General features: G+C 38.1%; 2 protein-coding genes, 1 non-coding gene and 2 pseudogenes across 4 annotated transcripts; 2 read left to right on the forward strand and 3 right to left on the reverse strand.

Annotated features, from left to right (window-relative positions):
• The first annotated feature begins 28,347 nt into the window (after positions 1 to 28,347).
• Positions 28,348 to 28,535, forward strand: LOC115513238. Its single transcript, XR_003968641.1, has one exon. It is a non-coding gene; the product is annotated as a U2 spliceosomal RNA (small nuclear RNA).
• A 196,128-nt stretch (positions 28,536 to 224,663) lies between these two features.
• TTC29 (tetratricopeptide repeat domain 29) lies at positions 224,664 to 467,986 on the forward strand. Of its 2 annotated transcripts, XM_030312961.1 has the most exons (13): positions 224,664 to 224,778; positions 225,428 to 225,475; positions 230,769 to 230,866; positions 232,646 to 232,729; positions 269,105 to 269,328; positions 275,011 to 275,196; positions 316,522 to 316,734; positions 322,954 to 323,039; positions 356,296 to 356,387; positions 374,527 to 374,650; positions 383,615 to 383,843; positions 467,495 to 467,561; positions 467,845 to 467,986. In XM_030312961.1, exons 3-13 carry the CDS (start codon positions 230,775 to 230,777, stop codon positions 467,873 to 467,875), a joined length of 1,428 nt encoding a protein of 475 aa, XP_030168821.1. In that variant the 5' UTR covers positions 224,664 to 224,778; positions 225,428 to 225,475; positions 230,769 to 230,774; the 3' UTR covers positions 467,876 to 467,986. The 2 variants fall into 2 exon arrangements, with proteins under 2 accessions (XP_030168821.1, XP_030168823.1); XM_030312963.1 differs by lacking the exons at positions 467,495 to 467,561; positions 467,845 to 467,986 and adding an exon at positions 446,353 to 446,450.
• A 15,288-nt stretch (positions 467,987 to 483,274) lies between these two features.
• Positions 483,275 to 514,124, reverse strand: LOC115512993 (annotated as a pseudogene).
• Positions 514,125 to 529,085: 14,961 nt separating this feature from the next.
• On the reverse strand, positions 529,086 to 530,766 carry POU4F2 (POU class 4 homeobox 2). The gene is made up of 2 exons (XM_030311896.1): positions 530,482 to 530,766; positions 529,086 to 530,027 (listed from the first exon to the last, which is right to left on the reverse strand). Exons 1-2 carry the CDS (start codon positions 530,764 to 530,766, stop codon positions 529,086 to 529,088), a joined length of 1,227 nt encoding a protein of 408 aa, XP_030167756.1.
• Positions 530,767 to 565,890: 35,124 nt separating this feature from the next.
• LOC115512994 lies at positions 565,891 to 566,289 on the reverse strand (annotated as a pseudogene).
• Between the last annotated feature and the right edge of the window lie 10,427 nt (positions 566,290 to 576,716).

Here is a 576,716-nt window from a genome sequence, read left to right on the forward strand (position 1 = left end):
TGATACAGTACCTATCTCTCTAGGCAGCCTAAGGTATCTACAACTGCAAGGAGAAAACTGATTAATTCTTTCAAAATCCTGAGGCCAGCTGAACCCAACATGCTTCAGTATCTCAGATGTCCTTGATCAACACCGAAGACATAGGACCCTTCACTTATTTTTTTTTCCTCATGCCCTTCTTCCTTGAGTCTGTCTCAAACTATTTCCCATTATCCCAGACTTTTGTAAGAGCCTCTTCTGCAGGTACCCAACACCATTACCTCCTCAGCCCATCTCTGTTGGTTCTGTCTTGGCGCTGATACTTGGATGATCCTGAGGAAATTACTTCCCCTGAAGCTTTCTCAAGTAGTTGGGTTGTGAAAAGAACAGCTTTAAATCCAAATGACAGCCCTGCCTTAGTTTAAAGCTAAGTTCTCTCTTCTGCTTATTATGGATCTTTGATAAGAAATACAATTGCTGAGAAGTCTGTTTTGCTTGCTGTTTGCTATGAGCATTGTGAGGCCTTTCCTGAATGTAACCCGCTGTGTAGTAGAATGGGTTGTAAACCTTCCTAAATGTAGTCTGATATGTAATGGAATGAGTGATTGTACATAAACTAACCGGCATTTCTCGCTTCTGTAAACCTGCTTGCTTAGCACATTCCTCACCTACCCTACCCCCTTCCCCCTTCCCCCTTTTTTTCCTCCCGCCACAAGTAACAGACAAAGCCTTCCCGCCAAAGGACAGACAAAGGACGCCCAATCAGAGAACAACAAATGTCCTTACTTTAAAATCAACTAATCAGGCCCCTCATAATTTGAAACCTCCCCTGTGCTATTTGTCTCTGTCTGTAAAAACGCTGTACCAACCCTGATTGTGGCCTCTTGCGTCACCGGCGACGAGTGCGCAGAGGACCAGGTTCGAACCTGCAATAAACGACCCTTGCCGCTTGGCTTTGACTTACGACTCTGGTGGACTTTTGTGGGAGGTTTCGGAACTTCGGGCATTACAGTTGTTTGTCCATACCTCACTTTCTTCAGGGTAGAAAATGGGTCCAGTATTGCCCTCTTTGGCTTCTTCCAAATTGCTACTCATCTACACTCACATAAAAACCACTGCCCCCAAAAGCATTTAATAAAACACAGCATCCATTTTTGATAAAAACCCTCAACAATGTAGGGATAGATGGAATATACCTCAACATCATAAAGAACATATACAAAAGACCCACAGCTAATATGATCCTTAATGGGGAAAAACTGAGAGCCTTTCCCCTAGGGTCAGAAACAAGACAAGGGTGTCCACTCTCACCATTACTATTTAGCATAGTGCTGAAAGTCTTGGCCTGAGCAATCAGACAACAAAAAGAAAAAACGGGCACACAAATCAGCAAGGAAGAAGTAAGACTTTCACTATTTGCACATGACATGATACTCTATATAGAAAACCCTAAAGACTCCACCAAAAAATTGCTAGAACTAATAAATGAATTCAACAATATTGCAGGATATAAAATCAGTGTGCAAAAATCTGTTGCCTTTCTATCCACCAATAATGAAGCAGCAGAAAAAGAAATCAAGGCATCGATCCCATTTGCAATTGTACCAAAAACACTAAGATACCTAGGAATAAACCTAAACAAAGAGGTAAAAGATCTGTACTCTGAAAACTATAGAAGACTTAAGAAAGAAATTGAAGTGTTACGGAACCAGGCTGGTACACTGGCGGAAAAACCAAGTGGTACTCGGTGATCTTGGTGGATTGGAGATTGATTTTACACTGTCGGGCTCAGAGGAGACTTTCTCCAAAGGTCTGAGCCCAGAATGCAAGTGGGGAGGGTAATTTGTAGCTGACAGTCTGCATATCTGTGGGGGTTTTCGAGTGCACAGCGAACAAAGGAAGAAGAAACTGGAGGAGGGGTCTCTAAGCTAGAGACCAAACTTTGTTTTAGTCCAATCAGCCATCTTTGGTGTACTTTATCCACTTCTCCAACAGAAGACACAAAGAAATGGAAAAGCATTCCATGCTCATAGATTGGAAGAGCAAACATTGTTAAAATGTCTATACTACCCAAAGCAATCTACACATTTAATGAATCCCTATCAAAATATGACGAGCATTTTTTGCAGAGCTAGAACAAACAATCCTAAAATTTGTATGGAACCACAAAAGACTCCGTATAGTCAAAGCAATCCTGAAAAAGAAAAATTAGACTAGAGGCATCATGATTCTGGATTTTCAAGCTATACTAAAAAGCTGTAGTCATCAATAGAGTATGGTACTGGCGAGAAAAAAACAAAACAAAACAAAAAAACCAACAGACAGGTAAATCAGTAGAACAGAATGGAAAACCCAGAAGTGGACCCACAACTCTATGTTAAACTAATCTTTGACAAAGCAGGAAAGAATATCTGATGGAAAAAGATAGTCTCTTTAACAAATGGTGTTGGGAAAACTGGACAGCAACATGCAGAAGAATGAAACAGAACCACTGTCTTACACCATACACAAAAATAAGTTGAAAATGGAGGAAAGACCTAAATGAGAGACAGGAAACCATCAAGATCCTAGAGGAGAACTCAGGCAGCAACCTCTTTGACCTTAGCTGGAGCAACTTCTTACCAGACACATTGCCAAAGGCAGGGGAAACAAAAGCAAACTTGAACTGTTGGGACTTCATCAAGATAAAAAGCTTCTGCACAACAAAGGAAACAATCAACAAAACTAAAAGGCAGCCTACTGAATGAGAGAAGATATTTGCAAATGACATATCTGATAAAGAGTATCCAAAACCTATAAAGAACTTTTCAAACCCATCACCCAAAAAAACAACCCATTTAAGAAATGGACAGAAGACATGAATAGAAACTTCCAAAGAAGACATACAGATGGCTAACAGACACATAAAAAGATGCTCAACATCACTCATCATCAGGGAAAAACAAATCAAAATCATGATGAGATACCACTTCACACCTGTCAGAATGGCTAAAATTAACAGTACAAGAAACAGGTATTGGCAAGGATGAGGAGAAAGAGAAACCATCTTGCACTGTTGGTGGGAATGCAAACTCGTGCAACCACTCTGGAGAACAGTATGCAGGTTCCTCAAAAAACTAAAAATAGAACTACCCATTACCATCCAGTAATTGTGCCATTAGGTATTTACCCAAAGGATATAAAAATTCAGCTAAAGATGCACTCCAATGTTTACAGCAGCATTATCAGCAATAGCCAAACTATTAAGAGAGCCCAAATGTCCATCGAGTGATGAATGGATAAAGAAGATGTGTTATGTATGTGAATATACATATATTCACATACATACAATGGAATATTACACAGCCATCACAAAGAATGAAATCTTGCCATTTGCAACAACATGGATGGAGCTAGAATGTATTATGCTAAGCAAAAGAAGTCAATTGGAGAAAGACAAATGCCATATGATTTCACTTATATGTGGAATTTAAGAAAGAAAACAGATGAACATATGGGAAGAGGGTAGAGAAGGAGGGGAGACAAACAGAAGAGACAAGATCTTAACTATAGAGATCAAACTGAGGGTTGATGGAGGGCGGTGGGTGGGGGATGGGCTAGATGGGTGATGGGTATTAAAGGAGGGCACTTGTGATAAGCACTGGGTGTTGTATGGAAATGATGATTCACTGAATACTACTTCTGAAACCAATATCGTACTGTGTGTTAACTAACTAAAATTTACATTAAAAACACCAGTGCCCCCTTTGGGTCTCAGATCATCTGGCTTTGTCTTCTTAATTCCTCTTTACTGACTTACCTGCCAACGTAATTATGCCCTTGTTTACTCAAGACATTAGCAACCACTACTAGTTTGTCTTCCCACCCTGAGTTGTGCCACTCTTGCATGTCTGTGTGGGTGATGCACAACACCTTGCCTCTCAAGCAGCCTCAACTCCAGTGACTTCTCCTCCATGCCTCTTTAGCTGCTCATTCTCAACTTTACCACTGGGTCTTGTCATCCCCTGGAACTTCTTTCCCACCTCTGAATATTTAAATTCACCAATGCCACTCTTACACTTCAGCTTCCTCTTGTAAATAATGTCTCTTATACATACTGACTCCCTCCACCCTTGACCTTTTACTCACAGAGACATTTAGTTTCTTGCCCTGTGGATTATATCCATTGGTTTTCCCCATCCTAATTGCATTCCGTTCCAGATTTGCCTCCATGCTTTATTCCTTTGGGCCGTGTTTTGTTAGTATCCTCACTTGTGTGCCCTTTTATTCTTCCTCCATACCCACCTAGGAAAACCATAAAGCTAAGGCATTCCTACTGTCTACTCACTAGACATGTATACCTGGGCTGGTGAGCTCTGCTGTAGTATTCACACTTTTGTCCATATTCGTGCTACGAGAAATATATGGTTTCTTTTTGTAATTAAAACATTTTTTAATGTGTATTTATTTTTGAGAGAGACAGAGAGACAGAGCGTGAGTGGGGGAGGGGCAGAGAGAAGGGGAGATACAGAATCCGAGGCAGGCTCCAGGGTCTGAGCTAGTCAGCACAGAGCCCGATGCAGGGCTCGAACTCACAGACCGTGAGATCATGACCGAAGCCAGATGCTCAACTGACTGAGCCACTCAGGCACCCCTATTTCTTTTTTTAGTTTAAAGTTTATTTATTTATTTTGAGAGAGAGTAAGACAGGCAGAGAGTGTGGAGGGCTCTATTCCATGAACTGTGAGGTCATGACCTAGGCCCAAATCAAGAGTTGAATACTCAACTGACTAAGCTACCCAGGTGCCCCAGAAATGTATGGTTTTGATCTCCAGCATTTAACATTACCTGGAGACACTTCTGTGTGCATTCAGTTATCTCTCTTTGCCATTTTCCAATGTGGCTATTTCAGATTCCCCACTCTTCTCAAACTCTTTACCCCACCTCTTCTATAACTTGTGGCAATGAATCTTGCCAACATGTCTTAGAGAAAACAGAAGCAAGAAAAGAATTTTCTCAGTTCCTTCCAGCAGATTTAAAAGTTGATCTGCATCATTATAGATATATCCACCGTTTCTCTTTCCTCCTGTTCCAGTGGAAGATGTGTCTTATCCTCAAGCCTGTTTCCTCAGTATGAGCTCTGTATCACATCCCTTACGTCCTCAAGGACTGCTTTACTGATGGTCTCCTCTCTTCTGTATCTTCAGTCTTCTACATAGATTTAACATCAATATTTAGCATGTTCAGTTTTCTTCCTTCCTGCCAAAGAGTCCCTCCCTTGGTCTGTGACACTGCTGCTCGGATCACCTTCAACTTATATGTGAGTTACCATAATTTTCCTATGATTTACTTTTTAATCGTAGCCGGTGTTCTAAAACAAATCTATTTTCATGTTCCCCTGTTTAAAAACCTCCTAAGGCTCTCACTTCTCTCAGGATAAAATTCAATATATTTAGTAGGGCTTATGAGGTCCTTTACAACTTCTCTCTTGCTTTTATCTGTGGAAACCTGAGCACCAGCTCCATCTTCTACCTCCATCACATCTCCACACCCAACCCCCCACAGTCTCCCATCAGTATACATAGTCACACACTTGTAATTTCTGGAATGCATCTCTCATCTCTGGGGTTTTGAACATACGTCTAAGTCCTGATTAGAACATTCTTCTCTCTGGGGTGCTTGGGTGGCTCAGTCTGTTAAGCGTCACACTTCGGCTCAGGTCATAATCTCATGTGAGTCCAAGTCCCGCGTCGGGCTCTGTGCTGACAGCTCAGAGCCTGGAGCTGCTTCAGATTCTGTGTCTCCCTCTCTCTCTGCCTCTCCCCTGCTTGTGCATGCCCTCTCTCTCTCAAAACTAAATAAATTTGAAAAAAAAGAACATTCTTCTCTGTGTTCTTGGATAAATTCTTCTCGTCCTTTGTGTTTCAGCTTTGATGTTGTTTCCCTTGAAAAACTTCCCTGACACCCCAAGACTTTGTCCAATAATGGGCCCTCATGGTTCCTAGTAGTTATCCTCTGTCATAGCCCTTATTACCCTCTTGAGACTCCCTGTTTACTTGCACTCACTAGGACATCGATGCCTCAGGGCAGGGTCAGTTGTGTCTTTCTTGTCTTTCTCTTCCTATTGCTTAGTTCAGTAGCTTGCACAAGTAGATGTACTCAGGAAACAATAAATGAAACAATGAATGAATGAATGAATGGATCCATGTGATAACAGGATTATATAATGCTGGCAAAGAAATAAAAAAAATTAAATTTGAAAAAAGTTAACATACGTTCAGGAAGCCAATTCAAAATGCAGCTAAAACGCACCCAAATTGGTTGTTAGGGGCTACCTATTTAATATAGTAATACTGGTGATTAAGGGAAACCATCTCATTTGAGGGTGGGACAGGGTGTTGTGGAGATAATGAGGATGGAGAATTGAAAGAGGACATTGCTTAGATACTATTTTAAAACCGTATTTGGAAGTGATATGCCCCGATTCGAGAGACCCCCCGAAAACAAACCACCAGAGTCCAGAGTCAAAGCCAAGCGGCAAGGGTAGTTTATTGCAGGTTCGAACCCGGTCCTCTGCGCACTCGTTGCCGGTGACGCTAAGAGGCCCTGAGCAAGGATCTTACAGCTTCTTTTATAGACAGGCACAAACAAGTTAGGAATTTTTTTAGGTTACAGAGCTGTTATTGGTTGATATTTAAATTTGAACGCTCAGCAGAACTTGTTTGGTTCCCGCCTTTATTTCAAACCACTCAGCAGAACTTGATTGGTGCACGCCCTGGCTGGTTTCGGGAATGGCTGGGGGGGCGGGGGGTGTCTTTTCTTTGCAGTTGTGAGTACACCTGGTAATTTTTCTCTTAGTCTCTCAGAAGTTCCTCTCCTTGTCTTTAGAAATTAAAACATCTGGGGCCCCTGGGTGGCTCAGTCGGTTAAGCGTCTGACTTTGGCTCGGGTCGTGATCTCACGGTTTGTGAGTTTGAGGCCTGCTTTGGGCTCTGTGCGGACAGCTCAGAGCCTGGAGCCTGCTTCAGATTCTGTCTGTCTGTCTGTCTGTCTCTGCCCTTGTGCTCTGTCTCTCTCGCTCTCTCAAAAACAAAGTGTAAAAAAAAAATTAAAAAAACATTAAAACACCTGTTCAGGGCCTCCTGGGTGGCTCAGTCGGTTGAGCTTCTGACTTTGACTCAGGTCATGATCTCAGTTTGTGAGTTTGGGCCAGGCGTCAGGCTCTGTGCTGACAGCTCAGAGCCTGGAGCCTGCTTCAGATTCTGTGTCTTCCTCTCTCTCTGCCTCTCCCCTGCTTGCTCTCTCTCTTTCTCTGTCTCTCAAAAATAAAATAAAAACATTAAAAACAAAAAATAAAAAAAAACTCCACCTGTTCAGAAAAGGGCTAAAGTAAGTTCTAGTTTAACAGCATTCATTGCACTGTGATAGCGTGATAAGTGTGAAGGAAAAGAAGTGTTTACTCGCTTTTCAAAAAGGACTTAGGTCCTTAGCATGCTCACATTTCTCCTGTCCTGCCAGACAGTCCCTCCCTTGACATGACACCACTGCTCCACTGTCCCGTCACCGTCTACTTATAGTCCACACTTTCCTGAGATCGGTTTTTAAGATGTGTAACTTCTTGGGGCGCCTGGGTGGCGCAGTCGGTTAAACGTCCGACTTCAGCCAGGTCACGATCTCGCGGTCCGTGAGTTCGAGCCCCGCGTCAGGCTCTGGGCTGATGACTCAGAGCCTGGAGACTGTTTCTGATTCTGTGTCTCCCTCTCTCTCTGCCCCTCCCCCCGTTCATGCTCTCTCTCTCTCTGTCCCAAAAATAAATAAACGTTGAAAAAAAAAAAATTTAAAGATGTGTAACTTCTTTATCTTTATGTCCAAGTACTTTGTATGTTTTGACATGTACTTGTCAAACCAACAAATGAAAGAGAGTAATAGCCTCTTTGATCCAGGGCTGTAATTTTTCATGTTATTCTTCATAAGGAATTGCAATCCTTATCGTATACTTTCTCTCCTGAGATTTTAGAAAGATCTAGATGCTTATCGTTATCACCTTGTATTTTTGTACATTTCTATTGTATGGTCAATGGTAATACGGCGTTTTTATGAGAAACTCTGGTGGGTACTAATATTATCAGATTTAGGTTCTACTTTGCCTATGTGGAAGCATGAATTTCAGAAAATGGTGCCTCCTGTAAGCTCTGTTATTACCATTTCTTTCTTTTTTTTTTTTAATATTTTTTTAACGTTTATTTATTTTTGAGACAGAGACAGAACATGAATGGGGGAGGGTCAGAGAGAGGGAGACACAGAATCTGAAACAGGCTCCAGGCTCTGAGCTGTCAGCACAGAGCCCGACACGGGGCTCAAACTCACAGACCGTGAGATCATGACCTGAGCCAAAGTTGGCCACTTAACCGACTGAGCCACCCAGGTGCCCCTGTTATTACCATTTCTAAATGTTTTTTTTTTTTTTTTTAATTTTTTTTTTCAACGTTTATTTTTGGGACAGAGAGAGACAGAGCATGAACGGGGGAGGGGCAGAGAGAGAGGGAGACACAGAATCGGAAGCAGGCTCCAGGCTCTGAGCCATCTGCCCAGAGCCCGACGCGGGGCTCAAACTCACGGACCGTGAGATCGTGACCTGGCTGAAGTCGGACGCTTAACCGACTGCGCCACCCAGGCGCCCCTAAATGTTTTTATTAAAATGTATTTGACATGTAGCATTGTGTAAGTTTAAGGTATACAACATGTGGATTTGACACATTTATATATTATAATATGATTGCCCTCATAGCATTAATCAACACCTCTCTCCCCTCCCCTATCATTTCCTTTTTGTGGTGGGAATAATTAAGATCTCTTAGCAAGTTCAATGATTATACTACGCTATTGCCATCTGTATTCCCCCTGCTTTGCATTAGATCTCCAGGGTTTGTTTGTGTACTAGTTGCAAGTCTGTGCCCTTAAATAGCATCTCTCCTGTTCTTCCAACCCCTCCATTGCTGGTGACCACCACTAGACTCTCAGTTTTTATGAGTTTCATTTTTTTAGATTCTGCATATAAGTGACATCATATAGTATTTGTCCTTCTGTTTTTGACTTACTTTGCTCAGCACAATGCCCTCGAGGTCCATCTATGTTGCCACAAATGATGAGATTTCCTTCTTTCTCAGGATTGAATAATATTCCATTGTGTCTATATACCACATCTTCTGAAAGGGCGGGCCTACGCTGGCTGACTCCATCTTGTTCTGTGTCCTTCACCTTGACCACACCTCCTCCCCTTGAGTAACCCCCCCCCCTCACCTGCCTAACAGGACTCGGACCCTTCCCCAGCCAATTGGCTGAGGCCACAGCCATTACCTCACCAACTGCCCCTAGGCCCCAATAAAACCTTTGTCCTTTTGAAACTCGCTCTCTCTCCCCGGAATCTCACCGCTACGTCGGTGCAGGTAGGGGATTGAGCTCGAGCTAGCTCGAATAAAGGCTCTTTTGCTTTTGCATCGGACTCGGCTCCCTGGCAGTATTTGGGGATCACGAATTCTGGGCATAACACTTCTTTATCCATTTGTGCATTGACAGACACTTAAGTTATTTCCATATTGTGGCCGTCGTAAATAATACTACAGTGAACATGGTAGTGCAGATACCTCTTCGGTATCCTGTTTTGATTTCCTTTGAGCAAATAAATACCCAGGAGTGAAATTCTGTGAGCTCTACTATTTATGAAATTGGGGCCAGTCAGCTTGCTTGATTTTTCCTTTATCAATAAATTTGACATTATCTGCATTTTCCCAGAAGTGACCTTACCACGATCTTTACCTTTTATCTCCACAAAACGTATTTTGGTGTGTTTGCTCACTCAGGCTCCTTGCCCAGTTTTCTTCATATCCCATTGACTGGTCATGAGAGCAAAATTGCCTAAGACGGAAACAAGCCTAGCTCCCAGGGCTGCTGACCAAAAGCAGGTCACAGCCTCGGAGACATCTTCTCTACTGTGCTCAAACCTCACATTCCATTCTGGTCATGCTTTCCCTTGTTAATCCTGGCTCCACATGAAACCTGATTTAGAAGCCAAAGATTTGTTAAGCACTTTTCCAGTGACCAACTTTGGCTCTGATCTTTGATTGCAGATATAGTTTTCAACCTATGTATATGAGTCATCTAAGTTGGCTGTTTGTTGAGGAGGGAGGACACAATGTTACTTTACTGAACTGTGTTCATAAATTCCTTATAAAGTCATAACTATCTAGCAGAAAACTCTCAGTAATTTACTTTAATACATTAAGTAAAAATTTTTTTATTTTCTACTTAAGGAAATATCTTCTTAGGAGATTGCCTTGGAAAGTAGTAGCTAAAACTACACTGAATATGTCAAAGACACAAACAGCCCTCTGGAGAAGTTCATTGCCCCACAAGTAAAGACAAACATAGCTATCTCTGTTCATGTCAATAACTATACTTTCCCTGGTTAAGTTCATAAAGGCTCATGGCATACCTAAAAACATCTATCAGGATGTCCAACCCCTGATATACTCTTACCTGAATGTACCTGCTATCTAGTCTTGTTACATGTTCCCATGGCAGGGACACAGGACCTGAGGTGAGCACTCAGTTTTCTGTTTTTGTTCTGCTCATATGTTAACTTAATACCTACGGATTTTCTTCTTACTATGTCATAACTACTATTATAGGTTCCGGAGATACAGCGGTAAACTAGTAAATTCTTGCTTATGACAAGTGGAGGGAATCAGAAGAGAGGTAATGAATTGGTAGAGAAAATACCAGATTGGGAACATGCTATGCAGCATGTTTAGAAAGGGGGTCTGATAGAGAATAACTGAGAGTCTGGGGAGGGAGGTTTTAGGTTGTGTGGTTGGGGAAGGCTGTTCCAGGCAGACACTTTAAGCTGAGAACTAATGACAAGGAGGAGCCAGCCTAGTGAGATGGGGGAGGGCATGTCCCACACTGGCCCTAAAGCAGGTATAAATTTGGTGTGCCTGCAGAAAAGAAAGAAGGCCCCTGAGCGTCAGGAATGTGATGGGAAAGGAGGAGGTAGTTCAAGACCAGGAGAGGTTTTAAGAAGATCCTACCAAGCCTGATAAGAAGATTGTTTTTATTCTAAGTCTCTAGAGACCGGATGGCCTCGCTACTGTGGGGAGAATGGAGGCAAGAGGAAGAAGGGAGGCCAGCTGGGAGACCACTGTGAAGGTCCAGGCTAGAGGGTAGTAGCTGGGAAAGGGTGGTGGCAGTGGGGATAGAGAGATTAAGTGAACTAGGGGAACATTTTAGCAGCGATGCCAAGAACACTTACCCTCAGGTTGGGTGTGGGGAGCTGGGGCTGTCATGGACGATTTCTAGAAATTTACTTCCTTTCCCTTCAGTATCCATGTTGACTGTGGACACGAAAACCTCAGAAACATCCTGCCCAGAAGTCAGTAGACATCCAGTGTTCCAGGAAATAAGTACAGGGAGGATTTTAAAACCAGGGGCCTAGAGGCCAGTATTTATATTTCCCTGCAGGCTGGGGAGGCTGCAATTTATTTTTATTCATTGGCATTCGTTTCAGGAAAGCTTTTTTGTTAATATAGAAATTATTACAAGCAATTAGTAACAGCTTCATTTTTAAAGTTACATTTTATGGAAAGCTTCTAGCATTTCATCTTAAAACAGACTACATTGGGTCTGTGTCCTCAGCTCTTTTTGATTAAGGAGAGGAGAGTGATTAACATTTGTTTGGTTGTGGGTTTTAGCACTACTATGGTTACAGTGTGATGGTTGAAAATGTTCTATCCAGCACATTATTAGTTATTCCATTTCTTGATAAAACAGACATTTCAGAACAAGGCAGAGTCTGGAAGTGCAGTGGGGGAGGGGGAACTCAAACTCTGTGAAATGTTTAACCTTTTAACATAGTTCAACAAAGTTTAGATTTCTGGCAAAACGCCTAGACTTCATAAGGCTGTTCATGGTTGCAAAACCCGACAAGACTTTAGCACTTAAATTATTCTGGCTCAAAGTTGAGACAATGTGAAGAGAGCAGAGGGGAAAAAACCCACACCCTGATAGCTACAGCTGGGCTCAGGGCACAGAGTAATTTGGGAAAGGATGCTGGGAGTGGTGATTACAACCTACAGTTCCTCAGAGGTATATCAAGTGCTTCTAATGAGAGAACAAACTATCCCCAAAGGGAATGCAAGTTTGGCATTAAAGGTAAAGAAGGCTCTTAAGTGACAAACCAAATAAATCACACATTAGCAAGAATTATTCATTATCACAGACAGAATCACAGCAGTTGTCTGTATAGAGATCAGTGCAGTGACTAATCAAGAGATTATGTCTCAAGCACAGAGTCTGAAAGAAGTTTCTCCATCTAGAAACGCACATGCAGGGGCACCTAGGTGGCTCAGTCAGTTAAGCGGCCGACTTCGGCTCAGGTCATGATCTTGCGGTTTGTGAGCTCGAGGCCCGCCTTGGGCTCTGTGCTGACAACTTGGAGCGTGGAGCCTGCGTCGGATTCTGTGTCTCACTCTCTCTCTGCCCCTCCCCCACTCACACTCTGTCTCCTTCAAAAATAAATAAACATTAAAAAAAATAAAAATAAATAAATGCACATGCAAGCTACTGTTGGTGCCAGTATCTGGGGCAGCATCTTCTAGGCAAAGAAAATGGGGAAATTGTAATTAGCCAGAAGTAATCGAGAATTTCATTACCATCTGCCTTTGTTTGGTATGTGTTGACATATCTATTGATTTAAATTCCCTGAAGTTTCTCTAAAAGTTGTCAGAACATATGGGTCATTTGCAAAGAAGAAAACATAAAACAATAATTACTAAAATAATTATGGATAAAAGTAGTACAGTGTTTCCTACATATGGTCCTCAGAACCCTAATTCTGAGAGGTGGACACTTAGTAGGTAAAGGGAGTGCTTGAAAAATCAGTTCAGTGGCCAATAGGATTGAGAAGCATCTCAACGGTATTCCAATGTCTCTCTTATATTTGTCCTTTTTTTTTTCAAAGGTTGCAGTAGTTTTATGTGTATTGCAGAGCTCTAGAAGGAGAACAGAGTATCCAGTGTTTTCCAAATATATTTAAACATAAAATCAGCCTATTCTCCACCCCTATCCTTTTTTTATGAAGTATATCATCAAGCATATATTCTGATCATATACATTAGTAAACACTGAATATAGAATATGTGTGTCTGCAAAATGAACATATTTTCACATATGGGGCTAAGAACACAATGGAGAGAGAATCAGACAAAGAGAAACACAAATGAAGGAATAGATCATGATAACTGAGTTTGGCAATGAATGGGTAATAAGAGATAGGAATGCTATTACCTACAGAAAAATTCAATCACATTGACTTAAATAAATAACAAGAACACTAAAGATAGGTGGTTTCTGATTTTATTTCAGCCCCTGAACAATGTTATATCCGAGATTTCTGCATTTCTCTTGGCTGTTACCTCATACTTACAGTATGGCTGCTGTGATTCTGACTCTCACATTTGCCTCCTACAAAGGAAAAAGGGGAAAGTTTTAGGAAGGGCTATTATTTTAATCAAGAAGAAAAACACATTTTTAGGAATATCACTGCACAATTGTAAATATGTCTAATTGCATGGGACTGTCAAAAGATCTGTGAAAGAGAATAATTAGAATTTTACATTGGTCAATTGGGAATTTTTTGGTGACTTACGCATTACAGAATGGGAGTAAGAAAAGGAGTTTGGAATGATTTGTATATGGCCAGCTGTAGAAATATGGAGGTGGAATATGTTATTATAGACACATTCCTTTAGGCAAGTCTTTTGAATTACCCAAGGCCTTCTGGAAAGATAAAAAGATAAAATATCCCACCTTCTTTTGCCATTTGGGGAATAGTGTACCCGCTCAAATGCATGTGCATGTGTGTGTTTGCACACACACACACACACACACACACACACACACACACATGCACACAGACACAGTTTTAAAGTTCAGTTGAGAGCAGATGTGCCCCCATCCCTGGGGGACACCATGGGAACAAGATGGACATACTGTCTTGCCCACCAGTCAAAGTTAGTCACTAGCCAGAGGACAAAATGTTCTGGGGCTTTTCCCCAGGTAATAGCAGGCTTTGTTGCTTTTACTACAATGAATTTTCAGGACCTACCTAATCCAGCCTATGGCTTAAAACATGAAAGCGTTTACAGAGCTCTAAAATAATTACTGTGTTTTTTAACTCTCTGAGCTCTTAATGGGGATAAATATACACCAGGAAACAAATTGGTTCAGTTTGCTTATGAAGTTTTCTTTGGTAGCAAGACACAGGCATGTTGGTACTTCTCTCTGGAATGGAATTTATTAAAAGAAAAACCCATGATGAAACCCACAGAAGGGGCTATCAATTTTTAGTCTGTGAACTACCACAAAAGAACATTTCCTATAAAATGTTTTCTTTTAAAAATGGAAATTATGTGGACCTCAAATTCATGTAATAATAAAGTCCTTGTGATATTCCTTTGGCATACACACTCAAAGCGTGTTTCTTATTATGTTTTTTCATTATTGTGTTTTCATTAGAAAAGTAATATAAACCTTATTATTAATGTTCTGAAAAAAATACTACTATGAATCCAATAATCCTGAACATTGTGAAATCTTTTCTTCTCTTTTTAATATTTTTCATTAAATATATGATTGAACTTGGAGCCTCATACAACATCTCCCACCGTCACTCACTTCTTTAAGCATTGTGTTCATGGTACAGCCTAGTCTCACATCACAATATGAACAAATAGGCTGCCTTTTTCTCAAAGATCATTTGAACTCATATTATCATTTCTCATATAGTAGTAGTGTTCTTTCTCATAGACACAAAAATTATTCAGTTAGCATATCTGATCCTTCAACTGGAATACTGATTACCTACTTACATATACGCAAGAAACCATGGGGGACCCAAAAGAACAACAGTGGTATTAACTTCAGGAGTGTATGGGTGAAAGTTCTACCTAGGCATGTCCAAATGGAGTTCACAAAACTAGCCATTTGTATAAGGTACTTATAAATGATAATAGGCACTCCAGGGCTCAGGAGGAGAGGAGGAATGCAGACTGGAAACGAAATCACCATTCAGTCTGTGTGTGATGTGGGGTTAGAGAGGTGTGGACGACCAGGCTGGGGGGAAATTCCAGATACAGGCAGAAAAGGGTGGGAAGGCATTGAGTGTGTTTAGGAAGTAGTTACATTTATGCCTGGTCTGCATAGGAGTTTAGTTTTCATCTCAATTTCCTGCACTTCCAGAAGAAAATGGTCTGAAGCCTTTATACATTGAAAATGTCCTCTGTTCTTTTCACTTGTATGTACAAACTTGATCAGGGAGTGTGTGTGTTCGACAGCAAATAGATGCAAGGTCTCCTTTTTCCTAGTGTGAGCTGCTTTTCCCAGACTTACACTCTTTGCTGTCATGTCTCGCAAAATCAGAGAAAAAAGAAAGCTTCATTTGAAGGGAAAAAATCAAAGCTGTTTGTACCTTTGCATACTTAGCCTTACTGGAATTTTCATAGTGACTCATATTTTGGGTAAAAGCTGGAGTTACTATTTAATCTGGAAATGTCTCTGCATTTTACTTTGTGAGAACAGTATTGAAATGTACGTACATGTTGGGGAAGTTTTATAATCAAAGCATTCAACCTGGAGAGGCCTCATTACAGATCACTTAGATCACCTGGCTGGTGTTTTTCAACACTACGTTTTTTGTTTTTGTTTTTTAGGTGTTACATGTTCCTGTTAAATGGAAGCCTTACCTTTAAGACCAAATGCAAACTGTATAAAACCAGATCCTCTTCTTTAAGCACAGTAGCCGAGCCCCTAAATTTTCTTAGAACCCAGATGGAAAACATTTGCTTTCATTCATTTTACAGATGGGAAAATTTAGTCCTAGAAAACCAAGTTCCCTGAAGGAGCCCATGTCTTGAGTTCCATTATGAGAGCAGGTATATTCAGATTCAGAGTCTTGGCAGGTTCTTAGCCTTGAGTGCATTGGGGAGAGCCATAGTAAGAGTTGCTGCTCTTACTCTCCCATCTCCTTTCTCTAAGGGGGAGAAAAGTTATATTTTCTAGGTCTAGGAAGCAGAGACAATGGGAAGGGCACTCCCAAGTAGTCAGCCCTGCCTTCTGCTTCAGTTCTTCTGGGCCAGGCGTCTGGGCTTCCTCCTCACACAGCCCCAAGAGAGCCAGGAGGCTGGAGACAGTGAGTCCTCTGGTTCAGTGAGGAGCTACAAGAGGGCACCAAGCAAGCCTGGGATCCAGGACAGTAATTCTCATTTTTAAAGAAATATTGTAGCTAAAAAAAAACAATCAAGTTTTACTTTCTGAAAAGCTGCTTATTCCTAGTTCTAAGCCTAGTGACTTGGTTCAGTTACACATAGACAGTTTTAAGAACAACATTCAAAATGAACTAGCTAAAAAGACTTTCTGGTTCAGTATTCCTACTGGTGCCTAAGGTGCCCTGATGCTTTGTGGGCAAAGAAGTCACATGATAGGGTCACTTTTCCAGTCATGCTGATCATTTTTTCATTAATACCCACAGGACAAATGGCCGTGTTTATAACATGGCTGACCTATGTGAGGTTTATCTTGTGTGCACCACAAATTGGTGAATTGTGGACCAGATGTGGCACACAGATTTGCTTTGTGTGGCGTGCATAGTGTTATGAAATTTTTGAATTAGCTGCCAAAACTTAAGAGATTTCATATAAAAACCCAGGTGCCCAGCTTCTCTTGAAAAATTAGAAGATTGAACAATATTGTGTTCAAAGTGTCCTTACAGGATGATCAACAGGTTAACATTTGATCTGAGCTATGTGGCATCTGCCCCCTATAGATGGGGCATACATTCCTTAGTTTGCTACCATTCCTGATTGTGGAACTTGGTTTTTCTCCTCGTGGTGTACAGTATTCCTTTGTATCCACATTTCTATTAAAAGTGAGGCAGGAAACATTTGACATCGAAGGCACATGCTTTTTACATAAAACTAGACTACTGTGAATGATTTAATTGGCTCTGTGGGGCTTTGAATTTGCTACCTTATAGTGTGTGAACAGATTAGACAGTGTTCTGCTAAATGTTCTAAGAAGCCCAGTTTTTCACATATTTTAACATCTCTGAAATCAAGAGACATCACGGAATTGCTGTCAGCCAGGCAGTAGTCATGGTGAAATGGCAACTGCCTGCAAACTTTGTCATAATTGTTTATGTTATTGCTATGTCGATTGAACTTGTGTGCGATGTTGGAAGGTACATATAACTCGAGTGTAAATGCCACTTGAGAAGTTTCCAACAAGAAGCCTATTATTCAGCCTTGACTTGAAAAGTGGCTGTGTATGCACAAAGACAGCAGCTGGCCATGAACTTGATACTAGTGAAGCAAATGTTCTTTGTCGGAGAGGTGACTGCAATTCTTTCTTTTCTTGGAAAGAGCAGCCAAGTGCTTTAGGGGACCTAAAGACATTTTGTTACTGAGAGACATGCAAAAGAATTCCTGGTACAGGCCAAGCAGTGTAATAGAAAGCAAGAGAAAATGCCAAGTGATGTGGAATAGATAATGGAAATTTCTGGGCAAAGAAGTCTATGTGGCCCACCCAGACTTCAAGCAGAACTATCATTAAGGTGTTATATCATAGATTGATTGAAAGTGCATATTCTTTTTTGTATTGGTACATAAAATGGTGAATCTTACCATCTGTGATGTCTTAGATTCAATAAAATATGGTAAAATAAAGCCAGACGAAAAGAAGGATTTACTGCCTGTGCCATTGACATGGGCCCTTCAGCTACCAACTCTCTGCTTCTTCCAGGACTGCTTCTTATCTTCTCTAACTGCTGAGTGAAAGAGAAATGTTGACAAATGAATAAATGGCATAGCTATTAGGAAATAGTAAATGCTGGTGAAGCATTAAATAGAACCTGAAATTTGTGCTTGGTTGTGTTAAATAACAACAACCCAAGCTGCCTTGAAAACTTTGAAGGAAGAACAACTGAGACCAAAACACCAGGGAATTGTCTTCTGAAGTATTTCCTATATTAAAGGGCATTTTTTAACCCTCACAGTTTCATAGGAAGCCACAACTGAAGGGCTAGGTGAACTTGGTCTACGGCTGTAAAAGGCACCAAAACTGGCTGTTCGGGACAATGACACATCCATCCCCGGTCATGTGTTATTACTTACAGTACATGTCATGGGACAAATGTTTGTTATTAGCAGAAGTTTCACGGACAAGTTTTATCATCCATTTTCTGGTCCACTCCAATTTAACAACAATTTTATATTTTGCCTGCAGGCTAGAATGCCGAGTTTATGCCAAAGACATTTCTATTTTAATTGTCATGGCCCCAAATGAACATTTTATTTTTGAAAGGATATGGAAAAATACATGCAAAAAGGAAAATCTAATTTATTTTTTGACATCTTCTAAAATAATTTAAAGTAATTCCAAACCAACAAATGGCTGTTTGGTTCAGTTGTCTTTCTGGAAAGGAAGGTACAGATTCTGGTTTGATTAGGAATGACTCCTCTTCTCTCCACAAAGGTCCGTCTTGTTAACGTACATATTTGAGGAGAAGAGTGGTTCTTTGGCTTTATCTCTGTTCTCAGAGATACTGCAAAATCGTCTTGGAAGGTATGCATATTGGATATTTTCTGTGTCTCACATTTTAAGCCATGGTATTCACCAAGTAAATTGCTAATTGGGAAAGAGCTTATCATATTTCTTTTAGTAAAGTCCTTGACTTCTAGCTTAATTAGCACATCTTTTATTTGTAAAATAAAATGGAAAGGGCCTTTCACACAAATTAACTACACATACTTTTCAGAAGGAAAACAAGAACTCAAGATAAAAGATTACTTTTCCTAACGAATTTCTGCTTTCACTTTTAAATTGCTAAATGATTTTGCCTTTGGGCTGACATTTTTCATACCTTTTACAATTTTCTAACGGTGAGGTTTTGGCTATTGAGTTGTGAAAGTGTCATTGCAACATATTGAAAGCCGATTCAAAATAGCTACTGTTCATTGCTAAAAATTTTGCACTTGAGTAGAGTTAGAGCTGGAAGGTGTCAGAAGCTTGGTTGGGTTGGAACACATCAACATAATTTTAACATTTTAAATTCAGGGCATTTCCAGGGTTCCCAGCTCAGTAAGACAACCTTAACAGATTAGTAATAGTTTATATGGTGTTTAATACAGAGTAGGCGCATAGTATTTGTTGAATAAACCCTATAGCATGTGTGTGTACAAATGGCTATATGTGAGCTACACCTAATGTCTTTCAATGAAATTCAGAATTAGGACATGTCATACAAGTAAAATATTTATAATTACGCGACAGATGAAATGAATAATGATAGCCATGATGATAATGACAATTTTTATTATAAGTAAGTTATTAATAATAATTATTATAACTAGCTATCAAGTTCATTTTTCTCTTCAGCTGTCATCTCCAGCTCAAGTAGTGCCTTCCGGACCTCAGTAAATTGTAGGGAGATGGGAAATGTCTAGGAGTAACCCCCAGGCCCAAACTAAGTCAGGTCACAGACGGCTGCGTCTTTGTCCTCAGAGAGAATAAGGACCAAGCAGGATATTTTCACCAGCTGTACTTGGTCAGGAGAAGAACAAGAAGACAGACCATTCATTATTCATGGATATATTCCAGATATTATGCAGAAGGGACAAATTATGTAAAATTGCAGGTGATGGAAGAAAGCCATTTATATAGGTAACAGAGCATCCTACTTCAACTATACCTAGAAATCCCCAAGAAATTCTCAGTGAATTAAAATTATTTTGATTTGGGAGGAATTTGGAAAAGTTCAAGGGTCGAAGTCACATTGATAGGGAGAGTCTCAATATGTGGCAAACCAGGTACAGTACAAGTGTAGTCTGCCAGGAGAAGTTAATGACAAGATGGCTAAACTTACTTATTTAGATGGAAATATGATCATAGCTGTTTTATAGATTTTAAGTTAAATTGCTTAGTTACTACTTACTTCTATATTAAATTCCAAGTCAGTCTATGTATGTAGAGATGGTACTCTATAATGGTTAATAATGAATAGTTAAGACATAGTTAATCCACAGATTTAAATTTCAGGGCATGTAGAATTCTCTACTGGCCTATGGAATGTCAAAAATGCTAATAACTGATTTCCTTTGTAATTCTATATATTTTATTTTATGAATTAATCTGTTGGTTTCACCAAACTGTTGAAGAGGTCCCTGACACAGAAATGTTTTTAAAAAACTGAAACCTTAGATTCAGTCTCTTGAAATAACTTCTAAAAATAACATAAATCAGGAAGCCAGTGTTCTATATGCCTTACCTGGGTAGAACTTTGAACTGATGTTCAGATAAGTGATCACCTTTCAAGATAGCATTGGACGAGATAAGTTGAAGACTTGAGAGAAGCATGAAACAACAAGTTGGTGTGATATAAATTTGGATGGGGAGTCATGGGTTTGCTGTCTGGGGGCAGTTCCCCAATAAACCATAACTTAATTAATTTTCAAAGAAGCTCGAATTTGGACATTAAAGGGAAATTGCAAAAGCTATTAAATTTGGCTCCTGGGTAATAAATGTTTCAACCATGCCTTGTAATATAATACCATGGTCCCTGTTCATTAATAGGGGGAAACTGGTTTGCTTGTTTGGGGACCAAAGAGCTAACTGTCACACATATCCACAGTTGGATGTATAAGAAGAGAAAGGAGATAATGTGAGCTCTATATTTTGATTTTGTTGGCTGACTGAATATTGTATTTTTCACATTTATTGAGCAGCTCTTTGGCCAGGCATGGTGCTAGCTTCTGGGGAGGCTATAAAGATAAATGAGACAGTTTCTTTGAATCAGTACATCACTTGGGCACAGACACAGGTCATTATTTCCTTAGAAGATGAATATTTTGTTAAATGGTGTTGTTATGACTTTAAACAGTTAATTCTAGTTCTACTAACATTTCTTACCATCAGGAAGCAATTGAATTAACTAGTTTTCCTTTCTCCTAGAATTTCTCAGACTGTTAATATTTTCTGTCATACTAGGCACCAAATATGAATTCCCAGAGGAGGGCAACACATAGAGAAGGGGCCTAGTTGAGTTGACAAAGTCATTATTATCTATGAGAGCTGGCTGAGGGGATCTGGAGGACTCTTGACCCAATAGATCTCTCCTAGATTGCCTGAGATAGTTCACATCACTGTATAGCTCTACATCAAAGAACCACTGGATTGATAAGTATTGATTATACTTCCTAATGACTCATTGAAAACACCTTCCCTGAGACAGCAGAAGTTTTGCCAAGGTTGGGGGTGGATATATAAGACACTATAGGAGGTGCAGTTAAAGCAGATGGAGATGGGCGTCATTGCCTGTAGTATGCATCATGGAGGCTTTAGGGAAACCCACCAGCAACCTGAGGAAAATCTGACCCATTCCCAAGAGTGACCTCAGAGAGAGACTGCCACAGGAATGACTGTAAGGCAGCTCCCCTCTGACTTGACCCTGTACCCTGGAGAGTCCTCCTATATGTGGAATCTGGGGGCAAGGGGAAAGTCAAACTCATAGAAACAGAAAGTAGAATGATGATTGCCAGGAGCTAATTGGGGTGGGGAATAGAGAGAAGTTGCTAAAAAGGTACAAACTTTCAGTTATAAGTTAAATAATATCTGAGGGTATAATGTGTAAAATAGTGACTATAGTTGATAATACTATATTAGTCAATTAAAGTTTTCCAAGAGAGTAGAAGTTAAGTGTTCTTACACACACAGATAAATGTGTGAAAGGGAGGGACCCTTTCAAAAGCTATATGTGTATCAAATCATTATGTTGTATACTTTAATGTATTACAGTTTTGTCAGATATACTTCAATAAAAGTGGGGGGGAAAGGGGAATAACTCCTTTCTCTCCAAGTCATGGTCTAGCAGCTTCAGTATAGCTGCTCATGGAAGGAATAGGCCATCCTTCCTCCTTCACCTCAGAGCATCTTCTGGCACTTTCAGTCCCATCTAGGTTCATCGAGGTCATGAGCACAAAAGGAAGCCTAGAGAGAAAAGAGTTATCACTCCTGTGGACTGTAACCTTCTTGATGGCAAGAGATCACATCTGTTCTGCTCATATCCCTTCACTGAACAGTTGTTCATTGAGCACCCACTCTATGGTATGACGATGCCATACATCAGGAAGCCTAAGAACCAAAACCAAAAAAAAACCCACCCTCATCAAGCAGCAAGCAGTCAATAACAAAACCTAATAAATAAGTTTTATTAGATTGAAATAAGTGCCATGGAGAAAAATAGAATGGTTTAAGGGAAGTTGGAAATGCCAGCAAGGAGTTTGTGTGTTTGGGCTGTCTCTGCAATACACAATAGAGTAATATGAGGAAGCCTCACAGAGAAGGTGAAATCTTTTTTTTTTTTTTTAACGTTTATTTATTTTTGAGACAGAGAGAGACAGAGCATGAACGGGGGAGGGTCAGAGAGAGGGAGACACAGAATCTGAAACAGGCTCCAGGCTCTGAGCTGTCAGCACAGAGCCCGATGCGGGGCTCGAACTCACGGACCGCGAGATCATGACCTGAGCCGAAGTCGGCCGCTTAACCAACTGAGCCACCCAGGTGCCCTGAGAAGGTGAAATCTGATGAGACATGATTTGAAGGACTTATAGGAATTAACCACGTGAACATATGGGGGTGGGAGGAGTTTTCCAGGCAGAGGAAAGAGCCAGCACCTAGAGTTTGTAGCATGCCCGGCTCATTAGAGGAAGGGTGCAGAGGCCGGTGTGGCGAGAGGGGAGTGGGCTAGGAGGGGAGGACCAGGAGAAAGTGGTCATAGGAACCTTGAGGCCACAGTAAGGACTTTAGCTTTTCCAGAGTGAAATGCCCAATCACGGGAGGGCTTTTCACAGAGGTATGGCATGATTTGAACTTCATTTTTATCAGAATGGTTTAGGTTGTTGTGCTGAGAATAGACTATAGGGAAACACGCTAAATGCTGAAGAGCTGGTGTGGAAGGTGTCTCAATAATCCAGTTGTGACAAGTGCATCATAGCAGGGTGAGAGCAAGGGAGATGGTAGAAAGGGGCCAGACTCTGGATATACTTTGAAGGTGGTGCCCGTAGATTTCCAGTGAATATGAGTAAGAAAAAAAGGGAAGTATTGAGTCTTTAGGTTGGAGCCACTGGGAACGGTTGCCATCAACTGACATGGGGGAAGCAGTGAATAGAGCATGTTTAAGTATGGACACACTGAATTGAAGATGCTGTTTAGATATCTAAATGGAAGTGCTGAGTGTGTGTGATTTATGATCTTGAAGGAGTTCAGAACATGCAACTCCAAAATATGCCACATATTGGCTATTTTAAGCTAAAGGCACATGAGTGACAGCAAATACAAGAAAAACACTCTGACCCTCCTTATTTTTCTTAAAAGCAGGACATAAAATTCCTGTATTAAAGATGTCCTCCCTGTACCAAAATAAAAGTATCATTCTTACCATCAAGGATGAGAAGTTGAGATGGAGAATTCTACACAAACAGACCTTGTGAAAATAATTCTCTTCCCTTGGCCTCTCCACATAGTTCAGTCACTTTTCCAGGATTGCTTGTCTGTTCAACCTAATATAAAAAAGCAAATAGGTTTTGCCATTTCTTTGATCTTCATTTCTTATGAAGCCTCCCACATTCTGTAAAACTTGTAATAAATGAATTTATATGCCTTTCTCCTGTTGATTGATCCTATGTCAATTTGATTCTCAGGTCAGCCAAAAAGAACCCTAAGAGGGTGAGGTAAAATTTTGCCTCCCCCATTAGTTTCTAGTTTGGGCAATTGTTCAAGCTGGAGAACACCACCAGCCATGCAGCATACACTCAACAAATACTCACTTAATTAAAGAATGAATAAATTTAAGGTCTGTCTTCCAAGGTCCAATTTTTCTGTCTAAGGACTTTCCTCTCCCCCAGGTAACTATTGCAGAAATAGTCACTCTCTTTAGTAGAAACATTAATCTGTAGGTCACCTGGGTGGCTCAGTCGGTGAAGCGTCCGACTTCAGCTCAGGTCATGATCTCACAGTCTGTGAGTTCAGGCCCCACGTTGGGCTCTGTGCTGACAGCTCAGAGCCTGGAGCCTGCTTTGGATTCTGTGTCTCCCTCTCTCTCTGACCCTCCCCCGTTCATGCTCTGTCTCTCTCTGTCTCAAAAATAAATAAACATTAAAAAAAATTAAAAGAAACAATCTGTATGATATCACAGAAATGTTAATCTGTATGATATCACAAGACAACACTGTCAAAATACAGCAGAGTAAGTCTAATGTGTACAAAAATACAAATTTGTATTTATATATAAATTGGCTGGGTGTGGATGGATATGTTGGTTGGATGGGTGCCTATTATAATTTTTACAAGGTTATTGCACAAATAGAAATTAAGGTAGAGCCAAGGAAAATGACACGGGTATTCTCAAACACAGAGACATACTTTAAAATTTTGCTTAGAATTGCCTTGGTGCAGATTGAGAGACTTACAAACCAGTATTATGAAACCAAAGACCCCTAGGAGGGCCCATGAATTCCTGTCTGACCTGAAAATGTTCCTAGTAATTTAGAAAAGGCAGAGGTGAACATTCAGCTTTGAGATTCTATGATCTTCCTTCTTTTCCAGTTTGCTTCATTTATTTTTCTAGAAAATTTGTCCCTGTAGGAGATAGCTTGGCTGTAGGAAGAATTGGTCCCAATAAATTGTAGTAATACTCTACACATCTTTACTTTTTAAAAATGAAAATGCCCTATCCAGTCAAAAATCATGTAGGTCCTTCATACACAATACATTTCTATAAAAGTAATTTAAAAAACATGAAAGAACCACCAATTTGGTGGAGAGTCTTTTTAAACAGCCCCACTAGTTTGTTTATAAATGTGGTTTTCTAGAGACATGCTTGAAATTCTTTGCAAATAAATATTTGCATGATATTTTTGTATAAAGATTAATTTCTCCTGGGATAAAATGTGTTTTTAGACATATTTTTGTGCTTTGCTTCATACTGCCTTTCAGTGGTATTAGAAATTTATAGAAATATTTCTATTAAATGGAAATTAGTACATTGAGCATGTTATTTTGGTGAACTTGATTTAAAATGTGGGCCAAATTCAAACTGTGGAGTAGGCTGCTTTAAATAATTCACAATAGAGATAGAGGAAGACAAAAATACATCTGGACTGCAGCAGCTTAGCTGGCCATTTTAAGAACTCAGTCTCACTAGTAGCAAAACCACCCCCTTTATGAGATTGTAATTTCTGAGACACAAATACCAAGTTCTATTACATGCATCTGGGAGTGGCTGTTTTTGTGTATGTGTGGAATGTTTTGAAAAAGATAATTCATCTTTTTCCAAAAGGAAACATAAAATCAATTGTTGGACAAGGCTATTTTTACACAAAATATTATTTGCTCACCTAACTAGGAGAGGACATTTAAAAATTTTTGCACTCGGGTGCCTGGGTGGCTCAGTCGGTTAAGTGTCTGACTTTGGCCCAGGTCACGATCTTGTGAGTGTGTGAGTTCATGAGTTCAAGTGCCACATTGGGCTCTGTGCTGACAGCTTGGAGCCTGGAGCTTGCTTTGGATTCTGTGTCGCCCTCTCTCTCTCTGCCCCGCCCGCACTCGAGCTCGGTCTTTCTCTTTCTCTCTCTCTCAAAAATAAACATTACAAAAAATTTAAAAATTTTTTTGCATTGGAACCTCTTTGTTTCTCTTCTGCCCTGACCTTTGTTTTCATCATAGTTATCATCAATATTTTTTTTTTATTTGGCCTGATGCTTTATATTATTTAAAATATTTTATATTAGGGGCGCCTGGGTGGCTCAGTTGGTTAAGCGACCGTTTTCGGTTCAGGTCATGATCTCGTGAGTTTGTGAGTTCGAGCCCTGGATTGGGCTCTGTGCCGACAGCTCAGAACCTGGAGCCTGCTTCAGATTCTGTGTCCCCCCATTGTCTTTGCCCCTCCCCTGCTCGTGCTCTGTCTCGCTCTATCTCTCAAAAGTAAATAAATGTTAAAAAAAAAACACTTTGAATATTTTATATTTATTTCTGGACATTCCACTTCTTGTTACATCATGTTTTTGTTGTTGTTGTTTGGTTTTGTTTTGTTTTACTATATGTTGAATTGAATGTTATGAGGGAAATAAACAAAACTGGCACACTGAATAGGTCTCGGGACTGTATTTATCCAAGTACAGCAATCAGAACAACAAATTCAGGTAATCAGTGGTGAGATTTGAACATTAACATCATTTAAAATGTTTCTGATTGTGGCTTTAGCCTATAGAAGTTTTAATTCCTAAAATCCATGGCTGTTTGAATAGGATCTGGCGTCCTGAATAGGAAAACAGTACTGCTACATACATACATAAATAGACGCCAAGGTAAGGTCTGTACTCTGGCCGAGTGTAGTACCAGAGTGAATGTTGCTAATATCATGAAGCTCATCCTAGCTTAAAGATGAGTGTAAGCGAGGAGTATGTTTTTCAGAGAAAACCAAGTCTAAGGAATGATTTCTCACCGCGAATTAAGCTTAATTAAGCTCGGCTTTCTTCCTAGAACTTGATGACCTTAAAAACATCCTCCTGACTCCTTTAGGGGGTCAGACTTCTTCAGGCTTCTCCTTCAGGCCAGTTTGGCATCAGGCTTCCATAGTTCTGGATTCTTCGTAACAGAGTGGGAGTTCTGTGATGACTCAAACTGCTCAGTTAGCAGTTGCACGATTATAATGCATCTTTCCAAATTGTTCTTCTTTCCACTAGAATAAAGAAAAACTACTACAAGGAAGACAAAGTTGTACCACTTCCCCTTTTCCCCACTCTTCTCTTTTCCTTTTTTGTTCTGCTTCAGGTAAGGCACAAGAAGTACCTATACCATGGTCCTGGGGGAGGGGAGAATGAGAACTTAAAGAAAATCCAGAGACCCTTCCTGTCCCATACACAGCATGCCATCTGCGAACTTCATCTCCTTGAAGTGTGTTACTCCAGATGGCAGGGCTCAGCCCTGCTCCCTGTTTCTATCTTATATTCCAGCACATAATGTGTTGAGTGATGTGTTACAGGAAATCAAATGTTTGAGGACATCTAACAAAGGCGTCTTTTGCTTGTTGTTTTGTTTTTTTTTTTTTAATTTTTTTTCAACGTTTTTATTTATTTTTGGGACAGAGAGAGACAGAGCATGAACGGGGGAGGGGCAGAGAGAGAGGGAGACACAGAATCGGAAACAGGCTCCAGGCTCCGAGCCATCAGCCCAGAGCCTGACGCGGGGCTCGAACTCACGGACCGCGAGATCGTGACCTGGCTGAAGTCGGACGCTTAACCGACTGCGCCACCCAGGCGCCCCTTGCTTGTTGGTTTGATGGCAGGTTAAAAGAAATCATTTATTTTACATATTTCTTTGGAGTTCTGGGCATAATTACCCGAGTGTATGCCAGGAGCCGATTGCACTGGCAGCATAAAGGTGGTCTTACTGTTATGTCAGGGCACATGTGTGGTTTGCTAGTTGATGACACCTCTATGTCATTCCTCTGATTGGTGAAATTACAACTAATTCTTTAAGCTCCATGCTTTAGGGAGATGAAAAGTCCTGTTCGGTCAGCAGGGGTTGAGGGGTTTCTGGCTAGCAAGGCAAGCTCAAGTCAGGAGGAATGGAGGCAAGTTAGCTGGAGATGCTGTGCATGGCCCCGTTCTCACTAGTGACCACGGTCCTTATTTTAAGGATCAACAAGGACCAACTACCTCTGCAACCTCCCTGCTCCCTGAGCAGAAGTGATGCCGGAAGGGGAGGTCTGGTGGGTGGGGATGAATTTGCTGGCCTGTGAAACTCTTCAGCGGGGGTAAGGATGCAAGATAGGAGACCCACGTGGTGGGGATTGCCTGGTGGGGCCTTCACCTGTCTCGCTTGTTCTGGCCTCATGCCCAGCACCTCGATGAGACAGTGAGGTGTCTGTGCTGAGATGGCTATGTTCTGATATGAACCTCCCACGGACTGAACATCTGGATTCCCCTGTCACATTTACAGCATCCTGAGGACACAAGTTACTCTCAGAGGGCAGTGTGTACTGTCGGTGGGAAATGTTCCCTTACAATTTGTCAGGAAATGAGACAATGGCCGTAACACTGTAATAAGGAGACAGAGAACACTCTTCACCTCGGCCAAAGCTTCCTAATATGTTCCTTAAAGTACATACTCTGATTTTCATTAATTCTCTTTATGTAGGCAGAGGTTGGAATTCTTTCTCTGCAGACAGTGCCTTATTGCGCCCACAGCTTTGGAAAACTTTCACCTTTTCAGTTGTTCCTGTGGATCGCTTCTCAGCCTTTTGGCTAAGATCAAGTGTAGTATCTTTTCTTGTCAGTTTAGTATATGACACGTCCTCTATGGAGGACAATATATTGCATTTTTGGAGCAGGGAGAAGGAATAGGAGAGCTTGCTCTGTCTGCTGCACACATTGTCCTTGTATTGCACTACCTTCAGGAACGTTGCACCTCCTCAAGGGAAATACCCAGGTGTCTAAAGTCAGCTTGAGAGCTGGTGAGGGGGGCGTTAATCTGAGATTGTGTCTGCTAGATGCTTCTGCCTTGGAGTGTCTGGGCAGGTGGCTTGTTCCTTGTTTCCCACAGGCGTAGACCTGTCCCCATCAGGGACAGGTAGCTCTGGTTGTGTTGACTGACTGTGGTCGTTCTGGAGGAAAATTCCTTAGAGTGTCTCTAGGCTGTGTGCCTGATGGAGGCACAGCGAGGGCTGTGTGCCTACAACTAGGGTCAGCCAAAGACGGTCCAGATGGTAATACAGGAATACGTGGAATGCGTTGTTGGTCTTCCTACACACTACCAACATGCATACAAGTATAATTATGCCAACAGTGAAAAATAAATCAATTGTTCATGTGGATTATGAAAGTGAGAGAATTTTGATGACAGACCTTGCCAAAAACGAAGATTCAGTTATTTCCCCTCGTGCTCTCATCCTGCCCTGATCCCAGAAAGGGAATGAGACCCACTACCTGTGTTCAGGAGGCATGTTCTCCAAATGAACATATTTTCCTAAAATGCCTTTCTTTCCCTGGATAACTACGCTGATCTTCGTAATGATGGATGGCTGACATACAATGGCAAAGGAAGGGGATATCGTGGAGATATAAATGCAGAGATGACTGCATGTCAGATTGTATGTAGTATTCATTGATTTTAAGAAAGCAAAGCACTCATCTGTATTAATGCCTCCTCGTTTCAACCATCCACTAGCTTAAGGTACTTCATTCTGTTTTATTTTCAATTGACTTTGTCTTTCAGGAGAACTATTAGGTGAAGAAAGGAAAGAATGGGAATGGGAGAGGAAAAGGCCTCCTGATTTAAGTGTAATAGACCCCGGAGCTGGCACCATGTGTTGGTTCACAGCTTCCACTTTTGCTCTGAATCTTTCCTCTGCCCATTCTTCCTTATGTGACTTTGAACCACTTCCTTCACCAGTAGTGCCATTAGAAGACTGAAGAGGGGGTGGGGAGCATTACCCAGAAGTAAAAATGTGAAGTCAGGGCCTAGAATAGACTGGTCACTTAGCATATGTGTGCGGGATGAATGAAGTGACGCACAGTATAAGGCATCTAAGTCTGGAGTGAGGATAGTGCTCTGCAGAGGTTAACCGAGGGAAGATTTGGGGGTGGTGGTGGTGGGGCCAGCTTATACAGAGCCTTACTGATACTTCTACAAGGCCAGCTGACTTGAAAGCGGAACAAGATGGGAGATGCTAATATTAAAAATTTAGGGCAAAAAGAGGCCAAATCTTTCTCTGTCTGTGCACAGATGCCCTAGTGTGTAATATGTTATAAGTATGTACCACTCCTTCCCCACACTTCTTGATCATTCATACCTGTACTCCAGCCAACAACCAGGTTCCTGTGGGCAGCAGAGAGGCCTGTCATTAAAAATACATATTATTTGCATTTTTTTACTGTAAGTCTAAGTTTTTTTTTTTTTTTTTTAAATTTTTTTTTCAACGTTTATTTATTTTTGGGACAGAGAGACAGAGCATGAACGGGGGAGGGGCAGAGAGAGAGGGAGACACAGAATCGGAAACAGGCTCCAGGCTCTGAGCCATCAGCCCAGAGCCCGACGCAGGGCTCGAACTCACGGACCGCGAGATCGTGACCTGGCTGAAGTCGGACGCTTAACCGACTGCGCCACCCAGGCGCCCCTGTAAGTCTAAGTTTTAAGATAAAGTTTAGATAAAGATATAAGATATATCTTAAGATATCTTAAGATATAAAGAATATTATTTTTAATAAAGAGAATCAAGTTTCAACTAGATGGAATATTTTGTACAGTTACTTCATCTCTGTTTCGTAAGTGGTCATCAAGAGTTGGAGCTTGAGTTGTGTGTGTTTTCCAGGTGTATTTTGATGTTGTTATCCAGCAGATTGGGGTGAAAGGAGTAGGAGAAAAAGCAATCACCAGGGGGAGAAGAAAGGAAGAAAAGGTTCCTTTTATCCCCCAGACACCTGGGAATTGCTGAGTATAAGAAAAATATTACTGCTTCCTTAAAATGAAGACTGGAAAGGAAAACAAGAGTTTTACTTTAGAAACATTCTTTTTTAAAATACAAAGTGATGAGATTATTTGCCAGATTATATGGGGTCAGTAGAAAAGTTGCCACCATAACCAGGTCTGAAAAGAAACCCAAGGATTTGGGGTGAGAAAGTGGAAAGCAAAGAAGTCATGGTGTTTTGACTTTGGGTTAAAGGAAGGGAAAATCCACAATTGAGGTGTGATTCAGGGAGGTGAGGCATCAGAAGGCCACCAACTAGAAAGCTGGCTTCTTTGCAGAGCAGGAACTTGGCAGGAGTTAATGGTGATGTGGACATACTATCTTATCTCCCCCAGAGAAAGCCTCTGGCTCTGAGCTTAATTGTTTTGGCAAGAAAGAATCAGGAAGCTTATGAGCTTATAGCTTTGCTGGGCTGTTGCTCTACCTATTTGGAAGATAAACAACCCCAAAGCTCTCTACCACTCTTTAACCTAAAGAAGGATTACCCAGATGGATGGGTATTGTTAAGCCAAAAATGAGAGCAGGAACACATCCACTATAGAAAGAGCTAATAGCTTGCTTAGACAGCGGAGTATCTGGAGAAACTAAATCCCAGGCCAGAACATCACCTTGAGGAGTTTGGGGAGGGGGGGATTTGTAATTTTTGTGCAGTGAGGGACTATAAGTGATCCCCTCAGCAATTATCTGGGAAATAATCCTAAAACACAAAACATACCGTTGTCTTGTCTGTAATGTCTTTATCATCTACTACTTGGTCAACCAAAGGTGTGGAACCACATTAGGTGGTTTTGAAAGGGATATGTCCAAAGTAAAGATAGCATTTCTAAAGAGATATGGCCCAGGATGGCAGAATGAGCATGGCATGGGGGACCAAAAATGGGGGTTTAAATCTGAAATCTTTATCTTGCTTCCTTTGTGATCTTACACAAGTTGTTTACCCTCTCTGATCTCTAGTTTTTTTCATTTGGGGGTAAGGACAACCTCTGAGCTGTTTTGTGGTGAGCATTAAATGAGATAGCGCTATGAATGTCCCAGGCTCAGAATAGATAGCTGATAAATTATGTAACTTCTGGCACCATTTGTAGGAGCTTGGAACATAATCTCAATCCCCAGATGTTCAGATGTTCTGAAATGATTTCTTTTTTCTCTTCTTAGGTATAGAATTGGGAGGTGGGGACAAGGAAAAGGTGATAGGTTCTGTGTCCCTGGCTTTAGAGAAGTATCTTAAAATAAACCATTGAGGTCTCAGTTTAAAAGATAAAGTTCAGGAATGTGTTCTCTGCCATCCTTGATGTTAGCTTGCTCTGTTTCACTGTATCCATCTCTAAAATGGGACTATTATTACAGTTATGAATAGTTTACAACAGAGAACAATGTCTTTTCAGTGTCATAAGACTCTTCTATTTCAAACTCTTCTATATTTATCTTGAGCACTCAAGAACATGAAGGGTTTCAAAATATTCCACTGAAAAGACCAGGTTTTCTCCTGCGATAGAAATGTGGGACAAGGTATATTCAAGTGGTAAATCAGTGACACCCAGTGGCTGCTGCCTTTATATTTACCTTTTTTATTTTCAGTTTAACTTTGTAAGGCTCTGTCTCAGAACAAATGAAGAAGGTGATGAGAATATGAAAGTCATAGCTGCTTTTGAAGAAGAGTTTCTCAGCAGTGACATGGGTTTTCTAAGACATGGGAACAACCTAACAGCAACACCAAAAATAAAAAGAATGGTGGAAGGTAGGGAAACAGTTCTGGGAATTTCCTGCCCCATCATTTTGCATTTTATTAAAGAGCATACTCAAGCTTTCCTGTTACTGATGGATTTTGCAAGAAACTTTCCCACCACCGAAGTGGCATGTCAACTTCTTGGATTCCAGCTACATTCTAGTCTGTTGAACACAGTTGGGGACATTCCCTAGAAATTAGACTTCTGAGGTGTCTAAAAACTTAACTGGAGGTTTAATCCAAAGCCTCCCCCACCCACTCTAAAGCTCCTCTATGACATAGTAATTGTGGTGGGGTTCAAGATCCCCCCACACTTGAGGTTGAGTAAAAGCAATCATAATGGCAACATAGCTGGGCTCAAATCCCAGCTGGTACACTCTGTTAATTGGATGCTTGGGCCACTTACAACTTCGTAAGAGCCCTTATCTTTTTATCTGTACAATGAGGGTTATGACACCTGACACATAGGTTGTCATGGGGTTTTAGAGAAATAACATAACTAAAGTGATGAGTATATAGCAGGCGCTTGATGAAAAGCAATCAGCCTTGTCATTTTTTATCAGCCAAGGTTCTCTGTCAACCTAGGTACAAGACAGCTTCTGACCAAGACCCTTCTCTGAAACTGGATGAGTACTTTTTAGGTGCTCCATGATCTGAGTCTTCTGTGAGGGGACAGCGTGGGTGGATAAGCACTCATTATCTTTCTTTGTCATTAGCAGGTAGGACTGTTTTTCATATAGGACCAGTGCTGCTAAAGTACTTTGGGTTTCTTGGATGAAAGTCTCTCTTCTATCGCATTATAAAATTGTTAGCTGATAACTTACATTGTAAGGATTAGTATTTTTCCCACATAAAACCTTCAGGAGGTTATCAGAGCACAGGGGTATAGTAAGTAAGGTAATTTGGTATCACAGTTCATAAAGGATTCCACAGAAGGTTCGTTAAAACAGAAGACTCTCATTCTTGGTTGCTGTTCCTTTTAATTGCCTCATTAATATTTTCAAAGGACAGGTTATTAAACTATGTAAATAGAAATGTAATTGTCAGTAAAATTTACAAAAGATGGTCTTTTTTCATTTTCTTTATATTGAATATGTGAAATGGTTAAGATGCCAGGCCTTGTGGTCAGACTTGAATTTGAATCTGAGCTTTCCCACCTTCTGGTTTACTTAGATTCTCTAGGCTTCAGTTCCATCATCTGTAGAACAAGGATGATAATGTTTGCCTCACGGGATAGTTGAGAAAAGTAAAGGAGAGCAAGTCTGGAAAACATTTAGCATCTGACACATAGTAAGTGCTCGATACGCAAAGGGAGGGTGAGGATGCCAAGAGCAGCGGCGCTTAACTTTATCTGATTCCAGCCTCTTTAGATGACAAATATTTTTATTCCCTCTTTATTATCTTAAAATTAAATTTTAAGCTAACATAAGCTATCTTCTCCATTCTTCCGACAGCAGTGTAGAGCTCCAATTGAACCAGCAGGGAGAAGTAGGAAAAAGAATCAGACTTACAATGCATTTCATATGCAGCTTGGCTACCACTGTACCCTGGGTGCTGTGCCTCCACGACCGCCCTGGGGGTGACAGCTAACCATGCAGAGCCACGTAGCAGCATGACTTACGTGCCGTGAGTAGTACTGCTCTTGGCGACTTTTTGAAATAGTGACAAACTGTTTGTAATATTTCAAACAAGGCAAAGAATGATCTCTCCTCACTTAGGTGTTAAGTTGCATTACTGGTAATTTGATGTTGGTTTATATAAATTAAATATATAGTTTATATTTAAACCATGCAGAGACGTGGTTGGAATTAGGTTTTAAGCTCAGAAAATTATAAACACATTTTCCCCCTGTACACACTTTGGAGAGAATGATTTTTCGCTATGGGACTGCCTCCTTTGTTACAGGATGATGATCATCCTTGACCTCATTCTACTAAATGCCAGTAACTCACCTCCCCGATTTTTGTGACAACATAAATAACCCCACAGTTTTCCCAACTGCCTTCTAGTGGGCCATTCTACCTTCACTAAGAACCAGTGGCCTAGAGGGGTGCCTTGGTGGCTTAGTTGGTTGGTTAAGCACTGACTCTTGACTTCAGCTCAGGTCATGATCTCATGGTTCGTGGATTCGAGCCCTGCATTGGGCTCTGTGCTGGCAGCATGAGCCTGCTTGGGATTCTCTCTCTCTCTCCTTCTCACTCTGTTGCTCCTCTGCTTGTGCTCCTTCTCTCTCAAAATAAACAACGAACCAATGGCATAGAGAGGCATGAATCTCAAAGATGATTTTCCTAACTTCTCTTTGTAAGCCAGGCTGTGGGGAGCTCAAGACTGAGGAAGGGGTGAGGGATCCCTCTGGAGCCTCTTTTATAAAGGCACTGAACTCATTCATGAGGGCTCCATCTTCATGATCTAAGGAACTCCAGAGACCTCACGTCCTAACTTCATCATCTTGGGAGTTAGGATTTTGGCATATGAATTTTGGAGGTGGTTTGGGGGATCACAAACATTCAATCTGCAGAAAGCCCCACAGGCCAGTAGCCAGTGGAGCTCCAGTGGGCCAAGGGTCAAGGTGATGACCCCACAGCAGAGCAGAAAGCCCAGCCAAGGGCAGAGGAAGGTGAGGCAGAAACTCTGATGGTTCTGTAGCACACGTGAAAGGCAAACTGAAGCCTGGAACATGGACTGGCTCCACAGAATCCTAAATGTGAAGCCTGAAAACAATACAGTTTTCCCATAGAAGATGCCGCAAGAAGGCCAGAGATGAAGTCCTCACAACTCAGTGTTTACATCCAGCCTGAGTAAGTCACTATACCTAACAGTCCATGAAGATGTAGAGGATGCCACCTGGTTCCATGGACCACCTGTGCCCTCTGTCACCATATGATCATGTAGGCCACATTCCTTGCTAATAAAACCAGAGATGATCTAGAGTGACATTTGAGACTGACCTTGACCTGAAAAAATAAGGCATTTACTTAACGGGTAGTTTTAGGTATTGTGCCAGACCAGGGTTGACTAAGGTCCCCTCCAGAGATCTATGAAAAAGAGACTCAATTAAAGGGGGAAGTGGAAATCTGTAGTTTCTTTACATATGATTGTAGTGTGAATAAATTTGCGATCCTTCTGTGCTGTTACTAACCAGGAGTTTACCCCCCAGGATCTAGACATTACACATTGATAATGTGGGTTTGGTGCGAGATGGCTCTGCTTATGTATCATGTTGTATGAAGCCTAATTCATGTTTAGGCTTAGTATTAACCTTGTTAACCAACAGAAGGAGCTCAGTAATTTCCAGAAGAGGAAAAAATATTCCTGTTATCACTTTATTGTGGAGAAAGAAAGAAAGAGGAAAGAAAGCAAGAAAAAGAGAGAGAGAGGAAGGAAGGAAAGAGAGGGAGGGAGGAAGGAAGAAAGAAAAAGAAAAGAAAAGAAAGAAAGAGGAAGGAAGGAAGGAAAGAGAGAGGGAGGGAAGAAGGAAGGAAGAAAGGGAAAGAAAAAGAGAGGAAGGAAGGAGAGAGGGAGGGAAGAAGGAAGGAAGAAAGGGAAAGAAAAGAAAGAGGAAGGAAGGAAAGAGAGAGAGGGAGGGAGGAAGGAAGAAAGAAAGAGAAAGAAAAGAAAGAAAGGAATGGCAAAAAGAAAAGAAGGAAGAAAGGGAAACACCCAGTTCTTCAGTTTTCACACATGCTCCTGTCTCTGGATGAGGCACAGCCCTGACTAGGGAGCCAGGAGGAGAGTAGCGCTGGTTCTCATGATGGTGCCTCATACTGTCTTCACCAGTTCAGTTCTCAGAAAAGCCCTCTGTGCATGTGTGTCTCCCAGTGCATGTGCATGTGCTGACCTTCCATGGTTGTAATTAGGTCCTTAGTGGGTCGGGAAGGGTATGGAGGCACCAGCAAATACAGCAGTTGTCAGTGGGTGGGAGACTGAGTCCTGAAGGTGGGAGAGGACTAAGATATGAGTTAAATTGATGCCAGAACCTCGAGTTTTGTTATTAATAGTGTTTTCTTTCTCAGAAGTGGCTGGCTGGGCAGTTCCTTGACTCTGTGCTATTTTTTGTAACCCCCGCTCTTGCTAAATCATTTGATTTCTTCTGGCTTGTGCCCTCTTTGCCTCTTCCTGGCAAGCTCCGGGGCTGATTTCCAACCACTTCCCATTACGGGCACCCTCTTACAGGGTTACTTTAGGTCATAGAGTTGATTTTTCTCTTCACAGTTTTTTTAGCTACAGTTATCCTACGTGGCTCTTGAAAAGCCACCAGAAATAGAAATGTTTAAAAAATACATGTGCATATAGAGGGGGAAAATCATAAATCTGAATAAAATGTAATGATTTAAAAATGTTTGTTGAAACAAAGTTAAAAAAAAAAAAAAGGAGGCAAAAAACCTGACAAAACCCTGAAGAAACTACATGGTCCAAATTATATAACGATATAGTCCTAGATGAATGTTTATACATTCAAATGTATAGAAAAAACTGTAATAACAACATAAAACCTGGAAGGAAATGTAACAAAATGTTTGTAGGAATCTACCTCTATGTGGTAAGATTATAAGTAATTTTAACTGTTTTCCTTAACATTTTCTTCACTTTCAAATATTCTCTAACGGGCATGTATAAGTTTTTTTCTTTAAAGTTTATTTATTTATCTTGAGAGAGAGAGAAAGAGAGAGAGAGACCAGGGGAGGGAGAGAGAGAGAGGGAGAGAGAGAGAATCCCAAGCAGGATCCATGCTGTCAGTGCAGAGCCCAATGCAGGGCTTGATCTCACAAACATGAGATCATGACCTGAGCTGAAATCAAGAGCCTGATGCTCAATCGACTGAGCCACCCAGATGCCCCAGCATATATCAATTTTATAGCAGGAAAAACTATTTTAAAACCATCAGCTATTTTTTTCTTTCATACCAGCCAGTATATACTTTTTTCTAAAATGAAAATAGATGTGTGTGAGTGTTGGTGGATGGAGGGTGTAACATAGGAAGAGGAAAATACTGTTTTCATAAACAAGTGAATTTATGCTGTTGTCTTAGACATAAAGTACTTTACTTGAATTGCCTGAAACTTTTCACTTACAAAGGTGGTGAACATTGGTTGGGCTTTGATAACCCGGAATGCATTTTGCCTTTCTGATAACAGTCAATTTTCTTCTCAGGAATTACCTTTCACCCAGTGTAGTTCAACTGCTATCAGGAGTCCAAACCTTCCCTAGACAGGGAGGCAGGTGCACCTTTAGCTATTGAAATCTCCCCTTCCCCATACAGTTGAATTCTGAAATGAGCTAAAGGACAGGAAAATTGGTGGGAAATCCATCAGGTCCTGGAAACATCTTGTCATTCCTGCCTCCTTGCCTGGGAACCACCTTGTTAAATATCTGTGCTCAAAAACAGTTCTCTTGCCTCTCATGTGAGATTCCTCCAAGTAAATTCCTCTTTGCTTAAGTTAATCACAATCAGTTTGTTTGCTTGCAACCAGAGCCCCTCTGTTGTAAAGTTATTTTACAGCTGGACTGAAGCAGCCCTATGCTATTTCCACGGATGGCTGCATGTTTAGCTTTGACTCTTGGCCAATTTAAGGTTAATGGGCAAGCGCACCAGCTTACTAATGATTTATGACGTTCTGTTTATAGTCCAAAACTCCCCTGGTGAAACCCTAGGCCAGATTGTTTTTCAGTAGATTTCACCTGATGGAACCAGTTGGCCTGGCTTGGTTAATATGACCTGGGGGCATAAAAGACCCTACTGTGAATTTCTGCCTGCAGGTCTTGGAAAGCCAAGATACATAGTAAAATTTTAGCGGTTTAATCCAGAGACCAAGCAAGCAACTACTTCAGCAAATAAGAATAATCCCGGAGAATTTTGCCTGGAAGGCTGTTCAGGTTCCCATGCTGACATGCACTTTCTCTCAGTGCACCATAACTTTTGCCTTTATTTTATGCTTTAGGACAGCATGCTCTGTGAAGTTTTGTGAGTCTTTTAACCTAATGTGAGTAATCTTTGTGGGACCTTCCCTGCCACAGAAGCAGATGGCATTTACAGAGTGATGAAAGGGCCTGAGACAAAGAGTAGGTAGAGAGAGGGGCCTGGGTGGCTAGCAGTCTTTAATAACAGTTCTGGTGAGGGGGAATGTGTGGTTTGTTCAGGAGTGGGTAAAAAACTAAGGGGCACTCTAGACAAGTTTTATAAGATACTGTAGATTAAAATGAAGTCAGGAGAAACTTTAACCTGAATCTGATATCAAACCCCTTGTGTACTGGAAGGATGTCAGAGCCATGGTTTAATGGTGGAGTTAATAAGCATGTTTTAATTGTTCTTCCTGGGTGCTTCTTCTTGATCTTGCTTCCTCCACATAATTGCATTCTCTTGTTTGCATCCTTTGTACCTCTCTACAGTACTGTGGTTGCTTGGTGAATTTTAAGCTAAGATCTAGTGTGTGTTTTTTGTGAGTCAGTGAATTATGTGTTCCAAAAATGCTTTTAATCCATTGTGGTCAAGTTGTAGACTAGTTGTGGCCCCCAGAGAATTACAGGATTCACAAGACCCATGGCTCCGTGCCTCTCATTTAGAATCACTTACGTCATTGTGTTATCAGTTATTTTTACATCTTTTTAAAATCTTGATTGCAGTGGCTTGTCATTTATCTTTCCATCCCCAACAGCATCAAGCAAATCCCTAGCACATAGTGGGTGCTCAATAAGCATTTATAGAATAAACATATATGTGTATGTATCTATGTATTTGATGTCCAGGCCACCAAAAACCCGGAGAATCCTAGCGTTTTCCTTCTGCTGTAGTGTCATAATTTTGAGAGTGGCAAAAAAGCAATGCAATAAATCAGTACAAGAAAGGAAATTTTTTTTTTTTTAATTTTTTTTAATGTTTATTTATTTTGGGGACAGAGAGAGACAGAGCATGAATGGGAGGGGCAGAGAGAGAGGGAGACACAGAATCGGAAGCAGGCTCCAGGCTCTGAGCCATCAGCCCAGAGCCTGACGCGGGGCTCGAACTCACGGACCGCGAGATCGTGACCTGGCTGAAGTCGGACGCTTAACCGACTGCGCCACCCAGGTGCCCCAAGAAAGGAAATTTAAAATGCAGCTTCTAAAGTCTGGAACGGTTTGAATTTTGATCATGGACCTCATCTGTTGCCTGTGAGTCCTAATGCAGTCACAGCCTAATCTTATTGTGACCTACCTGGTTTAGTACTTTGTGATGAGGACTAGCATTCTTATTGAGGAGCCAGGGGGACTCTAGATCCACCAAAGCCTTTAAATCAATCCAGGAGTATTTATTGTTCCATGTGATTTTACTTGTGTTTTACTGAATTCTAATTCTTTGAGAAGGCTGAGGGTCCATAGACTAAGGTGGTTTTGTACAGCAGTTAGATTCTAGCATGGACTCTGAAGACAGATGACCTGGAATTAAATTACATTCCTGTAATTGCTGGCTCTGTTGCCTTGGACAGGTCATTTAATCCTGCTATGCCTTAATTTCCTCATCTGTAAAGTGGGGATGATTAAAGCACCTACTTCCTAGGTTGTTCTGATGATTAAAAGACTTAAATTTATGTAAAGTGTAAAGAATAGTATCTGACATATAGTAATCTCTCTTTTTCATGTAATTATTCAATAAACACCATATTTAAGGCCTCACTGGCCAGAAGTTTGTAATATAATCTGGAAGACTGCTTTTAACCTGGTGTTCTCTACATTTTCTCTGGGTTATCTTTTCATATTCTCTCTAGGCAGGTCTTCCTGTGTGTATACAGATAGGAACATGGGAGCAATGTTCTGTCCTCACTGGTCAGGCACCTTTTCATTTTCAAACGACTGGGTAACCAATACAGATGCCTAAATCAATTGGGAAGAAGGAAGTCTTGAGTAAGAATGCCTTTTAGCCAGGTAAAGATTGATATGTGTCCCATCAAATGAAAACAAGGAGCAGGTAACTCTCAGATGTAACTCACATGTCCCTCTAAGAAGCTCACGAGGGAACTCTACTGTAGGATAGTCCCGTCTATCCTTCTCTAGGAGACCCTATTTCGGTGTATAGGACAAATTATCTTATAGCTCTTTGAAAGACAGTATTATACCCTTCACCTTTCAAAAACATGTATAATGGCTGCCCCTAACCACTCTTATAGCTTCAGAAATAAAATTAAGTTAGAGTAACATTAAACTTTAAGAAATATCATGGTCTAATTGAGGTCACTTAGATCAAACCAAATATTTAAAATTAAAATAACTGAAATTGACAAATGATGTTTTGTTTTTTTTTTTCTTCGAATGATGCCCTTTTCCTTCTTTCTGATCATATGTGTGCTAACCTCTATGGAGAGTGTACACACATGTGTGGATGTGAAATCTCCCTCATTCACATGACTGGAGGCCAGTTCCTTCACATGACCCCATGCTTGGAATGTGGGAGGGCTCAGGCAAGAAAGGCTTCTAGAGGAGATTCCCTAAACTGTCAGAGGTGGGGAATGGCCATGGGTTCAGACAGACTGAGCAGTCGGAGGAAAGCAATGGGCTTGCTGTGGTTGTGAAGGATGGCGTCCCTAATGGTTTGAGAAACTCCCAGTATTAAAATACACCTTTGAGCCTATACAAATAAACCAGCATGAGAAAGTTTACAATGTTGTTTTTAAAAAGCCAAAGGAAACACACCTCTGCTGTCATTTGACCATTACTTGTGATCCTAGGACTAGAAGCTGACACGGGGATTCAGAGAGCCTTGTGGTAGTAATCTGTAGGATAGAGGAGTTCTTTCAGTTGTGAAGTCTTGGTTATTGAAATTTGTTTACCTTCTCTCCTTAGGGTTCATTTCTTCCAACATGGCATTTCACAAGAGTCTGCTTCGTTAATGTCCCAAATTGACCACTAGATGGCAACATTGCCCTTTTATGTTACAGCTTTGGCTACAATAAACTATTTTTCCAACAACCAAAGTTAAAAAAAAATTAAAAAGTAAAGACTAATAATTTAAATGCATCACTACGTATACTAGGAATAAGGTAGAGCACATTAAATTACTAATTTGTGATTTACTTACCTAGAAAGAAACTTGACAACATTCTCTTTCATTGCATCCTTGGAGAACAGACATTTGTGCCTGGTGCTTATAGACTGTACATGTATGGCCTCAGTTCCTCTAGTGTTTGTGGCTGCAGAGACCTGCCCGGGTGTTGGATGGTTTGTTTTTTTCTTTTTTAATTCAAATCATTTAACCTCTTTCTTGATTTCACAACATCCTAGAGCAGTGGTCTCCAAACCCAGAGACATAATATTAAATAAGTAAAAGATTACGGAGACTCTTCCCCAGGGATTCTGATTCAGTAGGTGTGAAGTGGTGCAGGAATGTCTGGATTTTTAAAATCACCTCCACATGCTTTTGATTATCAATAAATTTGGAAGTGGACCTAGTGCCCTTAATTTCTCCAGCAACAGAATCCTCAAAATAAAATGAATTTTAACTCAATTTCGCTTAAAATTGCCATATACGCTTTTTTAAGAGAAAAAGCCTTAATTAAAAATACTCAAGCATCTCAATTATGAAAAAATTGAAATCACTACAATAACAGTAGAGCTCTAGTAACTGAAATATTTATTCACCCTATATGTCCTAAATAAAGGTTATCAGATCTGCATATGGGCTGGCATTGATTTGATGTGAAAGACAGCTTGCTAATGGTATTGCCTCTCTTATGTGCTTCTCATAGTGGAAGATTCTCAAACTGGGGAGTGGTGGATTTGTGTAGGAATAATGTCAGACATTCCAGAATGATGTCCTTCTATTGTCACATTAAGTATTGAGATGTATATCTTTAAAAATCATGAATTGACACTTTTGAAAAATTTGGGGGTCCCATCAGCTATATGGAATACTTGTTTTCTTTGTCTTTTCTCATTTTCTTCTCCTCTGTTTCTCTGTCTCTGTGTGTCTCTATCTCAGTCTCTGTCATTACTTGCTCTGATCTTTATTTACTTTCTGGTTTAATGTGATAGCTTGAGACCAAGTAATCACAGTTTATATATTATTTGCCTGGACCTGTTTGAATTTTTTCCTTTATCCAATATCATCTTTTCTTTTTTGTAGTTAAAAATATCGATCAGCATTAGAAAAGAACACCTCCCTTTTCTGGTGTTAATTCATGGGTTTATATAAAGGTCCTCATAAAGTGCAGGGGCATCTGGGTGGCTCAGTTGGTTAAGCATCCATTTCGGCTCAGGTCATGATCTCTTGGGTTTGAGCCCCGCATCGGGCTCTGTGCTGACAGCTTAGAGCCTGGAGCCTGTTTTGGATTCTGTGTCTCCCTGTCTCTCTGCCCCTCCCCTGCTCTCACTCTCTCTGTGTCTTTCAAAAATAAATAAAACATTAAAACAGTTTAAAATTAAAGTGAAGATACCTTTTAAAGCTAATAGAGAACAATTTTGTTTTCAAAGAAGAATACCAGGTTTCCATAACATGATTCTCCAGTTTAAAAGCATTAAATCTGCTGTTCACAGAAGATTCTGGGAAACTTATTCCTTTGTTAAATCCTCTTTTTCTGTTTCTCTGCTTCTTTGATAAATCCTTGAATTTAAAGACAAAAAGATTCCTATATGTTGGATGTCACTTCTGTTTTTTTTTTTTTTTTATGTCTATTTATTTTGACAGAGAGACAGAGAGCGGGGGAAGGGCAGGGAGAGTGGGAGAGAAAGAATCCCAAGCAGGCTCTGCATAATCTGTGCAGACCCCGACACAGGGCTCGGTCTCACAAATCGTAAGATTATGACCTGAACTGAGATCAAGAGTCAGATCTTGACTGACTGAGCCCCCCAGGCGCCCCTCACTTCTAATTTTTTAAACACAATGGCAAAGGGGAAAAAAAAAACACAGAAAATGGCACATGAATTGAAATACACATTGGTTTCAGAGTCAGCTACACAACTTAGAGGAGTCCTCATCTGGACAGATGCTTGTTTTTCTTGTCATAAGTGGTATCCACACTCACCACTTCCTGCATCCCAGTGCTGGTCCTTGGCAGCAGGAACGGAGTAAACAACATTCTACTGTGAAAGTTTTAACTTAGATGCTGGAGACTTTGAACCTGCACTTAGGAAAGAAGCGCCCCCTTAGCCGGGCCAGCAGAGGGACCTGGAGGGCCGCTGTGTCTCTAGGCCCAGCCAGAGGAATCTGTGTGTCCAAATAAACATTTATTTTCTGAGAGTTTTATTCCCTGTTCCTCTCCCTTAAAAAATGCACGAGAATTATCTGTAGGAAAATATTCAGATTTAGATCAAAACAGAAAAAGGAAGCAGTGCTCTCTAGTGAGAGAGTTAAACCGTACCTCTTCCCTCCTGAAAAATTGTCAGTGATTTTGATTAGCAGGAATCACTGACACTACAAATCAATCCTGTTTTAATTTTTAAAAGACACTTGAGGTGTGTTTCACAGCGCCTTGTTTCTGTGCAAACTGAAAAATTAAAATAAAATAAATTTTAAAAATATTTTAAACCAGAAAAAGAGAGGGGGAGGCCTCTAAATTTAGAAGGTGCCAGATCTTAAGCACCAGAAAAGCCTGTTCTGGTTTCCATATGTTTACCTTTCTGCAAAGCTGGCCCATAGCGTACCTTCCGTCTTCAAAAGGAAATCCTGGCACCTGGAAGATTGGGCTGACAGTGAGTATTAAAATGACTTGTTTAATGAGCAGCGTGATTGAACCACGTAGGGAATGCTGAGGAGTTTTTTCGAAGGACTAGGTTTGGTGTTTGCATTTTGTTATGTTGTGTGCTTCCACTGTCCCTTATTTTGACAAGCTTTCGAAAAGTTTGGGATGAGCATGGGCAATTTTTCTTTTTGCTTGTAAACCTGGTTGCTAAAAAAGAAATGGGGCCTCTCCTTACCTGCCACTAATGGAAGACGGGCTGTGCCACTTAAGTGGCATTAAGTGAGACCCTTGGCATTAATTCAGCACCAAAGGTTTTTGAGGTCTGTATGTACAGATGAGCAGGGACCATGAGAGATGTGCTTATTCTTTTAAGGCACTAGGCCACCCTCCACTAAGTAAGGGCTGTTTACTAAATGGCGGGTGAGTTGCCAGTCCTTAGGGCTGGAAGGAACTGACTTTCAGAAATCATTAACTGCATTCCACGATGCTTCTTGGAGATGCAGCTTTGTTTCAGAGGTCTGCCTCCTCCCTCCCTGAGAGGAGGATCTACTGAGTTTCAATTCCCCTAGAGTCAGTATACATACTGCCTTTCACACAAGAAGATTGTGTTCTTTAGAAGTCTAACCTAAATTTCCCTTCACAAATTTAAGGGATTATTTTTTTTCTTACTAAAAAAATACAGAACACCCCCCCTTTTTTTTTGCCAAGGCGAACATACCAAATTCCTTTGTTTTATGTGTTTGTCATTTTGCTTTTGAAGTTTGAACGTATTTCTCAACTAGCTCAGTTTTTTCTTCCGAATTGTTTTGAACTTTTTACCATTTCCTTTATTTATGGAGGATTGGACTGAAAACAAGATGATGTTAAATAACTAGTAAATGTTGAGTTAAAAGAAATTCAGAATAATATACTGAAAACCATACATAGAAATATAGTATAAACCTACTGTTGAATAATTCTAAGTGTTGTGGTTGCCTAGCAGGAAGAAGAAAATTGCATGTCCTGTAAGTGGGTGGCTTTGTTCACTCCCAGTTGATAGAATGAGACTCATTTCCTTAACAAATCCCTTAAAAACAAACAAGTGGGTTGTAAATAGTCTGAAGATTCCAGCCTCTCTTATCCTGGAGTTTTCAGATTTTTTTGTGTATAATAGTTTTTGTCATGTCTTCTTGGGAAGAGGGAGTCTGTTTTGTTCAAAGACTTTCCACTGTTTGCTCACTGCAGAGCCATTTTATGAGGGTAATTTAAAAGTTGGAAAATAACTGCAAATGTCTACAAGAAGTGTGTATTTTTAAAAACACATGCATAGGTACATGGCTTTAAATGGAAAAGACTAACACAGTTCACTGATTTTGCTGAGATGTTACGATGAGGTGATTAAAGGGAAAATTTGCTTCCTTTACAGACTTCTCTCTTCACAAAATCTAAGATTTCCATTCACAGTGCTGCAGATAAGTTGGAGCAACACAGCCATAATTGGGTTTTAGGGAGAAATGCTTCCCAGGTAGGGAGCACAGACCAGCAATAATTGGTAAAGGCGTAGTTGCTTCAGAAACAACTCTTCCGGCCGACTCAGAAAGCAAATGTGCAAATGGCACTGGATCCTAAAGGGGCCAGTTACACCCATTAGAAAAGGAGGTAGTGTGTGTGTATGTGTGTGTGTGATTTTCCGTGGCCAAGGGCTTTTCACCTCTGTGGCAGCACACAGAGGGTAGCAAGAATTGCTTGGTTAGTTCTTTCTCTGTGTTGATGACCGAGACCCAAACGAATGCAAGCTTGTAGATGGCGAACAGGGTTTTCACTTCTAAACAAAACCACAGAAGATGGCACCGCCTGGGGAGAGCGGCCACTGACCACCGAGGGAACGTTAGATCAGCAAGGACTCTCAACACCGGGGTCTCCTGGTTGCAGAGAAGGAAACTGCCCCCAGACACCAGTTTGTTTGTTTTTTTCCCCCCGAGATCCCACAGCAAGACCCAACTGGCAAAGCCAGTTCCCTGCACACAGGTCATTACTCTCCCAGGTCAGAGAGGGCCACCGGTCCTGGTCCTTGCCTTTCTTTCCCACCGGCTGTCTGCTTCCCCTCTCTTCCCAAGGGGAAAATGTCTTGAAACAACAACAGGAGTATTTGCTAGGTTTGATTTTGGGGAATTAACTAAGCTCTTGGTTTAAGCCAGATCAGAGAACTGTGTATTTTCCCTGGTAGAGAACAGACTCTCGTATGCTTTTATTGGTGCCCCTGGCATGTACTGAGGGACATTCTAGGAAGAGGCTCTATAAAATCTGCTCTTTTACTCACGGCAGGGATTCCCAGGCTGCCATCCACAAAATCAGGACACTGGAGAATGACCCAGGGGAGAAAGTATTCTAAGTTTCAGAATCTAGGAAAAACCATGATTCTCCCCAACTGTTGGTGCATGTTTTTTGTTTTTGTTTTGTTTCGTTTTGTTTTTTAGATGCTATAAATCTTGTAACTGAGCGTTGTTCCTTTTTTGTTTAGGCTGTAAGGAAGCATCATACATCATTAGAAAGGTGGTATAAGGTAGTGGTTATAGCTAAAACCTGAGAATCAGAAAGGCCCAGGTTGGCAGCTTAGAACCCATGGTGACATGAGAAGCCTCAGTTTCCTTGTCTGTACAATGAAGATGGTAATAATCTGCCTCGTGACTTTACTGTGAAGAGTAGTTCTTTTTTCTCACAAAGGTAATTAAAGGAAAACATTGGGCGTCTTTTGTGGCTCCTGGTCAATGCTTAATAGATGTTGGTTATTGTTGTTATTAGTTATTCACTCAACAAATAATAACATACAGTTAAACAGTAATCGTACGTCAAGCACTCTCCGCTAGATACCGGGAATAAAATACAGAGCAACCTAGACCTGGTTCCTATTGTCAGAGAGTGTTAAACCAGACAGCAGAAGCAAGCTGTTAAGTAAATGGTAAAGTGTGACAGATGCCATGATGAGGGAGGAGCGGTGGGGGCATGTTTCAGGAGCACGTAAACTGGAGATGAACTCAGAACTGGAGGAAGAAGTGCAAGTTCACCCAGTGGAGAGGCCAAGCTGTGCAGGGAACGGCACATGGGAATTGCTGACAGAGATTTGGTGTGGCCGGAGGGGAGGGCGGAGTGGCAGGGGACCCCGAGACGGGGCTGAGAGCAGTGAGGGGCCAGGTCATGAGAACTGTGTAAGCTACAGGGAGGAATTCTGACCTTACCCCAAATACAGCAGGAAGCCGTCAGCGTGCTGCGAGTGGGAATAAGACCCGATCCAGTTTGCTTTATAGAAGCATTACTCAGGAGTGGAGAGTGAGCTCAGAGCAGGTGAGGCTGGAGGTGTGGGGACCCCCGGCAATGACAGGCACTGCAAGAGGGTCTGCAATCCACAGGTTTACACCTTCTACCTTCCAGCAGCGGCACAGGAGTGAATGGTTCTCGTTTACATAGAATATGTAATTAAATGTGATTAAATGTAATATGAAATGAAATAACTTCTTTGGCATTTGCTTTTTCACCTATTTCCCCCTTTGCTCCGATTTCAACTGTTTATGGTATCCTTTTGTATTGTGTGTATCGTTGGGTAAATCTCCTGAAACAAATTTTGTAGGATGAAGTAGGAAAGGGCGGAGAGAGGTTACTTACGAACTACTACTCCTTTCTTTAAATACATTTATTTCAAAGTAACTGTATGGTTTCTGTCTTGGGTTTGACCTGGTTTGGGAGAAGCGCTGTATAGCTGAGTCTGTGTGTATGTTCGCTATTAAATGCCTTGTATCCTTGTTGAGGATGTGACCCAGATGGCCTTACCATTTCAGGACCAGCTTTCCTCCTGGGTTAAATGTCTGACGTAATTCAGACTCCTGAGTATTTAAGCCAGTACCATCAGGTTACTGAGCTCATCACCTCTTCACCCAGTGAGGTGTGTGAAGACAGACGATCTGTGTAGCCAGTTGATACTAAATTGCATAATAGGTTAACCTGAGTCCTTTGAATTCAAACAAAAGAAGCTCTCAACATGATTGGAATTAACCTACCCTGACTTCCGCTTCATCTTTCCTAAAGCAAAGATGATACTGATCGGCAGGCAGGGAACCTGATGGGTGTTAATGGGGGGTTTTCAAGTTTGTCTTGCTTTTCTTAAACTATTAAGAAAGAACAAAAAACATTATTTAGAATGAAATCAGTTTCCAGGAAGGGAAAGAAAGCAAGCTGAGAATTCATTATTAAAGAAAGAAATAGAGCCAAGGTGAAAAAAAAGGCCTTCTCACATCTCCTGGCCAGGTGCTCCGTGCATATAAATGTTTCAAGTTAAGCTTTAAGATCAAGGGAAAGTCTGTAGGGAGCCTTGTCTCCTGGAGATCTGCTTGCTAGAGCTGCTCCTGAATACAGGCTGTCCATTTTTATTTGGTTATTAAGGATTAAAGGGGCGACGATTCTGGAATGGTAGTTCCCTGGTTTCCATTAACTTTGTACAAGATAGTGAAAAGCAAGCTTTGAGGGAGGGTTTGCATATGTATTTCGTGCCATCAGCTCGCCTCCTTCCCTGTCATCTTCTGTGTATGTTTAACAGGAAATTGTCCTTCCTCTCATGAGCTCTAACTAGAAGAAAGCTGCCTCGTTGCAATGATTGAGAATCTCTGTGCCTTTCAGAAATCCTCCTGGTTTTCACAGGAGTGTGGAGAGAAGATGAAAAGAATTTCACATTAGGTGGCTGGTTGCTCCAGATACTAAGGCTTCGCAATTGCCTTGGAAAGCTACTCGCCTTTGCCCAAGTTGGCTGGGCTTTCAGCATCTGAATACGTGAGCAGGGAGGCATCCTATCATATTTAAAAATTTGCTTTTTTATTGTTCATGTCACAGCCTGTCCTCAAAACTAAAGCATGTCTGAAGTTACTTTCATAAAGTGCCTGAAAAAGTTTAGCAATAAAGTAGCATCTGCCTGAAGAGAAGAATGCCTTATCCTTGTGGTGGGTAATTGCATTGCAAAGATCTCGTTGTTTGGGGTAATGGATGCCTGTTTGAATAAGGTCATTAAAGTAAAAGTATGTGTGAAGAGCTTGGCCTTCAGGAAGAGCAAAATTACTAAAAAGCGAATTTCCTGATTTAATCCATTTCTTGCAAACCATGTTTTAAAAGCAGAATGGGATTCTCTCCCTCTCTCTGCCCCTCGCCCCCTTGCACACACTGTCTCTCTCAAAATAAGTAAGTAAACATTTAAAGAAAAAATAAAAACAATGAGAACACAGAGTTTATAAAAATGTATGCTTTCTGTCGTAATATTTTTCAATCCCACGACAACCTAGGAGATACTATATAGACCAACAGACTGGATCCAAGACAGCAAAGTAACTTGTCTCGTGTCGCATGACTAGCAAATGGCAGACGTTGGAATGGAACCTACTTATTTTGACTTCAATTCTTGTGATTTCAGTACTGCACATTTTTCTTCTGTTATTCCCAGGTTTTGTTAGGCTGCATAATATGAATGCTGCAGATCAACTAGACGAATATAATTCTGGGGCAAGTCTCCCTTATTGTGTGTTTTTAATTGAAATTCTTAATGTGCTCCAAGCCTCATTTATTTTGTAATTATAACCTCATAGTTTCATGTTCATGGCTACTCAATATCATGGTTCTCTTAAAAGTCATAATTGTTACTTATATGACCGTAGTTGTTAGGACCTAATGAGGGACTCAGTTAAAGATTACAGAGTTGTAGTTCACTTAGTGGTTACAGCAGACTTCTGTTAAAAAGTGAGCTTCTTCTGTTGGAGATGGAATAATAGCTTAGAAATAGAAATTTTAAAATATTGTAGTGCTATGTGTAGTAATTTGTAGAGCTCTGCAAGATACTTGCTCCTTTCAGCTTTTAAATGTTTATTTTTGAGAGAGGGAGAGAGAAAGAAAGAAAGAAGGAAAGAAAAGGAAAGAAAGAAAGGCAGAGGCAGAGAGAAAGGGATAGAGAGAGGACCCCAAGCAGGCTCCAAGCCATCAGCACAGAGTCTCATGCAGGGCTTATGCTCACAAACCGTGAGGTCATGACCTGAGCCAAAATCAAGAGTTAGACGCTTAACTGACTGAGCAACCCAGGGCGCGCTCCATCGTTTTGGCTTTTAAAATGTTCCTAATGCTGCTGTTCCAAAATTTGCAGTACAGAGGCGGTAGAGAAACCTCACGTTGAGGACAGCATCGTTCAGGGCAAATGACATTACATTTATTTACTCATTGATTATTTCTTAGGAAAAAAGTTACTGCATTTAATGGGCACAGGAATCTGGAGCTGTTGAGTGTAGTCTTGACCAGATGTGGGATGTGACTCTCTCTGTTGCCTCCACCAGCAGTGCCTTAGGGGAGAAGAGATGCCAGCCTCACCAACTCATGTGGCAAGTTTCAGCCCCATTCTACGGCGCTGGAGAAAATGAGCTGGTCGGCTGCTAGAGGTCAGAGGGAAGAGGTCACTGACCTTAAGGAGCTTAAAGTCCACAGATCCAGAGGTAAGGAGCAGGGGCTGGTGGGAAGGCAGCACCTTCATTAGTCAGGCTGAGGATCACTGAGACCCTCATGGAAACACTGAGTGGAAGTGTAAAGTGAAAAAGCAGTGTTGACTCAGCGTAACCGTCTCTATTACATAAACTAATGGGATGGCAATAAATTATTTTGTACTGAAATTCTTGTTGCCAATGTGCATGGTGAAAATTTATAATACCATTGCTTTGCACCAGATTTTTTTTCCTAAACATGATTTATTATTGTAAGACATCTCTGCTTTAGGGTTGATTGGGGATAAAAAAAATAGAGAAAACAACGTAAGGAGAATCATGCTAATAAAAATAACACAATGAAAGTTGCAGTGTGGATGATCTACAGAAAGCCAGTCTGCTGATTCTACTCATAGATTCCTGTTGTCATTTTCCCAGGAACTTCTGTTTTAATAGTATGGCAACAACTTATATTCTGTAGCACTAGGTAGTTTATAGAGTTCATTCCTGTGCATTTTTATCATGAACTGTTTAAACAACCCTATGACTATGACCTAGTCAGAGCAGATTTTTTTATCCCCATTATACAGGGGAGCAAACTGGGGCTTAGGGCTGCAGTAAGGATCATCAATTAATGGTAGAGACTAGAACTTAACACCAAATCCAAGTGTCTTTCTATTACTTTCTGCCTCCTTACTCTGATTCTAAATCAGGTGTTTAAAATCATTGAATATGATCAGCAGTTGTATCCAGAATTTAAAACACACAACATGTTTGGGTAAGTAGTTATTTGGAGAGATAAGTGACCTTCAAATCCCCCACTCTGCCAAGCAACTGGGAGCGCACTTAGGAGTTTTTCCCAGCTTCAGAGTAAAGGATCCTTTGGGAAAATAATTTTAATGGTTGTGGATCACCAGTCAATTTGACTGGTCCTTTTTTTTTTTTTAAACCAAACCATCTGGCAGCTGTATCTTATTTCTTCTTGCCGCCAATGGCTGGACCCACACACATTCAGACCTCACACAAAAATGCCAGTGTCTGCACATTTTCACTACGAACAGGCATTTTCAGTCAAAGCAGAGAGAAATGAGGCTCTGCCTGTCTGTTGCAATAACATTAATATTATCTCTGTACAGATGCTTTTAGAAGTACGAAGTTAAAATGCAGAGCCCTGGAGATGCCTGGAAGCACACATGAGAAAAGCACAGCCATTCACGGAAGACCTAAGAAACTGAAAATTTGCAGGATAAACTTTTCACCATGACAAAGTAGAGCAATGTCGCCTATTCCAATATGAGACTGACAGCAGAAAATAATGACAATAAAGTTAGTGTAGGGTGCGTTTATGATGCAGAGAGGTGGAAGAGGTTTATGTGTGTAGCTGGTCAGAACGAACCAGGATATTATTAACGACCAATGTAAATTTGGCCTTGGAGAATGAAAAGGCTGAAATCGGAGGGCAGCAAAGTCAGTCTGGTTATAGAAAAGCTGAGGAAGAATAGATGTGAAATAAACATTCGTTACAGGCCCTTTGACAAGCAAGACCGTTTATATTAGTGGATAGCCTTTCAGAATTCAGAGGAACAGAGGGTTGTCTTTGCAACCAATGCTGAGTGGAACGTGCTGAGTTAAGCAGGCAGGAGATGGTCTCACGCAGGCAGTGGTGGGGCTGGGCGCACAGGAAATGCTGGTATCTGGGGGTCTATTGGCCCATTTCACTCATCCTTTCAACTAGCGTTAAAAGTAATGAAAGGATTACACACACACGCACACACACACACACACACACACATCATATGTCATACGTGCTTGCATATTTATTTATTAGACTATTTTTTAAGACCCCGACCCCCACATGTGCATAGCCTCCTGTTAGCAACATCCTCCACCAGAGTGGTACATTTGCTGTAATTGGAGCTACATTGACCTCCATCACAATCACTCAGAGTTCAGAGTGCATATTACAGTTCGTGCTGGGTGCTCTGCATTCATTCTATGGGTTTGGACAAATGTATATTCACATACATCTGTTACTATAATATCGTACAGAGAAGTTTCACTGCCTTAAAACCCCTCTGTGTTCTGCCTGTTCATCTCTTCCCAACCCCAACCCTTGGCCACCACTGATCCTTTTACTGTCTCTGGAAATAGTTTTGCCTGTTTCAGAATGTTGGAATCCTATAGTATGTAGCCTTTTCAGACTGGCTTCTTTCATTGAGTAATATGCATTTAAGGTTCCTCTATGTCTTTTCATGGTTTGTGTCCAAGTTTTGGTAATCATGAATAAAGCTGCTGTAAACATCTACATGCAGGCTTTTGTATGGACAAAGGTTTTCATGTCCTTTGGGTAAATGCCAAGAAGGATGATTGATGGATGTTACGATAAGAGTATATTTTATTTTGTAAGAAACTGCCAAATTATCTTCCAAAGTGACTGTACCATTTTGCATTCCCACTAGAAATAAGTGAAAATTTCTGTTTCTCCATGTCCTTGCCATCATTTGGTGTTGCCAGTTTTCTGGGATTTTGGCCATTCTAATAGGTGGATAGTGGTATCTTGTTATTTTAATTTGTTTTTCCCTGATGACATATGATGTGAAACAGATTTTCATATGTTTATTTGCCATCTGTATATCTTCTTTGGTGAGGGATCTGTTAAAGGTCTTTGACCCATTTTTTTAAAATTTAATGTTTATTTATTTATTTTGAGAGAGAGGCAGAGAGAGAGGAGAGAGAGAATCCCAAGCAGGCACCATGCTGTCAGCACAGAGCCTGACGTTGGGTGAGATCTCACAAATGATGAGATCATGACCTGGGCTGAAATCAAGAGTTGGGTACTTAACTGACTAAGCCTACCAGGCACTCCTGGCTCATTTTAAAATCAGTCTGTTTGTTTTGTTACTGTTGAGTTGAAAGAGTTCTTTATGTATCTTGAATAACAGTCTTTTATCAGATGTGTCTTTTGCAAATATTTCTCCCAGTCTGTGGCTTATCTTCTCAGTCCCTTGACATTGTCTTTCACAGAGCACAAGTTTTTAATTTTAATGAAGTCCAGTTTACCCATTATTTTTTTTCATGGATTGTACTTGTGGTGTTGTATCTGAAAAGTTATTGCTATACCTAACTCACACAGGTTTTATCTTGTGTTATCTTTTAGGAGTTTTATAGTTTTGTGCCTTATATCTAGGTCTGTTATCCATTTTGAGTTAATTTTCGAGAAGGGTATGAAGTCTGTGTTTCAGTCGATCTGTTTGCATGTGAATGTCCAGTTGTTACAGCCTAGTTGGATGGAAAGATGATGTTTGCCCCACTGTTTTATATTTGCTCCTTTATCAAAAACCAGTTGACTATATTTATGGGTAGTCTATTTCTGGGCCCTCTATTCTGTTCCATGGATCTATTTGTCTGTTCTTTGACCAGTACCATGCTGTCTTGATTATTATAGCTTCATAGTGAATCTTAAAGTTGGGTAATGTCATTCCTCCAGCTTTGTTCTTCTTTAATAGTGTTATGGCTATTCTGGGCGTCTTACCTCATGATATAAACTTCAGAATCAATTTATTGATAATCCACAAAATAACTTGCTGGGATTTTGATTGCAATTTGATTTATTGGGATTGATTTGATTGTGAATCTATAGATCAAGTCTGAAAGAACTGACATCTTGACAATATTGAGTCTTCCTGTCAGTGAACGTAGACTATCTCTCCATTTATTTAGTTCTTTGATAACATTCATCAGACTTTTATAGTTTCCTCATAGAGATCTTGTTCATATTTTGTTAGCTTTATATCTAAGTACTTTATACCTAAGTAATTTATAAGCTAAGTAATAATTTGTTAGCTTTATACCTAAGTGCTATTATAAATGGTATTTTTTTAAATTTCAAATTCCACTTGTTCATTGCTGTTATGCAAGAGACAGATGGACTTTTGTATATTAACCTTGTATTCTAACCTTGCTACACTTGCTTGTTAGTTCCAGGAGGTTATTTTGTTGTGGCTGATTCTTTCAGATTTTCTGTGTAGATGATCATCTGTGAACAAAGGCATTTTAATTCTTTCTTCCTAACTGTATACCTTTTCCTTTCCTTCCCTTCCCTTTCTTTCTTTTCTTATTACCTAGAACTCCCAGTACAATGTTGAAAGAGAATGGTGAGAGGGGATATCCCTCCCTTGTTCCTGATCTTTGTGAGAAGCTTCTAATTTCTCATCATTAAGTTTGATGTTACTTATAGATATTTTGTAGATGTTCTTCATCAAATTGGGGAAGTTTCCCTCTATTCTTAGTTTACTGAGAGTTTTTATCATGAATAGGTGTTGGATTTTGTCAAATGTTTTTCTGCATTTATTGGTATGATCACGTGACTTTTCATTTATAGCCTGTTAATGTGATGGGTTACATTAAATTGATTTTTAAAATTTTATTTCCAGTATAATTAACATATAGTGTTATATTAGTTTCAGGTATACAACACAGTGATTCAGTAATTCTGTATATTACTCAGTGCTCATCATGATATGTGTACAATAATTTTCTTCACCTATTTCACCCATCCACCCACCCACCTCCCCTCTGGTAACCATCAGTTTGTTCTATATAGTTAAGAATCTGTTTCTTGGTTTGTCTCTTTTTTCCTTTGTTCATCTGTTTTGTTTTTAAAATTCCAAATATGAGTGAAATCATATAGTATTTGTCTTTCTCTGACTGACTTATTTCATTTAGCATTATACCCTCTAGATCCATCCATGTTGTTGCAAATGGCAAGAGTTCCTTCTGTTTTATGGCTACTATTCCATTGTGGGGTGTGTGTGTATACATATAAATATATCACATCTTCTTTATCCATTCATCTATTGATGGATACTTGGATTGCTTCCATATCTGTAAATAAAAATACTACAATAAGCATAGGGGTGTATATATCTTATTTGAATTTAGTGTTGTCATATTCCTTGGGTAAATACCCACTAGTGGAATTATTGGATCATATGGTAATTCTGTTTTTAATTTTTTGAAGAACGTCCATATTGTTTTCCACAGTGGCTGTACCAGTTTGCATTCCCACTGGTCGTGCCCAAGTGTCCCTTTTTTTCCACATTCTTACCAACACTTGTTATTTCTTGTGTTTTTGAATTTAGCCATTCTGACATCTCATTGTGGTATTGATTTGCATTTCCCTGATGATGAGTGATTTTGAGAATCTTCTCATGTGTCTGTTGGCCATATGGATGTCTTCTTCTTTTTTATGTTTTATTTATCATTTTTAAAAAAAAATTTTTTTTTCAATGTTTATTTATTTTTGGGACAGAGAGAGACAGAGCATGAACGGGGGAGGGGCAGAGAGAGAGGGAGACACAGAATCGGAAACAGGCTCCAGGCTCTGAGCCATCAGCCCAGAGCCTGATGTGGGGCTCGAACTCACGGACCGCGAGATCGTGACCTGGCTGAAGTCGGACGCTTAACCGACTGCGCCACCCAGGTGCCCCTATTTATCATTTTGAGAGAGAGAGAGAGAGAAAGAGAGAGAGAGAGAGAGAATGAGCAGGGGAAGGGCAGAGACAGACAGAGACACAGAATCCAAAGCAGGCTCCAGGCTCTGAGCTGTCAGCACAGAGCCCAGCGTGGGGCTCAACTCAGGAGATCGTGACCTCAGCCGAGGTTGGATGCTCAACCGATTGAGCCATCCAAGATTGCTTCTTTAAAGAAATGTCTGTTCATATCTTCTGCCCATTTTTAATTGGATTATTTGTGGGTTTTTTAATGTTGAGTTGTATAAGTTCTTTACATGTTTTGGATAGTAACCCATTATTAAAAATATTATTTTCAAAAAGCTTCTCCCATTCAGTAGGTTGCCTTTTAGTTTTGTTGATTTTTTTTTTGTAGAAGCTTTTTATTTTGATGTAGTACTTCTTAGAGTTTATTTTTGCTTTTGCTTTCCTTGTCCCAGGAGATATATTTAGAAAAATATTGCATGACTGATGTCAGAGAAATTACTGCCTGTGCTCTCTTCTAGGGTTTTTATAGATTCAGATCTTACATTTAGGTCCTTAATTCATTTTGAGTTTATTTTTGTGTGTGGTGTAAGAAAATGGTCCAGTTTCATTCTTTGGCATGTGGCTGTCCAGTTTTTCCAACACCATTTGTTGAAGAGACTTTTTCCCATTGCATATTCTTGCCTCCTTTATTAAAGAATAATTGGTCACTTAATCATGGGTTTATTTCTGGGCTCTCTATATTTTGTTCTATTCTTCTATGTGTCTCTTTTTGTGACAGTACCATACTGTTTTGATTACTATAGCTTTGTAGTATATCTTGATATTTGGGATTGTGATACCTCAAGTTTTGTTCTTCTTTTTCAAGATTGCTTTTGCTATTTGGGGTCTTTGTAGTTCCATACAAATTTTAGGATTATTTGTTCTAGTTTGGTGAAAAATGCTATTGGTATTCTGATAGGGGTTGCATTAAATCTGTAGATTGCTTTGAGTAGTGTGGACTTTTTAATGATATCTGTTCTTCCAACTCATGAGCATGGATTATCTTTTTGTTTGTTTGTGTCATCTTCAATTTCTTTCATCAGCGTCTTATACTTTTCAGTGTGCAGGTTTTTCACCTCTTTGGTTAAGTTTATTCCTAGATATTTTATTATTTTTGGTGCAGTTATAAATGGGGCTTTTTTCTTAATTTCTCTTTCTGCTACTTCATTATTAGTGTATAGAAATGCAGTGGATTTCTGTATATTGATATTTTTGTTCTGCAATTTTACTGAATTCATTTATTAGTTCCTAGTAGTTTTTTTGGTGGAGTCTTTAGGGTTTTCTATATGGAGTATCATGTCATCTGCAAGTAAAACAGACTCGAATACCTGGGATAAATTCCACTTGGTTGTGGTATATAATTCTTTCTATGTATTGTTGGCATGCATACTTGTTTAACTTCCTATTTACCTTTCTAATTTTATGAGTTGGAAGAGAAAAGTTCCTAGATATTAAAAAAAATCTAAATATCTGCAACTGTTGGTTCATGTCATGGGCTAAATATGAAGTTTGCAGTTTCACATTCATTTTGATCCCTTTATTGACTTCTGCAGGTAACAGAGCTGAAGGTTTTCTCTTTGAAGAAGATGATGGTGGTGATTAGATTCTCTGCAGTCTTGTACTTAACAGAAATTTGATGTTATGGTAAAAATTATGTTCATCTTATTTCGAAGGATACACACTGTATTTTTAGGTAGGGAAGTGATTTTAGGATTTCAAGTATGTGCCTATTGTAAATATTTCTTTTCATTTTTTATTTTTTTTAATTTTATTTTTTATTTTTTAAAATTTACATCCAAATTAGTTAGCATATAGTGCAACAATGATTTCAGGAGTAGATTCCTTAGTGCCCCTTACCCATTTACCCCATCTCCCCTCCCACAACCCCTCCAGTAACCCTCAGTTTGTTCTCCATATTTAAGAGTCGCTTCTGTTTTGTCCCCCTCCCTGTTTTTGTATTATTTTTGTTTCCCTTCCCTTATGTTCATCTCTTTTGTCTCTTAAAGTCTTCATATGAGTGAAGTCATATGATTTTTGTCTTTCTCTGACTAATTTCACTTAGCATAATACCCTCCAGTTCCATCCACGTAGTTGCAAATGGCATATGAGTGAAGTCATATGATTTTTGTCTTTCTCTGACTAATTTCACTTAGCATAATACCCTCCAGTTCCATCCACATAGTTGCAAATGGCAAGATTTCATTCTTTTGGATTGCTGAGTAATACTACTTTGTATATATATACCATATCTTCTTTATCCATTCATCCATCGATGGACATTTGGGCTCTTTCCATACTTTGCTATTGTTGATAGTCCTACTATAAACATGGGGGTGCATGTATCCCTTCGAAACAGCACACCTGTATCCTTTGGATAAATGCCTAGTAGTGCAATTGCTGGGTCATAGAGTAGTTCTACTTTTAGTTTTTTAAGGAACCTCCATACTGTTTTCCGGAGTGCCTGCACCAGCTTGCATTCCCACCAACAGTGCAAAAGAGATCCTCTTTCTCTGCATCCTTGCCAACATCTGTTGTTGCCTGAGTTGTTCATGTTAGCCATTCTGGCAGGTGTAAGGTGGTATCTCATTGTTTTTTTGATTTGTATTTCCCTGCTGATGAGTGATGTGGAGTATTTTTTCATGTGTCGGTTGGCCATCTAGATGTCTTCCTTGGAGAAGTGTTTATTCATGTCCTTTGCCCATTTCTTCACTGGATTCTTTGATTTTTGGGTGTTGAGTTTGGTAAGTTCTTTGTAGATTTTGGATACTAACCGTTTATCTGATATGTCATTTGCAAATATCTTCTCCCATTCTGTCAGTTGCCTTTTAGTTTTGCTGATGGTTTCCTTCTCTGTGCAGAAGCTTTTTATTTTGATGAGGTCCCAGTAGTTCATTTTGCTTTTGTTGCCCTTGCCTCTGGAGATGTGTTGAGTAAGAAGTTGCTGCGGCCAAGATCAAAGAGGTTTTTGCCTGCTTTCTCCTCGAGGATTTTGATGGCTTCCTGTCTTACATTTAGGTCTTTTGTCCATTTTGAGTTTATTTTTGTATATGGTGTAAGAAAGTGGTCCAGGTTCATTCTTCTGCATGTTGCTGTCCAGTTTTCCCAGTACCACTTGCTGAAGAGACTTTATTCCGTTGGATATTCTTTCCTGCTTTGTCAAAGATTAGTTGGCCATATGTTTGTGGGTCCATTTCTGGGTTCCCTATTCTATTCCATTGATCTGAGTGTCTGTTCTTGTGCTAGTATCATACTGTCTTGATGATTACAGCTTTGTGTAGTATAGCTTGAAGTCTGGGATTGTGATGCGTCCTGCTTTGGTTTTCTTTTTCAAGATTGCTTTGGCTATTTGGGGCCTTTTCTGGTTCCATACAAATTTTAGGATTATTTGTTCTAGCTCTGTGAAGAATGCTGGTGTTATTTTGATAGGGATTGCATTGAATATGTAGATTTATTTGGGGAGTATCAACATTTTAATATTTGTTCTTCCTATCCAGGAGCATGGAATCTTTCTCTATTTTTTTGTGTCTTCTTCAATTTCTTTCATAAGCTTTCTAGAGTTTTCAGTGTATAGATTTTTCACCTCTTTGGTTAGATTTTTTCTTTTTCTTTTTTGTGCAAATAGAACCAAGATGTTATTATTCCCAAATTACAGAGTTAGAGACTGAAGTCTAGAAATTTGGAAAGCTGTTGGTTTTGTACCTTAGCCACTTTTAAATTATTTCATTTTATAGTTGAATCATTTCTTAATCCTACTGTTGTAAAGTGGAGACAACAGGATCAGCCACACATGGAGTAATTTATTCAACATCTATTGAATGCCACCTGTATATCAGGAACTATGATAAATATTAGGGATGCAAAGATGAATTGGAGAAGTCTTCTGTCTTAGAGGGGCTCACAGTTAAATGAAGAAGATGAGTAATCTGATAAATAATAATACCAATGCTTTGAGAATGACTGAATGTTTCTGGAAATTTAGAGGAGAGAGAAACTCTGCCTTGGGGAGTTAACATCTGACATGGGTCTTGAGTACTTTTTAAATAGTCTTATCTATTCTCTCTAGAAAAATAAAGCAGGGGTTGCTCTGTCTTCACATGTCTCACAGACCCTCTTCCAAAGTGACTGAGATTTGCTTAAAACTGGCTATCACTACATCATAATATGTATTTTTTGTTTTTCAGTGTACAAAGTGTTTTCTTATCTAAGTCTCAGTGAAGTACCTGCAGCATGGATACGATTCTCCCCACTTCACGTGTGAGAAAGCGGAGCGCAGAAAAGTAAGTAACTTGCACCAGGGCCCATTCAGTGGCATGGCCTGGATTCAAACCTTGCCTTCTTCTGACACCAGAACTAACATTTTTCCTCTTGTTTTGCTCTGATACATAAATAATAGTGTCTGAAGGAGCATTTCATCAAGCTTCCTGTTTAAAGTGGAACATTTTTCATTTATATTTCCTTTGAAGAGATGAATGTTCATCTGGCCCAGATACCCATCAGTTAAGAACTGCTCTGCCAGGCAAGCCTGGTGTTCCATCCAACCCAATATTGTGTTGACAACAGGGGCCTTGAGGGATTTGCCAGGAAAGGACACAGTTTTCCTCCCTGACATTAACCTTAAAGGTCAGGTGTACTCTCAGTAGCCGTTTATGGCTCTGACATTCATAAATTTGGTCAAAACCTTTATGAATCCATTTATATTCCTTGCCTGTACTTCCTTTGTGGTAATGAGCTCCACGTGTTTATTATTTTCTGAGTAAAGTAATACTTCCTTTTATTTGTTCTTACCTCACCCAATTCGAAGGAGTCCTCCTCCTCTAGTGAGGAATTGAGGATTTATGAGAATAAGTGTACTTGTGTTAACTTTACACATGGTCTCCAGAATTCTCTAGGTGTGTTTTATTTTTTCTTGAACAAGAATAAATAAAATTGTACATTGTATTTCTGTTGCAGAGGGACTAACATTTTATTTAGAGATTAGAATTCTGTCTCCTGGCATATTTTCTGTACACTTTTTGATGAACTTACTCTAGAATTCCTTTAGAATAACCTCATTTTGGGATTTGTAATTCGTATTTGCATGTTGAGGGCAGCTCTGATCTGGCCCTGGGGAAGCTTGAGGTAATTTTTGTTCTAATCTACAACTACTTGTGGAGAGTAAATATACAGTATAATATGTTATATATATTTCATTCCTGATTCTAATTGATGTGTTATAGAACTTCATAAAGTAGGAGGAGAATGCTGGCCTGGGTGTCAAGAATCTGGTGCTCTAGAACCATCCCTGAACTATAATTTCCGAATTCATATGATTAGGGATTGAATTAGGTGATTTTCAAGATCTTGTCGTACTTTAAAATTCTGAGTCCCTGACTTCCTTGGTGATTTAACTGAATACACCCGATTCCAGTTTTTCTAAGCCTCGACAGCCCTCCTCGAATTTTATCTTGATTCATTGCTCTCAGTAGAGTCGAAGGCTTTAGATGGATCACATACACTGTGAATAAAATGATTATAATGTCTTTACCTCAAACCCTTACAGAAACAATGACCTTTCCCAAAGGTTATTCTTTTTTTTAATGTTTATTTATTTAATGTTTATTCTTTATTTTAATGTTTATTTATTAATTGAGTAGAGGAGAGGCAGGGAGAGGAGAGAGAGCGAGAATCCCAAGCATGTTTCATGCTGTCAGTGCAGAGCACGACATGGGGCTTGATGTCACAAACCAAGCTGTGAGATCATGACCAGACCCGAAATCTAGAGTCAGACACTTAGCTGACTGAGCCACCCAGGCACCCCTCCCATAAGTAATTCTTAAGTGATGGGTTTATTTTAGGTTCCACAAACCTATCCTGTTTGACATAAGTCTTAAAGTCCTGCTGTGTTCCTTTTGTTCTAAGTGGTCACTCTTGTAATTGATCAGTAGCATCCTTTAGGAATTATTAAAGGTAAATAAATATTGACCAAAGGTTCTCCATTTTCATCTTTGAACTTTATCAAAATTCTAAGACCAATAGTATCCATACCAGCTATACTTGTAGCTTTAGGGAAAAAAAAAGGTTTTGACATTGGCCATTTCCTGGTTTTGCCATGAGGAACATACGTTTGGTAAGAATTACTTTCTTTGCTCTTTTTCAAATAGGAGTCGAGGACTGTAAAGTTCTCAGTCATTTATATACGGCATCATTCTGCTCAGCATATGAACACTCATCATACTTCCATTTGTGACCAGGTGTGTGCCACATCTAGCCAGAGGCCCTGGTGCCTGAAGTACATGATTCATGGGGTGGTGAACCCATGGGTCAAATATCTCTTCTGAAAAATGGATCCAATGACACATCACGGGATTGTGTTGGGGACTACATGAGGAATATAGCCTACCTCTGACACACAGTGGGTATTAAGTTTATAAGTGTTGGTTTCCTCCCTCTTGCATTCTAGTTCTCTAATTAAGTAACTGACAGTGCAAATAGGGATAGACCATGGCAGCAGAGGAATATGGAAGCAAGAGGCATGAACTCCAGGAGAAATATTCTTCACAAATAGAGAAGTGCTGCAGTCTGTGAAAACATAAGTGAACTCAGTGTGACTTACAAAGCTGACCAGACTGGTGGTCATTGTTTTTAGAAAAGTTGTTCTTTATGGTCAGATTGGCTCTAGTTGTCATCAGTTGCCATGTTCTTTTTACTTTGCTGTGTGGCTCATATAACTGCAATAATCTAGGTCTTTCTCTTAGATAGCCTACTTTATTAGGCTATAAAGCTTTATGTGTCCAGGTTTGATATCAGGGCCCCTGCTCCTTAAATAGTTTTCTTTGACAGTTGAGTGCTTCTCTCAACTTCTCTGTGCTGTCAGAGAGTTACTGTCATGAAAGAGTTCATTTCTTCCCCCTGTCCTAGTATAGTTCTTAAAGGACCTTTTTTATTCTATTCACCACCCAGAACCTGTATCCTTTCTCTGTATCACTAAATAGAAGGGTGAGGGGGCAGGAAAGGTAGAAAAAAGGAAACAAATCCTAGAAAGTCCTTTGAAAATCCTAATTTTACATAGGGTAATAGTTAACAAAATTATTCTCTTTTGGTATCTCTAAAATTGAAAGAAAAATGTAGCAATTTGGGGCACCTGGGTAGATCAGTCAGTTGAGTGTCTGACATCGGCTCAGGTCATGATCTCATGGTTTTTGGGTTTGAGCCCCAGGTCGGGTTTTGCACCGATAGCACAGAGCCTGCTTCAGATTCTCTGTCTCCCTCTCTCTCTGTCCCCCCCTTCCCGACTCATGCTCTCTCTCTCTCAAAATAAATAAACATTAAATTTTTTTTTAATGTGGCAATTTAAAAATGTTAATTACGAAAGAATGAGTGGGGGTGCCTGGCTGGCTCAGTCGGTAGAGCATGTGACTCTTGATTTCAGAGTCATGAGTTCAAGCCCCACATTGGGCATAGAGATTAGTTTTTTTTTTTTTTTTAATTTTTTTTCAACGTTTATTTATTTTTTTTGGGACAGAGAGAGACAGAGCATGAACAGGGGAGGGGCAGAGAGAGAGGGAGACACAGAATCGGAAACAGGCTCCAGGCTCTGAGCCATCAGCCTAGAGCCAGACGCGGGGCTCGAACTCACGGACCGCGAGATCGTGACCTGGCTGAAGTCGGACGCTTAACCGACTGCGCCACCCAGGCGCCCCGAGATTACTTTTTAAAAAAAGAATGGCTTCATTTTAGAAAGAATAGGCTGTGTTTTTATTCATAAAAATACTCCATTAATGTTGTAGGAATCAGAACTTTGATTTTTCTAAAAGTCCAAATCCCAATTTGAGGTATGTGGTAGAAGGCCTTTGGTACACCATGGAGACCATTTATCATCTGAGCAAGGAAGGCAGACATATACTTACAATACAAATTAAAACAATATTCAGTGGGATAATAAGATAAAATACTGTAGTGGTACAATTAAGAGGGGAACCAACTATAATGGGGGCAGATTTCGGAGCTGGGGTGTTAAAACTGGGCTCCAAAGAAGGGTAAGGTCTAGACTGGCATGCTGGGGGGAGAGCAGTCCCAGAAGAAATACCTGAGCAAGGGATAAGTTCAATGAAAGTGTCCTGTGTTTGGGGAAAGGCAAGTACCCTTGTTGGGAAGGATCTGGGGAGCATGAGGAAAGGATGTAGTAGAAGTTAGGCATGGAAAAGCTGCCCAACTCTACATAACTCTACATATTTATTCTAGTTACTTCTTATGAATACCACTGCCTAGGTATGTGTTTCATCAGCACTTCTGGTCTTACATTCTAATTTGGAGAGGACAAAGCTTTTTCTGAAACCATTTTGTAGTCTGCTAATCTAAACATCACTTGGATGGTCAGAGAACAGGATGATGGCTCAAAAATTCGCTACTGAAATGTTCCTTACTGGGTGTAAAAAAAGAAAGTGGGCTTTGGGAGCTAGCAAGAGGAAGCTGGGAGGTTTTGGAGATGCTGGTGGTGATGGTGTTTTGATTGCCCCAGGTTTGAATACCTGTTTTCACACTCAGTGCCTCAGTTTCCTTAGCTCTAAAATGGGGATAATAATGGAACCTATTTGGTATATTTTATAACCCAAAGGGTCTGCTGTTTCATAGAGTAAGAAGTGTAGAGGGAAGACAGTTTAAGGGTTAACTCAGCAGTTAACACTGTCACTGGGTACCCACATTTCTACCTTTCTCTCTTTTTTTCCTGGCATGCTTAGCAATTCGGCTTGGTGTTTAGGCTTCTAACTAATAGTTGCAAGATGACTGCTTCAGTTACTGGCATGACATGGCACTTCCTCCTGGTGCTTCTTTTGACTAGTAAGGGAGATCTTTCCCAGAAATTCCCAGTAGATTACCCCTTATTTCTCCTTGTTTACAGCTTCTCAAGGAAGAATATGCCTATCTCAAATCAACAGCTGGCAAAAGAGATTGTTGACAGAGACCAATCATGATTGTTCCCCTGGGGCTAGGGATGGAATAGACTTCTCTGAGCTCTTGGCAAGAGGGAGGTAAATACATTAAAAAATATTGGGGCTTAGACAGCAAAGAGGAGGGGGAAGCAATGGCTTTGGGGGCTGGCAGCTTACTTCCTCTGTATTATTCTGAGAATTGAGTAGAAAGAGCCATAAAATTACTTAGCAAAGTGCCTGACAATTGATAAGCTCACAATAGAGGTTAGTGGTTATTGTTATTTTTATTCATATTAGTATTTAATATTATTTCACATAAATGGACTTTTTCGCTCTGAATGATGTGGGCAGAATCACCTTTCCCTTTATAGCTGTTTTTATCTTACAGGGTAGTAACTCTGATACTCTCTAAAAGATGCAAACAAAAATTCATCTGTTTCCCAATATATGTAGAATGGCAATGCTTTTTTTCTTCAAGGATATTCTTCAGGATATTCTTTGGGATACGTACTCTATAGACTCAGAAAGTCCAAGCCATGTAGATAATAGCGATGTGCTGCTCATTAGGTCGATAACCTTGGCTAAGTTAGTTACTCTGTGTCTTTGTTCCCTCATCTTTAAAAAAAAATTTTTTTTTAATGGTTATTTATTTTTGAGAGACAGAGTGTGAGCGGGGGAGGGGCAGAGAGGCCGACACACAGAATCCAAAGCAGGCTCTAGGCTCTGAGCTGTCAGTACAGAGCCCGACACGGGGCTCGAACTCACAAGCCGTGAGATCATGTCCTGAGCTGAAGTCGGATGCTTAACCCTCTGAGCCACCCTGGTGCCCCTGTTCCCTCATCTTTAAAATGAGTATGATCTTGGGAACTATCTCATAGGTTCTTATGAACACTAAGTGAGTTAGTTCATTTAAAGCAGCACTTAAAGAGTGTTTAGTACCTAATAAGCATTCAGTAAACGTTAGCTATATGAAAGCCAGGCATCCAAGGACTGTGACCTAGATTTTCAGCCTGTCTTCTGGAACTAACTTGAGCTATAATGTCATCATTGGCTTAGATTAATGCTCAGTGACAGGCAGATTTTGGACTAACCACACTGTATCCTGATGGATTTTGGTTGAAAATGCATAGGGAAGAGAGAAGGGGTGTACCAAACACATTTATTTTCATAGTGACTTGACAGGAATATAAACACAGCTATTTTCATTATAAATGCTTTTGGCAGCAAACAGCAGAGCAGTTGTCTACCAGGTTTAGAGAAAGAGATTCATTCTTCTCACTTGGCAGCATGGTAGAGCTGCCTACTGATGGAAGAGATACTTCACAGTCTTAAGATGGTGACTGTAGCTCCAGAAACATGTCTACATTCAAAGCAGGAAGAAGGGGAAAGAGGCGGCATAAGAAACAACTGTCTTTATATCAGGAAGGCACTTTCCTAGAATCCCCATTTGGGCAAGAATAGACCACACGTCCGTGCAAGCTTCAGGAGAAGCTGGGAAAGTGAGTATTCAGTTTTGCCAGCTTCTTAGTTAGAGGCAGGACAAGGGAGAAGGGACTCAGAAGGGAGTTGGGAATGGAAATTGGGATAGCCAACCTACATTGTCTGCCATAATAGTTTTAAACAGAAGAGCACAAAATCAATGCTTTGTATTTTCACAAAGCCCAAGGCAGAGAAAGCAAAAGCAAACAGAATTGGATGAAGATAGCACTGTTCTGTCACAGTGGTCCCTCAGCTTCTGGTGAAGGATTTATCTTCTCTTCTAATTTGTATAGTTGTTTTAAGGAAAAAACAAAAACAAAAGCAAAAAAACCAACAATCTCCTTTTGGTTTTGCCATGCTGAGTTTTCTAGAGTCTCTTTGTCTTTCCATAATTTACTATTCAAACAGAAGAAGGCAAGGCCTACCATTTAGCAGGTGGGAGAAAGGCCATAAGTTACCTTCTGTTTTAAATATAAAATATCCTCTTTGAGTCCTACCCTGTGGTGCTGGGAAGTCTGAACCTTTCCCACATGCACCAAACTGGACTCACATGATTTTCCTAGAAGTAGTCCATTTCCCATCTCTAGTATTTATAACCGCCTCTTAGAGAAGAAAATGGGCTGTAGTAGGAAGTCCTATTAAGATAGAAGGGGGATTTAGGCCGCCTCAGTAGTAAAAGATAAAGACATAATTTAAATTCATTTGGTTGAAAAGATAAATGCAGATAAAAGCCCAGTAAACAGGAGCCAAACGCCCTGGCACAGAAAGCAGACAGACAATGGACTTGGCCCTCCTCCACGGGAGCCATTCACTTTTGCTGAAGGCTTGCTTCTGAGCAGCTGTGAAGGCCTACTGAGGGCTCTACCCCAGTGCTGTATGTGTAAGACACGGGAATGAAACTGCTGGGGAGGTGAAGACTGGCAGAGTGGGCTCAAGAGGGTGAGGAAACAGACGAGCAGGGAGTGAGCCCGGAAGGTCTCAATAAATACATAGTCAAAAACAGCCCTTGGGTCCCGGTGCTCAGAAGACTTTTTCAAATATGCCCTTTGCTTTTAGAAAAAGAAAACAAAACCGGAATTCCTTTGTTTTTCTTAGTAGTGAAACATCATTTTTAACTAGAAACTATCTTTATTTAGAAATAACTAAAGGATGCTGTTGACACTGGGCAGTCTCTGGCATTTTGCTAGAGCAGCATCATACTTTCTGTGGTTCGGATCACTTCATTAAACATTGCCTGAATGTATGCTGTGAGCCAGATGCTGTGTTAGTTTCTGAGTTTAATAAGATGAAATAGACTAGGTACAATCCTGGAGAGGCTTACACTATAACTGGGGCAATGTTCGCCTGGGTGGCTCAGTTGGTTGAGGGTCTAATTTTGGCTCAGGTCATGATCTCACTGTTCATGGGTTCAAGCCCCGTGGTGGGCTTTGTGCTGACAGCTCAAAGTCTGGAGCCTGCTTTGGATTCTGTGTCTCCTTCTCTCTCTCTCTGCCCCTCCCCTGCTCACATTCTCTCTCTCTCTCTCTCTCTCTCTCTCTCTCTCTCTCTCTCTATCAACCAATAAACAAACAAACAAACATTAAAAAAAATAACTGGGACAGTGTTATCCTCCAAGGGGCGTTTGACAGTATCTGGAGCTATTTTGGATTGTCCAAACTTGGAGAGATGCTATTGGAATCTAGGGGGCAGAAGCCAGGGATGCCACTAAGCATCCCATAGTATATAGTACAACTAGCTACAATAGTGACTTAACTCCTCTAAAATGTCAGTAGTGCTGAGATTGAGAAACTGCACTATCATGAAGATACATGGGGAAAAACTAAAAATGAAAATCAGTACAATTGTAGAAGAGTGTACAAAATGAAGAAGTGTTTTAAAGATAGGACTTATAAATTCTATCCAATTTGAAGGATAAGAAAGTGATACCCGATCATCAGTGAGTTTTGAAGGATACTTAGGAGTTCACCAGAGATGGTGGTGATAGGGACCCCATTAAGGGATTACATAAAGAAGCAAAAAATAAGATTGTAGGCAGAAGCATATCTAAAATCAGGAAGCTTTCAAATTGTACTATGTGAGAGCAGGGAAATGAAAATATGGAAAATGTGGAAAATGAATCTGGAGGGGTAGACAAGATCAAATTATTACCAGTCCAGGAAGACAGTCTAAAGAACTCAGTTCTATAATTGATGGAAAACAATCGAAGAACAACAAGCAAGTAAGTGGTATAACACAAATTTTAAGTGAGGTAAATAACTATTACTCTTAAATAAATTGAAAAATTTATTGTGGCCCAATTAACTGAGCCATTAGCATTCTACCAATTGTCTCTCCTTCTTTCCATCTTTCTGTCTTTGTCGGTCTCTCTCACACACATCTTTGATGGTTTATCCCAAGAACTATATGTACTTTCATATTCTACTTTTATGGAAGAGAGATTGTTGGTGATCAATGAAGAGATCTGCTCCACGTGGGAGGGTAAAGCCAGGAAGGGTATAATCATCTGGGAGAATGTGGAGGCACTAAGGGCTGAGAGATCTTTATGAAGCCAAAAGAAGGGAGAAAATTTGGCAGGAAAGAGACCGTGCGAAAAACAAAGTCTAGGAGGTTGTGATATAATTGGCATATTGGGATTTAAGGGTTTGTATGTAGAGCAGATCCAGGTCAGACAAGGCACCCAAGGATCAGTGAGTGAAGCCGGGGACAGAGACGACCGGATTTGAAGAGAGCAATCAGTAACAGTGTGTGGTTGGGTTAAGAAGTTTGGTGGCTTATTCATGTGGCTGTAGAAGATGCCAGAAACGAAGGCAAGATTTGGGGTGAATATGAAGAGTTTGAAGCAGGTGTCACATTTATCTGTGACTGTGATGGAATGATTGGAAAGTAATAGTAACAGGGGCTGGGTAGAAGATAGCCAGTGGCTTCCTCTGCAGAGCAAGAAGGAATTTTACAATACAGGAGGCAACTATCCCTGGAAATAGCAACAAGAAGCCAGAGAATGCCAGCTTCGTACTTGATGAGTAGTACTTGAGAGAGCCACATGTAAAGCACCATCCTCAAGAGAGTGCCAGAAGAGATCATTTGGTGAAGAAAACCAAGATGTTGGATTGCTTATTTAACATGAAATGGGGGTTCCAGAGGTTACACCTAAAATTATGAGAATGGGAGCAACAGATAGGGTGTGTTAGTTTTCTAGGGCTGCATAACCAAATACTACAGAGTGGGTGTCTTATGTAGTAGAAATTTATTGTTTCATGGTTCTGGAGGCTAGAAATCCAAGATTAAAGTGTCAGTGGGGTTTGTTCCTTCTGAGGGATATAAGGAAGAATCTATTCCATGCCTCTCCCCCAGCTTCGGGTGTTTGCTGGTGATCCTTGCTGTTACTTGGCTCATAGATATATCACCCTAATCTCTTCTTACCTTCACATGGTGTTCACTGTGTCTCTGTCTTTTCACAAGGTGTTCTTTTAAATAAGGACACCAGTCATATTGAATTAGGGCCCACTCTACTTCCGTATGACCTTATTTCAACTAAGTACATCAGCAGCAACCCTGTTTCTAAACAAGGCCACATTATGAGGTGCCAGGGTCAGGAATTAAACATCCGTTTGTGTGTGTGTGTGTGTGTGTGTGTGTGTGTGTGTGTGTGTGTGTATGGGGTCACCATTCAACCCATAGCATAGGGGTAAAAGAAGGACAGAACGATATTAGAAAAGATTAAGGGACAGGAAAGAGCACACGAGAGAGATGCTCACTTTAGCTGCTGATCAAGAATGACAATAGTGTGAGAGTCAGTGGAATAAGTTGGTCATAAGTTTGCAAATGTATCTCTGGTGGCACAGCTAGGTACAGCTGGGATGGGCTGGTGCCTATCCAAGGCATGTAGTATCCCAAGGTACTGTCCCAACTCTAGAGGGTACCATTTATATAAATAGTCACATCATTTACAATGTGTTCTACTGGCAGATTCTGGGACTGTAGGTCACTGTCCAGGCCTCAAGAGTGTGGGTGAGGAAGTTTGCAGTGGACCCCACAGGTCTCTGAATTGGGAAGAGGTCTTAGCACCTGTTATGATGTATATACTATATGCAGACTATAAAGGCTTTCAGGAGGTCTTCCCCTAAGCTATTCCCAGAGAATAGAAACTATTATCTCTTTGTATCCATCTCCCCAGTGCCTTCAAGTCCAATATAAAGTAAACAGTCAACAGATAAATGAAGAACTAATTCCAAATGATAATAATACGGTTAAAGTTAATTAGCAGTGAGTTCACGGGGAAATATTATGAATTCCAAGGTTGAATTCTTGGAAAGTAGCCTCATATGTTTGAGAATGTGGGAGACATTTCTGAAGGATGTAATGTGTTTATGACTTAAATTTTTGCATATCTCTGTAACACATCCCTTTTTCTCTTGTAAAGTCAACTTCCACAAGCATTTTCTACTTGAATGTTTCTAAGAGGTTCAAACACTTTTATTAGAAAGACATTTAAAGACCAGTATCTGGAAAACAAGGTTTTGGGTATTGTTCTCTCTGCGGGGGGATTTCTGTTGTTGTTGTTTTCATTTTTTTCATTATAGCAAATTTTATAATTCAGTTTTGCCTGGTTGCACGAGAAAATATTTTTGCATCGTTACCTGCATGGGGGAATTCAAATGCCTATAAAGTGGATCATGGTAGGTAAAATATGTGATTAGTATTACCAAGTTAGTCCTAAAAGTCATAAACCATTTAGCTGAATTTATCCAAATTGTATGAGATATGAGAGAAGAAAAAAAAGTGTTCTTAGATCATATATTCCAGAAATTAAAAAGGCAGAATTTTCTAGAAGGTTAGAATTATGTATCAGTTAGGATATTCTCAGCTGCGAGTAAGCAGCAAGTCCAAATCAAAGTGACGTTAACAACTTATTGTGTCACATAGCAAGTAGGAGGTAGGGCTGTGCTTGATTGACGAACCCCACAGCTCAAGGACTTCACTGTGGAGCTGGGTTCTTTCTGCTCCACCTCCCACCACATGTCAAGAAATTTATTTAAGGTCACAGGATGGCTGTGGTAGTTCTGGGCATAACATTAATTCATTTATCCCACAGTTCTTTATCTAGTGAATATTAGGTGCCAACGTTCCCAGGTGTTGGAAATTTAATGGGACTATGTGGACACAGTGGAATCATTTGGCCGTGCATTCCAAATAGATTTCCCACTGTAGTATTAGAGAAGAGACAAATTCTTTGCCTTTATCAAGTTTACATTCTAATGGGAGATTGAGAAAAGGGATGGGAAGAAATGATTTCCAGTAGTTGAAAGTTCTGTGAAGAACAATGCAGCTGTGCGTGGTAATAAAGAAGGGTGGAGGGGCTGCTCCTTTATAAATGGCTGTCCAGGAAGTCTTTGGCTACAAGGAAGGGCCTGAATGAAGGAAGGTGGTGTGGCATGGAAACTTCTTGGGGCAGGGTCTGTGAGTAGGGTGTGGTTGGTGTGTTTGAGAGGCCACAGAGGCACAGAGGCCAGGGTGGCTGGAAAGGAGTGAGCAAGGAGATTTATAGGCAATAAGATTCCCAAGGTAGCAACTGTCAGATCCTAAGGGGCTTTATAGGCTATGATTAGAATCTTGAATTTTATCCTAAGGTGGGAAGTTTTTGGAGAGTTTTGAGCAGGTAGCTGACATGATTTACGTTTGTAAAGGAAACAGTCTGCCTCCTTTATGGGGAATTGACTGTAAAGGATGAGAGTGGAAATATGGAGCGGGCTTAGTGGGCTACTGAAGTAGCTCCATTACAGTAGTGCTGGGAGGGGGAGGCAGTCAGAATCACGGTTTATGCTAATAGCCTCATTCATTGATACCCTGAGACAGGAACAAAAAGGAACATTCCTCCGGTGTCCCTTTTTAAGATTGAGAAAAGATTTTCGAGAAACCTCCCAGCTTATTTCTTGGTTCTCATTTGTTTGAATGAGAATCTTATACCTAGACCTCCACCAATTTACTGGCAGGTGGAATGAGACCACAGTGTGTGGCTCAGACAGATAAAAACCACTCTGTGCTGCAGAGGGGCCAGACTCTCCAGGAGGACTTGGCTACTTGGAGGAGGGAGAATACATTTGAAGATCTACGGAGCTCAGCACAAAGTAAAGATGTGGGGCTCCTTGTTTGAAAGTTATTAAAAAATCGAAGATGGAGACAACAGAGCATTAAACCAAGTGCAGGGTCCTTCTACGTGTGGGTTTCTGTCGGATTGCCAATGAAACCAGCTGTGTCTGGTAGCAAAGAAGTGGCTGTTGAGCGCCAACAAAAGTCTCACTCACATCATATTCTGGGAGAATTTACACAATCTTGGAGGCAACATCAAGGTTTTCAGATTATGCAGTTCTTGGTTAGTATCCTACCAGCTAGAAGGAGAAAGTAATACTTACTTGACTTATAGGAAGTAATTCTTGCTACTTTTTATTCTCCTTTCACTGTTATATTGAGGTAAATTCCTTGTCTGTAATGTCACAGGTGAATCTCCGAAGTGAACTCATCTACTCCACTTTTTGACTTGCTTCTAATCTAAGTCCTGACTGCTTGACTCATTTAACGTCTTGCTTCTTTCCTTAGACCTGATAGGGCTGCTGTTTCTCCTTCCCTCCCTTCTGGGATTTGTAGCTGTGCTTTGACTATGCTTTCGGGGGTTTTACAGGATATTTACTTCTAAGGGAATACCTGTCCCTTGACATTGTGACCAGCGTTGCTGCAGAGTTTGCCTTCCTGCACCCACACGTTCTCTTTCCAGTCAATTTTGCTTTAGGTTTTTCTTGGCCATTGAAGTACACCCCACCTAACTCCTCAGAGGAATTCTTGACAGTTGTCTGCATCTGTTAGTTCCCTACATACCTTCACAGCTTTCCCGGATTTCATATATTGTCATCACATGTCATCACATTTCACCATTGATGGGTACAAGGAGAGGAGGGGAAAAACATCTCAAGAGTCATATTGCTACTTTACAATAAGCAATTATTTGGCGGGGTGGGAAACAGGGTATAACTGCTGGCCAGCATGAGGAACAAAAGAAAGTGCACTTTAAGTAGGCAAAATTTATTTTGTTTTGTTTTGTTTTGTTTTGTTTTTGTAAAAGAACTTCTTGCCTTTTAGGGCATGATGTTTTTGCATCTCTTCAAGCAGAAGACAGCCAACTGGCCTGATGATTTAGATATTCAGTAGTCAGAGTAATTTGGATGTCAGCCTCTGAAGTCAACAGTCTTTAATTTTTCTTCTACTTTGGGTTACAGTTCCAAGGGAAAGCTGAAAGTTCTTAAGACATTACTCTTTTAGGATGAGTGTAAGCCCAGCAGCTTCCAAGTCAGGGAGACCTAATTCTATGAGGTTTACGATTGCTAGTAGAATTCAGTGTTCTCTGTGATAAATGTGATGATGATTGAAAATGATCTGAATATGTTAAATATGTTAAAAGACAAATTGTTTTCTTCTACTGAATTATTATTATTGGCTAATCATACCAAAATATTTATATAAACGTACCTATGTTTTATTATTTTTAAATTTTTGATTGGAGACGTTAATTTTTTTTTTTAAACTGATGATACCAACCCAACCACTTTTGCTTGGATAAGTTCTCTCCTTGGTGCTGAGTGTAACTCTCTATCCCCAGTTGTCACTTGTGACAAATTAGGGCTTCCAGGTCCGCAAATGCAGATCTTGTAGGTCACATGTCCCAGAGATGGGGAATGTGATTTCTCCCAGGGGCCGGATATGCAGACCATTATATCATCTCACACTGTGAGAGAGTCTCTCCTGTTCAGACTTACTGAGCATCCTTTGATTGTACAACATCTTTATCTCTGACCTCTAAGCAGGGTCACTGTTGTAACAGCCCAGAGAAAGCTTTCAGGAATGAATGAGTGCTCAGAGAAATCAGGTAGCATGCTCTGTCCAGCACGGTGATCATTTCTGACAATGCTGATAGAGGGACTTCTTGTGCAGTCCATTGATTTCAGTGTCAGGCAGATGAAAAGTAGCATATTGATGAGCCTTTGTCATTACTTTGCCAAAGGTGTCTTGTCAGATAAAAGACCAATAGAGGAAACCAACTTCAGACAGGCCATCACATCAATTTTCTTGGTGCTGAAGGGAAGAGAATGAACTGTGATATTTAAACTAATCGATGCCTATAAAGATACTGTTAAACTCTTACAATAAATTGTTTTGATTTGCAAAAGAAGAAGAAGAAGAAAAAGAAGAAGAAGAAGAAGAAGGAGGAGGAGGAGGAGGAGGAGGAGAAAAAAGAAGAGTGATCTATAACAAGGATAAAGAAAAATGGCCACGGAAGATGAAATAAGATTTCTATTCACAGCAATTGGGAAGTTACAATTGGGACTCTTTTTTAATATTTACCTCTATTAAAGGCTCATCTGTATAGCATGATGGTATAAAATGCCTATGCAATCTTTTTTAACTTTGTAGTATTGGGAACTCACAGCTGAGAGCAAAGGTCACTATGTATTCTGCATTCTAAATTCAGAGAGAACATCATGCTGGGGTTCCATTTACCTTCCCAAAGGGCTTGCTGAAAAGTGCCATTTGAACAGAATCAGAGATAAACACCTTTTACCAACCACTGCTTTTCCCAACCACTGCTTTTCCCACTGTCTACTCATCCTCTTTTTGTATAAAGAAAACTGGAGAGGGGCCAGGAGATAACTGTTAGAGCCCCTGACCTCCTGTTACTTTGCTAAAGGAAAGAGAAGCAGAAATGTATTGGTCTCTTCTCCAAAGCTAAAGGGAATGGATAATAAAAGCCTTCCTCATAAGGTTTGTGGGTATCAGTAAGACATGGACACTGGTTTCCCATTTACTGTCTCTTAAGCAATAGGACTTGCAAACTTGTTCTGATTCTGGAGGCAGGAACACTAAGCAAAGATAGTGAGATAATAAAGCAAAATGGAGGAGGCATGAATTGGCTCTTTTCAGTATTTTATGACTCCCAAGAATGGACTTGGAAAGGTTGCAGATCATAGATTGGATGAGGAGGGGTGGCTGTAAGCTCTCTGGGGACTCCTACATGTAATATGGTGGCAGGGTGAGGGCTGACTTTTGAAGATACTTTCAGATTTCTAAAGGAAATACCTTGGAGTTGAATCCAGTGCGAGCAGGATCTTGAGACCTCTTCCTTCCCACTTCTACTTCATAGACCACAGTTTGATCAGGTGGGCTGACCACGGGAAAAAAAGCAACAGGAACTTTAGCACTCCTGAAGTGTGGTTGTTTGTGTAAGGGAAGAGTGGGCCAGCATGTGCCATGCTAAGACATGTCAGGATATGGATCATCTCCCTGCCTTCTCTCCATGCTAACACCAGAGGAAAAGTACAAGGAGGAAGGAAGAGAGTGAAGTTCTACTACCAAAGATCTGATGGCCTTCGTGGGTTTGAGTTGGGAAATATCTTTGCTCTAATAGGAGGTTGGTCTGAACCAAGTGTGAATAACTAAAAATTACAGGACAACCATGAAATCGGATTTAGAGATTATTCATGGGAAGAGAGTTGGCAGTAAAACTGAAAGAAATTATTGGAAAATAAAATTCTCTGCAGTTATAACTCAGTGACTTAAGATATCTCGAACAGACCATTACATCATTTTCTTAGTGAATTTTTTAAGCAGAATAATTACAGGTTTATTTTTAACAGGCTATGAAATTTCACTGTTCATCCTCCACAAAGAAGGCATCCTAAAATCATGATAGCAGCAGTGTAAATTCACTCCTCAGTGTGGGAAGGGCTGAGGTGCCCCAGCTCAAGGTCAGCCTGACCCCTGACTGCAGACTCAAGAGAGAGCCCAGGTCAAATTGGTCAGAGTGGCCCACACTGCTGCAGACCTTTGAATGAAATACTTTATTTTTGTTTATGCCACTGAGTTTTAGCATAGTATGTTATGCAGCAGAAGCTATCTGACACAACATTATTACATGATGTTTGAGCATCATAAAACATCTTTAAGGTAAAGTCATCCCATGGTCCCATCACCCTAAAACAGCCCAGCATTTTAGAGTTTGTCTATTACTTACTGTAGGCCTGAAATTTCACATGGATATTCTATTCCTAACAGTTTTTGAAATGACAGAGATAGTCTGATTAGACTACTTTCTGTTTCTAGCGTGCATGTGCACGCATGCAGAATTTCCTTTTAAGACACTGACATCGTTAAGTGATTGCTTATGTTGGGTCACTTTCCACACCAGTGCTTCAGCTTCATGAGGATTCAATCGAATTTTCACAGCTGAGCCATGTCCTTGGTCTGATCAGAGGCCCAGTTTGCTCAAAGCAAGTGGTGAGGTAGCAGTGGCAGCACTAGGAGAAGCAGGAGCATACACCTTGGCTAACCTTTGTGGCTACTGACATTAACATTCACCCTGTGAAATGTTGTCTTCTGGGATTCTTTTGGTCTAATCTCATTTGATGGGGAAAAATATATGTTTTCCTGCATTATCCTTTGACATTAAATTATTTTTCTTTTAATTTTTTTTAATGTTTATTTATTTTTGAGACAGAGAGAGAGCATGAACAGGGGACGGTCAGAGAGGGAGGGAGACACAGAATCTGAAGCAGGCACAGAGCCCGATGCGAGGCTCGAACTCACGGACCGTGGGATCATGACCTGAGCCGAAGTCGGACGCTTAACCAACTGAGCCACCCAGGCGCCCCGACATTAAGTTCTTTAAACCATTTCAAAAGATAGTCAGTTTCTCTTTTCCCCTAATGATATGCTTTTTGCTTTTACTTTTTAAAAATCTTTTCTCCAAATGGTCAGTGATATAGGTGGAGTTAATCAAGTCAGAGCAAGGTAAGTGCTCTGCTTGGCATGATCTAGGAAATAGCTATAGACCCAAGAGTCTGGAGATTTAAGTTTTGTTCTTGGATCTGTTTTCTGGTAGTGGTATGCTAGAACAAATTGCTTTGCCGCGTTGTACTTCAGTTTTCCCCATCTTTAAAGTGAGAAAAGTGTGCCTTAACAGGCTCAAGTAAGGAAAAGCAGATAACATGGAGGGAAGAAATCCGCTTCCAGTGAGGACAGAGCGTGTGGGTGCATGAATTTGGGAGGTGGGCAGTGCCCCAGGTGTCTTGTGGCATGACAAGGAACAGGTTGTGAATTTGACCCAGAAACTCAGCTGTTATCACACTGCGTCTCCTTGCTGTCTCCTCTTTTCCCATCCAAAACAATACTGTACTGGGTTGCCTATAGAAATAGCATTCATAAGTAGGCCAGCAAGGAACCTTGCATGAAAAGGTGCCAGTTCAACAAGCAAACAAAAGCCTTTCACAGCTGAAGGAATCAAATTAACAGAACAAATAGAAGTACATTGTATAAGTATTATTAATATTCTTGTCAGGACAAGATAATATTCTCATTAGGGCATTTACAAAATAAAAAAATCTGTTAGGTAATGAACAATATAGAAAATAAAAATATGGTAAAAATTAATAAATCTTCAAGTATGAATATTTATATTGGCAATCCCATTCAAAGTAAAACCGAATGAATAAAAAACACAACTTAGGCACATCAAAGTTCAGAAAGAAAATTACTTCGAACTCCAAATTCTAAACACAGCCAAACTATCATTAATAGATATGCAAGGACTCCTGGAAAGAGAAGGGTATATTTCAACAAAATGAAAAATGAATCAAAAAGAATGGTAGATATGATACAGTAAACAGTGATAGGCAAAGAAATAAACAAAATGTGGAGTTGTGTAAGAGCTAGTTGTAAAAATAATATAGAATGAAAAATCTCAACATGGGTGTTGCTGTGGGTAAAGTGGGCTATTCAGAGGAGGATGTAGGAATAGAGAACTCAAAATGCACCAGGATTCTAAGTGTTTATAGAAAAATATTTAAAATATGTGTTAAAACTTCAGTGTAACATGTAGACAATTTTATTATGTTTTGTTTTTAATGTTTATTTGTTGAGAGAGAGAAAGAGCACGAGCAGTGGAGGGTCAGAAAGAGAGAGGGAGACACAGAATCTGAAGCAGGATCCAGGCTCCAAGCTGTCAGCACAGAGCTCGATGCAGGGCTTGAACTCAGGAATCGCAAGATCATGAGCTAGACCAAAGTCAGGTGCTTAACCGACTGAGCCACCCAGGTGCCCCACAAGTAGACAATTTTCAATAAAACATAACTTTCAAACCAAGAGAAGAAAAAAAATTTAAAAATCCCTCTATCAATAACAAATATAAGAACTGGAAAAAATAAAAATAAAGGATAATAGATGACAGAAAGTAAGAAATAGGAAGAAATCCAAAGATGTTATTAATTCAATAAATGTCATCCTGTTAATAAATGTCTTTCTATATTCTGTCTATTGGAGACATGACAGCAAGGTGGTCAATAAAAGAATAAAAAGGATATATATCATGCAAATATTTCAAAATGGAAATATAGTATAGTTATTATCAAGCAAGTGAAACTCAAGGTAAAGCAATAAAATAATAATAATAAATTCATAGTAAAAAGTATACAGTCCCCTCAGACAATAAGATAATTACAGACTTTTTTTAACAAAATTGTTTAAAATATAGAAAGCAAAATTTTGTGGAAAAATAACAAATTCATAATCATAATGGAAGTCTAACGTAAGCCTCTCAGAATGCAACAGATCAGAAAGACCTAAAATGTCAAAGCTACAGAAGATTTGAATGACATAACAAATGAGTTTGGCCTAATAGATACATGTAGAATTTTGTATTCCAAAGCTTACTACGTAATCTTTTTACATGTACAAAGAAGGGTTACCATAGTTGAATAAAATACTAAGGCACAAAAATATTTCAAATAAATTCCTAAAAGTTAATTGTCTCTCCCACCCATTTAAATACCTATATTCTTGATGGAATAAAAAAGAAGAGGAAAAGCTTTTGCAAATAGCTTTTCTTTAATAAATCACACTAAATTCCAATTTAGCTTCAAATTTTATTAGAAATAAGTGATAAGCCAGATATCAAAAATGAGAGCTGGGCAAAGTAGTACTTTTGGGTTAATTTATAGACTTAAATGCATTTATTAGACAGCAACAAAAAAATTAACATTCAGTTCAAGAAACTAGAAAATTAACTCCCCTCCAAAAAAAGTAATTAGTAAAGGTGAAATAGGAAGGTAGTGAAATAAAAAGTTGTTCACCCTAAAGCAAAATTTTGCTCTTTTTAAAGGCGCGTATGTGTGCTCACACATACACACACATAAACACACACACCAAAATTAACCTTTAGTGACTTCAACTTTAGGAAAGATAAATGGGCAGGCACTAAGTACAAATATACATGTCCTTGGAAGTGTCTGTACAAATATGTGAGACTTATGGCTAATGACAGTAGCTTAATAACATGTCTGTCAGTTCTCCCTCCCTGATTCCCCAATAAAATGGTAGAAAAGAAAGAAAAGTCTATAAGAGCACATAAATAAAGAGAATAGGAATGAGGTCATTAGGAAAAACACAGACTTTACCTATATTTAAAAGTTGAGAGCAGATAGAAGAGTGGAGGTTACTATCCCAGAGCAGAGAAAACCAGAGTACAGAGAGAAGATCTGTTCTTCAGGGGAACTAATCTGCTCCAAACCTATGGTTCCCAAATGCCAATGTGCATCAGAATTGCCTGGCATACTTGTTGAAACACAGATTGCCAGATCCCATCCCCATAGTTTCTGGTTCAGTAGATCTGGGGTAGAGACTCAGAATGTGGGGTAGAGTTCTCAGGTAATGCAGATGTTGTTGGTTTCAGGACCACATCAGGGAGCTGCTTATCTGGATAATAATTTAGGATAGGCGCAGGACTTTGAATCATCACATGTAATGGAAGGCAAGAATGAGACATGGACCAGAAAACAGGTTACTTACCAAAAGTCTGTGTATAGAACAATTGTCCAGTCTGCCCTTCAAACACATGCAGAATGCTCTACAATCAGTTATCTTTACTCAAGCAAGAAATCAGATGTTTTTTGGTTAGATCCTTAATGAAAAGGCCTGATGGGAATTTGTATTGTTTGAATTTCCTGCAATGGTAATGTGCTTCTGCAGTTAAAAACTAGGTACAGATTCTACATAGTGGTGGGATTTCATTCCCGTCTCAATATAAAGCATCTTCGTCTTCAAGAAACAGGCTCTCAAAAAAAAGTGCTTTTTTTTTTTTTTTGTCTCTAGAAAAAAACTGAAAGAAAAGAAAGTATCTTCACTAACATATAGAGGAGTTCATTTTTCTGTTCTGTCAAGAATTAGATTAGAGCATGTACATATAGGAATGATGAACCTCTTAATATCCATATTTATAATGAAAACTTCTGCTAGCAAGGACTAGAGTAATATAACTGCTATATTTGTAACTCTTTGTAATGTGTCTCAGAGCCCTGATTTTCTCAGTAAGGTTGCATTATTTAGTGCCAGACAAGAAAGCTACAATTCATGAGACAATAATCATTTTCTCACTAAAAGATGAATGAGCACCAGTATATATGCCTGCTGGTTTATTATTTAAAAATGGTTGAAGTCAAATCTTTGTACCTTCAAATGCTATTTTTTGTTTCTAAAAATCCTATGACATAACAAATGTTACTTTAAAAATTTAATAAGAGTCCAAAATCAGATCCACTCTAAACTGTAGCCACCTTCCTTTTACTTGTGTGAACCTGAGTCTCTATTATAAATTACAACTGAAACCAAATGTGAATGTTTATTTTGAAGTAAGTCCCAGGAAAGACTTTTGCTTTGCTCCTCAGTAGTGTGGCATCCTAGAAGATCATGTTTATTGCTATACAAATTGACATCCAGCAGAACTATTTTCCTTCCAACTCTTTCTATCCCAAGAATTTGTGACTAGGTCCATTTGCACTTTAAGCTTTCATGCTTTTCCCATACAACTTCTTTCTGTCAGCCCATTACCAGCAGGGATGCCAAGATACTGTGTTGCCAAAATATCATAACTGAGGTAGCCAATGTCTAGTCTTTGCTGCTTCATTTAGTTAGATGACTCCTGTAAGGGTACACAGGCTATTGGGGATCTAACCTGGTATATGCTCTAGGAGAAAAGAGGTCCTCAGCATGTGAGTACTTTGGCATAATACAAAAGGGAGAGAATTAAAAACCTGTTCAAAAAAAAGAGGGGGAGAGGAGAGAGATTCCCCCCCTCCCAAACACTCAGGGAGAATGTAATTCTGATTATCATAATCATTTTTGTCTTTTTTTTCAACTTGTGTGAACTCTGTACTTCAGAATCAGATTAATGATACTGAAAATAGGAATATATAGACAGTATATGTTATTCCTCAGACTCTATTCAAAGCTTTTCATGCATCCCCTCCTTTAATTCTGCCCACAACTCTTGAGGGGAATATTATTGTAAGTCCTCATTTACAGATGATGACACTGAAGATGGGAGAGGTGAACTGACTTGCCCAAAGTTACGTACCTAATAATGGTGGGACTGTAACTCAGTTTCAGGTCTATATGACTCTGTAGCCCACGATCTTAATGTAGAGCTCTATGAAAATCAAACAATAGGATGCTAGACTTATGAAAAGTTCAAAACTATTTTAAACAACTACCTTGATGTTTGGTGTGATACAGCCCAAATTGAAAATAAGCTGCAGTATGATCAATCATTCCTTATTGGAATAGCATGCCCCCATTTTGTCTCTTCGACGGTCTGGCTTGACATGAGATGATTGTGGAGGACTGATGTCCAACGTTAGCTAATATTATCAGTGACCAACTTGTAGCAAGGCATCACCTATCCAAACCTATCAAACAAATACAAATATTTCTCCTGTCTAGTGGTATTTCATTTTTATAAAAGGAGAAACTAAGGAGTTTACAGAACCAGATTCGTTCAAGGATCACTTAAAGGATTTTGCTTCCTGTAGACTTCTGTCTTTTTCCTTAAGAGAAATATTTTATAGCCTAATAGGCATTTTGTATAGGGGTACTTCCTCAAGAAGAGTGATATCAGTAGTCGTGTGTGAAAAAATAACTACATAAATAATAAATGAGGGTAATAAATAAATGAGACACAAAGAGTTTGATGTAGGCTTACAATTAACATGGCAGGACAGTAGCAAAGTCCTGTTTAAGTTATTCTGACCAGAACAATTCCCAACTTTGAAAAATGACTTCTAAGTTTTAGAGAGATAAATATTTTTCAGGATAAAAAAAATACAAAATTGAAATGGGTTAGCAACCAATTCCTATCTTGCTACCTTGGTTTTTTGTTTTTTGGTTTTAAATTTTTTACTCTTTATATGAAAATCTCTATACTTACCATTCTTTAGAAAATTCCTCTTCACTAATTCTATAGTTCAGCTTCCTACTCTCTCCTCTCCTCTTTCCCATGCCTGCTGTGGTTTTGGGCCCCATCTTGCTCCTCGTGGGCCTGGATAGGTAACCTCCCTCAAAGAGCTCCTACGGCTCCCTGAGCCCTTCACCTACTTGGCTGGCAGTGAGGAGAATTGAATACATTTGTTGTGAAATACTTCTAGGGAAAGTATATCTACCACTTTAGAGGAGATTTTATTTTATTTTTTTTTCTTTTTTAATTTTTTTTCAATATATGAAATTTATTGTCAAATTGGTTTCCATACAACACCCAGTGCTCATCCCAAAAGGTGCCCTCCTCAATACCTATCACCCACCGTCCCCTCCCTCTCACCCCCCATCAACTAGAGGAGATTTTAAGTAAGAGATTGAAATAGTGGTTTCTTTAGTGGTCAGTTAATTTTTCATTGGGAACCTACTTTGTATCACATCACATGACACAGAGGCCTACCACCCCAATATGTCCAATTTTACCTGTCTACTGACCAAGTTCCCAGCTTCCTGATAAATATCCCCACTGATTTGTCTTGCAGACATTTCAAATTTGACATTTTCAGAATTTAAATTTAAATTCTAATTACATACAGCTTGCTCTTTTGTTTTAAAGAAAAATCTGAATGCAGTATTAGAATCACCTGTTTTGTGCCCTTAGCACACAATTTTGCCCTTACTAGGTACCCATATTTGTTGAATTAAAGTAAACATTAAAGTAAAAAATGTTTTCTACCTAAAACTTGTAACTAATGGTATTGCCCATAGCAACATGCATGTGGGGAAGTGTGTATAGAGAATTGCCAGAGGTGTAAATAACATACTTTCTAGCTAAGGGACATGAAGGCTGTGTCTTTTCATTTTTTTCCTTCGGTGTGTTCAAACTTATTTTTTTGTCACTCATAACTCAAAAACAGTTTAATGGAAAAACTTCAAGTGTTATATATATATTAGTCCTTGATGAGAACTACAATGTAAGAATAATTTTACCAACATGGAATTTAAAGATTTTTTATTCATTGAAGGTTAATTTTTCTTTTCATGAGAGAGCACCATGAAGCCCCTACAGACTAAATAATTTCCACCAGGCATCTGGCAATAGTTCCACTAATCTAAGGTTTCATTTCAAAAAATAAAATGACTAGTCTTTTCTTTGAAAGGACACAATCTTTGCCATAAAACAGTTTCCTGTGGGTCTAAGTTTGTCATATTTACTTCTACTAAGTGTCAGGCTATCCCACAGGTTCTATTTTCATTTGCTCCATATAGTTTGGCTTCACCTTTGCTTGTAGATCTTTCCAGTAGAAGTCAGCAGAATGTCTCTGTAGAAATGTGTGTTTACCGAAGGGAAAGATTGGACCAAGTGAAAATGAGGAAGGTGATTGGCATCAGCTCCCCAGACATCTTCAAAGCAAGACTAGCCACTATTTAAGGAGCCAAAAGTATTTTTCCTAAACTTTTGCCATTCAGGTTATATCCCTATACCTCAGCAATTGAGTGAACAGGAAACTTCAGGCTTTCCCCCCAAGAATGCCAAAGTTGCCTGTTCTGTGAATGAGTGTGGTCTAGAGATAACTTTTAAAATGCTTTCTCCAAAGAGGCATTGGGTTTAAAGGAGACTGCCAAGTCCTGGGCAGCAAATAGGAAGGAAAACTGAAGTCATAGTTTTTCGGACAAGTGCTTTCTCTTCCCACACATGCCATGGATTGCTTAATGCTCCTGTGAAGGCTGTGACCATAAAATTCTTCTAGAAGGTCCCTTCGAGGAAACAGAATAAACCACAACCTGCCCATAATGGAAGGCTAGCAGGCTACATTATCCTGTAGGGACAAAGGACCTTTGGCTCTGAAAAGTCTCAGGTTTTTTTCAGCTTGATTTGTAGAACTGCTGAACCATCATCTCTAGGAAGCAGGAGATAATAATAAACAGGTTAAGGAATCGTTAAGACAAACCTTGCTCCTTGATGACGTTTCCTCCACGTTCCTTTTATTAAATGCTTTTAAAGCCTGCCAGCAAATAGGTTTACAATGCATTAAAACTCCTGTTGAAAGGATCAGTCTAATATAATATGGAAAAAGATGAAGAACCATGAAATACTGCCATGAACTTATTGGCTTAGATAGAGAGTAAACATCATCTTTGTGGTTTACACTGCCGTTATAAGCTCTTCTTGTGGTATATGGTTCTTACCACAGTCAATGCAGCTAGCAGACAAGATGTGAACGATTAAGCTACATTACATTTGAAAGAGGGTTTTTCCTTCCCTGGGAAGCATACCTTTCCATAGCACTTTAATGATATGCAGACCTTCATCAGCTGGGATGCACTGTTTTGTCTGTACTATCACCGTGAACATTTCCATTAGCATCAGTTAATCCTTGACTCTCTTCTTGTGTTGCTATTTGGGTTTCTTCCAGAGGGTGAATTGATGCTATGGAGTTTAGCTGCATTCTCTAGTCATCATGGAAAAGGATTCCAAATAGGTTCTGTCATAAGTGCTGCTGGTGGGGGTTGTGGATTGGTTGACGGTTCACTCCTAGCATTTTTGCACCCTGAATGTGATCAGGGAGTAGCCAAAAGTTGGTGAAAGAAGGGGGAAAAAGGTTGTTGACAGCACAGCAGTAATAGAATCTTGAAGCCCCAACTGGGGAATTACACTGGGCTAGAAGAACAGCAAGGCTGAAGAGGTCAAGAAGCAATGAACCTTAAAACAGCTTTAAAAGGAAACAGATGAAAAGAATGAAGAATTCAGCAGGACACACACAGGCCTAAAAGCAGACACAGAGGAATCCTAGCAATACTAACAAAAAGCACGAACTACTGCCAGAAGAGGAAATTCAAGCTGGCTGTGGACATTTGGGAAGGAATACATTTTCTCAGGCACTCGGGTTCAGAAGATACAACATTCTATGCTATGTATTTCACTTAATGAGGATGAACTTGGGTAAATAGATTAACAAGAACTTAACATTATTCAGTTTTGTAAAAAAAAAAAAAAAAAAGCAAATAGTAAAAATTAAACATCTCTGAAAAGAGACAGTTCTGATCTCTGAACTGCTTTCCATCACAGTCTCCTCTTTGTTGTTCTTACTGCCCTTTATAGACACATTTATTTCTTCTCCTAGCCCTCCCCTTTTGAAAAAGTACATTGCACACTTCAGTTTGCAGATATATACATTTTTATGAGTTTTGCATATAGTTTTGTAATAGACTATGGTCAAGCCTACTCTGGGTACAATATTGCAATAAAAACACAGTACATTAGTGACACAAAATTGTGTTATTGTCGTGTAGACAGACATTGCTTTATATAGTAGTAGATAAACTCCCGACTTTATGATGGGGCCCTCTCCCTTTTCTAATGCATAAATGGATACGAGCTAGTGACTGGGGCTCCTTTGAGGCAGTAGGTTTTCTCATCCTGCCCTCTGTTTGAAAACAAAATTTGGGAAGTGACTTTCTGACAAACTTGGCAAGGACAGGGAAGCTGTATGTACTCTAAGTGTCTTTATCTTATATATTTTGTGTTTTACTTGTTTACGGGGTTCAAAAGGAAAGTGAAATGAAGGTCACCATGAACTAGATTTTAGCCATCATTCTTGGCAGTCTTTAAATTTAAATCAAACATTTCTGGTGTAGCCTCACTATACTGACAGTGGAATTGGCTTACAATTGTTTCTTGTGCTGTTCTTTACCAATTTTTTACTCAAACTTGTGTTAATCTTATAAAATTACTTGAGATGATTTTCTTCCTTCTTTTCTTTGTCTTTTTTGAAAGTTTGGTATAAATTGCCAAGAGAATTACTTGTTCTTTGTGGGTTGGAAGACAGATTTCTTAATCTACTGATTCAATTTCTTAGTGATCATAGGTGTTTTGGGGATTCTTCTCATCCTTATTAAGTTAGTTTTGGTAAATTACATCTTCCTAGAAGATAATTTCTTTGTGTTTTCAAATTTATTGGCAAAATTTATTTACAGGCTCTTCTTTCTTCTACCTTCTTGAATGATTAAAGATGCTATATTAGTTGGGATTCCTCTGTTTATAAATAATCAAAATATAACTATTTTATGAAAGGTGGAAATTTGTTGGTTCCCAAGACTGGTGTTCAGGAACATGAGTTCCAGACTGATGACTGGATCCAGGTGCTCAAAAAATGTTATCAGGTATCAAACGTAATTTTTAACAGATTTTAAAATTTCTTGATTCTGCTTTTCTATGTAGGCTCCATTCTACTGATTTTCCCTAAATGGTAAACAAATGCCCACCCATTGCTCCAGGCTTATATTCTGTATGCTTAGCTGCCCTGGAAAAAAGGGGAGACACTCTTTTCCCCAACTTTTTAAGTAAAATCTATCCCACATGAATCACTTTATTACTGATTAAGTTGTCTATCCCTGAATCAGTTACTATGATCAGTATGCAGGACAGGTGGAGACATGCCAATTTTTGATTGGCCAGTACTAGGAAAATATGTTATGCTACTCTCACAGGATGGAGTAGGCTAAAGTAATGGATTTTTCACTTCATATACTCAGCAGCCAGAAACTTTTTTCCATCATTGACTTCCATTGCTTGACTAAGGTGATGTTTTAAAAAATGCAAGGCCTCCTGGGAACCACTTGTTTGCTTTAGAAGAATACATGGGAAACTGATAGTAGACTTTACTCCACTGAATTAATTTATTAAAGAAGTTCACATTGAATTTGTGCAATGGAGATTGTGTGAGGTGCGGTGGAAGTTGACTAACTGCTTTGGGAAGTGGGAGAAGTTAATGGAAGACACGTGAACAATTTACAAGTGGCCATAAGGGGTCGAGATAAGGTTGGGAACCATAGATTTAGATTTATTCCAACTTAATGTGATTTGTGATTTTTCCCTTGTTCTAAGTGAAGAAAATCAATGTTAGAATTAGGTCATGTTGGAAATCTTTATTATGGCTACCATGGAGTAGAGAAGGGGCAGGGTGACTGAGGGAGAGAGCCAGAAAGTACAGGACGATTATGGAGAAGAGAGCAGGAGGACACTCACTGATGGCAGTCTCTTCCACATTACATGGCCACTGAACACTGCCATCCCCAATACACCACAAATACCCCCAAAAGGGGTCGACACATGCCCTTGACACCATTTGTCTTCACACGGTTAGTGACACATCATCACTCAGCTACCAGGATTTTTAAGGAATGCAAAAGCACTTTGTCAGATGATGCTCAGTGCACAGTGTTGGATAAAAAGTCCCAGTGTAAACAGTACATCATTTTAGTGACCTTTACAAGCTGTTGAAAGGGTGGAAGGTACCTTGCATTTTTTTACTTAAATTCCTTTTGGGCCAATGTGGTGAGAAATGAGAGGAGGAAAGAAAATGTGGCCTGAGGGGGTGATCAACTGGGAGAAAAGAGAAGGGGTCAAAGCTAAAGTTTCCGTGAAGTCAGAGTATTACAGTGGGAGGACATTGATAGGTCTGGAGTGTTGGGAACCTGTGGTCAGAGTGAGGAATTCAGATTTAATATTTTTTTTTACTTTTTTTATTTTAGAGAGAGAGAGTACAAGTGGGGGGAGAGGAGCAGAGGGAGAGAGAGGGAGAGAGAGAGAGAATCCCAAGCAGGTTCCATGCTCAGCACAGAACCAGATTCAGGGTTCGATCCCACGACCCAGGGATCATGACCCAAGCTGAAATCAAGAGTCAGCTGCTCAACTGACTGAGCCACCCAGGTGCCCCTCAGATTTAATATTTTAAAGGTGGCTCAGTGTTGGGTATGAAAAGTGATGCAAGAGTTTCTGACAAAGAACTACTAGAATAATCAGTGGTGATACGATGGCCATCTTCTGGCTGTAGGTATCAAGGAGAACTCCGTAGGGAGGATGGCATTTAAAAGAGTGTAGAAGAAAATTGGGGATTGTGATATGTGCACAGAAGTGGTTTCAGAAGCAAAACCTGCCATCAAAGAATACTCTTTTTTCTGAAGAATCATAAATACCAAGGATCTAGAGTTTCTGTTACCTAAAGATCCCAAGACACTATTATCATTAAATTTAAGTTTAGGGGTGCCTGGGTGTCTCAGTCGGGTGAGCATCTGACTTTGGCTCAGGTCACAATCTCATGGTTCGTGAGTTCGAGCCCTATGTGGGGCTCTGTGCTGACAGCTCAGAGCCTGGAGCCTGCTTTTGATTCTGTGTCTCCCTCTCTTTCTCTGCCTCTCTCCCGCTCACAGTCTGTCTCTCTGTCAAAAATAAAAATAAACATTAAAAAATTCAAGTTTAATCTTACCCTGTTCTACTCAGAGTATATTGTTTGGAAATTTCCTTTCTGTAACAGATGATCATCCTTATGAACATCTACTTGGGTCAGGCCTTGCAGGAGACCTGATAAGACCAGGATGGCAGGACTCAGAGCCCTGCCCTCAAATGGTCTGTCCACTGCTGTTGGAGACCAACATACACAGACCACAGTATGATTAGAGATACGCAAAAGGTCTAGAGAAAGCTTAAGATAAGATTTCTCTTAGAGAGGCATTTACAGAAGTGGTAGTAACTAATTTGTCTTAAAGAAGAAGATAATAGTAACAATAACAACAACAACATATATTTATGTGGTACTATGTGCTAGCCACTGTTGTAAGTGCTTTACATACGTAAACTCTCATTTATTCTTTAAGGCAACGTTTTGAGGTAGGTTCCATTATTATCCCCAATTTACAGATGGGGTAACTATTTAATCACAGAAAGTTTAATTAACTCAACCAAGTCCAGAAAATTAGTAAGCATTAGTGCATGGGTTCAGACCTCGGCCACCTGGCTCTAGATACCATGTTCATAACCACTACCTCACATAGGATAAGTGGTTGTTTACCTAGAGACAAATATGAGAAGGCATGAGAGGTATGGAATGTTCTGGAAATCACAAGCAGTTCAGTATGGCTTGATGCAAATGTACATAATTGAAGGTGAAGAGGTGATTAGGGTCAGGGATGTAATCTGAGGGAGTTTAGATATTAGTCTGTTGACCATGGGGATACATTGAAGAAGCCAGGGCCAGAGAGGGCCCTCCAGTCAGATTTTCCTGTTAGAAGAACTTTTCTGGCCAAAGTATAGAGGAATTGGGAGGAGGCAAGACTCAGGACAAAAACATTCATACGGGATTTCTTGATGCATATTAGGTAAAAAGTAATGAAGTGAACCAGGGCATTTGCTGTAGGCACTTCAGTTACTGGACTGGCTTGGAAATATTCTTGCCATTTGTGTACTCAGATCTGTTCCCTGCACTGATTATTTTTATACTCTCTTCTTACCATTGAGAATTACCTTTCTGTGATTTCCTTTCTTCTGGCTTCCAGGTTGCCATAGAACGACAATGGTTGAGGGTGAAGAAGGGGAAAATTCAGAGTATTTCTTCTTTCTTATCATTCAGCCTCTTCAGCAATAGCTACATCTCCTCAATGGCTCCGACTTTAGCAGGACAACCTCTTCCTCCATGACCCCAGCACCTGTTGGGTGGCCTCCACCATGTTATGATTCTTGCTCAGTGGCCTCCGCTTTTGGGCTCTAGCAGCACTGTCTCCTCTTTTGTCCTTTCATCCCCAAAGAGGGGGGGTGATAGCTTACTGCTGTTGCTAATCTCTGAGTTGTCTTATAATTCCATTTGGCTTCTTTCCATTACCTGTGTAATCAATGTCTTGTAGTAAATCTTCCACTGGAAATGGCTGGAGTGATTTCTGTCTTCCTGGCTGTTCCCTGATTGGTGAATACATCAAAGAACCCAACCACAAGACACGGATGCCTCTCTAGGCTTCTTTGCAAATGAAGTAACAGAAGAAACCATGCTTGACAGGCAGAGGGGGAAAGAGTAACATCCTAAAGAGGGCCAGCACTGCCCTGAATTGGAGCTTGAACAACTCCTAAGTGGAGGGACATGTTTAGAATAGAACTATTATTTTTTCCAGTTTTAATGAGATATAAATGACATAAGACCTTGTATGAGTTTTTAGGTTTACAGCATAATGCTTGGATATAGGTAAATATCGTGAAATGATTATCACAATAAGTTAGTTAACACTGATCACCTCACGTAGTTCCAAAAATGTTTTTTTTTCTTGTGATGAGGATTCTTTAAAAAAAAAAAAAATCTTTTTAGATAAGTTTTGACCTGTATTTGAGTAATTTAGGTAATCTGAAATCAGACATCACATGCCTTTTACATCAGCATGAAAATGTTGAAATTAGCTAAAGAACTTAAATACAAGTTGCAGTCAAGAGAATAAACTCTGAACTCTTGCCATTTTCTTAGCTCTCCTATAGGCCTCTGAAGTTTTAATTAGTTATTTATCTGTCACTTGTGTTTCATTCTGAATATCCCCAGAGATGATGCTCATGTTCATTTCAAGAAAACCGTGAAAAGACCCACATAAATATTATTGTAGTAGTCAGTTATTTTGGAAATGTCAGTTAGAAGTATATCATTAGATACTGTACAATTGGTAATCCTCAGTATGTGACCTATTCAAAGAACTATTTTTTTAGATTTTCAAAACATTATCCTCCTAATGCTTAATGTAGTATGATATATAATTATATAGCATAATGCCTTCAATTATTAAATAAGAGCAGATAAAATGTAGAGACTGAGAATTTTGTTACAGTTGGCATCGTCCTCTCTCAGCTCTGCTGGTAGCTTTCATTTTTAATAACGTTTGTAACTATTCAATAAATGAATCCATTCATATAACAAGTATTTTCATTAATAATAAGAAAACCCATGTATTATATTCTTCCAAGTTCAAGTTGCACATTTCTTATAACTAGCATCTTACTATTATTATTATACAGGAGCCTGGAAATTAAAAAAAAACGTAACTAAACTCAACTTAGATGTGCACACAAAGAATATAGCTTAGAACAGGATTCTTTGAGAGTCACTACTTTTTTATGTGACTAGAGATGTGGTAGTAAAGCAGCTTATTGAAATTCTAGCTCTAGGGAAAGCCATTAAGGTTAACATACTTCTTGAGGGGAAAAAAATGTTCTCGAGGCAAGGGAATGCTTCCTTGGAAATTTCATATGGTATTTTTTTAAAGAATCTTGGTACTACTACTTTTTACCCAGTGGTCTATAGAACATCAGCCCATTTTCTTTAACATTGCTTGAATATGATTGCTTTTTATGTCTCCTTATTCCGTTTTCCTTAGAAATGTTACATCTGCATGCATGTTTAGATCAGACAGACGGACACATGCCTTCAGGAAGTGCTGCTGAGGGGACAAAGTCCATCCAATAAACAAAACCAAGTCTGTTCAGGCAAGAACTTCCATAGTTTTCTCTTCTTCACATGACTTTACTTTTCTTGATTAAAAACCCTTTGGGAATGAGACTTTATGAAGTTACTTATTACATTTTTCATATATTTCCTATGAGTGGACTTCCCTACCTCCCAAGAATTTTATTTTTTTGTGAATGTCTTTGCAACTGTACCACTATTTTATATGTCACTTTCAAAATACTGTAAGTCAACAGAGTCAACAGACCCCAAACTACCGACTTTCTTAATCTCAGAATCCTAAATGTGATCATATTGGCTCTACTTAGCAGCAAAATTTAGTATCTGATGCTTTTCCCATTTATCCCACTAATTCAGACCACCTGGTGTTCTCCATCACCCTATACTTCAAGCAAAAACCCATAATATTTTATTTTAAAATTGAATAAAGAAAAAGACAGCGTTTAAGTTAAGGTATAAAGATTACCAAAGTCACAGAAAAATTTTGTGTGCTCTTTCTTCAGGATCACCCATATTTTTTCACATCTCGTTTTGGTGTTTTACGCTGAACATACTGAAATCGTAGCAAGTTATTCCTTTGAACATTGCTCTATGCACTCCCTCTAGTGATACCACCATGTATAAACATTATTTCTGTGTGTGAGAGATAGAATTTCCCCAGGGGCCCACAAAACATTTAATGAAGTGTGAAGCACAAACATTTCATTACAACATATTGTGTACTTTTGCCTTTAATAACTACATTCTTCATCCAAGAAGTCTCAATAGCTTTCAAAAATGAATTATAGTAGTATTATTTTCCCCAGAATATAGTTTTTCCATGACAGAAACAGCACTTTCCTAAACTATTGTATTTATTAGCAACCTGTTGCCCTTCGACACTAGTGCCGTTTTCATCGACCCTGATCGAGTGTGTATCATTTAAACTTCCCTTAAAAAATTATTAAAATAGTTTTATGTTATTGGATTCTTTTTTCTCAACTGTACACAACCACCCCTAGAAATGATGCACAGAAAGAGAAAGTGTGAAGTTGTTGAACGTTACATTTAGTGGAGAATTACATTCTCCAATTGCAAAAGTGCAAGCATTTGATAGAGGAATTTAGAGGTAGGGGGGAGATTTTTACCTCTACTGAGCACAAAGGAGGCAGGTAAACTCTGGATTCCTGCATTTTCTTACTCCCCACTTTGGTCCACTCCACAGAAACTTTCCATCTCCTGCCCTCACTCCCTTCCTCCCTCCACAAGGCAGCCTCCCATTGACTCTTAGACACATGGGGGAATTGTGAAGTAACTTGCCTTAATGACTCTGGCCTTGTGCCAGTTTACAGAAGACCTTCGCTGTCCAACTCCATAATTCTAAATGGACATTTTAGAACAATCTTAAATGTTCACACAGTGTGTGTACCTGTGTACTGTACCCCAGATGCCAGCTTTTCCACCAAACCAAAACAACAAAAGCAAACCATACAAGAAACTGGCATATAAAGAGAAAGCTGGTTCTTTGTAATGGGCACATTCTTAACTTCAAATGACTTAGGGCTCCTCAGATCGTGTTATGTAATATAACTTCCCTCTCTCTCTCTCCCTCTCTCTCTCTTTTTTTTTTTTTTTTTTTTTTTTTTAGAATCATAGCTGCATCTCACTACCTCCCTGATTACTGGTTCCTACTGATAATCTCTTCAATCAGAGTTATGGGGAAACTAAAAGGAAAATTATGAAGATAATCGAGTTTTGAGTGGTTTGGGAAAATGGCATGTTTGTGGAAACAGATAAAAAGCTAGCTTCCTTTCTTCCAGAATCTTTTGTACTATGGTGAATTACCACAGAGCTTATAAAAACAGCCAGCTTACCTCTCTCCCTTCCCTACAAAACAATATTTCACTAAGCAAGAAAATATTTTATGGCTTCTTGACATATTTTATTTGTGTTCATTAAATTGGGAAGTTTTTACCCACCATTATTTCTATTGGGTGTGACCCCAGAAGTGATTTTTGAATCCCTCATATTTCTGGTGTTTGAGTGATGGTCTATCACTAATTCATTAGGGAAGGTGAAGGGACTAAAACTTGTTGGTAGCCATGGAGTTAGGGACAGCAATATTCAATGGCTAATGTTATGAATATATAAAATACTTAACCTTGGTCAGTAATGGCCTTCATGGTTTTATCAGTGTTCTCTAAATGTGTTTAGAATTTTTGACTTTTAATTTACTTTTAATTATCAATAGTTTATGTTTAAATGATCACTAATGTAAAACATCCATTGCTTTGCCTTCTTGGATCTTTTTGTTTTTGGAAAATAACCTGTTAAGGATGTTATCAAAATCTGTGTTTCTAACCTGCAAATGAAGTTAAATTGGCACTTCAGAAGGTTCTCATAGATAGATTTTTGAATAGGAGGAATAAGAAAAGTTATTTCAATAATTTGTGAATCTGTGGGATATGCATATCGTCAGTTGTGTAAGGTTTAATTCTTGGTCTATAAACTTTCTGAAGAAACACCTATCTTTTTTTTTTTTAACTTACATCCAAATTAGCATATAATGCAATAATAATTTCAGGAGTAGATTCTAGTGATTCATCCCCTACATATAACACCCAGTGCTCATCCCAACAAGTGTCCTCCTTAATGCCCTTTGCCCATTTAGCCCATCCTCCGAACCCAAAAGACTACCAGTGCCCTCAGTTTGTTCTTTATATTAAGAGTCTCTTATGTTTTACCTCCTCCCTGTTTTTACATTATTTTTGCTTCCCTTCCCTTATGTTCATCTGTTTAATATCTTAAATTCCACATGAGTGAAATCATATGATATTTGTCTTTCTCCGACTAATTCCGCTTAGCATAATACACTCTAGTTTAATCCATGTAGCTGCAAACGGCAAAATTTCATTCTTTTTGATTGCTGAGCAATACTCCATTGTATGTGTATACATACACATATATATGTATATATATTCCACACCTTCATTATCCATTTATCCGTCGATCAACATTTGGGCTCTTTTCATACTTTGGCTGTTGTTGATAGTGCTGCTATAAACATTGGGGTGCATGTGTCCCTTCGAAACAGCACACCTGCATCCTTTGGGTAAATACCTAGTAGTGCAATTGCTGGGTCATAGGGTAGTTCTATTTTTAATTTTTTGAGGAACCTCCATGCTGTTTTCCAGAGTGGCTGCACTAGTTTGCATTCCCACCAGCTGTGCAAAAGTGTTCCTCTTTCTCCGCATCCTTGCCAACATCTGTTGTTGCCTGGGTTGTTAATTTTAGCCATTGTGACTGATGTGAGGTGGTATCTCATTGTGGTTTTGATTTGTATTTCCCTGATGATGAGTGATGTGGAGCATTTTTTCATGTGTCTGTCAGCCATCTGGATGTCTTCTTTAGAAAAGTGTCTATTGATGTCTTTTGCCCATTTCTTCACTGGATTATTTGTATTTTGGGTGTTGAGTTTGATAAGATCTTTATAGATTTTGGATACTAACCCTTTATCTTATATGTCATTTGCAAATATCTTCTCCCATTCCATCGGTTGCCTTTTAGTTTTGCTGATTGTTTCCTTTACTGTGCAGAAGCTTTTTATCTTGATGAGGTCCCAGTCATTCATTTTTGCTTTTGTTTCCCTTGCCTCCAAAGACATGTTGAATAAGAAGTTGCTGCTGCTCAGGTCAAAGAGGTTTTTGCCTGCTTTCTCCTCCAGAATTGTGATGGCTTCCTGTCTTATGTTTAGATCTTTCATCTATTTTGAGTTTATTTTTGTGTATGGTGTAAGAAAGAGGTCTAGGTTCATTCTTCACATAGAAGAATGCAACATGTAGCTGCTGTCTAGTTTTCCCAACACCATTTGCTGAAGACACTGTCTTTTATTCCACTGGATATTCTTTCCTGCTTTGTCAAAGATTAATTGGCCATATGTTTGTGGGTCCAGTTCTGGGTTCTCTATTCTGTTCCATTGATCTAAGTGTCTGTTTCCATACAGTCTTGATGATTACAGTTTTGTAATACATATTGAAGCCTGGAATTGTGAGGTTCCAGCTTGGTTTTCTTTTTCAGGGTTGCTTTGGTTATTCAGGGTCTTTTTTGGTTCCATACAAATTTTAGGATCATTTATGGTAGCTCTGTGAAGAATGCTGGTGTTATTTTGATAGGGATTGCATTGAATATGTAGATTGCTTTGGGTAGTACTGACATTTTAACAATATGTGTTCTTCCAATCCATGAGCATGGAATATTTTCCCATTTTTTTGTGTCTTTTCGATATCTTTCATAAGGTTTCTGTAGTTTCCCTGTATAGATATAGGTTTATTCCTAGGTATTTTATAGTTTTTGGTGCAGTTGTAAATGGGATCAATTCTTTGATTTCTCTTTCTGTTGCTTCATTATTGGTGTATGGAAATGCGACTGATTCTGTGCATTGATTTTATATCCTGTGACTTTGATGAATTCATGGATCAGTTCTTGCAGTTTTTTGGTGGAATCTTTTGGGTTTTCCATATAGAGTATCTCGTCATCTGCAAAGAGTGAAAGTTTTACTTCCTCCTTGGGAACACCTATCTTTTTCTTTGTTTAATTATTTGGGGGGGGGCAGACAAATTGCAATTTTACTTGTGGTGCAAGGGCTTCCAAGCAACGTTTCATTAGTGGTGAAAGAAAAAAGAAGCAGCTGGTATTTATGATCCTGTTTCTCTGACACCTGCTTTTTCTTCGTAGTGTGGTAGATGGAGGAACTTATTTTATTTTATTTTATTTTAATTTTTTTAAATTAAATTCCTGTTTCTTTTTTTTTAACATTTATTTATTTTTGAGACAGAGAGAGACAGCATGAACGGGGGAGGGGCAGAGAGAGAGGGAGACACAGAATCTGAAACAGGCTCCAGGCTCTGAGCCATCAGCCCAGAGCCCGACACGGGGCTCGAACTCACGGACCGCGAGATCGTGACCTGAGTTGAAGTCAGACGCTTAACCAACTGAGCCACCCAGGCACCCCGAGGAACTTATTTTAAAGGATGGTAGTTTGATGATTTAAATAAAAAAGGTCTGAAAAGGCAACATGAAAGTTTTTGCCAGTGCCAGTTCCCCTTCCTCCTTTGCCTTGCATACTGTACGTGTAATATATGTTTACCCATGCATTCATTTATTTGACACATAGTCATTGAGCGCTGCCTATAGGCAAATGGGAACTACAAAGATGATTGGACATGAATTATGCTCTCAGTCTGCCAACTGAATGTGGTAGATACTGCAGATTGGACCAGTCTGCTCTGACCCACTTCTGTCATGCCTTTCGATATCATAGAGGGTGGGAACCTAGAAATAACATCTCTCAGATTCCCTTGTAGCTACAATTGCATGTGGGCACTAGGTTTAACTAAACAAATGTACTACATAAGACTTTGAAAATAGAAGTGAGCAACATGTGCTTTAGGTGACTGTATGGGAGATTGAGTGTAGTGGAAGCATTTGGTTTTCCAAGGCATCTGAAATTTTAGACTTTTTTAAAGAAAGTTTTGTGTCTGGTGATATAGGTACCATGAACTGAGAGGAGGCAGTAAAAATGGAATCTTTGGGCAAACATTTCTCTTCATGAAGCCAAATGGTTCTTTTGGTTGCATTGTTTTTGGATGTGAATGACCTAAGCTTGATTCCTTGGTCCTCCCAGTAACTCCATAAATTATGCAATAACCTTTAATAAATATCATTTTGTATAAGCTAACTGGAGTAGATTCTGTTGTCTGTACCAAAGTACCCTGAACTTTGTACTGTACAATGGGCAGATATTTGGGCACAGATTACTGTAATATCCAGTAAACAATAACTAGTGTGATAGGAAGTGCAGGTAAACTTATATGGAAGATGGGAGGAAAGTTATTATTTTCTGATGAGGTGTTCAGAGAGAAAGAGCTATTGATACTTGGAAGAGCTTTGAAGGATGGATAGAGCAAACTTCTGGAATGGGAGGAAAGGGCACATCAGATGAAGGAAGAGCATAGAATAAGAGATAAGAATGGGAGCAGAGCTGGAACATAGAAGCATAATAAGCAGTAATGAGGTATAATGAGATATAGTATTAGAAAGATAAATAGGAAATAATGAGACCCTGAAATTTGTGTGGAGGATGGAAAAGAATCACCGATTGATTTGTTCATTTAACAAGTGTTTCTCGAAACCCTATCCTGTGCCAGGCATTGTGCCAGGCAGAACTCTCTCTCATTATGATTAATTTAATAGTAGCAAAGTAAATAATAACTTTTAGTGATGAGAGCACTGAAGACAGGGAGCCAAGAGGCTTTTAACTATAGTCTAATGAGTGATAATGAGCAATGGGAACAGAGTTTACTATAGTTTCTACTGCCCACTTCTTTATGTGTCCATTTTAATTGCAGAGCACAATTTTTGACTTCACTATATTAGTTAAAAATTCTAATGTATAGATTTATACACACAGGATGACTTGTGGTTTTGCTTGTAATTTCATGTATGCACGGCTTGTCACCTTCTGTGAGACTGCAAGTTCCCAATGAGTAAATGACTCTCGTACTTAAAGCATATAATGGGCACTTAATAAATATCTTAATAGAAACCCCCAAATCTACAGAAATTATCATAGAACACTATTATCCTATAAAACCAAATAAAAGCCAGATATCAGCTCAGGCCATTCAGGCTTTTGTGATGCAAGGAAAATTGGCTCTAACTCCCATCCAGCCAGCACTTGGAAGACCTGGCCTCCCTGGGAACCTCTGAGTGTCCTAGTGGTTGGGTTCCGGTGAGGACAGCTGGTATGAGCCAGCTCTCTGTGGTCCCAAGTTCCTGGATCATCCAGCTTTCCCAGTTGTACCATTCTTTACCATGGTGAGCAACACCCTGACTCCTTTGCTGACCAGAGTATGACTGCCAGCCTTGGGGCGGAGCAGATCTGCTGATGGGCTAGAGCCACGGAGAGGATTTATAAGGAAGCAAGCAAACATCTTTCAATTGGTTATTAGCAAATCCTGCTCCTAGTCATCTTTATGAGCATCCAGCCCCTTTAATTGTTCCCAAGTTATTTCTCTGCCAGATCCAGCTTCTCAACTTACTGCTTATCCTATTCTGTCTTTTGCTTCTCTTTTCTTCCCCTTGCTCTCCATTTTACTCCCATCTCCAAGCCTCATTAACTTTGTGAATGGAGCAATCCAGTCATTTGTTGGTTTACTATTCTCTTCTCTGGGCCATTCCCTTGGATTAAATTAAGACCCAATTTCCTCACTCAAGGCCACCATCCATCTTGGAATTTTCCTAAACAGGGAAACTGTAGTGTCATCTGCTAAGATGTATTCATTCTACTATGCAAATAGTGGCAAAGAGCATGTGTGCCAGGTGGTTCCCCTGTCAGAGGAGGACTGGTATTCCTGTCAGGAAAAAAGAGGTAAAATGGACAGATAAATAGATGTCAGTTTATGAAAAATCACATAAACAGAATTAAAATTTCAATTTTTAAATTGTGTTAAATTCTTACGTTCAGTTCCCTATTGAAAAAAGTAAGACGTTATTAAAGTTTTCTTTCTACCTTTTGTAAAAAATTTGTCTAAAACTGTAAAAAGTGAACCTAATTTACTAGCCAATTTCACCATGGCAGTACTAAAATACCACTTTTAAAAGAGTTGTTATGCTTGATAAATAAATTTATTTTAATGCCTTTGGAAATTTAAATTCCAAATATTTTGCTTTCTGGATCAACCAAAACTTTGGAAAAATGTATACGTAATATAGTTACGCAGCCATATATATATACATATATACATATGTATGTATATATATATAACTGTAATTATATATAGTTATAAATACTTACATATAGTTATATACATAGCTATATATTTACAATATATATGTATATTCTAAAATCCTCCCCAAACACTCTATTTTAATATATTAATATATTAGATGCCTTTAAGTGGATAAAAACTTTTTTCTCATCTGTGATCCAGAGATATATTGGCTGGATTATGAAATCACAAATCAATTAACAAAGGCATCAGAGGCTTCTAAAGCATTCAGTTAAGCCAGAAAAGTTCTGTCTTCTGTCTGATGGGTATTCTGTAGCTGGTTCACATTGATACTCCACAAAACCTTAAAAGAGAACATCAGACAGTGCCAAACAAACAATTCTTTGACCTACCCATTGGCTCCAAACATCCTGCTTTGCCTCATGAACAAACAACCCTCAGGCATCTTTCCTATTTGGGGTTAAATTTGGGCTGGCAGTAGTTGATGGCATATGACCCATCTGAATTCACTTCTGTACACATATACAACACTTTCAACTCAGAATTCTCACTACTTAATAATCATTCATTTGGGGGCACTGGATATGAGTGTCTCACAAGGAAAATTGTCTCAATCTCCCCTAGCAAAGAATTTTTAAGGATGTACCAATGTACATGCAATTTGAATTCTACCTTTACATTGTCTCTGTGAAAGGGTGTGTGTGTGTGTGTGTGTGTGTGTGTGTGATATTTTATGTGCATATTATACTTCTATATGTATGGCTGTATAAGAAAATTCTTTAACTTCCTTCTATATAATTTCTCCATTAAAAATGGGACTCTGACACTAACTCTATCAGTTTCACTTGGGTAACTATATGTTTTGATAAGAAGCAATGCTAACATGAGCTTTATAAAGGAAATCTTGAGAAATCATCATTGTGAAAAGATATATTTCACTCTCCAGCATTGGAAAAAATAATGTTTTAATTGTTCTTGTGTGGCTTTTCTTTCTACCATTGATGCCTTACAGGATTTCAGAGTGTCTTCATTACTTTTGGCATTGCTTTTTGGCAAGGGACAAGCAGGTTGCAAACAAATGGGTAGACTGAACTTTGCAGAAAAGCCTTTCTAGTGGGTATTTATTCAAATCCAAAGTTCCAGAAGATGCATTGTTTCTTCTGTGACTGTAAGTGATCTAAAAATGATTGTGTGAGTTTCCATGCACAGGATATGTGTTCACAGAGTTCAGTTCTACCGTGCTATACTGAAACATACAGGACCAGAGCAGGGTACAAATGAGAACCAGCCCAAGTTAACAGAGTGTGAGGAACCACCCATAATAAGGTTTCAAGTGAAGTGATTGGAAATAATTTTTCCTTTAGCATACACTTGAGAGGAAGGGCAGAAATGGGCAAAGGCCAACCACCATGACTTAGCTTTATCAAGAAGCACTCCAGAGCAAGAGAGATCAGCCCAGACAGTTTTAGCACCTTTGGTTTTCAGAACACAGTTGGATATAATGTCAACATCAAGGAACTGACAGAATGAAGCTAACTGGTGTGAAAAAAAAAATCCATCCCACTCCTTCTGAAGAAGCTTCTAAATACCAGTTGTCTAAACCTATTGATAAGTATGGATGCATTATTAATGAAGCCAGCAGCCTGCCCGGTGCTACTCAGATGTTTCAAGCATTTAGTAGGAAATATTTCTGTGAAGTTTTGCACAAAATAATGACAGTGTCTGTCTTAAATGAAACAAATGGCCGTTGTAAGCTCTGGGGAAGCTGGGAGTACACAGCTGCTTTCTAGAGAAAGGCAGAGGGGCACCACCTGCTGAAGACAGGCAGGCAGGCATGCAGTGGCCCACTGAATATTGACTACTTAATAATTCAGGACAACAGGAACCCTGGCTCTTCAAACATGGCACTGTCCCTTCATCATGGGCTTTTTATCACCCTAATGAGCTACTTGAAGAATTAGATGCTAAAATGTCTTCTAGCAGTTCTCAAAAGACTAGGACTCAAACTGTCACAATGAAAAGTTCTCTGCAACATAAGGGTCCGTTTTCTTATTTTATCTTTCTCTCTCTTTTTTCTCTTCCTCCTCCTCCTCTCTCTCACGCGCGCCTTCTCTTTCCTCATTTCTTCAATCCTTCCATTTATGTTATAAGAATGCCAGGTAAAATACTAAGTTAGAAAGAATCTTTAGAATCACTTTTTCCATAAACTTCTGATACATTAAAAAGACAAAAAAGGTACATGAGTGTTCTGATTACGCTCCTGATTAGGCTTCAGTGGTCACACAAAACAAAAATGTTGGCAAAGTGATATTTTCACTTACTAGTTGAATAACAGTTTCCTTGGTATTTTTCCTCATCTATTTAACAAGGATTTATTGAACTCCACAATATATCAGGCACGAGATTAGGTTCTAGGGATACAACAGTGATCAAGACTGACCCCTGCTTTCATGAGGTTTACACCCTCTTTGGGCATTTACATGTAATAAACTAATACACAAATATTTAAAGGCACTAATTACTGATTGTGTTAGGTGCTCTGTAAGATATAACAGGGCATCAAGACAGTAATGGGATTGGGGAAGGAGACTCCTCTACAAATCAGAGTTGTGAGGATGGTCTTGTGAGGTGGTATTTTAGCTGAGAAGAAACCTGCAAAGTGAGAAGGAGCCAGCCAATGTAACAAGTCAGATGGCAGGCTTTCCATGAAGGAGGAAAGCAATTCTAGGGATTCTGTCATGTCCTGGGCCCTACCATGAAGCTCTGTTGGTTGGGGCATAGTGAGTCAGCAGGAGAGAGCAGAAGATAAGGTCAGAAATCTTCATCTTCAAGTACATAACATCATTTCAGCTTTACAGTATGTAACTGTTCCAATATTCATTCTTCCTTTGCTCCTTACTAAAAAGTTGTGATTTTATTCCAAACCGTAATGTGCCTGGATAAGAGGCTATATTTCCTGGCTTTTTTTTCTCCTTTTTCTTTTTTTTTTTTTTTTGGCCGGTAAGGGTGGTTATTGAGATATAAGTAAAAGACATTAAGAGGTTTGGTAGGTGCAGCTATTCTGAAAAACAGAGTGGAGGTTCCTCAAAAAATTAAAATAGAATTACCCTATGACCCACCAATAGCACTACTAGGAATTTGTCTAAAGGATACAGGAGTACCCCAATGTTTATAGCGGCACTATCAACAATAGCCAAATTATGGAAAGTGCCCAAATGTCCATTAACTGATGAATGGATAAAGAAGATGAAAAAGAATGAAATCTTGCCATTTGCAACAACATGGATGGAACTGGAGGGTATTGTGCTAAGTGAAATAAGTCAGAGAAAGATATCATATGTTTTTACTCATATGTGGAAGTTGAGAAACTTAACAGAAGATCATGGGAGAAGGGAAGGAAAAAAATAGTTACAGAGAGGGAAGCAAACCATAAGAGACTCTTAAATACTGAGAACAAACTGAGGGTGGAAGGGGGGGATGGGGAAATGGGTGATGGGCATTGAGGAGGGCACTTGTTGGGATGAGCTCTAGGTGTTGTATGTAAATGATAAATCACAGGAATCTACTCCCAAAGCCAAGAGCACATTGTATACACTGTATGTTAGTTAACTTGACAATAAATTATATTAAAAAGCAATAGAAAAAAAAGAGGTTGGGTAGATTTCTGGGAAATCTCTTTAAGGGCACTGACCTCGGACAAATGACCTTTTGCCCTACCTCTCCTTTTTTTTTTTTTTTTTTTTTTTTTTTCTTGCCTGAATTGTGGTTGTTAGGCAAGAGCTCCAGCAACCATGTTGGGCCATGTGTCAATCCTGAAAATAAAAGCTGTAAGAATGGTGCACAAAGCTAGACTAAGTAGAGCCTTGGTTGACTAGGGTGCATCCAGAATAGCCTGACTGCCTAGCCCCCAACTCTTTTCACATGGGAGAGAAATAAACCCTTATCTTTTCCCAGCCAATTCAACTTGTACAACTCTCAGAAACACCGTATCTGGTGTTAATTTCGATTTTTGTCTTTTAGATTCAAATGCTAGTTTTCAAAAGAGAATAAATATGAAATAGTTTACTGGTAAAGGAGACATAGGTAAGATTTGAAAAAAAAAAAGAAATAGAAGTATTTTGAGAGGGATTCTCCGGTACTAATAATGTTCTTTAAAAAATATTTTCAGAGATGATTCCTATATACATTTTTTCTCATCCTTTTTAACATTTAAAATGCAACAACTTGAAAGATCTTACAAGTAGAGAAATGAAAACCTCAAAATGTCCAAAAACCCAAGAGGGACTTCGTCAATTCTGAAATCTCACTCTTTTGAGTTTAATATATCATCGTTACTTGCTATACCTATCCTTTTGAGTGGGAATTAAAGTAGATCAGTTATTAGTCACTCATATTTACCTTTTACCAAATAATTCCAAAAATTATCTGCATAAATTTTTGTTTTTGAAAATCAATGGGTGTTCTTGGCTGTGTCTTCCTTCTGTTAATATTAAGCGCTGTGGGGGCACCTGGGTGGCTCAGTCGGTTGGGCGTCCGACTTCGGCTCAGGTCATGATCTCACAGTTCGTGGGTTCGAGCCCCACATCAGGCTCTGTGCTGACAGCTCAGAGCCTGGAGCCTGCTTCAGATTCTGTGTCTCCCTCTCTCTCCGACCCTCCCTCATTCATGCTCTGTCTCTCTCTGTCTCAAAAATAAATAAACATTAAAAAAAAATTAAAAAAAAATATTAAGTGCTGTGTTCCCTTTTGGGATTCATGAATCCAAGTTGTCATATTTGAGACATCATCATATTTACATTCTTACAATAGCATCCACATTAGACATGGAATGGTTTTCCATTTCCATTTGGATAAAAGTAAAAGTATAAAGGAGGAAACATTGTTCTCCAGTTGCCATTATTTGCCAAATAGGCATTTTAATTATTTTACAGTTAACTTGCTTATTGTTAAGGTCTAACAAATCTCAATGATTTTAGAGATTTTTATGAAAATTCTGATATGCAAAGTCATTAGATTATTTAGTAGTTTTGTTTAATAAGTGTAATTATCCTTTGTTAAGTTATACAGTTTATTTGCTGAAAGTAGGTAAAGGGAAGGTATCGATTAAATGTCGTTTAAAAGTTGAAGAACTCATATTAGGAGAAATACCCCAAACAGTCAGAAGTATGGCTGCTAGTGTGACACACTCATATACAACCAACCTTGGTGCAAACCATGATGGGATTCATACTGTAAATAAAGTGGTGTTGAGTCACAAGGATAAGTTAATTCTAATAAGGGAATCAAAGAAGGCTTCTGGGAGGAGGCAGCATTTGGGTGGAAAAGACAAGAAAGGTTTTGAAAGTCTCCAGATTGTTCCACATAGAGGAGAGGATATGAACAGAGGCCTGGGTGGTGTAGATACGTCTGGTAAACTTGGGAGAACAAGGAGGCTTAGATTCTGGGAGGCAAGAGATGGGAGAGTGGATGTGGTTTGGGACGGTGCATGCGTCTTGTTCATCAAAGCCACATCTTATGAAGGGGACAGAAGTGAAACAAATGCCTAAATGAGTGACAGGGAGTGTAGAGCGAAAGAGGAAACAGGATAGTGGGAGAGAAAACAACCAAATTTGGGCCCTGCTCAGACAGGCTGCCAGGCCCTTCAGTGGCATTGAAACTGAGATGTGAAAAGAGTCCAGCCATGTAACATTTGGAAAGAGCACTTTGGGCAGAGGCCGGTCTGCCGGTGTGTCTGAGAGCAGTGGAGAGTGTGAAGGGGAGTGGCAGGAGGTAAAGTAGGAGGGGTATGTAGATCTTTACCATGTAAGGAACTTGGATTTTATTCTGAGTGCACCTGGAAACCGTGGAAAGGATTTATGCAGGGAAGTGGCATGGCGTAGTGTACAATTTACAAGATCCTTAACTGACACCTGGAGAATAGATTGGGGAGGAAGCCAAGAGACCAGGAGGCCATTGCAGGAATCCAAGTGAGCTGTGGCAGTGGTTTAGACTGGGAGGTGAGGGATGGGGTACAATGGATTTGAAAGATACACAGGAGGTAGAGTCAAAAGGATTCATTATAGACTGAATGTTGGGTTGGGAGAGTGGAGAGGGAGTCAAATATAACTCCTTTAAAGTTTCATAACTAAAGTTGCAGTGACATTCCTACAGTTACTCTATTCAGGAAGAGGTTATAAAAGAAGTTGGAATTCTCTAGAATTTTCAAGATTCCTATTCTGCTCACAGATTATAGAATAAATGGAGGTAGTGATTCTGATTTTGTAAAAGACCTATTTAAATCATAGTCTCACTTCTAAGGACCCACCACTCTAAAAAGAAATGACTTTTTAAATAAATTAATCTTTCTAAATTTTTTTAGTGTTTATTTTTGAGAGAGAGAGAGGGGAGAAAGAGAGAAAGACCAGAATGTGAGCAGGGGAGGGGCAGAGAGAGAGGGAGACACAGAGTCTGAAGCAGGCTCCAGGCTCTGAGCTGTCAGCACAGAGCCCAACAACGGGCTTGAACTCACAAGCCGCGAGATCATGACCTGAGCCAAAGTTGGACGCTTAACTGACTGAGCCACCCAGGTGCCTCAATAAGTTAATCTTTCTTAAAATCTGAAAGTGGATGCCTTAAAATAAAAATAATACTCTGTGGTAGCTGTGCGTTAATTTTTGGATTTTTCTTGCAACACTGTTGAAAGTTTTTGTTTAAATTAAATTTTCTTGTTGATTTTGAGAGTTTATAGCTTAATCTCTTTCTTTTTTCTAGTGTTAATGATGCAATATTCATCCCCCGTGATAGTGATAGATTCAGCTGAGTAACTAAATACCTCAAAACTAATTTTAACCATATAATTATTTTTCCTAATAAGACTCTGACCAGATTTGTTAGGGCAAAGGGCAAAGAAGATGGATTTGTTGTGCCTCTCAGTTTTGCACTTTATTTGGTGAAATCATGCTTTGAGCCATCCCAAAATGAGTAGAAAAGAAACCATATTGTTTGAATGCCGTGAAGTTGCCTATATAATTGATGATTGGCTAAACCCTATTTTTAAATAGCCTATATACTACCATCTTATGCACAACAGATTTTTAACTATCCAAGAAGCCATATGGATTTTTTGTTTCCAAATTTCAAAACAAAAGTTTTCAGAGCTCAAGTAAATGAGAAGATCAGTAATATTTTTCTTGACTACTGCTGTTCCACCACATAGAAAGAAGAATTCCTTTTGAAAGATGTATTTTTAAGTGTCTTTCAAAGAAGTTTGGATTTGGGCTCCTGGTGGTGCCCAGGAAGTGAAATGAACCATAAATGAGACACATCAAAAGTAACTTACAAAGAATTTTTTTTAATATTAAAATGATGAATCAGAGCTCAAATTAACAAGTAAAGGAGTCTGCCTATAATGAAAATCTTTTTCCAACATAACACTTCATTATAAAGGGAGTTTTTCTATAATAGAAGCAAGTGTAATTACATTTTTATATATAATTAGGACATTATTATCATTTCACCATATCAAAGTTCATTATGAGACATCTCCGATACATTTTTCATAGAGCAAAAATAAAAAAAGAACAGGAGTCCTTCAATTAGACTCATATAAGGACATCCACAGAGACTGAGAGAAGCTGATCAAACAGCTTCCTTAGCCCAAAAGGGACCAGGTAGAACCCACATTGCTTTTATGACACAGAAGTTGCTTTTCTTTTTGTATCCCGCATTATTTCTAATTATAGTTTTTCACCCCATCCTATTCAACCACAAGAAATTAAGGGTGCATCATTCCCAGCTGGAACCCAACTTCGCCCAGCCTTCCAAGCTAACGTGCCACATCTCCTTGGTGTTTACCTGGCTTGGCGTGATTCTTACCCTGCCTAACACAAACACCTGTCACACTGGAGGGGATCTACAAACAGCTCTGTTTTACCAGTTTTAGAAAAAATAACCAAAGTCCCCTTCTTCCTCTGCCCCCACCACCTTTTAACATCTTTGGAAGATAACTTAGGTAGTTTCTAAAGCATGAAAAAATGACATGTTATGTATTGTTATAAAACAGATTGTATAACATGAAAACTTTGTCATGTGTCAGGATTTGTAAGTGTGTTTGCAATTAAATTTTGACTTGTTGAAGTTCGTATGTTTAATATGTTCAAATTTAATTAAAACAAAATGCATTTTATGCATGATTTTTCAGTCAGTGTTGCTGTTGTTGTAGATGAAAGGATGATGATAGCATGATTTCAGGAATTGACTTAGTATTCCAACCTCAGAATTTCAGAATGTCTTCTTTTCAGGTTAAAAGCCCGCACTAAGAAATGCCCTCAGGAATTCATCATGGATGTTTAACTTGCTTTTAACATCTTTAGCCTCTACTCTACCTCCAGGATATGTGGGATGTGTCAGAGAAGGGGTTCTTTCAGACCCGCGTAATGAGAATACTGGAAAGTCAGCAGTGGGAGCTGAGGTGTAGGAGTGGCAAACAGATTCCCAGATTGCCCTCCCAGGGCGTGGCACTGGGGTCCTGGACTCCATGGCCAGAGACTTTTCTGCTCTACCTCTTTCCAGTGGCATTTGTCATATTTCTCTATAATTCCCACAGTTCCAAGATTTTTTTTTTCTTTTGTGGGGGAAGAGAGAGATTCCCAAGCAGGCTGCATGTTATCATGGGGGAGCCTGTCGGAGGGGCTCCATCCCGTGACTGTGAGATCATGACCTGAGCTGAAATTAAGAGTTGGGTGCTTAACTGGCTGAGCTACCTTGGGGCCCCATGGTTTTTTGGTTTTTTTTGTTTTTGTTTTTGTTTTTCCAAAAAAGAAATTTAAAAATGTAAATTATCTCTACTGTACTAAGTAAATTATCTTTTTTTTAAGGACTGTGTGTGTGTGTGTGTGTGTGTGTGTGTGTGTGTGTGTCTGGGGTGGGGGCCATGGTATACCATCAAACTCCCCACCCTTTTTTTTCAGACAGCAGTTTGGTGTGAATCAATATATGTAAGCAAATAAAATACATGTAAGCGATATCTAAAATGAGGACTCAGAAGGTGCTTCAAGAGTTTCAAGTTTATAATTTTATATACCAATTATTTTTATTATTATATTACATAAATATCACAATTCAATTTTATAATTAATAGAATTTGTATAAATAGGCACTTTACATATAGCAGTTTCACCTGGGCTCTGTAGATCCTTTCATTCCTTGTGTTTTGGGCTCTTTCAGGTGTATATTATTTCTCACAAAATCCCCTTAGATGCTTATCAAAGTGTTAAGACTCCAAACAACCGGGTCATATAGGGTGCAGATGGATTTGAAATAATGCTTTTGTCACTTAAATCAACCACACTGCTTCTCAAAGTAGTGATAACTCATAGATACCAAAAATGCGATGAACTTATTTGACCATTCACTTGTATAGCTGTTAGTATAGTTGTTTAGACAGAGAGAATCCTGTTAAAAATTCACTTAACTCCCTAATTTCTTAAATCAAATTTAGTGATCAGTAGCTTTTTACTGTACTCATGTTCCTGCCTATAATCCTGCCATGTTTATGATTATATCATCACTGTTTTATGGATTAAAATAGCAGCCAGTATTTCTATACTCAGGTAGACCTTCTGCTTATTCCTTTTGAATAATCATGAATTTGGTTGTAAATGTTATAATTTTCTATGAGAAATTATTTCTTATAATGAGATGCTTTTTCCTAATATTAAAATGCTAAATATTAAGATGATAGTAAAATTAGGATGATAGTTTCTGTTAGTAATTCTTAAAGTAAGGGGGGGGAAGGAAATCTGTTAAAATGCCTTCTCATTTTATACCTTCTAAATTTAAAATCCCTAAGTTTTATCATAGAGATGTGTCACATTTCCCTCTAATTAAGCTTAAAAAAATCATCTTTCAGGTACATTATTTAAATGTTGCAAGTTAGGGGCGCCTGAGTGGCTCAGTCAATTAAGTGTTTGACTTTTGGTTTTGGCTCAGGTCGTGATCTCAGTGTTTGTGGGAGCTGGGCTGTGTGCTGGTAGCACAGAGCCTGCTTAGGATTCTCTCTCTCCATCTCTCTCTCTCTTCCTCCACCCCCCAATCATGTGCATACACTCTCTCTCCCTCTCTCAAAATAAATATTTTTTTAAAAACTTAAAAAGAAATATTGCAGGGAAAAGTCTACAAACTACCTCCTTTTCTTTTTAGCTAAAACAAAATTCAGTCCTTTGAAAACAATTAAGGAAGGGTGAGTACATCAATCATTGCATTAATTATATTAAACCTTTATCATATGATCAAACTTGTAACTACTGTCCTATCTCATAATTAATAAAAGCTTTGACAGAAAATGAACAAGCTTATGTTGTGGACAGTATTGTCATCAGCTGTTTCTGTGGCTGGCAGTCCAAGATTTGAGGCTGTCTCAAAGGAAATCAGCCTGTCGAGGAGGGACTTCTGCGCGAACTCATGTGTGTTTGGTTGTAATTGGTTTTGCATGCTCTGATTGTTTAAGATTCATGTGCTGTTTATACATTCACATGCATTTGTTTATACAAAGACAAAATATGTATTTGACTACAGACCCTTTGAGGGAAGGATATGTATTGGCCATTTTATTTACACCTCTTCATGGTACCTGGTAAAGAGCTTTGCCTACCACAGGTCTCCAGTAAATACTATATCAATTCATTATCTAACTGCCAATCACCATTACATTTTGGGTTTTTTTTTTTTTTTGTTTTGCTTGTTTTATTTTAGTTCCATGGTGCTGCTGTCTCCCCAATAAGCTGAAAATTTCTTTCTTTTCAGAACACATGAGTGCTAGTGGGGAAACGTGGGACCGAAGGACTATAATGTATTATAATGTCCCCACTGCATTTGTGATAAATACATTCTGAGGTTTCAGATGTCTTCCTGAGGTAATGTCAAGTACATGCTCCTTATTTACAGCAGAAGCATCTTTTCACAAATCAAAGAAAGTACAGGTTTTTCCACTTTGCTTTCGGAATACAGGGCTGGGTGAAGCACCTCTTTTAGCCTATCAAAGGGCTGATCACACGTTCAGAGTCTGAAGTTATGCGGATTCATATTTAATTATGTTGGCCAATTATTTTGCTACACTCACAGAAGGGGGAGGATGGTGACATAGAAGAGAATTCCCAGACCACATAAACTATTGCTATCCCTCCTAGCCATCACTCCCATACTATCTACATATTCCTGTATCCTTTTTTTTTTTTATGAAACTTTCATCTGTGAAAAGAATAGCATTAAAATAAAGTGCAACAGAAGGAAGCTGTGTTCGGCATCGAGCAATATGCTGGAAGTGCTTGCAATTTAGAAATGCATTTTTTTGCTTCTCCAGAGGGAACCATTCTTGATCTCATTGTGTTTACAGTAAAGAGCTCTAGACATGTTTTTACAACCTTGACTCCAAACTGGACTGATTTATACTTGAGAATGGGAACTCTGCTCTTTTTTAACCTTTAACTCCTTGAGGTTAATATTAATAGTTATTTTTCACAAAGAATGCATATATTATATTTGTGTTTCATTCTATACATGGTGGCTTTCATTGGGACAGTATTCAAGGTGAAATTAAAAGGGGACTTTGAGGGACGCCTGGTGGCTCAGTTGATTAAGCATCCGACTTTGGCTCAGGTCATGATCTTGTGGTTCATGAATTTGAGCTCCTCATGAGGCTGTGTGCTGACAGCTCAGAGCCTGGAGCCCACTTCAGGTTCTGTGTCTCCCTCTCTCTCTGCCCCTCCCCTGCTTACTCTCTCTCTCTCTCAAAAATAAATAAACATTTAAAAAAATTAAAAATAAATAAAAGGGGGCTTTGAAACACTTAATGAAGTGACTAATTATGAATCTAATATACTATTTTCTTATGCAAGAAGATAGAAACTTTGTAAGTGATAAAATTAAGTATCTAAATTTATTCTCTGTGTTAATATTTCTGGTCCTAGGTAAGGGGCAGCTTATAAAAGACTGAAATGATATCGTTTTAAGACTTTGTATGTATCAAGATAGAATAAATCCTGTTACAGGGCGACTGGGTGGCTCAGGCAGTTAAGCGTCTGACTTTGGCTCGAGTCATGATCTCACCGTTTGTGGGTTCGAGTTCTGCGTTAGGCTCTGTGCTAACAGCTCGGAACCTGGAGCCTGCTTCGGATTCTGGTCTCCCTCTCTCTCTCTCTCTCTCTCTCTGCTGTGCCCCTCCCCCGCTTGTGCTCTGTCTTTCTCTCAAAAATAAGTAAACATTAAAAAAAAAAGAATAAATCCTGTTATAAGTCTCCAAATGAACCTCTTCACTTGATGCCTCTCCAGAAAATTAGGCAGACAGTGGTGAACTATCATTCACAGGAGTGGACCTTTTTATGTGACTGTGCAATCGAAGATTTATACTTAAAACTTTTCTTCCATGACACCTGTTCTTAAAAAGCTATTTCCCAACTCTCTACATCAGCCTCTACCTCCTTCCCAGTCCTCCAGCCGCCCACTCACTCATGCCTGTATGCATGCTTTCATTCGGATAGAGGCTTGCAGACTGACCACAATGCTAATAGCTGCCCCTGCGGAGCACTCACTCTGGCAGCCAAGCTCCCAAAAAGAGCACAAACATGAGGGGAAGGCTATCGTGATTTCCAAAGCAGTCCATGCTTGTTTTTCCTGCATCCTCCTCCAGGAGCGTGGCTCTATCTGCCTGGGTTTGAAATGCTACAGCAGCAATGCTTCTGGTGAACAGAGCCCCTTGGCTATGAGAAGATGCAGTCCCAGCTCTGATGTGGTGATGACGCGTCTCAGGGGCAGCATGGACAGCTGTCATGGCCAGCTCCTCTCTTGTCTCTTCTGACCTCTTTTGACCTCATGTCATCCATAAGTAATGTCTGCAGTTTCATCCAGTGGACGACGCTTCCACTTCGATAACGTCATTATTCAGGTCCCACACTCCACCAGTTGGCCAGATGAGCATGGAGTGCCATCTCTTCCAGACACCCCTGGTGCCTGACAGATGGTTGCGTCAATCATGTTTAAGACACAGTGTGTGCCTGTTCCCTTTTAGGCTCCTTTAAGCCTGTATCAACCGAGTAGAGTGTGAGCGGGAAGGTCCAAACAGTAAGACTAGATATGATGCTCGAAAACCAATGAGAGGAAACAAAGAGAAGATAGTATAAAAGGACACAGTGCACACAGTGGGGGGTAGGGTGGATATGTTTGGGGAATGGTCCATGAAACTGCTCTCAGCAGTATCTTTTTCCATTCCTTCTGGTCCTTTTACCTTAAATCCAGGATCCCATTCTCCCATCTAGCATTTAGGTGTGATTAAGAAAAAGCCTCCCTCAAGTCAGGCATAATTTCTGGATTCCAGTTGCCACTCACCCCTCAGCTGGGTATCCTTGTTCAGGGCACAAACTGCTCAACTGTCCCTGTCAGCCATGTTTACCTATTGCCTTTTTAGTAACATCAGCAGAAGGTAACAGATCTCTTTTCTTGCAGCATCAGGACCTCACCACCTCCTAAAAAGCATAAGGCCTAGACAGCCACTCTCTGAAGCAGATCTGCCATGTGGCCACATAGATGTGCTGTGTGTTATCACTTAGGATGCCAAGATATCAGCATTATAGCCCACTTCCTAAACCTGTTTCCATGAAGGGATGGTGAGCACTCATTTCCAAATAGCACTAGAGGGGAACTTTGTTATTGTTTATAATAAACTGGCCACTTCTTTAAAAAAAAAATTTTTTTCTTAATGTTTATTTTTGAGAGAGAGAGAAAGAGAGAGAGAGAGATTGAGAGAGAGAGAGAGAGAGAGAGAGAGAGAGCGCACAAGCAGGGGAGGAACAGACAGAGAGGGAGACACAGAATCCAAAGCAGGCTCCAGGCTCTCTGAGCTTTCGGCACAGAGCCTGACGTGGGGCTTGAACCCACAAACTGCAATATCATGAGATGAGCTGATGTCAGATGCTTAACTGACTGAGCCTCCCAGGTGCCCCAAAACTGGCCACTTGTCTTAAAATGAAAAAAAGTAGAAGTTATCTTTACATTCTTGTAATAATTTTAAACAAATACAATGGGTTTTTACAATCTGTGAGGGTACACACACACGCACACACACATATTTTGCACTCCAGTTTTGTCTCTCAGTTTGATTCATTTATTCAAGAGAAAATTATGAAGTGGGTATTTTCTTCAGTGTTCTATTTAGGTGTAGTGAAAGGTAACACTGTGCATAAGGGCATGGCTCCTGTCTGTGTTCACAAAACGCACTGTGTACGGCAGAAGAAGAATGTGTCTTCCGTATGTCTTATAAGACCCTTATGAACGGAGTTCCCTTTCCCCAGAAAGAAGCCTGGGATTCTCAGCAAGTTACCTCAGAACTGCCCACATCAGATTAGGTAGTACTTGAGGCATAGGGTAACAAACGAGATGGCCACTGGCAGAAAGTTCTTGCTGAAGTTCAATTCTGCTTGTCGAAGTCCCTCAAAGTGTCTCTTGAATCCAGGCTCTTGTCTTCAGCTGACTATTGCCATCACCATCTTGGGAACTGTATGTGCTCCAAATCATCTCCTTACACCAGTCTCTTCTGGAGGGGTTTCCAGCTATCACAGCTATCATAAAAAGGATGTCAGATCGTGTTACCCTTCCCTTTTGCTGGAAGTTTCTAGTTGGCCTCCTATTGCCTGTATGGTAGATACTGAATGCCTTAGCTTGGCATATGAGTCCTTGTAGGGGATGCTTCAAAACTACTTCCTTAGTCTCATCACCTGTCATTCTGTCCCCAGTGCCACACACACACACACACACACACACACATACACGGGCTAAGCTCTGGCATTCTCACCATTTTCCAATGTTGCTGCTCATCTGTGAGTCCAGGCCTCAACATGTGCCATTCATCGCCTGGTAAGCTTCTCCTCATGCATTAAAGATACAGACCTCAGATGCAGTCTTAACCACATTTGGCCTGGAAGACAGTGCTATTCCTTCCTTAAAGATCCCACAGCACTTTCCATTCCTTTAAAAGATGACATTATACGTTTTCTGCCTACACATGTGCTCTGCCGAGGAGATCTTTGAGGAAAGGTGTGTGTCTCACTCATCCGCGTATCCTAGGGACCCAGCAAGGCCCCTGGCACAGAGTGGTATGCTAATAAATGTTCCTTGAATGAATGGATACATAAAAGAGAAATTGATGGTGAGTGCTCCAAGGCCTTGTGTCATTATTGCCCCCTTTTATTCATTGTTTAAAAGAGCTAAATGAAAGAGTCATTCCATGGATGTTTCCATAGTGAGTACAGGGCTACCTCTGGCACACACCATATTCAATATCTGCAAGAAGCTATTGGTGCTTTGAATGTAGATACAAAAAGCGAAGTTCAGTATACAAGGAGATGAGTTCTTAAGCACAGAAGCCTGCTTCCTGACTTCTCACGGCTGCCCCCTTATTAGCAGTTGGGTCAGGCCTATTTGGATGGAGCCACTGGCAGTCTTTATTTTCCCTATTGTGACTTTCTTCTCGTTTCGAAGAAGTACGGCATTGCTGTTTGGGTGATTGTTGCTCTGCAATGCCAAGATGTTTTAGAACAATGTTATGATGCCTGGTCGCACCTACTACCACTGAGACAAGCCCAGAAGTTAAATTATGAAGCAAACGTAAGCTTTGAAGAAATTTTTATTTAATCTGTATTCCCCTGTTTCATCTGTACATCCATCCAGCACAATCTGCATCATTATTAGCCACATCAACTTGCTTAAAAAAAAAAAAAAGAGTAAAAAGTAAGACATCTGTGTTATAGCATTAATATATTCAAAGGTTTTTACTTTCATCTTGCAGGCATTAACAGTGTGTAAATGCAATGTAAGCGCAACTTACAACAGCACTGAGTTAGCGGAAGAAAAATGTACTTAGGAGCTTAGAAAAGAAGGAGGGCTTGCCAAAAGAAAGAAAGAAAGAAAGAAAGAAAGAAAGAAAGAAAGAAAGAAAGAAAGAAAGAAAGAAAGAAAGAAAAGAAAGAAAAAGAGAGAGAAAGGAAGAAAAGGTAAGTTTGTGAGGAGGGGGACAACCAGGTTAGGAATTATGTGAAAAGCAAAATTTTATCTATAGATAGAGTATTTTGCCTATTGCTCTTCCATAGCTTTATTTCTAATTGCCAGCACAATTTCTAAGGCACTGAGGCAACCCTCAAGCAGTGTGCTGAAGGTGTGTTTGTGCTGCTATGCCCTCTGGCTTGGCTGCCAGCCTATTCCCTTAGATCAGAGCCAGAAGGCAGACTGTTTTCGAATACCGATCACCTCACCCGGACCTAATCCTTTGAGTTCTCTTTGGCATCTATTCCTTCTGCCAGTTTCCTCTTCTGTTCCTCTCTTTTCTTCTGAAGTTGACAACAAAGACATCCTCAGGGCCCTCCTTGATGTAAGACCACTCTTGATGTTTTTACAGTGTGTTTTTTTTTGTGCCCTAAAGTTGTGCTACTTTTATATTCAGCTAGCACAATATTTGCACACCAGAAGATAAAGAAAATGTGAATATGTTATACAGAGTGATAGTTTCTTTTTAATTTGTACCCCTCAGTGTTTTTTTGATGTAAACCCTTTCCTTTCCCTGTCACTCATCTACATACCTGATCAAGAACCTGAAGGTCTTTCTTTATAGACGATGTTACTTCTATACCTTAAATTGGCCTGACCTGCCACTTTTAATTTTAAAAATATGGCTGTATGAGATATGGATGAATATGGAATTTCTATGAAACACAAAACTTTTGAACGGTTCCTGTCCTCTGTGATAGTGAGTTTTAAAAGGGAAATCTCCAAAGAGCTAATTAGTAGACAAGTAGAGCTCAGCCTGAACAAAGCTGAAAAGATTGCAGATAACTAAAAGGACCTGGCCATAGCTGACAAAAATCAAAGCCCTGACAGAGAGCTGGCAGTAACCTTGGGCTGCTAACTGACAGGGACAATAAAAAAAAGCCCTTCTGAACCTGGTAGAGAGTGACAGCCCCACTCTAGGCTCTGGGAAGAGCACAATATCTCCACCACAAGGAAGCAGTAATCTTCCAGCAGGCAAAACCAAAGGCTTTTGCTGCCCACCTCAACTCCAGAAGATGTGACCTGGCTTCGACCACCACTCGTGGAGGAAAGAGAAAATGGGGATGAAGGGAAAGGGGAGGAGAGAGAGAGAGAGAGAGAGAGAGAGAGAGAGAGAGAGAAGACCCAGGGGCTTTGAAAAGTTCCTTGAAAAGTTCTAGGAGAGAGTGAAAGAGAGAGGGAGGGAGGGAGGGAGGGAGAGAGAGAGATGAGACCCAGGGGCTTTGAAAAGTTCCAGGCTAGCAGTTAAGTTGAGAATAGGAAATCTCCTTCTTGAGTGGCAGAGAAAATGTGGGGCGGCCCAAGATAGAGAAGGCTCCAGGCTGTGGCCAGAGACTCAGGCAGATGAGCAGGAAGAAAAGCTGAAGGTGCCATCTGGAAAAAAGCCTATGCAGACCAGGAGTTGATGAGCCCAGCAGCCAACGTGGTTGCAAACGAAAGGCACAGCACTGCAAGGGAGCTTGAGGCATGTAAGGACAAAAGGAAAGTAGAAATCAAGGAAAAGAGTAACAGAAGAGCCAATAGCAATTTCTTACTTGAAAACATAATTTGCAAACAGGGGTGTGGCAGAGAGCCTCATTTGTAATCTACTAGAAGGGAGAGAAAACACAGACATTATAATCTTTAGAAACCCTCTTGAATTCACTAAGAACTGTGAGGAAGTTCTGGTAGGTTTACGTTAAGTGTAAGCAGTAAGGAGCCCTATTCCAAAATCCCAACGGTGCAGAATTCGTGAGAGGTAAGAAAGGCTGCTTCCGGTTAATGCTGAGTGATCTTAAAATTTCTCTCTGTGTTTATGAGATTCCATTATATATTTCTAGACATACAAACAATTATATTTAGGAAAGAAGCCAAGCCCTAACAAAGTGCTACAAGTGTGAGGAGGGTACTTGAGAGCAAGCACTTAAAAAGCATTTTGCTCTGAAACTCAAATGCTAATAACATACATTAGGTGGTTTCCATTATCCCTAAACAGGGTCTTAGTTCCAGACAAATTCTTCTGCTTCTATATTTATTCCTCCCCAAGATACTAAAATCTAAATCCTCACTGACATGGTAGGACTTGAAGACATAATCAGTGATTGCAGACTCCAGGGATGTTATCTCAGAGGGAGATAAGTGGCAAGACCACGTGAAAACTTTATAAGCGTAAACCTGAGGGACTTTTTAAGAAGAAGGACATATAAATGTACTTAAGTTCAGTAAAAATGAATCTCAGTTTTCTTGCTCAGACTCCAATATCTGCAGTCATACACCTCCAAATTGCTATTATGTCTATATAATTAAGTTATGATGCTAAATACTATTACATTGACCATCCACCAGAAGAGTGTCACCAACTCCTCCCTGTACTACAATCCTATTTCCACAAAGAACACGTCTGGCAAGTTAAAAAGCTTGGCTTGGCTCAGAATGAGTCTGATCTCATCCATCTGTCTGAGTCTGAGCAGGTATGTCAGAAAGGTCGAACCGAGTCAAGCAAGTATTTGAACACTTGGATCATGGAATATCTGCCCCATATTAAACTTGGGGGTAAAGGAATAATTTTCTCTTTTGCTTTGGGTTTGAGATTCAACATACAGTTTAGAAAAGTAAGTGTGTATCACAACAGTGTGTTTTTTAAATATATCTGCTCATATTTATAGCTGAGTACATAATCTAAAGCAAGCTTTTTTTCCCCTCCTTAAAAGAAGTAACCTAGAAGCTATTGTAAAGCACAGCCTAGCAAATAATTTGGCTTTTGGTTCTCTTTATTTCACATTTACAGGAGAAACTAAGGGTTTTCTGTTTCCTATTTTTAAATGATGCTACTGCCGCGCCTGGGTGGCTCGGTCAGTTAAGCAGCTGACTTCGGCTCAGGTCATGATCTCACAGTTTGTGGGTTTGAGCCCCACATCGGGCTCTGTGCTGACAGCTCAGAGCCTGGAGCCTGCTTCAGATTCCATGTCTCCCTCTCTCTCTCTGCCCCTCCCATGCTCATGCTCTCTCTCTCTCTCTCTTAAAAATGAATAAACATTAAAAAAAATTTAATAATAAAAATGATGCTACTGATTCACTTATAGTGGAACATATGTTATTTTCTTTAGGAACGGCAATAGATTTTTGGTCAACCATTTGGCCAAGCCAAACATCTTCATCCCAGAACACTGGTATATATTTGTCTGACAAAGATTCAGAATAGTAATAGGGGAAATCTGGGAGGGTTTTAGTCCTTTGTTGTACAGATGAGTTTCCCAAGGCCGACAAAGCTTGAAGCTGCACAGGGACCCAACAGAAAGTAAAGCCCAGGCCTGACTCTCCACCAGAACTTTCACTGTTAAGAGGCACATGCACCACACTGGGTTAGTTCTGACTAGATTACTGGTCTGCTTCGGGCTTAATCAATTGCTGCTTTGACTCCAGGTAAAAATAAATTGTCCAGATATAAAGGCCTAATGATCATCTTTAGGTAGCGTATCTTCTTGCCACAGTCATCTCCTCCCCTAGCCTACCTGAAAGTATCTTCTCTTGCTCTGTTAGTCTGCTTGGGCTGCCCTAACAAAATACCATAGACTGGTGGCTTAACAACAGACATTTATTTCTCCGAGTTCTGGAAGCTGGAAGTTCGCAAGATCAGGGTGTCAGCATGGTCAGGTTCTTGGTGAGGACCCTCTTCCTGGCTGCTGTCTTGCTGCGTCCTCATGGTGAACAGAGAAAGAGCAACAGACTCTCAAGAAGCTCTCCAGTCTCTTCATATCAGGGCACTAATCCCATCACGAGGGCTTTATTCTTATGACCTCATCTAATCCCAATTACCTCCCCAAAGCCCCACCTCCAATATCACACTGGGAGTTAGAGCTTTAACATATGAGTTTGGGGGAAGATATAAGCATTTGCTTGTAACATTTGCTATCATTTGTGCTTCTTTTTCACTCACCTTCTGAAGATCAGTTTGAGAAAAGAAAACAAAAGTTGGTTATCAGTTTTTCCCCTCCAGCATCTCAAATGGTATCTGGCATACAGATACGATATCTAACATGCAATGAGTGTTCAAAAATATTTTTTGAATAAGTGGAAGAACCAGTTTTCACTTCTTAGTTGAAAACTTGGTTCTCAGACAGTGGTTCACCTGATTAAAAATTTTTTTTCCATATGAATCTTAATTACAACTCACAAAGATGATCCTAATAGCCTGCTTCCTCTTTCAACTTTTACTGGTGGTTACACCTTTCTGACTGGCCCATCTAGAACTTACTGATTGGAAACCTCTCCTAAGATTGGTTTATTAACACAAATGCAGAAAATTCTTCCTCTTTGAACATATGCATCTGTTTGTGTGCCTAAGTGATTTTTCCTTGGTGGTTCTCTGTGACAAAACCTTGAGGTACATCATAACAAAATGGAAGAGAGAGTTGAAACACTGTCATATAGACACAGATTATATATGCTTCATTTACATAATGTCAGACAGGTTTTTTTTTTTTCTGAATTTCTTCAATGAGAACTCTTTGATGAATTCTTCAAATTCTTCCGTGACTTTGAATAAGTGCTTTCCATTCTTTTCAGTTACCCAACTTAGCTTTTTTAACAGACCTCTCTGGGGCAGTACCCAATACAAAGCTATCAACTTAAAATCATAGAAACACTGCATTTTTCCCAGTCTCTGCACATGGCCCTTAACTCATCCCAACACTGACTTTCTTTTTATTTTCCTTTTACACTAGAAAACAAAAGCATTTTCTAAAGGACAATATGGATTTTACCTTAAAAAGAAAAAAAAAAAAAGATAAATTGCCCTGGACAGTAAAAGTAAAAGATATGCACCTTTCTTGTGATAATTGCAATATACTTTTGGAAAATGGCCAAAAGATATCAATGCTAAATGCCAAACATCTCTAAGAAATGACAGAAAGAACATTCAGTATCATTATGTTGGCATGAAATGTCAGTCTGGATCAGTCTTTGCCCTAAGTAGTCAATAAACCTTCTTTCCATTATTTTCATCGTAGAAGCAAAGATAATTTGTTTCTTTCTCTTTTTTCCTCCTTCCTTCCTTCTTCCCTCCCTCCCTAACTTCCTTTCTTCATTCCCTCCTTCCTTCAAGTCTTAATACATAATTTGAAAGTATGGAAAATTATGTTTGAGATCTTTTGAATACTTTTTGTTAATATGATTTCCTTTGTGTTTTTAAAAATTTGCTCAAAGTTTTTTTTTTTTTTTTTTAAGTCCATGTACTTCAGTGGAGATTAAATTCTACAAATCATTAAAGTGAATTTAGAGAATCCTTATAGGCTAAAATTTCTTGTCACTTAGGTTGGAATAAAGATTCTTGATGGGAAATTTTCTTTATATATTTTTTCTTGGAGGCTCCTACATTTCTACAAATGGAATAAGTCACAAGGAAATTATCTATAGAGTTAATGCCTATAGTAATACTAACACCTATGATGGCAGGATAACTTTTGCTAAACAAGCTCTATAAAATGGTTTAGGGCTTTTGTTTTGTTTTGTTTTGTGTTGTTTATGATGAATGGTATGGTTCTTTCTAGATGTGGGTAATAGATGTAGAGAATCCTTTATGATTATGTTCTTATTTAATTTTACAGGGCTTTGTCTTATGAAACAGTATATAAAGATCTTGAATATAAAATGAATCTACTGTATCAAATTAACTTGAAAAAACTAGTTGATTCAGTTAAATAGTTATGCTGAGAACAAGTAGTTTAATTCAATCTAATGCTGTTTATAAAAGAGTTTTCTAATGATTTTTCTCTCCAAATAATTGTTGGTTAAATTACTCCTTTTATCCTAGCTCAGCCTGTGTGAACACCACTGAAATAGGATAAAAGACAATGTACATAAAAGTGGTATAGAAAAATTTGTCCACCAAAGTCACAAAAGATGAAAATTTAGAATATTTTTTAAAAAAGATTTAATTCCAATATAGTTAGTATACAGTGTTATTTTAGTTTCAAGTGTACAATATAGTGATTCAACAATTCTATGTATTACTCATTGCTCATCATGATAAGTGTACTCTTTTTTTTTTTATGTTCTTATTTATTTTTGAGACAGAGCATGAGCAAGGGAGGGGCAGAGAGAGAGGGAGACACAGAATTCGAAGCAGGCTCCAGGCTCTGAGCTATCAGCACAGAGCCTGATGTGGGGCTTGAACTCACGGACTGTGAGATCATGACCTGAGTTGAAGTCGGACGCTTCACCGACTGAGCCACCCAGGCACCCCTGATAAGTGTACCTGTAATCCCCTTCACCTATTTCACCCATCTCCCACCCCCAACCCTCAAAACCAGAAAACAGATTCTTTACTATAGAGAACAAACTGATGGTTGCCAGAGGGAGGTAGAATACTTATCTTGTTAAAAAAATCCTATTTAAAGTATTTGTGGAAAATGTGGTGTATATTAGAATATATTTGATTAATTGCTTTAAATAGCCAGTGACTTTTTTTTTCTTTATAATCAATGTGAAGAGAGGGAGAATGGGAGAGAGGGATACAGAGAGACAGAGACATAGAGAAAGACACAGAGACTTCATCTATGTAGTCCAACGATGTTAAAAAATATTCCCATCTTGTGAAGATCTCTTAAAGCAATTTAAGTGAATAATTCTCTTGCCAGAGGGTGGAATTTTCATCTTGTGTATTCCTTGACCACTGTTACAATCATAGATGCAACTGTGTTGACCTCCTTCACTACATGGTTTCTAGTTTAACCTGAACTTAAGAATATTTCTGTTTATTTCCTATTTGCCAACTGCATCGCTCAACAATGTGCAGTAAAGAAGCTTCCACAAATACTTTTCTTGCTATTATTACTTTACTAATTATTGTTAATGGTTTATAAGGAATTCTATAGAATACATTAAAATATATGCATCTAGAGTGATTAACATATAGTCACCTAGAGTGGTAATAAAAATATTCAATAACCATTATGATACACACATTAGCCAACCCAAGTGAGTACCTGCTGGATAAAGCAGAAGGAACGCCAGCCAGTAAACAGTCACTTGAGCCAGTCTGGTTTTGTACCATTTGAGTATCAGTCTTGTATATACCCTCACCCAAAGGTGAACCTGTTAAGGAAAACATGAGGTGTATCAACAATATTTGTTGAACTCTGTTTAGTGAAATTTGTTTCGTGTGTTTGTGTGCATATGTATACCTACATACAAATATGTGTATATGAATAGGTAGGTAATCTCTTAATTTCTAAAACACTTTTTCAAAGCACATCACTTTTAAACACATTACTCCACTATCATAAATGGCATTTAGCTGATTTAACAGAAATACTGAACATTGGCAGTAAAAATTTGAATATACTCCCTTAGCCAAATTTTACCTTTATAATTTGAAAAAGGAAAATTGTGCTCATGACATAGCTTTTTATTACCTGAAATAGGATATGTTAAATTTCTGCTTCTCTTTTTAGCTGGGTGTGATTAGAAGAAAAATTTATAAACTGGGGAACTGTAGTAACAATATCTCCTTATCTCACTCACTGTGACTTTGCAGGATTCCCTTTTCTCAGTTATCTTATTTATAAAACTATGATTCCATTAGAGATGAAAAATACACACACTTAAAAAATAAAAGTGGCAGCCGGCAATTGCTTGTAATGATTACATTAGCTGTCCCTCAAGCTTTCCCCACTTCTCAAATGCATAAACCATCGGTAACAGAACCCACGGCAACATCTCCGATTTGCGTCCAATACAAATCATTATGGTGTTTACATTTAGAACTATACTCTGAAATTACATTTTGTACATCTGTGGTAACAATTTCCATCTTGAAGTGCTTCACATAAACACTTGATGATTACTTTCCAGTTTTACAGATGGCAAAAGTAGGGAGTAAGGATATTGTAAAGTTTCAGAGTTAAGTTGAAGATTTTCTGATGCCCAGTTTATCCACGAGACCCATCCTGATGATTCAGTTGCTTTTTATTCCTTTGAACACACTGGTGCGAAACGCACAGTTGCCTCTTTTTCATAAACAGTCACAGAATTATAGTTAATAATAAAAGAATTTTTAATTTTCAAAAAAATTAAAATGGTTTTCCAATATAATAGCTTAGTGCCTTTTAATATAATTACTTCAAAGTTAACTTTTCTAGGTGAAGATAAACATACCGTGCTTTTCTCTAGGCAGTTCTTTTCTATATTTTATCATCAAATCAAGTGTGTATATATATCACAGATTTGATTAAATAATACAGTAAACACCCGACGATGGGTGCACTCAGCACTGGGTTGAAAGCCTTGTAAAAGCCAGCAGCTGTTCTATGTAAGGGGCTAATTATGCATGATGAGTGCCTAATTTGAGAGCAGCACAAAGCTCATTTCATCTAAACAACAAAGTAATTGATGTGACACACTCAGTGTATCACTTATGGATTTTTTTTTATTAACTTTACTAAGTATAAAAATGAAGAATGAGTGAATGCCACTTTCTGCTCTTGACTCAGGAAACAGGGAAGGGGGTACGTTTTCCTTGGGGAAGGACTTCTGACTTGTGCATGTTGCTGAATGATTCTGAATACGTCACAACTTAAATAGTAATTTCTAGGTTCACTCTCTAGGTGCTGTGCATTGTAATAGAAGGCTGACTGTGCCTTTCCTCTACATACCTGCAAAATATAAAGGTACTCAGTGGCGTAAACATGTTGAAAATTCAGAAAATCAACCACAAAATTCTCCTTTAACAACTTGTCTCATATTTATGACAAATCATGATTGAAGTATACCTGATACAATAAATATTTAAAGCCTGACTAAATATAAAGCATTACTGATCCTGATTCCTTCTTTAAATTTCATAAATTATGATACAGAAGCAGCATCTGTGTGTACTTGGTTTCTCACCTTCTCAGGCAGGTCACATTGAGCCCGTTCCACCTCAGAATCCACAGAGGCCAATCTGCACTGCACTGTGCTCTGTATATACTCAGCTCTGTGATAACAGAGAGCATCTCCATCTTGCTTATCATTCTATCCAAAATGTATGTTCCAGTGCCTGGCACATAGTTGGCCATCAGAACAATATGTTTTGTGTAAAAGAATGAATGGATGGAAATAGAGCATTTATCCAATGGCTTTGAGCTCTAAATGATGTCATATCTAGGTAGTTCAATGGACAAGTCCTTATGATTTCCATTTATTCCTAATATTTTTTTTTATTTTCTACAGGGAAGTAGCATAATAAATCACACTTGGTTAGGTGAGACCCTTAGAGGGTTGAATCATCTGGACTGATGTACTATCACGAGATAAATGATATGACCACTTAGAGGAAAGAAAACATAGTTAGAAAACAAATAGACCTAGGCACCTGTTCCATGATACTTAAACTCTCTGAACCCCAGGTCTTTTGTTTTAATACTCACCTTGAAGAGCTGTTTTATTAGATGAGAAAGTAACTATAAACTTTCTAGCGTCACACCCAATAACATATAGTAGGTCTGGATTACACATTAGCTCCTTCCCTTTCCTTTAGATCTATATATAGACTACTGTTATATGGAGAATTTGAGGGAAAGAATTCTTTTTTTTTTTTTTCAACGTTTATTTATTTTTGGGACAGAGAGAGACAGAGCATGAACGGGGGAGGGGCAGAGAGAGAGGGAGACACAGAATCGGAAACAGGCTCCAGGCTCTGAGCCATCAGCCCAGAGCCCGACGCGGGGCTCGAACTCACGGACCGCGAGATCGTGACCTGGCTGAAGTCGGACGCTTAACCGACTGCGCCACCCAGGCGCCCCGAGGGAAAGAATTCTTAAGAATGCATTAAAACATTAACCTTCTCTTTTAATTTCACTGTAAACTGGGAATTGTGCATCATTTTGCTGTTTTCATCTGCGTATTTGATCTAGTGCCTACAAAACGTATAACTGCCTCTTGCCTTAGATGCACTCATTATCCAAATTAAGCGTAGACACATAGACATAGATTTATAGCCAAGAACAGAAACAGTTACTTAAAGGAAATCAACATTGAACTCGATGGGCCATATTAAACCCACATTAAATCCACCTGAGCTGCACTTTGCTCTTGACAGGGTAATTGTAGGAGTGAGTAGTGAAGCTGAAGGGTGAAGTGATTGCACAGATGGTGAGAGGGTGGGAGACAGGTGTTTGAATAGGCGCAACCTTCCCACTAGGTTTGTCCAACTCAATGATTCTCAATATATTTTTCTTGCCCCACAAGTTCTATTTTTATTCATATTGGTTCTGCAGATGTCCACGGAATAAACACATACAAATGACAGTAGAGTATGCTTAAATATTAAACATGACATTGACATGGGCTGATCTCACCGTTGGAAGATAATTGCGGACATGGTGTTCTTTTGTGATGAGAGACTCTAAGTGTTTCATGCCATCAGTGGGCATGAATTCTGAAAGCTATAAGCAAGTTTGGCTACCAGAAGAGAATCACCAAATCCTAAAATTTTTATCTGATCACTTATGTTAGAGTTAACAGTGCATTGTCTTCCCTAGTCCCTATTACCACCAGAAAGGAATAAGCACTTGTAATAGGTCATCTTATTTGGGAATATGGGAAGACAACTGGAAGCTTCACTAGATTGATTCTGGCCTTGCCAGAAACCCCTCCAACGTAACTGACAACATTTGGCCAAAAGTCCTTGAGGCAGTCATCCTGGGGTGTTTGAAACAAGTCATTACACTAAGAAGTGCAGATTTTGGACGCCATTGTTTCAGAATGAAGCGTGAGGAACTGGCAGCTAATCTGAAGAAGATGGTGATTGCACAGCAGGAGACGGTAATGTGACTTGCTGTGAAGGAAGTAGAGAACCAAAGATTTTAATTGTCTCCTTTATTTTATAGAAAGTTCATTGCTATTAATGCTGCTCTCTCTCTTTATTTATTTTTGAGAGAGACAGAGAGTATGTGTGCACGGGAGGGGCAGAGAGAGAGAGACAGACAAACAGAGGATCCAAAGCAGGCTCCACACTGACAACACAGAGCCTGATGTGGGGCTTGAACTCATGAACCGTGAGATCATGACCTGAGAGCTGAAGTCGGATGCTCAACCTACTGAGCCACCCAGTGCCCCAATGCTTCTCTTTACTACAACTACATTTTGCCCTTCAGAGAGATTCCATCTTAACTAAAAAGGCCTGCAAATCCTCTGCTTAAGGCAGCTGCAAGGGTTTGAATACTGAGCATCACATTGCTTTCATGTGGGACAATGGCAGGTGCAGTTCTACACATGAAAGACTCATAAGCGTGCTTTCTCCATCCCTACTGTCCTGCTGCAATACTGAGCCCATTCAGGATGATTCTACTCAGGGGGAGCAGAAGGGATTCTCTCTTCCTCTCTGCAAACAATGCATAGAAAACACTGTGCTCTACCAGAAGCAGGCTCCTTGGGATTATAAACAAATCTAGAACGTTGGAAATTCAAATCTCAATTACTCCTTCACCCAATATATTGAGTTTTTGTCAAGTAATAAGAACCATGGCAGGTACTGGGAAAAGAGTAATGAGCAAGATACACCTGGCCTCCATTTTCATAAAATTACAACCAACTGGCAGTCACAGCAAGCAGATAAGTATACAAATAAGTATTAAAGAATAATGATGTGAACTGTTGTATAGATGAAGTAAAATATGCAATGAACACATGTAACAGAGTGACCTGACCTAGGCTGGGGGTCAAGCAAAGCTTCTCTGAAGAAAACACTATTTATCTGGACAGTAAGCCTGAGTACTGGCTAAACAGATGAAGACTAGGGAAGAGCGGTCCAGTTTTAGGACAGAACATATGTGAAGGCTCTGGGTCAGGAGAGAGTATGGCACAGTTGAACATGAAGATGAGATACACAAAGGCAAGATCATCTAGGTCTTTATGGGAACTTAAGTTTGTCCATTGTGCAGTGCGACACCAATGAAAAATCGAATAGAGGCTGAGGGGTAATATTTTTAAAAGTTCACTTTGGATGTGTTACAGATAAATGGGAAGAGAAAACATGGAAGCAGGGAAAGGGTCTAAGAGACTTGGATAATATTTCCAGTGAACAATTTTGGCTGCAACTAGGATGGGGCAGCGGGAATGGAGAGAGAAGAGCGTCCTTATGTAAACTGGCTTTTCTGAAGAATACTTGGACCATGTCCTTTCTCACAGCTAATTAGGCCAAAGTATTTAAATCCTGTATCATTTTCTAAGAAATAATTGCTTCCTTTTCTGTAAATATAAATACTATTTTATTTGACAATATAAAGCAATACTTACATTGTCAAGAATAGTGTTTAGTAGAACTAGGCACCACCAGGAAGATTCCAACAATGTAATGTTAATTCATGTATGTACAATTATAGATTTGAGGTGAAGCTATATCACTTCTACCCCTTGGTTAAGGGGTCTTCTATGCATGATACTTTGAAAACAATCAGTTGTGTGTAATGATAAAATTATAACTTGATAATGATTAAATGAAACACCTAGATGTATCATCAGTAAACCACCAGAATTATAAATACACAATATGCCTTTTATTTAGACCACCAGTCCTTCCTTACCTAGATAACTGACAATGGCTACTCAATGTCCATTTGTATCCTGTCCCTTTGTCTTACTTCAGTCTTCCCTGCTGGGCTGTCATGGTTGTCTGACAGACTTCTCTGCATTTCACTACCTTCTTTTGTGCTAAGTTCTCCCTATCTTTTTCTCCCTTGCATTTTCTCCTTTTCTCTGTTTGCTTACTAGCACTCTCTTTTGCTCTCCCACCTCCCTTCCACCTGTAATTTCTCCTCTCTTACTGCACTCTACACCGATTTCTTGCCCTCTCCTCATTCTTTCCTCTTTCTTCACTTCTACCCTCACTCCTGATTTCCCTTGGGAAGCTCTGCTACTTTTCATAGGAAAGGAGGAAGTTAAATTCCAAACCTACCCAGTTGGGAATGACACTTATGTCTCTGATGAAGTCAGGAGAAGCTGACTGGATGAATCAAAGAGCTCTAGCCCTACTTCTGGGAAATAAAACCCTGTGATGTAATGAAGGATTTCCCCAGGCTCCATCAGCACTGATGTTTTTTCCCGTGAGGTCAGCTTTCATGCTGAGTTCTATCATTAAAGCTATTCCATTGGATGAAGGCATTCATTACCAGATAGAGGGCAAATATTAGCACATTTTCCACATATGAATATCATCACACATACAGCAAATGGTGAAATGACCATCATCACACACTATCAGTTTGTAGAAGTTTAGAATTGTAAGGGACATTAAACAGATTTGAAGAGCATGTTAGTTTGCAAGAGTAATTAGGTATCATCTACCAGAGAGAAGGCTTTATGAAGATACAATTAAGGGCAGTTTCATTTTTATGGGATGGAGAGGGAAGGACATCGTAGAGGGAATGGAGAGTGACTTGGCCATCCGGGAGGCCCCTGGGAAGAAGATGTCAGGAAAGAAGGCCTTCAGAATGAGGCACGGCAAACAACGTAAGTGATGCCCACTCTGTGTCTCGGCGTATGGGGGTGCTGGACCACGTATATACAGCTTTGACATTGGAGACTATGTTCATCACTTGTGGATTTTAGTTGCCCAAATCTGAGAAGTCATAGAAAAAGGAATATGAAGGCTTGCAGATTTTTAATGTAGTCATTCAACAAATAATTATTAAGCTTTTACTGCATGTTAGGCACTGTTCTTGGCAATGAGAATACAGTAGTGAATGAAACAAAGTTTCTATCCTTAAGGAGATTATATTCTCCTGTAGAAGGCAAATAATAAACCCCAAACAAATCGGTGCTAATACTACTCTTACTCTTACTGCGATAACTATTATCACTACTACCATTTCTATACTACTACTCCTAGTGATAATTAACACTTAATGTAATGCTTAAAGAATTGGCCAAGTATTGTTCTTATTCGCCCTTAATCTTCACAACCTTTTTTGAAATAGATACTATCATAATTACCCTTATACAGATGGGACACAAATAGTTTAGCCCATCTTGGTCACACAACACAGGCTAACAGTGAAAGGGCTGGGCTAGTCTAAAGCCTTCTTCCTGAAGGACACCTCACCTGGCAAGGTACAGGTGGCTCTTTATACAGATCTAAGAGGAGAACTGGACCCGAAGCAGTGATGTCCATTTTCATTTGTCATCTATAACCTCATAATCTTTCATTTTGCCTTCCCTAGGCTTGCTGTGTTTGGCAGAACTCCTGATGGTATTTCCCATTATTGTGATATGAAAAAAATAAATGCTAGTTGCCTCTAATGTGCTCCTCAGTTTCTTTCTCTTCCAAGTATTCATGTTCTTTGCTTTTTAGACAGCTCTGTTTCATTATTAACAATCCAAGATGTGACTAAATTCATTCAAAGGATCTCTCTGAGAGACAGGTTATTTTTGTTTGGTTGTTTGGTATACTGAAAAAAAAAGATAGGCCTTGTGATCCTGGAGTGATTTTCTTGTCAATCAAAAAGACTTTAGGAACCATGACCTCTGCCCAAAGTCAAAATAAGAAATGTTTAGGACCAGTGTTAAAATGTACATCGGCATTGCAGTCAATGCTCATGGCTCCAAAGTAAAGATTAATGGATTTTATGCTGGATTTTGCCAATACTATCTTCTAACATTTTTGGACATCGATTTAGTCTGTTCATGTCATCCTTTTTTAGTGTGTTAGACCACACTATGGCTTCAGTACGACTTGTATATAATTTGTATTGAGACATTCAGTCATGAGAGAATAATTTAGTGCAATAACTTTATGGAGATAAGAGGCAAGGAGAGTACAATGTAAACTTTATTACATTATAGAGCATGAAGTTTTAACCCACACAATGTCCTTAATGAAAACAACATGGTTGGACCTAGAGAGCATTACACTAAGTAAAATAAGTTAGAAAAAGACAAATACCCTGTGATTTAGCTTATATGTGGATTCTAAAAAGAAAACAAGTGAACAAACAAAAGCAGAAAGAGTCCCATCAATACAGAGAATAAACAGGTTGTTGCAAGAGGGAAGGGGGGTGGGGAAACGCAAAATAAATGAGGGGGAGAGGGAGACACAGGCTTCTACTTATGGAATGAGTAAGTCACAGGGATGAAAGGTACAGCATAGGGAATATAGTCAATGATATTGTAACAGCTATAGTAACTACACTTGTGAGCAAGACATAACATATAGCATTGTGACATCACTATGTTGTACACCTGAAACTAATGTGACATTGTCAACTATATTTCAATTTAAAAAGAACATTTATTTTAAAAAATAATCATGCTTTTTTCAAACCACTCTTGATATTATTTAGTACATTTGAGAAGTATTTGAGGTAGAAAGTACTAGTGGGAACAATTTCCACATATTTATCTCTATCAATGCTTCAATTAAATGCTTAAGTATGTATGACCCTTTGTTGAATACCTGAAAAACGCTGGCTGGTGCCATATATTGGTGAGGGTAACCTTGCTTTTCTTGGTCTACCAGATAATCACTTTTGAGCCTTTCTAAACGAGTCAGGGTTAGTGCTCCCAATTGCCCTTTTGGCCTGCATTTTTATTATTATTGCTATTAATTTTGTATTATTTGTAAATTTTTTTCCAGCTTTGGCCTTTACATATTCTCTAGACTTGATTCAAATGCCTTGCTTTTTTAAGTTAAATTTCCTGTCACAACCTGGAATGACTATCACCTCTGAAATTTAAAGTTGTGTTCTTTAACCTCTGTTCTTACATGCAGGCCTAAGTAGGCACTCAGTGAATATGTGTAAGTCTATTAATAGTCATCCCCAGTGTGAGTAATTAGCACTTTCTTCTTTTATTTGAAAGACTCTGTCCTTTGAGTGTGAAGTTATGTGGACATACATTAATGGAGAATCATCATTTGTTAGAGTGTCGTGATCTAAGGGCCCTTCAGAGAAGTTACATTAAGAGATTCAAAATGGTGAACAAAAAGAACAAGGTGAAAAAAACTTCTGGGAAACCATCCTGTAAACCTATAGAATGCTTCGGGTGGTCTTTTTGAAAATACACATATTAGCAGCTCTAGCCTTGCATTGATGGACTTGTAGTCTGTCATCTGTAAGTAACAGTCTTACATCTGTAAGTATAAAAAAGTCAATTTCCCATTAACTTTTCAAACATCTTTTGCTGAGTTTCTAGCAAATCAAAAGCATCATTCTCTATTTTTGAAAATTTTTAAATATTAAAAGAAACAAATCTTCATAGCACAGGATGATATGGGGTGGATATTTGACAAGCAAGTATTGCTCTTTGAAAGAATTGTATAAATGCTGAAAAAAAACCCAACATTTATATAGCTTGGTAGGTTCATCTCAGCCATAAATTATTTCAGCATCTGGTACAGTGGGCTCTGAATAAATACTTGTTGAATTAATGAAAGAATGTACTAACCCATGAAAAGCAGAATCTGCAAAATATTTTGAGCTTTGGGGATAGCCACACAGGGATACTCACTTTTCGTTTTTTCCCTAAGTGTATTAGAGCCCACTCTTTATAGCTTCAGTGTTATCCAAGCTGACTCTGCCTCGTTCCCCAACCGTGACCAACAGTGTGCAGTGAAAGGCCTGGGGTGGCATCCCACAGCTCAGGGAATGTCTCCAGATTCTCCTTCTTGCCCTGTGCTCTAAATGTTCTTGCTCTGGCTTAGAACACCAGGGTTCTCTTGTGCTGTTTGACCTAAGTTATGCCCCTTGTTCAACCATTGCTGTCCACCTGGTTTTTTTTTGTTTTTTGTTTTTTTTTTGTTTTTTTTTTTTTTAATTTTTTTTTCAACGTTTATTTATTTTTGGGACAGAGAGAGACAGAGCATGAACGGGCGAGGGGCAGAGAGAGAGGGAGACACAGAATCGGAAACAGGCTCCAGGCTCTGAGCCATCAGCCCAGAGCCCGACGCGGGGCTCGAACTCCCGGACCGCGAGATCGTGACCTGAGCTGAAGTCAGACGCTTAACCGACTGCACCACCCAGGCGCCCCTCCACCTGGTTTTAAATTTAGGTCTCAGCTTTGACTCCCTTCTTTGATCACCACAAACCATAATCTGTGGAGTTGCCGTATCCCACCCTTTTGCCTTACCCAAGCCCTGGGTCTCAGCCTACTGGGTATCCACTAATGGAAGGGTTGTTTGAATGTCAGTCTCTGAGTATCTTCCTACCCCTACCATGTCTATGATAGTGGCTAGGCATGCCAGGATTCTTTTCATTGCCAACATAACTGAGTGACTTATTTCTTCTAGAACCTTCATACCTTGACCAGGATGCACCCAGAGCTTGAAGTTCCAGTCCTTCAGACTCCAGATAGTCAGCTAGAGATAAAGATGGAGCCCTGATTTCAACAGAGTTCCAAAGACCAGCTCTGTCCTGAGGTTCAGTAGTGCCCTCCACAGTGAGTGATCTGAGTTCAGTCGGTAGGACTGGGATCCAAGCATTTTAACCAGAGCATTCCAGGACCCAGACTGCTGCACAGAAATTTGCCAGCCAACAGAGACCCTGCCATCCTTTCCGCATCAGTAAGATTATTGCTGATATCCAGGATTTCAGAGCAGCTTAGCCCAACTTCCTGCTCTCATGCTCAGGAGGAGAGGGAGAGAGGTAGATGGAGGCTGCCCTCCAACCTGGAGCCCCAGGGCCTCCCAGCAGCATGTGCGGAGGCCCAGGCTAGAAGGGAGAAGCAAGGAGGCCAGATGTGGGTGTCCACCCTTTCTAGTCCTTGTTTATGGACAGTAGTGTTCCACATGCTGCTCTCCTGCTTGCAGTACATCCTTTTCTCCTTCATGACTGAGGTGATTATGTAACGAAGTACTCATGAGGCAATAGAAAGTAGAGGTCAAGAGCTGGGGTCTTGAAGCCCCACTGCCTGGATTCCAAGCTTGATTCTGTATAAATCACTCTGAGAACTTGGGCAATTTGCTTAAACTCCCTGGAATTCATACTCTTCCTTTTAAAGTGAAGCTTCATCATTCAGCAGTGATTTATTGTGCTACTTCTTTGGGATGGGCACTATTTTGGGGTCTGAGGACAAATCCATAAGCAAACTAGATAAGTTACCTGCCACCGTGGAACTTAAGTTCTAGAGGGGAAATAGATAATGTGAAAATGAATGTATTCTGTCAAAGAGATAAGAGCTATGCAGAAAAATAAAGCATAGTAAGAGAATAAAGAATGACGTGGATTATTTTAGATGGAGTAATTAGAATAGTTCTCTCTTAGGAGATAACATTTGACCAGATGTCTGAATGCAGTGGAGAATAAGCCATGAAGGTAACTGGTGTTCCTTTCAGAGAAAACTCTTAAGTGCAAAGGCCCTGAGGCTGAAATGTGCATGGGATAATGATATTACCTGTTAAATACGGTCACTGTGAGATTAAATGGTTAATTCATTTGCTGTACATAAATATTTCTTGATAAACGCTGGTTGTTAGGATTATCAGACTGCTTCATATACTCTGGCCCAGCTAGTCTAATTGTAGCTGAGGTAGGTAGTCTAGGTAGGCCAGGGTAACAGGCCACCCTGATGGTTGGGCACACTGCCACCTGCTGCTTCCTGCTGGTAAAACTGGTGGGTATGGGTAGCATGTTGAGAAGCTGATGTTGTTTCTTATCTGCTGTCCATCCTTCCTCCTGTATCTGGGTTTCTACTGGCTACACTTCCATTCACTTCCTCAAGTTAACTCTGCCTACTGCTTCATATGAGATCTCTATCACCAGAACTGTCTATGTCACCTGCTGAGCCCCAGCCCACTCTCCATCACAGTGCCAGGGACCCAGGACAATTGTATATCATATAAGGAGATGCCTTTAGTCACAGAAGATTGCTCCCAACACATATTTCACTGGGGCTTGTGTTTTGTCAAATGGCTACTTCCTTCTTTGAGCTTAAGTGAAAGAATAAAGACAACAAATTATGGTGGAATTTATTAGATCACCTACCTGCTCAGTGGGGGTCTGGTGATCTTATGAAAGAAATTGACAAACTCCCACAGAGCTTCCACTGCCTCAATGCATTCACCATTGGAAGCTTGCACCTGCTCCCACAGACTCATGACCTTCTTAAACTGCTCTCTTGAATTATTGGTAATTTGTTACTTTTTTTTTCTTTTTTAAAGAAAAGTACACTTCTGGATGCCCACAACATTGTCCATATTTATAAAAGTGACAAGTAGAGAATGGTCTTCTAGTCATTCCTTGGTCTGGCTGTGTACATGGTGGTGCCATTTAGTGTTCGCAGATGTAAGAATCTGGCTACCTACAAGACCTGCTCAAAGAATACATCCTATATGATCCTCTGCCAGTACCCTTAGATAATCCCCTAACATGACATCCATAGTCACTAATAATGTCAACTTCCAACAGGTATTGTGAGCCTATTAAAAGCAAGATGTTATGCTAAGACTTTAATTTTTTTTAAATCTCATTTCAGCCTCACAACAATACTATATAACCCAGATACTCTGTACATCAGTAGGCTACAAGATCATACCTCCCATTAATAACTAATCACAATAACGTGGGTCTCTATCTCTTGTCACTATTAGATGTCCAGCATCTTTACCATTTTCCCTTCCATGAATTTCTTGGAAGTATAGGAAATTCTTCTCGTCCCCAGACCTGGCTGTCTATCTATGTCATACTGGTCTGGGTTCGGGCCACTCCTGGGCTTTTCTGCAGGTCTCCTTTTCTTGCCCCAAGACTTATTTCATTCAAGCACCTGCTGCTGCCATCCCTGGCACAACTTTGTCTCAAGCATAGGCTCAATGCCTCCTGTAGTTCCCTACTGTCATAGGGAAGATTGAAATGTATTGTTTTAGTGAGACTCTTATGATAGCTTTGGGGAACAAAATAGAATAATACACAGGAGTTAAGATTGATTATTAGATGTCATTGCTGTCAGAAATCTCGGGCTTAGGCCCTTCTGAGGCCCTAGCCCCTGCAATGTACCGATGTTCCAGTGCCTATTTTCTGACATGTTGTGGAGGCCAATTCATGTCAACGAGACCTCCTTGCCAATGTGTTTTGTACTGATTCCAAACATCTTTTTTCTCCAGTTCTGAACAGAAAGACAGTTATTCCGATATCACCTAAAACCTAACCCTTGGGCACTCATTTTCTACTGCAGGATGAAGAACAACCTCATCCCTATGCACAAAGGTTTTCCCCAAGGTCACTAAAGGCAATGCATAAAAACACAACAAACCAACGTTAAGAAGTTCCGCAATTCCTGAGTTACTCCCTGTTAACTTACTTTGTATATGAGATATAAATAAGCTGTCCAAATTCAGCTTCAGCTTTTCCAAACCAGTCCCTTATAAACACAAGGCTGAGACCAGCTGCCATAGCCTGATGCCGTCCTGACACCTTCCTGTCTCTGCTTCCAACCTCCACCATGTTTTCTATGTACAGTAGTCCCCTCTCGTCTGCGGTTTTGCTTTCTGCAATTCAGTCAACTGTGATCCTGAATGGGGATGGTCCTGCTTCTGATGTATTGTCAGAATGACCATCGTGGCCTGATACTACATCATAAAGCCTACATCATTCACCTCACTGCATCTCAGCATGTAGACATTTTATCATCTCATGTCATCACAAGAAGAGTGAGTGCAGTACAGTAAGATATTTTGGGAGGGAGACCATAGTCACATAACTTTTATTACAGTATATTGGTATAATTGTTCTATTTTATTATTAGTGATTATTGTTAGTCTCTTACTGTGCCTGATTTGTAAATTAAATTTTGTCATGGGAATGTATGCATAGGAAAGAGCATAGTGCATACAGGGTTTGGTTCTATCCATGGTTTCAGGCATCCACTGGGGGTCTTGGAATGTATCCCCAGGGAATATGGGGAGACGACTATATTATCCTATTCCATTTTCACGACAACCCCATGGAATAGGTATTATTGGTGTGTGTGTGTGTGTGTGTGTGTGTGTGTGTGTGTGTATGTGATCTCTTACAAACAAAAATTCGATGAGATTAGAACTATTATTAAGTCCATGTAACAGATAAGGAAACCCAGGTTTAGAAAGTTTAAATAACTTGCCTAACATGACAGCTATTTGTACACGGAGGGCACCATGTGTACTAAACATCTCCTCATCCAACATTATCTTCTTGTCAAAGATAACTTACTACCCCTGTGAACTCCTTAGCGATTTCATGAACTACCACTGGGTCTAATTTGCTTTCTAGCTTTGGATCAGGCTGTTCAAATGTGTAAGCACCTGCCTTCAGGTCTGTCCCAGCAAATTAATCACCAAATAAGGCAAATATCATTTTTACAAAGCATGCCACCCCTAATTTATTGCTTGTGGACAGCACAACCCTCACCCTTCAACCTTCAGGTCTCCACACAGACCTTCTCTGACTCCTCCAGCCACAGAGATCTTCCTTCTCTGCACTGCTGTAAACACGTCTTTTTATTTTTCTTCAGCCACATACCGTGGCATTTTATTATTTGTTACAAGAGGTCTTTATTCATCACAACATACCATCTTATATTGTTACCCTATGCTTTTTATTCCTATATGTGTTTAACTCATCTTCCATATAAAATTAGAACTCCCTTGAAGGTAAGGGCCTTGTCTTAAACTTCTTTTATATTCTTTCCAGAGAATCTAATGTTATGCCAACTTCGTACAGAATACCAAATGAATATTAGCTCGATATATTGTTTACAAGAATTAACCAAAAAAGAAGGAACTGGTATAAATAATTTGATAATGTTTCTTAAAATATGTTTTGAATGATTTTTCATATGGCCAGTAAATCTATAAGTGCTACAGATTGTCCGTGGCAATTCTAGAAGCAAATAGTAAAGCCTTTCTATGTTTATTAAAAATTTTTAAAAAGAATCTGCTTAGTTCATAAATAGATGTTGAAAAAGGAAACATACACATACAATTTTTAATAACTTGAACACAAAGTTAAAGTAGTTTCTTAGGGCTTTCAAGTAACAGTGTCCACACACTAATTGTTAGGTCTTAGCTCAACATTTTCTGTAGTGTCTCTGGATGTCTTTATCATCAATTTATATAAATAAATTGAAAATGTGAGCCTTGCAGTTATTAAAAAAAAAAAAGGAGAGTAGTGTTTTGGTGTGATTTGGGTGAGAACTGTTTGAGGGAGGCAAATGCCAGCACCTCTTTTTGATTTCAGTTTAATGAAGTTTCTTTTAACTTACCTTTAACAAAATAGTGAATAAAAAGCTGTGTGCTTTGTGAGCAGTACTTTCTCTGTGCCTTTTTGGGAAACTGTGCAGCTTTCTGATTATAAATAGTATGTCTTTTGTCTTGTTTCTTGATGTTTCTGGAGTTTAAAAAATACCTTATGGTAAAGTTCAGCCTACTTCAGGAACATTAACATATGAAGCCAAAGATTATCTTGCCATGGGCCATTGCTATGCCCTTAAATAATATAAATTTGATCAAAATCAGATATTGAAGTAGACAACATTCATGGGAAAGTTTTCATTTCTTTCCTATTTTCTTAAAATCCCTGGAAACTTGTTTATTTCAGTAAAGAGCCCACCCTCTTCCAAACACATCAGCTTTTCGAAAGCTTTATTTAAATGCCTCTGCCAAATGAAAGGCTCCTTTCATGCCATTTCAAGCCCTGAAGTACCAAAAGGGTAAATAACTTGAAGTATCATTTTTGACTGACTTGACTTTGAAACAGGCACAGCCAGCGTAAACAGCTGCTCGGCTGCGAGAAGCTTCCCTGCCTCTCTAAACAGTTGCCCCCGTTATCTGCTAATATCGGTAACAATGATAAACACCTTAATTCCCTGGATTAATGAGTTAGAGCCAATAGGAAAGGACAAAAACCCATAACTTTTCCACAAACTTAGTTAAATGTCAAGGTTTTTAAAGGCCTAGTTAGCAAGTATATTAGATGAGATATGTCAGTTTCCCAATTTACGACTCTGACTTGTCTCTTGTGATTCCTTATAGCCTCTAGCCATTCTCCTCTTACCTGAGGCATTCTCTGGCAAAAACCTGATGCTTCCAGTCATTCTGCATTCTTGTGTTTCTTCAAAAATAATTGGACAGGCACCTTTCCATAAACAATCATCATTAGTTATATACGGTACACAGATACGAATACCACACAAATAAGTTTCAATGGAATGTCTTGAGCCAAATAGTAATAATTTGGCCTGCATGTTACAGATGTGATTGACAGAGAGTTAATGCACTTAGCACTTTTCCAGGAGGCTCTGAGTATTATCTCCTTGATGCTCAGAAAGTCCTGCTCCCAGAAAAGTGACATAGACATTGACCACTGAGTTTGTTGCTGTTCAATAGCCGGTTCCGTTTCCAGGCTCTATGATTAAAGTCATTATAGGAACTGTCAGCAGGGGGGAAGAAATGGAAACTGTCACAAGAAGCAACTGTCTGAAATGTTAAAGATTCCCATAATGTTTAACAGTTTTAAAGCAGGGGATTTTAACCTAATGAAGATCAACCTAAAGTGTAAAGCAGCAAGCTCCAAATCGTTTCTGCTAGGTTGATTAACCATCTCTATCTTTTTATCTTTTCTTTCAGCCTCCTTGGAAAAATTCTGAAATAACCAAAATAAAAATAAATCTTTGTACTTGTGGCCATGAACAAAATTTACCACAAAAATGAATTCATATCTTTCAAGGATCTTTTCTTAGAAGCAGGCATAGTCTATGGAAAAGGTTGATGAAATGAACATTTAAACTGAGTGAGTTAGCACATACTCTGACAGTTTTTAGTAATTATTTTTGTATTCAAGGACCATGATAGTGCTAACATTCAGTAGTACACGGTATTTCCAATCTGCCGTGAGCATGACTATGTTCCCAAGCTGCTACGAGTTCTTTTCCCCCCTGATGTTATAAATAAAAATTCCTGATTTGTAGTAGGATTTATTATTATTGTACAATCTTATAGAGAGAGCATTGGATGTACAGACCATTAAGATGATTTAGAAGTTAAAGTTTCTTGGAAATTCATTAATGTAAAAAAACAGACTCTGAGTGCAGACATCAAGTGTTTATTAACACTAGTAGATTATCAATTAAAATTTTATCTCATTTTGTACTCTATTTAAAAACAAATGAGAAGTCTGAGAGATGGTCACAGATCAAAGGAGCCTGTAGAGACATGATGAGTAAATGCAATGTGGTTTCCTGATTGGGATCCTAGAACAGAAAAGACACATTAGGAAAAGCCAGTAAAATTCTAATAAAGTATAGAGTTTAGTAAATGGATGTTGATTCCTTAGTTATGACGAGTGAATGATAGTTATTAGATTTCCCTTGGGACATGTGTGTACTAAAAACCAATTTGTTCGTCGTCTGAAATTCAGATTTCACTGGGTGTCCCATACTATATAAGTTAAATCTGGCAACCCTTATAATAATGTAAGATATTCATGGTAGAAAAGACAGGATGAGGGCTACGCAGAAACTCTCGGATATCTTTGCAACTTTTCTGTAAATCTAAAATTATTCTAAAATTAAAAAATGTATTTAAATTTTTAAAAAGCATATGGGAAAGCACAGAGCCCATGAAATACATTTTGCTTTAGTATTTTAGTTGGAACATTTTACACACCTAAGAAAGACTAAAATCTGACACCAGCCTAAACTTTTATTTTTTTTCAATATGTAAACAAGTTTGCCCCTTAAAAAATGTGTGTTTTAACCCCATTTGCCAGTGAGAAGAGAGCCTAATACAATAATACTAACAGCAATATTCTTCTATTTATTTTTCTTTCCTCACCTGCTATGCCCAGGTTTTGACATTAAGAATATTGTGTTTGATATTTTCTGCATTAAAAACCACTTTAGGCTTTGGTTCCATTTTACTCCCAGTCAGAAAGATCAGAAAAAGCTCAAGTCACACAGTAAGAAACTTTATCCACTGAATGAGACATTATCCATTCCACCAGACTGCAAATCAAAGAGTATCTCTTAGGCTGCTTAAAAATTCATTTTAAAATCTGATCCTGATTGTACTTTTATGGTAATTTCATACCATCAATCATCCTTTTACCTTTAGTCTCTGGGTCCACTGCTCTCCCCATAGATCTCATTCACTCTACCTCATTATAATTCTTTAGGTGAGAAAACAGGGGAAGAAATCTTAACAGAAAATGAGAGAAAGATGTAAATTTCTTGAGAAAAGTCAGGTTCACTAAGAAGCAGAGCTAATGATACGTTCTGATCTTCCCCTTTTTTGTAATTAAAAGATGGGAGGAAAAACGGACCCCAAAAAGGCAAAAGACCTGTCTCCCATGCAAATAACGTATTTGTAATCTGCATTCGGTGTCACTAATGTACCTTATAGTTTTAAGCTGTCAGGGTTCTGACTTGTTTCTGCCATTTGAAGTGAACAAAAGAAATATTTTTGAAACTCTCGAGAACTTTTCTTTCATTGTGTGATGTTTGCCTGTCCTTCCCTTGGATTGCCTCCTTTCTAATTCTGTTTTGAGGGAGTAGAATTATCAGAATGTAGAATTATCAGCAGGCAGCTAGAAGCCACACAGAGCTGGCCCCTCTCCAGGTGTAGGGGTTCACCTAGAGTTGTGGGCAATCGACACTATAACTTTCGTTAGTATTCTCCATCTGGCAGTGCGTATATGCCTGCTCTGGCTAACAATTAATCACTGGAAGGGAAGAGCATGTGGCTGTGTGTCAGCCAGAAAGCGCTCGTGGCAAGTGGAATGATTTCTAACATCCAGTTTAAGTCAAGCCTTCGTTCAGCCTTTTCAGCATGATTCAATTTTACTAACAATAAATGTTATATTTTTGCTCCATTGATTTGAATGCTGACTCCGGTGTAAAGCATATTTCTTAGAGCAACAAGAAATGTAGCAGATAATAAACTCAGCGGCGCAGCTCAGCCTCGGTACGTTTAGATTGGAATAAAAAAAATGGCCATTAACCGCCAGGGAAGGGACGGGTTTCTCTCAAGTAGGAAGTCCAGCTGCACTATCGTTTCTAACATCTTCAACAAAATGTTGCCATAAACCACAGAATGCCAATAATAGCAATAATCCCTCAAAAATGGGTTGTTACCAGCAGTTAGTGACCAGTTTCTTAGTTAATGGCCTGAGGGGAAAGGCTTTAAGAAAGCTGTATTCACTATTTCCTCTCAGGCAATTTAACTGGATGCATTAAACTGCATTTTCATTGGGATTTCCAAATGTTTGTGCTCTGACAAGGCACTCATCATAAGGTCTTTTGATTAAATCTCCATCTCCATGGTCTTAGGGGGAGCAAATAAGCGACATATCTAAGCGTGGGCGAGCGATAATTTGAACAGTCTCTTTAATTAGTGACAAATGACAATCTGAAATATGTAAAAATATATATGCTGATGTCCTCCCTCGAAGGTTCTTTGTTCATGATTTAAGGCTCACTCTGCCATTGATGGGTTGTAAATTGGCCCTCCTTTCATCCATTTGTTCCTGGAGATAATAATCCTGCTGCTGTCTTTGCGGGGTTACTGTGAGGGTCACAAGCGATTCTGTTTGTGAACAAGATGGAAAACCGCGTGGTGTTGTGGTGTTCTGTACCGGGGAGGCAGGGACTGCCAGCCCGCAGCCCGCCCGCATCAGTAGTAACCAGGTGTGCTGGTTGACAGAGCAAACTGGTTAATTCTCATTATGCCCAGGGGGCTAAATTTTAACCATTTCAAAGGTGGTTGAGGGTGGGAGTGGGGAGGTGACCAAAGAAATGAGTTTTCAGTAACTGCCTCTAGCCAGAGTCTGAACCCATTCAAATTTAGATTGAAAATTCAGGATTTAAGGGATTCGACTTTTATTTTAGGGCTTGTGAAACACCAGCCCCACTTCTTTTGAAAAATGTGAACTGTTTATCAGGTGTCGTGAAACATCTATTTGTTATGGGATAGTTTCTGTTAGAAATAAAGTGTACCTCACATGCAAAGTAACTCAGGCCCATAGATGGGGACTTTGAAGTGATCGCAAGGAGCTTTAAAATTCCACAAGAGAAATAATAAGAATCTAATAATAATTAATATTGGGACTAACTGCTGGATCCTGTTCTTTTTTGGCATCCTAATATATATGAACACAAAGGCATTTTACTAACATATGTGGGAATAGCTGACTTAAATATATGTCAGGTAATAATACGGTATACCGCAGCTGAAATGTTCATAAATAAATGATGATAATAGTAATAATAATGACAATTTTAACATCTGCTTCTCAGGAACTCCGAAATAATATTTCAAATGCCATCTTTATTGATGCATTGTTTTTCCTGATTATACCTAAAATAATTTCTTCTCGTGATTCATATTTTATACATGTAATTAACATATTAGAATGAGACATGGCCACCAAAACACTTTTCTTATTTCGATGCATTAATCATAGCAATTTACTTCTTCTAGATTTAAGCTAAAATGTTCTGACACTATTTATGTATCAATCATAAATCATTCAGAAACATGAATAGGTTACGTAGTATTATTTAATTCATCCACTTCCACAGTCTACAGGTTTTAAGTGAAACACTTAAATTGCTCATTAATCGCAACATTAACCTAAATTTATAAATAAAGGCAAAAATGACTGACGTTACAAAGAAAATGGCATGCGTCAGGCACGGGACTGCTCCTCTAACTCATTATATCCAGTGCTACCCAGATCACAAATACACACTTTTATGTGTGCACTGAGGGGACAAAGATATATAGTACGTGCTGTCTCTATAGATCCATATTATATTACATGTTATATATTTTTTCTGTGTGAAAAAAAATCAAAGCAATATAAATGAAACCTTACATAGTTAAGTTTATCAAATTGGAATTACATAAGGAAAATCACATACACATTTGAAATCAGAAATTTTAATTTTCCTTATGACCCAAGTTCAAGGTGAGTCTAGCACCAATCCTTTTAATATTTTTTAAATTATTTTTAAAGTTTATTTATTTTGAGAGAGAGAGAGAGAGCAAACAGGGGAAGGGCAGAAAGAGGGAGAGACAGGATCCCAAGCAGGCTCTGTGCTGTCAGCACAAAGCCCAATGTGGGGCTCGAACTCACAAACTGTGAGATCATGACCTGAGCCAAGAGATCAAGATTCAGATGCTTAAGGGACTAAGCCACCTGGGCACCCCAGCGCCAATCCTTTTTAAAGGATAGTTGGAAAACGATGGAGGGTAAGGTTTGTCACCTGAAGTGGATGTGTTAAGACTTAATGGGTCTGTGAAGAGCTCTGTTGGAAATGAAGGTCCCCACGCTGAGACACTATTTTACGAGTGTGAGAAAGCAGCGTGGAGAGGGCCCTGTGGGGGGCAGGTGAATAGAAATCCTTGCCACACACTTGATTTCTGGCAGAGGAAGGAGGCCCTGAACTTGCTACTCCCAAATCTGCTCTCCCTCCTCCACCCCCTGAAAGTATTTTAGTGGAGACAAAGCTTTTTACCCCACAGTGCACCTCAGGAAAAGGTGATAGTGTAAAAGGTCTGTTTGAAGTGGGTAGCGTGTGAGGTCATGGCCCCTGAAGGGAAAGAGTGTAGCCATACTGTGTGGGCAAGGATGCGGTGAGGAGGGGCTGTGGACGCAGGAAACCAGCTTTGCAACTCTTCAGTGTTTTTTCCTTTGGCCAGCTCTTTTGCCTATAAATTCATCTCTTAGGAATGTTTTACAGATTTTAAAACAGACAAGGAGTGCTGGGTTCCTGGGAGGGGAGATAAGCAATCATTCCAATATGGCCATATCTTGAAAGATTATGAAGAATGAGGGGAAGCACCATATCTTGCATATAAAACAGAACATTAACTGAGAGTTTTCACTAACTTTCTTTTATTTGACATGGTACTAATGTGTCTTATATTACAAGAGCAAACAAAAACGTGGAAGGAATGTTAAGAGTGCAAAATCTTTGGAGGACCTCAGTGTCTTGTGTTTAGTCACAGATGTTGCCTTTGGCTGGAGAGGGTGATCGGGGTCAGAGGGAAGAGAAAGGAAACAGACGGATCACAGTGGTAGGTGTTTTCTCCCATATTACTGCTTTTTACTTCTCTATTATGAGGTAGCTATTATGATCTCCAGTTTACAGTTGGGAAAGCCATAGAGAATTCAAGTAACACGCCCAAACTATTACTTTGCATAGTTCATTAACTGGCCCAGCCCCCAAATGCTAAACCAAATCTCCCAGATGCCAACACTCCAGTCCTTTTATAGCAATGGTTAAGGATCCCGGTACATGTGAAACCAGGCCTGGGGGGGCCACTCACTGCCTACAAACATGTTGATAACAATTACTCTCAGTGATTATAAAATATCTGTGTTGCACTTACATTTTTAAGTACCAGTTTTAAAGTCTGCAAATTTAAAGTCTGTAGATTTCCTAAGTAAATATTCTGCAAATATTGTTGATGCCTGACATAAGTTTCCATATTGTCCTAGCTGAAAAAGAGAGTCTGAAAAGGATGTTTTTACCTCCACTAGTGGCCGACAAGTTTTGCAGTTCTCGAAAGATTAAAAAGACCTTTCCTGAAAGATTTCTTAGGATTCTAGTATGTAAAGTTTTTTTTTTTTCACCCACTGCTCCCTAATCTGCTTTTATTTTCAGACTTTGAGAGGTCTCCTAGAGGCACAGTTTTCTAAAGAGTCCGACCCTCACCCTCAGGTTGCTTATGGAGATAGAATCTCAAACACGCAGCCCTTGCACCTACAGCTTATCAAAATGTGAAACATTTTTCAAACTACAAGGTTATTCAGTAACCTAAGCCACTGAATGTGGAATCAAAAAATTTCAGGACTAAAAGACACTACTGAGAACATAAGTCCAGTCCCTCAAGTACGTTTGAAATCAGTAAGACGAAGCACAGTGTACCTAGTAACGCTGATTTCTTCAAAACTCTTTACCTAAATGTGCAACCCCCTTGCTGAGGACATTTTACTGCAAGCAGTTCTCAGCATTATAGCTGGGTAACAGCCCCTGAATGTGAGTGATTTAAATAAATCCGATTTGTGTCTCTGAACAATATAATAATAGGGCAATGATTTTCAGACTCTGCTCCCATTCTGTAAGCTGGAACGATGAGGTTTCACAATTGAAACTTAATGGTAGTGATCTTTTTTCAAATGTGCAGGAAAAAACTAAAATATTAGAATTCTCTTAACTAAAAAAATTTCGAGTACTTTTATCATTTTTTATCATTTGAGAGAGGGAAGAGAGTGGGAGAGAGAGAACCTTGAGCAGGCCGTGTACTCAGCGCAGGTCCCGACACGGGGCTCAATCCCACAACCCTGGAATCATGACCTGAGCCAGAATCAAGAATTGGACACTCAACCGACCGAGCCACCTAGGCACGCCCCCGCCCTGCCACCAAAATTTTTTAAAGCAGGCTCCACACACAGCATGGAACCCAATGTGGGGCTTGAACTCAGGACCCTGAGATCAAGACCTGAGCCGAGATCAAGAGTTGGACACTTAACTGACTGAGCCATCCAGGCACCCCTTCTTTTTACTTAAATTTTTAATGTCCCATATTTTTAAAGCCTTCTCTATATGAAATTTTAATATAAAATCTATCTTATTCAGACTAAATGAATTTGTATTTGTTGATTTAGTATTTCTTTTTTCTTTTTTTTTTTAACGTTTTATTTTATTTTTTTTGAGACACAGAGAGACAGAGCATGAATGGGGGAGGGTCAGAGAGAGGGAGACACAGAATCTGAAACAGGTTCCAGGCTCTGAGCTGTCAGCACAGAGCCCGATGCGGGGCTTGAACTCATGGATCGCGAGATCATGACCTGAGCCGAGGTCGGCCGCTTAACCGACTGAGCCACACAGGCGCCCCTGTTGATTTAGTATTTCATCATGTTTCACAGTATGACTTTTAGTTGTTCAGCTAGTTGAGTACATTTGGAACTCACAGTAAAAGGAGGCCACTTTCCTGACCCAGAACCTGGTGCGTAATTTTTTAACAGAACTGGCCATGAATGTGGTATTGAATCAACTTTTAGTAAGACACATTTATGTCACACAACATAAAATGTTCTAATCACATGTCTGTAAATAGTGAATTGTAAATAGCATGTTAGGGAAGCAAGAATAGAACCAATGAATCAAATTTATCCAGCGGATTCCCAGAGAAGCCTCAGGAAGCAGTCGAGGACTCCTGGGCTGGTGCTTTTCCCTGCGCTGATGGGTCAGGTCAGCAGATAAGGGAGTTGCGCCCTGGCCAAATGGTGTGGTGACTTTGCTCTCTTCACTAAGTGCTGTCAGTAAATAGCAGGGATATAATTTCCAAAATTTTGCTCATAAGAATCATAGTAAGTTGGACCATTGTGAGTCAAGAATGAATCCTATTATAAATGATGAAAGCACAAGATAGTAGAAAGGACTTTATTTAAGATACATGAAAGAAAGTGTGATAGAGAAAGGTTATTTCATAAAGTGGAGTAGAAATGGTCATGCTAATTCTTCAGAGAACTGATAAAGAAACTTTGAGACATATCTCTATCTATATATCTCTATCTATATATCTATATCTATCTATGTCTATATATCTATATCTGTATCTATATGAAGGTCTTTAAATTGTGCCTGACCTGGAATTTAAAAAAATTCCCAAGGCTAAAAATGTCTGTGTTTGTTTGGGAAGCATTATGATTCTCATTTAGAATGTCCAAATTCAATGTAGGATTGCAGGATTAGCTCCTCTACCTCTAGTTATGAGAACAGAGGTTATGTGCTGAAAAGAGCCACCTAAGAATGGGGCAGAGAAGTGGTCGTGGCATATGTTAGGATTCAAGCCTACAAATCAGATTTGCATGTCTCATTCAGCCTCACCAGCAGAGCAAGTCAGGTGAGCTGAGAAGAGGAACGATTCTTCTCCTAGCAAATACCTAAGGAAGTTCTAGTTGGTCCTCTAATTGGCCATGAAGATGGATGAGAGGACATGAATGAGCTGAAATCAGCCAGTAGAATTCTGTTGAATAAAGGTATGCTTTAAGCAGAAAAATTAAACTAATGAGTAGCCTTTTCGTGGCTGTAAATTAATCCTCGACATTTTTCTCAGTGCCTGCTCTGTGTGAGACCTCAGTGTAAAATATTAGCTCATTCAGAACTAGTTTCCTAGGATTCCAGTGCATGTGAAATCAGACCTAGCAGGGCCATGGCCTACAAACATGGTAACAATTAATTAGAATGATTATAAAATACCTGTTATTGCAGTTACATTTTTTTTAATTGTTTTTTCAACGTTTTTATTTTATTTTTGGGACAGAGAGAGACAGAGCATGAACGGGGGAGGGGCAGAGAGAGAGGGAGACACAGAATCGGAAACAGGCTCCAGGCTCTGAGCCATCAGCCCAGAGCCCGACGCGGGGCTGGAACTCCCGGACCGCGAGATCGTGACCTGGCTGAAGTCGGACGCTTAACCGACTGCGCCACCCAGGCGCCCCTGCAGTTACATTTTTAAATGTCAATTTAGGTGGTTTGGTCTTGATGACTAAGCAAAATGATTCGTCGGAAAATGAGCTGACATCTATCATTCAGTGGTCCTTATTACCCTGCTCTGAGTCTGGCACATGGTAAGCATGCAATAAACTATTGCTAAATGATAGACTAAATGAATGCATGCTACGTTGTGGGATTCTGAAGAGTGGAGAGGCAGTGGGTTGTAAGGTAGAATATTAGTGCTACTTTAAAAGTGTCGTAATTGTAAAAATTTCTGTTTCTACTGCTGCCACATTAGTTCTCTCACATCAACTCCTGCGACATCCTCTGACTTGGTCTTCATGCTCTTTGCTTCTTACATTCTATTCTCCAGAGAGAGGCCAAATTAATCTTTTAAAAATATGGATCAAATCATGTCACGTTTTTGCTTAAAATCCATCAGTGGCTTCCTGAAGCATTTAAAGTATAATCTGACCTCCTTACCTGGCCTACAAAGGCCCTGCCTCACCTGGCACCTGTCTATCTCTCTTGTATCTTATCCTTTACTATCTGTCTTAATCAGTTTGCTCATGTTACGCTTACCTTCTTCCATACCTGGAATGTGTCAAACTTGTTCTCACCGCAGGGCCTTTGCACTAGCTCTTCTCTCTACCTGGTAAACACAGATGCTCAAAAAACATGCTCCTTCTTATCATGAAGACCTCAGCTTACTTCTCCAGGTGCTCTAAAGAACATAACTCTGATCGTTTTCATCTTTTGGCACATATCACCATCTATTATTTTCTTGTCTACCTTATCACTGTAATTATCATGAGAGCTTATTGAAACGTGGATTCCCCAAGAACCAGAATGGTCTGGCATTTAATGAGAGTTCAGTAAAAGATTTTTGAAAAAAATGAGTAAACAAATAAGTTGTCTTGGTTTGTGAAGGATCCATGGTGGAGAATCTTGATGAAGAATGGATTGCTCCATGGGTTTATATGAACTTCTGTGCATGTCCCCAGTGCCAAAATTACAAATTACCACAAGGGGAAAATCAGTTAAGCAGGAATATTTTTGATATCACATAGGCAACACACAGCTTCATGAATTGGATTCTTTTCTTTTCAGCCTCCTGTTTGGAGGGCTCTTCCATTGGAACTATTTAAATTTCATTTGCACACATTTAAAACTTGAAGTTTTCAAGTGGCTATTTTCTTAAAACTTTTGAGTTGCTTCACAAAGTCTATAGTGTTTTTGTGTGATTCTTCCCCCCCCAATGTCGGCAGGATGGTTTTCTGTGTTTCAGGTTTATAAAATTGTTGACAAATAAACGCCCACTGTGTCGAGAGCTAGCATATGCCTAGGCAGGGTGTTACAATAGGAATTTGCGATGGGCTGGGGGAAGGGGTGGGGGTGTTGAAGTGGGAATCTGTCCACCCACACTGGTTGGAAAGCCTACTTTAAAACTCACCCAGCACCAAGCAAGCTTAATACGGTTGTTACAGGGAGTATGTGTGCTGTGATGGCAATGTGTCAGGCCTAATTGGGACCTTCTGAGAGCTAAGAGGACGTGCAATTCTAGCAGGGAAATGTTAATCCAGTCACAAACACCGTGTTTCACAGGAAAACTTCCCTTCAGCCCTCCCTGCCTTCCTTACTTAGCTATTCAAGGGAAGTGATCGGTGCATGCAAACTTATAAAAATTTAAACTATTTGGGTGCTTTTGGAAATGAGTTATAGAGCTCAACTAAACAAAAAAAATTCCCCCATGAAAATGAGATACTTAATGGGTATTGTTGACTCCTCTCTCCTGCGTAAGGGCAAGTCCAGCCAGTCAGAAAACTACCTGGATTTACAGGAGTGACATTTGCAGGTGATTCAAATTTAAATCAAGTTTACCCCATGAATGTGAGCCCCAAGAAATTCACAGATTTCTGCATTAACCCTAATTTCCAACTTTAGGTAAATGTTCACCAAACCATTTCTGGAACAGTAAGTGGAAAGTAATATAAGAAAGAAATCTGTCATTCTTTGACTGAGAGGGAAGCTGACGAGGGGTGGAGGGTTGTCTGTGTTAAGATAAATTCTAGTGGCATTAACACCCAGGGAGGGCCAGTCCCTGTAAGGGGCTGTCCAAGCTTATGATTGACACTTGACTTCTGCTGGAGTGGAAGCGGGGGATCAAGGTATTTCTTGGAATCACATGGTCAGTGTACTTCCCAGATCATGAGATGACTCAAGGCATCATGACCTTCATATCACCTTGCTAGTTAACAATAAATGAACAAGAAAAGGAAGAACTCACAGAGCTAAAGAAATAAGTCTCTACCCATCACTTGTGTGTTACACCACGTGGCCTACCATGAAAAGAAGCTTTGACCGATAAACTATGATACCTAGAAAGCTAAATCTAAAAGAAATAAAGCAGGACACCTTAGAGAAATGTATTTTACCATATTTCCCTTATTTGCTTGAAAACAAAACAAACTCACGTGGCTTTTGTTGGGTTTCTAGATTATTGGGAAGTTTGATGTAATTACTGAATGTTTTTTATCTTGGCTGGGTTTGTGCTCCCATTTACTGATCACATCCTATGTGCCAGGTACCGTCCAAGTATTTTACATATCCTAACTAATTTAATTCTCACAACTCCAAGGAGCATGTATATTATTATACTTATTTTCACAGATGAGGGAGTGCACAAGGTCACGTGGTTTTAAAATTTCAGCCTGTACTGAAAATAAACTACCACCTAAGTTATCATTTTCAAAGAAAGGATTTGAGCAGCACTGGAGAAAAGATTTTGACTCACAAGAATGTTTCAGATTAGATGAGACTTAGGAAAAACACTGGTAACTCTGAGTAGAAAGAGAGCAGCATTTGGACTTAAAGGAGACTTTCAGACATTGGGTATAAGCTCTGATTGGTCAGAACCTAGAGTTTTCATGGAGCAGGAACCTTGCAGTGACACCTCTTTTCCTGCTGTCTAAAGTGAAATAAGGCGCTGCTTAACTGTATTTGCCTCAACTGCTTGCCACATATCCGGTTAGCTGTTTACATATGTGTTTGCTTCGTTTTGCATAAACATTCAAAAAAATTTTTTAACATTTATTCATTTTTGAGAGACAGAGACAGAGCATGAGTAGGGGAGGGGCAGAGAGAGAGGGAGACACAGAATCCGAAGCAGGCTCCAGGCTCCGAGCTGTCAGCAGAGCCCGACATGAGGCTCAAACTCACGACCCACGAGATCATGACCTGAGCCGAAGTCGGACGCTTAACTGACTGAGCCACCCAGGCGCCCCTGTTTTGCATGAACATTTTATCTCAAGGGCTGCAGAGAGAGCAATGTAGAATGTCTTCATAACAGGATCTCCTCTGTGAGATCATTTGTTTACCGGAATCTGGTACATAAACTGCGAGTAGCTTCCTTAGTGGTTACACTGAGGACAAGGTGGGGTGATGTGTCCTGCTAGGTTCCCCACAAGCAATTCTTTGTTTATCCTGATGTCTTCCAGATCATCGCCAAAGATCTGTCTACTTGTGTTTTAGTCCAGCAGTGTTTATTTACGGCATCTCACCAACACCGGGCGGTACAGATAGGGGCCCTGTGTTTTGTGATAGGTTCTCCTTTCAAAGCTTTATGCTCACAGAGAATTGACTTCAGGATGTCAGGCGACCTTAGCTGAGGCTTAACAAGCAAGGACCAAACTATGAACAGAAAATGGCTTTACTGGACATCGCACACCAAATCATGGACAGTGTTGTAAGTCTTTCCCAAGGACTCAAAGTTAGAATTATGCCTATTTATGGCATAAATTTTTAAAAATTTATTGGGAGGATTTGATTCTGACCCCTATCGTATTTTTCTTCCCCGATGAAAAGTATATAGACATAGCAGACATTATTTTTCATTTCTGCCATATTCAGCTTGGTAGGAAATAATGTCAGCCAGAGATACTAACTTCTGCCTCGTTGTGTGTGCTAGAGTGTTCTCATTATCTCCTTTACCAGCTCTAAACTTATTCAGGGAGAAGAAAAGGGAAAAAAAAAAAGATCTCAGCATGAAACTCATTCTGACTGTAGGGGGCCCCATGAACTGTTTTTAAAAATTTAGCAGAAAATGTCCATATCCCGTACGTGAAGGTTTTTTGTTGTGGTGGTGGTAATAAATGTCTAAGTCCTTGAATTTTAGGAGCCACTTTCATGATTGTTTTTCCGGGGAATCTATGAAATCAAGAGAAGATGCTACTCCAGGTGTCACTGAGAGCATGGTATTCTCCTGGTTAAGAGCATCACAGAGATGCTGGTGATTCTTCCTGGATTTCACCCAAATAATGAATTCTTTTAACATCGCTTTGAAGTGCTTATTTCTGATACTGATGCACTAGCCACTGGTAAAATGGAGAACATTGCAAAATAGTTCCAGACACTGAAAAGCCTGGCTCGATGAGTGTGCAAGTTATCCCTACACCCCCATTGACAACCACACACAACCCATGCCCCCCAGTGGAGTAGACTGCCTCTACTTTCTACTCCTCTAAGCAAGGACGTTAACATGCAGGGTAACACATTCAAGGACAGTGTGTCCGTGCTCCTGGATGTTCCATCATCAGTGGTAAATGTAGAATCTCCTCTCTTTTGGACTTGCTTTCCCAAATTCACCTCAGGCATCTCTGCTTTGGTTCGTACACTTGAAGCACGTCTGTGTCAAGGCCTCTGAATGACAGTCCAGGAGAGAGTTCCCTCTTCCTTTGGGATGTGAGGCAGGCCACAATTCTCCATGACAGTATTAAGACCCTCAATAATGCATGCCATCCTATTTCCTCTCCTTAAGTTTCCTTTATAGTACTCAGAAGAAGCAGGGCCTCATAACTTACACGTACTGTCACCTCTCCATTTACCTGGCCATCAGAATGCTTACCCATGTAAAGGATTCCTCTACCTCTATAATAAAACATTTTGAAGTGTTAGAGATGTTTACCTGACTTCATTGTAGGAAAGAACGAGGTGCTTATTTTGAATTCCAGCATCTAACGGTGTCTGGCTCGTAGTAGCACTCAATAAATTCTTATTGAATCGATTTTTAAATTTTTTATTGCTGAAATGAAACATGGGTGTCAGCCTTTTTACACAGCCTCTCGCATCCTCCCTCAAACGCTACAGTATGAGCCCTGGAACTACAATGGCCTCCTACTTTCACTTCCAAAAGGGACTTTAAAAACAAAACAGAAACAACTTTATTGGGAATAAAATGAAGCTGTGCTGCAACAGTGAAACGTGTTTGAGAAGTTTGAGAAGATTTTTAAACAGTTCTCCAGTGAAAAATGTCATTCATATATTCACCTTAAATTCATCTTGTAGGAATAAGTTTTTCAATCAATTTTGTTTAATTTCAAGACATAACATAATATTTTTTTTATCTTTACAAACTACTATGAAAGAGCAAAGATTTACCTTATGAAGGAAAATGGCATTTGAGAGGGGTCTTCAGGAGAAGGCAGGCTTGTATATTGGAAGGGGACAAGGATGGGAAGCCAGGTAGCGGGTCAGTGTGAGATCAGGAATCATGTCTTATACATAATAGGGCCTCACACATAACAGATGCTCTACGATTGTTTAGTGGAGGAATAAATGAAAGAAAGCTACAAAAATGAAACACACAGAGACTATTTAAGGAAGCTCAAGTTGTTCAGTTAGGCTGCAAAATAGGGTAGGGCAGTGATTGCTGGGGCTATCAATAGCTATCAACCTATTGATAGCTTGGACCAGACAATTCTTGGTTGTGGGAAGGGATTGTCCTAGACGGTTTAGGGTGTTTAGCATGATCACTGACTTCTACCTACTAGATGCTAGTAACATCTTCCAAGTTGTGACAACCAAAAATATCTCCAGATACTGCCACAGATCCCCTGGGGGAACAAAATCTCTTGTGGTTAAGGACCATGGAGTTAGGGAGTTGCTCAAAAACAGGGCTGGAGAAAGAAGTTAGGATCACAATTTGAGAGAGCTGGGATGTCAAGATAGGCTATCTACACTTAATTTGATAGAGGATATTTATGAAATATTTCTGAGCTAAGGAATTACAGAATCAGTCTTGTATTTTAGGGAGAATAATTTGGCAGTTCCTATAACTACGTTTTTGCAAAATCTAAACATGTGTATATTTTATATATGTATCTCAAATAATTACCCAGCAGCTTCATGCTTCAGTTTTCTCTTAGGTAAAAAGGGGATAACCATAGCATTGCAATGAGTACTAAATTAAGTAATTCATATAACGTGCTTGGAACAGTGCCTGGTACATTTTAAGTAAAAAATAAGTGCGTTATGGTCGTTAATATTGCTCACGCAAAACAAGGCACTATGGTGGTGCAAACACCTTTGAAACATTTTTGAAGAACAGCTACCATTTCTAACATGAGTCAATTATCAATTGACTTATTAGAAGACGAAGTCCAGGTATAACCCAAATAATCATGAACCTAAGGGGAATGCTCTTTCTCTTCCTCCCTAAATCCTGATTCAAAGCTAATAAAATTGTGCTTCAAAACAAAATGGGAGAAAATGTTAAACGGAGAAAGAAAGCTGATTTTAAAGCTTCTGCTCAAATGTGTATTGTAGTGCCCTGAATCCATGTAAAGACAGACGGAAGGCAACTAAAAGTGCTCTACAGGGGCAACTTTGAATGAGTTGGCTTCCACACGTAATTGCTAACAAGCCACAGGTGCCAAGCCACATGAGCCGGCGATAGCCTGATTTTGAGAAGAGAAATGACAATTCTTTACCCATCATTCATCCCCAGGTGCGCTTGTCATCTCTCATAGCACATAGCAAGTTACCTTTTTATTAGTGGCTTTGGAAACCTTCTCCCAAGTGAGCAGCAGCATCCTTATCTGCGAAACTGCGTGTAAATGAGACTATGCGGGATGGAGGATATGCGATCCACCTGCCAGGAGGATGAAAGGTGTGCATTTGAGCTCCCCGGCAATCAGATTAGGGGCTCTTTCTTTCCCGCCTGTCTCTTCACACTGACCAAATTGACGGGCGAATGCAGTTCTCCCATCCTACCTGTTCTCTTCCTCTATTTTCCTGACCATCTAACCTCACCAGCTTGAAATAAAGAAAATACCTTAATGGTTTAAAACAAAAGGTTAAGTTAATCTTCTAGGTTTGCTGAATAATACAGTCTTACATTTTTAAGTGTTCAAAATGTTTTCTCATAAGCCATCTTGTTTGGGCTCTACCAAAGCACCCAGCGTAAACAGCACAAATGTTACCTGCTCCTTCAGAAGGAAGATGGGGTTCAATGAGGTTAAATGCCTTGCCCATGGAAATGATGGAACTTGAGACTAGAAGGCAGGTTTTTTGACTCACAGTCCCAACCCTGTGACTGTGGACAATCTCTTAATCATTTCCGCACCACAGTGTCCAACAATATTCACATACATCTTTCTTTTTTATTCCAGTCAGTGTCCTATTTCCAACTAACACATTTACAAGAATAATTAGGCCCTTATCATCCTTTGACTGATTTTCTGAAGAAGCTTCTTGCTTGGTCTTTATGCCTTCTGTCATGTCCTCCTTAAATCCCCCATCACCCACTGCTGTCAGAGTCAATCCTGCCTCCGTGACACCTTGGCAAGATTCCATCACTTTTCAGCTACTTGTCCAGTTCCATTCTTGCATCTAAGATTTGTCCTTTTCATCTTATCTTTGATCTCAATCCAGTCCAAAGCTTTTCTTTCCTATTCCCAGTGTAGGCAAGATTTATGACCCTAGGCTTTAACATGGTGGTAAAAACATGTTAGTTCTTCTAGTTTTGGGGTTGGAAAGGGGAGGAAAAAATGAAGGTCTCCTAACTTCCCTGGGTTGCAAAGACTCCGGATAGTAGAGGGGAAGGGAAATTGTAAAATGTTTCTATATTGTGGAGCTTTGACAATGCCATGTTGTTGCTGATTTACTGAATCACTTCAATGATGTGAAACAGCAGCTGGGCCTTCAATTACTCTCTCTTTGTGCCTGGATCATCCTTCAGTTTCTCCAATTCCTGGTATCAGGGGTGTGTTTTCATCTCCATGAAGGAGAATCTGGCTTCTGAAGGCTACCCTTATTGTCAAGGTCAAAGACAACAAGAATGGAGTCAAGTTTTAATCTGTTCTTATGGGGTTCCAGCCTGCTCATCAGCTTCCTATCTTGACTGCCTGTCTGTGCACTTCAGACTTCAGCATTATTAGACAGAGGTAGTCTGAAACAGAGTGCTCACCTAGCCTTGACAACTGTGTGAGTCAATTCTTCTCTTGTGCAGATCTCTCTCTCTCTCTCTCTCTCTCTCTCTCTGTGTGTGTGTGTGTGTGTGTGTGTGTGTGTGTGTGTGTGTAGCCTACTGGTTCTTCTTCTCTAGTTGAACCCAAAATATACAAAATTTAGATGTGGGGTCAAGAGACCATTGCTTTAAAGATGGTAGAAATAATTGCACACTTATATGCTGATAGAAATGAACCAAAAAATGTACTGTAGTGAGAGAAAATGGCTGGGGCAGTAGTTCTAGCAAAAGTAGATGAAGTATAGTGTACAAGAGCAAGTCCTGACCTTAGATAGGTGCATCAAAAGGTAATCCAGAAGATAAAATATACATTATATGGCTACAGATGTTAGTAAAGCACTAATTGTGGTACTGGCATCTTGTGGAAGTTTAATTTTGATCACAAATAGACTCTCAAAATGGAATTTCTAAAATATTTACTTCAAGTAGAAGAACAATAATATGATTCTAAAAGGAAAATCTGTTGGTGCCTGGGTGGCTCAGTTGGTTAAGCATCTGACTGGCTCAGGTCATGATCTCATGGTTCATGAGTTCAAACCCCACGTTAGGCTCTGTGCTGACAGCTCAGAGCCTGAAGCCTACTTTGGATTCTGTGTCTCCCCCTCTCTCTGTCCCTCTCCCACTCATTCTCTCTCTCTCTCTCTCTCTCTGTCTCTCTCTCTCAAAAATAAGCATTAAACAAAATTTTTTAGGGGCACCTGGGTGGCTCAATTGGTTAAGCGTCCCACTTTGACTCAGCTCATGATCTTGCAGTTCGTGAATTTGAGCTCCGTGTGAGGCTCTGTGCGGACAGCTCAGAGCCTGGAGCCTGCTTCAGATTCTCTCTCTCCCCCCACCCCCGCTCTCTCTCTCTCTCCCTCTCAAAAGTAAATGAACATTAATAAAATAAAAAAAATAAATTTAAAAAATTTTAATAAAAAATAAAAAGAAAATCTGAGTTACAAAAAGAAATGAGGAGCAAAGAAAATGATAGAGTGTGTGTGTAAAACTAGTGAGATAGGATAAAGAAAGCCCGTGCACTTGAAGTAAATGCACAAAGAACACTCCAGGCTGAGATGGCTTCACTGGCGAAATCTATCAAAAATACAAGAAAGAAAGAAAAATACTAATTTTAACCCAACTATTTTAGATAATAGACGAAGAGGAAAAGCTTCTCAACTCATTCTGTGCATCCAGCATTACACTAGTACTAACACCAGACAAAAATTCTTCACAAAATTTTAGCAAATCAAATCCAGAAATGTACCAAATGGATAATATATCATATAATGAATTTAACTCAGGAATACAAATTTGTCTTAATATACTAAAATAAATCAATATAATTCATAGTGTCAACAGAGAAGAAAAGCTAAACATCTTATAAAATGTACCACCTATGCATGATAAAAAATCTCAGCAGAGAAGACAGAAACTTCCTTAACTTGATGAATGACATTTACTAAAACATGCAGATAACATCATGTTAAATTGTGCAAGACTAAGGTCAGGACCAAGGCAACAAGGCAAGGCTATCCACCTTTCCAGGTTAGAAATGTTTAAGTAAAAAAAAAAAAAAAAAAAAGTTAAGTAAATTTGTTTGTATTGAAAGACAACATCATGGTCTACACTGAAAATTCTAAAAATAATAAAAACATGCCAGCATTAATAAATGAGTTAAGTAACACTGCAGCATGAAAACATTAATTGCATTTTTACATACTAATAACAAAATTAGAAATTGAAATTGATAAAAACAAAGCCATGTAGAGTAGCATTAAAAGTGTGAAATACATAAGAAAATATTTAACAAAATATGTGCAAGACCTGTACACTGAAAACTTCAATATATTACAAAGAAATATCAAAGAACACCTAAATAAGTGACAGTTATGCCCTTGTCCATGGGTCAGATGATTCAATAGCAAGATATCAACCATCCTAAAACTGATTTACAGGTTCAGTGCAATTCCAGTCAAAATCCCAGCAGAATTAGTAGTGGAGATTGACAAGTTAATTCTAGAAGTAAATGGAAAATCTAAGAACCTACAATAGTCAAAAATTTTAAAAAAAAAAAACACAAAACACAGCTAAGTTGGAAGACTCACACTATTTGATTTTAAGACTTATTATTAAAGCTAATAAGAATACTATAAGGCTAGACACAGGAATCAATGGAACAGAATAGAGTTGAGAAATAGACTCATTCATAAATGGTTAATTGGTTTTCCATAAAGGACCAAGGACACTCAAAGAGGAAAGGATAGTTTCCCCCTAGCCCCTCAAAAAACACTTAAAGGTTTTTTTTTAATGTTTATTTATTTTTGAGAGAGACAGAGGGAGGAGGAGGAGGAGGAGGAGGAGGAGGAGGAAGAGAGAGAGAGAGAGAGAGAGAGAAGGAGAGAGAGAGAGAGAGAAACACAGAATCTGAAGTAGGCTCCAGGCTCTGAGCTGTCAGCACAGAGCCCAACGCAGGGCTCAAACTCACAAGTTGTGAGATAATGACCTGAACTGAAGTCAGACACTTAACCGAATGAGCAACCCATGTGCCCCTAAAAAAAGTTCATAAGAAAAGAGATCTTAAGCAAAAAAAAAAAAAAAAAAAAAAAGTGGTGGAACAATTGGATAATTATGTGTGTGTGTGAATATATATATATATTCCATATATATATTCTATATATATATATTCCATATATATATTCTATATATATATATTCCATATATATATTCTATATATATATATTCCATATATATATTATATATATATATATATATATATATATATATATATATATAAACTCAAAATGGATCACAGTCCTAAATGCAAGAGTTGGATATGTAAAACGTCTAGAAGAAAACAGAGGGAAGTTTTTGTGACCTTGAATTGGGCAAAGATTTCTTATTAGGACACACAAAAAAGCAGAGATTGTAAAAGAAAAAAAATTATTAAATTGACTTCAGCAAAATTAAAAACATTTGCTTTTGAAAGGCACAGTTAAAAAGATGAACAAATTAGGCACAGGCTGGGAGAATATACTCATAAAGCATAAATCTGGTAAAAGACTTGCTTATATAATATATAAAACACTTTAACATTTTAATAACAATTTAAAAATTAATTTTAAAAAATCAATTAAGAATTGATTTTAAAAATCAGTAAAAACCTCACACAGACTCTTTACCAAAGAATATATACAAAATGCATTATTTATAAAATAAATGGCAAATATGCAAGAAAAGATGCAATATTGTTAGTCACAAAGGAAGTGCAAATTACAAACTGACTAGAAAAGTTACAGTAGAAAGACTAACAACAAATACTAAGTATTTCCAAGATCATGGAACAATAGGAACTCCTGGATATTGCTGCTGGCAAAGTGAAGTTATACACCCATTTGGAAAATAGTTTGTCATTCACGGAGTGCATCATAAGCTCACCATACAACCCAGTAATACTACTCCCGAGTATTTTTTTAGGATGAAAGAAAATATATGTACACACAAGGACTTGTGCTCAAATGATTACAAAAGTTCTATTCATTATAAATTTTAAAATTGTAACAATCCAAAGATCTATCAACTCATAAGTTGATAAAAAAAAAATGTGGCATATTCATACAAGGGAACATTGTCCAACAATGAAAGCTACAAACTAGGATAAGCACAATAGGATGGATGAATCTTGAAAGCATTATGTTAAGTCAAAGTCAAATACAAAAGATTACACCCCATATTATTCCATTTCCATGAAATTCCAGAACATGCAAAATTTTAGTAACAGAAGCATATCTGTGCTTGCTAGATGAGGGGAGGGGACTTTTGGGGTCATGAAAAGCCTCGTGAGAGAACTTTGAGTGCTAGAAATGTTGCATACCAGGTATGATACTGGTTTCAAGATTCTATACATTGGTTCAAACTCGATGAATTATAGAGACTTATTAAAAATAGTTTAGCAACATTTTTGGCATGGCATGCTATTCTGAAAGGTTTTCTCTAGAATTTTAGATATTCCTGGAAATAGAAGTTGCTGTTTGTTTTTATTTTTTATGGGAATTTCTCAGCTGTGTACATATTGATAAAGGAACTATCCCAATAAATATATAAAACCCCACCCACAGGCATGCTCATACTTCGAGTTTCACTGAGAAATTGATAGATGCCTACATTCAGGCATATGAGTTCTGCTTGAATGCAGTCACTGATTGCTTTAATGGGCAATAACAGATCCACTGAAAGTGCATGTACAACGTGGGTTGATGCTGACACAGTGTTAGTATCTGTATCCTTGCCGTAAAATGTCCTTTCCTTCTCAACCCTGGGGTGAGTTAGTATCTGTAACTCAGATTCATCTTGATGATCCAGCCAAGATTGTGACCTCACAGTCCCTCTCTTTTCTCATTTTAGGGACCACCATTCCCATATGAAAAATATAAATAAAAGTTCACTGAAGAGATGCTGAATATAGCACATGATTAATGTGTTGTAGACCATGTGGACAATAACTGCTGCTACAATTTAGAGGAGTTCGTTTATTTCGTGTCACTCTTCTGACCCATCAAATCTACCTTGTGGTCTCTAACCACTCACCCCTTATGTGTCTTCCCAATTCACTGGGCTTCTTATGGTTTTAACTCTTTTTGTGTAGGCAAAGACTCTTGGTGAGCCATTTCAGAGCTGCCTTCACTATTATCCAAGAATTATTTGCCCAACTGCTGATCTCCATGGTTCTCCTACACCAGTCTAATCATTCCACCTTTGTTCTAACCACACATTTTTAGCCCATTCCTTAAATCACCGCAAATAATATGAATTCATCTCATGGGCAAATCGTCTACACCCGAGATCTCACTGATTTGCCAATTTGTTCCTCTGGCCTTGCATGACTTGAGTTCCAGGCCCATACTGGCAACCCGGATGTTACTCATGAGCCCAAGATGAGCATGTGTTCTTTTTTTTCTGCCCACCCCATTTCTCAGCCTGCTCCTCTACCTGTATTTCACATCTCAGTTAATGGCACAAACACTTACCCAATTGTCTTCAAAATAAGTTTTTGATATCTTTCTCTCTTTAAAGTCAGTCAGTTACCAGATCCAGATCCTATCAATTTTACCTCGTAACTGTCTCTATATTCTGTGTCTTCGTCTCTGCTACTGCCTTAGTTCAGATCTTCATCATCTGTCTCCTACCTGGACTCTTGCAAAAGCATGTGATCCTTTGCTTCTTTTCATTTCCATGTAGTGATTCTCAACAAAAAAATCACATCTTTCTGTGATGGAGAAGGTGTTCTGGAGGGAGTAGATGACCCACAACTTGAGCTTTAATTCTGAGAGGTCATCTCTCATTCTTTATTATTCATCATCACTATCACCATCATCATTACCATCATCATCAAACAAATGCTTTTTAAAGTACATGTAATGTGCATTACTCTAAGCATTTACATACGTTTATTCTCACCAAGAGGCTAAGTAACGTGCCCAAGATCACAAAGGTAACAAGTGGTGGCACTGATATCAAAATCAGGGACTCTACCTCCAGAGACTGCTCTTGACTAGAGCACTGTGCTGCCTTTTGCAATCCCACTAAGTTTCAAAATTTTTAAATTTACAAATCAAACAGGATCACACAAATTCTCTACCTCTACCACGTGTATCAATCCTTTCTTTTTTCATTTCTTACCACTCTGGCATTTTCACCTAATACTCCTGTGATAACCAATTACTTACAAATCCTGTCCATATCCCATGCTCTCTTACCTCTCTGTACCTTTGCCATGCTATTTTTGCTGCCTTTATTCCTAGTGGGCACCTACCACATTACTTCTCAGCCACCTGGGTCCCCTCAAGAAACTCTGCCAAGAGAAACCTTCTCTGTTTTTCTCCAAACAACCTGCTGCATCTAGGTGTTCTGTGGTGATTTCCTAATCATGCGCATTTCCTGAGGCTGCTGTCCTTCTCATCCTAGGAGTGGAGGCCTGTTTGGGGGATTGGCAATGTAGAAATAGCTTTGTGATTTGGTAACAACTCCTCGAGTGGCTCAGTTCTGAAATGAGGTGTCCAAAGTTGTTTCTAAAAGCTCGATTTACCATCTATTCCCCCAGCCTTCCCAGTGAGCTGTAGGGCATTCAATATTTCAAGATAAATTCATTTCTGCTTAAACTTGGTAGAGCAGTTCCTGTTTTCTGCAGCTGAACCCTGTTCATTACATTACAATTAATTGTCACATTTTCCATTAAGCCTATTCTGTTAAGCCCAGAATTCCAATACAGAGAAATCCCCCTTCTGTGAACATTTACCACTTATTTTCTATAGTAGTACTTCTTAATTTTTGCTGCACATGAAAATTACCTACAAGGCTTTATTTAGAAAGCTCTAATGGCCAGACCACAACTCCTACCAATTAAATTTGAATCATTGGGGATGGGACCTAGACATTGGTATTTTTCTAAACCACCTAGAATAGTCCAGCATGCAGAAAGAATTGAAAAGCCAGTTGTCTGAGCACTTATTGGACATTGATATCACTATACTATACAGAAGAGCTAAGTATATAAGGCAAAATGCATCTGGTTTTGAAAATTTTTTTCTTCCACTTGGAACTTATTTCATCAACAGATTTGAGACAGAGAGAAGGAACTAAAACGTTAAATTCATAGGCTCATTTTAACATTGTCCAAATGATTTTCTAGATGAGAACATTTGCTCAAGCTTTTGGAGAATTTAAACAGTGACTTTTCTTAAATAATGTATTCAACATTTTAAGACAAAAAGTTATTTTCAACTTCTTGAAAATACTGTTCCTCAGGCATACATTTGTTCCTAGTGTCTGTAAACTCTGTCTTGCTGTTTTAAATAATACTCCCTACTCATCCTGTGCCCTGTCATATCATAACCTCTAGGGTTATGTCCCCATGCTTTAAAACAAGTTTGAATGCTGACATACCATATTTACTGAAGTATATATTTATGAGCATAGATTCCTAATTTATACAAGGATGAAATTTTACTGATTGGATGAGTGTGTAGTTGTCTTGTGGCTATTCCATGAAAGCATTCCAAAATTAATAAATAAAGCATTTTTCCAATTTACATAAAAACTAATAACACTTGGCATATACTTGTACTTGAACCATCTTCCTTTTCATTCAGTCATCGTTTCTGTGTTGTTTCAGGTTTGTTTCTTTGATAAGGCAAATTCATATGTATCTGTATGCACCAAGAAGCCACCAATACAGAAGATATATACGTATTATCTCTCAGGATCTTTGAGTTAAAGTCACATTATGTAGGTTATAAGTCTTCAAAATTTAGAATGTAAGTAAATAAATATGTAGTTTTAAAATGTCTTGCTCACATAATAAAGTCTAGATAACAAATAGTTTAAAGTGAAAGCAAGTGAAACAAAAGGGGAAAAAACTTTTTAAAAATGTTTATTGATTTTGAGAGAGAAAGCATGGGCAGGGAAGGAGCAGAGGGAGAGGAGAGAGAGAATCCCAAGCAGGCTTCACACTGTTAGCACAGAGCCCTACGTGGGGCTCGATCTCAACGAACCATGAGATCATGACCTGAGCCAAAGTCAAGAGTTCAATGATAGGGGCGCCTGGGTGGCGCAGTCGGTTAAACGTCCGACTTCAGCCAGGTCACGATCTCGCGGTCCGTGAGTTCGAGCCCCGCGTCAGGCTCTGGGCTGATGGCTCAGAGCCTGCAGCCTGTTTCCGATTCTGTGTCTCCCTCTCTCTCTGCCCCTCCCCCGTTCATGCTCTGTCTCTCTCTGTCCCAAAAATAAATAAACGTTGAAAAAAAAAATTAAAAAAAAAAAAAAAAGAGTTCAATGATAAACTGAGCCACCCAGGCGTCTCAAAAAGGAAAAAAAAAATTTAAGTGAGGAAATATTGTCATGTATTTCATCAGTATAAATCAACTATCCACCACCTAACTGAATCAGAGTAAGGACAGTGGTGTCAATAGAGACACACAAACATTTGAAATCATGCATTGGTGATCACGAAATAGCAACTTCGTGTCAGCACGTATTTATAGGGTTGCAGATGGTGGGCCAAATGGAGTTTAAAAATAGCCTAAATAAATTATCTAAGAAACTCACTAAATATAGTAGGGGGAAAATAGCTAGAATATGTCATTGAATTCATATGAAAACACAATAAATCAAAATTCTTACTTGTTCATGCCTGTAAAAAATAGCCTTGCTATTTTGCTGGCTGAATAAAATATCAAATTAGCTTTCGTGAAACTTTCATTTTATTGACATAAGTTTATATATACTAAAATGCACAGACCTGCACTTTTCAGTGAGTTTTAACAAATGCATACATGTGTACAAGTCACACCTTTAAGGAGATGTGCAAAATTTCTGTTTCCTCAGAAAGTCCACTCATACCCATAACCACTCAGTTCCTGCCCTTTCAGAGAAAACCACTGTATTCTGATTTCTATCTCCATAACTTGGCTTTGCCTGTAGAACTTCATATAAGTGGAATTATAGGGGCGCCTGGGTGGCTCAGTTGGTTAAGTGTCCAACTTTGGCTCAGGTCATGATCCCTCAGTCTGTGGGTTCAATCCCCGTGTTGGGCTCTGTGCTGACAGCTCAGTGTCTGGAGCCTGCTTCAGATTTTGTGTCTCCCTCTCTCTCTGCACCTCCTCTGCTCACGCTCTCTCCCTCAAAAATAAATAAAGGTCTAAAAAAATAAATAAATGGAGTTATATAGTAAGCACTCTTTCATGTCCCTCATCTTTTGCTCCATATAATGCTTTTGAGATCATCTGTGTTATTGAGTGTTTCAGTAGTTTATTCATTCTTATCACTGACTGGTATACAGTAGTTCTCCCTCATCTGTGATTTCCCTTAGTTTCCCATAGTTTCAGTTCCCTGAAGTCCTCCGGGGTCCAGAAGCAGATGTTCCTCCATCTGACGTATCTTCAGAAGGTCCGTACTAGCCTAATGCTACATCACAATGCCTGTCATTCACTTCACTTCATCTCAGCACATAAGCATTTTATCATCACACATTATGAAGAAGAAGGGTGAGTGCAGTACAATAAAATATTTTAAGAGAAAGACCACATTCACATAACGTTTATTAGAGTATGTTGTTATAATTGTTCTATTTTATTATTGTTGTTGTTAATCATTTACTGTGCCTAACTTATAAATTAAACTTTACCATAGGTATGTATGTGTAGGAAAAACCATCATTTATGTTTCAGGCATCCACTGGGGGTCTTGGAGCATATCCCTGATGAATAAGCAGGGACGATGGTACCAGTGCATGAATATCCTATTATTTGTCTGTTCTCTAACAGAAGGATATATGAATTGTTGCCAGTTTGGGGTTAATATGAATAAAGCTAACATGAAGAGTTTTGTAGAAATCTTTTGTGGACATTTGTTTTCATTTCTCTTTCTAAATGGACAGTTGGAATTGCTGAATCATCGGATAGGTGGTTAGCTTTATATAACACAGACAAAAAAATTTTTTTAAGTAGTTGTGAAATTGTATGCTTCCCATCATCAGTGTATAAGAATTCTAGTTGCTCCAAATCCTCATGAATATTTAGTGTTATTAGTTTCTTTTTTAAATTTTTACCCATTCTAGTCAGAGTGTGGTCTTATCTCATGTGGTTTTAATTTGCATTTCCTTGATGAGTAATGATGTTCACTTTTTCATGTGTTTATTGGATGCTCTTATCTTTTCCTTGTGAAATGTCTGTTTAAAACTTTTGTCCAGTTTTAAACTGGGCTGACTGTTTTTTAATAATTGATTTGTAGGCATTGTTTCTACTTCTGGATTCAAGCCCATTTTCAGATACGTGTATCACAAAGATTTTCTTGTACTCTGTGGCTTGCCTTTTCATTTTCTAAGTGATGTTTTTTTGATGAGCAAACATTTTAAATTTTGATATAGTCAAATTACTTAATAATTTTCTTTTATGATCATGCTTCCTAAGAAATCTTTGCCTACTTCTCAAATCATGAAGATATTCGTCTAAGAATTCTTCTTGAAACCTTTTTGTTTTAGTTTTACACCCACATTTATTATATATCTAGATTGAATTCCTATGTGTGGTGTAAGATATGAGTTAAGTTTATAATTTTCCAAATGGAACCCGGTTGTGCCAGCATTATTTGTTGGAAATACTTTCATTTCTCCCACTAAATTGCTTTGGCCCAATGTTATCAATTGAACAGGGTGCCTGGGTGGCTCAGTCAGTTGAGAGTCCGACTCTTGATTTCTGCTCAGGTCATGATCTCGCAGTTCGCGAGATTGAGCCCCTGGGTGGGCTCTGTGCTGACAGTGCTGAGGCTGCTTGGGATTCTCTCTCTGTCTGTCTCTGCCCCTACCCCACTTGCACCCTCTCTCTCTCAAAATAAATAAATAAACTTAAAAAAAAAATCAATTGACTTTCTAAGTTTGGATCTATCTTTGGCCAATATTTTCTGTTCCATTCGTCTATATATTTATACTTCAGCTAGTATCACACTGCCAATGTTATTGTATTATTGTATTGTTGAATTTGGGTAGTATAGGTTTTCCAACGTTATTCCTTTTTAAAATTGGTTTTCGGATTTTCCTCCTTTTCCCTTCCAATATAACTTTTAGAATGAGCTTGTAAATTTCTTAGAAAAAAGTTTTTGGATTTTGACTGGAAGTACATTGACTTGATAGACCAGTATGGGATAAACTGACATTATAATACTGTTGAATATTCCACCCCATTAACGTGGTATAATTTCTCAATTTATTTAAGTCTTTTTAAATTTCTATAAGAATATTTTTTACTTTCCATTGTAGGAATCAATCTTCCACATAGTTTGCTGCAATTATCCCTAATCATTTTTATGATAATGTAAATGGTATTTTAAAATTTCATTTCTCGATTGTTCATTGCTAGAATACAGACACATAATAGATACTTACATGTTGACCTTTTATCTTGTGATCTTGCTAATAAACTCAGTTATTAGTTATAGCAGTTTTTTTTTTTTTGGTAGATTCTTTGGTATTTTCCAAGTACAACTGTGTGTGATTAGGTCATCTGCAATAAAGACAATTTTTCTTATTATTTTCTTTTTCAGCCATTCTTCTCATATCTTCATTCTTTGCTTCCTTTGGATGTATTTTACTCTTTCTAGATTTTTACAGTGGAGTGATTAATTGATTCAAGCTTTTTTGTTTTACAAAATAAGAATATAAAGCTATAAATTTCACTCCAAGCACCTCTTCAGCTACCTCCCATACATTTTGATAAGTTGTATTTTTATTATCAAAATATTTTCTACTTTTCCTTGTGATTTCTTTTTTGTTCTATGGGTCACTTGGAAGTGTTTGCTTAATTTACAAATATGTGGAGGAATTTTCAGATCCTTTTTGTTATTGATGTCTAATTTAAATCTATTGTAATCACAGCACATACTGTGTATAATTTCAGGGTTTTTTTTTTTGAATTACAGTATATTTTATTGCCTGTCTTGGTGAATGTCCCATGTGCACTTGGAAAAGACTATTAAAAGACTATTCCATAGTCTTTCCATGCAGTGTTCTACAACTGAGGATTGTTTTACTTAGTTGATAGAATTATTCACATGCTTTATATAAACTTACTAAATATTTTAATCTACATGCTATACCACTTATTGAGAGAGGAGTGATAGAACCTTACTGATAATTATGATTCTCTCTTTTCCCCTGTATTTCTATTACTTGTTGCTTCATGCATTTTTAATCCTGCTATCAGGTACATGCACACTTAGAATCACTCTTTAAAAAAACAAACAAACAATTTGCCCCTTTAATCATTATGAAATATGCTCCTGTGTCTCTGGTAATATACCTTCCCTTATAGTCTTCATTGTCAAATATTAATATAACCTCTTAGGCTTTCTTATCATTAGTGTTTACTTGTTTTGAGTCATCCCATTCTCTTCCAACTTACTTGTCTTTATAGTTCATGTGAGTTTCTTATAGACTGCATGTAGTCAGGTCTTGATTTTTATCCAAACTGACAATCTCAGTCACCTTTAATTGAAATTTTTAGGCCATTTGCATTTAGGGTTTAAATCTATTACCTTGCTATTTGCTGCTATCTCCTCTCTGTTCCTTTTTCCCTCATCTCTTGCCTTCTTTTGGATTAATCACGTTTCTTTCTTTCTTTCTTTCTTTCTTTCTTTCTTTCTTTCTTTCTCTCTTTCCTTCTTTTTTATTTTATCTACTGGCCTTTTTTGCTTTTCTAGTGGTTGTTCTAAGGATTACAATATGCATCCTTAACTTAATTCAGTCTACCTTGCAGTTGTATCATGTCACTTCATGAATAATGTAAATATATTGTAATAGTAACTTCCATTTACCTCACTCCTCACTCAACAATGTGCTGTCATTGTCATATATTCTACTTCTTCATGTTATAAACCTTACCTCACCATATATTATCATTTTTTAAAGTCAAATCTTTTTAAAGAAATTAAGATGCAAGCAAAAGCCTTTCTATTTTATCTTCATATTTCTCATGCTCTTCATTCATTCATGAAGACCCATGTTTTCATCTATTATAATTTTTCTTCAATTTTATTCAGGTCTGCCATTGAGAAGTCTCAGCTTTGGTTTATTTGAAAATGTCTTTATCTTGAAAGATATTTTTTTTTTCATTTGTGAATAAATATATATATGTGAATATATATTTAAATATATATGTATGTATTTTTCATTTGTGAAAATATATAAAATACCTGAATATATACATATGTGTATGTGTGTGTGTGTGTATATATATATATATATATATATATATATATATATATTGTTCTCTGTATTTAAGAGTCTCTTATGGTTTGCTTCACTGTTTTTATCTTATTTTTCCTTCCCTTCCCTTATGATCATCTGTTGTGTTTTTTATTTTTTTATTTTAAAAAAAATTTTTTTCTTTCAATATATGAAATTTATTGTCAAATTGGTTTCCATACAACACCCAGTGCTCATCCCAAAAGGTGCCCTCCTCAACACCCATCACCCACCCTCCCCTCCCTCCCACCCCCCATCAACCCTCAGTTTGTTCTCAGTTTTTAAGAGTCTCTTATGCTTTGGCTCTCTCCCACTCTAACCTCTTTTTTTTTTTTTTCCTTCCCCTCCTCCATGGGTTTCTGTTAAGTTTCTCAGGATCCACATAAGAGTGAAAACATACGGTATCTGTCTTTCTCTGTATGGCTTATTTTGTTGTGTTTTTTTAATTACACGTATGAGTGAAATCATGTGATATCTGTCTTTCTCTGACTGACTTATTTCACTTAGCATAATACATTCTAGTTCCATCCACATTGTTGCAAATGGCAAGATTTCATTCTTTTTGATCACTGACTAGTATTCCATTGTATCTTTTTCCTGGGTTTAGGATTCTACTTTTACAGGTCTTTTTTTTTTTTTTCAGCACTTCAGTATTATCATCACCTTATTTTCTAGTTTGCACTGTTTCTGATGAGAATTAACCAGTCCTTCTTACCATTATACATCACGACAGATGAGTGAGGAAGAGCTGGGAAACAACAGAACACAGTGTAAAGAATGAGCCTTGCCGTGAGCGCTGGTGGACAAGAGTGATGATCGCTATGAGAGGAGTGGTCATTAATCAGGCCCTGGGTCGGGCACCCACCCCTGGGTGCCTCCCTATATGTAATGTGTCTTCTCTTGCTGCTTTAAAGATTGCCTTTTTTTCTCAAGTTTTCAGCATTTTGACTATGATGTGCCTAGGTGTAGCTTTCCTTGTATTCAGCCTGCTTGTGCTTCTTGGATCTGTGGATTTTTTTTTAATGTTTATTTATTTTGAGAGAGAGAGAGAGAGAGAGAGAGAGAGAGAGAGAGAGAGAGTAAAGTAGGGGAGAGGCAGAGAGAGAATCTTAAGCAGACTCCTCAGCTGCTCTGAGCATGATGTGGGACTCAAACTCATGAACCATGAGATCATGACCTGAGCTAAAACCAAGAGTCAGACATTTAATCGACTGAGCCACCCTGGTGCCCCAATGTGATTATTATTTTTCATCGAATTTGAAAATTTTTCAGCGATTTTTTTCATATATATTTTCTACCACAGTCCCTCTCTCTCCTATCTCTAGAATTTCAAATACATAGATATTAGACTTCTTCATAGTCTCACATGTCTTTTAAGACCTTGTTCTTTTTCTTTTTTTTAACATTTTTTTCCTTCTCTATGTTTTAGTTTGATAATTTCTTTTACTTTTTAATTGATTTTCAATTTCATTGATCTTTTTTCTTGCAGTGTCCTATGCAGTGAATTCATCATTTCTAATATAGTTTTCAATTCTAGCATTTCCAATTATTTTTATACCTTCTATTCTTCTACTGGAATGCTGCATTCATCGTATCATTTCTTCTTAAAATTCTTGAACATATTTTAAAATAGCTGTTTTAAAGATCTTCTCTGCTTATTGCTACATATTTATCATCACTGGATTTTTTTCCTATTATTTATGTCTCCTTTTTCTGATTCTTTGCCTATCTAGCAGTGTTTTATTATATGCTAAGTATTGTGAATGTTCCATTATCAAGAATCTGAATTTTCTTATAGTCCTTGAAAAAGTGTTGAGTTTTGGGGTTTAATTCTGACAATGAGTTAATTTGCTGGAAGATCCCCTTGATCCTTCAAAGACTTGGTTTTAGGTTTTGTTATGACAGTCAAAATAATCCTTATTCTAGAACTAAAGAAGCCAGACTCCTAAGGTATGGCCTTGTTGGAGTCTCAAATGAATGCTGGAGTTGTTCAGTAAGATTTCTCTACTTTGTGGGTGGGAATTCCAATATGTCTCTATCCTGTGTGGTCTCTAGAATATCTGTCCATTTCAAAGCACACTTCTCATCATTGTTATTCTTTTCCAGACCTCACAGAGTTTCTCATTAGTATTTGGCCAAACACTTAAGGAGACCCCAGCTTGCACCTAGGTCATTTCAGTATGTGGTACAAGCCAAAAATGGATGGTATTTGCATTACAGCTACTGTCAGGCATGTCACTGAAAGACAGAGAGAGTGAAAATCTTCCCAAGTGGCTGAGCTGTGAGACGTGTACTTGGTCATACATTTTGTTTGGAAGGAATAGTTACTCAAAGTGAGAACATATACCTACAGCTGGGCAGTGGTCATTGGCCTAAACTAATCCCTCAAAGACCTCACAAGTACAGGCAGGACTGGAAGATCTGAAAAAAGTATTTCTGCCTTAGAAGTATTTGGAATGACATATTGGAGTAGACACAAAGTATGAAGATTTTTGTACCACACATTAATGGCCATCAGAAAGCATCCACCATGGAAGAGGCACCGAATGACTAAGCAGATAAAATAACTCGGCCAGTCAATGTTAGCTGGCCTTTATTATCAGCTACCCTAGGCATGTAATGGTACTATGGTCATATGATGGAAGTGACTTCTGGCCCAAAAGCATGGACTCCCATTTACCAAGTCTGATCTAGCTATGGCTGACTCTGAAGTCCCTTTTTGCCAGCAACAGAGACCAAAGCTGGATCCTCAATGTGGCACTATTCCTCATGGAGACCAACTGGTTACTCAGTTTCATGTTAACTACACTGAGCCACATCCATCTTAGAGGGGTCAGGAATTCATATGAATGGATACCTAATCTAGGTATGAGTCTGTCTTTCCTGTCCCAGGGCCTTAGCCAGCATTGCTATTTGGTGGTTTATGGAGAGCCTGATCCATGGACATAAAATCCTATGTAGCATAGCATTTGACCATGAGACCAACTTCACAATGAAGTGAATCTGAGATCATGGGATTATGATCACATATCATACAACCCAGAGGCAGCTGATCTTGTAAAACACTGGAATCGACTCACAAAGATGCAACTGGAGCACCAGCTCAATGGAAACACTGTGAAAAGCAGGATACCATCCACCAGGATGCAGTGTATTTAATTAATCAGAAATCCTATTTTCCATGAGGAAAGGAGAAGTAGGTCTGGGAACCAAGGAATAGAAGCAGGTTAGTCCTGCTTAACCATGATTCCTGATGATACACTGGTGGTTTTGTGCTTCCTGTTCCTACAATTCTGGATTCTTCAGGGCAGGAAGTCCTGGTCCCCAAGAGGACGCAGAATTGAACTATATATTATGGCTGTCACTGGAACACTTTGGACTCATCGTTCTAAGAAAACAGCTAGTGAAGAGAAGAGTCACCATACTTGTAGGAGTAATTGACCCTGGTCTGCGAGAGGAGGCAACGCTGTTTACACAACAGAGGCAGGTGAATTCATGTGAAACCCAGGTAGTCTACTTGGATGCCACTTGCTTCTCCCTTTCCCCATTGTAACTTTAGGATGGAAACTTGCTGCAACCCTAGAGTGAAAAGGATATGATTTTTCAAGGGTTTAGACAATCCAGAAATACTACCGAGACCTGCTGAGGGAAGAGCTGAGTGTAAAGGGAATTAAGATGTATAGTGGAGGTGAAGGAAGATAAGTCCCAGTAAAGCTCCAAGACCAACTGCAGTGATGAGAGCTGTACTTCACCCCACTCACCCACCTATTTTGAGTTCTCCCACAGGAAGAAAAGGCCACAGAAACTCCAGAGGGGCTTCCTTCAGAATCAGTGGAGAAGTCGATCCATGTGGCCTGAGAGTGGACTGCGAATGCATGTTGCAGACCCCCATTTGGGGCATACTCTTGACCAAGGGCCCCAGCTACTGCATTCTAAAACCCACTGCTGCACTTCTGCTGAATCATGCTTTCTGCTGCCAGTGATGTCCTTGGCAGTGATCCTGCAGCAAGCAGGCCAATTCCCAGAAGACACAGGCATCCTCTGTCAACCAGTTTGAACTTGAGCACTCTCCAATGGCCTTGCTTAGACCGCACAGCACTCAAACTGCCTTTCTTCTCTCCTTCCCTCTGGGTCAGGCTTGCATGGCCTGGCTGTCTGATGTGTTCCCAGTCTAACCCAACTTCCACCCCATTTTTTTTCTAACACAGGCATTTTCCCTAAACACAGTCCCTGCTTGTTGGCTGTCTCAGTGACTGCTTCTCACAGGATTAGGATCAAGGTTTTGAGATGGTCTTCCAGGTGTGGCGCAAAGCCTTGGAAAGATTGAAAGGAGGAGAATGACAGGATCAATTACTGGTTCAAGCAGTGGTGTTCAAGATTATGTGTCCAGGGGTATGTGAGGGGACTTAATCAGACCCGAAGTCAAGAACTGACAGAATAGTGGAGAGTTTGCCTTGTCCCCCTCAAACTACTGGTGCCTCTGACTTTGACTGTAGAAAAGTAATATGAATTGTGTCTTCATTCAAAATTCTATTTTTGTCTTATTTAAACCTTCCCTACTCTATCTTTCCCCCTCACACAGCTGTTGCCACCAAGTGCCCATGAAAATGTTATCAAATATGAAATACTTACAGGACCTGCACTCTAATAATTATAAACACTGAATAGCTTTCTCAGTGAGGTAAATAATAAGGACCATATCCTCCCTTAGGAGTCTTCCATTTGGTAGCTATTAATGAACTTTTAAAATTTCTGCATCTACTAACCACACACACAAGTTCACAATAAGTTTAAAAATTTTTTTTTACATTTATTTATTTTTGATAGACAGAGAGAGACAGAGCACAAGTGGGGGAGGGGCAGAGAGAGGGGGAGACACAGAATCCGAAGCAGGCTCCAGGCTCCTAGCTGTAAGCACAGAGCCCAACGTGGGGCTCGAACTCACAAACCGCGAGCTCATGACCTGAGCTGAAGTCGGACACTTAACCGACTGAGCCACCCAGGTGCCCCACAATTAGTTTAATGTTTACCTAGTTGACAATACTTTTAAAAAGGAGAAAGCAGGAAGATTATATTTGAGAGAATTTTGATGTTTAATATACAGCTTATGTTCTACCTAGAGCATGTTAATCTGTGAAAGCAGTTTTAATCAACAGTGGGGAATAAACTGAACTAGCCATACTCCCAAATCATTTTTCTTTGTATTTTTTACAGCTGTTAAATTGTACGTAAGTAATCCACTTTGCTCAATAACTCAAGTTTGATATTTATACAGGATGTGATGGCCAGGGTGACTCCCAGACTGTTGTTCTCAAAGACAAGAGTTTTAATTACTGATTACATTTCTCCAGCAACTGCTGTAGTTTTGGTCAGTTTGTGAATTAAGAGCCATAGTTCTGAGACTTTTACTTCAAAAACACTTCAAGAATTTTGCTGTAAGATTAGTACATGAGAAAAATGAATAAAAAATGTAGACCAACACAGTAAATTGTTAGCCATTTATAATCAGTGTCATTTTCTCTCCCTTTTCCTTCTTTTATTCACATTGGCTTCTGACTGTTGTTTTGTGTATGCAAAGTGTTGCCTGTAGGAATATAATAATGGCTTCTTATTTTTGGAGAATCTTTTACACATTATACATAATACTGTATTTAATCTCTTAACGATTATGGGGAAAAACAGAACAATTAATATTATTTCCATTTTACAAACATAGAAATTAAAACACAGAAAGGTTAAATTTAACTTCCCAAAGATCAAATGGAATCTGCAGTATGAGCCCATATTTCTTAGAGAAGCCATTCAGCCATCAATGTAGCATACACAAAATGGAGTTATTTGTACTTTGTTTTTGAACATATGCATCACAATTACTCATCAAGCACATTGAGGATACATGTTTTATATGACATATAAATGTAAACGTATATTACTACAATGTTTGTCAAGCAGAAATATTGCAAAATGAAATCAAAATTTAGGGTTAGACGCAAAATGCAGTTGGAGTCAGAAATCGGTCTTAAAACGTATTTGTTAGGTTGGGCTTATGGCATCGATAGTCACTGCTAGATGCAGCGTGAAATGGATTATTTTCTAAAACTTGATGCTTCTGAGTGTCTTCCACATTCTCATGATGAGGCAAACGGAACTGGCCATATTTTGTCAAATCATTTCAACTTGCTCAGCGTGAGGCCAAGTCATGATTGTTTGTTCAAAATTGGTCCTCTGCACTGCCAGGGGGTGGGCACATTTAGGTTTGCTTAGCTTTTTCAGTCTTCTTTCATCTTCCTTCTTTACCTCTCCCTTCCATCATTAAGACCTGTCCCCTAAGCCACTCCGGCTTAAAGAGACTTTTGTTCTGGACTCAATTTGCCCATTTGACCAAATTAAATGGTTGAATTCTCAGAAGAGGAAGAATAGGTGAAGGACAATCAAATGCCTTGACTGAAGAGATGAATTTTCTGTTGTCGTTCATACTATGAGTTGCTTATTTACTAGTAAGCCCATCAGTAAGCCTTATGTTTGTGCAAGTTTTACCACATAGTCAAAATTTCATCAGCACTCATTGAAATAAAATAATATGTTGTAGTGAGCTACATTATTCATAATTGTTTATAATGCTGCATTATTACATCCAGACCATACAAGCAATTAAGCATCGGAAAGTAGAACACCACAGCCATCATAGGTGATGAATTATCATATGGATTTTTTTTCTCTAAAATCATCATGGCTCACATTTAGCATTTACTGCATACTGATAGTTTACTAAGCACTGTACCCAAAGGATAAATGGCAAGCCTTTCCATAGTATGTTTGCTATCTATAATTCATTGAGACAAAAAGAAAAAAAATCAAGCACTCAAACCCACAATAAAGCTGCCAACTCAGTCCTGTGCTCTGAAGAGAACATTCAGCGGCACTTGCTGATAGGGCGGGCAGTTAGCTAGGGCACTGCGGGACACTGGATCTGCCCTTTGCTTGGTTCATGTAATCAGAGACTGGGATATTCTTAACCTTTTATGGGTGGAAGGACAACAAATTAGGAATTTCTAATTGCCTTCCCTCTGAGGACTCTCTCCCAACTAAGTAGCGAAGGTATTAGCAGAAAAGTGTTGTTCATCCAAGGTGATGTTAACTTTTTGTGAAATTAAGAGACCTTTATTTTAAAACAGCTTCAATAGCTAGAGGGCTCGAATATAAGAAATGTACTCCAGGCTGTAATAATTGCCGGCTGCCCTGGGAAATGGCTTCAAGGCCAGAGCAGCCGTGGCTCCGTGCAAGCACATCCTCTAATTATTGAAAAACCTGTGTAGAGTCTCCATGTTAATCAGTCTCTCAGAGACTTCAGCTTTATGTGGTTAGTGCGGATTTATGGCATTTTTCTTTTCCTGTTATTAAAACTGATATTTCACAAGGAAGAAACTATCTCCAGACAACTGTTAAAATGCAAAGTTTCAGTCATAAAAGAAAACTGCAAGATTATTCTGAGAATATTCTATAGAGAATTCCAAACAAGGATAAGAAACAACACATCAAAGACGGGGGTTGGAGGGAGGAATTCAAAAATGAAAAGGCATGACTTTAAAGTATTAACAAAAAGACTCAACAGTTGGCCCATAGAATCAAGAGGTTAGAATGTAATTAATTTAAGTGCTTGTTACAATTATGGAAATAAACATTTCATGCATAAATGCAAACTGAATTATACATAATTATGAAAGCACTAAACTAATTGAAACATTTGGATTAACATAGTGGAAGCCAAATTGCCTTTTTAAACCAACGATACAGGGCTTTGCATGTATCCTGCATGTACATGGCAAGTAGTAGTTAATAATGAAAAGGAGCTTATTTAGAAAATATATTTCTATCAAGTTAGCATTTTGTTTCTCTTGTAGAGTATACACATATTTTATAAATTATACTGACTCTTATTGAAGAAGTACAAGGCTAGGACTGGCCGGTTGTGTCAATTGTAACAAATCTATAGAAGAAGACCAAAGGGCAGAGATTCCTGTTCCTAGACTCAAGTCTCCCTCCTCCAACACCAGTTGCTGTATCTTCAGTACTCCAGGCTTGATGGGCTAATGAGGTTGGGTAGCAGGAAGTGGCCATCTGAGAAAAGTGAGAGGGAAGTGTGCTTAGTTTAGAGGAGGCAAGGAAAGTTGTGTCAGGTTCTGCCTCCTCAGATCTACATTTAAAAGTTTGTCCAGGCTTTCCTAGCTGCCTTTTAGCATTTTTAAACTTTGTCTATTCATGAACTTTCTCCTCTCCCAGATGCACCACATGATTTACTACTTTAAGCCTAGGCAAATCTTTATAATTTATTAGTATAGGTAGATACAACCCTCCTTGAAATGTCCTCTGCTAAAAAAAAAAAGAAAAGAAAAGAAAAACAAACAATAAGAGTGACAAAAATCCTCCTCTTTGTACTCAGATTCCTAGAGAAGCAGATTAAGTCATAACTTGATTTTAGGCAAGCAATGTGATTGAACTACATTTTACTATGGTTGAAATGACCAATTAGATTCTTTTGAACTCTCCAAATGGCAACACGTCTATTCAAATGAGTCTGTAATTAGATGTAAACAGCTCCCCAAGCATTACCATCAGATTATCAGATTAACAGTAGTGACTCTAATCTCAGCAGCTTTGACTACATGTTCACACACTGTCTCATCTTCTTGCAAAATCTCACTCTGTGATTCCGAAGTCTTAGGAAATACCTTACATGTGCTTAAGTACAAGTTAGCTAAGTTACAGTCTATAAGGCATCCTATCCTCCTGTTCAACCGTGGCCTTTTCATTTAGATTGTGTCTGCAAACCTCCTCACTAGGACCATCGTTCCTGGTGCCCTTTGTGACAATGTTCGTATCCAAACTGAAAGTCCTAGGTACTCCCTGAGAGTACTAGAAACACAGCCACTGGGGTCTTCAGTGATTTAGGGCCATTCTGTCCAGTAAGGAAGATAATATTTTCATTTCTAACCCTGGGTCACATATTAACACCAAAGTAGCCCCATATGCCTATGTCTCCTGGTGTCACATGAAAATTGTTCCTTTAGCTTCTTGCTTCAAGTCCTACGGCTCAAATGCAGGCCCCTGGAGGTGGTTCACATGAGTTGAAAGACTCAACTTTCAAGTGTATTTCTTCCTTCCCCAAATCCTCTATGCAGGCTCTTAGCTTCATAACTCAGTTTATAAAAATAGTTGGCTGTGGGCCTTTACCCCACTAAATCTCCCAACTTTTAAGCCTGTAACTGTGTCTGGCATACACTAAGTGTTCAGTTAATCTTTATAAAATTGAGAAATAAATGAGTCAGTAAGTTACAATATTATAAATCCCAGTGGTAGGTATAGATTAAGCTATAGCTGGAGCCACAGTTATAAGTCAAATTTCCAGAAAATTTTTGAAGCCTTTCTGGGACTCCTAAAATCCACCTCACCCCTCTACCTGAAGACACACACACACACACACACACACACACACACACACACACGCATTACTACAGAGAAGGAAAAAAGTTCTTGGTAGCCCCGGCCCTTCCTTTTCTTTTGGGAAGAGTCCCTCTCTAATAATGCTTGCCCTTTCATTGCCAGCATAGTGTCAGGTTAGATGGTCATAGGTCACTGGTCTACATGACGAACAGGACAAGAGAATCTGTCATATGCTTAGGAGTTGGAGGTTACAAGACAAAGAGAAAGGAAATTGCAGACAGGCAGATAATCAAAACATTGAAGGGAGCCAGTCATACCTGGAGTCAGCTACTTATTGAGGGCTTACTATTTTGTGATTATTATTTGAGTCTCAGGGAAGATATACAACTTGCCCAGAGTAACATACATAGTGAGCGCCAACCCTAGTCTGTCTGAATCAAGAACTCCAGCAATTTCTACTGCCAAGCAACCTCAAGCCTAACAGATATATCATAAAGTCTAATCCACAATGAGTAAGTAAATATAGGACTATTATCAGTTGATGTTATATGTTACTTTTGTAAATTTTCCTCCTTTCCTGAATATTTTTTCTGTTAATTTACAGAATTTCTACAGCAGACTATTGTCCATTTAAATGAGATGAGCTTTTAATCTTACTCCAGCATCTTATTTATTTAGAAAAAATTAAACTTTGGAAGTCATTATTTCTTATGGTGGTATCATTTTGCAATGTAATATTATAACATATTCATCAATGATCGTCCATAGATCCAAGAGTTTATCAGTGGACTCTTATAGTGGTCTTTTAAACCTGACCATCTTCCCCTTCTTTTTTCAGTTGCCCTTAAAATACCCATTCCTTCCTACCCACTGCACTTCATCTCCTCTGCTTCCTCCCTTCCACTGAAGATTGAACTCCCAATAGGTAAATCTGGAAATGATTTATTAGAGAATTCTAACCAGAAGTATCTTTTCAATATGGCCTGGCTGCTTTGGCCCCAGGATGACTTCTCAGACTTGGTGTATTTGCCTGGAGGGGCTTCGGTGGAATAGGACCAGAGGCCAAGGGCTTCTACCACTGTAGACCCTCCACGAGCTGTAGACATGTATCTGCTGTTTTACAACTTTACTGTCTCCTTACTTTGGAAATTGGCATCCACTTAACAAGCTTTAAAAACTATATAAAATTATTATAGCTAGGGTGGCCTAAAAGCCAATATCTACCAATGGTCATTAGTGGACGAACAATGGACAATCTTTTACACCTAGTGGTTGGCTGAAGTCATAACTTTTTAAAGGGGTTTTAAAAAAACATAAAGGAGTAAAGATAACCTAATCCAGTAACAAAAGTGTAAGCATATGCATAGTCATTTAAATTTGACAGCTCCAAATGAATATAAAACCTATTAATTAAAGACATTTTAAAAAATTAATTAGTTAATTTTTTAAATTTAGATCCAAGTTAGTTAGCATATAGTGCAACAATGATTTCTGGAGTAGATTCCTTAATGCCCCTTACCCATTTAGCCCATCCCCTCCCCCACAACGCCTCCAGCAACCCTCTGTTTGTTCTCTATATTTAAGTCTCTTATGTTTTGTCCCCCTCCCTGTTTTTATATTATTTTTGCTTCCCTACCCTTATATTCATCTGTTTTGTATCTTAAATTCCTCATGTGAGTGAAGTCATATGATATTTGTCTTTCTCTGGCTAATTTTGCTTAGCATAATACCCTCCAGTTCCATCCACATGTTGCAAATGGCAAGATTTCATTCTTCTTGATTGCCAAGTAATACTCCATTGTGTGTGTGTATATATATATATATATATATATATATATATATATATACATACATACCACATCTTCTTTATGCATTCATCCACCGATGGACATTTGGGCTCTTCCCATACTTTGGTTTTTGTTGGTAGTGCTGCTGTAAACATTGGGGTACATGTGCCCCTTTAAAACAGCATACCTGTATCCCTTGGATAAATACCTAGTAGTGCAATTGCTGGGTTGTAGGGTAGTTCTATTTTTAATTTTTTGGGGAAACTCCATACTGTTTTCCAGAGTGGCTGCACCAGCTTGCATTCCCACCAGCAGTGCAAAAGAGATCCTCTTTCTCTGCATCCTCACCAACATCTGTTGTTGCCTGAGTTGTTAATGTTAGCCATTCTGACAGATGTGAGGTGGTATCTCACTGTGGTTTTGATTTGTATTTCCCTGATGAGGGAGTGATGTTGAGCATTTTTTTATGTGTTGGTTGGCCATCTGGATGTCTTCTTTGGAAAAGTGTCTATTCATGTTAAAGACAGTTTTTAAACAGATAATTGAATGTTGACAGATACCTGGATCTGCCCTACATATTCTGATTTATACTACTGAGATTGGGCTTGGATGCCCACATTAAAAAACAATAATAGGGGCATCTGGGTGGCTCAGTCAGTTGAGCATCCAACTCTTGATTTCAGCTCAGGTCATGATCCCAGTGTCATGGGATCGAGCCCCACATCAGGCTCCATGCTGAGCATGGAACCTGCTTGGTATTCTCTCTCTCTCTCTCTCTCTCTCTCTCTCTGTCTCTCTCTATCTCTCTTTTGCTCTCCCGCTCTCTCCCTCTCCCCCTCTCCCCCTCTCCCCAGCTCATGCATACTCTCTCTCCTCTCTAAAATAAAAAGAATATTTAAATAATAAAAACAATTCATAGGTAAAACATACACAAATGCATACATAAATGAATATGATATGCGATGTACCAATTCGTAATAGAGACCATTCACCTTTATAATATATCTCTCAAGCAGAAAAGGCATTCAGTTTAAGAGAGAGAGGCTGTCATCCACACTGGGTGAAAAGAGAGTAAGCTTAACAGTCTTTATGAAAAAAAGCTATAATCCATCTTTGTCTCTCCTCCTCCCTTGTATTGGTAGGAGTCCAACGGTGAGGGAAAACACTTGACCATGGGCAGCTCAGCCACTGAAGGCCCTAGTTGCTTACCTTGTGAGCAAGAATCCACTCTCATAAAAGAAAGCATTTCATGATTCTCTCTCAGAAGGAGCCTAAAGGAGCATGACATCTGGTTCAGCTGGTGAGGTGGCTGTTCTTTCCTGACTAGACAAAGCAAACCCAGTTCCTGGAAGTTCTCCAGGTTGCTGGAACCACACCCACTCCATCCCTCCAGGGCCCTGGAGTTGTTTTTCACTCTGTCTACAAGAGTGGAATCAAAACGCTTTCATGTGTTTTTGGGTTCTCACCAGGCATGGAGAAGGTGGGAGAGCATTAAAGCTTTCTTTGATTTTACTTTATTGCAGGGTATGTGTATTATTCTGTGTAAAAAGTTCATTCTTCATTTTCTTTTGGGAATGAAAAAAAATCATGTTTCATAAGATGAAGACACTACCATAGCTCCCTTTCTACCTGACCTGGAATTGCTACCATTAGAACGACTTCTACAAATTCAGACCCCAGTGTGGGGACTTCATCCTCAGGAAGCTGAAGTAATTTGCACAAGTCACCTGGGATGGAAAAGGGATAAGAAAATTAGTAGATATCCAGACAACTTTGATATTGTCAGGTTCCAACAAAATAGACTACGAATCAGGCAAAGTTGGTTGGGATATGTTTGCTAGGGAAAAGGAAGCAACAGGGGAATGTTTAAACACCTCAATTCTTGCCTCAGTCCTGCTCCAGTTTGCTTAAAGACCCTATGCAAAATGGAAAGACAGTGGGTTATTTTCACTGATTTTTGCCTTCCCACTTGCAATGCAAATACATGGGACATGGACACCTAGAAGGAAAAATTGACTCAGAAAAAAGGGGATTGTGAAGTTGAAAGAGAATGATACTGAGTATGAATTTAGAATCATTAAATCCTGGTATCTCATTGCTGGAAACGACCACAGAGATCATTAGTTCAATGTACCTCCTTTCACAAGTGGAGAGCTGTGAGGTGAGCCCCCAGGGAGGTTGAGCCATCCATTCCAGACTGCAAAAATGATCATACTAGAACCATGGTTGCCTGATTCCCTAGTTCACTGTTTTCTAATTGGTTTAGGGGCAGCCTTGATTTCCAACTAAAAGGTTTATTTTCAAGACCCTCATTGTAACGTATGTACTCTCAGAGATATTTTTAAGTAAATTAGCTGTCCATGTTATGTTCAGGAAGCTACTTAGCTCCTATGAACCTCAGTTTCCACATCTGTGAAAGAGTCAGACCAGTTTTCTATAGTACCTTAGCACAGAATCTTAGCACCTTAGTCTTACAGAATCTGATGATTCTTGAAAGCAAAGTTATTTGTAAATCATCAGAAAAGAAGAGAGGTAGCAACTTTTGATATATGGATACAAACTGGGGGTGCATGTGTTAGAAGCTGAATAAGCCCAAGCCTTCAATGACCTTTGTCTTCTCCAATACCTGTTACTGCCCATGTGTCCCATGAGGCATTTGTCACTTGCCTGACACATATTTACAAGTACATATATGTACATGCTTACACACAGTTTCTGGAAGGCAGAGTCACTTACTGTTCTTCGAATTCTCAATGCCTGGTATGTAAGATTATATAACAACCTTTTAAGGTTATTAAGTTCGACAACTTTAAGTGGAGTTAGATGACTCATTACTATTTTCTTAGTTAATGTGAGAACATATATGGTGAAATCATAAGGTATGTGGTACGGGTCGTTTCCCTACATCTAGCTCATGTTCCCATTGGTATGGGATACACACTTTTTAAGTTTTCTTCCCATTGCAAGGAATAAGAATGTGGACAAGACATGGACCTAAATGCAACACTGAATCTGCAGAATCATTAAGCGGCTTAAAGGCTCCTCTTTTTTTCTAACAGAAGGAAATCAACATAGCTTTACTTTTGCAATATTCAGTTTGTTTAATGAAACTGTACATCATGTGAGCAAGTAAGAAGAATGTCAAGCCCAAGCACTTAGAAAGGTTGCATTGTGAGGGCTTCTCAAGTCAACCTCACCTTCTCATCCCCCTAAGGGAGTGGAGGAAGTGTGCAATGGGGAGAGTTCCTGTTTATATTTAGATAAGATTATATGCCTTAATTTCTCTGAACCTCAGAATCTTTATCCTAAAATGAGAACAATAATGCCTTTTCAGGAAACTCCTGTGGGAATGAAATGGAATAGTGCAGAGGGTCTAACACTGTGCCTGGTCCATGATAGGTACTCAAAAAACGATCTGTGAATTTGCAAGAAAAATGGGCAAGACAATTGCATTACCTGTTCATGCCTCCCAGCCAGCCATTTTTGTCCTTAAAATACCTATCACAACTTACTTGTGACGTTTATTTTTAAAATACTTGTCACAGTACTTTTTTGCAAATCTCTCTAATGAAATGGAATTTATCCTTAATAAGTAAGAAGCCACCTCTATACAGATACACACATATTCACATACACCGCTGCTCCCCCAGTAAGTTAAAAAATTTTTATGCATATATATGGCCCATTGTTCTATTTACATAAACATATAGTCGTTTAGAATATAGCTTCTTTAAAAACAATGAATCCTGTGCTAGTTTAATTCTGTGTAGTTCCTATGTATATGAGAATACCACATAAATACTATTATGGTTACATTTGTTAGAATAAGAGTTTCGCTCACCAGTGACTCATCCCTTGAATGTTTCATATTCTAAGCATTTTCTCCTACCTAATCCTCATGTCTCTTCCGTGCATTTGTCTTTATATTTGCATTGTCTGGTAATTTGGATATTTTTATTTGAGATTATTTGGCCTATGTCAGGTATTCTTCTCTGTGGTCCCCAGGGTCTTGTATCTTGTTTTGAACTTCTTCTCTTTCCTTGCTCTCTTTTTATCAGATGTCATCCATTGTGCCTCACTGTTTTACCCTTGGGTGTTTCAATTATGCATGGATGAGATCTGCCTCACAGTTGCACGTTTCCATTTTCAGTCTAAATAACGGCACACAGGAATTAAAATCTCTGCATTGAACTTGAGAGGCTCTCAACTGGTCCCAGGTTTCATTCAGGCTTACTCTCTGGTCCTCTGTCCCAGTAGCAGTTTTAGGGTTGTGCTTAAACCAGCTCTCCTCTGCCTTCACCCCACTGTTGCAATTGCCCAAGCATTTGCATCCATCTCTCTCCAGCCTTCACTCCAAAATTGCATCTAAGCCACTATTTATATGTTTGTATATTTGCAACAACTATGGTTGCTTTGAGTTTCCTTTTCAGATAAGAAACAGATACTTTAGCAGTAGGTTCTCTGCAGATCTTAAATCAATGAATCGTGTTTCAGCAGTACCAGTAAATCACGATTTCTCTAGTAAGCTCCATGTTTTAAATCAGCCAGAATTTCTCAGGATTTCAAACTTAACATGCTTTGGAGGAGGCAAGAAATAAAGGAATGGAAACTATCATCTTAGTAGTCAAAGGTGTGTGTGCCTAATACAGATGCAGAGAAAGGCAAACAGAAGGTAATGGTTAGGGTTGGTTTCTTTTTGTGGATTATCAGCCTGGCCATGAATATAAGCTCTCAGCTATCTGAGCTTGCTCTGGACATAGAACTTACTACTTTTTATTAATTATTAGATTACACTCATTTGATTATGTGTTCCCAGTACCCAGCACACTGCCTAGCCCATACAAGAAACTTAAAGATGAATGAATGAGTGAATGGATGAGTCAATCACAAGGATGTTACAATGGTGACAACAAAAATATTATGTTACGCATTTTAATCATATAGTGTAAATTAGTGAGGTAAATCTGAGGTAGTCAGTATAAACAACACACCTATAAAATTGGTAGCTTTTTAAAAATTTCAGTAATTTTTAAAAAGTTTTTATTTAAATTCTAGCTAATTAACGTACAGTGTAATATTAGTTTCAGGGGTACAATATAGTGATTCAACACTTCATTCAATCCCCAATGTTCACCACAACAAATTGCACTTCTTTTTTTTTTAATGTTATTTATTTTTGCGACAGAGGGAGACAAAGCGCGAGTGGGGGAAGGGCAGAGAGAGAGGGAGACACAGAATCTGAAACAGGCTGCAGGCTCTGAGCTGTCAGCACAGAGCCTGATGCAGGGCTCAAGCCCACGAACCGTGAGATCATGACCTGAGCCGAAGTCAGACACTCAACTGACTGAGCCACTCAGGTGCCCCAACAAATTGCACTTCTTAATCTCCATCACCTATTTAACCTTCCCCCTACCCACCAACCATCAGTTTGTTCTCTATAGTTAAGAGTCTGTTTCTTGGTTTGCCTCTCTCTTCCCCCCCCCCACCCCTTTACTCATTTGTTTTGTTTCTTAAATTCCACATATGAGTGAAATCATATATATTTGTCTTTCTCTGACTTCTTTTGCTTAGCATAATACTCTCTAGCTCCATCCATGTCCTTGCAAAAGGCAAGATTTTGTTCCTTTTTCCGGCTGAATAATATTCCACTGTGTATATATCCCACCTCTTCTTTACCCATTCATCATTCGAGGGACACTTGGGCTGTTTCCATAATTTGACTATTGTAGATAATGCTGCTGTAAACATCGGGGTGCATGTATCCGTTTGGATTCGTGTTTTTGTATTCTTTGGCTAGATACCTAGTAGTGCAATTGCTGGATCATAGGGTAGTTCTATTTTTAACTTTCTGAGGAACCTCCATACCCTTTTCTAATGTGACTGCACCAGTTTACATTCCCACCAGCAGCGCAAGAGTGTTTCCCTTTCTCCACATCCTCCCCAACACCTGTTGTTTCTTGTGTTGTTGGTTTTAGCCATTCTGACGGGTATGAGGTGGTATCTCACCATGGGGCCGATTTGTATTTCTCTGTTGATGAGTGATATTGAACATCTTTTTGTGTGTCTGTTAGCCATCTGTATGCCTTCTTTGGAAAAATGTCTGTTCATGTCTTATGCCCATTTCTTAACTGGATTATTTATTTGGGAGTATTGAGTTTGTGGTCCTAGCCACAGCAATCAGACAACAAAAAGAAATAAAAAGTATCCTGATTGGAGAATTAAAACTTTCACTATTTGCAGATGACATGATACTTTCTATATAAAACCCAAAAGACTCCACCGGAAAACTGCTAGAGCTGATAAACAAATTTAGTTGCAGGATACAAAATTAACAGACAGAAATCTATTTCAGTTCTACACACCAATAATGAAGCAGCAGAAAGAGAAATTAAGGAATCAATCCCATTCTTATTAAAACAATAAGACAACTAGGAATAAACCTAACCAAAGAGGGAAAAGACATGTACTCTGAAAACTATAAAACACTTATGAAAGAAATTGAAGATGACACAAAGAAACGGAAAGACATTCCATTCTCATGGATTGGAAGAACAAATATTGTTAACGTGTCTATATTACACAAAGCAATCTACACATTTAATTCAATCTCCATCAAAATATCAACAGCATTTTTCACAAAGTTAAAACAAACAGTCCTAAAATTTGTATGGAACCACAAATGACCCTGGATAGCCACAGCAACCTTGTAAAACAAAAGAAAAGCTGGAGGCATCACAATTCCAAACTTAAAGTATATTACAAAGCTGTAGTGATCAAAATAATATGGTACTGGCACCAAAGTAGACACATAGATCAATAAAACAGAATAGAAAACCCAGAAAGGAACCTACAACTATATGATCAATTAATCTTCAACAAAGCAGGAAAGAATATTCAATGGAAAAAAAAACAGTGTCTTCAACAAACGGTGTTGGGAAAACTGGACAGCAACATGCAAAAGAATGAAATTGAACCACTTTCTTACACCATAAACAAAAATAAATTTCAAATAGATTAAAGACCTAAATGTGAGACTTGAAACAATAAAAATCCTAGAAGAGAACACGGGAAGTAACCCCTTTATCATTGCTCATAACAACTTGTTTCTAGAAATGTTCCTGCAACAAAAGAAACAAAAGCACACATAAACTATTGGGACTTCATCAAAATAAAAATCTTCACAGTGAAGGAAACAATCAACAAAACTAAAAGACAACTTATGGAATGGGAGAATATATTTGAAAATGACATATCTGATAAAGGATTAGTATCTAAAATATATAAAGACCGTATCAAACTCGATACTCCCAAATAAATAATCCAGTTAAGAAATGGGCATAAGACATGAACAGACATTTTTCCAAAGAAGGCATACAGATGGCTAACAGACACACAAAAAGATGTTCAATATCACTCATCAACAGAGAAATACAAATCGGCCCCATGGTGAGATACCACCTCATACCCGTCAGAATGGCTAAAACCAACAACACAAGAAACAACAGGTGTTGGGGAGGATGTGGAGAAAGGGAAACACTCTTGCGCTGCTGGTGGGAATGTAAACTGGTGCAGTCACATTAGAAAAGGGTATGGAGGTTCCTCAGAAAGTTAAAAATAGAACTACCCTATGATCCAGCAATTGCACTACTAGGTATCTAGCCAAAGAATACAAAAACACGAATCCAAACGGATACATGCACCCCGATGTTTACAGCAGCATTATCTACAATAGTCAAATTATGGAAACAGCCCAAGTGTCCCTCGAATGATGAATGGGTAAAGAAGAGGTGGGATATATACACAGTGGAATATTATTCAGCCGGAAAAAGGAACAAAATCTTGCCTTTTGCAAGGACATGGATGGAGCTAGAGAGTATTATGCTAAGCAAAAGAAGTCAGTGAAGACAAATGCCTCTAAACCTACTTTGCTGAGGGTTTGATCATGAATGGATGTTGTACTTTGTCAAATGCATCTATTGAAATGATCATATGGTTCTTTTCCTTTCTTTTTTTTTTTTATTTTTTTTTTAAATTTTTTTTTTCAACGTTTATTTATTTTTGGGACAGAGAGAGACAGAGCATGAGCGGGGGAGGGGCAGAGAGAGAGGGAGACACAGAATCGGAAACAGGCTCCAGGCTCTGAGCCATCAGCCCAGAGCCTGACGCGGGGCTCGAACTCACGGACCGCGAGATCGTGACCTGGCTGAAGTCGGACGCTTAACCGACTGCGCCACCCAGGCGCCCCTCTTTTCCTTTCTTTTATTAATGTGGTGTATCAGGTTGATTGACTTGTCAACACTGAACCACTCTGCAACCCAGGAATAAATTTCTCTTGATCGTGGTGAATGATTTTTTAAATCATTTAAATTTTGTAAGTAGAACAATTTTAATTTTAGGTGGTCTTTTTCTCCTCAGCGTTATTCTAATAGGCAATTCTTTGAATCCTATGCACAAATTAATTTTAAATATTCTGTGCTATCTTTATATAAGAAGACTTCTTTATTACTAATACAATTGGAGCAACATGCATATTTAGAGAATGACAATATAAAGTAACTCCTTGTGAGAGTGAACAAAATGGATTATGCCTGTACTTATCCAGACTAATGCCTCAGAGCCTTAGCAGGGTATTTTTCAGCCTAGTTAGTGGTTTAATTCTCCTCACTCTGCAGAGCCCTAGATGCTGGCCCTTGCGTAAAGAACCCTTACAGCCGATCTATAGTAGTGCATAGTCTAGGTTTTCCTAGCAGTCTCATTTAGATGAGAAGCAGCCACTGTGCCAGGGAAATGTGTGTGCCATTTCCTGACTTGTTCCAGCTCCGTTTCATTAAAGGAGCACATCTTTAACAACTTTGTGGCAAGCACTTCAGTACTGCCATCTGGTCACAGAGATCAACGCCCTGAACCATAGAGATGACAAACAATCATGCGTTCTCCGTTGCACAGAAATACACTCTTGCAACATCAGAGGAGTAACTAGAATTCGGAGACTGTGGCAAGAAACAGAAGCAAGAAACTTGTATGTAGGCCAGCATTTCCGAAGGCATGTGGATTTTCTGACAGAAAATTTTGAAATATTTTTTAAAAGACTGAGTAGATCCAACATAGAGCTTCAAACTTTTTACTGCAAAGTGAGACCATTAAAAACACATACACGTATGCTATTATTAACTGTCACCATTATAAAAGAAAGGACAGTTAATTGAAAAAAAAGGCGGGGGGGGGGTGCCTGGGTGTCTCAGTCAGTTAAGGGTCTGACTTCAGCTCAGGTCATGATCTCATGGATCTCTTAAGAGTTCCAGCCCCATGTCAGGCTCTGTGCTGATGGCTCAGAGGCCTAGAGCCTGGTTTGGATTCTGTTTCTCCCTCTCTCTCTGCTTTCCTCTCTCTCTCTCAAGAATAAATGAACATTAAAAAAAAAAAAGAATAAATGAACATTTAAAAATAATTTAAAAAGGGAAAGACATAATTTCAGCATTTTTTGAGTGGAAGTATCCTTATTTTTATTTTTCACAAGGTTTGGCCTTCGTGGTTGGTGGCTCGGCCTTGACAACTACTCTGGGAGCTTCCTGCCTTGTCCCTTTAGGAACAATCTGCCAGGCCCTGTATTAAAGTTCTGGCAGCTCAGTCCTCGTCAGGCACATCAGAGATATTCAGATTTTTACTGCTTCTTTACGTAACCAAATAAAAGTCTGTGTCTTACTTGAAGTGAACTTTTAGAGCCTATTTAACCAATATCAGAGTTACCCCCTTGTTCTGTGGATTTCTTTCACACCAAGGAAATCCCTAGGAAATAGAAATATGTAGGAAGACCAATGGAAGACTGAGTTCTGCTTTCACTGCCAGCTAAATCTTTTCTCTTATGAGGATTCATTATCATTCAATCCGGTCAATGATTTCTCTTGAGTATACAGTTTCAAGTATAATAAACAAAAGTGTTCATCTGTGATGTGATCAGCAGAGCTTCTAATGGGACATAGATAAGAAGCAAAGTAAATACAAATCAACAAAGATGACTTTAGGAAAAAACAGCACTGTCTCTCTAGGGAACTTTAGGAAAAAAACAAAACAAAACAGAAAACAATCATCCTGCTCAAACAAAGACTGGGTGTAAGAGACATGATTATTAGTTAAACCATCTTAATGAAATGTACAGACCTGTGTGCTCTTAGATAGATAATTCATGTGCAATTTTATTATCTCGCAAGGTTTAATTAAATATTTGCCTTTTGGCTAATCAACAGCAATTAATAAGAGATGCTTATATTCACACAACTTATAAGAAATGTGGACATGGCCTCCATTGGAATTTTAGTGGTCGTCTTAATGAAAGCAAGAGTAAGCAATAACATGACAGCATATGTACCAGGCCAGAGCTGAAAACCTGTGTTAGTCAGTGTTCTCTAGAGAAATAGAACCCCTAGGGTGTGTGTGTGTGTGTGTGTGTGTGTGTGTGTGTGTGTATAGAGAGAGAAAGAGGGAGAGACAGAAGGACAGAGATAGATTTATTTTGAGGAGATTTCTTGGCTCCTACAATTGTGGGGGATTCCACAGGGCAGGCCAGAAGGCTGGAGAGCCAGGGAAGAGTTGATGGTGCAGCTCAAGTCCTAAGGCAGACCAGAGGCAGAATTCCTTCTTCCTCCAGGGACTTCAGTCTTCTCACTTATGTTCTTTACTCAAAGATTACCGATTTAAACATTAATCTCACCTAAAAAAATACCTTCACAGCAATACCTAGACTGGTGTTTGACCAAATATGGGGGCACTGTGGCCTAATCAGGTTGATACATAAAATTAATTATCACAACCCTAGAAAGAAAAAAAATATGTGAGAATATTTATTTTAAACTAGAAGAATGGAAGTGAAAAGATAAATATAATAAATACTTGATAGGTAAAGTTATCTTTTAAGTACCACACTTCTCAGCATGGAACTAGAAGAAGGAATTTGGATTAAAAGGGCAAAGGTAATAATGGATAACTGATCTGCAAGCATCTCTGTTCTAAGAATGTCATGTTGTGTTTTATGTTTGATATGCACTCAAGGTGTCTAAAATATGCACATGTAGTACACTTTAGGTGCCCCCCAGAAAAGCACAAAATGGTAAAGGTAGGACACTTATGAAAAACATAAAGAGCCAAGAGTGTCATTTATTTCATAACTTGTCATAAAATAAATGACTTTTTGATCCTCACCATGGTACCACCATTTCATGGCAGCAAGATACTATTTTTTACAGTGTTAGTCTTAAAAACAAATAAACAAATATAATCTCTTCTGAGACTGGGCAACCAAACTTTGAGTAAAATGCAATGGCTGCATGATCTCACCTCTAAAAGAGGAAATAATAATGGCAGCTCTCTCATTAAGTTCTTGAAGATATCTTATGATATATGACATGAAAAAGTGCTCAGGGCGGTGCCTGGTTCACAGCGAGCATCCATTCCATGTTTATTCCTACTGAGGTGATGAGGGACTTTTTAAAACCCTTGCTGTTGATCTCACTCAGCCTCTTTACTCCTAATGTCTGAACTAAGTTACTAATCTTGCACCTTCCATACACTGTACACTTGTTAAGTGATCAAACCTAGCTTCTCCTTTAGAGAGAAAAAAATAAAGAAAAGTAATTTCCCAGGTTCAGGCACTACCAAAAGAGAAAGGAATTATAAAGAAGTCATCCTCCCTTCAGGGATTGCAGCCCTGTTTAGGGCCCACAGAAGGGAAGTGGAAATGGGCTGAATTTCAGCCCCCACTTTGCACCTCCTCCCCTTGGAAGCCTGAAATACACAGTGGTGTCTTTGACCTCGTGTTCCCGAGGGGGTCTGAATAAGGGGTATTTAACTTTACCATATCTTCAAGGCAAATAAGATCTGGTATCTTTCTTTTTACTAATGGAGTTGATACCAACTTATACAACACCATCCTAATAAACTGATACATAGAGGTTTTCAACAAAGAGAACTTAAATTCATGCAGCAACACCTCAAAAATGGATTGTTTGAGGGGAATAATTGACTTTCTACTCTTATATTCTGCCCATCCTTCCTAGAATCTGCACCCAAAACAGCCAGGAAGGACATACTCAAAGATACAGGAGATGATCCACCAGAAGATTCACCTTTGTAGGGAGGTAGGGTGATTTTTTAGATATTCTGCCTTTAGGCCAGACCTTTATGGGGATGTCTTCCTCTTCCTTAGCTCCCTCTGTTCATTGATCTCAAATTTAGAAAATTTCTCCTACTCACTACTAGCAAGGGAAATAAGGTGGGAGAAAATGACATAACTATGGGTAGAGCGTGGGTCAAGGGAACAGTCACCTGGAAGGATGAGAAAAAATGGTTTTAGAGACCAAAGGACTGGGATCATCTGGGATTGGGAAGCTGAGATAAAATAGAATCCAGGAGGATGGACTCACTGGCTACAGAGGCTTTCTAGCACACCATAAATGAGGCTGTGAGCCCAGGAAAGGTGGTGGAGGTAAGCTTAGCCACCTCAGGAAAACACTCTCCAGGACTTTGACCCTTTGACATTTGTATAGTTTGGTGTGGATTGAATGACAACTCTTCATAAAGAAACTGCCTGATTACTCCTCAGGAGTGTGCTGTATGTGTGTGCATGTGCTCAGAAGTGCAAAGGAATACTCTCTTCCTCTACTGCATCTAAAGATCTTCTGTTTCCTTCCTGTACTTGTCCAGTGCAGAAGATGAGAAAGCAAGCAAATGATGCTCAGGAACGTCTCACCAGTAGGCCATTTATATTTTCAGTTACAATTATACCTTTAGTGATAGGAGGAATAGTGCCTCAGTTTCGTATAATAAGCTTCAATGGATTTTGGGAGAAACTGGCAAGTCATTATATTCCAGAGAAATTGTTCTGCCAGGTCCAGATTCACTTAGGTTCTTTGATATTTTAGAACATAGTGAGGGCTTTTAATCTATACCAAATAAATATGTTAGTATTAATCCCCAGCTACGTTGGGGCTGACTAATCACTTTGTGGATTTTCTATATCCTTTTCTTTTTCTCCTTTCTTACTTTTGGCCCTTTCATTGCTCATTTGCAACTCCATAAGAAATCAAAGAGGAAATAAAAGGAGATGAAACTTAAATCATTTGAGTTCTATTATTTCTCTGTGATTTACTCTGATTTTGCCAGAGGAAAGTTGGACATTTTAGCTGAAAAGGAAGTTCAGGGCTTACTTGTAAATTTCAGTAATCCATCTTGTCTCTGAAGGAGAGATGACACTGTGCCTTTATTGTAGTGTGTTGGAGAAAGGCCTGACTTTTTTAGAGTTGGTTGACCGGTGTTATTCTGCCTTCACTTTTGGCTGGATGATCATTTCATCTCTTTGGACCTCAATCCTTCAATTGTAATTTGGACTGGATGATTTCCCATTTGCCTAGAAAACTTCCAGTGAGCCACTGGCAGTTATGGAAATTCTTTAGCAACTAAGAATTCTTACCCATCTAACCTCCTTGTGACCATTAGTCATCATTTTATGAGAAAGTTGACTGGAAGTTCAGTGAAATTTGGGGTCATAAAACAGAATCAGAAACCTGGCCTTGCTGTCATTAATCCTTTGCTCCTTCATGCGATCTGACCTCCCTATAGACCACTAGCCAGTTACCACTGCCATACTTCAGTCTCCTTGTTTTCAGGGGCTAATCAGAAGAGGCCTTCTCTTCCAAGTTCACTGCTGAGTATGTGAACTTTACTGTAAATAACTCCCTCATCCCACAGTTCAGAACCCTAGTTCTCCAATCCACCTCCTTAGCATCTGTAGACTTCAGAGTATGCAAGTGATAACTCTTATTTTAATAGAACTCAAACACGCTATTTCTACCTCTTTTAACACTTTATTGTTTTCTTCCAGATAGTCCGGTTGTTATATGAAGTCCTCAGCCAGAGAGTGCAATTTTGATCTGTTTTCTTATTTTCTTGATATTAACAAGGTATCTAGCTATCTCTGAATTTTTTGGTACTCACTTTGACTTTATCCTAATCTCATTCAAGCTATGATGTATACTTCTTCATATGGAACCAGAATTCATAACCAACTCTATGAATGAATTGGTAATATGAGGAAACTTTCAGAGTAAAGTACTTAGTGTTTATATTAACATACATTTACATTTACATACTCTTACATGCCAGTGTTCACTTGGTATATAGTACAAACTAGAATGCTTTCGTTGAAATGTAGAGCATATGCAATATAGCTTAATTTCTCCCATAGAAAAGTATGTATGGTGAATCAGGGCACAGTCAGTTAAGCATTAGACTCTTGATTTTGGCTCAGGTCATGATCTCACGGTTGTGAGATCAAGCCCCATGTGCTAAGGCTCTGTGCTAAGCATGGAGCCTGCTTAAGATTCTGTATCTCCCTCTCTCTGCCCCTTCCTACTTGCTCTCTCTCTCTCTCTCTCTCTCCTCTCTCTCTCTCAAAAAACAAAGAAAAGTATGTATGATGGATAATTATTTTTATTCCCCACCAATTTTTTACCACTTTAAAAATTTTTCTTGTATCCTTCTCAAATTTTTTTCATTTCTTCTATTTTATGGTTATGGTTATGCCTGTGCTATTGCTGATGATAACTAGCAATGGCTTCCTTCTCGTTCTCCAAAAGTAAACTTTTCTTGTCATGGATCAGACTAGATCCCTTTTCCTTTCCACTTTTTCTATTCTGTTTCATTCTCTCTCGCACTCTCTTTTTTGCTACAAACCCTTTGTTTTCATTCTCTCTCTGAAAACTATATTGAAGTTTCTAAACCTTTCAGACTCATACTGCACACCTGTGTCTTGAGAAATAGTTAGATGCAATGAAGGAAGTTTGATATCTTTGTAATGATAATTTAATAGCTGTACTACTTGATGTTAGAAAATTCCTCAAAGTAAAACAGTCCGAATGAGATTACAATGTGTGCAGTCATTAAGAATATCTGATAGGCATCGTATGAATCATGTATTAAAATGTGTTCTGACTTAAATTTAAAGCATTAGCTTAAACAATTCTCTATAGAATAAATAGTATCTTGACCTAGATTTTGATTATTATCTTTCATTCAGTCTTGAGGAAGACCTTCAAACTCACTTGCCTGAGGCACTTGCAAGCTCCAGGTTTTTTTGGCTCATGAAAGAAAGATAAGTCACTCTTGAGAAGTGAGAAATCCTACAGTAAAAACCTAGTGGGGGATTATCTCTGTTTCCTTTAACCAAATCACACCTTTGTATAACCTTAGTTTATTATTATCAGTTTATTTGATTCTGTTACCATAATCCTTTGCTGTCATGGGTTAACATCACTACAACTAGTGTAAGAGAGGGTATAGTTTAAATGTATCCCATTAGGTAATTTTATTTTGAAAGCAATCATTTTTAACTACTAAATTAATATTGCTATTTAAACAAACATGACTAATGGCTGGAAGGCTAGAAGCAAAGAGACCACATAAAACCAGTAAAGAGTGAAGGTAGGTGAGCAGAGTCAGTTCACTGGGACTGAATCAATGGCTCAAATAGAAACAGGGTAGGGGTGAGAGGGAAATGTGAAATCTCACCCCAGGTAGGAGCTCCCCACAAAGAAGGCTGCAGTAGAACTTTAGCCAACCTTGGTTTTACTTTATCATATTACTCCCATTCTCAAAATTCCAAGTAAATACTAAGTGCACATTAAATATGTATTTTATGAATGTTGTGGAACATAGTGATAATAGCCTACTGGTATAAATGTTGACAAAGCACAGTTCTCTATTCAGTATCAACAGAAAGTTTATGTATTTATTTAATTCCTTTCTTATTACATAGCCGGCTAACACTTCCTTCTTTGATGATTTTCATCCCATTCTTGATTTTAATTGCAATCAGTATTTCATTTTCTTCCAAATATATATCACTAATACTGAGTTCCAGACCTGTTTGTTCAATAGCATCCCTGACCTCTTCCTCTAGAATATGTCATGGACCTCTTTTTAAAAATATTTATTTATTTTTTGGAGAGTGCAAGTGGGGGAGAAGCAGGGGGAGGGGGACAGATGATCCGAAGTGGGTTCTGTACTGACAAGCTGACAGCAGTGAGCCTGATGTGAGGCTCAAACTCACGAACCATGAGATCATGACCTGAGCCAACCGAGTCACTCAGGTGCCCCTCTCATAGACTTCTTAATTTAACATGTCAACGTTCTGGATTTTCTCTCTCTCTGTTCCAGCTTAGAAACCCAACTTACCCTCTTTCAGAATTCTCCATTGTAGTAAAGAAATCACTGTCCTTCTAGTTGCTAAATCCAAATGTCTAGGATTTGGTAGCTGCATTGAAATTTTTCCTGGCTTTTTTTTCACCATACTTCACTTCTACCCTAATCTGAGCCACCTCATTCTCTCACCTTGTCTAATGAATGCAGCTGCCTACTGAGAAGTCTTCCTGTCCACTCTGGGCCTCCTATAGCCCATCTTTCACAAGTAGCCAGGAAACGTTTAAACACATCATAAAAATCATGCCACTTTCTTGCTTAAATCTCCCCAATGATTTTGCAACATGCTTGTAATAAAATCTAATTTCCTTTTCATGGCTAAAGGTTCTATGTAGTCACCCTTCTACATCACCTCATATGTACCCACTCTCCTCTTGGATTGTTACCCTCCAGCCAAATGTGTATTCTAACTGTCAGGCTATGTATTAGTTTTCTATGCTTTGTAACAAATCATTACAAACTTACAACCTAGGATAACACATCTATTATCTCATAGTTTCCATGGGTTGGGACTCTAAGACTGTGCTTAGAGTCCCATAGAATGAAATCAAGTGGTTGTCCAGGGCTGAATTCTCATCTGAAGGCTCAACTAAGGAGGTATCTGTTTTCTCACTAGTGTGTTTTTTTTGGGAGCATTTGGTTTCTTCGGGCTGTGACTTTTTCAAAACCAACAACAGAGAGAGAGAGAGGGACAGAGAGACTGGAGTGACTTGGATAACAAGATAAGATCTTATATTACAAAAAATAATCATGGAAGTGACCTCTCACACTTTTGCCATATTTTATTGGTTAGAAGTAAGTCACAGATAATACACACAAGAGAAAGGAATTATCCAAAGGTGTGAACACAAGAAAGAGGCAGTCACAGGGAGGCGCCTGAGTTGTCTGTCTGCCACACAGCCACATATCAACTCTGCTCCCACCTCTGGAGATTTGCCTGTTCTTTTCCATCTACCTATGATGCTCCCCAACCCACCTCAGCTCCCTGCCTGACTCTTCCATGATTTCGGCTCAAATGACACTTTTACATGGAGGCCTTTTCTAAGAATCCACTCTAAACAAACATCCCCAACACACGTACACACACACACACACACACACACACACACAATCATGAATTATATTATCCTGTTTTATCTTATTTCATAGCCCTAAAATCACCTTGTTTACTCATTTACTACTTGTGTCTCACTCCCCCTAGAATAAAATGTCCAAATGACCACTGGAGTGGAGACTCATTTAACATATTTTCAGCGCTTAGAAGTGATATGCAAGAGCATAACTAATGTTGTTGGGTAAATTTAGAGTAATATAAGAATAAAAAGTGGATAGTTCATAATTTTATGTGGGATAAAGAACTGAAAGAATTATAAGACTCCCACTTGAAAATTTAAAAAAAAGTCAAAACTCTGTTCTAATATTAGTCTGCTAAGGTGAATAGCCAAGTGTAAAATGTACTATTTAGAATTCCCAGCTCTCATTTAAAATTTATAATTATTTATTCCTTCTTGTTTTGAAAGGATTATGAAGGAAAATGATAGTACTTATAAAATGTTTTGTTTCTACAGTGATAATTTTAGTCCTAAATATATAATACTTCTTTGTATGAAGATTGGAGTATAAGTTTACAGTAGTAAATTTCATCCTAATTTGGACTCCTGTGTCTTTCCAGGTTGGAAACATAGACCAATTGAATAGCTATAATACTCATTGGGGCAAGAAAAAGATATTGAAGCCAGCGTCTTTGTAGAGTTTCATGAGTAGGCAGTCTTTGGTGGAAGCACTACCTCAGTGTCTAGTTTACAGCTTGACAGATTCAAAAAACAAATGCTTACCAGTTTGCCAAGAAATAAACAGGATGTAGAAGTTGATTTGCATAAACCAAAAATCTTAAAAGACTAGTTTATGCATCAGTTTGCCAGTTTATGCTCGAATCTATATTTGACAAAGCAACAGATCCTGACTGTTAACTTAAGACATAACTTCCCATTTCGCTGTAGATAATAAATGTCGATCAGAAAGTCTATTCCTGAGCACAGAATAAGAAAAGAATCAGATGTCCTTAAAAGATGGGTCTATCAGGCTTTGACCACCTATATTGCATTACTCTAGGGAAGTCTCTGGCTAGATAACTGAAACTGGCCATTGAAGTCAACCCAGCTTCTCTGGAGACTGCTTTGGATACTTGGCAAATTCTTCCCCATGCACACCCTTCTGCTGTTTTTATCAGTCATGACATTCTCTCTTCTGGGCAACTTATATTTTGGTGGAATTGATTATAAGCACAACTTTCAGAAAACACAAGTAGGTCTTTACAGCCACAAGTTCTCAGAGGCAACACTCATAAGCCATTTTGCACAATGGGCTACTTTTATGGATGCTTAGTCTGTTTATGAGCGTTGATTTTTACAGCTCAGAGTTTCACTTGACAACCTCCTCCTGTCACTGTTTTCAAACCCTTTTGATTCATCCTCCTTGGTACCTGTAGCCTGCTATGAACTGACTGTATACATTGCTCTTTACTTTATTAACTAATCATCTGCTTGGATAGTTTTAGTTGCACCAGCAGGAGAAAAAATGAAAAATATTTTTATTATGAATTTCATCCATATTTATAATAATGAGCTATTGGAAAACATCTGCAATTTTCTATCATGATTTTCAACTTTTTGTCTCTGAAACAAAAGGTAATGAAGGGTAAAATGGAAATGCTGAAACAAACAATTTGGGTATCAAGTTTTTAAAAAATACTTTGCTCTTCCTTCTATGTGTTGTTGGAGCAATGAAACATGACACTGATGTTCTCTTCCAGCATTTATGTGTTTAATGACTTTCAGGATGAGCTCTATCTACTGAGAATGCTTGCAATGGTTGTTCATTTGATCATCAACAGCACTCCTGTCTCCATCTCATCTTTCAATCTGAATGTTTAAAAAAAGGAGAAATGATTTGGAGAATTTTCAAAGCTTATGTATTTCAAGTGAGACACCCATTTTTTTCTGTTAGGAAACCAGCAAGATTCATCAACCCAGCAAGATTCTGCTTTTATAAAATATGCCTCCTACCTATGAATTTCATACAGAATTAAGTGCATAAAGTAAGTAAATTGTATTTGTGGTAAGCTTTTATTCAGTTAAAACAGCCTCATCAAATATCCTTCTGCACCTTTAAAGGTTTATTCTTTTCACAAAGACAGCTACCATTTCAAAAACAATTCTGGAATCAGAAGAGAGGAAAATGTGGGGCTGCAAAAAATATGGAAAAATCACTTACTGGAGTGCCCATGAAGTCTGGAGTCAGGAATTCTGGAGTCATTATCTTTTTCCAATTCAATTAGCTTTCTCTAATTGTTCCTTTGTTAATCACCCAAGTTAAGACATGGAATTCTAGATGAACTATAAAGTGTTACATTATTCCAGTTGTATGGATTGATAGAGGACCAACCTGAGCCCTGAGAAAGTATACCAGGAGTTTGAGATGGCAGGAAGTGGAAGGAGCGGTAATTCCATTGGTGGGACCCAGGCTGAAGAGGATGCCAGGACAATTCTGTTCTTTCTGGGGAGAGGAAGTTAGTAAAAGATACACTTATATAGGGCAAGTGCTAAGATATGAGGGGTACATTAATGAAGTGAAAGGTGCAGGATAATTAATGTGGATGATATTAGAAGAAGTTTTAATAGTATAGCTTGCTAATCAACATGAATGCTATTGTCAGTAGGTGGTAGTCTGTCAGATTATACGGAGACTATATAATGACGTGATTTGGAAGAGTCTCGAGGAGGCCACTCACCTTCAAAGGGACCATTCCCATCTGTGAGATGTAGCTAAAGTCAGTAGGAGGTGATGATTAGGAGCAACGACTTTGGAGTCACAAAGTCTAAATAAATCCCAGGTCTGCTGCTTATTAGCTGGGAAAACTGAAGCAATATGGAAGAACTGAATACATGGTACACATCTGTGGGTAGCTTCACAAAGCTCTAGAGGCAGAGCTAATCCTAACCAGGCCTGAAACAAAGTATTCAAACAGTAGGGTCAGTATCTAGCAGGTTGGGGCTGATCTTGAAGGCACGTAAAGGCAACACAGGCTACTTTGGGCAGTAAGAGCCAAAAGGCTCTCAAATTACCTATTCACAAAACAGAGTATTAATCATATTCTCAATGGCAAAAAGGTCTCAATTACAAAAATTAGCTCTGTCTATTACAGTCAGACAAAATTTTGTTAAAATCATATTTGATCTTTTACAGAATATTCACAGAGTGGAGACCAAACATGAATCCTTGAACAATACTCCAAATCCTGCCTCGTAACTAGTGCCAGGGAGACTCTGTGGGCACAGATGCCCCACCTTGGACTTCTAAATCTATCAGTGATGGCCCTGGGCTCTAGACAGTGCTGCCTCTGAAAACAACATAATCACTGTCACTACTCTCAGCCTTGCCATTTTCTGCATGATCGTTATGTGTTTGCATGAGTCACTTGTGGTTCAAAGTCTGAAGCAGATGTCTCTAATTGGCTGACACTGGCAGTGTATCAGTACGCTCATTGCAAAAGAGTCTCAAAAAGTAATGTTTTGGCATACTGAGCTTCTGTACCCGGAAGTGAACTTCTTATAGCTTACAAGGTTTCCTAAAATATGAGTAGAAGGTTCAGAAGCAGAATGACTAAAACAGAATGACAAATTCCCATTATGACCTACCATTCTGGCTGCCCACTGTCAACATACACCAGTATTCCTATACTTACACATATTTTAAAAAGAAAAGTTACTACCCTCCGTAATACAGTTCTCATTTGTACAACCAAAGTAATGGTCATTCCATACCCAAAAGGAGTCAACCAAAAATATTGCGTGTTACAGATCCAAGATTGTTCAGTAATATCCATCATGCTCAAGTTCTGGTACGATTTCATGTCGATATTTTAGGTAGATGAAAGTTTGTTTATTTCTACAACTTGTCATGCACGATTATAAAGAAGTATATACAATTTTCCTCTCCACTGTACATTTTCCTTTTATTTTATCTTTTATTTTTTTTGATTTAATCAGTTTATGTCTTGGAATAACTTAAAAATGCATTCCAAGTGGATACAAGTCCTTGGTGTTTCCAAATATTTGAGATTGTTGGGTCTTCTAATAATGTTAACTATTAGACACAGAGGTTCTGGAAGGCATTCCTTGCCAAGGCTCCCCTTGGTTTCATCCTGATTTCTCCTTTTTTCTTGGGAGGCAAGATCAACCATCTAATCAATATTATAACCATTATGAAGAAACCAAAATACCAGATAGCAGTCTTAGCTACTCTAACTCAATGGAAACAAAATGTGTCCCTTGGTAGAATCATTTCTCCCTTTGGTACTAAGGAGCTGTATCTCAGTACATCCTAGAGTTGTGTTGTTGAGAAGTAAAGTTTTGCAAATGGGATATTAGGTGTACCAAGCAGTACCATCCCTATTCTCTGTGTTCTTGGACCTAAGTATCCTGGCTCTGGGAAACAGCACCATACATTGATTCTTGTTTCAGAGTACATACTGTATCCTACAGCACAACATCCCAAACTTAGAAAGTAGTGTGTGTCAGCTGGAGCTCTAAGTCTTCATTTGTTTCCTTTTATAAGGTCAGGATCTTATGGATAATAGATTATGTGTTAAAGCAGTTAAACCATGAGTATCAACAAACTCCCTTGTTTCATCCCTGAGAAGCCATTTGCATTGTAGCCATAAATAAGGCATTTATAAGTCCATAGGTGACAGCCAATAGGGAAGGCAAATATATATACAGAATACATGTCTGTTCTAGTTAGGACAAAATACTGCCTCCTCTGTGATGGAGGGGATATAGTATAACCAGCATGCTATTAGCTAGTAGATTGGTCCTTCTAGAATATGGTATCCAATCAGGAACATGGGGTTATTTATTGCTACTTGCAAAATGGGCTCTCAGCAGTAGCAAAAACTAGGTCATCTGTGGGGTGGGAAAATGCTCGTTACTGTGCCTATCCATGTGTTCCTTCCTTTCCTACCAATATGATCATGTTGCTCATAAACCATTGAGTAAGCTCTAGAATAAATTTACCTCCACTGAGCAGGAAAGTCTACCTGACTGTTAAGAGACTCTTTTATCCACTCTGGGTCTATTCAAAGTAGTCTATCCAGACTCTTTTTTTTTTTTTTTAATGTTTATTTTTTGAGAGACAGAGAGTGAGTGAGCAGGGGGGTGCACAGAGAGAGGGGGAGAGAGAGAATCCCAAGAAGGCTCTGTACTGTCAGCGCGTAGCCCATCACAGGGCTTGAATCCATGAACTGTGAGATCATGACCTGAACTGAAACCAAAAATCGCTTAACCGACTGAGCCACCCAGGTGCTCCTACCCATATAACTCTTATCCAAACTTCCATGTCAGCAATCTTGCTTTTCCCATGTCTCTGATCTTTTAGGAAAACTAATAGATAATACCCATATATCAGCATGGACTCTTTCCTCAAACACTTCCTCCATCTGGGTAAAGTGGACAAGAGGATATACCATTCAATATTCTGCCCACTGGGAGGATTAGCCCAGTTGGAATTCTTACCTTTTGTACCATGGCATAAAATGTTGAAGAGAATTTAGCAAAACTTTTAGAAGTGTTGTTCAGGGTCCTTCAGAAGGTGATGCAAAGATGAGGTAGGTAATATGCAAGGATTTTATTTGAAGAAATGCTTCTTTGAGAGAAAATAGGGAGGGAGCTAGAGAAGGCTAAGAGAGCCATCAGACTCTGATGCACTTCTGATCTCAAATAAAGGAGAGAGAGAGGTTTGGTGGAACTACCCTAGACTGATAGAAGGTTTGGGGAAACAATAGGGAATCCTTAAGCCAAAGTTGGCCTTCAGAGAAGTCAAGAATGGGTTTGCTTTAGTACCTTTTCTGCACACAGTCATTGGCTGGGAATGACCTCTGGGAGGTGTGGAACCACAAATTTCAAAACGCAGTAGCTGGTACCCTTGGTTAATTACACACCCTGTAGTCAAGTCAGTGGTCTCTGAGGTGCATTCTCACGGCCACTGTGATGGATAAGATATTCTCAGTTATCTGATTATCCTAGAAAAAATGTAAAGATGTTACTGCTAAAATTGTTCAAAGAGCCACTGAAATTATTATTTTTTAATATAATTTATTGTCAAATTGGCTAACATACAGTGTGTAAAGTGTGCTCTTGGTTTTTGGGGTGATTCCCATCATTCATTGCTTACATGCAACACCCAGTGCTCATCCCAACAAGTGCCCTCCCCAATGCCCATCACCCATTTTCCCCTGTCCCCCACACCCCCATCCACCCTCAGTTTATTCTCTGTATTTAAGAGTCTCTTATGGTTTGCCTCCCTCCCTCTCTGTTTTTAACTATTTCCCCCCCTTCCCTTCCCCCATGGTCTTCTGAAATTGTTATTCTTAAAACTTTGTTTTATAATATTCAAAATTCTTCCTTCCTGGGTATGTTTTTGGTTCACTGACTTTCTATTTTCCCTTGTGGTCCCTTATGTTACTTAAATTTTTTTTAAATGTTTATTTATTTTGAGAAAGAGAGAAGCAAGCATGAGCAGGGGAGGGGCAGAGAGAGGAGGAGAGAGAGAATCATAAGCAGTATCTGTGCTGTCAAAACAGAGCCTGACACGGGGCTCGAACTCACGAACCATGAGATCATGACTTGAGCCAAAATCAAGAGTCAGACACTCAACCAACTGAGCCACCCATGTGGCCCTACTTAAAAATTTTGAATAAATCACATAGAACCATAATTACTTTTGTAATAAAGAGGGTCAAGACGGGGGTAATTACCAAGAGAAGTCAATGGTCACTAACCTGGCCTTCATAAGATGGCTCTTTCTGGATGGATTACTCTAGTCAAAGACCTGTTCCTCAGTTTTGAAAATCCAGAACCATGACTACAGCATATCCAGTGGTGAACAACCTTAGTAAACACAAAATAACTAAAGACATATGCTGACACATAAGCCAAATGCTGGTGCATTTGTAGTGGGAATATATTAATTAATTTATTTGTAGTGAGAATATAATTTCAAGGATAACCTAAATATTCATAGTTGGTTAACCAAAACACAACTTCCGTCCATTTAGGAAACTCTACAAAGAGAAGGAAATTATACATATTATTGTTAAGCATGGGATAAGAGGAAAGAAAGCTAAAATAATAATTTAGGAGAAAATCTTTGGAGTCAGATCAACCAAGGTTCTTTGTAGAATGTTCCTGTAAGTAACCAGTTTCACCCATAAAGAACTGATGCCCTTTTTACTTTATTTCACTCTTCTTGAGGAACATTCATAATTTTCCCTGTCCTGACTATAACCAATACTATAAAATCAATATCTGTTCCAATTATAATCCCAAATATACTAAACTGATGAATATGTTATTGTGTGCTCAGTTTTTCATTGCCTTGGTTGGAGCTCAGATTTTTATATTGCTATGTTGTTTGGGGATGACTTCATCTTCCACACCTCTGTGTCCCTCTATTCTAGAATTCATGTGAATCTAAAGAGCTAAGGTTTTCTGCCATTGTATTCTCTTATACCTGGCACACATCTACTCATTTTTCGAGACTCAAAATTACATTTCAAACATTATTCTCTATAAAGTGTTTTGTAGCTGTCAAACTTCCACTCAGTCCTGGGAAGCTGCATAGTCCCTCCTCAAGGCACCCAAGGTGATGTTATTTTATAGCACTTATCATGTGGTACTGTAGATTTCCGCAGGACTGGATGATCCAGGGAGGCACGTTGGCCATGATGGTCTGTGCTGTACCAGGTCCCATTAGAATAATTGGTTATGCAAACTGGCTGAAGGAACATAACTCGTGGGGTGTGAATGCCTGGGTGTCCCGAGGTCAGTACTAGAGGAGAATTAGATCTGAGTGCAGAATTTGAGACTGAATGAGTCAGGAGCAGAGAGGATTAGGCACAGCCTGGGGACCAGAATGGGATGGCTAGGACTTAAGTGATTGAGAAGAAAAGGACATCAGTCCAGTTCTTTCTGACGCTGGTGCAGATGGGTCACAGAGCTTAAAAACAAAGAAATAGTTGTCTCTTTTGCATGTCTGTCTTGATTCCTAGGCTGTGAGTTCACTGAGAACATGATTTATCTTTGTATTCCTACTCTAGCAGACTACCTGGCCTACTGAAGTGATGAATGGAAGGATAGATAGATGAATGGTTGGTTGGATGGATGAGTGGATTTAGACTTTCAAATTTAGTGCATAGGACTGCTACTCCATATTTTTTTGTTATGTCTAATTCAGCTTTTATTTATACTTTTATTTAATAAAGTTATTTTAGTATGAGACTGAACTGGAAGTTATAGAATTTTACCAAATGTGATATTTATCATCTTATTTATAACAATCTTTGAAAAATATTATTATATTCAATATAATATATAATATGGTTATATGCTTATATATATTGTTAAAATTTTTCATAGAACCACTGAAGTTATTATTTTTAAAACTTTTTCTTTATAATATTCAAAATGCTTTCTTCCTGGGTATGTTTTTGGTTCACTGACTTTCTGTTTTTCCTTGTGGTCCCCTATGTTACTTAAACATTTTTTTTTAATGTTTATTTATTTATTTTGAGAAAGAGAGCAAGCACGAGCAGAGGAGGGGAAGAGAGAGGAGAGAGAGAGAATCATAAGCAGTATCTGTGCTGTCAGCACAGAGCCTGACACGGGGCTCGAACTCACGAACCATGAAATCATGACTTGAGCCAAAATCAAGAGTCAGACATTCAACCAGCTGAGCCACCCAGGTGCCCCTACGTAAAAAGATCATGAGATCACATGATCTCATCTATATAATATATATATTCTATAGAATATATAATCTACATGTAAATATATAATATGCTTATATATAAAATATGCTTACATATATTCGATACATATAGAATATATGTTTTGTTCATGAATTTAGAATTCCCCTTGTGTATAGAGTTAGATCTTTGTCCTTGGAAAATGGGAAATTTCACTTCTGAATTGAATTGGGAAAATATTGATATGCCTCTTAATATCTTAAAATGATATTTATATACATATAAGCAGATATGTATATACACATATATTTTTATTATGATGTGCACACATAATTAAGCTTTTGAAAGATGTGACAACTGTTAAAGCATATTATTTTGTTGAAATTTGCCTACACTTGTAGAAAACATTGTCATTGTAGTTTTATCCAGTGTGTGGAGGCACAAAATGAGTAAAATTAGCAAAAAGCATATAAAGTATGTTCAAATTCAAATGGCACTTTTTTTAATTGGCAGATTTAGCCGTCTGAGAAAACAGAATGCAGAGTATAAAAACACTGAAAAAAATGGGGAAATAAGTTTTAATAACAACTAATATTTACAAGACATTATAAAAGAAAGTTCTCTGTATACTTTGGCATTAAAAACAATGTGGTTTGTACACATTGAGTGAGAAAAAAAACAATTAAAACTGAATTTAAAACCAAGATAATATACATTAGATGTCAAGACAGGTAAGAGATTTTCAAGCTGGATCCTAAAGGCTTTCCAAGCTTCTTAGATGTTGATGATTTTCAGGCAATTATTTCCTATACCCTTAATTTTAAAATGTGCTTTCCTAACATTAGTATGACTGAGTATCATGCCTTCAGCCTGTTGCTTCTCCTTTTCCAGCTCTCTTGGATTTTACAGAATCTTGCCAAACAATTTGAGAATGTGTAGTTCAAAAATTATTTGCTGATTATATTTGATTGAATCTTAAAACTTATTTTTCTAGGTTCTTTTAACTGCAAAACACTTAGGACAATTAGAAGAGTGTTATACACATTGGTACAATCTATAAAAATGCTTTCAACTCTAAATTCAGCATAAAAGTTATTGCTTGCAAACATCAATAAGCAAATGGCTTTTTATTTTACCTTAGAATATTTAGTTCAGTGCACTGTTTATGTAAGATCAATAAATATTGACTAGATTTCTCCACCTAATTTATTTTACAAATAAGAAATAGTAAAACCTCAAAAATATTTTATATTTTCAGCCAGGTAAAAAAATGCACATAATCACTTGACTACACAAATAGAATATTTTGGGGGCACCTGAGTGGCTCAATCAGTTAAGCACCCAACTCTTGATTTCAGCTCAGGTCATGATCTCACAGTTGGGGAAATCGAGCCTGAGTCAAGCCCTGGGCTGATAGGGTGGAGCCTGCTTAGGATTCTCTCCCTCCCTCTCTCTCATCCCCTCCCCCCACTTCCACACACACTTTCTCTCTCTCTCAGAATAAGTAAATAAACTTAAAAACAAAACAGTAACAACAAAAAATCAAATAGAATATTTTAGCCTCCATTTTTTAAACTAATTTCATCAAATCTCGATGTAACAATAGAAAAATATAATATAATATAATCTTTAATGCAATTTCTTTTTTTTTTATTTTTTAAGTTTATTTATTTATTTTTAGAGAAACAGAGGCAACATGAGCAGGGGAGGGGCAGAGAGAGAGAATCCCAAGCAGGCTCTTAATCAGCACAGAGCCCCATGTGGGGATCAAACTCATGAAATCATGAGATCATGACCTGAGCCGAAACCGAGAGTTGGACACTTAGCCAACTGAGCCACCCAGACACCCACTCTTTAAATGCAATTTCTTAATAGAATCTTAGAGTTTCAACTATTACTTTAGAAAATGTATAATGTTAGGGGTGCCTGGGTAGCTCAGTCAGTTAAGCGTCTGACTTCAGCACAGGTCATCATCTCACAGTTCTTGGGTTCGAGCCCTTCGTCAGGCTTTGTGCTGACAGCTCAGAGTCTGGAGTCTGCTTGGGATTCTGTGTCTCCCTGTCTTTCTGCCCCTTCCCCACTCATGCTGTGTCTCTCTGTCTCTGAAAAATGAATAAACGTTGAAAAAAAATTTTTACAGAAATTAAATGTTATAAAATGTTCAATGTGAATAATTGATATCTATAATTAACACTTACTAATTTGTGTTTTTTTAATTAAGTTTTACTTCATTTGTACTACATCCTTAATTATTGTGTAAATTAACATTCTTTAGTTGTAAGTAATAAAAGTCAACTCTGGCTAAATTCAGAAAAATTAATTTATTGGAATGGATTTCAGAGGTTCACAAAATCATTGTGAAGCTGTGAACAAGACTTGGGAAGGGCAGATATGAGGACAGATCCTGGGGCCAGAAACCAAGAACTGTGTTTTATTATCTCAAGGCAGACAACAGCTGCAGATGTGATGACAGGCCAGGATTCGTATCAGCCTCTAAAATCCAAAGTTACGCAAATAAGCATTTTGATTGGGTAGGCAAATTTCAACAAATTGTCCTTCACATTGGAGTGTTTGTCCATCTAAACCCTCCAGAACCTCACTGATGTGAGAAAACTCCTATGTTTTCATAAGATGTATATTGTCCCTTTTCCCATGCATTTATAGTACGAGGGTATAGAGTACCTGGTATATCTTGCTCTCCAGTTTCTGCTAAACAACCAATCAGTGTCGCAATCCAGCCTGATATTCTACAAGATGGTAAGAGAATTAAGGTCCCTGTGAACTAAATTGCAGCAAAGAGCCAAAGTTGACAGATTACTGAGGTGGAAAATGAAAGTGTACTTCTGTTCTTGCTAAGTAAAAGCAAATCACTTCTGTTTTGTTTTGTTTTGTTTTTCTGTGAATCAAAATATGGGAGTAGGGGGTATATGCTGCTTATCAGGTTGCTCCAGCAAGAAAGCTCTATCAGGAACAGTGGCACAATGATTAAGCTTTTATTCTTCAAAACGTACATCTACTTTGTCCAGCTAACCCAAGGAAACAAATAGGAATATGCAAAGAATTTTCACTCCTAAGTTTTCCATGTGTGAAGTTCCTTGCAGATGTAGTATTACTTTCCATTTATTCTCCCATGACCAAGATATGAATGAAATATACTAGGTAGTGACACTTAATATGCTGTTTAAAGTCTGAAACTCCCCTGAATGCACGCTGGACTAGTTTGTCTACATTGTTTATCAAAATATATAGATTGGTAATCCGTACCTACTTTATAGCCTGCTTTGGCTGTGTGACCAGTGGAGTATAACGACCCCTTGATGAAAAGGAAACCCTTGTACACTGTTGTGGAAATGTAAATTGGTACAGCCAATATGGAAAACAATGTGGAGGTTGCTCAAAAAACTAAAAATAGAGTTACTGCATAATCCAGCAATCTCACTCCTGGGTTGGGAAAAAACAAAATCTTCATCTCAAAGAGATACCTACATTCCCATGTCCATTGCAGCATTATTCACAATAGCCAAGGCATGGAAACAATCTAATGCCCTCCAGTGGATGAATGAATAAAGAAAATGTCACACACACACACACACACACACACACACACACACTGGAATATTATTTAGCCATAAAAAAGAATAAAATTTTGCCATTTGCGACCACAAAAAAATTATATACTTGAAAGATGCTGGGAGTAATCTTAAGTGTTCTCAGCATACACATACCAGAAGAGTTCATTATAAGGTGGTGAATATGTTAATTACCTTGGTCTTGGTAATTATTTCACAATTTGTATACATATTAAATCATGTTGTACATTTTAAATGTATGCAGTTATATTTTTCAGTAATTTTTCAATTATTCCTTAACATAGACTGGGGAAAAAATAAAGTATATATTAAGACTTAAATCCAACAATAAATAAGAGATCCCCAGGTAAACTTTTGTTCTAGAGATGAAGGTCATCATGTGCAAATGAGGGAGAACCAAAGAAGTTGTATATGGGTGTCAGGACCAATCTGAAATTGCATTATACCTTTTTGTTTTTAATTTATTTTGAGGGAGACAGTGCGACCTGGGGAGGAGCAGAGAGAGAAGGAGAATCCGAAGCATGATGTGGGGCTTGAACTCACAAAACTGAGATCGTGACCTGAGCCAAAATCAAGAGTTGGACGCTTAGCCGGCTGAGCCACCCAGGTGCCCCCCATTATGCTTTCTTGCCCCTGCTTCTCTGTATCTTTTGCCCAGAGGAATCTTTTTGAGTAAGTCTTGCTAGAGTCTGGTGAATCTTTCCAATTATCGGACCCACTGTAATTGCTGCATAAAGGTAGAATCTCAAGAACTTCCTCTTGATGCTCTTGTACCATAATAACCTTTATTCTAAAGGTCAGGTGATCACTAAAAATTCCTACCATCAGAAAAATAACCATAGGATGGACCCAGGGTTTACTAGGCCTATTTTAGACTTTAAAAAACCAAACAATTAATTTACCTTAAATCTATTAATAATGGATTAAAAATTAGCATTAGGATTAACTCAGAATTAGTGTATGGTATCTAACAACCCAAAAGTTTTGGGTATACTCTTTTTTCCAGTACGGTTACCTGAGTGAATAAATATAGTTACCTTTAAAGAAAAAAAGGAGAGGGGCGCCTGGGTGGCGCAGTCGGTTAAGCGTCTGACTTCAGCCAGGTCACGATCTTGCGGTCCGTGAGTTCGAGCCCCGCGTCGGGCTCTGGGCTGATGGCTCAGAGCCTGGAGCCTGTTTCCGATTCTGTGTCTCCCTCTCTCTCTGCCCCTCCCCCGTTCATGCTCTGTCTCTCTCTGTCCCAAAAATAAATAAACGTTGGAAAAAAAAAAATTAAAAAAAAAAAAAAAAAGAAAAAAGAAAAAAAGGAGAAAGATTCAAGTGCGCTTTGGGTGTAATGTCTGGACTCCAGGGTACATAGCTTTCATTCAAGGGGCTGTGGTTCTCATCTTGGCATTTAATGAAAAATCAGTACTCTCTACTGTCTATTATGGGAACTCAGGCCAGGCTTCTGTTTATCAGGTTTAGGGGATCTTTTTTCTTCTTACACAAATTAAGTTCTAAGTATAAAGGTTACCCATTAGTTTGATTCCTAGCAATGTCATGACCAATTAATCATAGCCACAGATCTCTGTAGATCAGGCTATTCTAATGAACACATTGGCATGGCTGAATATTATGGCAAATATACCTAATCTCCCACTGAGATTTAATAATTCCACTGACCTCTTCTACCTTGGGAACATTGCATCTCTATTAAAGTCATGGTGGTTTTTTCGATTATAACACTTCCCACCAGCACTTTTAACCTAGGGAAATAAGTTAGTAGAGAACTTACAGAGGTTTGGCATTTTCCTCTTTGGATCTCAAATTGTTGGTGAAGGGAAGATTTTTAAGACTTTCTTAGGGAATATAGTTAGAAGGTGAGCCATATATGATATATGCACCCTAGCATCCTATCTCTGAAAGACTTTAAATTTCTGCCTTTAAACCAAATTTTTTGCAACACAAATTACTATCCATTTGGCCAGATATACATTAACTAAACCAGGAAACTATTAAATAAACTGTATCTAATCACCTAAAATAGCACATGGAATCTAAGTCTTTAAAAAATCTACCCATCATGACAAATTTATACTGATATTACATTACAAATTCTGGTATTACATTCCCCACTTTTTGTTCAAGCGCCCTAAAAATCCATTCTGGAGGAAAAACAATGTTTCTAGAATTTGGCTGACATAAACTAGCAAATTCTGTGCACACGCGCATGTGTGTCTGTGCTTGTGTGTGTATGTGTACACATGAGTCATCTCAGAGTTGTATTTTTTCATTTTTGTCCCCTAGGACACTATGGGATTTAAATCTAATTATAGATCTGAATATTATGAGATGCTGAGTAAGAAACAAATTATTGTATTTTTTCTTCAAGGGAACAACCTCAGGCAAAAAAGTAACAGTATCTTCAAGCAAGGGAAGAATAGCTGTGTGACCAGTGGAGTATAAAGTGGATTATTTATCTTTGCAAAGACGCTTCAGTGGAAGATAGGTAAGAGGGGCTTTGGACTTCCGCTTACTCAATGTCTTCTGAATATGCCTGAATAACTCCATTTATATTGTTAAAGCAGCACTCTTTTCTGATGAATGCCCTGACATTCACATGACAGATCTTCCTGGGCTATAGAATCAGCTCTTGTTGTGATTAAGTCACTTGACTTTTTGTGCCAGGATGGTTATATAAAGCACGATTAGCCCATGCTTTGAGAACAGAGATTTAGTATTTTTAGTTTGTCACTCTCTTCCTTATATTATCCATTGTCACCAAAAGCAACTACTCAACCGCAAATACTTGGATTCCTCATTGTTTCACAATGATCTTTGGTTGTGGTAGCTCCATGATCTGTTAGACTTTTACTCTCCCCAATGGAAAATTTTTCACAAGTAATCTCGGTTGATAATTGCTGTTTCATCAACGTTGTCATGGTTTGCTACCTTTCCTTGTAAGGACAAGAATCAGAGCTTCATTGCTTTTCACCTTAATGTAGATAGATGATCAATCGTAAGAACCCTTCCCTGAAGTTCCTTTTCCCACAATCCAGCCTCTGGTGCCAACATTTATATCAGTTAGGATTTAATCCCAAGCAACAGAATTTTGCTGTACTTCATTTAGACAAAAGGAAATGGACAGAGATCTGAAAAGCTGGGCTTGGGAACTGGTAGGAATCAATGCAGATTCTGAGACTAAGGAAGCAGAAACCACAACCATATTTTGGCAGGAATTATCTTGGCAGGAGGACACTGCTGGTATGGAGTAAATGCCAAAACTTTTGGGGTTCTTTGTCTTGCTGCTCAAAATTCAAATTCTAAGGTGGAAGCCTGAAATTGACCCTCTTCAGTCATATTCTTCTCTCCTGATTAAACAAGTATAAGGATACCTGCTACTGTCCCACTGAATTGTATCTAATGGAATTTGATATTTCCTCAAGATGTATTTTTAGGAAGAATGCATAACAGCCAACCTACATACAAATAAATTAATTTGATCCAAAATTTTATTTATTTTCTTGTATTTTTTAATGCCTATTTATTTTTGAAGGAGAGAGAGAGCATGACAGGGGAGGGGCAGAGAGGAGGAGACACAGAATCCGAAGCAGGCTTCAGGCTCTGAGCTGTCAGCACAGAGCCCAACATGGGGCTCGAATTCATGAGCTGTAAGATCATGACCTGAGCCCAAGTCTGATGCTTAACTGACTGAGCCACCCAGGTACCCCTATCCAAAATTTTAGATAATTATATTAGTTAATTTATCTATTACAAATTTAAGACAGGTAGTTTGTGACTTGACTATTATGATTTAATCAATGTCTCCCTGTAACTTTTCATCGCATTTTCTAGTTTTGTTCTATAATTTCCCTTCCTTTCTTTTCTTCCCCTTAATTTTTCCTGTGTCTTATTTCAGTATTCCATTCCTGAAAAGTGTTTAGATGCTAACAAACTAAGCACATATGTGTACCTCCCTTCGCTCCCAAGATCCCAGTGAAATAAAAATGTGTAAGTACCACAAAAAAAATACTAATAACAGTGATGAAAATAGGGTATTAGCTATCAATGGATGAGAGATTTAAAAAACCACCTTAAGATACAAAGTGGAAGGGAGTGGGGTAAAGGAGGAAACAGGTAGAGAAAGCCATAGCACTGGAGTGGCCGAGGACAGTCTTCAACATAAACCCTGGAGTCATTGTTCAGCATCTACAGGGCAAGAAGAGCAAGAAATGAGAAGGGAGGTTGAAAATAAGGGCAAAAATAGTCTGTACATGATAAATTTCACCACTCAAACCCCTATTTAACACCCTCACTCCTAGGAGCAAGAGGGAATACTTTAAACCAAAACTCTTCTATAAAGACTTTCAATGAACTTTCAGTTGAAAGTTTAGGTTCCAGGTGTGCATGTTGGTACCTCAGGCCTGACTACGTCTTCTGGCATAGCGGGCACAGCCAGATAGCTTCCCCATGTTTTCACTCTAAAAGAAACTCAAGAAGACAGGACTTGCCCACCTTACCCAGAGCTTTGAAAATTCTTACCCAAGGAGGAAATTTGGAGAACAGTCCCATTTAAAATTTTTTTTTCAACGTTTATTTATTTTTGGGACAGAGAGAGACAGAGCATGAACGGGGGAGGGGCAGAGAGAGAGGGAGACACAGAATCGGAAACAGGCTCCAGGCTCTGAGCCATCAGCCCAGAGCCTGACGCGGGGCTCGAACTCACGGACTGCGAGATCGTGACCTGGCTGAAGTCAGACGCTTAACCGACTGCGCCACCCAGGCGCCCCATCAGTCCCATTTAGATAATAGAGGAAACTCAACACCAGAGATCCAGTCTTTCTTTCTTATATAAGAACTGATGTCAGGATTCTGGGAAGATGGCGGCGTAGGAGGACGCTGGGCTCACCGCGCGTCCTGCTGATCACTTAGATTCCACTTACACCTGCCTAAATAACCCAGAAAACCGCCAGAGGATTAGCAGAACGGAGTCAACAGACCCAAGTGCAGACGAGAGGCCCACGGAAGAGGGTAGGAAGGGCGGCGAGGCGGTGCGCGCTCCACGGACTGGCGGGAGGGAGCCGGGGCGGAGGGGCGGCTCGTCAGCCAAGCAGAGCCCCCGAGTCTGGCTGGCAAAAGCGGAGGGGCCTGATGGACTGTGTTCCGACAGCAAGCGCGACTTAGCGTCTGGGAGGTCATAAGTTAACAGCTCTGCTCGGAAAGCGGGAAGGCCGGAGGACAAAGGGAGGGTGAGCTGCGGAGCCCCCGGACGACAGAGCTCAGTTTGGCGGGGAACAAAGGCGCTCGCCAGCGCCATCTCCCCCGCCCATCCCCCAGCCAAAATCCCAAAGGGAACCGGTTCCGGCCAGGGAAATTGCTCGCTCCGCGCAAACACCCAACTCTGTGCTTCTGCGGAGCCAAACCTCCGGCAGCGGATCTGACTCCCTCCGGCTGCCACAGGGCCCCTCCTGAAGTGGATCACCTAAGGAGAAGCGAGCTAAGACTGCCCCCCCTGCCGCCCGCCGTGCACCTTGCCTACCCACCCCAGCTAATACGCCAGATCCCCAGCATCACAAGCCTGGCAGTGTGCAAGTAGCCCAGACGGGCCACGCCACCCCACAGTGAATCCCACCCCTAGGAGAGGGGAAGAGAAGGCACACACCAGTCTGACTGTGGCCCCAGCGGTGGGCTGGGGGCAGACATCAGGTCTGACTGCGGCCCCGCCCACCAACTCCAGTTATACACCACAGCACAGGGGAAGTGCCCTGCAGGCCCTCACCACACCAGGGACTATCCAAAATGACCAAGCGGAAGAATTCCCCTCAGAAGAATCTCCAGGAAATAACAACAGCTAATGAGCTGATCAAAAAGGATTTAAATAATATAACAGAAAGTGAATTTAGAATAATAGTCATAAAATTAATCGCTGGGCTGGAAAACAGCATACAGGACAGCAGAGAATCTCTTGCTACAGAGATCAAGGGACTAAGGAACAGTCACGAGGAGCTGAAAAACGCTTTAAAGGAAATGCAAAACAAAATGCAAACCACCACGGCTCGGATGGAAGAGGCAGAGGAGAGAATAGGTGAACTAGAAGATAAAGTTATGGAAAAAGAGGAAGCTGAGAAAAAGAGAGATAAAAAAATCCAGGAGTATGAGGGGAAAATTAGAGAACTAAGTGATACACTAAAAAGAAATAATATACGCATAATTGGTATCCCAGAGGAGGAAGAGAGAGGGAAAGGTGCTGAAGGGGTACTTGAAGAAATCATAGCTGAGAACTTCCCTGAACTGGGGAAGGAAAAAGGCATTGAAATCCAAGAGGCACAGAGAACTCCCTTCAGACGTAACTTGAATCGATCTTCTGCACGACATATCATAGTGAAACTGGCAAAATACAAGGATAAAGAGAAAATTCTGAAAGCAGCAAGGGGTAAACGTGCCCTCACATATAAAGGGAGACCTATAAGACTCGTGACTGATCTCTCTTTTGAAACTTGGCAGGCCAGAAAGAATTGGCACGAGATTTTCAGGGTGCTAGACAGCAAAAATATGCAGCCGAGAATCCTTTATCCAGCAAGTCTGTCATTTAGAATAGAAGGAGAGATAAAGGTCTTCCCAAACAAACAAAAACTGAAGGAATTTGTCACCACTAAACCAGCCCTACAAGAGATCCTAAGGGGGACCCTGTGAGACAAAGTACCAGAGACATCACTACAAGCATAAAACATACAGACATCACAATGACTCTAAACCCGTATCTTTCTATAATAACACTGAATGTAAATGGACTAAATGTGCCAACCAAAAGACATAGGGTATCAGAATGGATAAAAAAACAAGACCCATCTATTTGCTGTCTACAAGAGACTCATTTTAGACCTGAGGACACCTTTAGATTCAGAGTGAGGGGATGGAGAACTATTTATCATGCTACTGGAAGCCAAAAGAAAGCTGGAGTAGCCATACTTATATCAGACAAACTAGACTTTAAATTAAAGGCTGTAACAAGAGATGAAGAAGGACATTATATAATAGTTACAGGGTCTATCCATCAGGAAGAGCTAACAATTATAAATGTCTATGCGCCGAATACCGGAGCCCCCAAATATATAAAACAATTACTCATAAACAGAAGCAACCTTATTGATAAGAATGTGGTAATTGCTGGGGACTTTAACACCCCACTTACAGAAATGGATAGATCATCTAGACACACGGTCAATAAAGAAACAAGGGCCCTGAATGAGACACTGGATCAGATGGACTTGACAGATATATTTAGAACTCTGCATCCCAAAGCAACAGAATATACTTTCTTCTCGAGTGCACATGGAACATTCTCCAAGATAGATCGTATACTGGGTCACAAAACAGCCCTTCATAAGTTTACAAGAATTGAAATCATACCATGCATACTTTCAGACCACAATGCTATGAAGCTTGAAATCAACCACAGGAAAAAGTCTGGAAAACCTCCAAAAGCGTGGAGGTTAAAGAACACCCTACTAACGAATGAGTGGGTCAACCAGGCAATTAGAGAAGAAATCAAAAAATATATGGAAACAAACGAAAATGAAAATACAACAATCCAAACGCTTTGGGACGCAGCGAAGGCAGTCCTGAGAGGAAAATACATTGCAATCCAGGCCTATCTCAAGAAACAAGAAAAATCCCAAACACAAAATCTAACAGCACACCTAAAGGAAATAGAAGCAGAACAGCAAAGACACCCCAAACCCAGCAGAAGAAGAGAAATAATAAAGATCAGAGCAGAAATAAACAATATAGAATCTAAAAAAACTGTAGAGCAGATCAACGAAACCAAGAGTTGGTTTTTTGAAAAAATAAACAAAATTGACAAACCTCTAGCCAGGCTTCTCAAAAAGAAAAGGGAGATGACCCAAATAGATAAAATCATGAATGAAAATGGAATTATTACAACCAATCCCTTAGAGATACAAACAATTATCAGGGAATACTATGAAAAATTATATGCCAACAAATTGGACAACCTGGAAGAAATGGACACATTCCTGAACACCCACACTCTTCCAAAACTCAATCAGGAGGAAATAGAAAGCTTGAACAGACCCATAACCAGCGAAGAAATTGAATCGGTTATCAAAAATCTCCCAACAAAGAAGAGTCCAGGACCAGATGGCTTCCCAGGGGAGTTCTACCAGACGTTTAAAGCAGAGATAATACCTATCCTTCTCAAGCTATTCCAAGAAATAGAAAGGGAAGGAAAACTTCCAGACTCATTCTATGAAGCCAGTATTACTTTGATTCCTAAACCAGACAGAGACCCAGTAAAAAAAGAGAACTACAGGCCAATATCCCTGATGAATATGGATGCAAAAATTCTCAATAAGATACTAGCAAATCGAATTCAACAGCATATAAAAAGAATTATTCACCATGATCAAGTGGGATTCATTCCTGGGATGCAGGGCTGGTTCAACATTCGCAAATCAATCAACGTGATACATCACATTAACAAAAAAAAAGAGAAGAACCATATGATCCTGTCAATCGATGCAGAAAAGGCCTTTGACAAAATCCAGCACCCTTTCTTAATAAAAACCCTTGAGAAAGTCGGGATAGAAGGAACATACTTAAAGATCATAAAAGCCATTTATGAAAAGCCCACAGCTAACATCATCCTCAATGGGGAAAAACTGAGAGCTTTTTCCCTGAGATCAGGAACACGACAGGGATGCCCACTCTCACCGTTGTTGTTTAACATAGTGCTGGAAGTTCTAGAATCAGCAATCAGACAACAAAAGGAAATCAAAGGCATCAAAATTGGCAAAGATGAAGTCAAGCTTTCGCTTTTTGCAGATGACATGATATTATACATGGAAAATCCGATAGACTCCACCAAAAGTCTGCTAGAACTGATACATGAATTCAGCAAAGTTGCAGGATACAAAATCAATGTCCAGAAATCAGTTGCATTCTTATACACTAACAACGAAGCAACAGAAAGACAAATAAAGAAACTGATCCCATTCACAATTGCACCAAGAAGCATAAAATACCTAGGAATAAATCTAACCAAAGATGTAAAGGATCTGTATGCTGAAAACTATAGAAAGCTTATGAAGGTAATTGAAGAAGATTTAAAGAAATGGAAAGACATTCCCTGCTCATGGATTGGAAAAATAAATATTGTCAAAATGTCAATACTACCCAAAGCTATCTACACATTCAATGCAATCCCAATCAAAATTGCACCAGCATTCTTCTCGAAACTAGAACAAGCAATCCTAAAATTCATATGGAACCACAAAAGGCCCCGAATAGCCAAAGGAATTTTGAAGAAGACCAAAGCAGGAGGCATCACAATCCCAGACTTTAGCCTCTACTACAAAGCTGTCATCATCAAGACAGCATGGTATTGGCACAAAAACAGACACACAGACCAATGGAATAGAATAGAAACCCCAGAACTAGACCCCCAAACGTATGGCCAACTCATCTTTGACAAAGCAGGAAAGAACATCCAATGGAAAAAAGACAGCCTCTTTAACAAATGGTGCTGGGAGAACTGGACAGCAACATGCAGAAGGTTGAAACTAGACCACTTTCTCACACCATTTACAAAAATAAACTCAAAATGGATAAAGGACCTAAATGTGAGACAGGAAACCATCAAAACCTTAGAGGAGAAAGCAGGAAAAGACCTCTCTGACCTCAGCCGTAGCAATCTCTTCCTCGACACATCCCCAAAGGCAAGGGAATTAAAAGCAAAAGTGAATTACTGGGACCTTATGAAGATAAAAAGCTTCTGCACAGCAAAGGAAACAACCAACAAAACTAAAAGGCAACCAACGGAATGGGAAAAGATATTTGCAAATGACATATCGGACAAAGGGCTAGTATCTAAAATCTATAAAGAGCTCACCAAACTCCACACCCGAAAAACAAATAACCCAGTGAAGAAATGGGCAGAAAACATGAATAGACACTTCTCTAAAGAAGACATCCAGATGGCCAACAGGCACATGAAAAGATGTTCAGCGTCGCTCCTTATCAGGGAAATACAAATTAAAACCACACTCAGGTATCACCTCACGCCAGTCAGAGTGGCCAAAATGAACAAATCAGGAGACTATAGATGCTGGAGAGGATGTGGAGAAACGGGAACCCTCTTGCACTGTTGGTGGGAATGCAAATTGGTGCAGCCGCTCTGGAAAGCAGTGTGGAGGTTCCTCAGAAAATTAAAAATAGACCTACCCTATGACCCAGCAATAGCACTGCTAGGAATTTACCCAAGGGATACAGGAGTACTGATGCATAGGGGCACTTGTACCCCAATGTTCATAGCAGCACTCTCAACAATAGCCAAATTATGGAAAGAGCCTAAATGTCCATCAACTGATGAATGGATAAAGAAATTGTGGTTTATATACACAATGGAATACTACGTGGCAATGAGAAAAAATGAAATATGGCCTTTTGTAGCAACGTGGATGGAACTGGAGAGTGTGATGCTAAGTGAAATAAGCCATACAGAGAAAGACAGATACCATATGGTTTCACTCTTATGTGGATCCTGAGAAACTTAACAGGAACCCATGGGGGAGGGGAAGGAAAAAAAAAAAAAAAAAAAAAGGACGTTAGAGTGGGAGAGAGCCAAAGCATAAGAGACTGTTAAAAACTGAGAACAAACTGAGGGTTGATGGGGGGTGGGAGGGAGGGGAGGGTGGGTGATGGGTACTGAGTAGGGCACCTTTTGGGATGAGCACTGGGTGTTGAATGGAAACCAATTTGTCAATAAATTTCATAAAAAAAAAAAAAAAAAAGAACTGATGTCTTTAGCATTGATGCTGATTGTCCCCTATCATCCACTCTTTTCTTATTTTCCACAGTTATAGGATCTTGACTTTTAGCAAATCACATGGCTACTCAAAATAAAGATCATATTTTCAGCTGCCTTTGAAGCTAACGATGACATTGTGATGAAGTCCTTGCCAGTGCTATGTAGCACAAAAGATGTGTTCATCTCTTGGGATGAGTATGCATGCCATTATTCCCCTGTGCATCCTTCCTTCAGAGAAAATACACACATATGCTTGGGAAGCAGCCATTGTGGACAATCAATGATCTTGGGAGTGGTATCCATATATAGTGGAGTTACAAAGCCAAAGAAACTGGGAATCTGACACTGTGGAGTATCATTCCAATTCTATATATTTTTTCCTGTTATTAGCAGCTAATTACCTAGTATTAATTAATACAAAAACAAAGAACAATAGCTATGTAAAAGAGATATGTCAACATTAACAAAAGAAAAGAATTTTCTGGAGGAAAAAATAATTTAGAGAAAACTAATTAATATATTCAGAAATAATTGTACATCCATAAATGATAGAACGCCTATAAAAGAGTTTATACAAAAGGATGAATAAAAGAACAAGAACTATCAAAGACTAAGAAATATGATTTATCTCACTCACAAAAAAATCAATAAAATACTGAAAAATAATACTGTCCAAAATGTCCAAATTTTAGAACCAAAAAGGCAAAGAAAATAAAAATGAAATAAAAATCAGAGATAAAAAGGACAAATCTAGGTTGATGTTTAATAAGCAAGAATCATAGAAAAAGAAAACGAGAACATGAAATAATTTTTTAAAAATAGAAGATGATTATCTAAATCTGAGGAAGAATGTGAGTACTCAGCTGACAAGTTCTACTAGAGAACTCCATGAAATGTCAGAACAGAAAGATACAAAAGTCCAAAAAATGTCTTAGTTGAAGGAAAAAACCAGATGTGCGATATTCATTATGACCATTCGCAGAGATCTGGTTCTTCTTTCAGACACATGGCAAAATCAAAGTTACCTGCTCCCTTAAAACTGAGCATCGCCATGTGACTTCAAGTAGGAGAGGAAATGATGAATATAATTTTGGATGAAGGCTTTAAAAGCTAATGTGCAATTTACTCTCATCTTCTAGCTGCCACAAACCAGCAATGCTCCAGGGGGTAATAATCCTCTTAGCACGATTATGCTTTTGAACATAGTATGGAACAAAACCCAAGGCTGACCTGGGATGGTTACATATTGTAATCAGGAGATAAACTTCATCATTTTAGGTCACTGAGATTTGGGGATGTCACTGCAGACACGGATCTTATCACAAAATTGCATCAAAAAAATGAAAATTGGCTCTAGGCTTCTTATCATTAACAATGAATACTGGGCGGTGGGGGGGGGGTGGAAATCAATACCTTCTAAACTGAGAAATGATTGTTAACCTAGAATGTCCAACCCTGCCAAATAACCATGGGTAAAATGAGCACATTTTCAGACATGAAAGAACTCAAAAACTTTACCTCATATATTCTTTCTTCAGTTGTTCCTTGGAGATGTGTTCAGTAAAACAAAAATGATTCAGAGTAATTTTCATCGTGGAAGATCGTGATAATAGAGATGACTGAAATGATGATTGAGGTATCAGAAACACTTTGAGAACAATTGTAGAGAGTAGTTAAGATGTATTGGCTTCCCCTAGAGGATTATCATTTGCTTCTTTGCACGCTGAGACATTCTAAAAACCTTTCTCCAGAGCAAAGATCAGAAGGGGGCACTCTAGATCTTAAGTCAGTATTAGCATTCAAACTGTAACTGCATCCCCTCCCACCTCACCAATTCTAGGTGGGGAAGAGACAGGAAGCAATAAGAACAATTACAAATGGAAGAATCGGCTCCAGAAGCTTCTAGCCATCCTGTCATTCATTTGATTAATTCAAAAAACATTTCTGAGCGTATGCTATATACTAATCCCCATATGGTATATACTAATTCCCCAGGGAATTCAGAGAAAAATAAAATGGTCTCTGCTTTCAAAGAGCTCAGAATCTTTCAGGAGAGATTAACTCATATAAACCAAGATCCACGCAAAGTGATACACATATGGTAGAACTGGTCTAACAGGAAGAGGTAGAAAGAAGGAGAGATTAATTCTGTGTGGTGAAGGGTGGGGTGTTCTAGAGTCCTCAAAGTTTTCAGAAGGCCCTGATTCTATAGGTAAAGTTGTACCTGGAGCTGGCATCCCTTGGTTGTGTGAAATAATCAGGTTCCTTTTTTGCTTAACCCAGTGTGAATCAGGTTTTCTATCCCTTGCAAAAAAAGCTAACTGAATTCCCTAGCTCTAAGAAATATTACACTAAGCAGAAAGAGAAAGAGAATTGGTCAAAGAACTGCCAGTGAAAATGCAGCAAGCAGGAGGAATATATCCAAAGAGGCAAGAAGAAGCCACCTAGAAAACCAAACCAGGAGAGTCTCATGTGAAAAAGCAGGTGCATGGAATTCACAAACCTCTAAGGAGAAAAGGCAGTAAAGACGGGAAAAGAATTCACACCGGTGACAGTGGAGCCGTGTTAAGGTGATGTTGAAAACTGGGAGATGAATTCTTGAGGATAGGGCAGGCCTTACTGCCATGGGGGATCATGTGGAGCCCAGTTACGGGTAGTCAGAGTGATCAATTGAGTGCATGATGTAAACTTACATGGTGGAAATAATTTCATAATTTGGTGCAGCAAATTAGATGTCGGAATGAAATGTGTAGTTATGGTTGTTATGTTTGTACTCCAAATAGAATCAATTTATGGCTAATAGAATGACTTGCGTGAGCAATATTGCTGGCTCTCTCTCCTACAGTGTGTGACAGTAGGCACTGAATAAAAGCCTCACTTTCCAGCACGTCTGTATTTGAGAAGTAATAAGCAACAATCCTCACCCTCTTGCCCTATATACATATGAGAGAATGTGCAAGAAAGCTCACTTCCTTGCACTTACACATGTGAGAGATGGGATGGAATGATGGGCTGAGATTAATAGGCTGACATTTAGTCAATGTAAATATAAAATCCTGAGTTTCAGCTAAAAAATTTAAAAAGTAATAATAAGACAGGGTGCAGGAAGATTCTATGAACAGGAGATCTTGAGTCTGTCACTCACCACAACTCAAAATTGGACTATCTTGCTGGAGACAGGAGTGGAAAAGGTATTCATGGATGGCAGGGCAAAAATGGTTCTGGTTACAACAAAGGCTGAGGAAGAAGGGAATGAATGACTTTTCCAGTTCCTTAAAGTGGCATCAGGTCACGGGGGTCACGAATGCCAAGCTGAGTGCTTTCCCATTGATCAGGGAAATGTAGCAAAATATTAAGAATGAGGCGCCATGAAGGAAATGACTCCAGGCGGCAAATTGGAGACCCTTGGATAAGTTGAACTAATTTCTGAAAGCGGCCGCAAACTTTTGAAAGCTGCCTTGTTTGAAAAGCGTGCTAGAATCTGGAGGTCCCGCTCAGCCTTTGTAGCCTCTGTCCCCACCAGGCTCCGCCCCCGTGCCCGAGGAATCTGGAACTGCCCCAATCCCGAGACCCTGTTTAGCCTAATCCCGCCCCCACCAGCCCGGCCCCACCCCCTCAGTATCCCGGGCGACGCTCCGCGTCCCTTCTCTCCGCGCAGACTGTGCCCGGTCTCCGAACAACTGCGAGAAGAGGAGGCAGCACCGGCGCCCAGCACCTGCCACCGGTGGGGATCACACTTCGGCGGAACGGAAAACCAGAACTGCCCCACGGGGCCAGCCCACCGAGGTTCGTGACGGCTGAGGCGAAGCTCGGGGCAGGACTTTAACAGTTCCCAGGAGAGGCGGGCTGCTCTTCCAGGCAGTCCAGTCCCTTTCGTGACCCCAGCAGACCTTCCTTCGTCAGTGTGTAGACGCCTTCTCAAGCTTCGTGAACAGAAGCCCTCGCCATTTAACCTCAAGAAGTGGATAGAAGTAGGAGCCAGGAGAGGCGCTTTTCCTGCTTCCCAGTTCACCTGACCCTCTGAGGGCAGTGGGAAAATAAACCGGTGTAGGAATAAATTACTAGTCCCGTTTAGGACTAAGTAGGAACAGAAAGGGAACTGCGGTGCCCGCTGTTTGAGTAAAGATAACTTAGTGTCTAATAAGTTTGAGAGATCAAATTGTTATCCCTAATGTCACGTTTGTATTGGAATATATTAATACATATACATAATTCAGATGTACTGGCATTTCATTGAATTAGTTATTAGTTTCTCCCCTAGGGACTACATTTTGGTATTAAAAGAAAAAGTCCATTTAAACACACATTAGGTACTTGGTATTATTTGTATGAGTGACTCTTATTCCATGATTTGGGACAGGAAGAGGAGTTATTCTGTTAACTGATTTGTAACTTTTTTCTTCTCTCCTTTGCTATTATTATTCCTAATTTTCAGACTGAAGTCTTTAAACCTTGGAGAGACCTTCAGCAGTAATCTCCGAATGTAAGTCAACTGAAACATGGCCTGCCTTCAACACTTTTCCTGCTTTATATTTTGATTTCATCATCAAGAAATGTCAGTTGGTAGAAAATGTCTGATTTCTATTTATTTTATTTAATGACCTAACTCATTACCTACTGAGTGCTAGAGGTGTTTAAAAATTATGATACAAGGGATAAACGTTGAGCAACTCTTTCAGCTTCTTTGTGTGACTTTCTTTTACCCTTTTCAGGACCATAATTATTGATACTTTTTCCATAGTTTTCTTTAAGCTTTTATAGTAAAAAGAGCTTATGGTGATAATGTGAACAGTTCTAATTCTTACAAATGATTTTATTGGTGATCGGAAAATCATATTTATTTTGAATTCTCTTGATGACAAATAATAAATTTGTTTGCTGTGGTCTGTCGGCTTTCTCACATCCCAAAGTGATTGAATTCTAGAGATGGTAGTCGGCCTCAGACCTCCTCACTCCCCAAGTAGGCTCTGTCCACTCAGTGCTAGGCCTACCCTTTTCTTTGTGTTTCCTGATGAGGGCATCTCTGGGCAGGAGGAGGAGGGTTACTCTTTGAAGAATTTTACTTGGGGGGCAGAAATTTAAACTCTCACCATGGGACACGTTCAGCCTGACCCAGCACTCTTAAACCTTTCATCCTGTATTTCTCCATTCTCATTTGTCTTTGCATGTGGGGGCCAAACCGTGATACAAGAGCCAACCAGCAGATCAAAGAACCCACCAAATCTCTTCTGAATACCAACAGTGGAATGGCTTCAGGCGGCCTTTTGATCTCTGTCTCAGCACCCTTGGTGCCACATGCAGCACCGCCCACTTGCTGGTACTGGGAGAGCTGCCTCTGGGTCCTCCTCACACACTGCTTCACCCTCGGCTCCTGGAGCTAAGCTGGTTTTGGTACCAGCCAGAGAGGTGCCTCACAGTCTCTGTCTCCATGTGCCTGGATTGGAACCATTCCCTTCCTGCAGTCACACCCATCTTGTGTGATTTCCTCTGTGGTCTTGAACCAGGAGAGCCCTGATACAGTGCATTGTTTAGGATGTGTTCCATTTCTGCTTGAACACAGATAGTCACCCTGAACCATTCGTCCTGCTCGGTGGAGCTCACCTAGGAGCTGGGAACACTGTCTGTCCAACACCAGGAAAGTGATACAACTCATACCAACAAAGAGCAAAGGGCTTCCTTGACAGGTATAATTTCAGACTAAAATGACAGGTCCCTAAGCATGCTTGCGTTTTTTCTCATTCATTTTCCTCTTGGCTGCTTCTATTTGCTAGAAAGCACCAACTTCCTACTTTAACAAAATTCAGCATAAATAAGACTGAACTTACAAAAGAGATGGTGATTATTTAGATTAAAAAAATTTGTTGTAGGAAACCTTTAAATATTTGATGCATATCAAATGTTATGTGCCATAAAATTCAGCTCACACATTACCTGTTGTGTAGAACAAAATACCTTTATGTGACCATGAATCAATTGTGAAAAACAACATCCCGTTTCCCAGCAGGCATAAGCCAGGTACGTGTGTGGGGTTTAAGGCAGGGGGGGAGCCTGCTCAACTTTCACCCTAACTCTGAGCTTAAACTTTCCAACACAGTTTGGTTGGAGCCTATTTTTTCCAACATTGAGTTAATAACTTTTTTTTCCACTTTATCATTCAGCTCTGACCACCCCCCATTCAGAGTCTGTGCCTTGAGGCTTGCCAGCAGGGCTTGCAATACTAACATTAAACTAAATTTAAGAGTAAAGGTGCTCCTGCTGCTAATGTTCTCAGATCAGAGGAGAGCAAAATGAAGGAACTGGCAGCTGAAACGTTAATGGTAGGAAATGACTCAGATATTGGAAAAAAAAAAGAATCGCGGTTCATATGTGTGACAAAGAAGACATGTTCCTCTCCACGTGTGGCGTTTGCATTTGATTTCATTAGATGCTTATATTTTCTAGCAACAATTATCTAACCCAGTAAACATCAAAAAGGATAAATTTTACATCACATACTGACAGCCCAACTTTATGGGGGTGGCTTTTACATACCTTGTTGGCTGGATCGCACTCTGGGGTTTGGTGCCTCTTTCTGTCTACAAGCAGCTGGATCTTTCTAGTACTTGGAGAATTACAAGTACTGTTTCCTCATTTTGAAACTCCTTGATGAACCCTTCAAGGGCCCTTGCAGTTATGTAGAAATCACTCCTGCCCCAGTGCCCTTGGCAAGCAAAGTGGGGGCTCTCAGAACTGTCTTAATTCATAGAGGATGAAATGCCCCAACTGAAACAAACACAGTCATTGTTTTTCTCCTGTCCCTTTAGAAATCCATTAAGGATAGACAGATGAGGGTTAAGAGCTGAGATGGCCCAGATTTGCTCTGTAACATCAGAGGACTGTGGAACATAGACGACTCTTAGCTTCTCTGAAATAGGCTCATCAGAGGTGGGCTTGGGGAAGCCTTTGGTATGCCTTCAAACCTGTCCATGAGGTTTATCTTTATGTTGGCCTTAACCTCTTACCACATGTTCTACATAATGTTGCCATTTAGTAAGTTCTGGTTATCCAAGTAACTCAACCAGTTAATATGACATCTGATCAGAAGAGTACGGTTTTTTTTTTAGTTTTATTTACAAAAGAAGTCACTATATTATGAAGTTATGAAGTAGGAAAGGACTAAATAACATTTGCTGTTCAGACAGTGTGCTTTAAAGCTGTAACTATTTAAAAGTAAGTGGACATTGTTTCATGGATCATACCATGCCCTGATAATCTGGGTAATGCTAGGATTCCATCATATGTAAAACATGACACTGATCTGCATTAAATTTTCTATCGGGGCACCTGGGTGGTTCAATCGGTTAAGTGTCCATGATCTCATGCTTCATGGGTTCGAGCCCTGCATCACACTCTGTGCCGACAGCTCAGAGCCTGGGGCCTGCTTCGGATTCTGTGTCTCCCTCTCCCTCTGCCCCTCCCCTTCTCACGCTCTGCCTCTCTCTCTCTCTCTCTCTCTCTCTCTCTCTGTCTCTCTGTCTCTCTCTCCCTCAAAAATAAATAAACATTAAAAAAATTAACAAAAAAATACTCTTCTCTTTAATTATGCAAAAAATTATTTTCATAATCTTTCATTTATTTCAAAAACTTTCCCTCAAGTCTTATTATTCTTCCACCTGCCTCCCTCATGGCTTTGTAGCACTAGAGGAATATTGTACCTTGGCTGTCCATAGCTGGCTGTACCCCAGATCTGACCACATCTCTCCACCTCCACCTCTCCCTGAGTAACCATCGACTTTCACCCAGATTTCATAACAACTGGCCTCCCAGCTGGCCTGTGTTATCTGCCCTTCATCCCCTGTAGTCTAAGCTCAAAGGAAACAAAACTGATCCTTTCGAGGTGCAAATCAGGTCATATTACCCCTATGCTCAAAATCTCCAAAGGATTCTTAATGAGAGTAAAAGTCAGTTTTTATAGTAGTCTTCAAGACCCTACACCATCAGAACACTACCAAATTTCTCATTAATGTCTTTGACTTTATCTCATTCTGCTCTTATTTATGCCTTCACTACTGGTGAGCACTTGGGTAATTTCTAGGTCCCTGCTTTATATTTTGCTGTAGATCTTATCATCATCGGACATTATATATATTTTGTATGTTTGTGTATTATCTGTTTTCCCCCACATCACCCCTATAATGTAAATTTTGTGAGATCAGAGATTTTCATCTTTTTTGTTCACTGCTGTATCTTTAGCACCTTGAACAGTACTTGGCACCAAGTAGTAGCTCAATAAATATCTGTTAAATATATTTAAGGCCCAGGTTGGTAGTGCTTTACCCTGGGTCTCACATGTAGTAAATGCTGGAAGTAAGTGACTTAAACCCTAAAATAAGCCTTTCAGTTGTTTGGTGAGGCTTAGGATAGACATCACAACTGGTGGGCATGGTGGTGGAATCAAGAGGCTGTGGCCTTTTAGATGCCTCTCTAACAGTAGAAATGTGTGTTCTTTTGCATCTGAAAGCCCTTGCAGCATGTGACAGTTTTTCCATTCTACGTCCACAGACATTATGTCCACACTTCTTCCTATTTAGGGTAATTTTTAGATAACTTGATTTTATAGACCCACCTTCATTATTGCTCAGCTACCTTCCCCGCTCTGACACATTGCATCTCCCAAAGATGGCCACAACAATATCTCCATCCCACATTCTCTTCATACAATGTGGTGTTGATACTCTCCCATCAGTAGGTGAATCTATGTTCTTTAGACTTGAATCTGAACAGGACTTTTATCCCAGTAGAAGCAGTACTATGTGACTTCCAAGGCCAAGCTCTGAAAGTGGATATAGTTTCCATGGCTCTTCTTCAGCATACTTGTCTTTGGAGCACTGAGCTGCTGCGGGAGAAGCCTGAGGCTGCCAGGCTGTGAGGAAGCCAAAGCCCTATGAGGTGGCCAAATGTAGTGTTCTGGAAAATAGCCTGTTAAGGTCACAGCTAATACTTTTAATTACCAGATACAAGGGATAAGATACAGATGATTTCTGACCCCCCCCCCACCATTGAGTTACCCCTAAACTTCTGAGTCTTCTCAGAAGAGGCCCCAGTCATCATGGCATAAAGAAAAGCCATCCCTTGTACCCTGTCCTAATTCTTGACCCACAAAAAGTGTGAAAGATGATAAAATGATGGTTGTTTTAAACAATCTTTTCTGGATCTCTATATTTTGAAGTGATTTGTTACACTATGGTAGCTGTGTGCCTCTTGGGGAAGCTGTCTCCTTGTTGAGAATCAGTCTTAGCATCCATCACTTCTAAAGCCTTTATTTGTGAGTGAGAAAGTTTTTAGAAAACAGCAAAGTATGAGCAATTTTCAATTATTGATTGTAACAGGAAAGCAAAGCATGAGCATTTGAAATCTATAGCTGTCCTGAAAATCTTCACTCTTTAATTGCAACCATGTCCCTTAACAAAACTCCTACCAAAGCCCCTGATTGTCTGAATCTTCAATTCATTTATCAGATTTTTTCCTTATCCATTGTTGGTAGAGATGCAGACAAGTAATAAATTGGCCAAAAGGCACATAGTAGAAGAAAATAATGAGAAGCAACCTGCAGAATCCACTTAGTGAGTATCCTTCCTGAATAACAGAGCTATAGCTCTACATACAGAGGCATTCTCAGCTAAGATGACAGACTGTGGATCTCTAATTATGTCTTAAAGGATTATTTGAAAGATTCATTCGTTAAAATACTGTTTCTGGTTTTTGTTTTTGTGTTTTGGTTTTTTTTTTTTTTGTAGTCTAAAATGACCACCCTGCCCCCACTGCCCATGACACACCCAAAGCTTACATCTTTAGCCAGACAGAAGCTGCCATGTTTCCCCAGCACGATTCCAAGGTACGTGACCCTGGTTTTCATTTCTTTTCCTACAGAATGAATTGATTGCAGTAAGAAATGTCAATAACACATCTCAGAAAACAAAATTGTTTAAAGACAAAAGTATATTGTTATATTCAGAATATTCAGGTCTGCTGTTTCAAAAGGATTGATGAACTTCATCCAAATATTAAGAATTTATTTGCTTAGCAAGCTAGTGCTCATTTGATTGTTTTATTTCCTGTTCTAATTATATCATGGTCCTATAAAACATTGGAGATATATTTGCTTTTTAAGATGTTGATGGAGAATTGAAAGCAGAGGCTTTAGGACTGAAAGGTGGATAGCTGCTAATCCAAAGGTCCTGAGTGCTGATTTCCGTTTTGGAGGAAGGAGAACCCAGTGTTATTGCTGGGGTAAGTTGGCAGGCAAGATTTAGGAACTGAAATGATCCTGGGGCCTGAAAATGCTGCTACACATGAAGGACTGCTGAGCTCCTGGAGCTGCCACGCAGAAACTTAAGGACAGAGAACAATGTATTTTGTCCTAAGTATTAATGTGAATTTAGAAACTGTTCCTTAGAAATTGCCATTTATGGCTTTATTGAGTTATAGTGATGCAAATATTATTTATCAATATAAATAATTTGTGTAGGTTTGATTATTTATTTCATATGCCAACTTTTCACTTCCTGCAAGGCATAAGGATCAAAGTATTACGAAACTACTTTCTTTTGAGAAGGACCATACTTTAGTATTTCTGGGAAAGACCAAAGTCCCTGGACCAAAATAAATGCATACAGCTAAACTAACATAAAAGTTCCCTTATAATAGCAAATCAAATTTTCCTTTCAGAAAATTTGAAAAACAGATTTTTTGATGCATGCATAATTCAGGGTATATGTATATTCTTATTTTCAATTTTACTTTTGAATAATGTGGAATATTTACAAAGTCTGACAAAGCTTGTTCTTCCTGTCTTTTATAATGCTTGAGATTCATTTTCTTTTCAACACCAGCACAAACACAGCCCAATCTCACATCTCTACAATAAAGTTTTTAAAGAAAACTATTTCTTGTATTCATTTTATTGAAGAAAAAACATTTTTTTCATCACCATTTAAGGCATAGTTTTGTATTAACATTTTACATTAGCTTCTGAATAAAAAACACATACTTGTTTAGGCCTGTACTTCCATTGTTACAGGATGTTAGTAGTATGCTTGTTTTTAAAGGTGCAAGGGAGTGTGAAGAATAAATACACTACAATTGTAATATATTTCTCAGTAAAGTCTTCTTAAAATCACTTTTTTAAAAAATAATTTGAATTTATGTGTGATAAAAAAACACTCAAACATTTCAGTGCAAAGTTGGTGATGTTTAGAACAAATAAATTTTATACATCTGTATCAAATAGGTGTTCTTAGTTCAAAATCCAGTGTGAGACAGAATATGACTTCTGTATTGGAAAGTTACAGTGTGAAGCAATGTGAGTAAAATGGAAGAGCTTATAAGCTTTGAGGAGAAAACTCCAGTTACTTAAGAATGCTGATTCTTTTAATGTACTGCTGCTTTATTTGTTTGCACACTGAGTTAATATTCTTCCCTGTCCCTTTCCATTCAAGAAAATGAAAATTTGGAAATTATTAATCAACAACCTAAGTTTATAGCTATTGTAGAACATTTATTATATATAGTATTATACCTTAAGTATTTCTCTTCTCCTGGTGGCATTTTATATGTTTGGGAGCTTTTCAACTTGATAAAGCAGTGCTTTATTATTTCTTTCCATTTCATTTAGGTCTCAGTTGATCAAAGAAAAAGATGACATAGATCATTATCTGGAGGTGAATTTCAAAGGATTGTCAAAAGAGGAGGTTGCTGCGTAAGTATAACCTCTTAAAGGTACTTTAATATAAAGTTTGTTTCTTTTGTCTTGATTCTTTATTGAAATTTCAGTTTTCTTGTGCAGTACAACTTTTTCATTGGAACATGGCATTTAAAAATTAAAGCCCATATTAAATAGTGATAAGTCATGTCTATTGATCTTACACATATCAAAGTCTTTAATTTTATGGCTTTCAAAATTCTCATATTTACCAAGATATTATACTATCACATTTGCAATATTTTAGTTAAGTCTGTGCTATTAATTGCTTATTAACTTCCATTTTAAGGTGTATTGCCTCCATGGGGAGAAATTTCTTTTAGAGAAAGATCATATCTCTTTTTCCTAGCAACTTAAAACAACAATTCCTTACAAATATATGTTCCTCCCCCCACCAAAAACCCACAAAAGAATGAGTGGATTGTACTTTATTGGTTACTGTTTACATAAATCTAAATTGTCTGGATTTATTTTATCAATGGACAACACGAACTTTGCCATTTTATCACGTTAGAAACTAATTTATGGTTTGAGTAAAAACAGTATAAAAATCTGTGTAGGTTAGTGAGAAATGAATAAAAACCTATAATAATAGCTAAACAGGTTTAATATTTCTTGTCTGTAGACTTGGTGGCTATGTTATCATCAGATCGTTAGATATAAGCACTGAAAAATAGAAATATTTTAATGCACATGCATCTTATGAAACTCATTAGATGACTCAATTAAAATATTTTATGCAATAAATGCTTTTAAAGCATCCTCTCTACTAGTATTGTCTAGTGCTGTGGGATTCTACTGAAAGTGCTTTCTTAGTATTTTTGGTATAGATTTTCACAAAGTGTAAAATTCCAAGTCTCTTGATATGTTTCATTTGATTAGATATTATCTTTGTGAATTTGCATATAATGTGGAAAAATGGAATAGTTCATTCTGTCAGTAGTTACTTCATAGAGTGACAAAATTTTACGGTACCTATAATCACTGTCTTCGTTGGAATGCTATTGACTTCCATATGTGGTATATGGGCCCTCTGGTTAAATGCTTTGCTGATTGCTGATTTATTAACTTTCCATGGTAACCTGTTGGTTAAAATTAAAGGTTAATATTGTCTGATGATACTTCTTGAAAGAAAAGTGTATATGAGTGATATTTTCCTTCTTATTTAAATATAATGATATACAAATATCTGTAATTGACTTAAGAAGTAGGAATTAAATTTGGAATTAAACATGCTTCAGATATTTTAACAAGCTAGAAATCCATATACAGCACTTAAAATCTGCTAAGCTTTCAGTCTGCACTGAAGAAAACTTTGACCTAAAAATGCAAAATAGGCTTTGCTGATGAGCATTCTCTTAATATTTTTTTCATTAAAGGTATTACCAAAATTATTTCAAATCCATAATATGCTACAGAAAACAAGTAGCACCAGATAAATCTCAATCCTTACAATTGCATTCTCCTTAAAGTTTCCTGCACCTGAATACTTTCTTAGACCAAAGCTAAGATAGTGGATGCAAACCTTAATAGGAAGATAGCTTGTACTTAGTTCACTCTTTTGATTGATGTATATTCTAGGCTTTGCCACAGACAAACTAATTGAATAACATGTAAGGGAGAAAGTTGATGAATAATTTCATCATCTCCCAGCAATACTCAGCAGGTGCCATAGGAATTATGCATATTCTGTTAACCAAGGAATTGCTACATAAAACTTTTTATTAGTCATTCAACTCTAAAAAGATAAATTGGTCAGCAAGCCTTCAAGTGCCTGCTTTATATCTAATACTAGGTTTTTCACAGGGGGAAAGACAATGATATCTTATTATAAAATATTTGGCCCCTTCCTTGTCTCTATTTGAAACAATATTTACAAACAGGAAACAAATATGGAATAAATGAGTGGTGATTGTATTATGAGGGGCAGCCTCAAGGTCTAGAGGAAATCAGGATAAAACCTACCAAGGAAGACAGATTTTGAGTTTGGCTTTCTGCTTGGTAGCATTATAAAGTGACCAAACTAGTACATCACAGATCCTCAATATAAAAGGGGAAGAAATTGATGAATCAAATTTTCAGTCAGACAAAAGCAATGTCTATGATAAACCTTTAAATCTCTATATACACTGCTTTATACATACATATATATATATTATATATTTGGTGCTAAGATCAAGTGTATAAAGATGGTTATATGCATGTTCATTATATAATTGATATACATATCCCATAATATGTATGTGCTCTCTGTCCCAAAATAATGTGAGTCCCAAAATAATGCTTCATCATCTAACCCAAAAACTTTATACTCTGGACTTCCCTTCTATCATAATGGGTGGAAAGTTCCTATTCTTGTCTAAGGATGATGCCTCTACTTGTGCTCTGAATACCATCCGCTCTTACTTGTTCCAAGACTTTCTCCTGCAATTAAACACATTTTTCTTCTACATCATCATTTTCTCCCTTTCCACTGGATCAGTCTCACTTAGCATTCATATTGACTTTAGTGTTTCCCTTGACTTCTTATCCCCCTCCAGGTTCTGTCCCATTTTTCTCTACCCTTCATAGCAACCAGAAGCACTGTTTCAATATTTGTACCCATTCTTTGCATCAGTTGACTCTAACTAGATTTCCAGCCCCAGAAGTCACAGAAATCTCTCTGTTTAGAGTGACCAACGTCCTTCATTTTTACAATATATAATGACGATGTTTCTGGACTCATCTTTCTTGATGTCTTCACAGCATCTGATAGAGTTGAGCACTCTGCCATTGATCATTGTGTACTTGTGCCTGCCAGGATGCCATGTTCTATGGTTTTCCTCCAAACTCTGACTGTGCCACCTTAGTCTTTCCTGGCTGGCTTTCTTTTCAAACTCTCAGTGGTGGGTTGTCCTAGGGCTGAATCCTAGGCCTTGTATTCCAGCTACATTCTCCTTGGATCCATTCTTAAAGTTTTAAGTATCACAATATCCTGATGACTATCACATTTATAAATTCAGCCCTGAGCTTGCTATTGAGCTTCAAATTTTTAAAAATATATTCATTTATTTATTTTGAGACAGACAGTGTGAGCAGGGGAGGAGGAGGAGGAGGAGGAGAAGAGAGAGAGAGAGAGAGAGGAGAGAGGAGAGAGAGAGAATTCCAAGCAGACTTCACGCTGTCAGCCCAGAGCCTGATGTGGAGCTTGGTCTCAAGAACTGTGAGATCATGACCTGAGCCGAAATCAAGAGTCAGATGCTTAACCAACTGAGCCAGTAGGAGCCCTGAGCTCTAGATTTTTATATCCAACTGCCTCTTTTCCGTATATACTTGTATTTTTAATAGACATTCTAAGGTTAATATGACCACAAATGACTCTTGATTTATCCCTACTTTCCCTCAACTCCCCCAACAAATATTCCCCCCACAGTGTTTCCCATATTCAGTAAATGGCACCAAGGCAGCCTTGAGTTTTGCCCTGACTTCACCACCCTCCCCCATCTAATCCATCTCTATGACTTATCAGGTGTAACTCCAAAATATATTCTGTGTTCATCTACTTCCCTTCATTGCATAGCTACCATCATCCCTTGCCATGGCCACTAGAATAGCCCTGGCTGCTCTTCACATAGCCCCTCTAACTCTGCCAAACTTCAGCTTCCAGAGTCATTTTTTGAAAAAAATAGATTATGACATTCATTTGCTTAAAACCCCCTGAGCTCCCCATTGCTCTTATGATAAACTCTAAGGTTTACTGTTTGGACTTTGCTGTACATGATCTGGACTTCACTGACCTCTCTGACTTCATCTCCCATTCTCCCCACCACTCATTCTTCTCATTGTGCCTTATTGCTGATACTGTTTCTTGTCATGCAGGTAATGTGACCCCTTCAGTCTCCCACTTCCTGACCTCATAATCTAGTAGCCCTCACTCCACCTATACTTGCTCTCAGCCAAATCATCTGGTTCTATTTCTGCTATAATTTGGTCCCCCTCTTGCATTGGGAGTTTGTATTTTGACTGTCTTCATCCCAGCAGAATAGATCTGCACGGGCACAGGAGCATGTCTCTGTGTGCCCTGGCATGTGGCCAGAAGCCAACAACTGCAAGTTAAATGAATGAATGAACAAAATGTTACATAAACACCGTGAAATAGGTATCCTGCTAGGAATATTCTTTGCTTGCAATATTTTCAGGTCAATGTTGTTTGTTAACTGGTTTGAATATTGAATCAAAGAAGTTTAACTCCTCAAAAGTGTCTTATATACACAAATAGTGTAAAATTTAAATGAGTAATTGAGCAAGACAGTATAGACTAGTTCCTGGAATGGCCAGATCCAATTGGGGATCATTTTACTTGGGAATGGGTAAAGTAGTTCAAAAGCAAAGGGCTTCTGGGTTGGTTTGTTTGTTTGTTTGTTTTTAATCATCTGCATTTGCAGAAGAATTTCAGTATGCTTCATTACTTTTTAAGTGACTGGATTATTTCTGTGCCTAGTAGGTACATTTTCCCCACGTTTTGTGTTCACGTACAATATAATTAGCACTGACAATTTGAGTTTTTTAGATAAATCTGCAAATAGTTCATTGATAATATTTGACTCACCTTTAACAACTAAAGAAGATCCTGTTGTGGTTTTGTGCTTTGCTTTTTGTTCTGTATTATATTGTCAGAATATTGTATTTTTTAAAAGGATTGAAAGTATCACTTATTATCATATCGTAATTGCTTTGAATAGCTAAGTAATGAAAGTGTCATTTGCAGATTCAAATAAAAATTTCTGGGGGGCAGTTTTTACAGCTTCAGCTATGTGTATGAGGATACAAATAAACAAAACCATCAAGGGACAGAGAGTGCTAATCTTTCTTCTTCAGATACCACGTTTTATTATATGGAAGAATAGATTTAGATCAAATAGAGATGTGTGCATCTCTAAGATATGGCTTTCTTTCAGAGCATCTCTCAGCATTATCAGTTAAAGCTCAGTAAGCGTCACTTTGTCAGCACAAGTGGCCATTAGACTGTCAGTTGTCATATTCAATGAGTTTGGGTTGTAGAGACAAAGAACCGTTTATTTTCATATCTTTTAATGGCTTTCACCCCTTCCTCATTTTGAATTGTATTATACTTACGCAGTTAAAGTAAATTAGCATTTTGCCAGTGTTAAGTTTTCATCTTGAGTTTATCTCAAAATTGTCTTCCACAGACGCTTTTATGAACCACAGATACTCTTGTTTTAAGCAAATGTAGCACCTGGATTTGCACAATGGCCAGGTTATCAAAATATACGTGACAGAGTGAAGTTTATTCAGGATATAGTTCACAGTAACACCATGGGAATGTAGACCCCTTCGGTGTGCTTTTCAAAGCTCTGCTTCATTTCTCCTGTTTACCTTTAAATAATTTTGTGAAATCGTTTGGTTTTCTCTCCAAAACATTTTGTTCTTTTGTGATGTGACAAGTTAAATTCTGTATGGAGTTTTGCAAATCAACTTTCTGAAAAGGGTAGTTGACAAATAAATGGCTCCATGACTAACAGGAACAGTCAGGAAAGAGAGGGATGGAAGCTGCCCTTCTTTCCTTCCAGGTAGCAGACTGGGCTTTAAGGTCTTACTGATTCAAGAAAGAGAGACAGGATTTTGATGTTCTGAAGTTTCGGAAAGGCATTAATTAGTCCTTACCTTATCATGAGTATAAAAAAATTAAGCAATAGCAGGGAATACTGATAGGAACAGAGGATGGGTAACTTTTGTTTGTTCGTTTGTTTCTTCAAATTCTAGTATTGTTTCCACAGTGGATCCCTAGGATGGGAAACTGGGAAAGACTTTTTTGGCTATAATTTTTTTTAAAGAATATTGATATTAATAAAATTTAAAATTTTGGAATTTAAGAAATGTAGTTGGAAAGAACTTTTAAAAATATTGTTCCAGGGACGCCTGGGTGGCTCAGTCAGTTAAGCTTCTGACTCTTGGTTTCAGCTTAGGTCATGATCTCATGGTTCAGGAGTTTGAGCCCCATGTTGGGCTCTGTGCTGACAGCGCTGAGCCTTCTTGGGCTTCTCTCTCTCCCTCTCTCTCTCTGCCCCTCCCCCACTTGCTCTCTCAGTCTCTCTCTCAAAATAAATAAATAGACTTTAAAAAATTAAAAAAAAATTGTTCCCTAGATGCAAAGAGGATCTCATAGTTTCATCAAAACTAAGTCTAAATAAATAAAAAAAGGAGGAAAGGTTTCAAATGCCAACTTCTTAGGCATTTATGTCTCCATGTCTTTTAAAAGTTTGCTTTAAAACATTATTTTCATATATGATGTTAAACTTAGCAGCTCTATTAGACTTAAAAAAAAAATCTTTGTAAGGCAAAAGCACAGGAATCACGACATTGCAGCTGTGGCTTTTATGGGAGCTGATTTCTCCCTCAGTTGGAAATTTGGTTTTGCTGCTTAATATCTGTGTGATCTTATGCAGGTTATCTGATTTCTCTAATCTTTGATTTCCACAACCATTTGGAAAGCATAATGATAATAGGAAATTCTTATGAAAGTTAAATGAAATTCTGTATGAGAGACACATATAGACAACATTTACTTTAGCTATTTAACAGTCACTGATCTTTTTTTTTTGCGATCTTTTTTTTTGCTTTTAAAGCATTTACTAATAATATATATAACCTAAATACTTCACATTAACATTATGTGTTGATTTAGGTATTAATATTCATTTATCACTTTTCTTTACATATGTATAATTACATATTTTACTTTGTTACCTAGGTATCATTTTCATCATGTTCAGAAGATAGAGATTTTTGTGTATGTGGTTTTTTTTTAATGTTTATTTATATTTGAGAGAGAGACAGAGCATGAGCCGGGGAGGGGCAGAGAGAAAGGGAGACACAGAATCCAAAGCAGGCTCCAGGCTCTGAGCTGTCAGCAAGGAGCCTGATGCAGGGCTTTAACTCACAAACCATGAGATCATGACCTGAGCCGAAGTTGGATGCTTAACCAACTGAGCCACCCAGGCGCCCCAGAAGATAGAGTTTTTAATAAGTTTTAATTTCAAACTTAGTAATGCTAACCAACAAGGGGAAAATATTTTTTATTTCAACTTATGGTAAATTTTTCATAAACTTACTTATGCTACACCAAGCAATACAATTTGTATAGTCTGCTGAGCTATTCCAAACCCCTTTAAAACATTTCTACAAATTGCTTTAACTTACCATTACTATAATAAGATTGCTTTACTTATAAACCTACAGTTTGAGAAATGTAAGGAAGATAGCCAGAGAATGTGGCTCTTTCCCATAATAGCTTGTAAACCTGAAAGTGCACAATAGCCCTCCTGTATTTGGAAATCATTTGGGAAATTGCTCTTTCAGGAGCAAGGAACAAAGTGATAAAAGGAGATAAACACCCAGGTACCAGAGAGGTTGAATCAGTCAGAACTGTCAGTGGGGTGAGCAATGACCTAGCCACATCACCTGTAATTCACGTGGCAAGATGGTTTTGTTATGTTGAGTTTTGTCTTTGATATTGTATTCTGTCTGTATTGAGAAAGAAGGCAAGGGAGTGTCTAAATTAATTAGGCCTTTTTCCATTCTCCATTATGGCTAAAAAATAATCTTCAAAATGTTGATATTACTGCAATTATGTAGGGGCGCCTGGGTGGCGCAGTCGGTTAAGCGTCCGACTTCAGCCAGGTCACGATCTCGCGGTCCGTGAGTTCGAGCCCCGCGTCAGGCTCTGGGCTGATGGCTCGGAGCCTGGAGCCTGTTTCCGATTCTGTGTCTCCCTCTCTCTCTGCCCCTCGCCCGTTCATGCTCTGTCTCTCTCTGTCCCAAAAATAAATAAATGTTGAAAAAAAAAAATTACTGCAATTATGTAAAGATCACCCCCTGGCTCATACCCACGCCCTATTCTGTTTTCTGTTCTGGAAACTGGAGTTACTGTAACTAGTGTCACCTTCTCAGTACTTAAAGCAAAACTAGGATATAGGCTCACAAATATCCTTTTGCTTTCCCAGGGCATCCACAAATATTACCAGATCAGAGTCTTTTTTGGTATAGCAAAATTAGGTGATGCCTAACTCTACATTAGAAATGTACAACATTATTCTCTTTTTAAAAGATTTTTAGATTGTAATATGCATAACATAGTTTTTTCCATCTTAACTCTTTTTAAGTGTGTGGTTCCATGACATTAAATCATACTGTTGTGCAACCATCACCACCATCTATCTCCAGAATTACTTTCAACTTGCAGAACTGAAACTCTGTAACCAATAAACAATACCTCTCCTTACCTGCTCCCCTCAACTCCTAGGAACCATCATGCTACTTTCTGTTTATATTATTTTGACTACTCATGTAAATACCTCATGTAACTAAAGTTATTCAGCACTTATCTTTCTATGACTGGCTGATTTCCCTTTGCACAATGTCCTCAAGGTTCATCCATGTTGTAGCATATGTAAGAATTGCCTTCCTTTTTCAGGCTGAATAATATTCCATTGTATGTATATACTACATTTGGCTTATCCATTTATGCATTGATGGACACTTGGTTACTTCCATGTTTTAGCTATAAAATGCTGCTGTGAACATGGGTGTACAATTATGTCTTAAGGACCCTGTTTTCAATCCTTTTGATTATGAACCTAAAAGTGGAGTTTCCGAATAATTTGTAATGTTATTTTTGATTGTTTTAGGAACACCATTCTGCCACAACAGTGGCTGTACCATTTTACATTCCAGTAACAATGCACAGGGGTGCCAATGTCACCACATCTTTGCCCACATTTATTTTTTTCTGCTTTTATGACAATACCCATCCTAATGGGTATGAGGTGGTATCTCATTGTGGTTTTGATTTACATTTCCCTAATGATTAGTGATGTTGAGCATCTTTCCATGTGCTTATTGGTTTGTCACTTGGATATCTTCTTTGGAGAAATGTCTGTTCAAGTCCTTTGTTCTATTTTTGAATTGAATTGTTTGGTTTTTGCTATTAAGTTTTAGGAGTTCTCTATATATCATGGATGTTGACCCATAATATGATATGTGATTTGCAATTATTTTGTCCTGTTACATAGGTTGCCTTTTCACTCTGTTGATAATGTCTTTTGATAACAAAAGTTTTTAGTTTTCATGAAGTCCAGTTTGTCTTTTGTTGCCTGTACCTTTGATGCCATATCCAAGAAATCATCACCAAATCCCATGTTGTAAAACTTTGCCGTAAGTTTTCTTTGCATATTATAGTTTTAAATTATGTTTGGGTCTTTAATCCATTTTAATTAATGTATCCAGTGTTAGGTAAGGGTTTAACTTCATTCTTTTGCATGTGGATAAACTTGTTTTCCTACCACCAATTGTTGAAAAGACTGTCCCTTCTCCACTGAGTAGTTTTGACATCCTTATAAAAAATTATTTGGCCATACATGTGAAGATTTATTTCTGACTCTCTGTTCTATTCCATTGGTTTATATGTCTGTCTTTATGCCAGTAGCACACTGTTTGATTACTGTAGCTTTGTGGTAAGTTTTGAAGTTAGGAAGTGGGTGCAACTTTGTTCTTCTTTTTTCAAGATTATTTTGGCTATTAGGATGCCTTGGGATTCATTATGAATTTTAGGATGGATTTTTCTACCTTGCAAAAATTCTCATTGGTATTTTGATAGGAATTGCATTGAATCTATAGACTGATTTAGGTAGTATTGACATCTTAACAATATTAACTCTTCCAATTTATGATCATGGGATGTCTTTCCATTTATTTATATCTTAACTTTTTCAACAATGTTTCACAGTTTTCATTGTATAAGTCTTTCATCTCCTTAGTTAATTCCTTGGTTTATATTTTGTTGCTATTATAAGTGAAGTTGTTTTCTTAATTTCCCTTTCAAATTATTTATTATTAGTGTATAGGTATGCTACTGAATTTTGTGTATTGACCTTGTATCCTAATAATTTGTTATTAGTTCTAACAGCTTTTTCTGTGGAATCTTTAGGGTTTTCTACACCAGGTTTCTACAACAGCTGGAAACAGATCATTTTATTTATTTCCTTCCAATTTGGATGTCTTTTATTTCTTTTTTCTTGCCTAATTGCTCTGGCTGGGACTTCTAGTATTATGTTGAAAAGACATGATGAAATTGAGTATCTTTGCCTGGTTCCTGAACTAAGAGGAAAGCGTTCAGTCTTTCATCATTGAATATTCTGTTTTCTGTGGGTTTTTCATATATGGCTTTTATTATGTTGATGTAGTTTCCTTCTATTTTTATTTGTTGGGTGTTTTTCTTGAATTTTTTCAAATGCTTTTTCTCTATCAGTTGAGATGATCATGCAGTAATTTTTTCTTCATTCTATTAATGTGGTATATTACATTGATCAATTTTAGTATGTTGAACTATTCTTGCATTTCAGGAGGAATTTCCACTTGGTCACGATGTATAATCCTTTTAATATGATGCTGAGTTTGGTTCACTCATATTTGTTAAATCAACGTTCATAAGGGATTTTGGTTTTCTTGTAATTTTCTTTCCTTGTAGTATTTTTGTCTGGCTTTGGTATCAGGGGCAAAGCTCTCCTAATTGAATGTGTTAGGAAGTGTTTGCTCCTCTTCAATTTTTTGGAAAAGTTTGATAAAGATTGGTGTTAGTCCTTTAAATGTTTTTGTAGAATTCACCAGTGAAACCATCAGATCCAGGTTTTTTTTTTTGTTTGGATATTTTTGATTACTGATTCATTATCATTAGTAGTTATACAGGTTTACTATTTCTTCATATTCAGTTTTGATAGGTTTTGTGTTTCTAGAAATTTGTCCATTTCATCTAGGTTATTGAATTTATTGCATACTGTTTTTCATAATACTCTCATATTTTTTTTTTATTTCTGTAGAATCAGTACTAATGTCCCTACTTTCATTTCTGATTATAGTAATTTGAGTTTTCTTTCTGTTTTTCTTAGTCAGTCTAGCTAAAGGTTTTTCAATTTTGCTGATTTTTTTCAAAGAACCAACTCTTGGTTTCATTAATTTTTTAAAATACTATTTTTCTATTCTCTATTTCACTTGTCTTTGCCCTAATTTTTGCTATTTTCTACCTTCTGCTAGCTTTGGGTTTAGTTTGTACTTTTTCTAATTCATTAAATTGTAAAATTAAGCTGTTTATTTGAGATCTTTCTTGTTTTTTTATTTTTTTATTAAAAAAAATTTTTTTTTTCAACGTTTATTTATTTTTGGGACAGAGAGAGACAGAGCATGAACGGGGGAGGGGCAGAGAGAGAGGGAGACACAGAATCGGAAACAGGCTCCAGGCTCTGAGCCATCAGCCCAGAGCCTGACGCAGGGCTCGAACTCACGGACCGCGAGATCGTGACCTGGCTGAAGTCAGACGCTTAACCGACTGCGCCACCCAGGCGCCCCTCTTTCTTGTTTTTAAATGTTTTTGAAAGATCTTTCTTGTTTACAAATTTAAGGTCTTACAATTAAATTTCCCCTTTGGCACTACTTTCATCACATTCCATAAATTTTGCTATGTTGTGTTTTCATTTTCATTCATCTCTAAGTATTTTCTAATTTCCCTTGTGATTTCTTCTTTGATCCATTGGTTGTTTAAGAGAATGTTGTTCAATTTCCACAAATTTGTGAATTTTCTAGTTTCTTCTCTGATTTCTAACTTCATCCAGCTGTGGGCAGAGAAGATACTTTGGTATAATTTAAATTTAAATTTTAAAAAATAAATCTACTGAGACTTAATTTGTGGCCTAATATATGGTCTATTCTGGAAAATGTCCCATGTACATTTGAGAGAATGTGTATTCTGTTGTTGGTAGAGTGCTCTGTATATGTCTATTAGATCCAGTTGGCTTACTGTGTTATTGAGTCCTCTCTTTCTTACTTATCTTTTGTTTGTTTGTTCTAACCATTATTGAAAGTCAGGTATTGAAGTCTTCAGCTATTATTTTAGAACTATCTATTTCTCCCTTCAGTTCTGTCAGTTTATTGCTTATGTATTTCGATAGTCTGTTATTAGGTGTATAAATGTTTATAATGATTATATCTTCTTCCTGTATTGAATCTTTTATGGATGTATTATGTCCTGATTTGTCTCTTGTAAACTTTTTTAATTTCAAGTCTATTTTGTCTGACATTGATATAGCCACCTTTGCTCTTTTTTGGTTACTATTTGCATGGAGTATCTTCTTCCATCCTTTTACTTTCGACCTATTTTCATCTTTGGATCTAAAATGAGTCTCTTGGAGACAACACATAGCTGGATCATGTTCTTTTATCCATTCTGCAAATCTCTGTCCTTAATTGGAGAGTTTAATGCATTTACATCTGAAGTATTTACTGATACGGAGGGACTTCTGTCATTTGCTATATATTTTCTATATGCCTTTTGGCTTTTTTGTCCCTCATTTCCTTCATTACTGTCTTCTTTTTTTGTTTAGTTAACTTTTTGTAATGAAACAATGTTAATTGCCTTTTAATTTCCTTTTGTATATATTCTATAACTGTTTTCTTTGTGGTTACCATGGATTATGTCTGACACCCTAAAATTATAACCCTCTAATTTGAATTTATACTGGCTTATTAACTTTATGAACATACAAAAACTTTACTCCTTTATAGCTCCATCTCTACCCCTTTCAGTTATGGGCATAAGATAACTAAATTTTCTACATTGTCCAAAAAACATATACTAATCATTTTTTTGCTTAGAACCCTTTTTGGAACAGTTTTAGATTCACAACAGAATTGAAGGGAGGGTACAGAGATTTCTCTTATACCCTCTGCTCCCACACGTACATTAATAATTGTTTTGCTAATGCATTAGAACCTTAAGTTATGTGGAAAACAAAATGTAGAAGTTACAAATCAAAGTGAAAATAATACTAGCTTTTAGGGTACTAATTGTTTTTTTATAAATGTATTAGTCTCTTAATAAGGTACAAGACAAAAATGTGCAGTTAAAAACCATTGGTGTAATAATACTAGCTTTTGCAATTGACCATGCATTTACCTTCACTGAGATCTTTATTTCTTTATATGGCTTTAAGTTACTATTTAGTAGCCTTTTATTTCAACCTGCAGGACTCCCTTTAGCATTTCTTGCAGTGGTAATGAGCCTTCTCAGCTTTTGTTTATCTGGGAATGTCTTAATTTCTCCTTCACTTTTGAAGGACAATTTGCTGGATGTTGTTGTTGTTTTCCCCTTCTAGCACTTTCAATATATCAGCCACCTACTTTCTGGCCTCCAAAGTTTCTGATGAGATATCTGCTTACAGTCTTAATGAGGACCTCTGTTTGTAATGAGTTGGTTTTCTATTTCTGGTTTCAAGATTCACTCTTTGTTTTTGCCTTTTAGAGTTTGATTTTATGTCTCATTGTGGATCTTTTAGAGTTGTCCTCCTTAGAGTTCACTGAATGTCTTGGATGTTTTTATTCATGACTTTTATAAAACTTGGGACATTTTTGCCATTTTTCTTGGAATAATTTTTCTGCCCCTTTCTCTCTCTCTCTTCACCATCTGGGACTCCCACAACACATATGTTGGTCCACTTGATCATGTCTCACAGGTCTCTTGGGCTCTGTTCATTTTTATTCAGTCTCCTTTCTTTCTTTCCTCATACCTGAAAATTTCAGTTGTCCTATTTTAAGGTCACTGATTCTTTCTTCTGCCTGCTTCAGATCTGCCTTTGAATACCTCTAGTTAATTTTTCATTTTAGTTAATTGTATTTTTTAGCTCTAGAATTTCTTTTTGGTTTCTTTCTAGTTTTCCTTTCTCTTTATTGATATTTCCATTTTTTCATACATATTTTTCTTGACTTACTTCCCATCTTTCTATAATTCTCTTAGCATCTTTATGACAGTTATTTTCAAATCTCTGGTTAGTAGTTCTGCCATCTGGTCTCTCTCAGGGACAGTTTCAGTGCCTTATTTTTTTTTCCCCTTGAATGGGCCATACCTTCCTGTTTCTTTGTACACCTTGTGATTTTTGCTGTTGTTGCTGTTGTTGTTAAAAATTGGACATTTGAATCTAATAATGTGGTTAACTCTGGCAATCAGATTCTTCAACTTTTACAGCATTTGCTGCTTTTTATTTTGCTGTGTTTTGTTTTACTGTTGTACTCTGTCTTTGTGCCAAGGATCAGCCTGAAGTATACTTTTAAGGTCTTCCTAGGTCTTTTTGGCCTGTACCTTTCCTTGGGCATGAGTGGTGACTTATTTCCCCCTACATACTATTGCTTTCAAATGTCCTAATCTTGTGGTGCCTGGGTGGCTCATTCGGTTGAGCTTCTGACTCTTGATTTTGGCTCAGGCCATGATCTCACAGTTGTGAGACCAAGCCCATATTGGGCTCTAGTACATGGACCCTGCTTAAGATTCTCTCTCCCCCTTTCCCTCTTCCCCTCCCCTGCTTGTGCTTGCGCGCGCTCTCTCTCTCTCTCTCTCTCTCAAAAAAAAAAAAAAAAAAAAAATCTGGCTTTCAAAGCGTATAAAAGAGAAAAATGAAGGAGAAAAGAATGGTGCCAGGAAAGCACCAGCCCTTTGACTCTCCTGGAAGTTGCTTCAGCCCGAGAGGGAGGGGCTTACAGGAATGAAGGTGTATGTGCAATAATGGCTGCTCCCCCCCACTTGGTATCTGCCTATTCATGATCAGAAGCAACAATCAGAACACAGAACCCCGATATTTGGAAGAGAGGGCCTTTATTGCCTACCCTGGCTCCTGCAAGCTGTTTGCATGCTGGACCAGGAGCAAGTGCATAGATGCCTGCCATGAGGCTTGGGGGTGGGGGATGAGTGGCTACCGCGAGCTAAGAGTTAAAACTGACCAAAGTTAATAAGAATTTACTGTCTAAGCCTTCCCTTGGATGTTGCAAGGCTTCAATAGACTCTAGCACTGCAAAATAATTACATCAAGCTGCAATTATTGTCTAGGTTGGGAGACAGATTGGTGAAGCTTCTTATGCCACCATTTCTCAAGAATCCTCTTCATTGCCATTCTCTTTCGAAGTAAAAAAAATTTAAATGTCTAGTTATAAGAAATAAAACGAATGCATAAATGTATAGAGGATCCTTTTCTGTGTTCATTTTAAAATTATTTGGAAACTTTAATGATTTTGTTTGGAATGATTCTCTAAAATCATTTTAAATACTCTATACTTTTTTGATCTTGTAAGGTTCTATATATACACATAAAGTTATATATAGTGGTTGTGTTTATATATATATAATGTTTATATATACACATTTATATATATGTTTACATATATACAGTATGTGTGTATATGTATGTGTATGTGTACATATATGTATATATGTGTGTGTGTGTATATATATATAGATATATATAGCCTCAAACTGTGATTTAACTATGAACTGAATTTTCTTCATATTACTATATAAATATCTTTTTATATATTTTAAGCATTTTTCTTCAAGCTAATGTGTAAGCAAGTTAAACGAAATCAAATATTGGGGGAAAGTCTAGATAGAGGAGAATACATCGCCTTCATCGTAATCCACACACCCTGGGTAAAATTTGGCAGTCCCTTTCCAGTAATAACATCAGGGATACCCCACTAATTAAGATACCAGATTTAGGTTAGCCAACACCAGTATATCCTTGCAAACTTTGACATAAACAAGAAAAGCTCTAGAAAAATGGTATTTTACTATCAAGAGGGATGTGTGGAGCCATCCTTAGGACAAGTCAGTTGACTTAGAAATGTATATAAAATTAGGTTGTCTGATTTAACAGGCTTGGCTATATTGTTTTCTGTGGAAACCTCTCATTTTTCTAACTTTTTTGTGGCTTGAAACTATGAGGAGAAAGCTAACATACTGAAATGACATCTGATGAAGAGGAAGTCAAAAGTATCAGCCACTAATGAAAGGTTGAACTGTCTGGAAATGACTGGTACTCTTTTCAGTGTGTTTGCATTGTGTTGAAATTAAGTAATTGAAATTTAGTAGCAAAGTATTATTGTGTTCACCTTACTCTGTTTCATATGGCAGTGAAGTAAGAAATATATTTTAGAAAAACCTAATATATTTTGGTTTACTAATTTTGTTTCATTCTGGGCTTCTGTGTTTAAAGATTTGGGTTGTTTGGAATTAACCAGTGTGAATCTCCGCTTCATTTCTTAATTAAAATTAATTATAATTAATTCGCAAAGTAACTAGTTAATTATTATAGTGTCTTTCAAAACTCTTAGGCAATCAATGGGATAGAATCTTCCCAAACTTCTTTTGCCCTTTTTTTTTTTATTATGTTCACATTATTCTTAAGGGATTAGAAATTACTTAGGATAATTTGAAGTGCTTAAATTTTATTCTAGGTGTACTGGGAAATTATTGGATCATTTTAAGCAGGGAATGATGTGATGTAACATTTTTAAAAGATCACTAAGGCTGCTCTGTGGATATCTGCCTGGGTAAGAGCCCAAGTGAGAGATGATGGCATCTTGACAGGGTAGATCTGGTGAAAATGATGAAAAATGGTTTGATTTAAAAAATTTTTTAATTTTATTTATTTTTGAGAGAGACAGAGTGTGAATGGGGGAGGGGCAGAGAGAAAGGGAGACAGAATCCAGAGCAGGCTCCAGGCTCTGAGCTGTCAGCACAGAGCGTGACGCGGGGCTCGAACCCACAAACTACGAGGTCATGACCTGAGCTGAAGTCGGACGCCCAACCAACTGAGCCACCCAGGCATCCCAGAAATGGTTTTGTTTAGAATATATTTAGGTGATAGGGAGATTAGAACTTACCAACAGAATGAGTGTGGAATTGAGTAAAGGAAGTAATCAAAGATGATGCCTTCTGAACTCAACTGAGCAACTGGGACAATGTCTTAGTCATTGCTGAGTCTCTAGTACCTATAATAGTACCCAGCACATGGTAGGCACTCAATTAGTATTTTTTAACTAAGGCCAACCACACTTCAGTCTATGCAATCTCTACCATTCCCACTTTGAAATTTATTATTTGCCAAAATAATAATGACTAATATTGGGCACTTAGTATATTTAAAATACCATTCTAAGTACCTCACATGTATTCATCCATTTAATCATAGAAAAATCTTTGTTAATTCCATTTACAGCTAAGGAAATTGAAGCACAGATATATTAGGTAACTTACCCATAGTTACACAGCAAATAAATACAAGAGTGGGAATTTGAACCTATGCAGTCTGGTTCCAGAACCCATCCTCAAATCATTACACTATTCTGTCTTTGGATTTACTTAGGTCATCATTAAACCATGTTCTGTCTCATCTCCCAACTTGAGTGTACTGCCATTCCCTTGTCCTAGAATGCTTTTTTCCCCTTATCATTTCATGGCTAACGCTTACTCATTCTTAAATGACTTCAGTATGTACTGTAACCTTGCTACTATAATACCTGTAATAAAACCTACTATAAAACCTGTAATACCCAGAACTGTTCCCATCATGGCACTTACAGCATTGCATTGTCATTGCTACTTTCTTTCTTCTACTAGACTACAAGCTTCAAGAAGGCTGGAGCCATGGTTTCTTTGCTCTCATGTGCAACCTTCGTACTTGTGCAGTGCTTGGCTTAGGTGTTTAGAGGATGGATGCATGATGATCTTTTATCCCTTCATGGCTTTGTATATGTGCTTTGCCTGAAATGGCTTTCTCCTTCCTCCTTGCCTGTGTACTTGGTAAACTTCTGTTTTCCACCTTACTGTTTCTTGCTCTGTGAGGCTCCTGTAGAGCCATCCTCAACCATATGGTAGAGTTCAGAGCTCCTGCTTGAAGTCTCTTAGTATCCATTGGTGATCATGTACGTGTAGGGTTTTTTCCTTCTTGATTAACAGTTAACAAACTAGAGACTCTGACCCTTTGTGGATATGGTTATGACCCACTGGTTTGGGGATCATGAGTAGCATTTTCGAAATGAAAGAGAGTGTAGTAAAACAGAATAGAAAAGAGTACATTGCATAGAGTAAGGCTAAATATTGGGAGGCTACCAGCAGATGCACCAGAGCATGGATTCTAAAACAAGACACCCTGGACTCAAAACTCAACTGTATGCTTACAAACAAAATAACTGGTTGACCTTGGCCAAGTTATTTAACCTTTCTGCATCTCAGTTCCCCCATGTGAAAAAACAGGGATACTGATGGAAGGGATGGATGGCTCATGGAATGGTTACAAGGACTAATTAAATTAATATTTATAAAGAGATGAGAACATTTTGAGGATTAATGCATTTCAACTTTTGTTTCATACGCATGCATGTATAAAATATATATGTGCATGTACTGAACTGCTGTGTAAAATGTCTTTCCTGCTGTGAATTGCCATAAGGAAAGGACTGTGCTGTAGGCTTAGAGTTCTTTGAAAGCAGGGATTGTATTTCATTCTCCTTTAAGAGTCTTCTGACTTACATAAAGTAACACTTTATTTCTTGTTTTCTTTCTAGAAAAGATTGAAGAAACTTAAAGTTAACATTTTATATTATACATCTGTCAGATTATAAATAGAAAATGAGAAGTAAATAAAGGAAAAGTGTGGACATATGCTGCCCACTAGAGTCAATATAGTTTCCCTGAGGGAATATTAAGTTTCACTCTGAACTTCTGGGCAGGTTGGGCAAAAGGGGAGATGTAATGGACTATAAAATTCTCATTTCCTGATGAAAGGAAACCTATCAGTTCTTCAAGAGGGACAAGCTTTTTTCCTGATTCTAAATTCCAAAGGAAAGTTATCACATGGACTTGTATAGGAAAAATGGGGCAACAAAAAAGAACTTGGCACACCTAGTGAACAATAAAAAGGGCATTCAGAGAGCTTGTCATAAATATTACATCCCTTAACTAGGTTTTATTTCAGGCAAGATAGGAACAGGTAGGATATATTAAATGAATACTGTATGCTGGTCTTTGTTTAAAGTGATCCTCACCATAACTCTGTGAAGAATTGTTGTTACTCCCAGAGACCAAGGCATAGAGAGGTTGAGTAATTTGACCAAAGTGATCTAATGTTATACAGAAGCAGAAGCAATGAGATAGAAAAAAAAAAGGTTCATAGAGACAAAGGAATGAATGAGCTAGAAAGAAAATGGACCAGACCTACATCAGAGATCAGATTTCGAAGCACCTCCTGAATTCTGAGTATTACTTTGGATCTAGAACCTTCCTTAGGGTTCACCTCATAAGGACGAGTCATTCTTTAATCCTGATTCAGATTTCCATAAAATATCCTTAAACTTATCTGAAAAAAATTCTCTTATCCCACAACCAGAATAGCCAAAGAAATATGTTGCCAAACATGGGATTTACCTTAAAAGTTAACTCAGCTTGTGTTTTTTTCCATTTCAAGATCAAGATCAAGATAGATGTTAAATACATTTCCTTCCTATATTTGAAATGACCACATACAAGTACAGAAGGTAATAAAATCTTAATAACATGATGAAAAAGGAGGGGCGAAAAAGAGATTCCAAGATTTTAAGAAATACATTTTTAGAAAGCAGATGGAATATTACCAGGGGTAAAAACTGCCCTTTCGTAATGATAAAAGGAGTTGGCTTATCAAGAAAATATAATACTAAATGTTTGTGCTCCAAATGACAGGACTTCAAAATACATAAAAACAGATAGAAAAGGAGAAACACAAAGGTCCATAATTTTAGTTGGAAATCCCAACACCACTCTCTCAATAATTGATAGAATAATCAGTAAGAGTATTCAAGACTTGAACAATACCATCAGCCAACTTAAATAATTGACATTTACAGAACATTCCACCAAATGACAGCAGAACACACATTTTTTCAGTGCACCTGGAACACTTAATCAAAGGAGATTATATTCTGAGCCATAAAACAAATTTGAATATATTTAAAAATATTTAAATCCTAAAAATTATTTTTGCCTTACAACAATGGAATTAAATTAGAAATAAAAGCAGAAAGGTTCTGGAAAATCCCCATAAGTTAGGAAACCAGGCAACATACTTTGAACTAGCCCATGGAACAAAGAAGACATTGCAAGGGAAATTAGAAAACACAGTAAAACCTTGGATTGCAAGTAACTTATTCTGCAAGCGTACCACAAGATGAGCAAACATTTCTAATAAATTTAACTTGATAAATGAGCGATGTCTTGCAATATGAGTAGCATGTGACACTGAATGTCACATGATCACAACTGAGCCATTGGTTCTTGAACTGCTTTGCTATACGAGTGCTTTGGATTACAAGCATGTTTCTGGAACTACTTATGCTTGCAAACCAAGGTTTTATGTACTTCTAACCAAATGAAAAGAAAATGTGGCATATCAAAATATATGGGATACAGCTGAGGCAGTGCTGAAAGGGAAGTTTATAGCATTTTAAAATTCTCATTATATTAGAAAGTTAGAAATGTCCAAAATCAGTGCCCTAAGCTTTCGTTTTAAAAAACTGAGAAAAGAAAACAAATTAAACTGAAAGTCAAGGAAAAAAATATTAAGATAACAGAGAAATAGAGAAAATCAATGAAACTAAAAACTGGTTCTTTGAAAAGATCAGTTAAAATTGATCTTCTAGTCAGATTGATCAGAGAAAAAAAGAAGACACAAATTACCCATTTCAGAAATGAAAGAGGGAATGTATCACTATAGCTTATACAAATATTAAAATGCTAATTAGATAATAAACCGTATGCTGATAAATTCAACTTCTATGGAATGGCTGAATTTCTTAAGAGACACTGCCAAAGTTTACTTAAGTAGAAATAGGTAACAGAATAGGCTTATATCTGTTAAAGGTTTATATCTGTTTGTATCTGTTAAAGAATTCATAGCTTAAAAACTTCCCCCAGGGTCACCTAGGTGGCTCAGGCACTTAAGTGTCTGGCTCTTGATTTCAGCTCAGGTCATGATCTCATGGATTATGAGATCAAGTCTGGCACTGGGCTCTGTGCTGACAGTGTGGAGCCTGCTTGGGATTCTCTTTCCTTCTCTCTCTCCCCCTCCCCCACTGGGGCTGTCTCCCTCAAAATACATAAACACTGGGGGAAAAAAAAAACTTCCTACACAGAAAATTCCAGGCCCATAATGGCTTCACTGGTGAATTCTACTGAGTAGTTTAGGATGAAATAAGGAGCACCTGGGTGGCTTAGTTGGTTGTGCGTCCTGACTTCAGCTCAGGTCATGATCTTGCAGTTCATGAGTTCAAGCCCCACAGTGCACTCACAGCCATCAGTACAGAGCCTGCTTCAGATCCTCTGTCCCTCTCTCTCTCTGCCCCTCCCCTGCTTGCACTCTCTTAAAAATAAACAAAGAGGAAGAAATAATAACAATTTAGTACAAACTCTTCAAGAAAATAGAAGAAGAGGAAACAATTCTCAACTTATTCTCTGGGACTGGCATTATCCTGCTATCAATACCAGAAAAAGTCATTACATAAAAAGAAAACCACAGAATAACATCCCTCATGAACATAGGTGCAAAACATTTTAAAGAAAAGTGGCAGTTGACCAGAGCTCCTGTCAGAAAGCTGGTGCACAATGCAAAGTCCTTTTCATTTGGCATTGGTGCAAGGTGTAGCCTGCCGGTGCTTTCCTGCCCTATGCACCAAAGAATGAAACCTACCAACACAGGCACACTACCAAAGTTAAGAACTCTGGAACTTCATTATTATGAGCAGACAAATATCTTCTGATATTTGAGAAAATATCACAGTACAAAAGAAAAAAAAAGATTAACAAAGATTATATTTGTAAAGGTATGAGATAGAGAACATTAGTCCAGAGGGTAAATATTTATCCAAGAGAAAGAGAGAGGAGCAAGTGGAGAGAATGAATGGTAACAGCCATATAGATGTAGATTTCATAGATACACATTACCAAGATAAAGAATTCATTTTTTAGTTTCTACTTTTCTTAATTATGAATGAGTTTTGAATTTACTAATTAACTTTCTAGCATCTAATGAGATTATCATACAGTTACTAGATTTTGTAATTTTGAACCATTTTTGAAATTCTGGGAAAAACTATTCACTATGATTTTTATTTGCTAAGGGTTCTTTTCTGAGAGGAGAGGGAGAGAATTTTGCATGATATTAACCTATTCTTTCCTTTTGCTGCATTTTTGGGATTTTGAAAAATGAACTAAATAATTTTTTTTACCTTTTTCTATGCTCTGGAACATTTCCTATGAGATGGGAGTTTCTTATTTATTGAGAGTAGTTTGATAGAACTACTATCTCTATGAAAGCAGATAGTTTTCTCCTTTGGTGGGAGAAGGGTCAGGGGGAAGAGAATAGATCTATTGTAAATTGGTCTTCTAAGTCTTCTCCAGCAAACTGATAATTGGTATTTTGATGTTTTATATAAGTATCTATTTTATGTGGGTTATTATATTTAGCATGATAAAGTTTATCATGATATTTTCTAATAATGTTTAAATCTCTTTTATATCTTTAAAAACATTATATCTTGGAGATGGTATGAAGGTAATGGTGGCAAATAACATCGGCTCTAAAATTAGACTGCTGGGGTTGATATCCCAGCTCCACCATTCACAGGGTGTATGATCTTCAACTCATTAATTAAACTCTTTGTGCCATAGTTTCCTCATCTCTAAAATGGAGGTAATCATCATCATTATCATCATCATCATCATCATCATCATCATCCATCTCATTAAAAATACTGTAAGGTTTTAAAAAGGTAAATTCATGTAAATAAAGTATTGAGAACATTGGCCCATTGTAAGTATACAATAAAAGTTAGCCATTACTATAATTGTAATTAGAAGCTGTATTACTTTTTTCATTCCTGGCACAATTTTGGAGACTTCCTTATTTTTGTTTTTCTCGATTATACTTGCAAAGATTTATTTGTCTTTTCACATAATCAGTTTTTTTGTTTTATGGATCAGCTTTTTGGTTTTCTATTAATTTATACATTTACCTCTAGTATTTTCTTCTCTGTCCTTTATTTTACTTCATGTCATTGTTGATTTTGTTAAGATTTCTTTTCTAGAATCCTGATTCAAAAGCTAGCTTCTTCACTTGTTTCAGTGCTCTTGTTTTCTAACAAATACATTTAAATTATAAATTTCTTTTTGAACAGTATGATGACATCTCCCTCATGATTTGATATTTAGTGTTTTTATTTTGTTTCAGTTCTAAATATGTGAACAATTTCTATAGTGGTTTTCCCTTTAGGCAATGAATACATTAGAAATACACTTGTAAATTTGCAGATGAATAGTTTTTGTTTGTTTGTGAGGGGAGAAATGCAAGGTTGGGGAGTGAATCTTGTGCTCAGTAAATGGGCTGTGTATATCAGTTTATAAAATTTCCCAAATGGCCAGTACATGGTCAATTTTTATAAGTATTCCTTGTATATTTGAAAAATAAATATATATTCTCTATTTATTTGGTAGACATTTCCATACAGAAAACCCTAACGGAAACTAATAATTAGATTGAGCCTGTTACTTCAATCAAGCTAGAAAATTGTTATTCAAATCCTTTTTTCCTTGACTTTATTTGGAATTTTCTGAAAAAAATGCATTAAAATCAATTCCCCCTTATTCTGTTAATTTTGAAGCTGTGTTATTAGGTGTATTGTCTCCTAATTGCTCTATATCTCAGTAAATCAATCTATTTATGAGTTTCTGTTATTAGTATGCCCCTTTAATTTTTTATGCCTAAATTCTATTTTGTTTGATATTAATAATGTTGTAACAGCTTTCTCTTTGTTGGCATTTGCATTATAATATGAAAATACAAAAGGAACAAATGACATGTTCTCTATCTCAAGGAAGTTATAATCACTACTATATGTACATTTTGTACTACTGTTTTTAAAGTTTGAATTCAAGGCTCTTATATTTTACTTCTGACAAATACTTCTTTTGTTCCTACAATATTCTTATCGATGCACATCTTTGATTGGATGTTCTCTATGCACTTAGTTATTACAAGTAGAAATTTTCTAAATGTTCGAGATAGCTACGATAAAATTAACACAACACTCAGCAAAATAAAATATTACAGATGTTGTCTGACGAAAGCATCAAATTGATCAATTTGCTTTTTGTTTTTATTAATTTAGTTTTTCCTAATGTATGTTTTGGAAGTTTGATCATTTGTACATAAAACCTATGAGAAATCCCCGGTCTCATTGTTCCCCTGTGCAATATATACCTCCTTTGTAACAGTAATTAAGGAGCATACACTTCACATGGCTACTTCACATGGCTTACATTATGGTGGTTATTTTTAAGTATTCAAGCTTGAAAGGGCAAAATCGATCCTTTTTTTTGAAACAGGGAAAATTAAAACATCAAAATGTGATATATAATTACTATGTTAAATAGTGAAAAACAAACTATTCCACAGTGCAAAGAATTGAGGTCATCTGCTGGCCTAAAATAGAACTTAACATTTCTCTTCACTTAAATTTATTGCAGATTTCTTATCTGCAAGATAAGAAATATAGAATGACAGAGCAGTCATGAGCCTAATAATCATTTGGTTTAATATTTTTTCTTTTATCAAAAAAAAGGCAAAACAGTGTAGTTAATCGAACATCAATGGATAGTTTGTAAAGAAATTCTATAAAGGTATATATTTTCTTCTCATGACAAAATATCATCACCACACTAGAAGAAATGTCATAAGAGAAATTTAAATGCAGGTTTTATTATTTACCCTTACTCTATCTTCCATTACATTGCTGGAAAGAGCATGAGTAATGTTTTGTTTTCATTTTTAATTTATGTGACTTTCCCTTTGTAATTTAAACATCAGTTACATTTTTTTAGATACTTGTCATGTTTATAGCCCAATGTATACTATTTTTCTTACCATCATTTTAATAACTAAGTAAGTATTACAAAGGAATATGTGTTTGGAAGGAACAGCATTAGAATATATATGATAAAGCTATAGGTGGAAAGAATTGATTGGTTTACTTTTCCCAAAGAAACCTCCTCATGCAGTTGTTTAATGTGAAAGGTTTTTTCTTGAAAAGGTTAAAAAAGTTCTAATCAACTTTTGTACATTATGTAGAACTTCATTTTCTAAACTCTGCAAAAGAAAGTTTCATATTTAATGGGAAATCATGAATTATTCCATTTATTATCTACTTCCTCCTTTCAAAGACATGATCTGGATAAAAGGCGGGGTGAATAATTTCAAAAAAATACAATACATTTTTAATGGGAAGGTGCAAACTACAGATTCTCATGACTATTAGCAAGTGTAGAGGAAACAGAATTTTACTTGCAAAACTTGTCAAACTCTTGCAAAGATAAAATGTATGACATACTTTAGTAAAAAAAGAACACAGTGAACTTAAGTTTTCTTTTTAATGCAACTTGTTGTTTTTACAAAGTTTTGTTATATTTTTCAGCTTCACATTTTTATTAAAAGTTGATTATTTCACTCAACTTATATGGAAAATTGATAGTTCTTTAATTTATAAAGATGAAAAGCTGTAAGAAAAAGTTTAAATTATATTATTGGAGACAAAATTTCCCAAATAATAGAATATTAAAAATTGTAGAGAACAATCACAAGATTATGTTTCAAAAAACAGAGTGACTATTATATTGCGTGGGGTTTTATTTTATTTTAATGAAAATTTGTAAATAGTAATATAGACAAAAATGTGGAGTTAATGAGCTAGCATGATCATGTTTATACATGTTTGTAATCCATTGCTTGTAATCATTAGTATGAAGCTTACTTTTTGTTTTTCTCTTCTTTTTCTTGTTTATTATTGTTATATTAGGACACAAACTATAATAATTATATTACTTGCTCAGGTTTCTTTTTTTATCATTGTGACTCAATCCCAAACCTAAGATTATTTTCAGGCTTTATTTTTCTGCTCGTGGTTAATTGATTTTCCTTTAGTTGAAAGTTACAGTGCAATTTAAAAGAAAAGAACAAAAATACATGACTGCCTCATTTAGCCAAAAGTACTTGGACTCAGCTGTGGTACTGTGAAAATACCTTCCCTGAAAATTCTTCTTAAATGATGACACTCATTTCGTACCTTTCCATGTATAATCTTTAGCTTAACCCTTCCGTTTATAAATAAGTTTAAATTTCTCATCTTAGAAGTTTACAAGTAATAGGACCGTTTTAAAGATGACGTAATTAGCCTCTCCTATAAAGAGCTTTCTTTCTTCTAGCTCTTTTCCACTGAACTTCTGAAGAAGAACTTTTTATAATGTGGTTAAGTTCAAGAGTTTTCCAGTAGAGAACATCTTTCTGTAAAGAAAATGTGTGTTACAGCTACATGGGTAAATTTTTTGATAATACCTTATATTGACTGACAAATAGTTGCTTCATTCCTGATTGATGACAATCTCTGTACTCCAGATATTTGATTGCATTGGAATCACTTGAGTAAATAATTTTTAATAGGAAATAGACACAAAAAATTCCTGTATATCATTAAGGGAATTTTTAAAGCTATTGTAACATTGCAGTCTGCACTGTAGTAAATAACCACAGCTTTTCTCTGATCTCGGGTAGCAATCACTAGGAAAAATACCATTTGATTAACGTTTTTGATCTAACAAAAAGTTACTGCCTTTTATGCTAAATACCAGTTCTTACATAATTGCTAAATATCAGTTCGTACATAATTGAGCCTGAGAAATAATCTTTGTTCTACATTCTACACCAATATCCCATGTATCCTGAAATAAAATCACCGATATTGAAGTGAATTTTTATTGTGCTCTCAGCAGAATTCTTTGCTGACCAAATTTTTAAATATTTTATTTTTTGTTGATTTATGTTAGTAATAGTGCTATTTGGAAAATATAAGCTAAACTTTATTTCTTAGTTGTTATTAGATTTTTAAAAAAATAATTAAAGGTTGAACTTGGGTTAAATAGTTTCTTCCAAATGGCATTTTTCAATTTGTACACATATCCTTTAACTGTTGGCAGTCTATGGTTTCTGTGATTATTAATAGATAAAAATGTGTATTTTCTAAAAATACAAAGCACAACTTGCCTGTGTAGCAGTTTCAAATTTAGTAAACTTGTAATTGTTTAGAAAATCACAAAAAATTCTGTCCCATAACTTCTTGGGGGCAGATTTTATTTATTTATTCTTAAGTTATCAAATAAGTCCATCTATCTAAAATGATTCTAAATCTAAACTGAAAAAAAAAATCCTGCCAAATTAATATTTATGTTCTGATTTATTGATAACATTTTTAGGATGATTAGTTTTTTCAATTGATGCAACTAAAGGTGGTATCACATTTATTTGGATAGCGATTCTAATCGCTAAACCGTGTAAACATGCATTTGTGGTGTTTCTTTAAAATGAAGCTAACATGTTATGTATTTCAATCTTTGTTAGGAGACTTTATATATTTTATATAAATTTATAATAAATATATTGTTATTTATTATAAATAAATTTATAAATAATATACATTTATTAAATTTTATATACATTTATGTAAAATTATACTTATATTGTATAACAATATAAGTATTGCACAATAGATATACCTTCAAAATTAGTTTTAGATTTTCTGTTAAAGAAATACGACCAATACTTTTCACAAAGAAAATCATTATTGTTAAAAAGGCTTACATTGAAATTCCTGTGACATGACTAGTCAAAACTGCAATAATATTATTACAGAAGTTATTTTCTTTATTGAAATATATGCTAAAACTATACATAAGCTGCAATGATTGTATTATCTTTATTATATGTTCATTTTTATTTGAGGAAGTTCCCCAGAAATATTTAGGAGAAATTAATAACAGTGTTCATTTTAATGACTAATTCTACTTTTAATTACTAATTATAATAAACAGTGCTCGCTTCAGCAGCACATATACTAATTATAATAAACAATAATAAGCAATAGATTTTTTTGTTTCAAGTATAACAAATTCTACTTTTTGAGATGTTGACATGTAAATAATTCAAGTAAGTCATAAAGAAAATAAGCAGTGATTATCAAGTTATTTATGATTAAATGGATATACTGAGATGCAAAATGAATTTGCTTTAGAGAAACTATCATATCAAAAGTGCTTTTTATGTACATTTTATTTGGATTCATAAAAATGCCTCATTAAATTTGTATATGTTTATCTCTAAAATATATTTCTAATTTTTCCAGACATGAGAACTGAATAGTTTGAAAACTGTTCATCTGTGATATGCCACCTGTCCTATTTACATTTTTAACAGTTGAGTATTTGTTAACTGATCTCATAGACAGCTACATATTTTGCTGTTTCCAGATGGATGAGATAGAATACCATGCATAACTTTACATTTATCTTCTTTGAATGTCACCTTATTTACATATCAATTAAAATAATATCTGTATTAAGATGGATAATGAAAGTTATCAAATTTACATGATGTAACTGCAGTTTGCTAAATTTCCAGTAGATGCCCCCAGAGACCAGTCAACTCATTGGAAATCCTTTAAATTTAAAAAGAGCCTTTTTCATATTGAAACATTTTTTTTCTTGTTATATTTTGAAGTACATGGAAAATAATTAAATGTCCTAAAAGTTCCAACTCTCCAATGGTTATTACATAAAAATATATATGAATGATTTTAGTCTATTTCTTAATTAGCGTTAGTTCTCAATCACTCTTACTACTATGACTAACAATTGTTAAAAACCTAAATTAGTGTAAAATTAAGAAAATACTTTCAGTTGTCATTGTAATTTTATATGCTTTTAAGTCATTTTAAATATAATTGATATTTTTTCATTCTAACTTCTCTCTTTACCTATATTTATATGGCTAGGGGAATGGCATATCTTTGTTTTAGCTTTTCGGGAAAATTTTATTCTTTTCACAAAAAACTATAAAACACACCCAAATTATATGGTTTTTATCAGTGTGAGTATGTCAAAAAATACATATTTTCTCCATTCAAACTATATGTAATGTCTACCTACACTGAGAAGTATGGGTAAGAATAGTGACTCACTTTATTCCGTGGAAATTATATTAACTGAAGCTATTTAAGTATTAATTTAAGAGTCAGTGTAATTATCCCGTAGGTGATTCCAATAACATTTATTCCTACAATACGAATGTAAGACTGTTATAACTGACACATAGATAACCCACTAGTGACTTATAAATATTAACTTAATGGAATAAAAGTATTATCCTGACTTTTGATTAGATATTACACATCTTCTAGGTTTATCTTTGTCAGATTAAATAAAATTTTTATGATCTTGTTTTAAATTATGATTTTTTTTATTAAACTGGTTTTGAAATATTTTACAGAATATGAAGCTTCACCTTGATACAGTATTTGAGTTTGTCCCATGAAAAAAATATGTTAAATATATTAGTCATATATTTGAGTAGTTGATAATTCGTTTTGATTTTGAAAGCCCATCTGATAACTAATATAAATACCTATGGGTTAAGAGAAATAAAAGAAGTTGTCATATATATTCATTCCATTTATTCATGTTGTTCAGATTTGTAGAAGTATGTGCTTTTTATCCTTTTATATGTTTGTCCTTCTCGGTGTTTTTCTTTTATTAGACTTCATATATCCTTGAGTGACAATCATATCTATTTAATTTGCTTTGCATGGGTGCTACTGTCTACTTACTCATTTTAAGGAAGGGGATTCTGTGGGAGGGACACATAATGACACTAATCTCTTTTCCTAGTCCAGCAAAAACATGGATTAACAAGGACAAAGGCAATGGCTTTCATATTTGAGGGTTACATTATAATTGTCCAATAATGACAAATTCCTAAACAATCAATGCAAATAAACAAAAAACAATGTGTAGAGGAAGAAAAGGAGAAGAAAACCCAACAAATTTAAAGCAATAAGAGAGAGCGTGGTAAAGTGCAAAAATATAGAATTCATACTCAGAAACCTGGATGTGAATTCCAGTTCTGCCCCTTATTAGTTTGTATGGCTTTGTCACTTATATGGCAAATCACATCCTCACCGAAGACAGTTTCTTTATCTGTGAAAATGGAAGTATTACTTTGTAGAGTTACTGTGTGTTAGAAACTGTGTCTACAGTGTCTAACACATTGTAGGTAGTCTATAAAATAGTAGCTGCTCAGAATGTTTTAAAGCAGAATTTTAAAATGATAGAATATCTCCATGGCTGTTTAACAGAAAGCTCCCCATCTCTCAGCATCTCCACACATTCAGCTATGAAGTTCTGTCAAAGTGTCCAGTTTTACTTTCTGTAAATTTACAGATTTTTTTTTAATCTTAGGATCTTTTAGGGCAATTTTTACGTACGTTCAAAATGCACAGTATCTCTTTTGAAGAATGGCTTTAAATCGTAATAAGTCCATATTAAATGGATGGCCACTTAATTCCGTTTCTAAATTCATTCTTCTCCAGCTGCATCCCTCAGTCCGGTGCAACCTTAGGTGTCTACAGTGGTAGATACCTTCCTCAGGGTAGAGATTTATAGAGTCCAGTGAAAGTCACGACTTCTGCTACTGTGAGTGGCATATTCTCTGTCAGGGAAACTCTTCTCAAACTCCATAATATCAAATCTCTACATAAATTTTACCAGAATTCTCAATTTCCCCCCAGCGTAGTGACTTTTTAGGTCAAAGAGATATTTCTTCTGATTCTTGCAAAGAATATATTTTAATTTAGACTAATATTTGTTCTAATATGCAGATGAAACCAAAGACTGATAACATTGTGTCCAAATGAATAACAAAATAATGAATTGGAATTGTTTATATTTCTATTTGTGTTTAGAAAAATTTTCTTTCCATAAAGCAAGTCAACTTTAACTATGATTCTGTTATGAAATATGAAACCTGAGAAGTCCAAATATCATAGTGAAATTGACATACGTTTTTTTCAGGTAGTCAGTTCATTTTAATAAAAGAAAATTATTTTGGTTAAAAGAAATAATTTGCAAGGCACCTGGGTGGCTCATTCAGTTAAGCATCCAACTCTCATGGTTCCTGAGTTTGAGCCCTGCATCGGGCTTCACGCTGATAGCAGGGAGCCTGCTTGGGTTTCTCTGTCTCCCTCTCCCTCTGCCCCTTGCTTGCACTCTCTCTCTCTCTCTCAAAAATAAATAAATTTTAAAAAAAGAAAGAATTTGCATTAACTATGAAGATTTAAATAGGAACTAATTTAGTAAATCACTTACTGCTCATTCTTGCTCTCAAATTAATAATGAAGCTTTAACAATGACCTACATGTACAGATGCATGTGTATGCGCACATGAATTTGTATATAAATAGAAATGATAATCAGCATAGTTATATATGCATTTTAAAATACATCTCTATTTGAAATCTCTCTTGCAAAGAATGGTCTTTTAAAAAAAGTTACCAGAGGGGCGCCTGGGTGTCTCAGTCAGTTGAGTGTCTGACTTTGGCTCAGGTCATGATCTCACCGTTCATGGGTTCAAGCCCCACATTGATCTCTGTGCTGACAGCTCAGAGCCTGGAGCCTGCTTCAGATTCTGTGTCTCCCTCTCTCTTTGCCCTTCCCCTGCTCGTGCTCTGTCTCTCTTTCTCAAAAATAAACAAACATTAAAAAAAAGTACCAGAAATTTAAAAAAATTGTTATCAGTTATATATCATGGATGTTTTGAGGCTGAAAATATGTCTTGGAAACAATTTTAGTATAGCCCCTTCTGAATCCATTCATGTTCTTTGGTCACAGGCAACAGAAACTGATTCTGACTAAATAAAGTAGAAACAATTTTATTGGAAGGATATTAGGTAACAAGCTGAATTTAGGGAGAGCCCAGCTCATATGAAAAGGACAAGACCTGAGACCCTTGATAGGATCTTGGTAGCGAGAACTACTTGAGACTCTTGTCAGGATATCAAGTTGACTGAGCTCCAAAAACCTCCTAACCGTTTGTGTTTTTCTTGCCCCAAGATTCAGAATTATGGGAGAGGAACTGGTTTGCTTAGTTTGGGTCACTGATCCACCCCTTGGTTAGAGAGTCTTTACAATCAAGTCCCACCAAGATGACACACAGTGTGAGAATGGTCATTTTCAAAAGTGTTTGGAGTACTGCCACCTGTGGAAATGGAGCTAGGTGTTGGGTGACCAAAGCCAACCCAAACACCCTCACCTTCCAGGTGAAGGAAACAAGGCCTGCAGAGTGATTTTCTGCATTTTTGTCCCAGTTGAGATTAGAATGTGGATAGCCTCCTGGCTTGTGTTTATTTTTATTGTTTAAAGTCAATATTCTATTTTTTATTTATTTACAACTTTCTTCTCTTCCAAGGCATAACCATCAAAGATGACAGCGCTTGTTTGAAGCAAGGTTAGATTTTTAGCCCCTCAGATCTCGTCCTCAGATCTCCTATATTCCCCCACAACCTGTCTCCATTTGGAGGTACTACTTGGATATCCTTTCAGCCTTCTTCTCACTTAAGTTATCTGAGTCCAATCTCATTATCTTTCCCCAAACCTGTCCATCCTTTTGTGTTCTCTTCTTTAGCAAATAACCAATTACCTATTGCCCAGCCTCAAAACCTGGTGTCCTCCTAGGTCTTCCTTTTCCTCCTCCCCCAACACCCCCTCAGTCACCAAGGAATTGATATTTTTATCTCCTAAATATGTGTTGAACCCACCTACTTCTATCCATTCCCCCTGCCTTTCCTTTGGTCCAGCCCCTGTGACCTCTCCTTTCCAAGACCACCGGATTCTTCCATCTCTTCGCCCTGCTCCCAGTTCTACCCTCCTCCTGGCCATTCTCTTGGATCAGGTGCAAATTTCAGAGTCACAAGCTTGAAGATGCTAAATTGAAAGCCTTTATTTTTTTTATAACAATTTTAATTCCTGGCCGCGAGCCTTGATCTTCCCTAGTGTAAAAATCCAGTCTTGTTCTTCTCAGGTAATGTGAGTCCAATTCAGTGATTTCTCGGGTTATTCAAGATTCTGACACCTCGTCCCCTCACCCTGTTTTCTCATATAGAAACAACACAGTGCTGGAGAAGGGTAGAGAGGAGGAGAGTTGCCAGATTTAGCAAATAATAATATAGGATATATACTTCAATTTGAGTTTCAAAAAAATTAGTATAAATATGTCCTATGCAATGTTTGGGGCATACTAATACTAAAAAAAATATTCATTGTTTATCTGATATTCAAATTTAACTGGGCATCCTGCCCAGTTTCATCTGGCAACTCCAGGGCTGGGGGTTTGTCAGTATTTACTTTCAGATCTTAATCTAAGACCTTACTATAGACACTGAATATCCTTCTCTAGTATCTGTGTCTTCATTCTTCTTTGCCAACAAAACTACAGTTTTGCTTGGGAGAGCAATGTGTCTGAGAACAGGCAGAATTTTAGTTTTTCCAGTCTCCTTGCAGCAAGGGGTGGCCATGGCCAATGGAACCAAAGTAAGAATTTACTAGCCGTTACAGGAATGCTTTTGGTGTTCCCAGTAATAGGGAAAGACATATCTGGTGCCACCCATCTCCCCATTCTTTTTGCCTTGAAGATGGACACAGTATCTGAAGCTATAACAACCATCCAGTGACCAGCAGGGGACAAGCATGAGGTAAAGAATAAGATAATCCCAGGTGCATTGACCTTGCCAGACCACTGAACCAAGGCCATCAGATGCCTACTTTTAGGCATCTTTTGCTGAGAGAAATGGAGATCTCTAGTTTTAAAGGTACTATGAAACAAGTTCTCTTGCTTGTAGTTGAATGCATTCCAAACCTATGGGGTTGTATACACGTGTCCATCTCTCACGCATTCAATCTATCCTTTTCTGTCAGATTTGGAAATATGCTGACCTGACTCCTTTGATAACTCCCTAAGGCTTCTTATTCTCAGCGTTATAGCTGTGTCCTCCTTCAGCCCCCAGTGGGCAGCCATACAAGAACATTTTAGCACACATTCCCTCGTTGTGGCCAGTGACATTGTGACATATACCAGCCCTCTATTTCCATTAACTGTTGTGTCATACATGGAGCCCACTAGATGACTATGGTATGTCACCCATACCATTCAGGGGCTATGGGAAATTATAGTGGCTGGTTCTGAGAAATCCAATACAGTGACTTTTGGTATACCTTGTGTGGGGCAGGTAGAAGGAGGGGAGAGAGAGGACATGGCCTTTGCAGCATTTCACTGCTCCTTCTTCATACTATCTTCCTTTGTCTTGACAAGAGGGCAGAAACAAACAAAAATCTTTTACTTCTTTTCTCTTCCCTATGTCATATGTTTTTGGTCTCCTACAACATGGGGGCCTTTGACCTTGTGGCCTAGGAATGTGGCTTCCTTATTTTCTTTATGGATGAGTCCTATTAAACAGGTGCTGTATATCTATCTGGATGCCAGAGCGGGGAGGATAACAGCTCAGCTGGAACACTCCTTCCGGGTGATTTTTCTAAACTGTAATCTCATGTAGTCATTTCCCTAACTGGGACCCTTCAATGGATCTAACTCACTCTTCGCTTGGAGTCCACACTTCTTACCATGGCTTTGAGGTCCTGTCTTTTCTTTAAAAGCTACTCTCTCACCACTCCTCTCTTCACCTTTCTTTATACCTAAGCTTATACCTTACTTATACTGAGTAAGAAATTCTTGGTGGATGGCATATGGGCTGTTTTTTTCTTTTTTCTTTTGTTTTTTAATTCTTTAGATGAATCTACTGCATATCCAGGAGTTGAGAACCAGTAGTGCAGGACTTTACATGTATCTGAGCATCTTCACATACATAATCTTTTTTTTTTTACAAGTGGGGGAGGGTCAGAGAGAGGGAGACACAGAATCCGAAACAGGCTCCAGGCTCTGAGCTGTCAGCACAGAGCCTGACACGGGGCTTGAACTCACAAACCGCGAGATCATGACCTGAGCCGAAGTCAGACGCTCAACCAGCTGAGCCACACAGGCACCCCTACATAATTTAATTTTGTTCTTAGAAGAATCCTGTGATATAGGTATGGCATAGATTGATACACACATTTTACAAACGAGATGAAATGAGGTACACGGAGCGGTAGAACTGGGCCCAACCTTGAGTAATCTAATTCAAGGCTGTCTCCACTCCACCCTGAAATTTTTATTACTAGTAGTATCACATTGTGTCAGTTGTTCTAAATATTTAACTGGCTCCTAATTTTTAAAAAATGTAATGTAATATAATTAGTAGCTATATGATTTGGCCTCTGATTGCTCATTAAGTGGAATAAAAGCTGCCACACAGCTGTTGTCCCATAACTCTGTTTATTTCCTGTATCCCACTTTTCATCATCTGAAATGATTTATTATTTCCTATTTACTTGTTGGTTGTGTTCTCCCACTAGAATACAAACTTCACAAGGAGATTGAATCCATTTGGTCTAGAACAGTGCCTTCTACCTAGAAAATTTAATAGCTATCTGTTAAATAAATTGAGTATTCATTTGTCACTTTATCTCCTTGTATATGATTTATCACTAAATTAGAAGTGAATTATTAATCTAAAAAATCATTAACTTAATCTTAACTGAAAATATTTTTAAATGTATTTATTAATAGATTTTAATAAACATTTTCTAACCAAACATCCAAGCATGAGTGAATGAACGAATGAAGGAAATTCCATAACTTATAATGAAGCCACATAATATAGAGTGCCTTTTTGACATTAAATGGCATATTTAATTTTTGCTTGGCATGTTGAATTTTTTGTTTTGTTTTACTGGGAGGCTAGTATATCAAGTACTTTTGGATCTTGCAATTACTACAGTCTGCATGTGTTCCCCCAAATTCATATGTTGAAATCCTAACTCCCAAAGGTGATGGTGTTAGTAATTGAGGTCTTTGGGAGGTGCTTAGGTCATGAAGGCTCTGCCCTCATGAATGGGATTAGTGCCTTATTAAAAAAAAAAAAAAAAAAAGAAAGAAAGAAAGAAAAAGTCTCCAGAGAGATCCCTAACCCTTCCACTATGTAAGGACACAGTGAGAAGGCACCAACCATGAACAAGGAAGAGGGCCCTCACCAGGAGGCGACCATGCTGGTGACTTGATCTTGAAATTCCAGCCTCTAGAACTGTGAGCAATATATTTCTGCTGTTTACAAGCTACTCAGTCACTAGTATTTTGTTCTAGCAGCCAGAATGGACTGACATCAGTCAACTAGTTTATTTGTCCCTATCAAACAGAGCTCAGCTCTGGAACTGCTATATTTATAATGTAATTTTATTAAAATTACTACATTTGGGTAGCTCCTGGCATCTTTCATTAAACTGAAGTTGTTCAATTATAAGCGTGTGAGGCAAAGATAGTTTTCAGCTTTCACTGAGGGGAAAAAAAAAGGCAGCACATTTCAACCTTTCATCTTTAGAGAAGAAAAACACTGCATGGATTTAAAGGATTAAAATCATGTTCTGAGTGTTGGGTTTCTTCTTCCCAGTTACCGGAACTCGTACAAGAAGAACATTTGTGTGGACATGCTGCGAGACGGTTATCACAAGTCCTTTACTGAGCTCTTCGCCCTGATGGAGAAGTGGGATGCCCTGCAGGAGGCTGCAAGAGTTAGGTCCCTTTTCTGGTTGCAGAGACCCCTGGAGGAGCAGCCTGATAAGCTGGGTCACTTCTACCACCACCTGACCAGGGCTGAGGCGGCTGAACGGAAAGGTGAGTGGAGGGACTGTGGGCAGCAGTGCTGCGGGAGCTGGAGCAGTGAGCCCGAGGGAGGAGTGCAGAGTGTTTCATGTCTGAATTGAGACCATTAAGACACCTTAGCACAGTGCATTCTAGACATCTGAGCATCTTTATGGAATACATGATAGGGGAACGCTGAATCACAAGCTGCCCAGACACAGGGGCATCCTGCTGATGTCATTTCAAGCAGGAAAGACAATGCATGCACCGCACCTAATAACACCGCCACAATGTTCCAATGTATTAAAATCTTTTGTATCATGAATTACAAATCTTTCCATGATTTTTAAAATATATAATCTGAATAGAGACTTTTACTAAGAGTTTCATTCTTTCTTTTTTTTTTTTTAAATTTTTTTTTCAACGTTTATTTATTTTTGGGACAGAGAGAGACAGAGCATGAACGGGGGAGGGGCAGAGAGAGAGGGAGACACAGAATCGGAAAGAGGCTCCAGGCTCTGAGCCATCAGCCCAGAGCCCGACGCGGGGCTCGAACTCACGGACCGCGAGATCGTGACCTGGCTGAAGTCGGACGCTTAACCGACTGCGCCACCCAGGCGCCCCAAGAGTTTCATTCTTTCAAAGAGTATTATAACTTGAAAATTTATATTGATTTTCTATAATTTATATAATAGAATTTGAAGATCTTACCAACAAGTCCTACAGATTTCAATCGGAGAATTTTTATTAGTGAATAGTAGGAAGATATGAAAAGCCTGCAATTCACAATTATAAATAAAATTGTTAATTTTATATTTTCCATCACATCGTTTGTAGTAAATTCCTTTTCTTGTATCTGAAAATTTTCCCAAAAGTCAATGTTTCATCTAGTGAATAAAATATTTTGATCTCCACTGTAATTATACTCATATTGTTGTCATGAGCCTTTCCTAGTTACATATTAGGAATTGGTCGTTTTATATAATCAAAGAAAGGAAATCCTAGATCCTAGAAGTCAGCATATAAATTTGGTGATCTAAATTATTTTTTTCTTCAACTTCTTGTGTGAAAATATCATAGGACTGAGAGAGAAGCTCAGGCCCCAACAATGCCTATATTTTACTTCAGGCCTTTCTATGAGAAAATACAGTATTAGAGGGACACCTGGGTGGCTCAGTCAGTTAAGCATCTGTCTTCAGCTCAGGTCATAATCTCAAAGTTCATGAATTTGAGTCCTGCATTGGGCTCTGTGCTAACAGCTCAGAGCCTGGAGCCTGCTTTGGATTCTGTGTTTTCCTGTTTCTCTGCCCCTCCCCAGCTCCTGTTCTGTCTCTGTCTCTATCTCTGTCTCTCTCTCTCTCTCAAAAATAAACATTGAAAAAATTCTTTAAAGAAAGTCGAGTATTACACAACTTTCCACAACTGTACCAATGACAGTGGGGAAAATTAATGGGGGCATGGTAACAGTATTAGAGGGATAGCAGAAGTCGTTCAACCTCTACAGTGGAGTTAATACATGTTTCCTATCAGGTTGTGACCTGACTTACAAATATGAGATACACGAAAATTTTAACAAGTGAATGTGCGTGTGTGTTTGTATGTGTGTGTGATGAGTACAGGAGGCAGATATTTGTATTCTGAAAAATGCTTAGCTGCAGGATTAACTTTTTAATTTTTTTTAAGTTTGTTTGAGAGTGAGTGCAAGCAGGGGAGGAGCAGAGAGAAAGAGAGAGAGAATCTTAAGCAGGCTCTGCATTGTCAGTGCAAAGCCCTTTGCAGGGCTGGAACCCACAAACCATGAGATCATGACCTGAGCCAAAATCAAGAGCCAGATATTTAACTGACTGAGCCACTCAGATGCCCCACAGGATTCACTTTAAAAATAGAATCCTCTGGTGAATTTTAAAATATGACATCTAATTTCTCAAGAAATTAACTATTATAAATAAAAAATGCTTTGTTAAAAACTTACATTCTCATTTCAGCTCCAAATTCTGAAGTGATATTTGCACTGAAAATAGAATTGAGCAAGATAAAAATTTCCCATTAGTCGTTTTTTCAAGTTGAATTCATCACATTCGCTAAGTGTTTTAAATAGAGGCTTTCATCTGAGTAGCATAAATATGAGCCCCATACGTCACTTGTTATAAAAAAGTGTCATAATTATGAGAAACTTGTCATAAAGCATTTTGTAATTATAAAGAAACTAAAATGCTAAGTAGTCTATTTTAATGTAGAAAACATTAATTTACAATTTTTTATTAAATAAAAGTAAACATTTAAAGAAAAGTGTTTCTTGGGGTGCCTGGGTGGCTCAGTTGGTTGAGCGTCTGGCTCTTGATTTTGGCTCAGGTCAGGATCTCACCTTTCATGGGTTAAAGCCCCAGAGCCAACTCTGCACTGACAGTATGGAGCATACTTGGGATTCTCTCTCTTTCCCTCTATCTCTCCCCACCCCCTCAAAGTAAATAAATAAACCTAAAAAAAAAAAAACTTTCTCCAATCCCAAAAATTAACAAAGTCCAAACTTTATAGTAATCAATACCTTATACACATGATATTAGTAAAGAAAAGAATTATTTTCTTTACTGGTTGGTTTTATCATATATTCATAGTAACTAAGCTGTATTTGTTAAAGAAATAAAATTACCTCTTGCTCAGGTTATCTTGTTCAAAAATGCAGTGGCTTTTGCCTGGTTGAAATATAGAAAAATAAGATTATAGTGAAGAATATTGTTGGAAATACCTCAGTTGAAGGACTTCTGAATATTTGTATACTTTAAAAAAATTGTGTTAATTATTTTCACATTTACTACATAAGCTTTATTGAGGAAAAATTGTGATACAAGTTAAGAACATCCCAGAAAATGGGAAAGGGGATATACTCATTCACTCTTATTAATTTGAATTAATCTTAAATCTTAAAACATGCAACATGCAAACACACACACACACACACTTAATCTAGAATGTAAAAATTTGTTAATGGTGTCTCAGGATTCCATCTTATATGGTCATAAGACATATATGGAATCTGAAACAATTATCCTGAAGTAGCATTATCTCTGAGCATTCTCATTGCTTCTCATTGGAAAGACTATCACTCTAGGGCCACAATGAAGTTCATTTAATCAAAGCTATAGCACTAACAATAGTCATCTTGGGCCAGTTCTGTCTCTTGAGACTTACAGAACAGGAACCTAGAGTTATTTAAATTATTCTGCAAAACACCACTTGCTGGTTTGTAGCAAAAGGTGTTTAAAGTAAGCTAGTCATTTCTTTTTGGATTATTTTCCATTTGTTAAAGTGCTTTTATTTTTTGTCCCTAATAACATTTCTTATATTACCCATTATTGTAAATCATCTCTGTACCATCTATAATGTTATGATTAGGGCCTTGTGCCCCATGGGGCTGGAGAAGAGATGGCAATAATGGTAATGGGCAACTGAATCAATAGATAATTCAAACATTATTTACACTTGACTTTAAATTATTGTTAAGGGTTAAGCAGCAATTTTTTTCTAATAACATTTATTTAAGATACCCAAATATGTTCTATACAAGCAGAGTCCCACAGGATGTTTACAGGTTTTATGTAAAGCAAAACAAAAATAATTATCTGATGAAATAAGTTTGAGAAACACCAGATGAATTAACGTTGACATTAAGGAGGCTGATTTATTGCAGGACTTACCAGAGCCTTTAATATGCTGATGTATACCATGTGGTTCACTAAAAGAGGGAAATTAGCAACTGTATTTTCCACATTTATTTCATCATGGAATCTCCTTTTTAGATAGCACAGTGAATACTTGTCTAAATAATAAACCACCAGTAAAAATGTTTTTCATCTTATAAATGTCTACTGACAATTCAAATAAGCAGTCTACAAGCAAGGAGATAAGGCTGCTTAGAATGTAAAGGGTACAGCCCATATATTTGGATTGTCCAAAGATTCAAAACTTGAATATATCCCTTTATACTTAATACTATGAAAAATATTGCATTTTTTACTAGAAAAATAGTTTAACTGATAGTGGTCTTTATTTTTTTTTTTAATTTTTTAAATGTTTATTTTTGAGAGAGAGACACACACACACACAGAGTATGAGTGGGGGAGGGGCAGAGAGAGAGAGGGAGACACAGAATCAGAAGCAGGATCCAGACTCTGAGCTGTCAACACAGAGCCTGATGCACACTGGAACTTACCAACCTCAAGATCAGACCTGAGCTAAAGCTGGCCACGTAAAATGACTGAGCCACCTAGAGGCCCCTGACAAGTGTCTTTAAATATGGAATCTTGATAGCTTATATAACTCATTCTAAAAAGAAAAAAGGAAAAAAAAAGTATGAAATTTTGGAAATGTTTTTCTATTGAGGTGTGATTACTGAAAAACAAATTATTTTGGGATCATTTTTTTTCATGAAAGCTCTTTATAGAACTTTTTAAAAATGGAAGATATGGAACGCTTTATAGACTTTATAAAATAGCTCTCTAGTCACTAAAGATGACAAAGAATATAAAATATTATAGGTGCCCCCTGGGTGGCTCGGTCGGTTGGTTAAGCGGCTGACTTCCGCCCAGGTCATGATCTCGCGGTTGGTGAGTTCCAGACCCTGGTCGGGGTCTGTGCTGACAGCTCGGAGCCTGGAGCCTGATTTGGAGTCTGTGGACCCCCCGCCCCTCCCCCACTTGTGCTCTGTCTTGCTCTGTCTCTCAAAAATAAATAAATGTTAAATAAATAAATAAATAAATAAATAAATAAATAAAATATTATAAAACAGACTTTAGTGCTTTGTTCACATTAGGTAGAAGGTTCACAATGCAAAGCCAAAACATAAGCGAAGTCAGTTCTGCGATGAGAGTATTTGGTTTTGTTTTTGTTTTTGTTTTTTAATTTATTTATTTATTTTGAGAGAGAGAGAGCAATAGAGCACGCAAGGGAGGGCAGAGAGAGGGAGAGAAAATCCCAAGCAGGCTCTGTGCTGTTTTCAACCAAAAGGGTATTTCAATTTCTAATATATTCTTTTAGTTTTTTTATTATTTTTTAATGTTTATTTTGGAGAGAGAGAGACAGAGTGCGGGGGGGGGGGGGGGGGGAGGTGGCGGAGCGCAGAGAGAGAGGGAGACACAGAAACCAAAGCAGGCTCCAGGCTCTGAGCTGTCAGCACAGAGCGGACAGCAGCCTCAACCCCACAGACCGGGAGATCATGATCTGAGCCAAAATCCCACACCTGACCGGTGGAGCCACCCAGGCACCCCTATTTTTTTATTTTGAAGAGAGAGAGGGTGTGAGTGAGTGAGGAGCAGAGAGAGAGGGAGAGAAAGAGAATCCCACTCAGGCTCCACACTTTCAGCGCTGAGCTCACCCAGGCAGGGCCTGAGTTAAGGATGTGGGGCTAGAACTCATCAACAGTGAGATCATGACCGGGCCGCTGAGGTTGGATGCTTAACTTCCTGGGCTACGCAGGTGCCCCTTTCTAACATCTTCTAAGTTTTCAAAAGGGTTTTTGTTGTATTTTTGGAGTGCACATCTTCGATGTAACTATTTTAGTGGTTAAAATACATGAACTTAAGTTTGCATTTCCATTTTTAAAATAGCTAATCATGCTTTTAAGGAAAAATAAAAAATAAATGTCACTAAGTTGGTTTAACATTTGAAGGGGCAAGCCGTGAGACATTTTTCTAATGCAGTTTATGTTTTTGTTTGAAGAATACTTTGAAGATGTCTATAACAACTTGTATGCACTGGCCTGTTACTTCAGTAATTCTGAAGACAAATGGGTAAGGAACCACTTCTATGAACGATGTTTTAAGATTGCTCAACGGATCAAAATTGACGGTGGGAAGAAAGAAGCCGAGGCGCATGCGCACATGGGACTTCTCTTCGAGGAAGAGGGTGAGTGGTCATTTGTCAGGCTGTCCTGGGTGCTTTGGAGGATTCAGAGTCCAGGCAACCAGAAAGCACGTGGGGATTGAGAAAAAGACCTGAGGCGTTAGTATAAGCATGTAAGTTATTGAGATTAAAAAGCAGAGGTGTGTGACTTATGGATTCACCTTAAGTATTCCTTGCAGTCATACTCCACCCAAGCGCTCAGGCTAGAGTTCCCAGCAGCAGCAGCAGCAGCAGCACGGAGAATAAGCATCCTCCCGTATCCATCCACATATATCCGTCAGTGCCACTTGCTGTATGATTTTGAATTTCTTACCATTCTTAAGTCCTCTATTCATTTTAACTTGATTTCTCCTGTATGAAAATGGGAATAAAGGAAGGCATGCTTCATGACTTTCCTAATGCCACATGTCCCCTACAAAGGGGACCAAAAAAATACCTCTATAATTTAGATATTGCCCCATTGTGATTTATAACAACTTCTGAAGGAAAAGTCCTTTAAAAGTAACTTCATACTTAATGATGTTATCTTAAGACAAGACTGAAACAAAAACAACAAAAATCATCTAAACATATTTTGTATGATGGCTTACTAAAGGATGCAAATAGAAATTTAAGAATTAAAATTATGGAAGGAATGGTGGGTAGATAATATACAAAGAAAATATATGAAAAGATATGAATAATCCTATTTCTTTTCCCAAAAAACTGTCTCATTTTCCACAAAGGTTTTGACTTTGGCCAAACAGTTAAATTAGAAAATATTTATTATTTTGTAGCTAGGACTGTATAGGACTTGGAGAAAGATTTAAAAAAAAAGTTTTTGTGCTTCAGGAAATTATACGTAATCTATAACATGGTAGGTGCTAGGACGTGGAATATGGTCGGGAGCCATCTTGAGGGATAAATACCAGGTTTGCCAGAAAAACTCAGAGAAATGAGAGATCATACAGACTAGATTCAAGGAAGGCATAATGGGATCAGTAGGGACTGGTAGGGGACTTGGAAGATGGGGTGGAATTTAGGCAGGCAAGAAAACAGGAATATATTCTGTAGGAGGGAGCTACTAAAGCGTAGTTAGAAAAACTTGTAGGAGGGGCAACCTGTTTAAAATGGAAAGTGTGGGGGCACCTGGGTGTCTCAGTGGCTTGAGCGTCTGACTCTTGATTTTAGCTCAGGTCATACTCTCACATTTTGTCAGTTTGAGCCCCACATCGGGCTCCCAATGCTTGCTTGAGATTCTCCCTCTCTCTCCTGCTCTCTCTGTTCCTCCCCAGAGCTCTCTCTCTCTCTCTCTGTCTCTCTCTCTCCAAATAAATAAATAAACTTTAAAGCAAATAAATAAAGTGGAAAGTGTGTTTCTGAGCAGTGGTGGCAGCTAAGAGTGGAAAGGCAAAATAGGGACACAGCAGGATTCAGAGTTTGGGTTTAAGCTTCTGTATATTCAGAGTAAGGAAAGGTTGGTTATTACTGTAACTTGAGAAGTTGTTAAAGCTTGCAACCTGTTGTTAAAAGTAGTGTTCTTCCAGTTTGTAAAAATGGGATAAATTCTTGCTTAAGTAAAATTCTTTCTTAAGCTTTTAAAAATTACTCTCATTTCATAGGTGTGGTGAATACTTTTTTAAACTTTAAAAAATTATTATCTTCACTTTGAGGATGAGAAAACTGGCCAAAAGAGATTAAGCTGGTTGGTAGTGAAGCTAGTTGTTTTTTTTTTAATTTTTTTTTTTAACGTTTTATTTATTTTTGAGACAGGGAGAGACAGAGCATGAACAAGGGAGGGTCAGAGAGAGGGAGACGCAGAATCCAAAACAGGCTCCAGGCTCTGAGCTGTCAGCACAGAGCCTGACGCGGGGCTCGAACTCACGGAGTGTGAGATCATGACCTGAGCTGAAGTTGGCCGCTTAACCAACTGAGCCACCCAGGCACCCTGATAGTGAAGCTAGTTTTGACTAGTCAGCTAGCTTCAGAGCCTGTAGTCACTGCTCTGTGCAAACAAAGGATTGGTTGCTTTACCTCCATGATGTGCTAGTTATGAAAATTATATATTAGAAGATAAGTTACCACTTTTTTATTCTTTACTATAGGAAACCCGGAACCCCACCCCCCACCCCACAACTGAATACAATAAAAATCATTTTTTGTTTTGTTTTGTTTCTGTAATTGGGGCCCTAATTTTCTGATTTGTGTCAACAAATCAGATCAATTAAAGTGTCCACTTCTAGTCCCCAAAAAAGTCACAAAAGAAATAAGAAATAATATATGATAATAAGGCTGAAGAAGTCAGGGCTCCATTAGTGAAAATATTAAGAGTGGCTCAGTGAGATTCAAATAGCTATCATAGGTATATTCTGAATTTCTGTATCAATTTTAATTCTGATTTTAAAAATTCAGTTTGATTTAAAAAAAATTATTGCAGAAAAAATGCATAACAAAATTTACCATCTCAACATCTAAGTGTGCAGCTCAGTGTTTAGTATATTCACACTGTCGTGTGATCTGTCTTCAGAACTTCGCAAAACTGAAACTCGATACCCATTAAACATCAACTTCCAGTTTCCCTCCTGATTTTTTAAAATATCTGAATGCATTTCTGTTGGAGGATTTATGCATTACTTCCCTTATTTATTCATTAATCTACCCATTTACTCAGCAACCGTGCCACCGTGGTTGCCCATACAATTTTAGTGACTGCAAATGAGGATGAGTTTGGGAAATATGAAGGCTGGGCTGCTGTGAGATTACATTTGCAGGTCCTTGGCTTGCTCATATTTAGGTGTCACACCCTATAGCATGATAAAATGCACCCATATTCCACAGCAAATAGAATATTTTGCCCATGAAATTATTTTTAAATTAGGTTGTGTTTTTTGTTTGCAATCACTTTTTTGTCAGGTCTAAAATATTTTTCTATGCCCTTGATCAGTTCATAGGCCCTGAGAATCATGCCTTTATTGCCTGATGGATAAAATAACTGTGTTGATGTTGCTGAAAATTCTAGAGACGGGCTTTGAGTGTTGCTTAGCAATGGTGAAAAGTATCTGTGCAGCTTTTGTAATCCGGGTAAACTAAGACTACTTAGAATGTGTGGCTAGAGTGCAGTGAGGACTCACCTGGCTGTAGGGCTCCCCCTGAGGTGATGGAGGTATAGCATCCACAAATCTGAGCTGATTGGTCCAGACAAGCGAATGGAGGCCCTACAGCAACAGCTAGGCAGCAGCTGTGCTCAGGGGCAGGTGGCAGCATCCTGATTCCAGGGGTGCCCATTCAGGTTAAAGCAGGATACCAGCCGGCAGATGGGAAAGGGCAGGTTGTCAGGGCCCAGCGAAGCAGGCTGTAGTCCAGGGCATGGCTCCAGAACCCTCAGGGAACTATAGAGCAAATGATCATGAGCAGAAGCCATAGTCACAGGGACTGGGCACCTGGGTGCAGTCAGGGCCAGTGTGCAGCCCACTGGCACATATGTGACCAGAGCTTCATCCAGAGCCCCCTGGCCAGAGTAGAGCCCAGGTCCTTGTTCCCACTGCTGTTAAAGATCAGGCCCTAGTATACAATGTGGCCTGATTTCCATAGGCTAAAGGGTTGGCAGTGTGACTCTTCATGTCAGGTATCTTCAGACTATAGCTGGGGTGTCAAGCATAAATAGTCATGGACTGACAAATAACTTGTAGCAAATCAGTGGCTATATCTTCTTTCAGAACTGTGACATATTTGTAAGGAAAAATGGACCAGCCGCATTCACACCACATCTGTGGAGGATTGGAGAAAACTCTCAGACACTATGTCAGTAGGAGATATGTCCATACCTTCTAGAGCAGCACACAGAGGTCTAGCAAGGCCAGCTGTCAGATACTGGGAGAGAGGGTTTTTTAAGAGACATGATTAAGGAAACACTGGCTCCTCCCCTGGGATGATCTGGGTCTAGGATAACAATGGCATGATGACATGGCAGAGCTGTAACCTCAGTCCTCTTCTGCCAGATCAGCATTACTGCTTGGGTCCAGCACCAACCCCTTTACTTGGCATGATTAGGATACTGGGGTCCAAGCCTTGCAGTTGTGGTTTTATTGGGTTTGGGGGTAGGGATAGCAAACTTGGGCAGAAATGACCATGTCAACATTCACAGCTGAGCAAGAAGCAACACTTTTTCCCCTTTCCCCACTTCCAGTGATTCAGGATCTGGGTCCAAGCCTTGCTTCTGGCCAGATTAATGGACTTAGTACTGAGGCTAACTGGTTTCTATGGAGGCTTGCAGGAGGCCAAACTCCTTTCTGAAAGGCTAGCCTGAAGATCCAGTCTTGGGCAAGTTAACCATTAATTTCTGTCCACCTATTTGTCTGTTCCAGTTCAGTCCATGGCTTATAAAGAGCATCTCTTACTGGCAGCAGCCCATTCCATTTCAACCCAGAAGGACTTTGAGTCCAAACTGTGCTGTGGAAGACCAAAAGGATAATTAGATATAGATGTTGGGTGACAACCCCAGAGTGCTGATCATGGCCACTAAAAACAGGCAGGGGAAGACCAGTGTAGGAAGAGCTTAGGCAATGTACATCTTCCAGTTCAGGAAGCCATCATCTGTGATGTTAGCACAGGGATTGAGTAATGGCTAACCAGATTCTACAGCACTGATCCTAAGCTCTCCCAATGACAGAGGCACTTCTGAAGAAAGGAGTTGTCCCGATCAGCTTGCCCAGTTCAGGTCCTAGAATAACTTTCGACAGTTAGCTCCATGTGCAGATTGCAGTTTGCCGGGGGCCAGAAGGCACCAGGAGCAGAGTCGTGTTGTGAAGACACATTGGAGTGGCTTCCATTCTCCCCTGATATATCCAGTAATGGAAGGTAGATCCAGCAACAGATCAGTGGAGAAAGCCCGCCATTGTAAGGGACTGTCCCCCTTATCGTCTTGATCTCATGAAAAGGAGTTGGAATTCAGAAGCCTACTTATCCTTGTCTTACTGATGTTCCCTAATTTTCTCTCCTTTTTAGTAGAAGACATCCCTTTTCATTTTTTTTTTTTTTGCATGAATTTTAGGAGAGGCAAGAGTTCAGCTTTCCTCTTAGTGAAGCATCTGACCCATCCAAGGCAACTCCCTCCAATATCACAAAAAAAGGAAGGCCTCCCACTACTTAGGATTTTTTTAAAATTTGTTTCTGCTAATAGTCACTCATTGGCCTCCTTGAAGGCTGGCCACAACACCACTAGCAGACTCTTCCCACTCCAATCTTGGTCTTCAATTTATTTCCAGTCATCTGACTTGCTTCCAGAAGGCCGTGGTAAGGGCCTGGACAGATGCCCAGTTTGCTGGGACAACTGCCATGCTAACAAGATAATTGGTCAGCAGCACTCACAGCAGGCCTGCTAGAACAGCCTTGCTCTGAGAGAACTCACGGACACAGGAACAGTAGCAGGTGTGCTGGTGCCCATTGCCCTTTCATTGGATGCTATATGTTTAGAGAAGTGTGGTCACACCCCTGGTGTGACTGGGGACAGACACAATAGCAACATGATGTGGCAGAGCCTTAATACAGGTCTTACCCAGCATCTCAGCATTCGTGATTTGACCTAGCATAGCCCCTCCCATGCATGATCAGCAGAGGGGAAGAAGAGAAAGGGGAGGGGCCTGAGGTCTCTGCCTTATGACTGCAGCCATAGGATATGGCATAAAAATAGCAAGATTTGCCATACAGGCATTTATAGTTGGGAAGAACCAATCTCTCCCCTGTCAGGAGAGAGGTACTGCCTCTCCAGTAGATCAGAACTGATTACCTTAAAAGCACTGAACCTGAATGGTTTCCTTGGAATTTGCTAAAGTCCATTTTCTTTTCTAGAAAACTAGCCTCCAAAAGTCAGTCCTGGACAAATAAACCCTTATCCCCTTAAATCTTTAAGTTCTGCCTAAAGAGTGTTATTAACATAAAGAGACTCGGGTCAGGTTATTAGATGTAGAAGTCCCATCCTTTGACAAGAACTAGGACAAAGACAGGGCCATGAGCAAGATGATAAGCTTCAAAAGAAGCTCCAACCCCAAAGACTAGATATTTTTAAGAACTGTCCAAATTAGAAGAGAACCAGTGAGTTAAAGTAAGAGTAGAACAAATCTCAGTCCTAGGAGAATGCCTGTTAGACAGTGAAATTAAATGAAGTGTTGTTCCTACCAACTACCCTCTGACTATAGGTAGAAGTGGGGGGATTCTACCAGCACTGAGAGGCCAGGGAGCAGAGAGGCAAGGGCAGACTGTCCACTCTGCTTACTTTTAAGAACCAAGATTAAGTAGACTGCTCCTAAATAAGGTATATAGGAAATTCAAGGAAAACAAAGCATTTATCTGAAGACTCTGGTAAAGAACAAACCAGTAAAAGTGATCATTTTAGGGAAATTCTTGGTATCTTCAGAAAGATACATGTGGAGGACAGAAAAGCTTAAGGATAGAGCCAAATGAGTTGAGAATGAGCCCCAGATTATGAAATAATCAATGCTTTCATTAAGATGTGTCAGTAAAGGGGCGCCTGGGTGGCGCAGTCGGTTAAGCGTCCGACTTCAGCCAGGTCACGATCTCGCGGTCCGTGAGTTCGAGCCCCGCGTCAGGCTCTGGGCTGACGGCTCGGAGCCTGGAGCCTGTTTCCGATTCTGTGTCTCCCTCTCTCTCTGCCCCTCCCCCGTTCATGCTCTGTCTCTCTCTGTCCCAAAAATAAATAAAAACGTTGAAAAAAAAAAAAAAAAAAGATGTGTCAGTAGAATTAACGTACAGTGTGGAAAAGGTAAAGAGTAGAATTGACCCAATAGGAAGTTGAATCAGTGATATTGAGGGCAAACTTGAAACACTCTTGCAAAAGAAAGACTAAGATGAAAACAATGAGAAATAAATATGGAAGTTCCTGAGAAAGAATATTAGGTAATTGCAATATAAGGCATAACGAAAGACATTTTAAGAAAACTCTAGACCCTAAAAGAACCCCCTCAGAATGTGCAGACTGAATTCGTCATTTGTGCTCCAGTCAAAAATTATTAAGAAAGATCCATAGCTAGACAAATTCTGGGTAATTTTTCGAAGGACTTAAATGAAGACAGACTTGCATTCAAAGAGAAAACACACGGAAGTGAGGGCGATCTGGCTGCAACATCTGTCACCCCATTGATCACCAGCCAGGGTTGATTCGGCTGATGTGGCTGGCTAGGCGGGTGTTCCCTTCCTCCCTCACCACTCCACGTGAGTCCCTCCTGAAGCTGCGTACTTGATAAAAGAGGACGACCCTCCCGGATAGAGGAGGATCATTCTTGGGTCAAGGGTGTACAAGTAGCTGCACTCGCCTGTTAGAACCTCCAAACAAGCTCAAAGAGAAAACACACATTGCCTGCATTGTAACAAAAATTAGGATTCAGTTTTCTCCCTTGCCACAGTAATTGCCGCAAAATAAAAAGAAGTAAAGTCCACAGGGCTTGAGGGGAGGGGAAAGAGCAGAATGCTGCCAAGTTGAAAACTACTGAGAGTATGCTACAGAGTTCAGTTCTGGCTCCCATGTGAAGCAACAGGAAGACATTCAGAAAGTACACTGTAAAGGTATTTTCCATGTGTATTGTATTCTCCAATTCAACAAGAGATAAATCAAAAATAAATAAATAAAAATTCAGGGGTGCCTGAATGGCTCAGTCAGTTGAGCATCTGACTCTTGATTTCATCTCAGTCTTGATCCCAGGGTTGTGGGATCAAGCCCCTGGTCAGGTTCTGCGTGGAGCATAGTGCCTGCTTGGTGATTCTCCCTCTGTCTCTGTCTCTTTCTTTTTCTCTGCCCCTCTCCTGCTCACACTCACTCTCTCTCTCTCCCCCAAGATAAAAATAAATAAAGAAAATTAAAAATAATGAAAAATAAAAATTCAAGAAGGAAGTTCTAATGTAAAAGAACTGACAGTAAACACTGAAACTGATTAAACATGGTTAAGCCTACAAAAAAACATACATGTCAAAAATTTTGGAAATAGAGGATACACAGTATAAAAATTAAGTATGGATTTAATTTTTCCCTTTATGATTTTCTATATTTACCATTCTGCAGTAATGCTAATTACTTCTGTATCTTACTGTAAAATTAAATTTTATGAGAAACATTTAAAAATAAACTATAAAAATCCAAGTGGAAAATATATGCAAATATTTATTCAGTCTTAGTTGGGAAAGACCTTCAAACATAAAAACAGTTGTACAAAGCACAAGTGAAAATGATAGAGTTTACTAAGGGATCATTATATTCTCTCCCTACTCCAAGTTCAGAACTGATTCAGAGGAAACATAGGAATCAGATCATAATTGTTAAGACTTATCAGGGGAACAAAGCTTATATCTCTTCAAGCCAGACTCTATTATCCTCAGAATTCATCGTAACCACCTAATTACCGGGAGACTGGTCAGGCTGAGACTCTTCTGCAGGTTCTAAGCCTGTGCCTATGAGCTTCAGTGTGGAGCTTGGTAGTCAGACCTCCTTGAGAACTGAGTCCACAGAGGATGAGAATTCAGAATTTCACATGATGTCATACTTCTTCCCCTGATGAGAAGTGAAGGGGGAAAGAGAGAGGGCGTCCCCTCATGGAAACATGAGGCTAGGGGAATAGAATTCTCACTATCAGAAACAAGTATTGAGAGATTTGACACATACTTTTTTTAAAAAAATGTTTATTAAAAACCTTATTTAATTAAAGGATAAATCTGGGAAATATTTGAAACAAATGTGATAACAGATTAATAGCATTATTATTTCAAGAATGTGTACTAATTGTTGAGAAAAACCATACACACATCAGTACAAAAATGGTAAAGGAATTAAGAAGAAAATTCAAAGAAGAAATCCAACTGGATAATAAACATGAAAAAAAAAAACCAAGATAAATAATAAAAAAGCAAAGTTAGAGCACTAAAGATAGACTTTTCACCTGTAATATTATAACAAACATTTATTATGTTCCAACTATGTGCAAGACACTGGGCTAAGTGTTGGAAACCCGTGGCTGGAAAAGATATTTATGGCCCCTTAATTCAGAGGCTTACATTTTAATGGAAGAGGCAAGTCAGTTCTCTGATCACTGCAATTATGTGAGTGAATGTACTGATAGGACAGGTACAAAATGCACCAAATTCAAATGTGCAAGAGTCAATGTTGCCTATTTATTTTTTTAAGGTAGCATTACTACTTGTGTAAAGTTGATAAGTTGATAAGCATGATAAACGTGCTTGATAAGTTAAGCATGTTTTTTACATTGCTGGTGATAGGATAAATTAGCCTGACATTTCTAGCAGAGTTTGGAAATATGTATCAAGAGTTTTAAAATGTCCATATCCTTTAACCCCACTAATCTACTTCTAGGAAATAATCAGATATTAAGACAACGATTTACATAAAGATATATTATGTTTTTCTGTATGTACTATTTATGATAGTTAAAAATGGAAATTATAGAAATGTCTTACATTAGGGTAACACTCTAATTATGGTAATTATACATGATGAACTCATATCCCGCCATTCAAAAATGCTTTTTTCCAGTAACTGCAATTGTAAGAGCTACCATTATTTAAGTCCTATTTGTTAGTCACTGTAACAATGCTAACTCTTGCCAATAGGCTATAAGCAGTCACTTCCAGACTAATGTATGGAGGAGCAGATCTGTATTTTCCAAGCAGATCTTCCAAGCTATCTGTATTTTTGCCATGGTGACCTTGGGGGACATAGGCTGAGATGGTGAAGCCACAAGATGGAAACAAGCTGGATCCCTGAATGAGTGTTTGGAGGGGAGTTACCCTGGAGAGTCACTCAGTTCTCAGTGGACTTCATGTGAACAAGAAAATTACTTTTTCTAAACCCCTGGGATTTCAGGATCTATTTGCTACCACCGTGTGCAATCTCCAGTCTCTAACACTTACATGCCCTTACTGTGAATGAAGGATTTTACGAGTTCTGTGAATGGTTTTTGGCAATTTCTTTGAAAATTTCACACAATAGTCTAACCCTTTCTTTTGGAATGTGATATCTAATGTTTTTGCTCTTCCCTGAAAACTTCATTTTAATATTTTTAAAAATATATAAATCCCTCAATTTACAATACAATTTAGTCTTCCAAAAATTCCATTTCTATTTTTTCAATATAGAAAAAATAGATGCATTTTACTTTTTCTATTATGTGTTTCTCTATTTGAATATAGTAGGTGTGCAACATTTATGATCTGAAAAACTAAAAATGTACAATTTTTTAAAGCTAGCCGATATGCAGTGACGCCACCGTAAATCTACAGAAGTGTTTTGTTTATAATACAGGGTCCTAACCTGCTTCAGGATCTCATGATTATCATTACTGAACACTAAACCTAGGAGGAAATAATGGACCCCTTGGCTGACCCTGTCTTGGGGTGTCTCAGTCAGAGGAGCAGAGACTCAAACCTGATCATGGGCTTTGGAATTAGGATCTAGTACTCAAATGAGCTCTCTGACTCAATCCTGGATTCCTAGTCTCCTTCACTCAAACCTCTTGGCAACTCCCTCCCAGCCAACTCAGTAACCCAGTGTAGAACTAATCATCAGTACAAAGGCATCAAAAGATCGGGCACAGTAGTTGTGGTTGTCAATATTGAACACAACACATAGACACTCAGAAACTAAGTCAGATAAAAATATTTGAGTTAACAGATTCTTTATATATGCCTTATCTGAAAAATCAGGAACATCTGATCTGCCATCTTCAAGATAATCCACCCTGAAAGTATCTCTGTCACCCTGATTCCACTTGAACCATCATAGCAAGCAATAATTCATACAGCCAGAAGCATCTTCAGAATTTATGTGGACATTCCCAAAACAGGCTTCCAGTGCTGAAGAACAGCTTCAAGTAGTCTTGTTAACTGTACATCCTCACTATGAGCATACAGACCCTTGTCTTCTGACTGTGCTGCAGTATTGCTCAGCCTGTAGAAATATTTGGTGGCCATAAACCTTGTCAGTATACCTTCCCAATACCAAAAATCACTGTATCCCTGCTCACCGCCTAGTATCTGTGGGTTTCTTCATCTTGTATTTTATCTCCCACATACCCACCAGCCTCAGAGCATTGATGCTATAACAGTGGCAGTTCTCAACCATTTTTCTCATGGCAACAAATATGACTGTTAACACTGACTTAGACAATCCTACAATGAGAATAGCGAGATTCAACATACACATCCTGCCCACAGTATAAGCACTAATTTTGGGCTATGGTCAAAGGAAAATGGTCTGAAGGTTTATGCACTACCAATAGTTCTGTAGCATTTCTCTCCCACCTAGAAAGCATAGTGGAGTTTAAATGAGCCAGAGTAACACTTAAAATGGGTAATGACCAATCAACATTATATACTTAAAAAAAAAAGTACACCATTCAGGAAATTTGGTTATTCATTGTTGTAAAAAATTATTGGTAACATATTTTAGAACTGATCTGGACACACAACTGTACCGCAACACAGCTGTTAAGAACTACTGGTTTCGAAGGAGACTATCCATCAGGAAGCTTGATTAACAAATTTCTGAGACCCTTTTTAATCATTGCCTCATCAATCTGACTTTCCCCCCTCTCACTTTCCCTTCTGTATGTCTCTATGTGTACTCTGTATTCACAAATCAATCATCTGCCAGACCACAAGACCCCATTCTTCATTGGATCATGCTTCCAACGGATCCCTCACTAGTTGGAGAGACTTCCAAACTCCACCATATGAGCTGAACTCCATTCCCATTGACAGAGATAAATGAAGCCAAAGTATGCAGAGAACTTTTTGGCTCCTTTACCAAACCCCTTTTCTGGTGACAGCTTTCCCAGTGATTTTCCTACAAGCCCAAGCCCTCTATGTGTGAGGGGAATGTTATTTTCCCTGTTCATCAGTCTGGGCTTTAGGCTAGTTGGAGGCACCACCATAATGGCCAGTTCTTATTCTTTCAAGCAAATTCTTTCAAACAGCCTTTTAGGGCCATCATGGTATTCTGCCCTGTCTCCTCTCTGTTGTGACCTCAGGTTTGCCTTGGGCTTGGGCTCCTCCATCTACCTCACTTATAGCCGTGTCTGTGATTCTCGTTATCGCTTTATGGATGAGTTAGGCTTTTAACATCCCATTTGCAGTCTCTTCTCATGGCGTTACCTGTGCCAAGCTGCTTTGCTTTGCTTTGTCTTGTCGGTGTTGGTGCCATCAGCTCTTAGTAACTATGGCTAAAACAAGACAGCTACTGTATACATTGTCTACATTGTTTTCTTGTTTGAGAGAAAATTTTCAGTCATATTTTTTATGGGTTGAACTGTGGACCCCAAAAACTATTGAATTCTTTATTTTAAAAAATGTGCTGAGGTTTATACCAACCAAATCTAGTAAAGTATAACTGTTTCTGCATGCATGGCTCATATTTTCTTAAAATAGCGCAAATGAAAAAAAAAGAATTAATGTATTAAATACTGAATAAAATAAATCCATGTGTCAAAGTGAGGTGTGAATTATTAGATAATTGACTTATAAAAGAACTTTAATTTCCATATTTATAACTTTAGGTTTTAAAATAGGTTATTCCATGTGTTGGATAATATGTGCCTTTGTCTCTTCTTTCTGCCACTTACCTATTTTAGAATTAGCATTCCTAATGTTGTCAGTGCCAGTTTCATAATAACGGTGGCAAAACATAATTTAAAATCCAAAGGACAGGGACCCCTGGGTGGTTTAGTCAGTTAAGTGTCTGGCTCTTGATCTCAGCTCAGGTCTTGATCTCAGCGTTGTGAGTTCAAGCCCCACATTGGGCTCCATGCTGGGCATGAGGCCCATTAAAAAAAAATCCAAGGACAAAAGTGTTTTTCTTTTTTTGACTATAAACATACTGCCAGTTATACTTCATAACATTTAAATTGTCTGTACAGATGTCAATAGCATGAGGAAGTACAGATATATTTTCTTTGAATCTTTTAGTTTGACTCTCATATTATCTATCACATAGCTACTAAAGTTTTATTAGAACTGGCTGTTAGAGACTAAATTGGTCATACAGCAGGGTATTTAGACCTCTTTTCAGATGCCTGGCAAATAACACCAAAAAGTGATTCATGTCTTAAATGTTAGCCTTGAAGATATCTGGCTGTTGTGTTTTTTTTTTTTTAATTTTTTTGAATATTTATTTATTTTTTTTTTAATTTTTTTTTTCAACGTTTATTCATTTTTGGTACAGAGAGAGATAGAGCATGAACGGGGGAGGGGCAGAGAGAGAGTGGGACACAGAATCGGAAACAGGCTCCAGGCTCCGAGCCATCAGCCCAGAGCCTGACGCGGGGCTCGAACTCACAGACCGCGAGATCGTGACCTGGCTGAAGTCGGACGCTTAACCGACTGCGCCACCCAGGCGCCCCTGAATATTTATTTTTGAGAGAGAGAGAGAGAGAGAGAGAGAGAGAGAGAGAGAGAATGAGCGGGGGAGGGGCAGAGAGACAGGGAGACACAGAATCCGAAGCAGGCTCCAGGCTCCGAGCTGTCAGCACAGAGCCCGACGCAGGGCTCAAACTCACAAGCCGTGAGATCATGACCTGAGCCGAAGTCGGACGCTCAACAGACTGAGCCACCCAGATGCCCCAAAGATATCTGGTTTTATATGAAAATCCTGATCCAAATTCTTGATCCAGAATTCTAATTAAACCAACAAATTTTTTATTTTAGATTAATGAAATATATACCAAAGTCTTCACTGGTACTTCAGACGGCTAAAATCTATTTGAAAGTTTTCTGGACTTTGTACTTTCCATGTAGCCATCAGCTAGCATATGAACAAACCTATGACAAAGATGATACAAAACTTGTGGGTTTGCGGGGGGGGGGGGTTGTTTGTTTTGTTTTGTTTTGTTTTTTGGGGGTTTTTTTGCACCTGCATGCCCCTATCTTGGGTACATCTGCCAGCCACAGTATTGGGCCCACAATTCACTGTGAGCCAAAAGACTATCACTACTTCCTTTATACTTTCTAAATGTGAAAAAAAAAATTTTTTTTGGATGAAAGGACTTCAGGTTGCTCGTTTGAAGCTGTACATTTTGTCCCTATCTTCTATAAATGTATGCTGAGATTATTTAATTTTAAAATGTAATTTGATAGTTTTGTGCACTAGTCATGTTTGGTCTTGCTTACATTCAATTGCTATGGAATATTCCATGCAGTCATTTGATTCGTCTGCCATGATTTGAAAGAAGAGTTGTCTCTTTTCAACTAATAATGCCATTTCATATCTTGGTAACTCAGTACAAGATACAGCTTCATGTTATCTGCCAATATTGTGTATAATGTACATCTGCCACAATTTTTCTTGCCTTCTTTTATACAGTTTTGAATATGTTGGAAAGTTCTTTTGTGTTTTGTTATTTAAGCAAAATATTGATAGAACAGGCTGTCTTCTGAGCAGAAAGGATAGTTTCAATGTGTGTAAGAAACACTTGCAGAGAAATTCAGTGTAACTGGACTTATATAGTAATGGCATTTTAGTATCATGGTAAATAAAACTCTTATTAAAGCTTCTGTGATAATTGTTAGTGATAATATCTTTTATCATTTAAACCAGTAATCTAAGAACTTTGCATTAACTAAACCTGATCAAATGCCAGTGTCATCATTTATTAGCTGTATATTCTTAGGCAAGTTACACACGTTATCTGAGTCTTACATTTCTCATCTCTAAATGGAATAATAATAATCTACATGTAGAGTTGGTTCAGGGAGGTAAGAGTTAAATGAAGTAAATTGGTCCCTGGTACATGACAGACACTCATTAGATACAATAGATGATTATTAGTTCTAGAGAGCAGTGCTCATTTTTCAGTGTTTTGACTAGATGGGATTTGGTGATATTCTTTAAAAAAATTTTTTTATACAATTTATTTAAACTAAAAAACAAAAAGTTTCACCCATCTCTCTCACCCTTCTCACCCACTGCTTCTGGCAACCACCAATCTGTTCTCTGTGACTATGATCTTGGTTGTTTTTTTGTTTATTTGTTTTAGATTCCACATACAAAAGAGATCATATGGTATTTGTCTTTGTCTGACTTATTTCACTTAGCATAATGCCTTCAAGGTCCACCCATGTTGTCATAAATGGCAAGATTTCATTCCACTTTATGGCTGAAATTATTTAATTATATATATATATATGGAATATGTATATGATATATCATATCATATATATATCATGATTTCTCTTTATCCATTCATCCATCAGTGAACACTTAGGTTGCTTCCATATCTTAGCTATTGTAAAAAATGCTACAATGAACATGTGGGTGCATATATCTTTGAGTTAATGTTTTTGTTTTCTTCAGGTAAATAACCAGTAATGGAATTACTAGATCATATGTTATTTCTATTTTTAATTTTTTGAGAGACCTCCATACTGTTTTCCATAGTGGCTACACCAATTTACATTCCCACCAACAGTGCACAAAAGATCCTTGCTCTCCACATCCTTGCCACCACTTACTTCTTGTCTTTTTGGTAGTAGCCATTCTAACAGGTGTGATGATATCTCATTGTGATTTTGATTTGCATTTCCCTGATGATTAATGACATTGACTATCTCTTCATGTACCTGTTAGCCATCTGTATATTTTCTTTGGACAATGTCTATTCAGATCTTTCACCCATTTTTCAATCAAATGGTTTTTGCTGTTGAGTTGTATATGTTCTGTATATATTTTGGATATTAGCCCTTTATTAGATATATGCAAATATTTTCACCCATTCAGTAGATTGCTGTGCAAACACTTTTTAGTTTGTGTAGTCCCACTTTTTGTTTTTTTGCTTTTGTTTTTGGTGTCAGATTCAAAAAACTATTGCCAAGCCTGCGTTATGGAGTTTACCACCTATGTTTTCTTCCCAGAGTTTTATATTCTCAGGTATTACATTCAAGTGTTTAATCCATTTTGAGTTAGTTTTTGTATATGATGTAAGATGATGGTGTAGTTTCATTCTTTTACCTGTAGCTATTTAATTTTCTTGACACCATTTATTAAAGAGACTGTCTTTTCACCATTGTATATTCTTGGCCCATTGTTGTAAATTAATGACCATATATATGCAGGTTTATTTTGGGGCTCTCTGTTATGTCCCTTTTATCTATGTACTTTAATTACTATACCTTTGTAATATAGTTTGAAATTATGGCATGTGATTCCTCCAGTGTTGTTCTTTGTCAAGATTGCTTTGGCTATTTAGGGTCTTTTGTGGTTCCATATAAAGTTTAGGATTGTATGTTCTATTTTTGAGAAAAATGCCACTGGGATTTTGATAGGGATTGCATTGGATCTGTAGATTGCTTTGGGCAGTATGGACATTTTAACAATATAATTCTTCCAAACTATGAACATGGAATTTTTTTTTAATTTATTTGTGTCTTGTTTAATTTCTTTCAATAATGTCTTGTAGTTTTCAAAATAAGGTCTTTGACCTCCTTGGTTAATTTCTAGGTAATTTTATTATTTTTGATACAAGTAAATAGGATTGCATTCTTAATTTTTCTTTTTGATAGTTCATTTTTAGTGTATAGAAATGCAACAGATTTTTGTGTACTGATATTTTATCCTGCAACTTTACAGATTTACAAACAGATTTTTGTGTATTGATATTTTATCCTGCAACTTTACAGATTTACAACAGATTTTTGTGTATTGATATTTTATCCTGCAACTTTACAGATTTACAAACAAATTTACAAACTGAGTTTGTTTGTAAGTTCTAACCATTTTTTTTTTATTGAGTCTTTAGGTTTTTCTGTGTATAATATCATGCCATCTGCAAATAGTAACAGTTTTGTGTCTTCCTTCCCAATTTGGATGCTTTTTTTTTCTTGCCTAATTCCTCTCTATGACTCATGAAGTGGAAGTATGGGCATTCTTGTCTTTTTCCTGGTATTAGTAGAAAGGCTTTTGGCTTTTCACTGTTAAGTATGACGTTAGATGTGGGTTTGTCATATATGGCCTATACTGTGTTGGAGAACATTCCTTCTGTGTCTGCTTTGTTGACGATTTTTATTATAAATGGATGTTGAATTTAGTCAAAATGGCTTTTCTGCATCTATTGAGATGATCATGTGAATTTTTTTCTTCATTTTGTTAATACGGTATAGCACATTAACTGTTTTGTGGATGCTAAACCATTCTTGCATCCTTGGAATAAATCCCACTTGATCATGGTGTTTGATCCTTTTAATGTATTGATAAATTTGGTTCCCTAATATTTTGTTGAGGATTTTTCATCTAAGTTCTCCAGGAATATTGGCCTGTAATTTTCTTTTCTTGTGGTATCCTTGTATGGTTTTTGTATTAAGATAATGATGACCTCATAAAATAAATTTGGAAGAATTTCCTCCTCTTCTATTCTTTGAAAGAGTTTGAGAAGAATCAGTGTTAATTCTTCTTTGAATGATTGGTAGAATTCACAAGTGAAGCTATCTGGTCCTGGTCTTTTGTTTGTTAGGAGTTTTGTGACTATTGATTCAATCTTCTTACTAGTAATCAATCTGTTTAGATTTTACATTTCATGATGATTTTGTTTTGATAGGTTATATGTGTCTAAAAATTTATCCAGTTCACCTAGGTTGTCCAACTTGTTGGCATATAACTGTTCACAGTAGTCTCTTATGATCCTTTTGTATATGGTGGTATCAGTTATCATATCCTTTCATTTCTGATTTTATTTGAGTCCTTTTTCTTTTCTTTTAGCAAGTCTACCTAAAGGTTTGTCAATTTTGTTTATCTTTTCAAAGAACTAGGACTTAGTGTTATTGATCTTTTTTATTGTCTTTTTAGTGTATTTGTTTCTGCTTTAATCTTCATTATTTCCTTTATTTTACTAATTTGGGCTTAATTTGCTCTTTTTTTTAGTTTCTTGAGGTATAAAGTGAAGATATTTATTTGAGACCTTTCTTGTTTCTTCAGATAGGCATTTATTTCTATGAACATCTTCTTAGAACTGCTTTTGTTGCACTTCATAAATTTTGTTATGTTACATTTCCATTTTCATTTGTCTCAGAGTATTATTTTATTTCTCTTCTGATTTCTTCACCCAAAGGTTCTCAGTAGATGCTGTCTTAATCTACATATTTGTGAGTTTTCCAGCTTTCTTCATGTAATTAGTTTCTAATGTCGTACCAAAATGATCAGAAAAGATGCTTGATATAATTTCATTTCTCTTAAAGTTATTGAGACATATTTTTTGACCTAACATATGATCTGTCTTGGAAAATGTTTCATGTCCTTCCACTTGAGAAGAATGTATATTCTGTTGCTTTGGGATGGAATATTCTGTAAATATCTGTTAAGTCCATCTGGTATATGTGTCATTTAAGGCCAATATTTTCTTATTGATTTTCAGTCTGAATTTATGTAAGTGGGGTATTAAAGTCCCCTACTCTTATTGTATTGCTACCTATTTCTCTCTATGGGTATGTTAATATTTCCTTTATATATTTAAATGCTTCTATGTTGGGTGCATAAATATTTATAAATGTTATATTCTCTTGTTGGATTGACCCCTTTATCATTATATAATGCTCTTATTTATCTTTTATTACATTCTTGGTTTTAAAGCCCATTTTGTCTGATATAAGTATAGGTATTTCAGCTTTCTGTTTTCCATTCATATGGAACATCTTTTTTCCATCTGTTTACTTTCAGTCTATATATCCTTACATCAAAAATGAGTCTCTTATGGGCAGCATATAGGTGGTGTATTTTGTGAGTATGTGTGTGTATGTGTGTGTGTGTGTTTTAATCCATTCAGCCACTCTATGTCTTCTGATTAGAGAATTTATTCCATTTACATTTACAGTAATTGTTGATAGTTAAGTGCTTATTGCCACCTTATTTATTGTTTGTGGCTTTTTTAAAAAAGTATATTTATTTACTTATTTTTGAGAGAGGGAGAGAGCAGGGGAGGGGCAGACAGAGAGAAGGAGAGTGAGAATCCCAAGCAGGCTCTGCACTGTCAGCACAGAGCCTGACTCAGGGCTTAAACCCACAAACTTTGAGATCATGACCTGAGCTGAAATCAAGAGTTGGACACTTGACTGAGTCACCCAGGCACCCCAACTGTCTTCTATTTTTTTTTATTGTCATTCACTTTTTACTTCAATTCATATACTACTAATTCTTAGATCAGTGTCACAGGAGAAAACTCCATTGGCAATGTCAAGCCAGTTTTGCATTTGTTCCTCTTGTTCATATTAACTGTTGTTTTAAATTTAATAGTTGATCTATGGTGCCATATGACATTAGACAGGGATTTCAGTTACTATAACAAATGGTGAACTATGCTTAGAATTATAATACTGTTATTCATTACATAATTTCTAAAACTAACTTTCAGCTTAGTTCCCTATTTGCAAATGAGGACAAATGGTAGTATTTCTGAAGTAAAATAAACAGATATTATTTGAATTTTTGCCTGAAAAAAATAATTAAAAATATGACTCAGTAAAATAGAGGCAATGGGAGTTAGTGGTTCATGTACAGCATACAGAGTCATACTCCCTGAGTTTATTTTTTGGATTTTTTTGTTTGTTTGTTTTAAATATTAAATATAATTTATTGTCAAATTGGTTTCCATGCAACACCCAGTACTCATCCCAACAGATGCCCTCCTCAATGCCCATCACCCACTTTCCCCTCTCCCTCACCCCCCATCAACCCTCAGTTTGTTCTCAATATTTAAGCATCTCTTATGGTTTGTTTTTTTACATTTTATTTTCAACAAATTTCATTATCCATATGCAAAATCAATAAGAAGATTTTTTACTTGAAGCATACTTCAGAATACATGGTCCTAAAAGATACATATAAAACATTCTATCCAAGAAAAATAGAATACACATTTACCTGGAGTACACACAGAAGAATCCCCTGGTGAAATCATATAAAAAGAGATATAACAAATATTAGAAATTTTAAAAGACTGAAATCATACCAAGTATATTTTCCAACCACAGTGGTACAAAACTAAAGATCAATAGTAAAACAAAGCTGGAAAATCTACCATGTAAATATTAAATATTTAACACATAAATATTAAGCAACACACTACTGCACAAGCAATGGGCAAATAAGAAATCAAATGGCAAATCAAAATGTGTCTCAAAACAACAACAACAAAAGAAAACACAATATTCTAAATCCTATGGGATGCATCAAAAGCAGATGTTAGATGGAAACTTATGCTATAAATGCTTGTATTAAAAAAGATAAGTTTGGAAGAACTTTCCAGAAGAAACAACATTATACCAGAAGGAACTAGAAAAAAAAAAACTTAACTGAAATTTAGTAGAAGGAGAAAATAACAAAGAAAAATCAGAAATAAATAAAATAGAGACCAGAATAAACAATAAGATAACCTTGAAAGTAATGACCAGTTTTTCCAAAAAAATAAACAAAATTGGCAGTGCTTTAACATTAACTAAGATAAAAAAAAGAGAGAGAGATAAGACTCAGAAACTAAAATAAGAAATGTAAGAGAAAACAATACAACAGATAAACACAGAAATGCATGCTGTGAAGACAGATTATTATAAATAATTATATACTAATATATCAGATAACTTAGAAAAAAAAAGATAATACATAAAAATGTACAAGTTACCAAAATCCAATCATGAATCTTGAATACAAGAAATAGGAAATCTTCTTAGACCAATAATAAGAATGAAAGTTGAATTCGGAATCAAAAATCTCTCAGCACAAAAAAGCCCAAGACTACATGGTTTCATTGGTGACTTTTACCAAACATTAAAAAATAACTAATAGCAATCTTTATCAAAATCTTACAAATAATGGAATAAAGGGAACACATTTAGAATCATTCCAGGAGGCCAGTACTACCCCGATACCAAAGCAGGATAAAAACAGTACAAGAACAGGGGTGCCTGTTGGTTAAGTGTCCGACTCTTGGTTTTGGGTTCAGCTCAGGTCAGGATCCCCCAGTTTGTGGGTTTGAGTCCCCCAGTCCAGAGCCAGCTTGGAATTTTGTCTCTTTCCCTCTCTCTGCATCTCCCCTGCTCATTCTTGCTCTCAAAATAAATAAATAAACATTAAAAAAAAAAAAGAACAAAAAAGCCTAGTTTGTCCAATATAAGTATTGCTACTCTGACTTTCTTTTGATATTCATTTGTATGATAGCTGTTTTTCCATCCCCTTACTTTCAATCTGCAGGTGTCTTTAAGTCTAAAATGAGTCTTTTATAGGCAGCATATAGATAGATCATGTTTTTTTGTTTGTTTGTTTGTTTGATTGATTGAATGATTGGTTGGTTTTTTTAATCCATTCTGACTCTCTGTTTCTTTTGATTGGAGACTTTAGTCCATTTATATTCAAAGTAACTAGTGATAGATATGTATTTATTACCATTGTATTACTTGTTTTGTCATTTCTGGAGATTTTCTCTGATCCTTTCTTGTCTTTGTCACTTTTGGTCTTTCCTTTGCACTCAAAAGAGTCCCCTTTAATATTTCTTGAATGCTGATTTAGTGGTCACAAACTCCTTTAATTTTTGTTTGTCTGGGAAATTCTTTATCTTTCCTTCTGTTCTGAATGATAGTCTTGCTGGATAGAGTATATTCTTAGCTGCAGATTTTTCCCATTTAGCACTTTGAATATATCATGCCACCCCCTTCTGGCTTGCCAAATTTCTGTTGAGAAATCTCCAGCTAGCCTTATGAGTTTTCCCTCATAAGTTAAGGACTTCTTTGGTCTTGCTACTTTTAAGAATTTTTCTTTATCACTATATTTTGCACTATAAATATCACTATATTTAATTACAGTATGACTTGGTGTTGGCCTGCTTTTGCTGATTTTGATGGGAGCTTTCTGTGCCTCTTAGATCTGTATCTGTTTCCTTCCCCAGATTAGGGAAGTTTTCTGCTTTTGTTTACTGAAATAAATTTTCTGCCTCCTTTTCTCCCTCTTCATCTTCTGAAATTCCTATAATATGAATGTTATTATGTTTGGTGGAGTCACTGAGTTCCCTAGTCTATCCTCATGTTGCATAATTCTTCTTTCTCTCTTTTGTTCAGCTTCATTATTTTCCATTATTTTGTTTTCTGAGTCACCAATTTGTTCCTCTGCTTCTTCCAGCTAGTTCACTGCATCAAGCCTGTTACCAGTCTTGTTTATTGCATTCTTCATCTTTGATTGATTATTTTTTAACTCTGTAATCTCTGTGGTAAGGGTCTTACTGATGTCTTCTTTTCTCAAGCCCAATGAGTATCCTTATGATTGTTACTTTAAATTCTCCATCAGGCATGTTACTTGTGTCTATCTGTTTCACTTAGATCTCTGGCCATGGCCTTTTCTTGTTCTTCATTTAGGATAAATTCTGCCATCTTGGCATTTTGTCTAAGTCTCTGCATTATATGTGTTAGAAAAGCCAGTTATATCTCCTTCTCCTGAAATAATGGCCTTATGAAGAAGAGGTCATGTAGTTTCCAGGGCCTGGTGCTTCAGAGGGTGTCTCCAGTGTGTGATGCATGTTGTTGTGTTTTGACTTCTCTATTGTTCAAGCCATTTATTCTGTTCCTTTCTTCTCTTTTCTCCCTTGTGATTTGATGACTTTCTTTAGTGTTATATTTAGATCATTTATATGGTAGATAAAACTACTTCTTCAGTCTTGAAGGAGTGATCTTGTGTAGGAGATGAATGTTGTCATTCAACCCTGTTCCAGTTATTGGTTGATTCTCAAACCTTTGTGCTTATCCAAGCAGCCTCTTTTATATTTAATAGCTCCCAGTGTTTGAGAATATGCCAAGACCTGTCAGTGTTCCAAAGAGGAGTATCTCAGTTCCTAGATTCAGGCTACCCAGAAGCTAGACCCTCCAGCATCAGTCTTTTTGTTTTTTTGTTTTTAATGATTATTTATTTTTGAGGGGGGGGTGGAGCACAAGCGGAGGAGGGGTAGAGAGAGAGGGAGACACAGAATCCGAAGCAAGTTCCAGGCTGCTGGAAGCACAGAGCCCAATGTGGGGCTTGAACTCACGAACCATGAGATCATGACCTGAGCTGAAGTCAGACTCTTAACCGACTGAGCCACCCAGGTGTCCTGATCAGCTTTTAAAAGTATGCAAATATATACATTCCTGTGAGACCACAATCATAAATCCCCTGGCCCCGAGAGTCAAGCAATCTGGAAGTGTCCCCTGGGGATCGGTTGCAAATGTCAAGGTTCCAAACAAGTTATATATACTCTTTTATGGGAGATAACAGTGAGCTAGAGCAAGGCAGAGGGAGAGCACTAAGAAGAAGTCCACAGCCTACATTCTTGAGGACAGCTCTATAGGCCATTAGATGTATGCCAAACATGAAGCCTCTCCCTTAGCCCCAAAGCTCTAGGATAGGCAAGGAAGCCTTCTTCATAGAAAGATTGGGATGTGTGCCTCAGTCCACTCTTTGCACAGTGTCTTGGGAGTGGTAGCCTGCCAAGAATTGTCTCTCCAATTGCTGTAGTCCCATGGAACCCAAGAACACAAGCCCCCTGGCCACCAGAGCCAAGTGATCAAGGAGCATCCCTTGGGTGGCAGCGACAAAAACTGGGGAACAAGATGCATGCAAAGCTCCCCTCCAGAAGACTGTGGCACTGTGGAGTGCAGCAGAGGGTGATCACAGAGATAGCACCTACCTTCTGAGGTCTCTGGAAAGGATTATAGTCAGCCCTTAGATGGATGTTTAATTAGAGGCCTAACTCTCAGGCCGTAGTCATGATGATTAGCTAATAGGACTCCTCAGAAACACTGAGCTCCTGGGTCTCTTGCCTCTTGCTGTGCCCTGTGAGTTATAATTCTTTAAGAACTCTGTCTGTTGGTTATAGTCCTGTGGGACCCATGAGCAAAAGCCCATGTGCTCACTGGCCACCATAACCAGGTGACATAGACGTGTCCCTTTGGCAGCAGCCACAAAAACCAGAACACCAGACATGTGCAAAAACTTCCTTCCAAGAAATACTGGTCCTCTGGAGTACAGCAGAAGGAGAGCATGAAAATGGTGCCTGCCTGTCCCCAGAGAGTGTTCTAGCAGACTCCTAAATATGTGTTTAAATTACATGCCTGCCCCTCAGGGCGGTGTTTTAAAATAAACAGATGAGCCTTCTTCACTTTAAATCTGGGTCTGATTGGCTGCCTCTGAGCTGGGCCCTAGGGTGAGAGTCCCAACTTACAAGCTCTTTTAAGAGTGACTTCTCGGGGCGCCTGGGTGGCGCAGTCGGTTAAGCGTCCGACTTCAGCCAGGTCACGATCTCGCGGTCCGTGAGTTCGAGCCCCGCGTCGGGCTCTGGGCTGATGGCTCGGAGCCTGGAGCCTGTTTCCGATTCTGTGTCTCCCTCTCTCTCTGCCCCTCCCCCGTTCATGCTCTGTCTCTCTCTGTCCCAAAAATAAATAAACGTTGAAAAAAAAAATTAAAAAAAAAAAAAAAAAAAAGAGTGACTTCTCAGATAGCTAGTCTTGTGGGTCTCAGGATATGAGCTCTGTTGGTTTTCAGAGTGAGATGTTTTGGGGCATGTCTCTCAAGTGCATATCTTAAAAGTTGGGGTATCCAATATGGGGTTTGAACCCTTTACTCTTAAGGGAAAAGCTCTGGGTTTTGCGCTCCCTCCCAGTTGTGAGTCAGTTGCCATGCCAGGGATTGTTTTTTAGACTCTTCTACCCACTTTGATGTGGTTTTCTTCTTGTTTGCCTGATGAGTAGACATTGCTCAGCCAGCCTTTAAGATTTTTTGGTGTTTGGGTTTTTTTGAAGTAATTGTTTCATATGTAGTTATTGACTCAGTGTGTCCCTGGGAAGAGGTGAGTTCAGGATCTTCTTACATTGCTGTCTTGAACCAAAAACTACAGATGTTTTATTCTCAACCTCCATACCTTTGGATGTGACCTTATTTGGAAACAGGAGATGATCAAGTTGAGATCTTTAGGGTGAGCCTGAATCCAATACAGCTGGTGTCCTTATAAAAAGGGGAAATTTGTCACAGAGATAGACATTTGTAGAGGGAAGGTAATGTGAAGACACTGGGAGGACATCATCTACAGCCAAAGAATGCCTGAAGCTACCAAAAGAAGCAAAGAGACATGGAACAGATTCTCCCTCACAACATTCAGAAGGAACCAACACCTTAATTTTGATTTGCAGCCTCCAGAACTGTGAGAGAATATATGCTATTGTTTAAGCCACCAGTTTGTTATGGCAGCCCTGGGAAATTAATACAGTATTTAATATGGTGTCATTCATTTTCCTAAAGTAACGAAAGATGTTATTTCAGGGGGAAAAAAGGAATAAAGCAACGGCGGAGTGGTTATGACCTGACATGTAAAGAATGTAATGTTCCTTAATTTTAAACTCTGACATAATAAAACAATTATGGTAGGTGGTGATCAATTGTATACTATCTAAAATAATACAGGGAGATTTTTAAAAAACTCCTTAATATCTTATATAAACAATCTTTTCCTACAGTTTTGGCTTTTTACCTTATTCTGTATTCCATTATAAATATGACTTCATCTGGTGAATATTTTTATTCTTTGACATTTGAAGTGAAACTGATTATCAGAGTTCTCAAAAAATAAAGGTTAAAATACAATAATATCATCAAAGGTTTTAATATCGTCAAAGATGCCACATCAAAATTGATAGAAATTTCAGGGTAATTTCTTATTTGTCATGGAAAAACATTTGCCAGTTTATTAGAAAAACAGCCTTAATAACTAAAAGAAATGCAAAGGATACATCAGTTTTTAGTGTGGTATTTTATTTTCTCTTGCATTTTATTAAAAATTAATAGAGATGTAAGCGCTGTTGAGAGAATTTAAAACCCATCAAATATACAAAATCTCAGCTGAGGCGGCCTCCGGAGAAGGGCACCAATGATGTGGAATGGCAGGCCGACTTATTTTGCATCATAGGCCCTTTCTCACTGTTAGAATCAGTTACCCTGTGCATGTGTGATTTTTTAATGGGGGGGGGGGAATAGCTAATTTCAAAAATTTCATTGAATTAAAAAGTATTGAAAGGGACAGAAGGTTTTTGCAGTTGGTAAAAATAATGGTAAAGATTAAAGAACTGTTATAGATACAATCACATTATTAATAAAGTAGACAAGTAGGGGGAAATGTGAATTATTGATTTCAGACAGCAAGGAAAGCCCAAATCTACAGTGATATTAGAAATATGGGACAAAAGGTTTAAATAAAGATATAAATTGGAAACCTGAAAATTCATACACAGGAGTTAAATTAGTGATATCTGATAGATGTTGAATGACTGTCTTGGTCTAAATACTTAACATAGCATCTGAGCATCAGGCTAGGAATGAAGTCTAGCAGGGAAAAAGTATTAGACTGAGCAATAAACCTAGACTCTCTTGTGACCTTGCACTTACTAGTTGGCTGAGTGAATCTGGGTAAGGTATTCAATTATTGTGGATCTTGCCTTCCTCACCTCTAACCTGAGGCCTTGGGAGCACATGCTCTTTGCTCTTAGTTCACTACCAGCTCTGATTTCTATGGCTGCTGCTTAAATGGCTATTGAAAGATCAGTCCTTAAAAAGTCTGTGTGTCAACTTCTTTACTTATTAAGGAAAGAAAAATGTCAGCTTATGAAATGGAGATAGAGCCTAATGTTAACTCTGTTTGTGCCACTCCTCATTATCTTAAAAAAAAATGTAGCTCTTGAGAGAATTGTTCTCTGGATTAAATGAGATCAGTAGAGCGCCTGGTGTTGGGCTTGTCACCTAAGCCTACATAAATGCTGCTTCTCTTTTCACATTCTCTTCTCACTTCCAGAACGCTCATATCATTTACAGTAGGCTGGGGAGAATTACAGCACTGTTCAGGCTCTGTATCAGGTCAACCAGCAGCAATTCCAGTGAGTCCCCAGTTAAAAGTGGAGAGCACTCAGCGAGGCCAGTTCAGGAGCCAGGAGAAGCCCAAGCATGAAGATTTGTGCTGGTGAATGGCTGACACTTCCAACTTGCTGCCTCTCCTCTTCTCTTCCCCTGGGCATCTCCTTCATCTCATCTCACTCTTTCTGCAGCAATCTGCATTTTATCTCAGTCCTCTCATCTTGTGCTCCACCATTGATGTTCTCCATGTTCTACTGTAGACAATGATGCAAATCTACCACAAAGCACTTTTTGTGGAAAACTTCTCTTTATCCTTCCTTGGGCTTGTATTTAAAAACAACAACAACAACAACAACAACAACAACAAAAGCCACCTGCCTCACTTTTGTTCAGGACTTTCTTGATCTCTTCATTCAGAACATTTAGCATATACAGAGAGGGGAGGTCTTCCTCCATTAATAGCATCCTCATTGCCTTTCGAAATGGTAGGGTCACTTTTGTGTGTACCTTAGGTACTTAGAGCCTATGCTCTTGGTCTGAGGAACTTGAAGGTTTTTTCCTGCTTGTACCTGTTGTTTCACTTGGAGGCCAGGCTACTGTATGTAAATAAGGGAGCACTGAAGAGAGTAGTTTGGGTGGGGAATAGAAGGGCAGAACTGTTTTCCTGTGATTCCTTTTTCCTAACCATTTATAATTCCTAAATGTTGATGTGTAAGAAGGCATATTATAAGGGAGGCACTAAGGGTCAAGAAAATGTTCCATGGAGTAACAGGTGGATATGGATTTTGATGAGGTTTTGGGGGTGACAGTGGGGTTCATGGGGTCTGGAGCCCACGGCCAAGAAAGAATTCTTGAAGACATCTTTGGTGCAAAAAGGTGATTTTATTGAAGTACTGGGACAAGACCCTTGGGCAGGAAGACCTGCCCTGGGACCAGGAGGAGAGACTGGTTATATACTATGGGGTTGGGGGGAAGTAAAGCCCAGGGGAAGTTTCTAGTGAGATTTTCATATGCTAAAGAAGACTCAAAGGAGACTGGAGGCCTAGCTATTGTCGAGCTAAGGTTGTTTTTCCCTCTAGCAAAGCATTAACATTAAGACAGTAAGGAGTTCCTAGAGAAATGTTTTACTCTGCCAGCCTCAAGTATTTGTCAATAGGCTTCAGAGTATAAGGAAATTTAGTTCTATCTGTCATTTTCTTCTGCCTTTGTTTCCCACATCACTGTGGAGGGGTGATGGAGACTTAGGTCCTGTAGGACTAGGATCTCTATCAGTTAACCATTTGTTTTTCCCCTTTCCTTTGTTTTTGGGCAGCCACAGGTATCCCATCTAGGAGTAGGGGGAAGGGTGTTTGTGGCCTGTCAGCTTGCCTTATGCTCCCTCATCAGATTTAATAAGTTGTAAATAGCCCTCAATTATTTGGACTATTGAAATAGTCCAAACATAATGTTCAGTTCTTGAAGATGAATGAATTTTAGAGCCATGTTGGATCTTAGAAGTCATCTAGTTCAGACTAATTCACGAGAGGAAGAAGCTGAATAGAATAATTAAATAGTTTTGCCACAGCCACCTACTGTGTTAATAATAGCAGATGCTATACTTGATGTAGAGCTCCATATCTGTGTCAGTTCTCCTTCCTCCTCCATATCATACTGGATAGAAATACACACACGAACTACCCTTGTAATGCATGGTTCTTCAAACTGATTTATTGGCAACATTTAGATGGACATAGACTAAATAAAATGTATCTACAATGTACGTATTGGCAGTAACAGGTACAAAGGTGTGTTAGTAGATCTATATGAAATTCTTCTTCTCATGCATGAGGTAGGTAATATTACTCCCATTTCTGATTTGCAGAAATTAGGATACTGAGAAGTTACATGACAACTAAAGCCAAGACAGGAGGCCATATATTTGGATTTTACATTCAACATTCTTCTCACTACCCCACACTGTCTCCCTATACAAAGACTTTCTCAACAGGGACCTCACAAAGTTGACCTTGTGGATTTATTTTTTCTTGATTTATTTTTATTAAGGTTACAATAAGAAAAGACTTCTGAAATAAAACTGGCCCTGACAAAATTACAAATAAAAAAATGGTATCTCCTTTTTTATGTCTTCTGTCATTAGTCAACTTCTCCAACCATTTGCCTTCATGGTCCATTGCCCAGCCCTACCTTGACCAAGATTCTCATGTGTTCAGTGAGAATCCCATTCCATCAGCGGATACTAGTGACATGACCCCCTCAAGACTTAATCTTCACTATCATTTTAGCCTATCAAGATTATGCATATAAAAGATGATTCTGTAAAAATTAAATTCATGTAGGCTAATACCATAGAGAAGGCCTTCAAATATGGAAAGCAAAATGGAAGAGAAAACAATCAGTGAACTGAATGTTGAGCAGGCAGATTTGGGTGACTTTATAACAAAGCTTTTTGTTATATGTTGAAATCCATGTGTGAATTAGGCTGTTCAATAATTGTGGGTGGAATACCTTAAAACAGGGAAAACTAGAACCAGGGGGAGGATTTAAAAGGCATTAAGACTGTTGAGAGGAGTGGGCTGGTCTATTAGCTACATTAGAGCTTACATTATAGCTTACATTAGAATAAATGTAAAGGAAGAATGACTTCCAGACACTACAGAGGAGAGAGCATCAATATTCAAATATAGGGCAGGGATTTGGAAAAAGGAGGGGAAAAATGACCTTATATGCAGTATATATAACAGTATATATAGCAGCTATATTCTATGTAAAGTGTATATTAATTGGTAAAAACAAATGTTAAGACAAGTGTAATATGGATAATTTATCAAAGAGGAAATATGATATGCAATGGATATATAGGAAAATAACCAAAAAATTGGTTTCTCAAAAAACCAATTTGAATAATTGTGAAATGCCATTTAACACTTATTAAAATACAAAAAAAAGATCATGATTCTTCAAAGTAATTCTTATGTACATGATAAGGTACATCATTTAAATGGGTTCTGGAAAATAATATGGCAATGCATAGCAACAATAAAATTTGCCATCTCTTTTTCTCTGTTAATGACAGTTCTAGAATTTTTTTAAAAATTTAAAGATAGAATAATGAAAGTGTTAATCAAACCTCATTTATAATGGAGAAACAATCTACGTATACAAGCAATAGGCAGATGATTAAAGTATACAATCCCCCCTTGAAAAAATATGTAGTCGTTTTAAATGCTATTATGAAAATATGTAATATGGAAAGTAGTTCCATTAAAATAATTTGGATAGTAGAAAAATTATATTTTTCTCTTTACCAGTGTGTAAAAATTATACATGGATATAGAAAAGGAGTAGAATGAAACTTGACCAAAATAAAACATTTTGATTGATTAATGATGTTATTGTTAGTAAATTTCAGATTTTTCCTTGTAGCATTTCACACTAATATAATATTTTGACCCTTAAAATAGGTAAAACGTATATTGCATTACATTGCATTGTATCTTTCGCTGAATATCACTTTTGTGTTTTAATTACATTTTCAACATTGCTTTTGTATTTCGGGTCAGTGTTAGTATCACTAATCATCCTGGTTTGCCTTGGGTATGAGGGAGTTCCCTGCACTGAAGACTTTCAGTGCTTCAACCAGAAAAATCCCAGGCAAACCTGAATCAACTGGTCACCCTAAATATAGTGAAGTTAAAAATTTTCTTTGTCTTTCTAAACCTAGCATTTGTCTCACAATAGTGAGATAATAACATCTTTGTTATTTGCTATTAATAGATTTTGACAGGCCTAATATGGTTCTTTTGGGTTTTAAATGTCTTGTATTTTCTATTTAAATTGCTATCATATTTTAAAATTTGTAACAACAATCCCTCCATTACATACAGAATGCTGTAAGAGAAAATAGCACTTGAAGCAACAAAGGGCATTTCGTTCAATGTTTATCTTTGAAAATAGATTCATTGGTGGGCACTATGGATATTTTGTAGGGAAAAAAAAACAAGCAAAAATAACTCCAGCAAAATTTCCCAGTGGCTGCTACCTGTGTATGACCAAAGTTCTGTGTTGGTTCTCCCGCTGGGCTCTCTAAGTCCTAGCATACTTCCCTATCTACTTACATCTTCGGTTTAACTACACAAGTTCATTGGAGCATTTTTTCCTCTTAATAGTTAAAAAGAAATAAGTCCTATTTGTTTGTTTCCCTCTGCTTTTAAACTACTTGTAAATTTGCATCTTAGAAGTCCCTTGGGAGGGAACTTTTCCAAAAAGATCCTTTGGAAGACTGACCAAATTATTCTATTCAGGTTTCCTAGTAACTATATGAAGTAAAGCCAACCCAGAAAGTGCGGAAGTATGAACTCTGATTACTCCAACGTAGCCTCCCCCACTAAGGCTCTCGGGTTGACTGCAAGTCTATTGATAGCATTTTTCTGTTATTCTCTGCTTGGTTGTAATTCTTACTACTTCTACCACTGCATTGTTGGAGTATATTCCAAGAATGGCTTTAAAAAATGGGCACTAGCATACACTTTCAAGGGTACCTCTGACTAGATCAGTGTTAGAAACTGAGTCACTTTATATTTGAATAAAAGTGAATTTAATAATTAAAGTGTTTTTTTTTTTCAGAAGTTAAGTGAATTAGCATTGCTATTTCTATATAAATTAATTGTCACTTTTCAGGGCATGTCAGTTTATTCTCCATCTACTGTGTGTACATGTTCATAAGACCTTATAGTATTTAATGAAGAGATCCTTTTTAAGTATTGATAGCCACAAGAAAATTATACCATGTTTGATCTGTGTTAAAGAATCAAAGTCCAAGATCTTTGAATGGAACTTAGAATAAAAATGTAATTAGGTTACATCCCTGAAGTCTGATATATCTTTAAACAAGGCTGCAAATGAAACTTTATTAGAGCTTCAAATGAATTATTTCATTGCCTTTTTTTTTAAATTCATTTTCTTCCCCTTCTCTTTCATGTCTGTGTTACTGACATTGCTGCTGTATTTTACCTATCTTTTTCAGGGTGTTTTAATTATTTACTGCTTAACGAGCAGCACAGAGAGGAAGCCTCATTCAGAGGTACCTGCTCTGCAGCACGTTATTCTTTTTCAAAGCTTTGCAAGGGGGTCTTGAGTAGCTGCACCAAGCCCACAGTTCTTGCCACACTGAATAAACTGTTCTGGAGGCAGTATTTCCTCTGTCTGAGAAGAGGCACTGCCCTAGAAACATCTCTTCAGAGGCCCCACTGACCAAGGGCGAAAGAGGTATTGGATGAAAGTTGGATGAAGTGTGCTGTTTCACTGGTGCCTTGAGTGGCTCTTAATATTGAAGGAGTGACACTGTGCCGTCATATTTAGTTTTAAAGCATTCCATGTAGCAGACTCATCCAGCTTCCCTCCCAATGGTAAGTCTGAAAAAAAACAAAACATAAAAGGGCATGAAAACTTATTGGATATCTACGAGGAACCAGACACCCTGCATGGCACCGCAGCTGTTTTCATGCCCTTTACAACCACTCCCTGAGGCTGGCATTGCTATCCTTGTTTCAGAGCACTTATTGGTGTGAAGGGTCCAGTTATATCATGGTGTTGAGGCTCAAACCTTGGTCTCTGCCTTTAAGGTCAAACGTTGGACAGAGTTTCTAAAAAGGGGTCACTGGTTGGAGCACCTGGGTGGCTCAGTCAGTTAAGCGTCCGACTTCGGCTTAGGTCATGATCTCACAGTTGGTGAGTTTGAGCCCCGCGTTGGGCTGTATGCTGACAGTTCAGAGCCTGGGGCCTGCTTCCGATTCTGTGTCTCCCTGTTTCTCTCTGCCCCTTTCCCACTCATGCTCTGTCTCTCTGTCAAAAAATAAACATTTAAAATAAATAAAAATGAATAAAAATAAAAATAAAAAGGGCTCAGTTGAGCAAGTGAAGCCACTGTGGGCTTTGGGCATCAGCTCTGCTGCATACTTGGTGTGTGGGTTGAGGAAAAGAAACACTGAGGCTCATTTCCCTCATCTCTAAAGATAGTAATACATATATGTATGGCAGCTACTGTCATGCTAGGCACATGGTGAGTGTGCAACTAACATTGCTTTTCTCCCTCCAGACTCACTTAAATAGATTATTTTCAGTTTGTTCAGTTTTTGTAGTATCCCAGATAGCACATGCTTATTATCAATCAAAACAGTGGTGTGTTAGGGGAAAGTTAATGCTCCCCTCACTCACTTCTATCTTCTCTAAGTTCATTGGTACTGGTACTTTGGTATATGTGCTTCCATACTTTGCTCCTCGCCCATATAAACATATGTACCTAATCAGAATGTGGTTTGCTTAAAATCATGAACGGTATATAATTCAAGTAAGAATTACATTGTTGATTAAGTCCAGCACAGTATGATTCATTAGTTGATCTAATATCAATACTGTCTTTATTTCTCCTCAGACTTTTAGACTTGTCAACACTTTTTACTTAATATTTTAAGATGGGGTGGCAACCATTAAAGTAAAACAATTTATTACACGAGGGAAATGGTCAACTTTGTAAGCTCTACAATGGCTAGTAGTTACTCATATTATTTATATATTATAGAAGTGTTTTACATTTTTAAAAATTATTCCTGTAATTTTGAGACTTATAATTATTTAAGAACAAAGATGCCTAATGCTTAATCTTTAGAAACTACAAAACTTTGATAGAAACCAGTTATTTGAGGTTTATTACATCATAAAGCCGTCAAACTTGTGTACCATTTTCATCACTGACCACAATTCACCTGTCTAAGATCATAAACAACAATAATTAATATCAATTCCTTAAGAATATTTTAGAAGCACAGGATAACCTTCTGGATTTTAAAAATTAACATAGTCATATTGCCAATATCACGGATAGACCCTCTGTGAGTTTCTCCCACACCTGTCTTGCTGTCTTCCTGGGATCCCTTTCATTGTCTGGTTTAGTGACCCATAGTTTTTAATAGGGATATGGTAGCGTTCCTATCATGTCCATCTGAAATCTTTGTTCAAAATGATAAAGGAGATTTTCCATTTTTTTTAAATAGCCTCTCAAATGTCTTCTAGGTATCCCAAAGTAGCTACTCAAAAGTTATGGGCACATTTTCTTCCTGGTTTATTAGGGATGTTGTAGAGTTACAGAACAAAATCTTTGTTTTCCAGCTTTCTATTTTGCAGTGGTGTGCAGTGGGTTATAGTCAGAACAAATCTCCTCTGACAAGAGATAAACCCTTGCAAGTGAGAGTTTCCACTGGGAAGTGTGACAAGCCCTTAACTATTTCAGCATGTATAGTGCTGTTATAATTATCATAATTGAATGTAAAAACCTAAAGATGATATAAATTGTTCGTGCAGTTAAACTGAAATGGGAAGCAATGTCTTTTGTTTTTACAAAAGAGCAATAACATTTTTCTCTTTTTGCTACTGTTCAATATTGCTCCTAGCAGATTTTATGTCTACATTGTATGGAATAGTAACTTAATGCCAAAGATGTCCAGTAGCTCCAGATTAAAATGTAATATAATATACATAAAGCTTTATTGTTCCTTTAGGTTGTTGTTTTAAGCTAAAGTGGAATATTTCCCTAAATTCCTCAACAAATGTGCCCAATTTACAACTAAATATGCTTAAGACTTATACCAGTGCTGCTGAAGAAATAAGCCTTATGGACCTGTCAAATGATTTTCATGCAATTGTTTCTGTAGCATTATTTTTACTGGCAAATGTACAAGTTGATAGAAAAGGAAATAATTAGCTACTTTCAGAATTGCTGATGCATGGAACTAAAGGAGCCCAGTCTGTGCGTCTTAGAGATTGTGACATTTTAAATTACCTGAATAATACCGGGAGCCATCTTTGGACGTAATTAACACCTTGCCTAATTACTGTCAGGTCTAGACAGAGTCCCACTTTATTTATGAAATATTATTTTATTCAAACTTGCTTTCACCCTTATTATATTGCAAAGTTTAGATTTGTGTGCTGTTTTCTTAAGTGGAGCAACTTCTTTTTTTTTTTTTTTTCTTTTTTCTTTTCCCTCCCCCTTCAAGTAATCAATGCACTGCTGAATGAGTTCATTTTAATGCACTCAATCATGCCTCTAATGTTCGTAGCTTACGGGCGCAAGCATCAGTAATGCAGGAATGTTATATGGCTTTAGTTTGGGCCATTTCATAAAATATTCATGGAATCAAAAATGTGCATCAAAATAGCGGCTGGGAGAATTACATTTATGTTCCTGCTTTTATGGCAGCTTCACATTTAAACCCATTTGTGTTAATATCTAGTCAATCTTCCTACTTTAAAAAAAAACTAAAATGGGAGAGATCATATACATTCTCTTTTGCTTAATATTTGTTCTAGACATCTGCTGTGATACCACAAATATCTATAAACTTTCAGAGATGTTGTGAGGGAAGAGGGGTAAGCAACAATTTGGATAATACCCAAATATATAAAATCTGATTTTCTGTACATAGCGTTTGTCTTCACATCCTACCAAGCATTTTGCAGTTTACCACATTGTTTGGGTTTTGTTTGTATTTTTAAATAAATGGATGGATTTCTTGTTTGTGTGGGCTCTAGGTAAAGTGAGACTCCTTTGTAACAGTTTTATTTTAAGAGTGTACTTTCCTTTAGGTGAAAAACTATAAACACATACCAACCTCCTTATTGTTTATGTAGATGTCATGTAATTGTTTAAAAAAAACAACAATAACAACTGAGTCTTAGGATATTTCTATCCATACCTGGACACTCTCGTTTTAAACATTTGTTCAGTGTATCTCCTAAGTGTTTCCTGATAGTACTTCATATGATTGAGTAAACTGATTACTAACGGTATTACTAGAGGACCATTTGACTCCCTCTAAACAAACATTTTGGCTCCATATTCTTCCTTGATTCACTTGAAATATTAGTGAACTCTCTAGAGTTTTGCTTAGCATAAAACCATGCATTCCATGCACTTAGTTGAGCGCTAGTTGTCTTCCTTATTGAGGTTACTTCTGTGATCTCTGTTACACACGACGATAATGAAGATTTGCTGGAACATGAGAAAGCTCAGGTACCCCCAAAGACCTTTCACATCGATGACTATTCCTGAGGACTTCTCTTTTGTCTCCTGCTTTCAGTTAACGTTTACTTTTGTGGTACCTTGGTGCAGTCCTTCTTCTCCCTGCCCTCTTCTTCATTGGAAAATAATGTTACCACTTGATAATTCCAGTTGTCTAGACACTTGTCCTTCTGCAAGATTGGTTGTAAGATCTGGTAATCTCAGCTGGTTCCGATGTTTAAAGTTTATATGGTAACAAAAGGTAGACTGTATATGAACACTTTAAAGAAGTTACAAAGAGATGAGCGAAGAAACTGGTTCATGATCTTCATTTGTTTTTATGTTTTGCTTTGTTGAAGTGACCACCATCATGATAGCCCTATATAATATTTCTCTCAAGTACATTAAATTTAATTTTTTTTGAGATAAAACAGGATGCATTGTCTTAATAAATACGTAGTCTTTTTTTCAATGCTTATTTTTTTGAGAGACAGAGAGAGAGAGGAGAGAATGAGTGGGGGAGGGGCAGAGAGAAAGAGGGAAACATAGAATGTGAAGCAAGCCCCAGGCTCTGAGCTGGCAGCACAGAGCCTGACATGGAGCTGGAACTCAGGAACTGTGAGATCATGACATGAGCCAAAGTTGGAAGCTTAAATGACTGAGCCACCCAGGCGCCCCTATCCAGTCTTAATATTAATATTGGTCTTTACCCAGAAAGCAAGAAAATCTTTAAAATCCTATTCACAGTTGAAAATATAAATTAAATGGAAATGTTTCCATTGTTAATCATGCTTAAAGGGGAATACTTGCATATTTAAATTACTGTGCCCCCTTCATAGTATAGACTCTATTTTAACATTTTAAAATCAAATGTACCATATTATAGTATGCACTTGAAAATTCTGACCAGCCTTTAGAAATTGTAGCCAAGTCTTTTGTGTGCTTATGGTAATTTGGATCAAATCCTTACTGGCTTATTTACTGGTCTGTTTGCCACCAAATAACTTTAGAAATGCATCTCTACATCTGAGAAGGACTGGAAAACTCTACTTTCTCTGTTTAGGCACTTTGGTTTAAAACAGAATTCCCAGTGATCTCATCTGTGGCAAAGTGGTTAAAAAAGAGGAAGTGAATCTATGAATAGCTAGATGTGGCCACAGCTAAGTCTGGGCCACTCTAGGAATTCCAGGTGCTCCATGGATATCACCACATGGTTTATGGGACAGATGGGAATTTAGATAAAGGATGCATAGCTGCTTATACATCAAACTCCTTCAGAAAAAACAATCAGAAGTACATCAGGGTCTAAGATCTGTTCTTTTATGTTAGAGATTACCTGCAATTGCCTGAATAGAGTCAAAGAATAATAGAAATGGAAGAAACAAGAAATCATATAAACCCTAACATTGTTTTTAACTTGAGAGATTTATATCCAGAAAATATAACTTACTCTACCCAAGTCTCCCAACTCTTGGTTTGGTGACTAGCACCTAATATGGTGAACCAAGTGGTATGGGTTTTTGATGATTCTGGGTATAAATCCAAAATACCACTCTTTAGCTATTTGAGTCATTTAACCTTTGTGAACCTCAGTTACCTCTTAGTGTAAAAGCAATAATCGTATTTACTTCATCAGTTTTTGGAAGGTTAAATAAGATAGTGTATGGAGAAAAAAAAAATCTTCCATCTTGATGAGGACCCAGTAGGCCTTCAGGAAAGAGTACCTTCCTGTTCTCTTTCACTCGAGCATCTTGGACCAGGCTCCTTCATCATGGGAGACTATAAGTTTATTCTTCTGCGAGTTGAACCTTGGCCAATAATCATGACCTAAGTAGTACACTGATATGAGGCCTCAAATCTTCAGCAAAAATCAAACTCAACCTCATTCCGAGGTTGCCTGCCATAGTAACCAACTGAAACAAATGTCCCCCAGGCCCCCTTTACTTCATTTCTGCTTAGACAGCCTGTCCAGGATGCTGAATAGTGCCAATAACATAGACAGGAGTCTGACTGTTATGGAATACAAAGACATAGCCCCCACCTTTTCTCCACTCTTCCTTACCTTCACCCCCTCTCCATTTCCTCCATCTCTCCTTTCCCTACTTTCTACTCTTCCCTCCCTCCCCCTGCCTCTTCTTTCTGCTCCCTTGTAGATGAAATCTTGGACATGGCCATCAGTTCTTAGAATACTATTTACATCTTTATGCCTCATTTGCATCTCATTGTAATTAGTTGAGTTATCCAGTGCTTCACCTCCTGGCTGTCCTCCTGGAATTCTTAGTGAATCTGTTATTTTATAACACAACTTTGGATCCTCTTTCCATCTGGTTACTGTGTGTAACCACAGATGCCATTAGGTCCTTGCTAGCCTCCTTACAGTCCCATTTTTTTTTCCGGAACTAATCTGGTTTACTCACAGTTTCCTGTATCTATCTTTCCCTATTCACATGGCCAAAGAGAAATATGTACCTGTACTTTATGAGTAGATGGAAGCTGGATAGAAAAAAAAAAAAAAAGAACAACTCTGATATACATCTTTCTAGGAATACAGAGCTACACTTTACAGGCAGAAATATAGTTAACAGAGGAAACATAACACACATATATGTCAGTGCTCCATTTGAGTTAAAAAAAAAAAAAAAGATGGTCATGGGTATTTGGAGAAAGGTGTTTCTGGTGAGAGGTGCTATAGGAGAGACATGAGAAACTGCCTGCTCTTGTGGGAAGTAAGAGAAAAATTGTTGGTTAACTGTGAGGAGAGATTAGAGCAATGAACTTGAACTTTGAGTATTTGCATCAAAATGAAAAAGGATTGGACATTATTTTAAAAATAGCTTTTATCAGGGGCACCTGGGTGGCTCAGTTGGTTAACTGTCTGACTTCGGCTCAGGTCATGATCTCACAGTTCGTGAGTTCGAGCCCCTCGTTGAGCTCTGTGCTGACAGCTCAGAGCCTGGAGCCTGCCTAGGATTCTGTGTCTCCTCCTCTTTCTGCCCCTCCCATGCTCATGCTCTGTCTCTCTGTCTCTCAATAATGAATAAACATTAAAAAAATTAAAAAATAGCTTTTATCATATATTTTATTACAAAATAAACATATTTTGATGATAGAAACATTAGAAAATGCCATTAATCAGAAAGGATAAAGAAACCATCCATTACCCACAAAATACTGATAATGCCTTGTAAATATTTTCTGATGTTTTCCAGTATTATCACAAACACCTATACATGTGATGAAATGCTTTCCTATAGTATCATGTTTATGGCTTAGTAGTCTTTTACCATGTGAAAATTTCATAATACAAGTTGCTAAACATCTCTGCCATACACATTCCCCTCTCTCTGTATGTATCTTTGCTGACATGCCCTCCTTCTACACGGTGCAACAGGGGCTCAGACTGGGCATGTCTTTACTCCTTTTTTTTTTACAGATTATTTGCTGATTGCCCACCTCTGTTGTATTTCTTTGTGAATGTCATTCTTATTTATGTGTGTATTCTTTATTACTTAAGTACTAATTAAAAAAAATTTTTTTTTTCAACGTTTATTTATTTTTTGGGACAGAGAGAGACAGAGCATGAACGGGGGAGGGGCAGAGAGAGAGGGAGACACAGAATCGGAAACAGGCTCCAGGCTCTGAGCCAACAGCCCAGAGCCCGACGCGGGGCTCGAACTCACGGACCGCGAGATCGTGACCTGGCTGAAGTCGGACGCTTAACCGACTGCGCCACCCAGGCGCCCCAAGTACTAATTTTGATAGCAAATTCAGGGCAGAAATAGGGGGACATTATATGCAGGAGTCATGGCAGTGGCTTCAGTATCCTGTATTATCTAACCTGTGATATCTAGTAAAACCTAAGTTAAGAAACTATATTGAGCCTGATAAGACCTGCATTGGCTAATTTAATTAGCCATGGCAATATTGTTAATAAAGACTCAACTGCATCTTTTGCAGGGAGAGTAAGCTATACTTAGAGAATACTCTGTGTCAGCTATTGAACATGCGTTGATTCACTTCTCACAATAACACTTTGAATAGTTACATCATCATCCTATTTTTCAGAAGAATTAAACACTAGCACAAAGAGGGTAGTAATTAGCCTGAGGCTAAACAGCAAAAAGGGTAAGGCTGGGATAGGAACTCAGTTTGGCTGCTTATAACCTGCACCCCCTCTTAAACACTACTGTTGGAATGCCTACATACAAGTACCTTTCCAGCTAATTTCAATTTGGGTGGCTCCAATACCATAAGAGTATTTGGACTCCAAGATATTGTGAGGATCTTCACAAGGCAATTCGCATGTAAAATACAATCGATCCACAGCGTGGAACCGCAAACTACCCTTCCAGAGGTATGCTTGTTCCTATTTCAAGCAGCAAAATGACTTGTAACTTATGGAAGTTAATTTGGAGTTTTGGCTTTGAGAAGAAATATTTTGAACTGTATTATAAAATTTAATCCAGAAATGCAGTTAAGTGGTATTTTAATTATGAAAAACTAAATGGAATATACAAATGCCTCTATAATAATTGAATTTGAAATTTGTAACAGACACATCCTTTCTCAAGATACCTGAATTCTTCCTGGGAATGAAACAGATGCTGTCTGTTGAAAAAGTAGTGCAGGAAAGTGGTTGAGAATATGGGCTCTGGAATCAGACTGCCTGGATAGATTACCCCACTAAATATGCAATCATGGACAAGATTCTTTTTTCAGAAAAGTTTATTTATTTATTTTGAGAGAGAGAGAGAGAGAGAGCACAAGCAGGGGAGGAACAGAGAAGGAGGGAGAGAGAGAATCCCAAGCAGGCCACGCATGGTTAGTGCACAGTCCATTGTGGGGCTTAAACTCACAAACCATGAGATCATGACCTGAGCTGAAGTCAAGAGTGGGACACTTAACCGACTGAGCCACCCAGGCACCGCCATGGGCAAAATTCTTAACCTCACTTTCTCTTCTGTTAAGTGGAATCATAACAATCCCTATTTCACAGGAGTGTTTTGAAGATTAAATGAGAAATTCATATAAAGTATATAGTACATTACCTTGCATAAGTAATGTTAAATAAAGGTTAGCTAATACCATTGCTATTAGTAATTACTACTGGGTTTTCACACCGTTTCTAAACATGTGTAATCCTAGTCAATTTCTGCACGCCAAAATACATCCCTCCAGCAGATGTTCATCCAAAATCATTGCTGAATCTGAGGTCCAAATTGGGAGAGCTCCTTTCCCAGTTTACATCCTCTTCATCCTTAGAAATTCGTAACTGTATTCCATGGTTTCTACTTCCCTTTCATTGTAACACATAAGATATATACAAAATTTTTGAAAATATGTTCTGGCCTGTGGTTTGTATTTATGAATGGCTTTTATTCTTCAGGTCAGCTTCTGGAAGCTGCTGAGCATTATGAAGCATTCCATCAATTGACGCAAGGGCGGATATGGAAGGATGAGACAGGCCGCTTTCTCAACTTGTTGGCCTGTGAGAGTCTCCTGAGGACTTACAGATTACTCTCAGACAAAATGCTAGAAAATAAAGAATACAAACAGGCCATCAGAATTCTAATAAAAGCTTCTGAAATTGCCAAAGAAGGTGGGTGGAAAAGAACACTCTCACATTGCTTCCTTTAATGGGCAGGCGCTGCTTCTCCCAAGAGTGAAGTAAAAATCGTCAAGTGTTTGGGTGATTATTTCCTATGAAATGCAAAGACAAATGCCATCAATATACTTTCAAATTTCACTGTAAAACAGAGGAGCCTTAGTGCTGACAACAAGAAACCCGTTAATTTCTTGAAAGCTTTGTCTCCAAAATTACAACCCTCTGGGAATAGTGTTATAAAACAATGAACCTATAATGAGAAGGTAAGGTCATTTGCAAAAGTTAAGGGTGTGTGTGTGTGTGTGTGTGTGTTTGTGGCCATATATTTCTTTCAATCTGAGAGAACTTTCATTGTAAATTCCCTATTGTCAGGTAATAGGGAAGATAATGATAAATATGTAGTTAAGAGTAACAGGAAAATAGAATGCTAATATATTTTGGACCTCTGCCTGTCAAAGTTTGGCCTCTGCACTGGCATCATCAGCATCACCAGAAGCTTCTGAAAAAAAAAGCAGCATCTCAGGCTCCACCCCAGACCTATTGCTTCAGCATCTGCAGGCTAGCAAGTTCCCCTGGTGATGCATACGCACACTTACAGCAGTAAAAAATGCTTTCATGAGAGCTGATCATATCCTTAATATTCTATATTATTTGTGTATGTATAAGATATAAAGAAAAAATTTGGAACACATACTCATAAGCTTTTACTTTGTGAAATGCGAAGATATTTTATTACCATAATTTATCAATGGAGTAGACTTCATGATGGAGAAAAAGATGCTGTGCTCTTTAAAGTGTATTAGCTTGAGGATATATTTAATTGATTAGTTTATCAAGTACCATATGGTTTATTTGGAATAAGCAGGACCGAATTTCTGGTTGTGATTTTAATTTTCTAAAGAGTAACAGTTAACATCTTACTCTGTTACTTCTTTTTAATGGTATTAGAATACTTATAAGAAATAACCCTCATTGAAAGACGTATCCCATTGAATGAACTGCTTTTGAGTGACTGGTGATCTAGTACTTTCCCCAAAGGGGTAAAAACTGACATAAACAGTTAGCTCTTAGATGAATTTCAGCAGCTAACCTTAGTCACATAGAAAGTTATGTGGAATTTCAATGTAAAGTAATTTACCAATTAGGAAAAGGTATTTTGCTTTAGGTTCACATTTGCTAAATGATTGTAAGGCAGTTTACAAAGAAAGGAAGTCTCCGAGGGTCTCTTCCCAAAGTCAGTGTCTCCCTGGCAGTCTCCTCCTTTTCAAAAGAATCTTTTGCTTTCCCAAGGACAGATAAGAAGAGGGGAAATCTTCTTATGCTTATGTAATAATTTTTTAACATCTTTTAACACTCATAAATATTTGCCCCTATACTTTCCATGTAACAAAGTAGATAGGTTAAGGGTTGGCACGGTGTCTTACAGAGCTCTGACAACAGCTGAATGCCCTGGGACAAAGCCTTTCTTCTTACTGTTACCTCCTCCTACTTTGGTTAGGGAGCCTGAAGCAGCAAACTGACAATTGCCTGCATAAGGCATGCCTCCCACACTGGTTTATGTAATATTTAAGGAGCAGTGACATCCACTGTGGGCCAACTCTTTTACTAGGGCACCTTGGTATAATGCACAAGTATAACACTGACTATACTCTTAATTGTATATTCTATTATTTTCCTATTTCAGTCATTCATTGGTCTTTATTACATTCACAGAGTTGTACAACCAGAAACACTAACTCGGTACTTGCTAGAAGTCACTCTCCATACTTTCCTTTTCCTCTCTGCTAGCAACCATTAATCTACTTTCTGCCTCTATGGATTTACCTGTTCCAGAAAGTTCATATAAATGGAATCATACAATGTGTGCCCTTTGTGTCCAGCTGCTTTCACTTAGTGTAATGTTTTCAACGTTCATCCATCTTGCAGCATATATTACTACTTTGTTCCTTTTTATGGCCAAATAATATTACATTGTATGCTTTTATCATATTTTCTTTATCCATTCATCAGTTGCTGAACATATGTGTTATTCCCACCTTTTGTCAATTATGAATAATGCTGCTATGAGCACTTGTGTACAAGTTTTCAATTCTTTTGTCTCTAGACCTAGAGGTGGTATTGCTGGGTCACATGGTAACTCTATGTTTAACTTACGGAGGAGATGGCATGGAGTTTTCCAAAGTAGCTGCCCGATTTCACATTCCTACCGGCAATGTGTAAGGGTTTCAGTTTACCTACTTTCTCACCATCAATTCTTGCTGTCCTTCTTGTTTATAGTCATCTTAGCAGGTATAAAATGGTATGTCATGGTGGATTTAATTTGCATTTCCTTGTGAGGTAATGATGTTGAGCATCTTTTCGTGTGCTGATAGGTCATTTGTATATCTTCTGTGCGGAAATGTCTATTCAGATTCTTTGTCCATTTTCAGTTGGATTGTCTTTTTATTATTGAGTTGTTTTAAATATTCTTTATATATTCCAAGTGCAAGTCCTTCATCACTTATATGACTTGAAAATGGTGGGTTTTCTTTTCACTTTCTGATGGTATCTATTTGAAGTACAAGTTTTTAATTTTGGTGAAGTCAAAAATAATCCATTTTTTGTTTTGTGGATTCACTTTGTTAATATTTTGTTGAGGCTTTTCATGTCTATATTCATAAGGGATCTTGGTTTGTAGTTTTCTTATGATGTCTTTATCTGGTTTAATGTCAAAATAATACTGGCTTCATAGAATGATTTGGGAAGTGTTTTCTCCTAACTTTTGGAAGAGTTTGTGAAAACTCGGTATTGATTATTCTTTAAATATTTGGTAGAATTCACCATTGAGGCCCTCTGAGCCTAGAATTTTCTATGTGGATAATAGTTTGATTACTAATTCAATTTCTTTACATATGGATTTATTCTGATTTACTGTTTCTCCTTGAGTCAATTTCAGTAGTTTATGCCTTTGTAGCAGTTTGTCTATTTCATCTAGTTTGTCTAATTTATTGGTATGCAATTTCCATAATATTCCCTTTTTTATTTCTGTAAAGTGTGTACTGATCTTCCCTCTTTCATTCCCTATTTTAGTAACTTGAGTCTTCTTTCTTTTTTCTTTGTTCAGTCTAACTTTAAGGGTTAGTCGATTTTATTGACCTTTTCAATGAAACAATTTTTGGTGTTGTTGATTTTCTCTGTTGTTTTTCTAGTCTTTATTATTTCCTTCCTATATATATTATAAAGACTCTAGTCTTTGTTTTTCCTTCCTTCTGTTTGCTTTGGGTTTAGTTAGCTCTTCTTTTTTAGTTTTATAAGATGGAAAGATGTTCCTTATTTTTTAAAATAGGCACTTGTAACTATACATGTCCCTTTATGCAATGCCTTAGCTGGATCCCCTAAGTTTTGGGTTGTTGTTTTTTTCATTTTCATTCACTTCAAAGTATTATCCAGTTTACCTTCTGATTTCTTCTTTGATCCACTGGTTATTTAAGAGTGTGTGTAGGGGGTACCTGGGTGGCCCAGTCGGTTAAGCATCCGACTGTTGATTTCAGCTCAGGTCATGATCTCGTGGTTTGTGAGTTCTAACCCCACATCAGGCTCTGTGCTGACAACTCTCAAGTAAATAAATAAATAAACATGAAAAAAAATTAAAAAAAAAAAAAGAGTGTGTTTAATTTCCACATCCTTGTGAGTCTCCCAAATGTTTTGTTATCTATTCTCAATTTCATTCTCTTGTGAATACCATCTTCTCAGTTGGATCGCCCACCCTGATAACTGCATTTAATACTGAAACCTGCTTTTTTCTCTTTACCCCCACTTAGCACTCTCATTTCCTCTTATCCTGCTATAATTTTTTTTCTCCTGGAGCACCTATCATCATACAATTTACCACATAATTTTACTGTGTTAATTTATTTTGTATCTCTTTCTGTCCCTTCCCTCTAAAATGTAAGCTCTCCAAGGACAGAGAATATTTCTGGTTAATTTACTGGTGTATTCCAAATTCTTATAGCTGTGCCTGACACAGAATAGGTCCTCAAAAAATATTCAGTGAATAAATGAATCAGTGAATATGTTAGCCAAATAACAAATGGAAGTTTTAAGACACATTTTAATGGAACATTTGAGTTATTCCCAAACACAATGTCTCTATCCATTAGACCCCCATAACCCTCTCTTTAGATTTGCTATAAACATACCAGTATAAGAATGGACAATTTAGGTCTTGAAAATAAAACATAGTATTTCCTTTAACATGAATGATTATTGATTTGGATAGCAAGGCCAATACTAATGTAACTCACTCAAATAAACTACATAATATAAATAGTATTTTGCCCTTTTTTCCTTTGGTATATGTGTCATTCAACTTTAATAATGCTAACATTTTCCTCCATTATTTTATGCTTTCACTTTATCTTGATTGTGTTTCAATTAGTAAGCAGGAAAAATTCTCATGCTTAAATCCTATTTTAAAACTAATATTTAGTGTGACTTGACTGTTCCAATTAGCTACCTCAAAATCTTTTTATCAACAAGGGTCAACTTTTCTTTTCTTTTCTTTTCTTTTCTTTTCTTGGCTGCCCTTTACATATAATTGGATGCAAATGGTGATACTATATCAGCACATGCCACTGTTGGTACTTTAACACAGTGACAACATTTAATAGATCAAGTGCAAATTATAAATAATCAACTTTTAATTATCCAAAAGTCAACTTCCCCCGATAGCCTCTCCCTCCTACCCCATCTTTCCCTTCCTTAGTCCCATCCCTAACCTCAGCACCCATAAACTTATAGCAGAGAAAGAGCACCCAGCTAAACTATTAAGAGTTAAAATTCCCAAGACTGGATCACTGGCATCATCAACTCTGCTGAGGTGAGATCTTGAGGGTATTATTCTCTGCAATCAGTGAAATTGCTGAGAATAATAATAATAATACTGTCATTGGCATTTGCCATCCTGTTTTCTTATAGTCTTTCAGTTGAGCCACTGCTTCACAAGTGGTAATTCAAATATTCTTTTAATGTTTATTTATCTTTGAGAGAGAGAGAGAGAGAGAGAGACAGAGCATAAGCAGGGGAGGGGCAGAGAGGGAGGGAGACACAGAATCTGAAGCAGACTCCAGGCCCCGAGCTGTCAGCACAGAGCCCGATGTGGGGCTTGAACCCACAGACCGTGAGATCATGACCTGAGCTGAAGTCGGATGGACGCTTAACCCACTGAGCCACCCAAGTGCCCCCACAAATGGTAATTCAGTGAGTGGTAAGAGTGAATGCAGTATGGAGAGCTGTGAGCTCCTGCTGAAGTCCATCATGGTTGGAGTGCAGAGTTCAGGGGTAGATCTACCAGCATTTGTGTTACCCAGGAGTTAGGTAACACTAAAAGCCAAAAAGTAGAAAAAGGATGGTATTCTTTTTAAAAGTAAGAGCCTTTAATGGTTCTTGTAAGCCCATTAGACTTATATGTTACATTTAGCATATAAATGTAAATAAATTATGTATTTATTAGGTGGTATGATGTATGTCTCATTGAAGCATGTTACACGTCTACACATAATTGCTTTGGAAAGAAGATGTTTATAATTCCTGGAATAAAACACATTCACAGAAATTAGAAAGACTAGATTCCTTTGAAAAGATGATGAAAAGCATTACCAGTCATTAGCAAAGAAAAAATGTGTTTGGATTTCAAAATATCTATGGAATGGTGTACCAAGATATCAGTCATTTTCACTCAAGTTTTAACCAATAGCTTTTAAATTGAACCTAATCAAAACAGTAATTCCTTAATTTGCTAATTATCTGCCCTGTAGAAACCTCACTGAATGTCCGTCTCTCTGTGTATATGTGTTTGTGCACTATGGAAAGCAATATCCTTTACCAATTATTTCCTGTATGTATAGTAGCTATGCAGGATGGCTTTAAGTCTTTATGGGTGGAACAGTATGGAAATTACATAGGAATGCCTAACTAATATTACTAAGCTGTATGTGTATGTAGAGGAAAATGCCTCTTAAACACATTGCTAATGCACCTTTCTCTAACATTTGTGACTCAGGTAAATTATATTAACATCAGCCTTTTAAAACTGGCACATAGTTAGGCTTCAGGGATTGTTCACAAATCTGTACCCTTTGTTACAACTTTCTACTGTCTTAAAAAATGAAGATTCTGTTTGTTGTAATGGGCTTCTTTCATTCCATGGCAATGTTTCTACATTTTCAACTTTAGGAAGTGACAAAAAGATGGAAGGGGAAGCTTCCTATTACTTGGGCTTAGCACACCTAGCTGCTGAAGAGTATGAAACAGCACTAACAGTAAGTTGAAGTAAACTTGTAATCATTGCCACTTTTAGTTTTTATTTTATTGTGTTTATTTTATTTTATTATATGTTGTTACAAACCCAGCAGAAATGGGTGGACCTGTATGTATTTAGAGAGACTAAAGCAGAATAGCAATTCTAGAAGCAGAAAAAAAAATGGTTTTATTTTTTATAGTTAAGTAATGTATAATCAATTAGCATGAAGTGCTTTAGGATATATAAAAGTTAAATATGTGGAGTAAAGTGACCCTCTGCGCTCACTCCCCATATCATTGAGGACAACAGGATATGGGTTTAAATGATAGCAAAAGTAAATAGAAAGAAAGAAAGAAAGAAAGAAAGAAAGAAAGAAAGAAAGCCAAATTACAGTAAACTTATAATATGATTTGGGAAATTTTGCTTTAAAAAAGACTATGGTTGTTAAGCAATTGAGCGAATTGCATTGCTGTGGACCTTTAGTTGGAGGTTGGGGAGGCAGCAAAGGTGTAGATCACTGTTAGTTCCAATCTGAGAAGTAGCCTGCTTCATGATAAAAATAAGTGCTTGCCTATTTTATGATGAGACTTCTTGTGTTTGGCTAAAATAAACAAAAAGTGTCAAGAAATATCTTTTCTGGGGACGCCTGGGTGGCTTGGTCGGTTAAGCGGCGGACTTTGGCTCCCGTCACGATCTCGCGGTCCTTGAGTTCGAGCCCCGCGTCGGGCTCTGTGCTGACAGCTCAGAGCCTGGAGCCTGTTTCAAATTCTGTGTCTCCCTCTCTCTCTGCCCCTCCCCTGTTCATGCTCTGTCTCTCTCTGTCTCAAAAATAAATAAACGTTAAAAAAAAAATTAAAAAAAAAAAGAAATATCTTTTCTGTATTATAACAAATCTTTTCCTTCATTTTTGTCTTACCTCTAATATAGTTCAAGCCTCCTATTTCATTTCACATATCACTCTTGTAATAATTTTATCTGATACATGATATTGGCTTTATATTCAGCTTTGAGAATTTCTCATTTGCTGATTTAGATAATCATGCTAAGTAGAATTCTTACATTTGGGCTAGATATGTTTCTCTGTCACCCTTAAAATTGGGACATCATGGGGAATTTGGGTTTTTCTAGATAACTCTTCTGCTTAATAATTTTTGATTAAAATTACATACATTCAGCAATGCTGTGTTCCAGGTACTTTGGGGAGCACAGAGGCCAACACTTCCCTTTAGGAGCTAATTTAATAAAGGTGGCCAACTTGTAAACATAACTATAGTTCAAAGCAGGATGAACAGGGGTTTTCTTTTTTTATTTCATTTTATTTTATTTTATTTTATTTTATTTTTATTTTATTTATTAATTGATTAATTTATTTATTTTTATTAAATACATGAAATTTATTGTCAAATTGGTTTCCATACAACACCCAGTGCTCCTCCCAAAAGATGCCCTCTTTAATACCCATCACCCACCCTCCCCTCCCTCCCACCCCCCATCAGCCCTCAGTTTGTTCTAATTTTTTAAGAGTCTCTTATGCTTTGGCTCTCTCCCACTCTAACCTCTCTCTTTTTTTTTTCCTTCCCCTCCCCCATGGGTTTCTGTTAGTTTCTCAGGATCCACCTAAGAGTGAAAACATATGGTATCTGTCTTTCTCTGTATGGCTTATTTCACTTAGCATAACACTCTCCAGTTCCATCCACGTTGCCACAAAAGGCCATATTTCATTCTTTCTCATTGCCACGTAGTACTCCATTGTGTATATAAACCACAATTTCTTTATCCATTCACCAGTTGATGGACATTTAGGCTCTTTCCGTAATTTGGCTATTGTTGAGAGTGCTGCTATAAACATTGGGGTACAAGTTCCCCTAAGCATCAGTACTCCTGTATCCCTTAGGTAAATTCCTAGCAGTGCTACTGCTGGGTCATAGGGTAGGTCTATTTTTAATTTTTTGAGGAACCTCCACACTGTTTTCCAGAGCAGCTGCACCAATTTGCATTCCCACCAACAGTGCAAGAGGGTTCCCATTTCTCCACATCCTCTCCAGCATCTATAGTCTCCTGATTTGTTCATTTTGGCCACTCTGACTGGCGTGAGGTGATATCTGAGTGTGGTTTTGATTTGTATTTCCCGAACAGGGGTTTTCTGAGTGCAGAGGTTAAGAGTGGTTGGTTCCAACACTGAAGATCAGGGAGGTTGCACAGGGAGCTTTTAAGGAGCAGGATTTCTATAGACAGAAAGTGAGGGTATTGAGGATAATATCAAATATTAGACACACACACACTCTGACTGTGAACGTACTCGGTATGTTTGGGAAGCAATGAATTGTCAGGTGCAAATATGAAATCAAGTCGGAAAATTAGGTGAAAACTAGCTTATAAATTCTCTGTCTCTGTTTCTCTCTCTCTCTCTCTCTCTCGCTCTCTCGCTCTCTCTCTAATGAGCAATGCAAAAACACAGGGTAAAATAAATTCAAGCAACATAATAGAGGTTACAGTGAAAAGTAAATCTTCCCTCCATCCTGGCACTCGGTCCTGCAGTTCTTTCCTCAAAGGCAAATGCAGTTAACAAGTTTTGGGTTTACCCCTCCAAGAATATTCATATATGTGTATAGCATATAAGTGCATATACCTATGTGTTCTTTCTGTTGTTTACAAAATTGTGGCATTTATATGTAGTGTTCTGCATCTGGAGTTAACTTCTTCCACACTCATGCATATAGACATGCCTCATTTTAGAAGGGCCACTGGTGTCCCATTTTATAGTTGTACCATAATGGATTTAATCATCTCATGTTGGTGGGCATTTAGATTATTTCCAATCAGGTTTTATTGCAAAGGGTGTAGCAGTGAATAGCTTTGTGCCAAAGTGAGAGATGATCTACTCAATAAATTTCTAGAGGTGGAAATGCTGGATCAGAGAAGAGATGAATTACATTTTTTTTTCTAAACTTCCCTTCAAAGAAGCTTCATCAGTTTACATTCCTACAGTAATAAATGAAGGTACCTGCTTCCTTTGGAAATGCACATATGTGTAATATGTGTTGTGAATATTTTTCCAGGTCATTGTTTTTTGACCTGACTTATGAAATTTTTCCATGCTGAACTTTTAGATATATTTGTGGCCAAATTTATCAATCTCTTTTTGCACAACTTCTGGCTATTCTTAGGAAGACTGTCCTCCTTCCAAAATGATTATTTTTTCAAGTTTATGGACGGTTGGAGGGTCTTATGCTTTGTGGAGGATAGTGAAATTCATATTTTAAGCAATGTGTGAGTTTTAATGACTTTTGACGAGGCTAGCGACATGATCACATTGATTTATTCACAACTGTTTATTAAGCACCGTCTACATGACAGACGTCATGCCAGGCACTGGGTCTGACCTTTATTTTTAGAAGATAGCAGTAGTGGTGTAGTCTAGTAATGAATGGATTGAAGAAGCAGTACTTGGCATCTAAGAGACACATTTCTTGAAACTGTTACTCCTTTCAGAAAGATATTGAAATTGTTTTTCTGAAAGTATGGAAACCATAAACCAAATAAACATGAGTCTCCTGTTAATACTAACTGTGTGACCTTGGGCAAGGACCTTAAACTCTCTAAGTCTCAATTGCCTCATCTATTCAGTGGGACTAATAACTCTACTTACTTTTTAGGGTATAGTGGGTTGAATGGTGGCCCCCAAATGTCAACTTCATAATCCCTGGGACCTGTGATTTTCACCTTATTGGAGAAAAGAGTCTTGGCAGATATAATTAAGTCAAGGACCTTGAGATGGGGTGATCACCTTGGATTATCTGGGTGGGCTTTAAATCCAATGACAAGGGGCCTTGTAAGAAAAAGGTAGAAAGGAGATTTGAAAAGGAGGACAGGAAGACACACACAGAGGAGATAGGCATGTGAAGATGGTGCAGAGCTTGGAGCCATGCTGCCACAGGTCAAGGAATGCCTGGAGCCACCAGAAGCTGGAAGAGGCAGGAAGAATCTTCCCCCAGAGCTGTTGGAGGGAACACGGCTTTGCTAACACCTTGATTTCAGACTTCTAGTCTTCAAAACTATGAAAGAATCAATTTCTTTTGTTTTAAGCCATTTAGTTTGTGGTGATTTGTTACATCAGTGTTAGGAAACTAATACATAGGGTGATTAGGAGAGACCATTTATATAGAGTTTTAAAAGAGTGTCTGCCTTGTATATAATATGCCTTTGGTAATTGTTAGCTTTTATTATTTTTACTCTGGACTTTAGTGGTAGTAGTGAAGATGGAGGAGAGTCATTTTGGAAGTTATGAAGGACTTGGTGATAGACTAAGTACAGAGGGGGCGCTGGGGTGGCTCAGTCGGTTAAGTATCCGACTTCGGCTCAGGTCATAGCTCGTGGGTTCAAGTCCCACGTCGGGCTCTTTGCTGTCAGCTCAAAGCCTGGAGCCTGCTTCAGATTCTGTCTCCCTCTCCCTCTCCACCCTTCACCCACTTGTGCTCCCTTTCTCTCAAAAATAAATAAATAAAACTTAAAAAAAATACACTAAGTATGGAAAGTGAGGGAGTTAGAGGTGCCCAGATGGGCACTAGGAGCCTGGCTGTGAAACTTGATGGTTGCTGGTGTCATTCACTGAGAGGGAATGCTAACAGATACCCAGGCTTGGGAGAAATGGGAAGGTCACTTTTGATTATGGTGAATTTGAGTTTTTCAGTTATCCAAGGAGAGATCAAACAGTGATATATGTGGGTCTACAGCCCAAGGGGAAGTCTAAACGTGAGATTTTATCCACATTTGATATGTAAGTTGTCAGCATATTGAAGCTGTGGAGTGGAGATTTCCTAAAGAGAGTTGATAGTGATGAATGAAAAAGGCCTAGGGCCGGCTGGATGAGGGGGTAGGTGCAAAGGAGATTAAGCAGGGATATCCAGGGAACTGGGAAGAAAACCAGGAATAGATGATCACATACAAGCCAAGGAAACCAGGCATGTCTAAAAACAGAATTATGCAAACCCCTCCTGCCTCCTATCCCAGGTTTTGGGCTGGAATGAGAGAGCTCCTTGCAGAGATTTCCAGTCAGACCTCGACCCCCTCCCCCAGGCATATACCTCAGTTAGAGTCAGGGTCAGTTAATTTTTGTCATTTAATTCTCCAGCCAGGGCGGAGGCTTTGGGAAACCAGGAAGGCCATATTCCAGGCTCCAAGGCTCACTGCCACAGTCAAGACTAGCCTTTGCAGTTCGGAAGAATGAAGCCTGTCTTCAGAGCCCAAGTCTTGCTTGTGGTAGAATATTGTTGTCTTTTTGGAATACAGCTCACTCAGAACTGAGGAATTGCAGGAACCAAGCTTAAAATTTGGGCCAAGTCCATAGGTAGAGCTGCAGGGCCAATGAAGGATCTGTTGTCAGACCTGTAAGTAAGATGCCAAGTCAAGCAAAGTCAAGAAGGCATCAGATTCAGGGCTATACAACAGGAGGCAGGGAACAAGTACCAAGGAATCATCAAGGAATGAGAAGCTGGAGTGGGATGTGGTTGGAACGGAAAACCGACATGAGCAGTTGTACCTGATTTGGGGCATGGAGGTCTTCTAGCTTAGGTTGATTTTAGAGAGCAGCCTGTTTTTGCTTTGTAATAAAACAGCTTTCCACAAAACCTGACATCTTGCTTTCATTTCCATTTGAAAACCATGTCTTTTTCTTCTAATGTCTTACTTTAGCCACTTTCCCTGCTTCCTTTCAGAGATAAAGGGGGCTAGAAACCCATAAGACAGAGCACTCCTTCTTTAGTGAATCTAGTATAAAAAATTACTTGATCAATTACTAAATAGGACTGATTTCCTGATTGATTGATGAGATATCTGCCCAGTTACCTAATCACAAAGTAAACATTCAACATACAATTTTTTTTCTTTTGAAATTCTCTTTTATCCTTCTTACCCACCCTGTGCAGTATGACCAACACTATCTTTATCTGTTTTAAGGCACTGATGGTGTTGTTGTCACAGTGTGGCTGTGGAGAGGGGCAAGAATGCCCTGAAATCAGCTTGGTCATGTTGCAGCCAGCCTGAGACAGCAGACAGTTAGACTGAGCATTTCCCTTCCCTTTTCATATTGCATCTATCTTTAATTCTTGGTTTCAAGTCCATATACTCTTTTTATTCTCTCATTTGTGTATTAAGCTTGTAATTTGAAATATTTTCCGATTTTTAATACCTTGCCTCTACATTCAACCTCTTTCTCTCATGAATTTCTCCCTTTCAATACTGTTCATCTGTTTAAAGATATTTACATGATTTGTTCAAAGAAACTTGGCTTAGAGAAACCTGTCACGAGTAAATATTACTGATTAATAGTTCTGATTATCTGAAACAGAAGGATTTTGAAATTTTGCTAATGGATCTTAATTTAAGGGTTTTAATTTATTAATAAATGATTAATACATGTAATAGAAGAATATTTTGACAAGCATATAAATATTCTGGTCATCCATTCCTTGTTGATAAAGCATTCTTTATCGGATGACAGAACTAGGTTAAACTAAGACCCTAAATAATGGATTTATTTAGGGTTGAAATCCCTGCCAATGAGAAAAAGGTATTTGGAGAAGAGAAGTGGTAGTTACTCTAATAAACCTGTGCAGGAGGTCACAGAGACCCTGACATTTAAAGGCGAGAATGCTACCTGCATTTATCAGGTGCTGAGAAAAGAAATAGTAATTCCCTTTGGCCATCATCAATTTAGACCTGCACATGTTCCAAGTAGAGTAAATTCTGAATCTTAGTAGGTAAATGTATCTTATGAAGTCCTAAAATTTCAAAGAGAAAAGTACCTTACTAAAAATCACATTCAAGGCTTTTGCAAAGTTGGTCACACTTCCACAATCAAATACTACAACCGTAAAATTAATTTAAGAGAAAGAAAGGGCCTCCCTTAGCACTGTGTTTTATGCATGAATTTTCTTCCTTTCTAAATATTCCACTCCGCGTAATAATTTTAGGAACACCAACTTTAACAATCTTCAGTACATTCAGTGAATTGTTTGCTTCTTATTATTTAGCAATAATGTAGCCTATCAAAAATTATACTATGAAAGCAAAATTCATCATATTGATACTTCATTTGCTTTTATAGTATAAAATTCATCACATGTACTATATTATTTAATTATTCCATATATAAAACAGTAGCCATCTTTATATTTGCATACATGTCAGCATCTTTATAATAGCTTAGAATGCTTCCAACATTAGTGTTAACCTAAACTCATGGTTAACCTAAATCTCTCGCTTTATCAGCAGCATCTCATATTTGCAAAATGCAAATAAATAATGTATCAGAAAAAATAGTTACACTAATATTCTAGCAACTCATAGATTGTTTCAAAAAACTCACAGATTATTGATAAATATTAATAATGAAGGATATGGATTATATTTGTAAAATGATACATTCTTAAGGTGTCACTAGGTAATTGTAATTAAATTTTATTTTTCTTTCAATTCCATATATACAAACAAAGGGAAAGCCATTATATATCAGAAGGCATTTCTAACAAAGAATGATTTATTTGATTTGTATTGTTTAGCTGACCAAAGTTTGGGGGGAGACAATTCTTACAGTTATTCCCATTTAGTTCCTTTCTCCATTTAGTTTGTTACTTTCTTCTTTAAAAGTCACGCCATCCTTGGGAGTAATGGGTTCTTGATCCAAATGACAATCCAGCTGACATACCTTGCCAGAGTCCACAGTAACATACATAGAACAAGTTTTCTTTTTGGTCACTTTTACCAGTGAAGACTTTTATCTACTACTGAAACCATTACATAACCCAAATAAATCTGAGTTCCTCACATTTCACCCTCAGTATGATATCATATTAAAAATCCAGCAAGCTAAAGGAAAAGTAATTTCAATTTCTATTTACTTGTCCTCAAAGAACAGTAAAAGATAAAATTCTTAACTCCCAGCAATATTATTTTTTTAAATCCTCTCTCCTTCCATTTAAAAAAAATTTCAATTGTCTCTAGATATTCTGAAGCCTGTAATTTCATGTCACTCCCTAAACCCAAAGTTCCCTCCTGTTTTCCACTCACTCGTGGTTCACCACTGCTCTCCTTTTCCTCTGTGCTTCTGTTTTGCCTCTTTTCTCTTCCAGATCAAGAAATGGTGGCTCTTCAGCAGGCTCATTTCTATATCTTACACAGATACTCCCCTCCCACTGCAGATTATAACTCTGATCTGCATGATAAAATCCACCCACCTAGGGGTGCCTGGGTGGCTCAGTCAGTTAAGCATCCGACTTCAGCTCAGGTCATGATCTTGTGGTCCATGAATGAGTTTGAGCCTCGCATTGGGCTCTGTGCTGACAGCTCAGAGTCTGGAGCCTGCTTTGGATTCTGTGTCTACCTTTCTCTTGGCCTCTCCAGCTCACACTCTGTCTCTCTCTCTCTCAAAAATAGACATAAAAAAATTAAAAAAAAAAAAAACACTGAGGGTGGGGCTGGTTTGGGGAGAAAGGAAGAAATGCCGAGGTAGTCATGCCATAGTGAGTAGACTGGGAAGGGAAAGGAAGCAGATACTCTTGCTTTAATCATTTTTTATTCTCTTGCACTATATGTGACAGATGCTTGAACACTACATGTCATAAGAAAAAAATATAAAGAAAAAATAGTAAGTGGAGAGAGAGGGAAAGAAAGTAAATGAGGCAAGGCAAAGAAGAGGTCAAGAAAGAGGCTCTCAGAGGCTCTGTCTTCCTTTAGATCCTTTGTGCATTAGTTCAAATACTTCAACCCTGCCAAGTCTGTACATGCACAGTATATGATGATATGATCAATTTTTCTGCTGGACCATACCTACTACTGTATGTGGACTGAATGGGTCTGTCCATAAGAGCATTTGCTTCTGTGCATCTGCACTTTTGTCCTTTCCTGTCTGCTTCCAGCTCCAGGTAAAGGACTCTTTGGAACCAATTTACTATGGTACCAGGATACCTGGTTAGAGTTGCCTGGGATGGATACAAACACTCACATCTGCTACCATATCTTTGATTATTAGAATTTTGCATGAAGTAAAGGCAGTAAATACTAGCATTTCTGGAATAAGGAACTCTCAACAGGCTTTTCGAAGTATATTTAACAACTCTTTGGAGGGTGAGGGCAACAAAATGTTAAATCGGGCTGGTGGAGAACAGAATCCCAGCTTTGCTGCCACCTTCACCATGTGACATTGCACAAGCAAATGAACCTTTTGGACTATTAGTTTCTTCATCTATAAAATGGGGGTACTATTACCCCCTACCACAGTACAGCTTTGTGAGAATTAAGTAAGAAAGCGTATGTAAAGTTTGTGGCATAAGATCTAACATATAGAAACCCATGACTATTGTATCACCATTACTATGCAGAAAAGAATTATTTTCCCGAGTGCTAGATGGTCAGACATCTATAAAATCATGATTTCTGACTTTTGCTCTAGGCCCAAGTATTCCCAAACAAATAGTAAGCATAGAATAAAATGCTAAATGTGTCGGTGAAAGGCTGTATCAAAGATGTTGAAGAAGGAGTTTATTTAGGAGCTATATTACATGATAAAGACCCCTTTATGTAATGCAGTTCAAGTGTATATAGCAATAGCTCTCTAATTGTTAAGTGGTCAAACATTTGAGCTGACAGTAGGTTTTGATGTGTAATCTTTATATGGACAGTAACTGTTTTTTATAGAAAGAGCATGTGGGGTGCTAGCATGTGGGCTAGAAGACTTGGATCTTAGTCCCGTGTGCCACATACTAGCTATTGACCTTAGTTTAGTCACTTAACTTCTGAGAGGCTCAGTATCATTTGTGAAATAGGTGGCAATGGCAGCTTTGCTGTATCTTTGTGAAGATCAAATGGAAAAACCATATGTTTTTACACTTTAGACTATAAACAGTTTTCACATGTAAGATGCTATTATTACCACAGGCTATGATATAATTAGCACTGAGTAATGATAGCAATGATTCTCGGGTAGGTAACATTTATTGAGTATCTGTTCAGAGTGCTGCTTTATACTTATTTCTCAACTGTAATTTACTAAATTTATCATATGTAAATTACAAAGGGCTTAAGTTTATCTTTGTATTGGCACATATTTCTATAATGGAAATGTAATAAACTGACATTCTATAGAAAAATCTTTATTATTAATATATTAATAACTTGTCCCTGAGTGAAAAAAAATGGCATTTATCCAAAAAAAGGAATTTGAGTAATTTCTTTCTTTAAAGACCAGAGCTCTTCACTACCCACTAAATAGAAGTTGTCTTTACTTGCCAATTAGAAATCATTACCTAAAATTGACCCTTCTGTTCTTGTTTAATGGCCTCAGTATCTGAGGGGAGCTCAGATGCTGGCACAGAGGAAATCATGGCCTCCTTTCCCCAGAGGACCGCTGGTTATTATACAAAACATGCAGACAATTCTGCTTGCAGCCAGTTTGCCTCCTGGTACTGTGTAGTTCATCACCAGCTTCTGAAGCATGCTAAAGAGGGCTCGCCACTCAGCTTGAGACGATTCAGGTGTAAGCTCAGGGGTCTCAGCAGTCATTTTCCTGCTTTGCATCAGAGTTTTCATCCGTTTTATCCTTTTGTCCCATGACCCACCTCAGGCAGTCTCCTTCTTGGGAATCTAAAAGGAGCAGCTGTTACAGATCCCATTTCCCCCAATTGTTGCCACACGGATCTCCTTCTATTCAGCATCACCCCCCCCCACCCGCCACATGCACCCCTGCCAGTACACAAATAGCAGTTACTTCCTTTCCATTCTATACATTTTGCTAATAGAGAAATGTTCAAAATATCTGACAAGCAAAAGAAAAGTGATAGGATTAGAAAAACACCTATAGAAGAAAATAGTCATATTGCCTAATTAAAAAAAAATTATCTCCAAATTGCATCAAATTATATTACTCAAAATTATTATAAGCAATAATTTAAGGCATGGTATAAACATGTATTTCATATCTTATTTAATACCATTTGAACAGTTAGCTTCACTTGGAAAAACATGTTAAGAAGTTCATGAAAAATATGTTTTAGTAATTTGGAGATTATGCAAATGTAAAATGTTTTACTAATAATTTTGCTACTGTTATCTCTGTATTTAAAGTCATGACCTTTATAAGATGTTAAAACAGATAACATTACAGTAATAATTTCATATAAATTTTTGTAGGAAAGATTGTTTGCAGACTAGAATCTTAGTAAACTGAATGTTTTTTTTTTAATTTTCTCATTAATGGGGAGCTGAACTCTCTTAAAAATTTTTTCTATTTAATTTTTCTATTTTTTTTACAATGTTACAGCCTAGTAAAATAGCATTGTGTGTGTTTTTTTCTTCTTTTTAAATGATGAATACATTATGGTATTTGTCATATAAATTATAGTATTTGTCATTTAAATGACAAATGCATTATAGGAAAATCAGAATACTGAAAAAAAAAGAAAACCTGATTTTTTTTAAACAGGAATCTGTAGGCAAAAATTTAAAGTCATAGACACTTGTAAAAAGGAAGAGATGTTTTATGTCAGGAAAGAAAGTTCATGGCCTAAATTAATATAAAAACTGATTTTCTAGCCATAAAATGTATTGGGTTTTTTGTTTGTTTGTTTTGAAATATGAAAGCTGGTTTTGGATCCCCTTGAGATGTAGAATGCCACTTTAGCTGCATGATGATGTTGATTATTCATTGTAAAAAGAAGGTGCTGGTAGAGCAGCTCTTTACAAAACTGCTGAAATTTTTGTTTCCAATCAATCACATCTTAAGAAATAGCGCAAAAACTTCTGATACTCTTTTTGTGAGAAAATGAAGAGAAGGATAATTATTTTTACTTCGTTCATTCTAAAGAGGATGAACTTCCAGACTCCAAAAATTGAGTACCCTAATCAACTGTACCGAATAGTGACATATGGAACATAATGTATGTATACCCCTTAAAGTTCAAGGCCTAGCATATGAAAATGTTCTCTGGAGCAATAAAGCAACCTGCATAGTTCATCACAAGACTAATTGTATGACAGACCTAGAGGCAACGGCACAGCTGTTAGCACACGTTGATCTAGAGGCCGCAAAAGAAGAAGAGGCATCACACCGGCAAGAACCCAGAGATGATTATAGGATTAGATGTGTTAAACAATAGTGTGGGGATCATACTAAGTCATTATACATTGAAACAAATTATATTTTTCCCTCTGTGACACACAAGGGGTAACTTCAGAAGGACAAATGTAATACATCTTAAAACTTACCTGTAATTGTCTCAAATGTATCTATAGGGGAGACAATTACTTGATCTCCAGTTAACACCTATATTGATTTTAGAAATTTTCAGTATAAGTGGTGCTCAATAAAAATAACGTACACTGGACTTTAAAATAGCACAACACTCTATTTCTGATAGTATACTTAAGAAACAATTTTAACTTCCTCCTTAATTAAACATTTAAAAGCTTAGTTAACTAGTAAAACAGTCTACTTTAAGACTCTCTACTTTTCCCACGAATGTCTTCTGTTGTCCTTATTTTTTTTTCCCCCTAAATGATAATGGTGATGGCCAGGGAGAGAGAAAGAGAAGGAATGTAACAGAGAAACTAACAAATCCACAAAATGACATTCAGTTCCTAAATAATCAAGAATTGATTATATAGATGTGTATAGCAGCTTTTGTTTGTGAGCATTTCAGGGAAGAACGTTAATATTCTTTTACATGAAATCATGACTTAGAGGCAAAAAATCAAAAATTCAGATAGTGTCAGAGGTTGGCAAGCATGTGAGGTTCTGAGAACTGTGGTTAGAAGTGGAAGTTGGTATCAAGAATGACAGGGATGCCTGGGGTGCCTGGTGGCCCAGTTGGTTAAGCATCCAACTTTGGCTCAGGTCATGATCTGGCGCCTCATGAGTTCGAGCCCCACATGGGGCTCTGTGCTGACAGCTCAGAGCCTGGAGCCTGCTTTGAATTCTGTGTCTCCCTCTCTCTCTGCCCCTACCCTTCTCGTGTTCTGTCTCTCTCCCAAGAATAAATAAACATTAAAAAAATTAGGGGCGCCTGGGTGGCGCAGTCGGTTAAGCGTCCGACTTCAGCCAGGTCACGATCTCGCAGTCCGGGAGTTCGAGCCCCGCGTCAGGCTCTGGGCTGATGGCTCAGAGCCTGGAGCCTGTTTCCGATTCTGTGTCTCCCTCTCTCTCTGCTCCTCCCCCGTTCATGCTCTGCCTCTCTCTGTCCCAAAAATAAATAAACGTTGAAAAAAAAAAATTTTATAAAAAAAAAAAAAAAAAAAAACATTAAAAAAATTAAAAAAAAAATGACAGGGTGAGGATACAAAGATTTGGCCATAACTTATACATACAATGTTAGAAGCACTGTTTATAATGGTGAAATATCTAGAAACAAGGTAAATGTACAATAGCAAGTTGATTAAACATCGCCAAGTATCCTGTGATGCAAAATAATGCAGCCAATAAAAGTGACACAAAAGTAAGTATTTTTATAATAATAAAAGTATTATCAATATATTAAGCAAAAAATCAGGGTATAAACCAATGTACATTATGACCACACTCATGTGTATTTACATACATGCATACACATATATAAGACATATGTATAAATGCAGATACTAGAAACACCAGATTGTTTTTGTTGGTCATCTGTGGGGGCTGGAATAATGGATGACTTTAATTTTCTGTTTTGGGGAAAGTGATGGATCTGTATGCTCCAAATTTTCTGCAATTAACATATACTAATTTTATAATAAAAAAGTAAACTACTATTTCTTTTCATTCCATTAAAATTTAAAGACTTCAAAGAATGTTTTCAGTAGGTTGTATGTAAACTATTCACAGTAAAAACCTTCAGCCTAGGACTGATCATAGCAGCTGGTCATTTCAGCAGCTCGTCTCAACCCAAAACACCAAGACAAGTTATTAAAAGCTTAACAAGTAGTAAAGAGCATTTAAAGATGACCCAATAAATAATAAATTATTCAAAAAATAATCATATGACTTACAAAGCAAAAACAACAAAATAGGGGAAAAAATATAGCTATAGAGTTTTTGGTATCCTGAGTAAATGTGACCAAAGTCTGTATGAGCAAGAAATGCTAATAACTATATTAACGAAGGATGTTGTTTGTTTTCAACTTCAGTTTGATGCACATTTTTGAATGTAGGTCTGGGCAGTTTCTTTATGCTCAGGTAGATATTTACCATGCAGCAGGACTGCATTGTCCATAAAGGAAATAGACACCCAACACAGACTTGTGGAATACTTGTAATAGGGATCAAGAGCTAGAGAAGCAACAGGGAAGCTTCATCTTATTTGGAGATTGAGGTGATGACATTTGAATTGAACCTTTCAAAATACATGGTAAAAGAAGCAGCATGAGTAAAGGCCCAGGAGGGCAGAAAATGCATTCCAGTCACGCTGGAGTATTGGTGTTGAGGGACCGGGGCTGTTGGTGGGGGGAAGCTGGAAAGATAGGGCAGTGGGATGAGATCCTCACAGGCCTAAGTAGGGCAGGAACTGGTTTTAGAAGATAGCCTGGCAGTTGTATGTAGGACAAACTGAAAAGAGAAAGTAGAGGAAGGAAAACCAGTTTAAGGGCTCTTCTAAAATATTTCAGGTGAGGAATAATGAGCTCTGAACTCGGGTGGTGTGGTGTAGTTCATAACGGACGCATTTGAGAGACATTTTACAATTTTACAGTGTCTTCTGGCTGGTAGATGAACATACAGAGACAAGATGGAGACAAAGAATTTGAAGCTTTTTGTTCAATTAATCCAAAGTAGGATAGTAATGTTAAATGAGATAAAGTCACAGAGGGAGAAGCAGCTAAGCAGAGGACTTTTTAACAGCAATTTGGAAGACCTCCGTTATCCTTGTCTTCTCAGAACATTACACCATTACCACTATTGCTTTTCTGCTGGCTACGGTCTTGTCTCTAACCTTGGGGCTACAGATCTCACCGCCACCACTCCTTGCTCCAATGAAGCAAATCTCTAGAGGAAGGTCTCTAGACAAGCTCAGCCAATCGGATTGCTTACCTATAAGTTTGTTTTCTATTGTTTTTAAATCAGAGCCAGTCTTCCTTGGTAAGGAGTTAGCCTGGATGCTGCCAGAGCCACGGAGGATGGTGGGCTGAGAGAGTAAAACTAACAGAGAGAAAACAAGATGAGAAAGGGAGAGTGCAATTTCTGGTAGCATTTGGGTCCCTAGTTTACCATTTTGCCTAAATTAGATTGGGGTGGTTTCTGTCCTATGAAACCAAATGAAATCAAATGAGCCCAGATAGAATAGCATCATCATGAATAACAGTAACAACTAGCGTGCCTTTGTATGCTATGGGTCTACAACTCTACCCAACCTTATTATTTACGTGTTTTACCTCATTTAATACTCACACAATCCCTAAGAGGCAGATCTTATTAGTATTTTCTATTTACTCTTACTCCCATTTCACAGATGAAGAAGGCTGAGACTTAGATTCAATGACTTGATTACGGTCACAAAGCTAGCAAATGCCGAGCCAAGACTGGAGCCATGCTCCTAAGTGCTAATGCTGTCACAACTCATTTTTAAAGTCATTTAAATATATGTGATATACATAAATCACATGTATACACTTTTAATAACATTCTCACCTATTCCATTTAATGAATTACTTGTTGGCATAAATAACATTTTGTAATTCTTGTCCAGTAGAAATTATTATTCAATAACAATTGAAACTTAGAATAAGAATCACCTGTCTGCTATCAGGCCAGTTCAGAATAGGCATAGAGTTTGGGAACACAGAAGTGGAACTATTAAGTGGCATCCCGCTAGGAATGACCCGCTGTTTTGTAGCTTCTCCAGGGAAAGAGATGTAAGGAATTCTCACCTCACATTTCCATCTCCCATCTCTCTCTTACCTTCCATTGGCATAGATAATGGAGTATTGTGGATTCTTCATTGGTCATGACTTAACTCCATAGCTGAATTTGTCTTGTTTTCTCTAGATGTCAATGACATATCTAGCAGCACTAGAGTTAATACATTTGTAAGAATTCTTTTTCTTTTTTCAACATTTATTTATTTTTGGGACACAGAGAGACAGAGCGTGAACGGGGGAGGGGCAGAGAGAGAGGGAGACACAGAATCGGAGACAGGCTCCAGGCTCTGAGCCATCAGCCCAGAGCCTGACGCGGGGCTCGAACTCACGGACCGCGAGATCGTGACCTGGCTGAAGTCGGACGCTTAACCGACTGCGCCACCCAGGCGCCCCGAAAGAATTCTTTTTCAAAAGCAGTGTGTTCAACATATTTTTCCTACAACCCTGAATCTCTTCTTGCTACTGATGCAAATTGGCTATCAACCAGCAACTCTTAGTAAATGCAAGGGAAAGAGCATAAAAAATGCTGTTTGTTAGGTTTTCCACAGAAAGATCTAGTAGGGCAGAATGTTTATAATTTTCGGATAAACAAAATAGGGGGAGAAAGATAGGGTCCTTCTGGTAGATTACAATGCTCTCTGTTCCCGTCTTAAGCATGATCACAGTATGATGTAGTGATTACAAGCGTAGCCCCTAGAGTCACATTGCCTAACTCCAGAGCCTGGTCCTGCCACTTCTAATCCTGTGACATATACGTGGGTCACCTCACCTCTCTTGTGCCTCACTTTCCTCACCTGCAATGTAAGGAAATGCTAGCAACTAACCGATAGAGTGGTTGTGAGGATTAAATGGATTAACATGCAAAAAGTACTTCCATCTATGTCTGCCATACTGTCCTCCCACAAAAAATGCAGGTGAATACTAAAGAATAATAGAAGTATGATTTGCTGTGTTTGTGCAAGGATTATGGCATCCCTGCTGCCATTGCTGACTTAACAGATCATAGCTAAGTCTCTCAGCATCCCACTTTGTAAAATGAACATGATATTTATTAATATAGCCTGTTGATGAAAATTCCAGTGGAATAGTGAAGTGATAATGGTTTATTGGTCCTTATTATTGTTCTGCAAATGATTTAACTATATATTTTTCCTAAATTTAATTAAACATATTCATTTTCCCTATGAGCTTATATTAGCTTACAGCAGAGTGACTGTTTATTATGTTCATTTTATATGTTTATAATATCACAGACATTACCAAAATAAACATTTTCCTTTTAAAATATTATGTAAATAATCATTAATACTTGTTACAAGGTTGCAAAGCCAAAATTACTTTTTAATTGTTTATTATAATAGATTATGTGGAAATGGAACACTACCATCCAGGCAATTATTAGAATCTTCAGAATTGGTTTTCAAAAATATCAGAAAGGCCACCAAATTAGGAGTCAGACATTCTGCCTTCTGGTGGTAGTTTTGTCATAAGCTCTTTGGTCTCGGACAAGTCGTTAAATCTTGTTCATTTTCCTTCACAACATTGTTACAGGATGCCATTGTTAAAATCTTGATTGACGGTGGGACAGGTGGTACCAAAGGAGCCAGAACTTGGGGCCTAACCTTTATGGTGACATTATCAGGCAGCGTCTTGGCACTGAGGTGGGAGAAAGGGTCAGATAAGACCCTTGGCCTATTGGCTTTATTTCTCTGTGCCTCAGTTTTCTTACCTTTAAAAAGAGATAAGAATAATAATAATGCCTGCTCCTGAGTATTGGGAAGATTTAGTTACTTAATATGTGTAGTCCTTTTTTTGTTTTTTTAACATTTATTCATTTTTGAGAGACAGAGTATGAGTCACCTTAATAGAGGGGCAGAGAGAGAGGGAGACACAGAATCCGAAGCAGGCTCCAGGCTCTGAGCAGTCAGCACAGAGCCCAACACAGGGTTCAAACCCACGGACCATGAGATTATGACCTGAGCTAAAGTCAGATGCTTAACCAACTGAACCACCCAGGCACCCCTAGTCTTAAGAACAATCTGGGACATATCCAGCAAATAGTTTTGGAGCACCTATTGCCAGGCCCTGTTCTAGACACTTGGAATATATCAACAGCAAAACAAAGATCTTTGTCCTCATGGAGCATCATCCCATTGGAGAAAGACAGACAATGGAGATTAAAAATAATAAGTGAGTTAGATAGCATGTTAGACAGTAATAAGCATGTTATAGACAAGAAAAAAAACAGAAAAGAATGAGTCAGGAGTGTCTAAACAAGTGGTGAGTAGGGGAAGTTTTAAATAGGTGATCAGAAAGGGCCTCATTGAGAAGTTGACATTTGAAGAAAGACTGGGAGCAGATGAGAGTTCAGCTATGCAGATATTTGATGGAAGTTCATTCCAAGCAGAGGGAAAGGTCAAGGCCAAAACTCCAAGACACCAAGCCTAAGCCCTGGAGGCTTGGGGCTAGTGAGGCCAAGGAGAAGCAAAAGGGAAGCAGAGTAATGGGAACCAAAGTCAGAGGATTAGGGGTGGGGTCGTGGAAGGCCTTATGGGCCATTATAAAGTGAGGCAGGTTTTCTTCTGAGTCAAAGGGGGGGAGTCACTGCAGTCAGGGGAAAGAAATAATAAATACTCAGTATTAACAATTATTAGCTATTATAATTAGTTCATAGGATGAAAAACAGCAGCTGGTAATAGATAAAGCCGTAACCAGGCAAACATGAGGTTAACATGTAGAATGTCAGACATTGGGCTGCACTGGGTACCTTGTAGGTGAGTGGAGAATTCTGGGAAGGGTGCCAGCAGGTAGTAAGCTGTAACTGAGGGTCTAGATCTGCAAAGTCATGCTCAAGGGTAACCAGCAGCAGGCATATCACAGTGCACAAGGACAAAATGAGCAGGAGACAAAGTCCAAAAAACCCAGTTCAAATCTCTTCTTCTTCTCCAACCCTAGGACTGTGTGTACCAGAGCAAGTTACTCAACCTCTCTACACTTAATTTACCTCATTTGTACAATGGGAATATTGATATTTATCTCAGAGGGCTCTGTGAAAATTAAATGTACCATGAATATAAAACACTCCACATATGTAGCTTTTGCTCCATAAGTGGTAGTGACTGCCATTGGCAAGGGACAAGCACCAAGCCACAGGGACTGAGACTTAGGAGTGGCACTCCTGACGAGAGCATACTGAGGCCACAAGGTAGGTCTTCAGCTTTGTAGTAAATAAGGACCCAGCCAGCACCAAGACAGAGATTTAGGTAAGAAGAACAAGATGGGGGTGCTGCTCCAGGGTCTGGGACACATGTCAAGGCACATGGAAAAAGCCTGGTCACCTTAATAGAGGTCAAATCAGAATATGATCTGTGGCAGACTGATGTGATGGCAAGCTTCTGCCCTGATAGAATAGGGACAGAAATGGCCCTGGGGACTGGGGACTGGGGCAGGTCACAGTTGCTAAATGGGGGGACACCAGCGTGGAGAATGGCAGGGCCCAGGAAGCAGAGCAACTAGCAAGTTATTATGGAAATGATCTCCACCATTGCTTCTGGGCTCTATAATTCTCCATTTCGAAATATTGATAAATAATTTGAAAATGCCAAATATAATGGTAATTTTCTAGTTTATCACATAAAACCTAAAGCTTACTATAAGAATGCTAGCAGCAATTTGTTTTGCCATTTTATTTTCAGCTCATATGTTATTTCAGAGCTGATCAAAGGCATTGGTTGCAAAATATAAAATAAATCATGCTTCTAAATAAACCACTAAAGAGTGTTAAATTGATTTAAGTGATTTTAGGAATATTAATATTTAAAACATCTCTGTCCCAAGCCTCTTTATGACTACCTATAGCAATAATAACTACCATTTCATTCTACCATTCTTCATCTTATAATATTACATAGTAAACTGTGTAAAACATTATTTTTTAGCACTGGAATAGAAATGTAGGATTTCGGCTATTTATGTTTAAATATCTTGAATTTTATTCAGTCAATAAAAGTATACTCGATTAATGCATTTATTATACTCTTTGCTTAGGTTGAGGTGAATAGAGTGCAGTGTTTGTTTTTTATTATTAAAGAAAACTTTGCCTTGCACTCACATGCCTTTGCAGTAAATTTGATTTTAAGCAGCATGTATTTCAGGATTAGTCCCAGTCTTGGGAAATTTTCTAGCTTCACAATCTTGCATCTTTGGCTTATCTGAAAATATTGTTAAAATTACATACATGATTTTCATAGATTTTTTTTAATACATAGGGAAAAGACGGTATCTGCAGTGCTAAATGGAATATCGATGGATGTCCCTCAGTGGGAGGGAGGGTCTGGGCAGCAAAGCATCCCATGCAGGCACTTTGGTGTTAGAGTCACCTAGGCTGCACAGTTTGACAGCCAGCTCTATGAGTGAAGACACACTGGTGATAAAAGCAACCAGACATCTGGATCACAGTGCACACATTCAAAGGCATTTCTGAACTGTTCGCACATTTGTACTCACCCGGGTCCCCAGCCTTGCCCAGGGCTCACTCATCATTTTCTTCTCTGCCTCTGCCTGTCTTCGTCTTTTTTTTGTACTTCAGCAACCTCCCTTTTCCTCTCCAAGTCACCTCCATCTGCTTATGTGTCATTGTGGCCCTCCTGCCACACGGCTGGCTGAGGAATCCAGTAGCCCTCCCCGCCTCTGCCCAGCACCGCCGCACGCCTGTCACTGCTCAGCGCTCTGCGCCACACTGGCTTGTTTTGTCAATAACCATTTATTTGTTGCTGGAATAGTAGCAGCCATTACATCTGACCTCCCTGTTTCATCAATTATGGATAGATTATTGGATGTGAACATCTGCAAAAGCTTGCTGTTGAACTCACCTCCTGGCTGGGATTAGATAAAGTACTAAACTGTTGTTTATTGTCAGGCCAAAACTCTACTGGGAAGGCAGGGAATTCCAAGAGTGGCAGAGCCCCATCAGAAGTACCAAAAATCGTTTCGTATTGCCACTGTTTCCCCGAAGATTCCAACCATTTATTATTTACACTTATTACTAGTTGTTATAACCTACTTGATAAAAGCTCTTGGCAGGCATCGCCTTTCCAGTCATGGCCGCATCTGTCAGAATGGAAATGACTCATAAATTGTTTTCTTGCCTCTTCCATCACGGCAAAAGGGAAATAGATGAAGCTTCCTCTGTGAGCAAGCATTCAGAGAAAGACTTTCCTACCATGTTTTATTTTAAAGAAACGTGTTCACCCAGCTTGATCTGAAAGCATTACACCGTGGATCTAAATTAGGGTTTACTGAGTTTACCAGAATAATGGCCTGTGGTGGAAAGGATATCAAATTGCACGGAGAGAATATGCTCAAAATGTTTTTCAAGGCTTTCATGGATTTCTGAGAAAGGGGAAGCAGAATGAAATTTTATTGAATCTTGCCTTCAATGAGGAAGAAATCTAGTAAGAGAGATTATGAATAGATGATGGCCCTACCTTCGGGGAAAAGACAAATCTCCGAGCGGGAATTGGTTCATGCAGAAATATAGAAATTTTCACAGTATTAGTGTTTATTAAAACCTTCTGGATAATATAGAACACACTTTGATCCTTTCCTGTGGAGCCAGAAACCATTATGCTCCAAGTGGTCCAATGGAAGAAGGTTGGTACGTCACCCCTTCAGGGGAAGCTGAGGAACTTGGTTTGTCACTAAGCTAGTGACTTTTCACTGCTTACCTGTCTGTCTTAGCTTGTTACTTGGGAAGATAGTAACTATATATGTCTCTCATCAGTCTAGATTTTAAAAGAAAGAGAAAAAGAGTTTTATACTCCCTCCACAGAGAGGAGGAATTATTACTCAAGATACCATGACTAATCTAACAATCTCAGCCTCAGATCTGCTTGTCCTCACCGAGCATAATGGGTTCGTAATGGAAACTTACTTATTTGGGAATATGATTAGATGAAACAAGCACACATTTAGTAGGGGGTTCTTACGTCATTTTGAAATGTCATTTAAGCCCGCCTTTAAGAATTTGGCCTGTTTGCTGATACTTGAATTCTCTCCAGGACTGGCTGTTAACTGAAAAAGTTCCCGTACTTTCCATTTACCATAGTTATAGTGTGCCATAGTTTTTTCCTTTATTGAATGATATTCAATGCAAAACATAGAAAATATAATGTAATATATAGTGTGTGATAAACTGTAATGTATATTATGTGTAATGTATATGTTACGTAATAATTTATAATAGCTTATTTTTCTTTAAGGCAAATAGCTATGTGTAATGTTCTTATGAAGACAATATATAATTATAAATACATTACTAATGTAATTATAGGGGTATTATATAATATAGAAGCTCATTATATATGTTTCTGCAGGTACTTCACCACTAGTACTTTCCAAGGGCTCTTCCGTATTCATTCAGCAGTATTCAACATTAACATAAAAGTAGGAGCTAGGGGTATAATGGAGAGTAAAACAGGTATGGTTCCTGTTCTCGTGGCACTTAGGACCTAATTGGAGAGAGACAAATATGTTCTTATAATTAAAAAAAATTTTTTTAATCTTTATTTATTTTTGAGAGAGAGACAGCGTGTGAGCAGGGGAGGAGCAGAGAGAGAGGGAGACACAGAATCGGAAGCAGGCTCCAGGCTCTGAGCTGTCAGCACAGAGCCCGACGCAGGGCTCGAACTCACGAACCATGAGATCATGACCTGAGCTGAAGTCGGATGCTTAACCGACTGAGCCACCCAGGAGCCCCAAGGGAGACAAATATTAATAAGTAGATCCATATGATGCTGTGGTAAGTGCTGGAATAGCACAAGAAAGTGGTGTGTGTGTCCAGGGAGTGGAAGAGTCAGGAGTGAAGTAAGAAAGAGCAATGCAGGCAGAGGGACGTGGAGGTGGACAGCACTGGGCTCATTCCTGATAGTGAAAGGTCTGTGTGGCTGGAGTGAGGGTCCCAGAGTCCCACACATTCCAGCAAGACATAAATGTTGACATCTCTGCACTGACAAAGTGAGTGACAATACCTGTGTGGTCAGATTAGATTTGACTGGCACTTCATTTGATTCAGTTTGCCACCACCATCTTTAGTCTCCATAAATAACAGACAACTGAAATTACTGGTAATGTTATCGTAGGTATAATGGAATCATTTGTCACAATCCCTTTTCATCCTCATATAAACATAACAAGTGGAGTTTGAGAATATCCTAGTTTACAAAAAAACATTTTTTTCATTCAAAATCTTTTCTGCAAATGAAAACTCTAATCACTTTATAGAATCTGTTTTTGTTGGTGGGTAGCCATGGAAAGAATCAACATGTACTGTCTCTCACTGGTAAACATGGACAGGGGAAGGCCTTGAAGTTATTCATTTGCCACATTAGCTCAAGAGAGCCCTTTTATCTCGCGGTGTTTCTCAGTTTTATTTTGCAGGTACAAGAAAGAGAGTCATTCAGATTACCTCAAGTAAGGGAAGCGATTGTAAAGATTCCTGATAGGTACATGCATCCTATCCCATGAATACTTGGGATCAGCAGACAGTTGCAGTTCATAGACTGAAAGATTCTTGGGAACCAGAGGACTCAGGTCAAAAGGGGCTGAGTTTTCTTATTATCCCCTTAGCAGCAGCGGTCAGTTGGATTCACTCTATTGGCATAATCCAACCACTCTCTTGATGTTCATTTATCTTGGAGCACCTCCTCACTTCTGCCATTACCAGCTGCTCAGTGGGTCTGCATTTCCTAAGATGGAGCTAACTAATCACTATAGTCTTCCACCAAGTAGAACTTTTTATGTCCGGCCACCTCGTAGATTTCTGGACTGCCTTTCTTCAAGGGCCCTCTGGCAAAATATGAAACAAAGCCTCTAGTGGATTTTCCTAGCAAGAAATTGAGGGCAGCGAAAATTTTTTTTGAAGGAGCTATAAATATAATTCACATTATGATTGGGTTGTACAGGATAAATATTTTTTATGCTGATTTACATCATAGAAAATAATTGAGAATTGGAATTAAAATTCTTCATAAATATGTCTCTCATTAAAATAGTACTAAACTATAATGACTGATTTAGAAATGGCAGTTTTGGGGTGCCTGGGTGGCTTAGTTCATTAAGCGTCCAACTTTGGCTCAGATCATGACCTCTCAGTTCGTGAGTTCTAGCCCCGCCCAGGCTCTGTTCTGACAGCTCAGAGCCTAGAGCCTGCTTCAGATTCTGTGTCTCCCTCTCTCTCTCTGCCCCTCCCCCACTCGCACTCTGTCTCTGTCTCTCTCTCTCAAAACATAAACATTAAAAAAATTTTTTTAAAGAAATGGCAGTTTTGAACAATATGTTCCAATTTATGATTCAGAAAATTTTTATTTTTTATTATTCTATTTTATTTTAAAGTTTGTTTATTTTGAGAAAGAGAGAGAGAACATGTTCATGAGCCGGGGCGGGGGGAGGTAGAGAGGGAGGGAGAGAGAGAATCCCATGCAGGTTCTGCACTGCCAGCACAGAGCCCAGTACAGGGCTTGAACTCATGAACTGCAAGCAATGACCTGAGCCAGAACCAAGCATTTGAAAATGCAATGTGAACTCCTAGCATGTGAGAGATTAACTACGAATTCTAATTTAGTTTACATAACTTAAGGATAACCGTGAATTTTCATAAGTCTTTAAAATTTTAGGTGGTAAAATAATTGGCTATTTTTGAAGAGTGCTGATTATTGCATTTATGACAATGGCTATTTAATATGAACCCCAAACATTGTAGATTCAGCTCTCCTTGCTGTAACATTTCAATTGAATGAAAGGACTCATCATTTTGTTTCTTTTAAAAAATTAAAAAAAAATAAAATTAAATAAATTTATCAGGGATTTTAAAGCCAAGGATAAATATTTGAAAACAATCAGAGCCTATCTTAAATTACTAAATATATCAATGTAGGGTTCTGAACTCCAATTAATATTTTTGGAAGAGAGAATTTTAGATCGTTTGGTCCCACCCCATTATCTTCCAGACTTAGATACTGATGCTCAAGGTAACCAAGTGACCTGTCCAAAGTCACACACTGAGCTAATGGCAGAAGAGAAACTAGAACTCATACCTTTTAACATTCAGTCCTTTCTGCACTAGACCATGTAGCCTTCATATTGCGTGTTGGGCAATGTAAACCATGTGTGACAGTTACTCTAAATCATGAGTAATGCATTTCAGGAAGAGAGAGTACATACTCTAAATGGTCAGTATAAATAGTAAGGCTAGACTGTTCCTAACTTAAGAATATAGTGTCAGCAGAATGCAAAATATTTAACTACTTTTATGTGTTATAGTTTACAGAGATGCCGACTCACTTGTCCTTGTCCTCAGTGTTCATTCAATATAACATATTTGTAGGAAAGGATTACTGTATCTACTACATGTCAGATACTATGACTTTGCAAAAAAATGTATAAGAGCCTTTAGGTGATATGAGACCAGTTCTGTTTACCCCCATTTTTAACCGTCTTTTGCCATCTCTGATTACTGGCTCCAGTAAAGTACTCTGAATGTTGTTATGGTCCAGTCTGGTCCTCAGCCTGTTACTGCAGTGCTTGTCAGAATTCATTAGCCACTGATTTCTTTGACTAATGTTGCAGTTGATTGTCTGAATCATGTTCAGACACTGTAAATGAGGCAGAAACATCCTCTCTGCTCACCAACTGTGAAATGGCTAAAGGGGTTAGATTGCCAGAAATCAGAATAAATGTATTTCCGATAAGATTTGACGTTGATTTCAAGCTCAAGATGGCAAACTTGATTTTTTATTTCTATATTTCTTATTGCACAAGAGTAAACCTGCGTCATTGCCTTTTTCTCCTCAAAGTAGTGCACTCTGTTGAGCACAGAGCCAAACTTTTGTTATGAAATGGCACAATTTTGGGTTTGTGTAGGAGATGTATAAGAAAATATTAGCTGTACTATCTTTTTATAGTGGGCAAGGAGAAGAGGTAAAAAATCCACCCTAGGTAATAGACCATAACTTCTCTACAAACAAACCTGATGGATGCCTCTTTGCTGTTTCACAGAACTTTTTGGTCCAGGTGGGTTTATTTAAACTCTTCTAGAACTCAGACAAAACTAAGAAGGAAACGTTCAAATGTGGCTAAACTGTTGGGGTTACATTCTCATTCATTTCAGAGTCTCCTGGATGACTCTATATGTTTGGAGGCTTTTAAGAGGGCAAATAGCTGTCTTTCAGCAACATCACATGGAAGAGGGATGGGCTTATTTTGTGTTGTCTCACAAAACACAACCATCATGAGCAGGTAGAAGTTACAGATTTTGCTGAACTTAACCAATAGTTGTGTCACTTACCTCTTCAATGACAGAGTGGCCAGCTTCACAAGGGGATGGTTTCCAATCATGAGAATGGTTGAGGTGAAGGCTAAATCAGGATTCCTTAACATCATCACTGTTCACATTTTGGCTGCATAATTCTTCGTTGGGGCGGGGGTGGGGGGCGGCTTCCATGTGCACTTGCAGGGTATCTAGCAGTATCCTTGGCTTCTCACTAGATGACAGTAGCAACCTTCCCAATTACGACTACATCACATATCTCCACACACCGCCAAATATCCCCTAGGGGGTAAAATCACCCCCATTTGAAAACCACTTTAGGTAAGTAAGATAAGTATTTGGGGAAATTAAACAGTTGCTTTATTCAAATCTTTAGTAGGTATTATTATTAATACCTCATCTTATTGGAACTTTATAACATCCCTTCAAGGTAGACTTTATTCATTTCCATTTTATACCTGAGGAAATAGGCTCAGAGAGACTAAGTGACTTGACACATGTCAATCAGCTCAGTAGTAGACCTGTGTGACTTGAGAGCCTATGCTATTTGAAGAAAATGTGAACACCCAGAGGGAGATTTGATTAATTATCCCATAAGGCTCCTCCAAAGCCTAGTCTATGCCCTCCGAGGAGGAGTCCCTACTGATTTCAAATATTGAATTAACTAAGGAAGAGAGCAGTAGGGGCGGTTGGTAAGTGAAAAAAGAAATGTATATAGAAAAAAAATACCAAAAATGTGAAGTAAAAGGATTATAGCTCCTTGAAACTTTTGCAAAATTACAAAATTTCCATCTCAGATGGACTAGATGTTAGAACTTACTTTATGTGGTGGTTTCCATGAGTTGTTTTCCTACAGTAACAATGGGTCACCAACCAGAGCATGGGGGCCCATTTTAACTTCATGTCACTGATCTATATTAGTTTGAGTGGTGCATGCTCAGTGCTATGCCAGAGGGAGAAAAGAAGAATATTTCCTCTCCTTTCCCTAGACACAGGAACAACTATGCATTAATTTTTTTGAAAACTTGCATAATAGGAAGCAAGGCAGGACCTGCAGCATCTTGGATGTGACGTATTTTAACCAAACACATTGAGCAGCCTAGAAAACAGAAAGACAAAAACTATGAGTAAAAAAAGTCTTGCAAAAGACTACATTTTTGTGCATGTAGAATAAAGAATGAAAGTGAATAACGCACCTTACCTTCAAAGCAACAATCAGATTTCTCTTTGTAATCAAAAAGACAAATTGCAACTTGAAAGTTTATCACTTCATACCATCAATTAAAACTATGATTATTTAGTCCATGTTATCAGACAAAACATTCTATGCATGAGCCTTAAAGCAGACTTTTTATTGGACATTGTTACTTCTGTGTACTCTGGTAAAGCTTTTTCCTCATTGTATCACTCATTCTCTTCCCCAAACCTTTGTTCAAGCTGCCCTCCTCCCCACTGACCCAATCCCATCATTCCCTTAAAATGCAGATTGAATTTCTCTTCCTAAAGGAAGCCTTTCCCAGTTCTTCATTGCTCCTACACTATCTGAAATTCATTCATTTATTTATTTTATTACAGATTTTTGCCCCATCTCCTAGATACAGTATAGACTGCACGGGGGCAGGGATTTTGTATTATTTGTTGCTCTATGCCTAGCACCTAAAACAAGACTTGACCCATGGAAGACACTCAGTATTTGTTTAATGAATTAATGTCTTTGAACTAGATTTTTAGCCCTTTATACAGACTTACAGCACTATATAATATCAATGTCTATAAGTCTTATTGCCTTAGTAAGGTCTTTAAGAGCAAGGATATATCCATATTACACATGTAGATATGTAATATACCCTATGTACATAAAAAATATATATATCATTTTATCTTGCAGTCACATCTAATGATCTGATGGAATGTACTAGAAGATTACTTTGCATAATATATTGGTTCTGAAGGTTGAGCATTATGAGGAAAGCGATAATGAGAGGGAGTTACCTTTTCAGGTATCAATGACTTAGGAACACCTGATTTTCACATCTGCTGCTGCACATTTCCCTCTACCTTTTTTTCATCTCTTCCATACTACTTTGATAACGAGATTGTGGGCAAGTGTGTGAGGCTTCTAGAAAACCTGAGGTATAGAAGTAGACCCCAAAAAAGAGGTTATAAAAATCAGTACCTGCTTAAGGGATCATATCATAAGGCTGAATTTCAATAGAAGGCTGGCCTTTCTTTTTCGTTTTATAACCTTTGTCCCCAATTATCCTGCCACACACTATCTGAATTGTTTCATTTCACTTCGTTAGACCACATAAAACTCCACTCAGAAGAAGTGACTTGGGGCTAGCAAGCATCCTCTTTTTATTTTTTTTTTTGATATATATTTTTTAATGTTTTTTATTTATTTTTGAGACAGAGAGAGACAGAGCATGAACAGGGGAGGGGCAGAGACAGAGGGAGACACAGAATCCGAAGCAGGCTCCAGGCTCTGAGCTGTCAGCACAGAGCCCGACTCAGGGCTTGAACTCACGAACTGTGAGATCATGACCTGAGCCGAAGTCGGTCGCTTAACTGACTGAGCCACCCAGGCGCCCCAAGCATCCTCTTTTTAAAACTACAACTTTGGGGCACCTGGGTATCTCAGTTGGTTCAGCATCCAACTTCAGCTCAGGTCATGATCTTATGGTGTGAGTTTGAGCCCCCTGTTAGGCTCTGTGCTGACAGCTCACAGCATGGCGCCTGCTTCAGATTCTGTCTCCCTCTCTCTCTGCCCCTCCCCAGCTTTCTCTCTCCCCTCCCCCACTCACACTCTGTCTCTCTCTAACCTTACCCCCCCCCCGCTCTGCAAAATAAATAAACATTAAAAAATTTTTTGAAAAAAAACTACAACTTCTTCTGGCAGTCATTCACGCCTAAGTATGAACTAGTTTAATCAACTACTGTCCTTCTATCACTTAGCTGAGGAAATTTCCCTGGTGAAATACACACAAGGTTAAGGGAGGTGTGCCAAAAGGGAACAGATCAGCTGCCAAGTTATTTCAGAATTTTTCCTAAGGCAGATCTTTCTTTTACCCAACCAAAAAAGAAAAAATAATTTTTTCTCCACTTCTCTTTTCTCTTCCAAGCAGCAAACATACTAAAAGTGAAAGGGTAACGTGAGGGATCATCATAGCAACAGAACTTTTCTGTATCTTAGCTATAGTGGTGTTTATTACATGGATAGATGCATGTGATAAAATAGCCTAAAATTAACACCCACATGCAAACACACACACACACACACACACACACACACACACGCACACACGGGAGTGCAAGTAAAACTTGTGAAATCTGAAAAAAGTGGATGAATTTTATCAACATCAATTTCCTGGTGTGAGACCGTACTGTAGTTACGTGAGATGTTGCCATTGGGGAAAGACGGTGAAGGATATATGAGAGTGCTCTGTATTATTTCTTATAATTGCATGTGAATCTACAATCATTTAAAAATATATAAAGGTTTTAAAACAAATTAACTGGAACAGTGTTTTCTTATAACAGCTGGCTGGGCCAAAGAGCAGGGAGATGATTCCATCTAATTTGGGAGAGTTAGGCCAGGAGTGTGGTTTAAAGCAGGCTTTGGCTGTGAAAACAAATATAAGGGCCATTATTGCTGGAAGTTCTTTCTGTTTTAATGTTGTCTAAGATAAGGGGACTGTAAAAGAGGAATTGCAGAGAGATGTGGAATGAGAAAATAGAAGAAGACAAGAAGTGGGGGTCAATATAAAATAGATCATTTTCTTTTGTTCCAAGCACCCTCATAACTGGAAATCCTAAACATTTAAAGGTTATATAGAACAATTGGGCATTTGATATTAATAGACCTAATAATGACTTCTTATGTATCTGCCCTGAAAAGTACCAAAGCTCAGGCACAAAATATATTCTTATAATCTGGGAGGACAAGGCTACCTTTCTATGCTTTTTTCTCAATCTCTCTCTCTCTCTCTCTCTCTCTCTCTCTCTCTCTCTGCCTCTCTCTCACTGTCTCCCATTCACTTTGTTGACAGGTGACAATCTTGACTTAAGTTCAGTGTTCCCTCGAAGGATATTGCAGCAAGAGAAATTAATGACCCTTAAAATTTTATCTTACAGTAACAATTCTTCAAAGAATTTGTAGCATATTGCCAGCATGATTCTTTTGCACATTCTCATTTTTTATGCTAAGTATTCTACTAGTTTTGTTTTTAGGTGACCAATACAAATTATCTCATTTTAAGAACTTGGGATTTTATTTGAAAATGCCTTTTCAAGTAAATCAATTTTATTCTAGTGGGAAGATGAGGCCCGTTGCCTTTAAAACTTGAAGTGAAATAGTTTTCAAAGCTTCATCTCCATTATTCACTGAAATTATTGGAACCATTTAGGTACCTATGTAGTGCTCGATTTTTGTGTGGTATATGAACTGATTTTTCTAACTTTGACAACCTTGTAATCCTACACAGTTTGGTGTTCATTGAAGTTTATCTAGTAGTGTGCTTAATCATGTTTCCTTTGTCTTTTGACAAAGGTTGATTAAGTTCATTGTGAATAAAGTTTAAAGATACATGATGAATTTTCAGTTCATCAAAAGAGTTTGCATCTGAGAGTCTTTATTCTCTCCTCTTCGATTTGTGATGATAGAACTTAATCTGGATTCATTTCCAGCATATTGTGTGCCAAAGGGATATTCAACCAAGTACAGTTGATCTCTCAGATTTGCACACTGTATTTTCTCACTTGAAGTACTGAAGTATTATTCTTTGTAAAAAAAAAAAAAGACTCCACTATTTGCCTAGGGATTTGAATTGATTAATGTTTATTCACTTGTAAATTATACCTTGCCTACGTTAATTAAAAAGCAGGTAACGTAGCTTACCAGAAGATCAATGTAAAACGTCTTTATTTTCAGCACAATATTTAATCTCATGTTATTTTTCCACTTTTATGAGTTTTTCCTCTTTATTTTAACAATGTCCTTCCTATACCCCTTAGATTTAACTATATGATTCCCCAATGTGCTGAGTTTTGCCTTGTGTTCTTGCCATCCATCCACCTGTCTGCATTTACTGTCTCCCCCTAGAGTTCACATTCCTGAGGAGCAGAGGTCCTGCCTGATTTAGATGGGCTCCTCTATGGCACATTCTAGGTCTTCAGTTAGGACTTCATGTCATTCATTGTTTCCCTACTGGGCCAATAGTGAACTATGTGCTTCCTACTGCCTGTGTGTTTCCTGTTTTTAGGTAAAGTGTTTGAGCTGATGTATGAACTCTCTCAAGCCACAAATTAAAGTGTCACCAGCACTGAAATATTTACCTATCATTTCTTGAACACCTACCCTCCTATCCAGAGGGTAGAGTCACATCCTCAAGGTAATGGGTGCCTGTGGGACTTACTGTGCTGCTCCAGGTGACCAGGGGCATGGGAGAGTGTGCAGTAGAAGCATGGTGTAAGCCCTGGGGAACCCTGCCTTCAGTCATTGCTAATTTACACAGCGTATCAACCCAAACTTCTGTGCCATAAGACTGTAAACGCCTTCAGGGCTGCAAGCATGTTCCCTTCTAACTAAGATTTCTTGGGGTCTAACATAGCACCTGGTACACAGTAACGATATTTGGTGAATAAACAAGTTGTTTTTGGCAAGAAATCTAATAATATTCAATCGTAAAGTTCTAAAATGTCATATATAAAAATGTATCAACCATAAAAAGACACTAGAAGGTCTCTTCCTAAATATTTTGGTATTTGGATTCAATAAGGTCTCTTATAAATTTACAAAATTTATGAGTTCTGCCCCTTAACTCAGAAAGGTCTATGTCAAATCGTATCAGATTTAATGTAGGTATTGTCAGGTATGCAAGACAAAGTGGAAATAATATCCTTGGGTTTATACAAAGCGTATTAATAAGCTTAAAAATAAGAAATCAAAAATTTTAACTTTGTAGGTTTAAAACACTGGGTCAATACGTATCAGTAAGTTTTAATGTCAGTGTTACGTCAAGCAGTCACTTGCAAACCACACACACACACACACACACACTCACACACAAACAAATGTTATGCGGTATCGTAATGGCCTCGTTGAAATTATTTCCCAAATGTTAACTTTAAGAAAGTAAAGTCAAATGTCAACACTGCCTCTAATACTTAACTCTTCAAAGCTGCCTCATTCGGGCAGTAGCATAAAGCACGCATTTATGTCCTCCCTCACCCTGCCTCTCTCTCCAAATGCTGTCAAATGACTTTCACTAATTCTGTCTTAGAAAATGTGCAAAAAGGATTTCCATAGAGGCCTTTGGAGATTTCCTGTGTCCTCATGTGTGTAATAGGTTAGGTCAAGTAACAATGAAGGAAGAAGAAAGAATAGGAATTTTGTTTTACATATTTTCCTCCTTCTGGTCATTGAGAGAAAAAGAATAAAAGGAAAATTATACCATAAAGTTGATGTCAGTGTTAAATTAAATTAAGATCATATGTTTGGCTATGGCAGCCATAATCTTTTGATTATTGAAGAGATTGTTGGTAATGGAGTACATTTTTAAGAAATATTTTTAGTGTATACTGACTACATGTACAAACTGTGAGATATGCATCTAATAAAATGATAGATTTAGAAATTGCTTAGCACCTAAATTCACACTTTACAAAACCGCTATTTATAGAAAGAACGTGATAGTTAAGCTACCACAGTAGAATATTGTAATCTGCCTTACATTACCTTAGATAATAGTACCATATTTTAAAATAATGTTGTAAACCATTCAATTATTTATTCACACCTAAGTTATATAAATTGGAAAATTTTGGATTGTGCAGGAAAAGAATTATTTTTATAAAAGTAAGACCTCACTGTCATGGCTTAAAGAGTTTGCTGTGAAACAAGTTATACTATGGATAAAAATAAACCAAACCAACATGAATTTTTAATACACAAAAAAATATTTTATGGAGACATTAAAAACAGCTATTAATTTTAATCTTTTCTGTTATGAAATGCAAACATCAGTGAATCTGGCCATGCTGTATGTTTAATACGTATTTCTTTTCCTGATAGGTCCTTAACACTTACAGTAAAATCTCCATAGACCTGGAAGATGATCTCAGCCTGGGGAGAGCCTATGAAGCAATAGCCAAGGTCCTGCAGAGGTAAGTTAGCACATCCTTGTCTTGCTGTCACTGTGAATTCACTCAGCTGTGAAAGACTTAAATTGTTTGAGGTCTGTCGCTTTCCATTACTGCCTGCTTAAATTTTAAGCAGTGCCCTTCTTAAGTGACCCTTTCATCGTAAGTTATTTTAAACCAATGTGGTATCTTAAAATATGCACCTAAACTCTCCTTTGTCTATTCCTCCTTTGTACTATTTTATTTTTGATTTTCTGTGAGTTTAGTGACGACCTTGAATGAAAGGGAAAAATCAGGTCACATCTCAGGTTAAAAAAGCAGAGAACACAGAAATATATAGTACGCTTCAGTAACTTGGCTCACCCTAACCTTTCGAGATCTCTTCTTTGAGGAAAGTTTTCATTTATGTTTCAATCTTGCTTCTTCCATTAAGACATCTGTCTTTGAGCATCTATATCCGGGTAAACACCAGAATGCAAAAACAATATTCCCAATATCTCATTTAAAACAGAAAATTTAATAAAAGTATACCTGAACAACTTCTGATACAAATTTTTCCATGGAAAGCACATGATTTGCCCTTCACTCATTTTATTGTTATTGTTGTGTACTCCATTTAATTATTGCACTATGTTCTAACATTATGATTTAATTCAAGATAGAATAAGAATAAGAACAGTTATTAAAATTAAGACCGTGGTTTTGGGTATGTGATCTTATACCCAATGTCTAGCTTTTTAATAATGGTAGTAGTAGCAGTAAGATGAAGAAGAAAAAGAAGAGATACAGATTGTGTCAAGTTCTAATTTCTATATTTCAGCTGCAAACACATACAAGGTAGTGTTTTAAAAGATAAAATTGTTATTTAAGAGGCATTTAAGGGGTGCCTGGGTGGCTCAGTTGGTTGAGTGTCCAATTCTTGATTTTGGCTTAGGTAATGATCTCACAGTTCGCAGGATCAAGCACCATGTTGGGCTCTGCGCTGACAGCCTGCTTGGGATTCTCTCCCTCCCTCTCTCTCTGCCCCTCCCCTGCTTACACAGGCATTCTCTCCCTCCTCTCTCCTCTCTCTCTCTCTCTTTCTTAAAATAAACATTTTTTTTAAAAGGCATTTAAAAGATTAAATGCCTGGGGCGCCTGGGTGGCTTAGTCGGTTGAGTGTCCAACTTCGGCTCAGGTCATGATCTCGCGGTTTGTGAGTTTGAGCCCCACATCAGGCTCTGCACTGATAGCTCAGAGCCTGGAGCCTGCTTCAGATTCTGTGTCTCCCTGTCTCTCTGCCCCTCCCCCACTGATGCTCTGTCTCTCTCTCTCAAAAATGAATAAATGTAAAAAAAAAATTTTTAAGATTAAATACCTAATGAACTAAAAGTACATCTTCATTATATAATTACCATTGCCAATATAGTAATCATTAATTATTAAATAAATTAATTGAATATTAAAATACCAATGCCAATGAAATGAAACGTATACTACAAAATACCAAATAAAAGGCAATACAGTCATTACTGCATAAATGGTTAAGGATACAGACATATTTATAAGGAAAATAAGGATATTTACTCTAGGAAAGCAGGGCCAGCCATGAGTAAAGCAAGCAACCCATGAGTGTTGTGGTTCTTCCAAGTAGAGATCAGTAACTAGTACATGGAAAACCAACCCAACTATCCCTTAAATTTTTACTTTCCACATAACACCTGGAAAAAAGTAGGGGTTTGAACACAAAGAAGACATTTATAAGTTTTCAGTTTAATGTCTCTTTGTAACACACCAACTCTGTGCCATTTGGTGCAGTTCATTTTGATTATTAAAATTACAATAAAAATTATGCTTGGTTTGCGAACATTATTCATTCTGGAGACATGCTTGTAATCCAAACCACTTGTATATCAAAGTGAATTTCAAGAACCAATGCCTCAGTTGTAATCATGTGATATCCAGCATCAGGTACTACTCATATTGCAGGACATAACTCATTTATCAAGTTAAAATTTATTAGAAATGTTTGCTCGTCCTGCGGAACACTCACAGAACAAGTTACTCTCAATCCAAGGTTTTTCTCTACTTCACTCTGCTGTTAATACTGCCCAGAATCAGTAGAAAATGGCTGAAGTTTTTGTCTTGCTTCAGACCTTGTAGCAGACCTGGTCTAAGCCTGTACAGTTAAATAAATGCATCCCTTAACATGTTTATAAAATAATTCTTATAAAATGACATGTGTTCCAACATAACTAAAAAGATAAAACTCCAGGGGAAAACATTTCCTTTTATAAACAGATATTGAGTACTTCCTATGTCATAAATGTTGTCCTTTGGTTACTGATAGTCTTTATTTTTTAAACTTCTGGATACATGAGGTTACCTTAAAATAATTCTCACCTGTAAAAAACAGACACCTTGCTTGGAATATTTTAGTCTCTGGTCAACGATTTGAATTCCTGGTCCATATAGTAAAAGCTAAGGGGAGAGTTGAACAATTATCTGGTAAATAATCGCAACAACAACAACAGACAGACAATTTAATGTTTTAATTTGGCTGCTTAAGTGTTATTTGGGGTTTAGATGCGGAACAGGATACAGCTATTTTGATAGCCCATAAAGTAGGGTGTGTTTTTGGTAGGAATGGGGACAATTCTATTCCAACAGTCTAACGGTCTAAGAACCTGCCTTGGGGCAAGCATACAATAGGCAGGAAGATTGATCCCCACCTCACTTTCATACCAAATGAAACAAATTCCACTTAAAAAAATTCCCATCTTCTACTAAGTAACAATGAAGCCATCAATGATTTCTATGGTAGACATGGGTTCTTAGTTTTATCATGTTATGCAATACACAAAAGAGTACAGGAGATGCTTCTTCTGGGGCCGTAGGGAAGAAGTACTGCAGGGACACCGTAAGTTTTCCAATCCACATCTGCCATTTTGCCATATTGCTGGTAGTTATGGAGTGGCGCTCAGGGGAGTAGAAGCCTCAGCATATTCTTTTACCATTTATGTAAAATAACTCAAGAAAGAGACAGATGTTTCAAAAACAAAAATCCTCTTCAGGTGGACAGCATATCCTAGATATCTAAGAAGCCTTATTACATCAAGTCCACTGATTACTAAAAATGCATTGATACAGATATTGTGGTCATTTAAAAAAAATTCTCTTTAAGGGCTCAGTGTTCTTTGATACACACACACACACACACACACACACACACACACACACATCTATCTCTTTCCTAGTCACAAACTGCCCTCAGATTAGCAGCAACATGCAAGAAATGAAGAACAACCAAAATAGAGAAAATTATGGTAGTGATGGCAGAAAAATAAATCAAGCTGCATATGAGCTTCGCATCTTCTCTGAATCTTTTTCCGAACCTTTACAATTGCACAAGTTTCACTAATGGTAGCCCTATCTCTATAAATATATTTTATCTCTTAAGGAAATGGAAGAGGATAGCCATGACTAGCGTAAGTGTATGTCTAAGGCTATCAGCCGAGTGTGCATGAAAGGTGAATAATCTTTAAGGCTAGAAGCTTCTAAAATGCTTATAAGAATTTATTTTGAGCCTTCGATTGAAAAACACACCATGTTCCCTCAAGACTAAGGACTTGGTAATACAGAATTGTCCATTTGGTAATGCTGGACCCAGCCATGCCATGAGAGTTATTGATGAACGTTTTAATAGTGAACAGGATGTGTTATTTTTGCTCTTGTTCTGAATAATATTAATTGCACAGGGGGTTAAGGGGCATAACAGAAAATAAGCATTACAATGCCTTCCCCCCCCAACACTTGGAATACTAGAAGAAAAGGGGGGGGTTGATATTCTAAAATGATAACAATTGTGTATGACACAGCTATAAAAGCCAGAATTATGGTCCATAAAACAAAGAGAGAATGAGTTGAGAAATTACCAAGTAAATATTATTATTACACAGACAATTTGAGTAAATACAGAGAGCAAAATTCCTCAGTTTTCTTTACGGCATTTTTTTTGCCTCATTTACTGAAATAACTCATTTTACTGAAATGCCACACTCTCCAAATAATCAGGGTGACTTTTGAAAAGAATCTAGAGGGAAGAAAATCACAAAAATGAGAATTATTCAAGACATATTGGTCACAACTAGCCTACCTCTGGGTTTATTCCATACTCGTTGTGAATTTTCTTGCAAACTCGGGTTAAATTATTTCCTAGGAAACTTTCCACAGTGGAGATCTTTCAATCAATCAGTACAAAGTTTCAAGTGTGAAAATTACCTTTCTGTTATAGCTGGAAATTAATTTCTTTTTGCTTGAGAGAAATGACATGCCCTAGTAATTTTCATATATTCTTTAAAATGGAACATCCAGGCTTTGATGCGAAATTTCCTAAAAATGACCCCCCAAAAATACATCAAAACATTTCTATTAATTCATGAAATTAAGAATAGCTTTTTACATTTTCTCCTGTCACTGATTCCATTTGCCTTATTACTTTCATCTGTGGCCCACAAACTTGGTGGCACAATCAACAAACCCCTTAGTGGCTGTTTCATCTCTGCTCTATTTGATTTCTTCTCTCTGAGTAAATGATTAAGTTTTCATGCATTGGTTCAACCAAAATCTATGTTCACTCAACCACATCCTTTATTGATTACTTCTACTGCAAACAGTAGGCCAAGTGTGATATACATAATTGGACAGTTGTCAGGGGATGTGGGTGTTAACAGTCCTGTTTTCCCAGTTGGAAACTGGAATCACCTTGATACACAAATATTCTGCACTGTTTCATTCTCATCCTTTGGACCGAGGAGTCCTGTTCCTCAGAATATATGTTTTTAACTCTCTAAGGTCTGGTTGAATGAATTTAATGATTATACCATATAATATGCTGTTCAAGTTGCACCTGTGCACTGCCTATAGAAAACTGGAATTAATATTTGTCTAACATTTTAACCTTGTCCTTTAACTTATACAAATTATCTGTAGCTTTTCTATAAGAAAATATTTTATTCTTTCCCTTCCAAAGAAAGACTGGTTTCTAAACCTATTGCTACCTTTGAAACTTGGAAATCCTGTAAGCAATACATAATGTTTATATTTCAGATGCTAGAGTAACAATTTTGCTGGCTGTAGCACTGTGCATTCATTGAGTGGAGCATATAATTTATAACAGAAAGAATTTTTCTCTAGCATTATTTGTTGAGAACAAGTTCCAGATAATTTTAGATGTGTGGGAAATCTGTCACTCCTTTGGGAGAGAACCAACTGGACTCACCCACCCAGCAATAGTTCTGTTTATACTACTTTGTATTTCTTGCTTGCCGAACTTGGTTTTTTGTTTGTGTATGTTGATTTAACAATCCTCAGCAGGCCAAACCTAATCCAAAATGTACTTTCATCAAAAATACATCAGCTTTTAGGAACATGAACATAAATAACCTCCAGTGAGTCCATTTTAAGTAAATAAAAATAATAATTTTTCCCTGAGGTTTTAAAGTGATATGCAAAGAAGTCTCTATTTTTTTTCTTATTTCATCAATTTTTTGTTGTTGAATATTACAGTCCAAGAAAGAGCTTGGAGAGTTTGCATCAATTTGATAAAACATTTTTAGTCCTAGAAATCCACAAGTTTTGCTCAAAATTCTAAATAGTGTACTTTTTTATTTATTAATAATTTTATACTCTCCAGCTCTCTCAATACCATTTTAGTTGTTCCACAAAATAAATATTTAAATTAGTAAATGCACCTCTCATGGTGCTTTACTACATGTCTGCAATTTGAAATATTCCTCAAACAATTCATAATTTTTCTGGAGAATTGAGCTATGCCTAAATGTGGAAGAAAATTATTCATGATTGTGTTATGAAAAAAATGAGAACAGAATCATAAACAGCAATATCCACAACTTTAAGAATGTGAAATTCCATCCTATTTCTGGTATGTAGAACATTCTTTTACCAACAAGAAAGGAAAAAAAGAATGCCTGATAGTACCTGGCACTCAAGGAAGCCGAAAAAAAAAAGTGTTAATTCTTTGACCCTGCCCCCTGAAAGCCAGACACTAGAACCTTATGTGCTGTCTTGCAGAGTGTACGTTGACATTGTGGCATTTAATTCATTGCAAAATGGAAGATTTTCGAAAAGTAATGCGTAGCTAAATTGACTTTTCTTCTCAGCTGGTGGTAGACAATATCAGGCAGAGAGCTGTGGATATGACAGCTTTCTATTTCACTGAGGTAATAATAATACTGGCTGTCATTTATTGAGTCACTACCATGTTTCAGGCTATACATGTATGTAATTTTTCATCTGCAACAAGTTATGGCTGTTTTATTTTTTTTTTCAACGTTTATTTATTTTTGGGACAGAGAGAGACAGAGCATGAACGGGGGAGGGGCAGAGAGAGAGGGAGACACAGAATCGGAAACAGGCTTCAGGCTCTGAGCTGTCAGCACAGAGCCTGACGCGGGGCTCGAAATCACGGACCGCTAGATAGTGACCTGGCTGAAGTCGGACGCTTAACCGACTGCGCCACCCAGGCGCCCCTATGGCTGTTTTAAAATTGAGGAAACTGAAGCTGAGAAAGAATGCAGATGTGATCAAAGTTACTCATCTAAGAGGCCAATCTGGGTTTCAAGCCTGGATCTTTCTAATATCCACCATAACACACTGACTTTGAAACAATACAACTTATTTTTGCAAGCACACCACAGCTTACCTATGAGAATAAACGTTATCCTCATCAAATCTTAGGAGGTTGTGTAAGTTGATACCTATAATCCTGACACTACCTATTTAAGTTATACTCTTTTGAAATGCTTTCTGAGTTTGTGGTATCTTTTGAGTGTGTATGTGTGTGTGTATATATATATCTTCATTCAAAATAGCATCAAAATAGCATCACATCATTGTTTGAGAGGTGGGTTTGATCTCTAAAAATAGCCAAAAGGATTTAGAGTCACATTTAGAAAACACAGTAAATAATCTCTATGGATAACCTGATTTTTGAAACAAAACTCATTAAATTGCTTATGAATGCTTTATACCACTGTACTATGCAGCAGTTTTTCGAAAAATTGCCATTAGCCTTATCATTAGATGACATCACTTGGAGGAAATTATCTTCCTTTGCATGCTTGGTAGGTCTTGGACAGCTGTAAATATGGGTGGAAAAATTAGGGCTAGAAATATAATTTGCCAGACATATGCATATAGGGGTTAGGGCATGGTGTGGTAGGAAATGAAATTGCCCATAGTAAGCTTTTAATGGAGGGGAAATGAATGCCTGGGGCAGGACTCTGGAAACAGCCAACTTTGGATAGTCAACAATCTCAATGTCAGTAAGCTATCTGGGTAAATGAGAGATACAGGGAAAGTGAGAGAATAGAGATTGGTCAAGAGTTCTAGATGCTATGGAGAAAGAAACATTTAGGAAAATATGAGACAGTTAACAGCAGCAACTCCAACTTATGCTGAAGATCTATGTAAGGTTGAAGGAGAAAGAAACATGGGAGGACCTGTGAATCTATAAGCACACTAAACATCTTATGCAGTTCAAAATTCAAAGATGTTTCACGTAATACATATTACAGTTTTTCAAATTCATATAGATGCTTTGAGGTCACCACTGTGTTCACTGGATTTGTCTCCAAATCTGTTTTGCTCCCTTTTAAGACTAAATTTACCCCAAAACACTAGACTTACTCTTATAAAAATATTCAAATAAATGTGCTTTAAGTTTCAAACTGCTGTAGACAGTTCATAGTACCTATCACAGTTAATTCTATGTACAAATGTTTATATTGATCTCTCCAAATTGACAGTGAAACACTTTAAGGGCAGGAACCATATTCCCCAACAACTAGCACATTCTAGGGCATTTGATAGTCTCTCAACAAAATTACTGAAATAAAAAGATGTTCTTGATGTTACAGAAATATCCAGGAGACAGGAGTTGACAGTCATGGACTCCAAACATCCAATTACTGATGTTCTTGAAAGTTACCTGGAAGCTTAATTTTTATAAGTACTGCACAGGTGTTTCCCTTCTCAAATTTTCAACCATTCCTTTATTTAAAAATACATTAAGGCCTAGTCTATTCTAAGCACTCTGTTAGTAACTATATGTCATTTTAAACATTTTGCCAGTATATATGTAACACTTCTATAGATCACTTTAATGACATCCAAGATTTCACAGCTAAGGGACACTTGCAAGAACAAACTACCATTTACCTTTATAAACTTTTTACAGGTTTTATTAAAAAAAATAACAGCTTTATTGAGATATAATTCATATACCATATAACTCACCCCTCTTTTTTGACATTTGAAGACTAGTTTTATTAAATATTTAGTATAGATCAAAGACTATGGGATAATGATGCAGTTGTTCCTCAGAGCTGCTGTGTTTATTTCCATACAGATCATAGAAAAATAGCATGTAGACTAAATGTTTAATTTTAGTCGGTGTTTAAAGGCAACTTGAGGGAGAGCATCCAATATGGTGGCATATGAAGGTCCTGAACCAACCCCCCATAGATACACTGAATCTATAGCTACATATGGAATAATTACCTCTGAAAAAGACCTGAAAACTAGCTGAACAGCTCCTTTACAACAAATGGCAGAAGGGCCACATCTAGATTGGTGGGAGAGGCTGAGAAGCATTCTCACCAAAACCCCACCCACAGCATGGTGACCCACAATCAGGAGTGATCTCACAAATCTGCAAATTCTCCCTGAGGGATGAGGGGTTCATGCCCCACATTAGCACCCCAATCCCTGAGACTGGCAATGGAGAGACAAACCCCCAAAATGTCTGTCTTTGAAAAACAATGAGGCTCACATCCAGGAAACCGAAAGAGCTATAGGGAACTAGAGTACTTCTCTTAAAGAGCTTGAATGCAACTTACTTACCCCAGGGACCAGCACAAAAGTTGCAGTCTGAAAAGTTTATAGATTATATGTGAAGTTTGCTCATCTTAAAGAATATGCTAGAGGGGCAAAGGCCTATGGGACTCTCTCTAGGAGCAGAGGCACTGGCAGGTGCCATTTTTTCACTCTCTCTCTACCTTGATAGCTCCAGCAAGTGTGCCCTGGCCCTGTGCTCTCCTGCTTCTTTGCTAAAACTGTTGGGCACATACAGCATACATAGGAGATGCTCCAATCATCTGGCTCTGATAGCCAGAGGAGAGAGGCCTGCATTTCTGGAACACATGGGACTGTAACAGAGAGACAGTTCTTGGCAGGCTAACATCCACAGCACTACAGAGACAGAAGACTGAAACACTCCCAGTCTTTCTGGGAAAGAGGCATACTTACTTGTTCTGGAACTTGAGGCTGAGGGGCAGACTTCAAGTTTGCCACCTACCTAGAGGCCACAGAGGTACTCTCAGGGAATGTAGACATGGGGGAGGTGGGGGCATCTTTGTTCATTCCATCCTTTGTGCCTTGCTACAGGCACTGGTGCCTCATGGAAAGGAGCTTATACACTTACCTGAAGCCCCAAGTTTTGCTACTGTTACCAGGGAACACCTCCAGGCCATCTGGTCTGAAGGCCAGCAGGGTTTATAATGATAGCCCCACAGGACTATATATATTTGAGTACTCTAAAGCTGCTGCCTGAGTGTCTGGCTTCCAATAAGTCTGAAACTAGGTGCTGACTGAGATCTCTCTCAGTTAGGACAACATTGACCAACAAGGTTCATTTCCTATACAAGGCCAGTCCTTCAAGGCTGAGAGAGGTAGTGTTTCACCTAGTACATAGAAACAGAGTCTCAAGAAACCTGAGAAAACCTCTAGAGGACTATGATCCAAATGAATGAGCATGATAAAACCTCAGAAAAAAATTCAGTGAAATGGAAATAAGTAATTTACTTATTAAAAGAGTTAAAAGCAGTGGTAATTAAGACACTCAACGACTTGGGAGAAGAATGGATGAACACAGTGGGAAACTTCACAAAGAGATAGAAAATATAAGAAAGCACAGGAGGAAACAAAAGTCACAGGGCCAAAGAATACAATAACTGAAGTGTAAAATAAACTAGAGTGGTTCAGCATCAGACTAGATGAAGCAGAGGAAAGGATAAGTGATCTAGAAGACAGGGCAATAGAACTCACCCAAATAGAGCAGCAAAAAGAAGGAAGAATTTTCAAAAGTAAAAGATAGCTTAGAAGACCATGGAGACAACAGCAAACAGAATAACAGTTATAATGTAAGAGTCCCAAAAGGAGAAGAGAGAGAAATAAAGTGGGAGAAAACTCATTTGAAGAAATAACTGCTGAAAACTTACCTAACATGGGGAAAAAACAGACATCTATATCCAGGAATCCTAGACAGATTCAAATAAGATGATACCAAAAAATTCACACCAAGACACATTATAATTGAAATATCAAAAGTTAAAGAGAAAATCTTAAAAGGAGCAAGAGAAAAACAAGTTGTTTTTTCAACTTGAGAAACAAGAGAAACCCCAAAAGACTACCAGTAGATTTTTCAGCAGAAACTTTGCAGGTGAGAAGGGAGGCAAACAATATATTCAATTGTGCTGAAAGGGAAAAAGTTCCTGCCAAAAATGCTTCACCCAGCAAGGTTATAATTCTGAATTGAAGGAGAGATCAAAAATTTTCCAGACAAGCAAAAGCTAGAGAAATTCACTATCATAAACTGGCTTTACTAGAAATGTTAAAGGGACTACTTTAACCTGAAAAAAAGGCATTAATTAGTAACAAGTGAACATATTAAAGTATAAATCTCACTGGTAAAGGTAAATATGTAGTAAAGGTAATGAGTTAGTCACTGATAAAACTCATATAAAGGTTAAAAGACAAAACAAGGGGCCTGGGTGGCTTAGTCAGTTAAGCGGCCAACTTCAACTCAGGTCATGATCTTGTGGTTTGTGGGTTCGAGCGCCATGTTGGGCTCTGTGCTGACAGCTCGGAGCCTGGAGCCTGCTTTGGATTCTGTGTCTCCCCTCTCTCTGTCCCTCCCATGCTCATGCTCTGTTTCTCTCTGTCTCTCAATAATAAATAAATGTTAAAAATTTTTAAAGACAAAACTAGTTAAGGGGTGCCTAAGGATCTGACTCTTGATTTTGGTTCAAGTCATGATCTCACAGTCATGGGATCGAGCCCCATGCTCACCATGGAGCCTGCTTGGGATTCTTTCTCCCCATCTCTCTCTGCCCCTTCCCTGTGGTCTCTTTCATTCTCTATCTCTAAAAAAAGACAAGACTAGTTAAAATAACTACAATAATCTCTTAAGAATGCAAAAATAAAAAGATGTAAAATGTGACATCAAAAACATTAGACATGGGGGGGGAGGAAAAGTGTAGTTTTAGTTTTAGTTGCCATCAACTTAAAACAGGCTGTTATATACACAGGCTATTATATGTGCCCCTCATGGTAACCACAAAGCAAAAACCGATAGTAAATACACAAAAGATAATAAGAAAGGAATCTAAGAATAACACTAAAGAAAGTCATCAAACCATAAGGGAAGAGATCAAGAGAAAAAGACAGGAACACAGAGGAATTACAAAGCAGCCAGAAAACAGTTAACAAAATGGCAATAAACACATACCTATGAATAATTACTTTAGATATAAATGGGCTAACTTATACAACCAAAACACAAAGTGTGACAAAACGGATAAAAACAAAACAAAACAAGACCCATCTACATGTTGTCTACAAGAGACTAACTTTAGATGTAAGGATACACACAGAGTGAAAGTGAAGGGATAAAAAAGATGTTTCATACAAATGGAAAGCAAAAGAAAGCTGGGGTAGTTATGCTTACAAAATAGGCTTAAAAGAAACTGTAATAAAAGACAAAGAACGAATTATATAATGATAAAGGGGTCAATCCAACAAGAGGATATAACATTTGTAAATATTTATGCACCTAAATATATAAAGCAAATATTAACAGACCAAAAGGGAGAGATTGACAGCACTACAACAAAAGTAGGGGACTTTATTGCCTCACTTACATCAATAGATAGATCATTCGGACAGAAAATCAATAAGGAAACATCAGCCTTAAATGACACTTTAGACCAGTTGGACATAATAGATATATACAGAACATTCCATAAAAAGCAGCAGAATACACATTCTTCTCAAGTGCACAGGGAATATTCTTCACAACAGATCATGTGTTAGAGTACAAAATAAGTCTCAATAAATTTAAGAGGATTGAAATCAAATAAAGCATCTTTTCTGACTACAATGGTATGAAACCAGAAATCAATTACAGGGAAAAAAAAACCAGAAAAATCACAAATGTGTAGCAATAAAACAACATGCTACTGAACAACCAGTGGCCCAATGAGAGGAGAAATTAAACGAGAAATCAAAAAAGTGAATGTGATACACCACATTAACAAAATGAATGATAAAATCATATGATCATCTCAATAGTGGCAGAAAAAAACATCTGACAAAATTCAACATCCATTTAGATAACACTCCCAAGGAAGTGAGTATAGAGGGAATGAACTTCAACATAGTAAAGACTATATGTGAAGCCCACAGCTAATATTATACTCAATGGTGAAAATCTGGAAGCTTTTCCTCTAAAACGGGGAAAAAGACAAGGATGCCCATTCTCACCACTTTTATTCAACATAGTGTTAGAAGTCCTAGAAATTGGGCAAGAAAAAGAAATAAAGTTCTCCAAATTGGAAAAAGAGGTAAAACTCTCACTATTTGCAGACGACATAACTTTATATACATAGAAAACCCTCAAGACTGCACCAAAAAACTGTTAGAATAAATGAATTCAGTAAATTTTCTCAGTACAAAATCAACACACAAAAATTTGTTGCATTTCTATACATGAACAACAGTCTATCAGAAAGAGTAATTAAGAAAATAATCCCATCTACACTGACATCAAAAAGAATAAAATACCTAAGAATAAATTTAACCAAGGAGGTGAAAGACCCATACACTGAAAACTATAAGACACTGATAAACTGAAGTAAACACAAATAAATGGAAAGATATTCTGTGTTCATGGATTGGAAAAATTAATATTGTTAAAATGTCCATACTATCCAAAGCGATCTACAGATGTAGTGTAATCCCTGTCAAAATCCTAATGGCATTTTCCATAGAATAGAACAATCCTAAAATGTATATTGAACCACAAAAGACCCTGAATAGTCAAAGCAATCATGAGAAAGTTATCATGCTCCCTTATTTAAAACTATATTATAAATCTATAATAATCAAAACAGTATGGTATTGGCATAAAAACAGACACATAGATCAACAGAACCAAATAGAGTCCAGAAATAAACCCATATATATATGACCAATTAATTTACACCAAAGGGTCAAGAATATAAATTGGGGAAAGGACAGTTTCTTTAATAAATAGTGTGGGAGAACTGGACAACCATGTGCAAAAGACGGAACCTAGTTACCATTCACAAAAAAATTAACTCCAAATAAATTAAAGACAATATAAGACCTGAAATCATTAAACTCTGAGGAGGTAAGTAGTAAGCTCTTTGACATATGTCTTGGTGGGGTTGTTGTTGTTGTTTTGATCTGACTCCAAAAACAAAAGCATGAAAGCAAAGGTAAATAAGTGGGACTACATCAAACTAAAAAGTTTCTTCTGCACAGCAAAGGAAATGATCAATAAAATGTAAAGGCAATCTACTGAATTAGAGACAATATTTGCAAGTCATATATCTGAAAAGAGGTTAATGTCCAAAATATAAAGAACTCATATTACTCAAAATAGAAAAAAAAAACAACAATCTAGTTAAGAAGTGGGCAAAGGATCTGAATAGACATTTTTCCAAAGAAGACATACACATAGACAACAGGGCCATGAAAATATGCTCAGCATCACTAATCATCAGAGAAATGAAAACCAGAACCTCAATCAGGTGTCACCTCACACCTGTTAGAATGGCTATTATTAAAAAGACAAGAAACAAATGTTGGCAAGGGCATGGAGAGGGGAACCCTTGTGCACTGCTGGTAGGAATACAAATTGGTGCAGCCACTATGGAAAACAGTATGAAGGTTCCTCAAAAAATTCAAAGTAGAACTACTGTATGATCCATCTATTCTATTTCTAGATATTTATCTCGAGAAAATGAAAACACTAACTTGAAAAGATATATGCACCCCTGTGCTCACTGTAGCATTATTTATAGTTGCTGAGACATGGAAACAACCTAAGTGGCCATCAATGGATGAAGGAATAAGATATACGATATATCTTATAGTATATATATATACTTATATATATTTATACTTAGTATAAAGTGTATATATATATACTTATATATTTATATATACTTATATATTTATATATACTTAAGTATATATATATACTTATAGTATACTATAAGATATAGTATATACACACAGTGTATACGGTGGAATTCTACTCCATCGTAAAAAAGAACAAAACCTTGCCGTTTGTGACAACATGGATAGATTTTAAGAGTATTAAGCTAAGTGAAATAAGTCCAGCAGAGAAAAATAAATACTTACACTGTCACTAATGCAGAATCTGAAAAACAAACTGAATGAATAAAACAAAACAAAATGAAACTAATAAGCAGACTGGTGGTTGCCAGGGAGAAGAGGGAACAGGGGTGGTGTAATAGGTGAACGGGGTCAGGAGGTACAGACTTCCAGTTGTGAAGTGAATAAGTCATGGGGATGTGGTGAGCATCAGGGTGACTGTAACCAATGGTACTGAGCATATTGAAGGTTGCCAGGGAAGAGTGACTCTTAAAAAAGTGCTCATCAAAAGAAAAAACATTTTTGTAACTTTTTTATGGTGACTAGACTTGTGGGGGTGATCGTTGCATAGTGTATACACGTGTTGAAACACGTTGTAGACTTGAAACTAAACTTCCTAGAAAATTTTAAGCAAGAACTTACTAGCCAATGAACTACCCTAGTCCATTATACTGAAGTAGCTTTATTTTTAGATTTCACTGAATATAAGATTGTTTCTATTGGAAGATGCACCTTATGTACTACCAAAAAGATATTCTAACTAAACTGTAACATAATACCACTCATGCTTAGAATTTTGATTTTATGCTTAATAAAAGAGCTATTTTAGTCTCACATGCAGACATTTTTATCATTAATCTTAAGCATTCATGGAAAAATACAAACAAAACAAATTTATTACACTCCTCAAACATCTTTCTGTTCCAAGTCCAATTTTTCTGAATCGCTTTTAAATCAGAACTGTCATTATTTTTTCCCGAACATATCATCTTTTGTGTCATCAAGAACATTGATACTCTAGCCCTTTTAAAAATAATGTTCCAGTATCATCTCCAGTAATTTTTTCCAAGTCATGGACATTCATTTTGCCCATTTTGAAGTTAGCACTTTCTTGACTTTTAGAAGATTTCAGAAAGGTGTTTTAGAAAACAACCAGTCCTCAGATTCCTGTCTGAAATTATCTAAAATAGTTGTTCATAGAAAGATCAAGGCATTGCAATTGTTGGGTCATGTCCAGGAATATAAGCCTAGTCCATTCTTCAGCACCAACTGTGGCCTGCTACTGATCTGACAGTGATTATTAGATGCCTACCTGTTGTAAGACATCCTGATTTCAGAAATGTTAGAGCATGGGAAAATGTGTGTTTTAGAATCAATGAAATATTGCTAAATTTTTCTTTAACGGCAATAATTTAAAAGTTCGTGGCAAAACTTCTGTATATGCCACATTCATTATCATACTATCCAGAGCTCCTATGAGTAAATTCTTGAAGTCTAAACTGAGAAATGCCCATGCAGGGAGCAGCTCGATTTCAAAACAACCTCTACATTTCAGAATTTCGTCTTATGAATTATTGAGTCATGGCATAGATGTTCACTGGGAGCTGCAAAAGGAGATTCTAGGGATTCAGAAACATTCAGAAGTAAGAGTTTTTCTTTTATTATACTTAATTGAGGAACACAATTATAGGTTTTCTGTTATTTTAAGATCTCTAAATTCTGGGGGTACCTGGGTGGCTCAGTCAGTTAAGCACCTGACTCTTGATTTTGGCTCAGGTCATGATCTCGCAGTTCATGAGTTTGAGCCCTGCATGGGGCACTGCACTGACAGCACTGAGCCTGCTTGGGATTCTCTGTCTCCTATCTCCCTTTCTCTGTGCCTTTCCCCTGCTCATGCATGCACTCTCTTTCTCTCAAAAATAAATAAACTTTAAAATAAAATAAAGTCTCTAAATTCTGGATGTTGTCACATTAATAAAAAATTTCAATAGTTCTGATATGATTTAACCATAGAATTTCATATAATCTTAGATTCATTATTCTGTGTTAGGAATTGGCAAAAAAAAAAAAAAAATCCAGAGATTCAGCAGATACTGAATTTCTTCAGCATACTTAATTTGGAGCCATTATTTGAAATCACTTCCTGCTTTTGTCCATAGCATTTTAATTCTTAATGGCATGTCCCTGAATTAGCAGTTCAATGTCCCTTGAGCTGGACTTCGGCTTCAATCACCTCTACAAAATCAGTCACAGCATATTATATCTTGGATATAGATGTTTTCAAAAATTACTGTCTCTTTGGTTGCTCAAATATTTTTTATCTTAGTTCTTAGATCTCATTCACCCTTATGAGAATGTACCTCTCTCAATGGGCCCCCAAGCATTCTTCACATAGGACATCACTACCCCTGGCTCCTAAAAGAGCTTGTCTCCTTAGATTGGCTTTCAAATTTCAAATGATTATCTCCTTTAGAGAGATTTTTAGAGTCTTTCCACTCTTCTCTCTCCTTTATGTTTAGCTCTTACTCATATAAAACTAAGATTTTTATATATCCTTGAAGTGGTATTCAGATCATGAAAAACTGATGATCATTTGGGGCTCAGATTTGTAAAATTAGAGCAGAATTCATATAATAAGGGTTTCTTAATATAATTCATTGAAATCCTTAAAATGATGATTTTAAATGATCTTTAAAATCTTTTCAATTCTTTATGAAAGAAAAAAAAATCCAAACTTGTTTTAGTTAGTTTTGGTAATTTGAGTTGCTGTAACAGTCTCCAAAATCCCAGTGGTATATCACAATGAAATCTCATTTCTTATTTATAAAAATGCTTGCAGTTTGCCCATGATTGTACCATGCCTTTCTGAAGCCAGGCTCTTCCAAATGGGTCTGTCTCTATCTTTCATTCTTTAGAGTCCTGGTTGAGGGATTTCTGAATACTCCATTTTCATCATATTTGTTCTAATGCCTCCAGTAGGTATTGCCTCCCCATAAAGGACTGGCTTCATTTACAAAGTAGTATGGAAAATCTCAATGTTTTCAAAGGTTTTATCTTTTTGTTTAATGATAGCTTTATTGAGATATACTTCATATACCATATTCACCCTTTAAAGTCTACAATTCAGTAGGTTTTAATATATTCACAGAGTTGTACAACTATCACCACAATTTAATTCAGATCATGGTTGCCAGTCCAAAAAGCAACCCCATATCCCTTAGCAGCCACTATCTATATTCCCCTACTCACCAGCCTCTGGTAACCACTAACCTACTTTCTGTTTCTTTGGATTTTCCTGTTCTGGGCATTTTATGTAAATGGAATCATACACTGTATTTTTTGTGACTGGCTTCTTTCATTAAAATGTTTTCAAGGGTGATCCATGTTATGGCATGTGTCACTAAACTACTTCATTCCTTCCTATGGCAGAAAAATATTCCATTGTATGGATATACCACATTTTGCTTATCCATTCAATTGATAGACCTTGGGGTTGTTTCCACTTTTTGGCTACTGTAAATAATGCTGCTATGAACATTTGTGTACAAGTTTTTGTGTGAACATATATTTTATTTCTTTTGGGTATATACATAGGAGTGAAATTGCTGGATCATAGGGTAACTGTATATTAAAATTTTTGAGGACCTGCCAACCTGGTTTTCAAAGCAGGTGCACCATTTTACAATCCCACCAGCAACACTTGAAAGTTTAAAGGTTTAAGTTTTAACTCACTGTATACTCCAACAAAGACAGGCCACGTATTTTTTAATTTTGTACTTCACACTTTTTTATCCTGAATCATCTTGCACTTTCTAAAGCAGAGACACAAAATATTTTCTCTTTAGTGTGATGTTAAATGAGATGATTCTCCAATAGTTTCCTATTTTATTTATTCTAGCCAAGGAAAGATGCCAGAAGCAATTAAATACTTGAAAAAAGTTGTGGAAATTGCAAGAAATAATTTTCAAAGCCTAGATGTTGTGAGAGCAAGTACAATGCTTGGGGACATCTATAATGAAAAAGTGAGTATGTGTTTCTTTATTATTATTATTATTATTATTATTACTATTATTATTATTATTTGAGAGAGAGAGAGCATGCGCGTGCATGAGCGGGGAGTGGGGCAGAGAGAGAGGAAGGACAGAGGATATGAAGTGGACTCTGTGCTGACAGTAGACATCCCAATGTGAGGCTCGAACTCACCAACCAGAGATCGTGACCTGAACCAAAGTTAGACACTTAACCAATTGAGCTACCCAGGCGCCCCTGTTTCTTTCGTACAGGTAGAAATTTGCAGAGTTTTAAAATTCTATTCCCATTTGACTCTCCCCTTCCCATAATATGTTATGCAGAATGACCTCAGGACTACAGGGCCTAGTTAATGCACAAGACAGTTCCTTCCTCTTCTTCTAGGACCTGAGAGCCATCTTGTGCACAGTCACCACAAGCTGCTAAAAGTGATTCATATCTTCACAGCCAGTGAAGATTCTAAGTGGTTTTGGATTTGAAGAGCAATTAAAACATTTCAATTCAAAGAATATCATTATAATGGTTGGCTTTTATCTACTGACACTAACATTCATCTCCTTGCTCCAAATTCTCATTTTATTAATCCAGCTGTGATGCCCCTCCTAGGTCCCTCAGGAGAAGAAAGCACAATCCCAAGAGTAATTCTGAAGGAAATATGGAATTCTAGCATCAGATTGGTTATGTGAAAGAAAAGAGAAACAAGAGAAAGTCTAAAATTAAAAGTATCCTATTCAAGAGGTCATTACTAGTATAATGCATTGGTCATAATGCATTGATCTTTTGATTTATGTTCTCATGACTTTGTATTTTATTAACTAGATTTTTCTTTAAGAAACAGTATAAAAGAGGCTTTTTTTCTCTAGTTATAATTGCTGTTTTGATAATGAATAGGATCTATCATTTTTGAGGGTAGTTTCATTCATTCTTAATGTTTATACACCTTTTCTTAATTTTTTTGAGAGGTGGTTTGTGTCGTGATTAAAAGCACTAATTCTGAGACCAAACTGGTTAAAAGCCTAGTTCTTTCACTTATAAGATCTGTGACCTAGGACAAGTTACTTACCTTCTAGGTGCCTCAATTTTCTCACCTCGTAAGGTTGCAGTGAGTACTGAGTTAATAAATGTAAAGCAATTAGAATAGCATCTGGCAGGGGAAGCCAGTGCCAGCTATATAAGCCATTATTACTCTCTACACCTTTATGTGGTATCATACAATTCCCCTTTTCCCAAGGCTCAGAGGGTTTAAATAACCTACCCTAGGTCTCCGTGTTTCTAGGTGGCAGTTATTATTATTTGCCATATAATTTACTTTGATGATTTCAGAATTATTTAGGCTCTTTTTTAAGAAAATAGAGTTTGCAATTAATTTGAATGAATGAAACTACTGTCTTTAGTCCCTGCTATGGGAAACACGCTTTCAAACAGGGAACCTGATTTCTTTGTACACCCCTCTCTCTTGCTAGCCCTGGTTCATTTGCTTCCTCTCTCTCCTATTACTCACTATCTTTAAACCCCCCTTTTTCTCTTGACTCTCACCCTCTACCTTCTTTCCTCCTCCCCTACACACCTTGCCCTTCTCTCCTGCCCCTGTCGTTCTGGTCTTGCTCTCAACTCAGTGGTCCTCTCTCTCTGATCTCCCCCCTACTTCGTTTCCCCTATTTCTTTGTGTCTCCCCAGGTGTTCCCCCAGGTCTTTCTCTCCACTGTGTCCCCATTCTGCTGCCCCATCTCTGTGGCACTACGCTACTCTGGTGACTCCTCTCTCCTGGATCTTGTACGTGCTTTTGTTTACTTTTCGGGATACTGTGGTGAAAAACAGACAAGGCTTATGCCCTTGCGAGGCTGACAGCCTAGTGGGAGCTCATGCTGTAGTAGCAGAATTGGTATTCCTAATTATACATAGTCTTACTTTTTAACAGGGTTGTTCTTTAAAAAAGAAATGCAAGGGGCGCCTGGGTGGCTCAGTCGGTTAAGCTTCCGACTTCAGCTCAGGTCACGATCTCACGGTCCATGAGTTCGAGCCCTGCGTGGGACTCTGGGCTGATGGCTCAGAGCCTGGAGCCTGCTTCCAATTCTGTGTCTCCCTCTCTCTCTCTGCCCCTCCCCCGTTCATGCTCTGTCTCTCTCTGTCTCAAAAATAAACGTTAAAAAATTAAAAAAAAAAAAAAGAAATGCAAAAAATGCAAATTGCTTTACTCTTCTACCAAACAATACTCAGAACTCAGTGTTTTGGTATGGCACAAATACTAAGCATCTGCCTATATTTTCCTAATTGCAGAAAGCATAAGGAAAACGAAACAATAAACCTTTCTAAAAGGTAATTTTTATATTTGCATTTTTAAGCTTTTTTGCCAAGAGTTTGTATCTCATCATATTCTCTGGTTTTTAATTCTTAAAGAAGAGTCTAATATCTTAAAGGCAAGAAACATGAATAATGTCCAAAGGCTGTGTCAACTACCAAAAGTTAATTTTCTTACCAGTTTATCCCCAGTTTATCCCAATTCTAATATAAAATTTGGAGGATTCCAGGTATTCATGCTATCTTCAAGTATGCATGCCTTCAAATATACAAGTCGGTTCATGCACCTTAATGATTACTTACATTTTAATGTAATAAGTGGTCACTGAAAAATAGTATGATATTAAGTACACAATACTATAACAGTTTAATGGCATGACAGACTTCTGAACAAAACTTGGTTACTAAAATTGTTAATGTTGTACTCAATTTTTTTTTGCATTACTGTGATTCTTCGCAGATACTTCCTCAAGTCAGAAAATCTACTGATAACTTCTCAGGCTGAATCTGAATTGTTAAATCATTACCAAGAGTATGATTTGAAAACATACAACAAAGTGGGTTTATTAGAACTAAATATAGTTATTTTTCCTTCTCATCTTTTTGAAACAAGAGGATAGCCTTGATGACATCCTGAATTTCCTTCTAGTTCTACAAAGGGAACTAGAGAAATGACAAGGAATGACTAGGAAAATAACATTTCCTGGGGGAAATGACAAAGAATTATTTCATGTCTCTGTTTTCAGCTTATGGATATTTCCTAATTATATTAAATGCCTTTATTTCAGTGATATACCTGAGCAATTTCATAAGCTGTTGTGCATCACATGCTATCTACTACACTTTTCCATGAAGGAAACTAGCAGGATGAAGAGAAACCTCACTGATTTTTGCCCACCTGACCCTGAATCTGAATTCAGCTACTTATTAACTGTGACCTTGGGCACATGAATTCTTTGATCCTCAGTTCTTTCATATTTTAATTGTCAAGAACAAGATGCCTTGAAGACTAGCTATTTAAGGATTAGAAATGTAAAAATATGTACATGGTACCTAGGTGAGTTCCTGGAACATACTGGGTACACAAAAGCACTTAGCTTCTTAATATCTCAAGCTCAGATCTCTCCCTGCAACTTCAGACTCATATCCTACTGTCTGCTTGACATCTTCACTTAGATCACTTCAAATATAAACTGTTAAAAACTGAACTCATCATTTTCCCCTCTAAATTCTATTCCTCTATTAACTTAGTATTCAACTATGATAGAATATGATTCAGGTATTTTCTAGTCAGACTTCTCAGTCTATGAGCTCCCCTTATCTGACCTCATCCAAGTCCATGGCTTTAAATAGCATCCATATGCTGATGACTCCCAAGTTTGTATCTCCATCCCTGATCTCTCTTTGGGACACTTGTAACTCTAGCTGGCTACTTAGCATCTCCACCTGGATGTGTAACAGACATGTCAAATTTAACATGATTCCTTCCTCCCAGTCTTCCATGTCTAAATAAATGGCATCATTATCTATCAGCCCCCTTGCTCAAGCCAAAAATCTGGATATTTTTTTTATTCTTGTCTCCTTTCTGATCTATATCTAATCCAGAAGCAAACCCTGACCTTTATGCCACCAAAACGTATCTCAGATCCACCTTGTTCTCTGTGTCTTCTCCTGTCATCCTGTCAGTTTATGACACTCTATTCTGTCTCCTGCATGACAATTAAGTTCAAGCCCATTCCCTGCTTCTCCCTCATATCATCAAGTCTCCACACAGAGGCCCAAGTAGTCCTTTTAAATGTAAATTAAATTATGTTATTTCTGTGCTTAAAATGCCTCCATTACTTCCCATTCTTCTTAGAACATAAATATAAATCCTCACCCCAATCTGAAATATTCTATGTGAGATGTACGCTCCCCTACCCCACCTCTGACTTTATTTCTTCCCACTCTCCTCATCTACTCCACCACAGCCACATGGGCTTAGTGAAGTCCTTCAAACATACAGAGCTTGTTCCTGCCTTAGGACATCTGCTTTAGCTGGAATGCCCTATGGAATGCTCTCTAATCTGAACTTCATATTGCTGATGTCTTGTCATCATATCTCAGTCAAATGTCATATCTTCGGAGAGGCCTTCCCTTGGCAACCCAATAAAAATAGCCACATGGGTGAAGGTCGTTTGAAGGTACAAACTTCCAGTTATAAAATAAGTAAATCTTGGGGATGTAATGTACAGCATGGTAACTACAGTTAATAACATTATATTATATGTTTGAAATTTGCTGAGAGTAGATCTTAAATGTTCCCATTACAAAAAAAAAAATGTGTAACCATGTGAGGTGATATTAACTCAACTTATTGTGGTGATCATTTAGTAATATATACAAATATTTAATCATTGTTATATACCCAAAACTGTACGAAAGTACTTTGAAAAGGTACTTGTATTTTGTAATTTAAGATGGCGTTATTGTTATTCATATGGAACACTGTTTAATCACAGCTACCGTTTTTCTAATTTGAGTCCTCAAACACATTTTCTTAATCTAAAAATGATAAAAATCTTGGGGTGCCTGGGTGACTCAGTTGGTTAGGCAAACAACTTTGGCTCAAGTCATGATCTCACAGTTTGTGAGTCTGAGCCCTGTGTCTGGGCTATGTGTTGACAGCTTGGAGCCCAGAACCTGCTTCAGATTCTGTGTCTCCCTTTCTCTCTACACCCACCCTCTCCCCTGCTCATGCTCTGTCTCTCTGTCTGTCTCAAAAATAAATAAACATGAAAAATTTTTTAATAAAATAAAATGATGAAATCTAATCCACTAAATTCTATGGAGCTTTCCAAGGCAATTGAGAAAGAAGTCAAAAAATTCAACCAATAAAAGTACCTGTTTGGTTGAAAAAATTTTTTTCTACCACTTACCAAAATATCCAAAATCTCCCATTTCTTTTCATTGAAGTCCTGAAAGCTGCATGCCAAAATAAAAATTATATGAAAAACAGCAGCCACCAGGTCACTCTTTAACATTACTGTAATATTCCACATAGACTTTATCTCATAGTTTTCTTATTTATGATATTTTCTTATTGTTCTTTAATTTGGCTAGAATAGAAGCTTAATGAGAATAAGAACCATATCTGCCGTGTTTATTATTTTGTTCCAGATCCTAAAACAGAACCTGGCACAGAGTTGGTGAACAAAAAGATGTGAATTCATTGAATCAATCAATAAATTTGTAACTAATTATACCTCTTAAGGAAGAATAGGATTGTCTCACTTTAGGAATTGCAAACTTCTATTTCATTTGTGTACAATAATTCTGAAAAGTTGTAGTGAATCTTCAGAAGCAAATCTAACATTGCTGGTACTTGTCAGTCTGCTTTTAAGGTCTTCTACATACTGCCTTCATTATCTCTTTTTTGGCTTCATATTATCCATGCAACGTATTCTAATTGTATTCTTTATAATCATTTCCAAGAAATAATATAAGACCACAATTATAATGCAAAACTGTATTTGGAAAAATATTAGAATTAACTGTTTTCTCTAGTGATGATGGTGTTACTATAATTATAGTTGTAATTATATAATCTTTAAAACATCACATCTTTAAAAGATCATTTATCCTAATTAATTTACCTTTTACTATATAATCATGGAAGATGGGCCACCAATCCCACCCTCCTGATGTGATGTTTTGATGGGAACGTATAACTAATATAAAGTAGTCAAATGAGAATGCTTTAGGGAAAATAACTCACAGACTCTTTATGAGATTGCTCATTCCCTAATAAGATCAGATAATAATCATGTAGTTAAAACAATGGTAGTTCCAAACTCAAATAGCAGAGAAAATGTGCAAAAACTGATTTTTCCTTAGTACTGGGAAAATGCTCCTTTATTTTTGAGCTTGCTCATTGGATAGAGCGGCATTTTAGACACACTAAGAAGGATCAGGTAAGAATTAGAATAATGCATGAAAATTCTATATTATGTTGCAATAATGCAAGATTTGTTTTAAGGCCTACGATGTCATCAAGGTCCTGTCCTGAAATTGTCCACCAAATGCTTATCAATGATATTTATAACATTAAGCAAAGTTCTCTTTTCCAATAAGATGCATTCATGAAGTGCATAAATTAACTTATGCATTTTCAATTCATATTTAAGATTGTCAAGATTAATTACTGGAATCTTCTGAATTTTATAATAGGATAGGGATTAACTGATAACAGAATTGAACTGTAGAACGTTGGACAGAACCTTTAAAGAAGAGATTAAATTTAGATATTCAACTCTTTCAGAATTGAAAATCTAGAAATGCAGTACACATTAGTGAAATCTCATTCCAAAATGGTATGTATAAAAATGCTTGCATCTGAAAAGAATTAATGTATTTCCTTAATAGTATTTTAAACTAGAGAAATTTAGGTCGATACCAGTTATGGCAGTTGTGTGTGTATCAAAAGATTGAATACTAGGCTCAATTTGAGGGAAGAATAACTATATGTAATTATAATTATAATTAAATAATTATGAATAATTATAATGGTCCTATTATAGGGGGGAAATACTTGTTAAAAAAGATCTAATATAAGTTTTAGCCATAGTAAATTCTGTTAACTGCTGAATCCCCACTGCTTGTCATGGAGCTTGTTAAGTAATAGTTGCCAGATGAATGAGTAAGTTCATTCTAATATAAAAATATATAAGGTAACTCTGGAAATTTAAATATAAGTCCATTTACTTATGGCCCTAATTTTCCTAAGACTTTCATCTAAAACGATAAATAGCCTAATGCTCAGAAATAGAACTAGAACTTAGGTATTTATACTTCTCTGTTTTTAAAAATAGAAATATTTGGTCTAGTCATATATGTTCACCTATTTTGTCCTATATCTTTGACGTCTAGCAAAACATTCCAAAATTTTAACTAGTTTTATTTTCATCTTCAATATTTGTATTGTTTCTCAATCATAATTTGCTTGTCATACAAATAGCTTTGATACAATTTTATTTTTTCTAATTAAGTACTCTTATTCTATAAATTCTATGTTATACACTTTGAAATAAAAGAAAGAATTGTTCACTTCAACAAACAAAAATCACTATTGATAAAATACAGAGGGGCTGTGTTTAAAGCAACAAATTTAATTGGAATGAACCATTTGAGTAGAATTCACTAACTTGTCCTTGTGGGTCTATAACACAACGTTATATGTATTGCTTATGTGGGTAACATAACTGTCACACAAGCCCTATTTCTCCCCCTCCTCACCTGGCTAGCAACTTCTGTATTCAGTTTGCTGTCTGAACGCCATGATCATGCAGAGATGCATGGAGTTGAGTATGCCGCTACCAGTGTATGGTATAAGGCTTTTTCTATGGTGTTTGTATTACCAGTTCCTTCATAAAATGTTGTGATAAAATCATTTGAAAACCTGTATTAAGATATTCTCTCTTGTAAGGGCTTCTTAAAAGTGTGTACATACATGTTTATGTGTATATGAGAAAGAAGAGAGGAAGGAGAAGAGAAAAGTGGGGAGGGCCAAAGGGAAAGGGAGAGGAGAGGAGAGCGTTGAAGGGGGAGGAGAGGAGAGGAGAGGAGAGGGTGAAGAAGAGAAATTTTGTTCCCTAGAATCTTAAAAGTATAGCTCAATCCTAAAAATGATATCCTCCACTGAGGAAAACTTTTTTGCAAAGATTTTTACTAGACTGGAGGTTGGCAGAAGATAGTCTCTTTACTGAGGCTCAATTTAATTACTTGTAGAATAAGAATAATATTTCCTCACAGAATGGCTTATGAAAGTTAGTGACATAATATACATGAAGAATTTAGCCCTGGCCCTGACACTTTGAAAGAGCTTGATAAATAGTGTTTACTTGTAGACAATAGCTTTTAGGAGGATAGGAGAGTACAACCAAAACCCACACAAGAAACCAAAAAACAAAACACCACCTTGAATTTTGCAATGAAATGTTGCAAATGACTTAAGAGATAAACATTTAAATGATCTTGAGTTGTGCTAGTGCCATCAAGTTCATAATTTTTAGAAATCTTGAATACATCCTATGTCCACAGTCAAGAATGACATAAATACATGGGTAAAACCAGAGCAACAACCAAATCAGCAGATAAATACACCTATTTTCACTGGCCACTGATTAAGTAGATTGGCTGAAAGTGATCTCTTGCTATGACTGAAGACAAAATCTGGTTTAAAATACTTCGTTAAGTGAATCCAATGCTACAAGTAAGAAACTTACATCCAAATCAATGTGAATCAGATCACTCTTTCTCAGACTTCTTTTTGCTACAATGTATTAGGCTGAACCATATGAAAATGCTAATATTTGACCATTTTTAATCCAAAAACACTTAAGTTGCATATAGTTCAACTTGGTAGATAAAACTTTTTACTGTATTAGCTTCAAGATATTGTATGGTTAGTAATCACAACTTTTTAAAAGAACCTTATTCCAAACAAAAACAAACAAACAAATAAATGAAACTTATTCTAATAGAGACCCCACTTGCCCTCTCTTTCTTCTAAAAGATGAATACCACATGTGGATACACCAGTGTGGTACATGCCAAGGTGAGTAGACATGTGGAATGATGGAATAAAAATTAAGAAAAAATGATTTCTCTTACATTTTTAGGGATACTACAACAAAGCTTCTGAATACTTTCAACAAGCTTTTGACACAACAGCAGAGCTAAGGAACATGCGTCACGTGGATGAGACAAAAGTTCACTATGGGATAGCAAAAGCTCATCAGATAATGCTGACCATAAACAATTATATTGAGTCTGAAGATCTCACCAGCCTTGACTACCTGCTGTCGTGGAAGGAGAATAGAAGCAGCATTGCACCACATCCGATTATCGGTAAGACTTTGCTTTTTGAAAACAGTTTTTGTGTCATTCTTGATGGCTGCATTGGTGATTTTTATTTTATTGGTAACTTTAATTATTCTTTACCACATGAATATCGGATGTGCCTTCATGCTGTACTGTATGTACCTTTGATGATAAGGAAAGCAGGAAATAGTGGTAATGATTAAACTCGACAAATCACCATTTTCATGTCGTTTGGTTTTTGTTTTTTTTTCAGTTGTCTCAAGTACTCAACAATATGCACTGATCAGTTGAAAGGAATGTGATATAAGTTTGTGTTTTTTAAAACGTGGTCAGTGTTGTACCTTATTGATAAGAAAAGTCACGGATGCTAGTTCACAGATACTAAGCAGTATTAATGCAATTGGTGCTATACTCTTACTTTACCAATGGTAGTAAATTTTCCTGTATTTGATCAATTGGAGTTAGAATATTAATTTAGAAAAATTTAGTATTGGGGCGCCTGGGTGACGCAGTCGGTTAAGCGTCCGACTTCAGCCAGGTCACGATCTCGCGGTCCGGGAGTTCGAGCCCCGCATCGGGCTCTGGGCTGATGGCTCGGAGCCTGGAGCCTGTTTCCGATTCTGTGTCTCCCTCTCTCTCTCTGCCCCTCCCCCGTTCATGCTCTGTCTCTCTCTGTCCCAAAAATAAATAAACGTTGAAAAAAAAAATTTAGTATTAATTTCTTTCAACTCCACGTCTTTTCTTATGGAGTTTTTCTTGTAACAATTTGTCAAAATAGTCAATTAAAAACAAATAACTAAAGGGGATGTGAAGGTCACTTTTATGTGTCAGCCTGACTTAGCTCGAGTCCTCAGTTAAGAACTTCAGAATAGAATTTTTAAAAAATTTTAACAGTACTGCCTATGACAGACCTTTAGGCTGCATAATTGTTAGTAAATCAAACTTTTTCAAGCAAAATATTTTGGGGATGTTTGGGGATAACTCAAATAGAATCGTAGACAAAATTCTGTTATGTAAAGAAGCTTCTCCTGCTTGGAACTCTTTTCTTTCCCTTAGGTCATTTAGATGAAACAATAAGCTCTTTGGTATTTATTTTCTCCGTAGAATAAATAGTAAATAATAGTAAACTGAGCACAAAGGAATTTTATTGCTTCTTGTATATTAGTAGAATACCACTTACCACTGTCTGTCCTCTTGTTATGAAATAAGTAAAGGTCTCATTCCAAATATATGTACACGATGAAGTCTTAAAAAACAGATGGCTTGTTGAATTTCAATGTGCTCAAGTGTCCAACAAATATTTACAGTTAACTATTAACTAACCACTTTTCAATAATATTTTGCTCACTTCAGTATGTTGTGTTGTCATATATTTGAGAGCTTGTTCTGTAGTTTTGAGTTATCTTCCCTTTACTCCTTCATGTTGTCCGCCCAGGAGATAAAGCAGAGGAAATATGATCCATCTATCTATTAGATTACTTCCTCTGATAAAAGGTTTGGTAGAGAATAGGTTGGGCTACTCACTTCTTCAGATTTACTTGGATAAGCTCTAACCATTATAATAATAATCAGGAAAAAAATACTCCTCAAAACTAGGTTCTCTGATCAGAACCATGTGTCTTTTTGCTGCAGTCCTTTTGGGGCTTTTCAAAGATCTCTTGTTTTTCTTTACTCTATAAAGCTATTTATTTTTCTATTCTTTTTAAATTTTATCCTCATTTTTGGTAAGGATGTTCCAAAGGACTTAGGAAGCACACACACACACACAAAAACACATTTCAAAATATTATTCAGAGAGTAAAAACTCAGCTATTCATATGATGGAGAAGATTAAATTCTCTGAAACACTATAAAAGTATACCCCCTTCCTGATTCATTTGACTGAGATTAGAAATCTATGCATGGATGAGCTATGTCGTTATAAAAGTGAAGAATAATCTTTCAGATTCAAATATAAATGAGAAGTTAATTCTTCTATTACTGGCGTGTTTAACATTTTTAGTGATAGTTCTATTTGGAAATAAGACCTGTAGACATTATCAACATACTTGCTTGTTTACATAGATATATTTTAGTTCAAAATACACTAAAATCTGCTTTCTCATTGCTTCAAAAATGTTTCTTAAACCACAGCTCCTTATTATTCTACCTTTGCTCTGTTTCAAAACCTTCATTGGATCCCTACGGCCTACAAACTAAGTACAAGCTTCTCAACGTTTTTTGACCACCTCCTTTCCCCTACTTCCCCCTCTTCCCCCCAGATACGCACAACATACATTGTTATCACCTTACTTCCAACTCTAACCCCATCCAGGGAAATCTCACTGGTCTTGCAAAGTTCTTCTCAAATGTTGAAATCTTCCCTGATCCCCCTCTTACTGGACTCTTTTCTCTTCTCTCTGTTCCCACATTGAATGCCATTCATTTCTCTCCAAGCACTTTTCATTTGTCATATTCTGCATCCTACCACAGCCATTTCTGTAATTGCCTTATCAGCCCAGTGAAAGTAGGAGTGTCTTGAAAACAGATTCTGATTTTTGGTGTTTCCTACAAAATAGGGGCAATGTCTAACATCTGCTAGGTACCAAGTAGATATTTGTCAAATTAAATTGAATTCAAAATGAGTATGTGTGTCCTAGCCATGAACTATTTGTATGAACCACTTTTTAAAACAGGAGTCATAGTTCCATGACAACAACAACAAAACAACTACAATCCAAAGCTGTATTTTGGTTACCGTGTGGTTATCACATGAATGCAGGACAACACCAAGTACGATGTTGACAAAATGAAGAAATATAGAAATATTATTTGAAAATCTGAGCAGCTTTTAGGTTTTCAAATTTTGCCTTTCTTCTCTGAAGAGGCATCTTTAATCTTGCTATTGAGGGGTCCCATGTATTCAGGAAAAAAGTAGATCAAAGATTTGAAAGATATATTATAAAAGCTGTGCAGTTTTCTTCACCTCTGAGACTTACATCCTCCAAACAAATCATTAGCTCACAGAGCAGGCAATATTCTTTTAAGCAGAGGAACATGACCCCCTAAGGGAATAGAGCGGTGAGAGCACTCAGGTCTCTAGATAAAATAGAACCGTGATTCACCAGCAATCATATCTCATCTTTGTACCTTTCGGAGGGAACACTGCAAATATAGGAATCTTCCTACCATTCTAACACTCTTAGATATGGTTGGAATAATTTCATATCTTTCCTTTCCTTTTCAGTAGTAAAATAATAAGAATAGATTCTCTTCCCAAATTTAGGAATTTAGAAGGAATTCAAATTTATTGCAATTCAATAAAATTATTCAAGCCTGAAGCAACAGAAATTGGTTGGCTCTGGAAGGATTTAGGGCCTATGAATTTCTACTGATTTCTCCAGAATATAGTTTATTTTTCCTACTAGAACTATTATGTCTACAATCATGAAATTTATTTTTTAATGAAAAGCTAATTCATCTCGCCTTTTGGAGATTATAGACCCAAGTGTGAAACAGTGACAGAGAAGCAAAGCTTTTCTTGTGCAATTTAAGAGTACTGTTAACGCAGAAATGTAATTATGGCATTCAAATGCCAACATGGTTAACCACTTCACTGATAATATCAGTTCCATGGTTTTAATGCACATTCTTATTGAAGTCAAATGTAAATTATATCAGAGAAATAGGATGCAAATCCTGAGTATAGAAATAGATGAATACACTGGCTAGTCAGTAATGACACTTTTCTATAAAATGACATGTAAAGGTTTCCTTGAGTGCCAAAAATATCACTCTTGTTTTATGAATCATTTAATATTCTTAAAAGAAAACAATCAAGATCATGAATTTGTGTCTCAGCCCTTGGTTTATGTTGGTTTAATGTTGAATCCTTGGTTTAATGTCGAGCCACATTTTCCTACCCTGTTCTTTGCTTGTATTTTTTATTCATGAACTCAGCCCTTTTAATGAATGTGAAAAAGCCACATTCATGAGTGAGCCTCATGTTCTACTATACTTTGATCAGCTACTTCAGTTAAATAACCCTAACAATGAGGAGAAAGTTATGGAATCAGCCCAAAAGTCAGCAAGCAGGTTTTATAGCATCTTATTGTCACAGAGCAAACCTCTGTCTCTAAAATGTGTTCAAAAACATGACACATTAAAAGAAGGTTCTGGTGAAAAATCTGACTGAATCAAAGCTCACCCTACTGGCATTTGGGGTAATTGAGAGATGGTGTTGCTCAAAAGTCCAGTTACCTGGATTCTAATACTATATTGAGCTCTAATTAGCTTTGTGACTTCGGGCAAAAGATTTCAATTCAGGTATCTTTATCTGAGATTCAAAACGGGTCATTAATAAGATTCCTCTGGAACAGGCAATAATCCCTCAGTAGGAGCATATTCTAAACACATATGGTATTTTGTAGTCTTTAAGAGCTCAATCTAGATTTTCATGAGCATTTTCTTTGTTTTTCCCCCATAAATACTTGTTTCAGTTGGTTTACACAAAAGGGAATTTTATTATTGTTATTATCATTATTACTATTTTAATATATCAAACAGCTGTAAAATTGCCAGGTATAAATATTTGATCTTTCTGCTAGAATTTATAATAGAGTTTCTAGCTCTCTGCTGTCATATGCAGTTTTACTTGTCCCTGTTTGGCATTGTTGAAGTTGCTAAAGCTAGTGCACTATTTCATCTGCAGACTTTCAATTGATCCTCCTATTTTCAGTCCTGTGTCATACTTCTCCTCAGCATCTCCTCAACCCCTACCTGCCCCCACTGTTCCCTGGGCCTCTGATTCCTCAATGTGCCTGGTTCTTTATTCATCACTACCCCTTCTTCATGCACTTCGGTCTGTTGGCTGTCTCTGCCTTCCTCAATCCGGTACCATTTTCTAGCCTCTTTCTAGCTTCTGAAAACAGGTTAAAACCTTCTTGAACTTTTTTGAGTTTATAGAATCATGAAATTATTGAACTGTGTGCACCAAAGAAATTACTTGGCCCACAGTTTTTCTTTTCAAATGTCCTCAGGTCCAGGGAAAGGCAGTCATGCAAAAATCTGAAAGACAAAATGGGTTTATAATCTAGTGTTCTAGAATTCTAGTTCAGGAATTCTTTCCATGCTTTGCACTTTTTTACAATATTACTTTATATTTACTAGAAGCCATGTCTACATTTAAAAAGATTATAATTTTTCAATGTTTGTTTATTTTGAGAGAGAGAATCTTAAACAGGCTCTAGCTGTCAGCCTGGAGCCCAATGTGAGGCTCCATCTAGGATCTGAGCCGAAATCAAGAGTCAGATGCTTAACTGACTGAGCCACCCAGGCACCCCCAAAAGATTACAATTTTACTTAAAGTCTTGATAAAAAATATTCACAGTGAAAAGAAACAGGTGGGACTCTATTTCTGGCCAAGATGGAGCAACAGGGAAAAGATTACCCTCCTGTCTTAAACAACTAAAAAGACAAAACATATAAGACAAATGTTTGCAGAAATTGGACAACAGGCAGCACAAGACAGTGATCCTTGGGAAAAATTATGAACACTGTTAGGAAGAAACCAATCTGATTAAACTGATTCACACCATGTTATGAATGACTGAAAGTAGTTTAGCCTATTCAGAACAATTAGGATTTTTTAAATGTTGGAAGATTACCAATTGCCAGAATTTGGGACATTTGTAATATACCATATAAATGAACCCATTCAGGCCATGTGGGGCAAAATAATTGTGGATAATGAGGCCAACACGTGGACCAGTCTTCTACAGCCTGGGAACTTGACCTAAAATCAGTTTCTCTAAGCTATTCCTGAATTTCAATACTTTCCTTTCTTCAATATAAATATGTGCTTTTTTAAAATTTTATTTTAGAGAGAGAGCACACACAGGAGTCGGGGGGGGGATAGGGGCAGGAGAGAGAGAGAGAGAGAGAGAGAGAGAGAATCTCAAGCAGACTCCATGCTCAACATGGAGCCCAACTCAGGGCTTGATCTCACAACTCTGGGATCATGACCTGAGCCAAAATCAAGAGTCAGATGTTCAACCAACTGAGCCACCCAAGTGCCCCAAATTGTACATTTAAAAAAAAAACTTATTAGAGTTGTTCGATGACAAATCACTGTCCCCTTAAAGAATCTGATGAAAGCTAAGGTCTCTCTCCTGTCTTCAGAGAAATACACAATTACTGTGTATAATTTTCAGAGGGTTCAGTAACCATTGCTCAACAGGGTAGAAATTCTATGTGCTTACCAGTATCTGGTTCTTTACACTTTGGGGCATGTGGAAAACTGCATTTTTCAGCTCCTGGTAGCTAGGCAGGGCTTGGTGACTAGTCCTGGCCAATGGGCAAAAGTTACCTCTGGGTATAAGATAGGAGAGCCTGCCTGAGATCCTACAGCTGATTCTTTCTTTCCCTGCTACAGTTATCATGGTGGAGGCTTTAGTAAAAAGTATAGGGCAACAAGATGGATGCAATAAATCTCTACACATGGAACATTTGTCCCGGAATGCCGTTTGGATCTGCAGCAGAGTTTGTGTGAACACAGAATAATCCTTTATTGTGGTGAACCACTGAGATTTTCAGAGTTGTTTGTTGGCACAGCTTAATGTAGCCTGCCCTAACTCTGCAAGCTTTAGGATGCTTCATGACGGCCCCTGGATAGCAGCAGTGGGAGCTCCAGGTGGAGAACCAGGATAGACATTTCTCCGTATGACAATGTATAAATTGTGTGTTTATAGGTTGTGAGTCCCCTTCTGATTTTTTTTCTAAGGCAGAGATTCTTAAAATCCTTTGTGTTCGACTTACATTTCTAGTCACAGAAAACGAGTTTGATAAGACAAAGGGGAATGAAACATTAAAATACATTCTTTATATTCTCTATGCAACTTACTATCAAAAAACTTAAGAAAGATAAGCATCTTTTCCACTAGTCTCATTTAAATCATGATAGATTATCAAAGTATGCTTCTAATAAATTTTAAGAAAGAGCTTAGAGATTTCAGTGGCTTCTGCAACTGATAAAATAATTCCAAAGATGAAACATGCCGAAGAAGACAAAATCAATACTTAATTGTATCCAAATTTTTAAATAAAAAAGACTGCAGAGTTTGAGCCTGAATTTAAAATTTCCTCCTTCAAATACAATTCCCCCATCTTCGTATGTTTTCTACAACACAAGTGACACATTTGCTTCCTTTGGAATCAAATACTTTTTTCAGAAAACTAATGCTTACTTCATTGGGAAATAATAATGTAGCTCTAGATCCCTCGGGTTGAAAGATCTTTTTTTTTTTTTCTTTTTTCTTTTTTTTCCCTTCTGAGAGCCTCCTTCTCTATCTGCTGCCTTGGTTCAATAAAAGAGAATTCTTGATTGCTCAAACAAAAACTATACTTCTTTTAGATTCTGCTCACAGTTCTTGGTAGCTGATGGTGTTACCAGTTTTAACTTTCCAAGGTACACTAAACTCACCACTTCCAAGAAAAATGTAACTGGTTTTTCTCATCTGGTTTTGTTTCAATTTCATCTTTAATTGCCAAAAGCTTATGAAAAGTTTGTTGATTGGCTAAACCATTGCAAAACCAGAATAAATGCCAGAGTTGGACCAGTACAGCGTTAGGGCTTGAAGATCTGAGAGAATCCCATCTGTATTTATCTCATTCCCACTGAGGGGTCTCACCCCTGCTTCCAGCTATGTCCTTTTCCCTGTGGGCATGGATTCCAAATCCTGTGCCAACTTAGATAAACATTTTCCTACCATTGCTAGAATTTGGAGGCAAAAAAATCTTCTTATACATCTATTTAATCATTCTTTAATAAAACTCTATTAGGATAATTCATGTGATTCTTAACCCATATGATTTCCTCTGAAAAAAGAAGTGACATTAATACTTAAAACGTGAGCATATTGAAGAACAAGTTTTGTTAGCTTCTAATTTTTTCTAAAGTTTCCCTGATTTGGGGTAATGTGTGGGAGTGTTTCTTTCTTATTATCTCTCATGTTGGTATTCCCATTATGAATTTTGATTTTTTTAAACCACAACATCAATCAAAATTTATATCCATGGTCCCAGGACTCAGTTTCCTTTAAATTCTTTTATTCTGCCCTCCCTGTTTTTTTAACTCTCAGACAAGAGTGAATGTTGTTATAGCCTATGTTCTTTAGCATAATTAATAGAAAAATAGATACATTTCATGATGAATATTCTTTTAGAAATTAGAAATTATTGGGGCGCCTGGGTGGCGTAGTCAGTTAAGCGTCCGACTTCAGCCAGGTCACGATCTCGCGGTCCGTGAGTTCGAGCCCCGCGTCAGGCTCTGGGCTGATGGCTCAGAGCCTGGAGCCTGTTTCCCATTCTGTGTCTCCCTCTCTCTCTGCCCCTCCCCCGTTCATGCTCTGTCTCTCTCTGTCCCAAAAATAAATAAAACGTTGAAAAAAAATTTAAAAAAAAAATAAAAAAAAAAATAAAAAGAAATTATTTATAATGCTTTTTTATGATGACTGACTTGAGTAACGATGCCTGGATACGTATTTCACTTTTTATGGGTGATGTCTGCCTCCCAGGGATGGGTACAGTGTGCTCAGTGTAGGAAATATTGAACAAGAATCTAATCAGAAGAAATGCTAGCATATTTCTTAATTTTAATGCCAGTCCATCCTGACCAGTGTCTTGACCTTACTAAAATGAATCCTTGAAAGACTGCAAATCCTTGAAACACCTGAACACATTTACTTTCTGAATCCTCTGAACTACTGTCACAATGGGATAAATATTAAAAGTACTAACAAATATTCACTATCCCCAAATCCTTTATCACTGTAGTATATTCATGTATTTTCTTCCTTTCATTTCATTCTACCTTCGATCAAAAAATCTGAGCAAATAGGGGTGCCTGGGTAGCTCAATCAGTTAAGCTTCTGACTTCAGCTCAGGTCATGATCTCGTGGTCCATGAGTTTGAGCCCTGCATCAGTCTCTGTGCTGACAGCTCAGAGCTTGAGGCCTGCTTCAGATTCTATGTCTCCCTCTCTCTGCCCCTCCCCCACTCATGCTCTGTCTCTGTCTCTCTCTCTCTCTGTCAAAAATAAATAAACATTTTAAAAAAACCAATTTTTTAAAAATCTGAGCAAATAGATATTCTTTCATCTTGCCCTTAAGGTAAACAAAGTTGGACTTTGTCAAACCAATAGAGAAAACTAAAGTTTTCTTTAGTGATGCCCTGAAGAGTTGCATTTATTGACTTCTAACATGGAATCAGGTACCCAGAATGAGAAAAAGATTGGTTAATGTTAGCCTTTAGTGAGATAGATCTGATTTCTTGGTGTTAAGACTGTATTCCATTGTATCAACAGCTATTAAAGCGTAATTTGCACTCTTATCAAAGGAAATTTAGTTCAACATTTTCAAAGTTCTTCTCATCTTGTTTATTAGATGAGCTCCTGAGAAGGGATATACAGTTTTCCTCAAATCTCCACAATTTTCAACCTAGAAATTAAGATAACAATGGAAAAAAAAGCAATGGAGAAGTATGAAGTAAAATGAAGCTTCAAAATTAACAGTCAGGTAGAGGATTGGTGAAAAAAACTGTGAGAGTTTATAGATCAAATGACCATCATAAAATTGGGGGATTAATATTTTTTACTGTTCAGATTTATTTGGCCTTTTTACCATCACCCACTAACAAAACTATGAAAAAGAAGAAATTGGCTATACAGAGGAAGCTGTTATGTCTAACCTTTAGCTATTAAAGTTAAAACAAAATTAATAAAGAAAAAACTCCTGTCTAATACAACGTAAGCAAAAGAAACTTTTTTTTTTTTTCATAAAAATCTTAGTAGCAGGTCACCTGGGTGACTCAGTTGATTAAATGCCAGATTTTCTATTTCAGTTCAGATGATGATCCCAAGGTCGTGGGATCGAGCCCCCCATCAGGCTCTGCACTGAGCATGGAGCCTGCTTAAGATTCTCTCTTTCCCTCTGCCCCTCTCCCCCACTCACATGTGCACTCTCTCTCTCTTAAAAAAATAAAACAAAACATCTCAGTAGGGACACATGAAGAAACTTCTATTATGATTTGATCATAGGAATTCTTTGTAAATATATGGATGTCCACATAACTATATTAACTGTATCTCATCTGAATGGATTCACTTGTTTACTCACCTTCATCCAGAGCTTTACACTGTAATTTTATTTGGAGATTTATATGATGAAATGTGAACATAGTATATTCCCTAGTAATTTGATTGGCAGGAAATAGAGAGCAAAACACATGCACAGCTTTTTAATAATTTATAATTACTTACATGAATCTACTAAGTTTAGGCACACAATTATATGACTAATTATGTTGAAAATCCAAGTGGATGCTTAAATAGATGACCATGCCCTGAGGCCTTTCCAGTTGTTTCTGCTGTCTCATTTAACCATGCAAATGTTATTAAGCATTCCTGGCTAAAAATTTTCAAGCATGTGAAAGTGTAATTGCATAGATAATTATGCACAATACTGTCACTTTCTATATCTAACATAGGAATTGTCCTTTTTAAAAAAATTAGATCAGCTTTGTACTGGGTAGCTTTCTCTGTACATGCCAAGAAAAATATAATTTGTAAAAAAGATAGGTGGACCAAAATCTATCTATTGCTCTTTCTTCCAGATCTCTTCTTGACTGTCTTTAGCACAGTGATTTGAAGTTACACACTATAAATATAGTTACACACTATAAATGCTACAATCCATATTCACGAATAAATTTAACGTAAATGTAATTCAATAACTAGATGTACATAAATATTTATAAAAACTTGTTAACAGGGACACAAAAGGGATACTGGAATACAAATGTATGTGGCAAGTTTTTCAGGTTTGCATGTAACTAAAGCCATGTTTATATAACAGTAAAAAAAAAAAATGTCCAGAAAAAAAATTAACTAGCACATACATGATGGCAGGTTAATTTCTTGTCATGAGAACTGTTAGGGAAGCTTTGCAATATAGAATAGTGCCTGACTGCACATCTTGCAGGGTTTAACTCTGCACAGCCCCGTTTACTAACCAGTAACAGCTTTCAAAACAGTTTAGTGTGCATGCAGCTGATTGGTGGAGCCTGGCTCACGTGTCTGCCCAGCTGCAAGGGAAGCTGGGAAAGTGAGTATTAGCTGATTTCTTAGTCCCTGGAGTGAGGACAAGTTTCCATTTAAATTTATAAAGTATAGAATTTCTTAGGCATGGAAACGGAGGTTTAGATGCTGGCCAGCAATCACTAGAAATAGTGCTAAGTTCTGTGAAGGAAAAATAAAGCAGGTAAGAAAACAGAAATGATAGGGAGGGGGCTGTTTTAAACAGAAGGTTCAGAGAAGCAGCTCGAAAGAGGCGTGATTTGCAGAGAAACTTGATTGGAATGACAAAGCAAAAGCCCTGTGAATATCTAGCAGGGCCAGGCAAAGGTAGCCAGCTAACTAGCAGACCAGTATGCTGGGAGCAAATAGAGTGAGGAGGAGAGAGGGAAGAATTGAATTTTGAGCGGCAGCCAGTTAATTTAGGTCTTCCAGGTCATAGTGATGACTTTGGATTTTATTCCAGTTGTGCTGGAACATTCCCACTGAGGTCTGAGAATAGGACTCTGACTGACTTTTCAAAAGGATCATTTTGGCGACCGTGCAAAGAATAGGTTGTAAAACAGTGGCCTTTTTGACCAAAACCTATAGTTAGAAATACATTTTACCTCGAGAGTTTCACCAAACAGTACTTAATACATGTGAAGCTCTTGGGTATTTCTCGGTTGTAATCTACCTTAGTCAATTTCATGTTTTAATGATGTTTAAAGAAATTATAAGTAGAAGATTCTTTGGAAGAAATGACATTGAGATTTAAATTGTTCTATTTGTTGCATTTTCTATTCTGATAGAAGTATTTAAAAATACCCTGTGGAAAATTAAACTTCACGATAAGCCTGAGGCAGTTTCTCAGGGTGCAATTCAAGGATCCCTTGCATCAAAATGCCCTGATCTGTGGTGGGAGGAGTTGTTATAAATGCATATTCCAGGCCTTAACACAGCCTTACAGAATCTCCAGTTCAGGGGCTTGAGAATCTGCTTTTTGACAGGCTCACCAGGTGATTCTCATGTGGGAGATCTGCTCTAAAGTTTTTTGGTTTTTAAGGTAATAATGCAAGGTTAGCTTTTCTACATGAATATGTGATCCTTCACTAATGTGTGTAAGCCCATTTAGTGGGTCTTCAGAGAATATATGTCAGCAAAATTATAGGTTCACATACAAAAAATGAAAAGTACTTTAAATCAGTACGTCTATTCCTTTCACTGTCTTCAGATATTTATTTTAAAACCAAGTGAAAATCTTTGAACTCTTCCTCCATAATCCTAATTGTTGTTACTTCACATCATTAATCAGAAATAATCATCTTTGTCTCTGCTCAGGTACCATTCCTTTCTCTTTCTAAATGTTTTAAAAATTTCACTTCCCAAGAAGCCTAACTACCCATGTTGAAGTATGGTAAAATATCATGTATTCACAGCCCTACAATTCTAAGTGGTTTGTAACAGCATCATTCTTTACCAGGTTTGCACATCATTGATTTTCACTAAGCATTATCCTCCACTGTGGCATGGGTGGAATCTTCTCATCGTGTCGTTCTGTTTTGATGCATTCTGGATACAACAGGTTACATGGCTTCTCTTAAATAAGGTTTTCAAAGTTATCATTTAAGCGTGTGGAAAATTTTTCTTTACTCAGTTCTAAAGTGAAATAGGAAGCTGGCTAAGCAGCTATGTTATGGATCACACGAATACAAAATCAGACTTCAATCTGGCACATTTGATGTTTGTAAAGAATGGGGCTTAAGACCTGATATTATAAAGTCACTTTGTAAAATGTTTTCCATTTTCACGTTCACTTTTGCTGTGGATGGAACAATGCTCCCTTTATCAGTTGGTATCACTGCAGCAAAGCCTATCACAGGGACATTATCCTCATCCCTTAGCCAAAGTGAAATATTCTGACTTCTATGTCTATGTGTCAAAGGAAGCATCTCCCATTGAGTCAGCTTCAAAAACAAAAAAAGGACAGAATTCGTATGTGTTCATGGGGAAACATGGGGTTAAAGTGGACTGTATTTCAGGAAGTGTTCAGTTGACTTGCTATGTGGTGAGAGACTGCAGTCCTAGCTAATGACTTGTAGGTACGGAATCCTCAGGTCTCTCAGGTGGTTTCAGTCGATCAGTTTCAACAGAATGATGAAAAGGTTGAGATAAAATAAACTGACAGTTGCTACTCATCGTAGGCAGCAAGCTGTACCCAGGCAGCTGAGACCCTGGGAGCCCTCTTTCTTAAACAAAGGCTTTCACTGCAGTGAGCAATGAACTCCAAATAAAAAAAAAATGGGGGCAGATTGGCAGCTGGTGACCGACAGGAGGAGGGAAAGGAGGGAAACTGGGAAACACAGCAATTGTTGGCTAATTAGAAGCCATTCCCACCTACTTAATACCAACCCATTAAGCAGAAAACACTTTTCATCTTTCTCTCCTGCTACACATGACAATATACTCCAATCAATACCCTCCCACTGGCTGCCTCAGTGCCCACAAATGAATATATTGTAAGTTTAAGAATGCAGTAACTGATTTGAGACGGTGAAACTACAGCTTTCACAGTATATTTTCTGAAGATACTAATGCAATGTTTGTGATGCTTAGATACAATAATTATCTGTAAACTGACAGCTGTCAAAAATTGAAAAACATAAGAGAAAACCTAAGCATGGTAGATGTATTTGAGGCTTAATAGCAAGCAATCATGTAAATCAATTTCCCCCCTTTTGGGAGAACAACTCAAATATTTGGCTTAATAAATTCGCTATCGCTACCACCATTTCAACCCTCTACACACACATGCGTGCGCCCACACACACACACACACACACACACACAGAATTTGTAAGATGACATGTGGGAAATATAATATGTGTACGTACAATTATCTTGCATTATGTTTGAGCATACTTTAATAGAATTCTTTCATTGGTCCCACTTTTAAGCTTAAGGGAATTTATCTCAACAACTCAAACCTACTGGAAATTTATCCTAATGCGGTAAGATAATATTCTTGGACCATTACCTTCATATGATTTTGAGGAATTTTCTATCTTCTCTTTATAGAAGAGTTTGATGGCTCTCAGAAACAGATTCCATCTTAAATAATATTTACATGAAAACAGCATACCTAAAATGTTTTTTTTCCTTGTTTTGGTTCTGTGACTTCTATAGGTTTTTTTTTTCCTGACCCTAAATATCAGCTTCTAAATTTTACACAAATTTTCTACCTGGTATTCAGTCACTTCTTTCAGTTCCTATACACTATTTCTGGGACATTGATCACAACAGTGTTAGGCAAATAGTTACAGAAGTTGTAGGAGTGGGTAATAGAAAGGAAAACAAATTGTTCCCCTATGTTATGTCAATATAGAGGAACAAACAGGATTTCAGAAACTGAGGTTTAAATTCATTGTACCGAAGGTGGTGATATGAGACTGCCTTGAGATTTCAGAGTAGGACCTTCAGTGGGGAGAATTTATTGGAAATTATGCTGCTCCAAAGAGCAGAGCATGGCACTGTGGTTTCTCTGTGTGCATAAAACAAACAAGATGAGATCCAAATTATCTTTGTATTGAGTGTAAGTAGAATGGATTAAGCTTCTTAAGTTGATTCAACTGTGTTATTTTAAGCACAAATTTTAAGCACAGCCATGATTATTACCAAAGTATTGCCTAGCCCTGCCAGACTTCTATAGAAGAACAGACATCAACCTCCCCTGCACTGTACCTTACACATTACCCATAAGATGAGAGGGCAGTTCCAAAGATAGCTCACTGGAGGAAAAGGAAGGAGGAGAGGGAGAATCTTCTTGGATTAAAATTCTGACCTGATTCCAAACTACAGTCACACTCATCAGTTTTGTTTCTCAGAATTTAAGCTACTGATATCAAGCTTTATAAATAACTTTCAGGAAAATTCTTTCAGTCTCCCCAGCCAACCTAGTTTACTATTTTAACTGAGAGTGTGTGTGTATACCATTAGTAAAATGGAAATAATATCAAAAGGGTTAACATCACTTTAAGATATATTAACAGAGATGTTAATAGAAATAACAAGTCTTTTATTATTAGACTACGGTTTTGGTTTTAAAATTGGACAGTTTAAGAAGCATGTGTAAGTATTGAGGGTGATTTAGCAAATCATAATGAAGGAGAATTGGTTGGAAAATGTGACACATGAGTAAAGATTGAGATTAGTTTGGACTGTGGGGATAGGTTCTCTAATGACTTAATAAATGTCTTCAAGAAGGTGTCACTAAGGAAAGGATACTTTAACAACTGTGCTCCATCTTCTCAGAGGATGGAACAGAAGAAGATGCATTTACTGCAAAGAGTAGAAATACGTCACTTATCTGTTAGTCAAACTTTGTTGACTTCAACAAACCAAACATTTACTTTGCTGTTGTTGCTTGAGGCAATTGCTAGTACCTATTTTATAGAAGAGTGTGTTACCCCTCGATAAGTGTATTAAAACCAAGGTGGCATGTTATAAACAGACACAGTGAAAACATCAATAAATAATAGCTGAAAATTAAAAGATTCACACGCACACACACACACACACACACACACACAGATAGAGAGAGAGAGAGAGGGAGAGAAAGCTATTCATTCATACAAGCACTTAGCAGTCTGGGGCCATATTATGTGGGAATAAGAGACCTTACAAACTCAATGCCTTTTAACTGTATCACATAATTAATTTTTCTATTGGTGACCCTCAGCCACCAAGAAAAGATTAAATTACATTCATGTTTAGTCTGTTTAGAAATGCAGCAGAATTTTAAGAAAATTTTCTTTTGTAGAACTCTAGTAATATAAAAGACTCCAAGATTTCCAGTTCACCCTGAATTTTACAGATGAAGAAACTTCAGTTCACAGGAAGTGAAATGTCCTACCCAAGGCCAGACAGAATAAGTGGCAGAGTCAGAACTTAAATGCATATCCACAATGAGCACATCTCACCCTCTTTCAGTTTTCCTGTGCCTGTCACAGTTTTACTGGTTTTAATTTTTTTTTAGTTTTGGTACCTAGTGGAGTAAATTTAAATTACCTAAAAAGTTTACCCTCTACCATGAAAGAAGATTTTGGAAAAATGAGGGAATCTATAGATATATAGATAGATAGATATAGATATATTTGAAAATAGGGGTGCCTGGGAGGCTCATTCAGTTAAACCACTGACTTCGGCTCAGGTCATGATCTTAGTTCATGAGTTTGAGCCCCGCGTCGGACTCTGTGCTGACATCTGAGAGCCTGGAGCCTGCTTCAGATTCTGTGTCTCCCTCTCTCTATGCCCCTCCCCAACTCATGCTCTGTCTCTCTCACTCTCAGAAATAAATAAACATAAAAAATTTTTTTTTAAAAGAAAATGAGTTCAAGCTACTGAGTTAATTTTTCAATCTACTTCACGAGTCTTTAGATAGCTTAGGGATAGAAATGAATCTAGGTGGCTAGTTAAAAATACCATTTGAAAGTAGGGTCCTAGGTTAATTGTTCCAACATTTTCATTAATCTGTGGATCCTATCTTTTGTTCTTTATCTTGAAAGAATAATGAAGATATTTGTAAAATATGTCATGTTATATATATCCTAAAATAAATGGTACTGTTTAGCACAAATAGAAAAGACAAATATTGGAGACATTACTATAAAGGACAATGCTGTAATGAAGAAGCAGTCAGTGCTCTACCTTCACGTGGGATTCAGCTCCTTTCTCAGTTGAGAAACACCAAAAATATCACAAACAGTTGAAATTGTCAACTCTACTAATTCACCTTTTAAATGACTGCCTTTTTCCAGAGCAGATAGTGAGGTTATATTAAGGCATAGCAGATTATTTTAAATGTATGTTTTACAACAAAACCTCTTCTATGGTGTTTCAAAAAAAAAAAAGTGTTAATGGGTGAATGTTTATAGTCTTCCTTCATCCTTATACATGCTCCATTTCCCTCCTCCTCATCCTCCACCCTAAAGGAAAAGGATTTTCATTGGCTGAGGGAAAGGCTAACTCATTATACATGGAAGCTAAGTCCTCACTCATAAAAGAATGAAGGAGGTCAATGGGGATAGAGACTAAGATGCTGAGCAAGTGAGAAAAGAGACAAAGCTGGTGTGACGGACATTGTGGGGAGGTGTAGAGAGTGTAAAGCAACAAAGGACATGGGAGATGATGATGTGGTATGTTGGGTTATGAATGAATCTGTTAATGAAATCTGAAAAATGTAAGAATTTGAGCTATACTTTAACTGCTTTTGTTGTTTGGACTGTGTTTCTTCTCCTGGGACAAAACTATTAACTGGACCACATGGGTTTCTGGGTTTATAAAGTCTAGTCAGGCTATCTGTTTCAATTCAAAATTTTTTCTTTTTTCTCTCTTTTTTTTTCTGTTGTTAACTTGGGTACCCATGGTGATTAAAACTTTGGTCAATTAAATAAAACAAAGCCCTTGGCCTTCAGGGTCCCATATTCTATGCTAAATAGTCCTAGCAAAATTATAATACAGAGTAAGTTGATTTGGATTTGTCTTTTTCTATTCTCCTAGACATTTCCCTGGTATTGTAGCGTCATTTTAAAAACAACAAAACACTATGATGGGCAGCATTTTACATCATGGAATAGATTACGTCAACATAAGAAAAACGTTTCCATCATCAGTCACTATCATTTCTTACTAAACAAAACAATGAGCTGGTTGTTGCATTGAATGTGGTATTCCCTAATTTGTTTCTCTGTTAAGTTTCTCCAACATAGTAATGTCAGAACACTAGTTACATAATAAATATTTTACATGTTAAGTAACTTTATAGTAATGCAATTAAGAATCATTTTATCTTGGTATTTATTTTACTTTTCCCCTTCTCTTGATAATTAATGCACTTTTAATAATCCATTAATTTTAAATGATATTTCCCATATGAATGGTCAAGACATAAAATTTAATACCTATAAAATTATGAACTGAATACCTTAAAGTGGTTGCTTTGTTCCCTGCACAAAGGTGGCAGGGAAAGGACTATTCAGAGACAAAATAAGACTATTGTAGGGGCGCCTGGGTGGCTCAGTCGATTAAGCGTCCGACTTCGGCTCAGGTCACGATCTCACGGTCCGTGAGTTCGAACCCCGTGTCGGGCTCTGGGCTGATGGCTCAGAGCCTGGAGCTTGCTTCCGATTCTGTGTCTTCCTCTCTCTCTGCCCCTCCCCCGTTCATGCTCTGTCTCTCTCTGTCTCAAAAATAAATAAAAACGTTAAAAAAATTTAAAAAAGACTATTGTGTAAAAGAAGTGAAGAAATGTACTATAAAGTAGTAGAAATTTCCATGGCTTCCGTGTGTATTAAATCAGAACTTCAGAAATTAGGGGCACCTGGGTGGCTCAGTTGGTTAAGTATCCAACTCTTGGTTTTTGGCTCAGGTCGTGATGTCACATTTTGTGGGTCCAAGCCCCACATCGGGCTTTGCACTGACAGACAGTGTGGAGCCTGCTTGGGATTCTCTATCTCCCTCTCTCTCTCTGCCACTCCCCCACTTGCTCTCTCTGTCTCTCTCTCAAAGTAAAAATTAAGAAAAAGAACTTCAGAAATTAACTTATAGAAGTAAAAATAAACATATAGAATTTGTAATTGACAGTTGTACCACAGATTCTCTTTTGAATGGTTTTGCACCTAAAAAGATATCATTGTAGATACCATGTTTTATTGGCTAAATAGCATGTTTAATAGCTTCTTTTGTTTTGTCTTTCAGTTTGCTTCCTAGTAGCAACTGGTCTGGAAATTTGCTTGTGGTTATCATTTTAGTTTTTGTTTATTAAAAATTAAAAGTCAAGATTTTCTCTTAACTATCAGAATTCTCATTTAGCTTACTATTGAATTTCTTCTACTGTCAAATTTATTTAATATTCCATACATGTTTAAAGAAACTACTGTAGAGAGGCATTGCATGTGTGCAGCTAGGTGGGTTTCATTTCCTAAAGAGACCAAAGTGAAAACATTTCAAAATGCTACTGTGATAAAATTTCATTTTCAGGTAGTCCTATACCAGAGGTGAATAATTTGAGATAATGCAGTATTGGAGTAGCATATTAGTGAACCTTGCTGGTAATGAAGTCCTACTGAACCCCAAATATAGTGAGTGGGTTTTATATAATGTTTGCTTTTCTTGAGTAAATCTTTCATACTGTTGTTCTTACATTAACTTAATACTGCACCAAGCAAACTTTGCAGGATACCAATGTGTCATATACATTTCAAGATTTTAGTCTTAAACTATAAAATTACATGTGTTTTCAACCATCATTTCTTTAGAGATATTGGAGTTTGGCCATATTTTTTATTGTGCTCTCAAAATCTCAGCTCCGGGAGTGTTAAAGGAAAAGAATCTTCTGTTCAGGGCTTGATTCTTTTAATCCTTTTTCTCAAGGTTAATATGAAAGTTAACTCATTTCATTGTGATGTAATCTCTGTATTTTTATTGGATATATATTTTGTTGATTTAGAGCGATATCAAGCCCTTTAGTACCGGATTATCCAATCTAGCAGTTTTTTTGTTCACATCTGGCTATATATTTCACTGTATTTCATTTTTTTATCCCAACACTATATTGTCAAGTGTATTTCTGAACATATGCTATTATTTCAAGAAAGAGAGGATGTATTTTTATAACAAAGCATGTCTGCTGCCATTTTCTCTTTTTTTAATAAAACGTTACTTTTCTTGTGTTCTTGCACATGCACATGCACATATAATTAGTAAATTACACAAAGTTTGTCTACTACAATCCTCAAATCCAAGATTGTCAGGATATTTTGTTTGTGAAACAAATCTGCAAAGACCAATTCCCTAGGAAGCAATCAAAAGAAGTTATTTGTAATGAGATGATGGATTCTAATACAAGTCCAGGCATTTACTATCTGATCTTCTATTTTCTAATTTGTTACATGAGCAAATCATTCCAACCTTATAGGACAACTGAAAGAATTGAGTGCAACAAACCTGGTACAGTGAGATATACACATCTATTTAACATACAAATATTAAAGGGGGCTCCTGGATGGCTCAGTTGGTTGAGCATCAGGCTCTTGATTTGGCTCAGATCATGATCCCCAGGGGCATGGGATCAAGTCCTGAATTGTGCTCCTTGCTGAGCATGGAGCCTGCTTAGGATTCTCTCTCTCTCTCTACCTCTGCCCCTCTCCCCCACTTTCTCTCTCTCTCTCTCTAAAATATAAATAAATAAATAAATAAAGTCAGCAGTTTAAGAGATGGACTCCGGAAAAGGCAAATCTAGAGCTACAAGAAACCTCAGACAGTAGAAGCAGAAACTATTCCAAGGAAGAGCACTTAGTCCTAGAGAAAAAGAAATTCCTACAGATAATTGTCCTCTATGTACATGCCTGAATGTCTTATTTGCCCAAATGAGACACATGATCCCTGGAAGAGAGTTGGAAACTGCTGGCTTCAAGAGATTGCACAATAGAACATGCTTCTTTTTATTTTTGTACTTACTAAACAGTCTAAACAATTTAAACAATAAGAATGTGTATTTATAATGCAGAAAATTAAGGTCCTCATAGCATCCACATATACACCAAGTTTAGAAAGTTTCATCAACTGGGTGGCTCAGTCAATTAAGTGCCTGACTCTTGATTTCGGCTCAGGTCACGATCTCACAGTTCATGAGATTGAGCCCCATGTTGACCTCTGCTCTGACAGTGCAGAGCCTGCTTGGGATTCTCTCTTCCCTCTCTCTCTGCCCCTTCCCTGCTCATGCATTCTCTCTCTTTCTCTCTCTCTCAAAATAGATAAATAAACATTTTTTAAAAAGTTCATTTAGAAAATTATTCATTTGACCATGCTATACCCATTAAGATTCCTAACGCTGTGTATTACTGACGTTATAGTCTCCACTACTGACAAGTACTTTTAAAAAGAATATTCCACTGAGTTAATTTGATTGATGCAAGTCAATTTTAGCAAATCTGAAAAAAATATATTAAATCTGGAAATTTTACATATCTAGAGTTGCCCTTTCACATTGTTTAAATTCAATTAAAATATTTTAGAAGTTCTACTACAAAGCATAATGTCGCATTTATTTCAAATGGGAGGATTTTAGAAGGAAGTAGGTAACTTGATGTTTTAAACATTTCCTTTTATCTCCCGTACTGAAAATTGATATACATTTAAATGTTCTTTGCTTTCTCTTAAAGCTACAATTTTGAGTTAGAATTGTGTTTACTATCCCCGACATTTCAAAGAAAAGTAAAAATACATATAATACTTCCAAATTGTAAAATAGTCCAATTTTGGAGAACCTCTACAGGTCTAGAATCCCAAGTAGCTATAAATGTCATTACTAAGATGGGGTGGGGGTGAAATATAACATCTTATCTGCCAAAAAGATTATTTGAATGTAGTGTTGGATTTAAAATTCACTTTCTAACTTCAGCTGTCTAGTTATAAGAGGCTCTAAAAGCAGTGGAAATAGCTGGTGGTTCCATTCTACGTGAAAACCTATAAATTCAATCTTATTTTGACTAGCTTCCAGGGTAGTCTTCCATTAAGAGGAGATTCAGAACCAATGTAAAGGAAGTAAAATGAGCCCTTGGCAGTTTCACCAGTAGTTGAGAGCCAATGACTGTGGGGTAAATGTAGTGATGCCCAGACACAGCCAGATAAAGCCAGATCTAATCTAATTCTAATCTGTTCTAAAACCCCAGACTATAATGGCTATCATGACAAAAATTAAAAACAGAGAATCGTATTATCTATTGCTTTTATTGTAAACGTTTAATTAAGTTAGTATGTTAATTACTAATAGATCTCAAGTATTGTCATTTTACCAATGCATATTTACCAATGCAAGTAGCTTAAGAATGTACCACATATTTTGCTTGTATTCAATTAATAATATTATTTCAAAGCTTTTTCTAAGCTACAGCGAATTCCTTTAAAAATTATTGTTCCTATTTGTTTATGATATCAAACTATACCTAAACACTGGGATTGCTAAAAATTATTTGGGAAAATTTGGAAATTGATTGGAAGGAATCAAATTATAAAGGAAATGCCATCAGTTATAACCAGGAATGTTTCATTGGACTTGGCAATAAATGATTGTTATAAAATCTTTTTCAAAAGCTCTCACCCAATAATTCTGGAATGAGGCATTTATTTTATTCTTATGTTTATACATTATCCTTACAGGGATTCTAACCAGGCTATATTGAGACTAAATACACTTCAGACTTAAGTTCCTCCCCTCATTGTTCAAAGTTGTTGCTGCCCAGCCTCTAGTATTTAGAACAGCATTTCAAAACTGTTTTTTACAAAGTTGTTCTTTATTACTCATCATGTCTAGTAACAAACTCAACGTGTAGTCGATGTATTTCCTGATACAGAAATACATACTCACGTATGTACAGATGGAAACATAGGGCATGATTGTGCCTGGATGTGGATATGGCTATTGCTGTTTGATATGTGTACAACAGAGAATGCTTTTTTGCAACAGAGAATGTATAAGAAGCTAAGCATGCAGAATACAGAAAGCAAAGTGGGAAAGAGATTTTTCAACTTAATTTCCACCAAAAGAAAATTGAATAAAAAGAAAGAACAAATGACATACCATAGTTCTGTCCATTTCTGAAAATTTGGCTGGCATCAAGGTGATGGCATAGATATGGTGATAGAGAAGCAGACAGACTTGAGGTATATTTTTGTACAGAACCGACACTTGATGGATTACATATGAGGATGAATAGAGAAATTATGGATGATTCCTAAATTGTTGGCTTGAACAACTGGGTAGAGATGATTTTGACTGGGAAAAATCAAGGGTTCTCTTTGGGATATGTCATGCTTTAGATGTTTAAGATGTTATTAGATCCTGAACTGCAGACTTCAAGCAGGAGTTGGATATGTAAGTCTGGAGCTCAGAGGGGAGGACTGGGCTACAGACACAGATTTGAGAGTCACAGTTTATATAGAGTATCTGAAGCAGTGGTACTTCACAGAATAACCCTGAGCAAGTATAGAAAGAAAAGTGTCTGGGGTCTGAGAACAAGGTCACTCTACAAGCAAAAGTTGGGCTCTAGAGGAGCACCTAAGAATAGAGGGTAGAAAAAAAGCACAGACGACTTCGTATCCATGAAACATTTTACTTCCATTGAAATGTGAAACACATATTTTTAAAGACTTTAAAAGTGAATGGCTAAGCTGGCAAAAAAAAAAAAAAAAAGGAAAATACCTATGGGCCTGAAATATAACATGCTTTTTATGCTTGAGAAACAACAAAGAAGTCATTTTGACTTAAGAGAAGTGAGCAGGAAGACAAGTGATAGAATAATGACGTCCCAGAATTCATGGCTGGGGCAAGATGGGAATGATCCAATAGAAATGGAAGAAATTCCTGTGAACAAGGTGATAATTGTTGGAGCAATCTTCTTGTTCAGGCAAGAGGGAATGAGATGTACTACACAAATAGCAAGGATGTTGGTTGGCCAACATGGATGGCCTTTGATGGCAACATGGACACATCTCCACTGAAACAAGAGTGACAGCACACAGCAAAATAGGTGAGTTGGAACTTTATCAAGGTTATCTTTTACTTGTCCTAGTTTTCTTAATGAAATAAGAAACATCATTACTATCTAGAGATCAGACTGGGAGGTTTAAGGAGAAAAGAGAAGGTTTGAAATTATCTTCTTGGAGAAGGACAGAATATGAGAACTAGGTCAGTTTATGATTATTCCAAGGCAAATCTAATGGGCCATGGTGAGGTTAATGTTTATGAATATAAAGGCTAGTCAGCATTTTTGTGGTTTTCTTAAACCAAGTTAAAGCTATTCTTTTTTTTTTTAAGTTTATTTATTTTGAAAGAGAGACCATGACAGCAGGAGAGGGGCAGAGAAAGAAGTAGAGAGAGAATCCCAAGCAGGCTCTGTGCTGTTAGTGCAGAGCTCAAGGTAGGGCTTGATCCCAAGAACTGTGATATCATGGCCTGAGATGAAATCAAAAGTCAGACATTAATTAACTGAGCCACCCATGTTCCCCAAGCTATTCTTTGATACAGGGTGCCAAGTATGAAGATAGTTGGACTTAGCTAGGGTGGAGTTTACCAAGCAAGTATACAAGTATAAAAAATTAAAGGTATATGGCAAGGACCAATTAATATAATGAATAATAAAATTTTTTTAAAACCTCAGTAGATTTGCTAAGCATCAGATGAGATCTAGCTAAATGGAGAATTGATAAACTGATCAATAGATCTAAAGAAAATACATGATCTAAAGAATAGAACATGTTAAAGAACAAAAAAGAAAGATAATATAGACTAGTGGTGAATAATCACAAAAAATAGAGTAAAAATGTCCAAATATAATCATTGGAGTTACATAGTGGAAAATGGGACAAAGGCAACACCTTAAAGCTGTCATGGCTGAGAATTGCCAAGAAATGAGTGCTCAGATATAAGAAGCACAACATATTCCAAACAAACTAAATTTTAAAAATCTATGATTTTGAAACATCAGAGTAAAACTTCAGAATACCAAAGATTAAAGCAAAGATTTTCGAAGTGGCCAAAAAGAGAGGTGCCTGGGTGTCTCAGTCAGTTAAGCGTCCAACTCTTGATTTCAGCTCAGGTCATGATGTGGTTCATGATTTTGAGCCCGGCATCAGGCTCTGTACTGACAGTGTGGAGCTTGCTTGAGATTCTCTCTCTCCCTCTCTCTCTGCCCGTCCCCCATTCATGCGCTCTCTCTCTCTCTCAAAATATAAAGTTTTTTGTTTTTTGTTTTAAAAAGTGGTCAAACAAGAAAAAAGGAAAAGATTATCTTTCGAGAATGACAGATTCACAGTCGGCTACAAATAACAACAATGGAAGTCATGGAACAGTTGAATAATGTCTTTAATATAATGAGAGAAATCACAATCAATCTAGAATTATAAATCCAATGAAACTATCTACCAAGAACAACGGCGGAAAATTTTCGGATTAAAAAAAATCAATCTCCTGCTCATAGAACCATACTAAAGCAAATCCTAATGTGTGTACTAAAGGATAAAGGACAGCAATCTCAGAATGTCTGAAATACAAGAAAGATTGGTGAGAAAAAGATATTTCTTATAAGTAAATCTGAATCATTAAGTACATCTAAACATGTTTAAAAAAATAAAAATTATAAAATCCAGTCTGAGGGATTTAAAAAAGATAGAAAATTTCTAAGCAATAATTACATACAATTCTGGGTGGACTGGTGGTTTAACATATTAATTTACTTTCAGCTTTTTAAACTACATTATACATCATGTCTAAATAACAACTGGGGGCACCTGGGTGGCTCAGTTTTAAGCATCCAACTCTTGATTTCAGCTCAGCCCATGATCTCACATTTTTTAGGATCAAGCCTTATATCAGGGTCATGGGGCTGACAGCATGGGGCCTGCTTGGGATTCTCTCTCTCTCTCTCTGTCTCTCTCTGCCTCTCCCTGACTCATGCTCGCACTCTCTCTCAAAATAAATAAATAAAAAATTTTTAAAAAGAAATAGATCAGAAGAGGGGAAGAAAGGAATGAGGTGAAAAAGCCTAAACAAACCAAAAAGAGTGAAGAGAGGAAAAAGGTAAAAGGAAAAATTAGAACAAATAAAAAGCATTATATAATATACTAAAAACAAACCCATAATAGCAATGAATATAAGCTGATTAAATTATTTTATTAAACTCTCTTGTGAACTATTAAAGACAAAGGTTGTCAGACTGAATTAAAAAAAATCTAGCTATATGGTATTTATAAGAAATGTACCTAAAACCAGAAAGGTTGAAAAGTAAACAAATGGGAAAAGATAAACATGCAAAACTATAGAAAGCAATGAAGCTTATTAGAGAAAATAGTCCTTTAAAGCAAAAGATTGGAAACCAAAAGTTACTACATAATGATAAAAGGTTCAGTTCGCCAGGAAGATATAATATTCTAAGTGTAAAGTTGCCTAATATCAAAGCATGTCAATGTATAAAACAAAAACAAATGGAATCAACATGGAGAAATTTCAACTCTACCCTCATAATAAAAAAATTTTCACATTTCTTTCTTGGTAATTGATGGATTAAGCAAATCGAAATACCTCCAAAACTGAAGATGTGAGCAAAAAAATTTAATGATATAATGAACACTTGTGAAACTATATCTAATAGTAGGAAATGTGTGATATATTCGAACATATATAAAGCATTTTTAAAAATTAATGTCCATGAAACAAACCTTGACAGAATTCATAGGACTGATACCATCCAGACCATGTTTTCTGGCCACAGTGCAATTAAACTAGGATAATTTAAACAAAACCTTGTTCGAAAATTGTAAAAAAGTTCTAAATAGCCTCTTCAAAACAAATAAACAAAAAAACCACGAATATCAGAAATCAGGAATGTCTTAGTACTGAATGACTGAAAATATCAAATTTAGTGAAATAGAGCTAAAGTAACTCTTAGAGGGAAATTTATAACCTTGAATATTCATGTAAAGAAAGAGGCAGTGTATACGTTAATGAGCTAAACATGTATGTTTGTAGCTAAACATACAAATTATGAAGTTAGAATAACAATAAATCTAAAGAAAGTAAAAGAGAAGAAATAGTAAAGAAAAGAATAGAAATTAATGAAACAGAATACCAAGACAAAAAGGAAAGTCATTGATAACTTAATTTGTGTGTCCACCGAGATAGTCCCAGGACTCCAGGTCAGTGTGGCCAACTGTTCATATGACATCTTTTCTATATATCTAATAGCCATCTGAATCTCAATGGGATTTTGTTTTCATCCCCACACACCCATCCCACACCCCCAGACTTGCTTCTAGAACAATCTTCTCTCAGTTAAGTGACAAATCCATTCTTCCGCTTTCTCGAGGCAGAACACTTGGAGTCATCTTGACTTCTCTCTTTCCTCATGGCCCAGCCGAACAAAACATATTGGTACCTCAGAGGCTTCTCTAAAGTGGAGGAACCTCACAGGCATTCTATTCTGTTCTGTCTCAAAGGTAACATATATTTGAGTTATAGAGCTCAGACTCGAGCAAGACAGAAGAATGAGGGACTTAGAAAATTGGGGCCAGAGAAGAGAGGATTGGCAAAGAATGGGTAAATGAAGGGTAAATGGCCTACTGTAAAGTAATGTGAAGGAAATGGGAAGATTATGTGAGGATTCACTCTATGCTTTCAAAATGCCATCTTAGTTATTAAGAACATAGACGTCTTTTCTTTTCTCATCTTAGCACTTCTCCACTCACATAAAAAATATCCAGGGCACATAAACAAGAATGATATAAACTCCTCTTTACCAACTTAAAAAAAAAAAAAAAAGTCAGGTGTTCTATGAAGAACTAACTGGGGTCTAGTCCTGGCTCTGCCACCTGGTGGATGAGTTGGCAGAAGTACTACAACTCTGTGGTTCAGTTTCCTATAATTTCCTATAATGATTTCCTATAATGAGGACAGTGGACTTAGTGTGATCCCAGAAGTATCTTCTGCCTCAGGGGAGCCATGATTCCAGGAGGAGAGTGCAGAACTGGAAAGACAGCAGTACCCTACACCTACAGTTCCTTCAGGAAAGCTTGTACGTACTTTGAGTTGCAAACCAGGAGCTTGGTTTAAAGTATATTTGTCGTTACATTTGCTAGAATGGGGTATTTCTAGGTTTCACCTCTGTGAAGTCTGGCTTATGAAAATGGCCCAGCTTGCTTGAAGTCTGATACAAAAGGAGAATATTGACCTTTTGTATTTTAATTCTGTGTCCTTCCTATACCCTACCTTCTGGGACGGTTTTAGCAAAATTATCTCCCTCTATGCTCTCCACAGTTAAAGTTTTTCAGTTGAGAGAAATTTCCAATTTTAAACTTTGCCTCTTAAAAACAGTGTCTCTTTAAAAACAGAAAAAATACGAAATCTACTTAAAAAGGAAAATATTTCATAATTAAATGAGCCATTCCCCAAAATACTAAGCTAATGAGATGCAAAGCTTTTATCAATAAATATGCATTCAAGGACGTTTTAAATATTTTTGGCAGTATCGCCATCACTTGAACTTACTGCTCACGTTTACAGATATACTCATCAATTTTATTAGCTGAACAACATTTAGCCTTTGACCAAAAATTGACCATACAACTAAGAACTAAAGTCCATGCATTTCTTTCTTTCTTTTTTTTTTTTTAATGTTTATTCATTTTTCAGAGAGGGAGACAGAGCACAAGCCAGGGAGGGGCAGCGATGAGAAGGAGACACAGAATCTGAAGCAGACTCCAGGCTCTGAGCTATTGGCAGAGAGCCCTATGTGGGGCTCAAACCCATGAACCATGAGATCATGACCTGAGCTAACGTCAGACGTTTAACTGACTGAGCCACCCAGATACCCCCATGCATTTCTTTTAATAATGAAGGCTTAGCTCTCTGCTCCTGGGCATATTCACAAAATGTGCCTGTAAGCTCTGTTCTGTATCCACAATTATGATTAGTATATTTAATCAATGGTTTCTGTCCTTATTGAGGCTATCAACATATCAAAGTGGTAAGTGCTAATTGGACATAATAACTGCTAAGACTTTAGGGCTAATATGAAATAATGACTAACATTTATTGAGCCCTTACATGTTAGGCCCTATGCTAAGCAATTTCTATGCAGTGCCCCTTTTATTCCTACAAAGGTATTTATTACAAGTTAGGTAGAGGTAAGGTTCTTGGTGGCAGGGACCTTAGCTATCCCGTTTGTCACTGAATAGCAGCACCTGGCACTGAGTAGGCTTTGAATGTATTTTTTTAAGTTTATTTATTTATTATTTTGAGAACAAGAGTGAGCAGAGAAGGAGCAGAGAGAGAGGGAGAGAGAAATCCCAAGCAGGCCCCACACCATCAGCATGGAGCCCCATGCAGGGCTTGAGCTCAGGAACTGTGAGATCACAACCTGAAATGAAACCATTGGATACTTAACTGAGCCACCCAGGCGCCCCAACTTTGAATGTGTTTATCAAACAAGTGAGCAAATATCATTGCGACCATCTTACACACAAAAAACCTGAGGCTTGGGGTGCCTGGGTGGCTCAGTCGGCTAAGCGTCCGGCTTCGGCTCAGGTCAGGATCTCGCGGTTCACGAGTTTGAGCCCCACATCAGGCTCTGCTGACAGCTCAGAGCCTGGAGCCTGCTTCAGATTCTCTGTCTCCCTCTCTCTCTGCCCCTCACCCGCTCACTCACTCTCTCTCTCTCAAAAATAAACACTAATTTAAAAAAAAAAACTGAAGCTTAGGGAGATTAGGAGATGCACTAGTGAGTGACAAAGCTGGAATCTAAACCCAGCTTTGACTGCAGAATCCATGCATTCAGCTACTATCTTGGCCCTGTTTGGTCTTTGACCGCATGTTTTCTGAATTGGAAAGATGTTATCTCTTATTAGCTTATGTTTAGTTTTGAATTCCTTAAAGATTAGAATTCAGTTGAGTATCTTTCTGTCAAGCAATTATAATTTATGAAAGTCAAAGAAATTACAGACCTACTCAAGGAAATGCTTGCCCCTAATTCCTTAAATATAAAAGATCCTCTTTTTTAAAAAGCGAAGATGTTTCCCCATCAAGCTGGTAAGAGAAAACTGACATGAAGAAGGAAGTGTGGTCTTGCTGCTTAAAATGTGGTCTGAGGCTTGGCAGTGTAGACATCACCTGGGAATCTTAGAAATGCAAAAGCACAGGTCTGCTGAGAACTACTGGGTCACAAGATCCCTAGGGCTCTCAGCCCTGGCTGCACTTTAGAATTGTCTTTTCCGAGCACCTGGGTGGCTCAGTCAGTTAAGCCTCTGACTTTGGCTGATGGTTGGTGGGTTCAAGCCCCACGTCAGGCTCTGTGCTGAAAGCTCAGAGAGCCTGGAGCCTGCTTTGGATTCTGTGTCTCCCTCTCTCTCTGTCCCTCCCCCACTCACACTCTTTCTCTCTCTCTCTCAAAAATAAACATTGAAAAAAATTTTAAAAAACATCTTTTAGTTTATATATATATATATATATATATGTATATATACATATAATTTTTTCCTGTAGTTGACACACAATGTTACATTAGTTTCAGATGTACTACATAATGACTCCACAGCCCTATACACTATGCCATCCTCACAAGTGTAGCTACCATCGGTCCTCATACAACTTTAATAAATATCATTGGGTCTTGTCTGGTTTTTATTCACTACTAATGCAGATCATACTCCACACCCGGGATTCTGGACCTAAATGGACTTTAACTGGGTGGCACCCAACAATGTTTTTCCAAAAGATGCCCAAGTGATTCAAAGGAGCTGATAGGGTTGAGAACTAGAATTATAAGCTTGAAATGATCGAGCCTAGATTGTTTTCCCCATGCCTCCACTCACTGAACAAATCCTACAACCTCTCTATAAGTTTGCCTTTTCATCTATTTGGCCAAGATGACATACACCCTATTGCTTCGGCAGAGTTGTAACAGACACAAGAAGCTTTGAGAAAGCTTAAAGCACAACGTACATGTTACTTTTATTATTTTTATTGTGTTTAACTACATGTGTAATCTCTAAAGTTCATCATTTGAACGTCAACATTAGCCTTATTTTAAATGACCTAGAGTGTGCAGTGTAATTTGTTTAGAAATTTAGAACCTATGAAAGTAACTGAAGATATAAAAGCTCTTTCATCTAGATGAGGAATAAGAGAAAAGTGTCTGAATGAAAGCCAATTCTGGGTCGTTTTTGTGTGACACTGATTATCAGCCCAAAGTGTAATTAAAATGTTAATTGGAACTAGGACATACCTACTATATGAAGATACTTGTGTCTGGTCCTGCTTAAGTCACAGCAGAAATTGGGACTGACTTTCTTTTGAATGATGTTTAAAGTGCTTTTAGATCAACATCTTAATTTAGGGCATGCATGAAAAATATGTCCTTCATATATTATTATTATATATCTTTTTTAGTATCTAAACGCTGTAAATAACCAATGATAGACACTTACACCACCTTTCACTATTGTATTTTTTGTAGTTATACCTTAGTAAAATCCCATAATTCACAAAGTAAGAAAGAAATCATTTTTTTTTTTCAAAATCCTTAGTATCAGAGAAATATTCTAAAACATGCTTTAAAAGCTTGAGTATTTGACTTTATCGGATATAATTTTTACTGCATGTAAGTCGATGTCTGTCTAAAAGGAAAGTCAAAAATATTTGCAATTAGTGACATTGCATCTTGTGTACCTTAAAATTTCAACCATAAATATGGATACTAAGAATTTGATTCAAAACTCTGATGTTATAGGCCAATATGTAGTTTAAAAAAAAAAAGATTTGAAGAGGAGAGAAATGCTTGAAAGCAACCATCTTGTTGCTGAAAGTTAGGCATAGTTAATAGGTTAATTTCTGTTTATTGAATAAGAGAGCCCAATGCTGATTGATATAGTAATTTCAGTGTTTGCTATGGCAAATATTTAGCTCATTATCAGTTTTAATAGCATTTTGCAGAACAAGCCTTTTCTTGACATCTAGAAAATACTATTAAATTTCCCTGCATAGATACATTGTTATGACATGCAATAACTACTTGAATATAAAGGGGATTAATAATTTAAAAGGTGTTAACAAATTAGGGCCATCATTAAAAATAGACTTTGAACCATTTTGTAGCAAAATCAGATTGAGGTAATGCTCTGCTCTTATGATAAAGAATTACTGCATTAATTCTGCAAAGTGAACTTATTGCTCCTATTCGTCTCCAAAACCCTGGAGCATTAAAAGACAGGAAGAATGAAATGATCACTGCATTTTTTTCAGGCACAACAGCTCTAATATTTCCATCACAGTTTCACAGCTCAGCCAGCCTAGTTGTGTTAATGGGGCGGGGGGGGGGGATGGTTAGGTGGTGAAACCTTCAAAATGTCATCTTTTTCTTTAATTTTGCTTTTAGCCTATCCTATAAAATCAGGCCAGATTTTCTCGGACAGTTCATAATTATAAATAGAGAATTGTACTTAGGCAGCATCAGTATTGACTACGTGGCTTAATACCGTTTTGCATCTGACTTGTTAAAATTTAATCCATGAGCATGTTAATGATCTTCTTTCCACATCAGTTATCCTCCTGATGTCTGCAGTTGATTTGGCTGATGGGGATAGCTAAGTGGTGCCCCCTTCCTTCTTCACTACTCCATGGACATCACTTCTAAAACTAAGCACTTTGGGGTGCAGAAGACTGCCCCATCAAAGTTGTTTTGCCAAGAGAAATTGATGGCTTCTCTCCGCTATGTGCAGCTTCAAATTTAATACTCAATTTTCTGTGCTTTCTCCTTGTTTCTCTTAACAATATCATAAAATGGTAACACATTTGGAAATATTATTGTACTGAGTGATAACTAAATTCTCTGTGCAAGCGATTAGTATAAACTGAAAAGAAAATTAAAATTGGTGTAGGAATTGCAACTGTGATGCGTGTGTTCAAGGAATCACAGAATAATAGAGCTGAAATACAGCTAAAAGGTCATTTTTTCCAACCCTTGAACTTTAAAGTTGAAGAAACTGAGTCCCAGACAGACTAAATAGATTGCCTTAACACACGTGGCTGAGTGACTATTAGAACCTCTCCATTGTTAATTTTTCTGTATCAGCCAGCCCTGAGGTCTGAGACTCTCATATTTCTCAATACTACTTGAATGCTTCATTGATTACAGCTGTAAAATGTAACAAATGCTGGATTTAGGGCCAGCTGACCTAGAACTTGAATTCCAAATTATGCACCTATCCTTGAGAAAGTCACTTGACCTCTTGTTACTGTCATCCACTAAATGTAGATACTAATATTCCTACTTCAGAGATGTCCTGTGAATTAACTAGATTATATATGTGTAAGCACTGTAAACCATAAATCTTTATACAAATAATAAGTCATTATCACTAAGAAGGAATGTCTGCTTCCACCAAATTAAGGCATTTTGTTATCAGGGAGGGGAATTATTAGTTAGCTAACACATTAACAAGGCCTTGAGGCAATGGTAGGAAACAATATGTTTTCATTTGGAGGAGACGAAAGGTAGAGAAAGATCTAAGGCATTGGCAATTAGAGCCGAGCAGTGAGGCACCAAGGGCAGTTGTTAAAAATAGCAGAAAGAAAATGGAGGAGATGGGAGCCCCATTTTACGATGGAGAAAATGGAGGTTTGTAGAGGTTAAGCAATTTGACCCCAGTGACCCAGCCAGAGGGTAATATAAGTAAGACTAAAACCAGGGCTCTCCGATTCCAGAGACCAGATATGATTAACTACCAGGAGAATGATTTACAGTATCATAAATAGAATGTAATTTGTGCACAAAGATCATCAGAGAGCATTCTTTTCTCATGTCAGAAGGTGGAGGTAAAACATCTTATGAAAGAAATCTAAGGAAGCTCTGAGATCTGTGATGCCAACTTTGCTAAAGCAATGTTTTATTTACAGCACAGTTCTGGGAATGATTCTGAAGGAATTCTGACTGGAATTTGTCAATGATCTTTTTAACCTTAAACAATTCATGTAAGAACTGAACAACTTTTAAATGTCTAGTTCCAAAAACTAATTTACCCACCAAGGCTTCTACTCAGTTCACAATCCTTCTAACAATGTCTTCTGATTTCAGTAGAGACTCTATTTTCTTCTTGGGTTCTAAATTGATGGTGAAAAAAAAATTATTTAACATTAAACTCTGTGATTTCATCCTCTGCCAAAGATCCCATAAAACCTAATTCTCAAGCATATTTATACCTAATGTCATTTAACCCAGATTTGAAAATCATTGCAATGGAACTTAGCAATAATGACACTAATGGCTTTATTACAAACCCACTTTTTAAAAAAAATACTAATTCAGTTTTCTTGTTTATTTATTTTTTACCAGACAGGTAGTCCATGCACAATAAATATTTTATTAAAATATTTATTTAGAAATATTTAGCCCTACCTATACCATACAAACAACAAAGCTTCCTCTACCACCATCAATCCAAAAATAATGTTGAAAAGAATTGTAAACTTTATATTTGAGAATCCTTATTGGTGTAGAAGTAGAGAAAGAGAAGCAGCCATGAAAATACTAGCAAAAAGAGGAATTTGTTCTGTGTTAGATGCCAACCCAAAGACCAGGCTCCCACATAATGAACTGATCAAAAGCATCTTTCCTCATATGTCAGAATGATTTGCTTACATATATTTTGCTTCTCTGTTTGAGGCTCAGTCATTAGGCATTTACATTAACAAACATTCATTTTTAAATGCAAACATGTGTAAGAAGGTTATGGCCATTCGTACATTAGAATTGATTGACTTAATCTGATTGCTGGCTTCCTAACATTTAGCTGAGTCCAGCTGAACGGAGACACTGTAAGTCTGAGTAAATAATTTTTTGACTCAAGATCTCTCTGCTCTCCAGATTTATTCTATTTCTGAAACCCCCAACTTGCCCTTAGTGTTCTGCTCTCCTTGAGAATTCAGCTATCTGACCCGCATATGTGTTTATGGCAGAGGCCATATATTCTGAGCAATGGTCCCCTCTAGAGAGTTGAAGCTTTAAAAACATTTCAGTCAATGTTATTGACAGTTGATTTATATACTTTGAATTTGCACTCCTAGACCAAGATTCTTTTTTTTCCCCTTTCTTTTTTTCTTTTTCTTTTTCTTTTTTCCAGCCGTAGAGTATCGGTATCATTTAAAATGATAAATCTGAACAGATGACAAGGTCTGCCTATCCATTGAAGGCTGCCTTTCTGATCAATTCACTTGGTTTGGGGCCACATTACAAACCAGATAAATTGTGTTTAGGGAGCTGAAGTAGGAACAATGATACCTTGTCATCACCAAAGGATCATGTACTTATATGCAGAGATGTTTCAGGAAGAAATTACATAAAATACTCTCAGTTTTGTAGGAAAGATAAAAATTAAAAGAGTTTTACTTCCAAATTTAGCCTGTTCTTTGATTTAGAAATTAAAACCTGGAAAGATGAAGGCATTTTACCTAAACAGTAACTTGTGATATTTGGTTTCTTTTAAAGAAACAATAGGCTGGGGCGCCTGGGTGGCGCAGTCGGTTAAGCGTCCGACTTCAGCCAGGTCACGATCTCACCGTCGGTGAGTTCGAGCCCCGCGTCGGGCTCTGGGCTGACGGCTCGGAGCCTGGAGCCTGTTTCCGATTCTGTGTCTCCCTCTCTCTCTGCCCCTCCCCCGTTCATGCTCTGTCTCTCTCTGTCCCAAAAATAAATAAAACACGTTGAAAAAAAAAAATAAAGAAACAATAGGGCATTTAAATTACAATTTAACTTTATAAAGAATTACTTTCTATGAAAATCTTATCTCTTCTATGTGAATTTGCCTAAATGCATACATTTCTTCTTTTTTATTTTGATGATGTTCTAAATTTTTAAAATACCAAATATATTTTATTTTTAAATAATCTCTAAAATTCTTCCAAACCTTTAACTGCATTATTAATCTGTAGAATAATGAAATAGTACATTAAGGTCTGACTTACAACATTAACAAAGACTTTTTTTTTTTTTTTTGGTAACACATATACAAATACATACATAATGCTTATGGCCAAACTAAAGTCAGTAAGCCTATGGATGAGAAGTGAAATAATCTAATTTGTAAACTGGAAACTGATTATCTTCATGGGGGAAAAAATGAGAAAAAAAAGAAAAGAAAAAAACCTCTTTAGAGTTGCTGTCACTTTTAGCAGACAGTAAGAAAAAACACTCACATTAGTGGTGCCTCAGGACATGATCATCTTTTTTGAACTGAATTTATTCAGTACATTCGTGTTCCTGAGCACTATGTCTCCAACCATCACTTTACTCTACATTGTTAAGAACCTCAGTCTGGAGGTGATCCTTTTATTATATTTTGATCATCTGTAGATAAAATGTCAATCACAAGTGATATAATAGAAGCAAATGATATCTATGTTTGAACATGATAAAAAGAAAAAGAAAAATCTGTTACCTAAATTAGCCTAGGTATGTGTACTCCCCTAAACTGATACTATTTTAAAGTGTTTTCTTTCTTTTTAAAATTAAGTATTCTTATTAAAATACTTACAAACCAATTAATGAGGGAACCACCTGCTCGTAATGCCTTAAGGACTATTTCTCATTGGGGTAACTGAGGCTTGGAGTTGTGATAGTCTGTGAGACTATCAGGCCCCAAGCCCCTAGCAAGAGGGATGGAGATGCATCTCTCTGGAGTAGCCCCTTGAGGTTAGCTTAGAGCAGTGCTTCTGCTTTGGAAGAAGCTGTCAGCCCTCTGGGCTACAGGAATACGCTGTTTTTAATAAGAACCTTGCACAAGACAGTAGCTATGATTTGAAGTCTGTTTTTTCCCCTCTACCACTCTTGAAATGGATTGGATCACAAGTTGATTGGATACTTAATGCCAAGCTAGTTCTGAACATTAGAAATCATCTTATATCTATATGTTAAACTTCCAAAAAATGGTTTAAGATGCCTTTGGGGTATATCCTCCAGTCTGTGCTCTGGCGACTTCTCTTATCATGGCAGAAGGGTGGGAATATGTGAATTAAGCTTAGGTAGGTGCCATAACCATCCTCCCCTCTGGCTTAGCAATAACCAACTCGGCTATTTAGTGTGATCTTTTCTGTACAGCATGTTTAGAACTTGCATGGAGTCAGCCTATAAATATTAATGCACTATCTCTGAAAAAGGAATACGGTGCAGATTGGGAAAAATAAAGAAGCTTTTTTGGTGAAGTCTGGAAGTGCAGCAAGTTTGAAGATCACAGTCTGTGACTTTGACTTTCAGAATTCACTTTAGATGGTGACTAAGATGAAGAAACGGCTAGCGCCTTGATTTCTGTCACTTCGTTGTGCTCTCTGCTGTCAGTTAACCACTGAAAGATTTACCTTTTTCAAATGTGTCATTTAACGAAATCTATCCAAAAGTTTTGAGATAAGCGCAGCTGTTCGCTGTGTTACCACAAGAGTGCTAACTTCAAGTCAGTTGCTCCTCACTTTACCAAGCCGTTTTTTGGGCTTATAATGCTTATAACCATGGTAATTTGAATACGGATGAATGTTGCGTTTTCCCATGCCCTACACTACATTCCGGTTAAATGAAGGATACCTGAATTCTGTTAGCCACCAAACAGTTAGCTGGACTTGGACCTGGATTGCGGTCAGCAAAAATGCCTCATGCCTGGTAAAGTCAGAAATAGGAGAACCAAATATCTAGCGGAGGAGATCAGAAAAACTTTTCGTCCACAACTCCAAGAATATATGACTCTTCAATATGAACTTAATGAAGAAATTAAGAGCTTCTCATTTACTTAAAGCAGTTGTAACTCAGAGGTGGAAAGAGAGTATCAGCAGAGTACAAGCAACAGAGAAGAGAACTGATTGAGTTCAGTTCTAAACTGATTGAGTTCAGCGACTAAAGAGCCTTGCAGGTCCTAAGAAACTGAGTTACACAATTGAAATAAAGAGAGATGAGAGAAGTTCTGGGTACTGAGAGCCCTGACTCTGAGTAACCAAGGAGGTGAGAGAGAGAACCACTGAAAATGCAAAAGCATTCACTGCTATGGAAACTTCATCCCTAGGGAAACTCACTGAGTGCCCCCAATCCAGAAATAACTTCAGCTAAACATTTGCACCTCAAAATTGAAATAGCAAAACTTTTTTTTTTGGTTGTCACATTTGATAACTGATGTAGAATATGGGCATATATTGTTTATATATTTTTAATTGAAGTATATCTGACACACAATGTTACATTAGTTTTAGATGTACAACACAGTGACTTGACAAGTGTGACAGATCTGTGTTAGGCTGTGCTCACCACAAGGGTAGTGAGCATCTGTTTATCTTTTAAATTATGATAAGAACACTTAACATGAGATCTCTACTCTCAACAACTTTGTATGTGTACAGTACAATGTTGTGTATACATATATAATTTTTTCGTGTCATGGACATGTATTAGAAGTCAGAAAAAGTGGCAAGTCATATTTCAGTTACACCTCTTAGTATTAGACAAGCCAGCCAAACTGTGTCTGGGTCATTTAGAACTCAATCTTCATCTCCTTTTTAGCCCTGAGTTCTTTGGTGACTGTTTTTCAAAAGTTAAACTGTGGGGTGGTTACCAGAGAGGAGAGGGTGGGAGCATGGGCAAAATAGGTGAAGGCGATTTAAGAGGGACAAACTGCTGGTTATAAACTAAGTAAAGTCACAGGGATGAAAAGTACAGCCCAGGGAATGTAGTCAGTAATGTTGTAGTAACTGTACAACAGATGGTAAGTTACAGATGATAAGTCGACTTATTGTGGTGAGCGTTTCATAATGTATGTAAATATTGAATTACTCTGTTATACTTCTGAAACTAATATATTGTATGTCAGCTGAACTTTAATTTAAAATACCTAAACTTTTTAACTATAACAAGCATGTGTGAAAAACACCTGTTTCCTTAAAAGCTGTGTGGAAGATAAGAAGTAGAAACTGAAAATATGTATACATTAAGCGCTGTATGTATTTTATCATTGCTTGAATTACTTTTGGCAGTGGGCGGGGGGGAGGAGAGAGGGCTGAGAGGGTTGCCTAGGTTGGATAAACTATTCCTAAATCCAGAAGTCTCAAAGCAGTAATTATGTGTTCATTACTGCACATTTTCTAAAATCCAAATTGAGCACAGTTAATAGAATTAATGTTTCAATGAACCTTAATTGTATATTTAACAATTGCCTGCTATATACTTAATCGAGAAGGTGATTCTTAGTTGATTGTAACAGCCGTGGGATTACAGTGGAAAGATGGCCAGCTTTTGTTGTCCACAGACTACATTGCCTTAAGAGACATTGAGACCGGCAGAGAAAAAAAGAAATTACACTGATCCAATAGATATACTGCTGAGAGCTTTCTATTATATTCCTACCTCAGACATTGTACCACCATTAAATTCATACATTCAGGCCCAGGGAATCAAGCCAGCCTGACACATAAGTTTGGCTAAAATGAATCTGCTGTATTAGTTTTTGTGAAAATGATTAAGCTCTATGGAGTCGAAATCAGTTCTATTTTTCAAGCAGTCAAAGGCAAATAAACCCTAATGTAAGAGACAAAATGAGAAGAAGCCTAACAGAGATAAAATTGAATCGCAAAGGAAGGAAAGCTGCTATAAGATGTGGTTTGAGCCAGAAAACAACACAAGGTCATCAATCTGGCAGTTGTTGTTTTTTTTAATCTGCTAACAGGCAACATTTTTTAAGCCTTTTAAGGAGACTGTCCATCACAAAGGCATAATTTTAATCAGAATTCTTACAACGTTTCCCAAATTCCTAAAGGCAATCAGCTCCATTCAAATTAGTAACTCAGATAAATCACCATTAATTAGCTAATATAAGCCAGCAGGTGGTTTTGAGCCCAGAGATGCTCCCTGGTTATTTAAATTATGTATATTACACCACACTAAAGAAAGAGTAAGTAAAAAGGAGCACAGAGACAAGTCTATAAAAAAAAAAATCTGTTTAGGGAAAATACTCAACTAAAATCTCCTGCAACTTCCACATCCTACCCAAAGGAATACAAGGCAGCTTTGACCCCCTGACTCAAAAAATATCATTCACCAGCATCCAGCTCTTATTTCAACATTGATTATGCATGCAATGTACAAAGTGTGCATTGGAAGCTTACTTGAATATATTTGTTCTAGAAAGATTACCAATTACCAAAGAATAGGAGAGGAAGAATTGTTTTTCATGCATAATTTGTGACACAAGAGAATCTTCTCCATAATCTTTATGCCCTTGTGTTCTTTAATTGACCTACTCTAATTTGTGTAATTGAGGGTTATTTCCTAGACTATAAAAAGAGATGAAGGCACCACATAGCTGCCAACCATCTAAGATTGTATTTGGGATTAAATGGTATAGAGGATGGCTAGTTTTGTTTTAAAAATTGACTTGTCCATATGGAGGCAACTTTTCTTAATCCTGTTAGAGGGCTATCCTTTACTCTCAATAATGTCTCCCTAAACAAGCAATGAAACTTTTGACAATCTAACCACAGAATACTTTTTGGGCAAAATTATGTTAGACTCCAGATAACTAATTTCACTGTTTTGTGAATCTATCCATATTATGGAGCATTTTAATCTTTATAGCTGTAGTGTCACTTAATAGGCTTTCTAAAACATGAACAAAATAAAAGAAGTAGAAGTCTGAACCTGACTAAAGACTTTGGTAAAGAAAATCCCAGGGTCTGATCCTGTTTAACATGACAGTTGAATTCCAGTAAACTATCATCTGTTGAATCAGGAGATACATGTTTGTTTTAAGAAGACCCAAAGAGTTGTTGGTTTGAAGTTTCCTAACTCCTACAGTAGGCTCGACTTGGTTCTGGGTCATTCTTTGAGCTACCTTTGGACCTGTGATGCAGGTCTTAACATTTGTATCTTCTGTGATGCAGAATCTTACATTTGTATCTTAGTCATTCCTGGAAGGGGACAGAAGCCAGACCAACCTACAGAATTGGAAAGGTGAGGAACTGTTCCCTCCAGCATTTCTCTAAACACACTCTTTCATCTCCATGGAGGAGTTGGGGGGGGGGGCGGGGTGGGGAGAGACAACAACTACTCCTCCCATCCCCAACAACACCCCGAAATTACCTGAAACTAATATTTTCCTTGAAACTAAAATTATCTGCAAACTATTATTTCCGTATGCTCACATATTGGCAGAAGGATCAAACCAAAGGGAAAAATCACGACTTTAATTCTCAAGTTAAGGTCCACCATCAACCACATGCTTGCTTCACAGATATAAATACTTAACATCCTAACACCAAGTCAGCTGGAAAATCGGCACCAAGTATATTTGGAATTTTTGACAATTTTAACATCTCTAATTTTTAATACAACTTTCTATCCTTGTTGAAGCATACTAATAAGTCCTGTGTGGTGTTATAGCCCTGGATGTTTCAGAGAAGCAAACGCAGACTTGTTCCTCTCTTCATGTAACCATGCCCTTTGATATCTTTTTTTTTTAAGTTTGTAATAATGCTGTGACTACTGCTGTTCACAAATATTTTATTTATAAAATCTATCCTCCCCTAGGGCTGGTACAGAGGATCTACAAGCTGAAGGCTAGTCTATAAACTCCACTCACTCTAGGAGACTGAGCTTTCTCTAACATCAATCGCTGAGCTGGGAGTTTAGACAGAGAAAACTAGCTGTGCTTCCCAATTGCAAGATAGAAAGCAAAGCATCTCTTTGCAGATAGGTTTTTCTGTTGTGGCATTATTTGACAAAAAAGAGAAATACATTGTGAGGTAACTGTGCCCTTTCTTGCAGGGTTTGTGCTAGAGGCCAGTACTAAAGGCAGAAGAAGAAGCAATGTTTTTAAAAGCCTATCACCATCTTTGTATTAACATTTGAATAACAACCCTTACACAACACAACATATTTCACAACATTGTGTGTTTGCAGCCCACAGTTTTGAAATGTGACTACGCTGCTCCATAATGTTACTGAAAACATTAGTAGGGTGTGAGTTAAGGCAGGTGGGCAGAAGGACACTACATTTTGGATCAGAAGAGCTGGGCCTCTAAAGACAAAGATTGTTCCTGTCAGCTGTAGTTTAAGTAAACTTCCAGCCACGGAGTGCTAAGCATGACGGTTGTTAAGAGCTAAACTCTAGTCTATGGTTCAGATGTTAGCTCAACTTTTTTAATAGCTAGAACAGCAAAGAAGAGTTGTTCTTCATCTCTCTCACTGACACCCAACCAGGCTTTATTTACCGCAACCAACAGAGAACACTGCCAAGGTTCTCTCAACACCCAATGTTATGTGCCAGTCCCAGCTCAATGATGAGGGTTCCCCTACCTACCTGCCAGCATGTAATTTTTCCTTTCTATTTCCAGGAGCCTTTAGTTCTTGCCTACAAGTTTCTTGTACTTTCTCTCACTTGGCTCAGAGTGCCCCATGCCCTTTTTTCTCTAGGCTCTTGCCTCACTCCTGCTTACACATCAGTCCAACAACTTCTTCCACTGTCTTCCTCAAACTCTTTGTCCGATATCCTCAACTGTGATTAATCATGTGCCTAAATCAAATTGCTTATAGTCCAATACCCACGTGTCTGGATGTCGATGGTCAGTGTGGTTTGCTCTCTGAATCTTAGTCAAGTGGGCTATTGATGAATGACAGGGATGCCCTCTCCACTTTCTTAATTTTTTACATTTTCACTTCTAAAAAGACTATAGGGTAGGGAACAACTCCCTCTCTCTACCTCTAATTCATACTCACACATCCCTACAGGTAACCATATAGCCCACTAGTGATTCATTCATCAAACTTGAGTACCAACTATAAGCCAAACATTTCCTAGAACCTAGAACTGTAAGATGAATAAAATACAAACTCTGCCACGAAAGACAAGTAAGCAGGTGACAACATACTTCGATAGTTGACAAGATAGACATACACAACACCTGTCAGGGCACAGAGAGCCTGCCAACCATCCTCCCCATCAGAGAGATTTACTGTACTCCACACTGTGCTCACAGGGTAATTCAATAACCAGTGCCCTTTGTAGGAACGAATCATATAGAAGAAAACAGCTTAAGAAACTTGTAGGCATTTACTACCTAAATCTCTTTTCATCCTGGAGAATCTATATTTGAGGAACTTCTAGGTTCTATCTCTGCTGTTCACCATTCACTCTTCATCTCTCTCCTCTGCCTTCCCTTCCTTTCCCCTTCTTCTCTGTCTCTCTCTTCTCTGTCTCTCTCTCTCTCTCTGTCTCTCTGTCTCTGTCTCTGTCTCTCTCTCTCTCTCTCACACACACACACACACACACACACACACTCCAAACACACATCTCTGCTTGGAAAACATCTAATGAATACCTTCTTCATTCAGAATAAGAATAAGTAACAACCAGATACACTGATATATTATCTGTACAGACATAGAGGTATCTCAGAAGGTATCTATACTCGTTCCTTTCCCTCTCCACCTTCAAAGCCATTCTGACAATACTCTTCTTTCTTGATAAATAAGCCACACTTATCAATAAATCACTCTTCCTTATTGATTAATCAGGCCTGGGTAACTTTGGTTTGTGGGCATTTGCTCCTCGTAGTGAATGTATTCCCCAAATGTCCCTATTACAGGGCTCTATCCATTCCTTTGATCAACTGCCCCATCTGAGGGAAACTCTCACAAGCCCAGTTTGTAGTTATTTCCCTTCAATCAATCCCAGATGTAAAGGATCCACACTCTGCTGATGGAGCAATTCAGTAACTGTGCTGTTCATGAGAGGATGAGAGGATGTGCCCTTCATGAGAGGATGTACATGAAATCCTCTGTCAGTTTATGCTGCTATACAAATTTTGGTTTTTCAAAAAGCTAAGTAAGAAGCAAAACGCCCAGCAGAAGGAAATTAAAGCAATCTGTAATAATCCTTAAACTAGGTGTTTCCCCTCTGAACTAATGCTTGGAAACCAATGTGCTATAAAGACACATGAGTGGAATTGCCCTAAATATTTCTTTGGGTGCCGTGAAACTGAAGGATGTCTTACGTCGCATGCCCCGTTGTCTTTAAGATATAAAAAGAAAAGAAAAACTATAAAAAGATATAAAAGAAAACGCAGCCTGGCTGTGCTGCTTGTTCACTTTTGAACTCTATAAAGCATCCACCTCTAATTCAACCTGACACTGCTAATTTTGGCATTAGAGTTTGAAATGAAAATCAATATCTGTTTTGAGCTTGAACACAGAGTGACTATACCTAGGGTGGGGCATGGCCAAGCACTTATTTTCAGTCATCTCTAAGTGAAGTAAGAGAAATTTTCCAATGTAGAGCATTTAAAACAGTTATTAGATGAAATCGGATTGTCTTCTTGAAATTAATTGTGAACTGCATTCTCCCACCCTCCTAAGGCCTCTTATAAGATGATTTTCAAGGATTCTTGAATGTGTTCCTTTTTTGAAAACCTGTGTACCTGAGAACATTTCCCACTTGAGATTTAGAGACTTTGTCTGGCCTTTCCTGCTAGGACAAAAGGTCTTCGACTAATGTAGGTGGAGAGTAAAAGGCTCAGGGCTGAGGACTGATTTCTCTTGTGATGTCAGGCTGGGAAATTAGCTCGTGCTTTTGCTGAAACAAAGTCCTATCTGAGGAATTTATTTTGCATTGTGTTTTGTGTTATCTTTGTCTGTTTTAGATTTTCATTCAAATCTCTTCTGCTTTATATATGTAGCCTAATCTACTCTAACCTTTTACTTCAATCTGCGACTTAGATCAACTATTTTGTTTTAAAAGAGAAAGAGGGGGGAAAGGAAAGGAAAAAGAGAGAGGGAGGGAGGAAGGAAGGTTAGTTCACAATGATGTATGTAAACAAAATTGTTTTTCATTGTTTTGAAGTATTTTTTATTTGTTATTATTAGGTATATTTGGTCAACAAACTGATGTATATATCATCCCGGCTGTAAAGGATGAATATCTTTGCAAATAGGATTCCTCATGTGTCCCCTCTAGAGTTCCTCAGTAGCCCCCAGCAGTATACTTTCTCTTGCTATTATTATTTTTTAAGTTTATTTATTTGGGGCACCTGGGTGGCTCAGTTAGTTAAGCGTCTGACTCTTGACTTTTGGCTCAGGTCATGATATGAGGGTTCATGAGTCAAGCCCCACTTTGGGCTCTGTGCTAACAGTGCAGAGCCTACTTGGGAATCTCTCTCTCCCTCTCTTTCTCTGCTCCTCCAATGTTCTCTCTCTCTCTCTCTCTCTCTCTCTCTCTCAAAATAAGGGGAAGGACACAAAGAGAGGAAAGAGAGAATCCCAAGCAGGCTTGGGCAGCTCTGTGCTGTCAGTGCAGAGACTTGATGTGGGGCTCAATCTCACCAACCTGAATGGAAATCAAAAGTCAGACTGAGCCACTGACTGAGTGACTCAACTGTCTCAGCCACCCAGGCACCCCTATTCTTTTTTTTAAATGCTTATTTATTTATCTTGAGAGAGAGAGAGAGAGAGAGAGAGAAGGGGAGGGGCAGAGAGAGAGGGAGGGAGAATCCCAAGCAGGCTCCACACTGTCAGCACAGAGCTTGACACGGTGCTTGACCTTATGAACTGTGAGATCATGACCTGAGCCAAGACCAAGAGTTGGATGCTTAACCAACTGAGCCACCCAGGCGCCCCTCTCTTTATTTACAGCCCCATAAATAAATTGGGCTATAGCAGAGTCCAGTGTCACAAAGTATAAACCTGGTCATAACCTGGAAGTCACACTTTGACCATCCAAGAGCAATATCTCCAGTTATACCCCTAAGCAAAAACACCATCCCAAAACCTTCACAGGGCTCCCCAATCCCAGAAAGGACAGGTAGATGGGCAAAATGGCCTTAATGTCTTGGCATTTTTCAAAACAAATATGAGGCATGATGTTTTTTCACTAGAAAAATAGGAATAGCTATTAGTACAGGCTAGATGCTCAGATACCCCAAGCAGAGTTTGGACAAGACAGAGGTGGGGTGGGAAGACTCTGTAGAATGGGGATTCATTTGGTAAATGAAATTGTGATGAAAAGTGCCACTTCTGGGATCAGACAACCTAGGTTCAAATCATGGCCCCATCATCTACCAGCTATGTTACTTAGACTTTTGGCTCTCTGCATACTTGTCTGTAATCTGAGGATTACAATATTATTCCAATAAGTTAAATTTCATAATGCAGGTGAACCCATGAATTTCCCAGAATGCTAACTACCCTAGTTATAGAGGTCCATGAGCTGAAGGACTCACCACCTAGCACAATCTTGCAAATTCTAAAATTAAGATATGTGGTGCCAGGAAGAACAAAGGAGAGTCTAATTTGGATTTCTCTGGATACAATTTAAAGAAAACTTCACGGAGGAGAAGTTTTTGAGTTGTGTTGAAAGTTGGATAGGAATTCATCCAGTAGCTGAAAGTAAAGGATGACCCAGAAAGAGTCAAGTCTTGTGAGGAACCATGTCATGTTTAAGGTTTTGCAGTTTGAACAGGTAGCTAGGACATTTTAGGAATATCACTGGAACTTACTAGGAATGTATCCACGTAACTCTGGTGGTGATATAGAGGATGGACTAGAAATTAAGAGAGACCAGAAGCAAGGAGCCCACCCAGATAAGAGGCTCTTGTAATAATCTAGAGAAAAGAAGATGACCTGAATTAGGACAGTGTCAGAGGGCATGGATAAAAAGGGAAAAATAAAGCAACCATAAAGCTCTTCAATTCTGATTTCAGTATAAAAAAAGTAAACCTCCATGTACTCATGTAAAAGTTTCACACCCTACATCTAAAATAGTATTATTTATGTGTCATGTGTTTGTGCTAAAATATGCTAACATTTATCAAAATGTCAAAACACAGGTTTCTTTCACGTGAGGGGCAGGGTAAGGCCCACAACACTGAGTGACTTTTCTGTGCCAAACTTAAAATTGAGACTTAAAATCTGGAATCATTAAGGCATAGGATGGTATAATATATAATTTAAATTTTCTCTAATAAATTTTAAGCCTGGTTCTTTGAACACTCTTGTCAGTAGACGTGAAGACTTGTTGTCCGTAATATTTACTCATTCAAACATACAGAATGTCATTAAATATATGTTTCTGCCAGACACTGAGCTTGGTACTAGGGCAATGGTAAGCAAAACAGACACAACATAATTACAGATTCTTAATCAACTCACTCTCAGGCTTCTGTTTCCTGTGTTAATAATCCAATTCCTTCAGCTTCTTCAACATCTTCTTTGTTACTCTTGAGCTATAATAAAAGCAAGGCTGCTATACACAAGGACATCTTTCTTCCAGGCTGGTGAAATGTAGTTTGCGGTCACAGTCATTTTCCCTATTGTGTCATTTAGGGCAGGCTACATTGTAGCAACAAAAAAGATGTAAACATGCAATGGAGCCTCACAACAGAAATTTAGCCTTTGTTTACTTAATAGGACAAAGAAGTTCCAGGTCAGAGACTCCAGAGACTGTTCCTCGTGACCATTCAAAACTCCAGATACTTCCATCTTGCGGCTCAATCATCCCCTAGAGCCTGTCATTGTTTGTATCTAACCAGTTGATAAGGAAAGCTCATGAGAGGCTTTTATATAAGATCAGGTCTAGAAGAGGCACACTTCACTTCTATTCATATTCCTTTGGGTATAACTTAATCCCAGCCACCCTTAACTGCAAAAGAAGGCTGGGCGATGTCGTTGAGTAGTGTATTTGAATTTGGAGAAACAAATTTAGTGACTAGCTAGCAGTTTCCATCACAACTACCAACTATACAGTAGGACAAAGAGTATAGAGGTACACAGTATTTATTAGTCAAAAGTAAGAATTTTAGGGAAAAGTATGAATATATGAACACAAGATGCTCTTCATTCTAACACTGGAAACAGCCTACACAGATTTTTTTTTTAATGATACATTAGAATCAATTACCCCCCACTCCAAATGTCCAAGCAAATTACAGTAGCTGCCTTCTGAGCAGTGCTGGAAAATCATTCCATAACTGTTTACTAGTTCTTACTCTATGCAAAACCCTGTGCTAGAATTTGAGTGGGGGGTGGAGGATACAAATTTTAATCTTAAGCCCAAGGATTTTACAGTCATAATTTGGAAGAAAATGGTGCACACAAATAACCAGAGTATAAAGTAGAGCATAATATGTGCTATAGAAGAGAGGAAGTGCTACAGAGTTTCTGAAAAACATAAAGATAACTTTAAATTGGAAGCATAAGGAATGGCTTCATGGTGGAGAGGGCCTGTGAATAAGACTTGAAGGTTACGTTGGCCTTATGTAGATCAGCAGAAGAAACAGCATAAGCAGAGGCATAAAAACAGGAAAATGCGAGGTGTGCATGAGGATTAAGGAGTAATACATTATAAAAATGAATATTGCATTAAACTTTTTAAACTACAGAAATAGATGGTAGACTAAATATGGATTGATACAACAAATTTAAATGACATCAGAAGAACTGCAAAGCTCCACATGCTTTATTTAATAACATTAAATCTTGAAAGCATCGTATTCCCGGGGGTGATACCTTCCTATATCAAAACACACCGCATTCATTCAGCCAAACAGCAAAACATACGCTTATTGGGTGTGCCTACCGTGTGCAAGGTAAAAAGTTGAAAGGGCATTGCCTGGATTTTAGCAAATAAGACTGAGATTGTTCTTTAAGAATGAAACTGCATGTCCAGTTAAAGTTCATAGTCTAAAATTTCCCTTAGTGACTTCTCCCAGTATCTGGGATTCTTACTGAGGTCAAAACTTAAAATTTATATTATGTGTGTCCTCAGTAAAGACAGAAAATCATTTTCTATAATATGGATCCTACTCTTTTGTTGAATTCTAAGACATGTCCAGCTTTTTCAATTTTTCTCATAGTCTTCATCCTGTAATATGAATGAAGAGCTTATATAATCTAGTCATCCAGCCAATGTAATAGGCTTTAAATATTATTGGAAATTCATATGTATTTTCCTTAAGTCAAGAAAAGTGAAAGTTATATATTTGTGTTTTCTGAAGCATTTTATTTTTTTCTTTTTTTTTATTTTTTATTTTTTTTTTTAATTTTTTTTAACGTTTATTTATTTTTGAGACAGAGAGAGACAGAGCATGAATGGGGGAGGGGCAGAGAGAGAGGGAGACACAGAATCGGAAACAGGCTCCAGGCTCTGAGCCATCAGCCCAGAGCCCGACGCGGGGCTCGAACTCACGGACCGCGAGATCGTGACCTGGCTGAAGTCGGACGCTTAACCGACTGCGCCACCCAGGCGCCCCTCTGAAGCATTTTAAAACAAAAATTTGTAGCTAAAATTGTGTTCAAAATTGTTAATTTTGAAGAAATCCAATAATCAGTAATAGAGAAATCAAAGAAAAACATTAATTGACCAATCATCTCACTTAAAGAGATGCTGGGATTTAAAAGGTTTATGGCTTTCCTTTGGCCAATAGTCTAACATTTCTTCTCAATTACCTAATATGTCCATTTATTAGGAAGACTTGCTCTATTGTTTTCTCCTTAAAAAGATGATGAAACACTACAAGGCATTGGATGCTATTCTGGCTACAGTTTAAGCTAGACAGTCTTGTGAATATTCATACTTTTTTTTTTTTAATTATTTCATTGATATGGTAAAAGGGATTCCAGAGATCTCTCAGACAGAAGTAAATGTGTAGGTCCACTGAAAAGATCTTGTATTGTGTTCCTGTGCTACTAACAACCTGGCTTATTCCAGTATTTACCTGAAAATCATTAATAGTTTTACTTCTTCAAGCTCTTCTGTAGGATGTTGAGAAAGCCAGTCAGGAAAGTATTTTTGGTAGGCATTTGCCACTCTTAAGATGAAGGCCAGTTGATTTTAAACAATAAGTCATTTAAACAATAAGTCATCCATTTCTATAGCTAGGTAACACTATCATAAAGTAGGATAAGTACATAAATTCTATTTAAATAATAGGTCTAATTTTAAATGTGTTTCTTAAAGTCCATTCAGTATCAATCTATTATTTTTTTCAAGGAAAACAAGTTTGAAATTAGATCTGTGACTGCCATTATTTCATATAAACTCACGAATTTTTACGATTGTGATCATACTTACAGAAGTATATAAAACATGCATATAATATTTCATCCAAGTGTTCATGTATCAATCAGAATATGATACTAAATTCCATAGTGTTTAAAATCCATGCTAAATTAGAATGTTTGGAATTTACTATAAATTATTAGAATAAATCATTATCAGTTTATAGATTTTTCATCCACTTATTCAAAAAGTAGTCATTGAATAAATGCCGTTTGCATTGTAAAGATCTATAAGTTAGGATCCTTGCCTTCAAGCAGTTTTCATTTTAATAGAGGATACAAGGTACATACAAATGAATGTTTTGAAGGACAGTGAGAGAGAATTCTGTCTTTATGGATGGATTCGTGGCGGGGGGGGGGGGCTTGAATTTAAAGAATAAGCAAGATTCTTTGGTAAGCAGAATAGAAGAAAAAACCTAGATAATGGAAAAGAATAAACAAAGGACAGAATGAAAAGCTCAAAAATTCTGTGCTAAGTGGCAAGAAAACCAGTTTACCCAGGCCTACTGTTTCTGTGGGGGAAATAGTGGGAAATGAAGGCAAGCAGCATTAAGACGGACAACACTGTGAAGTTTGGGCTTGTGTTTTAGTCATTGGGAAACCTCTCAAGGTTTTTATGCAGAGTCAAATGCACAAAACAGCCCTTTAAGAAGATTAATCTGGGAGTAGAATGTAACATGGATACTAAAGAAGAGAAAGAGAGAAGTCAGGGAGACTGCTTAGAAGATTGCTGTAATAGGTCAGGTAATAGAGGCTAAATCAAGGTGGAAGCCTTGAAAACAGAAAGGAATGGTTGATAAAAATCCTTATATTAAGATATTTTAATTTATACTTTTTTCTTGAAATATAAATCACAATCTGTAATGTTGATAACAATATCACTCATTTCAGACCCTTAGCTCGGTGCTAAGGCTACAAAGACAAACCATGGATCCTCTTTCCCCATAATCTGATATAATAAAAACAAGTAATAGCAATATTTCAATCCTTAATATATACAAAACATTCACAGTTGAGTTCTACCAGACTTTTAAGGAATAGATAATGCCAATGCTCTTTAAAATTTCCAATATTAGGAAATCTACTAATATAACTCACTGCAGTTGAAATAAGTCTCTCCCTCCTCCAGCCTACACTGTAAGAGTTAAGATGAACCCTAGATTCCTCCTACTCCACTAGAGCTCCAGGTGTTCTAGAAAATGTCACTTCACCTCAGCCTCCATATCAAAATTGGCAGGAGGAAAGAGGGCACCCTGTCCCTGTGAGCTCCAGGCAGAACTCCTACCCTTGCCTCAGTTTACCACTCCCAGCTTTGCTCCCACTATCTGCCTGAGGCTATCAGGACTAATCTCACTTATCTCTGTCCTAAGACAGTGATGACAATCCCCAATCTCCCCAAGATTTTCATACCCATAAGATTTTCTACATACCTTTTTTCCAATCCCATCTCTCAACCTTCTTCAACTAGTGAACTCCTTCATTAGGCCCTCAGAAATTCACAGTTAGAAAAGCAACACCCTCCACCTTTTCTCCCAAAGTTCTCTGCTATCTCATGCTAACTGAAACCTGGCTCTGTCCCCCAAGGACACCACTTTCTCTGCAGTGCTCTCAAGTGACAGCAGTTTTCTCGTGCATATCCTTGAGGCCATTGGGCCTACAATATGACAAATAGCCTTGACCATATTGCACGTTCTTGCTGGCTAAAACCCTACTCATAAATCTCAAGTAATGAAACTGTACTCTTCAAACTCTTCTGGTTTGCAATTATCTATCTCCATGTCTCCCCTCCTCATTCCTTGAAGCTTATAGCTCCTGGTTCATTGTCCCTCCATCCCTATGCCCATTCATTTTTGGTAATTTCAATATCCACATAATGATCCCTCCAACATTTTCATCTCTTACTTTCTAGCCTTCTTCTCCTTCAGTGGCCTTGTCTTCCACCTTACCTAACTGTCTCCTCCTCGTGGTTAAACCTAGACTTCATCAATAGTAATAACTGCACTGCCTTTCACAAATCTAATTTCAAGCACTCCCCACCCCAATCTCCTGGCTCTCCAATTTGCTTCATATAAAAAAGAGGCTTCTAACAGGAACTATGTCATCTGTTGGTCGTACCACCTTTTCATTTTCCTTCAGTTCCTTCATGTCCATACTTCTATCAATGTTCCCAAATTCCCATCAAATATTAATCTTTGAGATTTGAGAATGAGAAACAAGATTTCTAGAAATTCTCAGGAAGTCCCCAAGTCATAACTTATTCTTAAAATACTTTCACAGTCTTCATACTCTTGACTTATTATTCATATATTAAGAAGTCTGTAATCTAAAATATATAGATATCTAAAGAAATACTAAGCTGAGGAACATTTACAAAGAATTGTTGCCTATAGTGAATATTCAAACAAGAGAAAATGCAAGCTAACATTACTGCGTAAGTATTCAAATAACATAACATTTCAGTCTCCTTGCAGTTTAATAGCACTGCTCAGAATCACATATCAAAAAATGTGAATTTTGGGGTGCCTGGGTGGCTCAGTTGGGTGTCCAGTCAGTTCGGCTCAGGTCATGATCTCGCGGTCTGTGAGTTCGAGCACTGCGTCAGGCTCTGTGCTGACAGCTCAGAGCCTGGAACCTGTTTCAGATTCTGTGTCTCACTCTCTCTCTGACCCTCCCCCGTTCATGCTCTGTCTCTCTCTGTCTAAAAATAAATAAACGTAAAAAAAAAAAATTAAAAATAATGTGAATTTAAGGATATGTTTGTTTTAAAAGCTTATTGCTTGGAACACCACTCATGTAAGTATTCTATTCATGTAAACTGAATAACATTTATTTTATTTGCAAGAAGAACTTGCCATTAGCAACAGACAGTGCCACAAACACATACTTCTAAGATGGCAATGGCTAAAAGCAACATGGACCAGATCATGTTTATTTCTCTCTCACATGCTTTCATTCAGTTTCCAGTAATGTCAACTTTAACTTTCATCCAAGTGCCAGCATTTCCTGTCCTGTGTTTTAACTTGGTGCTAGTGGATTCCTTAAAAAACAAAAGGGGCGCTTGGGTGGCTCAGTCAGTTGAGCATCTGACTTTTGATTTCAGCTCAGATCATGGTCTCACAGTTGTGAGATCAAGCCCCACAATGGGCTCTGTGCTGAGCATGGAGCCTACTTAACATTCTCTCCATCTGCTCCTCTCCCCAGCTCATTATCTAAATAAATAAATAAATAAATAAATAAATAAATAAATTTTAACGAGTATTATCTTTATATTTTTAACCCTTAATTCTCACCAGGGAATTATAATACATTTACCTGTTTTCCCAACTTATCAGCTTGTCTTTTATTCTGCAATTCAAGATTCAGCAAAACGTACAAATTCTCTGAAATATTCCAGTAAGAAATTGCCACATGGAAACTACTTCTGTCTATAGCAGCTTAATGTCTGTGGTCCATCCCTTGCCCCTCTTTCTTCTTCATACTTGCCTGGTAAAACTATAAAACCAACTAATTTCAACTCACTGTCTACTTCCTGTTTGCAGCCGTACAACTGAATATTGCTGCAGAAACATACAGCCATGCTGACTGATATCATTTTAAGTGATCATGGTCACTAGCCTGAAGTGGGTCCTTGATGCTAACCCCAATCACTGTATTCCCATGGTTCACTCTCCCTTCCCTTCTTCCAGACAACGTTTTCATATTTTGTCCTCTTTACTCAAACTTCCATTGCTTCCTCCCCCCATCTTCACTCTCAATTAATGACCCTCGTTCCTATTTCACCAACAAAACAATCAAAAGAGAACTTCAATAAAGTATAATCCCAATATCTACCCACTCACATACATATCTGCTAAATATACACTCTCACCTATTACTCAAGATTAACTGTCATGGTCCTTGCCCAAGCCAGTCTCACCACGTGTATACTATATCACATCCATTCTCATTTTCTCAAAGCAATACCTCCAACAATTCTCCCCTCCCTCCCTCTGTATAAAATAGTCTGTAAGTCATTCTTATCAGCATATAGTTTGGGCTATAATTTCTCTGATCTTCAAAAAAATTCTTTTGACTTCACAATCCCCACCATTTACCATCCCATTTTTCTGCTGTACTTCATAGCAGCACTCTTTATAATAATCTTTTATGTTAGCTATTTCTAATCACTCCCTTCTCATTCTCTCCTGAACCCACTCACATCAGGTTTCTAGTCCTATCTTCTACCCAGATTGCTCTTCTCAAACTCACCAATGACTTTCACATTCCAAATCCAATAGTCATTTCCCCATCCTTCTCATCTTATTTGACCTGTAAGCAACACTGAACAAAGTTGATCACTCTCTCCTCTTTAAACATTAGTTTCAATTGGCATACTGTACTGGCTGCTTCTTCATCACCAGCTGTTCCTCCTCAATTTCCTTTGCTGGTTCCATTTAATCTTCCTGATATTTAAATGTTAGTGAGCCATGGCCCAAGCTTCAATTTCTTCTCTTTTCTGTTTGCACTCATTCTTTTATTAATCTCATGGTCTTAAATATCACCTATTCACTAATGATTTTCGAATTTACATATACAGCCTGGCGTTCTCCCCTGAATTCCAGACTTGCATACACAAATTCTTATTTGACATGTTCACTTGGATATCTAATAGACATCTCAAATTTAGGTGTCCACAATCATATTCTCATCACTCATCTCAAATGGGCCCAAATGGAGCTCCCCCAGGCTTTCATGTCTTAACTAATGGGTGCTTCACCCTTCCATCTGCACAAATTTGAAACCCGGGTGTCATGCTTAATCTTCTCACACCCCACATCAAATCTGCCAGCAAACCCTGTCAGCTGTTCCTTGAAAATACATCCAGTATCATGTAACTTCTTATTGTCTCCACTGCTACCAGAATGGTCCAAGCCACTGCATATCATGCTTGGACTATTGAAACAGCTTCCCCTACAGTCTATTCTCAACACAGTAGTGAGAGTAATACTTTTAAAATACAAGTTAGATTATATCACTTCTCTGCTTAAGAGTTCCCTCCAAATGATTTCCCATCTCACATGGAGTAAAAAGCTAACATACTCACATGGCCTCTGAGACCCTTCATGATCTGGCCCTCTTTTACCTCTCAGAGAGTCATTCCTACCACCCTTTTCCTGACCCTTGTTTATACTCTTCCTCCCACATGGATCTTCTTTCTGTTCCTGGAACATACCAGGGAGGCTTCCACCTCAGAACCTTTGTACTTGCTGCTCTTCTTGCCTGTGTTGTTCTTCCAGATAGTCCCATGACTTACTTCCTTGGAATTTCCTCCAAATATCAGACTTTTTAAAGTTGCAAACCAGCCCCCATACACACATATATATTCCCTATATGTATATACCCTTTCCTCCATAGCATATGTTATCTGGCATACCATGTTTTACTTATTTATTTGCTGTTTAACCACTAGAATGATAAGCCCCACAGGAACACGATTCTTTGTCTGTTTTCTTTCCCCAGTGTTGTATCCCTAAAGCTTAGAACATAGACACATTATAGTCACGCAAGTATTTGTTGAATGAATGAACAATTGAAAAGTCAGATTACATGATCATCTCAATGGATGCACATAATACATTTAATAAAATTCATCATCTGTGCTAGGAATAATTCCATTAAAGACAATAATAAGGGTGCCTGGGTGGCTTAGTCAGTTAAGCATCCAACTCTTGATTTCAGCTCAGGTCATGACCTCATAGTTTGTGAGTTCAAGCCCCACATTGGGCTCTGCACTGACAGTGCAGAGTCTCTTGGGATTCTCTGTCTCCCTCTCTCTCTGCCCCTCCCCTGCTCTCTCTCTCTTTCTAAAGTATATAACCATTAAAAATATTTTTTAAAAAATAAAAACAATAATAGAACAAAGACTCCCATGATCACTGCTATCATTTAACATTAGTATAAATAAAAAAGATATATAAGAACTGGATAAGGATGAGAAGAGTGTACACTTATTTACATAGATATAATAGCTGACTTGAAGAACTAAGGATAACCAAATGAAAAACCTTATAAACAATTAGAAAACTTGGTAAGGTGGCTAAGTACAATTAATATGTAAAATTCAATAGTCTTCTACCTTCTGCTTAAATGTGGAAAGCTGAAAAGAATGTCATTCTCACCCTTACAACAATGACAACAAAAAAACTAGAAAATCTACATAAGAGCCTATAGGAGAACCCATAGGAGACCTAAAATCCCAGGACAACCATCCCAACTCTACAACCAAAAGAGGAAAAAATGACAACATGCCTTCATAAAAATAAAACATTTCTGCATGACAAATACACCACAAACAGGTTTAAAAAATAAAAATAAACTTGGAAAAAAATGCAAATGTCATAAAGGACTCACCTCTTGTACATATAAAGATCTAATAAATCAATAGACAAAAGGCCAACAACCCATTTTTTTATTTTAATAGGAAAAGGATATAGAGAATTTACTATGAAGTAAATTTTAATGTGAATCATGCTTAACTTTATTTGTGATAAGAAAAATGAATTAAAAGCATAAAAAGCAATTTTTCAGCTATCAAATTGGCAAGTTTGATAATGCAATATGTTGGTGAGCATGTAATGATATAGGATCTCCCATGTATTACTAGCGAAAGAACAGATACAACATCCAGGGAGAGTAGTCTTGCAATATAGAAATTTAAAATGCACAAAGCTTTGACCCAGTAATTCTATGTTTATTCAACAGATAGGCCAAGGCAACCATTTATTCATTCAACTCTTTGCTAAATATCTCTATGATCTCTATGTGCTAAACATTGCCAGAGGCACTAGGTATACAGCAGCAAACAAAACAAATCTCTGCCTTCATGGAGCTTATTCGCTAGAGGGGAATCTAGACAGCTAAAAATATAAACATATAACATGATATAACATAATATAATATATAGAGTGGTAAAATGTGTCCTATATAAATTTTATATAGAGATAAATATAGATAGAGAAATGGAATGGGACAATCCTACTTTAGGAAGAATGGAAAAGAAGACCTTTCAGAGGAGGTAACATTTTAGGAGAAATCTAGATGAAGTGAGGGAGTGAGCCTTAAGCATCTCTCAGGGGGAAAACAATCCAGGCTGAAGGAAGAGAAAATGCAAAAGTCTCACTAATGTTCAAGGGTTGATTTACAGCATTGTAATAATAAAAGATTGCAAACAATTTAAATGTCCACTAGGATGTTTAGTGACTGGTTAAATTGTGGTATATCCATATGTGGAATACTATTGCACTGTTACCAATGAATGAGCCAACTCCATTTGTATTAAAAGAAAATAATCAAGAAAAATGAGAAGACTAGCCAGAAACTGGGAGAAAATATTTGCAAAAGACACTCTTGATAAAGGACTGCTATCAAAAACATACAAAAAAAAACCTCTTCAAACCCAATAGTAAGGACACAACTTGAAAAAAAAAAGGAACACAAACAGCTTTATGGTTTTTATTTTTTAAATGGGACAAAGATATGGACAACCATGTCACCAAGGAAGATATACAGGTGGAAAATAAGCATATTGCAAATAAGTGAGATACTACTGCACACCTATTAGAACGACCAAAATCTGGAATATGATAATACCAAATGTTAACAAGGATGTAGAGCAATAGAAACTCTCATTTATTGTTGGTGGGAATGCAAAACGGTACAGCCACCTCGGAATGTAACGTAGCAGTTTCTTACAAATTAAACATACTTTTATCATACCATCCAGCCGTCACACTTCTTGGTATTTACCCAAAGGAGCTGAAAACTTACATCTACACAGACACCTGCACATAAATGGTTATAGCAGCTTTCTTCATATTTACTGAAAACTGGAAGCAACCAAGATGTCCTTCAGTAGGTTAATATAAACTGCAGTATATCCATAAAAATGAAATATTACTCAGTTCTAAAAATAAATGAGCTATCAAGCCATGAAAAGACAAGGAGAAACCTTAAATGCATATTTTAAGTGAAAGAAACCAATCTGAAAAAGTTATATACGGTATTATTTCAACTCTATGACATTCTGGAAAAGGCCAAAACTATGAAGACTATTAAAAAAAAAACAATCAGTGTTTGCCATTGGATTGGGGTTGAGGAGGGATGAGCACAGAGGATTTTTAGGGAAGTGAAACTATTCTGTATGATATTATAATGGTGGATACATGTCATTATATATTTGTCCAAACCCATAGAATGTAAAATACCAAGAGTGAATCCTAATGTAACCTATGCACTTGGTTAATGATGATGTGTCAATGTAGGCTCATTGATTATAACAAATGTACCACTCTGAGGCAGTATGTTGTTAGTGGGAGAAGCTCTGTGTGTGTAAGGGTAAGGGGTATATAGGAACTCTGTACTTTCCACTCAGATTTGTGGTGAACCCAAACTGCTCTAAAAAATGAAGTCCATGTTAAAAAAGAGAGAATGATATCCATTATAGACTATTTCTTTAAAAGTACAGAAATATGTGTATAGTATGGTGACATGTGTGTATAAATAAGACATAAATATGTATTATTTTTTATATGTGAATATATATATTTTATCCTTTTACATATGCATGGGATACCCAAGATACAGCCAGTAATTGCCTCTAGGGAGGGGAAGTAAGTAGCTGGGGATCAAAGATTCCAGACAGATTTTTTTCACTGTCCAACCTTAAAAAAAAGAGGCACCATGGGCATGTATCAGCTATTCAAAAAACAATTAACTTCTACACCTATTCAAAAAACAATTAACTTCTGAACTAAAGATGTATGGGGAGTAATTATGGGATTCTTAGAGCTTGTTTTAGTCCATTGGGATGCTATAACAAAAATATTACAGATGGGGTGGCTTACAAAAAAACAGGAATTTGTTTCTCAGTTCTGGAGACAAGATCAAGGCACTGGCAGATTCAGTGTCTGGTGAGAGCCCACATTCTGGTACCTAGTAGGTCATCCTTTCCGCTCTGTCCTCATATGGTGGGAAGGGCGAGGGAACTCTCTGGGGCTTTTATAAAAACATTAATCCTGGAGCGCCTGTGTGGCTCAGTCCGGTAAGCATCGGACTCTCGATTTCAGCTCAGGTCATGACATTACGGTTTGTGAGATCAAGTTCCACGTGGTACTCGGCACTAACAGCAGGGTGCCTGCTTAAAATTCTCTCATTCTCTCTCTCTCTCTCTCTTTCTCTCCCTCTCCCTCTGCCCCTCCCTTACTCACACTCATATTTTTTCTCTCTCAAAATAAATAAATAAACATTAAAAAAAAAACACTAATCCCATTCATGAGGCCTCATCTCTAAATACCATCATGTTTGGCCTTAGGATTTAACATGTGAATCTGGGGCAGACACAAACAGGGCCTATTTTTTTTTCACTCTTTCACAAAAATATTTAATTAAGTTCTTCCTCTGTAATAATGTCTGTGCATTAAGAATAGTCTATTCAGTTTACTTTCTAAAGTTTAAACCTCTTTACCACACTTAGTTTACGTTTTTATAATTTAGAAAAAGTGGCCTCCATAGAGTCATCAGTGATATGCATGGATCATATCCCTTCTCTTTAATATCATTCTAAGTCTGTTGTTTGTATACCATCTTAATGAAAAGTATTGTTCAATCCTGGGTAGGATAACAGGTACCAAAGAGAAACGTGTAATTATGTAACGATACTTAAATAAGGAAACAGATCAGCCAGAGTGAGAAGTAACAGAAATGGGAGGACAGAAACTGCATCAGGGAAAATTTTATTTAAATCCAGGTTAGTTAACATATAGTGTAATAATGATTTCAGGAGTAGAATTTAGTGATTCCTCACTTACATGTAACACCCAGTGCTCATCCCAACAAGTGCCCTCCTTAATGCCCATCACCCATTTAGCCCTTTCCCCCACCCCACACCCCTCCAGCAACCCTCCATTTGTTCTCTGTATTTAAGAGTCTCTTATGGTTTACCTCCCTCTGTCTTTTTGTCTTCTTTTTCCAGGGAAATTTTTAAATAGGTAGTTTGGGTGTATAGATATAAAGGACTCTATTCAAGTTAATTTGTAATTTACTTTGCTGTCTCAATATGTATGAAGAATACTGTATGATGCTGGAGCAAATCAACAAACTTTAAATTACATGGAGAATTTAGTTTTTTATTCTCACTTTTCTAGGTAACGTAAAAATGGCAAGAATAACGAATGTATATATTTTTAATGTATTTTATATTTATAGTGCATGTATTTTAATACATTTATATTATATTTATTTATATATGTAAATATTTATGTATTATATGTATAAATATAAATATATACATGTTGGGGCACCTGGGTGGCTCAGTCAAGCATTGGACTTCGGCTCAGGTCATGATCTCACAGTTTGTGGGTCTGAGCCCCACATCAGTCTCTGTGCTGACAGCTCAGAGACTGGAGCCTGCTTCAGATTTTGTGTCTCCCTCTCCCTCTGTCCTTACCCACTCACGCACTGTCTACCTCAAATATAAATAAACATTAAAAAAAATTTTTTTAAAGAATAAATAAATATATACATGTAAATACATAAATATATGTAAATATTTAAACTGAAAAGACTTTTATATTTTTGTTCAACTTAACCATTCAAAAGTAATTACCCATTGGGGCGCCTGGGTGGCGCAGTCGGTTAAGCGTCCGACTTCAGCCAGGTCACGATCTCGTGGTCCGTGAGTTCGAGCCCCGCGTCAGGCTCCGGGCTGATGGCTCGGAGTCTGGAGCCTGTTTCCGATTCTGTGTCTCCCTCTCACTCTGCCCCTCCCCCGTTCATGCTCTGTCTCTCTCTGTCCCAAAAATAAATAAACATTGAAAAAAAAATTTTTTTTTTAAAAAATAAAAAAAAAACAAAAGTAATTACCCATAAAAGTAGTCTTTTTCCAGTAACTTATTAACTGATTATGTGTTATTATTTTTCATATCTTCCCATTCATTAAAGCATAACTTTTAAGTAGTATCTTGTCACATAAAATATGTCTGCTTTTAAGATATAATACCTTTATTTTCTTAACCACAGTGCCAAAGAGCCAAAGAAGATAAACTTGAACAGCAGAGGTTATTTGTGTTGTGAGGATAAACAATCCTCCAGTCTGCTATTCATTCTCTCTCCTCTCCTCTGCACCTATGCATGACACAGCTCCATAACTGAAACAGGGAAAGTAGACTCAAAACCCTCTTTGCTCTTTAAAATACCGAATCTATGAAGATAAGACAATTTGTGTAGCTGAAACCATCTTTCATTAAGACAGGAAGGAAAATTAAGGATTTCTTTAAACTTAAATGTTTTAAATTAGTTTAAGCAATTTGCATAAAAATCTCATTTCTTCTCCAAAGCACTTCAGAAATTGTGACTAAAAGTTTAAATTTTTCCTACTTTGCTAGCGAGATGAAAACAATACATTCAAGAGGAAAACCAGTTCTTAAAAACTAAGTATTTATTATGTACTCATTAAAAAGTTGTCCATAGACCTGGCTGGACAATTTTTAAAAAAAAGTTTTAATGTTTATTTATATTTTGAGACAGAGAGACAAAGCATGAGCAGGGGAGGGGACAGCTTTTTTTTTTTTTTTTTTTTTAAATCTGGCACTTGAAACCAATAGATTTGTCTTAATTATATATCTTTTGTGTTCTCAACTAAACATTTAAGAATAGACATACTCATTCATTCTGTTTTTCTTTCAACAGACATTTACTGGTCATTCAATATGTGCCAAGTAATATTTTATTATGTCTTATTTCTTTTTTTTTAACTAAAAAAGAAAAACCATCTTATTATCCTAGTAAATGCAGAAGAAGCATTTGACAAAATCTAATATTTTTTTTTACAATTTCTTTTTGTTTTTTTTCAATATATGAAATTTATTGTCAAATTGGTTTCCATACAACATCCAGTGCTCATCCCAAAAGGTGCCCTCCCCAATACCCATCACCCACCCTCCCCTCCCTGGCACCCCCCCATCAACCCTCAGTTTGTTCTCAGTTTTTAAGAGTCTCTTATGCTTTGGCTCTCTCCCACTCTAACCTCTTTTTTTTTTTTCCTTCCCCTCCCCCATGGGTTTCTGTTAAGTTTCTCAGGATCCACATAAGAGTGAAAACATATGGTATCTGTCTTTCTCTGTATGGCTTATTTCACTTAGCATCACACTCTCCAGTTCCATCCACGTTGCTACAAAGGGCCATATTTCGTTCTTTCTCATTGCCATGTATTATGTCATATTTCTAAAAGTAAATCGTAAGCTGCAAACATTCATTCAGAAATTCAGAAACATTAAGGACATTCTATCTGTAAGACATCAGGCAAGGTACTGCAGGGACAGGGATGAATATATTACTTTTCAAAAGAGAAAAGTCTATAATCTGAAGACTACAAAGAAATGGTGGTTATATACTTAAATTCAAACCACAAAAAGTTTTACAAAAATGACTCCTACTTATCTGTAAGTCAAAATATATGCACAGTTGTATTATGTGCACACGTTGAGGGGACATGCTTTAACACAGAGATTGTCTGCTCTTCACATTTCTGACCAACCAATCAAGCTATCAAAGAATCTGAGTCCCACCATGGAAAACCCAACAAGTTTATTATTCCTGAGATGAACATTTAAATGCATTTATATGTATTTTGTTATTGTCTTAGTATTTGTTTTGAAACTCTGTGCCCCCTACTGGACTACTCTAAATTAATTGCTTTGAGGAACTGTACATAAAATTCTCATTTCTTCTCTGAAACCAGGCCCTATTCCAGAGAATTAATGCCATGATTGCAGATTGAGCTCCTCTTGGCCACGTATCCTGAATTCATCAAATTAGAACACTGCTGCAAACTGTACACCAGCAATTATCCCACAAATGTGTGTGTTTCATTTAGTGGGTACTCAAAGAACTTCTGTTGAATAAATGGCAAATTAATAGAGGCTACCAGTTGAAAGACAGTGTATGTTCAGCATAAACTATACTCACTACAGGTAAAGCAGTTTAAAATTTGTATCATTCTGAGAATGGAGTAACATGAATCTCTGTCTCATTCATTATTATACAAGTGAAATAAAAAATATGTTTAATAGAGAGTTTTCCTGGAGCAATTGGTTTGCTACTCGGGGTCCTAACAAAACACATCATAATAGCCCAGAGCTGGTCTACATAGCATTACAGGAGTCTTTGTGTATGATTTTTATTTCTCATTGTCCTCACCTTCTGTGAAGAGAATGACTGATAGCCTTTCCTTGTGATATCTGAGCTTTTAAGAGTTGTTTTATCTATTTTTTATGACCAACCTTACACTTGTTAAGTGTAATTTTTGCTTTATGTAACATAAAAAAAAATCTGTGATATGGTGCCCCGCGAATTAACAAGAATGGCTGGACAAAAGACAAGAAATCTTTTAAAAACAAATGTTCACATTAAATACCTTGGATAGGTAGGCCTTCTGGGGATTTTTCTTTAATGCAACAAAAGTGCACCATTTCTGTTTTCAGAAATGGTTTCTTTCAGATACTGAGCTTGTCTAAAGTCATATTACATAAGTAAGGGCTTAGTTTGTACATTAGTTTTTACATCTTAGAGTCTTCCTAAATCCTCTTTTGATCAATCTGATATCAAACTGATCTATATTGATTGCTTCTACACTTGTTTATGGTCTTTATTTTGATATATCTAAGATTAAAAGCCAAATTAACAAGTGTAATCAATTTTCTTTGTGATAAAGAAAAGTCCTCCAATACCCTTAGACACATTCACCTAGGAATAAAAAACTTAAGTAAAGATGTTGTAATAAATGGATCGATTTATTCAATCACTGGGCATAAAAACATTAGCCCTGGGAAAGCGCTTTCCTCCAAGAGCTTTAGCTACCGAGTTTCACTTGTGTTGTACCAAATGATTTGCATTTTTAGAGAAATTTCATGTCTGCAGTGAGCTCCAGTGAAAACATGAATAAATTGCTTTCCTTCCCTCTTTTTCTGACTTTATAAAGCTGAATCCATTAGGGGTCAAATCAAAGTATAATGAAAAAAAAAAAAAGCAACAACTCATGTGATGGAAACCCTGGATTAGGTTTCTCACTAGTCCAAGCTCAGTTGTCCTGGCCTAGTTGTCAGATTGGTGGTCTTTAGGCAGATCCCTGGGGCACATGACGTTTTTTTTTAACTGCAGCATTATAAATAGTCTCTAAAAGTCACGAAATGAAATAGACAAACAACGATTAAGAAATAACAGCAGTTCTCCACAAAGTCAAGTAAATCCAACCTCTGCAGGCCTAACACAAAACAGATGCAAAGAGGTTTTGTGTTATAACATCCTTCTGAATACACTGGAGAGAGAATGAATGCAGAAGTTATGAGCATGGGCTTTGGATCCAAACTGACCTGAGTATGAATCTCCACTCACTCAGTTTTCAGTTGTAGGATATTGGGCAATCTTCTTCAGTCTTTGGTTTCCTTACCTGTACAATAAGGATAATAGTATCTAAAGCATAGGGTGGTTTGGAGGTTTTAAAAAGTCCTTATCCCATTACCTCGTGCAAAATGCATTCTCAATTCATGGAAAAAAATTTAGTTTTTACTCATGATATGAATATTGCTCCTGAACCTAGGAGAAGCAGACACCACTGCTTTTACTGAGCATGGGGCCCGGGATTCTGCATTTCTAATAAACTCCAGGTAATGCTGCTCACTTGGAGAACACACTTAGAGACCACAAATGTAGATCACCTAGAAAATTATATTAATTTTAAGTTTTATTTTTCTTTATGATTATTTTAAATAGACCCATTCACTTTATAAAAAGTAAAAAAGGAAGGCTACCTCATCTGAAATCTATAAGGATTTGATTTATAGTTTTGGTGGAGGAATTAGTTTTGTTTTTCAAGGAAGATTTATTTCTAGGAACTACTTTGTGAATATGGTACATATTTACTCATTTAATTATATTTGGACTGGATATTATATATCTACATTATGTTTGACAATCTTAGCATTTTAAAATTCAATCTTTGCAAAATAGTAATTTTTACATCTCTAGATTAGTCATTAAAAATGTCATCCCCTATATAATCCTCTGTTCTAAAGTAGCCTGTTCATGAGAAGGATATGGAGTTTGTGTATTTTCCAAACTCTAGTATCTTTTATAACGGTACCAGAAAAAAAAATCCAAATCCATCTGTCACCATTTAGGCTCCTATTATATACATTATACTTCATCTGATTTGGTCAAGAAAATTTGGACTTGTACTCCTGGGACCCACAGGACTGTAACAGTCAAAAAGACAGTTCTAGGCAGGATTCCACCCCCTGGGCACTGCACAGACAGCAGACTGAAACACATCCCCAGTCTGCACTTAATTGTGTGAAAAGGCCCACTTAATTGTCCTGGGATTTCAACTTGAAGGGCAGATTTCAGGTTTACCAAAAATCTAAAGGCTACAGAGGTGCTTTTAGGAAACACAAGCAGAGAGACATCATCTGTATGCTCTTCTTTGGCCTTACCACAGCTAGCTGGTACCTCTCAGAAAGGAGCATTTACGCTCTTCTGAAGCCCTGATTCTTGCGACTGTTGCCCAAGATATACTGATCTGGAGGTCAACAAGGTCTATAATTGAAATAAATTGTATGTATAGTCTACTATATATATTTGCATAATTTATAGCAACACCCTCAACAACTGAAGTCCATGAAAATTAAGTTAGGCTACTTGGAGAATCACAAAGGTTTGAGAGACAACCAAGTACTAGGGCAAAGTAATAAGATTTGCCTCTTGCATAAGGACACTGCTTCAAGACTGGGAGAGGTAGCTTTTTCACTAAATACATAGAAACTAGCACAGAAAGTCAAGCAAAGTGAGGAAACAGAGGAATGTGTTCCAAACTAAGACAAGACAAATCCTCAAAAAAAGATCTTAATGAAAAGGAGATAAATAATATATCAGATAAAGAGTTTAAATGGTCCTAAAGATGTCCATTGAACTTGGGAGAACAATGGTGAATACAATGAGAACTTCAACAAAGAGATAGCAAATATAAGATAGTGCCAATCAGAAGTCACAACATTGAAAAATACAATAACTGAAATGAAAAATACATACAAGAAGTGTTCAACAGCATACTAGATGAAGTAGAAGAACAAATCAGTAACCTAGGATGTAGAGCAGTGAAACTGACCCAATTATAGCAACAAAAAGAAAAAATATCTTAAAAAGTGAAGATAGCTTAAGAAACCTATGGAACAACATCAAGTGGAATAGCTTTCAGATTATAGGGGTCCCAGAAAGAGAAGACAGAGAGAAAGGGGCAGAAAGCTTACTTGAAGAAATAATTGCTGAAATCTTCCCTAGCTGTGGGAATAAACCAAACAGGTCCAGAAAGCACAGAGAGAAAGATAAGAAGTCACATTATAATTAAAATGTTGAAAGCTAAAGATGAGAGAATCATAAAAACAACATGATATAAACAACTTAGTACATTCAAAGGGAACCTCCATAAGACAGTCAAGCAGTAAATCTGTAGGCCAGAAGGAAACAACATGATACTTCAAAGTTCTAAAAGGAAAGAACTTCCAGCCAAGAATACTCAGCAAGTCTATCATTCAGAATTGAAGGAGAGCTAAAATGTTTTCCAGGTAGGCAAAAGGTAAAGGACTTTATCAACACTAAACAGGCCTATAAATGAATGTTAAAGGGCATTCTTTAAGTTGAAAAGGAAAGACACTGATTCATAAGAAAGCATATGGAAGTAAAAATCTCACTGGTTAATGGTACATATATAGTAATGATACTGAATTAAACACTTATAAAGCTAGTATGAGAGTTAAAAGACAAATTTGTGATATTAACTATAATTACAATAGTTAGTGAAAGAATATACAGAATTAAAAGATGTAAAATATGAGGCAAAGATAAAGCAGGGGGGATAAGAATATAGAGTTGTCAGAATACGTTCAAATTTAAGTTGCTACTAATTTAAAATACATTGCTATAGACAGACTGTTACATGTGAACATCATGGTAACCAAAAAGCAAAAACCTACAATATATACACAAAAGATAGTGAGAAAGGAATCTAGACATAATACTAAAGAAATTCATCAAATCACAGGGAAGAGGAAGAGAAGAAAGGAACAGAGAGGAATTACAAAAACATCCAGAAAAAATTAACAAAATGGTTATCAGTTTATGCTTATCGATAATTACTTTAAATGTAAATGGGCTAAACTATCCAATCAAAAGATATAGAGTGGCTAAATGAATAAAAAACCAGACTATATGCTGCCTACAAGAGACTCACTTCAGATGTAAAGACACACACAAAATGAAGGGATGAACAAAGAGTTCCCATCCAAATGGAATTGAAAAGAAAGCTGGAGTAGCTATATTATATCAGACAGAATAAACTTTAAAACAAAGACTATAATAAAAGACAAAGAAGGGAATTACATAATGATAAAGGAATCAATCCAACAAGAGGATATAACATTTGAAAATATTTACACATCCAACATAGGAGCACCTATATATATATAAAGCAAATATTAAGAGACCTAAGGGAAGAAACTGACAAAAATACAATAATAGCAGGGGACTCTAATACCCCACTTACATCAGTGGATAGATCAACGAGACAGAAAATCAATAACGAAACATAAGCCTTAAGTGACACATTAGACCAGATGGACTTAATAGATATATACAGAACATCTATCCAAAAGCAGCAGAATTCACATTCTTCACATGTGTATATGGGATGTTCTTCATGATAGAACACATATTAGGCTCAATATCTGTCTCAATAAATTTAAGAAAACTGAAACCATATCAAGCATCTTTCTGATCACAGTGGTATGAAATTAGAAATCGGTTACAAAAGAAAACTGGAAAAAATCAAAAATATGTGGAGATTAAATAACATACTATTGAACAACCAATGGGTCAGCAAAGAAACCAAAAGGGAAATAAAAAAAATACCATGAGACAAATGAAAATGTAAATACAGCAACCCAAACTCTATGGGATTTGGTAAAAGCAGTTCTAAGAGGGAAGTTCATATCAATACAGTCCTACCTAAAAAAACCGGAAACATTTGGGAAAAAAGAACTACACTCTTCACTTAAAAGAACTAGAAAAAAAAATAACAAGGCCCAAAGTTTGTAGAAGGTGGGAAATAATAAAGATCAGAGCAGAAATAAATGAAATAGAAACTTTAAAGATATGTAAAAGATCAATGAAACTAAAAGGTGCTTCTTTGAAAAGACAAAACTGACAAACCTTTAGCTAGACTCACAGAAAAACAAAACACAAGTAAATAAATTTAAAGGTGAAAGAGGAGAAGTTATAGCTGATACCACAGAAATATATAAGATCATTAGGGACAGCTATCAACAGTAGTATGACAACACACTGGACAACATAGAAGAAATGGATAAATTGCTAAAACCATACAACCAACAATACTGAATCATGAGGAAATAGAAAATCTGAATGGACCAGTTGCTAGTTAGGAGATCAAATCAGTAATCAAAACACTATCAAACAAAAGTCCAAAAGCAGGCAGGTTCACTAGTTAATTCTACCAAAGATTTAATACCTATCCTTCTCAAAACTCTTCCAAAAAATTGAAGAGTAGGAAATACCTCCAAACTCATTTTATGACGCCAACATTACCCTGATACCAAAACCGGACAAGGACACTACAAGGAAAGCTATAGGCCAATATCTCTGATCAACATAGATGCAAAAATCCTCAACAAAATATTAGCAAACCAAATTCAATGATACATTAAGAGGATTATATACCATGAGCAATTGGAATTTATTCTAAGAGCTCAGCATCTACTTATCAATCATGGTGAAATTAACAAAAGGAGGATAAAAATTATATGATCAGCTCAAGAAATGCAAAAAAAAAAAAAAAACCATTTGACAAAATTCAACATCCATTTATGAATAAAACTAAACAAAATGGGGATAAAGGGAGCATACTTCACATAATAAAGGCCATATATGACAAACCCACAGCAAGCACCATATTCAATGGTGAAAGCTTTTAAGCTTTTCTATATAAGCAACAAGGCAAAGATACCCTCTCTCTCCACTTCTATTTAATGTAGTACTAGAAGCCTTAAATATACCAAGTAGGCAAGAAAAAGTAATAAAAGGCATCCAAATATAAAGGAAGAAATAAAACTGTCACTTTTTCAGATGACATGATTCTGTATATAGAAAATTCTAAAGACTTCACCAAAAAACTATTAGAACTGTAAATGAATGCAGTAAAGTTTCAGGATACAAAAATCAGTATATAGATTTCAGTTATATTTCTATACCCTAATAATGAACTATCAGAAAAATAAATTAAAAAAAAACAATCCTATTTACAATGGCATCAAAAAGAATAAAATTCCTAGGAATAAAATTAAAAAGGAAGATGAAAGATCTGTACACTTAAAACTATAAAACACTGGTAAAAGAAATTGAAGAAAACACAAATAAATTGAAAGATATTCTGTGTTCATGGATTGGAAGAATTAATGTTGTTAAAATGTCCATATTGCCCAAAAAATTCTACAAATTCAATACAATCCCTATGACATTTTTCACAGAACTATAAAAAAAATTATAAAATTTGTATGGAACCACAAAAGACCTCAAGTAGCTAAAACAACTTTAAGAAAGAACAAAGAGGCATCAGGCTTCCTGATTTCAGACTACACTACAGAACAAAAACAATCAAACAGTATGGTATTAGCATAAAAACAGACACATAGATCAATGAAACAGAATAGAGACCTTCCCAAATAAAGCTACATAGGCATAGTCAATTAATTTATGATAAAGGAGACAAGGATATACAATGGAGAAAGGATAGTTTCTTCAATAAATGCTGTTGGGAAAACTGGACAGCCATATGCACAGCCATATGCAAAAGAATGAAACTGGACCACTATCTTATACCATACAAAAATTAAAGTGGGCTAAAGACTTGAATATAAGACTAGGAACTATAATAGATGGTAAGCTCCTTGACATTGTTGGATCTGACTCCAAAAGCAATGGCAACAAAAGCAAAAATAAATGATTGGGACTACATCAAACCCCAGCAAAGGAAATCATCAACAAAATATAAAGGCAACCTTCTGAATGGGGAAGATATTTGCAGATCATATATCCAATAAGGGACTAGTATTCAAAATATATAACAATTCATACAACTCGATAACTGTAGCAGGAAGTATGACCGGAGTTGCAAAAGATGAGTCTACAAACAAAGTGCAGTTAAGTGAAGGTCCTCATACTCAGTGGGAATGAGGCCCCGACCCCAGATTGAAGCTTCTTTTTATTAGGATAATTGCTAAAGACTATGTGCATAAAGTCAGCTAAGTAAGTGTGTTAATCAATCTAATGGTTTAGTTTTTCAAGGTTGAATTTCGAGTTAATTGGTTTCTATAACACTAGGAAGGGTCGGGTGTGAAGGAGGATCCAGCCCAAAGTTAAAGGCTCTAGGCAGTCCTTGCAAGCTGCAGCCACATTCAGCTGTGTAAACATGCCCTAAGGCCTTTCACCTTTTCCAGCCCTTCCCTTTTGAAGTCTTTTCCTTTGATGCTTCTCTCCTGCATCTCCCACAAATAACAACAAAAATCTGATTAAAATACAGGCAGAGAATCTGGATTGACAGTTTTCCAAAAAAGACATACAGGTGGCCATGGCACATGAAATGGCACGTGAAAAGGTGCTCAACATCACTAAGTGCTAAGGAAATGCAAATCAAAACCACAATGAGATATCATCTCATACTTATCAGAATAGTTATTATCAAAAGACAAGCAATAACAAGTGTTGGAGAGGTTGTGGAGAAAAAGGAACGCTTGTGCACTGTTGGCGGGAATGTAGATAGGTACAGCCACTATAGAAAACAGTATGGAGGTTCCTCAAAAAATTAAAAATAGAACTACTACATGATCCAGTTATTCCACTTCTGGGTTTTTATTGAAGTAAATGAAAACACTAAATCGAAAAGATATCTGCACCCCTATATTCATTGCATCATTACTTACATTGCATCATTACTTACTTACAATTACTTACATTACTTACATCATTACTTACAATAGCCAACACGTGGAAACAACCTAAATGCCCATCAATAGATGAATGGGTAAAGAAGCTGTGGTATATATACACAATGGAATACTACTCATTCATTAAAAACAAGTAAATCTTGGGGCACTTGGGTGACTCTGTCAGTTAAGCATCTGAGTTCAGCTCAGGTCATGATTGGCTTGGTTTGTGGGGTCAAGCCCCACATCGGGCTCTGTGCTGACAGCTCAGAGCCTGAAGCCCTTTGGATTCTGTGTCTCCCTCTCTGCCCCTTCCCCACTTGTACTCTGTCTCTGTCTCAAGATGAATAAACGTCAAAAAAAAAAAAAAAAAAAAGAGGAAATCTTGCCATATGCAATAATGTGAATGGACTTTGAGAGTATTATGCTAAGTGAAATAAGGTAGAGAAAGACAAATATTGTATGATTTCACTTATATGCGGAATCAAAAAAAACAAAATTCATAGATACAGAGGACAGACTGCTGGTTATCAGAGAGAGCAGTTGAGGCAGGCAAAAAGGGCAAAGGGGGTCAATTATATGATGACAAACGGTAACTAGACTTATAGTGGTGATCATTTGTAACATATGCAAATATTGAATTATTATGTTGTACACCTGAAGCTCATATAACGTTATATACCCATTTTACCTCAATAATAATAATAATAACCTAAACTGTGTCAGTGGTAACAGTGAAAATTCAAACCTATTGAACTGAGCATTCTAAGAAAATTAATTTGTGATTAAAATGTAACAAAGAACTGCTAGCACACTGGACAAAGATATAAGCCTAAAAATCATGAGGCCTGTGTTTTGGTCACAACTGATTGTGACCACACAGGGCCTTGGAGCCAACAGTTGTTTGTTTGTTGGCTACTGAGCATCGGTCTCTCTTTCTTTGGTACTAGTGCCATAATCTCATCTGATAGAATAACTCCTTCTCCATATATACATCTTAGTAATCAAAATCCCTTAAGCTAAAGGGCCAAGGGATGGGCACATAAGGTCCATGTATAAGGCAAATTGGATCTTTTCTCACAGGATTTTGAAACCTGATCAAAATGATGTACAAAGTGGGATGGGACTGGAAGTTCTAGCCAGAGTAATTAGTCAAGAAAAAGGTATCTAAATTGGAAAGGAAAAAGCAAAACCATCCCTACTTGTAGATGACATGATTCTAAACATAGAAAATCCCAAGGAAATTTTTAAAAACTCAAAAAAATTCTAGAGCTGGTACACAAATGTGGCAAAGTTGCAGGATTACAAGACCAACACATAAAAACAGTTATATTTCTATAAACCAGCAGTGGAAAATCTGAAATGAGATTAAGAAAAAAATCCACTTACAATAGCATCCAAAAGAAAAAAAACAAATTTAACCAAGGAAATGAAACACTTACACACTGAAAACTATAAAACATTGATGAAAGAAATCTAAAAAGACATAAATAAATGGAAACACATCCCATGTTAATAGATTGGAAGACTTATATTAACATGGCAGTACTACCCAGAATGATATACAAATTCTATGCAATCCCTTTCAAAATTCCAACAAACTTCTTGCAGGAACGGAAAAAGCAGTCTTCAAGTTCATATTCAATTGAAAGGGACCCTGAATAGCCAAAATAAGCTTGAAAAAGTAGAACAAAGTTGGAGGATTTACACTTGCCTATTTCAAAGTTTACTACAAAGCTACAGTAATCAAAACAGGATGGTACTGGCCTTAAGGTCAGACACATAAACTGATGGGATGGAACTGGCAAATTAGAAATCAACCCTCATATGTATATGGTAAATTGATTTGGGACAATAGCTCAAAAACTATTCCGTAGGGAAAGAACAGTCTTTTCAACATATCAGCCTGGGAAAACTAGATATCGACATACAAAAGAAAACAATGAAAGTGGACCTTTACCTCACAGTATATACACAAATTAACACAACCTAGATCAAAGATGCAAATATAGGAGCTAAAACTGTAAATCTCTTAGAAGAAAATATAGGGGTAGTCCTTTCAACATTGGATTTGGCAATAATCTCTTGATTTTGACACCAAGAGCACAGACAAAAAAAAAAAGAAACAATAAATGGGAATCCATCAAAATTTTAAACTTTTGTGCATCAAAGGACACTATCAAAAAAGGGAAAAGGCAACACACAGAATGGGAGAAAATATTTGCAAATCATATAGATGATAAGGTTTGGATATCGAGAATATATAAAGAACAAATCAGCAAGAAAAACCCCAAACAACCCAATTAAAAATTGGGCAAAGGACTTGAATAGACATTTCACCAAAGAAGATATGCAAATGGCCAGTAAGCACATGAAAAGATGCTCCACATCACTAGTTATCAGAGAAATGCAAATCAAAACCCAAAATGAGTTATCACTTCACACTTATTAGGATGACTATTATCAGAATAATGGAAAATAGCAAGTGTTGGCAAGGACCTGGAGATATTAGAACTCTTGCGCATTGCTTGTAGGAATGTAAAAACAGTGCAGATGCTGTGAAAGCAGTCTGGTAGTGCCTCAAAAAGTTAAACATACAATTACCATATGATCCAGCAATTCTACTTCTAGGTACATACCCAAATAAATTAAAAGCAAGGACTTAAACATATATTTGTACACCAATGTTCATAGCAGAATTATTGACAATAGCCAAAAGCTGTAAACAACCCAATGTCCATCAACAGAAGAACAAACAGAATACAGCATATACATTTAATGAAATATTATTCAGCCTTAAAAAAAGAATGAGATTCTGACACAGGCTACAACATGAATGGATATTGAAAACATTATGCAAGTAAAATAAGCCAGACCAAAAAAGAACAAATATTGTATGATTCCACTTATATGAGGCAAAGCTATAGACAGTAGAACAGAGGTTACCAAGAACAGCAGGGTGGGAAGAATGGGGAATTGTTTAATAGATACTGAATTTCTGTTAGGGATGTTGAAATGTTATCAAAATGGATCATGGTTATGGTTTCACAATATTGTGAATGCATTTAATGCCACTGAATTGCACATTTAAAAATGGTTAACATGATAAAATTTATATTTTGTATATATTAGAACAATTTAAAAAATCCACAACCAGGAAAAAAAATAGTAATGACCAGCTCACATCTTTAATTTGTCAGAGTCTACCTTCAGGTGACAGTGGACAATTTAACACATAGTATAAGAATTTTATGATAATATACCTTTGTTTCTCCCCCCCCCACTCAGACTTTCCACTATTGTTGTCATACATTATACTTTTACATATATTACACTTTTACATATATTGTAAATCCCACACTACGTTGTTATAATTTTTATCCTGTCAAATATTATTTGAAGAAATTTAGTAATTACAAAAAATCTTTCATCTTTTACTTGCCATATCTAACATTCTTCATTCCTTAGCATAGGTCCAAATTTCCATCTGGTGTCATTTTCCCTCTAAGGATTTTATCACTTCTTACAGTGCAATCTGCTGCTGATGAATTGCTTCAGCTCTTGTCTGTCTTAAAAGTCTTCATTTTGTCTTCATTGTTGAAATATATTTTTACTGGGTATGGGATTCTGGGCTTGACAGGTTATTTTTCTTTTAGTACTCTAAGTTTCTTGAGCTTAGAGTTTGTTGAACTACTTAGATCTCTGGGTTTGTGGCATTCATCAAGTTTAGAAAAAATTTCAGCTGTAATTTCTTAAAATATTTTTCAGTTCTTTACCCATCTCCTTCCAGAACCTCAATAACGTTTATAAAGGGCTACCCGAAACTTTCCTGCAACTCTATGATATTCTTCTTATCTTTTTAATTATGTGCCTCTCTTTGTTTTGCTTGAGTAGTCTCTACTGCTCTGTCTTCAGTTTCGCTAATTGATTTTTATTATACCATCCATGTATCCATTTAACATTTTTAATGTCTAAAATACAGTATGTCTGGGGCACCTGGGTGGCTCAGTCAGTTGAATGCCTGCTTCAGCTCGGTCATGATCTCACAGTTCCTGGGTTTGAGCCCCTCGTGGGGCTCTGTGCTGACAGCTCAGAGCCTGGAGCCTGCTTTGGATTCTGTGTCTCCCTCTCTCTCTGCCTCTCCCCCACTCATGCTCTGTCTCTCTTTCACTCAAAAATAAAATAAAAATAGATAAGATAAGATAAGAGTTATGTCTTTGTTCCAAATAACAGTTATGTCTTTGTTCCAAATCCTAACAACAGTGTCAGTTTTAGGTTATTTCTGATTGGCTGATTCTTCTCCTCGTTATGCTTTTTTTTGCATGTTCTGTAATTTCTTATTAAATGCCAGATGTTGTGTGCCTTAAATTTTGATCACATTCCTTTCTGGTAAATTGAGAGTCTGATCAAAAGAGGGGACCTGTTAAAACAAAAACAAAAACAAAAACAACAGGCCCAGCTCAGAGTCGCAAAAAAAAATACAAAAAAAACCAAAAAAAAAACAAAAAAAAAAACAGGCCCAAAATAGTGTCACTTGAGTCAGGCCAAGTTACTAAATCCAGGCAGTTTCAACTTCCTCCACAAATATAAATTATAACCTGTTGATCAGGAATTTTCTGATAAGCACCAATGAAGAAATTTGTTACATGGGCCCTTTCTGCCTGCCAAAAGAAAGTTGAGGTAATCTGCCTAAGACTCCTTGCTCTTACCCTTCAGGGAAAGTGACTTGGCCTGCAACAGTCCTTTCTTTTCTTTTGCTTATAACTCTCTTGCCCCACTCTCCTATTAAAAACCTTCCATTTTGTGGAAGGTCCTCCCTCCCCTCTACTTGCTAGATGGGATGCTGCCCATTCATGAATCATTTAATAAAGCCAATTAGATAAAGATAAATAAATAATAAATAAATAAATAAATGCCAGATACTATAAATGGTATCCTTTTTTGGTACTAGTCAGTTTTGTATTCTCATGAATATCCTCAAGCTTTGTTCTGAGATGCAATAAAGTTCCCAGGTATTGCCTTTGTGATCTATTGGGTGGGGTCAGAGAAAGATTAAATATAGGGATATTTTTCCCCACCTCTGAGGCAAGACCCTTCTGAGTACTATGCCCACTGCCCCATGAATTATGAGATTTCCCAGTCTGGCTGGTGATAACAGGTAGCATTCCTAGCCTTTTGTGAACACACTGTGTACTGTCATTCCTGTCCTTTTGGGTTGTTCCTTCCCCAGCCATGGGTAATTTCCTTACGTATATGCTCTGACCTGTACTTTGATAAATCCTCCAGGGCAGCCTCTGTATACCTCCAGAATTCTCACTGTATGCAGCTGTCTCCTCTACAGCACACTAGTTGCTAACTCTTGTGGCCTTGGTTTCCCCAGACTCTCTCAGCACCATCTCCTCAACTAAAGGAGCCCACTGAGCTCTTCCTGAGTTCCCCCTCTCTAAGTTATGGCATGGAAACATACTCAAGACAGTAGGCTGAGCAGTTGTAGGGTTCATATCGTTTCCTGTCTCTCAGGTGTCACTGGGTTTTGTTGTCTGATGTCTAGTATCTTCAAAATCATGGCTTCATATTATTGGTGGGGAAAGAAGATACTGTAATTTCTGTTACTCCATACTCCATAGGGGGGAAAATGTTAGATTTGTAATGTAGTATCAATAGGAGAAATAAAAAGAACTGTTTGAAGACATCAGCACTGTGTTTATCTTGAGAAAATATTTAGGGGCACATGAGTGGCTCAGCCAGTTAAGCATCTGACTTCGGCTCAGATCATGATCTGATGGTTTGTGAGTTCAAACCCCCCATTGGGCTCTCTGCTGTCAGCACAGAGCCTGCTTCAGATCCTGTCTCCCTTTCTCTCTGCCTCTCCCTCCCTGCATGTGTGCATGCTCTCTCTTTCTTTCAAAAATAAATATTAAAAAAAAAGTATTTAGTGTCCATACAGGCTGATACACCTGAATCAGATACTTTCATTAAAAGTTCAGATATCCAGAAGAAGAAATTCAGTATAAGTCTGTGTCAACATGGTAACTTCAGTGCTTCACCAAGGTCTAGCTCCATTCCGTTGATTTAAAATAGCGTTAGGAGAAAAGAACCTATAATTTTGAGTTAGAATATACACTTGATTCTTGTATAAATTTTAACAAGCTTCAAATATTAACAAATGCCTTTGGAAAGGGAATTACTATATACCAGAACCTGCAAATGAAAGAACACATCTCACTTTTTGACACTTTAGAGAATATGCCCAAACTTGTAAGAAGCCTCCTGCCTTAAAAGTTAATATCTTGACTTTTTCTTCACCAGGTATACAATAACCATATCATGATTTTCTACTTCAAAACACAGAACAGATTATCTTTTGGTTTACTAACAAAAAATAGGAAAGTATTGCCAAGAAACGCACATGTTTTTTGGTAGAGTGAGTAACTCTGTTCATGGTAACATGAACCAGTAACTCTGGTTCATAGAATTTTTTACACAACTATAAGATGAGAAGTGCCATGAATGACAAGCCAATATTACCAAAAATCCAGGGGAGGAGAGAAAGTGGAAAGGAAAGGGAAGGAAAAAAGCACCAAGTCGTATACTAACATCAATATTCTGACACTGCAATCATGCTTCACATGACTACATTGATGACATTTGCACATGGGATTATTAGATGCTATTTGCCACATGCCCACACACACCTCAAGACTCATTCTCCCACTTTATCTGTTCTGTGTCCTTGGAAGACTGACTTCAGACTACATCTCACAACTTCACTTGCCTTCTAGCTTCCTGGTTTGGATTTATCCAAAGGGCATCACCAGCAGGAAATCAGAGGTTAGGAAGGTGGAGAGGTCAGGAAATTGTTCCTCTGTTCTGAGGAACTGAACTGAGGCTCAGTTCTGACAGCTGTGATACTCTACAGCTGCTGCTTCTAGCTTCTATTGGGAGACCCCTTTTCTTAAATCTCCATTTCTCACTCAGGGTGCAATAACATCCTCTTCCCCTTTACCTTTCAGTCCCAGGGAAAGGTATGGCATCCCTTTATTATGAGGCACTGGGTGCCTCATCCCTTGTCACTTCTTAGCCCTGCCCTCATCTCCCAGTGGTCCCTTCATTAAAGTCTCTTCCAAATCCCAGTTGAATGTGCCATCTGTTTCCTCCCGACTGATGCCCTCTCCTTCTCTATTGTATCAACTGGGGTGGCTGAAGACAAGCAAGTACAAGAAATATTAGGAAACTTCCACTTGCTGAAAAGTTCAGTTGATTAGAGAACAATGCTAATGAGGCTGAAATTAGTGTCTGGCTGTGCTCCAGGACCACAGGCTGTATCCCTGACCAGCCATTTTACACACCATCAGTTACAAGGAGGACCATGCCAAAAAGGATACATGACTCTGTGCCAATCCCTCAACACTTCTAGGAGCATAATTCAAAAACTAGCTGTTCATTGAGATAGCTTCAAAATCATCTTTGTTCCCCAAAGATAGCTTTGGTAATGTGATTCTAATGAAAATTTTTTATAGGTTATTTTAAATAATAAAACCATACCTGTCAGTATTTTTGTCAAGAAAACACTTTCGTTTGCTTACTAATCTGTAGCTAATTCACAATAACATAGGTGAAAAGTCAAGCTTATTGATATATACCTTATATTGGTAATGGGATTCAGGATTTATACAGATAGATATTTAGCTCATTTCTTTAAATTTTTTCAGCTATTGTGACTAAATAAATGAAACTACCCAACCGTTGTTTAAAGAATAAATAGTTAAAATATTATTTGAAGTGATTTTCTGATTATCAAGCATAAATGACAAATTTTCCATATATATGCATATTCCTCCAAACAAAATACTTTTCTCCTCAGTACAGTTGCTTTGTAAAACCATGTTGTAATTAGTTTACATTGTGAATGTACTATCATATTAATATTGCTATACTGAGATTACTTCCATGGTGTTAATTTTATATGATTTGAGTACATGGAAGGAGACACTTTGTTCCCTTTGCAGAATTCAGTTTCTGACACTCTCTACTATCAGCAAGAAAGAAGTACTATTTCTACTAAAATTAAACCTATGACTTTAAGTAAAATGTGCTGAAATACTAAAGCAAAATATAATTTTATCATTAATAATGGTATAATGCTAAGATCACCCATAAGATATAGGCATTTTTATACATAGTATTTATTCTTAATCACTCTCATAAAATGCAATCTGAGTTTTATTTTTTAACAAAACCTTTTGAGTCATTTTGATAAGATCAACAGAAAGCACAATCTTTTAACATTAGGTGATCAACTTTTTGACAATAGCAGGGCCAGCATAGCTAATGGAATAATAGCCTGCAGGGTCCAGCTAAATATGATATACGAACGTAATCAACCTCTGTGATGACTATTCAGAAGTAATCCCTTTAGCTTTGAACTGCAACATATATTTCAACCAGGCAAAAACCATATGAAGAAATTCTCTGCAGACCACACTGATACAATACAGCCTTCATATGCTGCTCTATGTGCTTGCTGCTTATAGTGAGTTTTAAATTTAAGGTAATGACCACTGTATATTCATGTGAGCATACAATACTTTTGATTTGTTGTAGAAAGGTTGAATCCATTACCAGGGGTCTAGTCTATAAACCCTGACACAACCTTTATGTACGAGTTATTATTTACCCTTTTCTAGACTAAGGCCAGTAAAAATGTTAGTCATGTCAAAATTATAAAAACTCATTTACCTTCTCATTCACAAAACTACCAGTGTCTCCTCCATTTTATTTTGCACTGCTCTACTGGTAACATTTTTTGAAATCTCATTTACATACAGTACTCTAATATATGAAAATTATAGGCCATTGTTTTCAAGTAAAGGGATGGGATGGTAGGTTGATTGCAATTCAGCATTTGCTGAGTTACTCTATTGCTCTTTGGTATAGTATAGGCTAAGTGGAGGTATAAATAAGATTGTTTTGTTGCCCACCTGAGGGAATCTACCATTTGAGAGCCTACTATTAACAGAAAAGTGTCTGTTTCTACTGAAATGGTAGACAGTATAAGCAAATATCATGCTCTCAACTTTGTATTGGTTCTGATCTCCTTGTGGGAGTGATATTGGTCCTACTTTTCCAGCTTCCTTGTAAGTCTTACAGATCAAACACCACAAATCACATTCGAAGTCAAGCCCACAGCACAAAACCTAGGTTAGGAATCAAAATGAGTGCTTTTGCAACAGTGTAACCAAGAACAAACAATCCCATGGTGTTTGCCTTATTGCAAATGAATAGAAATATCGGAACACCTGATGAGTTCAGGTGTTCCCCTATATAAATTAATCATTGCTGAGGTTTCCTAGCACAGAGAGTGTGTGGATGTCTTTTATTTAAACTGGCAACTGTGGCCTAAGTTGAGTAAAAGAACAGCTACAGATATAGCTATTCTTCTCAGAGAATCTACTTGGGAAATATTCCCACTAAAAATCATCTTTCTTCAACATCTGTGGAGTGAATGCTAAAGAATTATTTGCGACAAACCGGGCATAATTTTAAACTCAGAAAATCCAGGAAAGATTTCCCCAGTTTAAGAGATGTTACATCCTGACAAACCAAAGGGAAGGCTGAGTTTAAGACATTAGATAGTATAAAATAGGTATTAGGAGGTTAGGATGTTCTATATATTGTGATGCAATGGAAAATATTAAACTGAGAAAATATTAAACTGAGAAGCCCAAGGTAAAGAATGATAAAAACATATTACTTAAGGTAAAAGCTCAGCTCCTATTACAGAAAGTCCCCAAAGTACAGTAGGTTAAGAATACACAAATTTGTTTCTTCCTTAATCCTGAAGTGAGCAATCTAGATTCACAAGGTAGGTCCACAGGCAATTAGGGGACCATGATCTTCCATTTTATTGCTCCGCCATCCCCTAAGGCAGGGTTTCTCAATCTTGCACTATTGAAATTTTGAGCTAGATGATTTTTTTGTTGCTGAGGGGGCTGGAATATGGCTATCATGGCCATTGTAGGATATTTAGAAGCATCCCTGGCCTCTATCCACTGGATGCCTGTAGCACTTCCACCTATGAGTTGTGATGACCAAAAATGTCCCCAGACATTTTCAAAAGCCACCTGTGGGGCAAAATCACTGCCAGCTGAGATCCACTGGCTTAGAGTATTGTCAATGTCTGCATGTTAGAAACTGAATCATGGGGTAATGGTGCTATGTCTAAGATTAAAGAAAAGGAAAAATTTAATGGGGAATAAATCCTCACTGTCTAACACTCAGACCCAGGAGCAGTATGTATCATTTGTTTACTTTCACTGGTAAGAATTCAGTCATTTGGCTTCAACTAAGTATTTATTTGCTGATGTGGAAGATCTAATAGCAAAAAACAAACAAAAAACCCCAACCAACCAAACAAACAAACACAAAACCTTGATACGTGGGAGACAGAAGGAATTACTGGAGCCATGTCTTATGTGGGCAAGAACTGATGAAGTCTAGTGAAGATGGAGTTAACCTTAGATGGGAGCGTAGTAGGTAAGATAGAGCATATAGAACAAAAACAAGTAGGTAAGTGACTGTTAACACAGAGCTTGTAGAAGTTTCTTCCTATTGGTTTCTACTTCCTCCATGAAACCAGAAAATAAATCATCAGCTGAAAACAATGATCCAGTTGCAGGATTAGAGGTTTGAGAAAATAGAAGAAAGAGCTAAATAGTCATCTAGGAGAGTAGAAGAATGAATGGACCAAGAATGCTTAATAGGATAACCTGAAAGCATTAAAAGTCCACCTAATTTAAAGTGAGGCCTGGTTGTACATAGTACAGGAGAGGAATAGGGAGACAGTTGGATGTATCTAGGGTTATGGTTTTGTCAAGTGAGTATGACAAAGTGGGAAAAGGGTAATGAAGTCAGGCTATATGCAAGGGGGAGAATGATCATGGAACTCAAGTTAAATAAAGAAGGGAAAGAAGACATCAAAATGGAGAGGAACAATGAAAATACGGCAGCATTGGAAGTCCCAGGGAAGTAGAAAAATTGCTGGTGTTGGGGTACTAGAGGGAGTGATCTAAAAGGATAAAGCTGGAAGTCAAGTAGTTGAATGCTGGCAACTGAATTTGAGGGGGGCTCTAAGTTACTGCTACTGGCAAAGTCTAAAAATGTCCATGGGAATCAATGGCTGCAGTAGGCTGTGGGACCAGCTCAAAAAGAACCGAGCTCAAGGAATTGGGACCCAAGGTGAAGAATCTTCTGCATGTACATTTAAATTGCTAAGTTAAGAAAGTAATAGCAAGGTAACAATAAGCCAATGATAAAATCAACTGAGAATGATCCCAGTTGTGGGTAGATCACAACAATAGTTGGTTGTGTAAACTGATGACTGAGTTTTAGGAAGGGAAGGAAGGAAGGAAGGTGAGTGTCCTGAAAGAGAACAATAAAGTGTAAGGAGGACATCTGTCCATTTCCAGGTCCAATGGTAGCCAGACTGACAAAAAGAAAAACAAAAAAGTCTGCTGGGCTGGCAGTGTCCTTTGAGGGCAGCCATGTTTCTGTTAGAGCAAGAAAGTAAAGAGAATTTCAGAAAATGGAATGAGGATACAGTGGAAATGTTTCAGGAGTTGTGGTAGCATATGGGGGCAAAATAGGAAATGTATAGACCCTTACTGAAAATAGAATACAGGGGTAGAGCCTGGATGGCTCAGTCGGTTGAGCGTCTGACTTCGGCTCAGGTCATGATCTCGCAGTCCATGAGTTTGAGCTCCACGTTGGGCTCTGTGCGGACAGCTCAGAGCCTGGAGCCTGCTTCAAATTCTGTGTCTCCCTCTCTTTCTCTACCCCTCCCCTGCGCTCTCTCTCTCTCTCAAAAATAAATCAACATTTTATTTAATTAAAAAAAAAGAAAAGAAAATAGAATAGAATAGAATAGAATAGAATACAGGAAATGAAAGGGCTCCTGGAGTCGGAGGCTATGATAAGCAAGAATGTAGAGCATATTATTGGATTAGTCCCAATGGATTCAACTCAAAAGTTGAAGGGCAGATATGAAAGTTCAATAAAAAATTAACACACCTATTAATATGTATACATTTCCTGTATCTGATTTAATTATTTGGATACTTTATATTGCTATCTAAATTAATTTTCCTTTTGAGTATTGTTCTAACAAGTCATTTTGTCCCCCAAAAGGTGGCTATTCCAGTTGCCATTTTATGTATCACAAGAATTCTGTGGATTAGGAATTCAACCATGGTTTGGCTAGACATGAGTTGCGGTCACCCGATGGTGGTGCTCAGCTGACAGGCTAGTTTGAAGGATCCAAGACAGCTTTCCTCACAGACTGGAGCCTTGGAGGGATGGCTGGAAGTTTGGACTCAGCTGGAAAGGTCAACTGGAGCATCTTCTATGTGGTCTCTCCAGGATGGCAGGATGGTAGGGTTTTTTATATGGCGACTGGCTTCCTCCAAAGCAAGCACCCTGAGCAAACCAGGAGAAAGCTGCACAGCCTTTTCTGACCTCACCTCAGAAATCATGAAGCCACTCTCTCCACATTCTAATGATTACAAAAGGGTCCAGAGCCTAGCCCAATTTCAAGAGAAGGTGAATTAGATTCCACCACTTGAAGATCATATTGTTGAGAAACATGTAAAGTGGGAGATATTGTGGCTATCTTTGACTAATATAATCTGCCCTGGTGACACAAGTAATACATTCACTTTGATCATTCAAGTGACCAGGATAGGTATCTCTGAAAAGAGACTCCCAGGTTCAAGCTCAATATAACTGTAAATTATATTTGTGATAAACCATTAAATTTACACATCTTTTTTCCTGTAGGAGGATCTAGAAAACCCACAATGGAAAGTTTGTATCAAATCCCAGAGAATTCGGAAGAACTCAATGGGTAAGATAAACCAAGTTAAAAGTTTCTATTGCATATACATTAGGCAAAATATTAAGCATAAACTGATTCTCCAAACACAAGAATAATTTCATCTAGTACTTGATAATACTGAAACACTGTCTAAAAAAAATCACAGATTTACTTTTAAATGTTACATAAGGTTAAGTGTTTTTCATCTTTTAAGCCATGTTGGAAAATTAAAGAAAACAAAATATCTTTCAAGCAAATGTCTTTTACTTTCTGCCCCAATATAAGATTAAATTTTGTAATTTATGTATTTCAGATTTCCAGATAATCGAAAAAATGAGACTTAAACCAGCTTTTGACTCAGCAACAAAGCAAGAAGAAATTTATCATGTCACCTTTGTGTTTGATAACTGTCGTAGGAGTATGTTACAAATAATACAGATAAAGTTATAATAAAACTATGACTATATTTAGATTGGATTTTGTATTGCAATGTACTACTACAAATTTAATCTAAAATTGATGAGAATAAAAAATGTATCTCAAATGCTTAGAACTATCAACAATTATTCATAAAACAAACTATAAATTTTCCTCTTATCCACTATTCCACAAGAAAAGTGTAATTATAGAATCAAATTTGCTTGTGTCTAATGAGAAAATAATTTTATTTTTTCTTTAAAAAAATTTTTTTAGAGAGAGTGTGCGAGTGGGGGAGAGGGGCACAGAGAGAGAGAGAATCTCAAGCAGGCCTCCACACTCAATGCAGACCCCAACAAAGGGCTCGATCTCATGACCCTGGGATCATGACCTGAGCCGCAATCAAGAGTCAGACTTTCAACAGAATGAGCCACCCAGGTACCCAGAGAAAATCATTTTAAACTTAAGGAAATCTATACTGAATAAACATGGGGAAATATTTATTAAATTTTCAGGAAGAAATTTCAACATAATTGAAAGATTATAATCAATAAAGACTTATACTGATAAGCACTGTTTGAAATAGTGCTTTACTTGTAAAAGAAACATCTGTTTCCTCTACTCACACCACTTGTGACACCAAATGCATGAGGTTTTACACACTAAGCAATTTTCTAATTCTCAGCAGATACTGACTGGGTGCCTTACACTTTAACTCAATTCTGACACTAACTGCCAGAAGTTAGCACAGATCCTAGATTAAGGGATCAGTTCTACAAGGATGTTTCCCACCTCAAATGCTAGTCACAAGTCCCAAGGTGTCACTTCTACTTCTGACTGGCTTGGCTACATCCTGGGAATTCCCACAACCCCCTCCTTGACTTCAATAATTTGCTATATCAGCTCACAGAATTCAGAGAAACAGATACTTACATTGCCAGTTTATTATGAAGAATATAATAAAAGATACAGATAAGGAGCCAACTAGAAGAGATACATTGGCAAGGTATGGGGGAGGGGGTGGAGCTTTCAGCCCTTCCTGGGTACATCAACCCTCCTAGCACCTCTATACATTCACCAACCCAGAAGCTCCCCCAAATCCTTTCAGTTGGGGTTTTTATGGAGTCTTCATAACATAGGTATGATTGATTAAGTCAGTCTCCAGCCCCTCTCCCTCCCCAAAGGTCAGGTGATAGGGCTGAAAGTTTCTAAACTCTAATCACATGGTTGGCTTCCCTGGCAACAAGACCCCATCCTTAAGGGCTTTGCAAAAGTCACCTCATTAAACTCTGGTGTAGATGAAAGGGGCTTGTTATAAATAGCAAAAGATGATCCTTTCACCTTTATCATTCCAGAGCTATTTCAGGACCTGGGGACAAAAACCAAATATTGTAACAAAAGATATTCCTTTCACCTTTAACCAAATTTTAATTTATTGTATTACATAAGGAGCTCTGTGCCAGGAATCGGGGACAAAAACCAAATATATGTTTCTTAACACTATGATAACATTACATTGTGTAGAACTATATTTTATGATACTTTTGGCTGATAGGATATAGTTGACCCTTGAACAACACAGGTTTGAACTGTGTAGGTCCACTTATACATGTATGTATTTTTTATATAAATATAGTACAGTACTATGTTTTGTCTTCCTTGTGGTTTTAACACTTTGTTTACTCTGTCATTGTAAGAATACAGTATATAATACATATACAAAATATGTATCAATCAACTGTTTTATGTTATCAGTAAGGCTTCCAGTCAACATTAGGCTATTAGTAGTTAAGTTTTGGGGGAGTCAAAATTATATGTGGATTTTAACTGTGCAGGGAATTGGTGCTCCTAACCCCTACCTTGTTCAAAGATGAACTGCATAATAAAATGTATCCATGTCTATTATAAAAGATTAGGAAAATCCTTCAGTCTTAGGCCTCTCCCCTAATGTGTCTTTACCATAATAAATGTACTGAAACCCCTGGTTTTGTAAAAAAAAAATTTTAATGTTTTTGAGACAGAGACAGAGTGTGAGCAGGTGACAGAGTGTGAGCAGGTGACAGAGAGAGAGGGAGACACAGAGTCCAAAGCAGGCTCCAGGCTCTGAGCTGTCAGCACAGAGCCTGATGTGGGCCTCGAACTCATGAACTGAGATCATGACCTGAGCCGAAGTCGGACGCTTTATCGACTGAGCCACCCAGGCACCCCAAAAACCCTGGTTTTCTATATAGGAACAAAATCTATAATGTATTTCCCATCTTACATTATCTGATTATAAATATATGGAATCATACAGAATATATGATATATATAATATGATATATATGATATAATATATGATAAATATGTATATTTATCATATACAACAGGATTGTGTTTCTAATTTTGGGTTGCGGAATGCCTTCCTAATTAAGAAATCAAAGTCAGGTGCAGAATTAACAATGACTACAACATATGTGATTACATTAAAATATTCATACAGTGAAAAGGTCACTAAACAAAATTAAAAGCCCAATGACAGAGCAGAAGAATTTGCAACAACAATCAAAACAACTAATGTCCATAAAACACAAATAATTTATGAAAAAAGATTAATGAAGGAGAAGATGAGGAGGAAGGGGGAAAAAAAAGAAAAAGATAATCTAGTAAGAAAAAGGACAGAGCATACCATTGGAATATAAGTTCTTATCATATTAAAATAAATTGTTATAAATATATTTTATGTAAGCTTGATGGTAACCACAAAGCAAAAGCCTATAGTAGTTACACAAAACATAAAGGAATATGAGCATAACACTACAGAAAATCATCAAATCACAAGGAAGAGAGCAAGAGAAGAAAGAAACATAGGAATTACAAAGCAGCCAGAAAACAAGTTTAAAAGTGGCAAAAAGTCCAAGCCATCAATACTTATTTTAAATGTAAATGAACTAAATACTCCAATCAAACGACATCAAGTGGCTCAGTGGATTAAAAAAAGAAAAAAAGACCCAACTATTGTCATCTACAAGAGACTCTCTTCAGCTTTAAAGATACACGAGACTGCAAGTGAAGGGATGGGAAAGCATATTACATAAAAATGAATCCAAAAGAAAGCTAAGATAGCTTTATTTATATGAGACAAAATAGGCTTTAAGTCAAAGACTGTAATAAGAGGTGAAAGACATTATACAGTAATAAAGGAGACAATCCAACAACAAGATATAACATTTGTTAATGTTTATGCACCCAACATAGAACCCCTAAATATAGAAAGCAAATATTAACAGACCTAAAGGGAGAAATCGACAGCAATACAATAATAGTAGGGAACTTTAATACTCTCACTGGCATCAATAGATAGATCAAGACAGAAAATCAATAAGGAAACATTGGCCTTAAATGACACATTAGACCAGATGGACTTAGACATATCCAGAACATTTCATCCAAAAGAAACAGAGTACACATGGAACGTTCTCCAGGATAGATCATATATTAGGCCACAAAACACATCTTTAAAAATTTCAGGTTGAGAATATATTGAGCATCCTTTCCACCCACAATGGTATAAAACTAGAAATCAACTACAAGAAGAAAACTGGAAAAATCACAAATATGGGGAGACTAAACAACCTGCTACTGAACCACCAATCGGTCAACAGGCTAATCAAAGAAATTTTAAAAATACCTTGAGACAAATGAAAATGGAAATACAACACACCAAAACTTAAGGGATGCAGTAAAAGCAGTTCTAAAAGGGAATCTCAAAGTGATAAATGCCTATATTAAGAGGGAAAAAAAAGATCTCAAATAAAGAACCTAACTTTATACCTCAAGGAACTAGAAAAAGAAATTAAGTCCAAAGTTACTAGAAGGAATGAAGTAACAAAGATCAGAGTGGCAATAAATGAAATACAGACGAAAAAGACAGTAGAAAAGATGAATGAAAATAAGAGCTGTTTTTTTTAAAAAATAAAATAGACAAACCTTTAGGTAGACTCATCAAGAATAAAGGAAGAGGACTCAAAACTAGAAATGACAGAGTAGATGTTACAATGGAAAACAGAAATACAAAGGATCATAAGAAACCACTGTAAACAATTATACACCAACAAATTAGACAACTTAGAAGACATGGAGAAATACCTAGAAACATACAACCTACCAATACTGAATCATGAAATACAAATTCTGAATAGAGAAGTAGTAGCTACTTAAATTACTAGTTACTAGTATTTATTACTAGTATTTTACTAGTAATTACTTGTAAGGAGATTGAATCAGTAGTCAAAAACCTCCCAACAAATAAAATCCCAGGACTGATGGCTTCACTGATGATTTCAACACAATAATTTTTTCGAGAGGCAGGGAAAGATAGAGGGAGAGGGAGAGAGAGAATCTCAAGCAGGTCTCATGCCCAGAATGAACCTGGACGCAGGGCTCAGTCTCATGACCGTGAGATCATGACCTGAGTTGAATCAAGAGTTGGATTCTTAACTGACTGAACCACCCAGGCAAACCTCTACCAAATATTTTTAAAGGAATTAAGATCAATACTTCTCAAACTCTTCCAAAAAATAGAATAGGAGGGAACTAGTTCCTTGTACAAGACCAGCATTAATTACCCTGTTACCAAAACCAAAGACACTAGAAGAAAAGAAAATTACAGACTAATATCCCTTATGAATATAGATGCAAAAATCCTCAACATAGTGACTATAGTTACCAATGCTATATTGTATATTTGAAAGTTTCTAACAGAGATCTTAAAAGTTCTCATCACAAGGGGTAAAACAAATTTGTAAATTTGTGAGGTGAAGGATGGTAAATAAACTTACTGTGGTAATCATTTTGCAATATATACATACATATATCAAATCATTATATCATCCCTTAAAATGAATACAATGTTATATGTCAATTATATGTCAGTAAAATTGGAATAAAAATTAAAAAGTTCTTTAAAAAAAGACAAATCACAAACTGGAAGAAAATATTTGAAAAATATGTCTGATAAGGACTAATATCAAAAATATATAAAGAACTCATAACTCATTGAGACAAAGAATGAAATGTAAGAGGCAAAAGATTTGAACGGACATTTCACCAAAGAAGATACATAGCAAATAAGCACATGAAAAGATCCTCAACATCATTAATTATTAGAGAATTGCAAATGGACACCACAACAGATATCATACTACATGCCAAGGAAAATGGCTGCAGTTTAAAAGTCTGACAATTCCAAGTGTTGTAAAGATGTGGAGCAACTAGAACTCTCAAAATCACTAATGGAAATGCAAAATTGTACAGCTGTTTAGTAGTTCCTTATAAATTTAAACCACACCATATGACCCAGCACCCCACTCTATTATTTACCCAAAAGAAGTGAAAACATAAATCTGTACAAAGACCTGTCTGTGAATATTTATAGCAGTTGTATTCATAATGGCCCCAAACTGGAAAGAACCAAAATATCCATCTACTGGGGAGTAAACAAATGGTGGAATATTCTATAAAATGAAATACAGCTCAGCAATAAAATGAAAGCAACTGTTGACACATATAACAAGATGAATTTCAAAAGCATTATGCTAAAAGAAAGAAGCCAATCACAAAAATTGCATTTATATAACATTCTGGAAAAGCCAACACTGCAGAACAAAAATCAGATGGATGATTGCCATGAGCTGAGGGTAGAGGAAGGGAAGTGACTGTAAAAGGATATGAGGGAACTTTGGGGGCTATGGAAATGTTCTGTATCTTGACGTTAGTGGTCATTGTACAACCATATACACTACTCAAATGTAGCGGAGTAGTGTATACATGAGGATACTGTATGCATGAGGATGAATTTTACTACATAAATTGTAACTCAATAAATTGGACTTAAAAATAAAAATAAAAAGGAGATGTGGCTATTGAGTAAATTCAGCCTGATCACACTGTTATTTAAATATAGTTGTGTATATTTGTGGTTATGTATATACGTATAAGTGTAGAAAAAGGTCTTAAGTGATTTACACCCAAATGTGAACTGCAATTTTCTCTAGGGAATGGGAAACCAGAATTATTTTATTTTATTTTATTTTTTAAGTTTATGTATTTATTTTGAGACAGAGAGAGAGCAAGCAGGAGCAGGGGAGGGGCAGATAGAGAGGGAGAGAAAGAGAATCCCAAGCAGGCTCGGCACTATCAGCACATAGCCCAACACGGGGCTTGAACTCACAAGCCGTGAAATCATGACCTGAGCCAGACAAAGAGTTGGACATTTAACTGACTGAGCCACCCAGGTGCCCCGATTTTATTTTTTATACATCTGTATTGGTTCAATTTTTTCCACATGCAGGACTATATGCTGTGGGTATGTGTTTTAATGATAAAAAACATTGAAGACAAAAAACGTTCTTCTACTATATGTAAAATGTTTCCTTAACCATTTTCACTAAAAATACACCATCTCATCTCACTCTATTTAAAAAGATCAGCCATGAGAGGTGGGCGCCTGGGTGGCTCAGTCGGTTAAGCCTCCGACTTCAGCTCAGGTAGTGATCTCGCGGTCTGTGAGTTCGAGCCCCGCGTCGGGCTCTGTGCTGACGGCTCAGAGCCTGGAGCCTGTTTCAGATTCTGTGTCTCCCTCTCTCTCTCTCTCTGACCCTCCCTCATTCATGCTCTGTCTCTCTCTGTCTCAAAAATAAATAAACGTTAAAAAAATTAAAAAAAAAAAAAAAAGATCAGCCATGAGAAAACTTTTTCCTTTCACAAGAACAATTCTGGCTTTGAAGTTCTAAATTCAAATAACAAATATTTATTTTTTTCCTTTGAAGCTTTTTCTGTAACAATAGCCTTTTATGATAGTGTCTTCTTAACTATAAGATCCTTAAAAATGTGTCTGGAAAGTTTTGTGAGAATATTTTTATTTATTTTTTTTATTTTTTTTTAATTTTTTTTTTCAACGTTTATTTATTTTTGGGACAGAGAGAGACAGAGCATGAATGGGGGAGGGGCAGAGAGAGAGGGAGATACAGAATCGGAAACAGGCTCCAGGCTCTGAGCCATCAGCCCAGAGCCCGACGCGGGGCTCGAACTCACGGACCACGAGATCGTGACCTGGCTGAAGTCGGACGCTTAACCAACTGCGCCACCCAGGCGCCCCGAGAATATTTTTAATCAAAATGCCCACATCTCTACAAATACTTCAGCAAATTAGATCAAACATACACCTCTTGGGAAGGTCAACATAAGCCAGAATATACAATTAAATGCTAAATAGTCACCCTACTATCCCTTCCAATGGAACTAATCAGAAGGTTTCTTTGGCGGTTTCTCCTTAAATTTCAACTGGAGTCACTTTTATTTGTGAAACTGAAAACAAATATGAAAACTAAAGCAAAGTTTTGTGACGACAGATGCAAATCACAATTTGCAGCAAGTGCAAGTCTCTGTAAAAGGCTCTTCCAGACATAGGGCGGCAAGGACCACTCCCTGAGAACCTGTTTACAATGGTCTCACATACCGTTTTAATCAAAATAACAGTGCCTAAAATACAACACTCCATAATGTGCTATAATTACTTTAGCATTCAGTTTCTCCTTTAAAAATTCACTATGATATCATGTTTTTATAGTAAGATTGTCCAAAAATTATTTTTAAAAGTTTATTTATTTTGAGAGACAGAGAGAGAGACACACACAGAGAGAACATGAACAGGGGAGGGGCAAAGAGAGAGGAAAGAGAGAGAGAATCCCAAACAGGCTCCACACCTCGCATGGAGCCCAACTTAGGGCTTGATCTCACAACTGTAAGATGGTAACCTGAGCCGAAATCAAGTCAGAGGCTCAAACAACTGAGCCACGAAAGCGTTGCATAAGATAAACAGTTTTAATGCCTTCCTACCAAAGTTACTTTGTTCAGTTATTTTTAAAGAAGGTATTACATTACCATTACCACTGGCAGATATTTAACTCTCCTCCATCCACACACACATACCATAAAAATTATAAACTATATTCTGGAGAGTAGTGTGGCCATGTGATTATTATGGGATTTTTATATTTAAAAATTATGATCTAAATTGACTGAAAATCAAAGAAAGAAAAAGACTAAAATGCTGTAGGTTTAATTACTGCCCCACTAAAAATTGCTTTTCTTTCCAAACATCTTGCTTTTGTATCTAACATCTCAACCTCTATCTGAAATAACAGTTCATTGTAGAATCATACCTATAAACTTTATGAGATTGCACTTAATTACATTAGGTTATTGTGGCCAAAATTTTGGATTTTGAGTATATATATGTGAATTACCTCAAAATTTCTTTTAACGGTCTCAGTAATTATTTGCTTGGACAATCTAGGATTCACCAGGCTGAGTAAATTTGGCATCAGAGAATAATAAGCTTATCCCCACTTTATAATCCCTAAACTTTTAAACATGTCCTGCATCTGCTGGTGTTCAAAGAAATACAAATTAAAACTACAATGTAATACTAATATTTTGCCTATTACATGATCAAAAATTACCAAGAATAAAAATAACTGGTGTTACAATGGTGAGTAAACAAGGGGGTAGAAATGCAAATTGTAAAAAAAAAAAGGAAGAAGAAGAAGAAAAGAAAAAAATCTGAGAGTGATGTGACAGTATGTACCAAAGCTTTTAAAAACTCTGTGACCCTACAATTTCATTTCTAAGGATTTATCTCAGGAAATAATCAGACAAGTGAGAAATGATGAAAGTACAATGCTATTATTGAAGTTACTTTCTCATGCTAGCATAAGAACAAACAAATAATACCTAGGTTCAACCTAAATTCCCAATAATAAATAATGGGTCAAATAATTTATAGTACCTTCATACTAGGTATATTAGTTTTCTATTGCTGCCATAATAAATTACTACAAATATAGCAGCTTAAAACAATACTCATTTATTAACCTCACAGTTCTGTGGGTCAAAAGTCTAGGCTGAGTGGCTGGGTTTTCTGTTTTGGGTCTCAGAAGGCCAAAGTCAAGGTGTTTGCTGAGCTGGGCTCCTTATCTGCCAGGTTGTTGGCAGAATTCAATCCCTTGCAGCTGTAGGACTGAGGTCTCTGTTTCCGTGCCGGCTGTCAGCCAAGGGCCACCCTCAGCAACTGAGGCAACCAATGTTCCTTCCTATAGCTGCCTCATAGGGGAAGGGGGAGGGGCGGGTGGGGTACATAATGCTACTCTACCATACCATGGAACAAAATATAATAACTAAAAATGATGAATGTAGAGTTGATATTTGGCTTGGCTGCCCCCAAATATAAGCCAGTTATGAAAATACTGAAATGTTCAGCCAAATGTTTCTGTTGGCTGCAGTTCCGTATGACTGCCCTGGGTCCTTCTATCCAGTGCCTAGATACTCTGCCAGCCCCTCCTCTAGGATGACCACAGCCCCACCTCCTGATCTAGCAATTAAAGGACTGATGCCTGCCATAGTCGTAAGCCTTTGGGCTACAGTCTGTCCTTTCATTGCTTGGTGTCCATGAAACAGTAATCATTAATAATTTTTAATGTCACCCTTGGATTTGGCTGTATATTTAATGGCAGAAAAGAAAGATATTACAATACCATGAAGTGAGGAAAGAAGACCTATTTATTTAGAATGAATAGATATATAGATACATTGATGATAGATTTGATGATAGATAGATACACATATATACATGTACATTTGTACTGGCTTGTTATGAGTCAATAAACAAGATGGATTGTTATAAAAACTTGAAGGAAATAAAAGAGGAAGTAATATTTGAACTGAGAGGTGCAGGATGAGAAAACTATGGCAGTTTGAAAAGCCAAAAGCAGCAGCAGTCTAGCAGACAGAAGAGCAATACAAAGGCTCTGAGGCAAGAAAAACCCGACATGTCTGTGGAATACAAACGAGAATGGTGTGATTGCACTAGAATGAGTGGGAGACAGTGGCACCAGATGAAGTTAAAGCGAAATAGGCAGGTACCAGATTATATAAGTATCCTTAGATGAGGGTAGAGAATTCAGATTTTATTTTAAATACCAATGGGAAATCATTCAAAACTTTTATTTTTTTAATCTTTTAAAAAAAATTTAATGTTTGTTTTCAAGAGAGAGAGAGAACAAGTTGGGGAGGGGCAGAGAGGGAGGGAGAGAGATTTTCTGAAGCAGACAGACTCTGTCAGCACAGAGCCTGACATGGGGCTCAGACCCACGAACCATGAGACCATGATGCTGAGTTGAAGTTGGATGCTCAACCCACCGAGCCACCCAGGTGCCCCCATTCAAAGCTTTTAAACATGGAAGAGATGTGTTTCTGAAAGTGTTAAAACACAACTTGGCTGTGGAGTAGAGAAGAGAATATAAGAGGGCAAAAGTTGTATCTTGGAGACCTGTTAGGAGGTACTGCAGTAATCCAGGCAAGAGACAGATGAGAATCCTTAAGAATAACAGGGTGTCAATAAGATGGACAAAAGCAAATGGTTTAAGACTTATTTTTAGGATGCAGTCTGCTGATTCTACAAAATGCTGATAAGAGTGGTTGAGATGATGAGAAACGGGAAAAATCAAAATGGACCCTAGAGTTTTTCCCTGAGCAATGTGATGATTGGTAGTACATTTACTAAGATGGGAAAGGCCATAGAAAGATCAAAGTTTGAGGGTGACATCAAGAGCTCTATTTTTTTTTAATGTTTATTTATTTTTGAGAGAGAGAGAGAGTGCAAGCAGGGGAAGGGCAGAGAGAGGGAGACAGAGGATCCGAAGCAGGTTCTGTGCTGACAGCAGTGTGACAGATGTGGGGCTCAAACTCAAGAACCCTGAAACCATGACCTGAGCTGAAGTCGGACACTCAGCTGACTGAGCCACCCGGGTGCCCCATGAACTCTATTTTAGACACAAGTTTAGATGCTTATTAAACCTCCTATCGAAGTCAAATAGACATCAAAGTGTAGAACTGAGAAGAGGTCAGGCTATAGATAACAGTTTTGAAGTCAACAGAATATGGATGCTGGTTAAAGAAGAATGGACAGAATGGAACATAGTCAATTCAAAATTTAGGGACAGTGAGTTTGAGTATTGGAAAAGGAAATCAATCATGTTAACATAAAGCCCTTTTTGATAAGGTATCAAAAAGAAGAAATTATAATTACATGTTCATGATTCATCAAAAAGTACATGTGTTATTAAATGCATGTATTTAGGACTAAAGCTTAGAGAAGAATTTCTTTTTAAGTAACAATTGGAGAAAAACAATTTCATTCCCTGAGAGAAATATAAACCTGAAGTGTCTAACTTCTTACCAGCAAGTCACTTATTTATGAATAGAAATAGCAAAATCAAGTCAACAAACACTCGCTATGAGCCCAACATTGCCCATCCGGTGTTCTGCCATGGGATATGGTAGAAGCCAAAAATTTTGACAAATTTCTAAGTAGCAGATAATGAATCCGTAATGCCCTTATTTCTGAAAACATTGCCATGTCTTGTTTGAACATGTACGTACTACAAATGTTGAATACACAAACTCATATTAAGTGTTTAAAAATGAAATGCAGTTAGTTCAATCTGACAGATGATATAATGATTCAGTAAGTTGGGGTTTTTTTCTCTGATTTTCAGTAGATATTGACATTAGTAGGAGAGATTTTCAAAATTTAAATTGTTGGGCAACTTTGCAAGTCAATTTTAAGTATACCTCTAACCAAAGTTATCTTTTGAAGCTCACTTTGAAGAAATATAATGATCAAGGTGTCCTAGGTGGCTCAGTCCGTTGATTTTGGCTCTTGATTTTGGCTCAGGTCATCATCCCAGGGTTGTGGGATTGAGCCCTGTGTCTGGCTCCATGCTAAGCGTGGAGCCTACTTAAGATTCTCTCTCTCTCCCTCTGCCCCTCTCCACCATTTGCACTCTTTCTAAAATAAAATCTAAAAATAGAGAAATATAGTGATCATACATATTGTATCACTGCAGAAGATAAACTGAGGGGCACCTGGGTGACTCAGTTGGCTGAGCGTCTGACTCTTGATTTCAGCTCCGGTCATGATTCCAGGGTCATGGGATCGAGCCCTGGCATCAGGCTCTGTGCTGAGCATAGAGCCCTCTTAAGATTTTTTTTTTCCTCTCTCCTGCCCCTCTCCCCTGCTTGTGCTCTCTCAAATGAATAAATAAAATAAAATAAAATAAAATAAAATAAAATAAAATAAAGTAAAATAAAATATATATTTATATAAAAATGATATATTTATATAAATAATGTATATGTTTATATAAAAACATTTGTTGGCTTAGGATAATATTTAACATATCTGTACATAAAATTAATTTTACATAAATCCAATACATGTGATAGTGTTCAGATATTTAAGCTAATTTATTGAGCATCTTTCATGCCAAACAATGTGTTAAATATGTAAAACACATAAGATACCATTCCTATTTCCAAAAAAGATTAAGAATTTGTACCAGTTTCCTGATAATCAAAATTTGAGTTTGGTTATAAGTTACATTAATATAGGTCAAGAAATCATGCGATAAAATATGAGAAAATGTGTTTATTTCCTTTACTATTATAAAAATATTTCTTGAGCAATACATTTTAAGGCATCCAACATCATGACTTTTCATAATGACGTATTTCCAAAACCCAAATCTTAAACTGTAACTCTATTTCTTATAGAAAATATTATAATTTTAGCACACTAACGCATAGATAGGATGAACAACGCTATGAGGCAGGACAGCATAAAAGTTAGTAGTATGGATTCCATCCAGGACCAGACTACTTGCTTTCATATCCTACCTCTGCTACTTCCTAGCTGTGTGACTTTAGACAAGTTACTTAACCTTCCTGTACCTAATTTCCTTATCTTTAACACAGCGATAACTGACATGTAAAAAAACTTGCAATTCAACAACAAAAAGAGAAATAGCCCAATTTAAAATTGGAAAATGATTTGACTAGATCTTTCTCTGAAGATTTATAAATAGCCAATAGCACATATAATGATGCTCACTATCATTAGTCATTAGGAAAATGCACATCAAAACCACAGTGAGTTACCACTTCATACCCACTCTATGGCTATCTTCAAAACAGGATGGACAATAACAAGTATTGGAAGAATGTAGAAAAATTGGAACACGTGTACATTGCTGGTAGAAATTTTTTTAAAAAATGGTGCAGTTGCTTTGGAAAACACTTTGGCAGTTCCCCAAGAAGTTAAACATAGAGTTGCTTTATGACCCAGCAATTTCACTCCAAAACAACTGAAAACAAATGTCCAAACTTGTACAAATGTTTCAAAACAAAAACTTGTACACAAATGTTTCAAGTAGCACTATTTGTAATAGCCAAAGAGCACAACAATCCAAATGTCCATAAGCTGATGAAGGGATAAACAAAATGTGGTATTTCATACAGTAGATATTATTCAGCAATAAAAGTAATGAAATGCTGATACATTTACAACACGGATGAACTCTGAAAACATTATGCTACACGGAAGTAGTAGATGCAAAATCCCACGTATTGCACGAGTCTGTCTATAGGGAATGCCCAGAATCGGCAAAAATACAGAAGCAGAAAGTACATTCGTGGTCTCCTGGGACTGGAGACTTCAGTGGAAATAGAGAGTTACTCCTAATTTGATGTGGGATTCTTTGTTCTGAAATCACTTAGCAGTACTGATTGCACACCTCTGTGCATATACTAAAACATACACTAAACATACACTAAAACAACTGACTTGTACATATTTTAAAAGCGTATGTTTTATGGCATGTGAATTATATCTCAATAAAGCTGTTATTTGTTAAAGCAACAATAAAAAAAGAATATAGGATAATGATAGCACTTACTTCATGGGTGTTACCAAGATTAAAAGAGTTAATATTTGTAAAATGCTTAAATAAAAAACACTTGACCCATAGTAAGTGCTATAGAAGTGACAAGAGAATTCTCATCAAGGTAAAAGTGCATGTTTTTGATACACATCCCTCCCCACATTCCAAACTCATTGCATTAATAAAATAAATATAAAAGTAATTTGTAATATGTACAACCAATAAAACATTAATATCTAGAATGTAATAGATTGCACAAATAGGAAAAAGCAACACAGAAATGGCCAAAGTATAAGAGCAGACAGTTCATAGGCTAAGAGCTCCAAAGAATCAAGAAAAATATGAGAATATAATCAACCTTACAGTTAATTAGGAAAATACATAGTAAAACAAACAAACAACAAGATACATTTTATACACATCCAATTTGGCAAAAAATACAAATTTCTAATAACCCCAAGTGTTGGTGAGAATGTGGAGAAGTGGAATGAACCTTTGAGAGCAAGTGGGTGTTATCTAGTAAAGTTGAAGACAGTTAAACCCCCCATGAATCACAGAGCACATACTCTAAAGAAACTTTCCCATATATTCGTAACAAGACAGAATTTTTATTGCATCTCTGTTTATGGTAACAAAAAGGCTGGAGATATCCATTATTATGAGAATACATATATTGTGGCATTCATACAATGGAAACCACACACCAGAGCTAATGAAAGAAGTAGTAGTACTATGACCGTCAACATGGGCAAATCTCCAAAAACATAATTTGTACAAAAATAAACGCCTCAGAAAGGTGTATACATCATAACATTTTAACAAAACTTAAAAATGTAAAACAATGCTGTACACTTTACACATGTATGCTGTATATGTGTGTGTTTGTGTGTATGGTTAAAGATCAAAAGTAAAATGAGGATAATTAACAATTTCGACAGAGTGATTACTTTTTTTAAAATCATTTTGCTGTTTATACCATAGTCACATTTAAATTGGCAGAACAGCTCCCATGATGGACAGGACAGAGCCCGGTCATGCAAGGAAAGACCGGGAAGGTTTTCGTAAAGCTTGAGGAGAGAAGTACCAGAACACAAGGATACGGCAGCAATCTCACACAGCAGTGCGGAGGGGAGTGAGGGGGCAGGAACCAAGGGTCTTCCAGCAATGGTTGGCCTACACATGTTGGCTTGAGGCCACTTCTCTTTCCTGAGGGGAATTTCCTAATATTCTCAGTAAGCAGATCTCTTGTATCACAGAGGTAAATGGAGTAAATGTCACTTGTGCAGAATAAGCCCTGCAAGTTCCTGGGCAGGGTTTACAAACCTCACGTGATAAATCGTTGCTGAATTATGATTCTGCAGAGGTACTCCCAGAACTGAACGTCAAGGGAAATTTTACAAACAGTGAAATTCTTAGGCCAAAAAATAGCCACACGTACAGAACCTACATACCGTGAATTAAAATGGTGCCGTGTTAGGGTTTCTGAAAGAGCCAGAGCAGAAAAGATTACTCAAGAAGATCCTCGTCCTTCTCTTCAGCCAAAGATCAGCAGCCTCCATCACCTCTCCAGCTGCCTTCTGTTGCTCCAAGTCCTTCTCCAACTTTTCCTTGAGAATCTTTTTCTTCCCCTGTATTTTCTTGAACCCATAGAACTCTTCTTGTTCTCTCTCATCCAGCTCTGTAATGATATAGGCAAGGGTAACTTCATTCTGGGGAATGATGACACATTCAGTGGCATTTACACACCTGTTGGTTATCCTAATGGCTTTGTTCAGGGGCACTTGGCTGGCTTAGTTGGTTAAGCATCCGGCGTCAGCTCAGGTCATGATCTCATCGTTCACGGGTTCAAGCCTCGCATTGGGCTCTGTGCTGACAGCTCAGAGGCTGGAGCCTGCTTCGGATTCTGTCTGCCTCTCTCTCTGCCCCTCCCCTACTCATGCTCTGTCTCTCAAAAATAAATAAACGTTAAAAAAAATTTTTTTTAAAGTTTCAAAGTAACAAAGGAAGTCTGCACCGAAGCTACTCCTTCCACCAGTACTTCCACTGCTTTGGCTTAATTCCTCTTTAATTTAGCTGGTTGTGCCCCTGCCTCTGGCTAAACCAGTCAGTTCACAACTGTCAGTTCCTTGGGGGAATACTCAAATACTGGCAGAGTAACACCAGCTGCAGAGTTATCTTTCTTCTCTGGAAGCTTCACTTGGGCTTTGTTACCTTGCAGATAACTGTGGCGCAGAGGTCCCTTGCGGTGAACTTGGCCTCAGCAAACGAAAAGGCAGCTTCTCTCATCACTTCAGCCATCTACATGTTAGTCTCTATTATCTTCTTCAGGATCTATCGAAGTGGAAGAGTTAAGACATCAGATTTTTTCTTCAGGAGGTTTCAGCATGTCTGAAGCACTCATGATGGGCTGTGCCATTTGAGAGGGAAAGATTTCAATTCGGTCTTTGCCCAGCTGGACGGCCAGATATTGATAGTTCTGCTGCAACAGCCCCAGTCAGTCTCCTTCTACCTGAGTCAGCAGGTAGTGTCAGAACAGTACTTACTCTTAGGGAGGAAAGAAGGAAACTGGAATCAGGAAGGGACAGCAATTACATCTGTAATGTTGTATTTCTTTAAAAATGAAGTAATTGTTGGGGCGCCTGGGTGGCGCAGTCGGTTAAGCGTCCGACTTCAGCCAGGTCACGATCTCGCAGTCTGTGAGTTCGAGCCCCGCGTCGGGCTCTGGGCTGATGGCTCAGAGCCTGGAGCCTGTTTCAGATTCTGTGTCTCCCTCTCTCTCTGCCCCTCCCCCGTTCATGCTCTGTCTCTCTCTGTCCCAAAAATAAATAAACGTTGAAAAAAAAAAATTAAAAAAAAAAAATGAAGTAATTGAGGGGTGCCAGGGTGGCTCAGTTGGTTTAGCATACAACTCTTGATTTCAGCTCAGGTCAGGATCTTACGGTCATGAGATCCAGCCCCATGTGGGGCTCTGTGCTGACAGCTTGGAGCCTGCTTGGGATTCTCTCTCTCCTCTCACTCTGCCCCTCCCCCTCCTTAGGTTTTCTCTATCCCAAAAATAAATAAATATTTAGAAAATGAAGTAACTGAAATAAACATAATATATAAAGATTTGATAAAGGTAAGTGTGGGGAACACAGGTATATATTATATTTTCCAAACTTATCTACCTAATAAAGAATAACTTTTAAGAAGTAAGATTTTAAAAAATTCATGCCTTCCAGTCCCCAATCAAAAAGGTCTTTTTTCAAACAAATGCACTACTTTTTCTAATTTTTTTCTTGATATTTCATTTGTTTGTGGTTTAAATTCTTCCCTAATAGCTTAATGACTAAGTACCTTTGGTTGTAATTAAATAACTATTTAATTAAGAGATCATTTTAAACACTTTTATAAAGGATAATTTACCATACAAATTATCACAAATTTGCATTAAATTTCCTTTCATACACTAAATTTTTATTATGAATGTATACTCCAATTCCTTTTCCATTTCTGCAGAATATTTTTTTTAAGATTTTTTTTTCCAAATTTTTATTTATTTATTTTTGAGAGAGAGAAGAGAATAAGTAGGGGAGGGGCCAAGACAGAGGGAGACAGAATCCCAAGCAGGTTCTGCACCATTGGCACAGAGCCCTATGCAGGGCTCAAACTCACAAACTGTGAGATCATGACCTGAGCTGATCCACAACAGATGATTAACCTACTGAGCCACCCAGGCGCCCCCTGCAGAATATTTTTTTTAACAGCATAGACATTTTTTAATACTGTTAAATTATTCAAGGAAGAAATTGCTCCAGTTTTGACATCAGTTTTTAATCACAATTTATTCAACTTAGATTAACCTACCCTTTTAAAAAGGTGTTATTGCTATGATTGACTTCTCATATATATCCTTAAATCTGTGGCCTTTTTGTTAGACATAAATAAGAAAAAGTAGTCTTCGTTCTTCCTTTACCCCAGTAACCTACCAGAAGCGATTTATGTCGAAAAGCTTAGGAATAATTAAATTTCCAAGCAAAAATTTAAGGACAAATATAAGCTTCAGAATTTAGTACAATACCTTAGTTAACAAAACAAATGGAATGCAATTAAGAAAATCATGGTCACTCTTATAACATGTACAGGATGAATAGAAGCTCTCCTTTTTTCAAAACAACCAGATTAACAAGTTTTTTTTTTTTTCTTATGGCTATCTGGTTAGTTGAAAAACACTAGGGAGATTGTTTTGTGAGAACACTAAAATTGGCATTGTGTACATATTTTTTAATAGGCCACATAATCTCTACTCTTAAGAAGTATACATAGGAGTGAGGAGTAAAGACTCCATAAGAAATAGTTTGGAAACAATTGTAATGCAGAACATTAACAAATTATTTGACTCCAGCATCTTATTTCTTTTTTTTTAATTTTTTTTAATGTTTACTTATTTCTGAGACAGAGAGAGAGAGAGAGAGAGAGAGAGCATGAGTGGGGGAGGGGTAGAGAGAGGGGGACACAGAATCAGAAGCAGTCTCCAGGCTCTGAGCTGTCAGCACAGAGCCCGACGCGGGGCTGGAACCCACAAACCGTGAGATCATGACTGTCACTCAACCGACTGAGCCACCCAGGCACCCCTCGAGCATCTTATTTCTAATATCTGGTTCAGAATGCAAGAAAATGACACATCATTGGTTTTGGCGTCCCAGTCTTGTGATTTTCTTATGGTTTTTCTTCAACAGCTATATTCTTTTAAGGTTAGATTTGTTTATTTAATGTACACTATGTGTCACATAATGTTATAAGCATGTTAGAAATAGTAATTGATTTATATCATAATGTTAGGGTAAAAAAATGCAGCAATAAGAAATCACTCCAAATCTCAGTGGCTCATAACAACGTGTATGTCTCACTTATATGTTGACTTTGACCGTGGCTCTCCTTCATGCTCTCTTTACTCCAGGATGCAGGCTGAAGAAACCCCTGTCGGAGACATCATTCTCACAGAAGAGAAGAGAGAGAGAATGGTGAAAATATATGATGGATCTTAAAGTTTCTGCTTATAAGTTGTATACATCACTTAAGCTCACATTTCAGAGGCCAAAAAACAAAAGCTATTTGGCCAAGTCAACAATGGAGCAGTGATGGGTAATCCTCCCAGATGGAGGAGCCAATGAAGATTTTGAAAATGCTACAAGGTACCATCATCATATCAGCTATATTAGGACAGATTTATTATTATCCCCATATTATAATTGAAGTCACTGAGGCATTAGGATATTAAGTAACCTGATGAAGGCCACACAGCTAATAAGTGAAAGAGCCAGGATTTGTCACCCAGGCGATTTGTGCTCTTCACAACTATAGTACACTGATTCCTTAGGTGCTTGAACTATTATTTTCACCTCTTCATCAAAATTCCAAAATTTATTCACACAGAAATATTTGACAGGTACAAGTTTAAATAGAAACTCTACCAAAGGGATTTGCATGTTAAGGCAATAAAGCCTTAAGATAAATGTGCAAAGTTCAGATAGCTGGATTTCAGAAGCTTAGTGGAGAAGGCAGCCTTTCCAATGCCTCTGAAAGCACATCTAATAACCAGCCCCTTATTCTGTGTATATACAGTCACTTAACTGCTCTGCTTGAAGTCTATGCTCAAATATCACCTATTCAGAGAGGCCTTTCCTCAAAATCCTATTTTTAAAACCACCCGTGCATCATTATCACTACAATAGCTACTTCTTTTATTCTTTATCCCTTTCCCCTGATTTATTTTCCTTCCTAGAATACTGTCTAATTATATCTTATGCAGTTACTTGTTTATTTCCTTATTATTTGTTTCTATCACTATTATGACTTAATTAAATTAACATTTGTTAAATAGAGCACAAGATGCCAGATGGTGAGCAATAAAGGGCCACAAGAGAAATTAAAATAGAGAAGTTTATTACTGACAGGTCCTAGAGGAAGTACACAGAATGCTTTGAGGGACCACATGGGGGGAGGTTGAGGCAGAGTGCAGTCAGAGACAGGCAGGACCTAGGGCACGTGCCTTTTAAATTAGGGTCCACACAGAATACTTTGGGATTCCCAGACTAAGACTGGGTTGGCCAATTCAAACCAAAAGGGCTTTGTAAGCCCCATAAATGGCACACAAAGGTAAGGCCCTGGCTGGTGGGGAAGACTATTCTAAGGGCTACTGGGGAAGCTATAGAAGGAACTTACAATTACTTATGACTCTGCTACCAATAGCTTGTGCTTACATGAGGGTGTGTCCTTTTAAAACCTTCCCAGACTGGCTGGCCAAACAAAATGGATGCCAAGGCAGCCATATCATGGGGTAGCTCAGCTAAACTCTCAAATCCACTAATTCATAAGCTCTATGAGGGAGTGAACACTGTGTGTCTTATCACTGTTGTAATCACAGCACCAAGACAGGAACTGGCATATGGTAGGTTCTTAATAAATAGTTGCTGAACGAGTAGATGAATAAATGTATGAGAGAATAAATGAATAAACTCAGTGTTTGCTACTCATAAAAGTGGAGTAAGACTAGCTACAGAAGAGACAGTGGAGTAAAGCCCAAAGGACCAGAGCAAGACATTCTTCTTGTCATTAAGAACAATAACTTTTATTGAATTCTAGCTGTGTGTCAAATGCCATGACTACAAAGAGATATAAAATAAAGATCCATCCCTGAGGTTCACAATGTAATTAATAAAATAGAATATACTTATGAAGAAATGAATACGAATAGAAGGTAATAATTTAATGATTAGTAAAATATTTCAAGTGATACAAGATGTTTCAACTTCATGAAAATAGGTGTGTGGGCATAAATATATGTATATATGAGAAATTTTTGTGATTTTCACACATAAGTGCATATAGTGAAAAAAAAGTCATAGCAGACTTGTCATGAACAAAGGGATCTGGCAGTAATTTATTGTGCTTTATAGCACGTCACTCAAGAGCTTTCAAAAGAAAAAGAAATCTGGTCTCCCAAAAATGTATCAAAGCAATGTCTAGCATACAATAGTAAATTATTAGACATGAATAATTAAGAAACTATGACCCATAACCAAGAAAAATAGCAAGCCATAGACACAGACCTGAGATGATCCAGAGGTTAGTATCAGCAGACATGGACTTTACAGATTTGTTCATAGGCTTAAAGGAAAGATGATCATAATAAGTAAACATATGAGGAATCTCAGCAGAGAAATAGAAACTATTAAGAAAGAACTTAATGGAAGTCGTAGAAATGAAAATTATGCTGACACTTTTATAAATTATTGGATGGGTTTAACAGGATATTGGAGATTGCAGGATAAAGCTATAGTGAACTTGAAGGCAAATCAAAAGAAATTATCCAATAGATCAGAGAGAAAAATGATTTAAATAAATAATGGACACTCAGTTACCTGTAGAATAATATAAAATGGTCTAAGATGGATAGTGTCACTAGAGTCCCTGGAGAGGAGAGGAGATGGAGTGGAAAGATAAGGCAGATATATATATTTCTTAAAAAGTAATGGTCAAAAATTTCCAAATGTTTTGGAAAACATTAACTTAAAGATCCAACAAGTTCAGAGAACTCCAAACAAAATAAATTCAAAGGGGAAAAAGCTGGGTACATCAAAGTCAAATTGCTGAAAACCAAAGTTAGACAGTATATCTAAAAGTACCCAGGAAAATAGATACATAATATATAATAACACAAACAAATACAACAACACAAACAAAGGAAAACTTTGCATCAAAAATAATGGAAACCAGAAGAAAATTAAATGACATTTTTAAACTGCTGAAGGAAATAATTGTTAAAATAGAATTCTCTGTTGAGTGAATATACCCCAAATGGATGGAATAAAGACACTCAAAAATAAACACACACACACACACACACCTCCAAACACCAGGAGCCCTCCTTCAATTGTTAATAAACACTATTCTGAAAATAAATTCAAAACACAGTTTTGGAAAAATTATTCACAATACAAATATATGACACAGGTCTTATATCCAAAATACAGAAAGAACTCATACAACTCAGTAGTAACAAGACACACATTCAAATTTGTTAAATAGGCAAGAGACTTGAACACGAAAGAACACTTCACAAAAGAACATTTATGAATGGATGATAAGCCATGAATGATTACTAGTCATCAGAGTAAGGCAAATTAAAGGTACCAATGAGGTATTACTTGATGCTGCTCACTACAATAGCTAATATTTTGTTTTTTAGTAAGTCTATTTACCTTGAGAGAGAGAGAGAGAAAGGGCACATGCACAAGCAAGTGGGGGGGGGGGGGCAGGGAGAAGGAGAGACAAAATCCCAAAGAGGCTCCACGCCATCAGCACAGATTCTGATGTGGGGCTCTAACTCATGAACTGTGAGATCATGACCCGAGCCGAGATCAAGAGTCAGACACTTAACCGACTGCACCACCCAGGTGCCCCAAAATAGCTAATATTTTAAAACTTGACACCTCTTAACATTGGGCAGGGATGTGGAACAACTAAAACTCTCATGCATTGCCAATGGGACGTGAAATGGTGCAACCACTTTGGAAAAATGATTTGATAGTTTCTTATATATTTAAATATACTCTTACCTTATTAACCTTGAATTCTACTTTTAGATACTTACCAAGAGAAATTTAAACGACTTTTATGTTAATATTTATAGCAGCTTTATCCATAACAGCCAAAAAATGAAAACAGCCCAATGACCATCAACAGTAAAATGGGTTAACAAATCGTGGGATGTCCACAATGAAATATTACTCAACGATAAAAAAATAATTAACTACAGATATACACAAAGCAAGAACAAATTTCAAAAACATTATGTTGAACAAAATAAAGCCAGACACAAAGGAGTATATACCAAATGGATTTACTTATTTAAAATTGAAGAACACACAGGACTAAGTTCTGATGATAGACACCAGAACAGTGGTTGCTTCTGGAAGATAGGAATTAACAGATGGTGGCCACAAGGGAACTTTTTGAGGTCATGGAAATATTCTTTATCTTGATTGGCTCCTAGTTACATAAGGTCATATACTTTTCAAAATTCATTGAATTGTACATTTAAGATCTGTGTTTTACTGTATGTAAAGCTTATTTCAAAAAACAAAAACTACAGCAGAATTTTCAAATGAATTGCAACCTACTTTCAAAATTTGTAAGGAAAAGGGGGCACCTGGGTGGCTCAGTCGGTTGAGTGTCCAACTTCAGCTCAGGTCATGATCTCACAGTTTGTGAGTTTGAGCCCCGCATCGGGCTCTGTGCTGACAGCTCAGAGCCTGGAGCCTGTTTCAGATTCTGTGTCTCCCTCTCTCTCTGCCCCTCCCCGACTGGGGCATGCTCACTCATTCTCTCTCTCTCTCTTTCTCTCAAAAATAAATAAACATTAAAAAATTTTTTTTTAATTTGTAAGGAAAAAAAAAATTTACAAATACTCAAGACATCATTGAAGAATGAGGAGGAAAGCACTTATTGCACATAAAGATCGAGATTATTATAACCCTATTGTAATTTTTAAATGTTGCATTTATGAAGGGAGAAATTGACCTATAGAATAGAATAGTGAGACTCCAAACAGAATGACACACAAATGAAACCTTGACTTATACTGGAGATGACACTGAAAATCACTGAAACACACTATATTCAATGAAAAGTACCGGAAGAATTGGTTATTCAAAGTAATAGTAAAATTGATCCTTAATATACACATAAAAATTAATTCTAAATTGACTGAAGATTTAGATGTGATGGGAGGGGCGCCTGGGTGGCGCAGTCGGTGAAGCGTCCGACTTCAGCCAGGTCATGATCTCGCGGTCCGTGAGTTCGAGCCCCGCATCGGGCTCTGGGCTGATGGCTCAGAGCCTGGAGCCTGCTTCCGATTCTGTGTCTCCCTCTCTCTCTGCCCCTCCCCCGTTCATGCTCTGTCTCTCTCTGTCCCAAAAATAAATAAACGTTGAAAAAAAAATTTAATAAAAAAAAAAAAAAAGAAAAAAAAAGATGTGATGGGAAAAACTTCAAGCTTTTAGAAAAAAACATGGGAGAATATTTTTATGACCTCATGTTAGAAAAGAACTTTTCAAACAAAAGATGCTGATAAATTTGATAAATGTAAAATTTTAGTGTATCAAATGACACCAAAAGCAGAGTGGAGAAAAAGTTACAAACTGAGTAATAAAACAAGAAAAAACTGAATTTATGAAGAACTTCTACAAAACTGTAAGAAAAAAAGATAAACATTGAGACAGAAGTTCAATAAGCGTGTCCCAGAAAAGAAAAAAATAGCAAAACAGAGAGCAGCAAAGAAAAACACAGAGGAAAATGTCCAACCTTCTTAGTGGCATTGTGGATTCCTCCTTTTTTACTTTGCACTGCAGGAGTAATGCTTTAAAGACGTAGAGGTGCGCCAAATTTTGGGTAATGCAAAATAAACAAATGTGAAAATCAACGTTCAGCCAAAACAAAGACCCAAACCTGAGTTTGCCATCATAGACTGAACTTCTCAGATGTCAGAATCTTGGAATTTTACCCAAAAGTAATTTTTACTATAATTTTATTATAAAGACCAACAGTAAATTTTTTAAAATTTGACATAATAAAAGAAAAATGTTTCAGCACTGTCAACTGAAAGATTGCTCCTGTGTTCACGTATACCTGATGCGTGACCCAAAATAGATGCATGCTTGCGGGTTGGCAGAACATATTTTAGGAGTTTTTCATTTTTCTTTAACACTGTCTTCCTTGATTCCATATATTCTTTGTTAGGCCTGCATCAAAGATGATTTATCACAGGTGTTAAACATGATTTGGGTTGTTTTCCCACCTTGTGAAATTTTAACAAAGCAAACTTAACATTTTGCTTTCCATCCATCCTTCAAGCTGTGAAGAATTTCCAAAGTGAACTTTTTCCTGAAAGACTCATGGCCTCATGGAAGTAAGTAACTAAAACAACGACAATAACAACAACAGCAACAACAAAACTATAAAATAAAAATAATTTGAAAGGTTATTTTTATTAATAGTTGAATACTAATACGACTCTGAGGACTAATTCTAATCTTCACAATATGATTTCTATTATTCTTTCTTATATTATTTAACTTTTATAAATATGTACTGACTCTAAGAGGATATAATATTCTTAATGTTTTCTAGCTAGTATATGCTCCCTTAAAATTAATCTTTATTTTAACTCTACTTCCTCATAAATTTATTATATAAAATCTTCCAATTATTTTTGTGTGGAAAGTTAGCAATTTGCACCATCATCCTTAAATATTGCCCCATTTTATAACATTTATATTTCTTTCTTTTTCTTTTTTATAATAAAGCTTAAAAATTTTTTTTAACATTTACTCATTTTTGAGAGATAAAGACTGAACATGAGCAGGGTAGGGGCAGAGAGAGGGAGACACAGAATCTGAAGCAGGCTCCAGGCTCTGAGCTGTCAGCACAGAGCCTGATGCAAGGCTCAAACCCACAAACTGGGGGGTCATGACCTGAGCCGAAGTCGGACACTTAACCCACTGAGTCACCCAGTCTCCCCTATATTTATATTTCAGTGGGTTGATAGACTCTCAACATTTTAAATCTATAGACATATTTTTTATTTTAAACCATATATAGAATATCTACATTTGAAAGAGCATATTCAGATAGTAGCAATAATTTTAATGATATGCTTTTTTCCTGTTTTTGGCATTGTATACAACATTGTATGCAGATTTGATGTGATAGTGATAGTAACCTATTCGACCACATCGCTGATTCTGCAAATATTTAGGATGACAATTGAAGTAGGCATTTGGTCTCCAGTAGCCTTAGGCTAAACCAAAGACAAAAATTTTGGCCAATACTTAGGCTAATAGCAAACCATGGGTGCATCTCTAAAAGGAAATATGTAATCAAACATCCATTTCCTAGACAGAAACTTATCCCAAATCCATATAAGTATATACAAAAATTCTTTACATCAAAACTCAAATTTGCCCAGATACAAAAGACCACAGAAATTGGATATAAAGATGCTAAATGGATCATGTTATCATTATTCTTCTTGTTGATAATGATGATTTATTCTCATCCATACCCCACTGCCATTTATAAAACTTCACAGAAGCCTCTAGGCAACTACCACACACAGCCATATCCCATTCCCAATGTACTCCCCCAACAGGGTCACAGCACTCCCTCAGAATGGACTTGGACTTTACTCAAAAAATAAAAAAATCTTTTAAAAAACAAAACAAACAAACAAAACCCCCCAAAAAATAAAATGTCAACTTCACTTTAAAAAAAAAGGCAAGGGGGCCTCTGGCTGGTTCGGTAAATAGAGCATGTGACTCTTGATCTCTGGGTTGTGGGTTGAAGCCCCATAATTCATTGTGAATTAAGAATACAAGAATAAAAACCATAAAGAATAATAACCTTAAAGGTTATTTAAGGCCTAAGAGGAACTGAGATAAACAGGAATCATCTAGCTGGAATCAAAATGGTAAAAATAGGAGAGAAGGACCAGTTCACAGTAGTTTAGCTCAGTTGATGCACTATTCTAAAGCAAACAAATTCCACTTGTGGCAATGGAAACATGATTGACTCAGAACAGAACATGCAAATAACAAAAATAAACCTCATGAATAATTGGCCTTGATTTTCAGACCTCACTCTTTCAAGTTGCCCAATACTAACAGAGTATTAAGAGTATGTTTCTCAAACATTTTGGTTTCAGGGGATTTCAGACTCTGAAAAATTATTGATGACCTCAAAAGTTTTGGTTTATGTGGGTTATATATATTGATACTTACCGATATTTACCATATTAAAAATTGAAGCAAAAAAATTTAAATGTGTATTTATTTTAAAGTTACATGATAAACCTATTACATGTTAATACAAATGGCACGTTTTTATGAAAATAACTGTTCTCCAAAATAAAAAATTTAATGAGAAGTGCTTTATACTTTGCAAATATTTTTAATAGAACTTAATATTAGGCTTAATAGAACACAGCTAGATTCTCATAACTGCTTCTGAATTTAATCTGTTTGCAAATAGCCAAATTATGGAAAGAGCCTAAATGTCCATCAACTGATGAATGGATAAAGAAATTGTGGTTTATATACACAATGGAATACTACGTGGCAATGAGAAAGAATGACATATGGCCCTTTGTAGCAATGTGGATGGAACTGGAGAGTGTTCTGCTAAGTGAAATAAGTCATACAGAGAAAGACAGATACCATATGTTTTCACTCTTATGTGGATCCTGAGAAACTTAACAGAAGACCATGAGGGAGGGGAAGGAAAAAAAAAAAGGCTAGAGAGGGAAGGAGCCAAAACATAAGAGACCCTTAAAAACTGAGAACAAACTGAGGGTTGATGGGGGGGTGGGAGGGAGGGGAGGGTGGGTGATGGGGATTGAGGAGGGCACCTGTTGGGATGAGCACTGGGTGTTGTATGAAACAAATTTGACAATAAATTTCATATTAAAAAAATCTGTTAGCAATATATTATTTGGAGTATATGAAGAAAATCCAACCCCACACAGATATTCACTTGGAAAAGGATGAAGTATTTAACAGTTTTTTCAGATAACTATGGGTATTCTCCTTTGATAATATACCAAAATTTGACAAATGATAATTTTTTTAAGTTGGTAGACTGACACTACATGACATTAATAGTTACTCTAAAGCTACAGTAATCAAGACAGTATGATATTGGCAAAAAGAAAAAAAAAGGAAAGAAAAGAAAAAAGAAAAAGAATGGAATAGAGAGCCCAGAAATGCACTCATATAACATAGTCAAATTATCTCTGACAGAGCAAAGACAATACAATGGCAAAAAAAATAGGGGCACCTGAGTGGCTCAGTTGGTTGAGCGACTGACTTCGGCTCAGATCATAATCCCACAACTGGTGAGTTCGAGCCCTGCGTTGGGCTCTGTGCTGACAGCTCAGAGCCTAGCACCTGCTTCAGATTCTGTGTCTCCCTCTCCCTCTGCCCTTAACCCACTCACATTTTGTCTCTGTCTCTCTCAAAAATAAATAAACACTAAAAAAAATTTTTTAATGGAGAAAAAATAGTCCTTTCAACAAATGGTACTAGAATGACTAAAAATCCACATGAAAAAAAAATTAATCTAGGCTCAGTGGATTTTACCGTCTCACTCTTGATTTTGGCTCAGGTCATGGTCTCAGGTTTTGTAGGCACCCCTATGCAAAGAATTCTTAAAACTCAATAAGAAAACAAACAACTCAATTAAAAAATGGGCCAAAGACCTGAACAGACACCTCACCAAAAAAGATATACAGATGGCAAATAAGCACATGAAAAGATGCTTTACTACGCACCTGTTAGAATGGCCAAAATCCAAAACACTGACACTAGCAAAAGGTGACAAGTATGTGGAGCTACAGGAAGTCTCACACATTGTTGGTGGCAATGGACAGCCAGCTGTTTTGGGGGGCGGTTTGGCAATTTCTTAAAAAACTAAATATCCTCTTACCATACAATCTAACAGTCACAACCCTTGGTATTTACCAAAAGGAGTTAAACTTATGTCCATACAAAAATCTGTGCATGGATGTTTACAGCAGCTTTATTTATAATTGGCAAAACTTGAAAACAAGTAGGATGTCAAATTAAAAAATTCACTCGGTAGTTTGAAAATAATTTAAGTGTATTGCTCTTTTAAAGTAAATACTGGGACGCCGGGTGGCTCAGTCGGTTAAGCATCAGACTTCAGCTTAGATCACGATCTTGTGGTTTGTGAGCTCAAGAGCTGTGTAGGGCTTTCTGCTGTCAGCACAGAGGCCACTTCAGATCCTCTGCTTCTCTCTCTCTGTGCCCCTCCCACATGCACACGCTCTCTCTCTCTTAAAAATAAATAAACACTTTAAAAATAAATGAAGTAAGTACTGAACACTCTTGATTGATGGCATGCTTCAGTAGAACAGCAGAGAAAATTTATTTGGGGATTCCAGAAGTTGCTCAAAGTGCTTACATTGAGGTACTACTTAAATTTTTCTCCATTAATTTGGTACATCCAGACAATGGAATGTTATTCACCAATAAAAAAAGAAATGAATTATCAAGCCATGAAAAGACATGGAGGAACCTTGATGCATATTACTAACTGAAGGAAGCCAATCTGAAAAGGCTATATACTATATGATTCTAACTACGTGACATTCTGGAAAAAGCGAAACTATGGAGACAATAAAGAGACCAGGGCTTGGGGGTAGTGAGAAGGATGAATAGGCAGAGCACAGAGGATTTTTAGGGCAATGAAAATACTTTAGATGATACTATAATGTGGATGTGTGTCATTATACATTGGTCCAAACTCATAGAAGGTACAATGCCAAGAGTGAATCCAAATGTAAACTATTGAATTTGGATGATCGTGATGTGTCAATGGAGGTTCATCACTTGTAACAAATGTCCCACTCTTGTGAAGGATGTTGATAATGGAGGAGGCTACACCTGTGTGGCGGCCAGGGATACATAGGAAATCTCTGTACTTTTCTCTCAATTTCGTCGTAAACCTAAAACTGTTTAAAAAAAAGTTTAAAATTTTTAAATTTAATTTAATTAAAAAACAAAACAGTGGTAGGATATACAAAAGTCTAATAAAAGTGGGTTGGGGTAATAGGGAAAATAAAGATATGAGTGAAAGCTAGACATCAAAATGTATACTCTCATAGATTTTTAAAAATTTGTACCACAAAATTTAATGCACTTGCTTTTCCCGAAACCAATTCTACTGCTTAACATCTAATTAATGAATAAAAGTTACATGATGTGCCCTTCCACATATATTTTTGTTGCTGAAAGATAAACAGAAATACTTCATTTTCATAGACTTCCCTAGAATGTTTTTATCGATAGCCTCGTCTTTACTGCTTAAACTCATTTGGATTCTCTTCCAATACATGTCCATACATAAAGATGAAAAGTGTAAAACTATTGTATTAGAAATATTGATTTTAAATTTAAAACTGTTGAGAATAAATTGCTTGTTTAAGAAGAGCCAGAGGGGAAACAGTGAACTAGGGTGTTCTGTGTAAAGAAGCACTGTTAGGGCATGCCATTCTCCTTACAATTTCTGTGAAGAGATATTGTGCAATCAAGTATAATTCATGTCTCTGAACCTCAACTGCAGAAAATAAAGAAATCTGTAGCATAGTGTTGTCATAGTTGATGTCTGTCAACAACTTAAATTCAGGGCACATACATAATGCCTGCACGTTCATTGTTCTTCCCTTTCATTCACTAAATCTACTGGCAAGTAAACATTTTGCCCGAGTAAGATCACAAAATGCTTCCAGAAAATGTCTGCCACATATTCTAAACAAAATGAAGGGAACTTTTAGTCAGATGCAATCAGCAATGATCCAGCCTGTCAACATTGTTTAGCAAAAACTGTTCTAGCCCCCCAAAAAGGGTCAATCGGTGGGCAGGAATGATTCTCCCATCCAATATTCAAAAGAATCCTTATCAGAGGATGATATGAGTTCTTCCAAGCATACCCTTCAGTATACCCTAGTATACCCTTCAGTACACCCCAGCATAACCCTAGCATACCCTTTCTCCAAAAGGCTTCCTAGGACTCCATGCAGCATGGGTAGGAGAGTGCTGAAGAAGGACAGCCTCCTTTAAAAAAATTTTTAAGTTTATTTATTTTGAGAGAGAGAACATAAACAGGGGAGAGGCAGAAAGAGAGAGAGAGAGTATCCCAAGCAGGCTCTGCACTGTCAGCCCAGAGCCCAGTTTGGGGCTCGAACTCACCAACTATGAAATCATGTCCTGAGCTGAAACCAAAGTCAGATGCTTAATAGACTGAGCCACCCAGGTGCCCCAGGACAGCATCCTTCAAAAGAAAAATAGGTCATGTTATGCAGGATTTTAAGTGTAAGAATGGTAATTTTCATGCTACTAAATGCCATTTATCTGGAAGTTTTCAGCAACTATAAATATTAATTTCCTTATTAGGTGCCACATAAGTGAATATTACTAACAACAAGAGCCATTATCTCAAAACATTTTTTGAATTTAACACATAAAAAATCTGTTGTGCCATATTATCTTTTTTTTAATAAAGAGTAATACAAAAATAATTTCACTCTAAATCTATGGAAACCATAAAGCTATCACAAAGTCCTATGGAGCAAGGATTGAGGGGTGTAAAACTGTTCCTATATACTACATGGCCACTGATGGCTGTGCTTTTGTAGTTTTTCTGTCAACTTTCTGCATTTTCTCTTTTCCCTGCTATTATTTGCTATTATTTCAGGTTACTAACAATATATGCTGCTTATTTTGAAACACTGAGTAAGAACTAAATGGTAGCTCTCAACTTCTTACAGAACCAAATGCTTATGTTCTGGGCAGAACTTGGAGTTCAGAAGTCTTTATTAGCAGAAGGGGCACCTGGGTAGCTCAGTCAGTTGAGTGGCTGACTCTTGATTTCAGCTCAAGTCATGATCTCACAGTTCATGGGTTTGAGCCCCACATGGGGCTCTGTGCTGACAGTACTGAGCCTGCTTCAGATCCTCTGTCTCCCTCTCTATGCCCCTCCCCCACCGGTGCTGGCTCTCTCTCTCCCTCTCAAAAATAAATAAATGTTAAAAAAAAAAGTCTTTATCAATTACTGCCAGATGTAAAACAAATATGTTATAGTTGAAACATGGCTTCGGGAAGAGAGGTAAATTCATTTAATATAATTCCAATCGTTTACGGTAACTGTTTCAACTTCTAATCCACCTCTGTCATGAAGACAACACGAGCTATATTTAAACCAAAACTCTATGGTACCATCTTCTCAAGGTTGTCACTGTTTTCAAAATGGTGAACTTAATCAGTTTCCCAAAGCGCATCCCTCAGGACAAGGATATGCAAGGTAATGTAGTAAGCAGTACCACCCTCCAAACCAGATATGGGGACCTCTACCCTACCTGCTGTCCACCACCCTCAGTTCTGTGGCTTTCCCCACTGGGGGCAGGGGGTAGACTTTGGCTGAAGGTCCTGTGGTGTTCACAAACAGGCAAGCAAAGCAACACTTCTGGGTGGGGAAGAGAAGTGGGAAAGAGGCCCAGAAGCAGGGAGCCAGGGGCATTCTCTACCTTCACCATCACAACACACCAAGGAATCCAAAAACTCTAAATGAAAGCTTGGTCTGCTTTCATTTTGCAGATGTATCAGTCAAGGCAAGAGCATGGGACACATTTGACCAATTTGTTGGCTTAATGTATAGCTTTCAAATATGCGGGCATATGATATATGGGTGTTCACTTGTCATGTTCCAGCAGAGCAAATGACTTGTAAGTAATAAAAATTCTGTGAAAAGCAGCTTCTTACCCTGTTTACTACTATATTTCCAAAACCAAACATGTAGCCAATAAAATGTTAAATGAAAAAGGTTCCTCGTGGTTTAAAAATGTTCGGCCTTTTGCAGTTCCCTTTGGAGTGTTAGCAAATTAGCACTTTAGAGGCTTTGAGAATCCAACTAGTTTAACCAAGTCCCTCCTTCCCTTTTACCCTAGAGACCTTTTCATATCTACTTTATGATGGAAAACTTTTAGGAATTGCTCAAGTCAATGACACCTATCAATCATCCCACTTTGGGAGCATCTCAGGACATGTTGGAATGGATATAATGTACTCTCAAATATGGTCCTAGATACAACCCAAACATTAGAAAAAACTAAGAAACATATTGGATGCTCTTGAAGGAAATAAATATATGATTTTCTTTTTCATGAACAAATCAAGTGTTCAATAATAGCAAAACAATCTTTTCTTGGAATTTTTCTACCTAAGAATTAACAGTTTAAAGAGGGTTGGAGGGAAAAAAAAGTTATAAACCTATCAAATTAAATTTAAGGTAAAGAGTAAATGTCCCCTAAACTTTTAATACTCATTCAACACCTCATTTATCAATTTAAAATGTATTTATTTCTGTTGTCACTAATCTTGATACAAATGCTAGCCAACTTAGGACTTTTAGTTTAAGCATGAATATGCATTGTAATTAATACTGATGCTAATTATGATTAATACTTGGTATCAGTGCATGGTAGAATAGGACATTTATACCATAGATTTTTAATTTAAACTGAAACTATAGAGGGGTGCCTGGCTGGCGCTATGGGTAGATGTGCAACTCTTGATCTCAGGGTTGTGAGTTCAAGCCCCGTGTTGGATGTAGAAATTACTTAAAAATAAAAAATCTTTAGGGCACTTGGGTGGCTCAGTTAGTTGAGCATCAGACTTGGTTTTTGCTCAGGTCATAATCTTGTGGCTTTGTGGGTTTGAGCCCCACATTGGGCTCTGCCATGACAGCACGGAGCCTGCTTGGGATTCTCTCTCGTGCTCTCTCTCTCCCTTGCCCCACCCCGACTTGTACTGTCTCTGTCTCTCTCAAAATAAATAAATAAACTTAAAAAAACCATTTTTTTAATTTTAAATAAAAAATTATTTTAAATAGACAAACAAACAAACAAACTGAAACTATAGAAAAAGTGAGAATGTATATTAGGACTCTTTCAGAAACAAGCTACAGAAATTCTATTCAAACTAACTTAACCACATAAAAGAATTTATTGGCTCATGCAACTGGAAAGGACATGGATGCCATTAATGCCAGGAATAAAGGAATTGAAGAACTCAACTGTCTCCTCTCTCCTCTGTTCTTCTACTTCTTTCCCCATTCCCTTCTCCACTCTCCTCACTCCTCTTCCTCCCACCCTCCTTTCTTGTCCCATCATAACCACCCTCCCCCAGCCCACAGTGTCTTTTCTCAATTTCCCTTTGTATTGCTCTTCTTCTCTCCAATCACAGAGAGATTCCTAGTCTAAGTCAGGAATCTTTGCAGCAGGTAGCTCCAAGTTATATCCACACAGTTTAGAAATCCCAGAAGACAAAATACTTCAATGATTAGTATATAAAAACTCAATGAAAGAAGTCAGATTGGCCAAAGTTGGGTCACATGTCCCAATGAGATCAACTCTTTTTTTTTTTTTAATTTTTTTTTTCAACGTTTATTTATTTTTGGGACAGAGAGAGACAGAGCATGAACGGGGGAGGGGCAGAGAGAGAGAGGGAGACACAGAATCGGAAGCAGGCTCCAGGCTCTGAGCCATCAGCCCAGAGCCTGACGCGGGGCTCGAATTCACGGACCGCGAGATCATGACCTGGCTGAAGTCGGACGCTTAACCGACTACGCCACCCAGGCGCCCCGAGATCAACTCTTAAGAGCTGGGAATATATGCTGCTGCTTGGTAGCACTCCTTGTTCCCACAGTCACATCATCTGGTGAGGTAGATCAAAACAAGGCAAGTACTCCCACTGTAAGAGGAGCAAAGGGATACTTGACATACAGAAGTCCAGATGTCCCAAGTGTGAACTGTTAGATTTTTGGAAAGTAATTTGACAACATATATCAGGACTCTGTAAATTCATGACTGCTATCCATTCTAAGAACAGAATCTAACCCCAGAGGTCATATGTATCAAGAAGTATACTATAACAGTATTTATATACCAAACATCATACTCAGTCTTCAATGACCCAATAAAAAGGAAAACAAATAGGTAAATTATAACTTCACAACAGAGCATAATGTTGCCTTAATAAAGAAGACTGCCTGTTGCCTGGAGCCTGTCTACTTCCAGGATTCTTGTCCTAAGTGAAAAAGCAAAATACAAATCTATATATACAATCCTGTAAAAATAAGTAGATAGAAAAGATAGAAGAAGAAACAAACAAAAAACTCCAAAATGTTAATAGACTTTGATTAGTGAGGCCTGAGTAATCTTTTATCCTTTATATAATTATGTCATAGTTTAAATATTTCATTATTACCATATTTCTTATAACAAACATTTATAATTTTAATGATGAAAACTATTAACTTCGAGGTTTAATAAATGATAAAACTTAAGCATTTAAATGTAAGATGGGTGTTCTTTGATTCTTTGAACGTCTGATCTTCCCAAACTTATAAAATGTTTCTCAAAAACAGTCATTTATTTCAAAATATTACTGCATACCATATAGATCCAATGTCCTTGACCTATTCCGGGTAAGTGAACAAACTGAAAAGGAACATACAAAATGAGGTACAAGCTGGTCAATTATAACAGGAAGGAATATTTGCTTCCCTAATTTCCTAAAATCTATAACATTCAGAGACCAAACATCATTACACAGCAGGTCAGCTGTTTCTTTAAGGATGAATCTAAATTTCATAGAATGAAACAGAAACAACTCTTTCTAAGATTAAGGCAAAGTCTGGCAGTTGACTCCACAAGCCTACCCCATAGTTCAGACCTTCCTATCCCTTGACCCTGGGCCATGTACACTGACCTCACCTACCCCATTCTCAATCCACACGTATCCCCCTTCTTGTCCAACCTCTACATAACCCATTTGCACTGTGAGTCACATCATGCTTCAAATTTCTACTCAGGAGGATGAGCAAGGTCATTAAGAATTATCTTCAGGGTGCCTGGGTGGCTCAGTCAAGTAAGTATCCAACTTCAGCTCAGGTCATGATCCCACCGTTTGTGAATTAGAGCCCCACATGGGGCTCCCTGCTGTCAGCACAGAGCCCACTGCAGATCCTGTCTTCCTCTCTCTCTGACTTTGACGTTTGGCTCAGGTCATGATCTCACCATTCGTGAATTCAAGCCCCATGTCGGGCTCTGTGCTGACAGCCTGCTTCAGATTCTGGTCTCCCTCTCTCTGTCTGCCCCTCCCCCTGCTCATGCTCTGTCTCTCTGTCTTTCTCTTTCCTTCAAAAATAAATAAGCATTAAAAAAACTGGTTAAAATGGTAAATTAAAAAAAAAAAGAATTCTCTTCTAGTCAAAAGGTCAATAGGGCAAGACAGGGCAACAGGGAAGTGACAGCTTCAGAAATAGGCACAGGCAACAGCTGACCCATCCTAGTTATGCTGAAAGGGAACAGACTACTTCCTTGCCATGGTCTCTCAGAGCTCAGCCTCAGAGTCAGCAACACAAAAAACTGCTTTGAAACTAAGTCTGACAGAGGTACAAATATAGTGACTAATATTTGTAATAAGTTATTTGCTTTTATGTTATCCTGATTTCTTACATGGTCATCATCTCATTCAGTTTAAAGTCTATCATTTATATTTGAAAAATAACACAAGGTAAGTCACATTTTGACATTTTTTAAATCTTTTATTTTTTAATTTTTTTAAATGTTTATTTTTGAGACAGAGACAGAATGCAAGTTGGTTAGGGGCAGAGAGAGAGGGAGACAGAATCGGAAGGAGGCTCCAGGCTCCAAGCTGTCAGCACAGAGCCCGACGCAGGGCTTGAACTCACGAGCTGTGAGATCATGACCTGAGCTGGAGTCAGACACTCAACGGACTGAGCCACCCAGTTGCCCCTACCTTTTGCCATTTTTATATCATATGTCTACTAAATCCCCCAGACAGTAAGTGAAGATCAGATTCTCTTTAGTACACACACTTGTGCTCCTCACTTCTGTCCCCAAACTCCCAGCAGAAGCCCCAAGCAGTTGACTTAACTGCCAATCATGTCCTGGACTCCCCACTTTGCCTACCTGCACACCTGGCTGGTCTGCATTTATTGAAGAGTCTGAGACTCAAATGACCAATTCTGCTGTGTAGCTGGGGCTTGGTATTACACTAGGCAACAGGTTACTTCGTCCCTCTCCTTCAGTGGATAACCTTTTGATTTCACATTAGATTAACCAGCTTTAGAGTGTTGTCTCTCAGGACTTCTTATTATGTGATAACAATAAACATACCCACCATTAAAAATTCAGAAGGTGACCTTAGAGACAGGGGCCACATAAGTGTATGATGATACAAAACGATGATCTATAAGAATTAGGGGACTTAAAAGGAGGTTTAGAACATGCCCAGACTAAGAACCATCCTCCAGGACAATAATCCATAGGTATAAATAAATTAAATATGTCCAGTGGTATCCAGGTTAGCTACATACAGATGTATAAGTTGGATGTTTTCAAATGTCCTATTACTTTCATGAACAACACGATGCCTTCCACACTGAGAAGAGTGGCAGCACTGACTAGAGACGAACTCCCAGCCCTTTGATGCCCCACATCTGCATATCCATACAAATTCTTGCTGAGTTGCTCTTTAAAGCCTTGCTACACCTCTTTACTCTCCTTCTTAAAGCTTAGTGAACTGTTTTATTGCTTGTGTCAATATGTGGCTTAGTTTGAGCATTTGAGGTATAATGGAAGGTTTGAGTCTCCACACTTATCCACACAATAGGAAAGGGTGAGTTAATTAAAAGCTTAACTAATTCTCCTCACCTGACTTCCACACTGCCTTTTCTTGTGGCCTGGCTCATGGCCAAGCCCTGCAGGGCAATGGACAGTCAAGGCCAGCTCCCCAGCTGCTGGGAAATGTGGGGACTGGATTATTATACAGTGGCCAGACTATTATATATTCAAAGCAAATAAGAAATAGACTTTTTGTATGCAGACAACATGATACTCTATGTAGAAAACCCAAAAGACTCCACCAAAAGATTGCTAGAACTAATACACGGATTCGGCAAAGTCACAGAGCATAAAATCAATGTGCACGAATTTGTTGCATTTCTATACACCAATAATGAAGCAGCAGAAAAAGAAATCAAGGAATTGATCCCATATGCAACTGCACCAAAAACAATAAGATACCTGGGAATAAACCTAACTAAAGAGGTAAAAGAGCTATACTCTGAAAACTATAGAACAGTTATGAAAGAAATTAAGGAGGACATAAAGAAATGGAAAAACATTCCATGTTCATGGATTAGAAGAACAAACATTGTTAAAATGTTTATACTACCCAAAGCAATCTACACATTTAATGTAATCCCTATAAAAATACCACCAGCATTTTTCGCAGAGCTAGAACAAACAGTCCTAAGATTTGTATGGAACCACAAAAGACCCTGAACATCTAAGCCAATGCTGAAAAAGAAAAACAAAACTGGAGGCATTACCATTCCTGACAGACTTCAAGCTGTATTACAAAAGCTATAGTCATCAAGATAGTATGGTACTGGCACAAAAACAGATCAATGGAAAAGAATAGAAAACCCAGAAAAGGACCCACAACTATACGGTCAACTCATCTGCAACAAAGCAGGAAGGAATATTCCATGGAAAAAAGACAGTCTCTTCAACAAATAGTGTTGGGAAAACTGGACAGCGACATGCAGAAGAATGAAACTGGGCCACTTTCTTACACCATATACAAAAATAAACTCAAAATGGATGAAAGACCTAAATGTGAGGCAGGAAACCATCAAAATCCCAGAGAAGAGCAGAAGCAGAAACTTCTTTGACCTTGGCCAGAGCAAATTCTTACTAGACACATCACTGAAAGCAAGGGAAACAAAACCAAAAATGAAGTGTTTGGAACTCTCTCCACAGTGAAGGAAATAATAAAACTAAAAGGCAGCCTATGGAATGGGAGAAGATATTTGCAAATGATGTATCTAATAAAGGGTTAGTATCCAAAATCTATAAAGAACTTATCAAATTCAACACCCAAAAAACAAATAACCCAGTTAAGAAATGGGCAGAAAACATGAATAGACACTTTTCTGAAGAGGACATCCAGATGGCTAATAGACACATGAAAAGATGCTCAACATCACTCATCATTAGGGAAATACAAATCAAAACCACTATAAGATACCACCTCATACCTGTCAGAATGGCTAAAATTAACAGCACAAGAAAAAAACAGATGTTGGTGGGGATGCAGAAAAAGTGGAACCCTGTTGTACTATTGGTGGGAATGCAAATTGGTACAGTCACTCCGGAGAACAGTATGGGGATTCCTCAAGAAACTAAAAATAGAATTACCCTACAATCCAGCAATTGCACTATTAGGATACAAAGGATACAAAACTACAGATCTAAAGGGGTACATGCACCCCCAATGTTTATAGCAGTATTATCAGCTATAGCCAAACTATGGAGTGAGTCCAAATGTCCATCAACTGATGAATGGATAAAGAAGATTTGGTTTATATATATATATATATATATATATATATATATATACAATGGAATATTACTCAGTCATCAAAAAGAATCAAATCTTGCCATTTGCAAAGATGTGGATGGAGCTAGAATGTATTATGCTAAGTGAACTAAGTCAATCAGAGAAAGACAAATACCGTATGATTTCACTCATATGTGGAATTTTAGAAACAAAACAGATGTGGGGGTGGGGAAGAAGCGAGAGAAACAAACTGCAAGAGACTCTTAACTATAGAGAACAAACTGGGTTGACAGAAGGAGGTGGATAGGAGATGGGCTAGATGGGTGATACATAATAAGGAGGGCACTTGTGATAAGCATGAGTATTGTATGTAACTGACGAATCACTGAATCCTACTCCTGAAACTAATATTGCACTGTATGTTAACTAAGTAGAATTTAAATCTTTTTAAAAAGTAAAAAAAAAAAATAGACTTTTAAACAGATAACTGAGGCTTATTAACATGCTATCATTTTCTTAGCTTTATTACCACTGTGAGTTTCTCATCTTGCAAAATGATCATTGTTCACATCCACAGTCATTAAAGCAGGGAGTGGCTGTTTCACTTCCAAATACATTTTCTCAAAATATTAAACTGATGCATTTTGCAAATAATAAATGTGAAACATCTTTGAAACAGTAGTACAGAAAATACAATCATATAATTCCACAAAAAGGGTAAAAGGGCAATTTTGCTCAGTTTGCAACCAATTAAATTTCTCAAAAATCTGTTGATTCTAAAAATAAAACCACACCATCCTTGTAAAATAAGGAAAGGAAAAATTTTCTTCTTCTAGTTCTAATGTCCTGTTTTCTAGAAACCAAAAGATTATCTATTCTCAATAAGGGGTAATGGATTGCGTTCTGTTTTCATTGAGCTCAGCAATGTTTACAACAAACATTTGTAAACCTAAAAGTGCATCAAAAGTTCGCTGACTGAAATTCAAATGCACATAAAGTTCAATAGCAAAATAGAATCTTTCCTTGAACTTCCACTACAGTTATCTCATTTCTCCACTTGATTTTAACAAATAATTATAGTTTGGAGCGCCCAGGTGGCTCAGTCGGTTAAGTGTCCGACTTCGGCTCAGGTCATAATCTCCCAGTTTGTGGGTTCAAGTGCCTCATTGGGCTCTGTGCTGGCAGCTTGGAGCCTGGAGCCTGCTTTAGATCTGCGTTTCCCTCTCTCTATCTGCCCCTCCCCCACTCACACTTTGTCTCTGTCTCTCTCCCAAAACTAAATAAAAGCATTAAAAAAACCCAAATAATTATAGTTTTACATAAGCCAAAAAGACTTCAAAGAAAAATTCTTCCTTCTGCTGTGTCAATTCAAGGTGTGTGTTACAGGGGGAAGGGGAGAGTGGGTTGGTATAAACCTTTGACTCATGAAATATAAATTGTCGCTCCAGTTTCTCTACTGCCTAGTCCTCTGTCCTTAAGTCTCTGTCCCAGCTCTTATCATTTACTCATCATTGTCTTCAGGTGTCTTTCTCCCCCCAAATGTGTACATTTTTCAAGGGTAAACCATGTCTTTTATTCCCAGCATCTTTCAAAATACCTGAAACTTGGTAAAAGTTTGTTAAATGACTGAAATGTTCAATTTACAAATTAATATAACAATTCCAGAATTCTTGGTATAAAAAAAGGATCATATAATGGGGAAAACAAGGTCTCAAATCTCATTCACACCATGAATACAGCAGAATTCCCTAAACTGCACTTACTTCCGGAATACACCTCAGCCTGAGATTCCTATATAAAGCTGAAAAAGTATAAATGAAATTAGAGAAAAAGTACTCTTTGTTCATTTCATTTCTGTGATGGTATCATATTTTGAACTCCCTTCATTTTCTATATGCTGAATTCCAGCCTACCTGGAACATCAGAAACTGGTTTCTCATTCCCAGGTGATCGACCTCCTAGATCCTCTGTATTCAGCTTGCTTCTGATACCTTGCTTCTCCCTTTCTGCTAGAAGCCCGTGTGCCTACCTAATCAGTTCTATGTGGCTGCTGTTTAAATCTGAGCTTATACGACTGCAGCCACTACTAATACCTTAGCGCTGTGCCCCTAGAGCTGAAGCAGTATCTATTTCTCACTTTCCTAAGTAAACTGTAACCACTCAGGATAGAAGAGAATGTGAATTACCATACCTTCAATTTCCTTAAGAAATACAAGATAAACTTGTACTTAAAACACTAGTAAAAAAAAAAAAACACACCAATTCTACATGTAATTAATACAAAATCCTGATAACTTAAACTAGAAATGACATTTTCAGCACATCAGGTTATCTCTTTCTAGTCTTTTCAGGATTATCCTTGAGACTATACATGGTCATCCTCAAATAATTTATACATCAATAATATTAAAAAAATAATTCCCTGATGTGATTTATAATTATAATTTTCTGAATTTTATAGATGAAATAATTGAGAGAAACATTATTATTTTCCTAAGTTCTCAAAAAAAACAGAAAATGTAACTTAACACATCAAACCCTTTTGTTCTCATGGATCCTACTTACCTCCTTCCAAAATGGACTTGAAGTTACACACCACAGAAGGAAAGAAAGAGAAAGAATATTTTCTGAGTACCTAAAATGTGCTAAACACTGCACTTGTAAGTCAGATAATAATTAAAACAATAACGAAAGTAGTATTGATCTCATTTTATAGAAGAGAATAGTAAGGCACAGTTAAGTTACTGTTCTAACATCACATAGCTAGGAAAAATTACAATCTACATTTGTTTAGAATTTGCACCCAGACCAAAAACAATGCACGCCACTTTTTCTACAGTATGCTGACATAGGTGTAATAAAGCCAGAAAGCACATAATCTAATTAATTAATTAATTAATTAATTATGACAACAAAAACGTAAGTTATAAAGGCCGAGAAAACAAAAAGATAAATATTCTATACATAGAAAAAAATAATCATTGTATTTTTTTAGTTTTTATTTAAATTCCTGTTAGCTAACATACAGAGCAATATTAGTTTCAGGTGTACAATATAGTGATTCAACACTTCCATATATCACCCGGTGCTCATCACAGCAAGTGCACTCCTTAATCCCCATCCCCCACTCACCTCCCCTCTGGTAACCATCAGTTTGTTCTCTATAGCTGAGTCTGTTTCTTGGTTTGCCTATCTCTTTTTTTCTTGTGATCGTTTGTTTTGTTTCTTAAATTCCACATATGAGTGAAATCCTATGGTATTTTAACCCGAATCTTAGATCTGCACTATTAGCCAGGGCAAAGAGGGAAATCACAGAGGTAGAGCTCTCACGTGTCAAGAAGGAGAAACAGCTTACAAGTTCTGAGAGGTTTCTTATGTAGGTCACAAACTGAGCCTCACACAATAGAATCCATTTTCTCCATATCAGTTATTCAAAGATGGCAGAGATGTCATTCACATAGCCGTTTCTTACATGAACCCATTTCTATAGCAAAGTACAAGTAACCAAAATAGCGTGCTGCTAGCATAATTGGGGAAAAAACGAGATGTCACCATGCGAAAGTTTATCTTCCTCAAATCATCAGATCTGACTCTTCCCTTCTCATTTCATATTCATTAGCAAAATGTCTTTCTGATAACACGAAAGGGCCTGCTGCCTCTGCCAGAACTGCTGGTCATTCTTTAAGTCATTTAGTCTGTTGGTCAGTCAGTCCACAAATATTGATTAAGTGTCTACCATGTGCCAGATACTGTGCTAGGTACATGTGAGATCAACAGATCTGGCCGATTTCAATGACATTTACACCCTAGTGGAAAATACAAGTCACCTAGCCACACAAATATTTATATTCAAACCCCAGTAAGTGTTAAGAAGGCATTACAGGGGCGCCTGGGTGGCTCAGTCTAAGCGTCCGACTTCTGCTGAGGTCATGATCTCACAGTGTGTGAGTTCGAGCCCCGCGTCGGGCTCTGTGCTGACAGCTCAGAGCCTGGAGCCTGCTTCAGATTCTGTGTCTCCCTCTCCCTCTTGCCCCTCCCCTGCTCACACTCTGACTCTCTCTGTCTTTCCATAATAAATAAACGTTTAAAAAAAATTTTTTTAAAGAAGGCATTGCATAGTGCTATGAGAGCCAATAACAGGGAGATATGATCTAGCCTGGAGTGGAGGCAGTGAACAAGTTAAGATAGGCATCCCTTAAATTACTCTAAAGGAAATGAGTCCTAGATAGTTTTCCCTTCAGGTCAAGCATCTTGTTGTTTAAGTAAACTTCTTATTTAAAAAAAAAAAAACAAAAAAAAACAAAAAAAACTGAATCCCTGAAAAAGTGGCGTGTGAGCTGAGATCTGGCTTACTTGTGTTAAGCACATAATCAGCCATCTACATGTGTCAACGGGGTATCATGTGTTCAGCACCACATTAGAAGCCATGAAGTATACAGAGAAGCCTAACATATACATCTTTGAAGAAGTTTCAATTCAATTAGGTAGAAAAGACGTGTACACGTGAAATTTATGACACAAAAAAGCATCAGAGAAGCATCAAATAAGTGGCACAAATAAATGGTAATGGGAAAAAGAACTATACACTGTTAAGGAATGATATAACCTAGAAAGAGTTCTCACAGAAGGTAAGACAAGTGTAAGGCCTACAACAATGGTTTTCAAATGTTTTAGATTAAAACACACAATAAGAAATACATTTTATACCATGGCCCAATATAAACATACAGACATAAATAAAACTAAAACTGAAGTTTCATGAAACAAAACTTGCTCTCACAAGTGGTCTGCATTGACTGTTTCTATTGTGTTTCATTAAAAAAAATATGGGGCGCCTGGGTGGCGCAGTCGGTTAAGCGTCCGACTTCAGCTCAGGTCATGATCTCGCGGTCCGTGAGTTCGAGCCCCGCGTTGGGCTCTGGGCTGATGGCTCAGAGCCTGGAGCCTGTTTCCGATTCTGTGTCTCCCTCTCTCTCTCTGCCCCTCCCCCGTTCATGCTCTGTCTCTCTCTGTCCCAAAAATAAATAAACGTTGAAAAAAAAAAATTTTTTTTAATTTTTTTTTAAGTTTATGTATTTATAATCTCGACACCCAACATGGGGCTTGAACTCACAATCCTGAGATCAAGAGTCACATGCTCTACTGACTAAGCCAGCCGGGTACCCCTAATGTATTTTATTTTTAAATTTTTTTCTTTATGCTGGTTACAACCCACTAAACTGAGTCATTACCCACTAATAAATCACAACCTAACCGTTGAAATTTCTGTAACAGAAGGGAGATCTGCCCACAGTAAAGGTCCTTCACACAGAGAAAAGGAAACCAAGAAGTGATTCTCATCTCCTACAGAAGCGGTCCAAGCTGACATGACCTCTAAGTCCTTCTCAGTCGCATAGCTACCTTAGCAATGAGGAATTCAAGCAATGAGGTATAGCAGGTGGCTATACCACATATTTAGAGCAGAACCTTCTCTGAGGCACTATCGTCACCACTATCCTCTACCACCACCAGCTGCACCGGTCTGAGTCTTCGTCAACACGTATGAAGCTTCCTCACATGAGTAAGTGAAGATTGCTATCAGAGATCTAACTAGATCAAAATTCTAGGTCACACCCACATTTTCAGTCCTGAGGCTACACATAGGCAGAAATTTACCCATTAATCTTCATAGGCATTAGGTCTAGGCCCAATTCAATTTTCCAAGATCAGTCCTCTAATGGATCAGACCTCTAGTTACTAGCGATAGAAACATGCATATCATCCAGAAGAGCCTGCCAATTTTCCATGATTTCTATGGTGATCCCTCATCAATACCCACCAATGCTGATATTTCAGGCATACCTGAAATACTTTACTTTTATGAAATATAGACTTAACAAAAGTCTCAAAAATCTGACTTAATAGGTTTTACCTAAGACCTTAGAGGAAGAGTGCTTATCATCACCAGTTTTATAACTACTCCATAGCCATCCCCCAGTGTTTTGTTTTATTTTGTTTTGTTGTTTTTTTTAGGAAGAGATAGTTGTTTAAAAATAAAATGTTGGGGCCTGGGTGGCTCAGTCAGTTAAGCATCCAACTCTTGATTTCGGCTCAGGTCATGATCCCAGGGTCATGGAATCGAGCCCCACATTGGGCTCCGCACTGAACATGGAGCCTGCTTAATTTACTCTCTCTCTCTCTCTCTCCATCTGCCCCTCTCCCCTGTTGTCATGTTCTCTCTCTTTCTCTAAAAATAAAATAAAATTAAATTAAATTAAATAGTTAACGCAAACCAAAATAATAATCGGTCTAAGTAAGGTGGGGAACAGGTTAAGACATGCATCTATCGCATGTATCAATACAAATTGTGAAAATATACTTATTAAGTAGGTATTAAAAATTAAAGCCAAAATTGGTAAATATGTATTTCTCATTTTGCCCTACTCATTTACTAGCCTCTTTTAAAAATCTGAAAGAATGGTTATCTACCTCAACTGGTAGGCATACCCCTGAGGTTAATAATCCAGGAAGTTATAGAGAAATTCCTCAGCTGACATGCTTAACACTGTGTTTCATAAGCACCTGCTAACCTATCCTAGTACCGGCTCCCAGTACCAACCCAGTACCAGGGAGATCAGAGCTGCCTCCTGGCCTCATCTAACTCACTCTGGCTTTTTTCATTTGTTTGATGCATATGTGTTGTAATTTGAAGAGTACTGCTGCTTAAAAAAAGGCATTTGATCCTCTAAAGCTAACATAGAAAGGTGATGCATGGTCACTTCTGCGTACTCTTAACCACATCCATTCCAAAAGGCAGCAACATTGCTACAATTAGCATCCTCCTTAAAAATAACCCCTCAAACCTGAATAGGCCCCAATCTTAGGACTATGGCTCCTTATAAGTAGGCGTAAGACAAGCTTTCTGGCAACCAGATCAAGAAAGTTACCTATGGGGCTTTAGTAACTAAAGGGCCTGTTAAGAGATTTGATTCAGACCTGATTCTTCTTCCTCTAAAGTCAAAGACTGGGGTTAAGTACATTTACACTTTTAAATTTCCAAATAACAAACCGAGACCACGATGCTCAGTCTATTTAAATTGTTGGGAGGGGAATGAAGCTCATTCATTTAGGAATCATCGTGTTTGCTCTCCTACAAGCCTAGTCGCTGGTAGGTCAGGGTTGGGAAAGGCAAATTTGTCAAAGGGCATGGGGAGTTAGTCGTTTTTCTCCCGATCTACCGGGGTCCATGTGAAGTTTACATCAGGAAAGGCTAGCTCCGGAGGGATAGTCTTGGTGAGGAAGTCAAATGAAGCCCTATGATACTTCATTCCTCAGCGTCGGACTGACGGGAGGAAAAGGGCTTTCAGGACCCCGGCGCAGACCTGGCAGGCTGGGGGCGCTTCCCAGGTTTGGGGCCGCAGCCCTGCGGCTGGCCGGGGCGCCAAAGACGGGCCTGCCGGTCTTCCTGGGCCCAAGTGGGAGGTGAAGGCACCTCCGGGGCCTCTTCGCCCTGGTTTGGGAGCAAAGGCAACAAAGGGCCGAAGGCACAGATGGGCTGCTGCGAGGACGTAGCGGGGCCGCGCTCAGTCACCGCGCTGGTGATGCCCCGCAGGTCGTGGCCAGAGCTCAGGCGGGAGGCGCCGGCGCGGCTGCGGGCCTGGGGGCTGGAGAGGGCGCGGGCCGCGAGGCCGGGGACTAAGGCGACCCGCAAGTCCCGGCGGCCAGGGAGGGGTCCCGGGGAAGGCCCAGGCGCCGGAGTGGCGCCCACCTCGCTGCCGATCCGTGGTGGAGCCCGTGGCTTTCCAGGCTCGGGACGCTCCCCGCGCGGCCTCCACGGACGGCAGCCACGCTGCTCCTACCGAAGGCAATTTTGACCCGAGTGTCCCCGGTCGGCCGCCTAAGGCCACGGGCTGGGAGGGAGAAGAGGCCGAAAGAGAAAAAGGGAACGGCGTGGGGGAGGGGATCAGGAGCGAGGGAGCGGTGTCATTTCCACCAACTGGGCTCTTTCGTGACCCAGCCGCTCATCTGTCACCGCTGTCTCATTCCTGTTATTTACATCTGTCTTTAGCATTCTAATTACTCGCTTTATTACTTTAGCCTGGAGGAATCCTGTAAAAAACAACGGAGATGAGGATCCTACCACACAATAAAACTGCCCAAAATCCCCACTGCACATTATACAGAGCACTTGAGAATATTTGTGCTGTTATATGACCTCAATATGTCCTTAGATTGATCTTATTATATCTTTCTTTCTCCCTTCTTTCTCCATGTGTGAGTAATAAACTCTTTCAAGGTGTGGACTGCAAGAATAAGCTGTTCAACAAATGATGGAAATGAGATGATTCCCTAAGAGGGAGGTGAAGGGGGGAGAGGGGTTTAAAGAAGACTTTGAGGTATCTGGACCAACCCCACCCCCATCCAGTTCCTAAACTCTTGCTTTTATTTTTATTCAATCTGATAAAGTAGAGCCATCTTCACACAAGCTTCTAAGGCTGAAAGAATCTTGGAAATTTAGAGGAGAGAATAAAATGCCTAGTGTCTTTCATTATCTTGCATTAATCTGAGTCCCCAGAAGGTCTCAGGAGGGGAAGTGAATTTAGAGTACAGATAGAAGTGGGGTTCAAAAATCATGATGGTTTGAATGTTGTTCTTTTAATGTAAGATTTAGAAGGGTGGGGGGAAGGTGTACGAAATCTTACTAAACCCCTGATTGCAGGATTCACGGACACACTCAGGACTTGAATCAAAGGAAGGCTGGTACAACCTACCAGAAAACCCAGGACAAAATGCAGCTTTCTAAACTGTTATTTATTCCTGCTAGTGGAATTATTGTTGCACTCAATTGCAATTTTCTGGCTGTGCTAATGGTTTTCTTTATTGTGTTACACTAACATAATCTCCTCCAGAAAGAAAATGACAAAATATATGGATTTTTAGATAAATAACTGAGGTAATTTATTGGCCTTTATGCTCTTCTGATGGGGTGGTTGATAGATAATGTAATAATATGTACATAATTAAGCGGGTTTACTGTACCTCAGTCAAAATAGGTTCAAGGGCAGTATCTCTGTCTTTCAGCCTATGGTTTTCTCAATGGATATTCACTTCCTCCACTCCGTGGAATACAGGGCAGCCCTCAGGAAGTAAACAAGTAGGCACTAAAACAGGGATGGGGGTGTGAAGAGAAAAAAAAAAAAGAAAACTGGCAAATTCTCACATGAAGGACCTTATATTAGGGTCCATTTTTTTTTATACTTCCCGCCCCTTCCCATAAGGTTCAGTGAGCCACAGTAAATACGAATTGATGAGAAAAAAAGAAAACACTGAAGATAAACATAGGCCTTCCCAAAGAAATGAATGACTCACACCTTGGTCAGGGGGTGGGCCTTCAAAAACACCTTTGCAGGACCCAGAGACCTGCTGTCAAAGAAGCATGAAGGCTTCTGGGCAATCCTTCATAGTGAACTTGGTCACCAAATGCCCCCTTGCCCTGGCTTCTGGAGGTTGCCCATTCAAGGCATGGTGTACTTGCTCTTCCAAACTCATCTAAATTACATCAATAACAGAGCGCACTCTTTAATGAGCTCTCAACTTTAAAGACTTGAAGGATATTAACAAGCCGCTTGACAAATGGTGCTTAGAAGCACATTAAAGATGCTGCTAATGGAGCGCATAATGACGGCTAATTTTCGATCAGATATAAATTAGAGCCCCAACAGTTATTTGCCTTAAGGACTTTATGTAAATGATTCTGTTCTGTATAAACTGAAAAGCGAAGAGAGCCTTGCCATTTTGGCAATCCTTGTGGATATGATTAATAGATCTGCAATAGAACTGGGCAGAGACAACTGATGGTATTTCCATCTAAAAGTCAGTGTGTTTGGGTAGTAAATATGATATCTTCTAGAGTTGTGTGTGCTCCTTTGACCAAAAGAGTAAAAATTTCCCTGGCATCTCCTCCACATGGTTAAAGAGGTTCCCCAAAAGAACATCCGGACTCAACCCCCTTAGAACTGTACCTCACACCCACCAACCACAACTCTATTCTTCACTAGACACAGATCTGCATTACATGCTCCTGAACCACATGCCCCCCAAAGACACAGACAACTTGCCTGGGATCTGAGCTCTACTGATCACAGTTTTAGATCCCATCATTGTGAAATCACTTGAGATCTCATTTCTAACTTTGCACACAATTCAGGTTCTATAAGAGAGTGCTGGGGAGAAGGAAGAGATCGGGAGAGGGAAAGGGAAGAGAAGGTTGGGGGGGAGAAGGAGAAGGAGAAGTAGGAGGGGAGGAGGTGAAGAAGGGGGATTATGGTAGTGGTGAGGTCGGAAGAAAAAGTAGAAAAGAATTTGAGAGCAGAAGGAGTTCAGAGAGGAAAGGTTGGAGGAACTCTAATACCTACTCAATTAAAGTGGAGGAGATACTTGTAGCTCTGCTTTTTTTCCCTACCCTCATTATAAGTGCTTCCCACATTATAAGTCTCAAGTCATCTGAGTGTATGAAAGGGTTTGGGGATTGATTATTAAAATTGATTTTCTTCCAATCTGTTACTGCTCTGACAGTTAAATGGGAAGACTGGAAGAGGAGTTACTCTAAGATGGTGTTACCTGTGTTCACTTTCTGCTTTATCACATCTACATGGCGTCAGCTGGGGCAGGTTCCCTCTGTAACACTGTGGTTGCTTAGAGCTGCACCTGGCTGCAGTTTCAGGGATGGCATCCTTTCCTAAAGTGGAAAGAGTTTGTATAAGAGTGAGTTTGCAAAACCTGAAAACCCAGCCAACTCTAGCTTGTCAATGGCTTGTTTATTATAAATTACAAACAAAAACTCAGCCTTTCTGCTGCAAGAAAGTCAAGCATTACTGCATCTCAGGGCAGTTTTCTCTGCCTTACACATGTAGGATTTGGGGGGGGGATCATTTTTATAAGCAATTCATGGGCAGTGTTAGCGTTGATACAGAAATCCCACCTCAATAAGACAGCTGTTTCTACTGGTGACAGTAGCTTCTAAGATTTCCTCTTCCAAGCCATTTGAAAGATGAGAGTAATGAGAAGAGGGCAGGGGGGAGGGGAGAAATGGAAGCGTGAGGGATTGAGCATTAAAAAGATTTCTCCTAGACTGATTAAATCATTTTATCTGGGAGTAACTGATACCTAATGGCCAGGAGTTAAATGGTGGAGAGTAAGGATGCTTCCTACCATCATTAATTACTGAGTTATGAAGTAGTTCTAAATTGGGGTGCAATAAATACGATTGTTCCTGTCTTCCATTAAATCTATCTACTACTCCCTCCAACTCTCTTTCCCAATCACACACACTTCTAGTGCTAAAGGGACATTCGGGAAACATCTGGACATTTCTTCTACCTACCAGCGTAGGGAGTTAAGCCGAAAGAGCAGCCTCACCTCTCGTTTTATCTGACAGCAAAATCCTACTCCTCTCTGTTTTCCACTGGCTGTTTTCTGCTCCGTGCTGGTGGTAAAACTGGATGGTAAAAACTGTTTTTGAAAACAAAACTTAAGAGGCATGTAAATGACAAAATTAATGACCAAACCAAAGAATTCTGGTTTCACCTGGTTTTAGGATGGAAAGTAGCTGAGCTTGTGTTTTGTTACATTCCAACTCAGAGAGCTAGATTTGCTTATTCTTCCACTGTTTTCTCCTGCCCAGAGCATATATAGTTCAAGTCACCTTCAGGAAGTTTTGCAATTTTATTTACAGTGAACGAACACATGTTACCAAGACTAATTACCAATTATCTGGGTATTTGGGGTTCTCGCGGATCTAATTAAGAATACCTGACAAAATGGGACTGATCTGGTTCCCCCTACCGTGCCCTTTCTATTTTATTATAGATTCCCTTTCTCTTTTGTGTGTCTACACTGTCTCCACTCGGGAGAAGGGGGACAGGGTCATTCTTTGCACTTTCTCCTTCTCCCTGGGGAAAGGTAGAGATTACTCTCTTATTAACCACCAGTCTCCTGTCGCATTACCTCCTTTTTTCTTGTTCACCTCTCAAATTCTGAGCAAATCCCAGGCAAAAAAAAATAAGTCTTGCTGAAAAGGAAGGCAGCATGAGGAAAAAAAAAATCAATGAAATGATTTAGGAAATAGAAGAATGGGCCCCTTTGACAATACTGTAATTAAAAGCTCTCAGGGCTGCAAAGTGAAAAGTGGATGAAAGAAAGTGCAAGTTGCCAACTGATTCTTACTTAACACATTTAGGACTGGTTCACGAAGCTAGAGACCTAATTTAAGGATGTGAAGCCCCACAGCCCTCAGAAACGACTTTCCTCTCAGAAGGAATCAGAACTCCTAGCTCAGCAGCCAGGAGCTGCGTTCTCTTCCCCATTCATCCTCTACCCCAAAGACCAAAGACTCCGGAGGTGGATGAGAAAGTGATTGCTTTCATGCGGGTTCCAGGTGAGGAAATGGTACTGAGATGGAAAGTTAGCCAGATCCCACATGGTTAGTTAGAACCTCCAAGTTGGTACAGAAATGGGACTTAAAACCGGTGAGACTGGACAGCCTCTCTGGAAGCCACCACAGAGTCCGGAGAGCCCAGAGCTGGAAGCACTGCACCCTGATTCCAAAAGGAACAGTCTGTCTATTTCTGGCCCCTCACCTCTACTGAGGCCAGCTGCAGGCCTGGCCCCCGGGTCCCTCCTGGCAGTCACAGACTATTCCACCTTCGGAGACAGAGCTGCTGCGGCCAAAAAGTCACTGCGTTTGGGCTCCGTGTAAAGGCAGGACTGTCAGGCAGGACACCTGTGGCAACAGAAGGTCAAAGCCTGTCAAGTGCATTAAAAAAAAAAAAATACGCACAGAGGTGAGTCTTAAGCACCTTCCAGTTGAATTACTTGTTTGGGCTAGACAGAGAAAGAGAGATTTTGAGTGAGTTTGAAAAGTTTCATCAAGGTATGCTGGCCCCCAGGGAAAGGCCCTGTGTGTGCCTGCATGTTGATCTGTGAACATCTATCTACATATGTGTATTGTCTACATGACAAGTTTCCAGGAAAATGACAGAGTTGAAGAAGACAATCTCTACCTCTCCTGGGGTCTGTGTTTTTAGGTCAAGCCCACGGAGGCTAGGATGTACCCTGGACAGAGGTATGCATCCCGAACGCTGTAAAGTGACTTGGCTCAGGCTGGTTTTTGGCCCAACTTTAAAATAGACCTTGCTTTTGCTATGCCACAGAGGCTGCTGGACCTCAGCAGCCAAGGGAGAGACACCTCACTCCTACCTTCCCACCTCTGTCTATGCCAAGGGAGAGACACCTCACTCCCACCTTCCTCATCCCCAGTGAAACGAATAGAAGCCCATGGGTTTAAAACAAGGAAATTGAGAGACCAGGTTTGGAGCAGGGAGGTGGCTATTCTGGGCAAAGCTCAGGGAGTCTCCACAGAAAACCTCACCCTTACATATCTAGACTCTGGACTGCTGTTAAATTTGGAGCATGAAGTGACTGCTTTTGCCAAAAGAATTACCTCAAGCTCTCTCCCTACACATACCTCCATCACCTCACACACCAGGCCAATAATTCCCCAAATGAAGACCTACTCTGTTTCTGAAAATCAGGGAGCCTTCACCCTTGTTTAGCCAAATTGCACAGAGATATAGACTACCATCTAGCAAAACCCTGGTGTCCCTTTGGGAGAGTAGGACTGTCTGGTCCTGTGTGTATTAACCATCTATCTTCTGGTGAGCCCACCAACTCAGAAACCCCAGGCCTTCTAGAATACCAACACTGCCTGAGCCACTCATGCAGAAGGTGTTGATTTAAGCCTTTCAATCACTTTCAAGCCCATCAGTAACTTGTTATTGTGTGTTGTTGCTGTTTGTTTTTTTTTTTTTTTAAATCAAACTGCATTGATTTAACAAGATGACTTTGGCATCTTACAAGAATTCCAGAAGCCAACTGGCTTCTTTCAAAACTATTTGATACATACTTCTCATTTTGTTGTCACCTCAAATTATTCAGGGAGACCCAGAAGCTATGAGAGAACTCCCCCCCCCCAATCAAAGAAAAACAAAAACAAAATACTCACCAATACACACAAATAAGACTTTGAATACGCTCCTAAGGTCCAGAAAATGGGAAGGTTAGGGGACAGAGAAAGGAGGAAATATGGTATTTATGGGAAAAAATATAACAAAAATTTAAGAAACATGACTCGGACACTATGGGAGTGCGAGGGGGGCGCAGGCGTCTGTTAGTCACAGCAAAGTCGGGGGAAGGGGGGAGGGCGCTTGCTTTCCGCCGAATGACAGCTGGAGTAATGGCTGCAGACCCAGTGCGGAGGTGGGGGCGGGCGAGCCGGGGGGCGGGGGTTGAGGGGCAGTAATTACTAGCCAGGCTCACCCGCCTCCCTACTTTAGAGCGATCGCGTTCTTCTTGCGCGTCCAGCTGCGCGCTCGGCTTGCTGCTCCGCCTCGGGGCATCCTGGAGCCTGAATAGGGGGTGGGGTGAGTGCTAGAAGACTTTAAATTGAGGTTCCTAAAAGGCTTCTAAACTGGAATGTCCCTAAGGTCCCATCCTTGCAGGCCTGTGGAGCACAGGAAGGCCGAGCGGAGACTGCTCCACACCCAGCAGCCCCCAGACAGTCGGTCAGCATTAGGGACCCGGCAAAAAGTGAGGGTGGAGGGTAGCGGCGATGCAGAGCGGGTAACAGAACGGGAAATGGTGATCTGTCTGATGTGGCCTCACAGGACTCAGACCTCTCCACAGGAGTTGAAAGGAAGGCTAGGCCAGGTCCCAGTCTACTCTCACCACCTCCCCTCTGGGTCCATAAAAGCGCAAACTCTCAGAAGGTGCACTAGCTCCTTCGGGTCTCAGAAGCCTGAAGTTAAGGGTACACCAAGGGATCCTCGCTGGGAAGGGCGGAAAGAAGGGTAGAAGAGTAGGGGCTAGGTTCTCCACCTCCTCCCGCTGCCTCCCTCCCGCAGGCTGGAAGCCTCACGTAGTCTGGGATTTTTTCAGAATAATTGATGGGTCCAGTTCTCCAGAGCTTTCCCAGTGAGAGCGCGGCGGACCGCGCTAGAATTTAAATAGATGTGATTAGTAAAATGCAAGGGGGCGAGGCGCCCGGGCCTCTCTTTCTCGCGGGTTCCTGGCTGCGCGCTTGGCAAGCCGCCTGCTTCCCCAGGCTCTGGGGGCCACGGGGGGGCCAGGGCCAGCGTGTCCAGCGAGGGTGGACGGCTCTGCCCCATCCCCCAACCCTGTGGACTCTAACCCTCACCCATTCACAACCTGCTTCTCACCAACATGCACCCCAAGCTGGAGGAGAGGGAAGGTGGGGCTCATATGCAACCCATGGCCGGCAGGTGCATAGTGGTGGTAAGCCAGAGCGGTGGGTGCGAAGACTTGATTCCTCAGCATAGCCAGGGCGAGCCAGGCGCCTGCGAAGCCTTAGCCATGAAAACCTAGCAAAGACTCTCGGTAATCGTCCGCACGCCCTGCTTCTCTCACACACAGTTCCCTTTCTGTACCTCCGCCCTCACCAGTTGTCCTCTCTCCAGGTTCAGGAGCCTGAGCAGCCCGGGCCTCGCAACTCAAAGCGCCCCTTCACTTACCTAAATCTCTAAGAAGGTCCCCTCCACAAAGAAGTGACCTAGGCTGGGAAAAGCCTTCGCCTTCGCTGATTCTCATATCCCTATCTCATCCATTTGCTCCTGAAAAGGGGACTGTGCATTCTTATAACATCTACATCCAATTAATATTGCATTAACTCTATTAAAAAAAAAAAAAAAAACAAAAGCACCAGAATACTGCACCCTATCAAAGCCATCTATTATTCACGGAAATGTAATTGGAGACCTAAGATGTGTGTGTTACGGGCCAATGGAGGAAAACAGAGTCGTGACAATATTTCAGAAAGGAAGGGGATCCGAGGGTATCTAATATTTAATTTCAAATCTGTGGTTTTCTAATTCGAGATTAAAAGCAGTCACGTCTTTGAAGCCAGACAGTTGGTATAAATGTACAGTTAAAATATTCTATTCCACGGTCCCTAGACAGAGCTCTCTGCTCGTCCCAGGCTTCATTAAATTTTTATTATCATCCCAGACTAGAGCAGGGAATGAGCGGAAAGACTGTCCATCTAATTGCAATTGATAAAAAAAAAAAAATCTCTTAGATTCCCCCACCCCTCATTTTAATATATTAACAGCAGTTTTCTTCGGATGTCCAGTCTTTCCCAGCCCTGTGATACACACAATCACTTTATCACACAGATACATTTTCCACTTCCAACAGGCACCAGACTTGGCTGTCTTCTCTGCCCTTTGAGAAGGCCTTGGGGGTTGGTGGCAGTGGAGGGAGAGAGGGTAGTGGAGGCTGGCTTTGGAAAATGATGCTATATGAAAAAGGAGAAAAAGGTGACATCAGTTCTTGAAGCATCTGGCGAAAGATCAAGGAGAGACAACATTTGCACTAAGCTGGTTCTTCCTGTGGCAAGATGAAAGCATATTGTTACCCAAACAAAACAAACAGATTATTAGACGGGGCTGCACTTTTCGACAGCCTTCCACTCTGTGGGATGAAAGCAAGGAGTAATATTTTCATTTTCTTTCTTTCTTTCTCATTGCTACCCCCCACCTCTCTCTCTCTCTCTCTCTCTCTCACACACACACACACACACACACACACACACCTCAAAATATTTGTTCTCCTTGAGCCCTCTTCATGTGTTGCTAATATGACTGTCATACCAGATGACTATAGGTGTGTGTGTGTGTGTGTGTGCGTGCGTGCGTGTGTGTGTGTGTGTTCAGGGGGGTCTGTCTCAACAAGGGTGCTTTAAATTTTTTTGAAACTGATGTAAATAAAGCTTTTCATCTCCAGGCCTTGAAAGTACAGAATAAAACCCACAGTTTGCTTTCTGAGCAGCTTCCTATTATCACATCGCCACTTAATTTTATTTCTATTCTCTCCAAGTTAAATAGAAAGACTAGCTCACAAGGGAGCTGCCATGTGCCTACAGACTGGGGATGTCAAGCAGAGAGGCTCACTGTGCAAAGTTAATTTCAATTCCCGAGGAGGATTTCACATTCCGGCTGGCTCTGACCCACAGTAATTAGCTGAGATAACTAATGATTACTTACTTATTCCTTGTAATTATCTGGATTTAATAATTTGCTGTGTAATTTATTAATTCACTCATAATAGCCTTTCAGTGCTGGGAAAGGCTCCTTTAAAGGGGCAAAGCAGGAAAAATTTAGTGATTTTTTTTTTCCCTCATCGCCATAAATCTGTCTCCTGACAAATGTAGACTTCGGGAACATTTCTATCATCATAACTGTCTGGGAACCTTTGTCTTCTTTTTGTCCTATCAGAATACCAATCTAACTTTTTCCCCCCTTCTGTTGCAGCCCCTCCCTCCAAAGCCAACTGAAAAGTAAAGTGAAGTTTTGAGTTCTAAATGCACCATTTACCTGGAAATATAAATTGTTTTCACCAAACAAGTTAAAAGGTAAATTTCTAAACTTACTGTCATGGGTTGCTTGGAAAAATTTGAGTTTCATCTTCTGAATAATATGCCTTTTAAAATCAAGTGAATTTTGTAATGCCTTTTCCAGTATGTCCTCAAGAGTGTCTCCAATAGATAGATCAAAATGAATTCATTTAAAGTTTGAAATAAAGCATTTTTATGGCCCAAATTCCAATTCTCTGGGCAAAGAGAGGTCTCAAAATCTGTCTTTGATAGTAGAAAGACTTAGTTACATATTGCTGTTTATTTTAAAATACATTTTATAGAAAATAGAAGAGCATTATGTTGAACATAAATCTTAATTATTTCATTTTCTTTTTCATTTTTCCATTATTTTCCCCAAGCTATGTGTCAATGAAACTTAATCTGACAAAGAACTGACCAGCTGATTTAATGTCAACTATCCAAAGGAAACTGCACTCTTTCTAGATAATATCAGAATAGAATTGGTAGAGAGTACTTAGATATCAGCCAGGCCTTACATGATCTTTGCTGTTAGACATTTATTCTATTCTAGTTTAGATTTAGATGATTACATTTAACAAAAAGATTGGATCATTTGCCATTGGAGAAGTTAAAAAATTAACCGCATAGTTCTGAAATGTCAATTGAGGATGACTAGGTGTGCTGCTAAGTCAATTCATAAAATATCTCTTCCTAATTAAATAGTAATTGTGGACCTTGAAGAAAAAAATTAGGAAATGAGTCACGAATGCCAGTGGATTTGATTGATATGACAAGGCTCTTCAGCCACAATTTGCTATTTATCCATTTCAGTATTTTGAAAGTCAATATTAAATAAATATTTCTCAAGAATGTATACAGGATTCATTCTGCTCTTACCTTTAATTTCTTTTTTAAGACCAATCCTCTTTTCTCCAAATCTCTTTGGTTTGTTTTGATATGTCTCTGCAGCTCTCATTAATAAAAACTTTCAGAGTATATTTACTTTTTTTTTAAATTCTGATTTTCCCATAAAACAAACCCAGTTAAGTAGGGTTAAACAATGGATATAATTTCCATCTTGTAGACAAGAGGGTTTCTTTTACCCTTGTAATAACACTGAGAAGATATATTTAAAACTGTGGTACAGTGTTCAAAGTGTAGGAGCTTGGGAGACAAAAAACACTTGGTGAATGGGGGGGGATATAGGCCTTCACTCTCAACTGTCAAGGTAAATTGAGTTGCTGTTATGTCATTTTTGTCATAAAAATCTTAGGCAAACATGCATACGTGAAAGCTATCATGTACTTCAAACGTACCAAAAGAAGCCTATTTTGTTTATCTTCAATATATTTCTCAATTTCTACTACTTTTACAGGATCTCTCTCCTCGTTTAAGGATGTCATATTTGTAGAAAGAAAACACTAGCACACATGTCTGTCTTTCCTCTAATGGACTCCCCTTTCTTTTAACGAATATATCCTAGACTCTTAGATAACAACCACATATGGGAAGAAGGAGGTGTTATTTATTGAAGAGAACTTTAAGCCCAGATCAGCAAGCCTGGTTTGCTACATCTTCAAGCCATTTAATTCATTTTCTCCACTCTGGAAAAAGTAACTAGCAGAAAGTTCTCCAGCTGGCTGACAATGCTTGGTCAAACCGGTGTTGGAGTAGGACTGTGATGTGGTTACTATCCGTGGTGCTGAAACCAGGACCTAGCGTACTGTGATTAGGGGCTGGCTATTTGAAAAGACTTTTCAAGAAAATTGAGTCTTAGAAGGTAAAACAGAAGAAGGGACTTTCAACCTCCAAAATTTAAGAATAAAATTAAACCATCAGTATCACTATATCTGGATTCACAATTCTTTCTTTTAAGTTCCTACAACTTTGAAATATTTCCGTAAGCATCTATATACTAGATCTCATTGTTTCTAAATGGACACATAGATTTTGTCTCTTCTGGTTTCTTTAAGTTGAAGAAAAGTAAGTCCCTTCACTTATTATCCATTAACTGTCACGGTTCTTTTTGTTACATCTGAAAACCACAATGTTCTTTAACAACATTTAATCCCAACTTGAGCCACTGTAACAATTTTCATGGACTCCTGGGACATTTCCTAAACTCATCCGCAAAATAAGAAACACCTCAAAGCAGTTCCATATTAGGTCACCGCTCAGGGCAGCAGAATTTCCCCTAAAGGATCACCTGGTTCCTTCCTCTTTTTGGACCTATAGATTAGTAAGGTGCTCTTCTCATCATTAATAATGTAAATGTCTAAACAAGAGCTTTCCTGGGAAAAAAAACTTTGGAAACCTAATATGTTGCTTAAAATGGATCAGGAGGTACCTTTAAACTAGGATCAAAAAAGGAGAAAAGTCTGTATATCAAAGGGCAGAATTTCTTTGTGCCAGACCACCATTAGACTTTCACCAACTCTGGTGTTTGAGTGAGTGATAGGAAGGGGGCAAAAATCAACTCCTTCTAACCACCCAGGATTTCTTCCTCAACCCACTCTGCCTATTGCAGAATGTAAGTTTTTGTAAAGGTCATGGAAATGAAGGGAGAGAGAGATGTACTTTTGCTTCATAACTCAGTAACCTAGGTGCTTCCTGCTCTGGTTGGGGCATTGCTCTCCAGGAGCAGTCACTGAACTGAGAAGTATGGTGGGCAAGCCCTTAGGCCTCAACCGGGGTATCCTACTCCCACAAACAGGCCTGGACTCTTGCCACACCCAGGCTCCCAGTGCTGGCTGAAAACTAAACTGAGTTCCTTTCTTCCTTCTTCCCAGGTAGTACCTCTGCTCATAAAGATTCTCTTTGCAGAATTATTGCAGATCTGGAGAAAAGACTCCAAGGGAGATATTGGAGCCAAATATCACAACCTCATCTAGACAGAGAAGCAATGCACCCTGTGAGATGAGCTCTGGCTATTAGAAGACAATTATAAACGCTGTTCTTTTATACCTTCCTAGAGAAACACCCCCCTTTTAAATCCAAATCAGACTATAACAACCACTCTAAAATAAACCATTAAAATGTTTCTGCTTTAAAAAACTATCAAAATAATTTCCATGTAAATGATTGAAAACAACATCACATTTTAAAAGCCATTTAATTTTAATAGTATATTTTAATGAAAAAAGCAGCATACTTTGCCAATAAAACATTAAAATCATCTTTTCAATGAAAGACAATCAAACAACACCAAAAATAACTTAATACATTACCATAGTAAATAAACCATCTATTAACAAACAAAACAAAACAAAAACAAGAAACCAGGTCATATACAGAACTCAAGACTTCAGAGAGCCTCAAATGGAACAGCAATACAGCAAAATTTGTAAGAATATATCTATATGTGCATCATTTTGAATGGGATATTTACAATAGATAAGGTACCAATCACCATGTACCTAATTATTTTTTGTTCCAAAAGAATTCTACCAAACAATGTGAATTTACAAGCAGTGCACTGTCTTTCTTATAGTTTAAATTAGTTTTTCTACAAACAAACCTCCAAAAGGAAAAACCGAAGGATTCTTGTAAATGTTAAAATGTAGTCAACAAAGCAATTGAAAACAAGAAGATTGAGATACCTTGGTGAAATCGTAGAATTTGGAAGGGCAAACACCAAGTGAACAAATGCACCTAAAGCTAGAAAATGATGCATCATAGTCATGCTTCCAACTGCTTCACTTCTTCTCTTCCATTAGAGGTGTGTGTGTGTGTGTGTGTGTGTAAGGGTGAGTGAGAGCGCGCGTGTGTAGTGGGGACAATGTGGGAATCCCCATTAAATATGTAACGAAGTAAACAATACTTTGGACAGTGAATCAAGTCTACACGATTAAGACATCCATTACTGAGTGTCGACTCACAAACCAGAACACTACCAGAAAAACAAAGGAAAAACAATCTTCATTCAAAGTGAGAATATACAAATGGGCCAAAAGGAACACAGTATAAGAGGAAAGCCATAAAAATTCAGTAAACTCATCAAACATAAAATTGTTTAACTCCACGAGCCATACGTTTCCCCCATTTTTAGACTAAATAAGTTTAATTAATTAGAATGTGCACAAATTAAGTTGCTAGAGAGATAAATTAATAATTTACAGAGGGTTGTTCGGCAATAATCTAATAATAGCTTTCAAGATCAGTGAACACAGCAGGCGCAACTCCTTTCTTAAGCATTAACACTTTAGAGAAGGAAGAAGGGGGTAAGAACCACAATAAAAATATATATATAATATACAGTGTAAATGCAGAAAATCTGCCATCTTTTTTAAAATTCAAAATACTTTAGAGATGTCTCTATCACATTAAGCATCAACTCTAGTTTAAAGTTTCAGTCCTGAATCGATTTCTATTTCTGAAAAATAGCTGCAAAGTGTACTTTTAAACTTGAACAAGGGTGATGTCTTTAGGAATAAAAACAAATCTTACTTGATCATTTTGGGGCCTTTTTAAAACGCTGTCTCGTCTGCCTTCCTGCAAACAGCCAGCTCCAGACTTCCTGTGAAGAAGCCGAGGTGCCTTTTCCGGATGGGGTGGGGTTAAAAGGAATAACTTTGCTACAACTTGACAAATCCCTTGTTTTGTTTTGTTTTGTTTTGTTTTGTTTTGTTTTGTTTTTCCTTGAGAAATCGTTTCACATTCTCACTGGGTTTGGGCTCATTTGCTCGCTCCTTTGCTCGCTCTCCAATCCTCGCTTTCTCCGGATTCACATTTACTGGAATTGTTTCTGGTAGCCAAAAGTGGAAAGAAAAGAGGCAGGAGAGAGAGAGGGAGGGAAAAGAGGGGACGAGGAGGGGATGTCCCTGGAGAGGCCAAGGGTCTCCTAAATGCCCGCAGAATATTTCATTCTTTTCTGTTTCTGCCTCTGGTTGCAGAACCAGACGCGCACCACGTTTTTCTTAAGGTCCAGCTTCTCCGCGATGGCGGCGATCTTCTCGGAGGAGGGCCGCGGCTGGATGGCGAAGTAGGCTTCAAGAGAACGTTTCTCTGGGGCAGCGATAGACGTGCGCTTGCGCTTCTTCTCCGCGCCGTTGAAGAGCTCCGGCTTGGTGAGCTTCTCTCGGTGGGACTTCTCGGCCTCTTCGAGCCACGCTTGCAGGATGGGTTTGAGCGCGATCATATTGTTGTGCGACAACGTAAGGGATTCGAACCTGCAGATGGTGCTCTGGCTAAGCGAGCCCACACCAGGGATCTTGAGGTTGGCCAGTGCGGAGCCCACATCGGCCTGGGTCACCCCCAGCTTGATGCGTCGCTGCTTGAACCGCTCGGCGAATGCCTCCAGGTCCCGGGGGTCGGCGTCCACGTCGCTCATGCAGCCCATGTGTGAGGGCAGCCCATGCGCGTGGGCCATGCTGAGCGCTGCTTGGTGCATGGGGTTCATGGTAGCCATGTGCGGTGCATGAGTTGGCGTGGACACTACGGCGCCGTCGGGGCCAGCCATGGCACCCAGGGCCAGACCGGGACTCAGGTGCTCCAGCAGCTCGCCCTCCAGCGCCTGATGCGGCTGATGGTGGTGGTGGTGATGATGGTGGTGGTGGTGATGCGTGCCCGCCAGTGCGGACGGGTGCGAGATGGGCACCGACGAAGAAGAGGCAGCCGAAGTGCACGGGATGGTGTTCATGGTGTGGTAGGTAGCGTCCGGCTTGAAGGGGCTGTGGTGGGGCGGGTGGTGATGGTGGCTCTTGCTCTGGGAGACGATGTCCACGGCCGCCAGAGCTTCGGCGCGGGCCAGCAGACTCTCATCCAGCCCGCCGAATATATTGCTCTGCAATTGCAAGTAAAAGGCACACATTACGCTCAGCAGGGAATTGTGCGCACTCTCCCCGGAAGCCCCGGCACAGCGCTCGACAACGCCGCCGCGCCTACAACATTCCCAGAACGTTAAAATAATAATAATAATAATAATAATAATAATAATAATAATCCTGAATGTAGCAGGTGAGGCGGAGAGGAGGGTAGCCACTGAGAGAAACCGTGAGTGCACGAGGAGGAGGAAAGTGAGCCTGCAAACACAACACAACACAACACGCGCACAGGCAACATCCCAGGTCATAAAAATTAATATGAAAGAAAAGGCCCGCTGAATACATAAGAGAGAGAGGGGGGAAATTGGTTGGAGGTGTGGGGTGATTTGCTGTGCAGACATGAAAAAAACATCAAGCAGATAAAGGGGGCTGTCAAAATGTGCCTTTAAGCGGTGATTATGCAGAAATACGCACCGGTGGGGTTGGAAGACACGCTCTCCGCATCGCCTCGGAGCCCCCGCCGCTGCTGCCGCTGCTGCCACTGCTACTGGAGCTGCTGCTACGGCCTCCACCGCCCCCGCCACTGCCACCACCGCCGCCAGCATTGCTCGAACTGCTAGGGGAGCTAGCGGAGGGCGCCGCGGGCGCGGAGGACCCGGGCGAGGCGCTGTGCAGTGCCGAGTACTTGGGCTCCACGTGCAGGCTGCCGCCGTGCGGCATGCTGAACGCCTGCTTGCTGTTCAGGGACATCATCATCATCTTCCCGGTCCGCCCGGGCGCTCGTCCGTAGCGCACGCACTGACCCCGTCTGCCGGGACCCTCTTGAGAAGTGCTGGGCGAGCGCAGGAGCAGCGAAGGGCAGTGCAAAGTTGCGCTCTCCCGCCGCCGCTCCCAGCTCTGCGCGCCTTGCCCGGACTACGAGCTCCTCCTCTGGCTCCGCTGTCAGTCTTAGGGGTTTCTGGGCTCCGCTTGGAGCTGGCTGCAGACCTGGGAGCCCGAAACTGCCCCCGCGCCTCGCGGCCGCCGAGTTATACTCCCCTCTCCCCGCGCCTGCCCCCTACCCCCCGCCCTCTCTCCCTCCCTCCCGCGCGCCTCCGCCCTCCCTGCCAGGAAGCGCGGTTTCTCCAGCTCGGATTCTAGCGTCGCCCCTTCTCTCTTTGCTCCCTACAGAGTAGGGTCCGAGGAGCTCTCTCGACCCCCGCCTCCCGCTCCCCCGCCGCGCCCTCCACCTCCCTTTCCGGCCCCCGCCCGCACGTTTTTGCCACCGCCCCTTCCCGGCGCCCCGCAGCTCTCACTTACTTTGGATCTCAACCCCACCCCACTGGCCAGGTCTGTGTTCCAGTCTCCAGGCAGTTCTAAGAGCCGGCCTCCAGCCCCTCCTGCTTTTTCCGCTTAGTCTCCACCAAGCCGGGAAAAGAAAGTCCTAAATAAAGTTGCGGGCCAAGCCAGCCTTGGGTAGGTTTTTTCCCCCCAGACTACTAGGAACGCCTCTTACCTGGCAGTTTCTCCCCTCTATGTCCTGCTTACCGCTAAGTTCCAGGCCTCAGCCCCCACTCGGCCCGCCCCTCCCCGCAGCTCAGGTGACCCCGGCCTCTGACTCCTGGCGGAAGGAGAAGAAGCGGGCGCGGGGAAACCAGCTCCTCCGCGCTGGTCAACCAGCTCCTCCGCGCTGGTCTGCGCTTCCGCTTGGTGCACGCGGCAGTTGGCGCTTAGCGTTGCGCCCCCTCGGCCCGGCGGGTGCCTGGTGCCGAAGAGACATGGGGTCGACCGGGCTGCAGGGCTTTCTCTCACTCGGTTTCTCGCAGCTCTCAGCGGATTGGACGGCGGTGGAGCCAGCTCCGGTCGCCTTTGCGCATGCGACTCCTCCCCCCCCCCCCCCCGCGCAACCCTGTCTACTGCCCCCCCCCAACGGACACACACACACACACACACACACACCTCCTCCCTCTTTTCTCTTCCTCCCGATCTTCCTCCTTTTCCTCTCTGTATCCCAGTTCAGTGTGAGTTGGGTCTTGGGTGGATCCACTGGCAAATCCTGCCACTGGATTTATTATTCTTCATTAGCCACAATCAAAAGAGGAAGGGGCAACTGATGGAGGGAGCGGCAGGGCCAGAGATCACAGAGCGCATGTGCTGCTTAACCCCCCCTCTCCGCCCCAGCACACACACACACACACGCGCGCGCGCGCGCGCGTGCCCTTAGGGGTTGGCACAAGCCCCACTTGTCTTCATTTCCACAACCACTGGGCGCAGAGAACCTATTTTTAGCCAACACTTTGCTCGCAGTTTTGTCCCAGTGCAGACCACTTTTCTTAGAAGTGGACACACACTTAGTTCCAATCGTAAAAATAGGAGACAGTCTTACACACACACACACACACACACCCCGCCTTCCTCTCCTCCCGCTTCGATCTTCTACTTCCCTCGACGTTAGGGGCGGCTGTCACCTCCCCAGAGCGCAGAAGGAGCGGAGTATAGGCGAGGGTGAGAAGGCCCTGAGACCTGGACGCTGGAGTCCGCGGGTGGCCTGACCCGGACTGGGGTGACTGGGAGCAGGTGCAGGCACACGGTGCCTGGGGAAAGCGAGCAGGTGCGAGAGCAGGCGGCAGGCCTGAGAGGCGCTGGCTCGCGCTGGGACAAAACAGAGTGGAAAGGAGTATGGCGAAGGGGGGGCCTCGAGTGGTCAGCGCCCGGAAGCCCCGCGGCGGCAGAGAGTATGGGCCTGCCGGTTCACCCATGACCTCACCAGAGCTGGACAGCAGGTTCAAGTCGGGAGCTCAGAGCCCGGGAGTCGCCAAGAGTACTGGGGAAGCGGCAACAAACGGCGGGCGACGGGTTCTGTCCATGGTCCTTAAACCCTTGCGCTTTCCTGCGCTATCCTTGGACATGTCTTTCTCTTCCCCTATGTGGAGGAAAATACTAAATAGTGGCTGAAGGGGATTCCTACCAGCACTGTTCCTGAGCATGAGACCAGATAAGTCTAGGCACGAGACTGGACAGGGGGTGTTGACATGAATGAATGTGGCTTGCACCGGACGGTTCAAGTAAATGCTTAGGTGTTTAATTTCCACCTCTACAACAGCCACGGTAATTTTCAAAGAAATAAAAAAATGACATTGTACAGCTCTCACTGTCTCAAGCTTCGAGAAATGAAATAAATCAAAGTTAAAAGCTTGAGTATCATTTAATTATAGTGCGAATAGCGCTTTGAAAGAAGTAGAACAACATCTCTAAACAAATTATGACTGGGCCAGGAAGGAATTATTAGATTGAAATTTCATTTAGGCTCGGGAGACACCGCGCTTCACTGTGTAATCTGCTATGCCTCATCTGATTTGTATGCTTAATTCAGCTTGACGAATTTATTAGTTTTCATAATAGTGAAAAAATTGAGCAGCACTATGGGCTAATGCATTGTATGTACTATAAATTGTATGTCTTCGTGGAAAGGCTGAAGTCTATAGAAATCTTTTATTAATGTTGGTATAGGAGGGAGAATTTTCATGGAAGACTTGGAGAGGTTCACACCAAACTCCACTGTTGTGTCTCACTGGTCCATTAACACATCGTCATACTAATTAGACTACTTCATCAATGATATAATTTCAAACTTCAAATTATGTTCTAATTAACAAGGGTTGTCCAATTTGCTTAATCTTCAAAAGGGTTTGGATGGCCTAATTAGTATAAACTGTTGAGCATCTCTAAAGCATAATAAAAATATTAAATAAATTAAAATATTTTGGGGTATGTTTTCTGTCAGTACTATGTAAGGGGCAAAGGGTTAGAGTGAATGTGGAGGAAGAAAATAACTATAAGACAAATGTTCGCATCTACCTAGTTCCCCCAGATTATAATACCAAGTGAAACACACAAGAAACTTTTGGGTATTGCACCTCCTAAACAGTGTGTTTATGTGTTTAAATAAAGGCATAAGAATATCAAGGAGAAAAATCACATGGGAAAAAAATTCTTCTCTTTCATTAGGTGCCTAATTAGATGTAAAGTGAAAAGCAACCCTGAGGAGGTCCCCAAGCATTATTGTGGCAACAGTCTGCTGAACTTGGATTGCAAAATCAAATATTTGGGGATGTTTTGAACCTCTTCCTGTCCCCTCCCCCTTCATTGAGCTTAATTACTTGCAATAGTTGTTTTAATGTATGTTGTCACCTGGGAGTATTGAGAAATGCATATCGTTAATATGAATTAATCTTGATTTTAATGGCAACTGACAACTGATCTCCAAAATGCTAAACACTTGTCACCACTTCATATGGTAAATAAGGTAGTATAATAAATTCATGAAGTAAAGAGGGCACTGTTGAAGTGACTGGACAAACTTTGTTTGATATGGAATTGATCGGCTAAAACTATTTTAAACAGGAGAACTCCTGAAAGAATATTGTCCTGATGGCTAAAATCCATATATCATTAAATTAATTTAATATAACTTTTTTTTTAATCTCTCAGAGATTTCCCAGTGATATGTCTAATTCCAGACAGGGGGGGGGGGGAGAAAAGGAAGCTCTTTATTCTAACTGCCAAGTTGAGATAAATTAGCATGTAGTTGAGTAATTTGAGCTTATTTACCTGTATTCCATTACCTCTAGAAAACACATGCAGGTCGAAGCAGAGTAAGATTTCTCCTTTTCCCACTCCAAGTGAAAAATGAACAGCAGTGATTGTGTTGCAATAGAGAGAAAATGCAATTCTTCCTTAATCACCACGACTTGCAATCTTGTGATCTTTCCTTCCAGGAGCATCCAGAACACGAACGTCTTAGCAATATCAATAAAACCCATTTTGGTTTTGCCCACAGGCATTGCTGCAAAGTGCTCCAGTGAGTGTGGAAGCTGCTCTCGGAGAAAGAAAGACTTCAGCCCTCCAGGTAGGGGAGGCCATCTAAACAACTGGAAAGTTGGGGATAGACCCAAGGGGGTGTGAGCGAATGGCCCAGTATCCAAAATCTGCTTCATATGACCTCAAAATACACTTTTATGCCCAAGCACCTGTCTGTGCTGGTGCCTCTGCACACCTACAAATCTACCTAGTAAACTGAAAACAGGAAAGTGATTTTTTTTAAAGAAAAGAAATGAAAAAATGAATCAAATGTGTGACTGTATGAGGAAAGCCTTTCTTCTCGCCAAGTCTCTTTGTTTGACAATAGCTTCTGTCCCATACGCTGCCAGATGCGGACAGATGTGACCAGCTTCTTCTCTCCCCGCGGGGCAGTCGTCGCTTGAGGTTCCACCCAAGCTCCCTGGCAGGGGGGTCCCTGCAGTAGGAGCCCTCCCCCCACCCCCTAAATCGGCCGGTAGCCATCCCGAGGGGAGAAATCACTGTCTCCTCCCCTGTATCTGGGTCCTAATTTACTATGAAAATTTTAAGCTGTGCATTCATATTTTACCGGACCTAATGTGTTTTTATTAAATTTTAATCCAATAAGGGCAGTTTGATTTCTTTGTATTTCACACAGAATTGAGTTGGACTACAGGGAAGATTTCTGAAAGGACAAATCTGACCCTATTCATGCACCATTTCGATTTTAGGTAGACAGGGCGTGGGGGAGGAAAGAAGGAAAGGATAGGTTCCTTCCATGCCAACTCTTCAAGGAAGTCAATCTGCACCTAATTCTGAATAGAATCAGACCTTCTGAGCTCTCTCTGGACTCTGTAGCTTGGGGCAGAAAGATAGGGGGTGATTAAACTCCTACGTGGCCTCGCAGTTCCAGGGGAGAAAAAAGGAAAGAAATGTCCCTGAAGCTGAGAGTTCTGGGAGCGCCCAGAGAACTGGCCGCGGAGAGTGGCGGGGAAGGAGGGCTCTCCTGGGTTTGTTACGGCCTGAGATAGGGGCTACGCTCAAGGAGTGATGCGTGCGCTTTGTTCAAACACCTTTCCTCTTCCGATCATGTCCACTCTACTCTTCTGTTTGTCTAAAACCTGCTGTCTCCGCTGGCTCCCCGCGAGCCCCAAGTACCCCTCACTTAGAGATTTGAAGGAACCCCTCTTTTGTCCAAAGATGCCTGGCTCCTCTTATGTCCGATGGCACAGCCTCCTCCCGGGGCTTTCCGGGCTAACACTCTCAACCTCCCAATGCAGGCAGTTAGCACGTGTCTCGGGAAACCTCTGCTTCCGGCGCTCCTCTGGCCTTTCTAGATTGAAATTAGGACTTTTGCAATCTTCCAACAGGGCGAAGGGAGGAGGACAAAAGCGAGTGGTTATTGGCGCTTTGGAGGGTGCGCTTTGGGGGAAGGGAGGGACTCGCGCCAGGGCCGGGGGCCTGTAGTCGCCGAACAAGCCACGTGGGGGCTTTCTCTAAGTAATTCTGCACTGAGAAAGGTGGCTGGGCAGGGGACAAGGGATGAGAGGAGGGACAGCAGATAGGAAAGTAACGGTTCCCTCTTTCCCCGGTGAATGGAAAGAAGCGGAGCTCCATTAAATTAAAAAAAAAAAAATTAAAAAAAAAAAAAAAAGCAGATTGGGAGGAGGGAGACCCGGGAAGCAGCCAGCCCCAGGCCCGCAGGATGCCTGCGAAGCGCCTAGACGCCTTCAGGATTCCGCCTGGTAAGTACGCTTACACTGAATGCGGCCAGGAACCCGCACGTGGGGACAGCTGATTGGACCCTCTAGAGTCGACCAAGCTTTGGAGCCAACACAACAGGCGCCAAGAAATGAAAATGTAGCAGAAGGAAGGATTCAGTCCTCCGTATCCAGCTCCGCACTCCCTAGAGCGCAGGGGCGCGAATTCACACGCTCACGCACGGATACACGCGCCCAGACACGCTCACATACCCACGCACGCAGACACGTGTGTGCTGACACTCGCGCACACTCGGTCACACGCACACATGCTCCTCCCCTCCCCCCGCTGGCGGGCCACTTTCGAGGGAGTTGGGCAGGGGCTAGCGGATCTCCGCGTCGCGTCCACGAGCAACCACTCCTGTCTTTACTTGCCCCAGTGAAACTGTTATTTTTCTTCGCGGTGAATTTCTTTGGCCCGTGTGTTTACCTCTTCCTAAAGTTAAGTCCAGTCACGAAACCAAACTTAAAGCATTGGAACAATCAATGAAGACTTTTGCAACCCATGGCGCCTTGCGCTTCCTGGAACTAAAATAAATGCAAGAAATCGAAACTTAATTACTTGAAAGAAATCCAGAAATCCCTCTGCATAATTTATCCAGTCATTTTTAGTAGCGTTCGTGTTCGGTGCAGTGTATGTGAACTCTATGCTTTTGGCTAAGATCTAGCTCCCTTCCTCGATTCCGTGGGGGTCGCTGCCGCCCCCTCAGCAGGAATTTTGTCCTGCACCGGTCCCCCTTTTCCTCCCACTGCTCAGAACTGATCTCGTAATGTTTCTTTTCAGAAGTCACCAGCTGTAACGGTACAAGAATCCCTGGGGCTGAGGGTTGTGTGTCGTTAAAAAATAAAATTAAAAAAAAACAACAACAAAAAAAAAACCTCACCCGTTCTCTCTCTCTCTCTTTTTGTTCACTGGGGCTATTATTTGAATTTGTGTGAGATGCTTAATACTAGATCTGAAACCAGACCCTTTCGTAAATACAAACCAGGACCATTCCTCTGAGGGAACAGTGCATCATCAAAAAGGGCCATTCTACTGGTGATGGAAAAATTGATTAAAAAGTAGACTTTTTTTCCTTCTCTCCAGAGAAGTTCTTTTTTTTTTTTTTTTTCTTAAGTGTCATTAAGGAAGTGTCATCTTAGGAAGATTCCTAAGGCACAATACTAGAATATTCGTTCTGACTAAACTACTCTTCAAGTTATTTAGATGGACCACAAAACCTGGACACTAGTTTCTTCCTCTAATATCTGTTCCTTTCAAACTTACTCATTTTCTCCTCCCCTTTGGTTTCTATTTGGTAGAGAGTCTTCATATCTACGAAGTGCCAAAACACCTTCATCTGGTGGCACTAAATAAAATAGAGTCTTCGAGAGGCTAAAAATCAAATGATTTTGGTACACATTGTGTTTCTAACACTGGGTACTATTGGGAATTTAGAAATTTGGTGACGACTAATGTTATGGCCAGCGGATTTGCAGAACAGAATAGTCCCTGAAACTATTAGCATGGTGTGGGTGACTCCAGAAAGGCGTGCTTTCTCCTAGACACCTTATAGGAATCTGAAGTAATGTTATGAAAGAATGAAAAATACATTGGGGAACAGCTTGGAAACTGAAGTACATTTTGATTTAACTCACATTAACAGAAATGTAATGTAAAAGTGAAAGGATCTAACAAAACCATTAATAATTAAAAAATAATTACAGATAGTCTATCCTTACTATTCATAACCACTCAACACTTTAGACAAAGAAAACGGAATACTCTTAATGGGAATGAGATGTGAGCAGACTGCTAATGAGAAGTTAACCAAGGACCGTGCATTTGTCAAAGGAGACGAGTTTCCTTGTTTCCCCCACCTGCATATTTTAATTCTCTCAGAGTTAGCGTGGACCTTCCTCTTCCATCAGCATATATACTGCATGTCAGAGTTTATACAACAGAAATCTCTTGAGCAATAACAATACAGACTTTATCAAATTCTGAAGATCAGGGGCACCAGATGGCTTGTCTATTAACCATCTTCATTGACAAATATTTATAGGTGAATAAGAGATACATGCCTCTGTAATAGATTTTGTTTAGACACTCCCATCCCACAAGGATTTCACAAAACAATGACCCTGTAAAGACAGCAGTTTGTTCCCTGTTCCTTGTGGTCATTAAGAAAAAAAGATTCATCATCCTTTAATGATTCAATGTCAAGCTTTTTCTTGTACTCTTCACCAAAGGAGTTGCATTCCAGAATTAAAAAAAAAAGTGTGAGTGTATTTTTCTGTCACCTAATTGTGTTTATTTTCTTTCCAGTAAGTATTTTTCAATGTTCAAAGTCTTTAGAGCAGATTCTACATATAATCATACAATAAACCTTTAGTCATGCGCTAGGTGCATGATTAAAAAAGACATTGGGAATGAAGATACAGTGACTCCATTCTGATCTTCACTGCATATTCTTCTTTATTTTGCTTGAGAGACGCATGGGACTGCCTCTAGAGTGCTCCGTTGGCGTTTGGAAGCACTGGGAGGAAATCAAAGCAGCCTGGTGGAAAGCAAACTTCACTGCCTCTTTTCAGAGATAAAGGGAAATCTTACAAAAGGAGAGATTTGCAGACCTACAACTGGAATTCAATGAAGTCATGGCTGAGGCATCTGCTGGGAAGCCACCAGGAAGTGGAGACCTACAGCCCATGTCAAATCTTGTGCATCTATAGAATTTGAAGCCTCCTTCCTTCCTTCCCCTTCCCAAATGAATTAGAAACAAAACAACATGCCTTTTGTAGGAAACAGAAAAACCTAAGGAGAAATGCTAATAGATTGAGTGCAAAGATTATAATTACTTCTTAGCTATATAAATATGAGTTAAGCATACAAAACATGTTAGCTTCCTTGTAGGCATCCACTCTCATATTTTTAATGCAGCGGAAGGACATTACAACAACAATGACAACAAACTCACCTTTAAACATTTATCCTTTCTTGGATTTACATATGGACCATGATTTGCCTGTAAATCTCATATACACAAGTCTGCAAATCAATGGTAGAATTATACAGTATTTGCACCCACATAGGTGTTGTTATCTCCCTCTTCGTTTCTCTCCTCTTATGTGTGCACACAGATCAAGACATAATTCAACTAACGCGTGTTCTGGAATATGCTATAGCTGTGTGCCTTGACTAGTTTTTCCTGATGTGCGTATAACACATTAAATAGTCCTTGCATGTGTATTGAAAAGTACTAAACTCTCTTCTCTTCAAAACACAAATGCTATTTAGTTTGCATGTGCTCATTGCACCCCTTTTTTTTGCCTTTCAAGGGCAAACCCAAAGTAGGCATTATCAACATTGTGCTTATCTGTCATATTCCTATCCTCATATTTCATCAGTTTCTCCTGGCTTCTGTTCACTAGTCTGGACCAGATGATCAGTCATTTCTATAGTAACCCTGCTAGGCACCTTGATCTCTTTGCTCCCTTATCTTTCCCTTATCAGACTACCTATTTTTCCACTTTTGCCTACAGATTGCTGATAAATTTATACTATCAAATAAATATGTTATTTATATCTGTAATAACTTGGTACTCAACATCCTTCTCAATCTTCTTGTGTTCCTTCCTCTGCTGCAGTCTGTAAAGCTAAAAGCTACATTTCTCAGACTCTCCTATAGTTTGGGTACTGGCTGTAACTGAGAAGCAGGGGCGTGGATCATTTATTCTTTGTTGGTGTGAATCTAAGAAGAGTGGTACTTTATAGCCAACAGTCGTATGCTGCAAAAATGGTATATTCCTGAAGTCTGTGCTTTACCAATGTTCTCCTTATTCCCCTCTTTCCTGATTGTGGTAGAGCTCATAGCTTTCCTGGCAAGCTAATGCTGCACTGTGGTTCTGGGAGTCATTCCCAGAAGTTCAGCCTAGAGTTGCCTACTTCAGCCTTTCCAAAGATTTGTAAGCATCTACCTGCATTAAGTCTCTCTCTGCTTAAAATAGGTAAAGTACTTTCTGTTGCACCTTGCAACTAAACCCTGACTGATAAGCCAGCCTTAACATTATTCTCTGTATTGCTTGGTATTTGTTTTGCTCAGTTTTAATTGACTCTCCATTTCATTCCCTACAGAATTTATTGCAAACATTTTCTACTTCTGTCTTGACTTGGAACATATAACCTTGCCTCACAGTTTACTAAGAAAATACTTTACTACCACACATTCCATGAAGTTTTCAATTGCCATCCAACCATTTTTTCCTGTTTTCACCCAACATCTCCTCCTGTGATTCTCCCGTGTTAGCCTCCTCCCTCAAGATAACCCTCCATGTGCTCATGATTTCTTACCCTCTCCCCTTCTTCAGAATCTTGCTCTCACAATTTACTCTTTTTCTTGCATCTTCAACTTCACTTCTCCAGTCTATCTCTTCTATACCACAATTATATTCAAGGTGCATTGGCCATAAAATTTAAACAAAACAAAAACTTTCTTTAACTTTTTCCCTTCAATATCTCTCAAAAGATTTGCTACCCAATTTTGGAAATGATAGCTGCATTTACCACTTCCATCTTCTCACCATTCAATCACTTCACCTCTGGAAAGTGTACTTGTGTCCTTAACTCTCTACTGATGGTGCTCTCCCTCAGGATACTGATGGCCATTGAGTTTACACATCCTGTGGTACTACTCCCAAAAGCATGAGCTTCAAACTTGGGGTTTTGTATTAGCTCTACCAATTATTGGTTTCACTTCTCATTTTGCTTCTCTGAAAAATGTACATAATAATAACATATTCTTCTCCCAGATTATTGAGCAGATTAAATGACATATTGTATGTAAGGGGCTTAGCATATTTCTTTGTATATAATAAGCATTATTACAATATCATCAATAATAATAATATCTGCAAAATGTGAGGGCTGGCCATTCTCTCATTCTTGAAATGGATTGGCTTAGATCTCAGCAAATGATTTGTAAAGGCAGAATGTGTCAGCCTTAGTAGAATCGTTGTTTAAACCAGGCTTTGTCCTTTCTTGGTATACTTTGCCTACTCTTTCCTGTCCATAAAACAGGGCCAGCTCCCCAGTGGCCCATCTCCCCAAGGCAGTTTTATAAAAAATGTGGGTTTATATGTAATTTATTCATTAACTCAAAAACACATTCAGAGAAGGAGGGGGTTAATTATTATTGGTTAAATGCTTTATCTTGCTCAGGGAGACACACATTTATGTGACTAGGCTTTCCCTACCAGTATAATAGCACTTCTAACTTATTTCCACAAAAAATTAATAAATTCTGAAAATTAATAAAAATCACTCATTATTTACACCTGAGCATGTTCAACACAGTTTTTTTTTTCAAGTGGAGAGTATTCTGCACATCTACCTTCTGAGACACTGTTTTCTTCCCCACCCACCCTGCCCCGGCTACTCTCCCATTTCCTGAAAGATACTGATCAATTAAGGATCCATCAAAGAATGAGGATCCAACTTTTGCTTCTTCCTTGTCAATTCTATCAATTTCACGGCTTTTACTCTCACCTGAAACTATATCAGTCTGATCTCTTCTGAAAGATATTTCATATTCCAGTAATTTATTGGATTTCTCCACCTGGATACCTGTTCTTTCTACAAAACCCACCTCCTACAGATTCATATCACTTTATCAATATTTAAGTTATGGAGTTTATTACTTTCCATTTCTATATGTCTTTTTTCTTTTGTCGGATTTCCTATGTGAGACTGTGAGATTCTTGAAGGCAGAATCTATGTTGAACTTCTCCTGTGGTTTCAAAATGTTTATACATCTTATCTAGAGCAGATGTTCCTATGTATCTAGATACATATTCACTGACTGGCTGAATGGATGATCATTATGATAGCAAGTGATATGAATGTTGTACAATACAATGTCACTAATGCTTGCTCCTTTCTGACTCTTTTCGGTACCTGATCCAAAGTTAACAGGTAGATGGCAGACTGAGAGAAAATATTTGCATTGGCTAAAAACTACAAAGGAAACATTAGATTATACAAGTTACCCCTGCAATCTAACATGAAGAGAAACCTAATGGAAAAGTGGGCAAAAGATATAAATAGGCAATTTATAGGTTGGCAAAGTCTAGCGCTAACTAGGATTGGAGAGGTGCCAAATCTCACTAAGTACCAGGACAAATGCTAAATAAAACAGTGAGGTAATACTTTATAACTATCATCTTTATAAAATTGGAAAGTTAGATAATGCCAAAAATTATTAAGGATGTGGAATGGAAACCATAACATAATATTGATAGAAGTATGATTATTGGATGGCCACTGAGAAAAGCAAACTGGCAAACTTCAGTAAAAATGTCCAGGCAAAAACCCTCTGGTCTACCAATTCCACAGCTGGGTTATACTTCAAAGAAATTTTTCTACAGATTCAGAAGGTAATGTGTTTGAAGATGTTCCTATCAGTGTTGTTTATAATGGCAGAGAGGTAGAGGCAGCAGATGGAAGCAGTGACTCTTAAGGCAATACAGAAAGGCCTTAAAAAGTTGAGTGAAAATGGGACAGGTCCTGCAATATAATACCATTTATATACATAAACATACACAGAAAAGCTGTGTATTTTTCAAGGAGGTATATATATCCAAGGACATTTTCAACTCAATATAGTAAGTGCCATTGGAGAGTAGGAATGTAACTGGGATATAAATTGATTAAGACATATCAAGGGCCTTAAAAGAGTTCACTTCCTCCTATGAATCCTACTTCTAGGAATCCCTCAAGAAAACAATAAAAAATGAACAAAAAATTAAAGGCAGTGTTGTTTATAAGAGTGAAGATTGGAGACATCTAAATGTCTAATAATGGAGAAATCATTTAATAAATTGAAATACAACCATATTATTAAATAGTGTTCAACCACTACAATCATGTTTTCAGAGAACATTTAATGGAATGGGAAAGTACACTATTTGACAAAAACAAACGTGATACAAAGCAGTGATTCTTTGTGTTCAGAAGAAGTATATAGATACACAGAAAACAGTGACAAAATAAGCATTTCGTTTTAAGTGTTGCATTGTGAGAGATTTAAATTTTCCAACTTGTCTACAATGAGCTTTTATTCCTCTTATTACCAGAATTACACATGTGTATAGATTTAGATACAGTTGTACATATAGCTTTCCCAGGTTGCATACTTTTTCATATAAGATTCATTGCATCTCTTAAAGTGCTGTAACTAAGTGATCCATCAGCCAAACCATCAACTGAACTCATTCACTATCACTAACTGCAGTGAATATTTATAGATTGGAAATGGTATTTAATTGACTTGAGAAGGATGTATTCAGCCATCCGAGTTTTATAGTACATCTCTGAAATGTGGAAACTCTCACAGGCTTATACAGAGAAGCCAGTCTTGCCTATCAAACTCTTGGCTGGGGATTCCACACAAGATCCTCTAAATATGGCCTAAATCATTTCAACTGCAATCCATATGGCCTTTCTTTGCCTACAGCTGGACCAAGATGCTTCTTAGGCAGGTAAGAGATAGGACAAGAAGGGGTTTATTATCAGACTCCTTATTTTCACCCTTTCCAATACTTTATTAGAGAAAAGAATATATACTTGGTTAGTTTAAGGGAAAAAGTCATTTTATTAAGAAAGAGTTAAAATAATATTTCTAGTCTCAGAGGCAGGATCCATTACATTCTTGGCCTTGGATTTCCTAGATGATATATATACTTAGAGAATTTTTGTAAGTTAGTTATTATTGTTTTTAATTCACACACACACACACACACACACACACACACAATGATGATTGCACTAATGCTCCAGCTGGTGCAGTAACTTCAATCTTCGAATACTCCATTAGTTGCAAACACATGACAAAGTTAGAAAATATAAAAAAAGAAAAACCCATAGTGGCATGATGAAGAAGAACCAGTGACAGGGAGGGAACAAAGCAGTTACTCACAGTTGTCCAGGAAGGTATTTCTGGTTCTTTGATCAGAACATTGGATTCAGTTGCACACGTATCAAATCACACCATATTTCATGACAAGGGTTCAAGTGCAAACTGACATTATTATGTGGACTTATATTCCCCCAGCAACCAAAGAATTCCTTGACAGTAAACTATATACATAAGATTGGTTGATTGGTTGCTTTTAATCTAAAGCAGGAATAATGTGATCCATATTTTTCTCTTTACATCTCTTAATATTCTTTACTTAGTAATTCACTACAAGTTGCTAACTGAAGTTCAAATATTTCTTTGATTGAAACTCATAATGGAAGAACCTGAAAGACTAGAAAATTCTTCTTCTTGGTGCTACTTAGAACTGAAAGGTCACCAGAAAATCTATAGTGAAAATAAAATGTAGAGCTATATAATTCTCTTATAAAATTAATTTGTAACTGAATTTGTTAAATCAACACAAATGATTTTTTCAAACTATCAACATAATTGTCCAAATTATTTATTCTACATAGTTTCCCCACCAATATTTTTATACTGATTCTAGAAAGACAACTATTCACTATAAAACCAGGTGTGCTAAGTCCAGGTAAAATCTAAAGTTATATTTCGGTCATGGTTGAAGTTTAATTTCATTACCATGCGGTTGGCAGGCAGGTAAACTGAGTTTCTTTATCCATCCCAATTGTTTATTAAACAAGTGTTTATTGTCTACTGAGCACTATGCTAGGATAGCTTGAGAGAGAATAAGTATATGCCTGTGACACTAAAAATAGTTTGCTGTATTTGGGATGGAAGAGGTGGGCTACTACAGAATCATTCATGGCTAACTATGGATCCTACAAGAAAAGAACAGTGTTATCTCACCCCTTGGCTGGATACTCGCTAAGCTTCAGAATTTTCAGGCCCCAGTTGAAAGGTATGGTGACGGAATTTTTGGAAAAGCTTTCTGAGGGTAGTTGGGATACTTTTAACATAAAGACCAGTGACTACTTCTTATTTGGTGATTTCAGAAGGTGTGAATCTTACTGGAGGAGCGCCCAGGAGTACTATGTGTAAGAATATTGGTAATATTTTTTAATTTAATATCTTATAATTCTATAAAATACCCTCTTGAGCAGTTTTTTACTCCCACTGTAGCAACTGAAACAAAAAAAGATAATTACAAAAAAATGAAAATTTTGAAGATATTGGAGGACTATGGGAGTAATGAACTTTGGAAGAACTACAATTCTAAATAAAAAGGAACCCTTCCTAGTTGAACTGAGACCAAAGGCTTTTTTCTTCTTTAGGAACATTTGCTGATTCAGGGCACTAGTTGCAGATAAGGCTTAGCATAGGCAGAGGGCTCTCTAGGGTAGAGAAACTGGAAGAACTCTCATGACCTCTTGTCCTAGCATGACTGGTTAAAGCACAGAGGAGCACCAAACCCATGGCTTGTATCTGCACAAAATATTTTTTGGGTTCTGGGGTAGTCAGGAAGCAGGGCAGTTGAGCCAGACACGCAGAATGAAATCCCCTGTTCTCTTGCAAAACTTAGAAGTAAAAATCCTGCTAAATTTTGAACCCATGTTGGGTGGAAGACCCAAGAGCTAAGTTTTAAACCTCTGAAAAGTAGAACTCTGAAGGCTAAGGAGAAAGGAATGTCCTCTCAATAAAAACCCTGCTTGCAAGACTGACTTTGAGACATGGGAGCCACTAGCAAATATTGTGTGTAGGCATTTGTCTATATAATCATTTGATTAAGAAATATAAGATTCATGGGCCTATGTAAGATAGAGATTTATTGATGAAGATGTAGAATGATTTATAGAGATAAGATACTTACATACTTGTTTATTGCCTAATCAGTGCATTGAAGAGTCTTTCTTTATATTCTGTGGGTACCAACTCTTCCTGTTCATGTCTGGGAGCCATCTCTTCATGTTATTTATGCTGTTTCTGGATGATTTTATATCACCCGCCAGAAGAAAAAGTCAACTGTTTGGAATCTATTTGTACTGATATAATACAGATTATATTGTTCTGCAGTATCCTACTACCATTTATTTAATGCTGGTTACTCATGATTCTGCATTATCTATCCTACCGTTCATAAATACTGACTTCCATTCACCCTCTCGGACATTGTCATGCTTTGTTGATGATGATTTCAAATGCAAGTCATACTCAGAGTATTCAGAAAAATGTGAATTTGTTTCTGGTAATGTTAAATTTGCCCTTTAAAATTTTATAGAATAAAGGTAAAACAGCATATTCCCAACCATCTTTTCTGTTGAACTTTTTTAGACCATAATTAGTGCCTTTCTAGATTGTGATCTTTTTCAGTATTAATTGTACCCATGCTTCCACACACGACTACCAGTAGGGAGGATAGGTGAGACCCGTATGGGCAGAGGAAAAGTGTGGTGTCATTCTCTCAAGGATATAAATCTCTAATTCAGAATGGTATGAAATCAATCCAGGAGAATATGACATCTATCTGGAAATAGAAACAAGAAAGGACATTGATCAGAAGAGTTTTGGCGTTGTGGAGCCAGGGTCTCAAAAGCTCTCAGAGGAGGAAGACATGGCTATCCACAGGATGCCTGAGATTGTGGCATAGAGTCTGCAATGAGGGTGGAATAACCACCTTTGGTGCCATGAGTGGAAGACAAACAGTAAAAGATACCTAATACCCTCCTTTCCTTCACTGCCCTCAACTGCTGCAGACTACAGGTAACATTGTGATTAGAAGACAGATGGGCAAAAGTCAATACATAGGCCTGGATCAAATCAAAGCTCAAGCCCCAAATCAGAGTGTTAGCCACATTATGAAGGTCTATCTAGGTACCATTCTGTGAAGGAAATACTACATTATCCAGCAGTAATAATCTACTTACTGAGCAGCCCTCCTGGAATAGGAATCTGGCAACAGTAACATAGGAAAATCCTTGTAGAAAGAGCTTCGGTCCTGGACTTCTTTGGAGTAACCAATTGAACCCACATATAGTATAGGAGGTCTGAAAGTAAGCTGAGGAGAAAATGAGGACCAGGGTTTATGCAGGTCCTAGTGTAGGCATGAGATACACTTCCCAGATAGCCAGTCTGAGAATGGTCCAGTACCATTTTGGCAACAGAACAGGAATTAGTAAATTCTAGGAAGTGCTTCTAGCAACTAGGATTCATGCAAGATCAAGTTTGGGCTCTGCAAGCCCTGTCCGGATTGCCCTGTTGATCTTGGCCAACTCAAGTCATCAAAGAATGACTTAAAAATTTCAGTGAAGGTAGTCCAAAGCAGTAGGCTCCTGGAATGTGGGTTCTGGTACAATGCACAATCTACCCTCGTTTAAAAGCAATGTTCCTTGACCAGCACCTGTGGCAAAGCAGATGCTAAGAATCCCCAGGAGCACATCTAATATCCAGTGGGTAGATGACAATAAGAACCCCACCAAGGGTGTTATAGTCCTATAGATGGGAAGTCCATGGAGTCTATAACAAATGTGAAAATATTCCATGTATCAGAGTATAAAGCAAATGCAAAAGTCATCAGATAGACAGAGGTGTCCATTTCCTAGAAAATGATGACCAGCATAGTTGTCTAAATGATCCTGCAGATCATAGCTGATTGAGCACATTGCCAATACTTTTTGCCTTGCTCTTTGTCCCCACCTGGAGCTTCTGAAGGACGATGGAATGACTAAACTAGGACTACATGTGACATTGACTCAGATCAAGTTGGCTATCAAGTAGGGAGCAATAGCCAACCCTGTTCTTCTCTGTACATGAATAATCTGGACAGCAATTTGGTGCTGGTGATCTGTGGAGGGGCCTCCCAGCTCAGTGAGAGCCCATCACCATGGGACTCATCTTTTATATTCTGGGAAATATCACATAGATAGAGAGGACTTCACTGTTTTTCTGTCCAGCCTTGTTGCAACAGCAGTCATACCCAAATCATTTGCACTTTAGAACTGGAATATTAAGCTTTTATTAACATTGTTAATGAGAGGTGGAATGGGGGGGTGGGAAAAGGTGGTTGGGGGGACAGATGCTCCATAATTCCAAATCCATGCAGTCCACCAAGAAGATCTAGGCAGCTTCTGTTACTGCACAACAGTTATGCTATTCTTGCTATTAATACCCTTCTGTTACAGTTTAGACAGAAATTCTTCCCCTCTATTTTAAGACTCACTTATGGTCTTATTCTCAGAAATGCTCAAAAGGGTACAACCATCACCAAGGATGGGGTTGGGAAGGCAGAGGGAAAATAAAAAAGGAAGCATCAGTCTTGCAAAAAAAAAAAAATAAAATAAAAATAAATAAATAAATAAATAAATAAATAAATAAATCAGTACTGCTTGGATGGACTATGCCTAGGAATGGATAATTTTTTAAAACAATGTATGGCATTTGTGAAAAAGTTTTCAATCATGCCAAGAAACAGGACAAATGACCAAAAACAAGAGAAAAAGAATAGATGATAGAATGGACCCCATAGATAATACAGATATCTGAATGATCAGACAGGGACTTTTAAACTATAATTAATATGCTTTAAGAACATAGATGACAGCTGTAATCCATTTTAAAATCAGATGGAAATCTACAAGTGTATAAAATAATAATGATATTTAAAAACTCAACAAATGTGTTTAATATCATTAGACATAGCAGAAGAGAGGATTATTGGCCTAGAATATGGATCAGGACTGAATCTGGAAAGGAAAAAAGATGATGTATGCAGAAAAGAACTATAAACTTTCAACAGAATAAATACAAAGAAAACAATACTTAAGCATTTCATAGTATAACTCCTGAAAGCAAAGAGAAAGAGAAAGTCTTAACATAGCCAGAGGAAAAACATATATGAACTTCAAGGGAGTAACAATAAGATTTACATCAGACTTTTCAAGAAAAATATGGAAATGAGATCTTTAAAGCATGGAAAGACAGTAGCTGCCCATGTGTACCCCAATAACTGAGAAAATACACTTTAAAATGAAGACTTCCCAGACAAACACTAAATTTTTTTTACCAGCAGACTTATACTCAAAGAAATTCTAAAGAGAGTTCTTTAGGAAAAAGGAAAATCCAAGAAATCAGCTTTAAACTTCATGAAGAAATGAAGAGCATTGTAAAGTATTAATATAGGGTAAATAAAAATGTATACAGAATTAAAATATATGACAACAATAGCACAGAAGAGTTGGAAAGGGTTAAATAGCCTTAAAATGTTCTAAAATCCTTGCATTATCCAAGAGGTGATAAAATACTAATATATAATAAACCCTGTTAAGGATGCATGTTATAATCTTTAGATAATTACTAAAAGAATAATAAACTCTAATACAAAGGGGAAATAGACTTTTTAAATGCCTAATTAACCTAAAAGAAGTGTGAAAGTAAGTAATAGGAAACAAAGACCAGAGCCAACAAGCAGAAAACAAATAGTAATATGGTTAATTTAAACTCAGATATACTGGTAATTACATTAAATATGAATGAACTAAATATTGCAATTAAACAGGCACCCTGTAAACAAGGGGCTAGCAAACTTTTATGTAATTGGCCGGATAGTAACTGTTTTAAGCTTTGAGAACTACATATGTCTGAGCTCCATATTCTTCTTTGTTTTTTTGTTTATACATTTTAACATGTAAAAACTATTCTTAGCTCTACTAGTAATGTTTTCTGTGTGTTAAAAAAAACAACAACTATAGGGGCGCCTGGGTGGCTCAGTTGGTTGGGTGTCCGACTTCAGCTCAGGTCACGATCTTGCGGTCTGTGAGTTCGAGCCCCGCATCAGGCTCTGGGCTGATGGCTCAGAGCCTGGAGCCTGCTTCCTATTCTGTGTCTCCCTCTCTCTCTGCCCCTCCCCGGTTCATGCTCTGTCTCTCTCTGTCTCAGAAATAAATAAACGTTAAAAAAAATTATATAAAAAAACCAAAAACAACTATATAGTGAAGTTGTTTCTTGTTCAAATTACAGGGATAATATTTTTATCAGCTAGTGTGTATTATTTAGATACTTACAAAAGATCGATATACAAATGGTGATTTTCAAAAGCTTTTAATGTTTTGTATTTTGCATGCTGTCAGCACAGAGCCCAATGCAGGGCTCGATCTCATGAACTGTGAGATCATGACCTGAGCCAAAATCAAGAGTTAGATGCTTAACCAACTGAGCCATGTAGGCATCCCAGAAGAAAAATTTTAAATTAACCATTTGTAAGCATAATGCAGTGAATTTTTATCTGAGGTTCAAATGTTGGATTAAGCATTTTATGTACTATCATTTGGACACTGAAATATATTGTCTGCAATTTATAATTTAGGCATTAAAAATATGTCCTAGAAAAAGTGTCACCACACAGCATGGGATAGAGACTATTTTTAGGGCCAAGTTACCAATATATTAAAATATATTCAACAATATCTTTATGTTCTTACTTATTTCTCCCTGAAAGTTATTTTAGCTCTTAAATAGGTACTACTGCTATATTTTAAAATATTATTCTGAATGGAAATAATTCTGAAAAGTACTATAGCCTTAGAATAGCAATATAAAGAAACACATTTTCTCTAAAATCTTAGGTTATTTTGTACAACCCTAAAACCTGTAAGTAAATCACTTGGGTGTGTGAAGCCATGAATGAATAAAGCTCTACTAGAGTGAACACACACACACAAAAGTTTAAATGCAGTTGGCACTAGATGTTTAAGTGCAAGTTTAAAATTTCCTTCCTCTTACAGATGGGATGTTACAAAATCCCTGGTGGTGAACTCATTTTAATTTTGCTTGTTTACATTCTTCATTCCTCTGGCAACTTCAGTCTCTTGCCAAATAACTGTCCCCATCATTTGGCCCAGTTGTTTTCTGGCAACAGAAAAAGAGAGGAAAATCATTGGAGATGTTCTTTCTGAGACCAAACATGTGGGGTTGCTGCAGTTGGCAGCTCTCAGTTATTCTCCGGTAACAAGAGCCCACAAGATTTCAGGGGCAGCACATCTTGTTCACTGAAGATTTCCCTATAAAGACATTTTCAGTAGGAAAATGGCCTGAACACTTCTTGAAAAGAACTCTTTGGATCTTCTGCCTCTTTTCATTCTTTCTCCTGATTGCCCAATTCTTTCTCTTTTTTTTTCTAGGGCCTTTCCTCTCCCAGTCTCCTCAAAACCAGCTCTCAAGAAAGGCTCTGATACATTCTTCACATTAAGGCATAATTGACTTGCTGCTATAACGGACAGTTATCAAGAGTCAACTTTTCTGGAAAATTGTGTATTTTAATAGAGTTCCTCAAAATGAATTTCTAGCTGTGGAGTGTCCCACATTAGGAAGGAAGACAATGGTGGAGAAAGAGAAGTGGCCTTAAAATAATATAATGCAAATTGCCATTTATTCTACATACTCATTAAGGTGGACGTGACAAAAAGAGGCCAAACTACTTAGGTTCACTTGGTAAAATTAGCAGAGAGTGGACCTACTGCCAAGTGAACTTGAACCTGTGAACAGACAATATTGATGTATTGAAGACAATGTTGATGTATTGTCCTCAACAATTCAACACATATATATGTATCTATACACATAGAAGATTGATGAGCGATAACACACTTGCAAAAGGAAATATATATATTTAAATTTTACCCATGTTGGCCTTATTACTTCATCCAATTACTCTTCACCATTTTTATGGATTGAATAACAGAGTTGAAGAAAAGCATGGCTTTAAAATGGCGAAAAACCATGAGGGATATAGCTAAAATTCTTTCTTAGGGAAAGCACTCTTGCTACTTGTGCAATTTGAAATGGCAGCAATTAGTTTCTTAGCGGGACCTAATCACTTGCACAAAGAGAAAACATATCACTTTAGATACAGAATCAGCATTTGATTTGATCAGCGGATTCCTAATTTGAAAAAAGAAAAATAGCTTCAGGGCCTGGGTGGGCCAGAGTAGTGAACCATGCATGTAAAATGCTGAGCCTTTGATTAGGAATATAAATAATTATTAGCTTATACCACATGGTGTTTCTCCTTTTTTCTTTCTCATGCTCTATATCTGCAGGGTATTTTATAAAATTTAACTGTGGGGAGGAGGGCAAACTAGTGAAGGGCCCCTGGACCTCACTTACCTTTTATTAACACAGAATTCTGAATGCCTTGCTTAAATGCAGATTCCTGCTGTCAGAGTGGTAGGGAAAATCATGATGTCAGTTATGGACAGAATGCAGTAACATTTTTGGAGATTCTAAGATAACTTGTTTCTGGTTCCTTTTTTCTAAAATGGCAATAACTGTATATTCAAAAAGTAAATACGGACTACAGACAGTATTCAGTTTTAAGTAATTGTGCGTTAATGCCAAAATTACCTTTGGAATTATGTAGCCCTTTTTTCCAGACTTTTTACATACAGAATTAATTTTAAGCAAGTAATTTTTATTCCTCTCCATTGATATAAAGCAGTACTATTATCTCAGTTTCTTAGTAAAAGAAAAATAGAATGTATTTTGGCTAACCGTTTTTCTGAGAATCATAGCACTGAAATTTGATAGAGTGACTTTTTTGGAGTTCAGAAATGTCTTATAGGGGCACCTGGGTGACTCAGTCAGTTAAGCATCCAACTCTTGATCTTGGCTCAAGGTCAAGATTTCAGTTTGTGAGATGGAACTCCATGTGGGCTCTGCACTGACAGTGTGGAGCCTGCTTGGGATTCTCTCTCTCTCTGCCCCTCCCCTGCTTGTGCTCATTCTTTCTGTCTCTTGAATAAGATAAAATAATATAAAATAAAATAAAATAAAATAAAATAAAGTAAAGTAAATGTATTATATACTTAAATTTGAGGAAACTCTGCCTGAATATACAGCCATATAGAATAACATGGGAAATTTGGGTAATTATTCAGAAAAATTCAACATATACTCTCAGTCTGTTTCCTTTCTTGGGAGAGTTAGTCAATACCTCTGATTCACAATTTACTGTGCATGTCAATTGAAGGGACTAATCTCCTAAACAGGAACGATGGTTAGAAACCCATTTTACATAAGGCATGGCTTTCTTTCTGTATCTGAGGATGCAAATGTCAGGCCAGACCTCCCACCTCACCTCCCTTATTATGTTTGCTGAGTTCTTGACTAAGACAACAAATGAATACATGGACTGCAACCTTAAGATCAGTAGTTTATTTTCAAGTAATTTAAATTATAAGGAATGATGCCCAGTGTTGATTTGTCATTTACTTCCAAGCTGCCATCCTGAGGTTATGAACCAGTGCCTGTCAGGATCTCCTTCATGGTTCATTGTCCTACTTCTGTGTCTCTGACCCACCATTTATTCTTCATTTTACTCTGACCAACATTTGTCTAGCCACTTTCAAATAGTAATATTTATTCAGTAGTTGTAGACAACTTGAGTCGCTTTGTCTGCAATCATTCTAAGTTCTTTCCTTAGGCTTTCTGTTTCTTGGCAAAGCTCATTAATTTTTGACTTCTCTGTTTCTAACCTTGTCCCTGATTTCCACTGTTCATTTTATTTATTTATTTATTTATTTATTTATTTACTTATTTACTTATTTTTTCATTATTTATTTATTTTAGAGAGAAAGAGAGAGAGAGAGAATCTTAAGCTCCACGATGAGTGTGGAGCCTGGAGCCTAACGTGGGGCTCGATCTCACCATCCTGAGATCCTGACCTAAGCTGAAATCAAGAGTAGGTTGCTCAACAGACTGAGCCACCCAGGCACCCCTGATTTTCCCTGTTCACATGCAAACAATTGAGGATATGCAGACGTAGGATCAAAGTCTCTCCTTGGTAGTACTCATTCTACGTGATTTTTTCCTCTTCTCATAAACTTCCTGAAACAGAGAGGGATTTTTTTGTTTTTGTTTTTGTTTTTTTAATATAATTTATTTTCAAGTTAGCTACCATACAGTGTATACAGTGTGCTCTTGGCTTCGGGAATAGATTCCCATGTTTCATTGCTCACATACAACACCCAGTGCTCATCCCAACAAGTGCCCTCCTCAGTGCCCATCACCCATTTTCCCCTCCCCCTGCACCCCATCAACTCTCAGTTTGTTCTCTGTATTTAAGACTCTTATGGCTTGCCTCCTTCTCTGTTTGAAACTATTTTTTCCCCTTCTCTTCCTCCATAGTCTTCTGTTAAGTTTTTCAAATTCCACGTATGAGTGAAAACATATATCTGTCCTTCTCTGACTGACTTATTTCACTTAGCACAATACCCTCCAGTTCCATCCACATTGTTGCAAATGGCAAGATTTCATTCTTTCAGACAGGGTTTTATAGTCCACCATGGCTATAAGTAAGAAGAGAAAGACATCTTTAAACCTAGAACTGTGTAGAAGGCTTTTTCCATTATTGAAACTTTTAGTTTCTTCTTGTTCATGTTAAAGATTCCGGCTGCTAAAGAAAGCATTTTCCATGGTGGAGAGAATCTGGTGGATATAGGTACAGAAATGATCATTAGTAACACGATCCATGTCTTTTACCAAAAAAAGTGAATTTTGTTTGAAATCTTATTTCAGAAGTAGAATGCACCTTAGTAAGTTTAATAGTAGATGTTTGATATAGAGGTTTTGGAAATGTAGATATGCTTTAAAATATTGAGGACAGATTTATGTTTTTAAACATTCTCAGTTTGGCCTGCACTGGAAGGAAGATGAAAAATGGACGTTTAAAGTATTATATGTGTCATACAGGTCATTCAACTATACATAGTTTGTAAGACAAAAAACTTTCAGTCATTCACTTGATAGAAATTTATCAAATGCCCGCTATATGTTAGATATCATTTTTAGATGCTATGGAATCAACAGCGAGGAAGATAAACTCCAGAACTTACATTCTAGTGGGGTGGCTGGATAATTAACAAATAGCCTAGCAGTTGTATAAAATGAGATCTTTTTTTTTTCATTATATGAAATTTATTGTCAAATTGGTTTCCATACAACACCCAGTGCTCATCCCAAAAGGTGCCCTCCTCAATACCCATCACTCACCCTCCCCACCCTCCCACCCCCCAACCACCCTCAGTTTGTTCTCAGTTTTTAAGAGTGTCTTATGCTTTGGCTCTCTCCCACTCTAACCCTTTTTTTTTTTTTTTCCTTCTCCTCCCCCATGGGTTTCTGTTAAGTTTCTCAGGATCCACATAACAGTGAAAACATATGGTATCTGTCTTTCTCAGTATGGCTTATTTCACTTAGCATAACACTCTCCAGTTCCATCCACGTTGCTACAAAGGGCCATATTTCATTCTTTCTAAAATGAGATCTTTAAAAACAATGAAGAAAAATAAAAGAGGGCAAGGAGATAGAGAATATCAGGATGTGCTATTTTAGATAAAGTCCTCTCTGGAAGAAGGGGGTTCTAGAAAGATGCAAGAGTTACATGAAGGCTTGAGGTAGGAGACAGCCTGATTCTTGAAGGACAGCAAGGAGGCCAGTATGACTGGAACATGATGAAGGGGCTGGGAGGCGGAGAGCCTCACAGAGTGCTTATCTTGGTGGGGCCAGTGTCTTTAAGCCCTGCACTTGGCTCTGCAGGTCAAGAAATATGATTTTCATTGGCTTGCCCCAAGGTAATCATCATATTTAGGGTCCCTGAATCACACTAATTAAGCAGAAAAGAGCCAATTCATTCATTTAAGAAATATGTAACTATCAACGCAGACAGAAAATCCACTGAAATGGCCTACTTTGTTTCTGTGGGATTATTCACATAGGAAACCAGATAATAATCAAATGATTATTTAGTGAGTGTGAAATCAGAGCCAGGGATATTCTTAATGGTTAGTGCTATTGAGTTGTGATCCATTTCAAATAGAATTGATTTAATTTCAGCAATTGTCTGTTGAGTATCCTTCAAAGCCCTGCCAGGAGGACCCAGCAACTGTGATGTCTGGTTTGTATAGTCTTGTACCTACAGTGCTGGAGACACAATGACAGGTACTTTTTCTCTGATTCTCTGCTCTCTGAGCTTCCTGCTGCCACACCCTAATGGTTCTTCCCCGGGACCAGTCAGAGTGCAATATGTGAAGCTAAAACTTTCTAGATGTTACTGTATTCCAGCTCTGCCTTTATGTGCCATGTATCTACAGCATCCAAATTGTAGTTGTATCCCCAGATCTCTTTAGCTACACTTTACAGTCACTCAGATTACTACTACAGTTGGTTATTCTTTTTTTTAAAATGTTTATTTATTTATTTTGAGAGAGAGAGAGAAAAAGCATGAGTGGGGGAGGGGCAGAAAGAGAGGAGAAAGAATCCCAAGCAGTCTCTTGACTGTCAGCACAGAGCCTGGTGCAAGGCTCGAACTCACATGAGATCACATCTCATGAGATCATGACCTGAGCCAAAGTCAGACGCTCTACTGACTGAGCCACCCACGTGCCCCAGGTGGTTATTCTATTCATTATGTTGATGCTTACTAGGTTTACTCCTTTAAAATGGAATGACTATTTTTTTTAAGTCAACTTTTTTATACATGCGTATAGTATGCAGTTCAATAATACAAAAGGACGTGTAGTAAAATCTCAACTTACCTTCAACCTCTGTCATCTATTAATTTTTTTTTACCCCTCTCCCACTTTTTTTCCCCTGCTGCTGAAACCTGGGAAGGTTCCTCTCATCTAAGTGCTCCCAGCACCCATACTCTTCCTCTCATTAGCACATAATCTCTTGCCTACTTGTTTGTATCTATGGTAAGTCATCAGCTTCTTGAGTGATGGACTATTCTCTGTCTTGCTTTATCCCCAGCATCTGGCACAGTGTATGTACCTTAGTACAAGGTTTAATAGATGTTTGCTGAATGAATAACTATTATTGGTAACTGATGTTTACTAACAGTTAGTGGTAAAAATGGAATAAGCTATTGTAGTAAGACCACTATTTGCTGTAGTAGATGGTTGTAAGTCAGTGCCCCACCCACATGCTCCTTGCCCTTAATATTTCGGGATACACAGGATCAACTTCCAAATGCATTTCTTTGCTTGAGGGCTTCTTCTGACCAAAATGCAAGGGAAATAATGACTCCCTCCCACCACTACCGATAGCCCTAAACCAACGACTAATGGGAGGTGGGGTATAAATATCCAGTTCTTTTGCCCCTAGGGTGGGATTACTCACAGGCATGTGTCCTACCTTTGCTCCTAGGATTCAAAGCAAGATTAAGACCCAGTTGCCTATATTGGCAATTTGTTTGAAAATGTACTAGTTGACACCAATGTCCTGAAATTAACCTTATTGTCTCTAATTGGCCCAACTCGGATCATGTGTCCATCTTGAACCTATCACTATTCCTGGTCTGACTGACCAGACTTGGGTCACATGTCCACCCTTGGCATCAGGGGTGGAATAAACTTCACCAGAACCACAAAGATTGAGAATGAGAAAGAAAAGAAAATCAGAGACCATTTCCAGAAAGTATTGTGATTAGATGTGGAACAGCCAAAGAACAACTATGTTCCATTATAGACAGAGGACTAAGACTCACTGAAAAAGAAAAAAGATTTTTTTTCATTAAGATTTATAGCTAGTCTGAATTATTTATCAGGCCTTCTAAGGAAAATAATATTTCTCTATTTAAACTTTTCCAGAGAGCCTAAAATGAAAGATTCCTTTTTTTAAGTAAGATAGATATTTTTCTCTGGGGGGAGCATGATAACTAATTCACCCCCACTGAGGTCATAGGCCAAGCATTTGGTTCTTACAAGCATATTGAAATATTATTCACCTCTGCAAATATACCTGAATTGAAACTATATTTGAAGGAGTTTTCAAAAAGAGATAAATATTTTGAGCAGCTGGCCTCAGAAAGTTTGAGATGTCAGCAGTTCAACATGCTTGAAGTTTTTCACATTAAAAGACCTAAAACTAAGCTTTTCTTTAAAATGTTCCTTTTGTATCATCAATTCCTCAAACCTAAGGGATTAACTTTCTCACTGAACATTCCTATTCTTTTTAATATCTCTAACACATGTACATAGTATGAAATCCAAGTACTGTCATAGGAACACTAAATTTCTTACCAATTCAGTATGCTTAAATATAAGAATAATAATATCCCTCATATTCAATTTACAGTTTTAGTTAGGAAATCACTGGCCCTGTGGAATGGATGGATAGCTCAATCTTAACTAAAGACTGATTATTTGGTTAGTCATCTCTCTCTCTCTCTCTCTTTTTTTAAAGTAATCTCTACACAGAATGTGGAGCTCAAACTCATGACCCTGATATCAAGAGTCACTTGCTCTACTATGGTTAGTCATCTTGTAAATCAAGATGCATAATAGACGCCTATCCTCTGAGCACACACTTGAAGTGTCTTTCTCTTAGGTACAGCAAACAGGAAGTGCATCTACACTCTCCCTAAGAAGTTCAGAGAAGGGAACAGTCACTTATTCTTTCATTGACCAATTTTTCCTAATAATAGCTCACAGTAGAATATGAAATGCTGGTGAGAACATGTTGGTTAAAAAATTGGAGAACTGGTTGAGTGTCACTTTCTGGCTATCTTTGGAGAGCATCTTCAAGGTGGGACAAAGGAAATGACTATATCTTAAACACTAAGTCTCCTTCTTGGGCCTATAGGGATCAAGAGAATTATTAGAAAGAGATGACCAGAAAGAAAGCTCAAACTATTCTTCCAGACCTGATGTAATGTAAGAAATAAAACTGCAAAAACTTCAAAAATCAAGGAGAATTGATAGGGAAACTTCAGTGAAATGTTTTAGACCACAAGGGACTGAAGTGAGGAAAGAGGGAAAATTTTTGCAAAAGCCAATACATGCAGAGTAGAAACACCTATTTTGTGTGCAATTTTGCATTTTCCTTAGACACCCATATATGGTAATCCTGCCCTTCCCCTCCAGTGCTGTCTTGGACATTTATGTCCCCAGGAGGACTGACTGGACCACAATAAAGGCCTGCCTGACTTCAGTTATATCAATGTAAAAGAGAGTTTCTTTTTAACAGAAAGAAAAGATTTTGTGGGGATAGTAATTGCTGGAATGAAATTCTGGCTTGGCATCTGTTCCAGATTCACCTGCAGCTGTTACTTACCTACTTAGAGGCAGTTGGTGACATGGCAGAACACAAGATGTGTGAGACAAGGAGCTAGGAGAACTGAATCTCTCTATGCCATTCCCCCACCACCCCCAACTGAGTTTCAGTGGGGTCACACAATCATTCACTCTACATCAGCGTTCTCAGTTTTGCCTGTACTTTAGAATCACCTAGCAGCTTAAAAAATCCTGACATTCAGGGGCATCTGGGTGGCTCAGTCGGTTAAGCCAGTTCAGCTTCCGAAGTCAGTCCGACTTCAGCTCAGGTCATGATCTCAGTTCATGAGTTTGAGCCCCACATTGGGCTCTGTGCTTACAGCTCAGAGCCTGGAGCCTGCTTCGGATTCTGTGTCTCCTTCTCTCTCTGACCCTGCTCAACTGCTGCTCTACCTCTCTCTGTCTCTCAAAAATTAAAAAAAAAAAAATGCTGACATTCAATCTATGCCCTAGATCTCTAAGAATCTCTAAGAGTAAGATCTAGGCATTATAGTTTATAAAGCTCCCAAGGTAACTGAAATGTGCAGTTAAGGCTGAGAACCATTGCCTAGAACCCTTGGAATTTTGCTTCATTGCTGGTGGGAATTAGAAATGATGGCAAGTGAAGATATGAAGAATAGAAACATCTGGGAAAAGACATGGCAGGGGCAGGGGAGAAGGAAGGGGTTACATTGTTTAAAGACTGATCATCATGTAGAAGACACACTTTTTAAAAAATATTGGAGTTAAGATATAATAAAATTAAAATTAAAGTTAAGGCATATTAAAATTATGTTTACAGTTTTACTCTTTAAAACAATTCAGAATAAATCCAATTGCCTTTTACTCAACAGCACTTTAAACAAAAGACATCTATCTATCTTCTACCCATATCCACATAACCCCTGCATTCCAATTAATGCTAACATTAATGCATCAATTCACAGTTATAAACAGCTTTCATATTCATAATGTTCTTTGATCCCCACCAAGTCCTGCAAAGTAAGCATTAGTTTATTATTTCCATTTTACAGATCACAAATGTGAGGTTCAGAGAAGTTAATACTTAACCAAAATCACACCAGTAAATGCCAGAGTCATGACTTGAACCTAGGCCTTTGGACTCTAAATGGGTGCCCTTTTCACCATATTTGTATGGACTCTGTACTTTTGCTAATGCATCCAAGGTGTCATTGGTGTTTTTATTTTCTTTCAGTTTTTTTTTTAGCAGCTTTATTGAGATATAATTCACATACCATGAAAATCACCTTTTCAAAGTATACACTTCAGGGGTTTTTAGTATATTCACAGAATTGTGCAACTCTAGAAACAATATAATTTTAGAACATTGTCATCATTCCAAAAAGAAACCCTATATCCACTGCTACCCTCCATTACCTCTTCCTTCCAGCGCCTAGAAAAATGTAGTATATCGTACAGTGGAATATCATTCAGCAGTAAAAGTGAGTAAGTATCAACACATACTACAACATGAATGAAACTTGAAACATTGTGGAAAGTGAAAGAACCCAGTTACAAAAGACCATATATTGTGCAATTCCATTTACATGGAATGCCCAGAGTAAGCAAATCTATGGAGCCATTAGCTTTTCAAAAAAAACTATAATAAAACACACATGACATAAAATTTGTCATCTTAACCATTTTTAAGATGGTTAATAACAATAAAACCCATTTTACTGGGGCATCTTGATGGCTCAGTTCGTTAAGCATCTGACTTTGGCTCAGGTCATGATCTCACGGTTCGTGAATTCGGGCCCCAAGTCGAGCTCTGTGCTGAAAGCCTGGAGCCTGCTTCAGACTCTGTGTCTCTCTCTTCTGTGTTCCTCCTCCACACATGCTCTGTCTCAAAAATAAACATTACAAATTTTTTTTAAAAACCATTCATGTTGTTGTTCCCCCATTACCACTATCCATCTCCAGAACTTTTTCATCATCCCAAACTAAAACTCTGTTCCCACTGAAACATAGCTTCCCATTTCCCCGCCCCACCCCCACCCCCCAACTCCTGGCAACCAGCCTTCTACTTTTTGTCTCCGTGAATGTGACCACTCTAGGTATCTCACATAAGTGGAATTACACAGTATTTGTCCTTTTGTGTTTGGCTTACTTCACTTAGCATGGTGTCTCCAGGGATCATTCATGCTGCATGTGTCAGAATTTCCTTCCTTTTAAAGGCTGAATAATATTTCACTGTATGTACGTACCACCTCTTGTGTATCATTCATTTGTCCATGGACATGGGTTGCTTTCACCTTTTGGCTATTGTGAATAATGCTGCTATGAACAAGAGTACACAAATACCACAAGTATCTCTGGTCCTGCCTTCAGATCTTTTGGGTATATATCCTGAAGTGAAATTGCTGGGTCATACGGTAATTCTGTGTTTAGTTTTTTTAAGGAACCACAGTACTATTGTCACTAGCCTTTGTAAGTAGTCACAGGAGCTTAGTAAATGAACGCTTCCATCCTATCTATGATTTACCCAGAGGCAGGCCAAACCTGCCTGACAGTAGTTTAATTCCAGGCTCTCAAACAGTGATCTTAGAAAGAAGCAACATGTCCTCGCCCCCCACTAGCGCTGTTTTTCATAAACAATCAAATTAGTGAACTGTCTTATTTTTAAAAATTGAGTGACTAAAAGTGATAACATTCTCAGTTTATTAGCATGTCAACTTAAGGAAAAAATTTTAAGTATTACTTCACTTTTTTTTTTTTTTTTCAACGTTTATTTATTTTTGGGACAGAGAGAGACAGAGCATGAACGGGGGAGGGGCAGAGAGAGAGGGAGACACAGAATCGGAAACAGGCTCCAGGCTCCGAGCCATCAGCCCAGAGCCCGACGCGGGGCTCGAACTCACGGACCGCGAGATCGTGACCCGGCTGAAGTCGGACGCTTAACCGACTGCGCCACCCAGGCGCCCCGGTATTACTTCACTTTTAATAATCTTGTGAATCAAAGTTTTCCCCATGCTTGGGTAAGAGCCCACCCATGAATGTTCTGAGGAAAAGCCCCTTTATGAATGGGTAGCTTCTGCGTGTGGCCCAAACAGTATGTTATACACTGAATTTTAGTCAGAGAGGATTCAATTTGCATCCCCTAATGGTTTAGTTATAGTCATGCCTCAAGGCATAGGAATAGACTGGATTTTGTATCACTTTATTTTTTCTGACTCATGAAGGGAAAGGCGGATTGACGCAGTTTCTGATTTGGAAAGAAGGAGAGAAGTACTATCCATTTTCCCTTACCCTCCAGTGATTTTCTTTTTTTTCCCTCCTAAATGTCACACTCTGAAAAAAAAAAAAAAAAAAAAAAGATATTCATAGCCTTAAATTCCTCAATTTATTACCAGCATTTTCTTTGGAGATGTAACAGATAGAAACCACCAGATGAGCCAATCAGTATCAATGCCCTGTGGGGAGGTCACTGGGCAATATAAATAATCTTCTTGTGTTGGGAGATATACTTCAAGACCGGCCCTTAAAATGGGTTTCCTTTTAATAAGGCAGTGAATGTTTTCCATGAAAAGTCATCTCCTTCTCAATGAAACTCATACTAAGCCACTTCAGAATTAATTCATCTCTCAAATTCCAAGCCAACAAAACTGAGAATTGTTAGTAATTTTTGTTTAAGCTTGCCTCCATTCCCTACTTTGTGGAACATTCATTTTTTCACTAAAGAGAAATCAGCCTGACCCTCCCGTCCAGTTACGTACAACGATGTGTGTGTTCTTGAGAGTGATGTGTTAGAAAACACCAGAGAAAACATGTGTTGCATTATCCTTTTAGGTGGAGAAAACCCATTTGTCCACACTGATGGAAGGCCAGCAAGAACTTCTTTCTGCTCATTACTAACTGAGACCCCATTGTATAAATTGACTGTATCAAAGTGACGACCAGCCCCTGGTGCTACCACATTTGTGTTAACTTCAAAGCCATCATCAGAACGACTGAACCATGAGCCTTAGAGCTCTGCTGGCTACAGGCAAGAGCCCTGACTTCCCTCTTGAATGCACTCACATCCTCTTCACCTTGCCTGTCCAAGGACCCACCAGAAATAATCCCATCACAGTCTCCATTCCTGCTTACTTAAGGAACCTCAAGAAGGTCAAGATTCCTAGATCGTGTCTCTTTATTCCAATAAAGACTCCTCCCCTAAGGCTCTGTTGATTCCACAATAATCTGACTCAGTCTTTCTTCCCTCTTCAACCACAGTCCCTTCCATTGTTCCCTCTGTAAGTCACATCTGTAATCAAAATCTCCTATATCCTCAAACACATCCGTTATAACTCTAACTTGTCTCTCCCTTGAGGATACAATTTCCCCTCTGGCCCCCTTAAGTAGTGACTCTTTTAGTCTCCTACAACTGTGCCCAGAAGTGATAGCTGTCCTCTGTGTCCCTCATGGCCACTTTCAGACCATGCTTTTTCATCTTCCCTACTCCTGCCAAATCCTTCAAAGCCCATGCCTTTTGTCAATTCTATGGACTATCCCTCCATGTTGCAGCCAACCATAGCCCTCAAGGTACCTCTTCATCAGTCCTTAAAGATCACAGCTCTTGGCTCACAGTCAATCTCTCCAGCCATGTCATTATCACTGAGACGATCCTTCCATTTATGTGAGTTCTCAGGCCCCTGACCTCTCTCACCACATACTCCCAAAGTCATCTAGACCTTGTCATCAACTTTTCTATAACTAATTTTCAAGATCTTTTCTTTCTAAATCCACTTCACTCCCTCTAATATCCTGACACCAAAGATTCTTCAACACCACCAGAACCTTCAGATTCATGGGTTGGACCACCTTTCACTTAGCCTTACTCCCCTTGTGTTTTTACTTGCCTCCTGATGCAGCTTAGACTCAATTCTCCTTCATTAAAATTATTTATTGTGGGGTGCCTGGGTGGCTCAGTTGGTTAAGCATCTGACTCTTGATCTCAGCTCAGGTCATGATCTTGAGCTCTGTGAGATTGAACTCCACATTGGACTTTCTGCTTACAGCATGGAGTCTGCTTGGTATTCTCTCTCTCTCTCTCTCTCTCTCTCTCTCTCTCTCTCTGTCTCTCCCTTTCTCTGCCCCTATCCACTTTTTAGTGTGTGTGTGTGCACACCTGCTGTCTCTCTCTCTCTCTCTCTCTCTCAAAAATCTCTTTTCTTGTACATACCTTCAAATCTCTTGCTCTGCTTTCTTTAAGTAGTGGTTATGTGAAAAAATTCCTACTTGGTTAAACCCAATCTCACCCCTCTTGTCCTGGTCTTACTGTAAATTCATCCCACTAATCTCAATGTGCACTCAGTACTACTCTGTAATCCCACCTCACTTCCCTGATCCAATCATGCTTAGTTCTTTCTAGATCATTATTTCTCACCTCATTCCTCTTTCCTTACCATGCCTTTCCTCAACTCCCTGTTGATGATCTTGATTCTTATTTCATTGAGAAAATAGAAACAATCAGAAAGTATTTTCCATTTGCTTCTCTAACCAAATTTATAAAACTACCTGTATGGGTGACCTCCTACTATGCTTTCTTTACTGTTGTGAGAAAAAAATCCTGTCACTTATTCCATTTAGGCATTTATTCCAATTGCCTATTCCATTAGGCAATTCCATTTCCATTCTTTCTTTCTTTGAAGAAACTTACTCATGGAGTGGTCTCCTGCATCATTGACTTTTTTCCTTTTTACAGGATCATTCCCATCAGTGTACAAACATGTTAGTAATATTGTCCAAATTGAAAATAGAAATAAACCTCTTTTGATTCAGCCCCATTCAAACTCTGTTTGGTTACAGGCTCATTCTTTTCTCCTCTTTATAGCAAAATTCTTAGACAAAGGAGTCTGTTCTCACTGTCTCTACTTCCTCTTTTCCCCATTCTTTCCTAGTCCACTTTAATCAGACTTTTGTCTCCACCATTTTGGTAAGCTTATCTTGTCAAGGTCACTAATGATCTCTGTGTCTCAAAGTCCTCCTCTTACCTGTCTTACTTATCAGACATAGAAAACCACTCCCTCCTTTAAATCCTTTCCTCATTTGGTCTGTGGGACCGCATCCTTTCTTGATTCTGTTTCTAACTCTTAGGCTCCTTTGCTGATTCCTTTTTATCTTTGAGACCTCTTCAGATCTTTTCTCTATTATATTCATTTTATGAAAACTTTATCCAACCCCATAGCTTTATCTGTTTTTTTTGACTCATAAAACTCCATTTATTGACCTCCAAATCTAATAAAACTAAGAGCTCTGCACAAGTGTTTTAAGAGGACTTTGATCTTTTTCCCAATGTTCTTCTCACTGAAGTCAGCTCATTTTTGTTTCTGTACCTTCTGTATCCTTTTTCTGAGATGCTAAAAGGACTTCCCACTCCCGTTTCCTCTGCAGCCTCTCAGCATTTGTGATCTTCATGGAATGCAGAGGGAAAAATCCAGAAAGACCCAAAAGCTACCCTACAGGCTTACAGGGAGGAGCTCCACAGGCATTTCAATCCCAGATCCGGTCCAGGTTGAGAGCAACGATTCTCTCTCCATGACTGTTGGGCAGTGGATAATAGGAATCCAGCTGCTCCATGAAACAGCCATCCCTGTTGTGAATGGTCACAATGTGGTAGAAAAGCTGGTTGGTATAGCCACACAGTGCAAGGCAGATGGATAAGTGGACCCCATGGTAGGCCTTGCAGAGGACAGTAGTGAGCTGGACCATGGTGTAGCTGGCATGCACCACCAGCACGCATCAGCTTAATGGCCTCTGGCTGGGTGGGAAGGAATGTGGAAAAGCCTAGCCCCATAGCTTTAAATACTATCTATTGAGCTTCCTAAATTTGTATCTTCAGTCCCTTTCTTTCCTCTGGATTCCAGATCCATATAACCAACTGCATACTGAAACTCCTCACCGGATGTCTAATAGAATTTCAAACTGAATGTGAAAAAAATTTATTGATTTTAGCTATCCCCTCACCCTCCCCAACCCCTGAATCTGTTCTTTCCTACAAAATGGCAACTCCAGGCTTCTAGCCACTCAGCCCAAAATGTTGGAGTCCATCTTAAATACTTTCTTTCTATCACATTCCACGTCTGACCTCCAATTCTCTTGACTCTGATATTTCCAAAAACTTTACTACTTTTTACTATCTCCACTGATATCATAAACTTCTGCTTGATGACGGCCAGTGGCTTCCTAACGACTTCCTAACTGGCCTCTCTGTTGCTTCCCTTGATTCCCTACATCCTATTCTCTTACTTTTATGCTTGTGTTTATTGCCTTACTTTAATGAGATGTTTCCCAGAAATATTACCAATGATGACAGGAATTGCCAGTGTTTGCATTTCAAAGAATTATTTAATCAAAACCCAGAAAATACATATTGAGCACCTACTATGTGCCAGACATTGTTCTAGGTGCTGGGGAAATAACATTGAGCAAAACAAAACAAAACAAATACTCTACCTTAGAAGAAGAGACTAAATAAACAAGACAAATAAGTAAAATATACAGCATGTGATATAATGTTAAGTGCTAAAAGGAAAAAAGTAAATTAAGGAAAGAAGATACAAAGTATCAGGGTTAAAGAAATTAAAACTTTAAATAGAGTGGCTGTGGAGGCGCCTGGGTGGCTCAGTCTGTTAAGCAGCCAACCTCGGCTCAGGTCATGATCTAGCGGTTCTGGTTCATGGGTTCGAGCCTTGCATCGGGCTCTGTGCTGACAGTGCAGAGACTGCTTGGGATTCTCTCTCTCCTCCGTCTCTCTGCCCCTCCCGCACTCAATTCTCTCTCTTTCAAAATAAATAAACTTAAATAAATAAATAAATAAATAAATAAATAAATAAATAAATAGCATGGCTGTGGAGTACCTGAAAAAAAATATTTTGAAGGATGTGAGGGAGCCAGGCAAGAGAGAAGTCATACTCAAAGGTCAAGAAAGCATAGATGGCATGTTCTGGGGCTGGTAAGGAGGTACCGTGGCTGCTGCAGAAAGAACAAGGGAGAGAATAGGAGGTGATGGTTCGAGAGAACAAGAAGCAGATTAGAAGGGCCTCACAGGTAACAGTGAACAAATTGCCATTTGCTGTAAGTGGTGGGAAGCCATTGGAGGGTTTTGAGCAGATAAATGACATGACACGACTTAAAAGTTTTTCAGGATAATTCTGGCCACTGTGCTGAGAATAGACTGCAGAAGTAAGAGCAGCAGAGAGCAAGGGTGTTCATAATCCAGATAAGAGATGAGTGGTTTGGGTGGGAGAGATGGTAAAATCAGGTGATGAAAAGTGTTCTTATCCTAGATATAGACATATTTTTAAATTTATGTATTTATTCTTGAGAGATTGAGAGAGAGAGCACATGTGAGTGTGCACATAAGCAGGGGAGGGGCAGAGAGAGAGAGGGAGAGAATCCCAAGCAGGCTCTGCACTGACAGTGTGGAGCCACTGTGGGGCTTGGACCCATGAGCTGTGAGATCATGACCTGAGGTGACATCAAGAGTCAGTTGCTTAAGGGCGCCTGGGTGGCTCCTTCGGTTGAGCACCCGACTTCAGCTCAGGTCATGATTTCATGGTTCCTCAGTTCGAGCCCTGCGTTGGGCTCTGTGCTGACAGCTCAGAGCCTGGAGCCTGCTTCACATTCTATGTCTCCCTCTTTCTACCCACCCACCCCCCCAGGTTATGCTCTGTCTCTCTTTCTCAAAAATAAATAAACATTAAAAAATTTTAAAAAAGAGTCAGTTGCTTAACCAACTGAGCCATCCAGTTGCCCCAATGTCTAGATATATTTTAAAGGTAGAGCTGCTAAGTGTTGCAAATGAATTCGTGTGAGTAGCTAGGAAAATAAAGCAGTCAAAGATGACATCAAAGTGACTGGCCTGAGATACTGGGGGAAAGAGACTGCCAGAAACTGAGGTGGTGAAGGCTGTAGAAGAGAAAGTGACTTTAAGGGGAATATCAGGAACTCAATCCTATTATAAAAGGATCCAATTCAAATGTCAAGGAACAGTTGGGTATGTGATACTGGATGAAAGAGTTTAGAACACTAAGTCCAGATTGTTATAAAAACATTTTAAATCATTATTTGTAATAGAAGAAAAGGTTGGAAGTAGCCTGTATTAGTCATAATCGTCTAGAGATTTTAAGCAGGACTAAATTATTCCAGGGAAGAGAGAAGAATGAAGTCAGGAATTTTTTTCCAGGAAATCTGAAAATACAGGACTCACAGAGAAGCACCTCCATTTTCTTGATGAAGTAGGACTCAAGTAAAGTGCTGAGAATGGGAGGAGCAAAGAAGGTTCAGGAAGGGTTTGGGAAAGTACTAAAAGTTGAATTGATCACTAAAAAGTTTTCTCTGAGCCTGCTCATGATTTGTCAAATGAACATACAGTATTTCATTTTGTTTTCCTGTCTTAGTGCAGCTCTACAGGCGTATAAAGTAGTTCTGTTTAAAAGCTCTTTCAGGAACATAGTTACGTCATAGTTGCCAATAGATTAAGCAGAAATTCAACTCTGAGTTTGTAAAATGCAGATTTTCAGCTCACGCCAGTGATCCTGACTCACTGGGTCTAGGATGAGGTCCAGGAATATTTAACAAATACCATAGGTGATTTTGCACACTGCGATAAACGCTGCTCTGAGTTGCTTGCAGATGGGAACTATTGATAGAGACAAGATAGAGGTGCTCTTGATTGGTGACAGACGCCATTGCCACTTGAAGCACAGGCTTTGCTCAAGTATCAGAGAGAGAAAAAGTTCCATTATAACAAAATACTGAAGATCTACATTACTTTAGAATGCCCCTCTTTATTCTAGAGTCAATCACCCTTAAAGAAAATGTAGTTCAAGGCCCACTGGCTACCTAACAGCCGGGGAAAAAGTAGACATTTCTGGTCTTGTGCTGTAATTCTTAATGAAGAGGAGAAATAGCAATTCTCTCCAGAAAATTTCCTGGGGTTCAGCTCAAAAACTCCTGTCTTTGAATCTTCTACAAGTTTTTAAACAATAACCTGGCCCTCGAATACCTTGCCAAGATGATGTATCCAAGAGAAACTTAGAAAAGATTAATTTTTCCTAGAGCTAAGTGTTAACTTTTGACTGTATTTGGCAATATGTGAGATGGCTCATATGGCATTTTTACTGTGCAAATACCAAGCAGATCAACTTCATGTGATAGCTGCAGATTTTTTTCTTTTAAAAAAATTTTTTTAAATGTTTATTTTTGAGACAGAGAGAGAGAGACACACACACAGAGTGCAAGCAGGGGAGGGGCAGAGAGAGAGGGAAACACAGAATCTGAAGCAGGCTCCAGGCTCTGAGCTGTCAGCACAGAGGGGCTCGAAGTGGGGCTCGAAGTCAGGAACCGCGAGATCATGACCTGAGCCGAAGTCGGATGCTTAGCCGACTGAGCCACCCTGGTGCCCCCAGATTTTTTTCTTAATAAGGCTGATTTCATTAGAAAGGAGTTTGTTAGTTTGTTTTTTTTTTTTTTTCGTTTTTGCCTTAGAAGATTGTTTAATCAAGGTGTAACTGTATTAACATTAAGGAAGAGTTTCAACCATTTAAATAAAATCACTGTGGCAGCATGTACTTGGTATATTTTTCTAAAAATTTAAAAATTTCTCTTTATTACTAGCAACCACTTAAAAACTCTTAACTATTCAGCTCAATCAATTAAATTAATCCCATGAAATAAAATGTGCAATAGAGATGATATTTGAAATCATTTTTATTCATGGTTAGAGACTATGAAGATTCTTTTGACAAGCCCTTAAAAATCTTGTGGGTGATGTTGAAAACTTCAATGTACAAGCACTGATTCAATTTGGGGGGGCACCCTCCTCATTTGATAAGAGTCAATTCTACACAGAGAACATGAGAATAGCAAACCCCCAAGCTATACAAAGGCTGCTAGAGTTTTCACATGCTCATTACCGGAATTTTCTAATGCTGAACAACTAAGGAATATGAATATGCAAAGCTCATAGACTCTGATCAGCATCTGCCTCTTTCAGCGGCTTCTTCTGAAAAGGAAGTCATTGTGCCTCTGGCTTTCTGAGCTCTGTGTTCTGAATCCCCAAAGCAAGAGGGAGAAGAGAGGAGAGGGGGTGGATTTGTTTGTTTGTTTTTATAGCAAACACTGAATTTGCCTTTTACAGAGCATGTGTTTTCAGATAAATATCAGAATATAGCCAGTGACTCTCATGCATTTGCCTACCAGGATGAGTGCACATGGCTGTCCCAGAGTGAAATGAGAGAAATCACAACAGCTTGACATCTTGAATTGTCTTCAATAACCTGCAAATTTTTGCAGTTTTCTTCTCTCCCTCTGTTTCTGATTTTTTTCATCCCCAAAAAATTAAAAAAAAAAAAACACAAGACATAATAATGTGCATTTTTGTGTTTCCATGATTATCTTTATGTTCAAGTTAAAAAAAAAACCACTTTCTGAGACTTAGAGCTTGTTTGTCCATCCATAGAAACATTAATTTTGTAGAAGAATGATTAATCCATAAAGGAAGATCTTCTCAATCTACCAGCATACTTTATATTTTACCTCGTGGCTGATCCACTGCCTTGTCTCCATTATTCTCCATCTGTGATCTCATTCCCTTTTCTCCCTGCCAAACAGCAACCAAACTATCTTGGGCCAACAGTACCACCTACTGGTCATGGTAGTAAATTGTCTAATAAAATTGCTTTAGTATACGCACAAACCATATTCTCCCATTATTTTCTGTACTTGAAACTTGTAAGTTATTTTGGAAATTTCTCTTCAATTGCAAATTACATACATCCATGCTATTAGAGTCACCAAAAGTAGCCCCGACCCCACTCATCGCTTTATTTTTTTTAAATGTTTGTTTATTTTTGAGAGAAAGAGCAAGAGAACAACCGGGCCTGAGTGCAAGCAAGCGGGGGAGGGTCAGAGAGAGAGGGAGACACAGAATCTGAAGCAGACTCCAGGCTCTGAGCTGTCAGCACAGAACTCTACGTAGGGCTCGAATCCATAAACAGTGAGATCATGACCTGACCCACAGTTGGACACTTAACCGACTGAGCCACCCAGGTGTCCCTATCATTTTAAATCACATCCCCAAATATCTCTGTCCATTCCTTTGTATGACCCAATCTCACATTCTTCCCAAAACGTAGACTCTCCCACTGTGCCCTCTGGAACTCACGGACATCAGCAAAATTTCCTATATCCTCAGGGTCCTCTCCACCTTACTGCCACTTCTTTATTCTAAGTGAAACCCATTCTTATAGTTGTGAATGTTCACTGCCAATTCCAGATTCTGCCCCCCCTCTCTGCCACCCGCCTTCTCCCTAAACATTCCTGCTTCCTTTGAAGCTCAGTTGTTGGTTATCCTCTTCTCCATGTATCAATATACAGACTTCATCGTCTCTTCTCATCATTCCTTGAAGATTCTCATCCCTGGCCCACTGTCAATCTCTCTTACAGTAGTCTTCTCCCAATTTCTTGGTGTTTTAAAATCATTGCAATAATCTCACCTTTCAGGCTCTTGATGTCCTCCTCCCATGACCTTATCCTGCCTATCAGTTCAGCCACCTGCTCTTATGGTCACACTCTAGATGTTATCACTACTGGTAACTGTGTCCTCCTTCATAATATCAATTTCAGACACCATACACTCCCACCACTACGTCTTATCTCTCCATCTCACTGTAATCATTTTTTTTAGCCCCAGAAGAAACACCTCTCTATTGACCTTAGCATTTGTCTCTCACTTTCGCATGTCCTAATTTATCTCGTTTATCAATTAAGACTCAGTGGCTCAACATGATAATCATTACCTTATACATGTCCCAATTCCCTTGTTCTCTCCCATTACTTGTTTTTAGCCCAGTCCAAACTCCCACTCCACTCCCTTCTGTCCCTGAACTGTAGAAGGCGGCTGAAAGAAAATACACTTATGCCAACAGATCTTGCTTCAGTTCCTATTAATATCAAGTGGACCCTTAAACTGTTGCCAGGAGATTCTACTGCCTTCAAATCATCCTCTTCCTCTCTTATTCTTCTAAAAACTATTTTGTACCTTTATTCTTTCCTCAAACATGCAGCATTTCATCCTTTATTCTCATTCTTACTTTTAATGATCTTGCTCTTCATTTTATCTAAACTTGACAATGCCTAAGGATTCCATCCTCAGATCTCTTTATCATTCATTCTTCACATGATCTCACTCAGCCCTCTAACTTTTAAGTGTTAACTATCAATAGACTATTCCAAATTTCTATTGACAGTTCGGATCTCTCCTCTGACCTTGGTATTCATGTAATCAACCCCCTACTTGGTATTATTATATGGAAGTCTAACAGGCATCTCAAATATAGGATTCAAATATCCCAAACTGAATTTATGGTCCCACCCTTCAAATATGTTCCTTTGCCTGTTTTTGCTTATAGCAATAAATGGCACTCCCATTCTTCAAGATGTTGAGCCCAACATCTTGAATCATTATTTTGTTACTTTTGTTAAAGAAAAAAATACAAAAAATAAAAAATAAAAAAAATAAAAAAAATAAAAAAAAGTAGATTGAACCTTAATTCCTCTTATTTCATTCATGCTCCATATCCATCAACAAATCCTATTTGTTCTACCTTCAAAGAATATACAGACCACTTTTCAGCATCCCCACCATTATTACTCTCATCCATCTACCACTAGTACTGCAAGAACGTCCTAACTGCCCACTAACTTCTGCCTTTCCCTCTATATTTTCAACACAATTGCAGTCATTCTTCTGGAATTCATGTAAGATCATACACTTATAATGCATTTAATCTGCTCAAAACTGTCTTAGAGGAAATTCCAAAGTTTTTAGTATGGCTGTGTCCTACATCATCTGACCCATTACTGTGTCTTACCACATCCTCACTCAAATCTTCTTTCTCCAGCCTGGTCTTCTTTCTCCTATAACTCACTGCCCATACTCTGGTCTCAGGACCTTTGCACTTCCTTTTACTCTGCCTAGAAAGTCATTCCTTTCCAACAAGTTTTTCCCTGGCCATCCTACATACGAGCATCTTCCTCCTCTCACCCCCATCACTTATATCTCCTGTTTCGCTTTATTTTTCTTCATGTTTCTCATCTCCATTGGCAATACTTGTTTTTATACTTTTCCCCACGAGAATATAAACTCCATGAGAGCAAGGACTTTGTTTTATCTATTGGTCTTTACCTAGTGTTTTGGATACGGCTCAGTGCATAATGGGAACTAAATAAATATTGCCATCCAAATCTTTTTTTCTTTCTCTAACTCTTGCAATTTCACCTCTCATCTCCTGGTATTCTTTCATTGCTTTTCTTAACATGTACTTGCCTAACATTTCCCAAAGTCACATAATCTAGGGGGAAAACAACGAGGACAATGACAGCAACAACACCTTCGGGACCCAAGTAACACCATCAATGTGTAAAGCAGCTGAGTGTAGAAGTACAGGTCCGGTGGAGTGCGTCTGTCCCACCCCAAACTATTCACATTCAAAATTTTAACAATTCGTCGCTAAGACCACGTTGGCTAGCGGGCCGCGCGTTTGCCATTCTTGTCCTGGCAGTGCCATGTAACTCTTGCAGTAAAGAAAATGAACTCCATAAATTTTGGAATGAAATTTGACGACATGCAAATACACACCAGTCATTTTCAGAATTTCATGTTGTCCTCTAACACTTCATTTACCTTAAATTAAACCCACTTTTCCTCAGGCTCTAGCATTTGAAGTGTTTTGTTTAAGTTTTCACTATTGGCATTTTGACCGATTTTATAAAATTACTTTTCTACTATTTTTATGTGAATTTTAGTATTTAGCACACAGTATCTCATAGACCCTTTATAAGGCCTCAGACCCCCAAACACAACCAATATAGTGACTCTTCTTATAGAAAGCAGATGGGACTAATGAATTGTGATCAGTGTCTATTTTTCCTAAACAAGGTAGACCAAAATCAGTGTGCCACTTTCTAGAAGATAGGCCACACAGAAAGAAAACAGATCGTGTTTGCAAATCCTCTACTTAAAAGATCCTTTATTTAAGAATTGTGCTTGTTTCTTTCTTGCTTGCTTGTTTCCATAAATGGAAAGAAACGGTTGCCCCTCAGTATCCCCAGACAAGGGAAGAGCTGTGTTGGATGCTCACATAGGGCTGTAATCTCTGCTGTAGTTAACTAGAATGAACCAGAAACCAACCCTTTGACCCTACCTTTTTATGCTCATCTCTGAATCATCACCCAGTTATGAAAACAAGTAATGAGTCACTCTCCGCTGTTTCTGCAAAGGCTGAGTCCTGTCTGGACCCTGCAGTATTTCCACAAGGGGAGAATTCTAACACCAGGCTGAGGGCGGGCTCAGGGTGCATACTATCTGCTTATTCCTCAGCACTGCCTCTTGATAGGGAATAAAGGGCAGGGTTTTCATTGCCCAGGAATTTCTGCTTTACTGGAAGTTTTAAAAATCATGCATATTCCACCCCGCCTTCCTCATTTTTAGTAGTACTTGCTGGATCCCAAAAAATGCCTATGTATGTGTTTCAGCCTCTGACTGTTAACAGTTTAGAAAACGAGTTCCAAGCAGCTGGCTAATGAATGAAACTTTGAAACACAATCCAGGTATAAATTGAGAATATTTCTTTTTCTCACATAGGACCAAATTCAACACAGGAATGTTCTGGTCAGGCGGGGTCACTGCAAATGAAGGAGAGGGGAGTCAATCCCTTATCCAGATGTCATGGGTGCAGGAAGCCCTTCAGATAACCAGGACTTCTGAAACACATGAGTTTTTCCCTTCAAGAGAATGATTTAATATCGGAGACAAAGACATTTAGCAGAATGAACCAGATAGCACTCAAGAGTGGGTGCTGGAGAGAGCTAGACAAGCATGTCAATCTTAAATGGATGCTAAAAAAAGTAGAATTCAGATGCTTAGTCCTGAATAAGGAAGCTGGCCCCGCTGTGTGAAATACATTGGCAGTGAAACTTCACCTTGGCTCTCGCTCCTGCACTCAGCTGTAAGACTTTCTACTTCTGAGCAGAGTCCTAATATGCAAACAGAAATGTCAAACTATGAGGCTAACAGGAAAGGGTATCTTCTCAGAGGTTAAATTTGCTGAAACTTTTGAATAAGGAACAAAAGGGCAAGCGGACCAAAGACCCTGGTGAAATCAGGACCCTGTCCCCTGAAGCCAATGACTGAGTGGGAAAATAATTTCATATCCTCATGCCTGGATTTTAAGTGCAGAAAGCAATATAGTGTGGCAAAAATATGGGACATAAATTTAATAAAATGAGTTTTATGAGTTGGGGCACCTCAGAGCTTCCCTAATTAAACTTTATCCTCACGTTAGGGCAATTTTCTTCTTTTTGAGAGCAGTCTATCCTTTATTTCTTAACTTCCTGTCATTCTTTTTATTGGGAAAGCAATTATTTTTACTAAAACCAGTGGATAGAGCTCATAAAGTGATGTTGTTTTGCCCATACTCTGCATTGTTGAAAAGTATAAAGAATAAGTATATACTTTTGGAGGGGAAATAAATCACCAAAGTATTGCTCACTGCAGCAGGTTGTGTCCAGGATTATAATTTTAAACTAGGTTTTCTGGATAAAGTTTGGAAAAAGATCTCTTTTATGAGGAGGGCACCTGTTGGGATGAGGACTGCGTGTTGTATGGAAACCAATTTGACAATAAATTATATTTAACATATAAAAAATGAAAAGAAAAATATACCTTTTAATATAGAAAAACAATGTTTGCTTTTGGAGACATTATATGAGATAGGTTTAAGATTAAAATATTAGCTCACAGGGCTGAAGGAAGATGTCCCCCAGAGGTCCTTAAATATATCCTCCTTGGTCAGAAAATCCTCCCTAAACTGATCATGACTGCTAAAACCATTTCAGCAAAGTAAGTCCAAGTGACTTGCTAACACCCACAGCTACAATTGCTGCCTGTTAACTATATCTACAGGGAAAATAAACGTGATAGAAGTCACTATGAACTTCTATTATAAAAAGTGTTTCAAGATTCATGATTAACTATCCTTATCAGTTATTGAAATGTTGACCAGTTGTACACTCAGCACTACCCATTGGTGAAGTACCAGTACCAAAGAGAATTTCATAATTTAAGGCAAAAT

The sequence above is a fragment of the Lynx canadensis genome, chromosome B1 (genome assembly GCF_007474595.2).
Source record: "Lynx canadensis isolate LIC74 chromosome B1, mLynCan4.pri.v2, whole genome shotgun sequence".
NCBI classification, from domain to species: Eukaryota; Metazoa; Chordata; class Mammalia; order Carnivora; family Felidae; genus Lynx; species Lynx canadensis.

Excerpts from the sequence above, each read along its gene's own strand:
- POU4F2 (XM_030311896.1), bottom strand. The coding sequence starts at position 530,766 with ATGATGATGATGTCCCTGAACAGCAAGCAGGCGTTCAGCATGCCGCAC. Across the intron at positions 530,028-530,481 it reads CGTGTCTTCCAACCCCACCG|AGCAATATATTCGGCGGGCT; the intron begins GTGCGTATTTCT and ends TTGCAATTGCAG.
- TTC29 (XM_030312961.1), top strand. The coding sequence starts at position 230,775 with ATGACCACCCTGCCCCCACTGCCCATGACACACCCAAAGCTTACATCT. Across the intron at positions 232,730-269,104 it reads TCAAAAGAGGAGGTTGCTGC|TTACCGGAACTCGTACAAGA; the intron begins GTAAGTATAACC and ends TCTTCTTCCCAG. Across the intron at positions 374,651-383,614 it reads GGGACATCTATAATGAAAAA|GGATACTACAACAAAGCTTC; the intron begins GTGAGTATGTGT and ends TTACATTTTTAG.